At 45.7% G+C, this 576,716-nt stretch overlaps 3 protein-coding genes and 1 long non-coding RNA gene across 4 annotated transcripts; 2 read left to right on the top strand and 2 right to left on the bottom strand.

Moving 5' to 3' along the window:
- Window positions 1–118,087: 118,087 nt before the first annotated feature.
- LOC141249808 (complement C1q and tumor necrosis factor-related protein 9A-like) lies at window positions 118,088–118,867 on the top strand. Its single transcript, XM_073669807.1, has 2 exons — window positions 118,088–118,280; window positions 118,386–118,867. Exons 1-2 carry the CDS (start codon window positions 118,088–118,090, stop codon window positions 118,865–118,867), a joined length of 675 nt encoding a protein of 224 aa, XP_073525908.1.
- Window positions 118,868–138,006: 19,139 nt separating this feature from the next.
- CPAP (centrosome assembly and centriole elongation protein) lies at window positions 138,007–189,452 on the top strand. The gene is made up of 17 exons (XM_073662443.1): window positions 138,007–138,156; window positions 147,919–148,388; window positions 152,069–152,192; window positions 155,961–156,206; window positions 160,985–161,075; window positions 165,907–166,012; window positions 168,500–170,012; window positions 172,818–172,950; window positions 173,682–173,847; window positions 174,518–174,763; window positions 175,061–175,151; window positions 175,267–175,370; window positions 177,080–177,178; window positions 178,849–178,989; window positions 179,078–179,162; window positions 185,516–185,636; window positions 189,169–189,452. The coding sequence occupies exons 2-17, from the start codon at window positions 147,984–147,986 to the stop codon at window positions 189,359–189,361; spliced, it is 3,864 nt and encodes a 1,287-aa protein (XP_073518544.1). The 5' UTR covers window positions 138,007–138,156; window positions 147,919–147,983; the 3' UTR covers window positions 189,362–189,452.
- A 33,346-nt stretch (window positions 189,453–222,798) lies between these two features.
- On the bottom strand, window positions 222,799–434,005 carry RNF17 (ring finger protein 17). The gene is made up of 32 exons (XM_073669012.1): window positions 433,889–434,005; window positions 433,593–433,666; window positions 429,474–429,548; window positions 426,379–426,704; window positions 426,090–426,152; window positions 420,383–420,463; window positions 420,094–420,255; window positions 412,029–412,218; window positions 406,566–406,734; window positions 403,242–403,432; window positions 402,347–402,491; window positions 401,993–402,152; window positions 398,177–398,292; window positions 354,291–354,411; window positions 349,436–349,547; window positions 345,929–346,129; window positions 345,626–345,776; window positions 322,781–322,899; window positions 306,980–307,070; window positions 298,237–298,352; window positions 280,226–280,521; window positions 278,981–279,147; window positions 267,465–267,584; window positions 252,509–252,589; window positions 247,134–247,259; window positions 243,129–243,185; window positions 240,859–240,975; window positions 238,605–238,716; window positions 238,381–238,516; window positions 227,124–227,313; window positions 224,055–224,165; window positions 222,799–223,600 (listed from the first exon to the last, which is right to left on the bottom strand). Exons 1-31 carry the CDS (start codon window positions 434,003–434,005, stop codon window positions 224,067–224,069), a joined length of 4,281 nt encoding a protein of 1,426 aa, XP_073525113.1. The 3' UTR covers window positions 222,799–223,600; window positions 224,055–224,066.
- Window positions 434,006–450,190: 16,185 nt separating this feature from the next.
- On the bottom strand, window positions 450,191–497,471 carry LOC141249797 (uncharacterized). The gene is made up of 3 exons (XR_012312325.1): window positions 497,391–497,471; window positions 471,135–471,178; window positions 450,191–450,261 (listed from the first exon to the last, which is right to left on the bottom strand). It is a non-coding gene; the product is annotated as an uncharacterized lncRNA (long non-coding RNA).
- Between the last annotated feature and the right edge of the window lie 79,245 nt (window positions 497,472–576,716).

Below are 576,716 nucleotides of genomic sequence, written 5' to 3'. Positions count from 1 at the left end.
GCCATATACTAGGAGGATTGGGGGCATATACCAGGATGCGGGGCTATACACCAGGATGGAGGGGCTATACACCAGGATGGAGGGGCATATACCAGGATGGATGGGCATATAACAGTATGAGGCCATATACCAGGATGGGGGGGAATATACCAGGATGGGGCCATATACCAGGATGGGGGCACATACCAGGATGGAGGAGCATATACCGGGATGGGGCCATATACCAAGATTGGGTCATATACCTGGACGGGGGGCATATACCAGGATGGAGGGGCATATACCAAGATGGAGGAGCATATACCGGGATGGGGCCATATACCAAGATGGAGGGTCATATACCAGGGTGGGGCCATATAGCAGGATGGAGGGGCATATACTAAGATGGGGGAGCATATACCAAGATTGGGTCATATACTAGGATGGAGGGCATATACCAGGATGGAGGGGCCATATACCAGGATGGATAGGCATATACCAGGATGGAGGGGCATATACCAAGATGGGGCCATATACCAGGATGGGGAGCATATACCATGATGAGGCCATATACCAAGATGGGGGGCATGTACCAGGATGGAAGGGCCATATACTAGGATGGATGAGCATATACCAGGATGGGGGCCATATACCAGGATGGAGGTGCATATACCAAGATGGGGGAGCATATACCAAGATTGGGTCATATACTAGGATGGGGGGCATATAACAGGATGGAGGGGCCATACACCAGGATGGACGCATATACCAAGATGGAGGGGCCATAAACCAGGATGGGGGGGCCATATACCAGGATGGAGGGGCCATATTCCAGGATGGAGGCATATACCAGGATGGAGGGGCACATATTAGGATGGAGGGGCGTATACCATGATGGAGCCATATATCAGGATGGAGGGCCTTATACCAGTATGTGGCCATATACCAGGATGAAGGGGCATATACCAAGATGGGGCCATATACCGGGATGGAGGAGCATATATAAGGATGGGGCCATATACCAAGATGAGGCCATAAATTAGGATAAGGGGCCATATACCAGGATGGAGGGGCCATTTACCAGTAAGGAGGGGCATATACCAGGATGGAGGGCATATACCAGGATGGAGGGGCGTATACCAAGATAGGGCCATATACCAGGATGGAGGAGCATATGCGCAGAGCCATATACCAAATTTGGGCCATATACTAGGATTGGGGGCATATACCAAGATGAAGGGGCCATATACCAGGATGGAGGGGCATATACCAGGATGGATGGGCATATAACAGTATGGGGCCATATATCAGGATGGAGGCATATACCAGGATGGAGGGGCATATACCAAGATAGAGGACCATATACTGGGATGGGGCCATATACCAAGATGGAGGGGCCTATACCAGGATGGATGGGCATATACCAGTATGGGGCCATATACCAGGATGGAGGGGTATATACCAGGATGGGGGTGTAGTGCCGGCATCCCTGCCCTCTGCTAGGCAGGGACGCTGCTCCCCTCACCGCTCTGCCCCGTGCCCGGCGTCCCTCTCCCGCTCTGCTGTCAGCGCGCGCTCCTTCCCGGCGTCCTCCTCCCGCTCTGCTCTCAGCGCGCGCTCCTTCCCGGCCCCTGTGCTTAGGGCGCGCGCGCGCGCGCTCCCCTCCTCTTAAAGGGGCCGCGCGCGCCGTCCTAAGGAGTCCCCGGCCAATGGCCGGAGGACTTCATCATATATAAGGCACCTCCTCCAAAATGGAGGTGCCCGAGCAATGTTGTTTGCACCTGTGTCTCACCTGTGCTTCAGCCCTCAGGTCCCATTGCCAGTTACCTGCCAGTTACCTGTCAGATTCCTGCCTGATTACTTGCTACCTGTCTGCTAGTCTGAGGTCCGACGGTCTGCCTTACAACTCCTGTCAGTCTGTCTAAGGACCAGCCTGCCCGCTCACCTGGGAGCGCACCTCAGCTACCTGCCTTCTTGCCTGAGGTCCGACGGTCTGCCTTACAACTCCGGTCAGTCTGTCTATGGACCAGCTTGCCCGCTCACCTGGGAGCGCTTCTCCGCTACCTGCCTGCTTGCCTGCCCGGAGGCTCCGCTGTCACGTGCTGTGACCACCAGCTATTCCTGAGACTCTTGCCCGCTCACCTGGGAGCGCCTCTCCGTTACCTGCCTGCTTGCCAGCCCGGAGGCTCCACTGTCACGTGCTGTGACCACCAGCTACTCCAGACTCTTGCCCGCTCACCTGGGAGCGCTTCTCCGCTACCTGCCTGCTTGCCTGCCCGGAGGCTCCGCTGTCACGTGCTGTGACCACCAGCTATTCCTGAGACTCTTGCCCGCTCACCTGGGAGCGCTTCTCCGTTACCTGCCTGCTTGCCTACCTGGAGGCTCCGCCGTCACGTGCTGTGACCACCTGCTATTCCAGAGACTCTCGCTTGCTCACCTGGGAGCACACATTCTTCATCTGCCTTGCTAGCCTACCTGGAGGTTCAGCCATCTCAGGTCGTACCTACCCTTTATCCAGAGACTGCCCCGATCACTTGCCGTGTCCTCCTGCCCGTACACCCAGAGACTGTCCTGGTCACCTCCTGTGACTACCTGCCTGGTCGCCACCCGCTCCCTTACAAGGACCGCCCCCTTGTATTGTAGCCCAGAGGTTCCGCCTCCCAGACCCGTTACAGTTTGCTCGGGCCATGGAACCCGGTGGCACCCAAGCTCCCTCGCTCTCGGACCTCTGTCTTGAACTGTCCCGTCAGAGGTCCCAACAGGAGTCCATCCTGGGTCACCTGCGGAATGTCAATACTCGCCTGAACACTCTGTCTGATCCACCAACAACCTCCGCCAGTGCCATATCTTGCAATCCGGCAGCTCCGCTGCCCACTAATACCATGGTATCCTACCCCGGACCCCGGCTCTCTGCACCTCCTCGCTTCGGAGGCGACTCCGTCCAGGCTCGGGGCTTCTTAAATCAGTGCACCCTGCACTTTGAACTTTTGTCCCACCAGTTTAACTCCGACCGGGCCAAAATTGCCTTCATCATGTCCCATCTCACCGGGGAGGCCCTGGCCTGGCTAAATCCTCTATGGGAGAGAGGAGACCCCCTGGTGTCCAACTTGCCTGCTTTTCTCACGGCTTTCCGGAAAGTCTTCGACGAACCCGGACGGAAGACCTCATCTGCATCATCGTTGCTACGCCTCCGTCAGGAGAGTCTCACCGTGGGCCAATATGCCATACGGTTCCGTACCCTTGCCTCGGAGCTGGCCTGGGATAACGATGCTCTGGTTTCCGTCTTCTGGGAGGGTCTGTCCGGTCGTATTAAAGATGATCTTGCCGGTCGGGACATTCCTACCACTCTCGATGACTTAATAACTCTTGCCACCCGGATTGACCTACGGTTCCAGGAGCGTGCCAGAGAGGTCACCCGTGAGAGGAGGTTACCACGTCTAGCTCCTACTTTTCAGAAACCCGTCACTCCTTCTGTCTCTAACCAGGTACACCCTCCTGAGCCTATGCAGGTCGACCAGACCAAGATGGTCAAGACCCGTCAGGACTTACGCCGTGCCGAGGGGACCTGCTTCTACTGTGGCAGTAAGGAGCACCGGATCCGTGCCTGCCCGGAGAGGTCGGGAAACGCCTGTGTCTAGGTTCGCTCAGAGAGGTCCACCTAGACAAGAATAAATCCTCTCCATCCCTGCTGTTGTCAGTTTCAATCGTCTACGGGGAGAACCGTTATTTCGAACTAGCCCAACTGGACTCTGGAGCAGCCGGGAATCTTATTTCACAGTCCCTGGTAGAGAAATACCGCATCCCCACCAAACCCCTGGCTGTACCCTTGTCTGTGGCTGCCGTGGATGGGGGGCTCTTACCACGCCCCATCCAACTCATCACCGAATCCATTACTCTGCAGGTGGGAATGCTGCATTCTGAAAGTATCTCCTTTCATGTTCTGCCTGGACTCTCTCACGCCCTCTTGCTAGGTCTGCCTTGGCTCCAGAAACATGCACCCGTGCTTGACTGGCAAACCGGAGAAGTCCTTCGCTGGGGACAAGACTGTCATAAGACCTGCCTGGTTCCCGTCCATCCCGTCCGTCCCTCTCCTACCCCAGCTAATCTACCTGGACTTCCAATTCCTTATTGGTCTTATGCTGATGTCTTTAATAAAAAGGAGGCAGAGACATTACCCCCTCATAGACCATATGACTGTCCCATCGACCTGTTACCCGGTACTACTCCTCCCCGTGGGCGTATTTATCCTTTATCCGCTGCTGAGACCCGGTCGATGTCCGAATATATTGAGGAGAATCTGGCCAGGGGATTCATCCGGAAATCTACCTCCCCGGCGGGAGCAGGCTTCTTTTTCGTCAAAAAGAAGGACGGCTCTCTCCGTCCCTGTATAGACTATAGAGGCCTAAACCAGATCACGGTGAAGAATAAGTACCCCCTTCCGCTCATTCCAGAATTATTTGATCGTCTGAGGGGGGCTAGAATCTTCACCAAACTAGACCTCCGTGGGGCGTACAACCTGGTTCGTATCCGTCAAGGGGATGAATGGAAAACAGCATTCAACACCCGGGACGGCCACTATGAATACCTGGTAATGCCCTTTGGTCTCTGTAACGCTCCTGCCGTCTTTCAAGAGTTGGTCAATGACATCTTCCGGGACCTTCTCTACTCCTGCGTAGTGGTGTACCTGGACGACATCTTGGTCTTCTCTCCGGATCTCCAGACTCACCGGAGGGACGTTCGTCAGGTCCTGCTCAGGCTCAGGCAGAATCACCTCTTCGCTAAATACGAGAAGTGCCTCTTTGAGCAGACCTCGCTTCCGTTTTTGGGCTACATTATTTCTCAGACCGGCCTACGAATGGATCCAGAGAAACTGTCTGCCATCGAGAAATGGCCCCGACCGGAGGGGTTGAAGGCCATTCAGCGGTTCCTGGGCTTCGCCAACTACTACCGCCTCTTTATACCACACTTCTCTTCCCAGACTGCCCCAATTTCCGCGCTCACCCGTAAGGGTACTAATCCCAAAGAGTGGCCGCCCGAAGCAGAAGAAGCCTTTCTTTCCTTAAAACAGGCCTTCTCTTCCGCCCCGGTGCTGCATCGCCCGGACGGCAACAAGCAGTTCTTCCTGGAAGTGGACGCCTCCTCCTCTGGAGCTGGAGCGGTACTTACTCAAAAATCTTCTTCCGGGAGGATGGTAACTTGCGGCTTCTTCTCTAAACTCTTCTCCTCCTCAGAGCGCAATTATTCCATAGGAGATCGAGAGTTATTGGCCATCAAACTGGCATTGGAGGAGTGGCGTTACCTGCTTGAGGGGGCTCTTCACCCGGTAATAATTTACACTGACCACAAGAACTTGGCTTACCTCCAGCATGCCCAGAGACTTAACCCGCGCCAAGCCCGGTGGTCCTTGTTTTTTGCTCGTTTTGATTTTGTCCTTCATTTTCGCCCGGCTGACAAAAACGTCAAGGCGGACGCTTTGTCTCGATCCTTTCTGGTATCTGATCTCGAGGAAGATCCGAAACACATCATCGATCCCGCCAGAGTAATGCAGGTGGCTCCCGTGAGTCTAAATCGTCTCCCTCCCGGAAAGACGTTCGTATCAGTACCTGATCGGGAGAAGATCCTTCACTGGGGTCACTCGTCTAAACTGGCTGGCCACGCTGGTCAGAAGAAGACCCTCCAGCTTATTTCCCGGCACTACTGGTGGCCTACCCTGCACAAGGATGTAATAGACTTTGTTTCTGCCTGTGTGTCCTGCGCCCGCAACAAGGTTCCGAGACATCTGCCAGCCGGTCGCCTCCTTCCACTCCCAGTACCTGCTGCCCCCTGGCAGCATATTGCAATGGACTTCATAACTGACCTCCCACTCTCTGCCGGTTGTACGGTCATTTGGGTGGTCGCTGACCGCTTCTCCAAGATGGCTCATTTCGTTCCCCTGCCAGGCCTCCCGTCTGCACCCGAGCTAGCTAGAGACTTTATTCGTCACATCTTCCGTCTTCATGGCCTGCCCCTCCACATCGTGTCGGATCGTGGGGTACAGTTCACCTCACGCTTCTGGAGAGCCACTTGTAAACTACTAGACGTCACCCTGGATTTCTCTTCCGCTTACCACCCACAGTCCAATGGTCAAGTGGAGCGGATCAATCAGAACCTGACCAGTTTCCTCCGGCACTTCGTTAATGCCCACCATTCAGACTGGGTGGATCTCCTGCCATGGGCCGAGTTCTCTTACAATAATCACGAGAGCGAATCCTCCTCCAAATCCCCGTTTTTTGTAGTCTTTGGTCAGCATCCTCGGATTCCTTTTCCTGTCTCCACCTCGGTGGACAACCCGGCTGCGGAATCTCTCGTTAGCAAATTTTCCTCCATTTGGGAGAGTACCCGATCCGCACTCCTTCAGTCGTCCGAGCGGATGAAAAGACATGCTGACAAAAAACGCCTGGATCCTCCTCAATTTCGTCCAGGAGATAAGGTCTGGCTCTCATCTAAATATGTTCGACTCAAGATACCCTCTTACAAGTTAGGGCCTCGGTTCATCGGACCTCTGGAGGTCACCAGTCAGATCAACCCGGTGGCCTATAAATTGAAACTCCCGGCCAACTTACGGATCCCTAACTCCTTCCATGTATCTCTCCTCAAACCTGTGGTACTTAACTCTTTTTCCAAGTCTACAGGTACGCCTCCTGCTCCGGTTTCTGCTGAGGACGAGTTTGAGGTAGAGAACATTCTTGCCACCAAAAGGGTAAGAGGAAAGACCTTTTTTCTGGTAGATTGGAAGGGGTTTGGTCCTGAGGAGAGAACGTGGGAGCCCCGGGAGAACATCCATGCCCCTCTCATCCTAGCTAAATTTCTGTCTGGCCTAAAAAAGGGGGGGCCTAAAGGGGGGGGGTACTGTAGTGCCGGCGCCCCTGCCCTCTGCTAGGCAGGGACGCTGCTCCCCTCACCGCTCTGCCCCGTGCCCGGCGTCCCTCTCCCGCTCTGCTGTCAGCGCGCGCTCCTTCCCGGCGTCCTCCTCCCGCTCTGCTCTCAGCGCGCGCTCCTTCCCGGCCCCTGTGCTTAGGGCGCGCGCGCGCGCGCTCCCCTCCTCTTAAAGGGGCCGCGCGCGCCGTCCTAAGGAGTCCCCGGCCAATGGCCGGAGGACTTCATCATATATAAGGCACCTCCTCCAAAATGGAGGTGCCCGAGCAATGTTGTTTGCACCTGTGTCTCACCTGTGCTTCAGCCCTCAGGTCCCGTTGCCAGTTACCTGCCAGTTACCTGTCAGATTCCTGCCTGATTACTTGCTACCTGTCTGCTAGTCTGAGGTCCGACGGTCTGCCTTACAACTCCTGTCAGTCTGTCTAAGGACCAGCCTGCCCGCTCACCTGGGAGCGCACCTCAGCTACCTGCCTGCTTGCCTGAGGTCCGACGGTCTGCCTTACAACTCCGGTCAGTCTGTCTATGGACCAGCTTGCCCGCTCACCTGGGAGCGCTTCTCCGCTACCTGCCTGCTTGCCTGCCCGGAGGCTCCGCTGTCACGTGCTGTGACCACCAGCTATTCCTGAGACTCTTGCCCGCTCACCTGGGAGCGCCTCTCCGTTACCTGCCTGCTTGCCAGCCCGGAGGCTCCGCTGTCACGTGCTGTGACCACCAGCTACTCCAGACTCTTGCCCGCTCACCTGGGAGCGCTTCTCCGCTACCTGCCTGCTTGCCTGCCCGGAGGCTCCGCTGTCACGTGCTGTGACCACCAGCTATTCCTGAGACTCTTGCCCGCTCACCTGGGAGCGCTTCTCCGTTACCTGCCTGCTTGCCTACCTGGAGGCTCCGCCGTCACGTGCTGTGACCACCTGCTATTCCAGAGACTCTCGCTTGCTCACCTGGGAGCACACATTCTTCATCTGCCTTGCTAGCCTACCTGGAGGTTCAGCCATCTCAGGTCGTACCTACCCTTTATCCAGAGACTGCCCCGATCACTTGCCCTGTCCTCCTGCCCGTACACCCAGAGACTGTCCTGGTCACCTCCTGTGACTACCTGCCTGGTCGCCACCCGCTCCCTTACAAGGACCGCCCCCTTGTATTGTAGCCCAGAGGTTCCGCCTCCCAGACCCGTTACAGGGGGCATATACCAGGATGGAGGTCTTTATACCAGTATGGGGCCATATACCAGGATGGAGGGGCCATATACTAGGATGGGGCCATATACCAGGACAGAGGGGCATATACCAGGAAGGAGGGCATACACCAGGATGGAGGGCTTACACCAGGATGGAGGGGCGTATACCAAGATGGAGCCATATACCAGGATGGAAGAGCATATGACAGGATGGAGCCATATATCAAGATTTGGTCATATACTAGGATGGGGGGCATATACCAGGATATGGGGCTATACACCAGGATGGAGGGGCTGTACACCAGGATGGAGGGGCCATATAGCAGGATGGAGGGGCCATATACCAGGATGGGGCCATATACCAGGATGGAGGGGCTGTACACCAGGATGGAGGGGCCATATAGCAGCATGGAGGGGCATATACCAGGATGGAGGGGCATATACCAGGATGGAGGGCATATACCAGAATGGAGGGGCGTATACCAAGATAGGGCCATATACCAGGATGGAGTAGCATATTCGTGGAGCCATATACCAAAATTGGGCCATATACTAGGAGGATTGGGGGCATATGCCAGGATGCGCGGCTATACACCAGGATGGAGGGGCTATACACCAGGATGGAGGGGCATATACCAGGATGGGGGCTTATACCAGGATGGACGGGCCTATACCAGGATGGATGGGCATATAACAGTATGAGGCCATATACCAGGATGGAGGGGAATATACCAGGATGGGGCCATATACCAGGATGGGGGCACATACCAGGATGGAGGGGCATATACCAAGATGGAGGAGCATATACCGGGATGGGGCCATATACCAAGATTGGGTCATATACCTGGACGGGGGGCATATACCAGGATGGAGGGGCATATACCAAGATGGAGGAGCATATACCGGGATGGGGCCATATACCAAGATGGAGGGTCATATACCAGGGTGGGGCCATATAGCAGGATGGAGGGGCATATACTAAGATGGGGGAGCATATACCAAGATTGGGTCATATACTAGGATGGGGGGCATATACCAGGATGGAGGGGCCATATACCAGGATGGATAGGCATATACCAGGATGGAGGGGCAAACACCAAGATGGGGCCATATACCAGGATGGGGAGCATATACCATGATGAGGCCATATACCAAGATGGGGGGCATGTACCAGGATGGAAGGGCCATATACTAGGATGGATGAGCATATACCAGGATGGGGGCCATATACCAGGATGGAGGTGCATATACCAAGATGGGGGAGCATATACCAAGATTGGGTCATATACTAGGATGGGGGGCACATACCAGGATGGAGGGGCCATACACCAGGATGGAGGCATATACCAAGATGGAGGGGCCATAAACCAGGATGGGGGGCCATATACCAGGATGGAGGGGCCATATTCCAGGATGGAGGTGTAGCACCCCGAGGACTCGGCTGCTACAGGGGTATTGCACCTCAGACCAGAGGTGTGGTATTCCACTCCCGGGTAAGGATGGAGTGTGGAACTGGGCTCAGATAGCTGCATGCACCACACTCACCCCATTTCCGGGGGACAGATCAACGGTACTCCCACCAGATAGATGTGCAGGTACGACAGCTTCTGTCCCTGGCTGGAGTGGGGAGGGGGGAGGAACATCCTAGTGGTGTAGGAGCAGAGAGGGGAGGGACTCTGGGCAGAGGTAGGAGCCCATTGGTTGCTCGTCACCTGGGCTCAGGTGTCAGAGGGAGTATATAAGGTGGGCACCATCCTAGGACACGGTCTGTTCTGTGCAGAGAGGAGCTCAGCCAGAGAGGGCTGATAGGGAGCTGTGGCTCAGTCTGGGCCCAGCTCCAGAGTCAGGCCTGGAGTGGAGGCCTGAAGCTGAGAGAGGGAGAGAGAGAGAAGTCAGAGGAAGAAGGAACAGAAACACCAGGAAAGGCCCAGAGACGCAAGAGAGAGGGAACCCTAAGATCCCACGAAATAACGGGTGAAGGGTTGGCAGAACAGGGTGCCGGATCCCAAACTGGTGGAGGCCAATTATCCTTAGCCAGGAACCGGAGGTCGTGGACAAGTTTTGGCGCGACCCCTCGCCATATCTACCAGGAAGGCATACCATATAGGGTCAGGGAAACCGGGAAAGGTTTCACCACCAGAAGGCCCGAGGGAGCTGGACAAAGGTGGATCCCTGGTGGGGACGGCCAGTAGAAAGGAAGAGAGGGGAGCTCAGGACCACGCTCTGGAACTGCCTGGGAGTTGGCCGAGTCCCGCACCTGGTGGACGCAGCACGGCTCGGGTGGTCCTAGCTGTACACAAGGGACCTGATAAAGAACTGTGAGTAAAGCTGTGAAAACTGCAATTGCACGTCTCTGAGCTTCCTTGTCACACCACCACTACCACTATCATCTTTTCCTGCTTCATCAGCTGCCCTGAGGCTATACCCCTCCCGTTGGGGGTTATACCATCCACGCTGCACATCCGTACCAGCGGCCTCAGCGGACTGCCCTGCAGCGGCGGCTTCATAGCCGCATTCAACGGGTGGCGTAGTCGGACACTAATACCATCATATCAATAACGCCACTTAGTTTGACACCCTGGGCACGGACCGGGTCACCGCCACAAGGACTACTACCCCTATCGGATCCGGCTCCGGGTATTCCCCGCGTGCGCAACGCTACACAACATGGCCCAGGGGGTGAGTCAGAGGCATATACCAGGATGGAGGGGCACATATTAGGATGGAGGGGCGTATACCATGATGGAACCATATATCAGGATGGAGGGCCTTATACCAGTATGTAGCCATATACCAGGATGAAGGGGCATATACCAAGATGGGGCCATATACCGGGATGGAGGAGCATATATAAGGATGGGGCCATATACCAAGATGGGGCCATAAATTAGGATAAGGGGCCATATACCAGGATGGAGGGGCCATTTACCAGTAAGGAGGGGCATATACCAGGATGGAGGGCATATACCAGGATGGAGGGGCGTATACCAAGATAGGGCCATATACCAGGATGGAGGAGCATATGCGCAGAGCCATATACCAAATTTGGGCCATATACTAGGATTGGGGGCATATACCAAGATGAAGGGGCCATATACCAGGATGGAGGGGCATATACCAGGATGGATGGGCATATAACAGTATGGGGCCATATATCAGGATGGAGGCATATACCAGGATGGAGGGGCATATACCAAGATAGAGGACCATATACTGGGATGGGGCCATATACCAAGATGGAGGGGCCTATACCAGGATGGATGGGCATATACCAGTATGGGGCCATATACCAGGATGGAGGGGTATATACCAGGATGGGGCCATTTACCAGGATGGAGGGGCATATACTAAGATGGAGGAGCATATACCAAGATTGGTTCATATACTAGGATGGGGGGCATATACCAGGATGGAAGGCCATATACCAGGAAGGGGCCATATACCAGAATGGAGGGCCATATGCCAGAATGGGGCCATATACCAGGATGGATGGGCACATACCAGGAAGGGACCATATACCAGGATGGAGAGGCATATACCAGGATGGGGCCTTATACCAGGATGGAGGATCATATACCATGATGAGGCCATATACCAAGATGGGGCCATATACTAGGATGGGGCATATACCAGGATGTGGCCATATACCAAGAATGGGCCATATACTAGGATGGGGGAGATATACCAGGGTGGGGGGCCATATACAAGGATGGAGGGGGCATAAACCAGGATGGGGGGCCATATACCAGAATGGAGGGCCTTATACTAGTATGGGGCCTTATACCAGGATGGAGGGGCATATACCAAGATGGGGCAATATACCAAGATTTGGCCATAAACTAAGATGGGGGCATGTACCATGATGGGGGGCCATGTACCATGATGGGGGGCCATATACCAGGATGGAGGGGCCATATACCAGGGTGGAGGGCCATATACCTGGATGGAGGGCGATATACCAGGATGGGGACATATACCTGGATGGGGGCATATACCAGGATGGAAGGGCATATGCCAGGATGGAGGGGCGTATACCTGGAAGGAGGGGCGTATACCTGGAAGGAGGAGCATATACCTGGAAGGAGGGGCGTATACCTGCAAGGAGGAGCATATACCTGGATGGGACAATATACCAATATTGGGCCATATGCTAGGATGGGGACGTATACCAGGGTGGGAGGCCATATAAAAGGAAGGATGGCCATATACCGGGATGGAGGGGCCATATAAAAGGCTGGAGGGGCCATATACAAAGATGGAGGGGCCATATACCAGGATGGAGGGGCCATATACCATGAAGGAGGGGCATATACCAGGATGGGGGGCATATACCAGTATGACAGCATATACCAGGATGGAGAGGCATATACCAGGATGGAGAGGCATATACCAGGATGGAGCTATATACCAGGATGGAGCCATATACCAGGATGGAGGGCCATATACCAGGATGGAGGGGCATATACCAAGATGAGGCCATATACCAGGATGGAAGAGCATATACCATGGTGGGGCCATATGTCATGGTACATCGTTTTCCCTGTCCTGCATTTCTGTATAAAATGTCATGATGTGATGTAAATACCCATGCCCTTTCCCAAATCTTTGTTCCTCAACCATAATTTAACTTGGGCTTGTGTCAACACCGCTAGAGGACTCCCCATTGTCTCTTAAGCAGGGGGAGAACGCACAGTACACATCTTTATAGACACATCGGAGCCATGCCATGGACTAAACCATCGACTAGGAGAGGGGAACCTCTCCTCCCCTACCCTTGGGCTGTTCCCGGTAGCCCAAGACAATGGACTTATGCGTGACCAGTGTTGTGTTGGGAGATCTCTGGAGGAAGAAGTGTGGGGGCTCTTAGCTGCGGTAAGACCTCACGCCCGTCGGTGATTGTGGACTTATTATGAACCTTAGGAATAACATGGATTTTTGATTTGGTATGCTGCCTGCCTTAATAAATCCCGTTGGATCGTTCTTAGTCCGGTGGTCTCTTCTTGCTCTGCCGCATACGCCGTCACATCATATACCAAGATGGGGTCGTATACCAGGATGGGGGACCATATACCAGGATAGAGGGGCCATATACCAGGATAGAGGGGCATATACTAGGAATGGGGCATATACCAGAATGGAGGGGTATATACCAAGATGGGACCATATACCAGGATGGAGATGAATATATCAGGATGGAGCCATGTACCAAGATGGGGCCATAAACTAGGATTGGTGGCATATACCAGGATGGGGTCCATATACCAGGATGGGGGGGTCATATATGAGGATTGGTGGCCATATACTAGTATGGCGAGGCCATATACTAGGATGGAGGGGCCATATACCAGAATGGGGGCATATACTAGGATGGAGGGGCATATACCAAGAAGGATACCAAGATAGTGGACCATATACTGGGATAGGGCCATATACCAAGATTGGGTCATATACTAGGATGGTGGCATATACCAGGATGGGGAGCCATATACCAGGATGGAGGGGCATATACCAAGATGGAGCCATATACCAGGATGGAGATGAATATATCAGGATGGAGTCATGTACCAAGATGGGGCCATAAACTAGGATGGGTGGCATATACCAGGATGGGATCCATATACCAGGATGGGGGGTCATATATGAGGATGGGGAGCCGTATACTAGGATGGCGAGGCCATATACTAGGATGGAGGAGCATATACCAAGAAGGATACCAAGATAGTGGAACATATTGTAACGGGTCTGGGAGGCGGAACCTCTGAGCTACTATACAAGGGGGCAGCCCTTGTAAGGGAGCGGGTGGCAGTCTCTGGATGAACGGACAGGGAGATACGGCAAGTGATCAGGGCAGTCTCTGGGTAAAGGGTAGGTACGACCTGTGATGGCAGAGCCTCCGGGTAGGCTAGCAGGCAGATGGTAGATGTGTGCTCCCAGGTGAGCAAGCGAGAGTCTCTGGAATAACAGGTGGTCACGGCACGTGACGGCGGAACCTCCGGGCTGGCAAGCAGGCAGGTAACGGAGAAGCGCTCCCAGGTGAGCGGGCAAGAGTCTCTGAAGTAGCTGATGGTCACAGCACGTGACAACGGAGCCTCCGGGCTGGCAAGCAGGCAGGTAACGGAGAAGCGCTCCCAGGTGAGCGGACAAGAGTCTGAAGTAGCTGATGGTCACAGCACGTGACAACGGAGCCTCCGGGCTGGCAAGCAGGCAGGTAACGGAGAAGCGCTCCCAGGTGAGCGGGCAAGCTGGTCCATAGACAGACTGACCGGAGTTGTAAGGCAGACCGTCGGACCTCAGGAAAGTAGGCAGGTAGCTGATGTGCGCTCCCAGGTGAGCGGGCAGGCTGGTCCTTCAGACAGACTGACAGGAGTAGTAAGGCAGACCGTCGGACCTCAGACTGGCAGACAGGTAACAAGTATTCAGGCAGGAATCAGGCAGGTAACTGGCAGGAAACTGGCAGGTAACTGACAGGAAACTGGCAACGGGACCTGAGGGCTGAAGCACAGGTGAGACACAGGTGCAAACAACATTGCTCGGGCACCTCCATTTTGGAGGAGGTGCCTTATATATGATGAAGTCCTCCGGCCATTGGCCGGGGACTCCTTAGGACGGCGCGCGCGGCCCCTTTAAGAGGAGGGGAGCGCGCGCGCGCGCGCCCTAAGCACAGGGGCCGGGAAGGAGCGCGCGCTGAGAGCAGAGCGGGAGGAGGACGCCGGGAAGGAGCGCGCGCTGACAGCAGAGCGGGGAGAGGACGCCGGGCACGGAGCAGAGCGGTGAGGGGAGCAGCGTCCCTGCCTAGCAGAGGGCAGGGACGCCAGCGCTACAGTACCCCCCCCTTTAGGCCCCCCCTTTTTTAGGCCAGACAGAAATTTAGCTAGGATGAGAGGGGCATGGATGTTCTCCCGGGGCTCCCACGTTCTCTCCTCAGGACCAAACCCCTTCCAATCTACCAGAAAAAAGGTCTTTCCTCTTACCCTTTTGGTGGCAAGAATGTTCTCTACCTCAAACTCGTCCACAGCAGAAACCGGAGCAGGAGGCGTACCTGTAGACTTGGAAAAAGAGTTAAGTACCACAGGTTTGAGGAGAGATACATGGAAGGAGTTAGGGATCCGTAAGTTGGCCGGGAGTTTCAATTTATAGGCCACCGGGTTGATCTGACTGATGACCTCCAGTGGGCCGATGAACCGAGGCCCTAACTTATAGGAAGGGATCTTGAGCCGGACATATTTGGACGAGAGCCAGACTTTCTCCCCAGGACGGAATTGAGGAGGGTCCAGACGTTTTTTGTCAGCGTGTCTTTTCATACGCTCGGAAGACTGAAGGAGTGCGGATCGGGTACTCTCCCAAATGGAGGAAAATTTGCTAACGAGAGATTCCGCAGCCGGGTTGTCCACCGAGGTGGAGACAGGAAAAGGAATCCGAGGATGCTGACCAAAGACTACAAAAAACGGGGATTTGGAGGAGGATTCGCTCTCGTGATTATTGTAAGAGAACTCGGCCCATGGTAGGAGATCCACCCAGTCAGAATGGTGGGCATTAACGAAGTGTCGGAGGTAACTGGTCAGGTTCTGATTGATCCGCTCCACTTGACCATTGGACTGTGGGTGGTAAGCGGAAGAGAAGTCCAGGGAGACGTCTAGTAGTTTACAAGTGGCTCTCCAGAAGCGTGAGGTGAACTGTACCCCACGATCCGACACGATGTGGAGGGGCAGGCCATGAAAACGGAAGATGTGACGAATAAAGTCTCTAGCTAGCTCGGGTGCAGACGGGAGACCTGGCAGGGGAACGAAATGAGCCATCTTGGAGAAGCGGTCAGCGACCACCCAAATGACCGTACAACCGGCAGAGAGTGGGAGGTCGGTTATGAAGTCCATTGCAATATGCTGCCAGGGGGCAGCAGGTACTGGGAGCGGAAGGAGGCGACCGGCTGGCAGATGTCTCGGAACCTTGTTGCGGGCGCAGGACACACAGGCAGAAACAAAGTCTATTACATCCTTGTGCAGGGTAGGCCACCAGTAGTGCCGGGAAATAAGCTGGAGGGTCTTCTTCTGACCAGCGTGGCCAGCCAGTTTGGACGAGTGATCCCAGTGAAGGATCTTCTCCCGATCAGGTACTGATACGAACGTCTTTCCGGGAGGAAGACGATTTAGACTCACGGGAGCCACCTGCATTACTCTGGCGGGATCGATGATGTGTTTCGGATCTTCCTCGAGATCAGATACCAGAAAGGATTGAGACAAGGCGTCCGCCTTGACGTTTTTGTCAGCCGGGCGAAAATGAAGGACAAAATCAAAACGAGCAAAAAACAAGGACCACCGGGCTTGGCGCGGGTTAAGTCTCTGGGCATGCTGGAGATAAGCCAAGTTCTTGTGGTCAGTGTAAATTATTACCGGGTGAAGAGCCCCCTCAAGCAGGTAACGCCACTCCTCCAATGCCAGTTTGATGGCCAATAACTCTCGATCTCCTATGGAATAATTGCGCTCTGAGGAGGAGAAGAGTTTAGAGAAGAAGCCGCAAGTTACCATCCTCCCGGAAGAAGATTTTTGAGTAAGTACCGCTCCAGCTCCAGAGGAGGAGGCGTCCACTTCCAGGAAGAACTGCTTGTTGCCGTCCGGGCGATGCAGCACCGGGGCGGAAGAGAAGGCCTGTTTTAAGGAAAGAAAGGCTTCTTCTGCTTCGGGCGGCCACTCTTTGGGATTAGTACCCTTACGGGTGAGCGCGGAAATTGGGGCAGTCCGGGAAGAGAAGTGTGGTATGAAGAGGCGGTAGTAGTTGGCGAAGCCCAGGAACCGCTGAATGGCCTTCAGCCCCTCCGGTCGAGGCCATTTCTCGATGGCAGACAGTTTCTCTGGATCCATTCGTAGGCCGGTCTGAGAAATAATGTAGCCCAAAAACGGAAGCGAGGTCTGCTCAAAGAGGCACTTCTCGTATTTAGCGAAGAGGTGATTCTGCCTGAGCCTGAGCAGGACCTGACGAACGTCCCTCCGGTGAGTCTGGAGATCCGGAGAGAAGACCAAGATGTCGTCCAGGTACACCACTACGCAGGAGTAGAGAAGGTCCCGGAAGATGTCATTGACCAACTCTTGAAAAACGGCAGGAGCGTTACAGAGACCAAAGGGCATTACCAGGTATTCATAGTGGCCGTCCCGGGTGTTGAATGCCGTCTTCCATTCATCCCCTTGACGGATACGAACCAGGTTGTACGCCCCACGGAGGTCTAGTTTGGTGAAGATTCTAGCCCCCCTCAGACGATCAAATAATTCTGGAATGAGCGGAAGGGGGTACTTATTCTTCACCGTGATCTGGTTTAGGCCTCTATAGTCTATACAGGGACGGAGAGAGCCGTCCTTCTTTTTAACGAAAAAGAAGCCTGCTCCCGCCGGGGAGGTAGATTTCCGGATGAATCCCCTGGCCAGATTCTCCTCAATATATTCGGACATCGACCGGGTCTCAGCAGCGGATAAAGGATAAATACGCCCACGGGGAGGAGTAGTACCGGGTAACAGGTCGATGGGACAGTCGTATGGTCTATGAGGGGGTAATGTCTCTGCCTCCTTTTTATTAAAGACATCAGCATAAGACCAATAAGGAATTGGAAGTCCAGGTAGATTAGCTGGGGTAGGAGAAGGACGGACGGGATGGACGGGAACCAGGCAGGTCTTATGACAGTCTTGTCCCCAGCGAAGGACTTCTCCGGTTTGCCAGTCAAGCACGGGTGCATGTCTCTGGAGCCAAGGCAGACCTAGCAAGAGGGCGTGAGAGAGTCCAGGCAGAACATGAAAGGAGATACTCTCAGAATGCAGCATTCCCACCTGCAGAGTAATGGATTCGGTGATGAGTTGGATGGGGCGTGGTAAGAGCCCCCCATCCACGGCAGCCACAGACAAGGGTACAGCCAGAGGTTTGGTGGGGATGCGGTATTTCTCTACCAGGGACTGTGAAATAAGATTCCCGGCTGCTCCAGAGTCCAGTTGGGCTAGTTCGAAATAACGGTTCTCCCCGTAGACGATTGAAACTGACAACAGCAGGGATGGAGAGGATTTATTCTTGTCTAGGTGGACCTCTCTGAGCGAACCTAGACACAGGCGTTTCCCGACCTTTCCGGGCAGGCACGGATCTGGTGCTCCTTACTGCCACAGTAGAAGCAGGTCCCCTCGGCACGGCGTAAGTCCTGACGGGTCTTGACTATCTTGGTCTGGTCGACCTGCATAGGCTCAGGAGGGTGTACCTGGTTAGAGACAGAAGGAGTGACGGGTTTCTGAAAAGTAGGAGCTAGACGTGGTAACCTCCTCTCACGGGTGACCTCTCTGGCACGCTCCTGGAACCGTAGGTCAATCCGGGTGGCAAGAGTTATTAAGTCATCGAGAGTGGTAGGAGTGTCCCGACCGGCAAGTTCATCTTTAATACGGCCGGACAGACCCTCCCAGAAGACGGAAACCAGAGCGTCGTTATCCCAGGTCAGCTACGAGGCAAGGGTACGGAACCGTATGGCATATTGGCCCACGGTGAGACTCCCCTGACGGAGGCGTAGCAACGATGATGCAGATGAGGTCTTCCGTCCGGGTTCGTCGAAGACTTTCCGGAAAGCCGTGAGAAAAGCAGGCAAGTTGGACACCAGGGGGTCTCCTCTCTCCCATAGAGGATTTAGCCAGGCCAGGGCCTCCCCGGTGAGATGGGACATGATGAAGGCAATTTTGGCCCGGTCGGAGTTAAACTGGTAGGACAAAAGTTCAAAATGCAGGGTGCACTGATTTAAGAAGCCCCGAGCCTGGACGGAGTCGCCTCCGAAGCGAGGAGGTGCAGAAAGCCGGGGTCCGGGGTAGGATACCATGGTATTAGTGGGCAGCGGAGCTGCCGGATTGCAAGATATGGCACTGGCGGAGGTTGTTGGTGGATCAGACAGAGTGTTCAGGCGAGTATTAACATTCCGCAGGTGACCCAGGATGGCCTCCTGTTGGGACCTCTGACGGGACAGTTCAAGACAGAGGTCCGAGAGCGAGGGAGCTTGGGTGCCACCGGGTTCCATGGCCCGAGCAAACTGTAACGGGTCTGGGAGGCGGAACCTCTGAGCTACTATACAAGGGGGCAGCCCTTGTAAGGGAGCGGGTGGCAGTCTCTCGATGAACGGACAGGGAGATACGGCAAGTGATCAGGGCAGTCTCTGGGTAAAGGGTAGGTACGACCTGTGATGGCAGAGCCTCCGGGTAGGCTAGCAGGCAGATGGTAGATGTGTGCTCCCAGGTGAGCAAGCGAGAGTCTCTGGAATAACAGGTGGTCACGGCACGTGACGGCGGAACCTCCGGGCTGGCAAGCAGGCAGGTAACGGAGAAGCGCTCCCAGGTGAGCGGGCAAGAGTCTCTGAAGTAGCTGATGGTCACAGCACGTGACAACGGAGCCTCCGGGCTGGCAAGCAGGCAGGTAACGGAGAAGCGCTCCCAGGTGAGCGGACAAGAGTCTGAAGTAGCTGATGGTCACAGCACGTGACAACGGAGCCTCCGGGCTGGCAAGCAGGCAGGTAACGGAGAAGCGCTCCCAGGTGAGCGGGCAAGCTGGTCCATAGACAGACTGACCGGAGTTGTAAGGCAGACCGTCGGACCTCAGGAAAGTAGGCAGGTAGCTGATGTGCGCTCCCAGGTGAGCGGGCAGGCTGGTCCTTCAGACAGACTGACAGGAGTAGTAAGGCAGACCGTCGGACCTCAGACTGGCAGACAGGTAACAAGTATTCAGGCAGGAATCAGGCAGGTAACTGGCAGGAAACTGGCAGGTAACTGACAGGAAACTGGCAACGGGACCTGAGGGCTGAAGCACAGGTGAGACACAGGTGCAAACAACATTGCTCGGGCACCTCCATTTTGGAGGAGGTGCCTTATATATGATGAAGTCCTCCGGCCATTGGCCGGGGACTCCTTAGGACGGCGCGCGCGGCCCCTTTAAGAGGAGGGGAGCGCGCGCGCGCGCGCCCTAAGCACAGGGGCCGGGAAGGAGCGCGCGCTGAGAGCAGAGCGGGAGGAGGACGCCGGGAAGGAGCGCGCGATGACAGCAGAGCGGGGAGAGGACGCCGGGCACGGAGCAGAGCGGTGAGGGGAGCAGCGTCCCTGCCTAGCAGAGGGCAGGGACGCCAGCGCTACACATATACTGGGATGGGGCCATATACCAAGATTGGGTCATATACTAGGATGGGGGGCATATACCAGGATGGAAGGCCATATACCAGGAAGGGGCCATATACCAGGATGGAGGGCCATATAACAGGATGGAGGGGCACACACCAGGAAGGGGCCATATATCAGGATGGGGCCATATACCAGGATGGAGAGGTATATACCAGGATGTGGCCATATACCAGGATGGAGGGCCATCTACCAGGATGAAGGAGCATATATCAGGATTAAGATGCCATATACCAGGATGGGGGGCATATACCAGGATGGGGGACCATATACCAGGATGAGGGACCATATACCAGGATGGGGCCACATACCAGGATGTAAAGGCATATAAAAGGATGGAGGGGCATATACCAGGATGGAGGGGCAAATACCAACATGAGACCATATACCAGGAAGGAGGGGCATGTTCCAGGATGGGGCCATTTACCAAGATGGGGTCATATACTAGGATGGGGGCATATACCAGGATAGAGGGGCCATATAACAGGATGGAGGAGCATATACTAGGATGGGGCCATATAACAGGTTGGAGGCATATACAAGGATGGAGGGGCATATACCAAGATGGAGGTGCATATACCAAGATGGGGTCATATAACAGGATGGAGGAACATATATCAGGATGGGGCCATACACCAAGATGGGGCCATATACTAGGATGGGGGAGATATACCAGGGTGGGGGCCATATACAAGGATGGAGGGGGCATAAACCAGAATGAGGGGGCCATATACCAGGATGGAAGGGCCATATACCAGGATGTGGGCATATACCAGAATGGAGGGGCATATACCAAGATGGAGCCATATACCAGGATGGAGGGCCTTATACCAGTATGGGGACATATAATAGGATGGAGGGGCATACACCAAGATGGGGCAATATACCAAGATGTGGCCATAAACTAGGATGGGGGAATATACCAGGATAGGGGGCATATACCATGATGGGGGGCCATATACCAAGATGGAGGGACCATATACCAGGGTAGAAAGCCATATACCTGGATGGAGGGCGATATACCAGGATGGGGACATATACCAGGATGGGGGCGTATGCCATGATGGAGGGGCGTATACCTGGAAGGAGGGGCGTATACCTGGAAGGAGGAGCATATACCTGGATGGGGCAATATACCAATATTGTGCCATATACTAGGATGGGGGGCGTATACCAGGGTGGGGGGCCATATAAAAGGAAGGAGGGGCCATATAAAAGGCTGGAGGGGTCATATACCAGGATGGAGGGGCCATATACCAGGAAGGTGGGGCATATACCAGCATGGGGGGCATATACCAGGATGGCAGCATATACCAGGATGGAGAGGCATATACCAGGATGGAGCCATATACCAGGATGGAGGGCCATATACCAGGATGGAGGGGCATATACCAAGATGGACGGGCATATACCAGGATGGAGGAGCGAGCATATACCAGGGTGGGGCCATATACCAGGGTGGGGCCATATACCAAGATGGGGTCATATATCAGGATGGGGGACCATATACTAGGATAGAGGGGCCATATACCAGGATAGAGGGGCATATACTAGGAAGGGGGCATATACCAGGATGGAGGGGTATACACCAAGATGGGGCCATATACCAGGATGAGGAGCATATAGCAGGATGGGGCCATATACCAAGATGAGGCAATATACTAGGATGGTGGCATATACCAGGATGCGGAGCCATATACCAGGATGGAGGGGCATATACCAAGATGGGGCCATATACCAGGATGGGGGTGAATATATCAGGATGGAGCCATGTACCAAGATGGGCCATAAACTAGGATGGGTGGCATATACCAGGATGGGGTCCATATACCAGGATGGGGGGCCATATATGAGGATGGGGGGGCCATATACCAGGATGGCGAGGCCATATACTAGGATGGAGGGGCCATATACCAGAATGGGGGCATATACTAGGACGGAGGGGCATATACTTACTCACTCTTACTGCGTGGAAAGTTGATTAAAATGGCGGTGGATGAGGGACTTGTGAATTGGATAATTGACTACCTGTCGGATAGGCCACAGTTTGTTAGGTGGGGGACGGCTACATCAGATAGTGTACTGAGCAGTGTCGGAGCCCCGCAGGGAACAGTGCTGTAGCCATTCCTCTTTACATTGTACACAGCTGACTTTCAGTATAAATCAGACCGTTGTCACCTCCAGAAGTACTCGGATGACTCTGTGATAGTTGGCGGTATTGGGAAGGACCGGGATGAAGAGGAATATAGAAGGGTGGTTGCGGACTTTGTAGTATGGTGCCAGGCTAACCATCTAGAACTAAATGTTAAGAAAACCAGGGAGTTGGTGATGAGCTATGGAAGGTGCAAGAAGGTATGCCTACCTGTTACCATTGACGGTCAGGATGTGGAGATGGTGGACAGTTTCAAATATTTGGGGGTTTACCTAGATAGCAAGCTAGACTGGAAGTGCCACATGGAGAAGGTCTACAAGAAGGGGATGAGTAGATTGTACTTCCTAAGGAAGTTAAGGTCTTTTAATGTGTGTGGCAAAATGCTTGAGGTGTTCTACCAATCCATTGTGGCTAGTGCCACCTTTGCGGCAATAATTTGCTGGGGTAACAGTGTGCGTGTTGCTGACGCCAACAAGCTCAACAAACTTATAAAGAAGGCTAGCGCGACGGTGGGCCTACAGCTTGGGACTTTTGAAGAGGTGGTAGAGGATAGGATTAAGAAGAAGTGCAGAGCTATAATGGGCAACAACACACACCCGCTTTATGAACTGTTTGCGAAACAGAAGAGCACATTCAGCAATCGCCTAATACAACTAAGGTGTAAAAAGGAAAAATACAGGAGATCGTTTGTTCCAACAGCTATGGGGGTGTTTAACAAATGTCTGAAAGCAATGTCTAAAGCATTCCAAATGTTATGTTATCATATGTGTCATGTTCGAGATCTGTGTTCTGCTGCTGTGATACCGCAATTTCCTCCGGGATAAATAAAGTATATCTTATCTTATCTTATACCAGGAAGGATAACAAGATAGTGGACCATATACTGGGATGGGGCCATATACCAAGATTGGGTCATATACTAGGATGGGGGGCATATACCAAGATGGAGGGGCCTATACCAGGATGGATGGGTATATAGCAGTATGGGGCCATATACCAGGATGGAGGGGTATATACCAGGATGGGACCATATACCAGGATGGAGGGGCATATACTAAGATGGAGGAGCATATACCAAGATTGGGTCATATACTAGGATGGGGGGGCATATACCAGGATGGAACGCCATATACCAGGAAGGGGCTATATACCAGGATGGAGGGCCATATACCAGGATGGAGGGACACATACCAGGAAGGGGCCATATATCAGGATGGGGCCATATACCAGGATGGAGAGGCATATACCAGGATGGGGCCATATACCAGGATGGAGGATCATATACCAGGATGGAGGATCATATACCATGATGAGGCCATATACCAAGATGGGGCCATATACTAGGATGGGGCATATACCAGGATGTGGCCATATACCAGGATGGAGGGCCATCTACCAGGATGGAGGGGCATATACCAGGATTAAGAGGCCATATACCAGGATGTGGGGCATATACCAGGATGGGGGGACCATATACCAGGATGGGGCCACATACCAGGATGTAAAGGCATATAAAAGGATGGAGGGGCATATACCAGGATGAAGGGGCAAATATCAACATAGGACAATATACCAGGGAGGAGGGGCATGTACCAGGATGGGGCCATTTACCAAGATGGGGTCATATACTAGGATGGGGGCATATACCAGGATGGAGGGGCCATATACCTGGATGGAGGGGCCATATAACAGGATGGAGGAGCATATACTAGGATGGGGCCATATAACAGGTTGGAGGCATATACAAGGATGGAGGGGCATATACCAAGATGGGGCCATGTAACAGGATGGAGGAGCATATATCAGGATGGGGCCATATACCAAGAATGGGCCATATACTAGGATGGGGGAGATATACCAGGGTGGGGGGCCATATACAAGGATGGAGGGGGCATAAACCAGGATGGGGGGCCATATACCAGGATGGAGGGGCCATATACCAGGATGTGGGCATATACCAGGATGGAGGGGCATATACCAAGATGGAGCCATATACCAGGATGGAGGGCCTTATACCAGTATGGGGCCATATACCAGGGTGGAGGGGCATATACCAAGATGGGGCAATATACCAAGATGTGGCCATAAACTAGGATGGAGGCATATACCAGGATTTGGGGCATATACCATGATGGGGGGCCATATACCAGGATGGAGGGGCCATATACCAGGGTGGAGGGCCATATACCTGGATGGAGGGCGATATACCAGGATGGGGACATATACCAGAATGGGGGCATATACCAAGATGGAGGGGCGTATGCCAAGATGGAGGGGCGTATACCTGGAAGGAGGGGCGTATACCTGGATGGGGCAATATACCAATATTGGGCCATATACTAGGATGGGGGGCATATACGAGGGTGGGGGGCCATATAACAGGAAAGAGGGCCATATACCGGAATGGAGGGGCCATATAAAAGGCCGGAGGGGCCATATACAAAGATGGAGGGGCCATATATCAGGAGGAAGGGGCCATATACCAGGAAGGAGGGGCATATACCAGGATGGCAGCATATACCAGGATGGAGAGGCATATACCAGGATGGAGCCATATACCAGGATGGAGGGCCATATACCAGGATGGAGAAGCATATACCAGGGTGAGGCCGTATACCAAGGTGGGGTCATATACCTGGATGGGGGACCATATACAAGGATAGAGGGGCCATATACCAGGATAAAGGGGCATATACTAGGAAGGGGGCATATACCAGGAAGGAGGGGCATATACCAAGATGGGGCCATATACCAGGATGAGGAGCATATAGCAGGATGAAGCCATATACCAAGATGGGGCAATATACTAGGATGGTGGCATATACCAGGATGGGGAGCCATATACCAGGATGGAGGGGCAAATACCAAGATGGGGCCATATACCAGGATGGAGGTGAATATATCAGGATGGAGCCATGTACTAAGATGGGGCCATAAACTAGGATGGGTGGCATATACCAGGATGGGGTCCATATACCACGATGGGGGGGCCATATACCAGGATGGGGGGCCATATATGAGGAAAGGGGGCCATATACCAGGATGGCGAGACCATATACTAGGATGGAGGGGCCATATACCAGAATGGGGGCATATACCAGGATGGAGGGGCATATACCAGGAAGGACCCCGCTCCGCCAACTTCTATGGGAGCAGTGGTGTAATGTGTGACCCGGCTCCATCCACTTGTATGGGAGTAGTATTGTAATGTGTAATCCCACTCCATCCACTTCTTTGGGAGCAGTGATGTAATGTGTGACCCTGCTCTGTTCACTTCTATGTGAGCAGTGGTGTAATGTGAGACTCTCCTCTGTCTACTTCTATGGGAGCAGTGGTGTAATGTGTGATGCCGCTCCATCCTCTTCTATGGGAGCAGTGGTGTAATGTGTGACTCTGCTCCGTCCACTTCTATGGGAGCAGCGGTGTAATGTGTGACCCTCCTCTGTTTACTTCTATGGGAGAAGTGGTGTAATGTGTGACCCCCCCCAGCTCCATCCACTTCTAATGGAACAGTGGTGTAATGTGTGACCTTGCTCTGTCTACCTCTATGGGAGTAGTAGTATAATGCGTGACCTCGCTCTGTCTACTTCTATGGGAGCAGTAATGTAGTAATCCCAGCATGTGTTACTCTAAGCGTATCTAATCGCGCACGTGATAAACTCCTCGTATCTAACCTCAGTTTAAGATACAGTGAGCAGCACCATCTAACAGAATCTGTGCTACTGTCCGTTTTCAGCGACAGTCTATTTGTCAGTATTACTGGCAGTCAGGGGCGTACATAGGAATCATGGGGCCCCACAGCAGAAGTTCTAATTGGGCCCCCCCACCCGGGCCCCCCCACCCCCCCAAAAAATGTAAATAATTGTCAGGGTCACAGAAGAGCAGATCTCACAACTTTCCAGCCTTTATATAGTAATTTTCCTCCTGATGAAGTCCTAGATCCCTCCTTCATTGCCCCATAAAATGTGATGCCAACAAAAGTGCCCCCCCCCTAAACACAGTATGATATCCCCATGGTGCATTCCTCCTCATTAGCCTCTACATGCACAGTATAATGACCCTACTGTCAGGGCTGTGGAGTCGGAGCCCATTTTGGTGGAGTCTGAGTCGATATAAAATGGACCGACTCCGACTCCTAAAATATATAATAAATTGGGTACAGTAGTTCAATGCAGTTTGTGGGGAATATTTTTTCATAAGAATTTGGGAAAGTCCTATAAATGTCTGTCCTATTTCTGATCTAAGGGTCTAGACTTTTAGCTGAGATGAATCTGCGCTACAGTAAATTTATAACTTAAACATGAGCCATGTATGAGGGAGTCGGAGTGTCGGAGTTGGAGTCGGTGTCATGGAAATTGAGGAGTCGGAGGTTTAGCTTACTGACTCCATAGCTCTGCCTGCTATACCTCACCTCAACTCCCAGGACAAAGTATGGTGACCCCAACACAATATGAACCCCCAACTGTGACCCCCACACAGCCCTCCATGCAGTATAATGGACCTACATAAAGTATAATGGCCCCCACACCTCTCCACACTCCAGAGAGTATAATGCACTCCCCATGGTCCTCCATAGAGTATAATGTACTCCCCATGGTCCTCCATACAGTATAATGCACTCGCCATGGTCCTCCATACAGTATAATGCACTCACCATAGTCCTCCACACAGTATAATGTACTCACCATGGTCCTCCATATAGTATAATGCACTCGCCATAGTCCTCCACACTTTATAATACACTCCCCATGGTCCTCCATGCAGTATAATGCACTCCCCATGGTCCTCCACACAGTATAATGCACTCACCATGGACCTCCACACAGTATAATGCACTCGCCATGGTCCGGCACACAGTATAATGCACTCCCCATTGTCCTCCATACAGTATAATGCACTCTCCATGGTCCTGCACACAGTATAATGCGCTCCCCATTGTCCTCCATACAGTATAATGCACTCCCCATGGTCCTGCACACAGTATAATGCGCTTCCCATGGTCCTGCACACAGTATAATGTGCTCTCCATGGTCCTGCAAACAGTATAATGCACCCTATGGTCCTGTGCGCAGTATAATGCAGCCCCCCATAGAGTAAAATGCAGCCCCCACCATAGGGTAAAATGCAGCCCCAGTCCTCCAGTATTATCAGTACTCACTGATTTATAAAAATAAATAAATACATACTCACCGCTCCTCATTCCCCGCTGCTTCAGTCTCTGCAGCACGTCTCTGTCATCACCTCAGCAGCTGCCAGCTCCACTGTCTGACACAGCGTGGCGCGTCATCACACCGCTGCGTCAGAAGCAGAAGAGGAATGATGGGAGAGGGAGTGTCACATGACTATCCCTACTCCATCATTGCTTTCAACCAGGGCCAGCTCCAGTTCTTCATGGGCCCCGGGCGAAAGAGTCTCAGTGGCCCTTCACATATGCAGACATGCACACACACACAGTACGCAGACATGCGCACACACAGTACGCAGACATGCACATGTAGCACCCCGAGGGCTCGGCTGCTACAGGGGTATTGCACCTCAGACCAGAGGTGTGATATTCCACTCCCGGGTAAGGATGGAGTGTGGACCAGGACTCGGTAGGCTGCATGCACCACACACACCCCATTTCCGAGGGACAGCTCAACGGTGCTCCCACAGAAGTGCAGGCACGACAGCATCTGTTCCTGGCTGGAGTGGGGAGGGGGAGGAAAACCCAGTGGTGTAGGAGCAGATAGGGGTGGGTCTCTGGGCATAGGTAGGAGCCCATTGGTTGCTAGTCACCTGGGCTCGGGTGTGAGAAGGAGGTATATAAGGTGGGCACCATCTTAGATCAGTGTGCAGTGCAGAGAAGAAGCTAAGAGTGAGAGGAGAAGACAGGAAGCAGAGCCCCTGCATGGGCTCTGCTCCGCAGGCAGGCCTTGTCAGGAGGCTGGAGCCTGAGAGAGAGAGAAAGGAGAATGAACAGAAAGGACAGTAAGAAAGGAAGCAAGGAACAGGAACACAGAGAAAGGCCCAGAGACACGAGGACAGAAGGAACCCCATATGCCCAGGAGATACAGGGTGAAGGGTTGGCAGAGCAGGGTACCGGAATCCAAATTGGTGGAGGCGACTAATCCTCAGCCAAAACCGGAGGTTGTGACCACATCTTGGTGCGACCCCTCACTACATCCACCAGGAAAGCATACCACATAGGGTCAGGGAAACTGGAGAGAGGTTTCGCCAACAGAAGGCCCGAGGAAGCTGGACAAAGGTGGGTCACTGGTGGGGACGGCCAGAGAAAGGAAAGGAAGGGAGTCCTGTGCCACACTCTGGAATTGCCTGGGAGTTGGTCGAGCCCCTTGCCTGGTGGACGCAGCACGGCTTGGGCAGTCACCGCCGGTACCGAGGTGACTAGGACCAGTAAAGAACTGTGAGTAAAGCATTGGAAACTGCAACCACACGTCTCTGTGTTTCATCGCCGCACCAGCACCATCAGTACTGGGACACTCACACCATCACTCCCATCATCCACATTAGCTGCCCTGAGGCAATACTTCTCCCGTGGGGAGTTATCCCATACTCGGCTGCGCAAACAACATCAGCCTCAGCGGTCGGCAGCGCAGCGGCGGTCCCCACTGACCGCAATCCACGGGTGGCGTAGTCGGACGTTGTTAGTACTTAAGACTGCCACTGGTTTGACCACCCTGGGCACGGACCGGGTCGCCGTCACACGGAGACTACAACCCCCAGCATCCCACAAGAGGCCCGGTTCCAGGTGCCCCACGCGGCCCAGGGGACGCGTCAACTTTGGCGTAGTCGGCAGGATCTTTACCAACCCGCCACAAGCGGGTATTGCGTTCCTGAAGAAGATTGTACATGTACCTTGAAAAGAAGTTTCCCGCCATTTTCAGAAGTTTCCCGCCGTCCGAAGTCGTTTCCCGCCATCCAGAGTCGATTCCCGCCATCGGACGCCATCTTGGGTCGTTTCCCGCCGTCTTCCCGCCATCCGCAGTCGTTTTCCCGCCATCGGGCGCCATCTTCGGGACGCCGCGCGGGAAGGAGAGGGGCGTGGACGCCGAAAGCGCGCGAGATCCGAAGCTCCGCCCCACGCACTGACGCTGCGTAAGGTCCTGGAAGGGAGAGGGAGCGACGCTGACGTCACAGGAGCGCGACGCAAGGTCCTCAACCCCGACGATCGACTGCGAAGCCGCGGCCTACGGAGGAAGATCAACGCAAGGTAGGCCACGGTCCACCAGGGGGGAGGAGGACACCAGGAACGGAGAGCAAGATGGCGGCCCGGCAGCAGACTAAGCTGCCCAGCATCGGCAGTGCCCCAGCCGTCGCGGGCCCCGACCAGCGCCAGGAGAAGACGTGTGATGCAGGAGCGGTCGCGGGAGCAGGTAAGAGGAGTCTCCCTGTCCCGGACGCTGCCAGCGTCAGCCTGCTCCCGGGCCCCCTGGTGGAGCCGCCAATCTGGGGCGCTGCAGACACCGACCTGCTCCAGACCCCGCAACAAGCCCCACAGCCGAGCCCTCCAGCCCTGGGCACTGCTACCACCAGCCCGCGCCCAGGCCCAAAGTCGCACCCTCTGACCCCGGGCGTCATCAACAGCGGCCTTTTCCAGGCCCCGCCGCAAGGCCTGCTGCACAAGGGCGCAAAGGGACTGTTTGCCCTCCATGCCCACCGTCTAACAGAGGAGGAGCTGCGATACCGCCCAGACATGGACTACCTTGAGGGCCCGGACGGGTCTGAAGAGTACGAGGAAGGAGCATCAGGAGGACACCGTTACCAGTAAACGGTAAAATGGAACTGTACATAGTTACCCGTCAGGGTACAAGAACTGTTGCTGATTGAAGTGTGGTCCCCGTTGGGACTAGTGTGGAACTGTTAAAAGGACTGTTACCTGTGTGCCCCTAATCTCTAACCAGGCTGAGGACTGTGAGCAGCCATTCCCCTATCCCCACTGGCCGAGGACTGAGAGCGGCCATCCTGTAAATAGTTGCGCTTCTTAAAGCTCCCCCTACTGGTTTTATAAAAAGACTGCAACGTCTACCTCAGGATTAAATGGACTGTTGCACCTTTACCTGGTCGCAAGTTGCACAGCGGCCAGAGCTCAAGAATCTTTTACTTGAAAAAGTATTATATTGAAAAGTTTTATATGCTGCTAGAATAATAATGCAAATGTTTCATGTGATGTTTTATATGCTAAAAGAGTTCCGGTAGTTTTGACCATAGCTAGTGACAGAAGAATGTTAAAGAAAAGAAAAAGAGTATCAGTAACGTTAAAAAGAAAAGAGTACCTCCCATAAAGGGATGAGTTTTTGGTTAATGTCTTATATGTGAGTGCACTTTAAAAATTTGTATGTTTTTTAAATTGTTTTATTCTATTCCAGCCCGAGGACGTGCTGTGATTTACCAGGGGGGAATGTAGCACCCCGAGGGCTCGGCTGCTACAGGGGTATTGCACCTCAGACCAGAGGTGTGATATTCCACTCCCGGGTAAGGATGGAGTGTGGACCAGGACTCGGTAGGCTGCATGCACCACACACACCCCATTTCCGAGGGACAGCTCAACGGTGCTCCCACAGAAGTGCAGGCACGACAGCATCTGTTCCTGGCTGGAGTGGGGAGGGGGAGGAAAACCCAGTGGTGTAGGAGCAGATAGGGGTGGGTCTCTGGGCATAGGTAGGAGCCCATTGGTTGCTAGTCACCTGGGCTCGGGTGTGAGAAGGAGGTATATAAGGTGGGCACCATCTTAGATCAGTGTGCAGTGCAGAGAAGAAGCTAAGAGTGAGAGGAGAAGACAGGAAGCAGAGCCCCTGCATGGGCTCTGCTCCGCAGGCAGGCCTTGTCAGGAGGCTGGAGCCTGAGAGAGAGAGAAAGGAGAATGAACAGAAAGGACAGTAAGAAAGGAAGCAAGGAACAGGAACACAGAGAAAGGCCCAGAGACACGAGGACAGAAGGAACCCCATATGCCCAGGAGATACAGGGTGAAGGGTTGACAGAGCAGGGTACCGGAACCCAAATTGGTGGAGGCGACTAATCCTCAGCCAAAACCGGAGGTTGTGACCACATCTTGGTGCGACCCCTCACTACATCCACCAGGAAAGCATACCACATAGGGTCAGGGAAAACGGAGAGAGGTTTCGCCAACAGAAGGCCCGAGGAAGCTGGACAAAGGTGGGTCACTGGTGGGGACGGCCAGAGAAAGGAAAGGAAGGGAGTCCTGTGCCACACTCTGGAATTGCCTGGGAGTTGGTCGAGCCCCTTGCCTGGTGGACGCAGCACGGCTTGGGCAGTCACCGCCGGTACTGAGGTGACTAGGACCAGTAAAGAACTGTGAGTAAAGCATTGGAAACTGCAACCACACGTCTCTGTGTTTCATCGCCGCACCAGCACCATCAGTACTGGGACACTCACACCATCACTCCCATCATCCACATTAGCTGCCCTGAGGCAATACTTCTCCCGTGGGGAGTTATCCCATACTCGGCTGCGCAAACAACATCAGCCTCAGCGGTCGGCAGCGCAGCGGCGGTCCCCACTGACCGCAATCCACGGGTTGCGTAGTCGGACATTGTTAGTACTTAAGACTGCCACTGGTTTGACCAGCCTGGGCACGGACCGGGTCGACGCCACACGGAGACTACAACCCCCAGCATCCCACAAGAGGCCCGGTTCCGGGTGCCCCACGCGGCCCAGGGGGCGCGTCACACACACAGTACGCACATATGCACACACACAGTATGCACACATGCACACACACAGTATGCACACAGACAATACACACACATTCATAGTACAAAGACATGCACGCACACGCACAGTACTCAGACATGCACTCACACACACAGTAGGCAGACATGCACACATACAGTACGCAGACATGCACACACACAGTACGCAGACATGCACACACACAGTATGTAGACATGCACACACACAGTATGCTGATATGCGCATACAGAGTACACACACATGCACGCACACAGTATGCACACATGCACACACAGTACGCAGACATGCACACACACAGTACGCACACATGTATTTACACACACAGTACGCAGATATGCACGCACCCGATATGCAGACATGCACACACACTGTACGCAGACATGCACATACACAAAAAGATAAGTACACATACAGACATACGTACATACTTGAAAACATTCTTAAAAACACATAAAACAGACATAAATATATATATATATACGCAGTCATACACACTGACATACACACAAGACACATTAGAAATATATTTTATATGGGGAATCTGGCGACAAGCCTCACTTACCTACCCCTTGGCCTGTGTCAAGTCCAGCTATGAAGGGCCGCCGGTATGTATGATGGCCATCACAGGCTATGGGCCATCAGAGGGGCCTACTCGCCGTCAGGGCCCAGACCGCTCCCCCAGCATCTCCGCAGGGAGGACCTCCGGCGGTTTTTGATTGCCGGAACTTCATCGGGGCCCCCTTCCTGCACCCCCCGCTCCGCCGGCACTGCTTAAATGCCGGCACTTCATCAGGGCCCCCCCTTGGAGCCTCCCTTCATCAGGGCCCTCCTCGGGGCCTCCTTTCATCAAGGCCCCCCTTGGGGCCTCCCTTCAACAGGGCCCCCCTCGGGGCTTCCCTTCAACAGGGACCCCCCTCTAAATCGGGCCCCTCCCTCAACAGGGCCCCCCTCAACAGGGCCCCACTCCGTCGGTGTGTCTCTCCTGCACCCCCCGCTCTGCTGTTTGATTGCCACTGCTGCTCGCCGGCACTGTGTTCAGGCATGGCCGCGCACTGTGCGGCTGTGTCTTGTAGTAATGACATGGCAGGGGCGACACAAGCACAATTAAAGGTGCAGTGTCGCCCCTGCCATCATTATCATTACAAGACACAACCGCACAGCATGCGGCCATGCCTGAACACAGTGCCGGCGGGCGGTGGCGGCAATGAAACAGCGACGCGGGGTGTGCAGAAGGGGAGTGACTGCTATGGGGCCCCCCCGGCTCACGGGCCCCATAGCAGTCGCGTGGTCTGCCGCCATTGGCGGTACGCCACTGCTGGCATTTAGTGATGAGCGAGCACAAAATACTCGGGTACTCGTTGTTCAGGTCGAGCAAATTGGAATACTCGGGTGCTCGACCCGAGCAACAAGCCCAATGTAAGTCTATGGGAAACTTGAGCATTTTTCAGGCGGCTCCCCCCAGCGGTCTGCAGGGGGCCTAAAAATTGCCCAAATCGATGGGAACAGTGCTCAAATGACATGGAAACAGCATGGGGAAGACCCCTGGAAGCATCTCTGACTCCCAGATCACTGCTATCAACAACATGGTGTTAGAACCTTGCTCTTAGGTTTTTTCCTTTGCTGGTTACATGACCTCGTTGGCCTATTTAATCCTGCTCCGCCCTTCTGGCTTTGCTGGACTTCATTGTATAACTACTTTCTAGCTAGCCTGTGCTCTGTATCTTACTCTGCTAGTTTGCTTGGTCTACGGACCTCAGTGTTCTATATATTTTGTTTGTTTGTCTGTCTGCTACTATTTCTGTTAGGAGGTGTCCCATTTTCCTCCCAGTCCTTAGTACTTGTAGGGATTCCTTCCCCACATCTATAGGTCTCCGTACAGACTAGCTTAGGACTTTAGCAGGTCTGATCGCAGGATCAGGTTCCCTGTTACATCGTAGGGATTCAGCTGAGTTCTATCGTAGGGACAGATTTCCTCTCTTTCCTTAGCTCTGGTAGCAGAACATAACACATGGTCAGAGTATTATGCAATTTTTACGAACTCACAATAAAACATACAAAAACAAAACCAAAATGGATTTTCCTGGGAAATATGTTAAGAAACATCCTTTCCAGGGTAATGACTTGTATATAAGGCAAAATAAATAACCAAAAACAAAAATACTCCTCCACACCTTGGGCTATGTTCACACGTAACGTTTTTGATGCACTTTTGTATTGCTTCAACTAAGACAAATGCATTCACCAGGAAATGTCATTTTAACATTTTACAACCTTATCTGGCCATGTGGTGTGTGACACATCATCAGACACATGCATACAGTGCTGAAAAGACATGGGAACAGCATAGGGAAGACCTCTGGAAGCATCTCTGACTCCCAGGTCACTGCCTAAAAGTGTGCCCATCATAAGTGATCCTTGGCGCATGCGAAGATGCCTCCCGCCATGCACCTGTTGTTGCAGACTTGCAACAATCACCGTCCACGTCCTTGTCCCACTGCAGCATTCAGTTGTTCCTACCCTATTCCCTGGAATGCAAGCACAAGTATGCAGCCAGCCACCCAACCACAGGCTGCAATACTGTGCTGCCAAATTTTTGACAGCTGCTTGCACTTGAAATATGGCCTTTTAGGCTCGTCGAGGCGGAAGCTTTTCATAACCTCATGCTGGCGGCGGCCGGGTGTCCATACTCGGTCCCCAGCCGCCACTATATTTCCCGGTATTGCCTTCCACAAGCACGGGTCCCACAAAATTACCTGTGCCCTCCCCAGTGCACTTACTGGGAAGGACCGCCTAACCACAAACACGTGGACAGGTGAATGTGGCCAGGGACGGTACAGAGCCAGTCCACAACATTTTTTTGCTGAGAGTTGTATTTAGCTCGGTGAAAGGACTGGCATAGAGGGAAACCGTATATACCCTGCGTGTCATTTCTCCCAGGAAGTCCTGTAATTGAGCTTGTTGCAGAAGCAATGGCAGCCCGTCCAACATCAACTCGCAATTGTCGGTGGTGCTTTGACACACATACATCTTTCTTTGCGCATTTAATTTATTGAATAGAGTTGGACAATTGTGACACCCGAGGGGTCTGGTTGCCACAGTGATAGAGATATTATGTCTGAGAGCAGGTGGGAGGTCCTTTGGTCAGGGATCCTGTGCATGCCACACCTCCTGCCCAGTCTTGGGAGGGGAAGAACTTCCCCTGTATAAACCCGGGGCTGAGGCAGGGTGAGTCAGACAAGGAGAGTGGAGAAGAGAAGCAGCATAGGAAACAGCAGAGTTACAAGGAGTCAGGGGCTGGCAGCTACAGAGCTCGCCCTGACTAAGAAGATTCTTTACCGGACCCGGAGTCCGAGGCTGTGGGGACTAACTCCTACCCAGCAGCAGAATCCGTCGGGCAGGGGATTTCAGGTCCTCTGGCCCAGAAGCCCGAAGGCACGGTCACACGCGTGGGACCAGCACCGCCATCGTGGAGCGGAAGCCATTAGAAGGCCCCGAGTCACCGGCCATACGGGTGAGCACCACACAGTACACTCAGGGACGTGGGCTACTTACATCAGCTTCTAGCAAGGTAGCCAGAAGAGTACAGTCAGTTTGGGAGGCCTACAACTACGCCTGGCCAGGGGAGATCCCATCTGCTCAAAGACTGACCAGGCCCCGTTTGCTAGCAAGTACTCCGGGAGGGTCTGTCGTTGTTACCAGTAAAGACCCTGAACTACACCGTACCGTCTCTGAGTGGTTCCTGCTACCCCCATCATCCACGTCGGCTGCCCTGAGGCCATACCCCTCCCGTTGGGGGTTATACTATCACGCTGCACCATCCTACCACCGGCCTCAGCGGTCTGCCCTGCAGCAGCAGCTTCCTGGCTGCACTCAACGGGTGGCGTAGTCATCAACTATTTACTACTAATAGACTGCCGTCTAGTTTGACTCCCTGGGCACGGACCGGGTCACCGCCACGAGATTACAACCCTCCACGGATCCGGCTCCGGGTAAGCTCCCGCGTGCGCACCGCAGCGCGACACAGGCCCAGGGGCGCGTCAACTTTGGCGTAGTCGGCAGGATTTCGTGCCCGCAACCACCGGGTACTGCGTGCCTGAAAAGCAAAGACTGTTCAAACTTACCAGTGGTGAAGGTTTCCCGCCATCCGGCGCCATCTTCTACCTTCTTCCTGCCATCCGCGAAGTTTTCCCGCCATCCGGCGCCATCTTCGACCTTCTTCCCGCCATCCGTGGAGTTTTTCCGCCATTGGACGCCATCTTGAGGACGCCGCGCGGGAAGAAGAGGGGCGTGGACTCCGAAAGCGCGCGAGAACTGAAGCCCCGCCTCACGTCCGGACGTTGCGTAAGGTCCTGGAAGGAGCCCAGCAGACGCCGACGTCACAGGAGCGCGACGGAAGGTCCTCAACCCTGACGATCCACTGCGGAGCCGCGGCCTACGGAAGAGGATCATCGCAAGGTAGGCCACGGTCCACTAGGGGGGAGGAAGATGTCGGATACGGAGGAGAGCTTCACTGCCTCAACCCCCGCCAGCGCTACCGCTGCTGCAGTTATGCCCTTCACCATGCCCTATATCCCGGGAGCAGCTTGGCTACCCCAGTACTCAGGGGAGTCACATACCCTGCATGACTTTAGAGAAAAGCTGGATAGCCTCTTCCAGGTGTACCCCCTCACAGAAGAGCAAAAAGTGAGCATCCTGGTGGCCCAACTAACCGGGGCAGCCAAAAGGGAAGTAAAATCCTGGCCACCTGGGAGGAAGACTGTCGCAGGGATACTAACCCGGCTGAAGGACACCTTTGATACCCGCACCTCAGCCGAGATTAAGCTTAGATTCTACGGGTGCAAGCAGCGAGCGCATGAGAGTATAAGGGACTATGCACTAAACCTACAAGAGGCCCTGAGGGCCATAAAGCAGACCGACCCTGATGGGGTGGGAAACGAGGACAGGCTGTTGACTGAACAATTTATAGAGGGTTTATATTGCAATGCCCACCGAACCCAGTTGCGGGCAATGGCCTTACAGGATCCCCATCTGGACTTTGCACAGTTCAAGGACAGAGCCATCCGGGTGCTCCGAGAACCGGCACCAGGTGGCGTTGTGACCCACAGACGCCCCACTACCACTTACTACCAGGAGGCGGCGCCCTTGTCAGCAGGGCCTGTGGGAGCTGATGCGCAGGCTTTGGACAATGACCCGGCTCCAGACCTACACCATCAGGTCCAAGAGCTAGCTAAGAGCGTTGCTGCGCTAACCCGAACTGTGCAGTCTTTACAGGTTTCCACCCCAGGGAAGATCCAGCTGGCATCCGGACCGGAGGACATCCCGTGGCGTCGACCAAGGAGGACCCCACCGGCCAGAGGAAGACCCAGTGACCGATACAGTGAGGACGGACGACCCATCTGCCGCCGCTGCAATCAACCCGGACATATGGCAAGGTACTGTTCTTTAAACGGGCACAACCTGGGGTAGAGGGCCAACCCCCAGGAAAAAGATCACCAGGCCCATCGAACTGGCGCGACAGATATGTGGGAGGACGTCCAGTCTTGCCTGTGGTACTGGATGGCATTCCCATGAGTGCCCTACTGGACACCGGGTCACAGGTCACCACCATCCCGTACGTGCTCTTCAAGCAGTACTGGAATGACTCGGATATTACCCGCTACCCCGACGACGACTTGAGTATCATCGCCAGCAATGGTCAGCCCGTGCCACAGATCGGATTTAAAGAGGTGACCATCAAAATTGGTAGAGTCGAACTGGCCGCACAGGGACTGATCATTGTAGATATCGATAAACATGAGAGTCACCCAAAAATAACTCTAGGAACTAATGTAATTGAAAATTGTCTTGCAGAGGTGATTTTCCTTTTACAGCAGGTTGCCAAGAATGCCAGCTCCGGCGAGCAGCGGGTGCTCCAGAAAGAGATCCGGGCACTGATGCAACGGAAACAAGTGGAACTCTCCGGCGGTGAGATTGGTAGCGTAAGAATGTGTGACCCTTTTCCTATTGCCATGCCCCCAAAAAGTGAAATGATGATTTGGTGCCGGGCAGCTATTGGTCTGAGAGGTAGAGATTACCAGGCAATGGTAGAACCAGTTTACTCAGACAGTAGGCCCACCATTTTGACAGCACGGGGGGTGGTCAATGTACGCCATGGGAGGGTGCCCATTCGCATAATAAATATCGGGGAGAGGGAAGTGTACCTGCCCCGGTATGCCACGCTAGCCAAATTATATACCACTAATCAAAGTTCTATACAATCTGTGGAACCCTTGCCTCCATCTCACCCGGAGGAAGGTAACGGCTCTAAGAAAGACATGGAGGACTGGTGTCAGCAACTACATTTGGGTACTGACTCCACTCCCTCACATCAGAAACAAGGAGTCTATCGGGTGGTTCAAGAGTATGAGAGAGTGTTTAGTAAACACCCGTTAGACTTCGGGCGAGTCAAGGGGGTAGAACATCGCATCCCCACGGGAGATCATCCTCCCATAAAAGAGAGGTATCGACCCGTACCCCCTGCACATTACCAACACGCCAAGGGGATGCTTAGAGATATGAAGGAGGCTGGGGTAATCCGGGATAGTTGTAGCCCCTGGGCAGCCCCATTAGTTTTAGTCAAAAAGAAAGACAACACCATGAGGATGTGTGTAGATTACCGGAAAATCAACCGTATCACACACAAGGATGCGTACCCCTTACCAAGGATAGAGGAGTCATTGGCTGCTTTAAGATCTGCTAACTTCTTCTCTACCTTGGATCTCACTAGCGGGTACTGGCAGGTTCCTGTAGCAGAGGCGGACCGGGAGAAGACCGCATTCACCACCCCGATGGGACTTAGCGAGTTCACCTGCATGCCGTTCGGACTCTGCAACGCACCAGGAACCTTCCAACGCCTAATGGAGTGTTGTCTGGGCCACAGAAACTTCGAGACGGTCCTGTTGTACCTGGACGATGTCATCGTATATTCCAAGACGTATGAGGACCACCTGAAACACCTGGCGGAAGTGTTCGAGGCTCTGGCGAGTTACGGCCTAAAGGTGAAACCCTCCAAGTGTCACCTCCTGAAACCAAAGGTGCAGTACCTGGGACACGTGGTGAGCACTGACGGAGTGGCTCCCGACCCCGATAAGATCACCGCAATTAAGGGATGGCCAAGCCCCTCCAGCGTAAAAGAAGTGCGGCAGTTCCTCGGGTTGGTAGGCTACTACCGAAGGTTTATTCCCGGTTTCACCAAAAAGGCAGCACCTATGCAGGACCTCCTGATAGGCCAGTCCCGGAAGGCCAAGAACCAGAAGCCGCCCTTCAAATGGGAAGAGCTGGAAGAAGAGTCCTTCCGCCAGCTGAAGATGGCCCTCACGGGGGACGAAATCCTGGCGTACCCGGATTATAGCCAGCCCTTTATCCTCTACACCGACGCCAGTAACATCGGGCTAGGAGCCGTACTGTCCCAGATCCAGCAGGGGAAGGAACGAGTAATCGCCTACGCCAGCCGAAAACTGCGACCCACCGAAAGGAACCCCGAGAATTACAGCTCATTTAAGTTAGAGTTCCTGGCCGTAGTATGGGCAATCACTGAGCGCTTTAAGCATTACCTCGCTTCTTCCCGGTTCACCGTGTACACGGATAACAACCCGCTGACACACCTGGACACGGCAAGACTCGGTGCCCTGGAGCAGAGGTGGATGGCCCGTCTGTCCAACTACGAGTTCACAATTAAATACCGGGCAGGACGCTCCAATACCAACGCGGACGCCCTGTCCAGGATGCCCAACCTGCCGGACGGAGGAGAAGATCCGGAGGGACTGGAAGAAGTTGAACTCCCTGCGTTCCACCGTCATGGGACTATTCAGTATTCCCACCGGGTAAGGAGTAAGCAGGCTGCTACGTTGAACCCCTTACCCCACTACAACTGGGCGGAAACGCAAGACAGCGACCCTGCCGTCCGACTGGTGAAGGAGATGCTGACTCGGCCGGAGGCTCGCCTTGAACCAGACGCTCCGGAGGAAGCCAAACAACTATGGGCAGAGAAGAGTCGACTGTTCCTTTACAAAGGGAAGTTGTGCCGCAGAATGGTTAACTCCCGGACGCATGAATTACTCTGGCAAGTAGTGGTGCCACGAAGAGACGCAGCCATGGTGATGGAGGCATACCACGACGGAGCTGGACACTTTGGGTGGAAAAAGCTGGAGTTCCTGCTGCGCGAGCGGTTCCACTGGGTAGGCATGAGGGGAACCATCGAGAAGTGGTGCAGAGATTGTGGCCCGTGCAACCTGAGAAGGAAGGACCGAGCCAGCCAGAAGACTCCCCTGCAGTCCATCGTCACCCGGCAACCGTTGGAACTGGTAGCCTTGGATCATGTAAAACTGACCCCAAGCAGAAGTGGCTACGTCTACGCGTTAACCATCGTGGATCATTACTCCCGGTTCTTGGTTGTCGTCCCCGTCAAGGACTTAACGGCTCAAACAGCAGCTAGAGCCTTCCAGCAGCACTTCTGCCGTCCACACGGGTACCCGGACCAAGTGCTGACGGACCAGGGACCTGCCTTTGAAGCGGAGGTCTTTCAGGAATTCTGCAATCTGTATGGCTGCCGGAAGATAAGGACGACACCCTACCATCCGCAGACTAATGGACTTTGTGAAAAAATGAACCAGGTGGTAATGGATCTTCTAAAAACGTTGCCCCTGGAAGAACGCAGTCTGTGGCCTGAAAAGTTGCCCGATTTGGTGGACCTATACAACCACATCCCGGTAGGTTCCACCAACTGTACCCCGGCTTACCTAATGAGGGCAAGACCTGGTAAGTTACCTGTTGACCTGGAAATGGGAGTCCTGACCCCCGAGGACACTTCACCAGAAACAGACTGGGACACAGAGAGGCAGCAGCAGTACCGGAGAGTACAGGAGAGCGTGGAGCGAAGTCTCTGTCAGGCTAGGGAAAGACAAGAGAAAATTTACAACCAGTATGCTCCCGCTGTTCCCCTGGTACCCGGAGAGCAGGTCTTGAAGAGGAAGAGACGGCTCCACAAGTTGGACGACCAGTGGGAGAAGGACCCGTACACCGTACTGCCCTCAAGCCACGAGAACCCGAAGGTCTGTACCATCAGTAAAGACGGAGGGGAAACCACAGCCATTGTATCCCGGGACCACCTGAAGAAGTGTCCCGAACAACTGAGGAACCCTGAAGAGGAACAAGAAGACCATCGACCCGTGGAAGAAAGGGAAGATATGGTTAGTACCGTGCTCGGGGACTTTCCTCAGTCTTGGACTCAAGTCAATGGTGCAGTTGTGGTACCCGTACTCACCTTCCTCCAACCATCATCCCAAGAACCTACGGAGCAACGGGTAGAGCTGGAAGAACCGCCGGTCCAGGAGGCAGAAGACTCCACACAAGCAGAACAGGAGAATCAACCCTCTGCTTATAGTGAGCCTGCCGTACCCCTAGTGAGACAAAGAGCCGGTAGACAGCTGCCCAGTTTACCCTTGACAGCTCCTACACCCTGTAGTTCAGGGCCAGACAGTCAGCTCCGTAGGTCCACTCGGGCCACTAGAGGCCAGTTACCCGCACGCTGGAGAATTTAAAGTGTATAAATTGTTTTATTTATGTTTTTCTGTGTCTTGTTGCTTGTGTATAATTTTGTGTTTCTAGTTATTTTTAGGAAACCTTGGTGGATTTACCGGGAATCCTTGTATATAGTTGGAGCGTAACCCAGGATGGACTAGAGACTGTTAAGGACTCGGGGTAGGACAGACCCCTACCTGGTTACGTCTCCCTGTGTTGGTGAAATGGACACCTTTGCTTTTCTTCAAAGACTGCATCCGGTTGCGGACACGCCGTAACCATCTTATGTGTTTTTCTTATAGTATTGTTATTGTTATACTTTGTTATGTTTTTCTAAATGTGTTTAGTCCCGGAGTACTAAATTTCACTAGGGGGGAATGTGACACCCCAGGGGTCTGGTTGCCACAGTGATAGAGATATTATGTCTGAGAGCAGGTGGGAGGTCCTTTGGTCAGGGATCCTGTGCATGCCACACCTCCTGCCCAGTCTTGGGAGGGGAAGAACTTCCCCTGTATAAACCCGGGGCTGAGGCAGGGTGAGTCAGACAAGGAGAGTGGAGAAGAGAAGCAGCATAGGAAACAGCAGAGTTACAAGGAGTCAGGGGCTGGCAGCTACAGAGCTCGCCCTGACTAAGAAGATTCTTTACCGGACCCGGAGTCCGAGGCTGTGGGGACTAACTCCTACCCAGCAGCAGAATCCGTCGGGCAGGGGATTTCAGGTCCTCTGGCCCAGAAGCCCGAAGGCACGGTCACACGCGTGGGACCAGCACCGCCATCGTGGAGCGGAAGCCATTAGAAGGCCCCGAGTCACCGGCCATACGGGTGAGCACCACACGGTACACTCAGGGACGTGGGCTACTTACATCAGCTTCTAGCAAGGTAGCCAGAAGAGTACAGTCAGTTTGGGAGGCCTACAACTACGCCTGGCCAGGGGAGATCCCATCTGCTCAAAGACTGACCAGGCCCCGTTTGCTAGCAAGTACTCCGGGAGGGTCTGTCGTTGTTACCAGTAAAGACCCTGAACTACACCGTACCGTCTCTGAGTGGTTCCTGCTACCCCCATCATCCACGTCGGCTGCCCTGAGGCCATACCCCTCCCGTTGGGGGTTATACTATCACGCTGCACCATCCTACCACCGGCCTCAGCGGTCTGCCCTGCAGCAGCAGCTTCCTGGCTGCACTCAACGGGTGGCGTAGTCATCAACTATTTACTACTAATAGACTGCCGTCTAGTTTGACTCCCTGGGCACGGACCGGGTCACCGCCACGAGATTACAACCCTCCACGGATCCGGCTCCGGGTAAGCTCCCGCGTGCGCACCGCAGCGCGACACAGGCCCAGGGGCGCGTCACAATTGCCTGATTAGTAATGCGTTTTGAGAAATAACATGCATAAGCATGGCCGATCCACATTAAAAAAGCAGCCATAGAGTGTCCGGGAACCTTCCCCCACACTTTTCTTAGCCAGGGCTGCTTTTCGGCAGGGCAGTAGGTGCAAGTTTCTCCAGCCTGTCAGATATTAGAGGGTGAATGGCAGCACATTGGATCAGTGGTTAGCACTGAAGCCTTGTAGTGCTGGGATCCTGGGTTCAAATCCCAGCAAGGACAATATCTGCAAGGACTTTGTATGTTCTCCCTGTGTTTGCGTGTGTTTCCTCCTCAGTTAAAAAGAAGCCATAGTGTGTCCGGGAACCTTCCCACACACTTTTCTTAGCCAGGACTGCTTCTCGGCAGGGTTGGACGGTCCCACCAGAGAATCCTCTGGTGTGCCTTGGCTTCTGTCTCAGGAGAGTTCATGATAGCACTAACTCTGCAGCTGCTATGGGGCTCTTGAGCGGGTGAGAAAGGTTGGCCCTCAGAATCAAATCCTCTGGTGGGCACAATGTTTTTCAATCTGAAACAGCTTCTCAGTGGGAGTTGTATTTCACCACAGCCATATTCTTTAGCTCAGTGAAAGGACTGGCATAGAGGAAAACCATATCTACCCCAGATGTCATTTCTTCGTCACCAGGTTCCGCCCATTGTCACACACGACCATGCCTGGCTGTACAGTATGTTCAGCGGTGAGAGCCACAGATCAGGCTGCTGTGTTACAGCTTTCAACTCTGCAGCGCTGGGCGGTTTGTCAATTAAGCATTAAGCATGTTATCTTCAGAACAGCCTTTTGCCGCTTGGCCAAGGCAGTGCTGCAGTGCTGTCAGCTTGTGACTGATGTGGTCATTTCGGAGTTGGAGGAGGAGTCGCATGAGCTGAACAATGTGATTACATTGAGGTTAAATTGGTGACACTGTTTTTTATACTAAAGAAAGAGCCTATTGTTTTGGGGGTTTTCTACGTTATTTTTTAAGACAAATGCATTCACCGGGAAATATCATTTTAACATTTTACAACCTTATCTGGCAATGTGGTGTGTGACACATCATCAGACACATCCTGTTTCATTTAAGATGGAGGGACTCTGAAAGTCATAAAGCCTTTTTTTATAGGGACATCAGACGGCCCTTACTATTCTTAATAGGTCAGCAGCCGGCCCTAGCTATTGTTAGAGAACCATCAGCCGGCTATGCTTTGTTGTTCCCATTATTAACAAGTGGGTCTCCTATACTGTTATTGCGCATCCAGTGACTGCAAGGGCTGCGAAAAATGTGGACGCAACTCAATACCCCTTTGAAGAGACATAGAGGAGGGTCTCAGTAAAAAAAATGTTCCCATTAGAAAGGAGAGAGTCTGCTATACAGTTATAGGGTATGCAGTGAGTCCAACGGCTGACCAATTTTAGGAGAAACCCCACTAAGAATTTAAAGACACACGGAGCAGGGCCACAGTAACAAGGCACGACATGTTCCCATTAGAAAGGAGAGTGTCTGCCATACAGTTATAGGGTATGTGTGACGTCTCTTCTCGGAAGCCCCTGTTTACCCTGGGAGATGGGGGACTCGGAGTCGGGTCCTGTGATGGAGAGATGGGGTGCAGCTGTGGCCCGGACCCGCTCCGTGCCCAGGGCCATCACATTAAAAAGGGTGTATGGGCTTATCCGGTTTGAGTGGCTAATTACGACTACGCCACCTGTGGTACCTGGTGAAGGCCACCAGCGCTGCTGCAGTCCGCTGAGGCCTGGTGTTAGGGCAGCCGGCGTTGTTACTACTCCCCACAGGCGGAGCAGGGCCTCAGGCCAGAGAGACAGGATGGAGAGGATTGTAGTCTAGAAAGCCTGCGTAGTGCGGTGTAGCGCAGAATAAAGAGTCCGGAGGCCATAGGGGTGAACTTCCAAGGCTTTACTCACATAAGAGATGGCGGAAGGAAGGCGACTCCCTGCTCCTCGCGGATTTCTGCAGTCACCAGGGACGGGGGTCCGACAACCTCCGAGTAAGTCCAGCGTTCGATCTGGACCCCGCAACAGAGTGTTCCTAAACTACAGACCGAGAGCTTTCCTGTCTGTGTGTTTGTAGATAGGCCGGGTCTCCCTCTGAACTCCTCTCAGAAAAAGGGCACGGGTGGCAGCTCCGCTCCTTCCGATACCCGATGGGATCCTCAGGGCCTACCGGGCTTCCCTGACTAGGACATGGAGTAGCAAAGTCAGGTGTCGGGGGCCGGTACCCCTCTTGCAGCCGGACTCCCTCTGAGTATATCAGGTAGTGAGGACAGGTGGCGTATACCGCTCCGTCTGCATCCTCCCTGGGATCCATTTGCTGTGGAGCTACACTCCTAAGCTCCGGGCCTTCTTGTTCGTGATCCTAGACCGGGTCGAGACATTCCTTGTCTACAACCTGCCCCTCGACCCAAGGCCAAGGTACGAGGGCTGTGTCTCCATCCACTGCAGGTCCACACAGGATCCACGTTCAGGGTGGGAGATCACAGTAATTGACAGCCCAAAGACCAAGAACCAAAAATGGCTTTTTATTAAATATGAAATCTAAAGTGTCACTAAAATGTGAGTCCTCCACCCTCACCCACTAAATGGTTCCCCTAACTCTTGGTTCCCCAGTCTCCTTGTAACCAGGAGGGCAGCACAAAGTGCATTCTAGCCCCCTCTGGTGGAGAAATGTGGTGTTGGATGTGGAGGTAGAGTCCTGACCCTCACACTGTTCTTACCACAGAGGAGGAACACTACACTCCATTAAAGAAGTGCAGCATCCCTGTGGCGGTTGAACCCTCAGGGGCGCCACATATGCAGTGAGTCCAACAGCTGACCAATTTTAGGAAAAACCCCACTAAGAATTTAAAGACACACGGAGCAGGGCCACAGTAACAAGGCACGACATGTTCCCATTAGAAAGGAGAGTGTCTGCTATACAGTTAAAGGGTATGCAGTGAGTCCAACAGCTGACCAATTTTAGGAAAAACCCCACTAAGAATTTAAAGACACACGGAGCAGGGCCACAGTAACAAGGTACGACATGTGCCCATTAGAAAGGATAGGGTTTGCTATACAGTTATAGGGTATGCAGTGAGTCCAACGGCTGACCAATTTTAGGAATAACCCTACTAAGAATTTAAAGACACACAGAGCAGGGCCACAATAACAAGGTACGACATGTTCAAATTAGAAAGGAGAGGGTCTGCTATACAGTTATAGGGTATGCAGTGAGTCCAACGGCTGACCAATTTTAGGAAGAACCCCACTAAGAATTTAAAGACACACAGAGCAGGGCCACAGTAACAAGGTACGACATGTTCCCATTAGAAAGGAGAGGGTTGACCAATTTTAGGAAAAACCCCTCTAAGAATTTAAAGACACACAGAGCATGGCCACAGTAACAAGGTACGACATGATCAAATTGGAAAGGAGAGGGTCTGCTATGCAGTTATAGGGTATGCAGTGAGTCCAACAGCTGACCAATTTCAGGAAAAACCCCACTAAGAATTTAAAGACACACAGAGCAGGTGTTAGAACTCTCCTGTTAGTTTTTTTCTATTTTGGTCACGTGACCTGCTGCCTATTTATTCCAGCTCCGCCCTTCTGGCTTTTCTGGACTTCAGTGTTATTTGACTCTCTATCTAGCCAGGGCCTTTTCTCTCCAACCTAATGATCCGTGTTTTGGATCAGTGGAGGATTTTTTTTCTGCTATGGGGTTATTGTATGACGATCCTGATCGAGTCTCATCTGCTGAGACAGAACTGAGACGTTTGAAGCAGGGGTCAGGTGATGTTGAAAATTATTGTACACACTTCAGAAGGTGGTCTTCAGAAGTGAAATGGAATGATTCGGCGTTAAAATGTTTGTTTCTTGCCGGTCTAAGTGAAAGGGTTAAAGATCTGCTGATTGCATTTCCTGCACCTGTGACATTGCAAGAGGCCATGCAATTAGCTACACACGTGGACAGGAGACTGCGTGCCAGGGTTAATGATGAGAAAATTCCTGCAATGGCAGCTCCTAGTCCTCAGAGGGTCTGCTCGGATGGCGGAGAACCGATGGAGGTTGGGGCGATGTCACTCCGCTCTCAGGAAAGAGACCGCAGGTTTTCCAAGGGATTGTGTTTTTACTGTGGTAAATCTGACCATTTAATTAAGAACTGTGAGCTTCGTTTAAGCAAAGAAAAAAAAAAGGTCAGTTACGCCCGTATTGCTTGTTTGAATTCTAAGGGAGTATTTCTTTCAGGGAGTACCTTATTCCATGAAGATTTGATTGAATTTCAGGTATTTGTGGATTGTGGTTCAACACTTAATGTGATTGATAAGGGGTTTTTGGAAAAACTTAAATTGGAATCCAAACCTTTGTCATCACCTATTTCTGTGATTGCTATTGACAACACTCCTTTGAAATGTATTACTCACAAGGTTGCTGAATTTCCCCTCACTATCAATGGTATTCACCAGGAAAATTTGGATTTGGTGGTATTAAATAATTTACCTTGTCCAGTAGTTTTAGATTTGCCTTAGTTAAAACTGCACAATCCATTACTGGACTGGTCTACTAATGAGATTAAGTCATGGAGTCCTAAGTGCTATGATAAGTGTTGTAACGGTCACATTGCGGCTGTGGAAAAAGGGGAATTACCTGTACCTATTCAGGATTTTTGGAAGGTTTTTTCAGAGGAGGAGTCGCAAGTTTTACCTCCTCATAGGGACTATGATTGCACCATTGAGTTTGTTCCTGGAGCTACTCTTCCCAAGAGTCGCTTATTTAATCTGACTATCCCTGAGAGAAAGGCCTTGGAGGAATACATACAGACGAGCTTGGCTGCTGGTCACATTAGACCTTCTAAGTCACCTGTGGCTGTTGGATTTTTTTTTGTAAAAAAAAAGAACGGCGGTTTACGTCCATGTCTGGACTTTCGCGAAATTAATAAAATTACCGTACGCAATTCCTACCCATTGCCGTTAATTCCTGACTTGTTTAACCAGTTAGTAGGGGCCAAGTGGTTCTCTACAATTGATCTCCGGGGGGCATACAATTTGTTACGAATAAAGGAGGGTGATGAATGGAAAACTGCTTTTAACAATCTGGTAGGTCATTTTGAGAATCTGGTGATGCCTTTTGGTCTTACCAATGCACCCGCGTTTTTTCAGAACCTTATTAATGACATCCTGAGACCTTTGATTGGTAAGAATGTGGTTGTGTATTTGGATGACATTTTGATTTATTCGCCAGATCTGGAGTCTCATTGGCAGAGCTTACGTGACAGTTGCAGTTATTGCAGTTATTAAGTGACAATTCACTTTTTGCTAAGCTGGAGAAATGTGAGTTCGCTGTGCAGAGAATTCGTTTTTTGGGCTACATTATCTCCACCGAGGGCTTTGAGATGGACTCGGGGAAGGTTCAGGCTGTGCAGGAATGGCCTAGGCCTATTGGTTTGAAATCGATACAGAGATTTTTGGGTTTCGCCAATTATTACAGAAAATTCATTAAGAATTTTTCTATAATTGTTAAGCCGCTGACCGATCTCACCAGGAAAGGTGTGAATACTGTCCAGTGGACTACTGAGGCCATTGAAGCTTTTGCGTATCTCAAGGAGAGGTTCAGTTCTGCCCCTATCCTTATGCAGCCTGATGAGACCAAGCCTTTTTTGGTCGAGGTTGATGCTTCTTCGGTGGGGGTTGGTGCGGTTTTGTCTCAGGAGAACAAGGATGGAGTACATCCCTGTGCTTTTTTTTCGAAAAAATTTTCAGAAACCGAACTTAATTGGTAATCGGGAATTGCTGGCTATTAAACTCGCGTTTGAACATTGGCGGCATTTCTTGGAAGGTGCTAAATTTCCGGTTCAGGTTTTCACTGATCATAAAAATTTGATTTATCTGGATGCTGCCAAGCGCTTGAATGCCCGTCAGGCTAGGTGGGCACTTTTTTTTTCTCAGTTTAATTTTTCTGTTACTTACATCCCTGGTACCAAGAATGTTAAAGCCGATGCTTTATCTCGCAGTTTTTCTCCCATGGTTGGTACCGAGGAGGAGGAAAGCATTTTACAGGAAGACTTGTGGTAGCAGCATTGGACTCCTTTTTGGAAGATGGGATTCTGAAAGCTCAGGAGGATGCCCCATCTAACACTCCCCATGGGAGGTTGTTTGTGCCTAGAACCTTTAGGAAAGATTTGTTTGTGGAATATCATGAGTCTTGGTTGGCAGGTCATCCAGGAATTTCTGAGACTAAAAGACTTATAAGTTGCAGTTTTTGGTGGCCTGGGTGGCAGAAGGAAGTCATCAAGTGGATGCATCAATGTACGGTGTGTGCTAGGTCAAAGGCTTCGCATACCCCTGCTGCGGGGTTGCTTTGCCCTCTGGAGGTTCCTAGTGCGCCTTGGACGCATCTTGCTATGGATTTTATTACTGACCTTCCTGTGTCCGAGGGTTTCACTGTCATCTGGGTGGTCGTGGACCGTTTTAGCAACATGTGTCATTTGGTTCCTTTCATTAAACTACCCTGCGCCAAGACACTCGCTAAGGTGTTTGTTAAGGAAATTGTCAGACTCCATGGCGTTCCCACCTACATTGTTTCTGATAGGGGACCTCAGTTTGTGGCTCGCTTTTGGCGTGCTTTTTGTGACAGGTTGGGAGTCCATTTGTCATTTTCATCTGGCTATCATCCTGAGTCTAATGGACAGACAGAAAGAAAGAACCAGGATGTTGAACAGTTTTTGAGTTGTTTTGTGGCAGACAATCAAGAGGGGTGGTCTGAGTTTCTGCCACTCGCTGAATTTGCTCTTAACAACCATACATCCTCTTTTTCTGGGTGTTCTCATTTTTTTTGTTGTACTGGGAGACATCCGTCGTTTGGTTCGTTCTCCAAATTGGTGTCGGCTGTCACGGAGGAGGAGAATTTTTACGGTGATTTGGAGAGAGTTTGGACTGACGTACGTTTGTAACCTTCAAGTGGCTAACAAAAAGTCCAAGATGTATTTTAACAGGAAACATAAAGACGTTTTGTTTACGGTGGGTCCGAAGTTTGTGGGGCCATTTAAGGTGCTTCAGGTGGTTAATCAGTCTGCTGTTAGGTTGGAGGTCCCCACCTCCTGGAAGATTAATCCTGTGTTTAATGTTTCCTTGTTGAAAAAGGCTGATGTATCGGATAGGTATGCTACTGTCACAGTTCCTCCGGTGGTGGAAGACGGCGAATATGAAATTTCTCGTATCCTGAATTCCAGAAGACATAGAGGGAGATTGCAGTATCTCGTCGCTTGGAAAGGTTTCGGTCCCGAGGATAACTCCTGGGTAGGGGCGGATGATGTCTCTGCTCCTAGACTTGTCAGGGCGTTCCACAGGAGGTTTCCTGATAGGCCTGGGCCTGGAGGATCTGGAGGATCCTCATAGAAGAGGGGGTACTGTTAGAACTCTCCTGTTAGTTTTATTCTATTTTGGTCACGTGACCTGCTGCCTATTTATTCCAGCTCCGCCCTTCTGGCTTTGCTGGACTTCAGTGTTATTTGACTCTCTATGTAGCCCGGTACTTTTGTACCTATCTCTCTAGTTCGTTTGGTCCTTTGGACCTCTAAGTACTTTTTGTCTGTTTGTCTTTTTGCTCCGCTACAACATCTGCTAGGAGGTGTCCAATTTTGTCCCAGTCCTTAGTTCTTTTAGGGACCCCTCCCTTTATTCTATAGGTCTGCGTTCAGACTAGCTGAGGACGAAGGCGGGTCTGTTCACAAGGAACAGATCGCCCGCAGCAACGTAGGGAATCAGCTTAGTCTTATTGTAGGGACAGATTCCCTTTCTTTCCTTAGTTCTTGTAGCTGATCATAACAGCAGGGCCAAAGTAACATGGTACGACATGTTCGCATTAGAAAGGAGAGGGTCTGCTATACAGTTATAGGGTATGCAGTGAGTCCAACGGCTGACCAATTTTAGGAAAAAACCCTCTAAGAATTTAAAGACTCACAGAGCAGGGCCACAGTAACAAGGTACGACATGTTCCCATTAGAAAGGAGAGGGTCTGCTATAAAGTTATAGGGTATGCAGTGAGCCCAACGACTGACCAATTTTAGGAAGAACCCCACTAAGAATTTAAAGACATACAGAGCAGGGCCACAGTAACAGGGTACGATCTGTTCCCATTAGAAAGGAGAGGGTCTGCTATACAGTTATAGGGTATGCAGTGAGTCCAACGACTGACCAATTTTAGGAAAAACCCCACTAAGAATTTAAAGACACACAGAGCAGGGCCACAGTAACAAGGTACGACATGTTCCCATTAGAAAGGAGAGAGTCTGCTATACAGTTATAGGGTATGTGTGTCACCCTGGCCTGAATGCCACAAATATAATAAAGCTGTGTCTGAGAGCAAGAGGGAGGTTCTCTAGTCAGGGGAACATTAGCATGCAATAGCTCCTGTCTCAGGCCAGTAGGGGGGGCAGGCTGCCCCTATAAAAGCTGGAACTGGGGGCAGGGTTAGAGAGAACTGGACGACCTGTCTCTGGATTGAGAGGTGTCCCAGAGCAGGGAGAGACAGTTGTGTTGCAGCCTAAGAGGACGTGTGGCAGTAGGAGAGCCACGAGCCAGGGACAAAGGCGAAGTGAGCCTGTCCAGGCAGATAAAGAGACTAATCTACCTGACTTTGGTGTCTGAGGCTGTGAGGATTCCACGTCCTACAGCAGATAACCAGTCCGCAGGGGACTGTATGTTCCTTGGCATAAGAAGCCCGGAGGCTCCACCACAGCAGAAGGGACCAGCAAAGCCGTACCAGGCCGGGAGTAGAAAGGGACCCAAGTTGCAAGCCATACGGGCGAGAGGACACGGTGAGCTCAGGAACGTGGGCTGTACTTTGCCAGAAGGGAAATAGCCAGAAGGAGCACAGAGAGCACGGTAGGCCTACACCCTCACCCTGACCAGGGCCAGCTTCCCACTTGTTCTCAGACATCCAGGCCCCCCCTTCCTAGCCGGGCCTGTTTCTGGGTCGTTTCACCTGTGCTAATAAAGACCCTGAACTGTTTAAGAGGCCTCCGTTTCCTGGCTATCGCGGTCGGAATCATCCCCTCCATCATCCATCATATACTGCCCTGGGGCTCTACTCTTCCTGTGGGGAGTTGTACTATTCTGAGCTGCACATTCACATCTGCCCCAGAGGTCTGCGCTGCAGCGGCGGTTAGCACTGACCGCAATCCACGGGTGGCGTAGTCGGACATCACTTAAAACTTATAAAGTACTACCACTGGTCTGACCACCCTGAGCCACGGACCGGGTTGCCACTACTACCCCCATCGTCTCCCTATTGCCCGGCTCCGAGTGCCCCACGGTGCAGGGGGCGAGTCATATGCAGTGAGTCCAATGGCTGACCAATTTTAGGAAAAACTCCACTAAGAATTTAAAGACACACAGAGCATGGCCACAGTAAAAAGGTACGACATGTTCCCATTAGAAAGGAGAGGGTCTGCTATACAGTTATAGGGTATGCAGTGAGTCCAAAGGCTGACCAATTTTAGGAAAAACCCCACTAAGAATTTAAAGACACAGCGAGCAGGGCCACAGTAACAAGGTCCGACATGTTCCCATTAGAAAGGAGAGGGTCTGCTATACAGTTATAGGGTATGTGTGGCGCCCCTGCTGCGCATTAGTGCCACAGATCCTAGAGGGGTGCATGGACGGATTCCTCCACAAGAGGCCCTCACAGCATACACACACCTCCACCTTCCACCTCAGGCCACCAGAGGGAGCCCGTTAGGGATATAAAAAGGGAAGGTGGAGCTAGGCAGTTAGTCTGGAGAACAGTTTCCTCAGAGGACACAGCTAGTCCAGTCTGTGAGGATCCAGTCTGTAGAAGGAAGCCTGTTGAGAGGAGCTCCTGCAGAAGCGATCCTGCAGTGGAGCACAGTCCAGACTCAAAGAGCTCAGGTTAGTGAGCCGAAGGCGTGCCGACGCCATAAGAGCGGTGAAGAGTAGCGAGGCCTACTGCCCATGTGAAACCTAGTCAGGGCCTCGAGCGAGGCCGAAGGCCAGTGGAAGGAGAGTAACATAGGGGGCAGAGGAGCGTTACCAGCTCACCCCAAAACCATATACCGGACACCGGGTCCGCGTCTGCAGGGATCTATAGGACCAGCAGAAACAACCGGAACCCCTGGCGAACTACATGTCCCAGGAATACAAAACGCTGACAGTTGTACTAGGGTCAGGAGCCACTGAAACCCCAGTAACCAGGGAGTGCGTACTCCAACAGAAGGCCCTACCACAGGATCAGCAGGTGCAAGACGGAGAACAAGTTAGGCCTAGCTCCAGGCAGGTCATGAACTTACTAAGAAAAGGCAAGAAACAGGAGGCCCCACACCCGCTCACTGGGGAGAGTCCGGAAATGCACCTGTGGCACCCCAGAGGGTCTGGTTGCCACAGTGGTATTGCTTCCCTCAAAAGAAGTAACGTCATGTCTGGAGGCAAGCAGGGATTTCCTGGTCAGGAACATAACACATGCAACACTTTCCTGGCTCCAGGCCAGCAAGGGGAGTTCCTCCCCTTGGCAACTGGTATCTGGGGGCGGGGTTAGTTTAGTTAGTGTCAGGGAGTTGAGTTTAGGACATCAAGGAGAGAGGAGCTAGGGACTTGAGCTGAGGAAGCTGGTCCTAGCCAAAATACACAGAGAACCGGACACCGGAGTCCGAGGCTGTGGGGGATTCCAGACCCAGCAGCAGATACCGTAGGGCAGGAGATTGCAGGTGTCCTGGCCCCCATCAGACGCCCGGAGGCTCAGCAACGTCGAAGGACCAGTACCGCCAAGGAGGAGCGAGGCATCCACAAGGCCCGAGCTGCCAGCCATACGGGTGAGCACAGCACGTTACACTCAGGGACATGGGCTACAACACAGCTACAAGCAGAATAGCCAAAGAGTATAGCAAGAACGGCAGGCCTACAACTCCACCTGTCCAGGAGGACTCTATGCTTGCTCCCAGACTCACCAGGCTCTTATCACTAGTCAGTACTCCAGTCCAGGCCTGTTAAAAGTGTCATCAGTAAAGACCCTGGGACTGCACTGCACGGAATCTGTAGTTATTTCTTCACCGCGACACCCTTCACAACCACCATCATCCACATACACTGCCCTGAAGCTAACTCTTCCTGTGGGGAGTTATACCACCTTTGCTGCAAAAACCACCAGCTTCAGAGGACTGTTCCGCAGCGGCGGCCTCATTAGCCGCACTCCACAGTTGGCGTAGTCGGACATTATATATAACCTATACCCAGATAATACCCTTGGATTGACCGCCTGGGTCACGGACCGGGTCACTGCCACCGTGATTACAACCCCCAGCATCTACCGGGCCGGCACCGGGTACCCCACAGCCCAGGGGGCGCGTCAACTTTGGCATAGTTGGCAGGATTACATGCCCGTTACCACTGGGTACTGTGCGCCTTCACAAACTGTGTCACATACCGTGGTGAAGTTTCGCGCCAAATTACCGCTGTTTCCCGCCATTGTCCACCATTTTCGGGTCGCCGCGCGGGAAGAAGAGGGGCGGAACCGCTGGAAGAGCGCGACGCCCAAGCCCCGCCTCACGCACTGACGCAGCGCCAGGTCCTGGAAGGAGCCCCAGCGAGCGCTGACGTCAGACGTGTGCGACGCCAGGTCCTAAAAGGAGACCATCGCCTGCGGAACTGCGGCCTACTGAGACAAAGTGAAAGAAGGTAGGCCACATTTCACTAGGGGGGACGAAGACGCCCGATATGGAGGGAACTGCAACCTCAGGCGCGGCCGCTGCTGCGGTAATGCCATTCTCCATGCAATATATACCGGGGGCGGCGTGGTTGCCCCAGTACTCATGAGAGTCACACACCCTGAGTGACTTTAAAGAAACACTGAGCAGCTTGTTTAAAGTGTACCCCCTGTCCGAGGAGCAGAAAGTGAGCATCCTCATAGGCGAGTTAATTGGAGCAGCCCAGAGAGAAGTGAAGTCCTGGTCAGCCAGAGACAAAGGGACTGTGAAAGAGATACTGGCCCGCCTAAAGGACACCTTTGACACCCGTACTACAGCTGAGATAAAAATTAAGTTTTATGGGTGCAAGCAACGGGCACAGGACAGTGTACGGGACTATGCTTTAAACCTGCAGGAGGCGCTGAGGGCCATCAAACAGGTAGACCCCGACAGTGTGCGAGATGAGAACAGACTGTTAACTGAGCAGTTTATTGAGGGTCTACTGTCCAGCGCTCACCGGACACAGCTGCGCATAATGGCTCTGCAAAACCCTGATCTGGACTTTGCACAATTTAAAGACAGAGCCATCCGGGTGCTGCCAGAACCGGCACCAGGTGCCGCTATATCTCACCTGCGCCCAGCTATCACCTATCACCAGGAGGTGGCCCCCTTTTCCCCAGAGCCTGTAGGAGCTGATGCACAGACTCTGGACAATGCCCCATCTACAGACCTGCACCTGCAGGTCCAAGAGCTGACTAAAAGTGTAGCTGCACTAACCAAAACTGTGCAGTCCTTGCAGGTGTCTCCCAAGGGAAAGATCCAGCTGGCTTCCAGTCCGGAGGACGTCCCGTGGCTACGACAGAGAAGGATTCCACCAAGCAGAGGGAGGAACAGCGACCGCTACGACCAGGACGGACAACCCCTCTGCCGCTGCTGTCACAAGACAGGACACTATGCAAGATACTGCAATAATTTAAACGAGCAAAACCTGGGGCAGAGGGCCAACCCCCAGGAGTAAGACCACCAGGCCCACAAAGCTGGCGAGATAAGTACTTGGGAGGACGACCGGTCCTACCTATCATGGTTGACGGCTTTCCGATGAGCGCGTTGCTGGACACTGGATCCCAGGTGACCACTATGCCATATGTTCTTTATAAACGATACTGGACTGATTCGGACATTACGCGCCGTCCAGATGACCGTCTTAGCATCTATGCCAGCAATGGTCAACCCTTACCTCAGGTGGGGTATAAAGAAGTGACCATAAAGATTGGCAAAGTAGAGTTGCCATCACAAGGAATGATAATTGTTGACATTGATCGCTGAGAAAGTCATCCCATGATAACCTTAGGCACTAATGTCATTAAAAATTGTCTTTCAGAAATTATTGTCTTGTTACAGCAGGTTGCGGAGACCGCCAGTTCCAGTCAGCAGCGGGTTCTGCAGAGAGAGATCAGAGCCCTGATGAGAAGACAACAGGTAGAACTGTCAGGTGGTGAAATTGGCAGTGTCAGGATGAGTGACCCATTCCCCATTGCCATGCCCCCAAGAAGTGAAATGTTTGTATGGTGTCGGGCAGCAATCGGTCTCAGGGGTAGAGATTACCAGGCCCTGGTAGAGCCCGTATACTCCGACAGTAGGCCCACCATCTTGACAGCCAGGGGGGTAGTTGATGTCCGCCATGGGAGAGTGCCAGTCCGCATCCTGAATACTGGGGAAAAAGAGGACTATTTGCCCCAGTATGCTACCCTTGCCAAACTATTCACCGTCAGTAATAATTCCATAAAGACAGTGGAACCCTTACCTCCATCCAAACCGGCGGAGGATAATGGCTCCAAGGGACAGATGGAGGACTGGTGTCAGAAGCTACATGTGGGCACTGACTCCACCCCTCAACACCAAAAACATGGAGTATACCGGGTGGTCCAGGAGTATGAGCGAGTCTTCAGCAAACACCCACTAGACTTCGGGCAGGTATAAGGGGTTCAACATCAAATCCCCACGGGAGATCATCCACCCATTAAAGAGCGGTACCGGCCTGTAGTCCCAGCTCACTACCAATGTGCCAAAGGGATGTTATGGGAGATCAAGGAGGCTGGGGTGATAAGAGATAGTTGTAGCCCCTGGGCAGCTCCATTAGTTCTCGTAAGGAAAAAGGATAGTACAATGAGAATGTGTGTGGACTACAGGCAAATTAACCGCATTACACATAAGGATGCATACCCATTACCCAGGATTGAAGAGTCCCTAGCTGCACTAAAATCTGCTAATTATTTCTCTACTTTGGATCTCACCTGTGGGTATTGGCAGGTTCCTGTAGCAGAGGCGGATAAAGAAAAGACCGCATTTACAACCTCGATGGGCCTCAGCGAGTTCAACTGCATGCCATTCGGGCTCTGCAATGCCCCAGGAACTTTCCAGCGGTTGATGCAGTGCTGTCTAGGACATAAGAACTTCGAGACAGTCCTGCTGTACCTGGATGACATCATAGTATTCTCCAAATCCTATGAAGATCACCTGAAGCACCTGGCAGAGGTGTTCGAAGCCCTAGCTGGTTTTGGCCTAAAGGTGAAGCCGTCAAAATGCCACCTGTTGAAGCCCAAGGTACAGTACCTAGGTCATGTAGTAAGCGCTGAAGGTGTAGCACCAGACCCTGACAAGGTCACAGTAATCAATGACTGGCCAAGACCCTCCACTATTAAGGAAGTGCGGCAGTTCCTCGGGTTGGTGGGCTACTACCGAAGATTTATCCAAGGCTTCACCAAGATGGCGGCACCCATGCAGGACCTCCTAGTAGGCCAGTCCAGGAAGGCCAAAAACCCGAAGCCTCCATTCAAATGGGATAAGCTGGAAGACGAATCCTTCAGCAGGCTGAAGATGGCTCTCACGGGAGACGAGATCCTGGCCTACCCTGACTATGGCCAACCCTTCATACTTCATACAGACACGAGCAACGTGGGGCTGGGAGCGGTGCTGTCCCAGATACAGCAGGGCATAGAAAGAGTGATTGCCTATGCCAGCAGGAAGCTCCGGCCCACAGAAAGGAACCCTGGTAACTACAGCTCCTTCAAGTTGGAGTTCCTCGCCGTAGTCTGGGCCGTGACAGGGCGCTTCAAGCATTATCTCACCTCCTCCAAATTCACCGTTTTCACAGACAACAACCCGCTGACGCACCTGGACACTGCGAAACTTGGTGCCCTGGAACAAAGATGGATGGCCCGACTGTCTAATTATGAGTTCACCATCAAGTACTGGGCTGGGTGCAAGAATGCAAACGCTGATGCGCTGTCCAGGATGCCTAACTTGCCAGATGGGGGAGAAGACTCAGAGGAACTGGAGGAGATAGAGATCCCCGGTTTCCACTGTCATGGGGTAACCCAGTGCTCCCACTGTGTAAAGAACAGGTGCTCCACCAACAGAGAGGTCACGTTCAATCCATTGCCCCACCATGGATGGGCAGAAACGCAAGATAGTGACCCGGCTGTCCATCTAGTCAAGGAGTTGATGACAGAAGCTGACTCACACCCTGATCCAGATGCTCCAGAGGAGACCAAACAGTTGTGGAAGGAGAAAGGCAAGCTGTTCATCTACGAAGGGAAGCTGTGTCGAAGAAGTATCAACTCCCGGACACATGAGCTGGTCTGGCAGGTGGTAGTCCTGAGGCGGGATGCGTCTATGGTCTTAGAAGCGTACCACGATGGAGCAGGACACTTTGGATGGAAGAAGTTGGAAGTCCTGCTACGTGAATGGTTCTACTGGGCTGGCATGAGGAAGGCAATCGAGAGATGGTGTCGAGAATGCGGACCATGCAACCTGAAGCAAAAAGACCGTGACAGCCAGAGGGCTCCCCTGCAGCCCATCATCACCAAACAGCCACTAGAACTGGTAGCCTTGGACCAAGTGAAGCTAGCCCCAAGCAGGTCAGGCTATGTCTACGCTCTCACCATCGTAGACCACTACTCCCGGTTCCTGGTAGTAGTGCCAGTGTAACGGGTCTGGGAGGTGGAACCTCTGAGCAACTATACAAAGGGGCAGTCCTTGTAAGGAAGCGGGTGGCTCCCAGGGAAGGCGGGCAGGTAGTCACGGCTAGTGACGGGGACAGTCTCTGGGTAGAAGGGCAGGAGGTCACGGCAAGTGACGGGGACAGTCTCTGGGTAGAAGGGCAGGAGGTCACGGCAAATGACGGGGACAGTCTCTGGGTAGAAGGGCAGGAGGTCACGGCAAGTGACGGGGACAGTCTCTTGACAGGCGGGTGGTCACGGCAAGTGACGGCAGAGCCTCCAGGTAGGCTAGCAGGCAGGTAGCAGGTGGACGCTCCCAGGTGAGCGGGCAAGAGTCTCTGGACAGGCAGGTGTTCACAGCAAGTGACGGGGACAGTCTCTGGGTAGAAGGGCAGGAGGTCACGGCAAGTGACGGGGACAGTCTCTTGACAGGCGGGTGGTCACGGCAAGTGACGGCAGAGCCTCCAGGTAGGCTAGCAGGCAGGTAGCAGGTGGACGCTCCCAGGTGAGCGGGCAAGAGTCTCTGGACAGGCAGGTGGTCACGGCACGTAACGGCAGAGCCTCCAGGTAGGCTAGCAGGCAGGTAGCAGGTGAGCGCTCCCAGGTGAGCGGGCAAGAGTCTCTGGACAGGCAGGTGGTCACGGCACGTGACGGCAGAGCCTCCAGGTAGGCTAACAGGCAGGTAGCAGGTGAGCACTCCCAGGTGAGCGGGCAAGAGTCTCTGGACAGGCAGGTGGTCACGGCACGTGATGGCAGAGCCTCCAGGTAGGCTAACAGGCCGGTAACTGGCAGGTAACTGGTAACGGGACCTGAGGGCTGAAGCAGAGTTGAAAGGCTTTGCAACAACATTGCTCGGGCACCTCCATTTTGGAGGAGGTGCCTTATATATGGTGAAGTCCTCCGGCCATTGGCCGGGGACTCCTTAGGACTGCGCGCGCGGCCCCTTTAAGATAGGGGGAGCGCGCGCGCCCTAAGCACAGAGGCCGGGAAGAAGCGCGCGCTGCCAGCAGAGCGGGAGGAAGCCGCCGGGCACGGAACGGAGAGGTGAGGGGAACGGCGTCCCTGCCTGGCAGGAGGCAGGGACGCCGACGCTACAGTACCCCCCCCTTTAGGCCCCCCTTTTTTAGGCCAGAGAGAAATTTATCAAGGATGAGAGGGGCATGGATGTTCTCCCGGGGCTCCCATGTTCTCTCCTCAGGACCAAACCCCTTCCAATCCACTAGAAAAAAGGTCTTTCCTCTTACCCTTTTGGTGGCCAGAATGTTCTCTACCTCAAACTCGTTCTCAGCGGAAACCGGAGCAGGAGGCGTACCTGTAGACTTGGAAAAAGAGTTAAGTACCACGGGTTTGAGTAGAGATACATGGAAGGAGTTAGGAATCCGCAAATTGGCCGGGAGTTTCACTGGGTTGATTTGTTTGATAACTTCCAGTGGGCCGATGAACCGAGGCCCTAACTTGTAGGAAGGAATCTTGAGCCGGACATATTTGGACGAGAGCCAGACCTTATCTCTAGGACGGAATTGTGGTGGATCCAGACGTCTTTTGTCAGCCTGTTTTTTCATCCGCTCGGATGACTGAAGAAGTGCGGATCTGGTACTTTCCCAAATGGAGGAAAATTCGCAGCCGGGTTGTCCACCGAGGTGGAGACGGGAAACGGGATCCGAGGATGCTGACCGAAGACTACAAAAAACGGGGATTTGGAGGAAGATTCGCTCTCGTGATTATTGTAAGAAAATTCGGCCCACGGTAAGAGATCCACCCAGTCGGAATGGTGAGCATTAACAAAGTGCCGGAGGTAACTGGTTAAAATTTGGTTGATCCGTTCTACTTGGCCATTGGACTGTGGGTGATAAGCAGAAGAAAAGTCCAAGGTGACCCCCAGCAATTTACACATAGCTCGCCAAAAACGAGAGGTGAACTGAACTCCTCGGTCGGATACGATGTGGAGAGGAAGACCATGAAGACGGAAGACATGATGGATAAAGTCTTTGGCTAACTCTGATGCAGATGGGAGACCCGGCAGGGGAATAAAGTGAGCCATTTTGGAAAAGCGGTCAGCGACCACCCATATGACCGTACAACCGGCAGAGACAGGGAGGTCCGTTATAAAGTCCATAGCTATATGCTGCCACGGGGCAGCAGGTACAGGAAGAGGAAGGAGACGGCCGGCTGGCAGATGTCTCGGAACCTTGTTGCGGGCGCAGGACACACAGGCTGAAACAAAGTCTATTACGTCCTTGTGCAGGGTAGGCCACCAGTAGTGCCGGGAAATAAGCTGGAGGGTCTTCTTCTGACCAGCGTGGCCAGCCAGTTTAGACGAGTGACCCCAGTGAAGGATCTTCTCCCGATCAGGTACTGATACGAACGTCTTTCCGGGAGGGAGACGATTTAGACTCACGGGAGCCACCTGCATTACTCTGGCGGGATCGATGCAGGGTAGGCCACCAGTAATGCCGGGTAATAAACTGGAGGGTCTTTTTCTAACCAGCGTGGCCAGCTAGCTTGGACGAGTGTCCCCAGTGTAGAACCCTCTCACGATCAGGTACAGTTACGAACGTCTTACCGGGTGGAAGACGATCCAGATTCACGGGGGCCACCTGCATCACTTTGGCGGGGTCGATGATGTGTTTAGGCTCCTCCTCAAGATCAGAGACCAAAAAGGATCGGGATAAGGCATCAGCTTTGATGTTTTTGTCAGCCGGGCGAAAATGAAGAATGAAATTAAAGGCGGGCGAAGAACAAGGACCACCGGGCTTGGCGCGGGTTAAGTCTCTGGGCACTCTGGAGGTAAGCCAAGTTCTTGTGGTCCGTATAAATTATTACCGGGTGAAGAGCCCCTTCGAGCAGGTAACGCCACTCCTCCAATGCCAGCTTAATGGCCAACAATTCTCGGTCTCCTATAGAATAATTGCGCTCACAAGAGGAGAAGAGTTTGGAGAAGAAGCCGTAGGTTACCATTCTTCCGGAAGACGACTTTTGGGTAAGTACCGCTCCGGCTCCGGAGGAGGAAGCGTCGACTTCTAGGAAGAATTGTTTGTTGCCGTCCGGACGATGCAGCACAGGGGCGGAGGAAAAAGCCTGTTTTAAGGAAAGGAAGGCCTCCTCTGCTTCGGGCGACCATTCTCTGGGATTAGCACCCTTACGGGTGAGCGCCGAGATAGGGGCAGTCCGGGAAGAGAAGTGCGGGATGAAGAGGCGGTAGTAGTTGGCGAAGCCCAGGAACCGCTGAATAGCCTTCAACCCCTCAGGTCGAGGCCACTTCTGGATGGCAGACAGTTTCTCAGGGTCCATTTGTAGGCCGGTCTGAGAGATTATGTAGCCCAGAAATGGAAGCGAGGTCTGCTCAAAGAGGCACTTCTCATATTTAGCGTAGAGGTGGTTCTGCCTGAGCCTGAGCAGGACCTGACGAACGTCCCTCCGGTGAGTGAGAAGATCCGGAGAGAAGACCAAGATGTCGTCCAGGTACACCACCATGCAGGAGTAGAGAAGGTCCCGGAAGATGTCATTGACCAACTCTTGAAAGACGGCGGGAGCGTTACACGGGGAGGAGTAGCGCCGGGCATCAGGTCAATTGGGCAGTCGTATGGTCTATGAGGGGGTAATGTCTCCGCTTCTCTTTTATTAAAGACGTCCGCAAAAGACCAATAGGGAACCGGTAGGCCGGGTAGATTGGCTGGGGTAGGAGAAGGACGAGCAGGATGAACGGGAAATAAACAAGTCTTATGGCAGTCCTGTCCCCAGCGAAGAACTTCTCCGGTCTGCCAATCAAGCACGGGTGCGTGTCTCTGGAGCCAAGGTAGGCCTAGCAAGAGGGCGTGAGAGAGTCCAGGCAGAACATGGAAGTAGATGTTCTCAGAGTGCAAAATTCCCACCTGCAGAGTTATGGATTCGGTGATGAGTTGGATGGGATGAGGTAAGAGGCCCCCATCCACGGCGGCGACAGATAAGGGTACAGCCAGAGGTTTGGTGGGAATGCGGTATTTCTCTACCAGAGACTGAGAAATGAGATTTCCGGCAGCTCCGGAGTCAAGTTGAGCCAGTTCAAAATAACGGTTCTTCCTGCAGATGATAGAGACCGACAGCATAAGAGATGGAGAGGGTTTATTTCTGTCTAGGGTGACCTCTCTGAGCGATCCTAGACACAGGCGTTTCCCGACCTCTCCGGACAGGAACAGATCCGGTGCTCCTTACTGCCACAGTAGAAGCATCTCCCCTCGGCACGGCGTAATTCTTGACGGGTTTTGACCATCTTGGTCTGGTCGACCTGCATAGGCTCGGGTGAGTGCGCCGGGGGAGTAATGGAGGAAGTGACGGGTCTCTGGAAGGTAGGGGCAAGGCGTGGAAACCTCCTCTCACGGGTAGCCTCTTTGGTGCGCTCCTGGAACCGGATGTCAATCCGGGTGGCAAGGGTAATTAAGTCGTCGAGAGTGGTAGGAATGTCCCGACCGGCGAGTTCATCTTTAATACGGCCGGACAGACCCTCCCAGAAGACGGACACCAGGGCGTCGTTATCCCAGGCAAGCTCCGAAGCAAGGGTACGGAACCGTATGGCATATTGGCCCACGGTGAGGCTTCCTTGATGGAGGCGAAGCAGAGATGAGGCGGATGAGGTCTTCCGTCCCAGTTCGTCGAAGACTTTCCGGAAAGCCGTGAGAAAGACTGGCAGGTTGGACACCAGGGGGTCTCCTCTCTCCCATAGAGGATTTAGCCAAGCCAGCGCCTCCCCCGTGAGATGGGACATGATGAAGGCTACTTTGGCTCGGTCGGTGGAAAACTGGTGTGCCAACAGTTCGAAGTGCAGAGTGCACTGGTTAATGAAGCCCCGTGCCTGGCTGGGATCTCCGCCAAAACGAGGCGGGGCGGAGAGGCGGGGACCGGGAAGAGATGCCATGGTATTGATGGGCAGCGGCGGTGCTGGAGTAGTAAGTGTGCGAGTGGAGGCAGCTCCCGAAGAGGTAGTCAATGTGTCCAGGCGGGAGTTAACACTACACAGGTGACTCAGGATGGACTCCTGTTGGGACCTCTGACGGGAAAGTTCATGACATAGGTCCGAGAGCGAGGGAGCTTGGGTGCCACCGGGTTCCAGGGCCCGAGCAAACTGTAACGGGTCTGGGAGGTGGAACCTCTGAGCAACTATACAAAGGGGCAGTCCTTGTAAGGAAGCGGGTGGCTCCCAGGGAAGGCGGGCAGGTAGTCACGGCTAGTGACGGGGACAGTCTCTGGGTAGAAGGGCAGGAGGTCACGGCAAGTGATGGGGACAGTCTCTGGGTAGAAGGGCAGGAGGTCACGGCAAGTGACGGGGACAGTCTCTGGGTAGAAGGGCAGGAGGTCACGGCAAGTGACGGGGACAGTCTCTTGACAGGCGGGTGGTCACGGCAAGTGACGGCAGAGCCTCCAGGTAGGCTAGCAGGCAGGTAGCAGGTGGACGCTCCCAGGTGAGTGGGCAAGAGTCTCTGGACAGGCAGGTGGTCACAGCAAGTGACGGGGACAGTCTCTGGGTAGAAGGGCAGGAGGTCACGGCAAGTGACGGGGACAGTCTCTTGACAGGCGGGTGGTCACGGCAAGTGACGGCAGAGCCTCCAGGTAGGCTAGCAGGCAGGTAGCAGGTGGACGCTCCCAGGTGAGCGGGCAAGAGTCTCTGGACAGGCAGGTGGTCACGGCACGTGACGGCAGAGCCTCCAGGTAGGCTAGCAGGCAGGTAGCAGGTGAGCGCTCCCAGGTGAGCGGGCAAGAGTCTCTGGACAGGCAGGTGGTCACGGCACGTGATGGCAGAGCCTCCAGGTAGGCTAACAGGCAGGTAGCAGGTGAGCGCTCCCACGTGAGCGGGCAAGAGTCTCTGGACAGGCAGGTGGTCACGGCACGTGACGGCAGAGCCTCCAGGTAGGCTAACAGGCAGGTAACTGGCAGGTAACTGGTAACGGGACCTGAGGGCTGAAGCAGAGTTGAAAGGCTTTGCAACAATATTGCTCGGGCACCTCCATTTTGGAGGAAGTGCCTTATATATGGTGAAGTCCTCCGGCCATTGGCCGGGGACTCCTTAGGACGGCGCGCGCGGCCCCTTTAAGAGAGGGGGAGCGCGCGCGCTCGCGCCCTAAGCACAGAGGCCGGGAAGCAGCGCGCGCTGCCAGTAGAGCGGGAGGAAGCCGCCAGGCACGGAGCGGAGAGGTGAGGGGAACGGCGTCCCTGCCTAGCAGGAGGCAGGGACGCCGACGCTACAGCCAGTAAAGGTCCAGACGGCTCAGACAGCAGCCAAAGCTTTCCAACAGCACTTCTGTCGCCCGCACGGTTACCCTGACCGTGTGCTGACTGACCAAGGTCAAGCCTTCGAAGCGGAGGTGTTCCAGGAATTCTGCAACCTGTATGGCTGCAAGAAAATCAGGACAACGCTGTACCACCCCCAAACCAACGGGTTGTGTGAGAAGATGAATCAGGTGGTGATAGACCTGTTGAAGACGTTGCCCCTGGAAGAACGCAGCCTGTGGCCAGAAAAGTTGCCAGATCTGGTGGACCTACACAACCATATCCCAGTAAACTCCACCAACTGCACACCTGCTTACCTGATGAGAGAAAGACCTGGTAAGCTGCCCATCGACCTGGACATGGGAGTTCTAACACCAGAGACCGCCTCACCAGATGCAGATTGGGATACTGAGCGGCAACTACAATACCGTAAAGTGCAAGAGAGTGTTGAAAGAAGTTTGTCTCAAGCAAGACAAAAGCAAGAGAAATCTTACAATCAACATGCACCTGCTGTTCCCCTGTCATCTGGAGAGCAAGTCCTTAAGAGGAAGAGGCGACTCCACAAATTGGATGACCAGTGGGAGGTAGAGCCGTACACCATCCTACCCTCGAGTCATGATAACACCAAAGTGTGCCTCATTAGTAAGGATGGAGGAGAAACATCAGCAACAGTTTCAAGAGACCACTTGAAGAAATGTCCAGAGCAACTGCAACACCCTAAAGAAGACCAAGATAGCCCTCAACCCACAGAGGAAGTGGAAGAAATGGTCAAAATAGTACTCGGAGAATTTCCCCAGTCATGGACACAAGTGAACAATGCAATTGTTGTGCCAGTCCTTACCTTTCTCCAACCAGCCCCTCAGGAAGCTGCAGAAGTCCCAGAAGAGTTGGAAGAACAGTTGGCCCCAGAGGCAGAATTTTCCCCATCAGCAGACCAGGAGAATCTACCCTCTGCTAGTAGCGAACCTGTCATACCCACGGTAAGCCAAAGAATCTGCAGGAGATTGCCCAGCCTGCCAGTGTAATCTCAAAATACTAGTAATGCAGTTCACACTGAACCCACCACACAAAGGGTAGACACAAGGGACCAGGGTAGAGCACTGACAGATAGTGCATTATGTAGATCTACCAGAGCTACAAAAAGTCAGCCCCCTGCTTGTTGGAGAATTTAAAAATGTAAAGTTTAAAGTATAAGAGAACTAAATTGCATGCTGTATATATTTACCCGTAAGGGTATGCCAGAGACATTGCTAATTTGAATTGTTTAATATGTGTTTATCCAGTTACCCGACAAGAGTCCAAAGACTTTTAGGTTATGGACAGTGAATAACCAAAGAACTCTCCATTGTAAATAGTTGCACTCATTAAAGTGCTCCCTTGGTGACAGACCACTGAACAAAAACTCGTTGGAGGTGGCTGAAGACGTGGTCCAGCACTGGGATCATCAATGCCCTGCAGCCAACCCAGGGCCTCCGTGGAGGGTTTTAGATGGGTCCCTCAAATTTGCAGCTTGTTTCAGTGGAATGGACACCTGGTTGCAGATCATACTGTAACCTGTAAAAGACTATAATGCTTGTAAATATTCTAATGTACCTTGTTATTGCTATTGTTATTGTTACCTGTTATTTTGCAAAATATTCTCAGTCCCGGAGTACTGAAATTAACTAGGGGGGAATGTGGCACCCCAGAGGGTCTGGTTGCCACAGTGGTATTGCTTCCCTCAAAAGAAGTAATGCCATGTCTGGAGGCAAGCAGGGGTTTCCTGGTCAGGAACATAACACATGCAACACTTTCCTGGCTCCAAGCCAGCAAGGGGAGTTCCTCCCCTTGGAAACTGGTATCTGGGGGCGGGGTTAGTTTAGTTAGTGTCAGGGAGTTGAGTTTAGGACATCAAGGAGAGAGGAGCTAGGGACTAGAGCTGAGGAAGCTGGTCCTAGCCAGAATACACAGAGAACCGGACACCGGAGTCCGAGGCTGTGGGGGATTCCAGACCCAGCAGTAGATACCATAGGGCAGGAGATTGCAGGTCTCATGGCCCCCATCAGACGCCCGGAGGCTCAGCAGCACCGAAGGACCAGTACCGCCAAGGAGGAGCGAGGCATCCACAAGGCCCGAGCTGCCAGCCATACGGGTGAGCACAGCACGTTACACTCAGGGACGTGGGCTACAACACAGCTACAAGCAGAATAGCCAAAGAGTATAGCAAGAACGGCAGGCCTACAACTCCACCTGTCCAGGAGGACTCTATGCTTGCTCCCAGACTCACCAGGCTCTTATCACTAGGCAGTACTCCAGTCCAGGCCTGTTAAAAGTGTCATCAGTAAAGACCCTGGGACTGCACTGCACGGACTCTGTAGTTATTTCTTCACCGCGACACCCTGCACAACCACCATCATCCACATACACTGCCCTGAAGCTAACTCTTCCTGTGGGGAGTTATACCACCTTTGCTGCAAAAACCACCAGCTTCAGAGGACTGTTCCGCAGCGGCGGCCTCATTAGCCGCACTCCACAGTTGGCGTAGTCGGACATTATATATAACCTATACCCAGATACTACCCTTGGATTGATCGCCTGGGTCACGGACCGGGTCACTGCCACCGTGATTACAACCCCCAGCATCTACCAGCCCGGCACCGGGTACCCCACAGCCCAGGGGCATCACACCCTTCACCCTACAGTGCCCTGGATCGTGCCTGAAACACCACAAGTAAAGGTACTGAAGTGAACTGTTGTGAGTTTCCCCCTTAGCAAAGCTCAGTACTCCCGGACTGAAGTACTTTTTATAACAACAATAATAACAATCTTCCCTTTATGGGAGGTACCTGCTTGAACGTTACATATAAAACATTATAGATAACAAATATATACATATATACAATAAGCAACCTCAGAATTCAAGTCTCTTTTAGTGAGGTTCCCTGATGGGATGTGCATCTCACAGGGCAGAGTACTTGGTAGCTTGAGGGACCTGTCCCAAACCCTCCACGTAGGCCCTGGGGTGGCTGCAGGGCATGGCGATACTGAGTTGGACCTCCGTTAGTGCCACACCAGACAGGTTTTTCTTCTGAGGTCACCTAAAGGGGCACTCCAGGTACTGCAATTATTTACAAAAAGCAGTTTTTGGGCTGCACATAGTCCTCAGCCACAGAGTTCTTTATGTACCCTGACGGGTAGTTAGAGGCAAACAAGAAAAGTGTCCATTTCACTTAGATTGTCCATTGTAAGGCAAAACACAAGTTAATAGATACACATATATGAAAATACACAATATAATACAATACAATACAATACCCCAAGGGCAACTATCTACACTGTCAGAGTTTCCTTCTTTATTCTCTGTATCTGACAGGGGTCTGACCTTGTCTGCTACGTGTCGATCTGAGTAGTACGGGAGTGTGGATGGTATCTGTGTCAGCACCCTCTGCTGCCCTGTCAGTTCTACGTGTGGGTAGATTGTAAAACTGCCTTAACCGCTCTATGGGACTGGCAAGTGTACCATTGGCTGGGCCTTCTTGCTCTGCTCCAACCGGGGATCTTTCTTCCGGGGATTCTTCTTAAGCAGGCTCTTCTGAAGCACTTACAGGTTCTACTTGCTGTGGAGGGTCTTCTGGCTGTTGAAAGAAGTGGATCACAGGGATTATTACTGCTCCTCCTAGTTGAGGCCAATCTGCCGGGAAATCTCCTAAATCAGTATGGAGTACTGCTTCTTTAGGCTCCTCCGGTACAGTGAGAGGCACTTCTTCTTCGGGCTTTAGCAGGTCTGGACACAACTTCAGATGGTCTCTAGATACCGTTGCAGTCGTTATTCCTCCATCCTTAGTAATTAGACAGGTCTTCCTGTTACCAAATCTTGAATTTAACACAGTGTAGGGTTCTCTCTCCCACTTGTCATCAAGTTTGTTGTTTCTCCTCTTCCTTTTTAACACCACTTCTTCTTGTGTGAAGGGTTCTGCGTGCGCACTTTTATTGTAGTGGGCTTCCTGCTTGTCCCTTACCCGAGTGAGACTGTCTTCGACACAGGCCTGTACTCTTCTGTACTGCTCCTGTCTGGTCGTGTCCCAGTCCTCAGTGGACATATCTGCTTCTGGTTCTACTACACCAAGCTCCAGGTCCATGGGCAACTTCCCAGGTCTTGCACGCATGAGATACGCCGGAGTACAATTGGTGGAACTCACAGGTATGTGGTTGTACAGATCTACCAGGTCAGGTAGTAGGTCTGGCCACTGATTTCTCTCCTCTAGTGGTACGGTCTTCAGCAGGTCGATGATGATGTTATTCATCTTTTCACAGAAACCGTTGGTTTGGGGGTGGTACGGAGTGGTTCTGATCTTTTTACACCCGTACAAATGGCAGAACTCCTTGAACAATTCGGCCTCAAAGGCTGAGCCTTGATCTGTCAGCACCTGCTCCGGGTATGCATGCGGTCTGCAGAAATACGCTTGGAACGTCTTTGCTGCTGTCTCTGGCGTCAGGTCTTTGATGGGGGCGACCACCAGGAAACGTGAGTAGTGATCCACCATGGTCAGGGCATAGGAGTACCCTGACCTGCTGGGTGACAGCTTGACATGGTCCAGGGCCATGATTTCCAAAGGTCGAGTTGTCTTGATGGGTTGCAGGGATGCCTTCTGGCTGCTGTAGTCTTTTCTTCTGAGGCTACAGGGTCCACAGTTTCGGCACCACCTCTCAATGGAGCTGCGCATTCCCACCCAGTAGAATCGAAACTTCAGCAGGGTTTCTAGCTTCTTCCAGCCAAAGTGCCCCGCCTGATCGTGGTAAGCCTCCAACACCATCTGGATGACTGTCTTGGGAACTACTATCTGCCATACCATCTCATGGGTTTTTGGATTGACGTACCTCCGGCACAGCTTCTCAGATAAACAGCCGGATTCTCTCGTTCCACAGCTGCTTGGCTTGGAGAGACGCTTCCTTGGGAGGAACCTTCCTGGGTTATCAGTTCCTTGATACGGCTGACAACCGGGTCGCTGTCCTGGGTCTCCTTCCCGCTGTGGTGAGGCAGGGGGTTTAACATCTTACCACATTGCCTCCTGGAGGCTCGTTGCTCGTGGACCATTCCATTCCGATGAAAGGCAGGTAGCTCAATCTCCTCCAGGTCATCCACTTCTTCTTCAGTGTCCAACTGGTGAGGCATCCTGGACAGGGCATTGGCGTTGGCGTTCTTGCGGCCCGCCCGGTACTTAATAGTGAATTGGTAGTTTGACAACCTAGCCATCCATCGTTGTTCCAGGGCTCCTAGCTTGGCTGTTTCTAGATGAGTCAAGGGGTTGTTATCAGTGAAGGCAGTGAACTTACTGGAGGCTTGGTAGTGCTTGAACCGCTCGGTGTTGGCCCAGACCAGGGCCTTCTCTTGGCCATTCTGCTTCTGACTCAGTACAGGTCCTAATCTTTCGTTGCTAATGTGACACCCAGCTGCGCTTGGTATCACAGATCCTAGAAGTGTGCATTGATGGATTCCTCCACAAGAGGCCCCCATAAACATTCACACATCTCCACCTTCCACCTCAGACCAGCAGAGGGAGCCCGTTAGGGATATAAATAGGGAAGGTGGAGCCAGGCAGAGTGGTTCCTCTGGAGAGTTCAGCAAGTACAGGTCTGAACGCAGAGTCAAGCTCAGTCAGTTCCTACAGTGGAGCTCAGTTCAGTTGTAGCTCAGGATAGTGAGCTTTAGGTGTGCCGGCGCCATAAGATCGGAGAAGCGCGGCAAGCTGCCGTTAGTGTGAGTAGCCTAGTGAGGGACAGAGTAGGCCAAAGGTGAGTGGAGAGTTAGTACATAGGGGGCAGAGGAGCTTAACTAGCTCACCCCGAAGAAGTTACCGGACACCGGGTCCGAGCTTACCGGGATCTCTATGACCCAGTAAGGCATAACCGGAATCCCTGGAGAACTACAGGTTCCAGGACCGCTAAAGTGCTGATACGTAACAGAGCCGGGAGACACATAGGCCCCGCAAGCTGAGGAGCATGTACTCCAAGAAAAGGCCCTACCACAAGGTCAGCCAGCGCAGGACAGAGACAAAGTTAGGCCTAGCTCCAGGCAGGTCAGAAACTTACTACGCAGAGGCAAGAAACAGGAGGCCCTACACCCGCTCATTGGGGAGGATCCTGATATGCACCCTTCACCCTACAGTGCTCCGGGATGTGCCTGAATTACCACCAGTAAAATGTACTGAAGTGACTACCATGTCCGTCCCCGTTCTTGCTTTGAACCGGCTGGGTCTCGCCTGTCCTGCATTCCCCCCTCATACGCTGCCCTGAGGCCTAGCTCCACCTGTGGGGAGCTATACCATCGAGCTGCCTTATCACCGGCCTCAGTGGACTGCTGCAGCACTGGTGATTCTCACCAGAAACCACAGGTGGCGTCACAAACTTTCATAAACTTAACTAACAATTATCCACCCTTTTAAAGAGTGACCCCAGGGTACGGGCCCGGGAGCCGACCACCGCAACATCCCCAAAGGCCAGGCAAAGGCCCGGGTACCGAGTCATCCCCATCCCCTGCTCTAGTCACTGGCATCAGTGTACAGCAGGAACGGTTGGCTGTAGTCAGGGTAGGCTAGGATCTTTTCGCCGGTCAGGATCTCCTTCATCACATTAAAGGATTCAGCCTGCTCCTTACCCCACTGGAACGGGGGATTTCTGCCTCTGGGGGACTGTCCTACCAGGAGGTCTTGCAGAGGCGCCGCTTTCTTAGTATAGTCCTTCAAAAACCTCCGGTAATACCTGACTAGTCCCAAGAGCTGACGCACCTCCTTGAGGCTCTTCGGCTCTGGCCGTTTCTGGATGGCAGTGACCTTCTCCGGGTCCGGTGCTACTCCTTCTGGACTAACGATGTGCCCCAGTTATTGTACCTTCTGCTTGAGCAGGTGGCACTTCGAGGGCTTCAGCTTCATCCCATACCGGGACAGCGACTCAAATACCTCTGCCAGATGCTTCAAGTGGTCCTCATACGTTTTGGAGTGCACTATTACGTCGTCCAGGTATAGTAGTACAGTCTCGAAGTTACGGTGTCCCAGGCAGCACTCCATCAATCTCTGGAACGTTCCAGGGGCATTGCAGAGTCCAAACGGCATACTATTGAACTCGCAGAGTCCCATCGGGGTGGTGAAGGCCGTCTTCTCCCGATCCTCCTCAGCAACAGCTACTTGCCAGTACCCACTAGTGAGGTCAAGGGTGGAGAATTTGCAGACTTTAAGGCAGCCAGGGATTCCTCTATACGTGGTAAAGGGTATGCATCTTTATGTGTAATGCGATTTACTTGTCTGTAATCTACACACATTCTCATGCTTCCGTCCTTTTTCCTGACTAGAACTAGGGGAGCTGCCCAGGGACTACAACTATCCCTTACTACCCCTGCCTTCTTCATGCCGTGCAACATTTCCTTCGCCTTCTGGCAGTGTGCTGGTGGTATAGGCCTGTAATGTTCTTTGATGGGTGGATGGTCACCTGTGGGGATATGGTGTTGAACCCCCTTAATCCTCCCAAAGTCAAGTGGATGCTTACTGAATACCTGCTCGTATTCCTGAAACACCCGGTGTACACCCTGCTTCTGATGGGCAGGAGTGGTGTCTGTCCCAACATGGAGCTGTTGACACCAATCCTCCACCTGGGTTGCCGAGTCATTATCCTCCACTTCGTCTGGAGAGGTTAAGGACAGTTATTTACGGTGTACAATTTGGCAACAGTGGCGTAGCTTGGTAATCTAACCTCGTCCTCCCCATAGTTTAGGAGGCATACGGGCACCCTCCCATTGCGTACATCTACTACCCCTCTGGCCGTCAAGAGTGTAGGTCTATGTTCCGAGCTAAGAGGCTCTACTACCGCCTGGTAGCTCCGTCCCTTAAGACCTATTGCTGCTCTACACCATATCAGCATTTCACTCATCGGGGGAATCACAATGGGTACCGGGTCTGTCACCCGTACATTACCAATTTCACCACCTGTTAGCTTTACCTGTTGCTGATACATAAGGGCTCGGATCGCTTTCTGCAACGCCCTTCTCTGCCCTGGTCTGGCAGTGTCAGCTATCTGTTGGAGCAAGAACACAACTTCTCCCAAACAGTTACCAACAATATTAGTGCCAAGTACCATATATAAGTTGGTATCATTAGGATTAGTCTCTACCACAATTAGTCCCTGGTCCTTCAACTCCACTCTTCCCACCTTTATTGCCACATCCTTAACCCCAACTAGGTTAAGGGGGAGGCCGTTTGAGGCGTAAACGGAAAGGTTTGGAGCTGGTGGGCTTAGGTCATCCATGGACCAGAACCTTTTGTAGAGGACATCAGGCATGATGGTTACCTGAGATCCTGTGTCCAGCAGAGCATGTGTCGGGATGCCGTCCAGCACAATGGACAGGAAAGGTCTTCCTCCCACGAACCTGCTGTACCAGTCTGTTGGGCCTGGGGAGTCTACTCCTGGGTGTCGGCCGTCAGCCCCAGGGTTTTCTCGTTTAAAGGACAGCTCTTGACGGTGTGACCTGTCTTGTGGCAGCGGTAGCAGACAGGGTCCCTCGGTGGACGGCGTTGGTCGCTGATCCTCCCAGGGGGTGGCGTTGTCCTCCTCCTCCTTCTCATCCAGGGGACATCCTCAAGGCTGTCGGCTAGCAGAATCCTTCCTTCCTCCTCGGGCTCCGTCCGCAGCTGCAGGGCACTCAGTACAGTGGTCAGGACTTTGCTCAACTGACCCACTTCAGAGCGCAGGCTGTCCAGCTCACTCGGGGACCTTGCTGGACACTTGGCTTCAGCAGCCACCGGGGAAAAGGTGGACGCTGCAGGCACTGGGGTGGTCCCACCCTGGTAACATTGGATAGCAGTTGTTTCCAGGGGCTGCAGTCCTTTTATAGCCATGCCCTTAAGGGTGTCAAAGGTGGCATCTGGATGATCCAGGGACCACCAACGCACAGTCCGGCTCTCCTCTTGGGACCACAGTCCCCGGATAAACTGTTCCTTCAGCATTTTATTTTCATCATTGATGCTGGTTGAACTAACCTGTTTCAGAGCTCGCAGGGCCCCTTGTAGACGCTGGGCATAGTCCCGAACACTGTCCTCCGGTTGCTGAGAGCAGTTGTAGAACCTCATCCGGAGGTCTGTCTCAGTACGTTTCTCAAAGACAGTCTGTAACTTTTTAAAGATTGTGGACACTGACTCCTGGTCTGCGGCCGACCAGGTTTCCACTTCTCGCTCCGCAGCACCAGTCAATTGTCCTAATACAACAGCGGCTCTTTGCTTGCCTGTCATAGAGTACATGTCCAGTATACCGCATATTTTCCGTTTAAATCCAGACAGGGTATCTGGTTTGCCGCTGTACTGGGGGAGCCACTTCGCTCCAGGGATGTGACTCGCCCCCTGGGCCGTGGGGTACCCGGAACCGGGCTTCAGTGCGATGCTGGGAGTAGTAGTGGCAACCCGATCCCGTGGCTCAGGGTGGTCAGACCAAATGCTGTGGCAGACTATTTGTAGAGCTATGAATATCCAACTACGCCACCCGTGGATTGTGGTCAGGGATGACCGCCGCTGCAAGGCAGACCGCTGAGGCTGGTGTTGGTGTGCAGCACAAGGATAGGATAACTCTCCACGGGAAGAGTGTAGCCTCAGGGCAATGTAGGTGGATGCTGGGGGTGATGGTGTAGGCCGCAGTAATAAGAGTTCAGAGTCCGCTTCAAACAGTCCAGGGTCTTTATTGTAGGTATTACTACTGACCCAACAGGAGTACCGGGCAGGAATGGGCCTGGGTGTCTGAGGGCATTCGGGCGAGCCCCACTGGTCAGGGTGAGTGTGAAGGCCTAACGTTCTCTCTCTGCCCCTGCTGACTATCCCCCTTTTCGTGGTGTAATAGCCCACGTCCCTGAGCTGGCCGTGTACTTCGCCTGTATGGCTTGCGACTCGGGCCTTAGGTACCTTTTGCTTTTCCGTGCTGTACCGGTCCCTCTGTGTGGTGGAACCTCCAGGCTTCTTAGGCCAAGGAACCTGAAATCCCTTGCGGGTTGGTTATCTGCTGCAGGGCTTGCAACCCTGACAGCCTCGGACCCCAATGTCCGGTGGTGATTCTCTCAGCCAGGACCGGCTCTCGTCGCCTCTGTCCCTGGCTCGCAGCTTCTCCTCTGCCTCACGGACTCCTTGGCTACAGCTCAACTGTCCCTCCTTCTCTGGCACTAGTCTCAGTCCTGAGCTAGGTCATCCAGTTCTCTCTAACCCTGCCCTCAGTTCCAGCTTTTATAGGGGCAGCCTGCTCCCCCTACTGGCCTGGGATAGGAGGTGCTGTATGCTAATTGTCCCTGACCAGGGAACCTCCCTCCTGCTCTCAGACACAGCCTTTAATATTTGTGGCATCCAGGCCTGGGGTGACACATTCCCCCCTAGTAAAATTTAGTACTCCGGGACTAAACAGGAAACACAAATACAGGGTATAAATGCACGACCATAAACACAACAGGGAAGGAAATAACGAACAACATCACATATTGAGTTCTTTAGGTCACAGTGTGGTCTGTGACCAGGTGTCCATATTACCAACAAAAGGAGAGGGTCACAGTATGATCCCTGACCGGGTGTCCATTTCACCAACACAACGGGAGCCTTAACCAGGTGGGGGTCTGTCCTTGCCCCGAGTCCTTGACAGTCTTTATTCATTCCTTTGGTTAGGCTCTGAACATATTTACAAGGAAGTCCCGGTTACTCAAAGCTCATAACCTGTTAGTCCATATATCTAGAAAAACTGGGAAAACAGTATTAATAACCAGGGTACAAACATAAAACATTAAATACATACACTGTGCATTTAGATCTTCCAGCGAGCTGGTATTTGACCCCTAGTGCTCTGGATAGACCTCCGTAACCCACTGTCTGGTGGTGGTCGAACCTGGCTTTCCCCACTAGTATTTAGGGTATTGCTACTAGCTGGGTTTACAGGCAGGGCAGGCAGCTGTCTGCGGGTCCTTTGGCTTACCGCAGGCATGGCAGGCTCACTGTCAGCAGAGGGTTGACTCTTCTGGGCTGCTGGCAAGAGTTCTTCTGCCTCTGGGGCTGCTTGTTCTTCTTGTTCTTCTGTAGGCTCCTGCTGGGTAGGCTGAAGGAAGTGTAGGACGGGTACCACTATCGCGTCATTTATCCGAGTCCAGGTCCGGGGGAACTCTCCGAGAACTGTGCTGATCATTTCTTCCTTGTCCTCTGCGGGTTCAAGGTCATCTTGAACTTCACTTGGACTCTGTAGTTGCTCGGGGCACCGTTTTAGGTGGTCTCTGGAGACGGTGCTAGTGGTTTCTCCTCCATCCTCGGTAATCACACATACCTTCGGGTTGTTGTGGTCGGACTGCAGTACTGTGTACGGGTCTCTCTCCCACTGGTCGTCCAGCTTGTGAAGCCTTCTCTTCCACTTCAGGACCCGCTCTCCAGGCTCCACGGGACCAGCAGGGGCGTGTTGGTTGAAGAGCCTCTCTTGCTTTTCTCTCGCTTGAGCCAGACTCCTCTCCACACACTCCTGTACCTTCTTGTACTGTAGCCGCCGTTCCGTATCCCAGTCCGCGTCTGGGGAGGTGTCCTCGGGTGTCAGGACTCCCATCTCCAGGTCTATTGGCAGCTTACCTGGTCTTGCTCGCATCAGGTATGCCGGTGTGCAATTTGGAGCATTCACAGGGATGTGGTTGTACAAGTCAATCAGATCTGGCAGCTTCTCCGGCCACAGGCTGCTTTCTTCCAGGAGCAACGTCTTGAGGAGATCAATGATGATATTGTTCATTTTCTCACACAGCCCATTGGTTTGCGGGTGGTAAGGCATGGTCCGAATCTTCCTACAGCCGTAGAGGTTGCAGAACACCTGGAATACTTCAGCCTCAAACGCTGGACCTTGATCTGTCAAGACCTGTTCCGGATACCTGTGGACGGCAGAAGTGTTGCTGGAAGGCTCTGGCCGCTGTTTGGGCTGTCAGGTCTTTAACAGGAACCACCACCAGGAACCGGGAGTAATGGTCCACAATCGTGAGGGCATAGATGTAGCCGGACCGGCTTGGAGCCAACTTCACATGGTCCAGAGCTACCAACTCAAGAGGCTGCCTGGTGACGATGGGCCTCAAGGGTGTCTTCTGGCTGGTACGGTCCTTCCTTCTGAGGTGGCATGGGCCGCAGTCCCTGCTCCACTTCTCTATGGTCCCTCTCATACCGATCCAGTAGAACCACTCTCTCAGTAGGAACTCCAGTTTCTTCCACCCGAAGTGTCCCGTTCTGTCATGGTAGGCCTCCAGGACCATTGCTGAATCTCACCTTGGGACCACTACCTGCCAGGTCAGTTCGTGCGTCCGGTGGTTGACAAGCCTTCTGCACAGCTTACCCTCGTAGAGGAATAGCCTGCTTTTCTCCTTCCATATCTGCTTGGCTTCCTCTGGAGCGTCCGGGCCAGGGCGAGCATCTGCCTGGGTTAACAGGTCTTTCACCAGGCGAACTGCAGGGTCACTATCTTGCGTTTCAGCCCAGCCGTGGTGGGGTAAGGGGTTGAACATGACAGTGGTTAGGTCTTTGTCTTTTACCCGGTGAGAATACTGAGTGGCCCCATACCGGTGGAACGCAGGGAGCTCTATTTCCTCCAGCTCTTCCGAGTTTTCTTCTCCTTCGGGTAGGTGAGGCATTCTTGATAGGGAGTCTGCGTTGGTGTTGGTCCTGCCTGCCCGGTATTTGATTGTGAAGTCATAATTGGATAGCCGGGCCATCCACCGCTGTTCTAGGGCACCTAGTCTTGCATTGTCCAGGTGTGTCAGCGGGTTGTTGTCCGTGTACACAGTGAACTTTGCGGAGGCCAGGTAATGCTTAAACCATTCTGTGACGGCCCACACCACTGACAAGAATTCTAGCTTGAAGGAGCTGTAATACTCTGGGTTTCTTTCAATGGGCCTCAGCTTCCGGCAGGCGTACGCGATCACCCTTTCTCTGCCCTGTTGGTTCTGTGACAGTACGGCTCCCAGCCCCACATTACTGGCGTCTGTGTGGAGGATAAAAGGCTGGCCATAATCGGGGTAGGCCAGGATCTCATCCCCCGTGAGGGCCATCTTCAACTGGCGGAAGGACTCCTCCTCCAGCTTGTCCCACTTGAAGGGTGACTTTTGGCTTCTGGTCTTGGATTGCCCTATCAGGAGATCCTGCATGGGAGCCGCCATCTTTGTGAACCCGGGGATGAACCTTCGGTAGTAGCCTACCAACCCGAGGAACTGCCTCATTTCTTTGATGTTTGAGGGGCTTGGCCAGCTCTTGATTACTGTGACCTTGTCGGGGTCGGGGGCTACTCCCTCAGCATTCACCACGTGCCCTAGGTACTGTACCTTCGGTTTTAACAGATGACACTTTGAGGGCTTCACTTTCAGGCCATAGCCTGCCAGGGCTTCGAACACCTCGGCCAGGTGCTTTAGATGGTCCTCGTAAGTCTTCGAATAGACAATCACATCGTCCAGGTAAAGTAGGACCGTCTTGAAGTTTCGGTGCCCTAGACAGCATTCCATCAGCCTCTGGAAGGTCCCAGGTGCGTTGCAGAGCCCGAATGGCATACAGTTGAATTCGCTCAATCCCATCGAGGTGGTGAAGGCGGTCTTCTCCTTGTCAGCCTCTGCCACAGGAACCTGCCAGTACCCGCTAGTAAGGTCCAAAGTAGAGAAGAAGTTAGCTGATTTTAGTGCAGCTAAAGACTCCTCTATCCTAGGTAACGGGTACGCGTCTTTATGGGTGATACGATTGACCTTTCTATAGTCCACGCACATTCTCATGGTACCGTCTTTCTTTTTTACCAAAACTAAGGGAGCTGCCCAGGGGCTACAGCTATCTCTAATTACCCCAGCTTCTTTCATTTCTCTTAGCATGCCCTTTGAGTTCTGATAATGTGCAGGGGGTACAGGTCTGTGTCTCTCTTTTATTGGTGGGTGGCTCCCCGTGGGGATGTGGTGTTCTACCCCTTTCACTCTGCCGAAGTCTAGCGGGTGCTTACTAAAAATTCTCTCGTACTCCTGAACCACCCGGTAGACTCCTTGTTTTTGGTGCGAGGGAGTGGAGTCAGCACCCACGTGGAGCTTCTGGCACCAGCCCTCCTTGTGTTTCTGGGAGCCATTATCCTCCACCGGTGGAGATGGAGGCAAGGGTTTCACGACCCTGATAGCATTGTGCTCGACGGCAAACAATTTGGCTAGTGTAGCGTACCGGAGCAAGTGTACTTCCCTTTCCCCGATGTTTAAGATCCGGACGGGCACCCTTCCATGGCGGACATCAACCACCCCCCGGGCTGTCAAAATAGTGGGCCTGCTGTCTGAGTACACGGGTTCTACCATGGCTTGGTAGTCTCTCCCTCTTAACCCAATTGCAGTCCGACATCAGATCATCATTTCGCTTTTGGGAGGCATGGCAATGGGGAACGGGTCGCTCATCCTCACGCTACCGATCTCACCACCAGACAGTTCTACCTGTTGCAGTCTCATCAGCGCTCTTATTTCTTTCTGGAGGACCCTCTGTTGGCTGGAGCTCGCATTCATCGCCACCTGCTGCAAAATCACAATTACTTCTGAAAGACAGTTTTCAATCACATTAATACCCAAGGTTATTTTAGGGTGACTTTCACGACGGTCAATGTCCACAATGATCACTCCCTGTGCCGGCAGTTCAACCTTACCCATCTTGATGGTCATCTCTCTGAACCCCACCTGCAGCACGGGTTGGCCATTGCTGGCGATGATGCTTAAGTCATCGTCTGGATAGCGGGTTATGCCAGCGTCACTCCAGTACCGCTTGAAAAGTATGTAGGGGATGGTAGTCACTTGAGACCCGGTGTCCAGCAGTGCACTCATGGGGATACCGTCCAGCACTACGGGTAAGACCGGGCATCCCCCCACGTACTTATCGCGCCAATTAGACGGGCCTGATGACCTTATGCCTGGGGGTTGGCCCTCTGCCCCAGGTCGGACCCATTTAAAGTACAGTACCTGGCTATGTGTCCTGGCTGGCTGCAACGGCGGCAAATCGCCTGTTCATCCTCGGTGTAACGGTCGGCGGGCCTCCCTCTGAATGACGGGATCCTTCTCTGTCGATACCACGGGACATCCTCCGGACTGGAAGCCAGCTTGATTGGTCTTGATGGTTCCATCTGCAATGACTGTACGGTCCTGGTCAATGCAGCCACACTCTTGGTTAATTCTTGGACCTGATGGTGCAGGTTGGCAGGCTGGGATGGATTTAGGGCCTGCGCATCAGCCCCAACAAGGTCTGCGGGGTAGGGTGCCGCCTCCTGGTGGTAAGTGATGGCAGGGCGCCGGGAAACTACAGCGCCACCTGGTGCGGGTTCTCGGAGCACCCGGATGGCCCTATCTTTGAACTGCGCAAAAGTCAAATCGGGGTTCTGTAGGGCCATGAGGCGCAGCTGGGTTCTGTGGGCGCTGGACAGCAGACCTTCTATGAACTGGTCAGTCAACAGTTTATCGGTGTCCTGCACGCTGCCAGGGTCAGCTTGTTTAATTGCTCCCAGAGCTTCTTGCAGGTTCAAGGCATAGTCTCTGATACTATCTTGGGCTCACTGCTTACAGCCATAGAACCGCATTTTGATTTCTGCTGAGGTATGGGTATCAAAGGTACTCTGCAGCCGGGTCAGAATGTCCTCTACAGTCCTTTTCTCCTCATCTGACCATGATTTCACTTCCCGCTGGGCTGCACCGGTTAGCTGCCCCGTCAGAATGCTCACTTTCTGTTCTTCTGTCAGGGGATAAACTTTAAATAAACTGTGCAGTCTTTCCTTAAAGTCAGTTAATGTATGGGATTCCCCTGAGTATTGGGGCAGCCAGGCCGCTCCGGGGATGTAGGGCATGGAGAACGGCATCACCTCTGCTGCATCCACGCTGGTGGTAGAGGGGGCCTCCGCTTCCGACATCTTCCTCCCCCCTAGTTAACCGTGGCCTACCTTCCATTGATCCTCTTCGGTAGGCCGCGGCTCCACTGGTGCTGCTCCGGGCGAGGACCTTGCCTCACGTCCTGGTGACTTCAGCGTCGCTCTCTCTCCTTCCAGGACCTTGCGCAGCGTCGGTGCATAGGGCGGGGCTTCAGGTCTCGCGCGGTTTGGACTTCCACGCCCCTCTTCTTACCGTGCGGCGTCCCGAAGATGGCGCCCGATGGCGGGAAAACGGCTGAGGATGGCGGGAAACGGCTCCGGATGGCGGGAAACCTCTTTTTAAGGTATGCACACAGTCTTTTCAGGCACGTAATACCCATTTGTGGCGGGTTGGTCACAATCCTGCCGACTACGCCAAAGCTGAATCGCCCCCTGGGCCGTGGGGTACCCGGAACCGGGCTTCAGTGCGATGCTGGGAGTAGTAGTGGCAACCCGATCCCGTGGCTCAGGGTGGTCAGACCAAATGCTGTGGCAGTCTATTTGTAGAGCTATGAATGTCCGACTACGCCACCCGTGGAATGCGGTCAGGGATGACCGCCACTGCAAGGCAGACCGCTGAGGCTGGTGTTGGTGTGCAGCACAGGGATAGGATAACTCCCCACGGAAAGAGTGTAGCCTCAGGGCAATGTAGGTGGATGCTGGGGGTGATGGTGTAGGCCGCAGTAATAAGAGTTCAGAGTCCGCTTCAAACAGTCCAGGGTCTTTATTGTAGGTATTACTACTGACCCAACAGGAGTACCGGGCAGGAATGGGCCTCGGTGTCTGAGGGCATTCGGGCGAGCCCCACTGGTCAGGGTGAGTGTGAAGGCCTACCGTTCTCTCTCTGCCCCTGCTGACTATCCCCCTTTTCGTGGTGTAATAGCCCACGTCCCTGAGCTGGCCGTGTACTTCGCTTGTATGGCTTGCGACTCGGGCCTTAGGTACCTTTTGCTTTTCCGTGCTGTACCGGTCCCTCTGTGTGGCGGAGCCTCCAGGCTTCTTAGGCCAAGGAACCTGAAATCCCTTGCGGGTTGGTTATCTGCTGCAGGGCTTGCAACCCTGACAGCCTCGGACCCCAATGTCCGGTGGTGATTCTCTCAGCCAGGACCGGCTCTCGTCGCCTCTGTCCCTGGCTCGCAGCTTCTCCTCTGCCTCATGGACTCCTTGGCTACAGCTCAACTGTCCCTCCTTCTCTGGGACTAGTCTCAGTCCTGAGCTAGGTCGTCCAGTTCTCTCTAACCCTGCCCTCAGTTCCAGCTTTTATAGGGGCAGACTGCTCCCCCTACTGGCCTGGGACAGGAGGTGCTGTATGCTAATTGTCCCTGACCAGGGAACCTCCCTCCTGCTCTCAGACACAGCCTTTAATATTTGTGGCATCCAGGCCTGGGGTGACACAGATGTACGGTAGGGCCATGGGTATGATAGGGGTTACAGGCCCTGCTGGTGGGGCGGCTGCTTCGGCGCCGAGCTCGGGTTGAACATCAGGGTCGTTAACCGGTACTCCGGCGTTGTGCTGTTCTTCGGACATTCTGGCGCCCCCCTAGTGAACCGTGGCCTACCTTCTTTTCTTTTCTTCTGGTAGACCGCAGCTCCGCAGGTGACGGTGTTCTTCAGGACCTTGCGTCGCTTGTGTCCTACGTCAGAGCGCTCACCGGCGCTACTTCCAGGACCTGGCGCTTCCTGGTTTGACGTCGAAGCGTGGGGCGTGTCCGGGGCTTCGCGCGCTTTAGCAGGTACGCCTCTCAGTTTCCCATGGTTACACCCTTCTTCCCGCTCGGCGGCCCAACAATGGCGGCAATCTTCGCCACAGTTAAATACACAGTTTTTGATTAAAGGCGCACAGTACCGGTGGCAACGGGCACAACACTCCGTCGTTGCAGCGGGCACGGATCCTGTTCGTGACGCCAAGAAGAGATGACGCGCCCAGGAGAATGGGGACGACTCGGCGCCCGGGCCGTGTTGTTGCCTGACCTTGGGGGATGTCGCCGTGATCGGCTCCCGGGCCCGTACCCTGGGGCCAATCTTAAAAAGTAAAAAGGGGGGAAGTAAGTAGGATAGGGAAAAGCTCATGACGCCACCCGTGGTGTCTGGTGAGGATTACCAGCACTGCTACAGTCCTCTGAGGCCGGTGATCAGGCAGCTTAGATAGTGCGGCTCCCCACAGGTGGAGCGGGGCCTCAGGGCAGCGTAGGAAAGGGGATGCAGGACAGAGGGGACCCAGCCGGGTCAGAAGAAGAATAGGCACACTCACAACAGTTCACTTAAGTACCTTTACTGGTGGTGTTTCAGGCACGATCCAGGGTACTGTAGGGTAAAGGGTGCATTTCAGGACTCTCCCCAGTGAGCGGGTGTGGGACCTCTGTCCTGCATCACCTTTCCAGTTATCTCTGAGTGAGTCCCATAGATTCTCCCACTTACAGGTGCTGCACCAGTCATATAGAACACCCCAATTTCTCCACGATATAGGGCTTCGACCAGACTCCCTATGTGCTAGATGTAAAACATCCCCGGCTAACATGCTTCATATGATGTGGACCTGCCCTGCTCTGGAAAACTTCTGGCGGGATGTAATAACGATCATTGATAGAACATACTCAGTCGATTCAGATCTCTCACCATTAGTATGTATACTGGGATATATAGAAGATCTGAGCACTGACGAACATGGCAAAATAGCGGTGGCACGCATGTTATACATAGCCAGGAAACTAATAGCCCAACATTGGTTATCAGAGCAGGCGTCCACGGTGACAGAATTTATAAATAAGATTAATTGGTTATTAAATCTGGAAAAAAGTATATATCTGAAAAGGAAGGCCATCTCTAAATTTGAAAAAATATGGGCTCCATGGATTGACGACTCCGGCCTAGCATCCAGAGAACTGCATAGATTTCGACTTGGTCTGCTATGATTGATGTATAGATTACTTGACAGGTGCCAATCCTACATTGGGCTGCTTTAGACATGTATATAACTGCTTCAAAGCAAGAGTTAGATACCCCTTAATACAATTGTGATTATTCATACTGTAAGATTGTTAATTTGCTGTGGACAGAACTGTGGAACATTTAACTCAAAATGTTTTGTTTGAAAGGGTGATGTGTTGTGGGGGGAGGGACAGAATATGGACTGGGTCCCTTCTTTGGTTGGGTTGTTTTATTTGTTTTACTGTTGTGTTACAAAAAAAGTTTTAACAATAAAAAAGTATTTGATTTAAAAAAAAGAATTTAAAGACACATAGAGCAGGGCCACAGTAACAAGTACGACATGTTCCCATTAGAAAGGAGAGGGTCTGCTATACAGTTATAGGGTATGCAATGAGTCCAACAGCTGACCAATTTTAGGAAAAACCCCACTAAGAATTTAAAGACACACAGAGCAGGGCCACAGTAACAAGGTACGACATGTTCCCATTAGAAAGGAGAGGGTCTGCTATACAGTTATAGGGTATGCAGTGATTCCAACAGCTCACCAATTTTAGGAAAAACCCCAGTAAGAATTTAAAGACACACGGAGCAGGGCCACAATAACAAGGTACGACATATTCCCATTATAAAGGAGTGAGTCTGATATACAGTTATAGGGTATGCAGTGAGTCCAACGGCTGACCAATTTTAGGAAAAACCCCACTAAGAATTTAAAGACACACGGAGCAGGGCCACAGTAACAAGGTACGACATGTTCCCATTAGAAAGGAGAGGGTCTGCTATACAGTTATAGGTTATGCAGTGAGTCCAACGGCTGACCAATTTTAGGAAAAACCCCACTAAGAATTTAAAGACACACAGAGCAGGGCCACAGTAACAAGGTACGACATGTTCGCATTAGAGAGGAGAGGGTCTGCTATACAGTTATAGGGTATGCAGTGAGTCCAACGGCTGACCAATTTTAGTAAAAATTCCACTAAGAATTTAAAGACACACAGAGCAGGGCCACAGCAACGACAAATTCCTATTAGAGAGGAGAGTGTCTTCCATAGTGTTGGCCTATGCAGTGAATGCAAGGGCTGCCAAAAATTTGGAGGCACTTCAATGACCCTTGGAAGAGACGTGGAGGAGGGCCTCATAAAAAAATGTTCCCATGAGAAAGGAGCGGGCCTCCTATACTTGTAATGCCCATGCATTAAGTATATGGGCTGACACACATTTACCCCTGGGGGGTATACATGAACATACTGAATAAATTTTTTTTTTTACGGGCATCATAAAAGCCCTTTAAAAAAATTATGTGGATGTTGCATCACGGACCACGGGCACCCTGGTGATATGGTGGTGGAGGATGAGGAGAAGGAGGGGGACAAGAGCAAATAGCCAAAATCAGGAAGCGTATAGCCATGTGTGGGTGTGAAAAGGTGCATGGGAATATACCTCCCAAGAAAAGACACTGGATTTGAGTTTATGATACGCTGCTATCATTTGGTGGTGTTGAGAAGTCTGGCCCAATCAGGCCCTTGTTCATTTTTATAAGAGTCAGCCTGTCAGCATTTTCAGTTGACAGGCGGATGCGCTTATCAGTTATAATTCCACCAGCGGCACTAAAAGCCCTCTCTGATAAAATGCTGGCGACAGGGCAGGCCAGGGCCTCCAAGGCATAGAGAGCCAGTTCATTCCATGTATCCAGCTTGGATACCCAATAATTATAAGGCACAGAGGAATCACGGAGGATGTTGGTACGGTCGGCAAGGTACTCCCTCAGCATCTTCCCAAACTTTGCACTCCTTGTGAGAGTACCCCGCGCCTCAGGGCCTGTGCGATGGGAGGGTCTGAGAAAACTCTCCCAGAACTTTGATAGTGTTATCTCTGCCTCTGCTGGACTGAAGTGGTGTCTCTCTCGCCTGTACTCCTTGGTTGTCCAACAAAGTGTGCCCTCTGCCGCCATCGTTTTCAGATGGGAATTTTTTTAATAGTTCCGCAAGAAGGGCCTTCTGGTACAGCCCCATTTTTGTACACCTGTCCGCCTCAGGAATAAGAGATATAAAGTTCTTCTTGTAGCGTGGGTCTAGAAGTGTCACCAACCAGTAATGACTGTCACTCGAAATTTTGAGAACGCGGGGGTCATGGGAAAGGCAGCGTAACATAAACTCAGCCATGCGTGCCAGACTACTAACAGCAAAGACTTCCGTGTCCTCACCAAGAGGATGACTGACCATGCTCTCCTCCTCCTCCTCTCTGTCCTCTGGCCATCCACGCTGAACAGACGGTATGACAGCTGTGCAGGTAGTACTGTGGCACCCTGCTGCGCTTGGTGCCACAGAACCTAGAAGGGTGCATGATTGGATTTCTCCACAAGAGGCCCTCACTACATGCAAACACCTCCACCTTCCACCTCATACCAGCAGAGGGAGCCCTGATAGGGATATATAAAGGGAAGGTGGGGCCAGGCAGCTCAGTTAGGGTTTAGTTTTCCAGATAGTAACTAGTTCTCAGTCTAGATTAGAGGACAGTGTTGTAGTGTGCTCAGACAGTGAGCAGCGTACAGGCTGCTGTGTGAGGCAAGCTAGGCCTCCAGCAGCTCTGAAGCCAGACAGAGTGTGCCGACGCTCAGAGAGCGGTGAAGACGCAGTACGTCAGGTGCCTTGTAGTGAAGGCCCCGAGCGTGGCTGACGGCGAGGAGAGAAGGAGTGATAAAGGGGGCAGAGGAGCATACCAGGCTTACCCTAGTATATTTACCGGACACCGGGTCCGAGCCTACAGGGACCCTTCACACCCAGTAGGGTTAACCGAAATCCCAGGAGGACTACAAGTCCCTGGCAGACCTGAAGCTAGACTCACAGGACCAGGTACCACGGTGGCCCCGACGTCCAGGGAGAGTGGTCACCAACCGGAGGTCCTACCTCAGAGCAACAGGTTAAGAAAAAGCAAGACACATAAGCTAGGCACAGCTGCAGGCTGGCCAGGAGCTTACACAGTGACAGACACGGAACAGGAGGCCTTTTACCCGCTCACTGGGGAGAAGTCCAAAAGTGCGCCCTTCACCTAGAGTACCCTGGACCATATCTACCAGCTGTACCAGTAAAGGTAACGAAGCAAAACGCCCTGTCTCTGTCCGTTACTCCGGCTGCGCCATCGTTCCCTACCTGCACCACAACGCACAGCGCACCCTCCATCTATCTATCTACATTGCCCTGAGGCCTGCTCCACCTGTGGGGAGCCGTCCCATCAAAGCTGCCCCTAACATCAGCCTCAGTGGACTGTCGCAGCGCTGGTAACCTCTTACCAGAATCCACAGGTGGCGTCACAAACTTTTATTTTTCTACTTCCATTAAACCCCCCTTTTTGGTGCACTGTCCACCCTGGGCCAGCCACCGTGATATACATATATACTGTCCCAGTCAGTAATGCCCCACCGGGGGCAAGACAGCTCGCTTTTGGCGTCACGAACAGGATGCGTGACCAGCCCGCTGCCACTGGGTACTGTGCGCCTTAAGAAACTGTAAAACTCACAGTGGTGAAGCTTTTCCCGCCATTTTCCGGAGTTTCCCGCCACTGGCCTCCATTTTCCGGACGCCGCACGGGAAGAAGAGGGGCGTAACCGCTCGAAGCGCGCGAAGTCGAGGACATGCCCCGCCCCTGACGTCAAATCAGGAAGCGTCAGGTCCTGGAAGGAGCAGGAGGACGCCCTGACGTCAGAACTGAGAGACGCAAGGTCCTGAAAGGAGACCGTCGCCCTCAGAGCTGCAGCCTACCTCAAAGAAAAGTTCAAAAGGTAGGCGCCGGTTCACTAGGGGGGCGCAACGATGTCCGAAGCCCAGCAGAGCGCCGGTATACCGGTTAACGGCCCCGATGTCCCACTTGTGCTCGGCGCTGAGCAGGTTGAAGCGGCCGCTCCACCAGCAGGGCCTGTAACCCCTGTTATACCTATGGCCCTGCCGTATATCCCGAGGGCGAAGTGGTTCCCCTAGTATAGCGGGAAACCAGACACACTGTCCGGATTTAAGAGGAAGATATGCGGCATACTGGACATGTACTTTATGACTGGCAAGCAGAGAGCCCCTGTAGTGTTAGGACAATTGACTGGTGCCGCTGAGCGAGAAGTTGAAAACTGGCCAGCCGCTGACCAAGAATCAGTGTTAAAAGACTGCAAGCAGCGTTTGAAAACCGCACTGAGACAGATCTCCGGATGAGGTTCTACCATTGTGTCCAAAAGCCTAAGGACAGTATCCGGGACTATGCCTGGAGCTTACAGGAGGCCGTGCGGTTCCTGAAATAGGTTAGTCCAGCCAGCATCCATGATGAAAATAAAATACTGATGGAACAGTTCATCCGGGGGTTAAAGTCCCAAGAGGAGAGCAGAACTGTAGGGGGGTGGGCCTTAGACCATCCAGATGCAACCTTTGACACCCTTAAGGACATGGCTATAAAGGGCCTGCAGCCCCTGGAAACCACGGACACTGCTATCCAGCGTTACCAGGGTGGGGCCACCCCAGCGCCTGCAGCCCCCGCCGCTCCTTCACTAACGGCCGAAACAAGGACGCAAACAGTGCCCCCTAGCGAGCTGGACAGCTTACGCTCTGAAGTGCACCAGCTAAGCAAAGCCCTGGCCACTGTTCTGAGCACCCTGCAGCTGCGGACGGAGCCTGAGCTGGAGGGAAGGATCCTGCTAGCCGACAGCCCTGAGGATGTCCCCTGGATGAGGAGAAGAAGAAGGACAACGCCACCCCGGAGGAGGACAACGCCGCCCCGTGGGAGGACCAACGACCAACGCCGCCCTCCGGAAGACTTCATCTGCTACCGCTGCCATAAAACAGGCCACACCACAAAGAGGTGTCCTTTAAACGAGAAAACCCTGGGGCCGAGGGCCGACACCCAGGAGTAGACCAACCAGGCCCATCAAACTGGTACTGTCGGTTCGTGGGAGGAAGACCTTTTCTGTCCATTGTGCTGGACGGCATCGCGACCCCTGCCCTGCTGGACACCGGATCTCAGGTAACCATCATGCCTGATGTCCTCTACAAAAGGTTCTGGTCCATAGACGAACTAAGCCCGCCAGCTCCAAACCTTTCCGTGTATGCCTCCAATGGCCTTCCCCTTAACCTAGTCAGGGTTAAGGATGTGGCAGTAAAGGTGGGAAGAGTGTAACTGAAGGACCAGGGACTAATTGTAGTAGAGACTAATCCTGATGATACAGACTTGTATATGGTACTTGGCACAAATGTTGTTAGTAACTGTTTGGGAGAAGTGTTGTTCTTGCTCCAACAGATGGCTGACACCGCCAGACCAGGGCAGAGGAGAGTGCTCCAGAAAGAGATCCGAGCCCTTATGTACCAGCAACAGGTAAAGCTATCAGGTGGAGAAATTGGTAATGTATGGGTGACAGACCCGATACCCATTGTGATTCTACCGATGAGAGAAATGCTGATTTGGTGTAGAGCAGCAATAGGTCTCAAAGGATGGAGCTACCAGGCGCTAGTAGAGCCCCTTAGCTCGGAGCATAGACCTACAACCCTTGACTGCAAGAGGGGTAGTGGATGTACGCAATGGGAGGGTGCCCATACGCCTCCTAAATTATGGGGAGGACGAGGTTAGATTACCACGCTACGCCACTGTAGCTAAACTGTACACAGTAGATAACAACTCCATACACACGGCGGAGTCCTTAGCCTCACCAGATGAAGTGGAGGATAATGACCCGGGAACCCTGGTGGAGGATTGGTGTCAACAGCTCCATGTTGGGACAGACACCACTCCTGCCCATCAGAAACAGGGAGTACACCGGGTGGTTCAGGAATACAAACAGGTGTTCAGTAAACACCCACTTGACTTTGGGAGGATTAAAGGGGTACAACACCATATCCCCACAGGTGACCATCCACCCATCAAAGAACGTTACAGGTCTATCCCACCAGCACACTACCAGAAGGTAAAGGAGATTTTGCACGACATGAAGAAGGCAGGGGTAGTGAGGGATAGTTGTAGTCCCTGGGCCGCTCCCCTAGTCCTAGTCAGGAAAAGGCCGGAAGCATGAGAATGTCTGTAGATTACAGAAAAGTAAATCGCATTACACATAAAGATGCATACCCTTTACCACGTATAGAGGAATCCCTGGCTGCCTTAAAGTCTGCAAATCACTTCTCCACCCTTGACCTCACTAGTGGGTACTGGCAAGTAGCTGTTGCTGAGGAGGATCGGGAGAAGACGGCCTTTACCACCCCGATGGGACTCTTCGAGTTCAATAGTATGCCGTTTGGACTCTGCAACGCCCCCGGAACGTTCCAGAGATTGATGGAGTGTTGCCTGGGACACCGCAACTTCGAGACTGTACTACTATACCTGGATGACGTGATAGTGTACTCCAAAACGTACGAGGACCACTTGAAGCACCTGGCAGAGGTATTTGAAAAACTGTCCTGGTATGGGATGAAGCTGAAACCCTCCAAGTGTCACCTGCTCAAGAGAAAGGTACAGTACCTGGGGCACATCGTCAGTCTGGAAGGAGTAGCACCGGACCCGGAGAAGGTCACTGCCATCCAGATATGGCCAGAGCCGAAGAGCCTCAAGGAGGTACGTCAGTTCCTGGGACTAGTCGGGTATTACCGGAGGTTTGTGAAGGACTACACCAAGAAGGCGGCGCCTCTGCAAGATCTCCTGGTAGGACAGTCCGGGAGAGGCAGAAACCCCCCGTTCCAGTGGGGTAAGGAGCAAGCTGAATCCTTTAAGGTGATGAAGGAGATCCTGACCGGCGAAGAGATCCTAGCCTACCCTGACTACAGCCAACCGTTCCTGCTGTACACTGATGCAAGCAACGAGGGATTAGGAGCTGTGTTAAGTCAGGTGCAGAATGGCCGAGAAAAGGTGATCGCCTATGCAAGCAGGAAGCTCCGCCCGACCGAGAGGAACCCGGAGAACTATAGCAGCTTCAAGTTGGAGTTCCTGGCCCTGGTCTGGGCCATCACCGAGCGGTTAAAGTACTACCTAGCCTCCAGTAAGTTCACTGCCTACACAGACAATAACCCATTGACTCATCTAGAAACAGCCAAGTTAGGAGCCATGGAACAAAGATGGATGGCTCGGCTGTCAAACTACCAATTCAATATTAAGTACCGGGCGGGCCGCAAGAACGCCAACGCCGATGCCCTATCCAGGATGCCTCACCAGTCGGACACTGAAGAAGAAGTGGATGACCTGGAAGAGATTGAGCTGCCTGCCTTTCACCATAATGGAATGGTCCACGAGCAACGAGCCTCCAGGATGCATCGAGGTAAGACGCTAAACCCTTTGCCTCACCACAGCTGGAAGGAGACCCAGGACAGTGACCTGGTTGTCAGCCGTATCAAGGAACTGATAACCCAGGAAGGTTCCTCCCTGGAGAAGGAAGCGTCTCTACAAGCCAAGCAACTGTGGGGTGAGAGAAGCCGGCTGTTCATTTATAGAGAGAAGCTGTGCCGAAGGTACGTCAACCCGAGGACCCATGAGATGGTGTGGCAAATTGTAGTACCCAGGACGGACATCCAGATGGTGTTGGAGGCCTACCACGATCAGGCGGGGCACTTTGGCTGGAAGAAGCTGGAGACCCTGCTGAAAGGTCAGTTTTATTGGGTAGGAATGCGCAGTTCCATTGAGAGGTGGTGCCGGGACTGTGGACCCTGTAGCCTTCGGAGAAAAGACTACAGCAGCCAGAAGGCACCCCTGCAACCCATCAAGACAACTCGACCCCTGGAGATCGTGGCCCTGGATCATGTCAAGCTATCACCCAGCAGGTCAGGATACTCTTATGCCCTGACCATGGTGGATCACTACTCCCGATTCCTGGTGGTCGCACCCGTCAAGGATATGACGGCAGAAACTGCGGCGAAGACATTTCAGGCATACTTCTGCAGGCCCCATGGATACCCGGAGCAGGTGCTGACAGATCAAGGCTCAGCCTTCGAAGCCGAACTGTTCAAGGAGTTCTGCCATCTGTACGGGTGTAAAAAGATCAGGACTACACCGTACCACCCCCAAACCAACGGACTCTGTGAAAAGATGAATAACATCATCATCGACCTGCTGAAGACCTTACCAATAGAGGAGAGAAATCAGTGGCCAGACCTGCTACCTGACCTGGTAGATCTGTACAACCACATACCTGTGAGTTCCCCCAATTGTACTCCAGCATATCTCATGCGAGCAAGACCCGGAAAGTTGCCCATGGACCTGGAGCTTGGTGTAGTAGAACCCGAAGCAGATATGTCCACTGAGGACTGGGACATGACCAGACAGGAGCAGTACAGAAGAGTACAGGCATGTGTCGAAGACAGTCTCACTCGGGTGAGGGACAAGCAGGAAGTCCACTACAATAAAAGTGCAACCGCAGTACCCTTCACACCAGGAGAAGTGGTGTTAAAAAGAAAAAGGAGGAACCATAAACTTGATGACCAGTGGGAGAGGGAACCCTACACTGTGTTACAGTCAAGATTCGATAATAGGAAGACCTGCCTAATTAGTAGAGACGGAGGAAGAACAACTGCAACAGTATCCAGGGACCATCTGAAGTTGTGTCTAGGTCTGCTAAAACCCCAGGAGGAAGTGCCTCTCACCATACCGGAGGAGCCTAAAGAAGCAGTAATACACACTGAACTAGGAGATTTCCCGGCAGATTGGCCCCAACTAGGAGGAGCAGTAATCATACCTGTAATCACCTTCTATCCACAGCAAGAGGAACCTGTAGGTGCCCCAGAAGAGCCTGCTCAAGAAAAATTCCAGGAAGAAGAATGCCCGGCTGGAGCAGAGCAAGAAGGCCCAGCTAATGGTCCACTTGCCAGTCCCGCAGAGAGGTTAAGGCAGTCTTGTAGCCCCTCCACACCTAGTACTGACAGAATGGGAAGTAGTGCGAATACCAGTACCACACGCATTCCAGTACTACACAAATCCACACGTAGTACCAAAGGTCAGACCCCTGCTAGATATAGAGAATGAAGGAAGACATTCTGATAGTATAAATAGTTACCCCTGGGGTATGTTATTGTTGTAAAATTGTCATGTATTTAATTATTGATGTTGTTTTTGCCTTGCAAATGGACAATTTGAGTGATATGGACACCTTAACATTGTATCTAGTTACCCGTCAGGGTACATAAAGAACTCTGAGGCTGAGGACTGTGAGCAGCCCAAAAACTGTTCCATGTACATAATTGCACTCCCTGGAGTGCCCCTTTAGGTGACCTCAGAAGAAAAACCTGTCTGGTGTGGCACTAACGGAGGTCCAACTCAGGATCTCCATGCCCTGCAGCCACCCCAGGGCCTACGTGGAGGGTTTGGGACAGGTCCCTCAAGTTACCAAGTACTCTACCCTGTGAGATGGACATCCTGTCTGGGAACCTCACTGCAAGAGACTTGGATTCTGGGGTTGCTTATTAAATTGTATATAGCTATTTATTATTTATAATGTTTTCTTATGTAACGCTCAAGTAAGTGCCTCCCGTAAAGGGAAGAGTTATTATTGTTAACCTGTTTTTGCAAAAATGCTTCAGTCCGGGAGTACTGTGTTTTACTAGGGGGGAATGTGGCGCCCTGCTGCGCTTGGTGCCACAGAACCTAGAAGGGTGCATGATTGGATTTCTCCACAAGAGGCCCTCACTACATGCAAACACCTCCACCTTCCATCTCATGCCAGCAGAGGGAGCCCTGATAGGGATATATAAAGGGAAGGTGGAGCCAGGCAGCTCAGTTAGGGTTTAGTTTTCCAGATAGTAACTAGTTCTCAGTCTAGATTAGAGGACAATGTTGCAGTGTGCTCAGACAGTGAGCAGCATACAGGCTGCTGTGTGAGGCAAGCTAGGCCTCCAACAGCTCTGAAGCCAGACAGAGAGCGTGCCGACGCTCAGAGAGCGGTGAAGACGCCTTACGCCAGCTGCCTTGTAGTGAAGGCCCCGAGCGTGGCCGACGGCGAGGAGAGAAGGAGTGATAAAGGGGGCAGAAGAGCATACCAGGCTCACCCCAGTATATTTACCGGACACCGAGTCCGAGCCTACAGGGACCCTTCACACCCAGTAGGGTTAACCGGAATCCCAGGAGGACTACAAGTCCCTGGCAGACCTGAAGCTAGACTCACAGGACCAGGTACCACGGAGGCCCCGACGTCCAGGGAGAGTGGTCACTAACCGGAGGTCCTACCTCAGAGCAACATGTTAAGAAAAAGCAAGACACATAAGCTAGGCAAAGCTGCAGGCTGGCCAGGAGCTTACACAGTGACAGACACGGAACAGGAGGCCTTTTACCCGCTCACTGGGGAGAAGTCCAAAAGTGCGCCCTTCACCTAGAGTACCCTGGACCATATCTACCAGCTGTACCAGTAAAGGTAACGAAGAAAAACCCCCTGTCTCTGTCCGTTACGCCGGCTGCGCCATCGTTCCCTACCTGCACCACAACGCACAACGCACCCTCCAGCTATCTATCTACACTGCCCTGAGGCCTGCTGCACCTGTGGGGAGCCGGCCCATCAAAGCTGCCCTTAACATCAGCCTAAGTGGACTGTCGCAGCGCTGGTAACCTCTTACCAGAATCCACAGGTGGCGTCACAAACTTTTATCTTTCTACTTTCATTAAACCCCCCTTTTTGGCCCACTGTCCGTCCTGGGCCAGCCACCGTGATATACATATATACTGCCCCAGTCAGTAAGGCCCCACTGGGGGCGAGACAGTACCGTCTATAGTGCATGAAACTAGCTCCTGTACTTCCTCCTTCTCATTGTCACCCAATCCACGTTGGGATGAGATGAGGCTTAGCTGTGTGTAATCTCCCTGTATGGTTCCTTGCTCCATCTCATCGTGCTCCACCTGCAATGCATCCTCTTTGATTGTGAGCAGAGAGCGTTTCAGAAGACAGAGAAGCGGGATGGTGACGCTAATTATGGCGTTATCGCCGCTCACCATCTTGGTGGAGTCCTCAAAGCTTTGGAGGATGGTACATATGTCTGACATCCATGTCCACTCCTGAGGTCTTATGTGTGGAGTCTGAACTGAATACCAACAGCCTTGTTGATGCTGGTACTCAACAACTGCCCTCTTCTGCTCACAAATCCTTCCCAACATCTGCAGTGTAGAGTTCCAACGTGTGGGGACATCACACACCAATCTGTGAGCCGGAAGCTGCAAACGCTGCTGAAACACGGCAAGGGCGGCGGAAGCTGTAGCTGACATTCTAAAATGGGCACACAGGCGCAGTACTTTAACAAGCAGATCCGGCAGCTCTGGGTAGGATTTGAGAAACCGCTGAACCACAAAGTTAAGCACATGGGCCAGGCATGGTACATGTGTGAGCTTGCCTCGCCTCAGAGCCGCCACCAGGTTCCGGTCATTGTGACACACGACCATGCCTGGCTGTAGGTTCAGAGGTGTGAGCCACAGATCTGCCTGCTCTTTCAGAGCTGTCCACAGCTCTTCAGCATTGTGCGGTTTGTCACCTAAGCATATTAGCTTCAGCACAGCCTGTTGCTGCTTGGCCAAGGCAGTGCTTCCAGCTTGTGACTGATGTGGTCATTTCGGAGATGGAGGCTGAAGAGGAGGAGGCAGCTGAGGAGGATGAGGTGCAGGAGCTGTTGACCATGGGGACAACCCTCATTGACCTAGGGCCTGCAATCCTTGGCGTTGGGAGGACGTGTTCCATCCCAAGGTCCGACTGGGTCCCGGCTTCCACTATGTTAACCCAGTGTGCCATCAGCGAGATGTACCGTCCCTGCCCACAAGCACTTGTCCACGTGTCCATGGTTAGGTGGACTTTCCCGGTAACTGCGTTGTTGAGGACATGGCTAATGTTTTGGGACACGTGCTTGTGTAATGCGGGGACGACACACCGGGAGAAATAGTGGCGGCTGGGGACCAAGTACCGAGGGACGGCCGTCGCCATCAGGTTGCGGAATGCTTCCATCTCCATGAGCCTAAAAGGCAACATTTCGAGCACAAGCAGTCGTGAAATGTGAGAATTTAGTAGTGTGGCCTGTGGGGCGTTGGCTGCATATTTGCGCTTGTGTTCCAAGGATTGGGGTATGGACAACTGAACACTGCGCTGGGATAAGGAGATTGACGTGCTTCCTGATGCTGCTACTTGAGAGTGTGCAACGACAGGTGCAGGGCAGGAGGCATCTTCGCATGCACCATGGACAGGGGATTGGCTTGCATGCACAACAGTGGAAGAAGCAATGGTGCCACCTGCAGACATTGTTCCTGGACCCTGGGGTTCGACCCACAAAGTCGGGTGCTTTGCTGCCATGTGCCTGATCATGCTGGTGGTGGTCAGGCTGGTCGTTTTGCCACCCCTGCTGATGCTGGCCTGGCAGGTGGTGCAAATGGCCTTTTTGGGGTTATCGGCAGAGTCTTTAAAAAACAACCACACTTGGGAAGACCTAACAGTTGTACTGGCAACTTCCTTTGTGTTGGTGTTACGGGGAACGGTTGCCTGCCTTCTGTCTGCGGCCACCACACTGCTTCTTCCTGCCTGTTGGGGTGCTCTGCCTTCCTCCCCCTGTGTGCTGCTGTCCTCGCTCTGCATGTGCTCCTGCCAGGTTGGGTCAGTTACTATATCATCCACCACCTCGTCTTCCACTTCCGCATCCTGGTCCTCCTCCTGACTTTCTGGCAATTGTGTCTCATCATCGTCCACCTCTTGTGACACTTTCCCACCGTCGCCTTCATGTGACCGTGGCTGCTCAAATATTTGGGCATCGCTACACGCGATCTCCTCTTGCCCCGCTTCAAGTGGACCGGGCGAGAGTCCCGAATCTATAAATGGAAAAGCGAACAGCCAAGTGTGGGATCAGTTGTCTCTGGGTACTCGGCATGGTGGGAGGAAGGAGGATCAGGGTGAGGAATATGTGGTCCAGACTCACGGCTACTGAGACTTGACCGTGTGGAAGACAGGGTGTTGGTGGCTAAGTGACTGGAAGCATTATCCACTATCCAACCAACAACCTTTTGACACTGCTCTGGGTTCAATAGTGGTGTGCAGCAGTCCTCTAGAAATTGGGACAGGAAGGTCAGGCGAGAAGATGTGGGTGTTTGTTGTGGCACAATTTCGGCTTGCCCACGGCCTTGTCCTCGGCCTGTGCATGCACCACTACCATCACGTCCAGTTCCCCATCCCTTGCCCATTTTAAATGGAGGACCGTATCTTCCACGCTCACTACAAATGACTGAGATTGGAGCGAACTTATATATGATCCGTGTGATGGAGAAAACAGAGTTTTAAATACCTGGCCTGTAGGTAAGTAGTTTGACCAGTAAACTGCTGTGAATTACTTCACTGACACACTGAAAGACATTTTTAATGGAGGCCAGAAATGGCAGTATTTTCTGACAACGTATATGTGATCAGTTTGACAGAGAAAACAAAGTTTTAAATACCTGGCCTGTAGGTAAGTAGTTTGAACCGCAAACTGCGGTGAATTGCTTCACTGACACACTAAAGGAAATTTTTAATGGAGGCCAGAAATGGCAGTATTTTCTGTCAACGTATATGTAATCCGTTTGACGGAGAAAACACAGTTTTAAATAGCTGGATTTCTAGCGCTCTAATATGGAAAGGACCTGGCTGTATTCTGCAGTGCCAACAAGCAAATGGCGCAGAAAAAAATGGTGTTCTCTGGATTGCTTTTTAAGCAAATAATGAGGATTAAGATCCAAAGAAAAGTATTCCTGGCCCTTGAGACCTGGGCCTTTGTATAGAAATATTTAACAGCAGCAGAAGGCAGAATTGAAATGGAGCCTCTTGTGCTATATGCACTGCAGTCTGCTATATACACTGCCTGCCTGATATCTCTGCAGATATCCTCAGAAGGACTGCTTGTTAAGATGGATATGTGTAATGTACGGTTTTTCTCCCTACACTACCTAATACACAATCAAATCTGTCCCTGACGCAGCAGCAGCTCTCCCTACACTGTCTGATCCGGAGTGACTGTGACGAGCATGGCGGCGCCAGGTCTGATATAGACCTGATGCAGGGGTGGATTAAGAGTAGCAAGGGCCCCGGGCAGTTTAGAAGGCGCGCCCCCCCCCCCACACACCTGATGTATCACATGTCACATGATCCCCTGTGATAGATCATGTGATAGTTCACGTGAAATGAATTTGGCACAATATTAATTATAATAATTTTTTTTAGGCTCTGAGCCCACTATGCGTTTTTTAAGCGTTTCCGCAGCGGCAATTCCGCTGCAGAAACGCTTAAAAAACGCTTGGTAGAAGGTCCGCTATGTTCACCAATGATAATCCACATGTGCTGTGCACATGCTGCGGAAATTTCCGCTGCGGATTATCATTGCGGAAAAATTTGCAGCATTACCAATTATTTTGCGGAAGCGCTGCGTTTTCGCCGCCATTTACTTGCCTTTGGATGCATGGAATCCGCATCACTGCATCTGTACATGCGGATTCCATGCGTTTCCTCCAGACCCAGGTACCATAGAATCTGTAAAAAAAAGAATAAAATAATAAACAAATATTATACTTACCTTCTGATGGCCCCCGGTGTCTTTATCCGATGCGTCTTGGCTTGCCGACAGCTCGCGATGGTCTGAAAAGGACCTGCCGTGATGTAATTTAGTTATGTGATGAGTCACGCGACCGCTGACGTCGGCAGGCCATCAGAAGGTAATTATATATTTATTTTTTACCATTCTTTTACGGTCACACTATATAAATCCATGCTGGTTGCATGGATTTATATAGTGTGACCAAGTTGTCAAGCACTTTCAAAGTGATGCTAAAATCGCTTGGAAAGCGCTTGTCAACCCGCTTGCAGAAATGGAAGTGAAGAATGCTTCACTTCCGCTTGTCCCTGGCAGGAAAACTGCATGTAAAATCTTCATGCGTTTTTTCTGCCAGGGAGATGCAGAAACGCTCAAAAAAAAAAATCCGGAGCATTTCTGCATTGTGGGCACATAGCCTTACATTAATTGTATGACTTAATATTGAGCACACGTAGCCATCTATACACAGCAGGTGGCCACACGTAGCCATCTATACACAGCAGGAGGCCTCACGGTGCTATCAATACACAGCAGGAGGCCACATGTAGCCATCTATACACAGCAGAAGGCCGCACATAGCCGTCTATACACAGCAGGAGGCCACACGTAGCCATCTATAGACAGCGGGAGGCTGCACGTAGCCATCTATACACAGCACGAGGCTGCACGTAGCCATCTATACACAGCGGGAGGCCACACGGCGCCATCTATACACAGCGGAAGGCCGCACGTAGCCAGCTATACACAGCGGGAGGCCGCACGTAGCCAACTATACACAGCGGGAGGACGCACGTAGCCATCTATACACAGCGGGAGGCCGCACGGTGCCATCAATACACAGCAGGAGGCCGCACGTAGCCATCTATACACAGCGGGAGGCCGCACGTAGCCATCTATACACAGCGGGAGGCTGCACGTAGCCATCTATACACAGCGGGAGGCCGCACGTAGCCATCTATACACAGCGGGAGGCCGCACATAGCTATCTATACACAGCAGGAGGCCGCAATTAGCCATCTATACACAGCGGGAGGCCGCACGTAGCCATCTATACACAGCGGGAGGCCACACGTAGCCATCTATACACAGAGGGAGGCCGCACGTAGCCACCTATACACAGCAGGAGGCCTCACGTAGCCATCTATACACAGCGGGAGGCCGCACGTAGCCATCTATACACAGCAGGAGGCCGCACGTAGCCATCTATACACAGCAGGAGGCCGCACGGTGCCATCAATACACAGCAGGAGGCTGCACGTAGCCATCTATACACAGCAGGAGGCTGCACGTAGCCATCTATACACAGCAGGAGGCCGCACGTAGCCATCTATACACAGCGGGAGGCCGCACGTAGCTATCTATACACAGAGGGAGGCCGCACGTAGCCATCTATACACAGCGAGAGGCCACACGTAGCCATCTATACACAGCGGAAGGCCGCACGTAGCCATCTATACACAGAGGGAGGCTGCACGTAGCCACCTATACACAGCGGGAGGCCTCACGTAGCCATCTATACACAACGGGAGGCCGCACATAGCCATCTATACACAGCAGGAGGCTGCACGGCGCCATCTATACACAGCGAGAGGCCGCACGGCGCCATCTATACACAGCAGGAGGCCGCACGGTGCCATCTATACACAGCGGGAGGCCGCACGTAGCCATCTATACACAGCAGGAGGCCGCACGGTGCCATCTATACACAGCAGGAGGCCGAAAAGCACCATGTATACACAGCGGGAGGCCGCACGTAGCCATCTATACACAGCAGGAGGCCGCATGGTGCCATCTATACACAGCAGAAGGCCGCACGGCGCCATCTATACACAGCGGGAGGCCGCACGGCGCCATCTATACACAGCGGGATGCCTCTCAGTGCCATCTATACACAGCAGGAGGCCGCACGGTGCCATCTATACACAGCGGGAGGCCGCACGGCGCCATCTATACACAGCAGGAGGCCGAAAAGCACCATGTATACACAGCGGGAGGCCGCACGTAGCCATCTATACACAGCAGGAGGCCGCATGGTGCCATCTATACACAGCAGAAGGCCGCACGGCGCCATCTATACACAGCGGGAGGCTGCACGGCGCCATCTATACACAGCGGGAGGCCTCTCAGTGCCATCTATACACAGCAGGAGGCCGCACGGTGCCATCTATACACAGCGGGAGGCCGCACGGCGCCATCTATACACAGCAGGAGGCCGCACGGTGCCATCTATACACAGCAGGAGGCCGCACGGCGCCCCCCCAGAGACAGCGAGAGGCTGCACGCAGTCACACACACACACACAAACATATACAGATATATACAGTACAGACCAAAAGTTTGGACACACCTTCTCATTTAAAGATTTTTCTGTATTTTCCTAACTATGAAAATTGTACATTCACACTGAAGGTATCAAAACTATGAATTAACACATGTGGAATTATATACTTAACAAAAAAGTGTGAAACAACTGAAAATATGTCTTATATTCTAGGTTCTTCAAAGTAGCCACCTTTTGCTTTGATGACTGCTTTGCACACTCTTGGCATTCTCTTGATGAGCTTCAAGAGGTAGTCTGGCCCGGCCGAAGAAGTAGGGGCCGTGCGCCGCTGCTGGGGGAGCGGTCCGGGGGCCCCCCCGCCACTGTCTGCGGGTATGTGCCGCGGCACCGCACATATTATGATGAGGGCAATCTGGCCACAGAGCCCTGGACCCCCTGGAGGCAGCCCAGATTGTCCTCACTATAATCCGCCTATGAAATGATGACGCTGTGCGGCCAGCCAATCACTGTAATGCCCACAACCAACATGGCTACGGCATTACAGTGCATGGCAGGCAATCCCTGCATGTTCATTGGCTCTCTAAAGAGCGCCAAACATGCAGGGAGGGGACCCAAGTTCCCGCCCGAGCAATCCGGAAATACTCAGCGAGCACCGAGCATCTCGAGCAGTGAGATGCTCGGGCTAGCACCGAGCAGTAGTGAGCATGCTCGCTCATCACTAATCCCGATACAACATCTACAGAATCCATTGGTGGTTTCTTCTGTGGATGGAAGATCTCTCTACGAAGCCATCCTTTCAGTTACTGAACCAGTGGAACTTCAGGGAGGAATTCTGCACTCGGAAAATATCCCTCTTTATGTGCTGTCCGGTCTGTCTCACCCTCTGCTTCTAGGTCTGCCATGGCTGCAAAAACACGAGCTTGTCCTGGACGTCCAGAGAAGTACTCCGCTGGGGTCAAGATGGTCACGAGAATTGCCTTGCTCCCATTTGTCCTGCCCGACCTCTGACTTCTCCTGCTAATTTGCCTGGTTTGCCTGCGGCATATTGGACATAAGTGGACGTCTTTGATAAAAAGGAGGCTGAGACTTTAGAACCACATAGGCCATATGACTGCCCGATTGACCTTCTGCCGGGCGCATCCCCTCCACGAGGCCGAATTTATCCCCTGTAGCAGGCTGAGACCCGTGTCATGTCCGAATATATTGAAGAAAACCCTGCCAAAACACGGGAGAAACGTTCGCCAAGTTCTGCTGAGGTTAAGGAGGAACTGTCTGTACGCCAAATATGCGAGTCAACTGTCTGTACGCCAAATATGAAAAATGTGTCTTCGAGCAGATCTCTCTTCTGTTTCTGGGGTATATCGTCTCCGTGACCGGCCTGAAAATGGATACCGAGAAGGTATCAGCCATCTTGAAGTGGCCCCATCTAGACGGTGTAAAGACTATCCAGCGGTTTCTGAGGTTCGTGAAATACTACCGCCAATTCATTTCACATTTCCCCTCTCGGACTGGTCTTATTTCTGCTCTGACCCGCAAGGGGGCCAATCCGAAGGTGTGGAGTCCAGAATCAGAAAATGCCTTGGTGACTCTGAAACAGGCCTTCTCCTCGGCTCCTGTGCTGCATCATCCAAATAATAACAAGCAGTTCTTTCTGGAGGTGGATGCTTCTTCCTCAGGGGTTGGTGCTATTCTTACTCAGAAGTCTTCATCCGGTCGCATTGTGACCTGCGACTTCTTTTCCAAGATCTTCTCAGCTCCTGAAAGCAATTACTCTACAGGCTATCGAGAACTGCGATTAAACTTTTTCTGGAATAGTAGTGGTACTTGCTTGAAGGAGTGATACACCCTGTAGTTATATACACTGACCACAAGTACCTTGTCTATCTGCAATCTGCACAGCGACTTAACCCTTGACAAGCCAGCTGGTCTTTGTTCTTTGTCCGCTTCAACTTCACTTTACATTTTCGGCCAGCTGATAAAAACGTCAAGGCGGATGCTTCTTCCAGATCCTTTTAGGTTTCCAACCAGGAGGAGGAGCTTCAACACATCGTCGAGCCCTCCAAAATTATTATGGTTGCTCCATTGGATTTGTCTCAGCTCCCTTCCGGAAAGACCTACGTTACTGAATCTGACAGGAAGCGAGTTCTTCTGTGGGGTCCCTTGTCTCAGTTGGCCATGCTGGAAAGAAGAAAAAGGATCTTTTCATTTCCCGACATTATTGGTGGCTGAATCTGCACAAGGATATAGTGGATTTCCTCTATTCCTGTCCCTTTTGTGCCCAGAACAAGACTGCGAAACAACTTCTGACCGGCCGGTTACTTCCTTTGCTCATACCATCTGCCCCACGGCAGCATATTGCAATGGATTTTATCGCTGATCTTCCAGTATCGGCTGATGGTACCATCATCTGGATGGTTGTGGATCGCTTCTCCAAGATGGTCTATTTCACTCCACTATCCAGGCTCTCATCTGCTCCAGTGCTTGCAGATAAGTTTATTTTACATATTGTGACAATACAGAGTAAAATCTTAATTATGCCAGACATACTTTCTGATGGCAAGAGCAGCATTCCTTTATTTTTATGTTGACTCTTTAATCTCTGTTCTTCTTTAGTTGATTAACATAGACTATTATTTGTATAACCCTGAATGTTATCTGCTCTTTGATTCTGAAACAATGATGTGTATTTACAAGAGCCCCTGTGATACCAACTATGTAAATAGATTATCTCAAACAATGATAGGTGAGCCCTGCACCTTTACCTCTGACATGTGATATATACACACTAAGCTTTGGGGGAGGAGGGTGAGAGCAGCTCTGCCATTCAGGGGGTTGAGCCCAGAGAAGCAGAAGGGACATGTGTTCTATATTTTTCTAGCCTAAGGGTACCGGCCCTGACTGGAAAGATTTGGATATGCTCCATTAACCATCAGAGAGACATGGATACATTTTGGGGAGTCCAGGAGAGGATGAAGAAGTCACCTGGCCCCATGGATATGTTGTTTTGGGGTTGCTAGGAAGGACTCACCAGTCGCCTAAAACCATGGAGACATTTGGAGTTGCCAGGATGGACCCACCGGTCGCCTGGCCCCATGGAAACTCTCAGAGAGGCCAGATTAGGACCCTTGGGTCTCCTGGCCTTGCAGCTTGATGGACTGCTAGCTTCCTAAGCTTGCCGCTACCTTCTCTCTGTGGTGGCCCGCCAGAAGCGGGGGGCCACTGGTTGAGGTAGTTGGCCCTGGAAGTCTCCAAAGTCACAGCTGTTCTATCCCAGGCAGGCGGAGAAGAAAAGGTGAGTGTGTAATGTTGTACCATCTTGGGTAATTGCTGGGACTGTTCTGTGTGTTTATTGTCCACTTTGTGGTTCAATAAAGTATTGCCACGCTGTTTTAGCCTCACCCTGTGTTGTCTGAGTAGCATTAGGCCCACGGAAGACCCCGGGTCTTCACATTTTGGTGGCAGCAGTGGGATACTGTAAAGGACATATTGATATTCATGCTATAGCAACTCCATTTTGTCTGCTTGTTTCAAAATCATGTTATTATCACTCCTTGCATAACATACTTCTTTCCTTCTTTTCTCATGCTTTACATGGAACTTTCTCACACTAACCTTTTCTCACAAGAACATTTTGTCAGACACCCTGCTCCTGTTATCTAACTAGTCTAGGCCAGGATTGACCTTGTAAATTTCCATTGTGCTTTGAACTAACGATGATAATATGACCATATATGTGTTTCCGTAATAATTGCACTAACATTGGCTCAAGCCTGTAGTACTGTAGTATGGCTGTAGGTGATTGGCTATTGATATACTCAAAACAATATAAAATGTTAAGTAGAAATAAACGGGATCAGAGATTCTTTGAATCCTCCCATACAGAGCACTGTCTCCGTTTGGTTTTCTGTGGAATGCAATCAACCTTACAACATAATAATTTGACACTCACTTGGTCAACTGTGAAGGGTTATTGCCCTCCCTCAACAGCTTGGTGCCGTGACTCGGATCCCTAACCATGGACGCCCCACCACCTCTGGACGTCTACAAAGAGAGACTTGCTTTCAGCCTCCCATACTGGAATTGGGACTGATCATCCCCCACAAAAAGCCACGGTAAGTGCACGAGTTCTTTACTAGTGATACTGACCGTTTGGCGTGGTTTCCACATGGTGTGTGGTTGTTTGCAGTGTCTCCGGATGTCTTGGCTGGATATAGTCAAAGGTGAGACTATAAGGGGTGTAGTCCCATTAGGGGTCTGATATTGATAACTTTCAAAGCAGTATCACCTCGGATTGACAAGTGAATATTGTGTGAATCTTCTTTAACTTCTGACAAAGATTCTTAGGAGACTGAACACTATTAGTTTCAGTCGCGGCAGGTGATGGAAGATTGGGTAGGACACGCACGTAGATATACATATATCGAGTGTCCGGAGGGCTGCATAACTCCTCCTCCTTTCGCAAGAGCCGTATATGACTCCCCCAACGGGAGGGGGAAGTGAAGTCAGTGGAACAGCTGTGAGACCGGCCGGACTCGTGCTATGCACAAAATCAAGAATCTTTTGTCAGTTGTCTGTTGGATGGCAGTAGTGATTAATTAATGTTTCCATGGAGCAGAAAGAATTTGTCTCCCCTGCAGGAGGGTGAGGACGTGATGACTATCATGATCAGTCAAGAAGGGAAAAGATCATTTAAGAATGCACCAAAAGTGTTTAAGGTGTTAAACTCTCCCGCGAAGGGCAGACTTAAGCCTGCATTGTGGGACGAAGGAATTCGTCAGAATAGGGGAAGATTAGTTGATTGTGGATTGTTGGAAGGTGCTGAAAACTTTAGGAAAGTGGCACATGAGATTTGTGATGATGGATATGTTGAAATAGAGCAGGAGATGAATCCTGGTAATTTCAATTACTTTTATGTCAAGAAAGGAAAATTATCTAGCACTGTGACAAAAACTGGTTGTTTTGTGCTACAAAATGAAGCCGATGGGGAAAAAGTACAGGAGGAAGTAGGTCCCCCTTCCCAACTTATGAGTCCACAACCTGAATCTAAAGCCCCTAAAGAAGCATCCCCTACCCCCACAAATGTAGCAGTGCCCCAGCCCCTGAATCCGGAAACTGAGCAATTTACACCTAAGGAGATTAAATACCCTGCACTTCCCACTGATAGCCAGCCACCACCATATAACCCAGACGGTTGGCTCTGTAATGTGTGTTGGGCCACTAATCCAGGATGGCGCAAGACGTGCTATAATTGTGGAGCACGTAAACTCGGTGTTGTAGCACCAACCTGCCCATTACTTAATGCTGATGGCGGGTATTATAAACCACTGCCCCCACCTGCCCCTGCCATGGTCCACACTCCATTCAGAGAGACCCAGGGTCCTCTGAACTCTACCCTATTCACCCTCTCCCAAACTGGAGAAATAAAACATGGACACGAGTATCAGGAGGTGGCATCTGTTTTATTTAATGGTCCTTCGGAATTTTCCACTATACTGAGAATAGGCATGGGGAGTATACCACAACAGCAAGTTGGGATCATTGTAAACGCAGCAAATGCAAAACTACAGCATGGGTGGGGGCTAGCTGCAGAAATATGTCGTATTGGGGAACCAGCAATACAAGCTGCATCCAATGATTTCATCCGTGACCACGGTCCGTTAAGAGAAGGAGAGGTGATGGCTACAAGAGCCGGACAGCTATCATGCCAGTTAGTTATATATGCGGTGGGACCAAAATATGATCCCCTGGATGTACCCAGGTCACAACACCTGCTTACAGAAACAATTCAAAACACCATAGCATCGCATCACAGCTTCATGCGGCCCCAACCCTAGCCCTGCCATTCATTTCCACCGGTATCTTCAAAACAAGACGCGGCCAAAATAATAGTCGGGGCTATAAAGCAATACATCTCCACGCATCCAACTAAATTGAGAGAGATAAGACTCTTGGCCATCGACAGAGATCTTGTTGATTATGCCGCTCAACTAATCAAACCCGATATCTGGTCTCCTCCAGTGTTCCCCTACCTCCAAGATCTCCCCACAATCAGTACTCATGCTGATTTCCCTTCACCTCCACCCCCTGTCACAAAGATGGAGGAAATGGAGGGAGCGGACCAGAATACCAATGCCAGACCACCCAAATATACACCATTTACCCCAACACAGACGGATACTCTGTGTAACCGTCTCCCGGATCAGGAACATTCCCCCATGGCTTTTTACAGGGGCATGGCCGCAAATAGGGAGATATATTCAACAACAAGGCAAGATCTTTTATACCTGCTCCGTGTAAAAGCCGGTGAAGGATATTATCCGATGATAGAGACTGCTATCCCATATAACAGAGCATTAGACTCCAATACGTATGAGAATGGGGTTGACTTTTGTAAAGCCCTTAAAATATGGGCTCAGGATAAGTTGACTGATCAATCCACTACCCTCACAGATGTCACTCAAGAGAAGGGAGAGTCGGCTGAGAAGTTTTATGGGTGCCTTCTGCAGCTCTATAAGGACCTTGGGTTCTCCTTGCATACTAAAACTCATTGCCAGCTGTTAGTATCCGCCTTTATCCAGGGGTTACGGGCTGAAATCAAGGACGCGATATTGGCTGTACGACCAGATGTTGAGTCAGCCACCCCAGGAGATGCCCTAAGGGTAGCAAAAAGTTTCCAGAAAAGTGTCGCCCGGACCGCTTCTGCAGTTAAGCCTAAATCCAAGCCCGCTGCAATGGCAGTTGCTGCATCTGCAGTACCCTTAGCACAGTATCCCCCCTTGCCCCCCCAGTATTCTACCTTACAGCCCCACTATTACCCCATGGTGGTACCTGATCAGCGAGTAATGTATCCCGGGAGAAGACCAGTAGTGAATTCCCGTCTTCAGTGTTGGAGGTGTGGCCGGGCAGGACACTTCCAAAGGGACTGTCACACCCCTGCTAGCCAGTGCACCGCCCAAGCCCCCGTATCCTGAAATAGGACGCCCGGCCCACGAGACTCACGAGAAAATGTCCCCCAAGACCGCCCATTCTGAAATGAAGGCCAACCAGAGTCTGCCATCGTGATGCCCGTAACCACCCCCGGGCTCTGTTCATCTGTAGTTCTCCCAGAAGGAGGGAATCCGGTGAAGTTCATGGTAGACACTGGGGCGGCCAACTCCATTTTAAAATCCACTGAACTGACCCAGAGTCTCCCAGTCCAATTTTCCAACGACAATCTGATATTGATCGGTGTAGATGGCAGACCTACCACACAGACTCTCACCAAACCTATTCCGATTGGCCCATTTCCGGAAGTAATGGCACAATTTGTCATATCCCCGACCTGCCCGGTAAATCTTTTAGGAGCAGACCTCTTGTCTAAATTCCGATCCCGAATTCAATACCAGGACAATGGTCAGATGATCCTTACTCTAAAAGATCCAAACTCTGATGCACACATAGAGGAGGTCTGCATCTTACGGGCGCTACCCACGGTTATGATTAATATATCAGATACCAATGGAAATCTCCCAAAAGATCCCAGGTTAGCTCCATACATAGAGGAAATCCCTTCTCATCTGTGGTCATAAGGCCCAGATGACATTGGAAGATTGCCGGTAGAACCAATACAGGTGTACCTCAAGCCTGAAGCTCCCTTTCCCAAGGTTCGCCAATACCCGCTCACACATGCACAAGAACAAGGTCTACACCAGCAAATTCAAATCTTGTTAGAGAAAGGGGCACTAATTCCCTGCGTCTCCCCGTGCAATACGTTGTTGTTCCCCGTAAAGAAAAAATCTCAACTGGGGCAGCCTCCCGCTTATCGATTGGTGCAGGATCTGAGGGCAGTAAATGCAGCGACAGTTTTGGAAACTCCTATGGTGCCTAACCCACATACACTTCTCTCACAAATACCATCTACTGCTGCCTGGTTTACAGTAATTGATTTAGCAAAAGCCTTTTTCAGTATTCCACTACACAAAGACTGTCAGTTTCTGTTTGCATTTACATATCAAGGCAGGCAATTGACCTGGACGGTGATGCTGCAGGGAGCGCAGAATAGCCCTTATCAGTTTGCAAAGAACGTGTCTGGCTGTCTGCTGCCGTGACAGCTGGACAACTCTGAGGTAGTACTATTACAATACGTGGATGATCTTCTTTTGTGTGCCCCCACGGAGCAAGTGTCCATCAGGGCCAGTGTTAGCCTCCTTAAGCATGCAGCAAAACTGAATGGTCGAGTCTCAGCCTCGAAACTCAAGTTTTGCCTCGGTCAAGTGGTCTTCTTAGGCCACTGCCTTACTCAGGGCGCCAGACATCTCACAGAAGAAAGGAAGACGGCCATCTACGCACTACCATTCCCAAAAGATCCCATAGAGCTGCAACGGTTCCTCAGACTATGTACATATTGCAGACAATGGATCCCAGACGTCTCACGTCTGATGCAACCCCTATATGATACATTAAAAGAAGACAGTCTGGCTGATGTAAACAACAAAGACCACCAAGAACTGCTGCAACAAGCCTTTGAGCAACTAAAGTCAAGGATAATGACAGCCCCTGCCCTTGGAAACCCGGATTATGCTCAACCTTTCCATTTGTATGTCTCTGAGACAGGAGGGCATGCAGCCGGAGTACTCACGCAGAGACACTGTACAAAGCAGCGCCCGGTCGGGTATTACTGGACCCGGTAGCCAGGGCCTCCCCCAGCTGTCTACGAGCGGTTCACGCCACACAACAGTTACTTGAAAAAAACGGCGGACATCATCCTTGGACATGAGACTCACATTTATGCTCCGCACGATATTGCGGCTGTTCTGGCTTTACAGCAACCTAAACATCTGTCCACACAGAGACACCTGCGACTGCAGTGTTCGTAGATTTTGCCAGAAAATGTGAAATTACACCGGTGCACCACCATCAACCCGGCCACCCTGCTACCAGCACCTGAAGGAGAGGGGAAGGAGGCTCCACCACATGACTGTCTGGAGCAGATCACTGCAGAGTCAACTCCACTTGTTTTAGTGAGGGAAGTACCGTTGGATGACCCGGAACTTACATTATATACGGATGGATCCAGATATGCTGACAACTCTGGCAGGTTTCATACTGGATATGCTGTCACAACTGAAGATACATTGGTAGAGGCTGCAGCCTTACCTCCCAGTATGTCAGCACAGGAAGCCGAGCTCAAAGCTCTGATTGCTGCTTGTCAACAGGCCGAAGGAAAACGTGTGAATATATTTACTGACTCGAGATACGCCTTCGGGATTGCACATGATTTTGGGGAGATCTGGACAAGGAGAGGCTTTGTCACGACTGCAGGTTCTCCAGTGAAAAATGCTGAAAGCGTCAGACAATTGATGGAAGCGGTACAACTACCAAGACAGTTGGCTGTTGTAAAGGTAAAAGCTCATACCCGACCAGATGACCCTGAAGCAAGAGGTAATGCACTTGCTGATCTCCATGCTAAGCGAGCAGCTCTTCTTCCGACATCCATGTCCATGGCTGTTACGCGGCAACAGGCCAAACAGCTAAATTCCGTGCCAACCCAGGATCAACCTGCAGAAGAGCATCAACCGGTCCCTCCAATCACAAAGCTACGCTCCACACAGCAGAAAGTCTCTAAAGAAGAACGCCGGTCATGGAAGGAGGCGGGTTATAAATTGATAGATGGGCTAAGGAAGAAGGAATAACTGTATTGTTTGCCTCGACTCCTATATCCAGCCGTTGCAGCCTGGGCCCACGGACCGGTGCATCGAGGGAAGAATCAAGCTTTGCTACTGGTACAGAAACTCTATTGGGCTCCAGGAATTTCCACCGTGTTGAGTGCACAGAACAAAAGTTGCACAATATGCCAAACCTGCAACCCAGGCAGATTACAGAATGTACTAATAAAACACCTTGCCAAACCAGAGTATCCGTTCCAACGATTGCAAGTTGATCACATCACTCTCCCTAAAGCAGGACGATATGAATACTGCTTAGTGGTAGTGGATATGTTTTCCAGTTGGCCAGAAGCATTCGCCGTTCCAAACATGACTGCCAAGACTACCTCCAAGAAGCTGGTCTCTGAAGTTGTTTGCCGGTATGGAGTCACAAAAGTTATCGAAAGTGATCAAGGACAAGCCTTTTCCTCATGCGTGTATCAAGAAATACTTACCATGATCGGATCAACAGTGGCACTGCATACTCCTTACCATCCTCAGTAAAGTGGCAAGGTGGAGAGATTGAATGGCACACTGAAAAGGCAGTTGACCAAAATGATGCAGGAGACTACGGTCCAGTGGCCTGAGCTCCTTCCCATTGCACTATATCACATATGCACCACTCCCATAGGGAAACACAAACTGTCACCCTATGAGATACTATTTGGGTCACAACCAGGCATAGCTAGATTTACCCCACAACAATTATCAAAAGAAATAGATCATGTTGTGCAATATGAAATTCAGCTTGCCAAAGCACTAAATAACACCCATGCGTTAGTATCATCTTCTATTCCAGATCCAGCTGATGCAGAAGGTTGTCATACCCTCAAGTCTGGAGATTATGTGTATGTGAAGAAGCATGTTCGGAAACACGGACTAGAACCATTGTATGACGGACCATACCAAGTGCTCCTGACAACCCCAACAGCAGTAAAGCTTGAAGGGAAGTCAACAAGGATCCATGCTTCACACTGCAAACGTCAACCATCCTGAGATGTTTTATGATAATATGTATGGTTGGACTAGGCAATACCTGGAATAGCCTACAACAGAGTACTGACCCTTTTAATAACAAGTTCATTACTCACCACCAGATTTTGGTACAAGAATTGAGACAATTAGAGAACAACCAGATCAGTGACTGTTGGATATGTACTCACTCACCAGTTAGTATGCCCTTTCTGGCGGTCCCAGTCACTCTGGAAGAAATACTAAACTGGCCCAATTGTAGCGACGCCCTTGCTAATAACGCTATTAAGTTTAGTAGAATATGGAACACCACTGTAGGTATACCAGTAGTTGGGTGGGTGGATCTCCCCTGGTGACAAGGAAATCTTACTGCCACCAGTAAATTAAAAATTAAGCAGGAAAATATTTCAGCTATACAGGAATATATAAGTGGGTCCCAAACCGAAGGCTGAATTTATGGGCTAATTGAGTTGGGAACATATGCTATGTGGGGCACTAGCACTTTATGTCTCTATTGCTGTCTTGAAACCATTTTATCTAATCTGAGTTGTGGGACAACACCATATAGCATATGTTCCCAACTCAATTAGCCCATAAATGCAGCCTTCGGTTTGGGACCCACTTATATATTCCTGTATAGCTGAAATATTTTCCTGCTTAATTTTTAATATGTGTGTAATTAATTATTTTAAAAAAATGTAATAATAAAATATTCTTTTAATCTTCAATTGTGTCTGGTCTCCAGTCTACCCCTTGTTGTTGCCTTAAAGGGATAATGTGTGTTGTTATATGAATTCTGGAGTGACCATATTAATTTTTGTGACATGTGTTGGTTGCCACCAGTAAATACCTACAATTTCTTGCCCTTAATGGAAACAAATGGGTGCCCAGAAACAAGTCTTCCTTGACTAATTTAGGCTTCATACCAACTGAAGGTCTGCAAATCAGTTTTAATGGTACCTCTAGTACGGCAGATGCTTTTAACCCGTCATTGTTGGAAAGATACATTCATAATCACTCATGGGTACATGCAAATCTGTTTATAAAAGGTACCAATGACACATGTTTTAAAATATCTGCTAATAGCCCATGCAATGAATCTTCTGAATATATGCCTAGTGATCCAACATGTGGCAATCCGAATGTTGGATATTGTAGCCCCCTGGGACAAATACCTTCATGGTGTATGTTATCAAATAACACTGTTTTTATCGATTTGGTACATAAATTAGTATTACAGCACTCTGCTTTATGGGATCTGCCATCAGCCACATATTGGGTCTGTGGGAATTATGCGTATAAATGGCTCCCAGTCGGAGTAGGGGGGACTTGTACGTTGGCCCGGCTAACACCAGCCACTTATCTTATTCCCCATAGTAAAGTAGATATGAGAGACATCCCTCTTCATATCATTTATAAACGTGTCAAAGACAACACCCCACGCCCATCAGGAAGACCTCATTTAGTTCAAATGAGTATACCCAATAAGATAGCCAGTACTGTCTTCCTCTACCCTATGGTAACACAAATGTGGGACAAGTTAGTGGAAGTCACTGATTACTTAGATGACCAGATTTGGAATATTTTGGAAGTAATTAATACTACTGTTGCAGTGCAGAATCAACTTATTATAGTGCTGGACTATTTGACAGCAGCTCAAGGAGGGATGTGTCAGGTTATAGGCCCAGCCTGTTGTCTCTATATTGATCCCGACTCTACCATATGGTTAAAGACTAAAATGGAAGACATTAGGAAACTCAGGGAAGAGTATAACAAACGTAACGAATTGACCAAAGACAGTTGGTGGTCTGATACATTCTCCTTTTTGAATCGTGCTAATTGGTTTAAAGGGATTGGTGGATGGATTGCTGGAATATTACAAGGAGGTTTGCATATTGCTGCTTGCATCTTGTTAATATATGTCTTACTAAAACTAGTCTTTTATTGTATCCCATTTTGCATGAGGAAAACCTGCCAGTCATCAGAGAGCAAGGAGGACGCTGTCAACTGACATCCAGTGCTACTGTACACGGACCTCCCAGATGTAACCAGCATTGAGGACCTGGATGACAAGGGAATGATGACCTTTACCCGCATGCCCCAACCAACCTCACGTCTGAAGATCAGAGCTTTATGATTATATCAACTAAAAAGGGGGGATGGACATGCCGCGACAGCCTCAATTGGTAACAAGGACACTAATTGAGTGAAGACCAATGTCCCTCAGGCTCAAAACATGACCCTGGGATAGCACCTCTATTGTTGATAATAACATAATTTTTAGGGGGAAAATGTAAAGGACATATTGATATTCATGCTATAGCAACTCCATTTTGTCTGCTTGTTTCAAAATCATGTTATTATCACTCCTTGCATAACATACTTCTTTCATTCTTTTCTCATGCTTTACATGGAACTTTCTCACACTAACCTTTTCTCACAAAAACATTTTGTCAGACACTCTGCTCCTGTTATCTAACTAGTCTAGGCCAGGATTGACCTTGTAAATTTCCATCGTGCTTCGAACTAACGATGATAATATGACCATATATGTGTTTCCGTAATAATTGCACTAACATAGGCTCAAGCCTGTAGTACTGTAGTATGGCTGTAGGTGATTGGCTATTGATATACTCAAAACAATATAAAATGTTAAGTAGAAATAAACGGGATCAGAGATTCTTTGAATCCTCCCATACAGAGCACTGTCTCCATTTGGTTGTCTGTGGATTACAATCAACCTTGCAACATAATAATTTCACACTCACTTGGTCAACCGTGAAGGGTTATTGCCCTCCCACAACAATACTACTCAGCCCAGTGCTGGGGGAGCTGCAAGGGACTGGTGTTAGCACACACCATCCATAGGGCTCCACAACCAGGGAGGCATGTAGACAGACCCAGCAGACCATAGGTGAGGCATACACAGCGGGTTTCGGATGCTACTATGTCCAGCCCCACCAGTCTGGCTTTGGGAGGAAGATCGGAGTGGATATACAGCAGCAACAAGATACGGCAACTACAGGAGCTGTGCCAGCTTCAACGGATTTAATTCAGGAGCCACAGGATGCAGAGGAAGGCATGGGTGGATGCAATGAATACCAGTCTGTTTTCTTCAATTACGATTGGAGTTTATTTGCAAGGAAGACATGGAATATGCAAAGTTTTGTTCCCATGAAGGTGAAACATCTTACATTCATGTCAGTGCTTAAAGACATGCTGATGGACTGTCTCCAATAAATGGAGAATCATGTCTGGCTAACTAAGATTGGGGGAGCAATGTGACGATACAGAGTAAAATCTTAATTATGCCAGACATACTTTCTGATGGCAAGAGCAGCATTCCTTTATTTTTATGTTGACTCTTTAATCTCTGTTCTTCTTTAGTTTATTAACACATACTATTATTTGTATAACCCTGAATGTTATCTGCTCTTTGATTCTGAAACAATGATGTGTATTTACAAGAGCCCCTGTGATACCAACTATGTAAATAGATTATCTTAAACAATGATAGGTGAGCCCTGCACCTTTACCTCTGACATGTGATATACACACTACACACGTGGTCAAAATTGTTAGTACCCATTGTTTAATGAAAGAAAAACCCACAATGGTCACAGAAATAACTTGAATCAGACAAAAGTAATAATACATTAAAAATCTATGAAAATGAAAGTCAGTCATTGCTTTTCAACCCTGCTTCCACAGAATTAAAAAAAAAATTAAACTCATGAAATAGGCCTGGACAGAAATGATGGTACTTTTAACTTAATATTTTGTTGAACAACCTTTTGAGGCAATCACTGCAATCAAACGATAAATTACATGCATGTACCCACACATTTACTAGGAGTGCTTCTTTAAGGCTCTGTTGAGAAACGAGCAATAAGTTAATTTCTATCTGCTGTGACGGATCCACTGCGATTAACTTCACATAAACAGTAACTAAGATATTTATTTACAGGGTTTCTGAACGGCAGGATAACCCGAGAATCATACTGCTTCACTTCTGCGCTCCTACATTGAGGATAATAGAGTTTTCTCCACTTAATAATAGCAGTAAGTAATATCATATATTGAATGCTCATATGTGGAACTTTATATAAAGAAAATTATTTTATGAAATAAGAATTACATTTTAGTAAACATTATTGTAAACAAAAGGATATATGTGAAATAGATTAATAAAAAGTTTCTTAAAGAGTTTGTTTGGTTAAAGGGATTACGGTTTCACGAAATCTCATTCCTTCATTGTACAATATGTTTAACGTTTTTTTTACAATTTTCTCATATAGTTTTATAGTTATAGTATTGTCTTAATTTGTCACAGCATTGGTATGATTCAACAGTAGCACAGTACCAATGAGTTGGCTCGGCAGCTGGGTGACTTCTGTACTCCTATTCACTTCTCAACAGGCGAAGTACAGTATATTTGTCTATTGTACTTTTATTTTCAAGTAATTGCAGGGTCAAGTCTCCTAAAAAATTAAATCACATTTTTTATACATATTGAAAATGTAAAAAAAAAATAAAATGACCCCTAAGTTATGTAAATGAAAAAAAACATTTGTTATTACTGTTTCTGTAAAAAGGCTGAACTTTCAAAATATCACATTATTTATCCTGCAAGGAAAAGATTTTTGGAAAAAAAAGATCAAAAGGCAGTATGTACCCCCAAAACAGTTCCAATGAAAACTACAGCTCACACACCTCCAAAGTAACAAACATTCATAACTTCCAGCGACAAAATAAAAAGAGTTATGGGTCTCAAAATATGGGGACATAAAACTAATTTTTACTTTTTTTAACCGTAGTACAACATAAAAAAAAACTATATTAGTTTGGTACTGCTGTAATCGTAGTGACCCACAGAATGTAATTAACATATAATTTGTACTTTACAATGATCACTGTGAAAATGACACTAGAGAAGGAATTACAGAATTGCATTTCTTTTCTCCATTTTTCTGTTGTTCAGTACATTATACGGCAACTTAAAGGTGGGATTCAAAAAAAAATTTATCCCGTTAAAGACAATCCCTCATACAGCAATGTTAATGGAAAAATAAAAAATTGCTCTTGGAAGATGAGGACAACAAAAAACAAGAAAAATGGCTGCAACTCGAAGGAGTTAAATGACTGCAAGCAGACATCTTGAAAATCATTAGAAACTGATACAAAAAGTTTATTGGGAAATTATACTTCTATGAAACAAAACATTATTTAATATCTTTATTTGCTGATACCAGAATTTCATGAAAATATCAGGTTTTAAATGTTCTGCAGACCCTGACTTTACAAGGCAAATTGGTGGGTGTCCCTTATCTAAAAACAGAGGTCCTGTGACCTGGGCTGTACCAGTACCAGCATCAGGCCCCCCCTGCCCAACTTTCAACTGTTTCCGCATCCTGGAAACAGCTAGGGGTCTGCAGAAGACCCCCGTGCCTGTCATCACGATGCTCCAGAAAGCTGGCTCCATTAAAAGTAAAACAATTAAAAAAAACAAAAAAACATATGTGGTATCGCTGCTTTCAGAATCATCCGATCTATCAAAACAAAGTAAATTAATCCGTTCGGTAAACGGCGTAACGAGAAAAAAAATCAAAACGCCAGGATACTTTTTTTTGGTCGCCACAACATTGCAATAAGAGGAGATGAAAACATTGTATGTACCCCAAAATGGTATGAATAAAAACGTCGGATCAAGCCGCAAAAAATAAGCCATCTCCCCAGCCCCAGATCCTGAAAAATGGAGATGCTACAGGTCTTGGAAAATGGCGACAAACTTTTTTTCATACAAATTTCGGAGTTGTTCACCACTTTAACTAAAAAAGAACCTATACATGCTTGTTACCTGCATACTCATAATAACCTGGGGAATCATATTGCCAAGTCAGTTTTACCATATGGTGAACATGGTAACTAAAAAAAACAAAAAAAAACAATTGTGGAATGGAACTTTTTTTTGCAATTTGACCACATTTGGAATTCTTTTCCCGTTTTCCAGTACAACTATATGGTAAAATCAATGATGTCATTCAAAAGTACAACTCATCCCGCAAAAAACAAGCCCTCATACGGCTATATTGACAGAAAAATAAAAAAAAGTTATGGCTCTTGGAAGATGGAGAGGAAAAAACGAGAATGAAAAATCGCACGGAGGTGAAAGGGTTAAAGGGGTTGTCCGGTCCAAATCAATAAGTTTGCAGTCACTCTGTGTGACTGCAGACTTATGAGTCCCTCAGCACGCGTACTGTGCTCTGCGGGGATTCACCAGTTTCTGGCCCGGGACCGGAGGGTATGCATGCGTTATACATGGCCAGGGCCAGTCTAGTGGTTGTGGCCTTGCTCTATACACTGGTTGGCAGCTTCTCTAGATGGGGCTCGGCCTCGCTCCATACAAGTGTATGGAAGCGAGGCTGCGCCCACTGGCCGCGAGTATATATAACGCATACATACCCTCCGTTGAATGTGCTGGGGGAGATTCATAAGTCTGCAGACACACAGAGTGACTGCAGACTTATCGATTTGGACCGGACAACCCCTTTAAGGTTAAAAGGACCCTTATTGTAATCGGTGGGGATCTATGAAGTTGGACCCCACTTATCAAACCTTGGCGAATATCTTACAGATATTCCATAAATACCATTTGTTGGAACTCTTTAAAATATTGTGCTCCTCAACCCCCTAAGGTGCTACTAGAGGACAAGCTGCATCCCACCAATCCACTTGATTTCACCAGAGTCCACAGAGGAACGTGTGAATGTTATTAAGTAATTCAATATACTTTTTTCTGTTGACAAGTCAACAAAGTGTGAGTCTATGTCCTGTTCATTGCTAACAATTCCAAAATTATCTTTTTTTAGATGAAACGGGTTCCTTTCCCAATTGCGATCCTTGTGGTCATACACGGTCTTTTAGGAAAATGTCAAGAGACCACCAAACATGAATTTTGTACAGGAGTCCCAGGTATCCCAGGAACACCAGGACTGAACGGTCAGCATGGGCTTCCAGGTAGAGATGGCAAAGATGGAGAACTAGGACCAAAAGGTGTCCCAGGTATATTTCTCCAAGAGGGCAGAGATGTTTTACACAGAAATGATTATTTAATAGATTCCTTACAATACCATTTTGTGGCTTATTATTATTATTGCTTTTTTCTAGGAACACCTGGCAAAAATGGTCCACAAGGTCCTCCTGGTAAAACAGGTCCTACAGGTTTTCCTGGCCTTCCAGGCTTACCAGGACCACCAGCGACAAGGGAAATCTTTGCATTTCATGTTGGACTAACATCTTCCAAACCATCAATGGATGGCCCGATTATATTTGCAAAAGTTTTTTACAATGAGCAAAGTATTTACAACACTGGAAACGGAAAGTTCATATCTGCAGTAGACGGTCTTTACTTCTTCACATACCAAATTACAGTTTATAGTAAAGACGTACATATTACCCTAAGACATGATGGTAACATTGTGCAGTACATGTATCACCAGTTTTCTTCTAATACTCACCAAGCCTCTGGGGCTTCAATTCTAGCTTTGAAAGAGAAGGATGAGGTTTGGCTGCAGGTTGTAGGAACTGACAATGGTCTTTATGCTGATAGTGATGACGATTCTACATTCTCAGGCTTTCTGATATCATGAATCTGGAAGCCATAAAATTTTTCACACCAATATATTAATACACTGCAAAAGAGAAATCAAATCTATAAAAATAGTTTTTGCATTGTAGACGTTGATTGACAATAAAATAGCATTTGTGGTACAGAACTGTTTTACATTGTGTCGTGTCTTTTATGCTGTTTTATATATTGTATATTCATTTTTAGATGCTTTGAGAATTAGTTATGAGGAGACATGAAGTAAGTAATATTAGGCGTAACATGCATTAATTGTTGGCTGTAGTGGAAACCCGATTTTAGAGATGTAAGGCTTCTGTAGAGGGACATAGTAGACTCGTCCTGCAGGTGGTTTGTATATAGGTTACCAATAAGATGAGGCAAAAAAAAAGTAAATAAAAAACAATAATTAAAGAGTTGATTTCATGATGATAACCCCTACTCTAAAGCTACTCGTCACACAAAATAAGCTCCTGGAACAACTGGCAAACAGATGTTCCCTTCATGGGAAACTTTGCCTAGTTGGCATCCAGGAGATGGATAGATAAATGAGGAAAGTACGTTTTTAAGACTATGCTCGCTGTGTGTGTCACGGTGTGACTGTGGGATAGCAAGAGACAATGGGCTGGCTCCTATTCTGTTCCTCAGGCTAGGGGACCCTAAGATATCTCTGTTCCCAGAATTACCCCTGATGGTTAGGACACCTGGGTCTTGTTCCTCGATATGCTTCTAAATAACGCTAATCTGTTTCTTCCCTCTGCCCTCCTTCTTCCTTAGGGAAGAAGTGTATGAGAAACCAAAAACAAGATAGACAGGGAAAAACACAGTCCCACAGCACTCTCATAGGAATAAACACTAAAGATCAAAAAGCGTAAAGCCAGTGAGGCAAGCAAGCAACACAAAGACACCGAAGGGAAAGGCTACACCAACAACCGCTCACAAAAAAAACTTAGAAACAACCACCAGTAAGCCTGGATATGTCCACCTATCCAGACCACAATAGACAAACTATAGCTGGCATTACCTGAATAGTCAAGCCAGCAGATACAGGAGGAGAGAAGATATGACTGGTTTTCCTACAGCATGTGACTGAAGGAGATTACCAACCTAGCCCAGCAGAAATATAACTCTTGCTAATCTGGCTAGGAGCTACAAATTGAGTCGACGCCCAAGTCTCCCTGCTCTGAATATAGCCATTAATGAAGATAAGGCCATGTTCACACGTTCCTTATTTGGTCAGTATTTTACCTCAGTATTTGTAAGCCAAAACCAGGAGTGGGTGATAAATACAGAAGTGGTGACGTGTTTCTATTATACTTTTCCTCTGATTGTTCCACTCCTGGTTTTGGCTTACAAATACTGAGGTAAAATACTGACCAAATACTGAATGGGTGAATGTGGCCTAAAAGGAAGAGTGCAAGAAACTGTGGATTTCACAGACCCTGACGCCACCATGACAGTCGGTGATACATGCAAAAACCTCGTTTGATAAAGTGCTTATTCCTTGTCCATCGAGATGACGCGCCCCCAGGGCCGTGGGGTACTCGGTGCCGGGCCTCTAGTCGTTGCTAAGGGGCGGGGGATGTCATAGTGGCGGTGACCCGGTCCGTGGCCCAGGGCGGTCAACAAAAAGGGGAATATTTATATGGGATTTATAGCTCTTAGGAAGTGTTCGTGACGCCACCTGTGGTTTCTGGTAATCGGTACCAGCGCTGCCGCAGACCTCTGGGGAGGTTGATAGGGCAGCTGGGTTGGAACGGCTCCCCACAGGTGGAGCGGGCCCCAGGGCAGTGTAGGATGGTAGGTGGTGATGCTGGGGCTTGTAGTGCAGGAGAGATGGCGCAGAGGAAATAACTGACAGAGGCAGTGGAGTGCAGTCATCCGAGTTTACTCACAGTTCTGTTCAAGTTCCTCAGGTACACTGTACGGGTGTCAGCCTCCCGCGTCACACTGCGTCTGCCAGACAGGGGTTCAGCACTTTCTCAAGTATATCAGGAGCACTTGACGGGACCCCGCTTTTGTGTGTTCCTTTCTAGACCGACCTCCTGCGCTGGGTCTTCTCCCTCCTTGGCCTGCGCCTCCCAGTAAAGTCCCGAACGGATACTCTGTGATCCCTCTGGGCAACTTGGAGTTCCGGGACCTACTTGGTGCCCTTTTCGGTGACTTAGGTGTGAGAGTACAGCAATTGCACCCTGGAAGTGCAGAAGCCTCCGGTTTTTTGGCTGAGACGTGAAGTACTCGGCCAGTCCGGGGACCGGTTCCCCTCTTGCGGCCTGATCCCTCTGACACATGGCAGATTCGGGCATACGGGTGGCCTTCTGCTCCTTTCGTACCCCTGGGATCCCTTTCCTTATTGGAGCCTTACTCCTCTGCTCCCCTCCTGGGCCTTCCTGGCTAGGCCCCACTCTGGAGCAGAGCTCCTAAAGAGACTCTGCTCCCCGACTACTCCTCTCCTCATCTCACTGACAACAGACTAAAAGACCTCCTTATCAAGATGGCCTCCCTTTTTATATATTTTCCTATAGGGCTCCCCTGAACTACGTCCTCCACCCACACCCACTACATGGTTCCCCCTTCTCCAGCCAGGGACGGGGCAGCAAATCACAGTGCATCTAGCCCTTCCAGCCGGCCTGGAGTAGTGTAGTGTTGAGTGCAGGTGTTGGGGTCCCGAGCAGTACTCCCTCCTTACCTGAGAGGAGATACCACACCTCTGGGTGAGGTGCAGTACCTCTGTGGCGACTGAACCTTCAGGGGCGCCACACTCCCCCCTGGTAAAACACAGCACGTCTGCGGGCTGAAACTGAGCAAAAACACAGTATATTAGACATACAATTTTTAGATGCATCACTTAGAAGATTATGAACTTTTTTTTCCCTTTATGGGAGGCACATTTTCTTAAAGGTTACAGGTTAACATTATCGAAACAATATAAAACTTTTCACTTGCATATACATATTTTCTCATATAAAACATTTTCAAGCAAATTCTAGTGAGATCCCAAACAGGGTGTCCATCTCACTGGTGAAGGTGCAATTTGAGCAGCATGAGGGACCCGTCCGAAAACCGTCAAAGTAGGCCCTGGGCGTGGCTGCAGGGCATAGGTGATCCATGTGTTGGACCACGTCTTCGGCCATGCCAAACGGGTTTTTGTTCTGAGGTCACTTGGTTGAAATTATAAAACCAATAGGGGGCACTTTAATAAGTGCATACTATTTACAGGAAAAGTTTTAGGGAGATCACCGTCCTCTACCTTAATGTCTCTATACCCTTACGGGTAACTGGATAAACACAAACAATGGTGTACCCTTACGGGTAACTATACACAGTCCAGTCCCATCTACCTTTTCACTAGTAGTGGTCTCCCCCCCTGGATATTCCTGGTGCTTGCCGACTGACCCGGCCGGGTCATCAGCCTCAAGCTGCAGGGGCATGTCCTCGTCCTCCTTGAACACGCAGTGCACTTGGAGGGCGTACCACCCGTGTTCTCCATGGTGCCTTGTTCCGGACCTCCATCCGCTCGCAGCGCACCAGCCGGGTGCGCCGCTCTTTTTCTAGTTGTAGGAGCTCCCGTCTGCAGAACTCCTCTCTCTCCAGCGCTTGAGCTTGGGTCTCCTGCGGGAACCCCATCAGGTCCCCCCCCTGGTTGTCCCACCTAAACTCTTCTCCGCCTGGGCAGGCAACCGGGGGTGCTGGTGTCGGCGTTAGCGGAAGTCGCTGCTGGTCCTCTACTTTAGCGGACCAGTCGCAGGTAGGCTGTCCGTACACCCAAGTGGGTGCAGGGGCTGGCGCTTCTGGGAGGGAGCCGAGCAACATATCCGTGGGGACGGCGCCCAAAGTTGGAGGTGCCGGGAGGGAGCTGAGCAGCCGGTCCACAGAGTCGGCGCCCGGGGTGGGAGGTGCCTGGCTCAGGAGTTGCTCCAAGGCGTACGCGGCCGGGGACGGCGGGCCCTGCTGGAGGCCCCGGACAGGGGAACTTCTCCTATCTGCTCTTGTGCTGCACGCGGCCTCCTGGCGCTCATCTGGCTCCGCCTGGGCCGGAGTGCCGCTGGTGGCACACAACGCTGGCTGCCGCCGAGCTGCTATCTTCACCAACAGCTCCTTCTTCCACCTGGAGACCGCCGTTCGCTGGGCCTCTTCCACCTGCTGGCTCAGCTCCTGGATTTCGCTCTGGAGGAATTCAGCATCCTCCGGGGATAGCTTGACGTTCGCTCCCTTCAGGGTGAGGGGGGTCGCCAGCTCTTGCAAGCCAGAGGCGGAGGTTTGGTCCTGGCCTCCTTCCATTCTGGCTGTCGGGTGCGGTCTGTCTAGACTTGTCAAGACCACACCCTGTCTCCACTGTTTCTCTCTTTCTCCCCTCCCTTTTCGGGGGCGGTTCCATGGCAGCCTGCTGTCGGTCACTCCTAGGGACGTCCTTCCCGCCTTGACGGACACATCTATGCGGACGGTCATAGTTGCAAGGGGCGGGTTGTGCTTTTGGCGCCATTCTGGGACCCGGCCCACGATGGGAGGTCCTGTATTGTTGTCTTTGATCATGCACATAATGGCGCCCGTTCTTCTGGGGCGGGCGCCACATTCAATGTAGAAAAACAGTTCTTTAGGCGCACAATACCCAAAGATAACGGGTTGGTTACGTATCCTGTTCGTGACGCCAGAGATGACGCGCCCCCAGGGCCGTGGGGTACTTGTTGCCGGGCCTCTAGTCGTTGCTAAGGGGGGGGGGGGGATGTCACAGTGGCGGTGACCCGGTCCGTGGCCCAGGGCGGTCAACAAAAAGGGGAATATTTATATGGGATTTATAGTTCTTATGACGTGTTCGTGACGCCACCTGTGGTTTCTGGTAATCGGTACCAGCGCTGCCGCAGACCTCTGGGGCGGTTGATAGGGCAGCTGGGTTGGAACGGCTCCCCACAGGTGGAGCGGGCCCCAGGGCAGTGTAGGATGGTAGGTGGTGATGCTGGGGCTTGTAGTGCAGGAGAGATGGCGCAGAGGAAATAACTGACAGAGGCAGTGGAGTGCAGTCATCCGAGTTTACTCACAGTTCTGATCAAGTTCCTCAGGTACACTGTACGGGTGTCAGCCTCCCGTGTCACACTGCGTCTGCCAGACAGGGGTTCAGCACTTTCTCAAGTATATCAGGAGCGCTTGACGGGACCCCGCTTTTGTGTGTTCCTTTCTAGACCGACTTCCCGCGCTGGGTCTTCTCCCTCCTGCCCTGCGCCTCCCAGTAAAGTCCCGAACGGGTACTCTGTGATCCCTCTGGGCAACTTGGAGTTCCCGGACGTACTTGGTGCCCTTTTCGGTGACTTAGGTGTGGGAGTATGGCAACTGCACCCTGGAAGTGCAGAAGCCTCCGGTTTTCTGGCTGAGACGTGAAGTACTCGGCCAGTCCGGGGACCGGTTCCCCTCTTGCGGCCTGATCCCTCTGACACTTGGCAGATTCGGGCATACGGGTGGCCTCCTGCTCCTTGCATACCCCTGGCATCCCTTTCCTTATTGGAGCCTTAATTCTCTGCTCCCCTCCTGGGCCTTCCTGGCTAGGCCCCACTCTGGAGCAGAGCTCCTAAAGAGACTCTGCTCCCCGACTACTCCTCTCCTCATCTCACTGACAACAGACTAAAAGACCTCCTTATCAAGATGGCCTCCTTTTTATATATTTTCCTATAGTGCTCCTCTGAACTACGTCCTCCACCCACACCCACTACATGGTTCCCCCTTCTCCAGCCAGGGACGGGGCAGCAAATCACAGTGCATCTTGCCCTTCCAGCCGGCCTGGAGTAGTGTAGTGTTGAGTGCAGGTGTTGGGGTCCCGAGCAGTACTCCCTCCTTACCTGAGAGAAGGAGATACCACACCTCTGGGTGAGGTGCAGTACGTCTGTGGCGACTGAACCCTCAGGGGCGCCACACATACGTTGGTCCTCAATCTCCCCAAGATATCTGGGCAGAAAAAAACTTTTAGATTCGCTGCTGATCATCAATAATCCATCATAATGGACGTCCGCTATTATGAAATAGTACAGGCAGCAGCAGCCTGTAAGCATCAATTGATTGGCTGCAGTGCTCACGTGACATAATGTCACATGAGCACAGGGTAGGTCCAGCGCCGATACTGAATGTGAGTAATCGTTTCTTATTCCACTTGCCCGAGCCCCCCACGAAAAATAAGGGAGGGACAGTGGGAATAAGACTTACTAACAGCTCTTCTCACTGCTTCCAAAAACTAATTAATGCACAATGTACCTATTCTAGTATAGAGATCAAAGTGATGAAAAAAACGAAATCACAAATGTCATAATGTTGCTGTGCCATAAATAGGACCTGAGCACAAGAAAGGTATTAGAGTAATTCCCATTTGATAGAAAAGAGAAGTGAACATTGCCATTAATTATGGGGGGGGGGGGGGAATAACACACTAAAATAACTGTTCTAAGTGACTCTCAAATCAAAGGAGATGCTATAAAATAATACTATCTTCAGAGCTGCACAATAAGGACTCGACCATATAACATGAATGAGTGCTATACAATCTTTTATCAGATAGTACTTGCCCAATATTATACTGTGGGGCAGTGTTGATCAGCGTTTTTTTTTTTCTCATACCAATTTGGCATGAGAAAAAAATAGCAGCATGTTGCGAGTGACTCCGCAAATTGGATCACACTCACCCATTCAAGTCTATTGGTGCGTGTGAAACTTCGGACTGAACTCTGATGACATCTGAGTGCAGTCCGATTTCCGCGGATTCACACAATAAAAAAGATGAAAAAATTTTGTTCTCCATCTTCTCCACACCTGTGCTACAATTGTCTCATCTGAGAGAGTCAGATCACACTAAGCTGACAGCCTGATCAAACCCAGATCAGAGTTTAATCTGAGTGTCATTAACAGAATCAATCTGATTCTTTCCCATAAAAGAATCTATGCTCGTGTGACCCTGGCCTAACCCTGCATCACTAATAGATAAAGTTGCACTCTGTAGCACTATAGCATGCAAACATGAAATATATGAAATTTGAATTGCATTACTGCTCTAGAAAATAGGAAAAATTGAGAATACTTAGCGCCTAAATTGGTTAATTCATGTGTGCCCGGCAGCCACCATAAGGCGATTCTCGTTGCTGGGAACCTATCTAATGTGAGTCCTCTCTTAGGCTGAAGCCTACATTTATATGGAAAGGTAGGATCCTGCTGTGATCAAAATTGCCAAAGGCTCAGGGGTGCTCAGTCAGAGAGCCTATGCAAACATGAAATATATGAAATTTGAATTGCATTATTGCTCTAGAAAATAGGAAAAATTGAGAATACTTAGCGCATAAATTGGTCCAGCAGAGAAAATCGTCTTATTGTGGCTGTATATTGTGGCTCACGCCAGTCAGTCCGGGCGTGGTTAGTGGTCCAACTGGGCCAGGAACCGAGGAGTACCTGGAGGGACGTGACTAGGGGCCTCGCCAGATTCGACCACGAACACACGGCGGCTTAATCGACTGCGTGGTCCGAGGAGGAATGTAGGAGGTGGCCCAGGTGCTACTCCAGGTCAGACCCCGGTCACAGCTGTTGACCCACACCGGGGAATGCAGGAACGGGCAGGTTTGGCTGGTATGCAGACAGGTGGGTACTGGCAGGCATGGCTGGCAGGCATGGTTGGTATGCAGACAGGTGGGTACTGGCAGGCACGACTGGTAGGCAGACAGGCGGGTACAGGCAGGTTCGGGGCTGGTATGCAGACGGGCGGATACTAGCAGGCTCGGCTGGTATACAGACAGGCCGGTACTGGCAGGTAGGAAAACAGGCTGGATAGGGACCAGTACAGACAGGGATGCAGAGCAGAACCGCAGGTGCGGAGGACATGCGGAGCAGAGCAGAACCGCAGGTGCGGAGGACAAGCGGAGCAGAGCAGAGAAGAACCGCAGGTGAGGAGGACAAGCAGAGCAGAGTTTTTAGTGATACCATTTTTGGGTAGATCCGATGTTTTGATCACCCGTTATTGCATTTTATTGCAATATTGCGCGACTAAAAAAAGGTAATTCTGGTGTATAGAATTATTTTCTCGTTACGCTGTTTACTGATCGGATTAATTCTTTTTTTTATTTTGAAAGATCTGGAGATTCTGAACGCGGTGATACCAAATATGTATATGTGGTTTTTTTTATTGTTTCTTTTGAATGGGGCGAAAGGAGGGCGATTTAAACTTTTATATTTTTCTTAGATTTTTAAAAACATTTTATTTAACTTTTTGCATGCTTCAATAGTTTCCATAGGAGATTAGAAGCAGCAATTACCTGATCGGCTCTGCTACATGCAGACGATGAGCCTGTATGGGCGATGCTCATAGCAATCGAGACATGACAACCACAGGGGTCTCCTGCAGATCCCAGGTTGTCATGTCAACCCATCGGTGACCCGCGATCATGTGACAGGGTCACCGATGGGCGGGGTAAGTGACACGCATCCTGTTTGCGCGAGTTAAATGCCCCTGTCAGAGATTGACAGCGGCATTTAACTAGTTAACAGCCGCGGGTGGATCGCGATTCCACCCGCGCCCGTTGCGGGCAGATGCCAGCTGTATAAATCAGCAGCTGTCATGTGCCCAGTTTAGTGCGGGCTCAGCACCGAAGCCAGCGATGAATCGGGGGTTATGACGTTGTACGTACTATTACATACCACGTTATAAAGGGGTTAAAGGAAATCTGTCAGTTGAATGCACCTTCCTAAGCCGTCTATAGGGGCATACAGAATAAAGAGAGTTGAATAAAATGATACCTTGATATTTACGGATCTAATGTCTTATTCCCGAGAAATCCACGTTTTTCTTAATATGTAAATGAGCTGTTAAGATCTATGGGCTGGACCAGGGGCGTCGCTAGGCAGTTAGATCCGGAGTCTGAGCCCAAGATCAAAAGCCCGATGCCCCGAATCTCCTAGAGCAGCCTGACATTGCAGCGCTACCTTTCCTAACTTCTCTCCTGCACCTTAGAGCACAATGACATTCATGTAACTGCTCCTGCATGTGATTGTACTCCATGCAGGAGGAGCGAGGACAGAGTCAGGAGGGCCGGCACTGCAGTAGTCAGTGTCTTGCTCCAGTAGCTGCATCTTTGGACAGTGTATAGGGAGCTGTGGGGACCATCATACAGTGCATAGGGAGCTGTGGGGACCATCATACAGTGCATAGGGAGCTGTGGGGACCATCATAAAGAGATGTGGTGACCATCATACAGTGCCTAAGGAGCTGTGGTGACCATGATACAGAACATAAGGAGCTGTGGTGACCATAATACCGTGCATAGGGAGCTGTGGTGACCATCATACAGTGCATAGGGAGTTGTGATGACCATCATTCAGTGCATAGGGAGCTGTGTGGAGACCATCATACAGTGCATAGGGAGCTGTGGTGACCATCGTACAGTGCATAGGGAGTTGTAATGACCAACTTACAGTACATAGGGAGTTGTAGGGACCATCATACAGTGTATAGGAAGCTATGGGGACCATCATACCGTACATAGGGACATAGAGAGCTGTAGGGACCATCATACAGTACAGAGGAAGCTATGGAGACCATTATACAGAGTATAGGGAGCTGTGTTGACCATCTTGCAGTGTGTAGGGGCTGTGGGACTATCATACAGTATTTGGGGGGTCTCTCAGGACATTATTTCTTTTAATACATTATTAGTTTTGATTGTGGCTTTGAGGGAGCATTAGTACTTTTTGGGGGGCATTGTTACTTAAAGGGGATACTCAAGGGTATTTGTTGCTTGGAGGGGACACTTATAACTTTCAAAACAGCATATCTAGCATAATTACTTGCTAGGTAGCACAGTGGGGGCCTTTCTACTTTCTATGGGACGCTATTATTTTTATCGGCCCCTCTATCTGCACACAGTCTTTGGTGCATTAATTGGTGGAGGGGTAATCATAGTAACATAATATTTGAAGTATTGGGGTTACTGTTCCACGACGGAAGAGCAGGCAGCATGGGAAGGTTGTACAGATCGGGGACGACGCTGGAAATGTGAGAAGTTAAATGCGTATTTGTTGTAAACTCTGCAGAAGAGTCCTGACTGGAAGAAATTGTTATGGTGGTCTGGACCAAATGAAAAAGACGAGAAAAGTAAACGACTCCATCAGAAAGAACATCACTGTACTGTATATATGTATATAATTGTACTGTCATCTCTGCAATATGGTTGGCAGGACAGGTATCTACCACTATATGGTCACTGTATGGCAGTAATATGAGAATTTTCAATAGCTTTTTTTTAAATTTGGTAACAGCTTAATGCATTTCAGTCATGCACTGGTACCTGTATGGCGGTATTATTGGTCTTTTTACAGTGTGTTATCTATAGGTAATAGTCATATCATAATATTATGTACACACTGTGTAGTGGTGATGGTAGAGGGCATTGTGTAGCGGTATCTTTTTGGCTTGTATAGTAGTAATTTTGGTAATATTGGTCTTTGCATTGTGTATTTTAGGTTCGCAACAGTGGTATATTGTAATTATATATGCACAGATTCTCTTGTAAGTGGCAGGGCGGTTAAATGGGGAGATGTGCACTTTGGGGCTTGGGACCCTGATTGTTTAGAACCCTAGCAACGCCCCTGTCTCCGTGTATTAGAGCTCTTCTATGTGATACTGTATACAGGGGCACGGCCTGAATCTGTATATAAGGTTTTCTCTCCATATATGAGCTCTATGTGATACTGTATACAGGGGCACTGTCTGAATCTGTATATAAGGTTTTCTCTCCATATATGAGCTCTATATGATACTGTATACAGGGGCACGGCCTGAATCTGTATATAAGGTTTTCTCTCCATATATGAGCTCTATGTGATACTGTATACAGGGGCACGGCCTTAATCTGTATATAAGGTTTCTCTCCATATATGAGCTCTATATGATACTGTATACAGGGGCACTGCCTGAATCTGTATATGAGGTTTTCTCTCCATATATGAGCTCTATGTGATACTGTATAGAGGGGCACGGCCTGAATCTGTATATGAGGTTTTCTCTCCATATATGAGCTCTATGTGATACTGTATACAGGGGCACTGTCTGAATCTGTATATAAGGTTTTCTCTCCATATATGAGCTCTATATGATACTGTATACAGGGGCACGGCCTGAATCTGTATATAAGGTTTTCTCGTCATATATGAGCTCTATGTGATACTGTATACAGGGGCACTGCCTGAATCTGTATATAAGGTTTCTCTCCATATATGAGCTCTATGTGATACTGTATACAGGGCCACGGCCTGAATCTGTATATAAGGTTTTCTCTCCATATATGAGCTCTATTTGATACTGTATACAGGGGTACGGCCTGAATCTGTATATAAGGTTTTCTCTCCATATATGAGCTCTATGTGATACTGTATACAGGGGCACTGCCTGAATCTGTATATAAGGTTTTCTCTCCATATATGAGCTCTATGCGATACTGTATACAGGGGCACTGCCTGAATCTGTATATAAGGTTTTCTCTCCATATATGAGCTCCATGTGATACGGTATACAGGGGCACGGCCTGAATCTGTATATGAGGTTTTCTCTCCATATATGAGCTCTATGTGATACTGTATACAGGGGCACTGTCTGAATCTGTATATAAGGTTTTCTCTCCATATATGAGCTCTATGTGATACTGTATACAGGGGCACTGCCTGAATCTGTATATAAGGTTTCTCTCCATATATGAGCTCTATGTGATACTGTATACAGGGCCACGGCCTGAATCTGTATATAAGGTTTTCTCTCCATATATGAGCTCTATTTGATACTGTATACAGGGGTACGGCCTGAATCTGTATATAAGGTTTTCTCTCCATATATGAGCTCTATGTGATACTGTATACAGGGGCACTGCCTGAATCTGTATATAAGGTTTTCTCTCCATATATGAGCTCTATGTGATACTGTATACAGGGGCACTGCCTGAATCTGTATATAAGGTTTTCTCTCCATATATGAGCTCCATATGATACGGTATACAGGGGCACTGCCTGAATCTGTATATGAGGTTTTCTCTCCATATATGAGCTCTATGTGATACTGTATACAGGGGCACTGCCTGAATCTGTATATAAGGTTTTCTCTCCATATATGAGCTCTATGTGATACTGTATACAGGGGCACTGCCTGAATCTGTATATGAGGTTTTCTCTCCATATATGAGCTCTATATGATACTGTATACAGGGGCACTGCCTGAATCTGTATATGAGGTTTTCTCTCCATATATGAGCTCTATGTGATACTGTATACAGGGGCACTGCCTGAATCTGCATATGAGGTTTTCTCTCCATATATGAGCTCTATGTGATACTGTATACAGGAGCACTGCCTGAATCTGTATATGACGTTTTCTGCCGGTGTATAATAGATCCTCTATGGGACAGGGCTCTGTCTGAATCTGTATATAAAGTTTTCCCTCCGTATATATAAGAACTCTACGTGACAATGTATAGGGCCGCTGTCTGGCACCGTATGAGACCCTATATGGCCTGGACAGTTGTGTACTTAGCTTAATGATATATTTTTCCAATGCATTTCCCCTCTCTTTTGGTCATTCAGGGATTCATCAGGGAATTCCTTCAATAAGGACAAAAGGAGACTATAAGCCGTACTGCAAAGAGGATAACAGCTCACAGGCCCAGGAAATATGCCGCTACATACAATATGAGCCCCCAAATAGCCCCCTACATACAGTGTGAACCCTCACGATATACACTATGAGCCCCCACATAACTCATTATATACAGTATGAGCTCACATATAGCCCCCCATATTCAGGATGAGTCCCCATATAGCCTCCTATATACGTTATGAGCCCCCCCCCATATAGCCTGCTATGGGATAGGTAATAACTTGCTGATCAGAGAGTGTGCGACTGCTAGGACCTGCACTGATTTGGCAAAACAGGGAATTTCTATCCCCATTACAAAATGGAGCAGCTGGTTTGATGCCCAACAACCACTCAGTTCATTCTCAGTGGAGCTGCTCGAAAAAGCAGAGTGCAAGGCAGCCCCATAGGGCAAAATTGGAGCTCAGACTGGGCATGTACACTGCTCAATTTTAAGAGATAAAAGTGTTCCATTTTGCTGATCAGTGCAGGTCCCAGCTATTGGACACCACTGATCACCTGTGCTGTTGGATAGGTGATAAAAGGGGTTGTCAGATGAAAACACGTTCTCTCTATTCATGCATGGAAGCATTGTTATAAGCTACAGATTTCCCTCATAGTGAGATTTTAGTATTAAGTATACAAAGGGTGGCCAATTTATTTTCCAGAGGGGCCACATAAGAGACTTTGACTGTTGTACAGGGCCGAAACAATAGGCTGAAATTAATTCTATATACTGAGGTAAAAATCTGACCAAATACTCAACATGTGCACGTGGCATTACTTGTATCAGCGAATCAACACCATGTAATTCACTGCATTTTATAAATCATTTGCTCTTGTTATTCAGCCATTGTACCTTGATAAACAGCTACACAAAATATGATGTCCCCACAGCCCTCCCACACACAGTATGATGTCCCCATACACAGTAGGATGTCCCCACAGCCTCTCACACACACAGTACGAAGTCCCCACAGCCCTCCCACACACAGTACGAAGTCCCCACAGCCCTCCCACACACAGTACGATGTCCCCACAGCCCTCCCACACACAGTACGATGTCCCCACAGCCCTCCCACACACAGTACGATGTCCCCACAGCCCTCCCACACACAGTACAATGTCCCCACAGAACCCCCACACACAGTACAATGTCCCCACAGAACCCCCACACACAGTACAATGTCCCCACAGAACCCCCACACACAGTACAATGTCCCCACAGAACCCCCACACACAGTACAATGTCCCCACAGAACCCCCACACACAGTACAATGTCCCCACAGAACCCCCACACACAGTACGATGTCCCCACAGAACCCCCACACACAGTACGATGTCCCCACAGAACCCCCACACACAGTACGATGTCCCCACAGAACCCCCACACACAGTACAATGTCCCCACAGCCCTCCCACACACAGTACAATGTCCCCACAGAACCCCCACACACAGTACGATGTCCCCACAGAACCCCCACACACAGTACAATGCCCCAACAGCCCCAGCCACACACAGTACAATACCCCCGCCACACACACTACCCCAAGCAGCGGCCTGACATACAGCAGCACACGAGTGACATTATCTCACTTCACTACACCAGCATGCGCCCCATGTGATTAACTTCATTCCCTTCCCTTTGCAGCCTCCCAGCATGCAACTCCATTCAAGTAACATCACCACCATCCCCACAGTCGCCCACGAGTGACATCACTCCCATCCCTGTATAGCCCCAACCATGCATCCCCCACACAAGTAACATCACCCCATTCTCCACGCATATACCCAGCATGCAGCCCTAAGCGAGTGACATTAACCCCTTCACTATGCAGCCTCCACCATGCAGCCCCACGAGTAACATAACTCCCTTCAACGCGCAGCCCCCAGCCTCACACAGCCGCCTTCTACACTGTGTGCAGAATTATTAGGCAAATTGTATTTTAGAGGATTATTTTTATTACTGATGAATAACTATGTTCTCAATCAACCCAAAAGACTCATAAATATCCAAACTTAATATTTTTGGAAGTTGGAGTGTTTTTTTTTTTAGATTTGGCTATCTTAGGAGGATATCTGTTTGTGCAGGTAACTATTACTGTGCAGAATTATTAGGCAACTTAATAAAAAACAAATATAATCCCATCTCACTTGTTTATTTTCACCAGGTAAACCAATATCAGTGCACAAAATTTAGAAATAAACATTTCTGACATGCAAAAACCAAAAAATTAGTGATCAATACAGCCACCTTTCTTTATGATGACACTCAACAGCCTTCCATCCATAGATTCTGTCAGTTGCTTGATCTGTTTTCGATCAACATTGCGTGCAGCAGCCACCACAGCCTCCCAGACAATGTTCCGAGAGGTGTACTGTTTTCCCTCCCTGTAGATCTCACATTTTATGATGGACCACAAGTTCTCTATGGGGTTCATATCAGGTGAACAAGGGGGCCATGTCATTATTTTTTCTTCTTTTAGACCTTTAGGGTATGTGCACACGATGCAGAAATGAAGAAGAAAATTTCTGCATCTCCCTGTCAGAAAAAACGCATGCAGATTGTGCATGCATTTTTCCTGCGGAATACATGCGGATTCACATGCGTTTCCGCATGCGGATTGACAAGCGCTTTCCAGGCGATTTTAGCATCACCTGGAAAGTGCTTGACAACTAGGTCACACTATATAAATCCATGCAACCGGCATGGATTTATATAGTGTGATCCGAGAGAGTGGTAAAAATAAATGTATACTTTACCCTCAGATGGCCCGCGCTGTCCTGCTCACTCCGTTCTCCCGGCAACTTTGAATTGAAAGACCTGCCGACGTCAGTGTCACGTGACCCGTCACATGACTCTGACGTCAGCGCAGGTCCTTCAACTCACTGCAAAGTGCCGGGAACCAAGCAGGAGCAGTGCGCGGGCCGACAGATGGTAAGTATACATTTATTTTTTTTATTTTATTCTTTTTTTACAGCTTTTTTAATGGTACCTGGGTGTGGATGAGACTCTCCTCTCCTCTACACCCGGGTACCATCCGCACATTAGAACGCGCCAATTACGCAAGTACAGATGCAGTCTTGCGGAATTGGCGCGTTCTAATGCAAGTCAATGGCGGCGAAAACGCAGCGTTTCCGCAAAATTAATGGTCATGCTGCGGATTTTTGAGCGCAGCGTTTACGCTGCAGAAAAATCCGCATCATGGGCACAGCACATCCGGATTTCAATTGGGGAACATTGCTGCCCCTCTACCATGCGTTTTTAATGCGTTTCCGCGGCGCTTACGCAGCTGCAAAAACGCCGCGGAAACGCATTAAAAACGCATAGTGTGAACTCAGCCTTACTGGCCAGCCATGCTGTGGAGTAGTTGGATGCATGTGATGGAGCATTGTCCTGAATGAAAATCATGTTTTTCTTGAACCACACTGACTTCTTCCTGTACCACTGCGTGAAGAAGTTGTCTTCCAGAAACTATCAGTAGGTCTGGGAGTTGAGCTTAACTCCATCCTCAACCCGAAAAGGTCCCACAAGTTCATCTTTGATGATACCAGCCCATACCAGTACCCCAGTCTTAAGATATTTCTTGGCCCATTCTTGACGTTTTATCTTATGTTTCTTATTCAAAGGTGGTGTTTTTCAGCCTTCCTTACCTTGGCCATGTCCCTAAGTATCGCACACCTTGTGCTTTTTGATACTCCAGTAACGTTGCAGCTCTGAAATATGGCAAAACTGGTGGTAAATGGCATCTTGGCAGCTTCACGCTTGATTTTCCTCAATTCATGGGCAGTTATTTTGCGCCTTTTTTGGCCTTCCTGCTGGCGATTCGCCATGAAACGCTTGATTGTTCAGTGATCACGCTTCAAAAGTTTGGGAATTTCAAGACTGTTGCATCCCTCTGCAAGACATCTCACAATTTTGGACTTTTCAGAGCCTGTCAAATCTCTCTTCTGACCCATTTTGCCAAAGGAAAGGAAGTTGCCTAATAATTAAGCATACCTTATATAGGGTGTTGATGTCATTAGTCAACACCCCTCCTTATTACAGAGATGCACATCACCAGATTTACTTAATTGGTAGTTGGCTCTCAAGCCTATGCAGCTTGGAGTAGGACAACATGTATAAAAGGTATCAAAGTGATCAAAATACTCATTTGCCTAATAATTCGGCACACAGTGTACGTATCCTCACGAGAGTGACAGTACCCTCTTCCCGGAACAGCCCCAAGAGAGTTTCATCACCCATTTCCCCTTGCAGCCACTCAGCATGCACAATCATCCCCTTCCCCCCACAACCTCTCAACATGCAGCATCATCACCCCCTTCCCTGCACAGCCCCTCATATTCATTATCTGCCCCCCCTTCTCCGCACAGAACCTCATCACCTTGCCCCCTTCTACACACATCCCAACATCACCTTCCCCCCTTCTCCGCACAGCCCCTCATCACCTTCCCCCATTCTCTGCACAGTCCTTCATCTTCCCCTCGCCTCCGCACAGCACCTCATCACCTTCCCCCAGTCTCCGCACAGCCGCTCATCATCAACCACCTTCTCCACTCAGTCCCTATTCATCACCTTCCACTTGTCCGCATAGCCCCTAATCACCTTCCCCCCATGTTCGCACAGCTCAACACCTTCCCCCTTGTCCGCACAGCCCGTCAACACCTTCCCCCATTCTAAGCACAGCCCCTCATCATTATCACCTTCCCCAGTTTCTGCGCAGCACATCATTACCTTCCCCAGTCTCGGCACAGCCCATTATCACCTTCCCCCGTCTCTGCACAGCACCTCACCATCACCTTCCCCGCACAGCCCACCCCCATGACCTTCCCCCTTCTCTGCACAGTTCATCACCATCTTCACCCCTTCTCCGCACAGCCCCTCATCATCCTCCCCCATTTCTCCGCACAGCCCCTCATCATCTTCCTCCCTTCTTCGCACTGCCCCTCATCATCACCTTCCCTCATTCTCCGCACAGCCCCTCATCATCACCTTCCCTCATTCTCCGCACAGCCCCTCATCATCACCTTCCCTCATTCTCCCCACAGCCCATCATCACCTTCCCTCATTCTCCGCACAGCCCCTCATCATCACCTTCCCTCATTCTCCGCACAGCCCCTCATCATCACCTTCTCTCATTCTCCGCACAGCCCCTCATCATCACCTTCCCACTTCTCCATACAGCCCCTCATCACCTTCCCCCTATTCTGCACAGCCCCTTCCTCATCATCATCCCCTATGCAGCCCCAAGTTACATTAAAGGGGTATTCCCATCTCCAAGATCCTATCCCAATATGTAGTTGGTGTAATAATAATATTAGCAAATACTATACTACATTTCTAATTGGAGGTATTTTTGATTCGCTACTCCACTTACCTCATGTGCAGGTATTGCAGGACCTTAGGTATCCATGGTTACGTCCACTGATAAAGTGACAGTTAGCTAGCTGCTAGTGGTCGTAACCGTGGATACCTAAGGTCCTTTACTGCCTGCACATGAGGTAAGAGAGATAGCGAATCAAAAATACTATTCTACATTTCTAATTGGAGGTATTTGCTAATATTATTATTATTACACCTACTACATATTGGTATAGGATCTTGGAGATGGGAATACCCCTTTAAAGAAGTTGTCCACTACTTTATATGAACTCCATAATGTATCCCCCTGGGGCCCAGAAGTGTTTTTGTAAATACCTTGCGATGCCTTTTCTGGCTCTGAACGGCGCTATCACTGGCCGCTCAGAGGCATCATGTAACCCGTCACTGATGTCACGTCAAGTGAGGAGTGACATTAGTGACGCGCTCCCCGCCCGCGCGTCACACGTAGCATCCACCGCGAGCTTTCCCAGTGAATGAGGAGAGGGAGAGCGCGGTGGATGCCGGGTGTGACGTGCTGGATAACCCCACCCACAGCCCAGCGTCCACCGTGGAATGCAGAAGAGAGACCCCCCGGCTGCATCCAGAACTTAACGTGACATCAGCGGATGTCAGAGCCGGCCGTCACGTGATGCCTGTGAGTGGCCAGGGATAGCGCCGCTCAGGCAGAAAAGGCACCACAAAGTATTTAGAGAAACACTTATGGGCCCTGGAGGAATACATTGGGGGATCATATAAAGTAGTGGACAACCCCTTTAACCCTTTTCCTGTGAAAGCACCCCCATAAAAGTAGCAGCAGCCATTTCCCCAAAATACATCCTCCGACACCTCACAGTTAGTCCTATGTCCTCATTCCCAACTTCACACGTCTCCATGGTGCAGCCCCTCAGTACTCAGTCTCCCTGGTATCGGGTCGGCACTGGAGGAGGCCCCGCCCCTTCTGGTGACATCTTCACCTCACAGGAGCCACTCCAGTCTAGACGAGACCCTAGCATGAGGAACCCTGTGCGCCACAGCTTCCCCAGATCCCGCCGCTAACTACACCCGAAAGCCTTTGCGGCGCTCAACGTACTTTGAGCGAAAGCGTTCATGGGAGATGTAGTCTCCTCCCATTGGTGTCAGTGCTGCGGCTGCACGAACAAGCCATGAGGCAGAACTACCTTTCCCGTCGTCCTGTGCGCTCTGGTAGCCGGGTTAGCTTTGTTTGCGGAGGGTTTGGCAGGAGCACAGGGCAGCCGGGGATTTAATATTTGTTTGAGTCGTTTGGCACCTGGGTGACTGCAGCGCTGGATGTGCAGGTAATGACGCAGGGAAAGCTGTGCGACTTTTCCTGTCTCAGAATGGCCGGTTTTAGCTTTGCTCCTAAAGTTTTAACTTTTTGCTTCAGTGCAGAGTTGTTGTCCTGTTGCTGCTTTGGAGGACTCCGCACTGAGCTGTCCTAACCTTATTACTGGGACTGCTCCTGTCATCAGTGTGAGATTATGTTTGGAGAAATTGTCCCAGCAGTGCGACATTTCCATGAATGTGTCTCCTGAGGAATCTGGAGGATGAGAGTGTTCCCTCAATGCTGTCACTGATGCTGTGGGGGGCACAGATGTCCCACTCCTCATTATATGTCCTGGCTCTGCAGGATCAGGGGTCCTCAGTAGGGACCCCCTATATGCAGCACTGGGGGATAAGGATGGGTTATTGCTGCATGTACCAGGAGGGCAGAAATGGTGGTCCGTCACTGTGTGCAACGTCCCTGTAATGACGACCGGTTATAAATATTTCATTTTGCTCGGTGTAAACGCCGCTCTTCTTCTGAATCCGGCGATGTTTTTCTTTTGTTACTGCTCCTCTTCCATCCTAAGATATGGCCGCCTATTCCCTGTTTATAAATCTAATCTTGTATGACAACTGGGCGTGGCCTTCATGAAGACAACCATAAAAACGTTGAGTTCACGCCCACTTGGCTATTAAGACTCATTTTACACACAGGAAAGAGCTGGCCCTATCTCAGGACCAGAGAGGCGCAGAAACGAAAGAAAAACAGCGTCTGACTCGGGAGAACGGCGGCATTTACAGCAGGAAAGTGTTTCTTTTTACATATTTATAACAAAGTATTACGTTTTCTTTAAACGTATGTGTTAGTACTGATATATTTTTTTCCCTATGGTACCAAAAAGATTGGTTCTGACCCGTGCCTGCGAGCATAAGTATTTGCTTCGGATGATTTATAGCCCCTAGTGATGACATATCAGGGGCCCACGGCCGCCCCCCCTGAAGACCCCGTGTGCACATACACATATCCGGGGGGGAATACTTCATGTTCACGCTGGTCCTTGAGTGACAGAGTCTCGGTGGCGGGCATTTCCTCGACTTTGATATTTCCTTCTCACCTTTCAGGAAATATAACGTTTTTTAGTTTTTTTTTTTTATTGTTTTTCTTCGATAGAGATGTATTAGGGATTGTAATATGGGGAATGAGCTGTAGATTTTATTACTATTTTGGGGCCCATATGACTTTTTGATATTCCTTTTTTTTTTCTTTTGAAGTTTGCAAAAAAATAAAAATAACAGATTCAGTTTTTTTCCCATGTTCATTGTATGGGAGAAGTATCATAATATTTTATTAGTTTGGACGGTTATGCAGAGATGCCTGTTTTTTTATTTATTTTGTTCTGAGAAATGGGGGGGAGGGGTGTGAACACATATTTATATTTTTCACTTTTGTATTTTTTTTTTTTTTTAGTTTTCGTAGTCGCCTTAGGCAACTTGAACTTGCTATTTCTTGTACGACTTACTGCATAACCCTGAATAACCATTCTAATATGAAGCCCAGCAATAGTCCTTAGGGCCGTGGGCTCCATATGTGTATGCACACGACAGAAACAGGGACCTCCATTATATCCCTGCCCGCCATGACAGTCATTGGCACACCATTTCCAATCTCTTAAATTGCTCTAAGGGCTCACTCACTTGTCAGTGATGCCATCTCATTGTCGGGGTGGTTTTATATACAACATTATAATAATAATTTTTATTTCTATAGCGCCAACATATTCCACAGCACTTAACATTTCAGAGGGGACTTGTACAGACAATAAAGACATTACAGAATAAGCATAACTCAGATACCAAGAGGAGTGAGGGTCCTGCTGCTCGCAAGCTACAATCTATGAGGAAATAGGGGAGACACGACAGGTGAATGGTAAAATGTGCTTATATTGTACGATACAGCCATAATATACTAAATAGGGTATGTTCACAATGCTGCATGAACCGGTCACCAGCCAGTATGTGTACAGTACAGACATAGAGGGATATTAAGTACATCGAGGGTGTGAACCGATGCTATGAGGGACCAAATTTTGAAGACATTTTTTTATGGGCCAAACAGGAATAGTTAGATAAGTGATAAAGAAATGCGCACACTTAAATCTGTGGGTATTGGGAATTAATCAAACTGTCCTGGGTAGTGCATTCCAGAGAAGTGGCGCAGCACGTGAGAGGTCTTGGAGCCAGGAGTGGGAGGTTTGGATTATTGAGGATATTAGTCTTGGGTCATTAGCAGAACGGAGGGCACGGTTGGGTGATGGAGATGAGGGAGGATATTTTACGGTGGTGCTGAACCGTGGAGAGTTTTGTGGGTGAGATTGAGGAGTTTATATTGAACTTTATATCGGATGGGTAACCAGAGCAATGACTGACACAGGGAAGAGGCATCGGTGTAGCGGTTGGCGAGGAATATGATCCTGGCTGCTGCATTCAGGACGGATTGGAGAGGGGAGAGTTTAGTAAGAGGGAGACCGATTAGTAGAGAGTTGCAGTAGTCCAGACGAGAATTAATAAGAACAACAGTAAGGCTATGTGCCCACGATGCAAAAAATGCTCCGGATTTTGTTCCTGAGCATTTCTGCATCTCCCTGGCAGAAAAAACGCATTCGGATTGTACATGCGTTTTTCCTGCCAGGGACAAGCGGATGTGAAGCGTTCTTCACATGCATTTCCGCATGCGGGTTGACAAGCGCTTTCCAAGCGATTTTAGCATCACTTGGAAAGTGCTTGACAACTTGTTCACACTATATAAATCCATGCAGACGGCATGGATTTATACACTGTGTGCAGAATTATTAGGCAAGTTGTATTTTAGAGGATTATTTTTATTATTGATCAACAACTATGTTCTCAATCAACCGAAAAGACTCATAAATATCCAAGCTTAATATTTTTTGGAAGTTGGAGTGTTTTTTTTTTTAGATTTGGCTATCTTAGGAGGATATCTGTTTGTGCAGGTAACTATTACTGTGCAGAATTATTAGGCAACTTAATAAAAACCAAATATAATCCCATCTCACTTGTTTATTTTCACCAGGTAAACCAATATCAGTGCACAAAATTTAGAAATAAACATTTCTGACATGAAAAAACAAAAACCAAAAAGATTAGTGATCAATATAGCCACCTTTCTTTATGATGACACTCAGCAGCCTTCCATCCATAGATTCTGTCAGTTGCTTGATCTGTTTTCGATCAACATTGCATGCTGCAGCCACTACAGCCTCCCAGACAGTGTTCCGAGAGGTGTACTGTTTTCCCTCCCTGTAAATCTCACATTTTATAATGGACCACAGGTTCTCTATGGGGTTCAGATCAGGTGAACAAGGGTGCCATGTCATTATTTTTTCTTCTTTTAGACTTTTACTGGCCAGCCACACTGTGGAGTAGTTGGATGCATGTAATGGAGCATTGTCCTGCATGAAAATCATGTTTTTCTTGAACGATACCGACTTCTTCCTGTACCAATGCTTGAAGAAGTTGTCTTCCAGAAACTGGCAGTAGGTCTGGAAGTTGAGCTTCACTCCATCCTCAACCCGAAAAGGTCCCACAAGTTCATCTTTGATGATACCAGCCCATACCAGTACCCCACCTCCACCTTGCTGGCGTCTGAGTCGGAGTGGAGCTCTCTGCCCTTTACTGATCCCGCCTCTGGCCCATCAAGAGTCACGCTCATTTCATCAGTCCATAAAACCTTTGAAAAATCAGTCTTAAGATATTTCTTGGCCCATTCTTGACGTTTTATCTTATGTTTCTTGTTCAAAGGTGGTCGTTTTTCAGCCTTCCTTACCTTGGCCATGTCCCTGAGTATCGCACACCTTGTGCTTTTTGATACTCCAGTAACGTTGCAGCTCTGAAATATGGCAAAACTGGTGGCGAATGGCATCTTGGCAGCGTCATGCTTGATTTTCCTCAATTCATGGTCAGTTATTTTTGCGCCTTTTTTGGCCAACACGCTTCTTGCGACCCTGTTGGCTATTTGCCATGAAACGCTTGTTTGTTCGGTGATCACGCTTCAAAAATTTGGAAATTTCAAGACTGCTGCATCCCTCTGCAAGACATCTCACAATTTTGGACTTTTCAGAGCCTGTCAAATCTCTCTTCTGACCCATTTTGCCAAAGGAAAGGAAGTTGCCTAATAATTAAGCACACCTTATATAGGGTGTTGATGTCATTAGACAACACCCCTCCTCATTGCGGAGATGCACATCACCAGATTTACTTAATTGGTAGTTGGCTCTCAAGCCTATGCAGCTCGGAGTAGGACATCATGTATAAAAAATGTCATGTGATCAAAATACGCATTTGCCTAATAATTCTGCATGCGTTGTATAGTGTGACCCCAAAGAATGTCAAAAATAAATCTATACTTACCTTCCGATGGCCCCTGCAGTCTTGCTTCTCTCCGTCCTGGCTTGCTGGCAGCTCGCGGTACACTGAAGGACCTGCCATCACATGACTAAATGACGTCAGCGCAGGTCCTTCAGTCCACCGCGATCTGCTGGCAAGTGAAGACAAGGAGACCGGGGGCCATTAGAAGGTAAATATAATATTTATTTTTTATTCTTTTTTTTTTTTTTTTTTTTACAGGTTCTACGGTACCCGGGTCCGGAGGAGCGTCTCCTGTCCTCTAGACCTGGGTACCTTCCGCACATTGAAACGCATGTAATCTGCATGTACAAATCCAGTGATGCGGATTCTATGCGTTCCCATGCAAGTCAATGGCGGCGAAAATGCAGCGCTTCCGCAAAATAATTGGTAGTGCTGCGGATGATAACCCGCAGCGGAAATTTCCGCAGCGTGTGCACAGCACATGCGGATTATCATTGGGGAACATGGCAGACCTTCTACCATGCATTTTTTAAGCTTTTCTGCAGCGTCTTTGCCGCTGCGGAAACGCTTAAAAAACGCATCGTAGGCACACAGCCTAAGAGTTTTTGCAGAATCAAAGGTAAGAAAAAGTCGAATTCTAGAAATGTTTGAGGTGTAGATCACATTTGATCACTCGGCCGCTCATGTCAAGTGTGAAGAAAAGACCTGAATTAATGATGAAACCAAGACAGCGGGCATGTTGCTGGAGAGTAGTGATGATCGAGCATGCCTGTTTTTCCAGCATTCCTCACATGTATTAAAGCTGTTAAACTGTTGCAAATCATGTTCACGGAGCGACGAAAACTTAATAGGTGCTCCTAAATCTCGAGCAACGAGCATGCTCGATCATCACTACTGGGGAGTAATGGTGGAGTCACACACGGAAATGGCAATATTGGGCATAGGTAGGTTAGTGGAGGGAGGAAACACGAGGAGTTCAGTTTTCGACAGATTCAGTTTAAGGCTGCGTGCCCACGATGCGTTTTTCATGCGTTTCCGCTGCGTAGCGGAAACGCATCAAAAACGCATGGTAATTCGCACTCCATGGTCCCCAATGGCATTCCGCAATGTCAATGCACATGCTGCGGATTTTTCCGCAGCGTTTCTGCAGCGCTCATAAATCCGCAGCATGTTCATTAATTTTGTGGAAGCGCCGCCATTGACTTGCATTGAGACGCATAATATCCGTGTCTGTACATTTGTATACGCGGATAATATGCGTTTCAATGTGTGTATGGTACCCAAGTCTGGAGGAGAGGAGACTCTCATCCAGACCTGGGTACCATTGAACCTGTGAAAAAAATAATAAAATAATAAATAAAGTTTATATTCTCCTGTCCGGCGGCCCCTGCAGCGCTTACCTTCCAGGACCTGAGATGACGTCGCGGTCATGTGACCGCAGGCTGTCTCGCGATATGCCGGCAACCCGGAAGGAGCGCGACAACACACGCGGCGGCACACGCGGCGGGGGTTCGGTAAGTATAGCTTTATTTTTTACGGTCACACTATATAAATCCATGCTGTTTGCATGGATTTATATAGTGTGACCTAGTTGTCAAGCACTTTCCAAGTGATGCTATCGCCTGGAAAGTGCTTGTAGTCCGCATGCATAAACGCATGTGAATACGCGTGTATTCTGCAGGAAAAACGCATGCACAATCTCCATGCGTTTTTTTCTGGCAAGGGAGATGCAGAAACGCTGCAGAAATTTTCTGCATCGTGGGCACATAGCCTAAGGCTATGTGCCCACGATGCAGAAATGAAGCAGAAAATTTCTGCATTTCCCTGGCAGAAAAAAACGCATGCAGATTGTGCATGCGTTTTTCCTGCAGAATACATGCGGATCCACATGCGGGTTCACATGCGTTTCCGCATGCAGATTGACAAGCGCTTTCCAGGCGATAGCATCACTTGGAAAGTGCTTGACAACTAGGTCACACTGTATAAATCCATGCAAACAGCATGGATTTATACAGTGTGAACCGTAAAAATGAAAACAAATAAAGCTATACTCACCTCCGAGGCCCCGGCGTGGCTGCAGCGCTGCTTCCTGGCTGCTTCCTGGCTGGTTCCCGGCTGCCGGCATATCGCGAGACAGAGCGGTGAAGGGCCTGCGGTCACATGACTGTGACGTCACCGAAGGTCCTTCAGCGCTGCCGGCATGCAGAGAGAAGCCGCCGGACAGGTGAATATAAACTTTATTTGTTATTTTATTCTTTTTTTACAGGTACAATGGTACCCAGGTCTGGATGAGAGTCTCCTCTCCTCCAGAACTGGGTACCATCCGCACATAGAGACGCATAGAAGCCGCTTGTAAAAATGTACAGTCGCGGTTTCTGTGCGTCTCAATGCAAGTCAATGGCGGGAGTTCCGCTGCGCTTCCGCAAAATTAAATGACATGCTGCGGATTTTTGTACGTAGCATAAACGCTGCGGAAAAATCCGCAGCATGTGCATAGAACATGCGGAATCCCCTTGGGGACCATGGGGTGCGGATTACCTAGCGTTTTACAAGCGTTTCCGCTGCGTAAAATCCGCAGCATGAACGCTTGAAAAACGCTACGTGGGCACACAGCCTAAAGCTATGTGCCCACGATGCAGAAATGCTGCATATTTTTTCCGCTTCTCCGTGGCTGGAAAAATGCATGCAGATTTTACATGCGTTTTTCCCGCCAGGTAGAAGCATTTGTCAAGCGTCTTTGCATGCATTTCTGCATGTGGGTTATCAAGCGCTTTTCCAAGCGATTTTAGCATCACTTGGAAAAGTGCTTGACAACTTGTTCACACTATAAAAATCCATGCAACCGGCATGGATTTATTGTAGTGTGACCAAGTTAGTAAAAAAAAAAAAAAAAAAAGATTATACTTACCTTCCGGTGTTATCTCCCCGCGTCCGGTGTCTTGCACTGCTCGCGGTGGTGTGAAGGACCTGCGGTGACGTCATTCAGTCATGTGTCAGGTCACATGACTCAATGATGTCATGGCAGGTCCTTCACAACACTGCGACCCATGCAGCAGACTAAACGGAGCGGAGAAAACACCGGGAGGACATCGGACGGTAAGTATAATCTTTATTTTTTATTTTAAATTCTTTTTTTTTTTACAGTTTCTATGGTACCCAAGTCTGGAGAGAGTCTCCTCTCCTCCAGACCTGGGTACCATCCGCACTTTGAACCGTGTGATATCCGCTTATCCACATGTAGTGCTGCGGATGTCACGCGGTCCAATGCAAGTCAATGGCGGTGATTACGCTGTGTGTCCGCAAAATAATGGACATGCTGCGGATTTTTGAGCGCAGCATAAATGCTGCGGAAAAATCCGCAGCATGGGCATTGACATTGCGGCTTGTCGTTGGGGACCATGGGGGGCGGATTACCAAGCGTTTACGCTGCGTAAATTCCGCAGCATAAACGCTTGGAAAATGCTTCGTGGGCACACAGCCTTAGATAGAGGGAGGGTATAATGTTAGGCTATGTGCCCACGATGCAAAATTGAAGCAGAAAATTTCTGCAGCGTTTCTACATGTCCTTGCCAGTAAAAACGCGTGCGGATTTTACACGCGTTTTTGCAGCGTTTTTACATGCGTTTTACTTGCGTTTTTCAAATGCATTGTGAACTCAAATCCGCATGTGAAAACGCACAAATAATGGACATGCTGCGGATTTTTCCGCAGCATCTGCACAGCACGTATTACCAAGCGTTTTTAAAGCGTTTCCGCTGCGGAAATTCCGCATCAAAAACACTTGAAAAACGCAAAGTGGACACGCAGCCTAAGGCTATGTGCCCACGTTGCATTTATGAAGCAGAAAATTTCTGCTGCATAAATGTAAGTCCTCTCCCGGAAAAACGCATGCGGAATTCCGCACGCGTTTATCGCGCATTTTTCGCGCGTTTATCACGCGTTTTTTATGCATTGGACAAAGGCAATTCCGCTTGCGGAAACGCAAAATTAAATGACATGCTGCGGATTTTTGAACGCGGCATAAACGCTGCGGAAAAATCCGCAGCATGTGCATAGAACTTGCGGAATCCCATTGGGGACCATGGGGTGCGGATATACGTGCGTTTTTCAAGCGTTTACGCTGCGGAAATTCTGCAGCATATACGCTTGAAAAATGCTACGTGGGCACACAGCCTAAGAGACGGCGGAAAGACAATCACTGGTATTTTGTAGTAATGCAGGTGTGATGTCAGAAGACGAGGTGTATAATTGGGTGTCACAGCATAGAGATGGTACTGAAAACCGAATCTACTGATTTTGTCTAATAGGGGTGGCGTATAAAGAGAAGAGGAGGGGGCCGGGACTGATCCTTGAGGAACCCCTACAGTAATGGTATGTGCACACGGTCGGTATTGGCAGTACTTTGAACACAGTATACTTTTTGCTGCGTCCAAAGCACTGCACGCAGGTGAATCTGCATGTGTTCATTGATTCACCACATCCTATACATTACAGTGATCTAATTTCTCTTGTGAAGAATAGCGTCTCCGCAAGAGTAATTGACATTCTGCGGTCTGAAAAGACGCTCCACGTGTCTGTCTCCGTGGGTGATCCGCAGGAGCACGGAGACACATAGTGGGCATGGGATTTCCACTATGCTGTAACATCTGGCCGCTGCGGATTGCACGCAGTGCAAGTGCGCTGCGTGCAATCCGCAGCAATTACTGATCGTGTGCACGTACCCTAAGAGGGGGAGGAAAATCACCATTGCAGTTTTTGATGTTGTCAGCCAAAGACAGAAGCCACACAGAGTTTTTTAAGGCAAAAATATCTGACGAGTTTGAAGAGGAATTCAATTTGGGGAATATTTTTTTTCCCTGAAGTGTTTAGCTTAAAGTGCCATCTACCTCAAATATGTAAAATCTATTTATATTTGTTTCAATGACCGGGTTTTCAAAACCTCACAAAAAAATCTAAAAAATGAGAGCATGAGAATTGTAGTAAAAAAACCCCAAAAACCTCTCAAATATGAGAGTATGAGCGGAGTACATCCATAGCAGAGTTTCCATTGAAATGGATGAGTATTTAAAGCCTATTTGAAGTGTTATTTGATGTACCTCCATGTCAAATCCTTTATAAAAAAAACAAAACAAAAAACTGAACATGCCTTATGTCTCGTTCATATGACCATATTTTCGGTCCTATTGCTGTCAATGAAAGATAATGGATTGCACTTGGACTCATTTCATTCTATGAGGCAGCGCAGATGAGCAATTTTTTTTCTTTACCAAATTATTTACTTGAATATTAAAATTACTCCTTTTTTTTTCTTTAACTTTTTTTTTTTTTACTATCCCTATTTGTGTTATTGATGTGTTATGCTTCACAGCTCTACTCCAAATATACCTTTTATCTCATTTTTATTTTAGTGATCCACCATATTGGTATGGAATTAACCCTGCAGTTCCTGTAGAGCGCCAAAAACTAGAGGAATATGCCAGAAATGATTTCCTCTCCAGATTTCAGCAGTGAACCTAATTTTATGGCTCAGTACATGTCAAACATTGCACGTGCTGGTGTCATCGTAAACTCTGCTTTCCCCAGCCTGGATCCGGGTGAAGATGTACAGATCTTGAGGCCTCCTAATGCCCTTTCAGGAGCTCGGGTTCCCATGCCGTTCTCCGGCAGCAGTAGTCTGTTGAGTGAAGACTCTTTTGAACACCAAAATTCTTTCCATAAACCACCGCACCACAAGCTGGACCATGCAGGACACACGTCAGTATATAGAGACCCTGATTGGGAAGGCAGCAGAAGTCGACCACTCAGCAGAGCGACGTTCAGAGAGGAGGACGTTTTAAGAGAAGAACTGAACGATCCACTATTAAAAAAACTTGAACAGGTAAAGCGGATATCAATTTATCATCGGGTTGGTGATGCCTATTACATTTACCTGTTTGTGTTATCTTGATGGGATTGTCTAGGATTAGAACAAAAGAGGTCTACTTTTCTTCCCAAAACAGTGCCACACTTATTCATGGGCTGTACATGGTATTGCAGCTAAATAGGGTAAAGCTGCAGCACCATACACTGACCACAAACAAGTATCTGGGGGGAAAAAAGTGTTGTTTTTTTTTTTTTTTTCTAATTTTGGACAACACCTTTTATTTTACAAGTCCTAACTGCTCATTGTGCAATCATGTAAAATGAGCATGAGGCTATGTGCCCACGTTGCATTTATGAAGCAGAAAATTTCTGCTGCATAAATGCAAGTTCTCTCCCGGAAAAACGCATGCGGAATTCCGCACGCGTTTATCGCGCATTTTTCGCGCGTTTATCACGCGTTTTTCACATGCGGAATTGCCTTGCGTTTTTTATGCATTGGACAAAGGCAATTCCGCTTGCGGAAACGCAAAATTAAATGACATGCTGCGGATTTTTGAACGCGGCATAAACGCTGTGGAAAAATCCGCAGCATGTGCATAGAACTTGCGGAATCCCATTGGGGACCATGGGGTGCGGATATACATGCGTTTTTCAAGCGTTTACGCTGCGGAAATTCCGCAGCATATACGCTTGAAAAATGCTACGTGGGCACACAGCCTGATAGTCTTTTGTTCAAGATGTCATGCATGGCAGAACTTATTGAACCATTGCATCATATTGAGTGTTTTTCTTCTTCTGGGAAGTGTATAATGAGGTGTTATTTGTACCTTGAGAAGTGTTTCTTAACTAAACTTACCATTATGTTGATGCGACATCTGCCCCGGGTGATAGTCTTTTGTTTTCTGAGGAGCACTAACCCTCAAATGCTAGTTTTTTTCCTTTTAAATCCCAGACAACGTTTTTAAAAGGTTATCCTGCAAATACATTGTTTTTCACAAAGCTCAGCGCTGGTGCGGTTGTCCCTGGGTTCCTCCTAATGCAGGGCAATGCCAGACCTCATGTGGCTGGAGTGTGTCAGCAGTTCCTGCAAGATGAAGGCATTGAAGCTATGGACAGGCCCGCCCGTTCCCTAGACCTGAATCCGATTGAGCACATCTGGGACATCATGTCTCGCTCCATCCACCAACGTCACGTTGCACCACAGACTGTGCAGGAGTTGGCAGATGCTTTAGTCCAGGTCTGGGAGGAGATCCCACAGGAGACCATCCGCAATATCATCAAGAGCATGCCCAGGCGTTGTAGGGAGGTCATATTGGCACGTGGAGGCCACACACAATACTGAGCCTCATTTTGACTTGTTTTAAGGACATTACATCAAAGTTGGATCAGCCTGTAGTGTGTTTTTCCACTTTAATTTTGGGGGTGACTCCAAATCCAGGCCTCCTTTGGTTAATAAATTTGATTTCCATTGATGATTTTTGTTTTTGTTGTCAGCACATTCAACTTTGTACAGAACAAAGTATTCAATGAGAATATTTCATTCATTCAGATCTAGGATGTGTTATTTGAGTGTTCCCTTTATTTTTTTGAGCAGTGCATATTTGGCATCAGCTCCCTGCTTCTCCTCAGTGCTGCAGACCCCATCCTTTGCTTGCATTTGCTCTTCTGGGTTGCACCACCTCTCCAACTGTGTGTGCTGTACTCTATGGACCAGAGTGTTAATGGCAATCACAAACCTGTTTGTAATTGTTTTTTGTATCATAATAAATAACACGAGCTGGGAGATAAGCGTATTGACCCCGGGTTCATCAAGACTTATGACAACATTTAAAAATTTTGTGACTTTTTCAAAGTATTTTACGCCATAAATAATTCATTATTGAATTTGCGATCCCCCCCCCCCCCCCCCCCCCTAGTTTTGTTTTGTTGTTGTTGTTTCGCTTGTTGTCATATGCCCCTTATTCGCCTTTTAATTTGCACTTTTTTTTTTTTTAAGTCTGTTATATGTGTTTGGGGGCTTTAAGTGACTAACACATTAGAATTAGCAAGTATACATGCTGTGAAATCAGGCCAGATTTTATGTTTTTATTCTTTTTTTTTTTTTTTTTTGTAAGTTTAACACAGTAGTGGACAAAAGAGTCCGTGCTATGAATGTATGCCAGACAATGCTGGAACTAGCGTAGGTGAATACAACTCTGTGAGATAGAGGCACAGGAATGAAAAATAAATAATGCCAGATTCAGGAGAACAGCGGCATTTCCACCAGGTAAAAATATGTCTATGGCAAGGGACATGTCCTACAGATGTTAAAAGGGTTTCCTGATCAAAGGGTGAAAGTTTAAAGTTGTAAACTTTGTGGGAACCGAGACACAATTGTAGAGGGAGTGAGTGGAACTTATACACAGTGTCTGTTGTAATAAATGGGCTGTCTGTGTAATGCACGGTCCAGCTGGGTCCCACAGACTAAGACCACGTTCACACGTTGAGTATTTGGTCAGTATTTTACATCAGTATTTGTAAGCCAAAACCAGGAGTGGGTGATAAATACAGAAGTGGTGACGTGTTTCTATTATACTTTTCCTCTGATTGTTCCACTCCTGGTTTTGGCTTACAAATACTGAGGTGAGGTAAACTCATCAAATACTGAACGCGGCCTAAGGCCTCGTAACAAGTGCTTCCTCTCTTTTTCACAGATAGCACTTGTGACTATGATAGTCTATGAAGTAGTTAATTACAAACCTAGGTGAAAGCATAGTTGGAGACAATGTGACTGGTTCAAGAGGTGGGTCACTGCCGGCTTTCAGCGTGACTTAAAGGTGTCTCCCTGTGAGATTAAAGGCTCATGCACACGTCATTGATTAATAGTCTCGTACAAGAAAATCAGTCCAAGTTTCACCAATGTTTTTGATTAGTTTCATCAGTTTTTCTCTGAGAGAAAAAAAAACTTTCTCCACCTTCACCTCTCTATTCAGCCTTGAAAAAAATTATAGCATTCGGGATGGCATTTTTTTCACGGACCCATAGACTTTCATTGCAGAGTTTTGATCCGACATTCGGATGAACATCAGTGTTGTCACACGATTTTGCATGAACCACTCTGTCCGCAAAAAATCACGGACATGTGAGGAGCAGCATAGACTTTCATGGGTGAAAAACACGGTTAGCACCAGGGCTGTGAAGTTGGAGTCTGTATAAAATGGACAGACTCCTAAAATTATATAATAAATTGGGTACAGTAGTACAATACAGGATGTGCTGTATATGTTTCCATATGAATTTGGGAAAGTTGTGAAATGTCCTATAAATGTCTGTCCTGTTCCTGATCTCAGGATCTCGGCTTTTAGTAGAGATGAATCTGTGCTGCACTTTATGTACACGCTGAGTAGTGAGGCAGGGCTGTGGAGTCGGAAGTCAGGGACATTGAGGAGTCAGACGGTGCTTTGGCTTACCAACTCAACAGCACTTGTACGTGAAAAACTGACTTCTGAATGAACCCTAAAACATGAATATTTGTAATTCAGGGTTCAATCTCTCATTCCGGCTGCAATTGGTTCGAGCAGCATGAATCGGCTGATGAGGTTTCCTTTAAGATAACGCACCTTTTGGGTTTGTGTGTAAATTGTTCCACTTGTTTGGATCTGCCATCTGGATCACACAACACCTCATTATACCTGACATTGTATGTTTCATTTGTAGCTTAAAGAAATACAACAGCAGAAACAAGAGAAGCTAAAGCAGCAGCAAATGGAGCAGTTACAGAAGCTCATGGAGGAGCAGAAAATTCTGCTGAATTTAGTGTCTCGGCAGCCACCCTACTCTGGTATGTACCCCCTTTATCCGTGTGAAATGACTTCAGTTATCGCATGTGGATATGGATAGCTGTTATACAAAATTGGGCAAGTCATGTAAAAAAATAAGCCTGTCTGAACCAACCCTTGAGCCTCATACACACAAGAAGGCTTCCACCTTAAAGGGTGGTCTATTACATAAGTCCGGAGAGTTAGAGAGCAGCTACAAGGAGCCTCTCTTGCTCTTAAAGGGGCTCTCCAAGAATGTAATAAAATATCATGTAATTCAAACGGCAGCTCATCCTAGTCATGTGTCAGGGGAGACTGCAGTCTCAATGTCGCGATTGCCTGGTATTCCCTGTTCTGGTGGTCGATCACTTAACTACACGTATGCGATTCGCATATTTGTGGTCACTCATGTGATGACTTGAGTCAGCGGGCGTATCCACAAGTGTCTGATCACCTGCTGGGGCTAATAGCATCACATTGGTATAGCGGCAGTGCCAGAGTGTTTGTATATGATGGATTAGACTTTTGTTCTGAGCCTGGACAAACCCTTTAAGGCTGAGTTCACACGATGCGTTTTTCGTGCGTTTCCGCGGTGTTTTTGCAGTTGCGTAAACGCCGCGGAAAAGCATGAAAAACGCATGGTAGAAGGGCAGCAATGTTCCCCATTTGAAATCCGCATGTACTGTGCCCATGATGCGGATTTTTCCGCAGCGTAAACGCTGCGGTCAAAAATCCGCAGCATGTCAATTAATTTTGCGGAAACGCTGCTCTTTTGCCGCCATTGACTTGCATTAGACCGCATGGAATCCGCATCACTGTATATGTTGATGCGCTTTTCATGCGGTCTAATGTGCGGATGGTACCCGGGTGTGGAGGAGAGGATTCTCATCCAGACCCAGGTACCATTAAAAAAAAAAAAAAGAATAAAATAAAAAATATATATATTCTCACCTTCTGACGGCCCGCGCTGCGTCCTCCAGGCTTCCCGGACACTTCGCGGTTGAATGAAGGACCTTCGCTGACGTCGGAGTCATGTGACGGGTCACGTGACGCTGACGTCGGAAGGTCCTACAGTCTTCACTGCCGGCAGCCGGGACCGATGAAGCAGGACACCGGGGGCCATCAGAGGGTAAAGTATAGATTTATTTTTTATTTTTTGACATCACACACTATATAAATCCATGCCGGTTGCATGGATTTATATAGTGTGAAGTTGACAAGCACTTTCCAAGTGATGCTAAAATCGCTTGGGAAGCGCTTGTCAACCCGCATGCGGAAATGAAAGTGAAGACCGCTTCATTTCCGCATGTCCCTGGCAGGAAACCGCATGTACAATCCGCATGCGTTTTTTCCTGCCAGAGAGATGCAGAAACGCTCAGGAAAAAATCCTGAGCATTTCTGCATCGTGTGCACATACCCTAATAATGGTATTTTTTGTTTCCTTTTAGACAAAGACATTGGCCAAATTGATCCACATTTTAATTTAGATCTGGCATGATGTTCTTGCATTCTTCATGGTCTAGAAATGACAAGTTTCATACAATGGAGACCTAATATACCTCCCCCACCCTGCGCAGACTTTCTTTCCTGTTGTACCATCTGATGACTTGCACGTAGTGCTTGAACTCTGGCAATGAACGACCGGCGTGCCTGAGGCCTGCAGTGAATAGCTGGTAGCTTTTACTGGAGATTGACAGGCCAAGCTCCTGTGGCTTGTACGGCTTGTGTGTAGTAAGCCGGATAGACCAGAGTGACTACAGCTCTATACATGGGTTGTTATAGCAATGCGTGTATAGCAGAAGACATCCGGATAATAGGAAGCAAAAAATGTCACTGGATATGTTATAATGGTACCGTGTAAATATTCATACATTTACTTTGTGCCCCCTTGTTTTAGTATGTGGTTTATGATTCATAGGTAATACCTTGAAAAATAATTTTAATAATGTTCTGATGTAACTAGTCATTATTATAATGCCAGCACCTCTTGGACTTTATATATAATCACTCAAGCCTTTAGACGATTATCGGCAATAATAATCTTTATTTTTATATAGCGCTAATATATTCCGCAGCGCTTTACATACATCATCATCACTCCTTGCAGATGTTGTACTTGGTGGGATTTTAACCCAGGACCCCAGCGCTGCAGTGCTAACCCCTGAGCTACCGTGCTGCCAATGGCAATGAACATTCCTAGGAACGATTGTTTCCTGATAATCCTGCGGTGTAAACAGGCTGTCCATCTCCCACCAACAGCAGCCGTCGGCCAGTGTAGTGTCTCCCTAAGAAATGTTCCTATATGTTATGACGCTTGTGTGTCCAGCTCTCCATTCTAATGGGGGATGATGAACACGTTCTCATGCGTGGTGAGACCTCGACTGATCCCATACTTATCACTTATCTCTTGCTCCCCTACTTATTGAAGAGAGTAACGCCGCTGCAGAGTTTCTGTTTCGCCATGGCATCAAATAAATCTGCATAGGCGCTTTATAAAGTGTAGATCAGGGGTGGGGAATTAATTTTCCCAAGGAACCTTATCAAAGACTGAGACTTGTGGAGGGCCGATACAACCGACCAAGCTTAATTCTGCTCATTATTATTGCTTTAGATCAATTGTTTATCACTTAATCTGAGGCAGAATGAAGTCTGGTGATTCTCTGCTACTGTTAACACATGTTAAGTGTTCTTCCCTGTAGCAGCTAATAAAAAAACATATACTGGTAATTTACTGCTGTTTATATAAAGCAGCAAATTATTCTGCTCCTGTTATTCAGCTTTTGTACCTTTTTTTAATTAACAGCTCAGAACACAAAATGATGTCCCTACATAGTATGCGATCGCCAGACAGCTCCCCACATAGTATGATGTCCAAACAAACCCTCTCTCACTGTATAATGAACCCTCCTACAGTATGATGTCCCCACAAAGCCCACCGCACAGTAGAATGTCTCCACACAGCCCCTCAAATAGTATGATGTCCCCACAAACTCTCTCGTGCTGTATAATGTACCATCACACAGTATGATGACCTCATCCAGTATATCCCCATATAGCCCCCTTGCACAGTATGTACCCCCCCAAAAAAACCTACACAGTATGATGTCTCCATGGCACAGCATAATGTCCCTATAATTTCCCACAATTAACAAACCATATTCTGAACCGAGCATATGATATATGTCAACCGTATGGTAAAGTATATATCACAGATGGTGAAGAAGGTAGACTGGACATGTATTTGCTAGGAGAGGAACAGCAGACCATTCAGAAAAATTGTGCACCCAAAAGAGAAAATGTGGACATGTGGTCATAAAAAGGTCCCACAATGTACTGTAAATTAGAAAAAAATCATTGTAGATGAAGCGAAGGAGCTGGCATCATGGTGCGGGACGTCACTGAATCCACCCATTTGACTGTCTGTGTCCACGGGCCGCACCGGAACACCCAAAGGGCTGCATGTGGCCTTCGGCACGCACTTTGCCTGGGTCTGGTGTAGATTGTTTAAGCGTCTAATGACAAAGTTGCTTCAATTTTATTTTTTGGTGTTATTAGGATAGGAAAGTTGAAAAAAAATTAACTAAAAGTTGTTTCCAAAGTCAGTTATTTCCCAAATGTCCTATTAGGTCATATGGATGTAATAGGGGGCATGAAGAGATAAATCGGGCAATGTCTTTTAAATATTCTAAACACTCTTACTACCGGCTGTAAATACAGAACACTGAACAGCGTTTGCTAACGACTGCTCAGTATAAAATGTCTCAAATTGACTCAAACTTTCACTGTTACAGAAGACGAGCAACAGAGCCTCATATCGGGACAACTTGGCAGCTCCATGTCCCAAAAACATCTTTCACGCCTCATGTCCCTGGTCAGTGGGAACATCCCCAGAGATTCTGCTTACATGAGGCAGGAACTGCTTACCAAGGACAGAAGTCAGTCTCGGCCGCCTTCTGTTTCTGTTCGAGAACTTAGTCCTGAAAAGTCCAAAACGCTAGAGGAATTGTTAAATGAGGAGGACACTGAAGATTACTCCGGTAAGTAAAATTCATTCTTGTTTTTTGGCTTGGGATTGAGTAAATATTTGTGGAGGGTATATGTGTCTAGAAGAGACCATATATATTTAAGTGTTATAAATAAGAGTTGCCATTTGCATATTTAGAAAAGGAGGTGACACAACACCGAATGGTTGCCGTGGGTCACCCAATAGAACCAACTCCAACAAATACATATCAAAGATAGGAGGAAACGGATTTAACAATGGTTTTAAATCCATACCATGGAAGTGTTACTTGAAACGCGCGTTAGGCTATTAACCATCATTCTCTCCTGTCCACCAAAGTCCTCCATCCCACACTGGTAAGATTTAACCCTGCTAGTTTGCCCATGTCGTTTTACATATTTGCTTAGGCACTTACTTAGATTATTGGCTATTGGACAATTTGCAATATTTCCCTCAGGGGTCCCATCGGGATGGATACTTACCATATTATTCTGTTAGCACATGCTATTTACAATTGATGCTATGTATTGTGTGTGTTGCTGATTACTGTGATGGACTTTTCTTTGTTTGTCTTGCTATACACTTGTGTTTTTTTTTTTTAAATGTTGAATAAACGTTATGCATTTCAAACCATTGTTAACTCTGTTTCCTCCTATATTTCATATATATTTAAGTGTTGTCTGGCTTTTGTGACAATGTTTTACTTTAATGCATGTATTTTGGTGTAAGAATAATTTTTGAAATTGGGTGTGTTTAAAAAATATTGCACTGCTTGCCTTCTATTGATCCCGTATTACATTGTCCATTGCTGGATGCAGAATGAGTTAACTGATTGATATCTGTCAGTTAGTCCACTACTTTCACAAAGTGCTGTGGAGCGAAAAAGTGCACACAATAGGGTGACCCTATTTAAGAAGAAAAAGATACAAAAAAATTATTACTCATCTACATGTGGTAATCACCATAAAAATATAAGTCGCTGCTGTCTCATGGCTGGGAGGGATCCTCCAGACATATTGCACCAAATATTGATTAGAAAACACTTAAATAGGCTGCGCGAAAAAAACACGACTTGATCCCCCTGTTGTTGGGTTCAGCAAAACAACTGATCTCTCTACATTGGAAGCAGGAATCTCCCCCCACTCATTCTGAATGGATAAATAAGGTAGAGGAACTCACCAGTTGGGAAACGTATAGTCACCCCAAATTTTCTAAAGTTTGGAGACGGGAAAACCATATCAATCTCCTGGTATATTTTTTTTATTCTTATTCCTTTGCCTTTCTGGTTACACCCATCCACCCCCCCATCCTTCAACGAATAAACTACCCCCCTTGGTCGAGTGTGTTTATCAACCACTAATTTTTTATGTCCCTATATTATAAGTGATCTGCTATTTCTGTATAGGGTTAATTGACTGCAATTATTATTATTTTTTATTCATGTGTCTTGCCACTCTTCTTTCTTGTTTTTTTTTTTCTTATTTACTTCTTATTTGAGGTCTAACTCATGGGCTACGAGCTTGTTCGTGTTGTCGTTTTTTTTTTTTTTTTTTTAAAGGTATTTCCTATTTTTTATGCTACTATGTCCTTTTAATGTATCAACACGACTTCTGTATCTTTGAAATCCAAGCCCGACAGGTTTTTTCATTACCTTTGCGCAATTATTTACTTGTCGTGTAATTCCAATCTTTCGTGTTCTATACTTTATTCAGAAATAATGTTTTAAAAAAAAAAAAAAAAAAATAGGCTGCGCGGCTGAAAGGAAGGTTCTTGCTGCTGAAGCTGTACAAAGAGGGTTTTTTTTTTTTTATTTAACAACGCGTTTCGAGGCCGCTCCAGCATATTTTTGAAGTTAAAAAAATCAGCAGGTAACAAACTGACACAAAGATGCATTTACAGCCTGAAATGGGCACCAAGTGACATTCAGGGGTTAAAATACACATTCAAAAAATAGGGAGGAGAATGGGAAGGAGAAAAATGGAGAAGACATGTATAAAATAATAGTGTCGTGAGGATGGGAGGAGAAAAGGGGAAGTTTACATGAAAGTGAAAATAGGAGAGACAAAAACAAACAGATGAAGTTCAAGGGGATCATACTAAGAGGCAAAACTAGATAGCGAGAGAGTGTTGATCGCACTGACAGGTGAAGACATTGGGTGTCCTATGCGGATAAATACATGAACCGGGAGTTAGGTTTATAGTACAAAAAGATGAATAAATGGAAAGATGAAGGGAGGAAAAATTAGTTAAATAATGTGAAGGGAGTTGGAGGAAGGGGGAAGAACGAGGAAAAGGCCAGGTGAAAGCGGGTTCAAGAGAGGCTTAAAGCACCACTCCAGCGTTTGTTTTTTTATTGCACCACTGGAGTGGTGCTTTAAATGTAGTTCCCCTTCCCCCGGTCATATACTGACCTGCCGCTGCCTTCATCCTTTTTCCATCGTTGGTCTCGTCAGTCTCTGACGAAAAGTGACCTGCAGCAGCTCCAGTGTTTCATGGATCATCGCAGAGGTCACCTTTCAATACAAGTCTGAGAACCTCGTTCTGGCTTTCATAGACTTGCATTGAGCTCTTGTGATGTAATTTCTGACTTCTGGCCAGTCAGAAGTTGCAGGCACTAGATGGCGTCGCGGGATCGGAGCGGTGTCCGTAAAAGGTGAAGCCGCCGGAAAGGAAGTATAAAAATGGGGGCAAGAGGCCTTGCATTCAAAGCGCCACTCCAGCTCTGAAAAAAAAATGCTGGAGTGGTGCTTTAAAGATTAGATAAATCCTATTTTATGTGAGTGAGCGTGTGTTGGAAAAGCTTATGTAAAAAGGGGTGATAATAGTGTATCCTGGAGGTGTGTAGGTATATGGAGATTTAGGGAAGTCAGGAAGGGAAGAGCGAGAGAGAGAAAGAAATAGGAATAAGTCGCATAGGTTAATAATATGAAGCAAATTGTTTGGAATGGATTTTTGTGAACCTTGTGGTTTTCTAAAATGCCATGCAGAATAATTCGCCATTATAGGATTTCAACGTTTTTTTTTCTTGGGATATATTATACAGAAATGAAAAGATATAGGTATTAGAAGTGAGGCGTAATGATGTGTAAAACCCAGAAAAATTAGAGTTATTGAACAGAAGGTGTTGTGAGGGTTCTAGTTATTTAAAAAGTGAAATGAAAAGGACATAAGAACCAGAAATGGAGCGTTAGAGCGAAAATGAGGGAGAAAAACGCATCAGAACATAGTTCTATGAGCCGTCTAGATTCATAAAAAGTCATGAAGAATAGGTTGAGCATATTGTGGTTGGGTAAAAAAAAGAGTAATTATGAATAAAAATAGATAAAAGAGAAGATCTGGAGTTTGAAAGAGGAGGTTGAGCTGAAAAGGAATAAACATTGAAGTGTAAAGGAATTGGAGTGAACGTTAAAAAATTGTAGAAACAGAAACATAAAGCAGGAGACTTTTATCTTCATTGAGAAATCTTAAGAAAAGTATTTGAGGTGTAGGAGTTGGTGGAAAATAAGAGTTTCCGGAAATTAGTTTGAAGGAAAACAATAAAATTGTGAAATTACGAGGAATTAGCAGTAATGGTAAGGGGAAGGAAGGAGTGTGTGTAGTGTTAGGGGAATGGAGAGGTAAAATTATGCCACATTAGTATTACTCCCATATTCCTGAAATCTTACATATAAGCAATAAAAATGATAATGAGTAACAATAAATACATCAATATAAAGAACATCTTCTAAAATGTAATATAAAATGGTAGTGGCTAGCATAAAATACATAGATGTAAATAGATATGACTGGGCTATTTGCACATTAAGTATAAAATCCTTTGGAAGCAAAAAAACAGCAAAACACAAATTAGCAATCAAGGAGTAGCAAAGTATTTATATGTGTTTCTAATAATCTCATTATTATGTTAATAAACATAAATTATGGTAATGGATAGTATGGGTGAGTTCTTATTGTGGTCAGAATAGATGATATAACTATATAAATATAAAAGGCAAGAGTTAAAAATATGGATAAAAAAATGATAAATGAACAATTGATAAAAAATGTTTCCACAAAGGGAATTCAGACGCTTATGGAGGGTCTTCGTGGTTCTGTCAATATATTGTAAATTAAAGGAATGCTGTATGAGAGAGATCACATAGCGACATTGGCAGTTCATATGTGACTTTATTGGGAATTTTTCTCCAGTATGGGTGTAACAGACTGTGTGTCCCCCATGTGTTATGACTTTACAGTAGACGCACTTTTTAGCCCAGCATTTAAAACTACCTATCTTAGGGGGAGCCGAAGTCGACAGGCTACACCTGTCAATGTGATCGATGCTCACTCTATATAGTTTTGCCCCTTTAACTCAGTTTGATCCCCATTGAGCGCTTTATTTTTATTTTTTCTCAACTATTTTCAAATTCATTTAATTTCCCTTTTTCTCCTCCTTTCCTCACCTCAGGACACTCTCTTTTATTTTATACATTTCTTCCTCTCTATTTCTTTTCTAACAATCACAATGGTGTTTCTCCCTATAGCCCTGTCCCTTTCTCTCCTTTTTTTTTTTGCATGTGTATTCCAATCCCTGAAGTTAGTCCACTTTGTCATTCTGAAGGAGCGATTGATTGTGTTTCTTTTACTGACCTCCTTTCAGCTGTTTTATGACCACAGACCACATCAAAGCTGAAAGTGCAAGAAAAGAGTCTGTAAACTCCAAATTGTGCAACATTTTTAATCCAATTGTAAAAAATGATTTTTAGCACCAAGTACATTTAAGTAAAAAAAGAAATGTGGACAATCCCTTTTAAAGATCTAATATTACTATAGGTGATGAATTAGAATCTGAAGATTCTTCACGGGGAGAAGATTCCTCCAGGGTACTGCGAGAGCTACACAATAAGAACAATGCAGAGGACAGGTGAGCGATTTATTCCCTAGGGAGGGGGAAAAGCTGAGATAATTAGCTGGTGTATCTGTCATACTTCTTACTATTTATGGTGGTTAGGGTCCCTCCTGTCATTCTATCTGCACAGATGGTGCGGGGCACAAGGTGGGGGTCAAAGCTCAATCATAACGCATTTCTGGACAAACTTTTCCTCAAGAGGACGGTGGCTATGATTTAATAAGATTGTATGACAAAAACACCTGTAACCTGAGACTTTTGTGCTTATGAACTTGCCATCTTGGAGTTTGAGGATTAATATTAGTTATCACTTACTGAGCCAGATCACTTTCTCACAATGCGTATTTTAGTGGATCAAGGAGGAATCAAGACTATTTTCTGTTTCTAGCTTGACATACAGCTATTTTAGAAAATACGTTTTGTATTTTTGCAAAACGAAAAGTCATAGTTATCCAATATGTTTTTTTTGTATCAATTTCTCATCATCTCCAAGATCTCCGCTTACCGGAGCCTACATTATTTACTTCTGGCTGCGGATTATCTCCCCTAAAAACAAGAGGAACGGGCGTTGGGATTCCACCCGCTCAATCTTGCTATTCCCTTATGTCATCTGTCGGGCAAGAGTCTGGAGGCCCCATACATATCAGATAGTCGACTGCTCAGGTCCAGTCTTCTTTCATCTAAGGTATAGGTCCTCTTTAAGGCCTACATATCAGTAAAATATTTATTTAAATTAAAAGCAGATGTAATAACATCTAGAATTTGACCAAAAAATTATAAACAAGGCATATACCAAGTGGGAGAAAAACTCCCTTTCTTGGCACGAGCCTCTGATTCAACTGAGCCAACTTCAGCTGGAGTCGCCTCCAGCGCAGGGAGGAGAATTCCCAAGCTCCCCTGCTGTGCTGACTTCAGTCTCCCATGATGCAGTGCAGCGAGGAAAGTGAACAGCAGTCTGCCGCTCTGAGCCCAGGCTCTGTGACTGAGCTGGGTGTGTTCAGTCCAGCATGCAGCTGTGGGTATGTGCTCCATAACTCACCGGGCAGTGAGCTGGAGGCTGCTCTTGTGTTCACCTTCTGTTTCCCTGGCTCACACTATCCAGCACTGAAGCCTGCTGGAGTAGTGATTGTGCCCCTCATTAGATAGATAGATAGATAGATAGATACTAGCAGCCCAAGTTCCGAAAGAAATAAGTTTCGGAAGCTAGAAAAGTGTGCTCTCCATAATACAAATGAACTCAAATTACCCAGGTCTATTTACTTTCAGCCTTTTTAAACGATAAACAACAAAGTTGTCATAATTAATAAATTAGACAACTGCATTAAGATAAAATTTAGAAGATTACAGAGTCGTTCGCCAATTCAAAAAGTGAATTGCCCAGGGCATCTCTGGTATGGGTATGCTGCCCCTCTGGCCTACTGAAGTAATTGCAGCTGATGTTTTTCTCACTCACCTCAACATTAAGCTCTTTACGTAGTAAGGTGTGTGTATATGTATATAAATGTGTGTGTGTATATATATATGTATATATATGTGTGTATATATATATATATATATATATATATATATATATATGTATATTATTACAAGAGAGCGTTGTATATGTGTGTATGCGCATAACGTGTTATATAGACAGAGGACGCAACCACAATGTGCACTTACATAAAGTTATGCTATATATAAATCTATAGATATATAACGATGTATAGATATAGAGAGATATATTGAAAAATATCAGCGACCGGCCAAAAACCTTCAAATATAGAAAAAACTAGAATGGAAGAAGCATTTCAAGGAATATAAGTGATACAGACTTTATTCCCCCATCTGATCTGGATGGATACAGTCGGCCTTTTTCACTTATTTCCCCTGCAGCGCTGCTTCAACTCCTCTATTATTCAGCTTGCTCCATTTTTAGCCCGGAGATGTAAATGTGGATCTTTATTAGCAGATGTGGGTGATGCATGCTGTGGTTACTCTGTAGCCTTCTCTCTGGCTCTACACGCAGTATATATAGACAGAGGACCCCTTTATATACATTTGCCCTCTTTCTATTACGACCATTTGATAAATGAGCTCTTGGCATCACTACACTGCTGCTGACCAGAGGCGCTGCCTAGCAACCAGCCTGTGGGGGCGTGTCTCCGAACACCGCACGCTGAGCTGTCAATCCCAAGATGGCCGCTCCCATAAACTGTGATTCTCTTATTTCATAACGCAAGTAATTCTTCTAAAGGTAATTTATTTCATGTTAATTTATATCTACAGTCTCCTTACTGTAATATACCATAATATGTGTGGAGGTGATAGGTCCTCTTTAAAGGGAATCTGTCAGCAGGTTTTGGCTATGTAAGCTGCAGATAGCATGCTGTAGGGGTTAAAACGCAAATGCTATGATTGTTTGAGCACCAGGAGCTTATCATTGCTCTGACCCAGCAGTGTGAGCCTCCTGGTCCAACTCCGCCCCCTCCTGTGACCGGCAGCTCACTGTCTATAGACAGTGTACATAAAGAGCCTCGTGTGGGCGGGGTTAGCTTTCTCAGCTCTGCTTCATTGCCAAATCTAAAAGCTCTGATTGTGTGAGAACGGCTGCACCCAGTAATCTAAGCGATACATTGTTGGATTCAGCTTCTCTTTGCCTACATTAGGCTGCTCTCAGATGAGGTAGCAAAAACCTGCTGACAGATTCCCTTTTAAGAATTATATAAGTTTATTCTATCTTATTGGTTTATTATAGGATTTTCTTTTTGTTGTTGGAAACCAAATAAGTTAAAAGAAAAATATATAGTAAGTTATTTGCTGCACTCCAATGTATCCATCAAGAGGAGACAGAATTATATATACTGGAAGGAAAGAGTGAAGGTATTTTATTGAATGACTGCAGAGAACTTGAAATCATAAAAAAAAAAAATAATAAATAGCTTTCATTGTCATTCTGCCTATTAGAGATACTGATGTGAAGGTCACTGGTGTGAAATGAGCTGACGGTACAGCGGCTTAGTATATGATAACAAATTGTGTGACCGTAGTGAGCCCTGTGTAAATAAATCACATGGGTGAAAGATTTTTTTTCCTCTGCTCTTTAGGTCTGTGAAAAGGGATTATATATGTGGACACAATGAGCAATTGTTAAATGAGATTCACATTACAGAAGTTCATGCAAGTTACTTTACAAACTTTATTCCTCTATGCTTAATAGTAGGCGAGTGTGGGGCTCGTTGATATTGAGTGTCTATTTAAATGGGGTATTTAGATCACTGACATTGATGGCACAGCCACACACCTCTCCTATAGACCTGGTGGAGGATGAGAGGGTTGTGTACCGGGCCACCTCACCTGACAGAATGACACTGACGACGTTTCTGGAACCCATAAAGGTACTTTTACACTGCTCGATCATCGTGACTGATTTTCCTAGGAAAGCTCATTTCATGATAATCATGCAGTCTAAACTGGCTGCCGATCACCTGACAAATGAGCAAAGCGCTCGTTCGTTGGGTGAAATTATATTTTAGCTTATCCAAAAGATCATCGTTATCGACAGCGCATCGTCCTGTGTAATCAAGACCTGCACTGCCGAGAACAGTGGCAACCTATGTGCACTGAACAATCAATTACCGATTGTTCTGTGTGCATTAGAAGAGCAGTCGGCCTGTGTAAGCAGAATATTAAATCGCCAATGACCGGCAAATAAGCTTCTAGTCATGTTGTTATAATGCTAATCGTTCTGTGTAAATGGACCTTAAAGGGTCCGCACAGAATTACTGTTCACGCCAAGTCCCGCTGCTTGGTTCGTAATGGCGGAGTCTATCATTTATATACACCTTCCCACCTGCTTGTTTTCCCACTATCTCCACCCCCTCTTTTTTGATTGACAGCTCTGGCTTCATAGGGCCAAGAAGGGTGGAGATGGATACCAAGCAGGTGGGAAGGTGTATATAAATGATGGGCCCTGCCATGGAGCACCGAGTGCCTGTACTTGGTTTGAACTGTCCTCCTGTGCTGATAGTCCCTTTAAGACATATTACATTTTATGGATATCCCATTAATGTCTAAAATGTCAAAACACAATGCTACAATACTGGACACAGTCAGTATTAAATATATGATTGATTGTGAGTTGAAGCCACAGCAATCGCAGGAAGGACCTTCAAACAGCTGATTTGCCGGGTTCAGAGGTTTCAAACTGATCCTTCAAATTGATGACTTTTTAGATATTTAGATAGCGCATCAATATCAGAAGTGTAAAGCCAAAGATGTATTTAAAGAAGTTGTCCAGTACTTTATATTACCCCACCAATGTATCCCCCCGGGGCCCCTAAGGGTTTTTGTATGTACCTTACGTTTCTGTTTCTGCCTGTGAGTGGCGCTATCCTTGGCCACTCACAGGCAGCACGTGACCCCGCGCTGACGTCACGACAAGTGAGATGTGACTCAGCGCTGGCGTCCCTGCGGTGGCAGCTGGGTTGTGGGCAGGGTTACCCCCCCGCGTCACACCCAGCATCCACCTTGTGCTTTCCCAATGAATGGGGAGAGGCAGAGCGCGCGGTGGATGCCTGGTGTGTCGCGGGGGGGGTAACCACGCCCACAGCCTGGCATTCACCGTGGAACGCAGAAGACCGAAATCCCCGGCTGCTGCACGCACTTGACATCAGCGGATGTCCGAGCCGGCTGCAGCCAGGGGTCACGCGATGCCTGTGAGCGGCGCTATCTGCAACGTAAGGTAATTACAAAAATCCTTAGGGGCCCCGGGGGATACATTGGGAGAGGGGCGGGGGTAATTTTTAAGTACTGGACAACCCCTTTAATGTTCCATTGTAAGGATGCAACAATCTGTTTTCTATAGGCCCATTGAGTCCAGCATCAAGGAAAGAAAGAAATCATTTGAAGAGCTCTTGGAGGAGCAGATGAGGATGGAAGAACAAAGACTGAAACAAACTAACCTGCAGCAGGTAACGTTCATTGAGCCCAATTTATACTAAATTAATATCCACTTTGTCTTGTTGGCTTTTGACATGGTGGATCTTTTGTTCTTATTGGAGATGAGCTTCTCTTAGGCCACATTCACACAGTGAGTATTTAGTCAGTATTTTACATCAGTATTTGTAGGCCAAAATGAATTATTAATTTGAGGAGGGAATCTCTGGTTTGCAGTAGGTCAGAACCAGAGACTGATTCATATATGTCCTCAGTAAGGGAATGATTGATCATTGACTTTGGCTGCTGGGACAATTTTTTGAATTTTAATTTTCTTGCTTTTGACCTACACTAATAGAAGCTACATGTGAAGATATAAAATGCATCACCATAATGTCTTGTGAAAAAAAAACAAACAAAAAAAAACCTGAGAAGAATGAAAAAACATGTTTGTGTCTGAGTGTTTTACCCAAGCAGACGTAGATGCAAAACCCCTCCTAAAATACAATTTTATAATTGTCTTGTCTCTATATGCACTTATCTTACAGTATTCTCTAGAAGTGAAGAAGCATAAAGTTTCACAGCACTAATTCCTCACCGCATATTGCCGAATTTTGACAGTGTACAATTAACAGTCAGGATTTCACGGCTTGTTTGCTTGAGCGCTTATCTCATGACCGCTCCTGTGCGATTTACATACTTGTGGTCATTTACCCACTAAACTCTCATTTGCTTCTTTCAATACAGCATTGAAAGATGCAGACTAGCAACTTTTCATGGTCATTACTGCCAGTATGTAAGTTGCATATGAGCGGTCACATGACCATCTCTCAAGCAACCAAACAGAGCAGAATCCTGACTGTGTGCAATCTGCAGTGAGATGGAGGTACTGTAGAAATATGTGTAGCCCGGAGAACCTCATTAAAATATTTGTGATCCAGATGCCAGTTAACCAAATTATGCAGTAGGCAAATGTAATATACAAAGCTAGAGAACTAGAAAAAACCCCCAATAGAATAATCTTTAAAATTTAAAAATTAGCACTTTAGTCTATGATGTCAGAGGTATATCAATAGAAACCCATTTAAATTAGATAATGTCAGAATAAAAATAAACATACAATGAAGCCAATATACTAACAGTCCTACCCAAATAAATGAGTGCAAAGCCAATGGTAACCTAGCCTGCTATTAGGAATACACAGTTGTATCAATATTCACACAGTGCTCAATTCATGAGTCAGAAAGAGGAATTCTATAGTTTTGATCCCGCTGTGTATACAGCCTCCTATAAAGAAGGCAATATCCCTCCATTAAATACAATTCATGCATAGTAGTCATTACTGTCACTACATCTGAGTCCTATGTAAGAACCAAAAAGTTCCCGACGCGTTTCCCCCCTTTTTCATTTCAGTGGTTCAGTGGACAGTTTAGAGGCGAAGCGGTGCTTGGGCCGTGCAGTATGCTCCTCCATCTGCAATAGGTGACCCAGTGGAATGCCGCGTGCCAAATGTCTCATTTATATTCATCCCCTGCTCACATCTGCAACTCCTCATTTTATCTACTCTTCAGTATAAAAAAAAAAAAAAAAGAGCACTCCCTAAAGCTATGTTTACTTCTGCATCGGAGCTACTGTCACAGAATCTACAAAAATGGCATACAAAATAGTGCTGCATGCCATGCTGGTTTGTCCGTAAATATGACGGCCACCATTGTAGTCCGTTTGGTCCATCAGGCGCGCTTGGTTTCTGTCATGTGCTGAACAGAAATGCACAGATGTGAATAAAGCCTGAATGTGAGAGAAAGAGAACACATATCTTTTCTTACTAGAAAGTGGGGTGATGACCAGAAGAAAAGTTCCTGTACCATCCCATGGGGTTACTGATGGCTATACAGGAGGAGACATAATCTTAATCCCGATGCCATTTGCAGCCTCCCAATCTATTGTACACAGGAAGCAGAACGAAAGGTTGTACATTTTGGTTATGTGTTTAATTATTGCTGCTTGACCTATCACATGCATCATGACATACAATATTGGCAGTGAGCGGATTAAGAGAAGCCATGTAATTAAAGGGAACCTGTCAATCTGTTTTTTTCTGTGTAATGTGAGGGCAACATGAGTTAGGGGTTGAGACACTGATTTCAATGATGTGTCACTTATTAGGCTGTGTGTTGTTGTTTCAATACAATGAGTGTTTTCTCAGCAGGAGTACCCCCAGCACAGATTTTAGCAAATCACTGTCAATAGAAAATGTACACAGAAAGCTGCTAATTGGGTGTGGGTGGGGGCAGCTTTCTGAGCCCTGCTAGATATAAAAACTTACCCAGAAATATAAGTGACACATAGCTGGAATCAGTGTCTTTTTTTCCTACATCATGCTGATCTCAGATGAGATACCAAAAACCTGGTAACCGATTTACTTTAATGGTCCTTTGCATTTTTTACTGCTCGTGTCATTATTATTTTCCTACTGTCGGTGAACCTAAGATATTAATGTTTAGCTTTCTCTTATGCTAAAGGGCATTGAAGAACAACCAAAGCATAAACCTGCTGTTAAAAGACCCTTCCTTCATAAAGGCGAGGGGATTGCTAGATTTAAAAATGCACCTAAAAAACAAATCAAACCTCAAGAAAACAAAGGAAATCCTCAGAAGGTCTCAGAAGTCACCATTCCCCAGAAAATGGAGAAAGTTCACGTTCAAAGGAAAATCGCACCATTGAGCAAAGATCAAACATCCGATACTGGGTCAGGATTAACTAAAACTACAGTTCTACCTGCAGGAGAGAAAAATGAGGCAAAGCAGAAAAAAGCCACCCTTAAAAACCATAACCTAAAGCATAGCGTGTCCTCAGCCACAGCACGCGGACAGCTAGGAGAGAAAACTACTTCAAGCGTGGTGCATTCTGTTACTTTGGAGAGAAAAAGTATGCTAGAACTTGATAAAGAAAATGTGGAGAGCACAAAGTCAACTGTAGCAAGCAAACCGGGCAATAAGGTACAGGATGATGACACCAAGAAGGCCGACCATGCTGAGATGTCCTTCGAAATTTCCTTTCAAAAACGGGGGGTAAAATGGGAGAAGGAGAAGACGAAAGAACACTATGAATTAGATGAGTTTTTACTTCTCGAGCAAGCTGCAGAGGATCTCTCCTTTTCCAGCAACTCTTCCTTTGTCCAAAAGCTTCTTGATCAAAATTTTCAGACTGACAGCCGCAGGTTATCATCTACACCAGTTAAATCTGCAGAAAAGCATCCCGAAAAGGCGGGTAATTCTGTGAGGACTACAGGTGGGGGAAAGGTCTATAAAAAAATGGAGGTGCAAGGGTCATTGTCAAAAACTGCTCCTAACGTTCTACTTCCTGATCAGAGTGGAAAAAACTCATCCGCGTTACAAAGGACTAGTAAGGAAGCGGAAAAATCTCACACTTCTGACCCTGTTTCAAGTGAAGGTGACTATGCATCTTCAGGGGATGAACATAGTAACTCTGTTTCCAGTGAAAATGAAGATTTAGACAGTGATGGTAGCGTGAAGGATGAAGGCCCTAACACTGACCATCTTGAGGGTCCTTCTAAAAGGCTTAAAAGAGACGGTAATGGCAGGGATTTTGATCTAGACTTGTCAGATGGAGAAGGTAATGACAGTAAGGAGAAAACACTACTAGCAGAAGCCAGTAAAAATGATGATGATTCTTCATCCTCTGACTCGAGTCAAATTGTGTTTGATGATGAACGGACTTGGGACGACCTTGGAAATGTGCAAAGTTTGCAAGGTGTTTACGAAAGTCATTTTGCTACTAAACAGTTTATCCCATCGGAGTACACCAGTAACAGTCCTGCAGATGCCATGGACAAAGCCTTCACAAGGAAGGTGGCATCAAAAAATGGGGACCAACTTAAAGCTGCAGCTATTAGTACACCAGATACTCCGCCGGCTTCAGAACTCATGATGAAGCTGTTTCCAGCTCTAAAGCCCAAAGGAAAACCTGACGGATCGAGTGTAACCAAACCAACGTCAAGTCAAGAAGGTCAAGGTAAGGATATTTGAACTAATTTTAGTACTATGTAGAAGGTGACCGGTTTCTTTTGAAGTTTTTAAGCTTAAAGGGAGTGTCCAGGATGAACATATTCTGACCTGAGGATCTGGAACCGCCTCCAAACAGCAGTACATGGATGTAAAATGTATAATTCTGTAAAGACACAGTTTGCTGCTTCTGGAGCAGATGATAGCTGATTGTGGGGGTGCTGGGTGTCAGATCCCCATTGTCCTAATATTGATGACCTAGCCTCTGGATCATTGGTCAGTATAGAAGTCCTCGACAACTCTTATAAGAAAAAATATATGATTTATGAAAATTTTTGCACCAGTCCTGAGCTATTCATATCCAAAGCTGTTTCTAGACAGTAATGCCTTATGTATAATTCTGTAAAGACACAGTTTGCTGCTTCTGGAGCAGATGATAGCTGATTGTGGGGGTGCTGGGTGTCAGATCCCCATTGTCCTAATATTGATGACCTAGCCTCTGGATCATTGGTCAGTATAGAAGTCCTCGACAACTCTTATAAGAAAAAATATATGATTTATGAAAATTTTTGCACCAGTCCTGAGCTATTCATATCCAAAGCTGTTTCTAGACAGTAATGCCTTATGTATAATTCTGTAAAGACACAGTTTGCTGCTTCTGGAGCAGATGATAGCTGATTGTGGGGGTGCTGGGTGTCAGATCCCCATTGTCCTAATATTGATGACCTAGCCTCTGGATCATTGGTCAGTATAGAAGTCCTCGACAACTCTTATAAGAAAAAATATATGATTTATGAAAATTTTTGCACCAGTCCTGAGCTATTCATATCCAAAGCTGTTTCTAGACAGCAATGCCTTATTGAGATAAGGAAAGCAGCACAAAATAATTGAATACCAGGACAAAGAAAGCCAAGTAAAGTTTTCACATTGCAGAGTATTTTCTCAACTAATTGTCCCTATAATGTTTGCTTTCATTATTTAACGTCTCGGAGATGTATAGATTGGCTGTTATACGAAATATTGCCTTTTTTTGATGATTTTCATTAATGTCCTTTTTTGACTGCTAATCTCCCATGTTGTGTTGAGTAAACTTCGTTTTCGTCCCTTATACAGTTATATGAAAAAGTTTGGGCACCCCTATTAATCTTAAGCTTATTGTTTTATAAAAATTGGTGTTTTTGCAACAGCTATTTCAGTTTTATATATGTAATAACTGTTGGACACAGTAATGTTTCTGCCTTGAAATGAGGTTTATTGTACTAACAGAAAATGTGCAATCTGCATTCAAACAAAATTTGACAGGTGCATAAGTATGGGCACCTCACCAGAAAAGTGACATTAATATTTAGTAGATCCTCCTTTTGCAAAAAAACAGCCTCTAGTCGCTTCCTGTAGCCTTTAATGATTTCCTGGATCCTGGATGAAGGTATTTTTGACCATTCCTCTTTACAAAACAATTCCAGTTCAGTTAAGTTTGATGGTCGCCGAGCATGGACAGCCCTCTTCAAATGATCCCACAGATGTTCAATGATATTCAGGTCTGGGGACTGGGATGGCCATTCCAGAACATTGTAATTGTTCCTCTGCATGAATGCCTGAGTAGATTTGGAGCGGTGTTTTGGATCAGTCTTGCTGAAAGATCCATCCCCTGCGTAACTTCAACTTTATCACTGATTCTTGAACATTATTGTCAAGAATCTGCTGATACTGAGTGGAATCCATGCGTCCCTCAACTTTAACATGATTCCCGGTGCCGGCATTGGCCACACAGCCCCAAAGCATGATGAAACCTCCACCAAATTTTACTGTGGGTAGCAAGTGTTTTTCTTGGAATGCTGTGTTTATTTGCCGCCATGCATAGCGCCTTTTTGTATGACCAAACAACTCAATCTTGGTTTCATCTGTCCACAGGACCTTCTTCCAAAAAGAAATTGGCTTCTCCAAATGTGCTTTTGCATACCTCAGCCGACTCTGTTTGTGGCGTGCTTGCAGAAACGGCTTCTTTCGCATCACTCTCCCATACAGCTTCTCCTTGTGCAAAGTGCGTTGTATAGTTGACCGATGCACAGTGACACCATCTGCAGCAAGTTGATGCTGCAGCTCTCTGGGGGTGGTCTGAGGATTGTCCTTGACTGATCTCACCATTCTTCTTCTTCTGCCTTTCTGATGTTTTTCTTGGCTTGCCACTTCTGGCCTTAACAAGAACTGTCCCTGTGTTCTTCCATTTCCTTACTATGTTCCTCACAGTGGAAACTGACAGGTTAAATCTCTGAGACAGCTTTTTGTATCCTTCCCCTGAACAACTATGTTGAATAATCTTTGTTTTCAGATCATTTGACAGTTGTTTTGAGGAGCCCATGATGCCACTCTTCAGAGGAGATTCAAACAGGAGAACAACTTGCAAGTGGCCACTTTAAGTAGCTTTTCTCATGATTGCATACACCTGGCTATGAAGTTCAAAGCTCAATGAGGTTACAAAACCAAAAAAGTGCTTTAGTAAGTCAGTAAAAAGTAGGTAGGAGTATTTAAAACAAGAAAATAAGGGTGCCCATACTTATGTACCTGTCAAATTTTGTTTGAATGCAGATTGCACATTTTCTGTTAGTACAATAAACCTCATTTCAAGGCAGAAACATTACTGTGTCCAACAGTTATTACATATATAAAACTGAAATAGCTGTTGCAAAAACACCAATTTTTATAAAACATTAAGCTTAAGATTAATAGGGGTGCCCAAACTTTTTCATATAGCTGTAATTAATTGAATTCTGGTATGTCTCACAGCTTATAATACACGGTACTTATTATTTTCCAGGAGACCCAGTACGGTCTCAACTTTTGAAAGAAAAGCTCGTTGAGTTAGAAACGGAAATTGAAAGGTTCAAGATGGAAAATGCCTCCCTGGCAAGACTTCGTGAAGACAAAGAAAAATCTCTTGAGACTCTAAGGTTTGATATGTTGCTGGATCATAATTCATCTCACTGTCCAAACAAATTTTAGTAACAGGAGCTACTTCTGACTATTTTTTTTTTTTTTTGTTTTTACATCTTAAAACTCCCCTGACAATTCGCTATTGCTGTAGATGAGCCCTCTATCCCCTAAAGTAATGATTGAAATTAATATGCTGAGTCCTCCAAACATATGGGAGTCCTGGGCAGTGTGACATCTTAGGTCACTGTAAACTAAAGGGGATTGGTCAGCAGGTTTTTGCAATGTAATGTGACAGTACATGATGGAGGGACAGAGACCCTCATTACAGCGATGTGTCACTTAGTTTACTGGGTGGAGCAGTTGTGATAGAATCAGTTTTCTCTGCTGTAGATCTAGCAGAGCTCGAATGCTGAGCCCTGTATAACCCCGCCCACATCACTGATTGGCTGCTTTCTGTGTACACTGCATATTGACAAAAAGCTGCTAGTCAGTGCTGGGGGCAAGGTTGGACTATGAAGAATGTGGCAGCTAGTCCTGTAGTGGTAATCTGCTGATAAAATACTGAATTTATTGGAACAGTAAAACACAGCCCAATAAGTAATACAATCCTAGAATCAGAGTTTCAGCAACTACATAATGATTGTCTCAGACTGTATATCAAAAGCCTGCTGACAAATTCAAATTAAATCTTTAGAGAGAGATTTTTTTTTTAAAAATTTGTATCAACTTTTGTGATTTATTTTAACAGGAAAGAAGTTGCAGATTTTGAACAGCAGAAGGCAAAAGAGCTGTCTAGGATCGAGGAGTACAAAAAAGAGGAAATGAAAAAACTCCAAAAAGAGCGCAAAGTGTTTGAGAAGTACACAAGTGCTGCACGAGCAATACCAGACAAGAAAGAACGGGAGGAAATCCAGGTGATGAAAGAAGTTTGCCTTTTATCTATCTGACTTTTTTGGTCCTTTTTATAATTAATCATTAATACCTATGTGAGTTTGTTTCTCTTCTACAATGTGCTCTTTGACTACAATCAAATAATCAGTGTGCAGAAAACGCAGTGTAAGGCTATGTTCACATTGTATTTTAGAGCTTTAAAATTCTCCTTAAAAACGCTTTGAAAACTCTTGTTGTTCATTTGTATGGGAAATCCACTTTTCTTTTTCCTATGAAAAGCATTTTTAGTTTTATTTTTTTACCTGTAAAAAATTTGACCGTGTCCAATCATAAACCTGCCCAAAAAAAAAACGCTCCATGAAAAAACAACAACTTCAAAACCTCTTTAAAAAATGCTTTTGGAGGAGGAAAAAAAAACCTCCCCCAAAAAAGGAGAACTTCCTGACACAGTTTTAACTTGAAAAACTTGTTGTTTTTGAGAGAGACAGAGACACCCATTGTTTTCAATGGGGTTTGGGTTGGGGTCTGGGTACAGTTCTGGTACCTGAACCGAACTTTGGAATAAAGTTCGGGTTGGATACCAGAACCTTAACTTCCACGGGTCCGCTCATTCCTACTTGTTTTTTTTTTTTTACCAGAATTTCCCTGTGCTACTTTCAGATGTATAATGTGTATTTTCTTCTATTTCTAAAGACTTTAAAGCAACAGATCAAAGACTTACAAGAGGAGTTGAAGAAAAAGGAGACAAAATGGTTAACTACCCACGTGCGTCTCAGAAACCAGATAGAAACCGTACTAAAAGAAAACGGGGAACTGCGGGAAGAAATCAAGTTCATGGAAAAAGTTCGAGTAGAGACTTGGAAGAAAGCGGAGGCAGTGGAAAGCAGAAAGAAGATAAGTGAAGCTCCTACAACCCAAGTGAAGAGATCAGAATCTGTAGTAAGTAACTCTTTAAGAAGTCGCAGTTCTTAGTCCAGTAGTGGGAGGAAGTAGAAACTGGATCAGGTCTCTAGACCTGATTGATAAATCTGGGTTATGTATATATTAAACATTGTGGGATACTTTGATAAATCTGGCACAATAACAGCAATGCAGCCACAAACTAAACTGACTTAAATAATGACCGTCCTGATAAATTTCTGTAATATGGTGATGTAACATATAGTGGCAGCGTCCTAGCTTACAGTGTGCATCGTTCGGTTGATAATCTTTAAACCCTTTTCTCAAAATTTTCAGAGTCCCTTTCACATGTTAAAACAGAGACGAACATCTGCCCCTGAACCAGAAAAGAGCATACAGATTCTCCGAAGCCATTCGCCCATGAAAGGTTTGATGAAATAGAGATGAGTCTAATCTACACTGTGTTTAATATATCATATATGAGGTTTTACAGAATAAAACAAACTTTATTAGTGTCATTATATCATATCCTGTTTTTTTAGGATTATCCTCTAAAAGTTTCAGACAAATGTCTCTCAGCGACTCCAGTAATTCTGAAGCATCGAAAGTCAAAGCAACAGAACCTGCAACCAGCACTACGCCACAGGTAGGGGGCGTTTATCGCAGACCCCATCTGAAAACTGGCACATCTTTAACCCCTTCCAGATGTAGAGCGTAATATTGCAATTTCACATCGGGTCACCGTGTATGGAACGGGCTCAGGAGCTGAGCTTATAATATATGCAGCAGATGCCAGCTGTGCTACACAGCCAACATCTGACTGTAACAGCAGTGAGTGGAGTTTCCTCCAATCGCTTCTGTTTAACTATTTAAATGCTGTCAATCACAGACAGTGACACTCAAATAGCTGGGTTGCCATTGGCCTTTCCACAACCCCTCCCTCCTATCCTGTGTAGCGATCACAGGGTGCCGATGGGTTATCATGACAATTGAGGGCATGTTCAAAACCCCCATCACACTATCTTGGTCTGCTTATGAAGCCCATCATATGGGCTTCATAGGAGAACGTAATTTTCTCTATATACTGCAATACTGTAGTATTGTATAGAACAAACAATTGCAGTTTTATATTCCTTAAGTGGACTGAAACATAAATCAAGAAAAATAGTTTTTAATCTTAAAAGTTTTATTTTGCCCCTTTTTTCCATTGCATAAATAAGGAAATAAAAAAAAGCATATTTGGTATCACTGCATCTGTAAAAGTGCAATCTATCAAAATATAAAATTAATCTGTATGCTAAACGTTTTAAAGAAAGACAAAAAATCGACACCCCAGAACTGTTGTTTTTCAATTACAGTACCTTAATAAAAAAAAAAAAGTATGTATTTTTTTTGTAAACTTCCTTATTTTTTTTCACCACTGTAAAGGTAATCTGTTACCAGGTTTTTGCAACCTCATTTGAAACAATCACGATAGGTAGCATGGAGAACCTGATTCCAGCAATGTGTTGCTTAGTTTATTGGGTGCAGCAGTTGTGATACAATCAGAGTTTTCTCTGCTGTAGATGTAGCAGAGCTTGGAAAGCTGCCCTTACCCAAACCACTGATTGCCAGCTTTCAATGTACATTGTATATTGACTATAAGCTGCTAATCTGTGCTGGGGGCGTGGTTTGACCAGGAAGCACAGGGCAGCTATTCCGGCAGTGATAATATCCTACTGATAAAACACTCATTGTATTGAAACAGCACACAGCATAAGTGACACATCCCTGAAATCAGTGTTTCAACTCTTACCTCGTGCTGCCCTCAGATTACATAGCAAAAACCTGCTGACTGATTCCCTTTAGCAAAAAAACCCCAAAAACCTAGGAAGTTTGGTATTGTCGTAATTGTACTGCTCTGGAGAATCACGTTACAAGGTCATTTTTACAACACAATGAATACCATAAAAACCAAACCCAAAAATAATGGTGGAATTGCATTTTTTTTTTGCAACATTTCAATGAATTTGGATTTTTTTCCTCCGGTTTTCCAGTATATTGTATGGTAAAATGAATGATGTAATTTAAAACTACAAGTCATCCCAAAAAAGACAAGCAGTCATATGCCTATGCCGATGGAAAAAGGGAGGAAATCCTAAACTGAAACTTGAATACTGGCTGCAAATATCCACTAAATCTTAGTCTCTTTTCGAAACCTTTAAACACGAAAGTAGCAAAAGAAATGATTTGTTTGATTTTCTTTAATTATTCTCATTGAGTTCCAGTTATCTCCTCTTTGCTCCTAGGCCTTTTTTGTAAACCTATTTAATGATAGACTTTGGTGCTCATCCTTATCACTGTATTCATCTGTAGATCCCTGACAAGGTGATACTTACAGATCCAAAAAATGACACCTCCCCAGTGAAAGACAATGATGACGTACAGGGAGAAATTACATATCCAGATGGAAAGGTGAGATGACAATTCTTATATTACTGGTATATATTACTTATACAGGGTTCTATGATTGCAGTATTGCAAACTTTACCATTTTTTTGATTTTAAAATGGCTTCTGTTTCCAGAGTTTATGGTTTATAAGATCAATCTGTTGGGAACTTTAAAAGAGAACTGTACTTCCAACAAACTTTTCATCGATCAGTAGGAAGGGCGCATATAAGAAACATTGTAGTATAGGTTATTAGAGAAATTTGCGGTCTCCCCCCCACCCCTCCCCCGGTCAGTGTCTACTCTGAAAAAACTGCTGAACTCCATCTAAGGCTATGTTCACACACGTTGTGTTTTGCTGCTTATTTTGCAGCAGATTTTTATGCAAATTTTCAGCTGCGTCTTGCAGTACCAGCAAAGTGTATGAGAAACCAGAATTCTCTGTTCACACATGTTGCTTTTTGTTTGCTGCATATTTTCTGCCTTGCTTGCCTATTTGGAAACTGGAGCATGTCACTTCTTTCAGCGTTTTTTTTCACCCATAGGAAGTAATGGGTGGTGAAAAAAACGCTGCAAAAACGCAGCGTTTTTGATGACCGAATAGAATCGGGTTCTTTTTTTTCACAGAACTTTATGTACATGCCTAAATAGAGACAGAAGGACAGTGAAAAAAACGCAGGAAAACCTGCTTTTTTGACGCAGCTGTTTTCCTGCCAGAGAAAAGTTGTAAGCAGATTTAGCTGCAGAAAAAAACACAACGTGTTTGAACACAGCCTTACAAGGCTGACTGCCAACTGACTGTGGTGTCAGGCTACAATTCTTATTATACTCTATGGAGAGGGAAGAAGCAGAGGGAGAAACAAAGATTGTGCAGAGCTTTCTAACAAGTCTTTATTTTACACCAGAGCTGGAGTTGCATCTACACTGCTCAGTACTGCTGTATGTTGTCCTCCTTGGAAAAACTATTTACCTGTTGATATAGCGCAACAATGCTGCCTGTCTGCTTTACTGAATGTATAGCTATCAGGAGAAAATGAATTTATTTCCTCCCGAGAGCCACCGGCTTTCGGTTATAGGGCATGCACAGAGTAGCTCTAGTCACCGCTCACTATGCTGTGAGCAGTGGCTGTAATCACGCTGCAAAACTTTAATTGACAGACATCTCTGCAGCGCATCGGTCAATCAAACTGCTGGGTTGTACTTACAGCTGCAGTTCTCCGTATAGTAAGTGGTGCTATAGCCGCTCCATGCATGCTCCCGTGACTGAAAGCCGCCAGCTCCTGGGAGGAGATAAGTTAAGTTAATTTTCTCCCAGTAGCCGCACTTTTAGTAAGGCGGACAGGCAGCATTGTAATGCTATTTACTTGCAGATTAACCCCTATACCTGCAGATAGTCTTGCTGAGGTGACCAGTTTTCTTTAACTAGGGAATAAAGAGCAGGAATCCCTCGCTGTGGCTGTGCGGTGCATAAGAGACGGCATAGCTCCCACCAGCAGTCAATTGCAAATTAAGAGGTGTATCCTGCATTTTCACCAGTTTTTGTCTCTGCGGTCATTTAATGGCCAACTATAGTGTTATTCCTCATGTGCGCACAGGACAGTTTCTTCTGAAAAGTTACTTGGAAGTATAGTTAATATTTAATTTTTTTATTTTTTCTGGTTCCTTTAAATTTTATGTTTGTTTTCTTTCTCTGTAGGTGGAGCGGATTTTAAGAAATGGCTGTCATGTCATCTTATTTCCGAATGGGACACGTAAGGAAGCGAGCCCCGATGGAAAGGCTACCACTGTGACCTTCTTCAATGGGGATGTTAAACAAGTGATGGCTGATCAGAGAGTGGTAGGTGTCGGATTACATGAAAATGTAAAATCTTTGTTTTTCATATCTTTAGTGATCACTTGAAAAATGTATTTTATTCTCATTTTAGATTTATTATTACGCTGATGCCCAAACTACACACACAACCTACCCTGATGGGCTTGAAATACTCCAGTTTTCCAATGGACAGACAGGTTGGTGGTCAGTTTTGTGGAAAAATGCCTGTGGCATTGAGTGTGTTTTGAGAGTTGCTGATAACTTTTTGTTGCATCTTTAAACATGCATGTATCAATAAAAAACTCTAATACAGTTACATGCATCAAAAAATGAAGACGCAAACAATTTTTTTTTTTTTACAAAGTTCAGAATAAGTAACTTATGACTTTATCGGTCGACCATGACAGCACCACGAGAGAATTACAGAGATGAAGTTTAGGGAGGGACTACAGCTTGGAGCACCCTTCTCCCGAAAGTGAGATCAGACGAAACACCCGAATCCAGTCTGTAGTGCCTATAGAAAGTAGACAGAGAAGACCAGGTAGCAGCCTTACATATGTTTTCTATCGAGACACCCGTCTTCTCCGCCCAGGAGGTCGCCACTGCCCGGGTGGAGTGAGCCTTCAACTCTTGTGGTATTTCCTTACCGCTGGATGTATAAGCTAGGGAAATGGCCTCCCTGATCCATCAAGCTATGGTGGACTTTGTGACCTTAGAGCCTTTCCTAACACCTTGGTAGGATATAAACAACGGACTGTCCTTTCTAAATTCTTTGGTGACCAAGAGGTACCTAATTACACATCTCCTTGCATCTAGCATATGAAACTCTTCTTCTTTCCGGTTACGCAGATTAGGGCAGAAAAAGGGTAGGACTACTTCTTGGAGTCTGTGAAACCGGGTTGCTACTTTAGGGAGATAAGCGGGATCAGGTTTAAGAATTATTCTATCATCCAGGATCTGAGTGAAGGGCAAGGCTGGAGACAGGGCATGAATATCACTAATTCTCCTAGCAGATGTTAAAGCTATCAGAAGTGCTGTTTTAAGGAGAGGGACTTAAGAGTGGCTAACTCTATTGGTTCAAACGGTGGACCAGTTAAGGCTTTAATGGACCTAAAGGCGGCTTTAATGAAACGAGAAATCCAATAATTACTCTCCAGATCACAGCTATATAAGGCGCCTAAGGCAGACACCTGAACCTTCAGGGTGCTAGTGGCTAGCGCTAACTCAAGACCTTTTTGCAGAAATTCTAGAATTTTATTTATTGGAGACTCCTCACCGACTCTGGAACCGGAAAAAGATAAAAACTTCTCCCAGGTCCTCGCATAAATTCTGGTTGTAATAGGTTTACTGCTACGGATTAAGGTAGCTACTAGGCCTTGGGAGAACCCCTTTTTTCTTAATAGCCCCCCCCCCCCCTCAAGTTCCATATCGTCAAGTGGAGGCCAGACACTTGAGGATGGACTATTGGACCCTGGAAGAGCAGATCTGGAACTTCTGGCAGAACCCAAGGATCTGACACAGACATGCTCCTGGGCCAAAAGGGTGCGACCAGCAGAACTCTCGCCTTGTCCTCCCTGATCTCCTTGATAACCATAGGAAGAAGGGTTAACGGGGGAAAGGCATAGGCTAGGCTGAACCCCCAAGGTATTTGGAGAGCGTCTACTGCCAGGGTTTTTTGTTCAGGATTCAGGGAACAGAAGAGCCGAGTTTTCAGATTTAACCTTGTAGCAAACAAGTCCACTACTGGAGGCCCCCATCTTCAGACAATTTGGGAGAAAATGCCCTGATTTAGTTCCCATTCTCCCTGTCTCAGGGTATAGTGGCTTAAGTAGTCTGCCCTTTATATGAAGGGCTGTTAGGGAACAAAGATGGCATTCCGAGTCTTGAAAGAGATGATCCGCCACTCTCATCAGAGATCTTGATCGTGCACCCCCTTGGTGGTTCACGTAAGCTAATGTGATTTTATTATCAAAGAAAACCTTTACGCCACGTTTTTGAAGAAGGATTAGAAAATAATTGACTGCCCTGTCTATCGCTAGCAACTCTTTAGCGTTGGAGGAGAGGCATTGGTAGTAATTGTTCTGGTTGTTCTAAAAACCCAGGGGACCCCTCTGGATAAGTTCACTTCATTATCCCACCACTGTAAGGATTCAACCGACCGGTGGGGCAAGGAAAACCTCCCCTCCAAGCGCCCCCTTCAACATAACTTCATTATGCAGTACATCCCATTGTAAAACCCTGGAGTGATATTGTGCCCACAGAACCCCAGGAAGGCAAGATGTCAGGGTACCTAACAGGGACATCGCAGCTCTAAGGGACATGACTGAGTTTGACACTGCCTTTCTCACTTTATCCCTGATCTTTAGCTTTTTGGCTTCAGGGAGGTAACATGTCTGAGAATCTGAATCCAGCATAACTCCTAAGAATTGCTGAACTTTTGTGGCCGTTAACCTAGATTTATTCAAATTGAGCACCCAGCCCAGATTCTCTAAGATGGAGATCACTATTTTTAGATGCTTACTACATTGAAGGGCCGAGTTACCAACTATCAGGAAATCATCCAGATAAGGGATAATTAAAATGTCATGTTCTCTGACATGACCATTACCTCTGCCACAATTTTGGTAAATACCCAGGGGGCTATGGCTAAACCGAACAGCAGGGCTCTATATTAAAAATGCTTGATGACCCCATCTATAACCACGGCCACTCTAAGATATTTCTGGTAATCTGAATGGATAGGTACATGGTAATGGACGTCTTTCAAATCCAAAACTACCATGTAACAATCTGGAAACAGCAACTTTATTGCTGACTATCGATTCCATTTTGAAGGTGGGGATTATCAGGAATTTATTCAGTGCTTTTAAATTTATAATACACCTGAAGGAACCGTCCGGCTTAGAGACCAGAAAGAGAGGGGAGTAAAATCCCAACCCTCTTTCGGACGCCGGGACCTCCACCAGGACTGCTTTATGAACAAGGTCCAGTACTTCTTCCTGAAGAGCGAACTGTTCTGATATAGAGGAACGGACCGGGGTCAAGATAAACCTTCCACGAGGAACTGCTTGGAACTGGAATCTTAGACCCGAACCGATCAGATTAAGGATCCAGTTACTGGCTGAAGTCTTTGTCCAGGCAGGTAAGAAGCCCGTCAGCCTCCCCCCTACCTGGGCTATGAGTCATTGACTCGATTTCTGGGGCTCCCGAGTGGAAGAAGACGTACTGAACAGAAGACCTCTACCTTTTGGTTTACGGTCTTCCCATTTATCCTGGTCTCTCTGTGGCCTTTTACGTACAAATCTTCTCCTGCGAAAAGACCGCTTATAGGCAGGCATGGACAGGCTAGGGAAAACTTTCTTCCTGTCGCTTGCTTTGTCTAGGATATCATCCAGGACTGGACCGAAGAGATGTTCCCCTTTGCAAGGTATAGCACAGAGTCTAGTTCTAGCCTGGATGTTACCCGGCCAACACTTGAGCCACAGAGCCCTGCGGGCTGCATTAGACATGGCGGCCGATCTAGCAGCTAACTTAACAGAGTCCGCGGGTGGGATACTAGACAAGATCTCTTTCCTGAATGTGTTGTTTTCTAAATGCGACTCCAGCTGATCTAGCCATATCATCAAAGACCTAGCTGTACAAGTCGCGGCAACTGACTGTTTTAAAGCCCCAGCTGTTGTCGCCCAGGTGCCTTTGAGAAACACATCCGCTTTTCTGTCCAGAGGATCTTTAAGGGCCCCCATATCATCAAAGGGGAGAGATGACATTTTAGAAGCTTTAGTTATAGCTGCGTCTAGTTTAGGAGCCTTCTCCCAGGAGGAGGAGGCAGAGTCCTTAAAGGGGTACTTTCAAGAATGGGAGGAGAGAACCCTTTCTTTCCGGCTTTTGCCACTTTCTATGGATTAGATCCTGAAGTTTATCATTAAACGGAAAAATTTTTTCTTCCTCTGCCGCAGTCCTCTGAACATGACGTCTTGGACTGACTTCTCTAGTCTGGGGTCCATAATGCCCATGGTTGAGCGGACCGCTTTAACCAACCAGTCAACTTTATTTAACGGAAAGCAGTGCTGGCCTGAACCACTGTCCGAGGATGAAGAAGATGAATCGTCAGAGTCCACCTCCTCGGCTGACGATAGGGAATAATCAGGAGTTGGGGAGACCTCCATAGTTAGCTTCCTTCCTCTTAGACTTTTTAGAGAGGACTTTGCTCATCTCTGACTTAACTAGGGATTTTAAGCCTGAGGCGAAACTAGGGGTCTCATCTGCCAAAGTTTGGTTTATGCAGGACTGGCACAGTCTTTTGGAATGAGTCTGCCAATAGGGCCTCGCATAACGCACATTGCTTGTGTTTGGCTTTGGAGGTACACTTCTTCCCCTAAACGGATAAGAAGGGACACCTTATTACTTAAGTGAACTCTCTTTAAGATCACTTACCCATAGCTCAAATAGCCGGTACCGGTTTAGCTGGAGGACCTTTCTTAGCCTGTGGATCATTCCTAGGGGCTGCAGATTCGTCCGTCCGGTTACTCACGATGGCCGGACCGGGTTTGCCTACCCGAAGTCCGAGAATTGCTGGTGACTCGGGGGGTTGTGTCTCCTGGGGCTCCCCAGGCGACCGCTGAGATGGAGAAAGCGGTGGCCGCTGGATTTGCTGCTGTTGCTCTTCTCTAGAATCCATTAACAAGAGACCTGAAGTAGCTGGGAAGCCTAGAGCAGCGATATCTGGATGCTTAAATTGGAACGTCTGCTTCCCCTTAATTCCCCCTCTTTTTTTTTTTTTGATTGCCATCTGCTGGTTGGAGGGGAGATTGCAGCGCTCACCTGGCGTCTGCATGCACGTGGACTTCCTGTCTGGTCACATGACTGCCCGGACATCATCATGCCCCGCCCCCGTCCTCGTAAAAGACCGGAAGCATGCGGCGCCGCCGCACTCTGTGGCGCTCGACATAGAGGTGCCGCTCCTGCAATTGGCGCTTTCTACCTCCAGCTGCCTGCTCCAGACAGGGCCGTCGTGCCAGCGTTCACCTGCTGCTAGGGGCGGCCCTACCCCGGCTGGGACGCCGCTCCCTCCAGCGTCCTGCACGCAGGTTTGGGGCTGTTAACCCCAGACAGGGGCGCAGCCCCCCAATGCTGTGCCCACCTCAAGTTGGGGCTGCCGTCCCCAGATAGGGGCGCAGCCTCAGTCATCATGCTTCATCTGGCTGGAGCTGCCACCCCAGATAGGAGCTCAGCTCCCACAGCCCAGGGCACAGGACGGTACCGGAGCTGCTGATCCCAGACAGGGGCGCAGCTCGACAGCACACTTCTTCCGGACGTCTTCACAGGTCAGCCTGTCAGAGGTTCCCTCCATCAAGGACAGGAAACCAAACTGAGGCGAGAAGAGAGGGCCCCCCTTTTAAGCCTGTAGGTTTCCTGTCCTTTGTGGGCGGATCCCCTCTCTCGTGGTGCTGTTATGGTCGACCGATAAAGACTAAGTGCAACACAAAAGGGAAGGAGGAAAGGGGGTAGTGGAGACCTCCTAGGCTGATCTGATATCACCCTGACTAACGTCCCTATATTGGTTCCTCACCAATCGCCGCACGCGAACCTAAACCCCGTATTTCTCTAGTGCTTGGCCCTGGATAGGGAAGGGGGGAATGAACACTAGTCGATACCCACTAACGACTACAGACAACAAGGGAGACCAACACTGGGGAAAGTAGCTTAGCTTTAGCCGACTTCAGAGAAATAACTCCAGAGGAGCACCACAGAGGAAGATAGCAGTCTGAGAGCTCCAAGCATTCACAAGAAAACATGTGAGTATCACCAGCACCTTCCTGCTGAAAAGTGAAACTATTTAAACACCCAGGCCAGGGTGTCAGCAGGGAGACTGTCTGTCACATCTGACACACCCGTGACAGTCACTCTCTGCAAGGAGAAATGTTACTCCATGGAACCCGATCAGATGCCTCTCACCCAGCCAAACCATATCTCTCAATTTGCACTGACGATGGGCAGTACCCCAAAACAGTGTCTGTAAATTGGGATTTTGGTTTTAGCTGTTAACCTAAGTGATGTGACAAGGCTGCATGCGCCTTTTACTAATTTTGGCACACCTTACTGGCTCATGCTTTTGATCAAAACAAGCATATGAAAGGAGTGTTGATGAATTTACCCCATAGTACTCTCACTTTTATATTATACCAAATTGTTGTGCCTTTCACTGTGTCCAAGATACCAGAAGCTAAAGCTATAAATATTCCTCCTCCCTTCTCCAGTCACCACTACCCCAGAGAAGTGTTTTGAAAGTGATCTGCTTCCCGCACGTAAATGGCATAAGTTTTGTTTTATAGGTCATGTCTGGTATTGCACGTATTCCATCGAATAAAGAGTTGCAATACCAGGCATGGCCCATGGACAATATAGGCGCTGTTTATGGAGAAAAGAAATGCATCAGCATGTAACTTCTCGCTTTGTATTCTGAATGCTGAAACGATCTGTAGAGTCCAAATTTTATCAAGACATTAATTCATTTTGTACATCATATTATTAAATTGTTTTATTAATTTAGAAAAACATTTTCCTGATGGAAAGAAAGAGATAACATTTCCTGATCAAACGATAAAAAATCTTTACCGTGATGGAAGAGAAGAGAGCATCTTCCCTGATGGAACAATAATAACCACTCACCCGTAAGTTGGCTTTTTTTTTTTTCTCTTGTGTATATGGTCTCTGTGTGCTGACCACCGCTCGTGCTGTACTAGTATACTACTGATGTTTCTGTCACAAATCCAATAGTATTGTGTGTGTGTGTGTATTGGTTCACGTGGACAGAGCTGTATTTAGGGGCTTCTCTGTCCTGCATACAGTCCTTAACCCCTTCACGACCAAGGGATTTTCAGTTTTTGCGTTTTCGCTTTTTGATCCCCTTCTTCCCGGAGCCATAACTTTTTTATTTTTACATCAATATGGTCATGTGAGGGCTTGTTTTTTGCGGGACGAGTCAAAAATGGGAAAGTTTGTTTAAAAAAAAAAAAGGGGGGGGCCATTTTCCGAGACCTGTAGCGTCTTTTTCAGTATCTGGGCTGGTGAGGGCTTAGTTTTTGCACGCCGGGCTGACCTTTTTATTGATACCATTTTGGGGTAGATAGTGTTTTGACTGCCTGTTATTGCATTGTTGCCAAGATAAAAAAACCCGTAATTCTGGCTTTTTGATTTTTCTTCTTTTTCTCGTCTTGCTATTTACCGATCAGATTATATATTTCTTATTCGATCAGGTGTTTCTGAACACGGCGATACCAAATATGTGTAATTTTTTATATTTTATTTTGAATGGTGCGAAGGGGGGTGATTTGAACTTTATTATAAACATTTTTTTCTACTTTTTACTTGCTTCAGTAGTCTCCTTAGGAGACTATTGAAGCTGCAATCATCTGATCGCTTGTGCTACACACATACGTTCATAGAAGATCCGCAATGACAAGCACAGGGGGCTTCTATAGACCCCTGATTGTCATTGCAACCCATTGACGCACCGCGATCATGTGACGGGCGCCAATGGGCGGAGTTTGTGACATGCTTCCGGCTGGATTGTGTTAAATGCCGCTGTCAGAGATAGACAGTGGCATTTAACATGTTAACAGCCACAAGTGGATTGCAATTCAACCCACGGCTGTTAACTGCACATGACAGCTGATCAAAGGGATATGAGAATTTTTAGTTTTTGGCAGGATGTGGATTCAATTTTTTTTACTTTACCGGAGTGCTGCTTTAATTTTCTGTATCTTCCGGTTATTTACCAGAATGCTTTCTGAACACCACTTTGCAAAAAAAATTTAAAAAAAGGGACACAGCTCTACAGAATTTTCTGTTGCCTTAACTAGATATATGGAAATAAATCCACAAAGAAAAGAAATCTGTGTACAAGAAGTATTATAGAGTGTGCCTGTATTTGTACTCCAATTACTTTTCTTTAGTTTGGTGCTCTTGTGAGGGCTGATGGTGAGCACTTTTCTTGGCATGAATGTTGAGCTGCCTTTCCCCTCATATAAAATTAGAAATGTTGATGATTAATTATCTCCGTATATAATGTCTTCCAGCCTACAGCACTTCTTCCTCCGGCTGTCGCTATGGGTTTGGCTGTTACTGTTCAGCAAACTGCCCTGACCAGAATTACAATTTACTTATAGTCAAAGCTAACAGACAATTCTCCATACTCCTCCTCCTAGATCTGTCCTCTGCTTTCGAAACAGTCAGGAGTGAGGTCCCTGCTCGCAAGCTTACAATCTACAAGGAAATAGGGGGGACACAATTAGTTGAAAAGTGCTTTTTATTTCAGGTCCAGCTATTATAATAAATAGGGGTTTTCACATAGTGGCTGATGACCGGATCATGCAGCTTTATGTTTAAGTGCAATACTCAAGTATCGCGGGCAGTTATCGTGTGCATGGAGGGTGTGGAGACAGATGAATAGGAGGGAGCAGATTCTGAATAATGTTTAGAAAGCGAGAACAGGGGGGAGTTAGGTTAGTGAGTTGAGGTGGTAGGCTTTATGTGCTTTTTAAAGCACGCTTAAAAACGTGGGCGCTAGGTATCAGTCGGCTCGTCTGGGGTAGTGCATTCCAGAAAACTGGCGCAGCACGAGAGAAGTCTTGGAGACATAGGTGCGAGGTTTGGATTATGTTAGTCTTAGGTCAGATGCAGAACGGAGGGCATGTGTAGGGGCAATAGACATAGAGATGAGGGAGGAAATATAGGGTTCTCAATGTGGACAAAACTGAACTCCCTCTCTTTCCTCCATCTCACCTAACCACCCAACTGATCGATCTATCAGAATTAATGACACCATGCTCTCCACAGTACCGGAAGTCCACTGCCTTGGAGTAACCCTAGATTCTGTCCTGTCTTTCAAACTCTTGCCACCTCCAACTCAGAAATATTTCCAGAATCCGTCCTTTCCTCAATCCTGAGTATACTAAAATGTTAATGTCCTCATCATCTCCCACCTCGACTACTGCAACATCCTTTTCTGAGGCCTCCCTGCTAACACTCTCGCACCTCTCCAGTCCGTCCTTAACTCTGCTACCCCACTAATCCACCTCCCTTCTCGCTACTCCTCTGCAAATCCCTTCATTGGCTCCCAATTCCTCAATGTATCCAGTTTAAACTGCTAACACTGACTTACAAAGCCGTCCATAATCTGTCTCCTCCGTAGAGCTCAGAACTAATATTCCGATATTTTCCAACACGCAAACGGCGGTTCTCCCAAGACCTCCTCTTCTCCTCTACACTCACACATTCCTTACCCAATCGCCTCCAAGACTTTTCCCTAGTATCCTCCGTCCTCTGGAATTCTGTGCCCCAACATGTCTGATTATCCACCACACTCGGAACTTTAAGATGGAACTTGAAAACACATCTCTTCAAGAAAGCTTACAACTTGCAATGACCCAGCTACCACCTCACCACCACTGAAGCTGCTGCAACCCTCAACCTACTGTCTCCTGTCCCATTATCCTGTAGAATATATAGGTCCGCAAGGTCAGGGTCCTCTCCTTTCTTTACCAGTCTGACATTGTTGGATTGTTCACCATAATTTATATTTCTATCTTGTATGTAACTACTTCTCATGTACAGCACCATGGAATCAATGGTGCTCTAAAAATAAATAGCAATTATAACCTAATTGGTTACAGTGGGCTAATGTTGTTCCTTCAACCAGACCCACATAGATTCAGTCACTCAGCTGAGACGTGGATTTACTTGTATTCACTCTAGGGAAGTGGTGGGGAGGATATATCAATCCCCTCTATGGCAGTTATCTGGAGTCAAAGCTGCAATTTTTTTGCATCAACCACCTACATTTTCTAAAAGAAGTTCCTGGGATGTAGCAAAGGGAACATGGTCAACTGTTGAGTGACAAATTGTCTACAATGTAAGCCAGAAACTGCCATACATTTTATCTGAAATCTGTCAGTTCATGGTTGGTGTACAGATCATTTCTTGGTGGACACAGCCCAAAGATGAGCCAAATCTTTTAAGAGACCTGTGCCTCATAATATGGTGGTGTATCTTGCTCCAGGGGGGTGTCTGTTCAAGACTCTTGTCTGAAACCTTAGTGTAGATAAATCCATCCCTCCTTTACTTGTTACTCACTATTGTAGTATGTTATCCCTATCCAGCATACACTTCTTAATATTTTTCTGTTATCTCTTCTGCCTCTAGAGATGGGACCAAAGTAATAGACTTTGACAACGGACAGCGGGAATTCCACACGACTCAGTTTAAAAGGCGGGAATATCCGGATGGTACAGTGAAAACAGTGTACACTAATGGCCAACAGGAAACCAAATATGCTTCAGGAAGAGTCAGGGTTAAAGACAAAGACGGCAATGTGATTGTGGACACGAAGATGTGAAGGATTTTTAAGTAATTTGTCACTATTTATGTTTGTGCTAACCATGTATATATGTTTTGTAAAAGCAGCAGTCACACGATGTACTTATTGTATATACGAACTCTAATTTTTTAATAAACATGTATGTAAAATACATTTCTAAATAATATAATAAAAACAAAATATGAAGTGTGACTGTTAATTACATAGTATTACGGATGGGGGTGGATCATGTTTTTTATTAATGCACGATGCCCTCATGGATAATGGCTTATGAATCGCAGTTTGTGCAAATTTTATACAATAATGAGACCTTTAAATGATTTAGAATTTTTTTTAAAAAAAAAAAAAACAAACAAAACCGAACGATTATGATTGTTTGGGGCCCAGATATCCAGGTTACAAGTAATGGCAAAGTGGAGTATGTGTCGGATACACTTTACTCCATATTGGTGGGTGCTCAGGACAGCTATTAGGCTATGTGCCCACGTTACGGAAAATTTGCGCTTAATTTCCGCATGTCCTTTCCTGGAAAAACGCATGCGGAATTTCACATGCGTATTTCGCGCTTTTTGCACATACGAAATTGCCTTGCGTTTTTTTTTTATTGCATTGCAAAGGCAATTCCGCATGCGGAAACGCAAAATTAATTGACATGCTGCGGATTTTTGTGCGTATCAAAAACGCTGCGGAAAAATCCGCAGCATGGGCAGAGAACTTGTGGATTCTCATTGGGGACCATGGGGTGTGGATTAACAAGCGTTTTACAAGCGTTTCCGCTGCGGAATTTCCGCATCAAATACGCTTGTAAAACGCTACGTGGGCACATACCCTTACTCCGTGTAAATCAAGGAGAAGAATGCTGGCACTCCTTGTAATCTTAACCTCTTAATGACCATGAGTGGTATAGATCATAATAAGCAGGTGTCCGTTCCCGCATTATAACGTACTATACCCGTCATGAACTTGATCTGTCACTGTGTGTAAACACACAGTGACAGGTCTGTGCCAGCATGGGTAGCGGTGGCGTGACCAATTACAGTGGTCTCCGCTCTGTGATAGGTTATTCAGATTAAGTAACCTATCTCGGCATGTGATTGGCGGGAGGTGTTGATACAGCAGCACTTCCCTGCACACTCAGACGGGAACTTGTCTTAGCTGACAGCCGAGCTCCTACCGTAACAGTCAGGGCCGGTTCCCACAACACCCCTGACTGACTAACCCTCGAAATGCCACAATCCATCAGCAACCCAATGACCCTTTCACTGGGAGCCGATGGTTGTCATGGCATCTTGAGATCAAACAATGACATCCTGCCCTAATAAGTATGGTGTCCTACAGCTGTTGAACCCAGCTGTCGGCAGTGTATAACAGGCACTCTGCCTGTATAATCTGACAGGTTCAATGCATTGCAATACATATGCATTAGATTAGTGATCAGACAAAAGGTAAAGTCCCCTAGAGGGACTAAGCAAAAAAAAAAAACAACAAAAAAAAACCCAATAAATACAGATATTTATGTAAAAAAAAAAATATTTAGTATGGCTGCATTTGGAACAACCTGCTCTAAAAAAAACAATAATAAACTTGGCAAAACCTGTGTTTGCATCATATCGAACAAAAAGTGGAATTCAGCACGATCAAAAAGTTGTATGTGAATAGGAATGGTATCCCTGAAAACGACATCTTGGCCCACAAAAATTAAGCCCCCATTTGGTAGTCTATGGAAAAATAAAAGATGGTTTACTTTTTCTATAAAATGTTAGTGTAAAAGCAGCAAAATTTACATAAATATATCACTGTAATAATCCGAATAATAAAGCTGTCTCGTCACTTTTACCACTTGAACAGTGGAAAAAAAAAAAAAAAAAACTGAATTGCTGTTTTTTTGTTCATCCTGCCTCCCAAAATAGGAATTGAAAGCGTAAAAAAAAAAAAAAAAAAAAAAAAAAAAAAATTATGTACCACAAAATGATAGTAAAAATGTCAACTCATCCCTCAAAAAACAAGATCAAGTGACTCTTGTCGGCATAATAATGGAAAAATTATACCTCCCAAAATATGGGTATAAAAACATTTTTGTTACATTTTTTAGTGTGATGGTAGCAAAGCCTATAAAGAAAAAAAAATATATAAATCTGATATCGCTGTGATTGTAATGAACTGAGAAATGAAGCAATATCATCACTTATACCGCATAGTGAATGGCGTAAGATAAAATTAATTGACGAACTGCTGTTGATTTGTTCATTCTGCCTCCTAAAGATCACAATAAGGCTCGGCCACATTTATCCTGCGCTCTGCACTGAGCACTTGCATCGGGGTTTACGTGTAAATATCTGAATTATGTGATTCAGACTAAACACCGACTGAACATTCCCTACAGTGAGGCAGATGGAGACGCTTAGGTCCATGATCCGGTAGTGTCTGTCTTATTAGGCTTACACTAAAGTGCGGTTGGCCACAGTTTTGTGCACCACTGAAAAGACAAACACTGCCAGACGGAGTCCAGAGTAACTTCACTGCCTCTTTATTGAAGAGATCAATCGGGGGTTTCATCTGAATAACGTATTTTGTAGATCTAGATGGAAGTGCTCTGTGTCAAACACAATATAAATGTGAACTGATACAAAACATTATGTACTCAAATGCCACCAATTACAGCTTCAACTCATAAAATACAAGTTCCCACTCAGGCCCATCATCTATTGACAGAAATATAAGGGGTTTCCATGTTACTGGTAGCACAAAGGCTCTGGGAAAGTGACATGGCGCTCTCACCTCCCAACAGAAATCAAGCAAAATTTATGCTTTCAAATCCAAATGCCCCCTTCCTTCTCTGCCCCACCATGTGCCTAAACCACAGTTAACATCCACATGTTTGGCATTATCGTAGCGAGGAGAGTCCAGTTAATTTATGGAGTGCATGTCGCCAGAAGCACAAGCTGGGCACAATGTATTGGGCACTACAATGTACTGGACACTACATTTTTTTTTTCTGGAAAACAGCTATGGAGTCAAAATAGTCACTTCCCCTGTAGATGAATTCCAAGATGGGTGTATCTTCCAAATTGAGGTAACTTGAGGGTTTATGCTGTTCTGGCACCTAGGGGCTGTGTATACGGTGTCTGTAAACTATTGTAGTAAAATATGCTCCCCCAAAAGCCGCTTCCCTCCAGAGTCTCGCCATGTGGCCAAACAGTACTGTACACTCACATACAGGGTATTGCCACATTCAGAAGAAATTGTAACAAACTATGGGGCCTTTTTTTTTTAACTTATTTTTCCTTGTGAAATGTAAAATCTGGGGCTAAAACATCATATTAGTGTTGAAAATTTAATTATTTTTTCTGAAACATGGTGTCAACATGCTCACTGCACCTCTAGATGATTTCATTAAGGGATGTATAGTTTGTAAAATGAGGCCACTTATGGCGGATATCTGCTGTTCTAGCACCTCAGGGGCTCTGCCAATGTGACATGGCTCCCACAAAATCAGTTCTCTAATATGGCGCTCCTTCTCTTCTGAGTTTTGCACTGTGCCTGAAAAGTAGTTTATGACCACCTATGGGGTACTGGTGTAGACAGGGGAAATTGTGTAATGAATTATGTGATCCATTTTCTCCTATTAGGCCTTTTGAAAATTAAAAACTTGGGGCTAAAATAACATTTTAGTGGAAAAAAAAATTAATTTTTCATTTTCACAACCCAATGTTTTATAACATTCTGTGAAAAAAAGGAATTTAGGTTTTCTTGAACTCAGGAATAGTGACATTCTTTTTATATGTGAATTAAATAAAAATTAAGAACAATTAAAGACAAGGCAACAAGCCTCCAAAAAAAGGGGGGAGGTGGGGGCACAGATAGTATCTGGTCAATCCCAATAATAAAATAGCGCTCAACTAATCCAAAGTGGCAAGAAATCACTATGAATAAATACAATTCTATACAGTAGTGTTAATAGCAGTCCAATTTGACTAACAAGATTAATTACTGTTCTTGGTATAGATTATATTACCACATGTCAAACAATTTACCAGTTGGTGCAGTAGATTATAAGAAAACCAACAGACTCAGTATTCATGATCTGCAGGTTTTTGAGTCTGTGTATTTGACTAATTAATTGAAATGGGGGTGGGGGGGGGGGTGTGTTCAAAATAATAGCAGTGTGGCTTCAATTAGTGGAGTCAATCATTCTGTGAAGAAACAGGTGTGAATCCAGCAAATGTTGTACATGCATTTGTCCTTGAAAGCCTGAGAAATATGGGTCGTTTGAGACATTGTAAAGAAGAACAGCGTACTTGGATTAACAAATTGATTGCACTTCTTTATAAGTTTTACCCTCTCCAGACAATGATAGACTGTTCAGCTAAAATAATTTCCAATGCTTTAAAATGGAAAGCAAAACCAGAAAGATGTGGAAGAAAACTGAAGACCACCATTTGAATGGATTGAAGAATAGCCAGAATGGCAAAGGATCAGCTCCAGGATGATCAAAGACGGTCTCAAGTTACCTGCAAGTACTGTGACAGTTAGACTCCTGTGTTACAGCTAATCTCTTAGCAAGAAGTCCTCGCAAAGTCCCAGACGTGCTCTTTTGCAAATTGTATCCGCTTCAGTACATCAAGAGAAATGGAGAATCATTTTATGGACTGATTAAGGTAAAATTGTTCTGTCTGGGTACAAGGGCAGGAGACAGTTCTTCAGATGACCCCCAAACTCCGCATTCAAGCCACAGTACTCTCAGAAGACTGAAGCATGGTGGTGCAAGCATCATGATATGGGCATGTTTCTCTTACTATGGTGCCGGACCTATTTACCGCATACCAGGGATCATGGACCAGTTTGCATATTCTAAAAAACTGTGGGTATACAACTAAATATTAGGTTAGTGATTCACAGGAATTTGAAATCCTCCAAAAAAAAAAAAAAAAAGAGTACATATTGTGAGCTTTTCAAGACAAATGCAGACACTATTTTTTACAACAGCCCAATGTTCATGTTTTATCTTCTGTGAAGAGGTTAATTATATACATTTCTCTTCATGTTTTGAATTAGAAAATAGTGTGCAATGCTCCCAATGCATGGAAGTAAAAACTAGATTTTGTGCTTAACTCATGTTTTTGAACACACTGCTATTATTTTGAACACTACTGTGAAAACCCGGGGTCTTCCGTGGGTGTAATACTACTCAGACAACACAGGGTGAGGGTTAAACAGTGTGGCAATACTTTATTGACCCACCAAACAGACAATAAACAGATAGAACAGTCCCAGCAAGTACACAAGATGGTGCAAGTTACAAAGGCGCCAGGAATAGAATGTCAGATAAGTGCAGAGGTGACTTGATTGACCCAACTTGGATTTTCTCATGTCTCTGAGAGTTCAGTGATATTCAATGGAACAGATCTGTATTCCTCTTGATGGAGCCATGTGTTCTCGTTTCTGTCCTGAATAGTCTGTCTTGGCTGTCTCTTTGTCAAGTCTGCCTGCTACAGAAGCTTATGTCCCTTAAATAGTTCACACATGTTCTTTCAAGCACACATCCACAGGTCAAGGATTAGGGATGATATTATTCCACAGGGCTCGAGTATCCACAACTCGTCCCCCCAATGTTGGCTGGCAAACACCCTACAATTGTATTTAACATATCTAGCAAACATCCCTTGTTTAGAGTCCCTGTATGGCAGACGATACATTGTAATAGCTGATATAAGATGTAGATAACAGCAATTCATCAATCACCAATATCACCTCAAGTGATCAGCATTCAGGTTTATATAAACAATAGTCTGTGCTGAGCAACCAAAGAAGAACACAGGTTAAAAAGTCAACATAAAAATAAAGGTATATTGCTCTTGGCCATCAGAAAGTATGTCTGCCATAATTAAGAAGAAAAGCTGGGTTGTCACAACTACTGTATGAATATTAGCCGTTAATTAATGCAAGAGAAGATTGGATGCGTTTTTACCCACCCTTTTATGAGAGATATTGAGCAGCTAGACCAATGGGTCTAAGGGATCCTCTGTAAATAGCACAGCCTGAAATAGAAACTTGACTATCACCCAAAATGAAGACAATTCAGAAAATAACCAGAAGAGACAACCTACTGAAGACCCACATCGCCAGCAGACATCCGTAATATGGGGATTCATTTAATATTGAAAATATTAAAGGTGCATTCATATCTCCAAGATCCTATCCCAATATGCAGTAGATGTGTACCTCCAAATGAGTTCCTATCGACCAAATCTGCAAACCGGTGGAATTCCACAGATGAACTATTGATGAGTGTAGGCTATTTGGTAATAAAGACTGGTAGAAGAAGGATGTCAGGAGAATTCAAAGATGAAAGATTAAAACGTCTCCTGCAGGTGAGCCAGATAGTCTCTAATAAACTGCATTGGTCCCAGAAGCGTAGATATCACAAGGGGCTGGCAAGACCATAGAAAGGAGTTCAGGCGCTAACCATAGCTTCTCTATTTCCACCCATTTATTAGAAGCCTAAAGTGAAGCCCAAGACTGGATCCTTCTCAGGTGAGCGGCCCAATAGTATTTTATAATGTATGGAACTGACAGACCTCCTTGCAGTCTACCAGTGGTAAATATTCGTTTAGAAACTCTGTCATTTAATATTCCAAATGAATCTCATTATACAGGTTTGGAGGGACTTAGGTTACCCTAAAGAGATTTTTACAGAAAGGTTCTCAAAAAATACATTAGTTTAGAGAGAAGTGACATTTTCATTGCTGATGTATGACAAAATCGTATTAAAAAATAATTACATTTTTACCCCCAAAAATTGGTTTTAACCCCAAATTATACATTTTCACATAGGGAAATGGGTAAATATGGCACCAAAATTTGTCACACAATTTCTGCTGAAGGTGGAAATACTCCATTTGACTCTTGGAGAAACAAACTCTTGTTTTCCAGAAACAAGCAGCAGTGGATGTTGCCGAGTGAAAATTGCAAATCTGCCAGCGTAGTGCCCAGTACATTGTGTCCAGCTCGTGCTTCTGGAGACATGTACCCCTAAATTAGGCGTGCTTTCAACGCTATAGAAATGGCAAACGTAGACGCTAAATGTGGTTTAGACACACTGGGGCTCAGAAGGGTATTTGGATTTGGGCGTGCAGAATTCGCTGCATTTCTTTTTGGGGGAGGAACCAGAGCGCTTTTCCAGAGCCTTTGTACTACCAGTAACGTAGAAGCCCCCTATATTTCCATCGACAGATAATGGACCTGAGTGGGGACTTGCTTTTTAGTGCATGAGTTGAAGCTTTTATTGGGAACATTTTACATAACATTTTGGATCACATTTATCCTGTGCTATTTCAGACTGAATGAGGTTTTGCTCAAGAATATCCCTGTATTTCTCACCATCCTTCTTCCCCTTGACTCGGACCTTGTTCTCTGTTCCTGCTGCTGAAAAACATCCCCACAGCTCACAGAATAAGACAAAAAAAAAAAAAAAACATCACAAAAAACAGCCTTACCAACACCAGGTCAGATTACCAAAGCACAAGCAGAGCGCGGCAGACCTTCATGATAAAGGCGGGGGCCGCACAGGTGCGAAATACGGATGCAAAAGCCATCCCCTCCATGAATTGGCAAATATGTGAGTGGCTGTGTACTATTAATGCACAAAAATGCAGCTTATATAGGAGGCCAGTCACACATAGGTGTGGTGCACTGTGTCTGGCATACAGCCTATTAATGATGTCCATAATTTTAAATCGAGCGGGCTGCCCGGCACTATATACGTGCTCCACACAGGACAGACGCCCCAATTCACCCACCCAACAATAAAGGGCCCGGCCTCATCCTGCAAAAAATGGAAAATGTGCAAAAAGATGAAAAATAAGGCACAAGCATGGGGGTCTATTGGACTAGATACGTATTATTACTCCCTGGCGATTGCCGCCGGGTGTCAGCTGATTCTAACAGTATGTGCCAGGAACGGTGCCGCATCGATCCCGGGAAATGGTGAGATCGAAGATGATGGAAGCATTTCCGGGCAAGCAGAGGTAAGAGCGCCCCTGTTATTTTGGATCGGCGACCCCCATGCTCACTGTCCTGATCATTGCCATCGTGACCCGATGTCGTCATGATGACATCCGGGTCACCAGGCATCAGGAAGTTAGGTAGATCGTGCTCAGTGCATGTTCTACCTAACTTGTGTTTGCAAGGCTGACAGCTGCATAGAATAGGGATGCTGCTGCATCTCTATGCTGTGCAAGCGATCAGCCTGCAAAAAATAAAAGTCCCATAGTGGGACAAAGTATAAAAGTAAAAAAAAAAAAAAAAAATTGTTAAAATATTTAAAAAAAATGAAAAAATAATCCAAGCAAATAAAAATATACTGTACCCATAAATAAATATAATGAAAAAACAAACCAATAAAAGTCCACATATTTGGTATTGCCGCGTCCAGAACAACATGACCTATAAATCTGTCCCACTAGTTAACCCCTATAGTGAACACTGTGAAACACATAGCCCTCTATATACAGTATGAGCTAGAGGTGTATCTAGTAGTGCTGTGCAAGCATACTTGCAACTGCTTGATACTCGGCCAAGCATCGGGGTGCTTGGTTACGCTCGTTACTCGATCAAGTATCACGGGTACTCGAGGGCCATGCTCAAGTCCCCGCCTCGCATGTTTTGCAGCTGTTAGACAGCCAATAAAAATGCAGGGATTACGTGCCATACATGGTAATGCTGTAGCCATGTTGACTACTGCCATTACTGTGATTGGCCAGCGTCATTGTGTCTTATATAAGAACCGGTGATGCAATGCTTAGCACAATCTCCTCTGGAAGCAGTTCAGGGAGAGTTGATCTAGGAGGGAGAGCTTAGATTAGAGCAGGCATATAGGCAATGTTTAGTTGCTATTGCTGTACATGTATATCTCTGTTGCACCATTAAAACAAAAGTGCTTTTCAGGGCTACATATTGTTATTTCTCTAGTAAAACCGCTGTTACCTGCATTCAGTGTAGGAATGGAAGGTAATGATTGTGGAGGAGAGAAGGTTTTGGATTAGAAGCATATAGGCAGGGTTTATTGCCTTACAGCATATAGTCAGGGTTTATTGCCTTACAGTCCTTCTATAGGTATACTGCTGCTGCAACCTAAAAACAAAAGTCCTTTTCAAGGCTACATATTTTCTTTTCCCTATTAATACCGGAAAATTTGCAGGTATATTTTATATACCCAATTTAAAATGTGCAAGGCGTGTGGTAAGGGACGAGATGGTGCACACAGAGGCCGAGGGTCAGGTGAAACTGTGCGTGCTGCGGGTGCACTACAAACACGCTCATCCATAAGACCTAGCTTCATGTTCTACTTTGCAGGGGGTCGCGGGACACCACTCAAAGCCAGAACAGTGTGAGTAACAGGAGTATAAAGATCTCAATAAGAAATGTAAAAAAAAAAAAAAAAAAAAAAAAAAATCAAGCTAGCAATGTTCACTACTGAAATACAAATCGCCAGTGATATTAAAATAAATCTCACATTTTTTTATAAATACACTGTGTTACAAATTATTATGCAAATAATATTTTCTCAGATTTTCCCAAATTACCTATATGAATTGCAGTCATTGTAATTTTCCAGTCAAATAACTATTAGAGTACAATTGAAAGGTTTTTGTACAAACTGCCTATGATAACAGTATATTTAAAAAAAAAAAACAAACTCAAACTGCACTCAAAATGCATGTTCCAAATTATTATGCACAGCAGAATTTTCAACCTTTTCATTTTAATAAAGAACAAAAAAATGGTCATTTTTGAAATGATAAGCATTAGCAGGTTATTACAAACTGAAATCAAACAGTTTTCAGCTCAAAACTTTATTCTAGGTGATGTTACATTTGCACATAGGACCGCTTGTTGGAAAGGAGCTTCTGAACTCTCTCGTCCATTGAATTTGTCAGGTTTTGGATGGTTTCTGCTTCAATTGTTTTGCATGAGGACAGAATACCCTCCCAGAGTTGTTGCTTAGATGTGAACTGCCTCCCGCCATCATAGACACTCCTTTTGATGATGCTCCAGAGGTTCTCAATGGGGTTGAGGTCAGGGGAGCATGGAGGCCACACCATAAGTTTGTCCCCTTTTATGCCCATAGCAGCCAGAGATGCAGATGTGTTATGTGCAGCATGAGACGGGGCATTATCATGCATGAAATGATCTCGATGGTCCAGATGGATGGAGTGGAGGATAGCTAGTTGATGGACACCCCATGCAAACATGGCTACGGCGCCAACAAGGAGGAGGTGGAGAAATGTTTTGGGCTGGAATTATGGGGAGAGAGATTGTCGGCCCTTTTAGGATCCCTGAAGGGGTAAAGATGAACTCCATAATGTATGTTGAGTTTCTGAAACAGCACTTCCTTCCATGGTTCAAGAAGAAGAACCGTGCATTCCGCAGCAAGATCATTTTCATGCATGATAATGCCCCGTCTCATGCTGCACATAACACATCTGCATCTCTGGCTGCTATGGGCATAAAAGGGGACAAACTTATGGTGTGGCCCCTATGCTCCCCTGACCTCAACCCCATTGAGAACCTCTGGAGCATCATCAAAAGGAGTGTCTATGATGGCGGGAGGCAGTTCACATCTAAGCAACAACTCTGGGAGGGTATTCTGTCCTCATGCAAAACAATTGAAGCAGAAACCATCCAAAACCTGACAAATTCAATGGACGAGAGAGTTCAGAAGCTCCTTTCCAACAAGCGGTCCTATGTGCAAATGTAACATCACCTAGAATAAAGTTTTGAGCTGAAAACTGTTTGATTTCAGTTTGTAATAACCTGCTAATGCTTATAATTTCAAAAATGACCATTTTTTTGTTCTTTATTAAAATGAAAAGGTTGAAAATTCTGCTGTGCATAATAATTTGGAACATGCATTTTGAGTGCAGTTTGAGGTTTTTATTTTTTTAAAAATATACTGTTATCATAGGCAGTTTGTACAAAAACATTTCAATTGTACTCTAATAGTTATTTGACTGGAAAATTACAATGATTGCAATTCATAGGTAATTTGGGAAAATCTGAGAAAATATTATTTGCATAATAATTTGGAACACCGTGTATATCAATACCAAAAAGAAAACAACAGACAATATCAGCCCCTTAAAAGATGATAATAAGATAATTATAGAGAACAAAGAAAAGGCTGAGATATTAAACAGGTACTTTTCATCCATGTTCATCAATGAACTGACTGTTCCAGGGATCATTCAATAAGGCAAAAATCAAAATGTATTACCATCTGATATAAACTAGTTTAAGACTTGAAGAAGTAAGCCTTCGTCTGAGAAAATTAAATATTGATAAATCCCCCGGGCCAGATGGCATTCCTCCATGGATATTGGGGGAATTGAGCTCAGTAACTAACAAACCGCTCTCTCTCATCTTCTTAGACTCTCTTGTAACAGGGTTGGCGCCACAGGATTTGACGATGGCTGACGTGATTCCGGTATAGAAGAAAGGTAAGAAGGTGGATCCAGGCAATTACCGTCTGGTAAGTCTGACATCAAATTAACCCAATAAGGTCCTACAAATTACTAGGAGGTATACACTGAAATCAAACGATCCAATAAGAACCACTCCCATTCTGGTAATATTAATGATCCATCTAATCTACAGCAAACTATAAAAAAAACAGTATGAGATTAAAAAGGTAACTGCAGAGACTGATATAAATGGCATTTATGTAACAGATATTTTGTGCCCCTCAAAATATGTGCTCATCAATTAAAACAATCTGATTTTATAAATGACCCACTTGGAACAAAGTTATATAAATTAACAATGAAATAGATTAATAATATACACAGATAATATAAATAGTATGCCATCTTACCCTAGTGGCGTTAAATTAAATGATTCCAAATGGAAATATGAATAAGCCAGAGATGTTGCATAGCAGATAAGCTGATAAAGTGCAAGGTGACTAGATGCAGAAAAGTATATATGGGTGCAAAATGAATGTTGCACAACAGATATGTAGATAGGTTCATAAAGTGCAAGGTGACTAAGTGGAGATAAATTAGAACTGACTACCATGTGCAGAGATGTGCATCTGCCTTAAACAGGTCACATAAATCAATAAGTGAAGTGCTAGTTAGTGTTGAGCGAGCACTAAAATGCTCGGGTGCTCGAAGCTCGGGCCGAGCTCGCCGTGATACTCGGGTGCTCGACCCAAGCAACGAGCCCAATGTTAGTCTATGGGAGACCCGAGCATTTTTGCGGCGGCACCCCCCGGCAGTCTTTTAAAAGCCTAACAAGTGCCCAAAACAATAGTGACAGTGCTCAAATGACATGGGGACAACATGGGGATCACCCCAGGAAGCATTTCTGACCCCCAGGTCACTGCTGTGAACAACGTGGTCAGAGGTATTAAGCCACTGTTAAGGGCTCACAATAAAACGTTCAAAAATGAAACTGAAAGTGATTTCCTGTGAAATATGTTAAGGAAGTTCCTTTCCAGGGTAAAGACTTGTGCATAACATAAAATAAATAACCCCCCCAAAAAATACTCCTCCACACCTTGGGCTATGTTCACAAGTAGCATTTTTTATGCGTTTTTGCACTTTTGTATTGCTTTCAACCGTGACAGATGGTTTCACCGGGAAATGTAATTTTAACATTTTACAACCTTATCTGGCCATGTGCTGTGTGACATGCATACAGTGCTGAAAAGACATGGGAACAGCATGGGGAAGACCCCTTGAAGCATCTCTGACACCCAGGTCACTGCCTAAAAGTGTGCCCATCAGAAGTGATCCTTGCCGCTTCAGAAGATGCAGACTTGCAACTATCCCCGTGCAAGTTCTTGTCCCAGGGCAGTGTTCAATTGTACCTCCCCCATTCCTTGCAATGCAAGCGCAAATATGCAGCCTGCCACCCACCCACCCCAAGGCTGCAATACCATAATGCTTGCTTGCACTTGAAATTGGGCCTTTTAGGCATGTGAAGGCGGAATCTGGCCACCACGTCATGGCTGAGTTGGCGGCCTGGTATCCATACTCAGTCCCCAGCTGCCTGGCGGCCGGGTGTCCACACTCGGTCCCCAGCCGCCAGGGGGCGGCCGGGTGTCCATACTCGGTCCCTAGCCGCCCCGCGGCCGGGTGTCCACACACGGTCCCCAGCCGCCTGGGGGCAGCCGGGTGTCCATAAACGGTCCCCAGCCACCCCTATTTCTCCTTGGAACATCCCCACACACACTTTTCTTAGCCCGGCCTGCTTTAGGGCAGCATTGGACGAGCCTACCAGAGAACCAGACTCCTCCGGTGGGCCCTGGCTTCTCCATCAGGGAAGTTGAGAGTGACAAGGTGAGGAGCATGATGATGATAGAAGTTAGCATCTGCTTTGTTTTCTTGGAATGCAAGCGTAAGTGTGCAGCCTGCCACCCACCCACCCCTAGGCTGCAATACCATACTGCTTGCTTGCACTTGAAATTGGGCCTTTTAGGCATGTGGAGGCGGAATCTGGCCACCACATCATGGCTGCGTTGGCGGCCTGATATCCATACTCAGTCCCCAGCCGCCCGGCGGCCGGGTGTCCACACACGGTCCCCAGCCGCCTGGGGGCAGTCGGGTGTCCATAAACGGTCCCCAGCCACCCCTATTTCTCCTTGGAACATCCCCCCACACACTTTTCTTAGCCCGGCCTGCTTTAGGGCACCATTGGACGAGCCCACCAGAGAACCAGACTCCCCCAGTGGGCCCTGGCTTCTCCATCAGGGGCGTTGAGAGTGCCAAGGTGAGGACCATGATGATGATGATGATAGAAGTTAGCATCTGATTTGTTTTCTTGGAATGCAAGCGCATGTATGTAGTAGCGGCTAGGCCTGAGGTGTTCAGCGTTTTGGCGCATATCCTACCTCCTCCGAGGATTGCTGGAAGTTTTCCTGCTACTATCCCAGTTCTATGACTCCCGTTAAAACAAAGCTTCAGGTGATAAATGATGGATGAGTTAGTGACAAAGGAGAAAGAGCAGGAGGAACAGGGACCATTCACATCAATATCAGGCCAGTCAACCACATATGTGTTGTAGAATATGTTTCTGTAACAAAAGGAGCGGTTCGGCTACACAGTTATAGGGCATACAGTGAGTGCAATGCCTACCAAAAATTTTGAGGCACTCCAATGCTCCTTGGAAATGACATGGAGGTCAGAGGGCCTTAACTAAACCGTTTTTTTCCATTTATAGCAACTGGGTCTCCTGTACACTGTTGGCCTAAGCAGTGAATGGAAGGCTTTCCAAAAATTATGAGGAACTGCAATGCCCATTGAAACAGAAGTGGATTACAGCGTACTAAAAACCTTCTACCCATTATTGGGGAGTGGGTCTCCCTTAGTTTTCGCCTTTGCATTGAAAAGCAAAAGCTGACTAAAATTAGGAGGAAATGCAATGCCTGTTGGAAGAGTCGAGGAGGTTAGAGGTAATTAAAAACAACATTTTAATGCCCCTTGGAAGAGCTGTGGAGTTCAGAGAGGCTTAAGAAAACGCTTTTAATGCCCCTTTAAAAGAGACGTGGAGGTCACAGTAGTTTAACAAGACGGTTTTAATGCCCCTCGGAAAAGACGTGGAGGTCCCAGTAGCTTAACAAGACAGTTTGAATGCCCCTTGGCAGAGACGTGGAGGTCACAGTAGCTTAACAAGACGGTTTTAATGCCCCTCAGAAAAGTGGTGGAGGTCACAGTAGCTTAACAAGACGGTTTTAATGCCCCTTACAAGAGCCATACAGTACAGCATCTTAAAAACAATATTCCCATTATTGGGGAGTGTGTCTCCCATAGTATTTGCTTATGCCTTCCAAGCAAAAGCTGCCAAAAATTAGGACGGAGGAACTTGCAATGCCCCTTATAAAAGCCATGCAGTACAGCATATTACAAACATTATTCCCATTAATGGGGAGTGTGTCTCCCATAGTCTTTGCTTATGCCTTCCAAGCAAAAGCTGCCAAAAATTAGGAGGAAAGGCAATGCCCGTTCGAAGAGTCGTGGAGGTTAGAGGTAATTAAAAACAACATTTCAATGCCCCTTGGAAGAGCTGTGGAGTTCAGAGTGGTTTAACAAGACTGTTTTAATGCCCCTCAGTAGAGACGTGGAGGTCCCAGTAGCTTAACAAGACGGTTTTAATGCCCCTCGGAAAAGTGGTGGAGGTCACAGTAGCTTAACAAGACGGTTTTAATGCCCCTTACAAGAGCCATACAGTACAGCATCTTAAAAACATTATTCCCATTAATGGGGAGTGTGTCTCCCATAGTCTTTGCTTATGCCTTCCAAGCAAAAGCTGCCAAAAATTAGGAGGAAAGGCAATGCCCGTTCGAAGAGTCGTGGAGGTTAGAGGTAATTAAAAACAACATTTCAATGCCCCTTGGAAGAGCTGTGGAGTTCAGAGTGGTTTAACAAGACGGTTTTAATGCCCCTCAGTAGAGACGTGGAGGTCCCAGTAGCTTAACAAGACGGTTTTAATGCCCCTCGGAAAAGTGGTGGAGGTCCCAGTAGCTTAACAAGACGGTTTTAATGCCCCTCAGAAGAGACGTGGAGGTCGCAGTAGCGTAACAAGACGCTTTTAGTGCCCCTCAGAAGAGACGTGGAGGTCCCAGTAGCTTAACAAGACTGTTTTAATGCCCCTCGGAAAAGTGGTGGAGGTCGCAGTAGCTTAACAAGACGCTTTTAATGCCCCTTACAAGAGCCATACAGTACAGCATCTTAAAAATATTATTCCCATTATTGGGGAGTGGGCCTCCCACAGTCTTTGCTTACGCCTTCCAAGCAAAAGCTGACAAGAATAAGGACGGAGGAACTTTCAATAATGGCAACACGGACCATGGTCACCCTGGTGGTATAGTGGTGGTGGAGGCTGAGGATAAGGAGAACATAAAACAGCCAAAATGAGGAAGCGTATACCCATGTGTGGGTGTTAAGTGTTGCATGTGAATACACCTCCCGAAAAAACACAGTGGATTTGACTTTGTTACTCTGCTGTCATTTGGTAGTGATAAGAAGTCTAGCCCAATCCAGCCCTTGTTCATTTTGATAAGAGTCAGCTTGTCAGTTGACAGACGAGTGCGCTTATCAGTTATAATTCCCCCAGCGGCACTAAAAACACGCTCCGATAACACGCTAGCGGCAGGGCAGGCCAGGACCTCCAAGGCGTACAGAGCGAGTTCCAGCTTGGATACCCAATAATTAAAAGGCACAGAGGAATCACGGAGGACGCTGGTACGGTCGGCAAGGTACTCCCTCACCATCTTTTGAAACTTTCCACTCCTTGTGAGAGTACCCCGCGCCTCAGGGTCTGTCCGAAGGGAGGGTCTGAGAACACGGTCCCAGAACGTTGACAGTGTTCCCCTGCCTCTGCTGGATTGGAGTTGCGTATCTCTCGCATGTACGCCTTGGTTGGGCAACGAACTGTGACCTCTGCAGCTAGCGTGTTCAGATGGGAATATTTTTTTTAACAGTTCTGCAGCAAGGGCCTTCTGGTACTGCCCCATTTTTGTAGACCTCTCCACCTCAGGAATAAAAGAGTGAAAGTCCTCCTTGTAGCGGGGGTCTAAAAGTGTCACCAACCAGTAATGACTGTCATCCAACATTTTGACAACGCAAGGATCACGGTTAAGGCAGAGTAACAAAGTCAGCCATGCGTGCCAGACTGGTAACGGGCAAGACTCTTCCTCCCCCCTGTCCTCAGGCCACCCACGCTGAACCGACGGTATGACAGTTGTACAGGTACTACCATCTACAGCGCATGATACAAGCTCCTGTTCTTCCTCCTCCTCCTCTCCCTCATTGTCCCCCAATGCACGTTGGGATGAGATGAGGCTGGGCTGTGTGTAATCGACTGCTACGGCTTCTTGATCCATCTCATCATACTCTGGCTGCAATGCCTCCTCTTTAATTCTCTGCAGAGAGCGTTGCAAAAGACAGACAAGTGGAATGCTGACGCTAATGATGGCGTCATCGCCACTCACCATCTGGGTGGACTCCTCAAAGTTTGTCAAGATGTCAGACATCCAGGTCCACTCCTGAGATCTTATGTGTGGAGTCTGACCTGAATATCGACGGCCTTGTTGCAGCTGGTACTCCACAACTGCTCTCTTCTGCTCACAAATCCTTTGCAACATGTGGAGGGTAGAGTTCCAACGTGTGGGGACATCACACACCAGTCAGTGTGACGGAAGCAGCAAACGCTGCTGCAGCACAGCAAGGGCGGCGGAAGCTGTAGCTGACTTGCGAAAATGAGCTGAAAGGCGGCGTACTTTGACGAGCAGATCTGGAAACTCTGGGTACGATTTAAGAAACCGCTGAACCACGAGGTTAAGCACATGAGCCAGGCATGGTACGTGTGATCTCGCCTCGCCTCAGAGCCGACACCTGGTTACAGCCATTGTCACACACGACCATGCCTGGATGTAGGTTCAGCGGTCTCAGTCACAGATCTGCCTGCTCTTTCACAGCTGTCCACAACTCACAAGCAGTGAGGTTTCTCACCTAAGCTTATGAGTTTCAGCACAGCCTGTTGCCGCTTGGCGGAGGCAGTACTGCAGTGCTTCCAGCTTGTAACTGATGTGGTGATATCTGAGATGGAGGCTGAACATGATGAGGAGGATGATGCGTAGGAGCTGTACACTGTGGGGGCAACTCTGACTGACATAGGGCCCGCAATCCTCGGTGTGGGGAGGATGTGTTCGGTCCCAAACTGCCATAACAAGTGAAGACTTGATCGGAGGGGGCATATTTGCATGCCGTATGGACAGGGGATTGCCTTGCACACACAACAGGGGGTTCTATTGCACGCACAACATCGGAAGAAGCAGTGGTGACACCCGCTGACACTGGTCGTGGACCCTGGGGTTCGCCCCACAAAGTCGGGTGCTTTGCTGCCATGTGCCTGATCATGCTGGTGGTGGTCAGGCAGGTAGTTTTGTCACCCCTGCTGATGCTGGCATGGCAGGTGGTACAAATGGCCTTTTTGGGGTTATAAGCAGAGTCTTTAACCCCTTAAGCCCCGGAGCATTTTCTGTTTTTGCATTTTCGTTTTTGCTCCCCTTGTTCCCAGAGCCATAGCGTTTTTATTTTTTGGTCAATATGGCCATGTGAGGGCTTATTTTTTGCGGGACGAGTTGTACTTTTCAACGCCATTACTAGTTTTACCATATCCTGTACGGTAAAACGGGAAAAAAATTCCAAGTGCGGTAAAATTGCAAAAAAAGTGCAATACCACACTGTTTTTTTATTTATTTTTTTTACCACGTTCACTGAATGCTAAAACTGACCTGCCCTTCTTATTCTACAGGTCATTACGAGTTCATAGACACCAAACATGTATAGGTTCTTTTATATTTAAGTGGTGAAAAAAAATTCCAAAATTTGGTAAAAAAATAAAAATAAAAAAACAGCGCCATTTTCTAAGACCCGTAGCGTCTCCATTTTTTGTGATCTGGGGCTGGTTGATGGCTTATTTTTTGCGCACCGGGCAAACGTTTTTATTGATAACATTTGGGGTAGATCCGATGTTTTGATCGCCCGTTATTGAATTTTATTGCAATTTTGCGGCGACAAAAATACGTAATTCTGGCGTTTAGAATTTTTTTCTCGTTACGCCGTTTACCGATCGGATTAATTCTTTTTTTATATTGATAGATCGGGCGATTCTGAACGCGGCGATACCAAATATGTGTATGTGTTTTTTTTTTTATATATTTTATTTTGAATGGGGCGAAAGGGGGGTGATTTAAACTTTTATATATATATATTTTTTTTTTATATTTTTAAAAACTTTTTTTTTTTACTTTTTGCATGCTTCTATAGTCTCCATAGGAGACTAGAAGCAGCAACTATCCGATCGCCTCTGCTACATACAGGGGACGAGCAGGTCCCCTGCATGCAGCAGAAATGGTCCTGTGCTATGAGCGCCGACCACTAGGTGGCGCTCATAGCGACAAGATCATGACAACCACAGGCGTCTGCTGCAGACCCTGGGTTGTCATGCACGCCCATCGGCGACCCGCGATCACGTGACGGGGTCGCCGGTGGGAGGGGCTTGTGACGCGCTACCCGGAAGCGCGCGTTAAATGCTGCTGTCGGAGATGGACAGCGGCATTTAACATGTTAACAGCCGCGGGTGGATCGCGATTCCACCCGCGGCTGTTGCGGGCACATGTCAGCTGTAAGAATCAGCTGACGTGCTCCGTTCAGTGAGGGCTCAGCGCAGCAGCCCTCACTGAACCCGGGGCACGCAAATATGCGTACTAATACGTCCCCGGTAAGTAAGGGGTTAAAAAAATTCCTCTCTGGAAGACCTACCGCTTGTACTGGCAACATCCCTCGTGTTGGTTTTACGGGGAACGGTTGCCCGCCTTCTGTCTGCGGCCACCACACTACTTCTTCCTGCCTGTTGGGGTACTCTGCCTCCCTCCCCCTGTGTGCTGCTGGCCTCACTCTGCATGTCCTCCTGCCATGTTGGGTCAGTTACTAGATCATCTACCACCTACTCCTCTTCCACTTGCGCACCACGATCCTCCTCCTCACTTCCTGGCAATTGTGTCTCGTCATCGTCCACCTCTTGTGACAAATTGCCAGCGTCGACTTCCTGTGGCCGTGGCTGTTCAAATATTTGGGCATCGCTACATGGGATCTCCTCTTCCACCACTTCAAGCGTATCAGGCGAGGGGCACAAATCTGGAAATGGACCAGTGAACAGCTCTTCAGAGTGTACAAGTGTGGGATCAGTTGCTCTCTGACGACACTCGGCATGGTGGGAGGAAGGAGAATCAGGGTGAGGAGGAGTATGCGGTTGAGACTCACGGCTACTAAGAGTCGACCGCGTGGAAGACAGGCCGAAGGTGGTGGTGCCCAGGTAACTGGAAGTATTATCTGCTATCCAAATAATAACCTGTTCACACTGATCAGTTCGCAATACTGGTGTTGTTCTGTGCTTCCCTAGTAATTCGGTCAAGAAGTGGGAGCGAGAAGATGTGGCTGTTGGTTGTGGCACATTTTCACCTTGGCCACGGCCACGGCCCCGTCCTCTGCACGCACCATCACCAGAACGTCCACTTCCATGTCCCTTGGCACGCGCCTTGCCCATTGTAAAGGAAGTAAAAAAGCTTACACTCGCACTATCAATGGAAAAAGGGTAATAAAAAGGAGATTAGAACCAGGGAAGAGGAAAACCACAGTTCTATTTCTCTGGCCTACACCCGACTCTTTTAATCAATCAGGGTGAAACTATTACTGTTTTTCTTTACGGAAAAAATACCAAAAGCTGAAGAGATTTCTTACCGTGGAACAGCAAAACCACAGTTATAATTTACTGGTGTATGTATACCAGACTTTTTTTAAATATACAGTACAGACCAAAAGTTTGGACACACCTTCTCATTTAAAGATTTTTCTGTATTTTCATGACTTTGAAAATTGTACATTCACACTGAAGGCATCAAAACTATGAATTAACACATGTGGACTTCTATACTTAACAAAAAAGTGTGAAACAACTGAAAATATGTCTTATATTCTAGGTTCTTCAAAGTAGCCACCTTTTGCTTTGATGACTGCTTTGCAAACTCTTGGCATTCTCTTCATGAGCATCAAGAGGTAGTCACCGGAAATGGTCTTCCAACAATCTTGAAGGAGTTCCCAGAGATGCTTAGCACTTGTTGGCCCTTTTGCCTTCACTCTGCGGTCCAGCTCACCCCAAACCATCTCGATTGGGTTCAGGTCTGGTGACTGTGGAGGCCAGGTCATCTGGCGTAGCACCCCATCACTCTCCTTCTTGGTTAAATAGCCCTTACACAGCCTGGAGGTGTGTTTGGGGTCATTGTCCTGTTGAAAAATAAATGATGGTCCAACTAAACGCAAACCGGATGTAATAGCTTGCCACTGCAAGATGCTGTGGTAGCCATGCTGGTTCAGTATGCCTTCAATTTTGAATAAATCCCCAACAGTGTCACCAGCAAAGCACCCCCACACCATCACACCTCCTCTTCCATGCTTCACGGTGGGAACCAGGCATGTAGAGTCCATCCGTTTACCTTTTCTGCATCGCACAAAGACACGCTGGTTAGAACCAAAGATCTCATCAGACCAAAGCACAGATTTCCACTGGTCTAATGTCCATTCCTTGTGTTCTTTAGCCAAAACAAGTCTCTTCTGCTTGTTGCCTGTCCTTAGCAGTGGTTTCCTAGCAGCTATTTTACCATGAAGGCCTGCTACACAAAGTCTCCTCTTAACAGTTGTTGTAGAGATGTGTCTGCTGCTAGAACTCTGTGTGGCATTGACCTGGTCTCTAATCTGAGCTGCTGTTAACCTGCGATTTCTGAGGCTGGTGACTCTGATAAACTTATCCTCAGAAGCAGAGGTGACTCTTGGTCTTCCTTTCCTGGGGAGCTCCTCATGTGAGCCAGTTTCTTTGTAGCGCTTGATGGTTTTTGCAACTGCACTTGGGGACACTTTCAAAGTTTGCCCAATTTTTCGGACTGACTGACCCTCATTTCTTAAAGTAATGATGGCCACTCGTTTTTCTTTACTTAGCTGCTTTTTTCTTGCCATAATACAAATTCTAACAGTCTATTCAGTAGGACTATCAGCTGTGCATCCACCAGACTTCTGCACAACACAACTGATGGTCCCAATCCCATTTATAAGGCAAGAAATCCCACTTATTAAACCTGACAGGGCACACCTGTGAAGTGAAAACCATCTCTGGTGCCTACCTCTTGAAGTACATCAAGAGAATGCCAAGAGTGTGCAAAGCAGTCATCAAAGCAAAAGGTGGCTACTTTGAAGAACCTAGAATATAAGACATATTTTCAGTTGCGTCACACTTTTTTGTTAAGTATATAATTCCACATGTGTTAATTCATAGTTTTGATGCCTTCAGTGTGAATGTACAATTTTCAAAGTCATGAAAATACAGAAAAATCTTTAAATGAGAAGGCGTGTCCAAACTTTTGGTCTGTACTGTATATATTTGCGGCAGAACAGTGAGCGACACACTCAAACTGCTTTTTTTTAGATACAAATGGCCCAAAAGTGGATAATACAGAGGTTTGAACCGTGGAACTGCAAAACCACACTTCTATTTCTCGGGCCTACACCAGACTATTTTCAACAGCTATAATTGTGTCTGAAAAATCAGGGAGACACTATTTTTTTTTTTACAGCAAAAAATGCCAAAAACAGGATAATAGAGATTTTTTACCGAGGAACAGCAAAACAACAGTTATAATTTACTGGTGTATACCAGACTTTTTTAAATATATATATTTGCGGCTGAACAGTGAGCGACACACCCAAAACTGTTTTTTTTTAAAAAACTAATGGCCCATGGAACTGCAAAACCACACTTCTATTTTTCTGACCTACACCAGACTATTTTCAACAGATATATTTGTGTCTGAAAAATCAGAGACACACTTTTTTTTTTTTTGGGGGGGGGGGGACGACGACACCAAAAGGTTAATAAGACGGGTATTTGTACAGTGTGAAGGAGGGGAAAAAAAAAGAGGATTTAGATGAAAAAAAAAAGATCTTTCCTGGCCCCCCGAGACCTGGAGCTAAGTCCAGCAATTTCAGCAACAGGAGCACACAGGACTGTAATGCAGCGTTTGCTGGTATAACCACTGTGTCTCCTATACAGCCTGCCTGCCTGATATCTGGGATGGATATTAGTCCTGAGAAGGACTGTTTGTTTGATCTGGCAGCATTTACAGACCCTACACTAACTATTTTGCAGGATATATCTCTCCCTAAATCAGCAGCGCTGTCCCTACACTGTCTGATAAGGAGCGACTGTGTCCAAGATGGCGGCGCCCGGTTTTAAATACTCGAGGTGACGCTGTGCGGCCAGCCAATCACTGCAATGCCCACAAACAACATGGCTGCGGCATTACAGTGACTGGCTGGCAATCCCTGCATGTTCATTGGCTCTGTAAAGAGCGCCAAACATGCAGGGAGGAGACCCGAGCTCCAGCCCGAGTAACCCGGAAATGCTCGGTGCTCGCCGAACATCCCGAGTAGCGTGATGCTCGGGCGAGTACCGAGCAGTGTCGGGCATGCTCGCTCAACACTAGTGCTAGTGCTTCATAATAAGAAATACTATGACAGTGATGGGGCTGCACACATCCAAGCACGCTGGTGTCAGCAATGCAGTGGGAGAAATAACAGACAGAAAAATCACATTTCAGAGGAAAGTATGCACTTCATAATTACCAAAGAAACCCATGACGCGCATTTCGTGAAATTGCTTCTTTAGAAAGGGTATACGCCAAGTGAATAGATGTGAGGACTTACTTATATGCCAGTGCAGCCAATCAACTGCATCAGCGTAACTGGTCAGCTGTGTATAGTGCAATACCATTAATGAATCACTTACCCTACAAGCTCTAGGAGTCATTGAAAATAGAACTTGATTCTAAGTTTTAACATGGGATAAAGAGGTACAGGAATTAAAGGCTAAAAAATTTCAATGAGACCTTTCGGATTATCAGGCACATAGGGTATATAAATGGCAACAGGAGAGAATCTAATTGATCCAGAAGTTCTTCAGTGTCCTCCAGTTTAAGCAATACTGAAAGTACAGATGCACAACATGCATATTCTACTCAGAAGAGTAAACATAAAGGAGGATATCTGTCACGGGTGTGTCGCCACGAAGATCGTCACGATTACACAGCCTGACTTCTCGCAGCTGACTTTTTGGTGCTTTGTGTTTTTCAGCAGTGAGGGAGTTAATTCTCTCTCTCTCTGTGCTAGACGAGGTCCAGCCTCGCCCAGCTGCAATCAATGCTGCTGTAGTGAGACTCCTTCAAATGCCTGCTGGTCTGTTAGGGAAGTGTCGGTGAATGCATTTCATGCAGACTAACAGAGCGGATTGTGGTATTTGGAGTTTCAGAGATAAGTGTATTTGGAGTGTTTTTTCCCTTCCTCGCTTTATCATTTATCTCCTTTCCCGTTGGGTGTTCCCTCTGTTGTAGTTGTGTAGTTTTTGTATGCAAGGTGGTTTTGGTTTTTCCCTTGTACTGTCTCGTTCGTCTAAGTACTGTGTGTGGGCATATTATTACTTGTCACCTTTTGTTGTGATCGGGGTCCTTCTCAGGACTAGATTACTTAGGTGCAGGGATCCTCAGGAGGTAGGGGTTACGCTGGCGGCCTGGACCTCTGTACCTTTAACAGTACCTCCAGGTTGAGGGATTAGTCAGGGCCTCAGCTTAGGGTCAGCTTAGGCCCCCTACCTCCAGTATACAGAGACAGTGTGACATTTTCACCGACCCACTTAGTTTTTCTCCAGCTACCATGGATCCAGTAGCCGGTCTAGCTCGGCAGTTGCAGAGTTTGTCCATGGAGCTGGCGGACGTTAGGTCCAAGGTTTTGTATCCTCGGGAGCAAGCCGGACCAGAACCTAAAGTAGCTCTCCCTGACAGGTTCACTGGGGGGCGGGACAAGTTTTTTGTTTTCCGGGAGGCATGCAAGTTGTACTTTCGGCTGCGGCCTCGGGGAGTGAAGAACAAAGGGTGGGAATTGTCATCTCGCTCCTACAAGGGGACCCACAATCTTGGGCGTTCTCTCTTCCCCCGGGCTTCCCGGCTCTCCAGTCAGTGGATAGGTTTTTCGCTGCTCTGGGACTCGTATATGATGACCCAGATCGGATCTCCCTTGCTGAGTCTAAGTTACGTAGGATCCAGCAGGGAGATCGTCCGGCGGAGGAATTCTGTTCGGAGTGGGCCACGGACACCCAGTGGAATGACCCGGCTCTTAGGAGCCAGTTTTGTCAAGGTTTATCCGACAAATTACAGGATGTGTTGGCACAGTATGACTCTCCCGCGTCACTGGAAGCCGCTATGGCCCTTGCTATTCGCGTTGACAGACGGCTTCGGGAGAGGTGCGGGATAACTCTACCCCCTGTGATGACTCCACCTCCTACAAGGTCCCCTCATATGGTGGTTCCCCTGGTCAGTCCAGAGGAGCCTATGCAATTAGGAGGGACATCATTTCGGGGGAGGGGACCGGTGGTGCGCCATAAGACAGGAAGGTGTTTCTTCTGCGGGAGAAAGGGACATTTTATTGGGGGGTGTCCATCCCGTCCCTTGCAGAGTGAAGAGTCGTCGGAAAACTGTCGATCCCAGGTTGTGTGGTGGACGGCAATCTGGGAGTAGGTATTTCGTCCCTAGGTTCGTCTCAGTTTCTCGTACCGGCGGAGGTGGTGGTGGGTACGAGAACTGAGAGGATATCTGTTCTTCTGGATAGTGGGGCTGGGGCTAATCTGGTTGATGCTCGGTTTGCCCGGGTTCAAGGTATGCGATTGAGTGAGTTGGCTAAACCCATCCCCATATTCTCGATCGATGCCAGGCCTCTCGGTCAGGGAAGTTTTTTGCAAGCTGTGCATGACGTAAAACTTCAAGTGGGGACGATACATAAAGAACTGTTGTCTTGCTACGTGTTGGAGGGTCTTCCCACTCCTATAGTGTTGGGCCTTCCTTGGTTAACTAAGCATAACCTGGTTATTAATTGGCAAACCAGAGAGATAAGCCAAAGGAGTAAATTCTGTAATAAAAACTGCATGAACACGGTCATCGGTGCGGTTACTCCTTGGGTCTTACCTCCATTTCTGGCGGACTTTGAGGATGTATTCTCGGAGAAAGGGTGTCAGGAACTACCTCCTCATCGCGAGTATGACTGTTCTGTAAAACTGCTCCCTGAGGCCAAGTTACCTAAAGCTAGGTTGTATAACCTTTCTGGTCCTGAGAGGCAGGCCATGAAGGATTATATTTCAGAAAGTCTGGCTAAGGGGCATATTAGACCTTCATCTTCACCGGTGGCTGCGGGGTTCTTCTTTGTTAAGAAGAAAGATGGAGGCCTACGCCCTTGCCTGGATTTCCGTGAACTTAATCGGATTACGGTCCGAGATCCGTATCCGCTCCCACTTATTCCCGATCTCTTTAATCAGATCGTGGGCGCCAAATGGTTCTCTAAGTTGGATCTCAGGGGGGCGTACAATCTGATTAGGATGAAGGAGGGGGATGAGTGGAAGACGGCGTTTAACACTCCGGAGGGGCATTATGAGAACCTTGTCATGCCATTCGGTCTGACTAATGCCCCGGCGGTGTTCCAACACTTTGTTAATGACATTTTTCGCCGCCTGGTGGGACAGTTTGTTGTCATATATCTGGATGATATCTTAATTTTCTCGCCGGATCTGGTGTCTCATCAGGAGCACGTTAGGCAGGTGTTACAGATCTTGCGGGATAATAAACTGTATGCCAAATGGGAAAAGTGTGTGTTCGCTGTACAGGAACTCCAGTTTTTAGGCTTCCTGGTTTCAGCGTCCGGTTTTCGTATGGACCCTGGGAAAGTGCGGGCAGTTCTTGAGTGGGATCGGCCAGAGAATCTTAAGGCACTACAACGTTTCCTGGGGTTTGCTAATTATTACCGGAAGTTCATTCGTAATTTCTCGTCCATGGTTAAGCCTCTCACAGACATGACTAAAAAGGGGACGGATTTTTCTAGGTGGTCTGACAAGGCTTGTCAAGCATTCTCCTCCTTGAAAAAATGTTTTGCCTCGGCACCCATACTCATTCAACCTGATGCGTCACAGCCATTCATTGTAGAGGTAGACGCTTCCGAGGTAGGGGTGGGAGCAGTATTGTCACAAGGTTCGTCCCCTGGTAAGTGGCATCCGTGCGCCTTTTTCTCTAAAAAATTGTCGTCCGCTGAGAGGAATTACGATGTCGGCAATAGGGAACTCTTGGCCATTAAGTTAGCTTTTGAGGAGTGGCGCCATTTTTTGGAGGGGGCAGTCCATCCGGTCACCGTCATCACCGATCACAAGAACCTGCTATATCTGGAGTCCGCGAAACGTCTGAATCCCAGACAAGCTAGGTGGTCATTGTTTTTTACCAGGTTTAATTTTGTCGCTACATATCGTCCTGGGTCAAAAAATGTAAAGGCGGATGCCTTATCTCGTAGTTTCCCTGGGGCCGGGAATACGGACGACCCGATTCCTATGCTTCAGGAGGGGGTGGTGGTGGTTTCGGCAGTATGCTCTGAGCTGGAGGAGGAGGTATTGGAGGCTCAGGGGGACGCCCCTGTTGGACCTCCGGGGAGACTGTTTGTTCCAGATCAGTTGCGACAAAAGGTGATCGAGGCACACCATAACTCAGTTTTTGCAGGACACCCGGGGAGTAGAGCAACTGTGGATCTCCTCTCGCGTCGGTTTTGGTGGCCTAACTTACATAAGGAGGTGGTAACTTTTGTCGCGTCCTGTGGGGTTTGTGCGCGCTCTAAGACCTCACATACCCGTCCGTCTGGGGCCCTCTTACCTTTGAAGATCCCGGAGCGTCCTTGGACTCATCTGTCTATGGACTTTATTACGGACCTCCCTCCGTCTTCGGGTAAAACGGTCATACTCGTTGTAGTGGACAGGTTCAGCAAGATGGCACATTTTATCGCTCTTCCGGCTCTCCCTAATGCTAAAACTCTTGCGCAGGTGTTCATTGGGGAGATTGTGAGGCTTCACGGGGTACCCTCCGAGGTGGTGTCTGATCGGGGGTCTCAGTTTGTGTCCAAGTTCTGGAAGGCGTTTTGTGCACGGCGGGGGATGCATTTGTCGTTCTCATCGGCTTTTCATCCTCAGACCAATGGTCAGACGGAACGTATGAACCAGAGCTTGGAGACATATCTCCGGTGTTTTGTGTCAGAGAACCAGGAGGACTGGGCTTCTTTCTTACCTCTGGCAGAGTTTGCTCTTAATAATAGGCGGAGCGAGTCCACTGGTAAGTCCCCGTTTTTTGGGGCATATGGTTTTCACCCCCAGTTTTGTACTTTCAGTAGGGGGGGCTCTTCGGGGGTTCCTGAGGAGGAACGATTTTCCTCATCACTCGCTTCAGTATGGAGAGGGGTGCTGAAGAATCTGAATACTATGGGGAACCGATACAAACGTATGGCTGATAGGAGGAGAGTGTCTGGTCCGGACCTAAGTGTGAACGATCGGGTATGGTTGTCTACCAGGAATATAAAACTTAAGGTTCCCTCCTGGAAACTGGGTCCCAGGTTCATCGGGCCGTACAGAATCAGTTCTATTATTAATCCGGTGGCATTCCGTCTTGACCTCCCCCCTACGTTTAAAATTCACAACGTGTTCCACAGATTGTTGCTTAAGAGGTATGTGGCGCCGGTGGTACCGTCACCTTTACCTCCCCCTCCAGTGGTGGTCAATGGTAACTTGGAGTTCCAGGTATCGAGGGTCATCTATTCACGCTTTAATCGCCGGTCCCTTCAGTACCTGGTTCATTGGAAGGGGTATGGTCCTGAGGAGAGGATGTGGGTTCCTGCGTCGGATATTAACGCAGACCGATTAGTTCGGGCCTAACACACGACTCACCCGGATAAACCTGGCCCTGAGGGTCCGGAGGCCCCTCGTAGAAGGGGGGGTACTGTCACGGGTGTGTCGCCACGAAGATCGTCACGATTACACAGCCTGACTTCTCGCAGCTGACTTTTTGGTGCTTTGTGTTTTTCAGCAGTGAGGGAGTTAATTCTCTCTCTCTCTGTGCTAGACGAGGTCCAGCCTCGCCCAGCTGCAATCAATGCTGCTGTAGTGAGACTCCTTCAAATGCCTGCTGGTCTGTTAGGGAAGTGTCGGTGAAAGCATTTCATGCAGACTAACAGAGCGGATCGTGGTATTTGGAGTTTCAGAGATAAGTGTATTTGGAGTGTTTTTTCCCTTCCTCGCTTTATCATTTATCTCCTTTCCCGTTGGGTGTTCCCTCTGTTGTAGTTGTGTAGTTTTTGTATGCAAGGTGGTTTTGGTTTTTCCCTTGTACTGTCTCATTCGTCTAAGTACTGTGTGTGAGCATATTATTACTTGTCACCTTTTGTTGTGATCGGGGTCCTTCTCAGGACTAGATTACTTAGGTGCAGGGATCCTCAGGAGGTAGGGGTTACGCTGGCGGCCTGGACCTCTGTACCTTTAACAGTACCTCCAGGTTGAGGGATTAGTCAGGGCCTCAGCTTAGGGTCAGCTTAGGCCCCCTACCTCCAGTATACAGAGACAGTGTGACAATATCAGAATGGACACTTTGGTGGTACAAAGAAAAACTTTTGGCGTGACCAAATGATTAACAGACTACAGGTAAAATTACTTTGACATCTATGCAGTTGGAGGTTTTGAATCTTGGGTTTAACTTTTTCTCCATCCTCAACTTTTGATGTATTCACAGGAGTAAAGGATTTCAACCTTTTTGCCAGAAAGTTGACTTAATTTTTTTTTTTCATAAACCCGGTGCACAGGATGAGAGATGGACGAATGAAAAACTTCAGGCTATTGAGACCCTGAATGAACTGGCAGGTATCGAGGGAACCCAATTGGAGACAAGTAAGGAATTAATAAACTTTAAACGCAAATTATAAAAAAAAAAAAAAGAGTTCCACCTCTTAGCATGTTCCAGAACATTGAAATCTTTGTTGGTTACAGAGGAATTATGTAAGATCCCCAAAGCAGTCAGGTTCAATAACCTGAACCATGAACAGAGGAAGGCATGGGATGAACTCCGGCAACTGAAAGGTGTGGTCATAAAACCAGCCGATAAAGGTGGGAATATTGTGATTTGGCCACATAATCTTTATGAAAGGGAGGCGTTTCGGCAGTTGAGAAATATGGATTACTGTAAGATTAATGTACAACCCTCTAACCACATTTCATATTTCCCTCAAGAATATGTTTGATGAGGCCATGATGAATGACATCATTACTAAAGAACAAAGAGTTTCTCCATACTGAACACCCGCGGGTTCCTTGCTTCTACTTAATCCCAAAGGTACATAAGGATAGGAGCACACCACCGGGTCGACCAATTGTATAGGGAAAATGGAATATGCGCGAACGCCTATGCCAATTTTTAGAAGTGGTAAAGATTTGTGAACATGTATTGGACATTATTAATGCCTACAAGATAGAAGACATCACACAACTGAAACCCATACCGCGACATTTTAAAGAAGTTCATAACTGTGACCATACATTGCTACAGGTATCTGGTATCGACAGAATTCTGATCAATTTGAGAGGAGGTGACATAAAGAGGAGCCTATCATAACTTGAAACAAAAGAGGATTTGGAGATTGAAAACAGTACGTCACAATGGATTGAATGAGGTTTTGAGTTTTGCCCCATTTCTTTTGAGTGAGTAGAAAATTTGTTTGATCACCTATTCAAATTTTATATAAATTTTTTATAAATATTTTTTAAATTGTTTTTAGATTATAAAGAACATGGGTCTTGGAGCTGGATATCTTTTCCAGTATTCTAACTTCATAGCGCATCAATACACTTTAAGGGAGAAATTGATCTACATCAAGGCAGTCTTCAACAAAAGGACTAAAATCTATATGTCCAACACTAAAAGGAAAAGGGGAGAATTGGAATTGAGAATTGACCCCACATGGAGAAATGTTCTCATTTTTGGCTCTATTTTGTTTTTCCTTCCCCTTTTTGTCCGTTTTCTACCCCTCTTTTTTGGAAGCATTTGGGAAATATCAGGAGACACTATGCATGTGAATATTAAACTTGTATGTTTAATTGTATATATCGTATTTTTCGGACTCTAAGACGCAACGGACCATAACACGCACCTAGGTTTTAGAGGAGGAAAAAAAAAATGTAAGCAAAAAATGTGGTCATAATGCACTGTTATGGGGGAAGGGGTCTGCTGCTGACAATGGTATTGGGGTACTGTCCCCCAATTCTGTTAATATCCCCCTTCATTGTATACGTGGCACCCCTTGATCCCCCATCCTGGTATGCATGGCACCCCTTGATCCCCCATCCTGGTATGCATGGCACCCCTTGATCCCCCATTCTGGTATGCATGGCACCCCTTGATCCCCCATTCTGGTATGCATGGCACCCCTTGATCCCCCATCCTGGTATGCATGGCACCCCTTGATCCCCCATCCTGGTATGCATGGCACCCCTTGATCCCCCATTCTGGTATGCATGGCACCCCTTGATCCCCCATTCTGGTATGCATGGCACCCCTTGATCCCCCATTCTGGTATGCATGGCACCCCTTGATCCCCCATTCTGGTATGCATGGCACCCCTTGATCCCCCATCCTGGTATGCATGGCACCCCTTGATCCCCCATCCTGGTATGCATGGCACCCCTTGATCCCCCATTCTGGTATGCATGGCACCCCTTGATCCCCCATCCTGGTATGCATGGCACCCCTTGATCCCCCATCCTGGTATGCATGGCACCCCTTGATCCCCCATCCTGGTATGCATGGCACCCCTTGATCCCCCATCCTGGTATGCATGGCACCCCTTGATCCCCCATCCTGGTATGCATGGCACCCCTTGATCCCCCATTCTGGTATGCATGGCACCCCTTGATCCCCCATCCTGGTATGCATGGCACCCCTTGATCCCCCATTCTGGTATGCATGGCACCCCTTGATCCCCCATTCTGGTATGCATGGCACCCCTTGATCCCCCATTCTGGTATGCATGGCATACGGTACTTCCCGCCACGCAATATTTTTATTTTTTTAGTAGTGCACAGAATTTCCCTAATAATTCTCTGTTGGGTTGATTCACTGTCTATCACCTCATATTTTACTAAATAATTTTTTTGTGTGCACCATTTTTGATCAATTCACTGAATCATATGTCTCACCCTCTTTTCTTTCTCACATAGTGTGGTTAAACATGCAAGAAGACCCCCCAAAAAATAGGGAAGAAAAGGGAGGTGGATAACCACACAATTTTTTCTGGGGTCTTCCTGCACATTTTCTTTTTTTTCATCTCTGCACATATAGCTTTCATCACTATTATTTTATCATTTTTATCGGAGTCCACCGAAATAGAGGGTTTGGAATAATTCATTTTTCTGTGCACATGCATATGTATCTGGGTATTTGTCTTTTCCTACACTTTGTGTGACACAAAGTGCAACACGTAGGGATGAGGAGAAGGGAGCCCAGACACTAAGAAAAAAGGGGGTGGAGACCCCTTAGGCTGATCTGATATCACCCGGTCTTCCCTAGCGTCCCTATATTGGTTTCTCACCAATCAGGAACCTAAAACCCTGTATCTCCCTAGAGCTAGGCCGTTGCTAGGGAAAGGGGGAATGAGCACTAGTCAGTTCCCACTAACAACTAACGACAGCAAGGGGAGACTTCAGAGAGATTACACACACTGTCTCTTAGCACCAAAGATGAAGTAAGCAGACTGCAACAGAATATCACCAGCACCTGCCAGTAGCAGGGGGTATTTAAACACCCAGGCCTGGGTGTCAATTAGCAGGAAGGAGGTAACTGCTGGGTCTAAGAGTGAGACAGATCTAAGAAGGTGTCTGTAATGCCAAACAAAGCGATCTTCTGCAACCAACTGCAGGGCGACTGTCTGTCACATCTGACAAACCAGTGACAATATGCGTGAGCATTTGTATGCATGCAGTGTGTTGAAAAGGGTAGGTATGCGCACATATGTATGTGTGCGGGCATTTACACGTAATTATATGTATCAATTATTTTTATTTATCATTATTCAATATTTATCTTTATTTTTTATTAGGGATCTTTTTCTTATTGGTTTCAAGTTGTTCTCCATTTTGCATAGTAGTTGGCCAAATAGAAAAATATTTTTTTTGACCAAAAATCCTCTCTTTTGTAACTAGCTGTTCCCAACAGCTTGCATTTACTAACGTTACATGGCTATGTAGCAGCAACATAGCACTCTCTTGGAGTGTGTGATGTGTTGTGGGCAAAGTTGCCTAAAGGATGAGAAAGATAAAATAACTTTTAGTGGTCAGATGTACTCCGACTTGCTTGGTAGTAAGAGAACTAAGTACAGACAGAATTAAAAATACAGGTTGGTCCAGAATTATTTAAGAAAAAAGTATTCTTCCGCAAACAGCGCCAGTCTATGGACTGTATGTGGAATCAATATTCTCCGAACTAATAAAGAAAAACGAGGCCATGAGCCTCCGCAATGCCTATCTCAATAGGAGGACACTCCAGAAATACATATATGGTCCGTTTGTGATACTATAGCTCAGCATTCTATGTGAATGAGCTGCGAATAAAGTCACAACCCATGGGCCAGAGTAACAGTTCCAGTAAAAAAGCAAACTAAATTGTGAAGTTCTGGACAAAACCTTTAAATACAAAGAGTGTTATTGTTATTGAGTATAAGACCGTATGGTTAATCCGAGACTCAGACCCAATGTTATGCAGAACATTTCTTTTTATTAGTCATTAACATACTTATTGATGTATTAATGATGTGGAAACAAACCACAAACAACCTTCATTAAAGGGAATCTGTCGGTAGGATCAACTCTCCTAAGCCATCTATATGAGCGTGTGTAGGTCATAGGAAGCTGAATAAAATGATACCCTGATATTTGCGATCCAATGTCTTATTCCAGAGATATCCACATTTTTCTCATATGTAAATGAAATGTTCAGGACTATGGGTCAGCAACTGATCTGCACGAGTATCTGCCTCTAGAGATTATTTTTAATAAACGTGGGAGTTACCAGTGTGAGACATGCAAGTAAGAACTGTAGAACTGAACTTTAGCTCATAACAAACACATTAGCAGCTGCAGCTCTCATAGCTCTGCTGTATTGCAACACTGGCTGCTTGTCAGATGGAAGCTGAAGCACTGAAAGGACATCTGCAGATGTGTTTAATGCTGTTCTGTGTCAGGTATAATCACCCACAGTATTGCAGTGAAATCAGAACGAAGCCATTACATGTGTCACACTGGTAACACCCTTTTTCACTTAAAATAGGCTCTGGAGGCAGATTCTCAGGGAGATTATGTTCGGCCCATAGAGCTTAACAGCTAATTTACATATAAGGAAAAAGTGAATTTCTCTGGAATAAGACATCGCATGCCAGATCTCAATGTATCACTTTATTCACATTCCTATGCCTTGCATGCCCATAAAGGAGGGTTGGTTCTACTGATAGATTCCCTTTAAAGGGCTTGTCTGCTACTTGGACACCCCCTTTCTTAAGCACACGCACTTTTCAGACAAGCACTTCTTAATATTAATGAAATGACGAAAAGAAAAAACATAAGGCGCCACCTTCATTTGGGCAGGTTGCTGAAAATAAATCTCTATTGCTAAAATTAAGTAGATTAAACAACACAGAACAGATGATGTAGTTATTCATAACCAAACAGGGAACCTTCTGGTCACAGGAGATGGCAACTTGTTATCTGCAAGGAAGACAAAGAAAAAGACTAAACGTTCATAAAAGCATAGAAAAACCCCCATTCAGTTGGATCTAACCCCATAGAAGTGTTTATATGTTTAAAGAGTACCTTATGATTTAATTTATAAATCAATTTCATAAACAGTACACATGAAAATAAGAAATTAATTACATTAAATGAAATTAATTAAATGTTTTGAGATTTTATAATGACATTACGAATAAAGAAGGACTGTTTTTGACGATAGACTGAAGTCTTGTTCTATACGGGATATACGATTATATTGTTTTCCTTTCCTTTGAATTGAAGCGTCACTAAAAGTAGGAAAGAGCAAAATACATGGCAGCTGGAAATGATTTTAGTTTAGTGGTACTGCTTTATAAGGGGGAGACTTTCGATAAGAGGTAAAAGTCAGGAAACATATAATCGTATCACAATGTACAGTATTTAACAATACCTTCACAAATATTCACATCTCCTCTACGTCTGCCAGTTGCATGTCAATCAGTGGCTTGTGCACCAGTTGCTGACTGTCATCATACAAGACCACTGTATTTTCTGATCCATCCTAAGAAAAAGAAGGACAACATTGATCAAATTAAAAGTTTTTAAAAATATTAATTAAAAAACCCCACAAAAGTTCAAATCACCCCCCTTTTTGCCCCATTAAAATTAAAACAATGAAAAAAAGACATATATTTGACATCACTGCGTTTGTAAAAGTCTGATCTATCAAAATATAAAGTGAATTAATCCGATCAATAAATAGTGTAACAAGAAATTATGTTTTTTGGCCGACAGAACATTGCAATAAGCCCTCATACAGCCCCATATCCCAAAATTGAAAACCTTAAGGGTCTCGAATGTTTTAATTTTTTTCCACCACTTAAATAAAAAACAAAACAAAACTATACATGTTTAGTATCGGCGTACTCGTACTGACCTGGAGAAACATATTGCCAGGTCAGTTTTACCATATAGTGAACATGGTAAATAAAAAAACAATTGTGCAATTGCACTTTTTTTTGTAATTTCAATGCACTTGAATTTTTTTCCCCTATTTTCAGTACACTATGTGGTAGAATGAATGGTGTCATTCGAAAGTACAACTTGTCCTGCAAAAAACAAGCCCTCATATGGATATATTGACGGAAATATAAAGTTATGGCTCTTGGAAAAAGGGGAAGAAGAAAACAAAAAATGGCCATGTGATGGAGGGGTTAATGGGGTTTTTCAGCCTTGGGTTAAAAGTCTGCAGTCTTGAGCCCCAAGGCTGGACAATCCCTTTAACACCTTGGCGTCTTCGGCTGATCTAAGGTGTATTGGCTCACTGTTTGTATTGAGCGGACTCAAAGGCACCTAGAGATAAGCACTCCAGATTGAAAAACTGAGGTTAATCTGTCACTTAAATAGCCTCCCCCTTACAAAAAAAAAATATAAAAATCTAAAAAAAATCGTATAAACCCCAAAATAGTAACTAGATCTTTGAAAAATATACAAAAAAAAAGTTCATAAATTTGCTATCACCATAATGGCCCCAAAGAACAAAGTTAAAAGGTAATTTTTAGTGACCAAACCCTAAGAATAATAGCAAAATGTCTGTTTTTCCCAATTCCACACCTATCAAATTTTTTTTTGCCTGTTTTCCAGTACATTGTATGGAAAAGTGAATGGAGTCATTCAAAACTAGAACTAATCCATCAAAAACACAAGCCATCAAACAGCTACGTCAACGGAAAAAAATAAAATTAGGGTATGTGCACATGTTGAGCATTTGCTGCATTTTTGCTGTTTTTTTCTGAGCAGTTTTGTCACAAAAACTGAAGCACTTTACAGCACAAGCACAGTGAGACTCCTGACGTCTCAGGCACACGTTGCTTATTTTGTCACTGCAGATTTGAAACCGCTTCACACCTGCACCAGGTAATTTTTTCAGGGTTTTTCATTCTTTTTAATTCATGGGGAAAGCCCAGAGCAAAAAATGTGGCAAAAGTTTTAATTTCTCTTGCCAAGAGAGACGTTTTTGATGCTGAAATATCTGCAGGAAATATTGTGTGCGCATACCATTACAGTTCTAGATAAGCGAGGAGAAAAAAAAAATATCTTTCTCCAGTGGGTAAAGAAAAAAATCCCACTCTTTAATGTTATTTAATTTATTATTTGCCCAAAGCTCTGTGCTGGTTAATTTCTAAATACACTTTTTTTGGTGGGCCACAACTCCAACCCCCCTACATAAACAAAGTTATATTATGAATCTGGGGTCCGGGTTCAAATCCCACCAAGGACAACATCTGCAAGGAGTTTGTATCTTCTCCCCGTGTTTGTGTGGGTTTCCTCTGGGTTCTCCGGTTTCCTTCCACACTCCAAAGACATAGTGATAGGGACTATAGATTGTGAGCCCCAATGGGGACAGTGATGATGATGTCGGTGGAATTAATAGTGCTATTGAAGAGAGTAAAATAAATATAAATACGTAGTAGCTTCCCGCAGTTGCCACTAGAGGGAGATCAGGTGCTAACCCCATGTCATATATCGTAAAACAGAACTCTGTAATCTGGCAACTAGAATATCCCCTTTTAAGTCTCCATAAGAGAAAACAACTATTACCAGCTGTGAACATATCAAAACAGAGCTTTCATAACATTTCACAATAAAAAAAAAAAGTATAAAATATTAAATAGATGTCTTAGATATACTTAATTGATAATCAATGTCGAAATAGCTACATTTATTTATCAATGTTTATATAATCTCTAATTATCTAATCTGACTGACAGCTCCTCAGTTTACCTCCTCCTTGTTGCAGAGATCTCACAGAGCTTAGTACAAGCTGCAGCTGTCAGTCACTAAATACTGTACATTTTCACTAATAAGATATTTCACTTTATATCTGGACTCATAAAATGCTCATTCTAATAGAAGGATAATGCAGCCATTGTGACATGGATTTACGTAGTAAGTACTCCAGTCTTATCAGGTCTAGATCTATTTATTTCTATATATATATTCTGTCTTGTCTTTCAGTCTCAATGAGAAATTAGGTTGCATGCTGCCTATAGACCTATTAAGTAAAGCGAAGAGGAGGCAGTTGCAGAGTGACACAGGCAGAGACCATGTTGCTGTTTCTAGTACCCGTTTTATCTCACGCCAGTGCTGAATTTACTGCTGTATAATATCCTGTTTTTGCTTTTTTTTTTTAAGATATGCTACACAGACAAGGAAGCAGGATGTCTTAAAAAAGAAGACATCACAGCAACTCCTCCCTGTATAGACTCCTATGGTCAGCATGTAACCTGATCCCTCAGTGAAGCTGATGGATAATATTAGTGAATTTATAGTGAATGAACAGTTTAGGAGGCTGGAAAGAGGGGTTGCAGTAATTAGTTGTTAACAATTAACCTCAAAGAAGTTAACAAATAAAGGTGGGATTTTAGACATGTATACCTAAATGACATTACAACATATACAGAAATTCATCATAGAATGAAAACAGAAAAGAATACACTAAAATTTAAAATACTCTTACAATGCATGTGGCAAACAGTGTCTTCCCCTGCACCAAGTCCATAATTTTGTACAATGCTTTCAAGCTCCATTCGGGGCAGTATGGAAGTCTACAGCTTTCGAAATCTTCTTTAGGAGGCTTAAACCCGGCCAGTTTCACTTTGACAGCTTTTGCTGGATACTGAATAAGTGATGGTGGAAGCTGAAAGAGACTGGAAAGAAAAATAGAGGTAATCACCCGAGGTCCAAGACTGTCACAAAACTCGTGCCTGTTCATTTACCACACATCACAAGCAGGCAACACTTCAGAAAAATTATTTAGATAAATGTAAGTGTTTAACTCCTTGACACATACTTTAACCCTTTGCATGTCACTGTGAATAATGAGAGCAGAATGTGAGAAGTTTGACAGAGGGAAAGTGCTCCATCTATTAGTCCATCGACACCGGAGGTCCACATATACAGTAGTCTATCCGATCTTGCCTGAAGTGGGGTCTGTCATATCAGTCAAAAACGGTCGAGATGACCACACTACAGACAATTGAAGTCATGAATTTACCTACATCTCAGCCACATTCATTAACTAATCAGATGCTTGCTGTGCTACACACAGGGCTGTGGAGTCATTAAGTCAAACCTCCGACTCCTCAATTTCCATGACTCCGACTCCACGACTCCCTCATACACGGCTCATGTTTAAGTGATAAATTTACTGTAGCACAGATTCATCTCAGCTAAAAGTCTAGACCCTTAGATCAGGGATAGGACAGACATTTATAGGACATTTCATAACTTCCCCAAATTCTTATGAAAAAATATTCCCCACAAGCTGCATTGAATTACTGTACTCAATTTATTATATATTTTAGGAGTCGGAGTCGGTCCATTTTATACAGACTCCGACTCCACCGCCAAAATTCACTGTGGGTGTAAATGGGTTGCTACAGCCTGCTGAAGGTCTCCATGACTGCCATCTTAGAAGACCATCATTTTAACAATATATTGCAATATAGTGGGATTTCTGTTTATAGACAAGTGATGAGACAATCGTTAAGTTCAAACTTGCCTAAGGGGATTGAAAAATAAAATGTGCATTGCATGTTAAAATGAATGGAATAATTTAAAAGTCCAACTTGTTCTGCAAACAACAAGCCCTCGTACAGTTTTATTGATTACAAATAAAGTTATGTCTCTTGGGAGAAGTAGAGGAAGAAACTGAAGCGCAAAAAAGGGAAATCATTGTCATGAAGGGGTTAAAACAGTCTCCCACAATTTCTGACATGTAACCCTTAAACCCTCTTTTAAGTTAGATCGGACCATTACTATAGTTCAAGAATGTGAAAAATGATACGCGATCGAAGTAGATGGGGGAAGCACTCCAGAATCCTAGCGTGGGTGCAAGTGAAATGGGGTCTGTGCCCTCTATTATCAGAAGACACTCTCATATATAATACACAGATAGTGTCACGGTCCAATAGCATTTATGCCTGAACAGTGTTCATCAAGATGTTTTGACCCTCCAAGTGTGTTTCAATATAGTCGCTGAATGGGCAGAAGAATGGAGGAGAGGACAGTGGTGACGCCAGTCGCGCTTTGCCTGGGGTATAATACTAGAGACAATGATTTATTTCAGCCTTTATTCATTCAGATTCCTATTGCTCAGAAGTTTATATACACATGGCTAGTATTTGGTAGCATTGCCTTTAAAGTGGTCTACATTGGGTCACACGTTTTGGGTAGACTTTCATAAACTTCTGAAAATAAGTTGCTGGAATTTTGGTCCATTCCCCCTGTTGGTTGGCCTTCTTGCTCTCTGTACAGGGGAGTGTTTTTTTACTGTGCAAATATGTATACGTTCATAGCTATATATATATACACACACACACACTTCTCACAAAATTAAAATATCAAAAATAACATTTATTTCAGTTCTTCAATACAAAAAGTGAAACTCATATTATATATGTCATTACACAGTGATCTATTTCAAGTGTTTATTTCTGTTAATGTTGATGATTATGGCTTACAGCCAATGAAAACACAAAAGTCATTATCTCAGTAAATTAGAATACTTTATAACAGCTTGAAAATGTTGGCCTACTGAAATGCATGTTCAGTAAATGCACTCAATGCAGCATAGTCCCAGCATATTAGAGGGTGGGAGCAGAGGGCAGTGAAGGGGACTATTCAGGCGGTTCTGGAACTTCATCTTAAAAAGAGTCCATTGGTAATGGGTCTAGAAACGGGACTTTTTGGGAGGATGGGCAAGTCATACCCGACCTGTGACCTACTCCATAAATTGTGGACAAGGGTGAAGAAGATTAGAGGCATAGAGGGGTTGACAACATATACTCATATTTGGGATAATGAAAACCTATGTGAATTTTACAAAATAAGAGAGCTGAGAGGCTGGGTGGCAAAGGGTATACAATACATCTACCAACTGATGGATAATCAAAGCATCAGAACCCTAGAGACGCTGAAAGAGGAATTTCACTTATCGGACGGACACAGCTATCAGTATACACAGGTTAAACATGCGTTTATTAAACAAGGGAAAATGAGGAACCTATCTGTTCAAAGGGATATCATCATTGATTATATTTGTATGGGGGGGGATGTACAACAGGTGTCATATCTACGGTGTATGCGGATCTGCTTCACACCTTTCTACTGAATTATCCTGTTTTGGCTAAGGGAAAGTGGGAAGCAGATGTTGGTACCATTGAGGATGACAAATGGGAGTCCATATTAGAATATATCCCCAAGCTGTCTCTAAGTGAACCCGCCAGAATGTCCCAACTACTTCTTATTCACAGAGCATATAGGTCGCCTGATTTTTTGTTCAGAATAGGAGTACTTGAGAATTCGGATTGCCCGAGATGTGGGTCAGAAGCTGCCGATATACTACATGTTATGTGGAGTTGCCCAAAACTTGCAAGCTATTGGTCTGAAGTAGTTGCCCTAATTGAAGGGCGTTATCACTGTATAATTCCTAGAAATCCAATAGTTTGCCTGTTGGGATATGTGGAGGAACTTGTGGGGAATGATATTGCAAAATTGGCAATTGCCAGACTATTATATGCAGCTAGAAAGGTAATAGCAAGGTATTGGGTGCGAATGGAACCTCCCCCCTAGACAAGAGTATATAAGGCAGGTGGACTATGTGGTACAGATGGAGGAGAAAATTTATTTTAAAAGGAAAAATGTCAAACTCAGTGACAACCTATGGGCACCATGGAAGGTGTGATTAATGCTATTGAAGGGAAGATTCCGGTGAATACACTACAAAATGCATTGAAATGGTTATAGGATGTTTTGTGTGATATTGGATCATATCTTATATAACGACGAGGGATTATTGCTGTCTGTTAAAGGGGAGGGGGTTGAGGGTGGGGTTCCTTTTGCTAATAAGAAAATGGAAAATTGTTATACTGAAGTTGTATTTCATTATTGTTTTTTCTAAATGAATAAAAATGTATCTGATTTTAAAAAAAAAGTAAATGCCCTCAATACTTGGTCGGGGCTCCTTTTGCATCAATTACTGCATCAATGCGGTGTGGCACGTAGGCGTTCAGCCTGTGGCACTGCTGAGGTGTTATGGAAGCCCAGGTGGCTTTGATAGCCTTCAGCTCGTCTGCATTGTTGGGTTTGGTGTTTTTTCTCATCTTCCTCTTGACAATACCCCATAGATTCTCTATGGGGTTAAGGTCAGGCGAGTTTGCTGCCAATCAAGCACAGTGATACTGTTGTTTTCAAACCAGGTATTGGTACTTTTGGCAGTGTGGACAGGGGCCAAGTCCTGCTGGAGAATTAAATTTCCATCTCCAAAAAGCTTGTCGGCAGAGGGAAGCACGAAGTGCTCTAAAATTTCCTGGTAGACGGCTGCACTGACTCTGATCTTGATAATACACAGTGGACCTACACCAGCAGATGACATGGCTCCCCAAACCATCACTGATTGTGGAAACTTCACACTAGACCTCAAGCAGCTTGGATTGTGGCCTCTCCACTCTTCCTCCAGACTCTGGGACCTTAATTTCCAAATGAAATGCAAAATTTACTTTCATCTGAAAACAACACCTTGGACCACTGAGTAACAGTCCAGGTCCTTTTCTCCTTGGCCCAGGTAAGACGCTTCTAACATTGTCTATTGGTCATGAGTGGCTTGACACAAGGAATGCGATACTTGTAGCCCATGTCCAGGATACGTCTGTGTGTGGTGGCTCTTGAAGCAATGACTCCAGCAGCAGTCCACTCCTTGTGCATCTCCCCCAAATTTTTGAATGCCCTTTTCTTAACAATCCTTTCAAGGCTGCGGTTATCCCGGTTGCTTGTGCACCTTTTCCTACCACACTTTTTCCTTCCACTCAACTTTCCATTAATATGCTTGGATACAGCGCTCTGTGAACAGCCAGCTTCTTTAGCAATGACCTTTTGTGGCTTACCCTCCTTGTGGAGTGTGTCAATGACTGCCTTCTGGACATCTGTCAAGTCAGCAGTCTTCCCCATGATTGTGGAGCCTACTGAAACAGACTAAGAGACCTTTTTAAACACTTAGGAAGCCTTTGCAGGTGTTCTTTGTTAATTATTCTAATTTACTTGCAGGTGTTCTTTGTTAATTATTCTAATTTACTGAGATAATTACTTTTGTGTTTTCATTGGCTGTAACTGAAGTAAAAAAATTTTTGATGATATTCTAATTTTGTGAGAAGCACCTGTATATATATATATATATATATATATGTGTATGTATATATATATATATATATATATATATATATATATATATATATATACACATATACTGCTCAAAAAAATAAAGGGAACACTCAAATAACACATCCTAGATCTGAATGAATGAAATATTCTCATTGAATACTTTGTTCTGTACAAAGTTGAATGTGCTGACAACAAAATCACACAAAAATCATCAATGGAAATCACATTTATTAACCAATGGAGGCCTGGATTTGGAGTCACCCCCAAAATTAAAGTGGAAAAACACACTACAGGCTGATCCAACTTTGATGTAATGTCCTTAAAACAAGTCAAAATGAGACTCAGTATTGTGTGTGGCCTCCACGTGCCTGTATGACCTCCCTAAAACGCCTGGGCATGTTCCTGATGAGGTTGCGGATGGTCTCCTGTGGGATCTCCTCCCAGACCTGGACTAAAGCATCCGCCAACTCTTGGACAGTCTGTGGTGCAACTTGACGTGGATGGAGCGAGACATGATGTCCCAGATGTGCTCAATCGGATTTAGGTCTGGGGAACGGGCGGGCCAGTCCATAGCTTCAATGCCTTCATCTTGCAGGAACTGCTGACACACTCCAGCCACATGAGGTCTGGCATTGTCCTGCATTAGGAGGAACCCAGGGCCAACCGCACCAGCATATGGTCTCACAAGAGATCTGAGGATCTCATCTCGGCACCTAATGGCAGTCAGGCTACCTCTGGCGCGCACATGGAGGGCTGTGCGGCCCTCCAAAGAAATGCCACCCCACACCATTACTGACCCACTGCCAAACTGGTCATGCTGAAGGATGTTGCAGGCAGATCACTCTCCACGGCGTCTCCAGACTCTGTCACATGTGCTCAGTGTGAACCTGCTTTCATCTGTGAAGAGCACAGGGTGCCAGTGGCGACTTTGCCAATCCTGGTGTTCTGTGGCAAATGCCAAGCGTCCTGCACGGTATTGGGCTGTGAGCACAACCCCCATCTGTGGACGTCGGGCCCTCATACAACCCTCATGGTGTCAGTTTCTAACCGTTTGTGCAGACACATGCACATTTGTGGCCTGCTGGAGGTCATTTTACAGGGCTCTGGCAGTGCTCCTCCTGTTCCTCCTTGCACAAAGGAGGAGGTAACTGTCCTGCTGCTGGGTTGTTGCTCTCTTATGGCTAACTCAACATCTCCTGGTATCTGCTCCATGCTCTGGACACTGTGCTGACAGACACAGCTACCCTTCTTGCCACAGCTCGCACTGATGTGCCATCTTGGATGAACTGCACTACCTGAGCAACTTCTGTGGGTTGTACTGTAGACACCACCTCATGCTACTGTACCTCTAGGGGTGAGAGCAATGGCAAAATGAAAAAGTGACCAAAACAACAGCCAAAAAGGATGAGAACAGAGAAATGGTCTGTGGTCACCACCTGCAGAACCACTCCTTAATAGGGGGTGTCTTGCTAATTGCAGAGAAATGGTCTGTGGTCACCACCTGCAGAACCACTCCTTTATAGAGGGTGTCTTGCTAATTGCCTATCATTTCTACCAGTTGTCTGTTCCATTAGGAGAAATTGTTTCACAATCAGTGTTGCTTCATAACTGGACAGGTAGATTTCACAGAAGTTTGATTTACTTGGAGTTACATTGTGTTGCTTAAGTGTTCCCTTTATTTTTATGAGCAGTGTATATATTTAGAATACAGGAATGGGATGGCTGGAAATGAACCAGCTGCCCCATTCTGTTTTCTAAGTTGTGGTAACATAGGATATCTACGGATCATCAGAGCCCTCAAGCCAGTGGGAAGCCGGACGTTAGTCATCTGGTGGGGGACACAGACCTTTCATGTGATAATACAAGTCATCCCCCATACCTGTCATGGCACACAGCCCCATAGCCATTCAGTTGCAAGGCTTAAAAATAAGAGCATTGCAGTCCTGAGTCCAGCTGAGCACTGGCCCCATCACAAGTGGAACGTACCAGGGGTCCTGCAGAATCCTCCCTCTGACAGGACAAGAAACTGCAGATCTTCCCTGGAGTGACAAGCATTCCCAACCTGCCCCCAACACCCCCTGGTCATCCTTTTCCATTCTTCTTCTAAATCCCAAGGATTATTCACCCTGTATTCACCCTTTATCAATTAATTCGTTTTTAAGCTTTCATTTCTGCCCATAAATTTTCTGTGTGACTGAGGTCAGGGCTAAGTGATGGACACTCCATTACCTACAGTGCAAATACTTCTGTAGGACCTAGGGATTACATGATCGCTGGGTGTCTGCCGAGAGCGGCTGGGTACTAGCAGACTCAGAGCAACTCTATCAATGACTTATTTCATTGCGGTGGGCTTTTTACTTCTGTAACTGGGGTGCCAATCGATGTCCGACTTACAGCAGAAAAAAAAAGAAAAAGATCAAACAATACAAAAAAAAAACCCTTCTCTAGAGGTCTTTGTTCCCTTAACCTTTTCACCCCAAAGCCTGTTTTCACCTTCTGAACCAGGTCAAATTTTTCAAATCTGACCACTTTATGTGGTAATAACTCTACAAACACTTCTATATCCCAGTGATTGTGAGATTTCGCAATTTTCAAACTTTTAATTTTTATGGCCTTAAACCAGACAGTTATATCACACAGAATCATCATTAAATAACATTTACCAAATGTCTATTTTACATCAGCATCATTTTTTAAACAAATTTTTAAACCTTAACTTCCTAACAAAAAAAATTAATCAGCAATTTAGAATTTTTTTTAACAAAATCATTTTCGGGACCACACCACTTTTAGGGACCACATCACATTTGAAATGAATTTAGGGGCCTTTGTGACAGAAAAATACCCCAAACTGACATTTTAAAAACTGTACCCCTTAAAGTGCTCAAAACCACATTCAAGAAGTTTATTAAACCTTTAGGTGCTTCATGTGATTTAACCTCTTTACAACCCAAGGTGGTTTGCACGTTAATGACCGGGCCAATTTTTACAATTCTGACCACTGTCACTTTATGGGGTGATTACTCTGGAACGCTTCAACGGATCCCCCTGATTCTGAGATTTTTTTTTCCTGACATATTTTACTTCATGATTGTGGTAAAATTTCTTCGATATCACTTGCGTTTATTTGTGAAAAAAATGGAAATTTGGTGAAAATTTAGCAATTTTCAAAATTTTAATTTTTATGCCCTTAAATCAGAGAGATATGTCACACAAAATAGTTAATAAATAACATTTCCCACATGTTTACTTTACATCAGCACAATTTTGGAACCAATTTTTTTTTTTATTGGGGAGCTATAAGGGTTAAAAGTTGACCAGCGATTTCTCATTTTTCCAACAAAATTTCCAAAACCATTTTTTTAGGGACCACATCATATTTGAAGTCACTTTGAGGGGTCTTTATGACAGAAAATACCCAAAAGTGACACCATTCTAAAAACTGCACCCCTCAAGGTGCTCAAAACCACATTCAAGAACTTTATTAACCCTTCAGGTGCTTCACAGGAATTTTGGAATGTGGAAGAAAAAAATTAACATTTACCTTTTTTCACAAAAATGTTACTTTAGACCCAATTTTTTTTATTTTTGCAGGGGTAACAGGAAAAAATGGACGCCAAAATTTGTTGTGCAATTTCCCCTGGGCACGCAGATACCCCATATGTGGGGAAAAAACACTGTTTAGGCGCACGGCAGGGTTCGGAAGGGAAGGAGCGCCATTTGACTTTTTGAATGTAAAATTTGCTTGAATAATTAGCGGACGCCATGTTGCATTTGGGGAGCCCCTGATGTGTCTAAACAGTAGAAACCCCCCACAAGTGACACCATTTTGGAAACTAGACCCCTCAGGGAACTTCTCTAGATGTGTGGTGAGCACCTTGAACCCCCAAGTCCTTTACAGAAGTTTAGAACATGGAGCCGTGAAAATAAAAAAATTAAACTTTTTCCACAAAAATGTTTTAGCCCCAATTTTTTTTTATTTTCACAAGGGTAAGAGGAGAAAATGGACCCCAAAAACTTTTGTGCAATTTCTCCTGAGTACGCCAATACCCCATATGTGGGGAAAATACAGATTTTGGGCGCACGGCAGAGTTCAGAAGGGAAGGAGCACTGTGTGACTTTTTGAACGCAAAATCGGCTGGAATCGAGAGCGGACGCCATGTCGCATTTGGAGAGCCCCTGATGTGCCTAAATAGTGGAAACCCCCACAAGTGACCCCATTTTGGAAACTACACCCCTCAAGGATTTTATCAAGGGGTATAGTGAACATTTTGAACCCAGAGGTACGACACAGAATTTGATAACATTAGGTCATCATATTGAATAAGTTGTCATTAGTCTTGAGTGCAAGTGCTCGCTACTTGAGTTTGCATTGGGTACTCAGGTATGCACCATGTATCGCGCGTGTTCGAGTGACATGCTCGAGTCCCCGCTCGCATGTTTCATGGTTATTAGACACCCAAAAAAACCCATGCGGGGATCGCTCATTCATGGCAGGCAATCCCCGCAAGGTTTTCTTTGGCTGCAAAGCCTACGGGACGGAGACTCGAGCATGTCACTTGAGCTCCCACGATACTCAATGCATACCCGAGCACCCGATGCCAACTCAAGTAGCGAGCACTTGCACTCAACACTAGTCGCCATATCGTCATCATTTTTTTTTTTTTTTTTTTTTACACTTTTGAAAAAAAAACAAAAAAAACAACAACCCTAACCCTAGCACAACCCTAACCCCAACCCCAACCCCAGCGTTTATTTTTTACGCCGTTCCTAGTGCGGTATAAGTGATTAGACGACTTTATTCTTCGGGCCGGTGCGACTACAGAGATACCAGAATCATATTGGGTTTTACAGCTGTCACACACTAAAAGACACATATTTTTGTAAAATCTAGTTTTTGCATCGCCATATTTTGAGAGCTATAATTTTTCCATATTTTGGCCGACAGTCATGTGACGGCTTGTTTTTTGCAGGATGAGTTGACGTTTTTATTGGTGCCATTTTTAGGCATGTGACATTTTTTGATCGCTTTCTATTCCGATTTTTGGGAGGCAGAATAAGCAAAAACCAACAATTCAGGAATTGTGTTTTTTTACATTGTTTTATTCTGCTCCGCGTGTGGTAAAATTGATAAGGTAGCTTTATTCTTTGGGTCAGTACGTTTTAAGCGGCACCACATTTATATTGTTTTTCTATGTTTTGGCGCTTTTACACAATAAAAGCTATTTTATAGAAAAAAATATTTTTTTGCATCGCTTTATTCTGAGAGCTATAACTTTTTGATTTTTCAGATGATAGAGCAGAATGGCGGCTTGTTTTTTTGCGGGACAAGATGACGTTTTCAGCGGTACCATTTTTATTTATATTCGCCTTTTTGATCGCGTGTTATTCCACTTTTTGTTTGGCAGTATGATGATAAAGCATTGTTTTGTGCTTCGTTTTTTTTTTTTTTTTTACCGTGTTCACTGAAGGGGTTAACTAGTGGGACAATTTTATAGGTCAGGTCGTTCCAGATGCGGCGATACCAAATATGTGTACTTTTATTGTTTGTTTGCTTTTTCATAATAATATTTATTGATGGGTACATTATATTTTTATTGGATTTTTTTTTTTAAAATATTTTTACAATTTTTTTTCCACTTTCTGACAGTTTTTTTTATACTTTGTCCCACTATGGGACTTTCACTTTTATTCCGATCGCCTGCATAGCACAGGAATGGAGCACCATCCCTGTGCTATGCAGGCTGTCAGCGCTGCACAGTGAAGATAGTTTGGTCATGCACTGCGCATGACCAAAAAAATCTTCCTGCTGTCAGGTGACCCGGATGTTGTCATGACGACATCGGGTCGTCATGGCAACATCCGGGAAGCCGCGGGCAGACAGCGCTGGAGGCCGGAAGAGGAGGTGAGTATTGCGATCAGCTCCCCTTAGCCACCGCAATGCTGCGATCGACTTCGATCGCAGCATTGCGGGGGTTAATGTGCCGGGAGCAGTGAGGGACAGCTCCCTGCACATAGTACCGGGTGTCAGCTGTGACAATCAGCTGACACCCGGCGGCGATCGCGCGCGCACACACCATGACGTATTAATACGGGTCAGGCTCTTAAAGCCCAGGGCACAGACGCGTATTAATATGTCATGGGCTTTAAAGGGGTTAAAGCAATGTGGAAGGAAAACAATTAAAATTTAAATTTTTCCCACAAAATTGTTCCTTTAGCCCCAAATTTTTAATTTTCACATGGTTAACATGAGAAAATGGACTAAACAATTTGTTGTGCAATTTCTCCTGAGTACACAGATACCCCATATGTGGTGGAAAACTACTGTTTGGTGCACGGCAGGGCTTGGAACTGAAGGAGCATTACTTGACTTTTAAAGCACAAAATTATCTGAAACCCCCCCACATATGACCCCATTTTTGAAACTATGCCTCTGAAGGAATGTATCTAGAGGTGTGGTGAGCACCTTGAACCCACAGGCGGAAAAGGTGTTAAATTTGTCAAAGTACACACGTTTTGCCATAATACTGCGGTAAAGAATGTCAGAACTGTATTACCTGCAGACATCCAGCACTTTTGAAGTTCCATAATCAACAAATTCCACAATACAAGTGACAGGGTCATAAGATTTAATGGACTGCAGTTTCGCTCTATACAAGACACCATCGATATAAAGAGCAAGACATGGCATAGCTGAAAATGAAAGGAGGAATGTCAGCATCTAAAATATGAAAATCACATATAAGCCCTACAGAAGTGGACTTTGACATCTACTCCAAACCTGTTCTAAAATCTGTTATGCCCGGTAATACGCCCATGTCAGAGTTGATTTCATCAAGGTTGGAGTTAATAGGATCGTCGTCTCCGTTGTCATTCTTAATACAAATGAAGACCTGCACAAAAAAAAAAAAAAAGCATTAAGTCCAGTAATTGCTAGTCAGTACTGCTATTGTAAATATATTTGTTGACCGGGAAGATGCTTTCTCCTCCAACAGTTCGCCATGTCACCTGCAGTAATGCAAAGAATTCTATGAATACACAGGAAACATCTCAAGTTAAAGCTAGTCCAGCGATTACCTTGGCCAGATTTCGGATTAAGGTAGAGTCCCTTCTGCGGCCTCCCTCGGGAACTTCCATTTGAATGCCAGAAAAATGGGATTCCGACGGAAATCCCAACAAAGCAATTCAGCAAAAAGAGGCAAATGGAACCCAAAGTCTGCAACTATTAGTTCTGTTTTACTTTTATTCCGGCGGAGGCCATGTTTGCAGGACACAACAGCCTCATAGACTACTGTATCCCGCTTAAGAGACACCACCAAAAAAATGTGAAACAAAACTCAAGAGTTGAAAACTTTGGGTTCCGCTTTACTCATTATATTGAACGGCTCCCAACTTTCCCAAATTCTTATGAAAACATTTACAGCACATCCTGTAATGAAATACTGTACCCAATTTATTATAGATTTTAGGAGTCGGTCCATTTTATATCGACTCCAACTTCACAGCCCTGCCATTTAGACAGGACTATGTGGAGCCTTGTGGTCCCGATCACTGGGGTCCCAGCAGCAGGCTCCCAGCAATCCTGGACACTCCAAGTTTATGGAGTGTCCAGGATAAAAAAAAAAAAGTTTTTTTCCGGACTGCTTAATAGTTAACATTAATAATTGTACCAGGGTTGTTGCCACAAGACTGGAGGATGGATGACGTGGTACCGCTAGTCAAAAAAATGGCAAGAAGGTGGATCCAGGCAACTGCTGTCTGGTAAGTTTGATATCAGTGGAGTACAAAATGTTTCAGGGCATTACAAGAGATGACCTGCAAAAATATATTGCAGAGAATAATATAATAACTTAAAATCAGCACGGATTCATGAAAGGTAAGTCGTGTAACCAAGATGTTGGGTTTCTATGAGGAGGTAAGTGCAAATCTGGATGTTGGTAATGCGGCTGATGTGATTTATCTGGATTTCGCAAAGGATTTTGAAACTGTGCACATAACAGCCTACAGAAGCAAGGACTTGGGGGAACTATATGCAGATGGGTCAAACACTGGTTAAAGGACAAAAAAAAAGTTATTGTAAATGGTGCATTCTCTAAATGGGATAAAGTCAGTAGTGGGGATCACAAGGATCAGCAGTGGGGATCTGTGTTAGGACCAATTATTTTTAACTTTTTTTATTAAAGACCTTGTGGATGTGATTTAGAGTAAAGTGTCAGTCTTTGCTGATGACACAAATCTATGTAGGATAATATAAACTAACCATGATAGTATAATATTACAGAACAAACTGGATAATATGACTGAATGGGCAAACACTTGGAAGATGAGGTTTAGGGTTGATAAATGTAGAGTAATGCACAGCGTCTAGTTATCCTTTTAAATGTTAATCTACTTGGGACTACAGAACAGGAGAAGGACTTGGGTATTCTGGTTACAAGTAAGCTGAGCAGCAGTACTCAATGTCAAGCAGCAGCTATTAAAGCAAACAAGATTTTTAGGTTTATAAAAAGAGATAACATCCTGTGATCCCAATGTATTATTACCCCTCTATAAATCACTTGTGAGGCCACATCTAGAATATGTGATCCAGTTTTAGGCTCCACATTTTAAAAAGATATTTGGCAGTTAGAGTCACATAAAATGTGGCAAATAGTTTATTACATGGGATGGAAGGCCTCTTCTATAATGAGAAGTTAGATCAGTTGGGCTTGTTTAGCTTAGAAAAAAAATGTCTCAGAGGAGATATCATTATATATATATGTTTGGTCAATACAAAGGAGTTGCACATGACTTATTACTTCCAAAGACCATACTAAGGACCAGGGGGCATTCATTATATGTGGAGGTAAAGGCGATTCCAGCTGCTTAATATTGAAGGCTTATTTACAGTTAGAGCAGTCAGATTGTAATGCCTGACCATGGTAGTAAGGAAGCTTTTCTGACAACAAATGTGAACTAGTGAAGAAAGGTTGAACTTGAAGGACTCGTGACTTTTTTGAACCTATATAAACTATGCAACTATATAATATACTAACTTTATTGGGTGTTTGGAAGTGTGTGACATTCACTTCAAATAGTTCTCCTGGATGAGGCAGAGGTGTTGGAGAATACTTGGGCAACAAAGGTGTTTCCATATCATTTTGAAGCAATTCCTGGAAAACAAATGCAAAAGGAACTGACTTTTCAAACTTAATCCAACTACTTTCATTTGTGAATACCTGTATTTAACACTGTATTGCAGTTTTATTCAAACTTAATAGACATTACAGATTATAAAAAAAATGATGTTTAAAAAAATATGTAAAAAAACAAACAAAAAAACGAACATTGCATAATACACCATTATAGGAAATGATGGCCTACTGCCATGTTCCTTAGAAAAAAAAAGGTAGAAGTTTCAGGGTTTTCTGTTCTTCTATAAAAGTCAGCAGTGGGAAGGAATGCTTCTAAAGGTAAAAAACAGATGTCACACTTACTCTTGAAATCTGCTTCCGCTGTGACCTTATCCGCTGGACCAGAAGAGATAATGTCACAATCACTAGTCACCCGACTGCCGAGGCCACTTATTGGCCGTGGAGATGGGTGGGGTGACTAGTGGTTAGGACGTCATCTTTAAAGGATGGCAAATATTGGTGGAGGGGTAGACTATGAGTGCAGCGCAGAATCCAAGAGTAAGTACTGTATTTTTCGGACTATAAGTTGCACTTTTTTCCTCCAAAATATTAGCGGAAAGTGGGGGTTGCATCTTATAGTCCGAATTTACTATATTATACGGTTGCTGTGGGTGGTGGGAGGTGTGGGGGAAGCGGCAGTGGCAGAGGAGCGGGGCACAGGAGGCAGGAGCCGCCTGCTGCAGCCCACACTAGGCCCGCTGCTAAAGAAAATATTCACTGCTCCCCACGCCCATGAGAGTGGGGAGCACTGAATATTCACTCTCCTTAATAGCGGGTGCACACTGTAGCCACAGCCTCTGGCTCCTTCAGCGGCTTGGTGGTCACGTGTGGCCACTATTAAAGAGCATGAATATTCACTACTCCACCCACTCCCATGGGCTTGGGCAGTAGTGAATATTCATGCTCTACATTGTGCGCCCACTATTAAGGAGAATTTATAGTCACTGCTACTCATGCCAATAGTATTGGCGTGGTCAGCAGTGACCATTCCAGCAGCTCATCTCACGTGTGAGGATGCATGGTAGTAACGCAATGCGCTGCTCACACGGTGAGATGAAATGTTGGCAGCAGAACAGGACACAGGGCTGAAGCAGAGGGAAGGAAGGCGAGTAGAATAGTTTATTTTTTGTGTGCAGCATGATGGGGGTGCCATTCATACCAGGATGGGGGATTAGAGGGCCATGCATACCAGGATGAGGCGTACCATGCATACCAGGATGGGGACGAGTGGTGTTATGCATACCAGGATGGGGATTAGGGGTGCCATGCATCCCAGGATGTGGATTAGGGGTGCCATGCATCCTAGGATGGGGATGAGGGGCGCCATGCATACCAGGATGGGGGCCACGTATAACAGGAAGGGGGGTCATATATACCATGATGGGGGATATTAGTACAGAATTGGGGGTCATTACCCCAATAACAGTGTTAGCAGCAGAACCCCTCCCCCATAACAGTGCATCATGACCACATTTTTTGCTTCAATTTTTTTTTCCATTTTCCTCCTCTAAAATTTTGGTGCGTCTTCTAGTCCAAAAAATCTGGTACATTTTTTTTTCCATTTATAAGCATCACTTCCTACTCATAACCTTTGGTAAGGTGAAGTTCCCACGATAATTATTTGGTGGGTTTTTGATGCTGTACATCTTCTGCAGCATTTCTGGATTCCTCAGGCACGGAATAGGCCTTGGGCTGAGACGTCATGACTAGCGTTGAGCAAACGTGCTCGGATAACGTGTTATCAGAGTATCTTCTGCGTGCTCGTCAAATATGTTTGCCTCCCTGCGGCTGCATGTTTTCTGGCGGTAGATAGACGCAACACATGTGGGGATTGCCTAGCAAAATAAAGATAAAGTGGCCATCCCCTTTAATGCTGGAGCAGCATCTGTGTAATCGTCCCTGAGGTGACCGCAAAACAACAAATACAAATTTATCGTTTACAATCTGCCGAGAATAAATGGTTTAAAAATTTATTCATTTTAAAACGGCCATTAAATATTGATGAATGGACATGACGGGCGAGTGTTTGGGGCTTTATGACATTGAGAAAATTACAAGATTAAAAAAAAAGTATTTCTTTGGCAGAATTATGTCATTATACAGGTTCCTGCAGCATCCAGACAGAACATTACCTGGCAGTCAATCTGCCATATTTTCTCACATGGAATTTTTGTAATGCAGGTCGTCTCCTGAAACAAATGCAAACCTAGTATCAGTATCTGCTTGTATCGAAACCATGAGACAGAAAGAAGAAATTTACAAGTAGGAGAAAGCAGCAGTTACAGCAAATAGCTCAGGTATTTCCTGCAGCCTGTGAATAAAGTTGTTTCATCTATGTTTCTATGAAATCAAGATGCCATGATCACTCTAAACCAATAGCTAAGCAGTTAAGCGCAATCAAAACATTGTATGTGTCTCAAAATGGTATCAATATAAAGCTCAATGGATGGAGAAAAATGTTACAGGACTCAGAAAAAGGAGACACAAACCATTTTTTTTTTTTTAAACATTCTGATTGACAACCACTACAACAATTAAAAAAAAACCTAAGTTTGCCACTACACACAAATCCAAAACATAAAAAAATAAAAAACAATGGCTTTTTTTTTTTTTTTAACCATTTCATGCTGTCATTCAAATCTACAACTTGTCTTGCAAATATCAAGTCATCATAAGGTTATGTTAACAGTAAAAAAAAAAGTTTTCTATTAACTTTCATTGGGGGACACAGGAAAAGGGTTGGCTTCTCCTCTGCAGGCTGCACCCACCACCTATTGGCAACAAATACCAGGAAGAGGAAAGCAATAGGAGAAGCAACAGAATAATATGAGGAAACAAAGAACAAACACTCGCCAGGGAAACCATAGAGGATGCGGTGTGCACCCAAAAAAGATTTTAAAGCTAGTACTAAAAATCCTCTCGTCATAGATGCTTCATCAAGGGGCACCGGTAAAGTGGAATGTTTTAACAAAGTACCATTGGGTGGAGAAATTCAATGAGACCATGTTCTCATTGATCCCAATAGGGGATTAGATATGACATTTTGTTACAGCGCGACCAGTGATTTGAACTTTTAGGCTATGGTCACAAGTTGCTTTTTTTCTGCAGCCAAAACCTGATCTTGGTGATAAAAACCCTGCAAACAAGAAGGTTTTGTTGGCTTTTTTTGCTGCGTTTTTCATTATCCCATAGTTCAGCTTTGCTTCCACCATACAAGCATGAACAATGCAAGGTGTTAGGACACCAATGAAAGACACATGTGAAAAACATTCTTGGAAAAAAAGGGCAATTTGATCAAATTATTTATGTAGTGGAAAATGATTTTTATGTCTGAAAAAATAGTGACTATTCTGGAAAAAAAAAGTTCATGTGAATTCATGAAAAAAAACAATTATAAATGTAAAATCTGTGGGGGAGTTGAACTGGTCACACAGTTTACTCAAGACATTGGCAGAGCATTGAGTTTCTCAGCATTATTCAATTTCACACAATAATTTAATTAAACTATACTAATCCTAACTGCCATTCTCATGTGAGGACAGCAAGACAATATGGTTTACACTTAGGAAAAATCACAAAAATAAATGTGTTTCACATCCTGCTGTACCTGCTTTTTTCACTAAAAATGCTGCAAAAACTGATGGCAATGTTTATTTTGCACTTACTCATTGCGTTCTATGGGTGAAAAAAATGCTGCAAAAACGCTGAAAGAAATGACATGCTCAAGTTGTCAAAAAAGCAGTTTTGCAATTCAGTCAGGAAAAAACCCCCCACAAAAGTGTGCATGAGATTTCTGAAATGTATTCTATATTTTGATAGATCGGACATTTCTGAATGCAGTGATACCAAATATGTGTATTTTTTTTTAATTTATTTTCAATGGGACAAAAGGGGGTGATTTGAACTTGTTTTTATTTTTTTAAAAACTTTTTTCCCCACTTTTTACTGATTTTAATAGCCCCTTTAGGAGACTTGAAGCTGCGATCATCTATGCTATACATAGCACTGCATCGCGATCTCCTATTAAAGCCTGCCATGAGCTGACGTTCAAGAGTATCATAATGACAGGTATGAGGGTATTCTACAGACCCCGGGCTGTTCGGGCAACCCACTGGCACCCTGCGATCACGTGATGGGACGCCGATTGGTGGCCAGAATGGCGAGCTTCTGTCCGGAGCGTGTTAAATCCTGCTGTTGACATTGTGATATAACTGGTTAGCAGCCGCAGGTGGAGCTCCGATTCACCTGCAGCTGTTGAAGGCACATGACAGCTGATTAAAGGGGTTGTTCGGTGCAAATCGACAAGTCTACAGTCACTCTGTGTAACTTCAGACTTATGAATCCCTCGCAGAGTATGCACGGTGCGCTGTAGGGATTCACTGGTTTCTGAGCTGGGACCGGAGGCTATGTATATACACTTGTATTGAGCGAGATTGAGCCCACTGGAAGGTCTCTGGCTGGGTGTGTGTATAAGGCTATAAGTATTTGGAAAGAAAAATTCCCCAAATTGGATTCCTCTTAAAACTTGTCTGATATTTTTGCCTTAAAAAAAACTCTGTGTGAATATTATAGGGTGGCTTCTGTCTTTGGCTGACAGCATCAAAAACTGCAGTGGTGATGTTCCTCTCCTCTCCTCTTACTGTCGGGGGTTTCTCAAGGTTCAGTCCTAGGCCCCCTCCTCTTCTCCTTATACATCGCCCCTATTGGAGAAACCATCAGCAGGTTTTCAGTACTGTCTCTATGCTCATGACACCCAATTATATACCTCCTCTGCTGGCATTAACCCTGCATTACTACAAAATACCAGTGATGGTCTTTCTGCCGTCTCTAACAATATGTCTTCCCTCTACGAAGGCCACGGCCCCACTATCAGTATTTTTTCTCAGGATTGGGAGCCAAAACCAGGAGTGGGTGATAAATGGAAAATTGGTGACTTGTTTCTATTATACCTTTTCTCTGATTGTTCCTCACCTGGTTTTGGCTCCCACTCCTGAGAAAAAATACTGACCGAATACTGACCGAATACTAATAGGGGGGCAGTTGCCTTACTCATACATACCCTTCGGTCCCGGCTCAGAAACCGGCGAATCCCCACAGTGCACAGTGTGCGCACTGGGAGAATTCATAAGTCTTTAGTCACATAGAGTTTGCTGGAAAAAGATTCAGCATAACTTGAAATGTAATCATCAAAATCCCTGGTGTTTGTAAGTAAAGAAGTCAAGGTGACAGTCCTACACTGACTGACAACTACTGATGCCTGCAGTCATACAGGGAAGATTGTCAATCATTGAAATAGGACCGCCCACTGGACTCGTGCATATAAACATGCAAGTTTTACTGAAATTTTTCCCACAAAATTGTATTTTAATGTGATCAGTTCCTCCTGCTCTATAACATCCTGCCTGCAGATCAGATACCATTCTCAACATGACAGGTTCCCTATAATGTGCCTAATCGCACAGTAATCTTACAGAATTGGCATTTTGCTAGTACAGGTGCCTCACTGTAGGTTTCACAGAGATGGGAGCAGCACCCATTATGTGTTTAAGCATAAGCTATGAATGTGTATGACAGAAAAAACACATCCTAAAGAGGATCAGTCATCAGATTTCTCAATACAAACGGCAAAAAAAACAACAAAAAACGTTTAGATCTGATGTATTTATTTTGAAAATCCATGTCAGAATGGATGCATAATCCTGATAGTAAAATAAGTATCTAACTATGAAGTGAGAGCGCCAAGTTTATTCAGTCTTCGCGCATCCAGTCTGACTGATAGTGGCAGCTTGTACTGAGCAGTGTGAGATCTCTGCAGCGTGGAGTAACAGTGAGGAGCTAGGTGGGCAAAAATGGAGTTAATCAATTTCAGTTTAACTATCATTATATTATTCACATACAAGCTGAAATTGATTTTCATAATAAATACACCAGCCTTATGATCTAAGAGATCCATTTAGAAATGTATACGATTTAAATTGTGAAATCTGCTGACAGATCTGTTTATAGGTTTCAGAATGTCCGATTGCTTTATTCCACAATACACCAGAAATTTATTAGATACTACTGCCTACAAAATCTTGCCATTTCTCTTTAATAATGTGGTTGGAATTAGAACTGTAAGAGGATCAAATACTTACTATGATGTTGTTTTTCTCACAACCTTTGGGAATACCATAGTTATATACCTTTAAAATATGAGAGACCGGAGCATTTCCACAATATATACAAACCGATGCATTACCGTGAGCGGATTTAGGAGGCTCCTGTAGACGGCAAAAAATGATGTACAAAAATATCTGTTAGTATTAATCATTGAAATAATCTAACACATTGCTATGGAACTAGGAAAAAATAATCAAAAAAGCAAACCATTATACCCAGCAGAGGAAATCGGAGTTTTAGCACTTACTTTTATCCGGAATTCTTACTTTAATTGTATTAGACACAAGAACAAGAACGAAACTCATTCTAGAAAAACATAGGCACACAAAAACCATGGGAATAGACTATGCCACTAGGAATCGGACACAATGCAGGCTATGGCTATCATACAGCCACAGTTCTCTGAAAAAGTCAGGAAATAAGAGAGACCAAGACCTTCCAAAGAGTAAGGACTAGACTGGAGTAACTCACCCATACACAATAGATAGCTGTCTGGTATGGCCGATGGTTTAGCCAATAGCTGTCTGTGCTGACTCCTCCGTACAGAGGAACCCCCGGCTCAGCCAAGCGATCCTTTGTTCTCCAAGAGAGAGACGCAGCCAGACTCATCGATAACAAAAGGATCAGCAATCTAAAATCAGACATGCTTGATCCTTCTCTCCCCCCAAAATCATCGGTCAATGGACCTCCATACATATTAGACTGTTGGCCAAGCCCACAGAGCTAGGCGGGTTCAGCAGATGTTCATCTAAGATGTATGGCGGTCTTAAAGGGGACCTGTCACCAGAAAAAATGCTATCAACCTAATAGCATTATTAACCTGCCCGATGCCCGCACTTACCCGAACCCTGTGGGGAGAAAATTAATTTTATTCTCCCCAGCAGTGTTCCAGTTCCAGTTATGGGGGCGCCGCCAGTTCAGTCACACACTAAATATCTCAACATTTGAATCACCCCCTCTTTTCCCCTATTCAGGGACGTGCAGATGGGAGAGTAGTTCTCAGTTAATTATTTTAAAACAATTTAAAAGCCTAGGAAAAAAAAAATAAAGTATTCAGTTTAGGACAACTCTTAAAAAAACTAAGCATATTCGTTATTGTCATATCTATAAAAGTCAGCTCAAAATATACATTTTACACAAGGTTAACTCCGTAAAGAAAAAATTAATCTAACTGCCAGAATAACGGTTTCTTGGTTGCACAATACACTGATCAAAACATTGTATGGATTCGATAACGTCGGTGGGCCACACGAAAAGCTCCATAGACATATCATATCTGAAAAATCATGTTCGCAAATCATCTTTACCGCAGAGTAAACAGCAGAAAAGCGAAGCCATAAACACAAAGGCGGAATTGTTTTTTTATTCTCAATTTCACTTCATTTGAAATTATTTTTCCTGGTTTTCAGTACGATACGAGTGAGGATGTCAATCAAAACGACAATTTACCCTGCATAAAACAAAGCTCTGAAAGCCATTTGAAGAAAAAAAATTAAAAAATTATGGCTCTTAGGAAAAAGGAGAGTGGGGGGGCGACAACGAAAATCACAAAGCAAAACATTTGCTGTATTTTTAAATGATTAATATTGTAAGTTTTATATTTGAGAAGTCCAGCTCCTTTCAGATTCCAGCCCAGTGTGTGAATTATTGTGCTGCCAAACCCCACTTACAGGCACCGATCTAACCAAGGAAGACGTGGCGGTGATCTCAATCTTCGGTGGATAGCTGGGATCAACAGAAGAATGATGTAGTGAGGCTGGAAGGTGAGATCCTCGCAGCCAGCAAGAGGCGCAGTCAGTGGTCTACACAGAATGCAGGGGTTGGGTAGGAACCATAAGGAACACATGAAGCCACATGGTGAGGTGGGAAGGATGTTATTACCAGACTGTAAACCAGTGTTCCCCAACTCCGGTCCTCAAGAGCCACCAGAGGTCATGTTTTCATTAGTATTGCACAGGTGATGGAATTCTTGCCTGTTGAGGTGTAGCAATCATCACCTGGGTAATACTAAGGAAATCATGAAAATATGACCTGTTGGCTCTTGAGAACCGGAGTTGGGGGAACACTGTTGTGCGTTTCTAATGAGCAGGAATTGGATATCATTAATTTTTGAGTTGCAGTGCTGATTAGTTTTATTTATTGGGGACTAAATTACTATTATTTCCAAGGTGTTGGAGGTAAACGCTGCCAGAAAGCCATGGGGTTGAAAGAAAGACAGGAAAAAATTCTCCCTCTAAAGTGGGGAGCCTCTGATTGCTCCCAACAGAACATAGGGAGTGAGCTGGAAGGAGGCTTGCCAGGCCAGAGTGCAGAAAAAAAACGGAGGTGAGACCCCCACAGGTCTGCCTTTTGGCGAGTGAGAGAATACAGTAGGGGGTTGGAAGACACCAAGATTCCTAATGGCAAAGTTCTCTCATGGATGTCATCCAATGATAAGTACATAAATTTTAAGTCTAAAGTCACCTTGTGGTAATCGATACGTAGTGAAAAATTTTACACACAATATAAATACATATTAGCAGCAATGCAGCCTAATAGCTAGATTTATATAAAGAGAAAAGGGCACATGTAAATCCCCCTAAAGTGGTTTAAATATACACAATACATATGGCAAAATGCTTGTGAAAATATATGGACAATACTATTAAAACTATCACTGGGCCTCGTGGAATAATACGATAGTAAAATTATAACAAAATGATAATAAGATAGAGACAAATGATGGAGAAAACATAAAATATCATTTAATAACACTGACAATTTAATTTGTACTGTGCAATAGAATCGATAGTTTGCACAAAAAAACAATAGTATGTATAGAGCCGTTTATATATGTATTTATAAGTCAGAAAGCCTGCTTATGTTTTCCATGTAATAATCACGTCTTTCTCCTCCAAGTATCACAATTCAGCTGATAATAGCGTAGGATGTGGTTGATGTGATGGATTGTCTACACTATCACAATATATAAAAAACACTTTTCTCACATGGATCATGACTAGTTCACAATTTTTTGTTGTCTGAATGATGCTGATAATCCAGAGCGGGTTTCAGAGAATCTAAACTAAATGGACGTCTCAATAATATGTCTGAGCAAAGGTGACAGTCGGCTGCAATTGTCAGCAGATTAAAAGATCCCAGTCTGGACAACACTCCATTCAGCGCAACACCTAGTAGTCTTTGCAGATTAGATGGTAGTTGAATGTCTCAAATCAATACTAGCAATATAGCATAAGTCACTAGACGCGTTTTGAAACCACCCAGGTTTCTTTTCCAATAGTGAAATCATTTTTTTGTGTAGCACCTTTATATATGCAATTGGGATCAGTAGTAAAATAAGAAATGGATGAGAATTATATAAAAAAAAAATAAAAAGACCAGGATCAGAATGAATGGAAGTCATATTGATAATTGCCATCTATCACACACATTTAAATAAACCAACATCCAATATTTTTTTTTATTATGTAACTTATTTTGTATTTATCTATATAGCCAAACTGTATGTTGGTTTATTGAGGTGTGTGTGATAGAGGGTGTGAGATCAGATTCCATTTTGTGATTGTGGTATACATCTCCTCTTGTAACCCCTGTGTCATGGTGATCAAATAACACTGATGGGCGGGAAACTTTCACATTTCTATTCATGCCCATTAAGTTCCTCTTGGCTCATAATTCGGAGGGAATTTTTCCTTTGTCTGTGACACTGTTTAAGTAGCTTACATGCGCTATTATACCAGAAGTCTTGAGTACACCATACAAGGATGTGCTGTATTGATTTACTGAGTGCTTGTGAAACAAAATCTTCTTTGGAGTTCGAAAGGTATAGAAGAGAGTGGATTTCCCTCAAAGAGGTTAATTTACAATATGTGAACTGAATAGGACTTCCAATCATTCTGATCCACATCTCTGATTTAGATAGGATTCTGATCCATTTCTTATTTTACCACTGATTGCAATTGCATATAAAAAGATGCTATACAAGAAATGATTTCACTATTGAAAAAGAAACCTGGGTGATTGTGAAAAGCATCTGTGACTTATGTTATATTCCCAGTATTGATTTGAGACATTAAACTGCAATGTAATCGGCAAAGACTAACAGGTGTTCATTACCCTGTATTGTGGAGTGTTGTCCTGGCTGGGTTGCAATGGACTCTAACCGATCATTGACTGGCAGAGGAGTTGAAGCCATTTTCGATTGTACTGCATAAAACCAGCATATTTATGATAATCTGATCCATTAATCCCCTGATATTTGTGGCCAAATGCCGGGATTGCTCAGAGATACCGTCGAGAAGAGTTGATGCCATTTTCGCCTATGCTGTATCGGACCGGCATTGGTATGATCTTTTAATCTGCTGACATTTGCAGCTGACAGTCAGCTTTGCTTGGACATATTATTGAGACTTCCATACTAGTTCAAATTCTTTGAAATCCGCTCTGGATTATATCGGCATTATTCAGACTACAAAAAAAAGTTTTGAACTAGTCACGATCCATGTGAGAAAATATATATTTTTATATTGTGGTGGTGCAGACAATCCATCACATCAACAAGATCCTATGCTATTTGCGGAATTGTGATACTGAAAAGAGGAGAAAGACATGCTTATTACATACAAAACATATGCAGGCTTGCTGGTTCTGTTTTAAACAGCTATAAACATACTATTGTTTTTATGCAAACTGTAGATCCTCTTCCACAGTAAAAAATATATTGGCAGTGTTATTATATGGTATGTTATTTATGTTTTTTTTCATCATTTGTCTCTCTCTACAGGTGTTGACAAATTGCATATTTGTCACATTTTATTGGTTTGTCATTTTGTTTTTATTTTACTATCACAGAATCAACAAATAGTAGTAATTGCAATAAGCTATCTCAGTAACGGGAAAATCTGTCTTCAATGAATACAGATTTTACCCGTAAATTGACAATTTTCAGAATGAATGATCAGTCCTGATGGATAAGGAAGCAGATTTATCTGATAAGATATATTTATATACAATAAATATAGATATATATATATATTCATAAACAAAGTTGCTTATTTTTACGTGAATTATTGATTTATGGAATTAAAGTGTTCTGAGACTATAACACTGATGGACTTTTCTTAGGGCAGTCTATCAGTGTTTGATTAGTGAAGGTCTGACGTTGAAGACATCTGCTGATCAGTAAGATGAGGGAGTCTGTCATTGTTTAGACATTGAGTGGGATACAGTTGTCGTACCATGTACAGTTTTATGTTCAGATACAGAAAACGAATTATCTGAAGCATTGCCAAGAGTGGTAACAAATGTGATCATTTTTTCTCTTATTATAAAAGATTAAAGTAAAAAATACCACAATATGGACAGTGACATGTCTCTCGTTCAGAAGTTCTCTAAGAAACTGAATTGCATCCGGTTGCCAATGGTCTCCAACCTGATAAAGTAAAGTACAGGAATATTAAAATTAAAATAAATAAAACAAACACACATGGAATTCAAATACATTATATCTGTTAGTTCATCTATATATCTATACACACAGTATAGACCAAAAGTTTGGACACACCTTCTCATTTAAAGATTTTTCTGTATTTTCATGACTATGAAAATTGTACATTCACACTGAAGGCATCAAAACTATGAATTAACACATGTGGAATTATATACTTAACAAAAAAGTGTGAAACAACTGAAAATATGTCTTATATTCTAGGTTCTTCAAAGTAGCCACCTTTTGCTTTGATGACTGCTTTGCACACTCTTGGCATTCTCTTGATGTTTTCACTTCACAGGTGTGCCCTGTCAGGTTTAATAAGTGGGATTTCTTGCCTTATAAATGGGGTTGAGACCATCAGTTGTGTTGTGCAGAAGTCTGGTGCATACACAGCTGATAGTCCTACTGAATAGACTGTTAGAATTTGTATTATGGCAAGAAAAAAGCAGCTAAGTAAAGAAAAACGAGTGGCCATCATTACTTTAAGAAATGAAGGTCAGTCAGTCCGAAAAATTGGGCAAACTTTGAAAGTGTCCCCAAGTGCAGTTGCAAACATCATCAAGCGCTACAAAGAAACTGGCTCACATGAGGACCACCCCAGGAAAGGAAGACCAAGAGTCACCTCTGCTTCTGAGGATAAGTTTATCCGAGTCACCAGCCTCAGAAATCGCAGATTAACAGCAGCTCAGATTAGAGACCAGGTCAATGCCACACAGAGTTCTAGCAGCAGACATATCTCTTCAACAACTGTTAAGAGGAGACTTTGTGCAGCAGGCCTTCATGGTAAAATAGCTGCAAGGAAACCACTGCTAAGGACAGGCAACAAGCAGAAGAGACTTGTTTGGGCTAAAGAACACAAGGAATGGACATTAGACCAGTGGACATCTGTGCTTTGGTCTGATGAGTCCAAATTTGAGATCTTTGGTTCCAACCACCGTGTCTTTGTGCGACGCAGAAAAGGTGAACGGATGGACTCTACATGCCTGGTTCCCACCGTGAAGCATGGAGGAGGAGGTGTGATGGTGTGGGGGTGCTTTGCTGGTGACACTGTTGGGGATTTATTCAAAATTGAAGGCATACTGAACCAGCATGGCTACCACAGCATCTTGCAGCGGCATGCTATTCCATCTGGTTTGCACTTAGTTGGACCATCATTTATTTTTCAACAGGACAATGACCCCAAACACACCTCCAGGCTGTGTAAGGGCTATTTGACCAAGAAGGAGAGTGATGGGGGGCTACGCCAGATGACCTGGCCTCCACAGTCACCAGACCTGAACCCAATCGAGATGGTTTGGGGTGAGCTGGAAAGCAGAGTGAAGGCAAAAGGGCCAACAAGTGCTAAGCATCTCTGGGAACTCCTTCAAGATTGTTGGAAGACCATTTCCGGTGACTACCTCTTGAAGCTCATCAAGAGAATGCCAAGAGTGTGCAAAGCAGTCATCAAAGCAAAAGGTGGCTACTTTGAAGAACCTAGAATATAAGACATATTTTCAGTTGTTTCACACTTTTTTCTTAAGTATATAATTCCACATGTGTTAATTCATAGTTTTGATGCCTTCAGTGTGAATGTACAATTTTCATAGTCATGAAAATACAGAAAAATCTTTAAATGAGAAGGCGTGTCCAAACTTTTGGTCTGTACTGTACATACATATATATACATACACACATATATATACACACACACATACACACACACACACATATATATATATATATGTAACATACCTGGCGGCGTCCTTGCATAGTGGTCCATCTCCCACTGTGCAAGAGCGCGCACTTGATCTCCAGTCCAGTTTGCTAGCCTGGCTTCCCTCCATGCTGTCTGTTTGCCTCTGTGTCTGCAGCTTAAGGGCGGCGCCCGATCACTTCCTACTTTTTGTACCTGCTGCAGACACACCCCTTGTGCGTCCTCAGCCTATTGCTGTCTGCCATCTGGTATTTAACCAAGCTGTTCCAATGAATCCCTGCCTGAGCATTGTGTTCTGTCAGTTGGCCTTTGGTCACTGATATGCCAGGTCCCGTTTATGTTTCCTGCCTTCGGTATCAGTTCCCGTGTCTGAACTGTGTTCTGTCTGTATTATTTTCTAGCCTGTTGTCTTCTGACTATCCTGGAGGCTGTATTTCCAGGCCTGTGTGAACTCGCTCCTGCCTGTTCGATCCGCCTTCTAGGGACTGTATACCTAGACCCGCTCCTGTATCTTGCGGCTGTGTCTGTTCTTGTCTGAATACTCTCCTAGTCTGTTTTGTTTTTCTCTATGTCCGTACTTTCCCTTTTTCTGCAGAGTCTGAACTCGTACCTAACTCCTGCTCGTTGTCACTGTACTTCCGTTTGTGAGTTTGTGGTCCACTCGCTACTTCTCTGCAAGTACCCTGTGGGTATCTGGTTCTGCCTTTCCCTTCTAGTCTGTTCCGTGTGTACAGAGCCCTGTCCACCGCGTCTGCGGTTTTCGCTTTGCTCAGCCCTGTCCACCGCGTCTGCGGTTTTCGCTTTGCTCAGCCCTGTCCACCGCGTCTGCGGTTTTCGCTTTGCTCAGCCCTGTCCACCGCGTCTGCGGTTTTCGCTTTGCTCAGCCCTGTCCACCGCGTCTGCGGTTTTTGCTTTGCTCAGCCCTGTCCACCGCGTCTGCGGTTTTCGCTTTGCTCAGCTCTGTCCACTGCGTCTGCGGTTTTCGCTTTGCTCAGCTCTGTCCACCGCGTCTGCGGTTTTCGCTTTGCTCAGCTCTGTCCCACCGCGTCTGCGGTTTTCGCTTTGCTCAGCTCTGTCCCACCGCGTCTGCGGTTTTCGCTTTGCTCAGCTCTGTCCCACCGCGTCTGCGGTTTTCGCTTTGCTCAGCTCTGTCCCACCGCGTCTGCGGTTTTCGCTTTGCTCAGCTCTGTCCCACCGCGTCTGCGGTTTTCGCTTTGCTCAGCTCTGTCCCACCGCGTCTGCGGTTTTCGCTTTGCTCAGCTCTGTCCCACCGCGTCTGCGGTTTTCGCTTTGCTCAGCTCTGTCCCACCGGGTCTGCGGTTTTCGCTTTGCTCAGCTCTGTCCACCGCGTCTGCAGTTTTCGCTTTGCTCAGCTCTGTCCACCGCGTCTGCGGTTTTCGCTTTGCTCTGCCCTGTCCACCGCGTCTGCGGTTTCGAATTTGTCTCCCAGTCTGTACTGGACCCTACCCAGCCTGCGCTCTAGTCTGCTTGTTCCTGTATTCCCCGGTGTGGGTCAACAGCCGAGTCCGGAGTCTGACCTGGAGTAGACCCTGGTTCCTCTGCTCGGTTCCTCCCTGGTGCACTGGCGTCGTATGCTGTCGTGCGACCTTGGTCGGATCGGGCAGATACTTAGTTACGCCCTCCAGGCACTCTCCGGTTCATGGCACAGTGGAATCACTACATAAACACGCACACGCCAGTCAGTCCGGGCGTGTGCATTACAATATTATATATATATATATATATATATATATATATATATATATATATATATATATATATATATCGGACTATAAGACTATATAGATATATATATGGAGATAAGATATATCTCCCTATCTAATCTATCTTCCTATCTATCTATCCACACACACACACTGTGGGTGGTGGGGTAAGCGGTACCCGCAGCGTGGCTCCTGCTGCCGCTCTGCAGTCTGTGTGCCTGCTATTAAAGACCATGAATATTCACTACAACCCATGGGCGTGGGTTGTACTGAATATTCATGGTCTTTAATAGCGGACAAACGTGATGGCCGAGCGGCAGCAGGAGCCGCGCTGCGGGTACAGTGTGCGCGCTATTAAGGTGAATGAATGGTCACTGCTCCCCACGCACACAGTCTCGGCGTGGGGAGCAGTGACTATTCTGGCACAGCATCCCACAGTGTAAGGGCGCATGGCAGTAACGCCATGCGCGGCACACACAGTGAGATCCCTGTCGGCAGTAGAGGAAGACGCAGCGCTGGAGGAGAGAGGTGGTGAGTAGAACTGTTTTTTTTTGTGTGTGTGCAGCGTGATGGGGATCAAGGAGTGCCAAGCATACCAGGAAGGGGGATGAGGGTGGCCATACATACCAGGATGAGGGGTGCCAAGAATACCAGGAAGAGAGGGGCCATACATACCAGGAAGAGGGATGAGGGGTGCCATACATACCAGGAAGAGGGGTGCCATACATACCAGGATGAGGGGTGCCATACATACTAGGATGAGGGGGGCCATACATACCAGGATAAGGGATGAAGGGTGCCATACATACCAGGAAGAGGGATGTGGGGTGCAATACATACCAGGAAGAGGGGTGCGATATATACCAGGAAGAGGGGTGCGATATATACCAGGAAGAGGGGTGCGATATATACCAGGAAGAGGGGGGCCATACATACCAGGATGAGGGATGAAGTGTGCCATACATAGGATGAGGGGTACCATACATAGGATGAGGGATGAAGGGTGCCATACATAGGATGAGGGATGAAGGGTGCCATACAAAGGATGAGGGATGAAGGGTGCCATACATAGGATGAGGGATGAAGGGTGCCATACATACCAGGATGTGGATGAGGGGGGGCATACATACCAGGATTAAGGGTGCAATACATACCAGGATAGGGATGAAAAGTCCCATGCATACCAGGATGGGGAAGGGTGCCATGCATATCAGAGAAATGTGTTTTCATCAACTCGGCTTTGCACAGGCTTGGCGTCCCCTGGACGCCAAGAAATCCCCATCTATCTTTTAAGTAATATTCGCCTATGTGTTTATTTATCATATTCCCCCTCTCCCCTGCACGTCACATCACTGGTCTCCCTCAATTCCAGGGCATGAGCAAAGCGCCGCTCACATAGAGCGCGCTTTGTTTCCTCCCGGCCTGTCTATCTGTGGGTTCTATTGCACAGGCGGCAGGAAGTCAGTGACTCCCAGGGGGTGACAGATTCCCTTTAAATTTTTTTTTCTAATTTCCTGCTCTAAAACCTAGGTGCGTCTTGTGGTCCGGTGCGTCTTATAGTCCGAAAAATACGGTGTGATATATATATAAATAAAATCTATCTCTGTTTTTTTTCTCTCAATATTCGACATGAAATCAGAATAAACCTTTCCTGTTTTAGGTCAATTAGGATTACCATCACTTTTAATATTTGCCAAATGCCAGAATAATGAGAGAAAGAGAATGTTTTAAGGCATTTTTATTACTTACTGCAAAGTCAAAAGTTTACATACAAAAAGATTACTATGCCTTTAAACAATTCTGAACTGCCCATATGATGATGTCATGTGTTTGGAAGCTTCTGTTTTTTGGCAACATCTGAGTTAGAGACACACCTGTGGATGTTTTTTAATGCACACCTGAAACATACTGCTTCTTTGTGTAACATCACGGGAAAGGCTAAATAAATCAGCCAAGATATCAGGAAGAGAATTGTGGACTTGTACAAGTCATGCTCATCCTTGGGTACAATTTCAAGATACCTGAAGGTGCCTCGTTCATCTGTACAAACAATTATACGCAAGTACAAACAAGATGGGAATGTCCAGCCATCATACCGCTTTTGTTTCCCAGAGATGAACGTGCTTTGGTCCGACATGTGCATATCAACATAAGGACAAAAGCAAAAGACCTTGTGAAGATAATGGCGGAAGCTGGTAAGATTGTGTCAATATCCACAGCGAAACAAGTACTGTATCAACATGGGTTGAAAGGCCACTCTGCCAGGAAGAAGCTATTACTCCAAAAGAAACATAAAAAAAAGCCAGATTAATGCTTGAAAATGCACACAGGAACAAAGACCTTAATTTTTTGGAGACATGTCCTGTGGTCTGATGAAACCAAAATTGAACTTTTTTGGGCATAATCACCATTGTTACGTTTGGAGGAAAAAGGGAGAAGCTTAGAAGCCTAAGAACACCATCCCAACTGTGAAACACGGGGGTGGCAGCATCATGTTGTGGTGTTGTTTTGCTGCAGGAGGGACTGATGCACTACACAAAATAGATGGCATCACGAGAAAAGATTATGTGGCAATACTGAAGCAACATCTCAAGACATCAGCCAGGAAGTTAAAGCTTGGGCGGAAATGGGTCTTCCAAATGGACAATGACCCGAAACATACTGCCAAAATGGTAACCAAGATAACAAAGTCAATGTTTTGGAGTGGCCATCACAAAGTCCTGATCTCAACCTATTGAAAATTTATGGGCAAAACTGAAAAGGCAGGTGCGAGCAAGGCGACCTACTAACCTGGATCAGTCAGGGTATGTGCACACAATGCAGAAATGAAGCAGAAAATTTCTGCATCATTTCTGCATCTCCCTGGCAGAAAAAACGCATGCAGATTGTGCATGCGTTTTTCCTGCAGAATACATGCGGATCCACATGCGTTTCCGCATGCAGATTGACAAGCGCTTTCCAGGCGATTTTAGCATCACCTGGAAAGTGCTTGACAACTAGGTCACACTATATAAATCCATGCAAACAGCATGGATTTATATAGTGTGACCCGAGAGAGTGTATATACTTACCTCCGATGGCCCGCGCTGTCCTGCTTTACACTCCGTTCTCCCGGCAACTTTGAATTGAAAGACCTGCCGACGTCAGCGTCACGTGACCCGTCACATCACTGCAAGTGCCGGGAACCAAGCAGGAGCGCTGCGCGGGCCGACAGATGGTAAGTATATATATATTTTTTATTTTATTCTTGTTTTACAGCTTTTTTAATGGTACCTGGGTGTGGAGGAGACTCTCCTCTTCTCCACACTCGGGTACCATCCGCACATTAGAACGCGCCAATAATGCAAGTACAGATGCAGTCTTGCGGAATTGGCGCGTTCTAATGCAAGTCAATGGCGGCGAAAACGCAGCGTTTATGCAAAATTAATTGACATGCTGTGGATTTTTGAGCGCAGCGTTTACGCTGCGGAAAAATCCGCATCATGGGCACAGCACATGTGGATTTCAATTGGGGAACATTGCTGCCCTTCTACCATGCATTTTTCATGCGTTTCCGCAACTGCAAAAACGCCACGGAAACGCATTAAATACGCATCGTGTGAGCTCAGCCTTACACCAGTTTTGTCAGGAGGAATGGACCCAAATTCCGACCAACTATTGTGAGAAGCTTGTGGAAGGATATCCCAAACGTTTGACCCAAGTCATTCAGTTTAAGGGCAATGGTACCAAATACTAAAGAAATGTATGTAAACTTTTGACTTTGCAGTAAGTAATAAAAATGCCTTAAAACATTCTCTCTCTCTCATTATTCTGGCATTTGGCAAATATTAAAAATTATTGTAATCCTCTAATCTAACCTATCTATATATAATCATGGTGGTTGTTGGTTTGCAGCACTTAGGTCCTGGGTTCAAATCCCACCAAGGACAACATCTGCAAGGAGTTTGTATGTTCTCCCCGTGTTTGCGTGGGTTTCCTCTGGGTTCTCCTGCTTCCTACCACACTCCAAAGACATCCTGATAGGGAATTTAGATTGTGAGCCATAATGGGAACAGTGCCAATAATGTCTGTAAAGTGCTGTGGAATTAACCCTTTTACGACCTTGGACGTATAGGCACGTCTAAGGTCGCCTCCCCGTTTGATGCGGGCTCCGGCGCTGAGCCCACATCTTTTCGGGCACATGACAGCTGATCTGTATATTAACAGGCATTCCCAGCCTGTTAATATAAGCCTGCAGCGGTCTACTTTCCCTTAGCTGGTTATTAAAATAAAAGGGACCCCACGCCGTTTTTTTTTCATATATTACTAATAAATAAATGAAAAATACTAAGAAATAAATGAAAAAAAACAACGTGGGATCCCCCCTATTTTTAATAACCAGCTTAGGGAAAATGGACAGCTGTGAGCTGGTCTTATTATGCTGGTAAGGGGCCAATATCCATGGACCTTCCCAGCCTATTAATATTAGCCCCTAGCTGGCTGCTTTGCTGGTTATTAATAATGGGGGTTCCCTAAAAAAAATAATCTGAGGTCCCCCCTATTTTTAATAACCAGCTAAAGCATAAAAGACAACTGGGCCGGATCTAATAGGCTGGTAAGGGCAAATTATATTGGCCCCTTCCCAACCTAATAAGATCAGCACTCAGCCGCTCCAGAAACAGCGCATCCATTAGATGTGCCAATTCTGGCACTTAGCTTCAGCTCTTCCTGATTTCCCTGGTGCGGTGTCAATTGGGGTAATAGGATTGTGGGGTTGATGTCACCTGTATGTCAGCTTGACATCAAGCCCTCAGGTAAGTAATGGAGAGGCGTCTATCAGACACACCCATTACTAACTCAGGAAGTAAAAAGAAGAAAACGCACAGAAAAAAAAATCTTTAAAAAAAAAAAAAAACCTCAACAATTTCCCTCTTTCCCCCATTCATTAAAAAAAAAATCCCCAGGGTCCACTGTAATCCAAATGGAGGTCCCACAATGATCCCAGTTTTCTTCATCCAGTGTATGGAGTCCCGTTCAGAGAACGCAGCTCCATAGCCACTGCCGGGTCTCACGCTGCGCTATAAAATATAAGAGGCCGGGCCGCTGTGAGCTGAGGTGATGTCAGTAAGGTTACCTCAGTTCACAGCAGCCGGTTTTCAAGAAGGCAACGCGAGTGCCAGACTGATTCTGTGTTGGGCCATTCCCAACTTACAAATATCAGCCTGCAGCGCCCCAGAAGTGACGCATCATATTTCATGTGCCACTTCTGGTGCTTAGTCTCAGCTCTTCCCGATTGCCCTGGCACGGTGGCAATTGTTTATAGGGTTAGTAATGGAGAGGTTTAAGTCAAATTAACCCAGTAGTAAAAATAAAACTTTATTTGAATAGAGTCCCCCACACTAGCCCCCGTTCACCAGTTTATTAATCACATGAAGTAAACCACGTTCATATTCTTGGTCTCTGGCGCTTATGGATAGCAGTAAAGCTACCTCTATGCACAGGCGCCGGGTGATGACTACTCTTATCAGCGTCACCTGCTCTCGCTGCTATTAGCAAGACCGTGCGGACGATGATGACAGTAGTAGTCATCTGCCGGCATCTATCCGGCGGTAACCTCTGTGACAGCGTGGGAACCCGCAGCGGTCTGCGATACCCAGCGGCTGTCACGGCTGTGAATTCAGTAAGGTTACCGCTGGTCAGAGACGCTGTTTCCCACACAGTCACACAGAGGACCATATGGGAACTGCTTTGACTTGAATGGGGCTCGAGATCAAGTTCGGGTACCGTTCTGGTACCCAAAAAGAACTTCTTTCTAAAGTTCAACCGAACTCAAACATCAACCGGTCCGCCCATCCCTAATTATGTTCTGTGTGCTTTCTGTTTTTAGTCAACTGTTCTCAATTTAATCAAGAAAGTGATCTATATACTATTATTGCCTGCTTTTTAAATACATGTTTTTGGTTCTAAGGCGAGTGCTCTACCTGAAAAGCGTTTCCATGGGGTGATTTTTTTTCCTTTTCCAGCGCATCCTGTTGACACCGGGTTCTCCTCTCTTTCATTAGACCCCCCTCATCCCCCACCATCCAGCGATGTCTAGATTATCAAGGGACACGATCCCATCACTCTATGATGCAGCTTCTCTAAAGGACCTCAAATCTACAAGTGAAATTCAAGAATCAGCCCTGTGTCCAGCCTTTGCTGCTACATGGGTTGTCAAGGCAGTTAGGTCATGGGGAAAACACCTGCATCAATGGATCTATCTGGGTCTCCATTATATGAGCTGGCAGACCTCGCCTATTAGAATTCTCAAGCGGGTAAATACCTCTGCTCCACCTCTCCAGAAGCAGTCAGCTGCTCTGCTCAAGCTTCAAGAAATATTGCAGCTATCAGCCATATCCTGTGGGTCAAAATGTGGAATACTGACCATGCAGCAAAGTGAGCCCTCAGGAGCCTACCCTTCCGTAGCTCGTCTTTGCGGTGAAAAGATTGACAAGGTCATTTGGACACCAAAGGTGAATAGATGACCCTGCCCCCACAGATTAGACCTACCGTACTTTATCTTCGTCAAATCGAAAGCCTCATCAGTTATGTTCCTTTCGTCAGATCTCGTCTATCCAACAAGAGAGACCTTCTGTCCCTCAAAAAATAAAATGCCATTCTTCAAGCCGACTTCTTCCTGGCGTCCATGCAACCGGCACGTCTACATGGACCAGATGTAATACGTTTTCCTCCTATCTTCTTGTTCCGGGATGTGTGGCTCCCGCAGTAAAAGAAGCCTAGGTAAGGAAAATAGTCTCCTCCGTATAAAAGATAGAGCTCTTCAGAAGATCGTTTTTTTTTCCTGGTGGCCATTTTTTTATTATCCAAGCCAATTTCCACTCTTCTCTAGTTAGACGTCATTGTTCTGGTTCCTCTTCAGGACCGGATTAAAGGCTTTTATTCAAACTCTTATATCGTCCCCAAGGACAAAGTTGTTTATCCCATTGTGGATCTAAAATTACTTAAAAAGCGTGTCCGACTTCACCTATTCATGATTCAATCCCTTTGCTTGGTCATTGCCTTGATGGAACCAGAGAATTTTTTTCCTCAGTGGACATCTCCACATCCCCATTTTTCCAGCACACCAGAAGTTTCTCCATTTTACTGTCAATCAGTTTGTGACCCTCCCCTTTCAGGCTGGTCACGGCTCCCAGGGTGTTCACAAAGGTCACGGCCCTTCTGTATGTCGGGGAGGATAATAGTGATCCTCTACTTGGACAGCCTTGTCCAGGCTCCCTCTTACTCTGTGAACCTATAGAGTTTGCAGATCATACTGGACACAATATTTCGCTTCAGATGGATTGTCAAAGTAGTCTCTGATCCCAGCTCAGCGTATCTTCCTGAGAATGCTTTTCAACACTGGCCAAAGATTTCCTTCCAGAGGACAAGATGTCAGCTTTGCAAACTGACATCCCACTCTGAGCAGTCCATTTTCCCTCTCTTCGACTTCTACATGAGCATTCTAGGCAAAATGGTGTCGACCAGCAAAGCGATCCCATCTGCTCAGTGCCACACCAGGCCTCTATAGCTGGCCCTGCTCTATCACTGGTACTCTCCCCAGGATCACCAAATCTCTCTCTCTTCTTCGGGCTGTGGCCCACTCTGTTCTTCCTTACCGGCTTCTCTTGGATCTTAACCTTGTGCTTAGCTCATTACAGTGTCCTCCTTTTGAACCAATCCACAGCATTTCCCCACTCTGGCTTTCATGGAAGGCGGTTTTCCCGATTGCAATCACTTCCATCAAGCTAGTATTAAAACTCGCAGCTTTGTCCTGCTGCATTTTTTTTTTCTCATCAATTACCTAAACAAGGTGGTTTTGCATCCGCTACCTTCATTCCATCCCAAAGTGGTTTCTTCCTTCCACCTTTACTCTGTCATTCTCCTTCTAATCCAGTGGAGAAATCCCTACACTGATTGGATTTGGTCAGAGCTGTGCGTCACTACCTGATGGTGACAGCCTGCTTCAGACGTTCAGACTCTCTGTTTATGATTCCAGAAGGACCTCATTGAGGTCTCTCTGCCTCGGGGGCAACCATTGCCCCCTGGATTCGTGCTGCCATTATGGAAGCTTATAAAGGCAAAAACAAAGTTTGGGGTCAAATGGGGACTTCCTGGGTTGTCTGCAATCAGGCATTAAACTTGCAGCTTTGTAAGGCCACAGCCCCACTATCAGTATTTGGTCAGTATTTTTCCTCAGGAGTGGGAGCCAAAACCAAATGAGGAACAATCAAAGAAAAGGTATAATAGAAACAAGTGCACCAATTCTGCATTTATCACCCTGGTTTTGGCTCCTACTCCTGAGAATAAATACTGACCGAATACTGACAAAATACGGATAGTGAGGCCGTGGCGTAAGGCTGCTACTTGGACTTCCATCCACACCTTCTCAAAATTCTACAAGGTTCACACTCTCGCCTCAACAGATGCAGGTCTTAGCAGAAAGATGCGGCAAGCAGCAGTCATTTGGGTTACCTCATTAGGGATTTGCCTAAGCCTTCCACATATATATTTATTTCCCGCCCTAGTGAATGCTTTGAAACACCCCATAGTTTCCTGCGTTTCCAAAGAAATGCCTGGAAAAAATAAAAAAAGGATTTTCGGACTTGCCGTAAAATCCCTTTCTCATAAATTTCACTGGATTAATGAAACTGCTGTGCAGGAAATAACTTATTTTGTATACTTACTGTTTGCACAGTAGTTTTTTTTTGCATATTCTTACCCACTGACCTAATGGGTGTTTTCATATTGCTTTTGGTAGTTGTGCAATTGCTCTGCTGCTAGTAACGCTTAAAATTCCTTATAATCATTCTGTTGGTACAGTGATCGATATATAAAAATCTGTTGGCTAATGATTAATAGAATATTGGATATTGTTAGGTACACTTTATTGTTATTATATTGAAGTACAAAATTTGTCATATGTAATGGGTCAACAAAGCGCGGTCGCATCAAATACGGTTTTGTTTTTGATTTCAGTTTTATTCATTCAATTTACATTTTGTTAATTCATAAACAAATACCGTATTTTTAGGATAAGATGCACCTTTTTCTCCTCAAATTTGGGGGGGAAATGGGGATGTGTCTTATAATGCGAACTGTATAATCCGAAGCACTTACCGGCGTTGGTGGAGCGGGGTCCCAGGATCGCTGTTCCCGGAAGCTTTTGCCTTCTAGCAGAGGCAGAAGTCGGAAGATGGCAGTGGTCCTCATGCCTGCAGTAGGTGTCCGGTGGTGCGGGGGCTCCGCCGACATTTTGTAAAAGCCGGAGCCCCGCACCTTCCATTCTGTTCCATGCGGTGGTCTCTGGGATAATTTTCCAGGAGACCGCCGCATGGAACAGTATGGAAAGTGCGGGCTCCGGCTTTCACAAAATGTCGGCGGAGCCCCCGCACCACCGGACACCTACTGCAAGGAAGGGGACCACAGCCATCTTCCGACTCCTGCCTCTGCCGGAAGGCAGAAGCTTATGGCAGCAGTGATCCCCCCCCCCCCCGACTCCTGCCTCGACCCTGCCACCTGGGACCCTGCTCCACCAAAGCATCAGCCCCCCAGGTAAGCTGATTATAACACGCACCGGTTTATAAAAAAACAAACCTTTTTTTTCCTATTCTCCTCCTCCAAATTTGGGGTGCATCTTCTAATCCGCAAAATACGGTACTCATTACTTCTGTTTTTGAAAGCATTTTTGCTCTGCAGCATTTTTTTCCACACCTGCCTAAAACTTTTCCGCAGTCAGTATTCAGCAAAAAATAAAGAATGAAATAGTATAGCGGTCTTTTCATAGATGGAATCCTGTAAGCACTTACAATATTAGCCTATAGACTATGGGTGGCAAGATTTGGCATCGGATACAGGCATCAGTATAGTGGATATGTCAACAGATTATTACCTACCCGTTAAATGGTTAACTCTATACCGATTAATGGAATCTGTCACCCATAGGTAATATTGGCATGACTTTAATGGATTAAAGCCCTTTCCACTTCCTGCCGACTCCAACCTCAAAAATATCTCCCAGATCTGCACATTCCTCAACCATGAATCTGCAAAAACACTAGTGCACGCCCTCATCATCTCCCGCCTTGACTACTGCAACCTCCTGCTCTGTGGCCTCCCCTCTAACACTCTTGCACCCCTCCAATCTATCCTAAACTCTGCTGCCCGACTAATCCCACTGCCCCCCCCCGCTATTCCCCGGCCTCTCCTCTCTGTCAATCTCTCCACTGGCTCCCCATTGCTCAGAGACTCCAGTTCAAAACCCTAACCATGACATACAAAGCCATTCACAACCTGTCCCCTCCATACATCTGTGACCTAGTCTCCTGGTACTTACCTGCACGCAACCTCCGATCCTCACAAGATCTCCTTCTCTACTCCCCTCTTATCTCCTCCTCCCACAATCGCATACAAGATTTCTCCCGTGCTTCCCCCCCTACTCTGGAACTCTCTACCCCAAAGTATCAGACTCTCGCCTACCGTGGAAACCTTCAAAAGGAACCTGAAGACCCACCTCTTCCGAGAAGCCTACAACCTGCAGTAAACCTCGCTGCACCATACCGCTGCATGACCAGCTCTACCCTCACCTACTGCATCCTCACCCATCCCTTGTAGATTGAGCGCCCTCGCGGGCAGGGTCCTCGCTCCTCCTGTACCAGTCGCTGTCACATTGTGTTCAAGATTATTGTAATTGTTCTCGTATTATACCCTTTTTCACATGTAAAGCGCCATGGAATAAATGGCGCTATAATAATAATAAATAATAATAATAATAATAAATAATTAGTAATGAAAAAGCTCACAATGTTTCCTTATAATAAAGAACACCTTTAGGACGACCATCTGATATCCTCCTTATAGTATAAGGCAGCGATCATATAATCCTTTTTTTCCCTTCTACAACACTTACTGGGCTGCTTGCTGTAGTTTTGATAAATCACTTATCTACTGCAGCTCTGCATATATGGTCAGTGATGACTTCTGTCTAATTCCCAATCACGCCACTGACTAGCAACTTTCTGCATTCACTGTGGATAAAAAACAGCTGCCAATCAATATCGGAGTGTGGGCACAGACAGCTCCTGAATTTAGAAGAAAACATAATAGAAGTCCATCACTGAGAGGTTAAGCAGAGCTGCAGCAGATAAAACCTACAGTAAAGGCTAGAGACACAGCGCTGGCATCGCTGTCTATGTTCCTACTTACTGTTGCTCTCACGGGGCGCACAAAAACCTGGTGACAGATTCTCTTTAACGCAATGTGAACATAACCTAATACACAGGAGAAACTACACAAAAGTCTGTAAAGAGCACATAGGAGGGATCTAGGTGAAAACGTGTTACGAGTTACATAGACAATGATGGAAAATGAACAAATTACTCACAGGTAGGATATCATTTAGCTGGCAAGGTATAGAAAAGCCTGGAGTATGTGGAGCATGCACACATGGGTATAGGTGGCATTTTGGGATTTTTTCTGTGAATCCATAATCTTCATATTGCACCTGTGAGAGACAGAATGGCATCATAATGACAGAGAAAACAGGTGTTTAAATAATAGTATGATGATAAAGCATAGATTTTTGCTTTATTTATTTAATTTTACTGTGTTCACTAAAGGGGTTAACTAGTGGGACAGTTTTATAGGTCAGGTCGTTCCAGACGCGGTGATACCAAATGTGTACTTTTATTGTTTATTTTTTTTCATAATATTTATTTATGGGTACAATATATTTTTTATTTTGTGCTTTTAAAAAAAAAATAATTTTTACAACTTTTTTTTTTTTTTTTTACTTAGTCCCACTATGGGACTTACAGTTTCTGTAGTCTGATCGCTGCTATAAGGCATAGCAGTGCAGGATCACTGCTATGCCTTATAGCTGTCAGTCCTGCACACAAGATAGGTAGATCATGCACTGCGTATGATCTAACTACTTTGCTAGTGCCTGGTGACTCGCATGTTGTCATGACGACATCGGGTCACCGTGGCAATGATCGGGACCCCGCGATGAAGTCGCAGGATCTCCGATCCAAGAGCAGTGATGCTTCTGTCCCTCTGCTCGCCCACTAAATCCTGCAATAGAGGCGATTGCCACATTTAGGGGCTTAAAGTGCCAGGTGTCAGCTGCTAAGAGTCAGCTGACACCCGGCAGCGATCGCGCAAGCACACACTCAATGCTCGCGCGATCGCCGAGACGTATCCATACATACCTGGTCATTAAGGCCCATGTCACAGGGACGTATTGATACATCTCACACCAGAAAGGGGTTAAAGATGAAAGAATAATGACATGGCCCCTTCCTCACCTGACTCTGCTGAGAACTTGTGGGCCCTTTTTAAATGGGAGATTTACAATTAACGGAAACCGATCACTTTTCTGATCAGTGTCTGGAGGCTGTGGTTGGTGCGCACGTGTCAAAACAACCGCACGAGAGTCCCGGGACCGCGAGAGCCAACACCGCTGGAACTGCGCCAGCATGGGAGGGGAGTATAAGCTTTTTTATTTTATCGGGCCAAATCTATGCAACTTTGGAATTTGCGTATTGGAATTTACGGGGAGATTGTTTACAGGTAATTTTACACCACAATGAACACTGTAAAAACAAAGATCCAATACAGTGGCAGAATTTCAAATTATTTCACCATTTCATCCTATATGGAATTTTTTTTCCCATTTTTCAGTACACTGTATGGTAAAATGAATGGTGTCATCCAAAACTACTTATTAAGTCAATGGACAAATATAAAAAAAAATAAATAAAAAAAAGTTATGCCTCTTGGAAAAAGGGGAGGGGAAAAATGAAAGTGCAAAAATAGAAAAACTGCTTGGTGTTCAGGGGGTTAAATATAAATGATGGCAGAATACAATTTAGAAATAACAAGGGACAACAGGAAATAAAGCGTTCCCATAAGGTCAACTATTTGTGTTCTCTGGCTTGAAGCACTGAAGTTGTATAGTGACATCTTACTAATAGAAGACAGAAGCTTTAACCTTTTCCTAACACAGCAAGTTTTTATTATTTTTTTTTTATCTTTTCCTTCTATTAAGAGCAGGACTGTGGAGTCGGTAAGCTAAACCTCCGACTCCTCAATTTCTATGACACCGACTCCAACTCCCTCATACAGGACTCATGTTAAACCGCTTCCCGACCGCCCACTGTATATAAACGTCGGCGCTGCCTGGGCTCTGTGCAGCGCTGACGTTTATAAATGGTCCCGCAGTGCTCAGGACTCCCAGGGTCCTGCAAGCCCTGCGGTGCAGAGCAGTAGCTCTGACAAGGGACATCATCGCGACCTGATTGGATCAGGTCCCAATGATGTTAACCCTTTGCTATCTTCTAGATGCCGCGATCCATAGCGATAGCGGCATTTAGAAGATAGTGAGAGGAGAGTGGGTCGTCCACTTACCTCTCCGATGACCCCCGTGATGCCTGTTAGGATCATGGCAGCCGGAGGTCACATGACCACCTCTGGGTCTGCCATGCACGGTGTCCTGCTAGGCTCTGCCAGCAGCTGAAGTCTAGCAGGAGATATGACAGTGTAAAAAAAAATGTCAGCTCTCATGCAATGCAATACATGTCTATTGCACTGCATGAGAACAGTGATTAGAAAAATAAAATTGAAGTTCCATACAGGGACTAAGTAAAAATAAAAATTCTAAAAATGTTTTCAAACTGTTAAAAAAAACAAATAAATCACAAAATAATAATTAAAAAAAAATTAAACCAATAAATCCATATATTTATCCAAAAACAAAAAAAGTATACATATTTGGTATTGCCGCGTCCGGAAAAACCCGATCTATAAAAGTGTCACACTAATTAACCCCTTCTGTGCACACCGTAAAAAAAAAAAAAAAAAAAACAGAGCAAAAAACTATGCTTTTTCATCATATCGCCAAACAAAAAGTGGAATAAAATGCAATCAAAAAGCCAAATGGAAATAAAAATGGTACCGCTGAAAACATCATCTTGTCTCGCAAAAATAAAAGCTGCCATACAGCTTCATCAGCCGAAAAATAAAGTTATACCTCTCAGAATAAAGCGATGCAAAAAAAAAAAAAATTTTTCTATAAAAAAAAGTTTTATTGTGTAAAAGCGGCAAAACATAAAAAAACTATATAAGTGTGGTATCGCTGTAATCGTACTGACTGGAAAAATAAAGGTGCCTTATCACTTTTACCACACCCAGAACGGCATAAAAAAAAAAACAACTCAAAAAACAATTCCTGAATTGTTGGTTTTTGTTCAATTTGGTATCGCTGTAATAGTACTGACCGGAAGAATAAAGCTGGCCCATGAATTTTACCACACGCGGAGCGACATAAAATAACCCCCAAAAAAACAATTCCTGAATTGCTGGTTTTTGTTCATTCTGCCTCACAAAAAACGGAATAGAAAGCAATCAAAAAATGTCACGTGCCCAAAAATGGAACCAATAAAAACATCAACTCGTCCCGCAAAAAACAAGCCCTTACATAACTCGGTCGGCCAAGACATGGAAAAAATTGTAGCTCTCAAAATATGGAGATGCAAAAACTAGATTTTGCAAAAAAAAGGAATTTTTTAGTGTGTGACAGCTGTCAGTCATAAATACCTGATATGAATCTGGTATCGCTGTAATCGCACAGACCCGAAGAATAAAGTCATCTCATCACTTATACCGCACGAGGAACGACGTAAAAAATAAATAAAACCTACTGATTTGTTTATTATGTCTCCCAAAGATCGCAGTAAGGCTCTGCTCACATTTATCCTGCGCTCTGCGCTGAGCACTTACACCAGAGTTTCCGTGTAAATCTCTGAAATACGTGATTCAGACGGAACCCATGACGGAAGATTCCCTGTAATGAGGCAGATATAGGCCACTGTGGATGCCATCTGGCCTGTGATCCCACTGTGTCAATTTTTTTAGGCGTGCATAAAAGTGCGGTTGGCCAGTTTTATGCACTTCTGAAAAAAAGGACACCGCTAAACAGAGGCCAGACGGAGTCCAGAGTAACTCTGCTGCCTCATTATAGCGAATGGATCCCGCAGGGGTTTCATCTGAATTACATCACTTGAAGATTTAGATGGAAACCCCGATGTAAGTGCTCAGCCTAGAGCGCCGGATAAATGTTATGTAAAATGTTCCCAATAAAAGCTTCAACTCAGTCCTTAAAAAAAGCTAGTCCCCACTCAGGTCCATTATCTGTTAAAAATATAAGGGACTTCTAAGTTACTGGTAGCACAAAGGCTCTGGAAAAGCGAAATGGCCCTTGCCCCCCCAAAAGAAATTCTGAAAATTCTGTGCTCCCAAATCAAAATAACCCCCTCCCTTCTGAGCCCCACAATGTGCCTAAACAGCATTTAGGGTCCACATGTTTGGCATTCCTGTAGCGATGAGAGCTTGCCTAATTTGCAGGTGCATGTCTCCAGAAGCACAAGCTGGGCACAACGTACTGGTCACTACAGCATACTGGTCACTTCACTCAGCAACATCCACTGCTGCTCGTTTCTGGAAAAAACCCATGGAGTCAAAATTGTCACTACACCTGTAGGTAAATTCCCAAAGGGGGATTAATTTCCAAAATGGGGCCACTTGAGGGGGATTCTGCTCTTCTAGCACTTAGGGGCTGTGTATATGGAGTCTGAAAACTATTCTACAAAAATTTGTTCTCCAAGAGTCAAATAGCGCTATGTCCCTCCGGGGTCTCATAGTATGGCTAAGCGGTACGATACAGCCACATATTGGGTATTGCCACGTTTAGAAGAAATTATGTGACACATTTCGGCACCATTTTTACCCATTGCCCTGTGTGAAAATGTAAAATCTGAGGCTAAAACAATTTTTTTGTGGCAAAAATATAATTATTTTTATTTTTTGTTCACTGCCCAATGGTATAAATTTAAAAATTAAAAAATACTCACTACTTCCCTAGATGAATTCCTTGAGAGGTGTAGTTTACAAAATGGGGTCACTTGTGGGGGTTTCTGCTGTTTCGGCATGTCAGTGACTCTTCAAATGTAACATGGTGTCTGACACCTAGCCCAGCCAACATAGCGCTTCTTTCTCTTCCGAACCCTGCCGTACACCAAAGCAGTGGTTTTCCCCCACATATGGGGTATCGGCGTACTCAGGAGGAATTGCACAGCAAATTTCATGGTGCAATTTATCCTATTACCCTTATGATAATGCAAAATTAGGGGATGAAAAACATTTTTGTGGGAAAAATTTTATTTTTACGGCTCAATATTATAAACTTCTGTGAAGCACCTGTAGGTTCAAGGTGCTCACCACGCATCTAGATAAGTTCCCTAAGGGGTCTAGTTTCCAAAATGGTGTTACTTGTGGGTCTTTTTCACTGTTTAGACAAATTTTGCATTAAAAAAATGAAATGGTGCTCCTTCCCTTCCGAACCCTGCCGTGCGCCCAAACAGTGGTTTTCCCTCACATATGGGGTAATAATAATAATAATTTTTATAGCGCCAACATATTCCGCAGCACGTTACAAATTTTAGGGGGGACTTATACAACAATACAGAATAAACATAACTCATATCGAAAGGAGTGAGGGCCCTGCTCGCGAGCTTACAGTCTATGAGGAAATGGGGGAGACACAAAAAGTAGAATGTACATATATTGTATAATGCAGCCTTGATATACTATATAGGATAAATAATACATGCACTGGTCGCCTGCCAGTATGTGTGCAGTCCTGGCCGAGGCCATTATGTGCATGGTTGGTATGAACCTGAAATTGAAGAAGATTTTAATATGAGAGAAAACTGGGACGGACAACTGGGATGGACAGATAGTGTGTAGAGGCGATAAGCCAGTCTAAAGAAATGGGTTTTTAGGGTCCGCTTGAAACTGTGGGTATTGGGAATTAATCGAACTGTCCTGGGTAATGCATTCCAAAGAATTGGCGCAGCACGCGAGAAATCTTGGAGACGGGAGTGGGAAGTTCGGATTATGGAGGATTTAAGCATGGAGCGCTTTGTGGGCAAGCATAATAAGTTTAAATTGAACTCTATATTGGATGGGTAACCAATGCAATGACTGGCACAGGGAAGAGGCATCGGTGTAGTGGTTGGCGAGGAATATGATCCTGGATGCTGCGTTAAGGACGGATTGGAAAGGGGAGAGTTTAGTAAGAGGGAGCCCGATAAGTAGAGAGTTGCAGTAGTCCAGACGAGAATGAATAAGAGCGACAGTAAGAGTTTTTGCCGAGTCAAAGGTGAGAAAAGTCCTGATTCTTGAGATGTTTTTGAGGTGTAGATGACATGAACGAGCGAGTGATTTGATGTGAGGAGTGAAGGAAAGAGCTGAGTCAAAAATTACCCCAAGACAGCGGGCTTGTTGCTGGGGAGTAATGGTTGAGCCACAAACGGAAATGGCAATATCGGGCACAGGTAGGTTAGTGGAGGGAGGAAAGACGAGTAGTTCAGTTTTTGACAGATTCAGTTTTAGGCAGAGGGAGGACATATTGTTAGACACAGCAGAAAGACAATCACTGGTCTTTTGTAATAATGCAGGGGTGATGTCCGGAGCAGAGGTGTATATAATTGGGTGTCATCAGCATAGAGATGGTACTGAAAACCGAATCTGCTGATTGTTTGTCCAATGGGAGCGGTGTATAAGGAGAAAAGAAGGGGGCCTAGAACTGATCCTTGAGGAACCCCTACAGTAAGGGGAAGTAGGGAGGAGGAGGAGCCGGCAAAAGACACGGACAAGGAGCGGTCAGAGAGATAGGAGGAGAACCAGGAGAGAACAGTGTCCTTGAGGCCAATAGTGCGGAGCATAGTGAGGAGGAACTGGTGATCCACAGTGTCGAATGCTGCAGAGAGATCCAGGAGAATCAGCAGTGAGTAGTGACCATTAGATTTAGCTGTTAGTAGATCATTAGAGACTTTAGTGAGGGCAGTTTCAGTAGAATGTAAAGAGTGGAAACCAGATTGTAAAGGGTCAAGAAGAGAGTTGTCTGAGAGATAGAGGATTAGACGGGAATGGACCAGGCGTTCCAAGAGTTTAGAGATAAAGGGAAGATTGGAAACAGGTCTGTAGTTGGCCGTGCAGTTCTGGTCAAGGGATGGTTTTTTAAGTAATGGATGTATGCTGGCGTGTTTAAAAGAAGAGGGAAAGGCACCAGATGAGAGGGAGAGGTTGAAAATGTTAGTTAGGTGAGTGGTGATAGCTGGAGCAAGGGACTGAAGGAGATGTGAGGGAATAGGGTCACTGGTGCAGGTGGTAGGGAGAGAAGATGCAAGGAGTCTGATCACTTCATCTTCCGTGACTGGTTCGAAATCAGAAAGTGAGCAAGATACAATGTGGCGGTGGAGAGCATGCAAAACGTTTGGGGATTGGGAGAAAATTTCCTGACGGATATGGTCAATTTTTTCTTTAAAATAATTGGCAAGATAGTCTGCACTGAGGTCAGTGATCGGGGCCAGTGCTGTTTGATTGAGGAGAGAATGAAACATGTCAAAGAGTCGTTTAGGGTTATTGGAAAGTGAGATTATGAGGTTGTTAAAGTAGGTTTGTTTGGAGAAGTGAAGCGCAGAGTTATATGTTTTCAGCATAAATTTATAATGGAGGAAATCTTCGGGCAGATTAGATTTTCTCCACAGCCTTTCAGCGCACCTGGAACACCGCTGGAGAAGACGTGTTTGAGGCGTGTGCCAGGGTTGTCGCCGTCTATGCCGAATTGTTCTTTGTGTAGGAGGTGCGGCTTCATCCAGGGCGCCTAGCATTATTTCGTTATAATGCTTCAATGCAGAGTCGGGACATGAGAGGGAGGAGATTGGGGCCAATGATGATTGCAACTTTTTCATAAATTTCTGGGTGTTAATGGCACGTATATTTCTATAAGTGTGGAAAGTGGGGGGGGTCTTGAGTAGAGTCACTGTTCTTGACAGAATGAAAGAAGATTATGGTCAGACAGTGGAAGGGGAGAGTTAGTAAAGTGATGTACTGCGCAAAGCCGGGAGAAGATCAGGTCCAATGTGTTCCCGTCCTCATGTGTAGGAGAATTAGCAAGCAGTGAAAGGCCGAAGGAGGAGATTAGTGATAAAAGGTGAGTGGCAGATGGGGAAAGAGGATCGCCAATTGGGATGTTCAAATCTCCCATGATTATCGTGGGGATGTCGCAGGATAAAAAATTTGGAAGCCAGGCAGCAAAGTGATCCAGGAACTGACGGGAGGGACCTGGAGGGCGATAGACAACAGTCACTCGCAGGGCTAAGGGCCGGTAGAGTCTGACTGTGTGGGCCTCAAAAGAAGGGAAGATAAGGGAGGGTACAGGGGGGATAACCTGAAAAGTACATTTTGTTGAAAGAAGCAGACCAACACCTCCACCTGATCTGTTGTCAGGTCTCGGAGTATGAGAGAAGTGTAGGCCACCATAGGAGAGAGCTGCAGCGGCGGTGGTGTCCGACTGCTGGATCCAGGTTTCAGTGAGAGCCAGAAGGTTGAGGGAATTAGAGAGGAAAAAGTCATGGATGTAAGAGAGTTTATTACATGCTGAGGGCGCATTCCTAAGTTGAATGAGACAGAAGATATGCAGGGAATATTAATGAGATTAGCAGGGTTTCTGAATGTAACAGGGAAAGAGTTAGTGTTATTACTAGAGGGTCCTGGATTAGGAGAAATATCACCTGCGACTAAGAGAAGGAAGATACAGAGAGTGAGCAGATGGTTGAGTGATTTGTGAGTGTTTCCTGTGTTGTATGGTGGGAATGAATGGATCTGTGTGGTATAACATTGTGAAGAGAGCATGACAGCTGTACATAGGAGAAGAGAGGAGTGAGGGGTTAATATGGATGAAGTGTGCCGAATTTGTGGGATAACTGTGAATGTGGATGATTGTAGCAGCCAGAATATAAATGGCACAGATACAAATGGTGAATACTGTTTGCCAAAAAGATGACCTGGAAGCAAGTTTGTTTAATTGTCTTGCATGTCTTACCTGCTCAAGAGAAATTGCACTACAAATTGTGTAGTCCATTTTTTCCTGTTACCCTTGTGAAAATAAAAAAAATTGGGGTCTAAAGTAACATTTTTGTGGAAAAAAGTTAAATGTTCATTGTTTTTTTTCCACATTTCAAAAATTCCCGTGAAGCACCTAAAGGGTGAAGTTTTTAGAATGGTGTCACTTTTGGGCATTTTCTGTCATAAAGGACCCTCAAAGTGACTTCATATAAGATGTGGTCCCTAAAAAAATCGTTCTATGAATTTTGTTGTAAAAATGAGAAATCGCTGGTCAACTTTTAACCCCTATAACTTCCTAACAAAAAAAAAAATTTGGTTCCAAAATTGCGCTGATGTAAAGTAGGCATGTGGGAAATGTTATTTATTAACTATTTTTGTGTGACATATCTCTCTGATTTAAGGGCATGAAAATTCAAAGTTTGAAAACTGCAAAATTTTCGTCAAATTTCCGCTTTTTTCACAAATAAACGCAAGTCATATCGAAAATTTTTTACCACTATCATGAAGTACAAGATGTCACAAAAAAATCTGGGAATCAGTGGGGATCCGTTGAAGCGTTCCAGAGCTATTACCTTATAAAGTGACAGTGGTCAGAATTGAAAAAATTGACCTGGTCACGAAGGCGAAAACATGCTCTGGTGAGAAAGGGTTAAATGATAAATTTACTGTAGCGCAAATTCATCTCAGCTAAAAGTCTAGACCCTTAGATCAGGAATAGGACAGACATTTATAGGACATTTCATAACTTTCCCAAATTCTTATAAAAAAATATTCCCCACAAACTGCATTGTACAACTGTACCCAATTTATTATATATTTTAGGCGTTTGGAGTCTGTCCATTTTATACAGACTCCGATTCCACCAAAATGGACACCGACTCCGCAGCCCTGATTAAGAGCCGCAACTTTTTTTATTTTTCTGCCCAAGTACAGTAACCGTATCAGGGATTGTTTCTTGCAGGTCGAGTTGTAGTTTTGAATGACACCATTTATTTTACCACATACTTTAATGGAAGACAAGAAATAAATTCCAATCCAAGTGAGGTGACATTGGGAGGAAAAAAAATTCCATCATTGTTTTTACAGTTGTTTTTACAGTGTTCATTGCACACAAAAAAAATATTTACTTGACAACATAATTCTAGCGAGCGATACTATTTAGCTAGCGGATTTTTCTTAAATTGGTTTGGGCCAGCAATTTTTAAGGCCCGTAACTTTTTTTTATTGATGCAGATATATGAAGCGTTATCTTTTCCGTGATGAGCTCACATTTTCATTGATACCATCTTGGCGTGTATACAGTACTTTGTTCTAATTGATATTTTATTGCTTTATTTAGGACCGGGGAGCGGCGCTGCGGGTCGGGATACTTCTGCTGCGAGCAGTCGCTCATGTCCCGGCTTCTCGCAGCGGAAGTAGCCGCACAGGCAGCGGCGCTCCCCGGTCCTCACCAATACGATTCACTGATTGGTCGCGGTCTCCGCACCCGACCAATCAGTGATCTTGGCGCAAAATTTAAACACCGCTGTGCTGATTGGTCGCGGCCGCTGCCCGCGACCAATCACCGATTTGCAGACACATTTAAACACCGCTGTGCTGATTGGTCGCGGACGCTATTTAAATGTGGCGCCCAAATCGGTGATTGGTCGCGGGCAGCGTCTGCGACCAATCAGCACAGCGGTGTTTAAATGTGGCGCCAAGATCGGTGATTGGTCGCGGCCGATATTTAAATGTGGCGCCCAAATCGGTGATTGGTCGCGGGCAGCGCCCGCGACCAATCAGCGATTTTGAACACAAATGTCAGGACCTTAGTAACACCATGCGGCTACTGTCGAGAGATCAGTGGCTAGGGTGTCAAGGGAGGACCGGGGAGCGGCGCTGCGGGTTGGGATACTTCTGCTGCGAGCAGTCGCTCATGTCCCGGCTTCTCGCAGCGGAAGTAGCCGCACAGGCAGCGGCGCTCCCCGGTCCTCACCAATACGATTCACTGATTGGTCGCGGTCTCCGCACCCGACCAATCAGTGATCTTGGCGCAAAATTTAAACACCGCTGTGCTGATTGGTCGCGGACGCCAGCCGTGACCAATCAGCAAGCTTGGCGCCAAATTTAAACAACGCTCTGCTGATTAGTCGCGGTGGCCGGTCGCGACCAAACAGCAGTATTGGCGCCAAATTTAAACCTCTCTCTGCTGATTGGTCACGGCCGGTGGTTGCGACTAATCAGCAGAGAGAGGTTTAAATTTGGCGCCAATAATGGTGATTGGTCTCGGTCGCAGCGAAGCGGTGTTTAAATTTGTCCCCAATATCGCTGATTGGGGACAAATTTAAACACCGCTTCGCTGATTGGTCGTGGTAGCCGGCCGCGACCAATCACCATTATTGGCGCCAAATTTAAATACCGCTCTGCTGATTGCGCCCGGTCGGCCGCATACATATTCTAGAATACCCGATGCGTTAGAATCGGGCCACCATCTAGTATTATATATATATATATATATATTTATGTTTTCCCTTGACGTCTGATCGCTTGCTCCAATTACAGAAATATGAAAAATTATGGTGTTCTATGAAACCCATTGGCACCCAGTGATTGCAAGGGTGTGGGCCAATAGCTGCCCAACAGATGGGCCACCAGGACTGAGTGCCTTAAATGTCATTGTCTGAGCTTAACTGTGGCATTTAAAGGGATTGTCCGGTCCAAACCGATAAGTCCGCAGTCACTCTGGGGGATAGCAGACTTATGAATCTCCAGAGAACACTGCGGGGATTCGCCAGTTTCAGACCCGGGACCGGAGGGCATGTAGTTATACATACACCTGGCCAGATACTGACTGTAGATCACATCTGGCACAAGCTGAGACTGCACCTTACATCGGGCGTGTGATGTACATGTATGTTACATGTCAGGAAGGGGTAAAGAATTTTCACATACCGTAATCATATCTCCACCAAGTATGTCAAGGACTTTTCCTCTATATGACATGGTGTCTGATCCCTTAATAATACAACCTTCTCTTTTCTTCCAAGTGTAGGGTGACATTAAACCTAAGCATTTAAATGAATTCTGGATATCAACCATAAGCGCACCAAGCTCGTTTTCTAAAAAGTAAAAGCAAAATGTCAACAAATAAATAACAAAACAAATAAATTAAATAATAAACATCCTAGGTATAGCTGCGTCTCTAAAAGACCGAGCTATCAAAATATAAAAACCAATCTATATGGTACAAGCCATAAAGAGAAAAAGAAAAAAATTCCAGAACTGAGCTTTTTCAGTCCCAAACTTCTCTAATAAAATGCAATAAAAGCGATCAAAATATCAAAGGCTCCCACCCAGAGTATTATCAATAAAAAACTCCACCTCGCTAGGCTAAAAACAAGGCCCTCACACAGCTCCATGGATGGAACAATAAAAACTTTATGGGACCCAGGGAAAGGTCAGAGGAAATATATATATATATATTTTTTAAAACAAAATATAATTTTTTTCCCCCACACTGAATCTAAAAATTAAAATAATATAAGCTTTGTATCAACATAAATCGTTCTGACCTTGAGAATTATGTTACCAGGTCATTTTTACTACACAGTGAACTCTGGGAAAAGTGAAACTAAAAAGCTATATAGTGAAATTGCATTTCATTTTTTTTTCTACCATTTCAATTTACTTTAATATTTTTTTTATACTATTTTTCATTAGTATAGTGAAGTGGATAGAGTAATGCCAAACTACAACTCGTTTTGTGAAAAACAAGCCCTCATACGGCTATGTCAATGAAAACATATAAAGTCATGGCTTTTGATAGAAGTAGAGGGAATAAAAAACCTGGCCTTGGCGGGAAGGGTTCAGCAATCCATCCATACTATAGGCCATTAAAGTTTGAGCTGAGCAGAACGGCCACTGATCAGCAGGAAAAGAGTAGGGGAACCTGCTGAAAGTCATCTATGGTGAACTAGGATTACAAAAAAAAACTTTTTCACTAAAAACCAGCGCCATATTTTGCCATAAACGTAACGTTCATTACACTGCTCAATATGTCACACATTAACTTTACAGACTCTCCACATCATTGATATTCAGTGTTTTTTGACAAATAAAGAGATAATATATTCTACATATCCACTTTTAAATGGTCTTAGCAGTCGTGTTTTTACATTGCAAAATAAAAGGCATTACCCAAACATTCCTGGGTTACATAGATGGTTCCATTGTCACCGACATGACTGGCTTTAGCTAAAAAAGTCTTCTCTTCCGGTAGCAGAGGCGGCAGGTACGGTTCATCGACCATCGGCTCCATCGCTGGCTTTTCGGGCACTGGAGCATTACTTTGCTCACTTGTTATGCTCTTGATGCTCTCTGGCTGGGAATCAGTTGCATCGTCTTCCTCTGGTTCATGCTCTTGAAGATCACTCTTAGCAGAAATACTTGTACTTTTCTCAGAAGTTTCTAACATGGGCTTATGCTTTTTTATCCTTTAAATAAAATAAGTAATGCTCATCATGTGTAATATATAGAATAAAAACAAAACAAACATACTGTACTCATGGTTCTAATCTAATGCAAAGGGACTTTTCTCAAGATCTAAAGTGGTTAAAATTGTAAAATGCTTGTAAAAAACAGCAACTTTGCAATATACTTCTTATGAAAAATCCTCTCCGTTTTTAAGAACACAGGGATTTTTAATTCCATTGTGCAAGGCCCATTGCCCAGGTTACTGGCCACCATGTGGTCTCAGAGAGGCTGATTACCCAAGTAAGAAGCTTTACACCAGGGGTGGGGAATCTTTTTTTCTGCCAAGGGCCATTTGGATATTTATACCATCCTTTGGGGCCATACATATTGCATGACAACTCTAAGAAGGCTGGGAGAACTCAAACTTCGGAGAAACTTGCCACTAGGCCAAATTGACAATCTTCAATAGAGCATTTTCCCCCTACAAAGCAGGAAGCCGGGGGACAGAGGAGCGGAGCGCTTCTGAAGAAAAATGTTGAGACAACCCCTTTAACAATCCTATAAACAGCCTAGATGGAAATAGAAAAATTAGATTGCTACACATAACAGTGTCCTGCTTTGGAGATTACTAACTTGGTCATTTTGTTTTTTGACAACTTATGCACACATCCAGGCATCTTGAGAAGCAGTATAAAAATTAAATCAGACCACCCAAACTCAAGTGAATCCCACCTAATTTTATGTAAGATGTGAATATATTACTCTTGATCTCCTTCAATCTTTGCGTCCCCATAGGTCAATATAGGGCTGATGGCTAGTCACTGCCTTTTGATTCTTTCAGTGATGAGTTGTTTTACAGCAGTAAAAAAAAAAAAAAAAAGTTTATACAACCTCCCCAGAAGATCATCTTTCTGAGAGAAGCACAGCGTTTTTCTTAGACTATTTTGCATTTAGTGGCCCTGTACTGTACTCTATGTACATGAACCTTCTTTCAAAAATTTCCAGTCATTCTGATCACAAAACAAGAAAACAAGCAGCGCTGCCAAAGAAAATGAAAGTCACCAAGAGATTTGTTTAGTAAAATTCTTACTTGTAATTGTGATCAGTGAATCTTTTTTGATCAGGTTTTTGCTTGCATAACTTCGGTAAATCCCCTTTGCATAACTTCTTTGTCCTCTCTCTACTTTCCAAGGTGCACTGACAAAATGGAATGCACCATGGGGGAGCAAGAGAAGAGGGCTTCCTCCTTATAATACGGATGCATCAAGATTCAAATTCAAATGGGCTTTATTGGCAGGACTAAGTACATGTTAGCATTGCCAAAAACAAGTGTCAAAATAATGGGGGTGGGGTAGGGACACATCCAGGGTGAGGTATTGGGGTCCATTACATATCAAGCACTGACATATTGTGCTGCTATGGCCTCTGCACTTTCCTCTTCCACCTGTACTATAGGCAGCTTCTCTTCATCCTACATGGAGGCGAATTCTGGGAGGAGATCAGACAGTCTCCTGAAGTGAGTGTCCCCCACTGTGGAGTATTTGGGACAGCTCAGCAAGAAGTGGGCCTCATCCTCTATGGCCTCCTGGGGGGCACTGCTGGCAGAGTCTGTGCTCTCGGGGTTTGTAGTTTAAAAGCAGAACAAGGAAACAAAGCTTCACTAATCAGAAAACACAGATCCAGAGGAGGAAAGTTTTCAAGCTCTGTTTGCAGCAGATGTCAAGCGTCACAGTCAGCCATTACTAAATAATATTTTTTTGGCAGCAACCCATGGTCTGCTATGTCCTCTAATAAAGCGACCGATTGAGGGTTTTGGGGACATACAGTAAAATCGCTTTTTTTGTAGCCTTCATTGGGTGTATGCTAATGTCACCAGGAAGCTGCACTTAAAACAAAAAAGATGGCTCCTCCTCAACAGGCTGCAGCCACCTACTGGCACCAAGATAGTGTGAAAACAGGAGAAGCAGAAAAACAACAGAGAAAAAAGGCAGAACACAGACTTAATGAGGCAAAAAAGGGAAGGGTGGGTGATGTGCCCCCAATGAAGGCTAAGAGAAAGGAATTTTACGTGAAGTCCCAAAAATCCGCTTTCTTCTGTGTTTCATTGGGGGACCCGGAAACCATGGGACTTTCAAAAGCAATTCCAGGTGTGGGAAAAATATAAAAATGAGTAAAGCAAATCCCTCAAGCCGTGCCCCAACTGACATCCGCTTGCAGCACTTTTGTGCCCTGACAAGTGTGGTATCCCACAAAGTGGCAATTTCTATGGGATACCGGATATAGATGGATTTTGGTAAGACCTTACCTGTAAAATCCTTTTCAGTGAAGGAAGGAAGGGAGACACAGATCCATTACTAGTGGGTAGGCAGAGCCCCACAGGATAGTTCACCTCTGATTAGAAAAAGTGACGACCGGCCCCTCCAGTATAAAGGCTCCTCCTACTCCCATGTCCTTCAGTCCGTACACAAGCTAAGGAAGAGCAGACAACACCAGCGGAACAACACAACCCCTTCCGAAAATTCAGAAATGCAAGAGAACAGGTTATGCATATAACAGAAAAAACACACAGTCCCAGGCACTACTCACTGGACCTGACAACTGCGATGAGCTGGCAATGCTGGAACAGAGCACTAGCGCGCCGACCCCAGTCCCGATAACCGCCATCAGAGAGGAGTCGCGCCGCATCTGAAAACAATAATACACTTCTGCCATGGGAGGGGAGGGTGCTGTGTCTCCCTCCCTTCCTTCGCTGAAAAGGATTTTACAGGTAAGGTCTTACCAAAATCCGTCTTTCAGCAGCAGAAGGGAAGGAAGGGAGACACAGATCCATTACTAGTGGGACGTCCCAAAGCAGTCCAGAACTCAAGGGTGGGAAACGGTGGCAGAATCGCCAACACCCCAACAACTTAGTCAAGCGCGCAACAAGCGCCAAAACTAGATAAAGAGATAACCTAAACCACCGCCACCTGCAGGACCCTGCGTCCCAAGGCCGCATCGGCGGAAGCACTCACGTCCACTTTATAAAATTTAGTAAAAGTGTGAACGGAGCGCCAGGTAGCCGCCCGGTAGAGCTGCGCTGCCGAGGCCCCCTGACGAAAAGCCCACGACGAACCAACAGCTCTCGTGGAATGAGCTCGAAGCTTAACCGGACAAGGCTCGCCCTTGAGCCGGTACGCCTCCAGGATAGCCGAACGTATCCACTGAGCTATAGTGTCCTTGGAGGCCCGCTGACCACGCCGACGACCAGCAGGAATCACAAAAAGAGAGTCCGACTTCCAAAACCTTTGCGTGATTGTAAGATAGAACTTCAATGCCCGCACCAAATCCAACGAGTGCAAGGCCCGCTCCTTTGGACTCTTCGGTTTCGGACAGAGAGAGAGCAACACGATGTCCTGATTGACGTGGAGACGCGACATCACTTTAGGCAGAAAATCGCAATGGGTACGAAGCACCACGCGATCCGAGTGGAACTCCAGAAAAGGGGGCGAGCAAGACAGTGCCTCCAACTCAGAAACCCTTCTCAAAGAGGTGACCGCCACCAGGAAGGCCACCTTCCAAGAAAGCAAGTAAAGCGTAGCTGAATCCATAGGCTCAAACGGCCCATGCTGAAGAGCCTCCAAGACTAGATTGAGCCGCCAAGGAGCCACAAACGCCCTCCGAGGTGGAAACTGACGTGCAACCCCGCGAAAAAACGAACGCACATCCCTGCGCGAGGCAATAGCCTTCCGAAAAAGCACGGATAGTGCAGATACCTGACCCCGCAAGGTACCAACCGCCAGACCCTTGGCCAAACCACACTGCAGAAAAGCCAAGAAGTTGGGAATGGAAAAAACCCTCAGGTTCCTTGACGATCCAGAACACCATGAATAGAAGGCCTCCCAAGTGCTGTGATAAATCCTAGTCGTAGCTGGACCTCTGGCTGCAAGCAAGGTGGCAATGACCTCGGCCGAAAACCCACGACGAGTCAAGATCTCGGTCTCAAGTGCCACACCGTAAAACGAAGTGACTTCAGGTCCGGATGGCGAATGGGCCCTTGGGTAAGCAGGTCCGGGCGAAGAGGCAGTGGAAACGGAGGCGCCGCCAGAAGAGACACCAGCGTTGAGTACCACGCCCTCCGCGGCCAATCCGGCGCCACCAAAATTGCCGAAATTCGTTCGAGTTTGATCCGCCGGATCACCAGAGGAAGTAAGGATACCGGCGGAAACACGTAGATCAGCTCGAACTGGTCCCACGGGGCCACTAGAGCATCTACCGCCACAGCCTCCAGGTCCCTGTACCTGGACATGAACGTCGGAATCCTGGCGTTCAGCCTGGATGCCATCAAGTCCACTTGGGGAGTCCCCCAACGGGAGCACAGCAGTGCAAAAACTTCCGGATGAAGACCCCATTCTCCGGGATCCACATGCTCACGACTGAGGAAGTCTGCCGTGATATTCAGCACTCCTGGGATGTGAATCGCGGAGATGGCTGGAACCCTGGACTCGGCCCATACCGAGAGACCTCCATCATGAGTCTGGAACTCCTCGTCCCGCCCTGATGGTTGATATACGCGACAGCTGTCGCATTGTCCGTCTGAATCTGGACCGGCAGACAGCTCAAAGGGACTGTCCAATGTCGGAGGCAGAGAAATATCGCTCTCAACTCCAGGATGTTGATCGGCAGAGACGACTCCTCTGACGACCAGACCCCCTGAACCCAGATATCGTTCCAAACCCCCCCCCAGCCAGTCAGGCTGGCATCGGTGGTAATGACCGACCACCGTGGGAGGAAGGATTTCCCCAGGGATAAAGCCTCCGGACGTAACCACCATCCAAGAGACTCTCGCACCCTGCGGGAGATACCGACACAGCGATCCAGCGAAGCCGGCGATCGATCCCAACGGGTCAGAATAAGATCTTTGAGACCCCGGGAATGAAATTGTGCAAACGGTACCGCTTCCATTGCCGCCACCATCAGACCCAGAAGGCGCATACACTTCCGAAGGGACATCGCCATCGCTGACCTCATAGCCTGGACATGGTGATGAAGGTTCGCTTGTTTGTCCGGAGGCAGGGACACCACTGCCCGTACCGTGTCGAAATGCATCCCCAAGAACAGGATTGACTGCGACGGCTCCAATGACGACTTCTTCCAATTGACCAGCCACCCGAAGTCCTCCAGGTGCTGAAGGGAGAGATCGCGAGCTGTCACCGCGTCCTCCGCTGTGGGCGACACAATTAACAGGTCGTCCAGGTAGGGGAGAATCGTAACTCCTTGCCTTCGAAGGAGCGCCATGAGCGGCGCCAGAATCTTTGTAAAAACCCTGGGCGCCGAGGCCAACCCGAATGGTAGTGCCACAAACAGGTAATGGGCCTGACCTATGGCGAAACGCAGGAAGCGCTGGTGAGCCCTGCCGATAGGGACATGCAAATAGGCGTCGCGGATGTTGATCGACACCAAGAAATCGTACTGCGACAGGGCCGCCACGACAGAGCGAAGAGACTCCATACGAAATTTCCGGGTCCGAACATGAAAGTTCAATTCTTTGAGGTCCAGAATGGGGCGAAACTTGTCCTCCTTTTTGGGGACCACAAAAAGGTTGGAGTAAAACCCCCTTCCCCGGTCCTCCGGCGGAACCGGAACCACCACACCCTGCTGCAGAAGAGAGTCGACCTCCCGCAGCAGTGTGGCAGCCAGCTTGGGCTCGGACGGGATGCGAGACTGACGAAACCTGTCCGGGGGTCGAGAATGAAACTATGAAATAGCCTGCCGACATAACCCAGGCGTCCGATACGTGGGACGCCCAAGTCTACCCGAATTGTAGCAGACGACCTCCCACCCGAGAGCCCTTGAGTGGGTTCCTGGCGTCAGTCCGCCTTAGGGGGCTTTTTGTCAGCCTCCCGTTTGTCCTGACGGAAATGTTGTTTCTAGGGTGTACGGGATTTCTGGGTGGTCTTCTTTCCAGAAGACGAGGGACCACCTGATCTCCAAGAGGGCTGACCGAACCGTCCCCTGGGCCAAAAGGACCGACGACCACTACCGGCACTTGACTTGCTAGACACGTAGAAGCCGCTGCTTTCCGCTGCGGCAAAGCCGTATCCTTGGCCTTGGCCTTAGCAATCAGCTCCGTGAGGTCCGAACCAAAAAGCTGACCGCCCTTGTACGCCAGACTCCGCAAACCTTGTTTGGATACTGCGTCTCCAGTCCACTGTTTAAGCCACAGTGCTCTCCTGACTGTGACGGCCAAGGATTGAGCCCTGGACAGAACCGAAGTAGTATCCAGCACTGCATCCCTGCCATATCGGGCCGCCTCTTCCAACACCTGGAAGAGCCTTTCCACCTCAGACAGCGGAGTCCCATCTTGCCACGCCGTCCGCAGCGGATCCAACCACCGCAGAGAAGCCTCACCAGCCCACATGGCCCCCAAGGCCGCTCGGAATCCATGACCCGCGGCCTCGTAGATGGACTTCGCCGCTAACTCCGTCCTTCTGTCCAGCGGTTCCTGTAGACTCGCCTTCCCTTTAACAGGAAGCAAAGAGGATTTGCTCAGCTGAGACAATGGCACGTCCACTTCAGGAGAGGGGATCCAATTAGCGATCGTCTCTGTGGAGCAGGGATACAGGGCATCAAAAAACCGCATCCCCTGGAAGCGTTTATCCGGACACAGGCATTCTTTCTCCACCGCCTTGTTAAGTTCATCGTGCGCCGGCAGCGTCGAACGAGCCCGACGCGACTCCTGATACAGCCGGGCCGACTTGCCAGGGCGCCTCGTCACCTCTTCAGACAGCTGTAACGCTTCCCGCATAGCCCCAATAAAAGCGTCCACGCGGCCCGAAAGCGAAGCAGAGCGACCCTGCCGATCCTCTTCATCATAATCGGAGATCTCACCAGCAGAGTCTGTCGGTGATTCCGAAGCCTCCGACGCACTGCGCGGAGGAGACAGCGCCACCACAGGCCTGTGGCGCTTCTTGCCTCGTGACGGCGGTTGGGACTTAGCTGATACCCAATGACCCAGGAGGTCAGACAGACTGTCAATGGAGCGTGTGAGCGCCTCCACTTTAACATCACTGAGACCCCTGACCAGTGTCGAACCTGACGCCGTCGAAGACCCCAGCGTATCAGATACGCGTGACCGATCCTGAAGCGGATCGGGAGAGAGGTCCGCGCCCCCTGGTCCCTGAACCGACATGCCCCCACACAGTTGCGAGCGTCGCGGATAAGGCGGTAATAACCCCTTACAATGGGCACAGTAACCAAGGATGTGTGATTCCACTACCACAGCCTGTTCCTATGCAAAAAATCACCAAGCACTGAAGGGTTAAAGCTCCTCCTTAGAGGGAGAAGAGCTACCCCAGCTGCCTGCAGAGCAAAAGTTAACCTAACAGACTAGGGTGATGCACCCTCTGATCCCAGAAGCAAGCACATCCAGAAAGGGTTAACTGCCCTGATGAGGCCAGACCCCGTTCAGAAGGGGTTAATGCTGCTGACCACGCAATACACCTTTGCCTTAAAAGGACAGAGGTGTGCGAGTCCCAGAGCCTCCTCAGCAGAGAGGTAGCAGCGCCGGATATAACACACCCTGTCTGCCTTAACAGGCCAGCAGTAAGGTGCTCTGCGCTGCAATAGTGAGAAAAAGGAATCTTCTGCCTTAAAAGGCAGAAGTGACTCACCAGCTGGCCGCGGTGACTGCTCTTCCCGGTTCTGGTGGTGTAGAGAGCGGGGAGCAGGGAGCAGGAGGCGCTGCACGAGGTAATGGACGCCGGCAGAAGGACCCAGAAGAAGAAGGGGCTGGGTCAGCTCCAGCGCGCGCTTTCCGGGCGCTTCCTGTCTGAGGCTAAGATGACAGGCAGCAGAGAGGCGCGAAGCCACGCCCCCGGCTGCCGCATACTAACGGAGCCCGCGCTCCCCCTCCCTGCTCCCCTGCTAGCAGAGAGTTACACAAACGCCGTATGCAGCGGTGATATCCTTCCTGCAAGAACAAAACAGCAGTCACCACTTGTAACAGTAACAGCGGCTGCCGCCGCAGCCGCTGAAGCACTCAGACCTTGAGAGCACTTACCCAGCTGAGCGCCACAGGGACCCCCAGGGATGAGTGGCGCCGTGGCCCTTTGCTCTCCCCCACGGCGGAGTGCGCAGGGACCCCACAAAGCGGTGTGCGTCTCCGCCAGGGAGCGCCCTGTATCCCCCGGGGCCGGCAGGCTTCTGCGGGGACCTCCTTAGGGGGTACGCAGATCTGCCAGGGGAGGGTCAGGGGTCCCAGCAGCGCCGAGACCTCTAGACCACGAGGGGTCCAGATCTCCGGAAATGATAAAATAATTTTTTTTTCTGAGGAGCTGCAAAGGCAGCGACTATCCTCTGCGACCTCAAATTTTAGACTGAAGGACATGGGAGTAGGAGGAGCCTAAGCTGGAGGGGCCGGTCGTCACTTTTTCTAATCTGAGGTGAACTATCCTGTGGGGCTCCGCCTACCCACTAGTAATGGATCTGTGTCTCCCTTCCTTCCCTTCTGCTGCTGAAATAGTGTGTTTCATATAAATGCTGAGATCTTTTTGTGTAAACTGTACATTTGAAATACATTGTGAGACCTGCTGACAGGCAGCACAAAAAGGGTTAATCTTCCTCTCTCAGGCTTGATCATGTGACCCAGCTGTTTAATATGCAGAAGCTTCAGGAAAAACGCCTCTGGGCAGTCAGCCAATGACTGCAGCTCTAACAGTCACATGAGAGTGGGAGGAGCTAAATCCTGTGAGGTAGTTAAGGACTGAAGTGGCAGTTGGTGGTCAGACATTTTGAGAAGAGGAAGCTATTTTGTATGTGAAGGAGTTACCTACCTCCTCCCTGACTGCTGCGCTTAAAAAGGGGACAGACACAATAAGGGGAACTGATAGTTTTCATATTAGGAAGATTACAATTGCACCTCTAGGAGGAAGAATTACCGTATTTTTTGGATTATAAGATGCACCTAGGTTTTAGAGGAGGAAAACAATAAAAAAAAAAAATTGAAGCCAAAAATGTGGTCATGATGCACTTTTAAGGGGGAGGGGGTCTTCTGCTGACAATGGTATAGTGGTAATGTCCCCCAATTCTGACAATATCCCCCATCCTGGTATATATGCCCCCCCTTCCTTTTATATGTGGTTCCCATCCCCATCCTGGTATGCATGGAACCCCTCCCATCCTGGCATGCATGGAACTCCTCCAAACTGGTATGCATGGCACCCCTCATCCCCATCCTGGTATGCAAGGCACCCCTCATCCCCATCCTGGTATGCATGGCACCCCTCATCCCCATCCTGGTATGCATGGCACCCCTCATCCCCATCCTGGTATGCATGGCACCCCTCATCCCCATCCTGGTATGCATGGCACCAATCATCCCCATCCTGGTATGCATGGCACCAATCATCCCCATCCTGGTATGCATGGCAGCCCTCATCCCCATCCTGGTATGCATGGCAGCCCTCATCCCCATCCTGGTATGCATGGCAGCCCTCATCCCCATCCTGGTATGCATGGCAGCCCTCATCCCTGTCCTGGTATGCATGGCAGCCCTCATCCCCGTCCTGGTATGCATGGCAGCCCTCATCCCTGTCCTGGTATGCATGGCACCCCTAATCCCTATCCTGGTATGCATGGCACCCCTAATCCCTATCTTGGTATGCATGGCACCCCTAATCCCTATCCTGGTATGCATGGCACCCCTAATCCCTATCCTGGTATGCATGGCACCCCTCATCCCCAACATGCTGCACATAAAAAAAAATAAAAAATAAACACTCCTACTCACCTTTCTTCTCTCCTCCAGCGCTGCCATGCGCGGCTCACAAGGAGAGATCAGCTGCCGGAAGTCACTGCTCCCCATGCCGAGACTGTGTGAGCAGGGAGCAGTGACTTCACTCTCCTTCATAGCCGGCACACAGCGTAGCCGCGCTGCGGCTCCGACTGCTGCCGGCTATCGCATGCCCGCTTATTAAAGGGCATGAATATTCACCCCTCCCCACGCCCATGGGCGTGGAGGGAGGTTGAATATTCATGCCCTTTAACAGCGGGCACAGGTGATTCCGGCAGCAGCAGGAGCCGCAGCGCGGCTACACTGTGTGCTGCTGTTAAGGAGCATGAATATTCAGTGCTCCCCACGCCCAGCAGTGAATATTCATTTTGTTTAGCAGCGGGGACAGTGTAGGCTGCAGCGGGCAGCTGCTGCCTCCTGTACCCCGCTCCTCCACCACTACCGCTCCCCCCACATCTATATACACCCCCCCAACATTCGGACTGTAAGACGCACCCCCCATTTTCATTTCCAAAATTTTGGAGGAAAAAAGTGCGTCTTATAGTCCAAAAAATACGGTACCTCAGGGCAGAAACAGAGCACAGTGCTGAGGAAGAAATATTCAGATTTGAGGAAACCAGAGGTTACCAATATCTGCCTGTCTGCAGGTACACAGCATTCCTAAACCGTGAGTGTAATCCTGTAACTCAGTTCCCTACCGTTTGTGAATAAGAATTTGCCCCATTATCTTCAGTAAAGAGACTTCTGTTTAAGTTCTTAAAGGGAAGGTGCCGCATTTTTACATTATGTAAAATAAATTAAAATGTTAAATTCCTTAATGTTATAACATATTTTCAAGTGCTCAGTATTTATAGTTTATTTTTTATTAATTTGTTTTGCAGCTACTGGGGGCTGCAATCTTGCTTTTCAGGAGTGTAAGAGTTACTACACTACACTCACACTCCTTCGCAGCCCTGGACATAGGGTCGGCATCCAACCGCTGAAGCCTATCTGAAACATTGTAGCCACATTAGCTGTGAACTGGGCACGCCTCTGTGGGCTGCTCAATTCACAGCTGTAGGTGTGTCTAGGTGCCATTTCATTGTGGCCCAGAGCTTCCACACTGAGGACATGTAATTGGAAGCTTTTTACACACACACACACACACACACACACAAGCTCCCCCAGCTCTGCTCTCATATTCTCCCATCCTCCACTGCCTGTGCAGTAAAGCTATGGACCCTCACCGCTGCACTGTTTAGTCTCCTCGGTTCTGGCCTCGCAGCTGCTCTCTTCTCCACTGCGTGCAGCTCTGCTCCTCAGGTCCACGTTGCTCCACAGTCCGTTGTTTTCCTTCTGCTTGATCTTCTGTAAATATACTGAGATCCACTTCCTGTTTAGCAGCTGGTTGAGATTAGATCACAGTGCAGTCACCAAGAAAATGGCGGTGCATTGTCTCTGGTCTTTATTCTGCTTCCCCCACTTTTGGGTGTAGTATAACACCTAAAAGGGGAGGGAAACATTGATGTCACAAGGACACTGCCCCAATTTTGCAGCTAACGTAATGCAAGTAAGCATTACTGTAGCTGCTTGAGGTCTATACAGGAAGATGCTCCCCCTAGCTGCAAGTATAGGTAATCTTTTTTTTTTATAAAGATATTTTGCATGTTGCAGTGTTTGCAATCTATGCAAACACTGCATTACAAAGCTTACATTTATATTATAATGTTATTTTCACAAAAAGAAAAAAAAAAAAAAAAAAAAAATTGATGCCACCTTCCCTTTAAGGCTTCTTTATGACGGGCTCGGGTGCACAGACTACTACCTCCATCATCACCCTCTACCTGGAGGCATTTAGTGGAAAAACATTATATTGTGGAGTTTCATGTGGGTGTGTAATTTGAGAAGAGAGGACTCTTCTCCTGACAGAAGACTGACCACAGCGAGATACATTGTATACTGCCAGGAGTACAACACCCTGCCATACACCACATGAGATTACCACACTAGCATCCGCTAAAGAAAAAATGGGAACTTCGTCAACCCTTTCTCAAAAGGTTTATAGAGAATCATGTAGCAGTCCGATGTCGAGGAGCCCTGGCCAAATCAAAATTGTGTAAGGATCACTCCACTGGATGAGAAGGAGAAGGACAGAACAAAGGGAGTACGTTTTTCTCATTAAGGTGGAAAGAAAAAAACACCTTTGGAAGGAACCAGGGCACCAGACATAAAACCACCTAGTCCAAGTGGAAGAAAAGAAATTGAGAGCTATATGACAGAGTCGTGAGTTCAGATACATCCTCATGGAAGCAACTGCCACTAGGAAAGCCACCTTCAAAGAAAGCAAATGGAGAGATATGTCCTAGATTGGCTGGAAGGAAGGAAACTGTAGGAATCAAGTTCAGATCCCAGCGATGGACGGTTGAGGGGGTGGGGGGGGTGCAGATAGGGAGGATCTGATTAAGTCAGCCCTGTTTGGAGGCATGGAAGCTAGAGTAATCTTAAAAAAGATAGAAAGAGCCGAAACTTGGCAGCATAGGGAACTGAGAGATAGGCAGGACGCCATACCCGACTCTAAAAATGCGAGGAGAGCCAGGAGAAAGAGCATAGGAGCAATCTCGTTGGATTCACACCAACGTAAAAAGGCATTTCAAGTGAGATGGTCGATGATAGACAATGAGGGTTTCCGCGCCTTGAACATGGTCTGCATGACCTGATCAAAGAAACGTCAAGATTTTAGAACTGCAGCTTCAACAGCCATGCAGTTAAATAGAGCAATCATGAAATTGGATGAAAAGGGGAACCTGGGAAAATAGATCTGGACGAACTGGAAGTCTCCACAGTATATCTTTGAGGAGATTGACTACTTCAGAGTACCAAGATATTCTGAGCTGGTCCAGGGCCATGAAATTGACAGGGAATCCTTCCAACTTTATCTCTTGAGCTACTTAGCAGAGGTAAAGAGATAAAGAAGGGAAAATTGATACCATGGAAACACTGGAGCGCCGAACGCAATCGCAAGAGTGTCTCGAGATTTTGACACAAACTGAAAAATTTGGAGTTCAGTCTGGATGCCACCAGATCTACGTCTGAAGTTCCCACTCTCCGACGGATATCTGCTTGTGGCTTAGAAAGTCTGCGGCCCAGTTGTCCACTCCGGATATGCGGACAGCCAAAAGTGCCAGAATTCTTCTTTCCGCATAGGCAAAAATTTGTGACACCTCAATATACAACTGAGTCCTGCATTGGTGGTTGATGTACGCCACAACGGTGCTGTTGTCTGACAGTATGCGTACAGGGTGACCTGACAGCTGGTCCCGCCAATGCAGAAGAGAAAGACAGATGAAAGGCACTGAGCACCAGGATGTTCATGGGAAGTAGAGCCTCTTGGTCCTTCCACTGTCCCTGCACTTTAAGCTTCCAGAAAACAGCTGCTCAGTAGAGAAGACTGGTGTCCATTGTCACAATCTGCCAATTAATCTTAAGAAAAGAGCAAGCGAGATGAATAAAAGGAGTGAGTGTGGGAGGAATGGGGGGGAGGGTGACACACCAGATCAGGGACTATATGACGTGGGGAGAAGAAGCGGCCAATTCAGGGAGAGGAAAGTCTTGTCTCATCGAGAAAGGAGGACAAGCTGCAGGGTCCTGGTATGAAAATGAGCAAAGGGAATCGCTTCGATGGACGCCACCTATGTTACCAAGCAAAAGGTTGGAATAGAGCTATTAAGTAGCTGTTGTATGTGAATCAAAAAAGGTTCTCGAGTGAGGGAACCCCATCACGCTAAGGAAAACTGGTTTCCTCTGGTTTTGGAAGGCTTATCTGTTTGCTTGAATGCCAAGCTGGAGCTGGTTTGAAGGAGAGTCTCTTCTTACCCTGAGGTGCGGCTGATTTCACTTTGCAATTTGAAGAGAGCTGACAAAAGGGGTGACTCGGTTTGGTCTGTGAGAAAAGGAAGCTTTTGCTTCCGTTAGCATCCAAAATGATCTTTTCCAAGTTTGAGTTGAACAGGCAAGATCCCTCAAAAGGAAGGCCTTAGAGAGATTTTTATAGATGTACATTTGAGGATTTCAACCAAAGAATACAGCAGATCACCGCAATATTGCTTGAACCTCAAGCAGAACAGCTAGTGGATTCAATAAAGGCGTAGCAGAGATACTTACCCCCATGGGCAATATGGTCTGCGAGATCTGCCAATTCAGTTATCAGAGCCCAGCAAAGGATGCCTTGCTGCAAGGTGTTTGGAATTAGCTGCCTTGGAAACACATGTAGTGTCAAAAGCTGGACACAAGGCATAGCCGCGGCTTCAAGCGTAGACTAAGCCAAGGACTCCAGAGAGAAGCCACACCCGAGACTGGGAGAGTAGTATACTTTGATAAACAAGAGACTGGAGGATGAACCAAGGGGGAGTAGGTACAGGTAGCGACAAGATCCGCTGGAAAAGAATACAAAATGTCCATAAGTTTCAGTCTGTGGAACCATCCTTCAGGATGCTCTCACTCTTTGTCTAGCAGTTAGCTAAATTCTGTGTGTTTCAAAAAACATTTAGTGGTGCTCCAAACTCTTATGAAGGACACGGTCTCTGTAGTGGGAGATGAGTCGGCCACTTCATTTACATTCAGGGACTGCTTCACAGCACTAACAAGACTGTTGATCATATCCCTTAGCTTGAGCATCTGATCGGAATCCACACCAAAGTCACAGTTGGAACTGGGGTCTGTCCTCCTGTAATGACTGAGCCTCAGGTAAGGGACAGTGAGATGGTGAAAGCTGTCTGGGAGTCGTGGAGATAGAAAGACCGAGTCAAAGAACTTAATTGCAGTCGCTAGGATCGCTGCCTCGATTTTCCATGTTGGTGTGAAATAATTGGTGGGACTGACTCACTCTGGGTAGTGAACAAAGTACTAGGTGCAGTGGTTAACATAGGTAGGCACTCAACAATAGTGACCAAGGTCTGGGGCACCTTGGCCAGTTCAGACACAGAATGGCTGAGAGCAACAGCCCATGCAGTAAAGGGAGGGATGCATTCTTGTTGCAGGTGGTTCCTGAGCCGGAGGAGGCTGACGAGTGCAAGCAGTGTAGGTACCTATGAGAATTTGAGCTTACATAACACGCAGGCAAAATGGATGATGCACAAAAGACTGGCATTTCATCGAGACGAAAAATGATGCTGCCTGCGCAATTACAATCTGTTTCCCTAATCTTAAGGAGAAAAGAGAAGACTTGTAAAATTAAAAAAAACACACCATAGGCAGAGACAGGTCTGAAGTTCCAGGAATGTGTCTGCCTCCTAAGTAACACTGAGCTAAACTGAGCAGTTTGGTGCCAGTAGGAGGGTGCAGCTTGCTGAGGAGGAGATGACTTTTTCTTTAAAGTGTGCTTCTTAGGGCAGAGACAGACTTCCGTATAACTTGTGCAATGATCGCATCGCACTCAATGGACTGACTGGCACCTTTCCTGACCTGAGCATGACAGCGTGATGGATTTCTATGCAGCTGTCAAGCTCAGGTCAGGAGAGCAGACAGCCAGTACGAGGTTTACAATGCGATCCTCGCACGAGAAATGCGGTAGTATCTCCGACCTTAGTGTCAGCCTCCTATTGGCAGCAGTATACATCCATGGTTTCCTGTTTTCCCTAATGAAACATGAGAAGAAAAAAAAAAAAGATTCTGCTGGAGGAGGAAAAGGGAAAAGAGAAAAGGAAAATCTTCACCCTAAGAAAATATAGAAAAATCTAGAGATGCACGGACGGAGGGAAGCAGCAAAGGAGAAGGGAGGGACCAAATTTACTTCTATTAGTTTATACCTGCTGCAATTACTCATCTTAACTTCAGTTCCCCTAGTAAATCAGCATGGTCATACAGTCATATGAAAAAGTTTGGGCACCCCTATTAATCTTAAGCTTAATGTTTTATAAAAATTGGTGTTTTTGCAACAGCTATTTCAGTTTGATATATGTAATAACTGTTGGACACAGTAATGTTTCTGCCTTGAAATGAGGTTTATTGTACTAACAGAAAATGTGCAATCTGCATTCAAACAAAATTTGAAAGGTGCATAAGTATGGGCACCCTTATCATTTTCTTGTTTTAAATACTCCTACCTACTTTTTACTGACTTACTAAAGCACTTTTTTTGGTTTTGTAACCTCATGGAGCTTTGAACTTTATAGCCAGGTGTATGCAATCATGAGAAAAGCTACTTAAAGTGGCCACTTGCAAGTTGTTCTCCTGTTTGAATCTCCTCTGAAGAGTGGCATCATGTGCTCCTCAAAACAACTGTCAAATGATCTGAAAACAAAGATTATTCAACATAGTTGTTCAGGGGAAGCATACAAAAAGCTGTCTCAGAGATTTAACCTGTCAGTTTCCACTGTGAGGAACATAGTAAGGAAATGGAAGAACACAGGGACAGTTCTTGTTAAGGCCAGAAGTGGCAGGCCAAGAAAAATATCAGAAAGGCAGAGAAGAAGAATGGTGAGATCAGTCAAGGACAATCCTCAGACCACCTCCAGAGAGCTGCAGCATCAACTTGCTGCAGATGGTGTCACTGTGCATCGGTCAACTATACAAGGCACTTTGCACAAGGAGAAGTTGTATGGGAGAGTGATGCGAAAGAAGCCGTTTCTGCAAGCACGCCACAAACAGAGTTGGCTGAGGTATGCAAAAGCACATTTGGAGAAGCCAATTTCTTTTTGGAAGAAGGTCCTGTGGACTGATGAAATCAAGATTGAGTTATTTGGTCATACAAAAAGGCGTTATGCATGGTGGCAAAAAAACACAGCATTCCAAGAAAAACACTTGCTACCCACAGTAAAATTTGGTGGAGGTTCCATCATGCTTTGGGGCTGTGTGGTCAATGCTGGCACTGGGAATCTTGTTAAAGTTGAGGGACGCATGGATTCCACTCAGTATCAGCAGATTCTTGACAATAGTGTTCAAGAATCAGTGATAAATATGAAGTTACAAAGTGGATGGATCTTTCAGCAAGACAATGATCCAAAACACCGCTCCAAATCTACTCAGGCATTCATGCAGAGGAACAACTATAATGTTCTGGAATGGCCATCCCAGTCCCCAGACCTGAATATCATTGAACATCTGTGGGATCATTTGAAGAGGTCTGTCCATGCTCGGCGACCATCAAACTTAACTGAACTGGAATTGTTTTGTAAAGAGGAATGGTCAAAAATACCTTCATCCAGGATCCAGGAAATCATTAAAAGCTACAGGAAGCGACTAGAGGCTGTTATTTTTGCAAAAGGAGGATCTACTAACTATTAATGTCACTTTTCTGGTGAGGTGCCCATATTTATGCACCTGTCAAATTTTGTTTGAATGCAGATTGCACATTTTCTGTTAGTACAATAAACCTCATTTCAAGGCAGAAACATTACTGTATCCAACAGTTATTACATATATCAAACTGAAATAGCTGTTGCAAAAACACCAATTTTTATAGAACATTAAGCTTAAGATTAATAGGGGTGCCCAAACTTTTTCATATGACTGTATATTGCATGAGTGTCACCCTGAGAGTACACTAGTGGGAGGAGGAGGCTGTAAAGGTTAGTGAACTAATTGTGGGCAGGTAACAAAGAAAACAAATCAAAAGTAAAAAAAAAATAAAAAAGCGACTGCAGGGATGTTTGCCTTGCGCAGACACCAAGCTAAAATAAATTTGGCAAGGGGTTTGCAGGAATAGTACAGTGTGATCACAAGGAGCTAACACTTAGCTTTATCGTCGCCTGCTAGTGGCAGCAACATATACCCCTGGTATTCGGAGTCCTCCAAAAACTATGTCAGCACCCCCAATCCTGCATTTTGCCCTTTTTTACGCCTTATATTTGTGATTTTGAAGTGAAGCTTGAGATGCAATTGATTTTTTTCAATAAGTGTTATTGGATATAAGAAAGCCAAATCCTGCCTTTCTGTGTTTCAATACATGTAGTAGATGGGATGTTGTAGGTTATAACTACTGGGTACAGACCTTCGATCTCTCAGCGCTAATCCCTTTGTAACCAAATATTCAGAGACATCAACCTTCTTGAAAGATTCATCCTTGATTAGGATTCTAACAGGTAAAGGCCAAACTGAAGCATTGTCCTATGAAGGAATACATTATATTAAAATGGAGACTTGACGTTAAATACAATGTTAATCGCACACCAGAAAATCACTATTAGGCCACGGCCCCAATATCATTATCTGGTCAATATTCGGACAGTATTTTTTCTCAGGAGTGGGAGCCAAAACCAGGAGTGGGTGATAAATGCAGAATTGGTGACTTGCTTCTATTATAGCTTTTCTCTGATTGTTCCTCACCTGGTTTTCACTCCCACTCCAGAGAAAAAATACTGACCGAATACTGATAGTGGGGCCGTGGCCCTAGCCAAACAGAAAATCAAAATTTCACAAAAAAAAAAAAAACACATTACAATACATGTGGGAGCACAGCTACTACATCTGATGCAAAGAACTGTTGTAAAAAAGTCTTCACCTTATTACAGGTAGGATACTTATAAAAACAACCAATTCATAAAATATTCCAAAGTCAAAATGAGATTGTCTCAATACAACTAAGGGAACTGCTGCTGAATAAGCCTTATAGTTTGTCAAGGACCAGTGCCATAAAACTTTTCCATTGGTTACAAGTCCTTCCAGTTCTTGAAAAATTCTAGTGGTCCCAGATCTCAATAACAGAAAGAGCAAGACCTGACAACATGGATATACATGCATGGTCACAACTCGGCTGTTTCCAAAGCCCCTACTCCTTTTATCATGCGTCGTTCCACTCACCTGCACCCACCTTCAAGCTCAGGGGACGAATGATTGGAATGCAATGGTTTCAAGCTCTGATGAAGACCGCCAGAGTGGCATGCACTGGAGAAAACAGCGGGTGAGTATGCCTAATCTATGCCACCTATAAAGTTTTTGATGAGGGCTTGACAACCCCTTTAAAGTATGTTTTCAGTCTTAAAACGCATATTTAAGCCTTTTGTCCCCCAAGCCTTCATGACCAGGCCAATTTTTACAATTCTGACCAGTGTCATTTCATATGGTAATAACTCTGGAATGATTCAACGGATCCCACTGACTTGGAGAATGTTTTTTTTCGTGACATATTGTACTTTAGGATAGTGGTAAAATTTGTTCGATACGACTTGTGTTTATTTGTAAAAAAAAAAAGTAATGGAAATTTAGCGAAAATTTGGAAAATTTTGCAATTTTCAGACTTTTTATTTTTATGCCCTTAAATCAGAGAGCTATGTCACACAAAATAGTTAATAAACAACATTTCCCACATGTCTACTTTAAAATCAGCACAATTTTTTTTGTTAGGAAGTTATAAGGGTTAAAAATTGACCATCGATTATCTCTTTTTTCCAAAAAAATTGACAAAATTTTTTTAGGGACCACATCACATTTAAAGTGACTTTGGGGGAACCTATATGACAGAAAATACCCAAAAGTGACACCATTCTAAAGACTGCACTCTTCAAAACCACATTGAAGAAGTTTATTAACCCTTGAGGTACTTCAGAGGAATTAATGGAATGTGGAAGGAAAAAATAAACGTATCACTTTTTTTCACAAATATGTTACTTTAGACCCAATTATTTTGCCTTTCACAAGGGTAACAGGAGAAAATGAACCCCAAAATTTATTGTGCAATTTCTCCTGAGCATGCCGATATCCCATATGTGGAGGAAAACAACTGTTTTGGCGCACGGCAGGGATCGGAAGAGAAGCAGCACCATTTGACTTTTTGAATGTAAAATTTGCTGGAATGATTAGCGGACACCGTGTCGCATTTGGAGAGCCCCTGATGTGCCTAAACAGTGGAAACCCCCCACAAGTGACACCATTCTGGAAACTAGACCCCTCAGGGAACTTATCTAGATGTGTGGTGAGCACCTCGATCCCCCAGGTGCTTCATAGGAGTTTATAACGTTGAGCCCCAAAAATAAAAAAAAATTCCCACAAAATTTAGCATTTTCATAAGGGTAATAGGAAAATTGCACTTTACAATTTGTTGTGCAATTTCCCTCGAGTACGCCGATACCCCATATGTGGAGGAAAACTAGTGTTTGGGCACACGGAAGGGCTAAGAAAGGAAGGAGTGATGTTTTGGAATTGATTGAAGGTATTTCACTTTCGGTAATCTCTAACAAACTGTTTGATTATCTATATGTTGTTAATCCTGTGGTGCCTGTGTTCTATTCTCTCCCCAAGCTTCACAAGAACCGATTCCCACCGCCTACGAGACCTATAGTGGCGGGTATCGGCTCTTTGAAAGAGAATCTATGTCAGTGGGTGGATTCATTGCTTCAAACATTATCATCAATTTGTCCTGGTTATTTACGTGATACAAAGCAGATTTTGAACAGTGTTGCCTCTATTTCGTGGAGTTCGGATTTTATGTGGATCAGCTGCGATATAGAATCCTTATATTTGTGCATTCCCCATGAATTGGGAGTGCAAGCAATGTCAGGATTTTTGGATAGATATTCCTTATATAGTGAATATCTGAAGAATTTCAGATTAAAACATAATTATTTTCAATTTATGGATAAATATTATTTACAAATTGTGGGAGCCCCTATGGGTGCGAAACACTCACCATCTTTTGCGTGTTTATATGTTGCAGTTTGGGAAGAAAAATATATATTTTCAAGTACTAATCCTTTTGCAGATAGAATTCAATGGTTCGCAAGATATTTGGATGATATTATCTGGAATGGTGAGATTACTGAGATTTCAGAATTTGTGGACTATCTGAATTATAATCAATTTTCTTTAAGATTTACATATAAGTGGGATCCAAAATGTTTGGAATTCCTGGATCTAATACTGATAGGTGATGTTCAGAAAAAATCTGTTATTACCCAGGAGATAGCTGGAAATACTGTTCTATCATGTCACTCCATTTATACTATCAAAGGGGTACCTGTAGGGGAGTTAATAAGGGCACGCAGAAATTGTTCTGAGGCAGATTTATATGAATAAGAAAAAAAAATCTGTTTGTAATAGACTTAGCATGCGGGGATACCAATATTGGATGCTTAAACGAGTGATTAACAAGGTGAAAAAAATCCCTAGGGAGGATTTGCTAAAGGATAGACAAGGAAAAACAGCCCATAATTCTGTAAGTTTTGTCACTCCTTTCAGTGCTGAATATAAGAAAGTGAAAGCAATTGTTGATAGACATTTACCTATTTTGCTGCAGGATGAGTTAATTTCTAAATTCATGTTGGATGGCTGTGGATTTGCAACCAGACGTGCACCCACACTGGGTAATATATTATCACCATCTATGTTAATGGTTAAGAATACTGGGAGACAAACTTGGCTCAGTGTGAAAGGGTTCCACAAATGTGGCTATTTCAAATGTCCTTGCTGTAAATATGCCCAGAAAACTATATCATTTCATAATGGCATAAATCATGAGTTGGTATGTATTAAGCAGTTTGTTAATTGTAATTCTAACTATGTTGTGTATCAAGCAACATGTACAGTCTGTGAGGTATCATATATTGGATGTACAACTAGAAAAGTGAAACAAAGAATGAGGGAACATATACGTGAAGCTGGTAATCCGGATGCAAATAACCCTTTCTAACCTTTCTAAACACTTTTTTTCAGGTGCATTTCGGAGATCTTTCCGCACTGATTTTTAGGTTGTTGAACCGGTTGGGGAGACCACGTAGGGACGGAGATTGGAGAAGAGCATTATTAAACAGAAAGCGTACTGGATTCTTATGATGAATAACTCGTACCCATATGGGTTGAATAAGTGCACTGATTTAATCTTACATTATTGATTCTGAAAATTTTTGTATCATGCATTGTATTTTGTTTATGGTATTGTATTCATTGATTATTTGTACCATCTGGTGCATTTGTATATGTTCTTTGTATCACGCTCATGTGCATTTGTGTATTATTAAATATATTGCTTTTTTTTTGCCCCATTGCGTTCATTTGTATTTACTGATTTGTTCACCTGTAGTATTTGAGCTCCACCCTATGTGGGGAGGTAATCTGTGGGTTAGGTATTTGCCTATAAAAGTTCATGCAATATGTTTTGTATTCAGGTAGAGACTAAGGGCCTGAGGGCCAGAAACACGTAACCTGTGTTTCTTTCCTATGTGATTTTATGTGCACACTGCTTAGTGTTTTTAACTCTTGTACAAAGAATTCAACAATAAATCTATGGATTTTATTGCAAGCCCTTCTGCTGGTCGATTTTTTTTTGGACTTACTGAGGTTTTGGAATGCAGACTTTTATGGAATAGTCTGCGGGTGTCATGAATAATTAGCGGACGCCATGTCGCATTTGAAGAGCCTCTAATATACCTAAACAGTGGAATACCCCACAAGTGACACCATTCTGGAAACTAGAGCCTCAATGAATTTATCTAGATGTGTGGTGAGCACCTTGAGCCCCTGATGCTTCACAGAAGTTTGTAACGGGGAGCAGTGAAAATGAAACATTATTTTTCCACAAAAATGTTGTTTTAGGCCCAAATTTGTTTATTTTCACAAGGACAGCAGAAGAAAAATGACCCCAAAATTTGTTATGCAATTTCTCCTGAGCACGCTGATACCCCATATGTGATCAAAAACTACTTTTGAGGCACAGTGCTAAGTTCAGAAGACAAGAAGAACCATATTGGAGTTCAGATTTTACTGGACTGGTTTGAGAGTGATTAGTGACCCTATTTTACAAACTACACCTCTCAATGGATTCATCTAGTGGTGCAGGGATCATATTGACAACACAGATGTGTCACAGATTATTATACTATTGGTCAGTCAAGAAGAAATAATTACATTTTTATCACCAAAATTTTGATTTAGCCCCAGATTTAAAATTTTCACACTGGGAAATGGGTAAAAAGGGCACCAAATGGCACCAGTACTGCTTAGCCACACGGCGAGACTCGGGAGGGACGGGACGCTTTTTGCCTCCTAAAGCGCAGATTTTTATAGAATAGTTTGCAGACTCCATATACAGAGCCCCTAAGTGCTGTAAGAGCAGAATCCCCCAAGTGACCCCATTTTGGACATTATATCCCTTTGGGAATTTATCTACAGGTGTTTAATCACCCTAACACTAAACATGGTTGATTAACCCCTCATCACTTCGTGTGTTGGAACATTTTTCTATGTTTATATTACTGGAGCCAACAATCTCCCCTCCAGCACTTTGCCAGTGACTTTGTCACAAGGTGTAGTGACAATTTTGACTCCATGGGTGTTTTCCAGAAACAAGCAGCAGCGGATGTTGCTGAGTGAAAATTGCAAACTGACGTTGTAGTGACCAGCTCATGCTTCTGGAGATATGCAACTGTAAATTAGGCGTGCTTTCGCCAAGCATGTGGATGCTAACTGTGGTCTAGGCACACTGGGGCTCAGAAGGGAGGGGGGCATTTGGATTTGGGAGTACAGAATTTGCTGAATTTCTTTTGGAGGGGGAGGAGCCATTTCGCTTTTCCAGGGCCTTTGTGCTACCAGTAACGTGGAAGCCCCCTATATTTCCGATAACAGATGATGGACCTGAGTGGGGGCTTTTTTGTGGATAGAGTTGAAGCTCTTATTGGGAACATTTTACATAACATTTTGGATCACATTTATCCTGCGCTCTATGCTGAGCACTTACATCAGGGTTTCCATCTAAATCTCCGAGTGACGATATTCAGATGAAACCCTCATGGTATTCATTCACTATAATGAGGCAGCAGAGTTACTCTTGATTCCGTTTGGCCTCTGTTCAGCGGTGTCCTTTTTTTTTTTCCAGAGGTGCACAAAACTGGGGCTTATGGTGCGTTTATGCACGCCTAAAAAGACGGACACCACCAGATCAAAGGCCAGACGGCATCCAAAGTGCCTCCATCGGTCTCATTATAGGAAATCTTCCACAGGGAGTTCTGTCTGAATCACGTATTTCAGAGATTTACAAGGAAACCCAGGAGTAAGCGCGCTTGATAAATGTGAGCCAAGTCTTAGGCTGTGTGCCCATGATGCGTTTTTTGAGAGCTTCCGCAGCAGAAAAAACGATGCAGAAACGCTTAAAAAAAACGCATAGTAGAAGGTCTGCCATGTTCCCCAATGATAATCCGCATGTGCTGTGCACATGCTGCGTAAATTTCCCCTGCGGATTATTATTGCGGAAAAAAAAGCAGCACTACCAATTATTTTGCAGAAGCACTGCATTTTCGCCGCCATTGACTTACATTAGAACGCATGCATTCCGCATCACTGGATCTGTACATGCCGAATCTATGCGTTCCAATGTGCGGATGGTACCCGGGTGTGGAGGAGAGGAGACTCTCCTCCGGACCCGGGTACCATAGAACCTGTGAAAAAAAGAATAAAATAAAAAATAAATGTTGCATTTACCTTCTGATGGCCCCCGCTGCGGTCGTCCGCCCATGCCGGCAGCTCGCGATGGACTGAAGGACCTGCGCTGACATCATAGTTATGTGACGGCAGGTCCTTAAGTGTACCGCGATCTGCCGGCAGCCAGGACGGAGCGAAGCAAGACTGCGGGGGCCATTGGAAGGTAAGTATAGATTTATTTTTTTATTTTTAACTATTCTTTGGGGTCACACTATATAAATCCATGCCGTTTGCATGGATTTATATAGTGTGACCAAGTTGACAAGCACTTTCCAAGTGATGCTAAAATCGCTTGGAAAGCGCTTGTCAACCCGCATGCGGAAATGCATGTGAAGAACGCTTCACATTTGCTTGTCCCTGGCAGGAAAAACGCATGTACAATCTGCATGCTTTTTTTCTGCCATGGGAGATGCAGAAACGCTCAGGAAAAATCCGGAGCATTTCTGCATCGTGGCCACATAGCCTTACTGCGATCTTTGGGAGGCAGAATAAACAAATCAACAGCAGGTGAAGAATTCGTTTTATTTTTATGCTGTTCCGGTATGCCATATTTTGAGAGCTATCATCGTTTTTATTGGTACCATTTTTGGGCATGTGACATTTTTTGATCACTTTCTATTCCGATTTTTGGGAGGCAGAATGAACAAAAAACAGCAATTCAGGATGTTTTTTTGGAGGGTTATTTTATGCCTCTGCGTGTGGTAAAATTCATGTACCAGCTTTATTCATCCGGTCAGTATGATTACAGCGATACCACATTTATAACGTTTTTTTATGTTTTGGCGCTTTTACACAATAAAAACTATTTTATAGAAAAAAATATATTTTTGCATCGTTTTATTCTGAGAGATATAACTTTTTTATTTTTCTGCTAACGGAGCTTGGTTTTTGTGGGACAAGATCACATTTTCAGCTGTACAATTGTTATATACATTTGTCTTTTTGATCGCGCTTTATTCCAATTTTTGTTTGGCGGAATGATGATAAAGCATCGTTTTTTTTTTTTGTTTTTTTTTTATGGTCGGGTTGGTCCGGAAACGGCAATACCAAATGTGTACTTTTTTGTTTATATATTTTTTTCCATAAAAATATTTATCTATGAGTACAATAAATATGCACACAGGGGCAGCCTCTACGTATCCATACGTCCAAGGTCGGTAAGTACCAGGCGATCTGCATGTATGGATATGTCAAAGGTCGTGAAGGGGTTAAGTACTCCTAACTTTTTGCCACTAGTTTATACAAGAAAGTCATTTGGGCAGGTTTTTAAGTGCACCACTTTTTTTTTTTTTTTTTGCACTTTTTCAGTTTGCAAATCATACTCAATGATAAAACAGACTATGGACAAATCAAAATCACCCGATGAAAAGCAAGACCACTGAATGTCAATGGGCTAGGATCACATTGGCATTGGGGGCTTTGTAACAGGAAAAATAAGAACTTTAAGGAACTGGGCATAAAACTGCACACAGCAGGCGAGAATTAGTAACGGAGGCACTGATGCAAGTGTGAGCCTAGTCTAGATGATAGGACAGCAAACCAAACGTACAACAAGTAGCTCATACAGTACCAGCCAAAAGTTTGGACCCATTGTAGATTCAGACTCTGGGCGTGATAACATGATTTGCAAGAGCCGGCGTGAATCGCCAGCTCTCTGCAAATCTTTCCATGCGCACAGCTGTCATCGCGCCACTGAAGCCAGGTGTATGCTTCCGCATGTCTGGAACTGAAGAAGACGTGGCCCAGAGATGACACGGCCTCCATAATCATACAACTGCAACCTTGTTGAAATGGTTTGGGATGAGCTTGATGAAGAGTGAAAGAAAAGCAGTCAACATGTGATCAGCATCTCTGGGAACTCCTTCAAAACTGTTAGAAAGCCATTCCTGGTGACAACTTAATGAAGCTGCATAAGAAAATGCCAACAGGGTCATCATAGTAAATGGAATTTAAAGTTTAGCAAATATTCTGCTTTTTTTCCAATTTGTTTAATTTCTCTGTTTGCAGGTGTTTCATCGTGGTTTTTCTGTCTTCAATCAATCTGAATCTACAATGTGCACATTCCAATAAGAACACAAACCATTGCATGAATAAGTGTGTCCAAACTTTTGACCTGTACTGCGTATGCAATGGATTTGCATGCAGCATTACTCTTTATGGAAAGTAATACTAGTTGCAAATGCAGTTTGTTTTTTTTATGAAGATTTTCATGACTCATCATTCATTTCAAATAAACCCCAAAATGAACTGGCTTGTGGCCTAGTTTTTCTGGGCCAAACTAATGAAGCATTCATCTGTATGAATCTGAACACGTTCACAGTACTGACTTCAATAATCAAAGTGACGACGGCTCCGACAAGATAACGTCTAACGAAGTCACAAGCTGTTGCAGTCCAGTTCTCAGATCCTCCTGCCGGACTGTAAAATACAGAAGAAAAAAATACAATAAAAAGGTAGCACAGTTTGTGTGAGGGGAAATAAAAGGAACCTAAGAGCAGCTTAATCAAACCATTTGGAACAAAGAATGATGGACAAACAGGAGGCATTTATACAGTATAGTTACTGCCAACAAGCACACACGGCAATCTTCAGGAGACAGTTAATGGTGGAAACATGCAAACTAACCCATACCCCCTTCTAGTGTCTTATACTAGTTTCTTCTAGAATAAAGCACAGACAGGCTATACTTCTACCAGGGCTGTGGAGTCGGCAAGACAAACCTCCGACTCCTCAGTTTCCATGACACTGACTCCCTCATACATGGCTCACGTTTAAGTGATGCATTTACTGTAGCACAGATTCATCTCAGCTAAAAGTCTAGACCCTTAGATCAGTAATAGGACAGACATTTATAGGACATTTCATAACTTTCCCAAATTCTTATGAAAAAATATTCCCTACAAGCTGCATTGAGCCCAATTTATTATATATTTTAGGAGTCTGAGTCAGTCCATTTTATACCGACTGACTCCACCGCCCTGACTTCTACTACATGCCAGTGGTTCTGGATGCATAGCAGGCCAGTAGGGGCTATTTAGTCGAGAATCATGCTTTAAAATGAATTCATAAATACTTCATTTACAAGATAGTTTCTGATGTATGTTAAATGTATCTCTTAAAACACTTTGGCAACATATTGTTATCACGATATTAAAGAAAACTATAAATCTTGTAATTTTCACACTGACCACGGGGGCAATTATAGATTTATATTTTCTGTTCTTTGAGGAAATCCACATGCACATTAGCAGAAAAAAACTGGGAGTCTATGTTTTGCTTTACAGGGAACCCATCATGTAAAAAAAATACTATTAACTGCAGATATCGAGTTAATCTGCAGGTTAATAGCGTTCTGAAGACATGCGGCTGCAGCACTGAAAGCCAGAAGGAAATTCGTTTTTTCCCTCCCAGCAGGCTCAGTGTTTCAGTTATAGAGATGCGGCCAGTGGGATTTCAGTCACCGCTCAGTGCATAATGAAAGGCGGCTGTAAATACTCCCACGGCACTGTCAAGACTGCCGGCCAAGCACTGCATCAGTACAGAGCCGGATGTCAGTCTGTGTCGGGTCGTGGTTTCAGCCGCTGCTCACTATTCACTGAACGGTGACTGAAAGCCTGAGGTTGCCTGTAGGACTAACATTCATTCTTCCAGGTAGCCGGGCTCTCAGTACAGTGGCCGCACGGCTTCAGAACGCTAATAACCTGCAGATTAACCTCTTATCTCCAAGATAATAGCATTTTTTCCACATGACAGGTTCTCTTCAAAGCATCTAATAAGCGTGTACAAAAGTCATAAAGTCATTGTGAAGGAAGGGAGACCAGGGTTACCTTTCATTATAATCCTGCCTGTGATGATATTGAGACTGCTGAAAAATATTCAATGCAGAACAGGAAAGGAGAGTCTAAAATGGCCCTGGTGGTCACTCGTGAAATTGGAAGATTGCCCCTGCCTCCCAAATTTTTAACACAGATTGTGATGTGAAAAAAACATTGCCAAATTAAAAAAATATATACATTTTGCACAAAAACCTGATTTAAACATTAGACATTTTTCCTGATACATTGCCTTTAATTCCTTGAAATGTGCATAGGTCACAGCAGTGAACATGTAAATACCTTAAAAAGAGTAACTAAATTTACACAATTATTTTCATAATCCTGTCCAGCATTGAAAGCTATTACACTTTGCAATGCGCTTCATTAGACAATCTGGCTTCATTTGTGATGAACAGTGTTAAGGTGTTCGCCAACCACATGTTGTTCCCCAGTCTAATTTCTCTCCTTCTCTTATACGAATTCATTCTACATACTCGGTTTTAACATTTGGAGTACAGATCTAGGCTGTGAAGGGCGTGGCAACTTGACACGAGTAGCTATAATTTGTGAGTCACTCCAAAGTTTCCATCCCATCTTCAGCTACGACAGTGACAGAAGAGACAACGTGTGATCTGTCCCTGTCCCCGTGCAAGAAAAGATTTGAATTACATCAGAAAAGTGACTTTTTTTTAGAATAATAAATTAAAAAAAAAAAAAGATCAAAATATAACATCATGTAAAAGTGTAGAAACTTTTTTTTTTCTTTTTTAAGTCCTTCATTATTGGGGTGGCGAAGAGGGGAAGAAGAATGTAGAATGTAAGCCCGCTGTTATAGGCAGAGAGATTTAAAGCGCACCTGTCAGAAGGATTGCGCTCAGTAAACTACATACACTGTCGGGTGGGCGGCATTACACTGATTAAAATAATACCTGGGTTGATGAAATCCGTCCTGTGGTTCTTGTGTAATTTTTACTTTCAGTTTGGAGATAGTGATATGCTAGTGCTTCCGGGGCAGCCTGTGGGGAGCGCTCTATCTGGTGCTCTGCTTACATATTCATCTGTATGCTCTTATGACAGCTCACTAAGCGTTCAGCAACCTGACTCCTATTTTACACAATGCATAGATGTATTATGTAAGATAGGAGGCAGGTCAGTCCGCCCCGGAGCACGAGCATATCATTATCTCCAAAATGAAAGTAAAGATTACACAAGAACCACAGGACGGATTTTATCAACCGAGGTATCATTTTAATCAGTGTAATGTCGCCCACCTGACAGTGTATTTAGTTTACTGAGCACAATCCTGCGGACAGGTGCACTTTAAGTTTTCTTCTCATCTTTCCTCTTCAGGAGCGCAAGGCTCCACTTCGACTCTTGCTTGCTGCAGTTCTGATGCTCCTGAAGACTGACAGATCGGGCCAGAGGCACCGTCATACTGATATTTTGAACAGAGTTCTCTCTTTTGTTGCTAGCAAAGGCAGTTTAACCTCTGCAGCATAAAAGACACAAGAGAAAAGAACCTCACTGGATATAGCTATGCAGTCAGTTTCAGAGGAGTGCCTGAAGGCTCTAAACGAAAGTATAGACCCAGCAAGCAGCAAATGCTCCTTACCTAAGAAACCAACCACTCAGACTAAAATAAAAAATTCTTCCATTCTTGAGAATGGAGAGGATTTGCAAAAAAATGGTATTATTATGGTGTTGGATTTACAGTGGATATATAAATTGTACAAACCCCTGTAAAATGGCAGGTTTTCGTCATGTAAAAAAAATCCTATCAAGAAGAATCATGTCAGAAAGTTTTCCACCTTTAATGTTACCCATAATCTGCACAACTCAACTGAAAAACAAAGTGAAATCTTTTGAGTTGCAAAAAAATTAAAAACTAAAAGCATGTTAAATATATGCACCCCTTTAACTAATACTTTGTTGAAGTACCCTTTGAATTTATGACAGCATTCAGTCTTTTTGAATAGGTCACCTACAGATTTTCAATATGATTAAGGGTAAGGCCATTCCAAAACTTTGATTACCTTCTAGGGAAGCCATTCTTTTGTTGATTTGGACGTGTGCTTAGGGTTGTTGTGCTGAAAGGTGAAATTCCTCGTCAGCTATTTAGCAGAGGCCTGAAGGTTTTGATGGAAAATGGACTGAAATTTGGAACTGTTAATAATTCTCTCCACATAGACTAAAGCCCCAAAAACAGCCTCACTGCATAATGCCTCTACCATGCTTCAATGTGGGTAAGGTGTATTTTTGGAGATTATGAGTATTGGCTTTGCACCAAACATACCGTTTGGAATTATGGCCAAAAAGTTCAACTTTAGTTTCATCAGACTATGTCACTCTTTCCTACATGCCTTTGGCAAACCATGTAAATTTAGGAAAAAAAATAACTTGGCTTTCCTTTTAAGAAAAGGCTTCTTGCCAACCTAACCCAGTTGTGTTCGGACTACTATTTACCATGAGTTTAAATGTGATTGGATAATTCTGAACACAACCACATCCAGATTATATGATTGTTCACACATATGCATCCACATTATTTTAGTTTTGCAATTTTTGATTTTCACCCCAAATATGCTTCATTGGGGGACACGGGAAACCGTGGGTGTATGCTGCTGACACTAGGCAATAAAAAAATTAGCTCCTCCTCAATAGTATACATCCACCAACTGGAGCCAAACTGATCCACAAGACCCATATCTGCCTTGGTTTTTAAGCAGTTTTCACTATTTACCTTTTCATTTTCAGAAGGTTTTTTTTCCCTTCACTAACCTCTTTGAGGGAAACAGTGTGAATAGTCACCCCGTTATCCCACGTAGAGACTGAGTACGGAGAGGACTGACACCCCGTATCCTAGTCTGTCTATCCAGCAGGACCCTAACACACGAGATGTGTTGAGGTGATTCAGAGGACGATCCTGACCCCTCATCACTGCCAGCTCACCTACCAGAGCCAGACGGCGCCAGGCGGTACAGACTTCCTGCCATCCGGCTACAGAGGTTTGGATGACAGCTTCAGCCTTTCCAGAATAGGACATCTGAGGAATCAGCTTCAGGGAAGGAGAGGTAATTTTTCACCCACAGATCCCCTCTCTCTCCTTCCCCCTGTGCAGACAGCAAGAAGCATATTATAGGGGGCTTATTATTTAGCTTATAATTGAGAATTAGCAATGCCGGATTCTTTATTTTTATTTATTATTGCGGATATGTGTTTTCCTTTATTTTCCCAGTCTTTGGGTCATGCGCAGCTCATTGGGGGCATTTTTGACTAGCCTTTCAGTCCAGCTGCGACCCCCTCGTCACCCTAGTTATTCTTGGCGGCCTGGTTTCTAAATTTAGTCCCCGGATCAGCTCTGGGACTTCACCTGTGGCTGGACCATGCCACGTCATCCCAGCCAAACAGTCCCTTGGTCTCTCCTTTGCTCCCCGCCCTCATCCAATCACAGCACTCCTTGCTCCGTGGATACCCGGGAGAACAGCGCGCCTTTCTTTGTCGCGCGGGAGCTCAGCACGTGCTTTTCTGCCCTTGACGCCATCTTTCCTCTCCAGATGCCGTCATTAGAGCGCATTATGAAGCGAAGTGAGCTGCATCAAGGTCTACACTATTGCAGTGTGTGGGCCGGTCATCAGCTGACTAAAAGTGCTGTACTCACCAGCAGTCTCTCTCTGGTCTCTAAACCTCGGCTGCCCTGTCTTCAGGAGATATGGTAGGACTGGACATGCCTCACAACAGACTTCATGGTGCAGTGCAAAACATAGCCGGACGTAAGAGACTGCTATTCTGTTTAATGCGGACAGGTATCCAGACCTTGACAGCAGCACAGAGGAGCTTTTTCCTATGCCCGTCCCTCCCGGGTTCTATCTACGATGAGTCAGTCACAAGGTATTGAGAGCCAATCGCAGGAGCGATACTAATGCTCTGTCCACTATCCAGTGAGTTAGACGCACCACCTACCATGGAATTATGTCCTAAATGGAGTTCTGTCCATTTTCTAGTGAGTCAGATCCTACATCTACCATGATTCTCAGGTCTGATCGCACTGCGATCCAAGAGGCCTTGAGCGATCTCACCACCTGAGCTACAAGTTCCCTCCTCTGACAAGAATTGGATCGGATAACATCTTGTACCACCTACCATGTACGTTATGATCGATAGCAGCAGCTGCCTATGCTTCTTTCTGGCCAATATTCAGTGAATCAGACGTGCCTTGTGGTCGACTGAGCAGCAGTGTTAGTGTTCTGTCCGCTATTAGGGGAGTCAGATGCACCTTCTACTACGTACCTTACGTTCGACTGCAGCAGCGGTCCATGGTACATGGGGCAGCATGGTGGCTCAGTGGTTAGCACTGCAGCCAGGGCCGGCGTCAGCACCCGGGCAAGGGCTGGGGCCCTGAGCAGGCGGGAGGGGGGGCACTCACCGTCGGGCACCCCGGCGCGCTATGGGACCCGTGAGCGGTGTGGTGTCAGAACCCACTCCCCCCCACCTCCCCACAACCGATCCGCTTGCTCAGGGCCACGGTACAATATTTACCTCTCCCCGTGCCTCCGCAGCAACTCCGGTCTCTTCCGCGGCTGCTGCACTGTGATGTCTCAGGTTAGAGGGTGCTGACGTCTTTACACCGCGCTCTCTCCTGAGCAGTCACAGGCAGCGCAGAGCGAGTAGACGCCGGCGTGGGTGAGGGGTCCGGTGCAGCGGCAGCAGGTTAGAAGTGAGGTGAGTATTTGATTTTTTTTTTATATGTATGGAGGCATTATATGGGGGGGGGAGGGGAACAAGTGACATCCTGCATGGGGCATTATATGGTGTGTGTGTGTGGGGGGACGACAAACATCCTGCATGGGGCATTATATGGTGGGGGGGGGACAAGTGACATCCTGCATGGGGCATTATATGGGGGAGGGGGAACAAGTGACAGACTGCATGGGGCATTATATGGGAGGGGGTGACATCCTGCATGGGGTTTTATATGGCGGGGAGAGGTGACATCCTGCATAGGGCATTATATTGGGGGGTGGGGAAGAGGTGACATCCTGCATAGGGCATTATATGGGGGGGGGGGGGGGGAGAGGTGCCATCCTGCATGGGGCATTATATGGGGGGGGAGAGGTGACATCCTGCATGGGGCATTATATGGGGGGGGGGAGGTGGCATCCTGCATGGGGCATCATATGGGGGGAGATGTGACATCCTGCATGGGCCATTATATGGGGGGGGGGTGACATCCTGCATGGGGCATTATATTGGAGGGGGGGGGGGAAGAGGTGACATCCTGGATGGGGCATTATATGGGGGGTGGGGGTGGGGAGAGGTGACATCCAACATGTGGCATCATATGGGGGGGAGAGACGACATCCTGCAAGAGGCATTATACGGGTACGGGGGGGTGACTTCCTGCATGGGGCATATGTGGCGGCCAGTATTCTGTATGGAGCATTATATGGGGACCAGTATCCTGTATGGAGCGTTATATGGGGACCAGTATCCTGTATGGAGCGTTATATGGGGACCAGTATCCTGTATGGAGCATTATATGGGGACCAGTATTCTGCATGGAGCAATATATGGGGCCCATAATACTGTATGGAGGACTATACTGTCCGGACTGCACTGTGCGCTGGGAGGATTCGCCGATTTCTGAGCTATTGTAGAATTTACAATAGATATCACTCATGTAATGTAAGAAGTGAAATCTTCGGAATTGTACTATTATTTATATATATATATATATATATATATATATATATATATATATATATATATATATATATATATATATATATATATATATATATATATATATATATATATTTATTATATATATTTATTTGCGGTATCTGTGCATCATGAATCGTGTTATGTGTTAAAGGGGCCCACTGAGACTCTTTCGCCCGGGGCCCACAAAAACCTGGAGCCGTCCCTTACTGCAGCCTTGCAGCGCTGGGATCTTGGGTTCAAATCCCACCAAGGACAACATCTGCAGGGAGTTTGTATGCTCTCCCCGTGTTTGCGTGGGTTTCCTCCGGGTTCTCCAGTTTCCTCCCACACTCCAAAGACATACTGATAAGAAATCTAGATTGTGAGCCCCAATATGTATAGTGATGATAATATATGTAAAGCACTGCAAAATATGTTAGCGCTATATAAAAATGAAGATTACTATATAAAAATAAAGATTATTACTGTTCAATATCCAGTAATTCAGAAGCACCATCCACCACATGCCTCAGTCGATTGCATCAGCACTCACGTTGTTCTGCCTACCATACAGTGAGTCAGACGCACCATCTACCACATGGGCCACTCACAGCAGCAATGTAAGTGCCCGCTCTGCTATCCGGTAGGTCAGACACGCATCTATCATGTACCAGATGACTGGTTGCAGCAGCGATCGGGAAATATCGGATCGGATCGATACCCAAAAAGTATCGGATATCGCCGATTCCGATACCGGAAACCAATGCAAGTTAATGGGACACAAATATCGGAATAAAAATAAACCCTTTCTTTCCTTGTAGGTTAATTCTACATGAAGGAAAACAACTAAGAATAATGTAGAATGACATGAAAAGCCGGCAATTCAGCAGCGGCATACACCGGTACCCGACAATTTGAACAGAAAGAATAGAGCATCACACATAGATTAGATAGATAGAAACATGTCAGTCACATATATAAGAAGTACAGTGACAGTGTTGATTACTGTATTTGTCATTTAGTGTTAAAATAAAGGATTTATTAAAAAAAAAAAAATTGGCGTGGGGTTCCCCGTAATTTTAATAGCTAGCAAAGGCTAGGCAGACAGCTGGGGGCTGATATTAATAGCCCAGGAAGGGTGCCATGAATATTGGCCCCCTCCCAGGCTAGAAACACCAGCCGTCAGCCGCCCCAGAAATGGCGCATCCATAGGATGTGCCAATTCTGGCACTTAGCCTCGCTCTTCCCACTGCCCTGTAGCAGTGGCAGTGGGGTAATAGGGCTGGGGTTGATGTCAGCTTATAATGCCAGCTGACATCAAGCCCAGGTTAGTAATGGAGAGGCGTCTATAAGACACCCCCATTACTAACCCCATAGTCAAAGTTAAAAAAACCCCACAAACATCCAGAATAAAGTCCTTTAATTGAAATAAAGACAATTCTTTATTGTTCTAAATTAAACCATACCTACCATCACGCCCATTCCAGCTGAAGCCAACGATCCCCTGCAATAAAAGTAAAATAATAAAGCAACCTCATCCTTACCTTTCCAAGGTTCCCACAACGGCTCCAGCTCTGCTACATTCACATGACAGGCTGGATCGCAGCAGAAAGCTGCCATCCAGCATGCCATGAAGCAGAGACTGAGCAGCACAGGCATGCTTGCGCTCCTCAGTGTCTCGCTGTGACGGCATCCAGATGAGCCGAGTTCATGTCCAATGAACTCAGCTCACCTCATGCACATCACTGACAGCGTGGGAAAATTCTCCTGCGCTCAGCGCTTGAGCAGGAGAATTTTCCCACGCTGTCAGCCTTCCTGGGCTATTAATATCAGCCCCCAGCTGTCTGCCTAGCCTTTACTAGCTATTAAAATAGGGGGGGCCCCACGTAATTTTTTTGGGGGGGGGGGTCCCCCATTTTAATAGCTAGTAAAGGCTAGGTATTCAGCTGGGGGCTGATATTAGTAGCCTGGGAAGCTCCGTGGGTATTATCCCCTTCCCAGGCTTCAAACATCTGCCCCAGCCGTCTGCTTAACCTCCGCTAGAGACTAAAATTACGGGGAACCCCACGCCAATTTTTTTTTTTAATAAATCCTTTATTTTAACACTAAATGACAAGTACAGTAATCAACACTGTCACTGTACTTCTTATATATGTGACTGACATGTTTCTATCTATCTAATCTATGTGTGATGCTCTATTCTTTCTGTTGTAAATTGTCGGGTACCAGTGTATGCCGCTGCTGAATTGCCGGCCGGCTTTATTTAAAGAGACGGTGCATGAAAACATTATTTTTTTTTTTAATAAATCCTTTAACACTAAATGACAAGTACAGTAAGCTGAGCGCTGCCATCCAGCTGGTCATCCTTCAGAGACACTGCAGAGAACAGGCATTATGGGAACTTCCGATTCCCGTATTCGATATTCTAAAAGTATCGGAACTCAGTATCGGAACTCCGATACCGCGAATATCGGTCGATACTCGATATTTCAGTATCGGAATGCTCAACACTAGTCATAATTTGATTTCCTCTCCCGGTTATTACATTTTGATTCCCAGGTCCAACATAGTCTCGCCCAGACAGCCCATTCCAACTTGCGGAATGACTGACTAAGTCTGAACCTGTGATGCATAGGATCAGAACTAGGGCCCAGCTGGTTGTATCAGTGAGCCCGCCTCTGCCCTTTCAGTTGCCTACTCCAGACATCCTAGTTGCCAGCGCTAGGCATTATTCCGGTTTCCCCCCCCTCTCTCGAATGATTGGATCTCACTGAACAAATTGGTCATTATTTTTTGTTGTTCTTACAGCGGCCAACATCTCCTGACCATCTGTCGTGTTGCAGCTCATGCCAAGGTAAGCGGTCTCAAATGCGAGGATCCTTTCCCCCTTCCTTTCTAAGACTATCCGCATGTCCTCATATCGACAAGTCTACAGTCAGTCATTCTTTTTACTATTCGGACACTTTTCGGCTATCGGTTTCACACTGTTATTCTTCAGCACTTGGGTTCTAGGTTCAGATTTCTCCATGGTCAACTCTCCAGGAATTTGGTAGGTTTCCTTCCCATGTTTTGAGCGGCTTACACCAGCTGCTCAGGGTTTTTCCCATCTAAAACATCTCCCGGTTCAGTGTAGGACAGCACCTTTCTTTCCATTCTGGATCTATGGCTAAGGTACTGATGTGCCTTCCAACGCTCTCCAAAATGGCTAATTCCATAGAATCTATAGCTTTCCTCCGCCCAGTACACTTGAATTTTTCTTGACTGCAGAGGCTCCTAGAATCTCTGCCCTAGGCGTTACCATTGGCTTAGCTTCTTCTCAGTGTTTTTACAAGGATTACACATTTGGTCCAGGGCTCCTCTTTTCTACTTCCTGTGAAATTCTTTGCATTTTTCTCGGAGCACACTTCTGCTCAGGCTCAACCTTCAACGGGTCACAATCGCCCCGTATTTCAATCCAGTCCCTAGTTTTCGGAACACGCTGTCTCAATCCGCATGCGCAGCCCTCCTTTCCAGAAGGGTTATCTACTCTCTTTCTCGGAACTCAATCACTCTGACTTTCCTTCAGTGTTTTCTCTCGTCTGAGCGTACTCTTAGTCTTGGCCTACTGGCAGGTTTCTACCCTCATTCTTCGCAAAAGATCCTTTAGAAGAAAGAAGAAAGTTCATGATGACTGACGTCTTTCTTCTCAGGTAGGAACTTTAGCCTGTAAGCTAATTAAGCCTCCTCTACTACTTCATCTGGAACCCGGAGTGGTAGGCATTCTCTCTTTCTTCCAAGGCGGAACCCAGGATTCTCTTTCCTTCCTAGGTGTAAGGCTATCCTGGTCAACCTTGGTGAAGTCATCTGGCCATGAACTGAATTTGCTGATTCGTCCACAGTAAGGTAAGTTCTACCGACTTCCTAACCTGCGAAAGGCCTTGGACAGGAGAAAGGTTTTCTCAGATGGTTCTCCGTTGTGTTTCGTCAGGCGGTTCAGGTCCATAGTAGTTTATGGCGGAGCATACCCTACATCGTTAAGAAGAGATTCAGGGTGCTCTACAAGGTTTTTCAGGCCACTTCCAGATTAAGCGACTCAGCGATTGTTCTGCAACACTTTCGCAGTCGCCTACACTCAAATCCTCCCCCTTCCTCCTGCCTAGTAGGTAGTTTACTTTCTTACAGTCTCCTCTTGGAAACTTCTATATCTGTTTTCCAAACCCATTATCTTCGTTATTTCAATTTGACTATTCCGGTTTCACGGCCTGTTCGTTAAATGCAGCATCCAAGCTCTGGATCCTCCAATCATCCAATCACGGTGTGATTACGATTTAAGTAGGGAAACCCTCTTATTCTCCTCTTCCTCCTTATTGTCGGACCTTGAGTCTAGTTTGTTCCTTAGCTCCCTAGGGGCAGGTTTCTATCTTCCTTTCAGGAAAACCAGTTTTTTGTTTCATATGTTTGAGTTTTCCTCTAGGGTGCACACGCTTACTAAATAACTAGCAGCCTCCAGTGTGCCTTGGAGGGGCCTGCCTCTGGTGTTGAACACTCTACAGCGTTCTTTCTTCATTTCCTTTTTTTTAAGTCATCTCGCTCCATTTTCCTCCTCGTCCTCCTATCAATCTCTTGGATATATTGTAACTCGTCAGAGTGAATTTCAGCACTTCATCTGTCGAGAACAGTTTCTTCAGAAACTCAGATTTCCCGTTTGCATCTGAAGAGTCATCATAATGGTCTTCAAGTCTGGATCCGCTCTAAAATTCTGGTCGCCTATTGACATGGAACAGACGTCCATCACTTTCTTCCTGCTCTCTTCATCTGGGCCAAGGGTCTCCTGCACCATTCATCATCAGGCCTCTATAAACAGCTCTCTAAGCGGTTTCTCAGTTATCTGTTTTTACCTTCCAGGTTCTACAGAATGTGCACTTTCTTCCACCTCCTTGGCCTTTTTTTGGGGCATGGGCAAAAATGTTTTGCATTTTACAGTGGCTGGTCTCCGACCTGAGACTTTTGCCTCTGCTTGTACTTTTGACCTGCCCTTATCTTTACTTCCCACCCTTGTGGTCTGCTTTTGGATGTCCAATTGTTTCCAGTGTCCCTCAATGAAGCGATAGTGATCTTTCTTTGAGCCTTCATTGAAGAATACAGTACCCGCCCTTTTCTAAATGATTCTGTCGGGCCAGTCTGTGTTCAATTTCAGGTTGCTTCTCCTACCGCTTTCACACTAAAGGCCCCGTCACACTTAGCGACGCTGCAACGATCCCGACAACGATACGACCTGTCAGGGATCGTTGCTGCGTCGCTAAGTGATCGCTGGTTAGCTGTCAAACAGGCAGGCTCACCAACGATCAGGGAAGCAGCGACATCGTGGAAAGAATCGTTCCACGATGTCCTGCTCCGGTTACCAGCCGGCTGAAGCAGGAGCAGGCTGGTAACCATGATAAACAGCGGGTTACTAGGGGCACACGCGCTCCTAGTAACCCGTTGTTTATCATGGTTACCACTCTGCTACAGTGAGCGGGAGGTTACCGCTCACTTTAGCAGGCTTGTAACCATGATAAACAGCGGGTTACTAGGTGCGCCTGTGCCCCTAGTAACCTGATGTTTACCATAGTTACCAGCCTGACTGCTGCTCCCGCTGGTCACACACAGCGATGTGTGCTGATCAGCGGGAGGGCAACGACCAAAAAAATGGTCCAAGACACTTTACAGCGATCAGCGACCTCACAGCAGGGGCCTGATCGTTGCAAAGTGTCACACATAGCGACATCGCTGGTGAGGTCGCTGTTGCGTCACCAAAACCGTGACACAAGCAGCGATCTCGCTATGTGAGACGGGGGCTTTACTGATCGGTTTAGCTCCAGTTGGTGGGTGTATACTACTGAGGAGGAGTTACGTTTTTTATTGCCTAGTGTCAGCGCAGTATACACCCATGGTTTCCCGTGTCCCCCAATAAAGGCTCTGAGAAAGATTTTACAGTAAGAACCCAAAATGTTATGTTCAGTTTGTTTCTAAATTGAATTGGACAGATTATTGGGGACATTAAAGGTGGTAAAGAGTCTGAAATTATTCTTTTGCATGATCTTTTTGCATGGCAAGAACATGGAGTGTGTAGACTTTGTAAATCCACTGTATGTGATCAATGGCATGTCATCATGTAAAATTCCAAACAAAAATCAGCAAAGGTTATGTAATGCACACGCCCGGGCTGAGCGGCGTGTGCGTGTGATTGTAGTGATTCCACTGGACCGTGCCGGAGAGTGAATGCCTGGAGGGGCGTAACTAGGTATTCACCCGATCCGACCAGGGTCGCACGACGGCATACGACGCCAGTGCACCAAGAAGGAACCGAGCAGAGGGACCAGGTGCTACTCCAGGACAGACCCCGGACACGGCTGTTGACCCACACAGGGGAATACAGGAACAGACTGGTAGGCTGGCACACAGACTGGTGGGTATAGGCAGGCACGACTGGTATGCAGGCAGGCGGGTATGCAGGCAGGCGGGTACAGGCAAGCACAGCTAGAGTGCAGACAGGGAGGCACTAGCAGGTAGGAACACAGGCGGGATAGGACCCAGTACACACTGGGACTCAGGAACAATACAGGCAGAGGGGTACAGGCAAGCACAGCTAGAGTGCAGACAGGGAGGCACTAGCAGGTAGGGACACTGGCGGGATAGGACCCAGTACACACTGGGACTCAGGAACAGAACCACAGATGTGGCGGACAAACACAGCAGAGTGAGGCCGCCCAGAGAGGTGAGCGAGAACAGGGCAGGACAAGGCCGCCTGGAGCGGTGAGCAAGAGTAGAGCAGGACAAGGCCGCCAGGAGCGGTGAGCAAAGGGTAAGAGCGGAGCGAGACTGCCGGAGCAGTGAGCAAAAGGATAAGAGCGGAGCAAGGCTGCCGGAGCAGCGAGCAAAGGAGTCAGAGCAGGCTAGAACCGCCGGAGCGGTAAGCAAAGGAGACAGAGCAGGCTAGAACCGCCGGAGCGGTGAGCAAAGGAGTCAGAGCAGGCAAGGCTGAGCAGGGGGGACAGGGCTCTGTTCACACGGAACAGACAGGAAGGGAAAGGCAGAGCCAGATACCCACAGGGTACTTGCAGTGAAGTAGCGAGTGGACCACAAACTCACAAACGGGAGTACAGAGACAACAAGCAGGAGTTAGGTACGAGTTCAGACTCTGCAGAAAAAGGAAGGGAACGGACATAGAGGCAAAACAGGTAAAGGATAGGAGAGAGTTCAGACTGGAACTGAGTGTACGGAGGAGACCGACACTGCAGCGGAATACAGGAGCGGGTCTGGGAATACGGCCCCCAGAGAGGCAGGATGAACAGGCAAGGAGCGTGTTCAGACAGGACAGACAAGATACAGGAGCGGGTCTAGGTAATCGGCCCCTAGAAGGCGGGAGGAACAGGCTAGGAGCGTGTTCAGACAGGACAGACAAGATACAGGAACGGATCTAGGTAATCGGCCCCTAGAAGGCGGAAGGAACAGGCTAGGAGCGTGTTCAGACAGGCCTGGAAATACAGCCTCCAGGATAGGCAGACAAGAGAACACAGACAGGACTCAGTTCAGACACGGGAACTGATACCGCAAAGCAGGAGACAAAGAACGGGACCTGGCACCTTCAGAGTGCAAGCACACACTGAATGAAACACTATGCTCAGGCAGGGATAGATGGGAGCAGCTGAGCTATATACCAGGTGACAGACAGCAATAGGCTGAGGACGCACAAGGGGTGTGACCCACAGCAGGTACAAAAAGCAGGAAGTGATCGGGCGCCGCCCTTAAGCAGCAGAAACAGACACAAACAGACAGCATGGAGGGAAGCCAGAGAGACATTCTGGACTGGAGATCAAGTGCGCGCTCTTGCACAGTGGGAGATGGACCACCATGCAAGGACGCCGCCAGGTATGTTACAGGTTAAAGAAGAATTGAAAAATTGCGAGTCGTTACTCCAAAACTTTCCCTGGTGATAAGTGCAGAATCTCTGGCTCTTGTTTACAATAAGTGGCCGCAGCAGTCAAGAGGCGCACTATTCGAATCACTGCTTAGTTTTGGGAGCCACCATACAAATAGCATGGAAAGTGACTACTAAAAACACTGTTCACCAGAAAGTGAGCGATGCAGCCTAAGACTGAGGTGACTGTTGGAGCTTTTGGTCTGCAGGGAAAAAAGTGCTGCTTTTTCAAAGAAAGAAAAGAAAACTACGTCTGTATTTCAATGGATAAAACACCTACCCATTATAATCTATTCACATTGCTATGTTTTCATGTGGACTGTTTGTCTGCAAAAATCATGAAGAAATTTAAAAAAAATTGTGAATTGTGAAATCACAGATGAAAATCACACATAAAAGTCTGTCCGTGAAAATCACGGAAACACATGGATGGTGCCAGTGTGCAGTCCGTGTTCTGTCCGTGATTAACATTGTAATAGATAGCAAAAGCTTTGAGATTTATTTTTCCATATGTGAAAATCACTGATGAAACTCTGAAAAAAACCCAGATAAAATACAGACTTTTTTTGTGTACGTGAAAAGTCGCAGATGTCTGAATGAGACCCTAATGGAGAAGTGTACAAAATCCCTGTACAAAAAGTAGCTGTATAAATACATCAATTTATAAAACCTACTGAATATCCATGAGCGAGCACTCCAGACACATGGTACCATACATCAAAAGGCTTTCATCTAATGTCCTTAGGTTGGTGACTTCTGTTACTTCCAGCATGCCAAAATCATAACAAAACACCTAAAAAGGAAAAAAGAAAATTCTGAATTGACATTAAGAATACCGCAAGTAAAAACACTACATAGGGTCATTAATAACCCTTAATGACAGAGCGAATTTTAACTTTAATGCCCGAGCCCCATTTCTAAATTCTGACCAGTATCACTTTCTGTGGTAATAACTCTGGAATTCTTCTATATATTCCAGTGATTCTGACACTGATTTTTTCATGACATATTGTACTTTTTATGTTAGTATTACATTTAAGTTAATAGGCTGCTTTTTTTTTGTTGTTGAAATATATAAAATTTTATGAAAATTTTCAAAAAGCCTTAGTTACTTACCGGTAACGGGATTTTTCGGAGCCCATGACAGCACCACGAGAGAGAGGATCCGCCCACCAAGGACAAGAAATCTACAGGCTTAAAAGGGCGGCACCTCTCTCCTGCCTTAGTTTGGTTAACGGAGCAGGAGAGGACCGCCAAGGTTAGTTACAACAAGAAATTACAAAAAACACGTGTCTTTACCCTTCTACACCTGAAATAAGAGTGAGTTAAATCAACTTACGGGAGTGCTCCCACCATGTGCAGGGAGGCAATATAAAGGGTGCTGTCATGGGCTCTGAAAAATCCCGTTACCGGTAAGTAAGGCTTTATTCGTTCCCCCATGACAGCACCACGACAGAATTACAGAGACGAAAGGATTCTAGGGAGGGACCACCGCCTGAAGCACCCTTCTGCAAAGGTGAGATCGCTAGAACCACCCAAGTCTAATCTATAATGTCTATAAAAGGTGGAAGGTGAAGACCAGGTAGTAGCCTTACATATATCCTCAATGGAGATGCCCGCCTTCTCTGCCCAGGTCGCCACAGCTCTAGTGGAATGGGCCCTCAGACCTTCCGCTACCTTCTTCCCACTTGAAGAGTAAGCAAGGGCGATCGCATCTTTAATCCATCTGGCAATAGTGGGCTTTGAAGCTCTATAACCCTTCCTAATGTCCTGATGACATATAATCAGAGATCTGTCTTGCCTACAACTTTCTGTAACTGAAAGACACTTAATACACCTCCTCACATCCAAAGTGTGTAAGCTTTCCTCCTTCTCGGAGAGGAACAAAAGGCTGGAAGGACTATCTCCACGATCCTATCCCAATACCTCCAATTAGAAATGTAGTATAATTTTTCTGAATCGCTATATCTCTTTCCTCATATGCAGGTCATTGCAGGACCTTAAGTAGCCATGGTTACGACCACTGATATAGTGACAATTAGCTAGTTGCTAGTGGTCGTAAGCATGGATACCTAAGGTCCTGCAATGCCTGCACATGAAGAAAGAGACATATTGAATCAGAAACACTAAACTTCATTTCTAACTGGAGGTATGTGCTAATATTATTATACCTACTACATATTGGGATAGGATCTTAGAGATGGGAATACCCCTTTAAGGATCTGGAGGTGGCTGCCACTGCTGGCTTTAGGGCCCCTGCCGTGGTTTCCCAGGTTCCTTTCAGAAAAGTATCAGCTCTTCTATCAAGGGGATCTCTAATGCCCCCATATCATCAAAGGGAAGAGAGGCTCTTCTGGATGCTTTAGTTATGACATCTAATTTTAGCGCTTTAGACCAGGAAGAGCATGAGGTGTCATCAAATGGATACCTCATTTTGAAGGAGGGTGGTAAAGAACCCTTCCTTTCCGGTTTCTGCCATTCCCTGTCAATTAGTCCTTGAATCTTGCTGTTCATAGGAGAGCACTTTTTCTTTTTGTGATCTAGACCTTTGAACATTAAGTCTTCTACCGACCTTTCTGGTTTGGTATCTACAATACCCATGGTGGACTGGACTGCCTTAACTAATGCGTCCACCTAATTTAAAGGGAAACACTGCCAGCCTGAGTCATTGTCAGAGGAGGAGGGGGAAGGGGAGGAAACGTCCGAATCCTCTGTGTTTGTAGATAGAGGGGAGTTTTGTACAGGTGGTGAAGAAACTCTCTCCTTAATTTCTGGGCTGTTTTGTAAGGCCTTGCCTACCTCCTCTCTTATCCGTGATCTTAATCCTAGGGAGAAATTTGGAGTTTCCTCTGCCATCATGTGGTCAATGCAGGACCGGCACAATTTTTTAACGTAGGAATCAGGTAGAGGGGTCTTGCACAAGGCACATTACTTATGCCTTGATTTGGAAGTACACTTCTTACTCTGAAAAAAACAGTGAGAAGAAGGCTTGTTAACGGAAGAACATTCACATAGGTCCACTTACCCCTCTGAAAAGCACGGATTTGCAGAGGATTCCTTCCTAGCCGGTGAATCTTCCATCCGGACAGCAGGAGCTTTCCTTCTGCCTGAACCGACCAGACTCCTTGTGGCATGCTTGTTTGCAAAATGACTGCCCCCAGACCAAGAGCGACATTGAACCACAGGTTCTGAGGGCTCCCCAGTGAGCAGCTGATCTTGTGGCTCCGGATGCGATTGCTGCTGCTGCATATAATCTTCCATCACTGCAAAGGCTGGATGGGCTGGAAAGCACCCCTGCTATGGCACCAGTAAATTTTATACTGGCCATAGAACCGGTACAGAGTCAGCTAACCCCATGTATGTCTGGTTCACTCCTCCTACATCCGGAGGAAACCTCCCCACGTATGAGACATTCTGCGCTCTCAGAGAGGCATTGGCCGCCAAACTGCTTCTGGCTGCACCTCCCGTCATGAGGCCTTGCTTCCGGGGGCGCCATGGCTCCATCATCCGGCTGCGCCTGCTGCATCACCTGCCGGCGCGACCCGAACTTCCTGCTTGCAGATGGGGGAAAATATGTCTCGGCCGCGCAAACCCAGCGGTAGGCCACGTTCCCCAGGTAGGGGGTGTCGCACTAACCCCAACGCACACGGAGCAGCCCCCGTGAGCTCTGCCGTGGAGTCTCCAGTAGCTCCAAACCGACTGGGACAGAGAAGATATCCCTGCCTTGAACAAGTCGGCCTGGCCTGGGACAGGAAGCTGCTTATCCTTTCTTCTGCAGGTAAGCCTGCCAGGTTCCCATCAAGCCTGTAGGTTTACTGTCCTTGGTGGGTGGATCCTCTCTCTTGTGGTGCTGTCATGGGGGAACGAATAAAAAATGCCGATTTTTAAACTTTCAATGCTTATATTGTTAAAGAGAACCTGCCACCTGTTAGCCAATCCGAGGGCAGCATGTATGAGGTGCTAGCTGTAAGAACACAGCCAAGTATGTTTGATTCTGATATGCTACAGCGTTTCAGAGGAACAAGTATGTTAAAAGCCACCGGGCTCAGAGCTGTGCTGTAGAGTAGTCACATCCACCTGTCCGACTAGTGTGCCGTGCGACTCAGTCCCCGGTGACTTTTAACGTATGTTTTTCTCTGAAATGCCGCAGCGACAAACACACCCCGCTGTGTTTACACAGACAGTGCCTGATACATGCTGACCACGGATTGAGCAACATGGATCATCTGTCAGATTCACTTTAAACCAGACAGTCATACCACACATAAGTTAATAAACAACATTTCCTATATGTGTAATTTATGTCAGCATCAGTTTTCAAAGCTTCTTTTATTCTGTTACGTTTTTAGAAAGGTTAAAACTTAGCAACTTTTTTTTTTTATAAGAAAATTTACAAAAATATCTATTTTTTACAAACCTATTTGGTTTTAAAGGGACTTCCAGGAGCCTATATCGGAAAATCCCCCAGTAGTGATAACATTTTAAAAGTGCACCCCTGAAATATCCCATACGAGGTAAAAAAAAACTACAGTTTGGGCACATTGGTAATCAGAGCGTAAATTTGGCTGGAACAGATTGCAGACACCAGGTCTCATTTGTAGAGACCCTGAGGTACCAACACAGTAGAAAACTCAACAAGTGATCGTATTTTGGAAACTAAGCCCCTTCATTAATTTATCTAGAGAGGTGTTGAGCATTTTGAACCCATAGATGCTTCAGAGAACTTTATAATATTTAGGTGGGATAATGAAAAATCAATTTTTTTTCCGCTAAAATGTTGTTTTAGTTCCAAGTTTGCAATTTTCACAAGGGATAATACGAGAAAATTTACCTCAAAATTTGTTTTACAATTTCTCCAGAATGTGGCAATATCCCTTATGTGGCCAAAAACTGCTGTTTGGGTACATAGCAGGGCTCGGAAAGGAAAGACCACAATTTGATTTTTGGAGTGTAAATTTTTCAGGAATAGACTGAGAATGCCATATCGCATTTGCAGAGCCCCCAACATGCCAAAACAGCAGAAACCCCCTTACAAGTAACCCCCCCATTTTGGAAACTGGGCCTCTAAAGGAATTCATCTGGGTGGGGGAAGGGTATTGAGAATTTTTAACCCACAGGTGATTCATGAAACTTTATAACATTTGGATGTGAAAACAAAGAAAAACATTTTTCCATTAAAATACTGTTTTGGAAGGAAAAAAAATCCACTAGGGGTAATAGAAAATGGACCCCATAATTTGTTCTGAAATTTTTCCCGATCACAGTGATACCCCCATATGTGGTCAAAAACTAATGTTTGGGCATATGGCAAAACTCAGAAAATAAAAAGCATTACAGGTAGTCCTCGACTTACGACGTTGATCCGTTCTTACGCGGCGTCGTAAACCGATTTTCGACGCAAGTCGGATCATAGGTTCATACAGTACTGTACCATAATAATAGTACAGTACTGCAAACACTTAGCCTATCCAAACACCTATCCTAACACAGTACCCTACATAATTGTCAATAAACATAGGTACAGTAAAATATTGTGCAGTACGTTTAATAATGAAATACTGTACTGTAGTGCTGTAACCGTAATAAACCGTGTACAGTACTATAATAAACAAAGATAACAATTCCAAAGAGAGAACAGGCTTACTTATTGGGAGGAAGCTGCAGAAGGTGCTGGAGATACTGGGGCAGCTGAGTCAACAGGGGCCTCGTAAGTAGGAATGAGCGTCGTATAAAGTGTCGTAACCACGAAAGGAAGTAACTCGAGACCGTCGTAACCCGAGGACTAACTGTATTTAATTTTTGGAATGTAAATTTGGACACTGTTGAACTTACAGATTAAAACAAACAAAAAAAATTCCGCTTTAATTTTAATTCAGCCTCAAAGTTTTAATTCACACAAGGGGTAATGGGATAAAATGGACAGGACAATTTATTATGCAATTTTTACTGAACGTGACAATACCCACTGTGTGATTGTACTGAGCACACAGCAGGGATCGGACGGGAAGGAGCACTAGTTGGCTTTTGGAATGCAGATTCTGCTTGAATAATAGATTGTGGGCTCCTTTAGCCGAGTCCTTGAGGTGCCATAAGCAGAAACCCCCACAGGTGAGCCCTCATATTTTAAACTTCACTGCTTAGTTAATTCATCTAGGGGTGTAGTGAGTAATTTAAACCAACAGGGACACTGCACTGCGGTCGACCACACTTAGCTAAAGACGCCTAAAATGAAGGGACACTGCAGGAACAGAGACCAAATGGAGTACAAAGTGACTCCATCTGCCTCAATGGGAGTGGTTAAGTCAGGGATTTTGTTTGAGTAGCATCTTTTGGGAATTTAAATGAAAAACCTGACTTAAGAACTTAACGTAACGGAGATCACAGGTTAAATGTGAATGGAGCTTTTTTACGATTTTTGGGAGGCAGAATGAACAAATAAATAGCAGTACAAGAATAGTTTTAATTTTTACACCTTTTTTTGGGTAGAATATAAAATAAATAAGCATTTTATATCTATAGTGCCAACAAATGCTGCAGCAATTTACAATTCAGAGGGGACTTGTACAGACAATATCAGACATTACAGAGTAACACATCGTTCAACAACTACCAAGAGTAGTGAAGGCCCTGCTCATAATCCATGAGGAAACTCGGTAGACACGAAATGTAAATGGTAAAAAGTGCTTGTATTGTATGGTCCTGCCATCAATATAATACATTTGGTAATACAGAGAATGGCTAGCTCTCATAATTCTGGGGGGGGGGGCGCTAATCTCATTGCTTTATAGGGGTCTGCTGGACCTAGTATTAGCAAAACACCCCATAAGATCAAAAGAAAAATAGGAGGGCATGATAGGCCCTATTGAAGAGGGGCTGTGGTCTGAAATACTGGAAAGAGTTCCCCAGTTATCTCTGAGCGAGTCCCATAGATTCTCCCACTTACAGGTGCTGCACCAGTCATATAGAACATCCCAATTTCTCCACGATAAAGGGCTTCGACCAGACTCCCTATGTGCTAGATGTAAAACATTCCCGGCTAACATGCTTCATATGATGTGGACCTGCCCTGCTCTGGAAAACTTCTGGAGGGATGTAAGGCTATGTGCCCACGATGCAGAAATGAAGCAGAAAATTTCTGCAGCATTTCTGCATCTCCCTGGCAGAAAAAACGCATGCAATTTGTGCATGCGTTTTTCCTGCCAAATACATGCGGATTTGAAGCTTACTCACATGCGTTTCTGCATGCGGATTGACAAGCACTTTCCAGGCGATTTTAGCATCACTTGGAAAGTGCTTGACAACTAGTTCACACTATATAAATCCATGCAAACAGCATGGATTTATATAGTGTGACCCTAAGAATGTTTAAAAATAAAAAAATAAACCTATACTTACCTTCCGATGGCCCGGGGTGTGTAGCTGTGCTCGTTCTTGGCTGCCAGCTGATCGCGGGACACTGCACTGAAGGGCCTGCGGTCACATGACGTCACCGCAGGTCCTTCAGTCCTGCCCGCAAGCACAGGGAAGGAGACCGGGGGCCGTCGGAAGGTGAATATAATCTTTTTATATATATATATATATATATATATATATATATACAGGTAAAATGGTACCCAGGTCTGGATGAGAGTCTCCTCTCCTCCAGACTTGGGTACCATCCGCACATTGAAACGCATATAATCCGTGAGTACATATGTACTGACAAGAATTATATGCGTCTCAATGCAAGTCAATGGCGGCGATTACGCCGCGCTTCCGCAAAGTTAATGGACATGCTGCGGATTTTTGAGCGCAGCATGGGCACTGACAGTGCGGCTTGTCATTGGGGACCATGGGGGGCGGATTACCATGTGTTTTTGAAGCGTTTATGCTGCGGAAATTCCACAGCATAAACGCTTGAAACACGCATCGTGGGCACACAGCCTAATAGCGATCATTGATAGAACATACTCAGTCGATTCAGATCTCTCACCATTAGTATGTATACTGGGATATATAGAAGATCTGAGCACTGACGAACATGGCAAAATAGCGGTGGCACGCATGTTATACATGGCCAGGAAACGAATAGCCCAACATTGGTTATCAGAGCAGGCGCCCACGGTGATGGAATTTATAAATAAGATTAATTGGTTATTAAATCTGGAAAAAAAGTATATATCTGAAAAGGAAGGCCATCTCTAAATTTGAAAAAATATGGGCTCCATGGATTGATGGCTCCGGCCTAGCATCCAGAGAACTGCATAGATTTAGACTTGGTCTGCTATGATTGATGTATAGATTACGTGACAGGTGCAAAATCCTACATTGGGCTGCTTTAGACATGTATATAACTGCTCCAAAGCAAGAGTTAGATACCCCTTAATACAATTGTGATTATTCATACTGTAAGATTGTTAATTTGCTGTGGACAGAACTGTGGAACATTTAACTCAAAATGTTTTGTTTGAAAGGGTGATGTGTTGTGGGGGGAGGGACAGAATAGGGACTGGGTCCCTTCTTTGGATGGGTTGTTTTGTTTCTTTCGCTGTTGTGTTACAAAAAAAAGTTTTAACAATAAAAAAAATATTTGATTTAAAAAAATATAATACATTTGGTAATATAATAAATAAGGTGCTCAAATAACGCTGCATGAAACAGTCACCAACCAGTGTTGTATATAGTGGTACAAGTGATAAGACAACAATGAAAAAGTTACATCTTTGTTGTGTTTTTCTAAAAAAAAAAAGATCCTACTTACCGGTAACGGGATTTTACAGAGCCCATGACAGCACCACCTGAGAGGGTATCCGCCCACCAAGGACAGGAACCTACTGAATAAAAAGGCGGTACCTCTACTCCGCATCAGTTTTGTTTCAGAGCATGAGAGGGCCTCCGAAGACAGGTTAATACATAACCACCACCTCAATATATGTACTAAACACCTTAAAAAGTGCACACCACAGTGCTAAAGGGGAGGGAATTAATAGGGTGCTGTCATGGGCTCTGTAAAATCCCGTTACCGGTAAGTAACTAGGATCTTTTCCCCTTCTCCCATGACAGCACCACCTGAGAGATTTATAGAGATCAAATACCAGAGGGAGGGATCACCGTTTGCAACACCTTCCTACCAAAGGACAGATCAGTAGAAGAGGAAAGGTCAAGACGGTAATGTTTGTAAAATGTAGCGGGGGATGACCAAGTTGCCGCCTTACATATGACGTCGATGGGCACATCCACCTTCTCAGCCCAGGAAGCAGCTACCGCTCTGGTGGAATGGGCCTTCAGGTTCTCTGGAACCGGCAGATTGCTAGAAGAGTAGGCTAAGGTAATAGTATCCCTGACCCATCTAGCTATGGTCCCCCTTGTAACCTCAAGTCCTTTCCTAGCCCTCTGAAAGGATATAAATAAGGCGTCACTCTTTCTCCAGGCTTTTGTAACTTCCAAATACCGGACTAACACCCTCCTAACATCTAAGGTGTGAAGCTTATGTTCCTCAGAATCCGTAGGATTAGGATAGAAGGAAGGGAGAGTGATTACTTGCGTCCTATGGAATTTGGAGGCTACTTTTGGAAGATAAGACCAGACCCGGGCTAAGATTACTCTATCCGTACATACTTGAGTGAATGGATGGTTAACGGATAGTGCGTGTAAGTCACTGACTCTACGAGCTGATGTCAGGGCTACCAGTAGAGCAGTCTTTAAAGTTAAGATTTTTTCTGAAACCTTCTCTAAGGGCTCGAAGGGAGGTTTGGTTAATGCTTCCAGAACTAAATTAAGGTCCCAAGGAGGCATTCTTGGAATAGGAATAGGTCTGGATCTATGACAAGCTTTAATAAATCTAATGATCCATCTATTTGCTGCCAAGTCATAATTATACAGTGCCCCCAGAGCTGATACCTGCAGCTTAAGAGTACTGGCGGCTAGTCCCATATTTAACCCCTTCTGGAGGAATTCTAATATGGCCTCAATAGGAATCCTCCCTTTGGCGGACTGACCCGAGGTAGACAAGAACTTAGCCCAGGTTCTACCATAGATTCTAGTTGTTATCGGCTTTCTACTTGCCAGAAGGGTAGTAACAAGATCCGGAGAAAACCCCCTTTGCGTCAATAGCGACCTCTCAAAATCCAGGCCGTCAAATGCAGGCCTGCTCTTTGGGGATGACAGACTGGGCCCTGCCTGAGGAGATCCGGGATGTCCGGAAGAACCCATGGATCTGCTTGGGACATTCTCCTCATCCAAGTGAACCATGGTCTCTTGGGCCAGAACGGGGCGGTCACTATAACCCTCGCCCGTTCCTCTCGGATCTTCCTCAGGATAGTAGGGATCAGTACTAAAGGGGGAAAGGCATAAGCTAGAGTAAAATCCCATGGAATCTGCAGCGCGTCCACCGCAAACGCCCCCTCTTTTGGATTCAGGAAGCAAAAGGTTTTGGTCTTCCGATTGTGTCTGTTTGCAAATAGGTCTATCTGGGGCTGTCCCCACCGACCCACAATCTGCTGAAAAAAGGCTGGATTCAACTCCCACTCTCCTTGTTTCAAGGTGTGACGACTCAAGAAATCGGCCTTTATGTTCTCTTCCCCTTTTATATGCAGCGCCGAGAGCGTGACCAGCTGACTCTCGGCAAACCTGAAGATCTGATCCGCTACTAACATCAGAGGGAGAGACCTGGTACCCCCCTGATGATTGATGTAGGCGACTGTTGATCTGTTGTCTGACATTATCCTGACGTGAGGACCCTGAAGAGCAGAACTGAATTCTTTTAGAGCGTTTCTCGCTGCTAACAGCTCTTTCGTGTTGGAAGAGAGACTTGTCTCGCTGTCTGACCAGAGGCCTTGCACAGAACGATCCCTTAGGTGAGCTCCCCAACCTTCTGCACTTGCGTCTGTTGTAATTGTATCCGACACCTGGAAGGTCCAAGGAACCCCCAAAGATAGGTTGACCGGAGATGTCCACCAGTCCAGGGAGTTGATCACGACATCTGGAAGAGACATCTTCCCATTCAGACGACCTTTGAGCCGCCTGTCCGCTGCCAGAATCTCCTGTTGAAGACATCTGGAATGGTACTGGGCCCACTGAACCGCCGGGATGCAAGATGTCATTGTACCCAACAGAGACATTGCACTCCTCAGGGTCATGGTCGGATTGCTGATATCCTGAGATATTAGGGATCTGATCTTCAGCTTCTTTTCCTCTGGCAGAAGACAGGTTTGGTTTTCTGAGTCCAGAATGAGACCCAGGAAAGACTGAACCCTCTTTGGTTCCAGCCTTGACATCTCCAGATTTAATAGCCAACCTAGGCGTCTTAGACTGGCCATGACGTCCGCCAGGGCTAGAGCACAGAGTTGACTTGATCTGCCCACTACTAAGAAGTCGTCCAGATAAGGGATGACCAGAATATCTCTTTCCCTCAAGTGCGCTGTGACCTCCAGAATAATTTTTGTGAAGACTCTTGGCGCAATGGAAATGCCAAAGGGAAGAGCTGCGAACTGAAAATGCCTTACGTGCCTGCCGAATTGTACAGCTACTCTTAGAAACTGTTGATGATGTGGCAAAATCGGGAAGTGGTAGTAGGCGTCCTTCAGATCGAGGACGCACATAAAACAGTCCGGAAATAACATCTTTATGGCCGATTTTATTGTTTCCATCTTGAACGGCCTGTAGACTAAATGGTCGTTCAGCCTCTTTAAGTTCGCAATAGTCCTGAAGGAGCCGTCCAGCTTCTTTATTAGGAAGAGAGTCGAAGAGAATCCTCTTCCTTGCTCGGGTGCAGGTGTTTCCACCAGAACTCCTTTCATGAGCAGAGAGAGAACTTACTGCTGTAAGGCTATCTGTTCCGCTAAACCCCTGGGGGCTGATATTTTGACAGTGTTCTTGGACCTGCTTTTGAACTCTAATGTGAGCCCCCTCCTGATTATCCCTAAGATCCAAGGATTGGATGAAATTTCCTTCCAGGCAGGCAGGAAGTGGGACAATCTTCCTCCCACCTGGGGGGAACTGTCACTTAGGGGCTTTCTTATTCTCGGAGGAGGGACCCCCGAACATGAAGCCTCTGTTATACGGCTTTCTGTCTTTCCAGCTTCCTTGGTCTCTGGGAGCTTTACTGCGGCTGTATTTTCTCTTCCGAAAGGAGCTGTTAAACCAGGAACCAGACACCGTGGGAAATCCATGTTTTTTGTCTGCGGCTTTATCTAGGATGTCATCTAGACCTTTGCCAAACAAGAAGTCCCCCTCACAAGGGATTGAGCACAGTTTAGACTTTGACTGCACATCCCCTGGCCAGCTCTTGAGCCATAGCACCCTACGGGCTGCATTAGAGGGGTTTGCAGACCGGGCAGCCAGCCTAACTGAATCTGCCGATGCATCTGCCAGGAATGCAGCCGCTCCCTGCACAAGAGGAAGGTCCGATAGAATTTTCTCCCTGGACACATTCCCCCTGATCTGGTCTTCCAATTGTTGAAGCCAGATCATCATAGATCTAGCGGTGCAGGTGGCTGCTACTGCCGGTTTAAGGGCCCCTGCTGACGACTCCCAGGCTTGTTTAAGGAAGGATTCCGCTTTTTTATCCAGCAGGTCTTTTAAGGCTCCTAAATCCTCAAAGGGCAGAGTGGATTTTTTTTGAAGATTTTGAAATGGCCACGTCAATCTTAGGGGTTTTGTCCCATTTAGCCGCATCCTCATCCTCAAAGGGGTACCTCCGCTTGGAGGATGACGGCAGCTGACCCTTCCTCTCCGGTTTCTTCCATTCCCTTTCTATCAGAGATTTAATCCTGTCATTGACCAGGAATGAGCGTCTCCTCCTTTGGTCTAAGCCCCCAAACATAACATCCTGGATTTTTCTGGGCACTTTGGTATCGGTAATACCCATAGTCCCTCTGACGGCTTTAACTAGTCTCTCAGTATTATCAACCGAAAAACAAGGTCTGCCGCCCCCCCCCCATCATCATCCGAAGACTCCGATGATGATGAGGAGAGATTAGAGGAGGAAGGCAGTTCTCTTGTAAAACGGGACTCCACTGATTCCTCTGATTCTGAAGAAACTAGTTTTCGTTTATTCTTTTTGCGTGAGGTTAAGCCTCTTAAAGACTCTCTGACCTCTGTTTGGATTAGATCCTTTAATTCTAAAGAAAACCTGGGGGACTCCTCTGCAATAGTTTTCTGAATACAGTCCGAGCAAAGGTTTTTGGCATAGGAGGTGGGAAGACCGATTTTGCATAAAGCACACTCCCTGTTTTTACTTTTAGCACTACACTTCTTCGCCTCCTGCCCCAAGAAATGAAAGGAGAAGAAGGAGGAAAAGAGAGAGAAGAGCACATTATTCAGGGTGAGACTTTCATGAAGATCACTCACCACACTGCCGTTCAGACTAGGGTACCGGAGGCGGTGGTTGCCGTTCACATGAGGGCTCCCATCTGGTGGAGGTGGACTGACGAAGTCTTTTCTGACCAGTCTTGCCGGAACTCGCACGCCCTCCACTGCTGTGACTTTGTCGATGGGAAGATTCTCGATGTTCCATTTGCTTAAGCTGCTTTGATGGCTGCGGCTGCTGCTGTACCTCCTGTGGTGGTGACAGCTGCTGCCCAGGTGACTGCGGCTCCTCATACATCATGGCGGGGATGCAGACACCGCCATCTTGATTGCTCCCCATCCTTAAAAGCAGTAGGGCTCCACCTCCTTTAGGCTCCTCCCCTTCCGGCAGCGTGCTCATTCCCAAAAATTTATTTATTTTTTTTTTTTTTAATTTAAATTCAGCCAGCTGGCGCGCTACCCGCAGATATGCTCCCTTCTGCGCATGTGCAGCCCAGCGGCATCCGGCGCGCTTGCAGCGGGATAACGGCTTTCCACCCGCGCATGCGCAGACCCGGCTTCCGGTGCACTCCGTGATAGGGCGCTCCAGCACCCCGCGAGTGCCCAGCCCGGACTTCCGGCGCTCTTCGTCACAGGGTGTGACGCGCCTCCACGTGCGCAGACCCGGAAGACCTGCCGGCCGGCGTGCTCAGCTCGTCTTGCGAGGCGCAGGCCCCGGCGCACGCGGGGAGGAATTAAAAAAACAGCACCTCCTCCCCACACGCAGACCCGGGCAGCAGCCAGATGGGCTGGGAACAGGGACCATCTGCTGACTTCACGGCATCCAGGCCGCACCGTCCATAATCCAGGTACGTGAGGTACCACCTGGTGAGGCTCCCATCAGGGACAGGAACCAAAACTGATGCGGAGGAGAGGTATCGCCTTTTTATTCAGTAGGTTCCTGTCCTTGGTGGGCGGATACCCTCTCTCAGGTGGTGCTGTCATGGGAGAAGGGGAATAATATATTTTTTTCGGTGTTCACTGTACGAAATAAATAATGAGACCGTTTTATACTGCAGTGCTTGATACTTGTCAGTTCTTCACTGACTCCATAACGTGGGGCCATCAGATGACCTCGGGATGCGATGGCAATCATCGCAATCCGTGATTAAGATTGTGGAGAGTCTATAGTGTTAAAGGGGGATTTATCTCCCTCTTTTAACCAATTAAATGTCGCGGTCGTGATTGACAGATGTTAATTGGCCCTTGACATTGCTGATGCTGCAGAGTGTCAGCTGTCACATACAACTGACACCAATGGGATTTACGCCCGCTAGAGGGCACTAAACTGTTATTGTGAAAAAGCGGCGCTGAGGAATAAGATCCTCTAATGGCCGCCGTGAAAAGGCATATCGATGGTCGTTAAGAGGTTAATACATTACTGTATCGTGTCACTAAGGAAACCATAAGCGCCATTTACTTCATTAACCCCTTCACCCCCAAAGCCTGTTTTCACCTTCCTGACCAGGCCAAATTTTACAATTCTGACCAGCGTCACTTTATGTGGTAATACCTCTGGAACGCTTCAACGTATCCCAGTGATTCTGAAATAGTTTTTTCGTGACATTGTACTCCATAATGTTGGTAAAATTAGTTTGATATGACTTGTGTTTAGTTGTGAAAATATCAGAAATTAAGCGAAAACCTCGCAATTTTCAAACTTTTAATTTTTATGCCCTTAACCCCTTAATGACCAGAGCATTTTCCGTTTTTGTTTTTTGCTCCCCTTCTTTCCAGAGCCAGAACTTTTTTATTTTTTGGTCAATATGGCCGTGTGAAGGCTTATTTTTTGTGAGGCGAGTTGTACTTTTAAACGCCATCACTGGTTGTACCATATTGTGTACTGGAAAACGGGAAAAAAAATACTAAGTGTGGTAAAATTGCAAAAAAAAAAATACAATTCCACAGTTGTTTTTACCACATTCACTGAATGCTAAAACTGACCTGCCATTCTTATTCTCCAGGCCATTACGAGTTTGTTGACACCAAACATGTATAGGTTCTTTTTTATTTAAGTGGTGAAAAAAAATTCCAAAGTTTGCTTAAAAAAATGGCGCCATTTTCCGAGACCTGTAACGTCTCAGTTTTTCGGGATCTGTGGCCGAATGAGGGCTTATTTTTTGCGTGCCGGGCTGACATTTTTATTGATGCCATTTTGGGGTCGATCCGATGTTTTGATTGCCCGTTATTGCATTTTATTGCAATGTTGCGGCGACCAAAAAAACGTAATTCTGGCGTTCGGAATTTTTTTCTCGTTACTCTTGTTTTCTGATCGGATTAATTCTTTTTTTATATTGATAGATCGGGCAATTCTGAAAGAGGCGATACTAAATATGTGTATGTGGGGTTTATTTTTTATTATTTTATTTTTAATGGGGGAAATGGGTGGTGATTTAAACTTTTATATTTAAAAAAAAATAAAAATTTTTTTTTACACTTTTCGCATGCTTCAATAGTCTAGGAGACTATAAGCAGCACTTATCCGATCGCCTCTGCTACAAAGAGGCGATGAGCAGATCGCCTCTATGTAGTAGAAATGCTCACATGCTATGATCGCCGACCACTAGGTGGCGCTCAAAGCAAGCGAGACATGACAACCACAGGGGTCTGCTGCAGACCCCAGGTTGTCATGCCTACGCATCAGTGACTCGCGACCACGTGACGGGGTCACCGATGGGCGGGGCTACTGCCATGCTCGCAGCGCTGTTGTTCTGATCTGCAACATAAACTAAGGAAAGAATTGGAAAAGCTGTCCCTACAGTAAGACTAAGCTGAATCCCTACGATGTAGCGGGCTGCCTGTTCCTTGTGAACAGACCCGCCTTCGTCCTCGGCTAGTCTGAACGGAGACCTATAGAATAAAGGGAGGGGTCCCTAAAAGAACTAAGGACTGGGACAAAAATGGGACACCTCTTAACAGAAGTTGTTGCAGAGCAAAAAGACAAACTGACAAAAAGTACTAGAGGTCCCAGAGGACCAAGCAAACTAGACAGAGATATGCACCGAAGCACCTGGCTAGAGACACAGGCAAAAAAACACTGAAGTCTAGAAAAGCCAGAAGGGCGGAGCTGGAATATATAGGCAGCTGGTCACGTGACCGCAAAACACAAGATAGAAACAAAAACAAACAGGAGGGTTCTAACAGCTGTTAAATGCCGGTCAGAAATTGACAGCGGCATTTAACTGGTTAACAGCCGCGGGTGGGTCGCGATTCCACCCGCGGCTGTTGCGGGCACATGTCAGCTGTAAGAATCAGCTGACATGTGCCCGGTTCAGTGCGGGCTCACCACCGGAGCCCCCCGCTGAACCGGCCTTTCCGATATGTCGCATACTATTACTGACCACATCGGAAAGGGGTTAAAACCAAAGAGTTAGGTTACAGAAACTAGTTAATAAATAACATTTCCCATATGTCTACTTTACATCTGAATCATTTTTGAAACAATTTTTTTTTTTGTTAGGAAGTTATAAGGGTTAAAAGTTTATCAGCAATTTTTGCATCAAAATTTACAAAACCATTTTTTAACCCCTTAAGCCCCGAGGGTGGTTTGCACGTTAATGACCAGACCAATTTTTACAATTCTGACCACTGTCACTTTATGAGGTAATTACTCTGGAACGCTTCAACGGATCCCCCTGATTCTGAGACTGTTTTTTCGTGACATATTGTACTTTATGATTGTGGTAAAATTTCTTCGATATCACTTGCGTTTATTTGTGAAAAAAACGGAAATTTGGCGAAAATTTTGAAAATGTTGCAATTTTCAAAATTTGAATTTTTATGCCCTTAAATCAGAGAGATATGTCACACAAAAGAGTTAATAAATAACATTTCCCACAGGTCTACTTTACATCAGCACAATTTTGGAACCAAAATTTTTTTTTGTTAGGGAGCTATAAGGGTTAAAAGTTGAGAAGTGATTTCTCATTTTTCCAACAAAATTTACAAAACCATTTTTTTTAGGGACCACATCATATTTGAAGTCACTTTGAGAGGTCTTTATGACAGAAAATACCCAAAAGTGACACCATTCTAAAAACTGCACCCCTCAAGGTGCTCAAAACCACATTCAAGAACTTTATTAACCCTTCAGGTGCTTCACAGGAATTTTTGGAATGTGGAAGAAAAAAATGAACATTTTACTTTTTTCACAAAAATGTTACTTTAGACCCAATTTTTTTTATTTTCGCAGGGGTAACAAGAAAAAATGGACCCCAAAATTTGTTGTGCAATTTCCCCTGGGCACGCAGATACCCAATATTTGGGGAAAAAAACACTGTTTGGGTGCACGGCAGGGCTCGGAAGGGAAGGAGCGCCATTTGACTTTTTGATTGTAAAATTTGCTTGAATAATTAGCGGACGCCATGTTGTGTTTGGAGAGCCCCTGTGTGCCCAAACATTGGAGCTCCCCCACAAGTGACCCCATTTTGGAAACTAGACCTCCCAAGGCACCTATCTAGATGCATAGTTCAGCCATTGAGGGGGCTGAGCCCAGAGAAGCAGAAGGGACAAATGTTTTTGTAAGAGTCAGATTTGAGCCCAGAGAAGCAGAAAAGAGATGTGCTTCTGAGACAGAGGGAGTCTTGTGAGAGATTCAGACAGACTTTGGAAGGAGAATTAGAGACATCCTCCAGGACAGCAGATGGATTGCATGGCATTACCAAAAAGACAAATATTTGAATCCTATATAATTCTAGCCTAAGGATACTTAGGCCCTGACTGTAAATGATTCAGATCTGCTCCATTAACCATCAGAGAGACATGGATACATTTTGGGGAGTCCAGGAGAGGCGAAGAAGTCACCTGGCCCCATGGATATGGTATTTTGAGGTTGCTAGGAGGGACCCATCGTTCGCCTAGAACCCATGGAGACATTTGGAGTTGCCAGGAGGGGCCCACCGGATGCCTGGCACCATGGAATCTCTCGGAGAGGCCAGATTTGGACCCTCGGGTCTCCTGGTCTTGTACCTCGATGGACTGCTAGCTTCCTAAGCTTGCATCTACCTTCTCTCTGTGGGGGTCCGCCAGAAGCAGGGAGCCACTGGTTGAAGTAGTCGGCCCTGGAAGTCTCCAACGTCGCAGAAGTTCTGTCCCAGCCGGGCCAGAGGAAGGGTGAGACTGAGTAATGTTGTACCATCTTGGGCATTTGCTGGGACTGTTATATGTGTTTACTGTGCGCTTTGTGGTTCAATAAAGTATTGCCACACTGTTTGTTTTATCCTCACCCTGTGTTGTCTGAGTAATGTTAAGTCCACGGAAGACCCCGGGTCTTCACAGGGGCCTATGACAGAAAATACCCAAAGTGACAACATTCTAAAAACTGTACCCCTCAAGGTACTCAAAACCACATTCAAGAAGTTTATTAACCCTTCAGGTGCTTCACATCAATTAATGCAATGTGTAAGAAAAAATGTAATATTTTACTTTTCACAAAAATTTTACTTTAGCCCCAAACTTTTATTTTCACAAGGGTAACAGGAGAAAAGGCACCGTACAATTTGTTGTGCAATTCTCCTGAGCACGCCGGTCCCAATATGTGGAGGAAAACTACTGTTTGGGCACACAGCAGGGCTCGGAAGGGAAGCCGTACCGCTTGACTTTTTGAGAGGACGACATGTCTTGTTTGGAGAGCCCCTGATGTGCCTAAACAGTGGAACTCCCCCTTCCCCACAAGTGACCCCATTTTGGAAACTAGACCCCTCAAGTAATGTATCTAGATGTTTGGTGAGCACCTTGAACACGTAAGTGCTTCACAGAACTTTATAATGTAGAGCCGTGAAAATAAAAATAAAAAATCACACATTTTTCCCACATAAATGTTTTTTTTTTAGCACCAAATTTTGCATTTTCACAAGGGTAACAGGAGAAAATGACAGTACAATTTATTGTGCAATTTCTCCCGAGTATGCAGATACCCCACTTTATGCAGGGCTGTGGAGTCGGAGCCGGTATAAAATGTACCAATTCCACTAATAAAATATATAATAAATTGGGTACAGTAGTTCAATGCAGTTTGTGGGGAATATTGTTTCATAAGAATTTGGGAAAGTTATGAAATGTCCTATAAATGTCTGTCCTATTACTGATCCAAGGGTCTAGACTTTTAGCTGAGATGAATCTGTGATGCAGTAAATTTATCACTTAAACATGAGGCATGTATGAGGGAGTCGGTGTCATGGAGATTGAGGAGTCTGAGGTTTGGCTTGCCGACTCCACAGCCCTGCCCATATGTGGGGAAAAACTACTTTTGAGGCACAATGCAAGGCTCAGAAGGGAAGAAGCGCCATATTGGAGTGCAGATTTGCCTAGTATGGTTTGAGGGTGCCATGTCACATTGGCAGAGCCCCAGAGGTGACAGAAGAGCAGAAACCGCCCATAAGTGACGTCATTTTACAAGCTACACCTTTCAATTAATTCATCTAGGAGTGCAGTGAGCATGTTGACACCACAAGTGCCTCACATTTTACACCATTGGGCAGTGAAGAAAAAATAATTACATTTTTATAGCTAAAATGTTGTTTTAGCCCCAAATTTTTATAAGGGCTAATAGGAAAAAAATGGACCTCTCAGTGTGTTGTGTAATTTGTCCCGAGTACGCCAATAGCATATATGTAATCAGGAACTACTTTTCAGACACAGTGCAAAGCTCAGAAGGGAAGGAGCGCCATATTATAGTGCAGATTTTACTGTTATGGTTTGCGGGTTCCATGACCTATTGAGAGCGCCCCTGAGGTGCCAGAACAGAAAACCCCAAATAAGTGACCCCATTTTACAAACTATATGTCTCAATGAATTAATCTAAAGGGTCAGTGATTATATTAACAAACACAGGTGTGTCACAGAATTTTATACCATTGGGCAGTGAAGAAAAAATAATTACGTTTTTACCACAACAATTTTGTTTTAGCTGCAGGTTTTACGTTTTTACAAGGGTAAAAATGGCACCAAAATTTGTCCCACAATTTCTGCTGAATGTGGAAATGCCCCATATGTGGCTGTACAGTACTGCTTAGCGACGCAGTGAAACTCGGGAGGGACGGAGCGCAATTTGCCTCCTGGAGCGCAGATTTTACTAGAATAGTTTGCAGACTCCATATACAGAGCCCCTAAGCCGAGCTTACTGCGATCTTTGGGAAGCAGAATGAACAAATCAACAGCAGGTCAAGAATTGGTTTTACTTATTTTTTACAACATTCCTTGTGCGGTGTAAGTGATTAGAAAACGTTATTGTTCGGGTCGACGTGATTACAGCGATACGATGTCACACACTAAAAGACCCTTTTTATTGCCAAAACTAATTTTTGTATCGCCATATTTTTCCACATTTCGTCCAGAGTCGAGGGCTTGTTTTTAGTGGGAGGAGTTGACGTTTTTATTGTTATCCTTTTCGGGCACATGACATTTTTTGATTGCTTTCTATTCCAATTTTGTGAGGCAGAATGAACAAAAAGCAGCAATTCAGGAATTGTTTTTTTTTTTTTTTTTTTTTTATGCAATTCTGTGTATGGTAAAATTGATAATTCAGCTTTATTCTTCGGGTCAATACGATTACAGCGATACCACATTTATATCATTGGTTTTATGTTTTGGCGTTTATACACAAAAACTATTTTATAGAAAAAAAATATTTTTTCATTGCTATATTCTGAGAGCTCTAACTTTTTTATTTTACTGTTGAACCCACGCAAACACGGGGAGAACAGACAAGCTTCTTGCAGATGTTGTCCTTGGTGGGGATTTGAACCCAGGACCCCAGCGCTGCAAGGCAGCAGTGCTAACCACTGAGCCACCGTGCTGCCCATAAGTATAGTTTTTTTGTCTCGATTTTTTTTTTTTACGGTGTTCACTGAAAGGGTTAACTAGTGTGACAGTTTGATAGGTCGGGTCGCTCTGGACGCGGCAACACCAAACATGCATAAAAATATTTATTTATGGGTACAATATATAATTTTTATATTATTAATTTGTTCTTTTTTTATATTTTTACTTTTTTTTTTTTGCTTTTCTACTTAGTCCCTCTATGGGGCTTTCACTTTCTGCAGTCTGATCACTGTTATGATGCATTGCAATGCCCCAGTATTGCAATGCATTTCAACTGTCACTTCTGCTCTCACACAAGCTTACTAGACCATGCTGTGAGAATGGTTTAACAAGCTAGCTAGAGTCTGGTGACACGGATGTCATCATGACAACCACGTCACCATGGCAACAATCAAGCCCTTGCGATGACGTTGCGGGGGCGCACATAGGAGGGGAGAGGGAATCCCCTCTCTCTTCCTGACTTTTAAATGCTGCGATTGATATTGATCATAGCATTTAATCATTTAGGGAGTTAAATTGCAGAGAGCAGTCCTGGCAGTGAGAGGAGGGTGTCAGCCGTCATGTAAGCTGAACACTTGGCGGCGATCGTGCGCGCAGCACATATATAAGTCGAAGGTAGGGAAGTCCTTTCAAACTTGCACGTATGGATATGTCTAAGGTCGTGAAGGGGTTAAAATTGAATTCTGACAAAGGAGCAATCAAAAATAACTACGTGCATCTAGATACTAATTGCAAAAGATTACAAATAAAGAACAGGGATTCTCATTTTTGAAAGAGGTTAACATAAAATCCAATCATCAATCCCCAACGTGTCAAGGAACGCAAAGGTACATTCACATAGGAAATTAAGTAGTGGAAAATGTGCATCCAATTGTAAAGATTTAGGTTCAGATTCGCCAATGTAGACAGCAGACTTGCTTTCCCAGGTATCAAAGCACACCACCTGCAATGCGCCATCAGATGTGATCAAAGGTGAGGTGTACAGATGCCTCTATGGGATCAGAAAGGCATTGGAATGAAAGGGTAGGCGAGTATAATGGGTAGATTTGAGCAAGGTACAAAAGGAGTCTGGGCCCTGCAGACACGTTGGTAGCCCATGGCCATTGTAAACCTACTCCTACCTGCCAGCATACCCAGTGCCTTTTATTAGTAGGCTAGGCGCAATGCAAGCATGATGTTATGTCAAGTCTACTAGTCAGTAGAGGCAGAGAGAAACCAAAGACAAGAAAAATACCCAAATGATTAAAAGTAAATGTATAAATCGCACAGTGCAAAAATAATAATAAATAATAAAGGGTATTTAGTGAACATAATTTTGATCAAAATAATGTAAAAGCTGTCCCGCCACGTCACGGCATCCCTTGTGGGACAAAATTATGTTAACTAAATACCCTTTATTATTATTTTTGCACTGTGCGATTTATACATTTACTTTTAATCATTTGGGTATTTTTCTTGTCTTTGGTTTCTCTTTGTCTAATGGCCTTGTGTGAACATGCATTTACATTTTGCATGCACATCGATTTATGTTCCAGTTCACACCTTCAGGTTTTTTCTTTGCAGTTAGTATGCTTGAGTGCATATAAAAGGGTGTGGCCGCCCTTTGTCTGGGCTGGGACGCTGATCCTGCCTCGGTTTTATGCTTGCACCAGGGATCCAGTCTCTCTGTCCTTGTCCATATGTATGTCACTTGACAAATGGTAAGGTTTTTAATATTAGAGTTAGGACTGTCCCACAAGGGATGCCGTGACGTGGCGGGACAGCTTTTACATTATTTTGATCAAAATTATGTTAACTAAATACCCTTTATTATTTATTATTATTTTTGCACTGTGCGATTTATACATTTACTTTTAATCATTTGGGTATTTTTCTTGTCTTTGGTTTCTCTTTGTCTAATGGCCTTGTGTGAACATGCATTTACATTTTGCATGCACATCAATTTATGTTCCAGTTCACACCTTCAGGTTTTTTCTAGTCAGTAGAGGCGCCAACAAGTAGGAGGAGGTTCGCATGGCTCTGGTCCGGCAGTAATGGACTACTGCGAAACCAGGGTTCTGTGAATCTTTATGCTCAACTAATACTGTGGTATTATTTTCTGGACTTGAGGATTTGGCTGGAGATAATCTGAAAAAAAAACTGTAATAGCCTGCAGATTTTGCGGATTTTATCTTCTAAAGTGACATGGGTATTAAGACATCCCCATCACAAGTGAATTTCTGCATGACAAAGTTCTACAGCGTGTATGAGAGTTTTTCAAATGTCAGCCACAGCTTAGTAAAGGTAGGATGCCACAGCAACTAGGCCCGGGTTGTGACCCTATTATTTTCTTATGAAAAAGTGGAGATTGAATAACCCACAAATATTCTTACCTGGACCAGATTGTCTGATATTATATCTTTAATCTTCCCACGCATCCACTTTTTATCAGACTGAACCTGAACTGCAACCTGCATATCAACCTGCCATTGCACAGCTTCTGGCTTTGAGTTCTCATACCTGTCATACAGGCTTGCTTGCAAACTAGAAATCACAAAAATAAGAAAAAACAATTGGCAAATATTATACATATAAACAATGTTACTATGCATTTGGCATATAATCAATGTTACTATACATTTGCCATTTTTTTTGAGACATCAGACTAACGCCACTGTTTCCCTTGTCCACTTTACCTCTTGAGAATATGCTCTGTGGTCAACCATTGTACATAGATTTGACTGGGAGATGTAACATGGCTGATGAACACATCAAACTGTTTCCGCTCAAACAGAGAGGTTGTGTCCATGCATTCTTCCACCGAGTCTGATGACAGGTCCAATTCCGGGTCCCATACTTCCTTCAGTGGCAAAGTATGGTCACCAGAGTTTGATGTGCTAAATGGAAGAGAAAAATAATATTGCTTATATTTCCTGCAGGTACATTAGTGGAAAGACAGCACTCAGGATTTGACAGCTGCTGACAGTGGACCTGCTAAAAAGCAGAAATCTTACAGACCCAACAAATACAAAATTCAGTAGGAGCCTATAACATGTTATAGGGTTGGACGTAAAAATCTATCCTAGGGGCTAGGCCTAAAAATAGGCTGTACTTGGACACAGGTCCATCAAGACCACCCGTTCTCTACTAGTTCTACATGCTCTATCACTAGATTATTTATTACCCACAATGCCATTTATTGTAAGAAAAGCAACCTTCAATAAATGCTGATATAATATTTGCCATTACCACCTCTTGTGGTCGGGCACTTAACAGTCTCACTGCTCTAACGGCAAAAAAACCTTTCCAATTTAGCTGCTAGAAGCACCTTTCTTCCACAAAGACGACCTTAGTATGGTCTTTGGAAGGAATAAGTCATGTGCCAGTATTTTGTACTGACCACACATGTATTTATACATGTAAATGAGATCTCCTCTGAAGTGTCTTTTTCCTAAGCTAAACAAGCCCAAGTTTTCCAACCATGGCCTTCATCCCATGACCAACTTCTGAGTATTTTTTTTTTTTTTAAATGTGGAGCCCAAAACTGGATCACATATTCTATATGTGGCCTTACAAGTGATTTATAGAGGGATAACAATGCACTGGGAGCACAGGATTTTATCTCTTTGTATACATAAAACCTTGTTTGCTTTTGCAGCTGCTGCTTGACATTGAGTACTGCTGCTCAGCTTACTTGTAACCAGAATATCCAAGTCGTTCTCCTGTTCTGTAGTCCCATGGAAAGACTAAAGTGATCAGCCACATGTTGTTGATACCGGACATTTACTAATGCTCATTTTGGCTTTGAAACACAATTCCGGTGATGTTTTATTTTTTCACCCTTGGAGTGGTTTTTATTTTGGTTCACAGATTTTAGTAAAACACTTACTAGCCACAATCTTCTGCTGATCCCAGCTCCGCTCCGCTATCTTGTGACTGCAGCTGAAACTGACCGGACATCATAGTTAACTGTCACAAGCTCTGAGTTTAAGTCTTTGAGTGCCTCGTCCTGACTCTCAGACTTAGGATTTGCTCAGACTGGCGTATGTTCTCTCATGCGAGAGAATCAGGCCGATTTTGCTAATGATAATCAGCTCAAACTCTATTATATAGAGTTTGATCTGAGTGTCACTTTACTGTGATCTGATTCTCTCACATGAGAGAATCGTATTACAAGTGCGGAGAAGATGGAGAACGTAATTTGTCCATTGTCTCTGAGCGTACATCGGACTGCACTCAGATGACATTCGAGTGCTGTCCACTGTTTCACACACACCTATAGACTTGTATGGGTGATAGTGATCCAAATATTGCAGCCAGCATGCTGAGATTGTTTTCTCGTGCCAAACTGGCATTAGAAAATAATTGCAGATCTGCTCTGCCCCATAGTATAATACAGTATAACATCTGCTCCATAGTTTAACACTGGGCCGAGTGCAATCCGATAAAAAATCTGATGGCACTCGGCCATGTTATATGGCAGTGTGAGCGAGCCCTTTTATTGAGAAGTGCTCCCTTCAGTCCACCCAGCAAACACTGGAACGATTTGGCTAGTTACAACTAGTATAAAAGCACTGGAGCAGCGCCGAGAATAGCAGAAGATAGCAACCAGTAAGTATTTTACTACAGGCAGGGAATATACATTAGCGATACCACTCTGGGGGTGAAATAAAGAAACAAACGAGTGGTGTTTTAAACTCCTAACTTTCTATAAAGAGAGAAGATACAGATTAGATATTAGAAAAAACTTTTTGACAGTGAGGGTGATCAATGAATGGAACAGGCGGCCACGAGAGGTGGTGAGTTCTCCTTCAAATGAAGTCTTCATACAGAGGCTGGACAGACATCTGCCTGAGATGGTTTGGTGAATCCTGCATTGGGCAGGGGGTTGGACTCGATGACCCTGGAGGTCCCTTCCAACGCTAACATTCTATAATTCTACACCATAGTTTGAAGAGACTAAAACAAAGAGTGTTAAATCATGGGTGACTAATATAAAAAAAATATATAATAAACCTCAAAAATAATATACAATGAGGGTAGAATCATAGAATCTATGATTCTACCCTCATTGTATATTATTTTTGAGGTTTATTATATATTTTTTTTATATTCGTCACCCATGATTTAACACTCTTTGTTTTAGTCTCTTCAAACTATGGTGTAGAATTATAGAATGTTAGCGTTGGAAGGGACCTCCAGGGTCATCGAGTCCAACCCCCTGCCCAATGCAGGATTGAGGGTAGGGTTCAAAGCAGCAGTGTTTGTGCGGCTGCACCACAGCAGTTGCAGCAGCTTATGAATGGATAATTAAATTCTGAAAAAAAAATTCAGCTTACATGAGAAATCTGGGGTGCGCAAGTTGCAAAAAATCTGATTTTTCATGTTTTAACATCAGCAATTTAATTAAGACAGACACCTCTTTCAGGCTGCCAGACTTACTACAGAGGATTTTCAATCAAGAATAATGCATAAAACGCCAGTTGTGACTAATCTCTCCCATGCATACATTGGTTGTTGTTAATAGTGGTATCTACTGCGGGCCATTGACAGTAAGGAATCAAACTTACACTGCATTTCTAATTATCCATTTACAAACTGCACGATGCGCCTGTGCGATGGGCGAGTGACCGCTATGTTGGACTCTTAGTATTAGGCCAAATTCAGATGGTTGTGTTTCACGGCAGTAAAGTCAGGACTGACAGTGGATTTCTTCACCTGAACTTACAGCTTCATTGCTGTAAGATCAAGTAGAGAAACCTGTTGCCAGTCTGGGCACTGCAGTCGTTATACAGGGCTGTGGAGTCGGAGTCAGTGCCCATTTTGGTGGAGTCGGTATTAAATGGACCGACTCCTAAAATATATAATAAATTGGGTTCAGTTGTACAATGCAGGATGTGCTGTAAATGTTTTCATAAGAATTTTGGAAAGTTATGAAATGTCCTATAAATGTCTGTCCTGTTCCTTATCTCAGGATCTCGGCTTTTAGTGGAGATGAATCTGTGCTGCACTTTATGTACACGCTGAGTAGTGAGGCAGGGCTGTGGAGTCGGAAGTCTGGGAAATTGAGGAGTTGGAAGTTTGGCTTACTGACTCCACAGCCCTGGTTATAAGGACAGTGAAAAAAATGGTTGTTTAAACCAGCCTTAACAGTGTAAACAGCACAATTTTGTAAAATCATCATACAATAAAGAAAATCTTACCATGAAATAAAAGAGGCAACACTGCTCTCCACAAGCATGGTGTTAATGCTGGTCTCTGTACCCGAGGTGTCATCAAAGAGCTCAATAGATAGCTTATTCTCAAGCAGAACACCTGCATAATCAAACAACAGAGGGTAAATATCAGAGCGCTTATGCAGTTTCCATTCCATTTTGCCGACAAGAATAGCATATTCTGCTGCTCTACTCTTGTCATTACAGAAAAAGGAATCCTGACCCATCTGGAGTCACTTTAAAATACAGGAGTCAAAGAAGTCATGGCACTGCTAAGTACAGAAGCCATGAAGATAATGTGGAAAAAAAACAAAAAAAAATCTGCTTCCGTTCTGAACCTCACCATGTGCCCACATGTACAACCACATATAGGGTGTAGGTGAATTCAGAAAAACTGAGTAATAAATTACAAAATGTGTTAGATTTTTTCCCAGTTACCCCTTGTAGACATGAACATTTTTTTAGCTACATGTACAAATGTTGTAAAAAATAAAAAATTTTATTTAGTCAGACAAAGAAATGTACTCTTAAGTTTAGGAGGGAGTGGAAGAAGTGTCTTATAAGGGGGACAGCATAGTGTGTCTCAGTGGTTAGCACTGGAGTCATGAAGATGTCTGTACAGTGCCGTGGAATTAATGATGCTATATAAGCTAGAAAAATAAAATAAACATGTGGGGCAGGAAGCAGATTTCTCTTATATAATACAAAGTTTCATAAACCTGTCTGTAGTATTAATATTTTTACAACATACATTTACAAAGTACAGTTGAATTTAATAAGTAGACTTTGCTCAGACTTTTTATCATGGCTAATAAGAAAAAAGTACCCAGAGTTATTACGCTACTTCTCCCAAGTACGGCAAAATGTGATCATACACTCCAGTTTGGACTCACAGCAAGGCTAGGGAACAGATTTTCTGGAGTAATTTGTGGGCAGCAATAGCAGAGACCATAAGTGTCCAGAACAACAGAAATCTCCCAAAAAAATTCCTGACCCAGAGAACAGTGCTCGGCAGCTACATCCAAAATGGAGCAGATGAGTTCATGTGAGGCCTCCATTTCATTCATTTTTCTTCATACAATACTATCCGTGAGGCATCTGATTGGCCCCATATTTACTTTGCGGTAAGATAACAACCCCAAACATACAGTCAATGTCATTAAGAATTATTTTCAGTGTAAAAAAGAAAAAGGAGTTGACACGCCTCGGGATTCGATCCGGCGGTCCTGAGCTCTTTTGTCGGTGTCTCCGTCCGCTGAGCCACAGCAGGTTCTGTTGCTGTCCGAGTGCTGATTACCTTTTGCCTTTGTCCATTTCTTTCGGATAACAGGTGCTTTTCATTTGTTATCTAGCCTGTCCTATCACAATGCAGGTGCTACAATATAAACCTTTCCCTTGCTGGTCTTCTCCGCTATTGATAGTCTTGAGTGGATTCTGCTTGGAGTTCTAGTTCTACTTCTGAGTAACTAGTGTGAGAGCAGGATTTATTTATCTATCTTGACTCCACTTTGATTATTCTACATGCATCTCTTGCTTTGCAGAATAGAGTCTGACTGGGTATGTTTAGATTAAGACTCTCAGGCATTCCTATGTCTAACGGGACTTAGCGATAATACATAGGAAAGTGAAAGTAAGAAGAGAGAGCTACACCTAAGCCCCGGTAAAAGGTGGGTGTAGAGGATATTAACTTTAACCAATTAGATGTATACATGCTAATCCCAGCACATATATAAAAATAAGCTGAGCCAATTATATTGCTACAATGTATGTCCATTAAATGCCTATATAAAGAGTGACCAATGATGTAATAAACAGAGCTCTGTTCTGATACTTAAGAGTGTCAGTGTCGTACTTCTCTTCTGTACATACTTGGATTTTACATTTTAATTTGAAAACAGGCACAACGTCTCAGAACGTCCCACATTAGCGACGACACTAGGCCAGTCAGATAAGTGTACTGCTGAGGTTTCCTTCTCATGCGGCACTCTCCCTCGGTTCCTTAAAAAGGTACGTGAAACACTTGACGGCCTTTCAGGGTGACAGGTCAGTCCAAGTTGTCTTCTCTAGTTTTACCTTCAGGGTTTATCCAGGTCGCATTGAAGCTGCTAGGGTCTGCCTTACTGGTTACTATAGTCTGTACAGAAAACTGGTGGGGTTTGTGCAGTTTTTTCATAGGTAGATCCTTAAAGGGGTTTTCCCATGATCGAAAGTCCATTTTAATCAATAGATCTTGGAATAATAATAAGTTCCACAATTGGATGTGTTTAAAATAAAATAAAATGTTCCTGTGCTGAGATAATCTTATAAATGTGCCCCTGCTGTGTACTGTGTAATGACTGTCTGACTGTGCAGGAACATGGTCTGATCATACTACATCTCCTGGGCAGGGGGACGACGCAAAAGAGTATACAGACATTACAGGAGGAGATCGCAGCTGATTCTTTTTGTGAGATAAACCATTTCCCTTCCCGTTTTTACACAATGTTTTACTTCAAAGAAAGAATCAGCTGCAATCTCCCGCTGAATGTCCGTATACTCGCTTTTGCTCCCCCCTTCCCTGACCAGGAGATGTAGTATGATCAGACCATGTTCCTGTACGGTCAGACACAGCCATTACACAGTACACAGCAGGGGCACATTTATAAGATTATCTCCGCATAGGGACATTTTATGTAAATACATTCAATTGTGAAAGTTAGGATTTTAATCTAATCCTATTATTCTTCTAATCGATTAAAATGAACTTTTATTGATGGGAAAACCCCTTTAACTCCCATGTGTATTATCATGTGTGCATAACAGGAGTCCTAGAAAAAGTGATAATATGGCCCCACAAAGCCCTGATCTAATCATCAAATATGTTTTGGATAACATGAGGAGACAGAGGGATTTGCGCACAAACCACAAAAGATCTGGGATTGGGAACAAACTTCCTGCTGCGTTCCTTCAAAAACTGTGTGCAAGTACCTAGAAGAATTGATGCTATGATGCAGTTTTGAAGGCAAAGTGTGATCACATCAAATATTGATGTGATTTAGATTTCTATTTTGTTCAGTTTATTTTCAACAATTATCAAACTGCAAACTATTAATATATCTGAATGTATACTTTTCAGCATTTTCCCCACACTTGCCAATCATTTTAATAGTCATTCTGCACCTGCTATTCATTTTCATAAAGTCAATTTGGGGACAAAAAAATTTTAATAATCAACATCATAAATGTCAAAGAAGCCAACAGCTACAGACCAAATGTTTGGACACACCTTCTCATTTAAAGATTTTTCTGTATTTTCATGACTATGAAAATTGTACATTCACACTGAAGGCATCACAACTATGAATTAACACATGTGAAATTATATACTTAACAAAAAAGTGTGAATAACTGAAAATATGTCTTATATTCTAGGTTCTTCAAAGTAGCCACCTTTTGCTTTGATGACTGCTTTGCACACTCTTGGCATTCTTTTGATGAGCTTCAAGAGGTAGTTACTGGAAATGGTTTTCACTTCACAGGTGTGCCCTGTCAGGTTTAATAAGTGGGATTTCTTGCCTTATAAATGGGGTTGGGACCATCAGTTGTGTTGTGCAGAAGTCAGGTGGATACACAGCTGATAGTCCTACTGAATAGACTAGAATTTGTATTATGGCAAGAAAAAAGCAGCTAAGTAAAGAAAAACGAGTGGCCATCATTACTTTAAGAAATGAAGGTCAGTCAGTGCGAAAAATTGGGAAAGCAGTCATCAAAGCAAAAGGTGGCTACTTTGAAGAGCCTAGAATATAAGACATATTTTCAGTTGTTTCACACTTTTTTGTTAAGTATATAATTCCACATGTGTTAATTCATAGTTTTGATGCCTTCAGTGTGAATGTACAATTTTCAAAGTCATGAAAATACAGAAAAATCTTTAAATGAGAAGGTGTGTCCAAACTTTTGGTCTGTATTGTATTGTATGTATATATATATATATATATATATATATATATATATATATATATATATATATATATATATATATATATATATATATATATATATATATATACACATACATACACACACACACACACAGTGTAATGGCTGAAAGTGTTGGCACCCTTGAATTTGTTCCAGAAAATTAGTTATTTCTCCTAAACAGTGAGTCCTGATCTAAATCCCATTGAACACCTGTGGAGAGATCTTAAAATTGCTGTTGGGAGAAGGCGCCTTCAAATATGAGAGACCTGGAGCAATTTTCAAAAGAAGAGTGCTCCAAAACTCCAGTTGAGAGATGTAAGCAGCTTGTTTATGGTTCTAGGAAGCGACTGATTGCAGTTATTTATTCCAAAGGGAGTGCAACCAAATACTAAGTGATGGGTGCCAAAATTTTGCTGGGCCCATTTTTGTGGTTTTGCTTGAAATTATGTCCAGTTTGCCATTTTTTCCCCTCTGTTTTCTTGTGTTGTTCCAATACACACAAAGGAAATAAACATGAGTATAACAAAAATTGTGTAAAAGCAATAATTTTCTGGGAGAAATACTTCATTTCCTGAAACAATTTCAAGGGTGCCAACACTTTCGGCCATGACACACACACATATTATATATATATTACATATACAGACAGACACACAGACTATGTATGTATGTATGTAAATGTATATATACACATACATACACATATATATATCTATATAGGGATGGATAGATAGATGTAAAAAGAAAAAGCAAAACCAGCACCAGCAATAGATCTGTGTGCCGTGCCTCCCAGGCAAATACCAATCCTTCTATTTTTTCTATTAGATAGATAGATATATAACAGTACACATACACAACAACATGATGATATAGACTACTGTACCTATTGGAGAACACCTCAGACGTTTATAGCACACCAACATCTTGAACAGTTTGCATGCTTCTTGGCTCCACCACTGTCCAGCATTAAGAGGCTGAATATAGGCAAGCCTGCAGCCGATTGCCTACAAATGTTAATATGGAAATGGAGGTAAATAGCAAAAAATAAGTAAAACAAAACAATGGACAATCTTTACTGCTGGAGATGTAAGGAAATGGATGAACATGGTGAATAAATGGTGGCATATTCCTAAATCCAGGAATTTCTGCAGAAATGTGTATGGTTAGAACCAAACAAAATAATATTAAAAGTGACCTCACCACAAAAACGGAACAAGTAACTGGTGGTAACCAACAGTCTCTGCTCAATCCACACAGCACACAGATAAACTATTTTTTTTCAAAACTGCAGTATGAAAATAAAGTAGTAATATAAAATGAAACAAAAAAAAAAAAATAATTAAATGCAAGCTGGGGCCAAGACTTTAGGATGACCATCCACTGTTGTGTTGCGGTCTGTCCTATGAACTTTGTATGTTGTTTTCTGTGTACCATGGTGTCCAAACCAAAAAAAAGTAGACTGGGTTTGATTCCTGGATAAATTTACCCTTTCCACCCAAGTGAGTTAGTGATGAAAAATAACACTACAACAGCCTTTAATGTTCCCAGTACTGGGCAGGGGAACAATTCTGCCCAGTAGGGGCCTACTAGGTAAATTCATGCAAGACAAAATGCCAAAAATGCTAATTTTAGCAAAATATAATGATGGTATTTCTAGACATTAATTTTTTGAAAAATAATTGATCTTAGCCTACACATGGTTCTGCCAGGAGAAATTCACACCATTGAAAATCTCAACTGTTTAAAAAAAATAAAAATAAAAATTGGACACTAAAGAAAAAACTGTAATCATGCTTAGCCTCTTGTGCCCAGCCCTGAGCAGCAGCCTAATCCTCCACAGGGTCCCACAGGTGGTATTTACACAAATTGAAGCATGCAAAAAGAGGATTTTTGGACTTATTGTTAAATTCCTTGATTGTAGCCTTGATTTGGTGACAAAGCAAACATTGATGTACGCTGCTGCCACCAGGAGGCTGACTCCTAGAATTATAAAAAGTCAGCTCCTCCTCAGCAGGCTACACCCGTTATAGCTGACAACCAAGCTATTCAGTTAAAGAGAAAAGCAGTAGGAGAAGCCAAAAAATTAAGTATACGAGAAGGTCCAAAAATCCTGTTTTCGGGAGGGCTTCATTGGGGGATACAGGTAACCATGGGATGTTCCAAAGTAGTCCCTACGGCGGGAAACATGATATCAATGTGCAAAGAAAATCCCTCAAGTAGTAACCCGAGCGACTGCTGCATGCAGCACCTTTCTGCCAGAGTCGCATCCGCCGTGGCAAAAGTGTGAACTCTGTAGAATTTTGAGAAAGTGTGGATGGAGAATCAAGTAGCAGTCTTACAAAGCAAGGTTGATGCCTGATGGCAAACAGCCCAGAAAGCCCCACTGCCTGTGTTGGTTGAGCCTCTATACCAAATGGAGGTGCTTTGTTTTAGGTTTTATAAGCTTCTACAATGGCCGAATGAATCCAGCAGACAAAGCAGACAGCTGGGAGCTGATATTATCAGGCTCGGAAGGGTCATAAATATTGGCCCCTTCCCAGCCTAATAAGACCAGCCCTCCAAAAAATGGCGAATTCATTAGATGCGTCAATTCTGGAGCTTAACTATGGCTCTTCCCGATTGCCCTGGTGAGGTGGCAATCGGGGTAATGGGATTGTGGGGTTGATGTCAGCTGTGTAATGTCCGCTGACATCAAGCCCACAGGTTAGTAATGGAGAGCAATTGTTCATTAGTCTGGCACTCGCGCTGCCCTCGTGAGAATCGGCCGCTGTGAACCGAGATAACCTTACTGATGTTACCCCAGTTCACAGCAACCAGGGCTCGCGGAGCGAGTGGCTGCTTCTCCAGTCTAAGGATGTCACAACTCTGTTGTCGGGTATCCCAGGACCAGGGGATCCTACCCTGTCCCTAATGCTAGGGGTGCCCTAGCTGGCCCTGTTCCCCGTTTTTTTCTGAAGGTGAAGACACCGGAGTCAAGTACCTTGTCTGAGCTCCTCAATCCGCCCTCAGTCTGTTCCACCCCCCCCCCACAGTGAAGAGGGGAGTAGTAGTTTATGGCAGTACACAAAACAGACTAACAGGGCTAAAGGAAAATACTAATCACACAAAAATATGAACACAAACAACTGAGGTTAACACAGGGAAATGGAGGATGGGAAACAAACCAAAATAGAATAGGATTAACATGCAACCTAAACCACACAACAGTCCAAGCTGAAATCCACCAAACGTCTTCTCAAATAATCACTCTCCACCACACTCCTAGAACAATGCAGCATAGGCTAGCTCTGGCAATGATAGTCTGTCAAAGCCCAGTATATATATTGTCGGGGTAAAAGAGAATATATATATATTTTTGTAACTTTTATACTTTTGTAACTTTTATATGCTTTTTTGCTAATGTACTAACCACCATTTTGTGTCTTATAACAATAAGCTTTCCTTGCTACATATTATTTAAATCGAAACTTAAACTAAGACAGTTCCAGTGTTGCCAAGACTTATTTCAGAGAAACGAAACAAGATTATAAGCTGACGGCTGCAATATCTGCCCAGAGACTGAGATAAGGAGATGTGGACCAATCAGGAGTGGCCAGACACTGGACTTTCATGGCTTACCCCGCCCCGGACAACCCCTTTCCCCTCCCCATTATGTAGTGTATTTAGGTTTGTGTATGTAGGAATAAACACAGAACATTGCTGAGAACGTTGTCTGTAGTAGTCTTTTGAGCGTGCTCTGAGTTTGAACCAGCTTGTTGTCTGACTCATTCTTTGAATGGTTGACCCATGCTCATAGCCTTAATTTGGAGTGACTGGAGGACGAGTGGAATGTCATCACGACCCCCACAAATGGCGCCCAACGTGGGGCGTGGCTAGCGGTACGCCGCCCTCCCGGACCCATATCGCTGATTTCCCTGGTGGTGACCGCGGTGGCTGAATTTGAGGCCTGATCAACCTCCATCGAACACGGTAAGTTGAGATGTATTTTATATGTCTCACTTGCCTGTGTGTCAGCCGCAGCGGTTCCTGTTGGGTTGTCAGGTTGGATCTGGGTGGGTGATTGGTCGAGTGGTGAGACCTCAGGCGTCCCGCACCACGTCCTGAACCAGCAAGTGTTAAAACGAGTGACGTCGCATGCCTGCGCGTGCTCGTGTGAACACCATCTCCTCCTCCTCCGGTCACTGAACTCTCTTTAGATAGCTGCCTCCCGTAACTGATAGTCGAGGTTTCAAAGCATTCCTGAATTGTAGTGTAAGGGAGAAAGGATCTGTGACGAATTGAGGTGTACTCTTCGTCTTATACAGAGAAACCTCATAAGGAGGTGTTCTGCTGTCAGGATCTGTGACGAATTGAGGTGTACTCTTCGTCTTATACAGAGAAACCTCATAAGGAGGTGTTCTGCTGTCAGGATCTGTGACGAATTGAGGTGTACTCTTCGTCTTATACAGAGAAACCTCATAAGGAGGGGTTCTGCTGTCAGTCAGGGTGCCGTGGTGAGTCGTACTGTAAAATCGCCATTCAAGGTTAGGAAAAAGGGATAGATGAGGGGTCTCTCTGTCTTATCAGTGTATTGAGGAGTACTCTACACTGACTGGTGGCGACCTGTAGACTGCACCAGTGATCTGAGTCGCGACAGATCATTGCATTCTATAAGAAAATGTTGCGTATATTCAAATTTGAAAGATCTCGTAAGTTGCGGAATGCTGCTGTGGGAGTTAAGCCAATTAGTGGAGTTACGGGAAGGCAAGAAGGCAAGAAGAATGTTAGGAATTTGTATAACATGATAAGCTTATCCAGTACAGGCAGGCTTTAGCTTTCAGTGTAGAAAGAATGTGTTACACAGAAATTGGGAAAGCTGGGTGAGAACTTCTGCACCAGGCTCAAGCACATCTTAGAGTAGCGAGTGATTTGAAGTCTGAAGGCTGGAAAGAAGTAGATGGTGTGGGGGGGACAGAGAATGCCGAGCCTTTGTTCGGATACATGAAAGCTGCAGACTGTGATTTGTTATGTGCCCCCAAAATGGCCGTTGCACCTTTGATGCCTGTCACTACACCGAGCCCTCAGCCACCGCCCTATAATGGTGCCAACAACAAATCACCGGAGGGGTGGACGTGTCGGGTGTGTGGAGAGCAAAACCCACCCTGGGTGGAGTTCTGCTGTGTCTCTGGGGCGGGCCGCCCATGGCACGATGCCCAGCCTGCCTCCAAGAACAATCCCACCCCACCTCCTCCCTCCAACGGCCATCTTACTACACCTTTTCCTGCCTCCAAGAACAATCCCACTTCCACTCTAACTCCTCCCTCCCACGGCCATCTTGCTACACCTCTTACTTGTTGTGGGAGGCCCGGAAAGCCCCAATCCGGCCTATATCCACTACTAGATCCGTCCGGTGCATATTACCGGCCACCAGCACAGGTGGAAAAGCCCGCAGTCCCAGAGCACCCATCTGAAACTAATGTGACACCCTCTGCTCCAGTCCATGATGCTGAGACGCTTCCCCTGTTTCCTATGGGAGTCACCCACAACCCTGGGGATATCCTCCTCAACTCCCCAGAATTTCAGGCCAGACTGCTCTCCCTCCGCCAACATACTGTTACTCAAGACGATACGGAGCCAGATGAGGGATGGGCTCAAGATACTCCAGCCCCCCCTCCTTTACCTCATACGTCTCCTATGGCATCCTCCACCCCACATCCATTACCCGTACTCCGGCCCTTGCTCCAAGCAACTGCTGAAAGAACACCACCCCCCAGCCTCTCAGAAGTTTGGGACCCCTGCCGCTCCCGTAATCTAGTAGACCCATCAGGACGCCCTGTCACTCTGTCAATAGGCTATGGTGACATCCTTACACATCGGGTGGGGGCCATAGTCAACCCTGCAAACACTTGTATGAGCCATGTTGGAGGATTGGCTCGCAAAATTTCCCTTGCTGCTGGTTCTACTCTGGCTGCAAAATGCCAGGCTCACTTAGCCGAAAACGGAGAGCTTTCACAAGGCCAGACCTTAGTCACCCGTGCGGGTAGACTGCCCGCTGATGTCATCATACATGCAGTGGGTCCTATTTATGACTCCCGGAACCCTGAAGAGTCACGTTCCACTCTCGCATCTACCATCCGTTCAGTACTCCTTCATGCAGGAAAATTGACTCATCAGGATATGCCCAGACGCACTTTAGCGATACCACTCATATCTTCTGGAATTTTCGGCTACCCACTCGGGCCGTGCATGGAGGAACACGTACTGGCCCTCAAGGAAGGCATAGAGACCCTCCCTCATGGATTGGACTCGATACGCATTGTCTGTGTCCGTAGTCCAGCAGTTCATGTTGCTATGCCTTTGGCCCTTGAGCTACTAGTGGCAACCTCCTCCCCGACACCGATTCCCAATGCGGTTCTGTTGCCTGAAGAATCCTCCCTAGCGGCCACCCCAAACACCACCAAGGAACAAGCGACGCTGCCCGGTCCTCAACAAGTTCCTGAACCTTTAGGGATGATTAAATATCAACCCTTTACCCCAGTACAAGTAGACACTCTGGTCTCAAAGCTTCCTGATCCCGATAAATCTCCCATGCAGTATGCTAGACGCTTGGACACAACCAGAGCCATTTATGGTGCAACCTGGGCTGATTTGGCAGGTATCACATCTGTGAAGGCCAAGGAATATTTCTTGCCTACTATCGAAAAGGCCATGTATTCCACAAAAGCAGGATCTCTTAGTACGTATGAATCTGGCCTAGAATACATGAAACAGTTAAAGGCCTGGGCTCAGGATCGCTTGTCAGATCAAGCTGGGTCTGTACAAGATGTTCAACAAGACCCTGATGAATCTGTGGAAAGATATGCTGCAAGACTCAGCATGCATTTTGAGGATCTCTGATACAGTCCTCACGTCAAGACGCAGGCCGCCCTGTTGGTTCAGGCCCTAGTAGATGGCCTACAAGACGCTCTCAGAGATGAAGTCCTGAGAGTACGGCCCGAGATTCGTTCTTCTTCTTTCAACGACGCGGTGGACATCGTTAAAGCTTTCCAAAAATCAATGCTAAAAATGAAAAAGGATACTAAGCCAAAGAAGAAAACCGCTCCTGCCATGGTATATCAAGCTCAAGAAAGCTACCCACCCCCTGGCAACCAACATGGAATCAAGTGGGTAATGGTTAAAGGCACAGGTGATAATACTCCTCCCACATATAGAAAACAAGACAGAAGAGATGACAAGGGACCATCTAGAAACAGAAAACAATCTCGTGATTCTGAAGGACGAATGTTGTGTTGGGAGTGTGGTAGCCTTGACCACATCCTCAGAGACTGTCCAACCCGCAGACAGTACCATGACCGGTCGTTCCGTGACGGTCCACACAACCATGGACCTTCCCGTGAACCATCTCATCCACGCCAATGACGGCTCGGTCAACCAGTGTCCACTTTCCCGGCTACGCATCTCACGGCCGCCTGTGGGACTGTCACTTTACAGGTGGACCATCAACCACTGGAGTTCCTGGTGGACACTGGGGCGGCCACATCTGTCATTTCCTCTGCACAGCTCCCTCCTTCTGTATCCCTATCACCGGATACCCTCACCTGTGTTGGGGTGGAAGGCCAACATATTTCCTCTCCACTCACAGTCCCTGTGTCTGCAGGACCATTCACCGGAGTACTCACAAGATTCTTGGTCTCTGAAACTTGCCCTGTCAACCTGTTGGGAGCCGATCTCTTAGAGCGGATGAAGGCAACAATTACCTTCGGAAACCATGGTATAGAGCTTCTTTTGCGGGACCCTCATTCCGAACAAGGGACTGAAGACCGCTGTGTTCTTAAAGCCTTCCCTCTCATGATGATAACCATACAACCTCACACTCTTCTTGATACCTCACAGTTCCCTCACTCTCTGTGGTCCAGTGGGCCAGAGGACGTCGGCCTCCTGCAGGTTCCCCCGGTCCGAGTACACCTCAAGCCTGGACACAGGTACCCACGGTTGCCACAATACCCCCTCAAGGCTGCACAAGAACAAAGCTTGGGTACCCAAATCGCTTCCCTCCTGGAATCAGGAGTCCTTGTCAGATGTGTATCTCCATGCAATACACCCCTCTTTCCTGTAAAAAAAAAAAGAAAACCGTTCCGGGAGAGTCTCCAAGATACCAGTTGGTTCAGGATCTCAGAGCCGTCAATGCAGCTACCATTTTAGAAACTCCAGTGGTACCTAACCCAAACACCCTCTTGTCTCAGCTGCCTCCAACGGCCACTTTGTTTACAGTGTTAGATCTGGCCAACGCCTTCTTCAGTATACCCTTACATGAAGATTCGTGGTTTCTTTCTGCCTTCACCTTTCAAGGAGCACAGCTTACATGGACCAGGACTCCGCAAAGAGCCCAGAACTCTCCTAACCAATTCACTCATTCTATGAAGTCTATTCTGGAGCCATGGGTTCAAGAGAACCCTCAGGTCACCCTTCTACAGTATGTGGATGATCTTTTACTCTGTAGCACTGAAGAAAATTTGCCAGAGATGTCAGCATCCCTTCTCTGGTTTCTTCACTCAGCTAACTGTAAAGTCTCGAAAGGCAAAGTCCAATGGTGTCTGCCCAAGGTCATTTTCCTCGGACATTGTATATCACAAGGTGCTAGACATCTGACTGAAGAAAGAAAACAAGCCATCATGGATATCACCTTCCCAACCACCTATTCCGCTATGCAGACTTTCCTTGGCCTCATCACTTACTGCAGGCAATGGATCCCTGATGCCTCAAAGCTCATGCAACCTCTGTACGACTGTCTCAAGAATGAAGGCTCAGTTTGGCTTCATGCTAAAGATCCACGTGTTTCTCATCAACACAGACTATGTTTTGACCGCCTTAAACAGGCTGTTGTCTCTGCCCCGGCCTTGGGCTTACCAGACTATACTCAGCCATTTCACCTTTTTGTCTCGGAATCGGAAGGTCATGCCTCTGGAGTTCTAGCACAACGCTATGATCTTAAGTATCGGCCTTTGGGCTACTACTCAGCCCGCCTGGACCCTGTCGCCCGAACTACCCCCACGTGCCTTAAGGCGGTCCACGCTGCTCACATCCTCCTTGACAAGTCAGCTGATATCGTCCTTGGACATGATCTAGTTATACAGGCCGGCCATGATCTCTCAGCTGTTCTGCAACAAACATCTCCGAAACATCTAACCAACCAAAGACACCTGCGGCTGCAGTGTTCCCTATTGTTGCCCTCCAATATAACATTTACCAGATGTCTGACTATCAATCCTGCCACTTTGCTTCCACCTTCTAGGGGGGAAGGTGAAGAGGGTGAAGGTCCATTGGTGGAACCTCATGATTGTATAAAAATTTTGCAGGAAGAGACTTCTGCTCCAGAGAATATGGTGGCACATCCGCTCGCAGACCCTCAAGGGAAGTTCCACACGGGATATGCTGTCACAACGGACCTAACAGTCCTCAAGGCTGAAGCTCTACCACCATACATGTCTGCACAAGAAGCTGAACTTGTGGCTCTCACAGAGGCCTGCCACCTGGCAGCAGGAACAAAGGCGAATATATATATACCGATTCCAGGTATGGACATGGAATTTGCAATGATTCTGGACTCTTGTGGAAGTCTAGAGGATTCATCACAGCTGCAGGTACACCAGTGAAACATGTCTCATGGATTACGGCCCTAATGAAGGCCCTGGAACTACCCATTCAGGTTGCTGTTATCAAGGTCAAGGCTCATGGAAGACTAGAATCCAGAGAAGCCAGGGGCAACCACCTAGCTGACCAAGCAGCCAAGACTGCAGCAGTGGAGAATGTGTCATCAAAGTGGCAGGAAAAGGAAGAAGAGATGGGGGAGACCCTGCAAACCGTAGCTGTGGCGCTCACTAGAGCAAGAGCCAAAGAACAGCCGGCGGAAGACCATACAAGTCCAGCGGAGACACGAGTGGAATCCAGGGGGGTCAGGATGCCTGAAGAAAAATTGTGTGAGGAACAAAGGAAGACCCCCCCACTGAAGAAGTCAAGCAATGGAAAGCGGCAGGAGCTGTGCTGGCAGGTCGCAAAGATTCAAAGGTCAACTCGACTCTTTACCAAGTGGATGGGAAGCCTTGCTTGCCTAGACGCATGTACTCAGCTGTGGCAGCATGGGCTCACGGGCCTACACACAGAGGAAAGAATCAAGCCTTGGCATGTATCAAGAAACTGTACTTTGCACCCGGAATCTCTTCCGCTGTGACTGCGTACTCAAAATCCTGCTCTGTCTGCGCTACCTGCAACCCAACGTGTACGGCACGGGTCCCTCTCCAACACCTGGCTAAACCAGACTACCCTTGGCAGAGAATACAAGTCGACCATATCCAAATGCCTAAAGCAGGAAAATAGGAGTACGTTTTGGTAGCCGTGGATATGTTCTCAGCCTGGCCCGAGGCCTACCCGGTTGTCAACATGACTGCTAAAGTCACAGCCAAGAAACTGATCACCGAAATTGCCTGCAGATTTGGAGTTCCCCAAGTCATAGAATCGGATCAAGGACCAGCTTTCACAGCAAATATCTACAAAGAACTTTGGAACATGTTGGGAACAGATTTGGGCCTCCACACTCCATACCATCCTGCCAGTTCAGGCAAAGTGGAGAGAATGAATTCCACACTCAAGACCCAGCTCTTGAAAATGACCTAAGATCATCCCCTCCCCTGGCCCGACCTACTCCCCATAGTATTGTATCATATCACACACACTCCTCAGGCCAAACATGGGCTGACTCCCTATAAAATTTTGTTTGGGACCCCACCCAAGATAGGAGAGATTAGGCCCCAAGAGTTGTCTGAAACACATGATAGAGTGGTAAAATTTGTGATTGCCTTGTCTAGAGAATTGACTAACACCCGCTCTCCAGTATCTGCTTCTCTCCCAGAATCTACAGGTGATGCAGTACATGATTTCATCTCAGGCGATCTAGTGTATGTGAAGAAGTTTGTCCGGAAAGACTGCCTCCAGCCGCAGTTCGAGGGACCGTACACTGTGCTTCTCACCACCCCGACGGCTCTGAAGCTTGAGGGCAAGAGCACCTGGATTCACGCCTCCCACTGCAAGAGAGACAGAACGAGTCTATAAAAGATGACTACCTTCTTCTATATCCTTTCCATATGCTTACTGTCTGTCCCAGGGTGGACAGCTACCACACAGGGGTAGATACCTCCTTCTTCTCAGGTTGGTTGGGAGGGCTCAAGGGATTCCTCCAACAAGTTTGTCTAGTAATGGGAGGTCTACTAGTATTGGGCCTGGTGGTCCTGTGCTGCATAGTCCCCTTATACAGGAAAGCTATAACCAATGCTGTCCCAACCTCCGGGACCTTTCTGAATCAAGAGAAGATATGGAGAAATACACTCCTATAAACAATGCTGTTCCAACCCCCCATGACAGAGTTCAATTGAGAGATCTAGTTTAGGGTCAGTTGGGAGAACTCCATGTGTCACCCAGGATAGGGCTCAATTGTTTGGGGGCGTCCCATAAGGGGGCAGCTTCTAAGATGATTGGGTGAAGAAATCCACCTCCCCTCTCCCCACACATGGACAGTCTCAGAGGCCCCGAAGCAAGGGAAAGCTTAGTGTTTAGGGGGGAATGTCGGGGTAAAAGAGAATATATATATATTTTTGTAACTTTTATACGCTTTTTTGCTAATGTACTAACCACCATTTTGTGTCTTATAACAATAAGCTTTCCTTGCTACGCATTATTTAAATCGAAACTTAAACTAAGACAGTTCCAGTGTTGCCAAGACTTATTTCAGAGAAACGAAACAAGATTATAAGCTGACGGCTGCAATATCTGCCCAGAGACTGAGATAAGGAGATGTGGACCAATCAGGAGTGGCCAGACACTGGACTTTCATGGCTTACCCCGCCCCGGACAACCCCTTTCCCCTCCCCATTATGTAGTGTATTTAGGTTTGTGTATGTAGGAATAAACACAGAACATTGCTGAGAACGTTGTCTGTAGTAGTCTTTTGAGCGTGCTCTGAGTTTGAACCAGCTTGTTGTCTGACTCATTCTTTGAATGGTTGACCCATGCTCATAGCCTTAATTTGGAGTGACTGGAGGACGAGTGGAATGTCATCACGACCCCCACAATATTAGTGGGGAGTGGCTAACACTGGACAGCTGAGAGCCTAAATGAAGGTAAGCTTCCAGGAGTTCACAACTGAGCAGATTAACCCCAGCACTGCTAAAAGAAACTTACACCGTTTACTGTGAAGGCGAAAGGCTTCTAATGAGTGCAGGAGTGGGAGGAATCAGACGGAGCGGTCTTCTGGCTCCTCTCTGTCGCGGTAAACCCGTGACAATGGAGCTGTGTTCTCTGAACGGGATTCCATAGACTGGATGAAGAAGACTGGGTTCGTTGTGGGACCTCCATTTGGATTATGACGGACCCTGTGGGTTATTATTTTTTTTTAATAAATGGGAGAAAGAGGGAAATTGTTGGGGAGGTTTTTTTATTCAAATAGTTTTTTTTTCAGCGTTTTCTTCTCTTTTTACTTACTGGGTTAGTAATGGGGGTGTCTGATAAGACGCCTCTCCACTACTAATCTGTGGGCTTGATGTCAGCAGACATTAGATAGCTGACATCAACTCCAGTAATCCCATTACCCCCCCCCTCCACCCCCCCCCCACACACACACACACATTTTTGATAGCCAGCCAAGGTAAATCAGACAGCTGGGGGCTGGTATTCTCAGGTTGGAGAGGTTCATGGATATTTTGCCCTCCCCAGCCTAAAAATAACAGCCCACAGCCACCCCAGAAAGCGAGATTTTTGTGTACTCACCGTAAAATCTCTTTCTCTTAGCCTCTAATTGGGGGACACAGGACCATGGGTGTTATGCTGCTGTCCACTAGGAGGCGACACTATGCATAAACTGAAAAAGATTAACCGTGGCTCCTCCTCTGCAGTATACACCCCTGGACAGCGTCAGCCTTCTCCAGTTTTCTGCAAAAGCATTAGGAGGAACGTAACATGGATAACATAATCATGCCTATGAGAAGGCAACTATGTACGAGCTCAAACAAAGACAATATGAGAACTCAACATAACAACGGCCCGGAACGGGCAACAGGGTGGGCGCTGTGTACCCCAATTAGAGGCTAAGAGAAAGATTTTACGGTGAGTACACAAAAATCTCCTTTACTCTGTCGCCTCATTGGGGGACACAGGACCATGGGACGTCCCAAAGCAGTCCCTGGGTGGGAAGCAATGGACGAATATTGTGTAGACAGGCCCCTACAATTGGGGCACCGCCGCCTGCAGAATACATCTACCCAGGCTCGCGTCTGCTGAGGACTGGGTATGAACTCTGTAGTGTTTGGTAAACGTGTGCAGGCTAGTCCAGGTGGCCGCCTTACACACTTGTTGTGCCGAAGCCTGATGCCGAATGGCCCAGGAGGCCCCTACCACATGTGTATGGTGTGTTGTAATTCCTGCTGGAAGAGGAGAATTTTGGAGGCGGTAGGCCTCTTGTATGGTGGATTTGGAAGCTGGCAGACCCTAGCGGCCGCCTTCCAGTAGAAGGAAAAGAGAATTAGACTTCGGGAAGGGCGCAGTCCTAGATACATAGATACACAATGCCCTGACAAGGTCAAGCGTATGCAGAGCCTTCTGGACTCTATGAACCGGGACCGGACAGAGGTATGGCAGTGAAATTTCCTCATTGAGGTGGAAGTTGGACACAACCTTCAGAAGGAAGGATGGGACCGTACGGAGAACTACCTTGTCCTGGTAAAAAAAACAGGAAGGGCCGCCAGCAGGAGAGTGCTGTCAGTTCAGACACCCTGTGTAGCGAGGTGATTGCCACCAGGAAAACCACTTTCTTGGATAGAAGGCGGAGTGGGACTTCCCTAAGGGGTTCAAAAGGTGTTTCCTGCAATGCTGTCAGCAGCAGGCTGAGGTCCCACGTTTCTAGTGGTCGTCTGTAGGGGGGAACTAATCGGGAAACCCCCTGAAGAAATGTCCTTACTTGCGGCTTGTTAGCAATGCACTTCTGAAAAAGCACTGAGAGAGCTGACACCTGGCTCTTAAGGGAGGCCAGGGACAGTCTGGCCTCCAGACCCGATTGGAGAAACCCAAGTACCCTGGGGAGGGAATAAGGGAATGGGGTCTGGCCACGAGATTCGCACCAGGTAAAGAAGGCTTTCCAGGTACGGTAATAAATCTTAGCAGAGGTTGGCTTCCGTGCCCTGATCATGGTCCCAATGACCCAATGACGTCCGGCGAGAACCCTGACTGGGTTAGAACCCAGGTCTCAATGGCCACGCCGTCAAATTGAAGGCCCCTGAGTTCTGGTGGTAGAACGGGCCTTGTGACAGACGATCCGGGCGGTCTAGGAGACATCAGGGGACGTCTGCTGTGAGCTGTACGATGTCGGCGTACCATGTACGTCTGGGCCACTCCGATGCGATGCGATTAGGATGGTTGGAACTCCCTCTTGCTTGATCTTCCTCACTACTCTGGATATCAGGGGAGAGGTGGAAAAAATGTATAGGAGCTGGAACTGAGTACAGTCCTGAACCAGGGCGTCCGCTCCTAGCGCCCGCGGGTCGTGTGTTCTGGCCATGAGGTTGGAGACCTTGACATTGGAGTGGGATGCCATTAGGTCCACGTCCTGAGTCCCCCAGCGATGGCAGATCTGACGAAAAAACTTCGGGATGGAGAGACTGCTCTCCCGAGTCCATTGCTTGCCGGCTGAGGAAGTCTGCTTCCCAGTTGTCCACTCCCGGAATGTGGACCGCAGAAAGAACCGAACCTGTGTCTTCTGCCCAATGGAGAGTGTGTGTCACTTCTCGCATCGCCTGGGCACTGCGGGTCCCCCCATGGTGATTCACATATGCCACAGCCGTGGCATTGTCCGACTGTACTCTGTTGTGAGAGGTGCCAGTAAGTGATGGAAGGCTCACAACGCCAGGAGGATGGCACGAATTTCCAAGACGTTGATGGGCATGGTTGCTTCCGCTGGGGACCACTTGCCCTGTACTCTCTGTTGTAAGTGCACCGCACCCCAACCAGTCAGGCTTGCGTCGGTGGTCAGAACCTTCCATTGACCCGTGAGAAAGGATTTCCCCTTTGTTAGTGAGGTTGGCTTGAGCCACCAGTGCAGGGACCTCATGGTTGACAACGTCAGCTGGAACTCCCTGTCGAGAGAAAAAGGGGGTTCCTGTCCCATGACTTGAGGATGGCTAGTTGGAGAGGCCTGAGGTGAAGCTGGGCAAATGGGACCGCTTCTATTGCCGCCATCATCCTGTCGAGGACTCTCATGGCAAACCGGTGAGATCGAGGGGGTTTGCTGAGGAGGGTGCGAACTCCTAGATGGAGAAGCAGTGCCTTGTCCATGGGAAGGAGCACTAGACCCCTGAAGGTGTTGAATAGCATTCCCAGGAAGGTCAGAGACTGACTTGGGGTTGGTGATGACCTTTGTAGGTTGACTAACCAGCCCAGGCGACTCAGAGTGTCGGTTGTGAGTGAGACACTGAGCTCGTAGTCCTTGAAAGTAGGAGCCTTGATAAGGAGATCGTCCAGGTATGGAACGACTACTATGCCTCTGGAGTGCAGGACGTCCATGGCGGCTGCCATGACTTTGGTAAACCCTCTGGGAGCTGCGGCGAATCCGAACGGGAGAGCCACTAAGTGGTAGTGGTCCTGGTCGATTGCGAACCTGAGAAATCTCTGATGGGCGGGTGCAATTGGTATATGCAGGTATGCGTCTTGTATGTCTATGGAGGCGAGAAATTCTCCCTTCTCCATGGACGCAATGATGGACCAAAGGGACTCCATGCGGAAGGGACGTACACGACATATTTGTTGAGCGGTTTTAGGTCCAGTATTGGCCGTAAGCCGCCTCCTTTCTTGGTGACTACGAATAGATTGGAGTAGAACCCTCGGAAGCGCTCGGCTGCGGGGACTGGTACTATGACTCCTGCTTGAAGAAGCGAGGAGACCGCTTGGCGGAAGGCACAAGCCTTGGCTGGCGGCTTTGGGGGAACAAAAAGAAAGAGTCTGTTTGGTGGGTTGGAAGTGAACTCTATCTTGTATCCCGAAGACACTAGTTCCCTGACCCACCTGTCTTCTGTAATAGGCAGCCAGACTTGATGAAAGAGCAAAAGTCGGCCACCTACGGGTAGGGTGTCTTCCGGAGTCCGTGAGTCATGATGAGGAGAAAATCTGAGATTTTCCTCCTTTGGACTTTGACTGGCCTGCTTTTGACTGCCAGCTCTCGTCCGACTTTTGCGTCGACCGCGAGTTGTCCCTGCATGGGAAGCGCTTGTTATTTTGTGCTGGACGAGAGACGGACCAGTCCGAAGAGTTCCGAAAGGATCGGAATCGAGTTTGGTTACGCTTCCTGTAAGTGCGTTTGGGTTTCAGTTAGGGGAGAGAGGTACTCTTACCCCCGGTGGCGTTGGATATCGTCATGTCCAACTATTCGCCAAAAAGTCAACCATTGAGGTACAGGAGGTGCATGAGGGACTTCCTTGAGGCTGCGTCTGTTTCCATTCCCGCAGCCAGAGGATACGCCGAATCGTGATGGCGTTTGATGCTATCCCCGCTGCACCACTTGCTGAATGCAGAGCTGCATGGAGCATGTAATCTGCTACAACGGCTGTTTGAACTGCTTGGTCCAACAGCTCAGGAGCAGATGCTTGGAGGCCAGCTTGTAAATTTTTGGGGCCAAGCCAGGATGGCCTTGGCAGCCCAAACTGAAGTGAACGCGGGAGCCAAGGAGGCCCCTTCGGCCTCAAAAATTGAACGAGCCTTGCATTCCACCTGCCGGTCTGCTGCATCCCTGAGGGTTCAGCTATCTGGCAAGTGAAAGGAGTAACTGTGGTGCTAGTCTAGAGACTGGGGGATCCACTTTGGGAGGATCTGTCCATTCCTTGGTGACTTCCTGTGGGAAGGGGTACCGCGCCTCCAGATATTTGCGATTTAAGGATCGATTTAACCTCTGGGTGGTCAAAGAGATCTTAGGCGGCTTCAGAGCTCCTTCAAAAAGGAAATGTTCTGGTGCCTCTGGGGGTGGATCAGAAATGTCCAGCACCCGATGGATGGACGAGATTACGTCCTCAACTAGCGCTGTATTGCTAGGGGGGATTGGGATCAGGGACCCTTCAGTTTCCTTGTCAGAGTCGGAATCACAGATGTCTTCCGAATCCTGTGTATCGCTAAGGCGTCTCCTGCTGGATGAACTGGGGCGGAGGCATTCTCTGGTCGGGGATCTGCGGAGATCTGCATTGCCTGTCCCTGGTAGGGGACGGTCTAAATGACCTGGAATTACGGGGTCTCTCCCTAGAAGGAGATGACCGTGTGCTATGGGATGACGCAGATGAACGTGACCTGTGGGTCCGCTTGCGTCCTGACCTAGACGTGGAAGTGCCCGGGTCGTCATGTCCCTGAGTCGAGCTCTCCCTTTGCTGGGTAGCCTGAGTCGAGCTCTCCCTTTGCTGGGTAGCGTTCATAGCCAAGGCATGACGCTGCAGAGCTTGAAGCAATGTTTAGGTAATCTATAGACTGCGTCATAGATTGCGACATCCGAGTGACCCATTCCTGCGTTGCATTAGACCCGAAGCGTTGGCAGGGGCTTCTTGGGGCTCTGGCACAGTAGTCTGGATGCATAATTAACAGTCTAAAGACCAGGCTCAACTATACAGGATAGGTGCCAGGAACACAACGTAATCCAAATATGCAAAGAAATTAGGTTCCGGCACTCAAAAATAATGTAGATAGTCAGATAGTTGCAATTTCAAACATAATTTCCTTTAACGGTTCTTCAGTGAATAATGGCCCAACGTTTCAACCCCTTAGGGGTTTTCATCAGGGGCCTGGGTTTATGTAATTTAAACCATGAAGGATGAATAATCCTCAGGATCAGTATATGGCAGCAAAATTATGTGTTATATGAGTTCCCAAGGAGTGGGGAGATTGTTCCTGGTGTTGTTGCCAGGGATTGTGGAGGAGGGATGTCCTGCCAATCTGTGTCCTGTACGAGGTGACCGTCTGGATGCAGTCCTGGTAGTGCAGGTACGTGCTGCCACTGGGGAGAGTATTACTGCAGGCTGTACAGAGTGCATAATAGCAGTCCTGCCTGGTTCTCTTGGACCTTGAGTCCGGCATAGTGCACAGGGGTGGCTATGCAGAGTGCAGAGGAGCTTATAAGAAATAATGGATTCACAGTCCGGCATAGTGCACAGGGGTGGCTATGCAGAGTGCAGAGGAGCTTATAAGAAATAATGGATTCACAGCCGAGGAGGAACTCCAGCTGTGATCTTACCCCACTAGTTTGCCCCTAGGTCCAGCGCCGAAGATCCACAGTCCTGTGCCTCCCCGGAGACTGGCAGGTCTGGTCTGTATCTGCCGACCGGTAGCTGCAGGGTTAATTCTTTATCCTGCAGCAGATAATGGCCGCCGGAGTAAAGTTTAAGGAAGAAGGGGGGCGGAGAGCTGAAAAGGGTGGCAGTGGCTGTGTGAAATCGTGCCATTTCAGTCTGGATCCGCCCCCTCTATGACACTGTAGAGTGTCATATTTGTCATCCGGGGGGCGGGATGGGGGGGCGGAGAGGAGGTGGCGGCTTCGGCTAGGCCGAAGCCGCGGTCTGAATTAGATGCCTGATGCCCAAAGGGGCTCCAGGCCGGCGTGGAAGTCCCGGAGGGGGTCGGATCTGAACCGGACCCCCCCGGATTTCAAGGCAGGATAGCGGTGGGGGTATACTTTTCTTCATCTGTAATCACGTCTGATAAAACGGAGTAAAAGTTTTAGGTGTGCCTCCTATGCGACACTAAGCAAAAACTGGAGAAGGCTGACGCCGTCCAGGGGTGTATACTGCAGAGGAGCCATGGTTAATCTTTTTCAGATTATGCATAGTGTCGCCTCCTAGTGGACAGCAGCATAACACCCATGGTCCTGTGTCCCCCAATGAGGCGACAGAGTAAAGGCTAATGATTAGATGCGCCAATTCTGGTGCTTTTCCCGTCTCTTCCAGCTTGTTCTGGTGCATTGGCAAGCAGGGTAATATTTTGGGGTTGATGTCGGCTGTTTAATGTCTGCTGACATCAAGCCCAGAGGTTAGTAATGGGGCGGTATCTATCAGACACCCCCATTACTAACTCAGTAAGTGAATAGTTAAAAAAACACAGACACAGAAAAAAAAAAAATGCTTTATTTGTATTAAGACTCCCCCACATTCCCTCTTTTACTTATTAATTAAAAATAAATACAGGAAATTCCGACGATAATCCAAGAGTGCGATGTCCCACTCCGTCCATCAAATCCTACGGAGTCTCATTTCGAGAAAGTTCTCAGAACAAGACTTGATAATTCACTCTTCTTCAGCGGCAGGCAGGGAAATTTTCGTGCTCGTGCCTGCCACTGACCGCGAGGACGCCTATTAAGCGTTGTTCCTTGCTGCGCCAACCAATCACAGCCATGCCAATACTTGGCATGGCTGTGATTGGGCCGAAAGTTCCCACACTGGAAAAGCTTGTTGATTGGCTGCGCTGCAGCCTTTCAACAAGCTTTGTTCAGCTGCCAAACCCAAACAGTAACATGGACTTCCGTGAAAAGTCTGTGTTCTGAGTCCGTGCACGGACACCAGGTGTCCGGTACAAACCCCGAACTTTAGCATTCGGGATTGTCCATCACTAGTAGTGACGCACAGTTGTAACCAGATCCAAATAAGGTAAAAATTTCTCAACAGAATTAGGAGAAAGGCATAGAGATGGAAGAATGATCTCTTTTTAAGGTGGAAAGAAACCACCTTGGGAACTAACAAATGCACCAGACGTAACACCAACTTGCCCAGGTTAAGGACCAGAAATGAAAAGCAACAGGGCAGAGCTGCAAATTCTGATTCTCGCCTGCTGAAAGTGATAGCAATCAGAAACGCCACCTTCCAGGAAAGCCAAAGCAGCAAAATGATGTGGATTGGTTCAAAAGGAGGACACTATGACACACTAAGCACTAGGTTCAGATCCCAGGGATCCAAGGGAAGCTGATAAGAAGAAAAATAGTGAACAACACCATGAAGAAAAGTCCTGACTTGAGGTTTTAATTAAGCTAGTCCTTCCTGGAAGAGAATAGCCAGGACCGAGACCTGGCCCTTGAGGGAGATGAGGGCTAAGCCAGACTCAAAGACCTGACTTCAGGAGTACGAGAAAAAAAAAGGAAGGGAAAAAATCATAAGGGAGGCCTCAAGAAATCTGCACCAGTGTAAGAAGGCCTTCCAGGTATGATGGTAGTTACGAGATGAAAATGGCTTCCATGCCTTAATCATGGTCTTCACAGACTAATCAGAAAAACAGAAGATTTTAGAACTGAGGCTTTAAAGAGAATCTGTCACCACATTTGACCTATCTAAACTATTAATATGGGAATAAAGATTATAGACTGCTCAAAAAAACGTTATTCCTGTATAGATCATATCACATGCCTTGTTGATAAATCATATTTTATCATTTTATGTAAATCACCTCTTCCATACTATGGGAAGGATGTTGCTTGGAAGATAACACGGGTATCTCCCCTTTTATATAAAATAAGCTGTGGAGGTGGAGTTGTGTGTAATGGCCGCCCTCTGCTCTCCTGATCTAACTGCAGTGTGTGATTCTAATGGACACATCTGCACGTTCCCCTCAGTGGTTCAGCTTCCATCTTCCAGGCAGATAGGGTTGCAATATTGCTGCAATACAGCAGAGATCAGAGAGATGCAAAAAATATGTTTGCAAAAAGACAAATTTCATTTCTCCTGTTCTGTGTTAATTACATGTCTCACACTCCTCTTAAGGCAGCATTTATCTTCCAGGCAACATTCTCCCCATAGCCTAGAAGCAGTCACTTCCATATAAGAAAAACGTGGATTTCTCTAGAATAAAACATTAGATTGCAGATATCAAGGTATCATTTTATTCAGCTTCCTATGACCTGCATGCCCATATAGATGGCTTAGGAGGGTTGATCCTACTGAAAGATTCTTTTCAAAACAGCCATGTCGTTAATTTTAGCAACTGAGAATTTCAGTGGATGAGGGGTGGCATCTCTCTAAAGGAGGTCTGGATGATCCATAAGTCTCCATGGAATGTCTGAGAGGAGGTTGACCACTTCTGCATACCATGACCTTCTGGGCCAGTCCGGGGCCACAAGGATGACTGGGATGCTTTCTGACTTGATCTTCTTGAGCACCATGTACAGAAGAAATAAGGGAGGGAAAACTGAGACCAACGAATCGCCAGCATGTCAGATGCAATTGCTAGTGGCGAGCTTTAGGCAGGAACTAGGGAACCTTGTGATTTTGTGTAGATGCCATCAAGTTGATGTACGGACCGCCCCACTGCAGACAATATTAATCAAAGACGGTTGGGTGTGATGACCATCCACCTGCGCTTAATACTTTGCGACAAAGTTGTCAGACCAGTTTTCTATTCCTGGAATATGGATAGCGGCGGTTGCCAGGATTCTTTGGTCCGCACAGTGGAGAAATTCTGAGACCTCTGCCATTGCTTGTCAAGTCCAAATCCCTCCTTGACGGCTGATGTAAGCCATGGCAATGGCGTTGTCAGAGTGGATCCAAACTGGGAGGCCCAGCAGCTGATAGTGCCAATGTAAGGCTAAGTTCACACACGTTGTGTTTTTTTCTGCAGCTAAATCTGCTGCTAACTTTTCTCTGGCAGGAAAACAGCTGCATCAAAAGCTCAGTTTTTGCTGCGTTTTTTTTTCGTGCGTTTTTGATGCATTTTTTTTCACTGTCCTTCTGTTTCTATTCATGCATGTACATAAAGTTCTGTGGAAAAAAAAATCTGATTCTGGTTTTGGCATAGTGGGGTAGGTGAATTGTTCAGGAATAGTTTAGACACTGGCAATGCACCGAGTTTGTATGACACTATTTGCCTTCACACTATGGGGTCTGCCATTCAGTTTGCACAGGCATTGTTCAATTTCACACCTTACTGGGCCACAGGTATTGTTCAATCTCACATGTAGGTCAGTTAATGTTTACACTGTACAAAATCACTAATTTATTTAAACTCTCCCAATACAAACTGAGATAGTGACCAAGACAAGATGGTTAATCACAAAATAAAAAACTCATTTTGCCATCAAAAACGCTGAAAAAAAATGTAGCTGTGTTTTTGATGCGCTTTTCCAGCGTATTTTTCACTCCGCATTACTTCCTAAGAGTGAAAAAAACGCTGAAGTGACATGCTCTATTTTCCAAAAAACGCAAGCAAGGCAGAAAATGTGCAGTAAACAAAAAGCAACACGTGTGAACAAAGAATTCTGGTTTCTCATACACTTTGCTGGTACTGCCAGACGCAGCTGAAAATCTGCATAAAAATCTGCTGCAAAATACACAGCAAAGCAACTCCCCAACTAAAAAGGTTGGCGTCCTTCATCACAATCTCCCAGCAAATATAAAGGAAATAACAACTGAGAAAAATGAGGGGAGAGGCCTCCCACTAGTTCAGAGACAGTCTGATTGGGAAGGGGAGGGGGGGGGGGGGGGGGATGAGGTTGAGAGATGGATTGGCGATACACGGAGACGACATACTCGTCCCAACAGAAAATCAGGGTCAGCTGCAGAGTGTACAAATGACCAAATGGGATTGCCTCGATATCCACCACCAACTTGCCTAGGAAGCTCCTGCAGAAGCGGAGAGGAATGAGAGATGTGCAGCTCAGAGATTGGTTGCTGGTTTACAAAGTTGAGATCTTGTCCTTTGGAAGGAAAATGTTCGCTTAGACAGCGTTAAACAGCATTCCCAAGAAGATGATGCACTGAGCCAGGATCAGAGAGGATTTTGATTTGACGATCCATCTGAAGCGAAAAAGCAGCTCCAGCTTCATTTACAGACTTTGTACGTTCACGGACAAAGAGGGAGCCTTGAGAAAGATGTCGTCCAGGTAGGGAATGAGCACTATTCCCTTGACACACAGAAGAGCCATATAAGCAGCCATGACCTTTGTGAACACTTGAGGAACGTGGCCAGCCGGAAATGGAGGGCCACAAATTAAAAGTGGGATTGATTGACAGCAAATCGAGGAAACGTCTTGTGTACTGGAAAATGGGTGTTATGCACACGCCCGGACTGACTGGCGTGTGCGGGTGTTGTGGTTCCACTGGACCATGGACCGGAGAGAGTGCCTGGAGGGGCGTGACTAAGTATCTGGCCGATCCGACCAAGGTGGCACGACGGCATACGACGCCAGTGCACCAGGGAGAAACCGGGCAGAGGGACCAGGTGCTACTCCAGGTCAAACTCCGGACACGGGGGTTGACCCACACTGGAATTACTGGAACAGGCAGGTTAGGCTGGCACAGACTGGTGGATGTAAGCAAACACGGCAGGTATGCAGAGGGGTGGATACAGGCGAGTATGCAGGCAGGGAGGTACTGGCCGAAAGGACGGGCTGGAGCACAGAAAGGTTAAGACCCAGTACAGACTGGGTCACAGAACCGCAGATGCGGTAGACAACCACAGCAGAGAGGGAACGCCCAAAGCGGTGGGCAAGAACAGAGCAGGACGGGGCTGCAGGAGCAGCGAGCACAAGCAGGGCAGGACAGGACTGCCGGAGCAGCGGGCAGAAGCAGGGCAGGACAGGACTGCCGGAGCAGCGGGCAGAAGCAGGTCAGGACAGGACTGCCGGAGCAGCGGGCAGAAGCAGGTCAGGACAGGACTGCCGGAGCAGCGGGCAGAAGCAGGGCAGGACAGGACTGCCGGAGCAGCGGGCAGAAGCAGGGCAGGACAGGACTGCCGGAGCAGCGAGCAGAAGCAGGGCAGGACAGGACTGCCGGAGCAGCAGGCAGAAGCAGGGCAGGACAGGACTGCCGGAGCAGCGGGCAGAAGCAGGGCAGGACAGGACTGCCGGAGCAGTGAGCAAGGAGTCAGAGCAGGACGGACAGGGCTCTGTTCACACAGAACAGACAGGAAGGGAAAGGCAGAGCCAGATACCCACAGGGTACTTGCAGTGAAGTAGCGAGGGGACCACAAACTCACAAACGGGAGTACAGAGACAACAAGCAGGAGTTAGGTACGAGTTCAGACTCTGCAGAAAAAGGAAAGGAACGGACATAGAGGCAAAACAGGTAAAGGATAGGAGAGAGTTCAGACTGGAACTGAGTGTACGGAAGAGACCGACACTGCAGCGGGATACAGGAGCGGGTCTGGGAATACGGCCCCCAGAGAGGCGGGACGAACAGGCAAGGAGCGTGTTCAGACAGGACAGACAAGATACAGGAACGGATCTAGGTAATCGGCCCCTAGAAGGCGGGAGGAACAGGCTAGGAGCATGTTCAGACAGGCCTGGAAATACAGCCTCCAGGAAAGGCAGCAGGCAAGAGTACACAGACAGGACTCAGTTCAGACACGGGAACAGATACTGCAAGACAGGAGAAATAGACAGGACTCAGTTCAGACAGGAACAGATACCGCAAGGCAGGGACACAAACAGGACTCTGTTCAGACGGGAACAGATACCGCAAGGCACAGACAGGCAGATCTAGGAATACGGCCCCTAGAAGGCGAAAGAACAGGCAAGAAGCGTGTTCACAAGAACAGACCACAGTTCAGACACAGAACTGGAAAACAGGCAGGAAAACAGGATAGGACCTGGCATGTCAGAGACAAAAAGCCGACTGACAGGACACAATGCTCAGGCGCCATCTTGAGGAAGAAGGTGGTATAAATACCCAAAGATGGACAGCAATAGGCTGAAGGTGCAACAGGGGCGTGTCCGCAGCAGGTACAAGAAACAGGAAGTTCAGCGGGCATCGCCCTATGCAGCCAAAACAGACAAACAGACAGCAAGGAGGGAAGCCAGAGAGACATTCTGGACTGGAGATCAAGTGCGCGCTCTTGCACAGTGGGAGATGGACCACCATGCAAGGACGCCGCCAGGTATGTTACAGTACCCCCCCCCTTACGCCCCCTCTTCTTCAGGCCTGCCAGAATCTTCCGCAGGGAATTCGAGGACCAGTCGTTCACTTCAAGGAGATCACTTCCACTGTCCACAGGAAAAATTGATCTCATCTGGTTAGCTAGGATGCTACCTCCTATCCAGCATCCCTAGCAACAGACGAAACGGGTGGAGTACCAGGAACAGCACACAAGGAAGTCTCTCTCCACATATTTTCAGGTGGCACCCCAGAGGGTACAGGAGACGACTGGAAGTCCTTCACCGGGTTGGAGGGGGACAGAGACTTGGGGGTAATCTCTGCTTCGAGGTACATCTTGTCAAGCTCACAGGAAGAAATAGACGGGTTATCAGGTACATAATGAGGAAAAGTCACTGTCTCTTTGTTATCTGGTGGTACCCCGGAGAATTCAGGAAACAACTGGAGGTCCTCCGCCGGGTCAGAAGAGTGCAGAGGCTCAGAGAAAACATCTGCTTCAGAGTACACTAGGTCGGACTCACTGGAGGAAGCAGGCGAGGTATCGGGTACCGAGTATAGGAAAGTCTCTGTCCATTCACCACCAGGTGGCACCCCGAAGGGTTCTGGAGACAACTGGAGGTCCTCCGCCTGGTCAGAGGGGTGTAGAGACTCAAGGGTAACCTCTGCTTCAGAGTACACAAGGTCGGACTCACTGGACGAAGGAAGCGAGGTATCAGATCCAGGATATAGGAAAGTCTCTGTCCATTCACCACCAGGTGGCACCCCGAAGGGTTCTGGAGACAACTGGAGGTCCTCCGCCTGGTCGGAGGGGTGTAGAGACTCGGGGGTAACTACCACTTTGGGGTACCCATTGTCAGGCTCACAGGACGAAGCGGACAAAGTATCGAGTACCGAGTGTAGAGAAGTCTCTCTCCATTTGTCATCGAGTGGTATCCCGGAGGATTCAGGAGGCAACAGGGGGTCCTCCGCCAGGTAGTAGAGGTGCACAGACTCTGAGGTAACCACAGCTTTGGAGCATCCTTGGACATGCACACCGGTTAAAGTGGGTGAAGCATCTGATGCTGGGTGCAGGAAGTTCTCCTGTGTGGAGTCTGGATGGGCAGAAGTCTCTTCGGGCAGGAGAACCGGAGCACTACCCACGCACATTATCCGTTGGGGCTTCTCCGGGATACAGGGAGATGAAGCTTCAGTAGGGACTTCAAGGTTGGGGTCAGGAGGTCTCAGGGAGGACAGACCCTGGCGTGACGGCTTGCCTCTACGTCTAGCACGTCTGGACTGCCTCTTGAGGTTGGGAGAAGTATTCCGGAAAGCGTAGTCACCCTGTGAGGATTCTGGGTGGGCAGTAGTCTCATTGGGCTGGAGGACTATTGCGCTACCCACACACATTACCCATCGGGGCTGCTCCGGGATATTGGGAGGTGAAGCTTCAGCAGGAGCCTCCGGGTTAGGATCATCGAAGACCATTAGAAAGGCCACCAGGAAGGCCATTAGGTCCAGGAGGATCGGATCCCGTGTTTCATATAGGGGGTTGATCCATTCCAAGGCATCACCCGCCAGGTAAGACATAATGAATGCCACCTTAACCCGATCGGTGGGAAAACATAGAGGGTAGAACTTGAAGTGTAGCATGCATTGCTCCACAAATGCACGACTTTGTCTTGGATCCCCATAGTAACGTGGCGGATCCGCAGGAACGAGAGCAGATAGATCCATCTGGACGGGTGCGTAATTCGCCTGGAACTCAGCTGAGAAAAAAATAAATAAATTTTATTTATTTATTTTTAATGCATGTATTCGCTGGAAAACTTCTCATAGAGCGAAGGCCGTGGGGCTCAACGGGAACCATGGCCTGAGCATGCTGTTATGCACACGCCCGGACTGACTGGCGTGTGCGGGTGTTGTGGTTCCACTGGACCATGGACCGGAGAGTGCCTGGAGGGGCGTGACTAAGTATCTGGCCGATCCGACCAAGGTGGCACGACGGCATACGACGCCAGTGCACCAGGGAGAAACCGGGCAGAGGGACCAGGTGCTACTCCAGGTCAAACTCCGGACACGGGGGTTGACCCACACTGGAATTACTGGAACAGGCAGGTTAGGCTGGCACAGACTGGTGGATGTAAGCAAACACGGCAGGTATGCAGAGGGGTGGATACAGGCGAGTATGCAGGCAGGGAGGTACTGGCCGAAAGGACGGGCTGGAGCACAGAAAGGTTAAGACCCAGTACAGACTGGGTCACAGAACCGCAGATGCGGTAGACAACCACAGCAGAGAGGGAACGCCCAAAGCGGTGGGCAAGAACAGAGCAGGACGGGGCTGCAGGAGCAGCGAGCACAAGCAGGGCAGGACAGGACTGCCGGAGCAGCGGGCAGAAGCAGGGCAGGACAGGACTGCCGGAGCAGCGGGCAGAAGCAGGGCAGGACAGGACTGCCGGAGCAGCGGGCAGAAGCAGGGCAGGACAGGACTGCCGGAGCAGCGGGCAGAAGCAGGGCAGGACAGGACTGCCGGAGCAGCGGGCAGAAGCAGGGCAGGACAGGACTGCCGGAACAGCGGGCAGAAGCAGGGCAGGACAGGACTGCCGGAGCAGCGGGCAGAAGCAGGGCAGGACAGGACTGCCGGAGCAGCGGGCAGAAGCAGGGCAGGACAGGACTGCCGGAGCAGCGGGCAGAAGCAGGGCAGGACAGGACTGCCGGAGCAGTGAGCAAGGAGTCAGAGCAGGACGGACAGGGCTCTGTTCACACAGAACAGACAGGAAGGGAAAGGCAGAGCCAGATACCCACAGGGTACTTGCAGTGAAGTAGCGAGGGGACCACAAACTCACAAACGGGAGTACAGAGACAACAAGCAGGAGTTAGGTACGAGTTCAGACTCTGCAGAAAAAGGAAAGGAACGGACATAGAGGCAAAACAGGTAAAGGATAGGAGAGAGTTCAGACTGGAACTGAGTGTACGGAAGAGACCGACACTGCAGCGGGATACAGGAGCGGGTCTGGGAATACGGCCCCCAGAGAGGCGGGACGAACAGGCAAGGAGCGTGTTCAGACAGGACAGACAAGATACAGGAACGGATCTAGGTAATCGGCCCCTAGAAGGCGGGAGGAACAGGCTAGGAGCATGTTCAGACAGGCCTGGAAATACAGCAGGCAAGAGTACACAGACAGGACTCAGTTCAGACACGGGAACAGATACTGCAAGACAGGAGAAATAGACAGGACTCAGTTCAGACAGGAACAGATACCGCAAGGCAGGGACACAAACAGGACTCTGTTCAGACGGGAACAGATACCGCAAGGCACAGACAGGCAGATCTAGGAATACGGCCCCTAGAAGGCGAAAGAACAGGCAAGAAGCGTGTTCACAAGAACAGACCACAGTTCAGACACAGAACTGGAAAACAGGCAGGAAAACAGGATAGGACCTGGCATGTCAGAGACAAAAAGCCGACTGACAGGACACAATGCTCAGGCGCCATCTTGAGGAAGAAGGTGGTATAAATACCCAAAGATGGACAGCAATAGGCTGAAGGTGCAACAGGGGCGTGTCCGCAGCAGGTACAAGAAACAGGAAGTTCAGCGGGCGTCGCCCTATGCAGCCAAAACAGACAAACAGACAGCAAGGAGGGAAGCCAGAGAGACATTCTGGACTGGAGATCAAGTGCGCGCTCTTGCACAGTGGGAGATGGACCACCATGCAAGGACGCCGCCAGGTATGTTACAATGGGGATGTGGAGATGGGCATGCCTGAATGTCTACTGAAGAAAGAAATACTCCAGGTTGCATGTAGACAACAACCGAATGAAGGGACTTCATCCTTAAGAGAAGCCAGACACTTGTTCAGTCATGCAGAGGAAAACCTATTGCTTCTGGTCCGTGAAGATTTGGTGGGCTGGTTGTATGGACGCCATGAAGGAGTTGGCTTGAAAGATGGTCTCCTCTTTTCTTGAGAGACAGTAGGTACTCATGGAAGTCAGACAGGAACTGATGAAAGTAGAGAAAATGATGAGGCTGTCAGTTGGACGAAGATTAGGTTGGTCTCGTCTGTGGAAGAAGGGTGCTTTTCCCACCTCTGGCGTCCAAGATGATCTTCTCCAGCTTCCCCCCGAAAATACGAGTGCCTCAGAAGGGAAGGTTTGTAAGGGATCATTTGGATGCATGGTCAGAGTTTCATGCTTTGAGCCAAAAGATATGGCGAATAGCTACCATTTTAGTTGAAGCATGGGCAGGGCAGCTAACGGTTTCAAGACAGGCAGAACAGAAGTAAGTACCCATGTGGGCAATCTGATCTGCGAGATCCGCCAGATCAGACGTTGGAGACCTGGATTTGATGCCTTGGCACAGGTGCTTTGCCCAGGCTGTGACTGCCTTGCAAACCAGGTAGCAGCGAAGGATGGACACAGGATCGAACCTGCAGCTTCAAATGCGGGATTGACCATAGATTCCACTCGACGTTCTGCGGGGTCCTTTAGAGATGCTGCATGAGTGTGTGGTAGGATAATGGTCCTTGAAAGTCTGGATGGAGGATTCACCGAGGGAAAGGAGGACTAGGTAGCAACGACATCTGCAGGAAAGAAACTTAATCTATACATGTTTAAGTGCATGAAAACGCTTTTCGGGTTGAGTCTACTCCTTGTCCAGTACGTCACTGAATATGGCGTGGTTAGAAAAACATTTGGAACATTTGATCTTCTTGAAGGAAACGAATTCTGCAGGGGGTGAAGGATCTGCTTCCATCACACTGTGAAATTGGTTTACAGTGCATTAAAGTCTGTCACCTATGTCTTAGATTTATGGCCTAATGAGTATTCAGATCTTAATCAGAAAGGTGATGCAATCCCTTTACTGTCCCAGACTCTAGGGAGTTAGAGCGTGAAATTGAGTGTGGTCTCTAAGTCGTGGAGAGAGTAGGAGACTAGGATGAATAACTCACTCTAGGTCGCTAGGACCACTGACGTGCATATCCATGCTGGTGTGGAGTAGCTGGTGGGTCTGACTCAATTGGGGCAGTGGTCTTAGTTTCCAGTGCGGTGGAAAACTTGCATAACCGCCCCATGATAGTGACCAGGGTCTGTGATATCGTGGTCAAATCTGCAACATGCTGAGAGAGGTGAATGGCCAAGGCTGAGAGGGGTTCACATTCTCATTGCAGGCCTTAAGGGGCTCATGGGCCAGAGGCAGGGACGACGGGGTGCAGGCATTGCAAGTAGTCACGGGTTGTTCTGATTTTCTATGGGCCTAGAGATAGTTATATAGACAGAAAAGATGACAGTAGAGACAGGCTGGAAAGGGCTTAGTAGGTGCCAGGAGGGAAAGATCCTTGCTGCGGGCCGTTTGTAGGTTCCCTTGGCAGACAGCCTATCAATTCTGGTCTGTGGAGCAGAGGAGAGGTCCAAGTACAAGGAGCTATGGAATTCTTATGGGCCCCTCAGGAGTCTGCGGACGTTGCTATGGAGTGCTTCAGAGTGGAGAAATGGTGGCGCCAGGTAAGAAGGAGTGGAAGGGAACACTCAGTGGGAGAAATGCCCGTACAAGCATCTGATTGTCTGAGGAGGGAGCAGGCGTTGCCCATTAGCTTAGCTAAGCTGCAACTGAAGTCGGGGACTAAATTTGAGTCCCTGCCCCAGCAGAGGCATCATGAGGCAAAATAGGAGGAACGGTGGAGCCAAGAGACCCCCAGAAAGAAGGCTAAAGGTGAAGAAATAAAACAGAAAAAGACTGATGATGCGCCTCAAAGGAAGGGGCTGGGAGCTGGCAAAATGAAGTGCAATGCAAGTAGAAGATCCACTTGCCCGTCCGAAATATTGATTCATCCATGATCCATATCCGGAGAAAATGTTCTCCGACTCAGTATTTGTTCCATGCATGCGACAGGCTCTAGGGGGCAAGGCAGGCAGGAGAAGAAAACGCACTGCCATTCAGGCAAGAGAGGAGACATACTGACCCCTGGCAGAACTCTGCTGTCTTTTGGGTTGGGGAAAACAGAGCTGCTCATCCCACTGTTACCCTATCTGAAGAGACAATAGAAGATTAGAGAAAATAAAAAAATTACACAATTCGCAAAAACCAGTCGGGAGCTCCAGACCAGTTTCTGCCCCCTGACACTAAGCTGAATAGCTTGGTCGCCAGTAGGTGGGTGCAGCCCAATGAGAAACCCATATTTTTCTCTTAGGCTATGTGCCCACGATGCAGAAATGCTCCGGATTTTTCCTGAGCGTTTTTGCATCTCCCTGGCTGAAAAAAACGCATGCGGATTGAACATGCGGATTGTACATGCGTATTTCCGGCCAGGGACAAGCGGATGTGAAGCGTTCTTCACTTGCATTTCCGCATGCGGGTTGACAAGCGCTTTCCAAGCGATTTTAGCATCACTTGGAAAGTGCTTGACAACTTGGTCACACTATGTAAATCCAAGCAAACGGCAGAGATTTATATAGTGTGACCGAAAGAATGGTAAAAAATAAAAAATAAATCTCGCAGTCTTGCTTTGCTCTGTCCTGGCTGCCGGCAGATCGCGGTACACTGAAGGACCTGCCGACGTCAGCACCGCGTGACCCGTCAGCGCAGGTCCTCCAGTCCATCGCGATCTGCCGGTATGGGAGGACGAGCGCAGCGGGAGCAGTCAGAAGGTAAATGGAACATTCATTTTTTATTTTATTCTTCTTTTTTTTTTTTTACAGTTTCTATGGTACCCAGGTCTGGATGAGAGTTTCCTCTCCTCTAGACCTGGGTACCATCCGCACATTGAACGCATTTATTCCGCATGTGCTTATCTAATAAAGCGGAATCCATGCGTTCTAATGCAAGTCAATGGCGGCGAAAAAACAGCGCTTCCGTAAAATAATTGGTAGTGCTGCGTTTTTTTCCGCAGGCCTTCTACCATGCGTTTAAGTGTTTCTGCCGCTGCGGAAACGCTTAAAAAACGCATCGTGGGCACACAGCCTTAAGGTTGTCATTTTAAAAGTGTCAGTCTCTCAGTGCCAGCAATGTACACCCATGGTTTCTTGTGTCTCTGCCTCGTAGGAGTACAAAGCAGGAACAGATTTCCACAAGAAATAATGGCAGTTATGCATTTTCCATTGAGGCCGAGCACATACCATCATTTTACAAAAGGCAGTACAATTAAAATAGTAAGGCAGAGACTGGCTAACTTTGTCATGTTGGAGTTGATTTTCCACAAAAAAAACTGACAATTGGACTCCTGTCTCATGAGCACACAAATGACTAACAAAACAAAAGAGGAAGAAGACACAAAGCAGTAGATGAGGATAATTGTTATGACAACAATCAGGCAATAATTGATGATATGGCCTGGCTGCCGGAAAAAGGGGAGAGGGGAAAAAGGGGAAAAAAAAGGAGGGGGAAGGGGGGGAGGGAGAGGAGGAAAAAAAGGAGTGGGGGAGAAAAAAAAAAGAGAGGGGGGAAAAAATGAGGAGAAGGGGAAAAAAAGGAGAGGGAGGAAAAGAGGGGGGAAAAAAAGAGGGGGGAAAAAAGAGAGAGGGGGGAAAAAAGGAGAGGGGGAAAAAAGGAGAGGGGGAAAAAAGGAGAGGGGGAAAAAAGGAGAGGGGAAAAAAGGAGAGGGGGAAAAAAGGAGAGGGGGAAAAAAGGAGAGGGGGAAAAAAGGAGAGGGGGAAAAAAGGAGAGGGGGAAAAAAGGAGAGGGGGAAAAAGGGAGAGGGGGAAAGTCATCTTGAGCTTTACTCATACTGCTGGTAAGGATATATTTATGACGTGAAAAAGTGATCCCGTTTCATGTGCTGATTGAGTAGTAGTAGCTCCTAATCAATTTGAACCTGGATGTTGAAAGCTAACTTTCCTATTGTAGACACATAGGACTCGCCATGACCAGAGCTTCTAGACACGGTTAGGTCACCAAAAACAGTTGCGGCATCACTTTCACCCAAGCTAACTGGAATAAAAGCAAATCTGCGCCTCAAAGATCATTTAGCCAGACATTGATCACTGACACCAATAACCTTCAGCATGCATGACATCCCTTCCTCATTACCACAATCTCGTACCAACATCTTGTCCACCACACAATAATCATCTTCGTCATCTTCATCCCTAACTCTGTTGACAATTATATTAATGAAGGAAATGTCCTGAGCCCCTTGTCTCTCTTCTGATTGCCACCTCTTGTATCATTACAGCTGGCAGACCACCAACACAGCGAGGTGTGTGAAGCTTGTCCATCTCCTCTGGCCTCAACTCATCTAAGTACAAAGGCTGGCTGTTTATTTCATTCAATAAATCTACTGCAAGATGTTGATGTGAAATATTTTCCTTAATCTCCGGAATGTTGTGGCTTAGCAGATTAAAAGGGACAGAACAGATACCTATGATGGAATCTAAAATGTAATAGATTAACTGTAATGGAGGCAGGAAAAACTACTTTGCAAAACACAGACTCAAACTGACGGTGTCACTGTCAGAGGTAATATCATCCTGCTGTGACTGAGACGAGTCATATACTTCCAAGGCTTCATCTCCACTAAAATCCTGGCCAGAGGCAAAGGAGGACAACTGCAACCTGCATTTTGTAGTACTACGGCTGCAGCAAGTGTTGGCGTTGGAGCCGCTTTATGTAGGTCCCACATTGTTAGCCATAATAGTTTTTTTTTCCTTTTACATTACCCTGTCCATTGCCACTTTTTCTTTTACCGATCATTTACACTTCAATATACTTTTGTCACTGTTTTCAACCCCAAATGTTCTCTACATTACAGAAAGGACTTGAGAAAAAAAATGCTAGACACTGTAGGTACATGTCCAAAACGCCAGCAATGGCAACAAACCACAATATTGGTGTGACATGAACAGGTGTTAACTTTGACTACTGAAACAGGTGAGTATTAATTATAAGTCTGGTTTTGTTAACACAACTATCCCTCCCCCCTACCCAAAATGGACTGAATTATAAAAATCAATAGTTTAAAGTTTGTTATTTATTTATTTATTTTTTAAACACAATTATTCATTCCACCTCTTCCCAAAAATGACCGAATAAGAAATGCTATACAGGAGTCTGAAAAGCCAAGCGTAGCAACAAGCCACAGTATTGGTGTGGCGTGTACGGATGTCAAATTTGACTACTTAGACATATGTGCCAAAATAAAAAATAGTGACACATACATTTTTGGAACATACAGCCGTAGTTAAAAGTCTGGATTTTTATCCATTTGTTTTTTTAAAAGGCTTTATTTTCCATTTTTAACAATAACCCAGTAAAATATTAATAATAGCTACCATTGCAATCATACAAATGATACAAATTATGAAATATATATTATCAATGACTACTGAAGCCACTTCAATAAGTTATTAATTCATTTTAATACAATTATTCCCCTGTTCTCAGAAAGGATTGAACTAGAAATGTAAAAACTCAGTACAGTTGCTTATGACAAGCGATGTTGCGCAGTCTTGCGGCTTTCTAGTGCATGAAGAATTAAAAAAATATATATATAGTGCAAATCAAATGCAGCACAGATGCCACCTATACCATATCATTTATCAATCACACTTCCACTGTTACTAGCTACTCTTATTTTTCTTTCCACCTATCAAATTTATGTCTCTAAATTATTTCCAGACTGTTAGGCTACGTTCCCATAATGTGCTTTTGGTGCGTTTTACAGTTATAGCAAAGACGATAGGATTTATAAAAATCTCATGCCTATCGTGCTTCTTTTTAAAACTGCAAATCTGCAGCATGTCAATTTCTCTTGCGGGTACGAGTGGTTTTCTGTGCGGAATTTCCCCATAGACTTACATTAGATGCGGAAAATCCGCAGCAAACAAAAACGCACTATGTTTGTCAAAGCAAAAAATTAGAAAGTACCAAAGACAAACCAGCTTTATTTAACTCCTTCACAACCTTGGTCATATCCATACGTCATGGAAGAGAAGGAGTTCCCAACCTTGGCACTCCTGGGGAAAATGCTTCACCGTGACCAAGCGTATTAAGGTGCCTGCTGTTTTCAATAGCAGGGCACCAGAACTCGTTGCCACGTTGGGTTGTCCCCCTCTCGCAACTACGATCGCTGTGACTGGCTGTTCAATTCTGAACAGTCAATCACAGCGATTTCAGTGTTTCAGGCAATGGAAATGCCTGAAATAATGAATTCCATCTATGATTGATGCTATAACAGACCAGCACATTCCTTCAGGTCCAGGAGGTAGTAATCAATCCCTTAATATTTTGAAGTCAGGAAGAAACGGGCTCCAGCACTTCCAGAACTGAAGGTGCCCATATCATACCAGGGCAACATTTCCCAGGTGAGAGCCCTCAAACTTCAAAGAAAGGAAGGTTGCAAAAAATGTGCAGAGTGTGTTACAGAAGGAGGACAAGAAAGGACACTACTTATCAAATTGACACCTGCCCCAACAAACCTAGCCTGTGTTTAAAAGAATGTTTCAAATTGTACCACACATCCATGGACTACTAAAATTATTTCTGACTTACACAACTTACAAATGCCAACCTGATGCACTCTGCACAACTTACGTAAGCAACCACATTATAAGATTCACATACCAAGAAAACACAAGATCAATTCCACTTTTGGGGGTTTCCACTGTTTTGGCACATCAGAGACTCTCAATGCGACATGACGCCCGCAGATCATTCCATCAAAGTCTGCATTCTAAAGGTCACTCCTTCCTTTACAAGCCCTGCAGTGTGCCCAAACAGTAGTTTTCCCCCACATGTCGGGTATCAGCGTACTCAGGAGATATTCCACAAAAAAATTTGGGGTCCATTTTCTTCTGCTATCTTTGTTTGTGAAAATGAAAAAATTTGGGCCTAAAACAACATTTTTGTGACAAAATGTGATTCTTTAATTTCTCGCCTCCACGTTATAAACTTCTGTAAAGCACCGGGAATTCAAGGTGCTCACCTCACATCTAGATAAAATCCTTGAGGTGTCTAGTTTCCAAAATGGGGGTCATTTGTGTTTTTTTTTCACTGTTTATGCACATCAGGGGCTCTCCAAACGTGACATGGCATCCACTCAATTTCAGACATTTTTTGCGTTCAAAAAGTCAAAATGGTGCTCCTTCCTTCCGAGCCCTGCCATGTGCCCTAACAGTAATTTTCCTCCACATATTGTCACAGGTGTGTCAGATGTAACAGACAGTCGTTCTAGATCTGGCTGCAGAAGCTCACTGCATTTGGCATTGCAGACGCCTTCCTAATCCTTCTGACTTTTGGACCCAGTGGCAACCTCCCTCCTGCTCTGATTGACACACCCTGGTCTGGGTGTTTATAAACTCTCAGTCTGCTTCAGGGAGTCGCCAGTTATATTCTCATTTTCCCTTTTGAAGGCTTGGAGCAATAGGAGTTGGCTAGCTTCCTCTCTGGTGCCCTTGGTGGAATCTCTCTGGTGTCTGCTCAAGCTAAGTTTTCTCCTTTTTTTTTGTCTGCTTTGTTGTCTTTAGTTTATAGTGGGGACTTACCAGTGCTCAACATCTCCCTCCCTATCTATGGCCTAGCTCTGAGGATATACAGGAATTAGGTTGCCTGTTTGGTGATCGGTGCGAACCTATATAGGGACGGTAGGACAGGTAGGGTGATATTAGATCTGCCTAGAGGGTCTCCACTTCTCCTTTCCGTAGTGTTGGGCTACCCTCCCTTCATGTTGCACTTAGTCTTTCCCACACTGTGCGTGACTATCACCGGCCGTGCATATGTATAGGGAAAAAAAAAAAAACAACTGACTTTTTCGGGGTTTTTTTTTTTTTCTTGGTTCATGGATCCCATTGCTGAGCTGTCAGAGCTGCCGCACAGGCTGTCTGTGGAGGTGACTGACCTCTGCTATGAGGTTCAGCAGCAGCAACAGCAGCTGGTCCCTAATGTCGGGGTGTCTCTGCAGGTAGGCTGGTCCAGCTTGAATCCAAGGTTGCCCTCCCGGACAGGTTTTCAAGAGGTAGGGAGAAGTTTTTTGTATTCAAGGAAGCTTGCAAACTGTATTTTAAACTTCGTCCTTACTCCTCCGGAGATGAGGAGCAACGAGTGGGAATTGTGATCTCACTGCTGCAAGGAGATCCTCAATCCTGGGCTTTCTTCTTTGCCGCAGGGTTCGGTTTGTCTCCAGTCTGTAGAGGGGTTTTTCGGGGCTCTAGCCCTCATTTATGATGACCCTGATCAAATCTCCTTGGAGAAAGTCCAGGATGCGTTGCCTTTATCAGGGGAGGGGAATCAGTCAGTGGAGACGTACAGCTCCGAATTCCGCAGATGGGCAACTGATGCAAAATAGAATAACCCAGTTATTAGAAGCCAATTTTGTCAGGGCCTTACTGAAAAGTTGAAAGACGCTTTGGCAGTGTATGAAACCACAGAGTACTTGGAGGCTGCCATGTCGTTGGCTAAACGTCTTCGGGATAGTGGGTGAGACCACCTTCTCTGGAGCCTTCTTTTCGGGTTAATGCTCCGTTGCCAAAGGAGGGGGGGTCTGGCGGTGAAGCAGTACAGGGGGAGGTGGAAGAACCCATGCAGTTACGGGGTGCCTCTGCATCGTTCATTTCCCTGGAGATCCGCAAAAAGAAGGGTGTGTGTCTTTTTTTGTGGAAAAAAGGGACATTTTATTGGGGCCTGTCCTTTGATTCCTAAGCAAAAGGAAACTATTAACCCTTGGTAGTCTGGAGTTGGATAAGCAAGGAGTGCATTTATAGACAACCTGCAGTTCCCGGTTTGTCCTGACAGCAGAGGTGGTTCTAGAGAGCAAAATCGAGAAAATTTCTGTGTTTATTGACAGTGGAGCTGGAGTCAGCATGGTTGATGCAGAGTTTGTGAGAACTCATGGTCTTGCTTGCTGTACTTTAGCTAAACCCATTTCCATCTTCGCCATCGACTCAGCGCCACTTGCACAGAAAGCTCTAACTCAGATTGTACATAGTGTAAGACTGAGGGTGGGGTCGGTTCTCCGTGAGATAATCCCTTGCTATGTCCTGGACAGTCTTCCCACCCTAATTGTTTCTGGTCTACCCTTGTTGGTGAAACATAATCCGTTAGTGGATTGGCAATCCAGGGAGATCATTGAGTGGGGAGATTACTGCCATGACAACTGTTTAAATATTTCCCTTTCTACAGTCTCTACAGAGACCTTACCTGAATTTTTGCCTGGTTTGAGGACGTTTTTTCCTGAGAGGGGGTGTCAGGATATGCCTCCTCATCATGCTTATGACTGTCCTATTAACCTGACCTCCGCAGCTAAACTACCAAAGTCCAGACTGTATAATCTTTCTGGCCCTGAGAGACAAGCCATGAAAGATTTCATTGTGGAAAGTCTGGAGAAGGGACATATCAGACCCTCATCTTCGCCCGTGGCAGGGTTTTTCTTCGTAAAGAAAAAAAAGATAGCGGTCTACGTCCCTGTTAAGATTTCCGGTAATTAAATTAAATTACCATCCGGGATCCATACCCTCTTCCTCTGATTCCAGATTTGTTCAGCTAGGTTGTGGGAGCTAAGGTATTCTCCAAGTTGGTTTTAAGGGGAGCCTACAATTTGGCTAGAATCAGAGAGGGGGATGAATGGAAAATAGCATTCAATACCCCTGAAGGACATTTCGAGAGTCTGGTTATGCCTTTCGGCCTGACCAATGCACCTGCGGTGTTCCAGCATTTCATTAATGATATTTTCCATCATTTGGTTGGCAGGTTTGTGGTGGTCTATCTGGATGATATTTTGGTTTACTCACCTGATTTTGAGACACATCGGGGGCATCCCTTCGTGTTGCACTTAGTGTTTCCCACACTGCGTGACACATATGGGGTATTGGCGTACTCAGGAGAAATTGCAAAATAAATTTTGGGGTCCATTATATCCTGTTACCCTTGTGAAAATAAAAAATGGGGCTAAATTAATGTTTTTGTGAAAAAAAAAGGAAAAATCTTAATTTTTTTCCTTCCACATTGCTTAAATTCCTATGAAGCATCTTCTTGAATGTGATTTTGAGGACTTTGAGGGGTGCAATTTTTAGAAGGGTATAACTTTTGAGTATTTTCTGTCGTATAGGCCCCCCAAAGTCACTTTAAATGTGATGTAGACCCTAAATAAATGGTTTTGTAAATTTTGATGGAAAAAAAAGCAAAACTTTTAACCCTTCTAACTTCCTAACAAAAAAAATTATGTTTCAAAAATGATGGAGATGTAAAGTAGACATGTGGTAAATGTTATTTATTAACAATTTTATGGGACATAATTCTCTGGTTTAAGGGAATAAATTTTGCAACTTTTCTAAATTTTCACCAAATTTCTGATATTTTCACAAATAAACGCAAGTCATACCGAACAAATTTTACCACTATCATGAAGTACAATATGTCACGAATAAACAATCTCAGAATCATTGGGATCCGTTGAAGCGTTCCAGAGTTATTACCAGGGCTGTGGAGTCTGTGTTCATTTTGGTGGAGTCGGAGTAGGTATAAAATGGACCGACTCCTAAAATATATATATGAAATGTCCTACAAATCTCTGTTCTATTCCTGATCTAAAGATCTAGGCTTTTAGTAGAGATAAATCTGTGCTGCACTTTATGTACACGCTCAGTAGTGAGGCAGGGCTGTGGAGTTGGGGAAATTGAGGAGTCGCGAGTTTTGGATTACTGACTCCACAGCCCTGGTAATTACCACATAAAGTGACACTGGTCAGAATTGTAAAATTTGGCTTACTAATGAAGGTGCAAACAGGCTTGGGGGGTGAAGGGTTAAAGCATGACACACCAAACAGACAAAAAAGCGAAGCAAAAACATGATAAAAACGCATGTTAAAAAACACACACAAAACGCAATGAAAAAACATAACAATATAAATAATAGTGGCCGGATCTGGTGAGTGGGGACTGAATGGTGAACTAGTTTAAAATGTTCAGTCGGCCATCAGATCCTTGTCAATGATTAAGACGCACTGCTTTGCGCCGAAACGCGTATGTTTTTTATGTCTGGACTGAGACTTAATGGATTTTATACCAGTTGAAGTTATGAAATAAATGAAGAATGGATTTTTAAATGGACTTATAGCGCTGGACTTATTCCTTTCTAACTTCTGAAAACTTGCCGCACAGCAGGGTCCGTGCGCTCCAGGAGGTGGTGAGCAGACATTAACTTTTTTGTATGTTTTTCAAGTGTTTTGTGAAGTCCATCTCCCCTCAGATAAACTGGATTGTTGTGGGAATGTATAAATCCGCCTTCACATAATCATTTTTCATACTTCTTATAAAGGAAATAAAATGTCACAAGTCCAAATAAATCAAGAAGGAACAGGTGCCACCACCTCTGAAACAGATGATGATAATTATGATGCTAGAAATTTAAAAGCATCTGCTATTTTTTCAAATACTAGACGAGAATCTACTCCTGACGCCCAAAAATTAGATGAACTCATAAAAATGTGGGAAAAACAGGAAATTAAAGAGCTTCAGATCTGGTGGGATTGCACCACTTTAAAATCTTACATTGATCAAGACATGATCCCGAGGGGATTGAGGATGAAAAAACTATCCACTACTCATTTCTCTGAGGATTTTGAGAAAAAATGGTTCAATACCTTTAACGAATGCTCTTTTAAATGGACCTCATTATAGAAAACGAGGAATCTTTATTACAGCAATATAAGTCTCTTAGTAAATTTAATCAGTGGTCGGATAACATAAAAACCAACCTGGTAAAGTTAGAAGACCAGATTACTAAGATTAAACAATCTAAATATCAAAGAGACTGTAATGATTACAACTGCAATGAGGTGTATTCCTGGTCTATTGAGCGTCGGAAAGGTTGCAAAAAAATCAATTCTCAAACAGAGTGGAGATAAAACTGATGATCGGAGACACAGAAACTTCATATACTTCCCGGGAGAACTCCGAAGATAATGATACGGATGACTCCTCAGGTCTTTTTGCAAGAAAATCTGGAGCAGTTACATCACACTATATGAAGAATCAGCAAACAACATTACAGTGGAGACCGGATTCCGAACATTCAGCTCCAAAAAACGGAGGAGGAAAAGGCAGAGAGGTAGGAGAGCTGGAAAAAGACATAGGAAGATATTCCCTGAGGAAAAAGCAGAGGAAAGCACAGTAATAAACCTCTCCAGTTACATAGCATCTGAAATGCAACAAAAAATCCTCTCCAAAGGGCTCTCTTTTTCTCCAACAAGAGAACTGGATGTATATCATACACTTCTGGATTTAAATAAATTCGTTATGAATTTGACACTTAAATGACATTTTCTGGATGAGACCAGAGAAAATGAAACAAACATTTCCATCAGCAGTGATCAAACTCCACCATTGTCTTCAATACCCGCTTTTGGAGAATTCTGCTCTTTACAAAATCTCAGAACTTTGGGTGCAGAATCTATAACTCAAGATGGAGATCTTAAAATTTTTTGCGTGAAAAAGCCTTTTTATTATCCAATAAAATCAAGACCCCAGATCTTAGACACATTCCAGGAAATTGTTGAACGGGATTTGATCAGTTTGAAGGAAAATACCAGCCATGAAAAGACAAGAGATAATCTCAGCAGAGGCGAAAAACAGGCCCTGAAAGAGCTGAAATCAAACACCAATTTAACCATCAGAAGGGCGGACAAAGGGGGCGCTGTTGTCCTCTTGGACTTCTGTCCTTATGAGAAGTTAAACCAGGATATGCTTCAGAATGAGGGCATTTATAGACCTCTGAATAATAATCCTACGGAGGTGTTGCAGAATAAATTTAAAATTCTTCTGTCAGAAGGTGTAGCATTGGGGGCAATTACCCCCAAATTATCAGAAGATCTATATGTAGAGTGCCCTATTACTCCAATCCTGCACTCCCTTCCAAAAATTCATAAGGAAATTTTTCCTCCACCTTTGAGGCCAATTGTGGCTGGAATAGGGAGTGTGGGAGAAAAACTGAGTGCCTGGCTGGACATGTATCTACAGCCTTTAGTACAACAAATCCCAGGATACATAAGAGACTCTAAACATCTTATCTCATCACTTGATGGTTTTAGGCTGTCCGAGAATTGTATTTTTATTGCCTGCGACGTCGAGTCCTTGTACCCGTCGCTGCTCCACGACCGGTCTTTGAAGATTCTATCCAGTCACCTGGATAAATACAGTAATTATAAAAAAAACAATCCAAGAGTTTATAGTGATGGGGGTAGAGTTTTTACTTAAACATGATTATTTTTCATTCAATAAAGACTTTTATTTACAGGTTCGTGGAGCACCGATGGGTGCTGGGTTCTCGCCGTCGCTTGCGAATTTATATCTGGCAGTCTGGGAACAGGATTTTTTTTTTCCGGCGCGGAGCCCCTTTCCGCCCACATCAGGTGGATGGATCGTTATATCGATGACATCCTCCTGGTGTGGGACGGGATGGTGGAATCCGCATCAGAATTTATCCAGCATTGTAATGACAATGGAATGAATCTGAGATTTACTCATTCAATTGGAATCAGTTCTATTAATTTTCTGGATGTGACGCTTAGTTTGGATTATGTGAATCAAGTTGTAGTGTCCCCCTATCGCAAAAATACAGCCACAAATTCCACCTTACTGGCACAGTCATGTCACCAGAAAAATGTAATTAAGAACGTTCCTCTTGGAGAGTTGTATAGGTTCAAAAGGAATTCATCTCTGCAGGAAACGTTTGAAAAAGCCAAAGATGAGGTCCGTGTCAGACGGACAGGAAGGGGTTACTCCAAGTGGATGTTAGATAGGGCTGAAAATATAAATCAGTCACAAAGATAGAGCAGAGATGATAAAAGAAACAGGAGAAAGGAAAAAATGTCATAAATATAGGTCCAATCATATAGACAAAAACGAAGGAGTAGTTTTTTCTATCATATATAGTCCACAATTCTCAAATAGTACTAACATTATTAAAAAAAGATTACTCATATTATATCAAGACAAAAAACTAGAGAAAATCCTGACAAATCCTGTGAAATTTATTGCAAAAAAAGCCTCCACTTTAGGAGATATTCTGTCTCCCAGCCTCTATCTCAATGATAACAATAATAAAAAGGAGAATTGGCTCAGTACTAGAGGGTCACACAAGTGCGGGCACAATATCTGCACCTGCTGCAAGTATACGAAGAATACTAAAACATTTGTCTCTTGTGCAAATAAAGAATATATGATTAATTCATACATAAACTGCAACCTCCAGTTTCAGGGGGGCCGCTGAAAATCAGGATAAGACGTCACCTCTCAGACGCCATCAGTAAAATCAGTAATAAAAGTTCAGCAATTTCCAAACATTTTATTAATAGCCATGGAGGTGATGTGTCTTCTTTTGAAGTGTCAGGCATAGAAAAGGTTAAAATCCCATCCAGGGGTGGTGATATCAAAAGAAAACTAATAAGCCGGGAAACCTGGTGGATCTACCAGCTGAACACTAGGGTACCGCATGGTATCAATATCAGGCAGGATCTGATTTACCACTATGTATAGAGATATGCATATTTGATGTAATGTATGTTTTCAGTCTGTAAGGGGTTAATCCCCTGCCAGGTTTCTCTGCCCAGCTGTTCCCATCTAGTGGCCGGATCTGGTGAGTGGGGACTGAATGGTGAACTAGTTTAAAATGTTCAGTCTGCCATCAGATCCTTGTCAATGATTAAGACGCACTGCTTTGCGTCGAAACGTGTATGTTTTTAGTGTCTGGACTGTGACTTAATGGATTTTATACCATTTGAAGTTATGAAATAAATGAAGAATGGATTTTTAATGGACTTATAGCGCTGGACTTATTCCTCTCTAAAATATAAATAATAGGTCCAGAAATTCTGCAACATCAAAAACTCAGCAAAAGCTCATCGTGGGAATGTAGCCTTAAAGAGGTTGTCCAGTACTACTAAATGCCCCCATCGATTTAAATTGTGTAAACAAGTCCCTTTGTAATTACCTTGTGTGATCTTTATTGCCTGTGAGCGGCGCCATCGCTGACCACTCACAGGCATCACGTGACCCCGGCTGTAGCTGGCTCTGACATCCACTGATGTCAAGTTCCGGCTGCAGCCGTGGGTGACCCAGTGCCGCGCTGCCCGCTGATTGATTGGCGGTGTTTCATCACACGTCACAGCCCAGCATCCACAGCGCGCTTTCCCAACAAAAGCCGGGGTCACGTGATGCCTGGTGAGTGGCCAGCGATAGCGCTGCTCACAGGCAATAAAGACCACGCAAGGTAAATACAAAAAGACTTTACACAATTTAAATTGATGGGGGCATTGTTAGTAGTACTGGACAATGTCTTTAAACTCATTCACGGAGGCAGTTGAACACCACACATTGTCTAATTTTTGTCCAAAGTTTTATGGCTTTCTCTCCCTATCTATATTGCTGCGCTGTTGGCTGAAAAGTCCTCAAACTATCCAGAATAATCCAAAAATGGCTAATGCATTCCCTGCCTCAGCTTTTAAACAGGCTATGACAGTCACTCCTGATTAGCTGCGCTGTACCATAGGATATGATAGCTGCAAGGCACCATGGGGAAGTCACATGGCTGTGCCTGAGGTCAAGTGAGCCTTCTGCATCTGATTCAATCTTCTGCTTTTGGGCAAAATAGCGGCAGGCATTTTTTAAATGATTCTTGTGAATTGATTTGCAAATTCGCCGCTACTAAAATGCAACAAGTTCAAATTCAATTTTCCAATGTCTAAAGGAAACATATTCTTAAATTATTTGACATTTGAGTAGCAGTGCTTGATATAAGAACTCTCCTTGATTTGCTTTTAGTAAAAATGCCACGCAATGTGGCTTACACCATTGCACTTGGAATAAGATAATGTATTGATTTTAACCAGGGTGTTGCTTGACACATGACTTAAAGACTAGATATGGTAGGTACCATGTTAATTTTTATAGTGCTTTCTCATTATTAGCAGGTTTTACCTTGATGGGTAATGCCATAAATTCCTCCTTCAAACTTCTCAAACACGCAACATTAACTTTGGAAATATTGCCAAAGTCAACATACTTTATGACTGCTTCTTGAGAAGTAGGTAAAGCTGGGGGATAAAAAAAAAAAAAAAAAAAAAGAAAAAAAGAAAAACCATTAAAATATCCAGCAGTCTCTATCATATACTCAATGGTGCAAAACCACATTGTGCTTCAATGCAATTTGAAAACATACTATCCATTTCAAAATATTAACCCATTTCCACTACATGATGCTATATGTATAGAGCGGGCTCAGGAGTACCCAAAATCTTCTTTTCTCTATTGCTTCATTGGGGGACACAAGAAACCATGGGACGTCCTGAAGCAGTCCCTAGGGTGGGAAAAAAACAGCTATTCCCGGATCTAAGGTCAGTCTGCTGCTGTACACAAAACCTTCCTGTTGAGGCCGACGTCCGCTGTAGCCTAGTTGAGAACCGTGTAGAACTTGGAGAAGGTATGGAAGAGACCAGGAAGCAGCCTAGCAGCTGTCAGGCAGAGGACTGATAGCCATCAGCCCAAGAAACCCCCACTACACATATGAAATGAGAAGTGACTCAGAGATGGAGCAGACTTTTCTTCACTTGATACACTTCCATGATGAGTGAACAAATCCACCGGGCAATGGAGGTCTTGGAAGTGGAGAGACCTCCTTCAGGAATCATGAAGAAAGAAACCGAACGTCTGAAGGATGCTGTAATATAGAGACACAGAGCTCTGACAAGATCCATTTTGTGAAGAGACTACCCCAGAAGATGAGAGGAAGGAAGCACAAAGTACTTATTGAGATGAAAGGTAGAAACTACCTTACTAAGGAAGGATAGAACCGGATGTGGAACTAACCTTATCCTTGTGGCCCATCGGGAAAGACGAACAATAGGAAGAGATGCAAGTTCGGAGACACGCCTGATGGAGGTGATTGCTACAAGGAACAAAACCTGCCAGGAAGGCAAGAGAAAGGAACATCGTAAATAGGTTCACAGAGAGAACCCTGAAAAATGGACAAGACTATAATGAGATTCCATAGCTCCAAGAGGGCCGATAGGGAGGGAGGGACGGAGTGAACAACTCCCTGTAGCAAAGTCCTGATTTGGGGACGAGAGTCCAAGATCTTCTGGAAGTGGATAGAAAAATGCAGAGACCAGACCCTTTAGGGGGCTGAGAGACAGACTGGAGTCTAGGCCTGACTGTAAGAAGGCCAGGAGAGAGGGAAGCGAAAAAGACAGTGGCGTGACCTGATTGGTCTCGCACCATCAAAAAAAAAAAAAGCCTTCCAATTTATGACGGCATATGCAGGAAGAAGACAGTTACCTCACTTTAATCATGGTTTGAATAACCGGGTCGGAAAAACAAGCGGCCTAAAGGGCTGCGGCTTTACATGCCGTAAACTGAGCGACTGTGAATTCTGGTGGAAGAGGGAACCCTGGGAAAGCAGGTCTGGACAATCTGGGAGCCTTCAGGGGAAGTTACCGGGCTCTTCTGCACGAGTCCGTAAGGATGACCCAGGGAATGTGTAAATCAGAGAGCCGGGACGTTGAGTTTGAGCCAAACCAGGATGCGGGATACCTCTGACAAGCCTGCCCCACCCAGTGTTCCGCCGTTGTGAGTGATGTAAGACACAGCAGTGGCGTTGTCCAGGTAAATGGTACTGATTTACAGAAGGTTAATAGGAAGAAAGGATTCCTGTTTTTTCCAGTGGCCCTGGGCCGTAGTCTCCTGGAAGACAGCTTCCCAACCCAGGAGGCTGGCCTCTGTAGTCACGACTTTCCACCAATCGGCAGAAAGGAAGTCACGTGACGGATGAGGGGGAGGAACTCCATCTAGTCACGAAATGCTTTACCTGAGGAGGGCGGACTATGGGCCAATCCAGGAATGCGACAGTCCTGTCCAATTGTGAAAGAACGTTTGGTTGAAGAGAAAAAAAGTGTGGATTGAACGAATGGAGTCCTTCCAATGTAACCATTTGGCCTAACACGCTCATGCAGAGCTGAAGGTAGCAGGTAAAAGGTTACCTGAGAAACTGGATCTTGAGGGGGAAGGCTGAGGCTCTTTCCTTGGTAGGAAAAGCTCTGGCGCGAACAGTGTTAAGTTCCATACCCAAGAAAACAAGGCGTTGGGTCGGGATCAGGGACAAGCTGTTGATCATCCAGCTGCGACGAGACAAGGTATCGAGAATAAGGTGACTTTCGCAGCAGACCTGGTAAGACCTTGATAAGAATGTCGTCCAAGTAAGGGATAGATAGATTCTCTCTGGTTCAGAATACAGACAACACATGGCCAAAGCCTTCATAAAGACAATGGGAGTGGTGGCTAGGCCGAAACTGATGAGAGTCGTGAACAGCAAACTGGAGGAATCTCTGCTGACTTGCAAGATAGGAATATGAAGGTAAGCGTTCTCGATGTCTACCGAGCAGAGGACTGCCTCGGGTTCCATGGAAGCATAAAGCGGAGAGATTACGCCTTTTCCATGGGACCTATGCTGAAGGTGGAGACTCCATCCTAAAGAGCATAGAGGACCACCCTTGTAAATAGGCTTGAGATCCTGAGTGAAAAGAGCGGTACCCTCCTTCTGTTGACCAAGAAGACTGTTAAATAAAAAACCTTTGAAAATGGCAACGGCCAACTGGCCGCATGGTAAACAGGGTAGAGCCAGCTGGAGAAGGTGCTCTAATTTCTTGAAATGCGGAGGTTCTTTGGGCGAAAGGGAGAGAATCGGCAAAAGTGACAAAATTGATGAGGTCCCTGTCTGCAAGGAGGTCGACTGGCCTAGCCTGTTGAAACAGGTGCTCTTCTGTAGAGGAGTCTAGAGACTTTTAGTCAGCCTCAGTCCCAGACAGGCAACAGCCCTGAAAGGAAAGGAAAGACCATGTTTATTCTCTGCATGTGGGACTGTGTATCCAGAGCTGAGCCACAACACAACAGATTACCCATAGTCACAATCCATATCTGAAAGAAAGACATAATTACTTACCGGTAAAGAGATTTTTCAGAACCCCTGACAGCACCAGAGAGAGAGGGGATCCACCCTTCAATTTTTAATGAATAATTACTTAAAACAAGAAAGACACAAGATGGTCAAAGCTGGGGAGACTATAAGTAATAGAGACAGCATGATACACATTTTTAAAAAATACAAATGGATCAAAAACTACAATGATTTAATAGGTGAAGTATAATCCCAATATTCCAAACGGATACCAAATATAATTTAAGGTGTATTCATGCAGAAAGTCTCAATAAGTAAAGATCAAGTACCATGAAAATGAAAAGATATAAATATCAACAGAGGAAGATGTAAACATGCACAGTGGCATAGACAGGTCTCACCAGTCAATGAGGGAATTGCACCCTCTATGGTGCTGTCATGGGTGAAGGGAAAAAAAAAAAAAGGGAAATCATTAGTAAAACACAACAAGATGGTAGAGACGGGTCTGAACATGGACCCGTGTCTGCCTGCTTTGGACACTAAGCAAAGATGGATTAGCTTCTTGTCGGTGGGTGGGTGTAGCCTGCTGGGGAGGAGCTAACCTTTTTTTCTGCCTAGTGTCAGCAATATACACCCATTGTTTCCTATGTCCCCCAATGAAGAGATAGTGAAATATATATTTCATTAAGTAATTTAATACATTTGCACTATATGAACTACATAATTTAGAGGAATTAGGAAAAAAAAAAAATGTTGACACCTCTTCTTTAAATGGATTTGTATGGCTATATTGTATTGCTATAGTGCTACTACATCAAATTAAAGTTATCCCAAGGTAATCTTACCCATAATTTCTGCTCTATACCACACATCATCTTCAGTGTCATATTTAGCAACACAGGCTTGACCCACCACTGGGCACAGGACCTGCCAGTCATCAGCGTCTCTGCTGTTGTACACTTTTTGAATCCTATTCGTTGTGTTTTTATACATTGCATCATCTACCTAGTTGTTAAAAATGTAAAATAAAAAGTATTCAAGTGACGACAAAGATACAACATGAGAGCAGAAGAGGTGCATGCAAATATGTTGCGATAAGCAAACTTTTTTTTGGGTGCAGCCTATTTCAAAATCGCTTGCATAACAAAAGGTAATGGATCTAAATATTAATAACATGGCTTAAATTCATTTCTACTTACCAGTTGGATATAAAAGTCTGATGGATCATTCGTATGGGAAACAAGGATAATGATTTCGCTCTCGCTCGAGTTTTCGGGTAGAATTGGATCTTTGTAACAATTGATGGCAATGTTGTTTAGTTTAGTAGAAATATTTGAGGGAAACCTGGAAATTTTTCAACAATTTCAAAAACAAGTCTGGTCAGATCATTAGGGGGCAACAAAGACACATTACTGAGCTAAGTACTTAACTCTAAAGGCCCCTCACTATACAGATTACACTAATGACAGATGAACCCGGATATATCAATGGGTTCGGATAATGGACTAATGTGTATGAAGAGAGATGTTGATCGGCATGTCCGATTTTGGAATGCTGATCGAACAGTTCTCCCAGAGATAAACCACCAGCCGATTTGTCATCCAGTCGAGAAATAAATCCTCTGTATGGTAGTGTGAGCTGAGATGGCTGTCGGATGAAGCATCTCCCGCTACATGCTGCAACATAGGAGACAACTATCGCTGGTATAAAACACTGACAAGAGACTCATACGGACATTGCACCCACCATGTGCTCGCTTCTTCCGAATGCCAGTCTGTCAGCTACAGTTTATAAAGCTTAATAAGCTGTGACGCTTTCCAGCTTCATGTATGTAAATTGTTGGCTACCTACTGATTTCACTAACACAAAGGAGAAAAATATCCTGATTACCAGATCTCCTCTTGACCTCAACAAAAGAGCAAAAAAGTAGTGGAAAAAGTCAACTGGAAAGTAGGGAAAGGGCATCACAATGTCAGTCATTACAATGCAAAATCCTCTTTTTGATCCTCTGTACTGTAACCAGAACTGCTCACATACATTCAGGAATAATTCCCAAACTGATGAATCAATATGGAGTTTGTATAAAATACTCACTTTGCCATCTCCAAAAAAACGAGGGCGTCTCGGAGAGACACAGGCATGTCGCTTTTAATCTTGCTGTCAAAAGGTTTTTTCAAGTCAACAATCAGCTTATTGTGCTCTTCCCTTAAGGTTTTCATTGACACACATTTCTTGCCAACCACTTTTAAAATGTGTTCATTGATTTCCTTTGTCCATAATCCACCCTATGAAACACAAAATAGTAATTTATAATAAGAGGATTTACTCCCTGTAAGACCTTATTTACATGGCAGAAAGTTACATCAGTATTTGTAAGCTAAATTTCGGAGTGGAATACAGAGACAAAAGAAAAACTGGAAAGATTCTCACCTGTTCTGTGCTTTGGCTCAGGCACATAGCAAATCTTCCTGTATGCCAGCAGTAGGACAGTAAACAGATAATCAGAAAAAAACACAACTAAAATCTCAGAACAGATACATAAAATCTTCTAAAGCAGTCCTTAGGATGCGAAGAGAGAAGCTGAAGACTAAGAAGCACAGACGTCACTACCAGCAGTAGAGTACAGCCAAATCTCATATCCAAAAAGGATTGTGCCTTGCTTATGGCATAGCAAATTTAAAGGGATATGGTTGCTTTGGAAGCCAGTGACCCTTTTCGTCATCACACTGGCATGATGAAGACTGAGTCTTATTGCCTGAAGTAGAAAGTAACTGTCAGGTAACACGCAGATTGTTCACGGCAAGTCCGGATTGTGGAGGGACCAATCCCTGGCACGAACTGAAGAAAAAAAAAGGATTGTACAACAATGTACTCATTAAAAAGTGAAGACGGTCATTGTAAGTAAGGAGGTCACGGAGTAGAACCCATTCATTTTAATAAAGGATATGTGGGGGAGGGGTGGATTGGAGAAAGCCACCAAATTCAGATACTTGCCTGATGAAGCCCACTGCGGAAATGTCACCTTCCGAGGGATGAGTCAAAATGAAGTGTCCCTACTGGACTCAAGAAAGAAAATTTAAGGGCTTCTAAATACTTGTGTGAAGTCACAGTGTAGGTGGGGGCAACAGAAACCTGTATGGGAGGACAGTATGTGCTACCACCTGAAGAAGACTGTTCTACAAAATTTGGTAGCTGGGGCTCTAAAAATAAGACCGAATTGCCAACTAAAACGATGGAAAGCAAGGATGATGGGAGCGAAAAAGTTACTCGTCAACACCAAACCCAAGCCTTCTTGCTAGATACATAAGGAAGACAGCTTCAGCTCTGATCATAGTCTGAATGACTTGGCTCAAAAGTCTGGTGTCTTTTAGATCATCTGATAAATCAATGAATAATAACTGTAACTTTGGATAGAAGGCATATTAAGACAGCAGTTCTATACAATTTGGAAGACGCCAGATAGAGTCTATAATTAAAGGGAATCTGTCATCAGGTTTTTGCCACCTAATCTTAGAGACGAATGACAGAGACCCCGATTCCAGCGATGTGTCACTGAAGTGAGCTGCTTAGTGTAGTTTTAATAAAAATCACAATTTTATCAGCAGTAGATTATCACTAGAGGACACACACATGCGGCCATGTATTCAGCCATATTCATGAGCTCTGTAAAATCCCACCACTCCGAAGAGTGGCCGCTTTCTGTGTACACTGTACATGGGCAGTACAATTAGTGGTGTGGGCGGGGTTATACACAGCTCAGAATTCAGAGAACTGCTAAATCTGCAGCAGAGAAAACAGTGATAAAACATGGTTAGAATCAGAGTTTATGCCTCTTCATTATGCTGCTCTCAGATGGGGTAGCAAAAACCTGGTGACAGATTCGCTTTATGTAAAGTAGAAACTTTTGGACCAATACTGAGTGATCAAGGTAATCGGAATACCAAACTGATAACCTTCTTGATCACATGTGGAAGAGGTATGTGCAGAGGGAAGATATAGGGCATGGTGAAGGGGGTCTATGGCAGGTTCCCCAACTCCAGTCCTCAAGGTCCACCAACAGGTCATGTTTTCAGGATTTCCTTAGTATTGCATAGGTATAATTCCATAACCTGCACAGGCAATAATTCCATCACCTGTGCAATACTAAGGAACTCCTGAAAACATAATCTGTTAGTGGGCCTTGAGGACTGGAGTTGGGGAACACTTGTCTATGGGACTAGGAGAGCATGCATTTCTCAATGCTAGAGTCAAGTGTCCTTGGTGACAGTGGAAGATGCAGACTTGCAAGTACATTTTGATTGTCTACAGAAAAATAGGAACTTGTTGGGATCCATGGAAGTAATTAGACAGGAGAGACTTCATAAAATATTGCTAGAATTGGACATGCCGACAGACCAAGCTGTACCTTTTGGGAACAGCAAACTGGTTAGAGTAAAACCATATCAACTTCTCATGTAGTGCAACTGGGGTAAAATCGCCAAGATATAGAAGAAAGTGAAAGGCATGGTATTTATATGAAGAGAGAGAGGGAAACCAGAGAGTACTGAAACAATCAGTTGTGGCAATTATTAAGAACCAGTTATGGCAGAAACTTTTATTTGGTACTCAGCTGAGACTATACCTCTGACCCAAGTGTCTGCCTTCGAGGAAAGCCATTAGTCTTGGATGAGTAGATGGCTTGGTATCCAAGTCGGAGGCTTAAGGTGAGATTGCTCCATCAAGCAGAGAAGAGATTGTGAGACCCACATTTTGTAGAAGAGCAGTTTGTCTGGGGTTGTCAGGAAGGTAGCGATTGAAAGAAGATCTCTTCTTGTTGTGAGGCAGAAGACCAACTTGGGGCAATTCTCGAAACTTGTGGATAAAAGAGGGGCCTCCAAACAAACACTTAGTCTGGATTCTAGAATTGCTACTATAAGCCTAAATCACAAAGCTGGGGGCTCAAGTAGCATACTTGACCAGGCAAAAGATGCTATGAGCATGGAACGAACATACAGGGGTTTAGAATAGGCCCCAAATTCTGGTGACAAGATTAAAAATCTTACTCAGCAGCATGTTTTGAAACTGCGAAAAAAACAAAGAGGGCTCCAAGGGTAATCCTGGAACAATCAACGGCTGCAGATCAGAGCAGAGGTGAGAGGGTATGGCGGAAAGGAGGAGGAACCACTGGAAGTCTTTAAGTAGGAAAGATATGATAGGTGAGGAGAGAAAAAAGGAAACTTGTCAAACAATGTTGCCCCTTGGAAAGGAAGTGTGGGCGCAAAGTAGGGAAGAGGTCTTACTTAAAGAAAAAAATAAAAAATAAAAACAATCATAAAAGAAAAATTGAACACCTGGTGAATTTAAGAATAAACTATAAACAAACTAGTGCAAATTCTTAAGTAATACAAAATATAAAGGAAAAAAAAAAGTTTTACTCACTGGGCTTTGTGGAACTAGCTCCAATGAGCAATGAATGGCAAAGGGAGGCATAAACCTTATGTTTTCTTCATCAGCTGAACTCAGTTTTATTAGGACTTTATGTAAGTCATCAATCTTTGTTTCAAAGACCATCAACGGGTCACTTTTAGTGTGGTAGCCACCTGAAAATCTTCAAAAACAGAGAAACATGACAGATGGAATATGACAATGCAGCAGTGGGCGTGTTGAAGACCTCCCCTCCCCCAGCCGGCATTAAAACACTCGGGAAGATCAGCGTTCATAGGAGACTGTGATTTTTATGTTATATTGCAATATTTTGGTGTTAAAGTATAAGCAATTGGATGATTAAAGTCCCTTAAAGCGAACTTGTCAGCAAGATTGTGCTAAGTAAACTACATACACCGTCAGGTGGGCGCCGTTATGCTGAATAAAACGATACTTGTGTTGATGAAATCCATCTTGTGGTTCTTTTTTATAGCAATTTTTAGATAATGAGATTCTGGTGCTTTGGGGCAGTCCGTGGGCAGGGCTTTATGTGGTGCTCTGCTTACATATTCACCTGTATGTGCTTATGACAGCTTACTGATCCTTCAGTGACCTGCCTCCCATTTTCCATAATACATATACTATTGTGGAGTATGGAGAAAAAAATTTTACATCAAGCAAAATGGCGCCTGCGCATGCGCAGCAGCAGCTATCGCTTGTCGATAGATGCTTCCTACGGCAGACGCGCCACAGCCATTTTTGCTGGAGCTTAAAAAAAAAAAATTAAGAGTGGTGAATGAACCAGCACCGGGGCCACCCCCATGACTGATATCAGAGTGCTGATGGGGAAAATAAAGTTCATTTTCTCCCCGCAGCGTTCGGCAAACAGCAAGCACCGGGCAGGTTAATAACGCTATCAGCCTGCAGATTAACCCCATATCTGCAGGTTAATAGTGTTTTCTTTGGCGACTGGTTCCCTTTAACCCCTTTACCCCCCAAGGTGGTTTGCACGTTAATGACCAGTCCAATTTTTACAATTCTGACCACTGTCACTTTATGAGGTAATAACTCTGAAACGATTCAACAGATCCCACTGATTCTCAGATGTTTTTTCGTGACATATTGTATTTCATGATTGTGGTAAAATTTCTTCAATATCACTTGCGCTTATTTGTGAAAAAAATGGAAATTTGGCAAAAATTTTGAAAATTTTGCAAATTTTCAAACTTTGAATTTTTATGCCCTTAAATCAGAGAGATATGTCACACAAAAATAGTTAATAAACAACATTTCCCACATGTCTACTTTACATTAGCACAATTTTGGAACCAAAATTTTTTTTTTCTTAGGAAGTTATAAGGGTTAAAAGTTGACCAGCGATTTCTCATTTTTCCAAAAAATTTACAAAACCCTTTATTTAGGGCCCACATCACATTTGAAGTGACTTTGAGGGGCCTTTATGACAGAAAATACCCAAAAGTGACACCACTCTAAAAACTGCACTCCTCAATGTGCGCAAAACCACATTCAAGAACTTTATTAACCCTTCAGGTGCTTCACAGGAATTTTTGGAATGTGGAAGAAAAAAATGAACATTTAACTTTTTTCACAAAAATGTTACTTTAGACTCCATTTTTTTTTATTTTTGCAAGGGCATCACGAAAAAATGGACCCCAAAATTTGTTGTGCAATTCCTCCTGAGCACGCAGATACCCCATATGTGGGGGAAAACCACAGTTTGGGCGCACGGCAGGGTTCGGAAGGGAAGGAGCGCCATTTGAATTTTTGAATGTAAAGGTAGTTTAAATAATTAGTGGACGCCATGTCGCGTTTGGAGAGCCCATGATGTGCCTAGACAGTGGAAACCCCCCACAAGTGACACCAAATTTGGAAACTAGACCCCTCAGTGAACTTATTTAGGTGTATGGTGAGCACCTAAACCTAACCCTAGCCCAACCCTAACCCTAGCCCAACCCTAACCCTAACCCAACCCTAACCCTAAACCTAACACAACCCTAAACCTAGAGTTTATTTTTTACCCCGTTCCTCGTGTGGTATAAGTGATTAGACGACTTTATTCTTCAGGTCGGTGCGATTACAGAGATACCAAATTCATATCGGATTTTTATGATTGACAGCTGTCACACACTAAAACCCTTTTTTTTTGCAAAGACAAGTTTTGGCATCGCCATATTTTGATAGCTACCATTTTTCCATATTTCGGTCGACAAAGTCATGTGACAGCTTATTTTTTGCGGGACAAGTTGATATTTTTATTGGTACCATTTTCAGGCACGTGACATTTTTTGATCGCTTTCTATTCCGATTTTTGGGAGGCAGAACAAAAAACAACAATTCAGAAATAGTTTTTTTTTTTTTATGCCGTTCCGCGTGTGGTCAAATTGATAAGGAAGCTTTATTCTTCAGGTCAGTACATTTACAGCGATACCTCATTTATAAAGTTTTTTTATGTTTTGGCGCTTTTACACAATAAAAACTTTAATAGAATAAAGATTTTTTTTTTACATCACTATTCTGAGAGCTATAACTTTTATTTTTCGGCTGATGGAGCTGTATGACTGCTTGTTTTTTGCGGGACAAGATGAAATTTTCAGTGGTACCATTTTTATTTACATTCATTTTGCGGATCGCGTTTTATTCCATTTTTTGTTTGGCGATATGATAAAACACCGTTTTTTGTTTATTTTTTTTTACAGTGTTCACTAAAGGGGTTAACTAGCAGGACAGTTTTATAGGTCAGGTCGTTCCAGACGCGGCGATGCCAAATGTGTGTACTTTTATTGTTTTTTTTCCATAATATTTATTGATGGGTATAATATATTTTTATTTTTTGGGGATTATTTTTTTCAATTTTTTTTATATTTTTACAATTATTTTTTTTTTTCACTTTCTTACACTTTTTGGACTTTTACACATTGTCCCACTATGGGACTTTCACTTTTTACATTCAGATCGCCTGTATAGCACAAGAATGCAGCAGCATCCCTGTGCTATATAGGCTGTCACAGCTGCAGAGGGAGAAGATACTTTGGTCATGCACTGCGCATGACCATAGTAACTTCCTGCCTCCTGGTGACCCGGATGTTGTCATGACAACATCGGGTCGCCATGACAACAGACAGCACCCAGCCACAGACACAGCGGGACCCTGAAGAGGAGGTAATAATCGGCGCTTACCTCTCCTTGCCCCCGCAATGCTGTGATCGACTTAGATTGCAGCATTGCGGGGGTTAATGTGCCGGGAGCGGTGCGGGACCGCTCCTGGCACATAGTTACAGCTGACACCCGGTGCTATCAGCTGACACCCGGCAGTGATCGCACCGCACCGCTTGTGTGCGATCGCATTATGCGTAATAGTAAGTCCCTGGTCCAATAGGCCCAGGGACTCACTATTATGACAAATGTCAGAAAGGGGTTAAAGACCATGAATATTCACTACTCCCCACTCCCAGTGTGCGCCCGCTATTAAGGAGAATAAAGTCACTACTCCCCACGCCCATAGTCCGGGCTGGGGAGCAGTGAATCTTCCAGCAGCTCATCTCACCGTATGAGGGCCCATGGCAGTGACGTCATGAGCAGCTCACGCAGTGACGTCGTGCGCAGCTCATGCGGTGAGATCAGCAGTTGGCAGCAGAACAGGACGCAGGGCTGGAGCAGAGGGAAGGTGAATAGAATCCTTTATTTTGTTTGCAGCATGATGAGGATGGAGCTGCCATGCATACCAGGTTGGGGGATGAGGGGTGCCATGCATACCAGGTTGGGGGATGAGGGGTGCCATGCATACCAGGATGAGGGGTGCCATACATACAAGGATGGGGATGAGGGGCGCCATGCATACCAGGATGGGGATGAGGGGCGCTATGCATACCAGGATGGGGATGAGGCGTGCCATGCATACCAGGATGGGGATGAGGCGTGCCATGCATACCAGGATGGGGATGAGGCGTGCCATGCATACCAGGATGGGGATGAGGTGTGCCATGCATACCAGGATGGGGATGAGGCGTGCCATGCATACCAGGATGGGGATGAGGGGTGACATGAATACCAGGATGGGGATGGGGGCCACGGGCCTCATAACAGGAAGGGGGAGCCATATATACCAGGATGGGGAATATTAACTGAATTGGGGGACATTAACCCTATAACAGCGTCAGCAGCAGGCCCCTCCCCCATAACAGTGCATCATGACCACATTTTTTTCTAAAAATGTTTTTCTATTTTCCTCCTCTAAAACCTAGGTGCGTCTTATGGTCTTGGTCTTATAGTCTGAAAAATACTGTAGGTGTTTCAGTATCCAAGTCTACCATAAAGAGAAGATTTCATAAGAGCAAATACAGAGGGTTCTCCACAGTGTGCAAACCATTAATCAACCTTAAAAATAGAAGGGCCAGATTACACTTTGCCAAAAAAAACATCTAAAGCCAGCCTAGGTCTGGAAAAGAATTCTACGGACAGATGAAACCCAGATCAACCTGTACCAGAATGATGAAAAGAAGAAAGTATGGAGAAGGCTTGGAACGGCTTATGATCCAAAGCACACTACATACTCTGTAAAACATGGTGGAAGCAGTGTAATGGATGGGCATGCATGGCTTTTAATGGCACTGGGACACTAGTGTTTATGAAGGATGAGTCTGAAGACAGAAGCAGTCGGATGAATTCAGGGAGGACTTTCTGCTCAGATTCAGCCAAATGCAGCAAGGATGATTGGACGGTGCTTCACAGTACAGATGGACAATGACTCAAAACATCCTGTGAAAGCAACCCAGGAGTTTTTTTTAAGGCAAAGAAGTAGAATAATCTGGAATGGTCGAGTAAGTCACTAGATTTCAACCCCAACGAGCAGCATTTCACATGACTAAGACAAAACTTAAGGAAGAAAGACCCGCAAAGAAGCCACAACTGAAGTCAGCTGCAGTGAAGGCCGTCAAAGCATCACACAGGAGGAAACCCAGCGTTTGGTGATGTCCATGGCTTCCAGACTTCAGGCAGTCATTGCTGCAAAGGATTCTCTACAAAGTATTAAAAATAAATATTTTATTTATTTATAGTAAAGTTAAATTTGTCCAATTACTTTTGAGCCCCTGAAATGAGAAGGCTTTATAGAAAAATGATTGCAATTCCTAAACATTTCACAAGATATTTTTGTGCAAACCCTTTAATTGAACCTGAAAGTCTACACTTCAATTGCATCTCAGTTTTTTCATTATAAATCAAAATTAATGGCATGCAGAGCCCAAATCACGAAGATTTGGTTACTGTCTAAATATTTCTGGGCCTAACTGTATGTGGATGGAAAAATAGAAAAGTTATGGCTCTTAGAAGAAAAAAACAAAAGCGCATAAACAAAGTCAAGAATGCGTTAAAGGAATTTTGCTTTTATCTTTATTAGATATGAAGCATAGACTAATACCAAAAATGAAACTATTTTTACAGTACATAGAGAAAACATACCTTGCTGCAACAAAAGCCTCTGAGCCACCATAATCAAGTAAGAAGAGTGTCAGACGAGTTATATCTTCAATTTTGTATCCTGTTGGACCACATGGTTTTATGATGCATTTACTTTCCAAAGGAATTAACTCGATAATACTTCCACGGCACCATTTATTATGTGCATTACTGTTGAAAGCAACTACTTCTCCTAGAAGACATAGATAAAACCCTCAACACAACAGTTTTCACATTTTCATGTGTTTTCAAAGTTCACTAAATGGTGTCAAATCGTAAGACCACGGACAGATATCATGCGAGTAAATAATGAAAGTTTCTATAACTGGGCTCATCGCAGAGATTTGAAAAGAAAAAAAAGCCACGAGAAACAGATACAATTAAGTACACTTTATTGCACAAAAAAATCCAGAAAAAAAAAAAAAGTTTTGATGGCTGAAAACAGAAAAAGAAGGATTTTGGTAAGACCTTAGCTGTAAAATCCTTTTCAGTGAAGGAAGGAAGGGAGACACAGATCCATTACTAGTGGGTAGGCGGAGCCCCACAGGATAGTTCGCCTCAGATTTATAAAAAGTGACGACCGACCCCTCCAGCTTAGGCTCCTCCTACTCCCATGTTCTCCAGTCTGTACACAAGCTAAGGAAGAGCAGATAACACCAGCAGAACAACACAACCCCTTCTGAAAAATTCAGAAATGCGAGAGAACAGGTTATGCATATAACAGAAAGAACACACAGTCCCAGGCACTACTCACTGGACCTGACAACTGCGATGAGCTGGCAATGCTGGAACAGAGCCCTAGCGCGCCGACCCCAGTCCCGATGACCGCCATCAGAGAGGAGTTGCGCCACATCTGGAAAACAATAATACACTTCTGCCCTGGGAGGGTGCTGTGTCTCCCTTCCTTCCTTCGCTGAAAAGGATTTTACAGGTAAGGTCTTACCAAAATCCGTCTTTCAGCAGCAGAAGGGAAGGAAGGGAGACACAGATCCATTACTAGTGGGACGTCCCAAAGCAGTCCAAAACTCAAGGGTGGGAAACAGTGGCAGAATCGCTAACACCCCAACAACTTAGTCAAGCGCGCAACAAGCGCCAAAACTAGATAAAGAGATAACCTAACCCACCGCCGCCTGCAGGACCCTGCGTCCCAAGGCCGCATCGGCGGAAGCACTCACGTCCATTTTATAAAATTTAGTAAAACTGTGGACGGAACGCCATGTAGCCGCCCGGCAGAGCTGCGCTGCCGAGGCCCCCTGACGAACAGCCCAAGAAGAAACCAACCGCTCTCGTGGAATGAGCTCGAACCTTAACCGGACAAGGCTCGCCCTTGAGCCAGTACGCCTCCAGGATAGCCGAACGTATCCGCCGAGCTATAGTGTCCTTGGAAGCCCGCTGACCACACCGACGACCAGCAGGAATCACAAAAAGAGAGTCCGACTTCCGAAACCCTTGCGTGATGGTAAGATAGAACTTCAAAGCCCGCACCAAATCCAACGAGTGCAAGGCCCGTTCCTTTGGATTCCTTGGTTTCGGACAGAGGGAGGGCAACACGATGTCCTGATTGACGTGGAAACGCGACATCACTTTAGGCAGAAAATCGCAACGGGTACGAAGCACCACGCGATCCGAGTGGAACTCCAGAAAAGGGGGCGAGCAAGACAGTGCCGCCAACTCAGAAACCCTTCTCAAAGAGGTGACCGCCACCAGGAAGGCCACCTTCCAAGAAAGCAAGTAAAGCGTAGCTGAATCCATAGGCTCAAACGGCCCATGCTGAAGAGCCTCCAAGACTAGATTGAGCCGCCAAGGAGCCACAAACGCCCTCCGGGGCAGGAACTGACGTGCAATCCCGCAAAAAAAAGAACGCACATCCCTGCGCGAGGCAATAGCTTTCCGAAAAAGCACGGATAGTGCAGATACCTGACTCCGCAAGGTACCAACCGCCAGACCCTTGGCCAAACCACATTGCAGAAAAGCCAAGTAGTTGGGAATGGAAAAAACCCTCGGGTTCCTTGACGATACAGAACACCATGAAGAGAAGGCCTTCCAAGTTCTGTGATAAATCCTGGTCGTAGCCGGACCTCTGGCTGCCCATAAGGTGGCGATGACTTCGGCCGAAAACCCACGACGGGTCAAGATCTCGGTCTCAAGAACCACGCCGTCAAACGAAGAGACTTCAGGTCCGGATCGCGAATGGGCCCTTGGGTAAGCAGGTCCGGGCGAAGAGGCAGTGGAAACGGAGGAGCCGCCAGAAGAGACACCAGCGTTGAATACCACGCCCTCCGCGGCCAATCCAGCGCCACCAAAATCGTCAGAATACGCTCTAGTTTGATCCGCCGGATCACCAGTGGACGTAAGGATACCGGCGGAAACACGTAGCTCAGCTCGAACTGGTCCCACGGGGCCACTAGAGCATCTACCGCCACAGCCTCCGGGTCCCTGTACCTGGACCTGGACATGAACGTCGGAATCCTGGCGTTCAGCCTGGATGCCATCAAGTCAGTGCAAAAACTTTAGGATGAAGACTCCATTCTCCGGGATCCACCTGCTCGCGACTGAGGAAGTCCGCCGTGATATTCAGCACTCCTGGGATGTGAATCGCGGAGATGGCTGGAACCCTGGATTCGGCCCAAACCAGGATCCGAGAGACCTCCATCATGTGTCTGGAACGCCTCGTCCCGCCCTGATGGTTGATATATGCGACCACTGTCGCATTGTCAGTCTGAATCCGGACCGGCAGACCGCTCAAAGGGACCGTCCAATGTCGGAGGCAGAGAAATATCGCTCTCAACTCCAGGATGTTGATCGGCAGAGACGACTCCTCTGACGACCAGACCCCCTGAACCCAGAGATCGTTCCAAACCCCCCCCCCCCAGCCAGTCAGGCTGGCATCGGTGGTAATGATCGACCACCGTGGGAGGAGGAAGGATTTCCCCAGGGATAAAGTCTCCGGACGCAACCACCATCCAAGAGACTCTAGCACCTTGCGGGAGATACCGACACAGCGATCCAGCGATCGGTACCAACGGGTCAGAATAAGATCTTGAAGACCCCGGGAATGAAATTGTGCAAACGGTACCACTTCCATTGCCGCCACCATCAGACCCAGAAGGCGCATACACCTCTGAAGAGACATGGTCATCGCCGACCTCATAGCCTGGACATGGTGACGAAGGTTCGCTTGTTTGTCCGGAGGCAGGGACACCACTGCCCGTACAGTGTCGAAATGCATCCCAAAGAACAGGATTGACTGCGACGGCTCCAATGACGACTTCTTCCAATTGACCAGCCACCCGAAGTCCTCCAGGTGCTGAAGGGAGAGATCGCGAGCTGTCACCGCCTCCTCCGCTGTGGGTGACACAATTAACAGGTCATCCAGGTAGGGGAGAATCGTAACTCCTTGCTTTCGAAGGAGCGCCATGAGAGGCGCCAGAATCTTTGTAAAAACCCTGGGCGCCGAGGCCAACCCGAACGGTAGGGCCACAAACTGGTAATGGGCCTGACCTATGGCGAACCGCAGGAAGCGCTGGTGAGCCCTGCCGATAGGGACATGCAAATAGGCATCGCGGATGTCGATCGACACCAAAAAATCGTGCTGGACAGGGCCGCCACGACGGAGCGAAGAGACTCCATACGGAATTTCCGGGTCAGGACATGCAAATTCAATTCTTTGAGGTCCAGAATGGGGCGAAACTTGTCCTCCTTTTTGGGGACCACAAAAAGGTTGGAGTAAAACACCCTTCCCTGGTCCTCCGGCGGAACCGGAATCACCACACCCTGCTGCAGAAGAGAGTCGACCTCCCGCAGCAGTGCGGCAGCTAGCCTGGGCTCGGACGGGATGCGCGACTGACGAAACCTGTCCGGGGTTCGAGAATGAAACTATGAAATAACCTTCCGACATAACCCGCGTCACCCAGGCGTCCGATACGTGCGACGCCCAAATCGACCCGAATTGTAGCAGACGACCTCCCACCCGAGAGCCCTCGAGAGAGTTTCTGGCGTCAGTCCGCCTTAGCGGGCTTTTTGTCAACCTCCCGCTTGTCCTGACGGAAATGTTGTTTCCAGGGAGTACGGGATTTCTGGGAGGTCTTTTTTCCGGAAGACGAGGGACGATCCGATCTCCAAGAAGGCTGACCGAACTGACCCCTGGGCCAAAAGGACCGACGACTACCGGCACTTGACTTGCCAGAAGTAGAAACCGCTGCCTTTCGCTGCGGCAAAGCCGTATCTTTGGCCTTGGCCTTAGCAATCAGCTCCGTGAGGTCCGAACCAAACAGCTGACCGCCATTGTACGCCAGACTCAGCAAACCTTGTTTGGATACTGCGTCTCCAGCCCACTGCTTAAGCCACAGTGCTCTCCTGACTGACGGCCGAGGATTGAGCCCTGGACATCACCGAAGTAGTATCCAGCACTGCGTCCCTGCCATATCGGGCCGCCTCTTCCAACAGCTGGAAGAGCCTTTCCACCTCAGACAGCGGAGTCCCATCTTGCCACGCCGTCCGCAGCGGATCCAACCACCGCAGAGAAGCCTCACCAGCCCACATGGCCCCCAAGGCCGCTCGGAATCCATGACCCGCGGCCTCGTAGATGGACTTTGCCGCTAACTCTGTCCTTCTGTCCAGCGGGTCCTGAAGACTCGCCTTCCCTTTAACAGGAAGCAAAGAGGATTTGCTCAGCTGAGACAATGGCACATCCACTTCAGGAGAGGGGACCCAATTAGTGATCGTTTCCGTGGAACAGGGATACAGGGCATCAAAAATCTGCAACCCTTGGAAACGTTTATCCGGACACAGGCGTTCTTTCTCCACCGCCTTGTTAAGTTCCTCGTGCATCGGCAGCGTCGAACGAGCCCGAAGCGACTCCTGATACAGCCGGGCCGATTTGCCAGGGCGACCCGTCACCTCTTCAGACAGTTGTAACGCTTCCCGCATAGCTTCAACAAAAGCGTCCACGCGGCCCGAAAGTGAAGCAGAGCGACCTCGCCGATTCTCTTCATCAGAATCGGAGATCTCACCAGAAGAGTCTGTCGGCGATTCTGAAGCCTCCGACACACTGCGCGGAGGAGACGGCGCCACCACAGGCCTGTGACACTTTTTGCTTCTAGACGTCGGTTGGGACTTAGCAGAGACTCAATGACCCAGGAGGTCAGACAGACTGTCAATGGAGCGAGTGAGCGCCTCCACCTTAACATCACTGAGACCCCCAACTAGCGTCGAACCTGACGCCGTTGAAGACCCCGGTGTATCAGATACGCGTGACCGATCCTGAAGCGGACCGGGAGAGAGGTCCGCGCCCCCTGGTCCCTGATCCGACATGCCCCCACACAGTTGCGAGCGTCGCGGATAAGGCGGTAATATAACCTTACAATGGGTACAGTAACCGAGGATGTGTGAATTCCACTACCACAGCCTGTTCTTGCATAAAAAAATCACCCAGCACTGAAGGGTTAAAGCTCCTCCTTAGAAGGAGAAAAGCTACACCAGCGGCCTGCAGGGCAAAAGTTAACCTAACAGACTAGAGAGAAGCACCCTCTGATCCCAGAAGGGTGCACCTCCAGAGAGGGTTAACAGCCTGATGGGCCAGACCCCGTTCAGAAGGGGTTAATGCTACTGATCCGCACTACCCTTTTTGTGAGGTGTGCGTCAGAGCCATCTCAGCAGGGAAGTAGCAGCGCCGTATACAGCACACCCTGTCAGCCTAGGACATAAGGAAAGTGCTCTGCGCTGTAATACCAAAGAAGGAACTTTCTGCCTAAAAGGCAGGAGAGACTCACCAGCTGGCGTAGAGACTGCTCTTCTCGGTGTGCTGAGAGCGGGGAGCAGGGAGTAGGAGACGCTGCACGAGGATGGACGCTGGCCGGAAGAAGAAGGGGCTGGGACATCTCCAGCGCGCGCTTTCCAGGCACTTCCTGTCACGAGCTAAGAAGACCGACAGCAGAGAGACGCTAAGCCACGCCCCCCGCCGAGCTACAAACGGACCGCGCGAATCCTCCGTCCCTGCTCCCCTGCCAGCCGAGGATCAAACGCTGCATGCAGAGGAGAAATCCCTGCAAGCCAGAAAATAATAGCAGTCACCGCAAAAGACATATACAGTGACAGCGGCTGCCACAGCAGCCGTTGAAAGCACTCAATAAGAGCACTTACCCAGCTGAGCGCCATAGGGACCCCCAGGGATGTGTGGCGCCGTGGCCCTTGCTCCCCCCCATGGCGGAGTGCGCAGGGACCCCACACGAGCGGTGTGCGTCTCCGCCAGGGAGCGCCCTGTATCCCCCGGGGCCAGCAGGGTTCTGCGGGGACCTCCTTAGGGGGTACGCAGATCTGCCAGGGGAGGGTCAGGGGTCCCAGCAGCGGAGACCCCCTGAGACCCCTAGACCACGGGGGGTCCAGGTCTCCGGAATAAAAATAAGAAAATCTTCTGAGGAGCTGGTAAGGCAGCGACTATCCTCTGCGACCTCAAATTTCAGACTGAGGAACATGGGAGTAGGAGGAGCCTAAGCTGGAGGGGCCGGTCGTCACTTTTTATAAATCTGAGGTGAACTATCCTGTGGGGCTCCGCCTACCCACTAGTAATGGATTTGTGTCTCCCTTCCTTCCCTTCTGCTGCTGAAATAAAAATTAAAGAGGTTCAACATTTTGCAAAAGATGGCACATACAATCCCGCTTGGATCACAGCATTCAGAAACTTTACAATTTGGCCACCAAGCATAATAACAGACTGACACTTTGTTCTGCAAAGATCACTTTTTAGTAGTTATCTCATTATCTTCACTTGCTGGATTACAATGAAAGTTAAAGAGGTGGCTGCGGAGCTGAAAAAAACACATTTTTTCATATTTCTCCCTTGTTTGCGGAGATATTAGAAAGTAAAGTTTAGATTTTAATTTAGGCTAAGAGCAAGGGAGCATTAGCAGAGATCAGTCCTTTTAGGTGGGGGGGCAGTACTTTTCCTCTGCTTGCTGTTGACCAATTATAAGCAGGAGGTGTCATGCAGGGAGACAAAAAAAAAAAAAAAAAACACGCCACCAGAGAAGGTCAGACCGAGATTTCTCCTGTGAGATATGTAGCTGCCACAGAGGCCTTCTCTCATCTGTGAACTCACTGATGACATCTATTGTGTGGCGTAGAGCAGAGCTGTGTCTCATTACAAAACACCTCTTGCAGCTTTCATCCCATGGCAAAAAAGGGTGGGGTGAGAGGTGGAATGGGAATAAAACTGACAGCGATGTGAGAGGAGAGCTGTAATAGGTGTTTGTAATGAAACACAGCTCAGCTCTACTATGCACAACAGATGCCGGAAGTGAGATCAGTGAGGAGAGCAGGGCTGTGCGTCATTAAATGTATGTCATTAAATCAGGAGGTCTGATACTGCTTGTGGGGGTGTTCTTTGGTTTCCTCAACATGACACTTGCTGCTGGTGATTAGCCATTGTCAAGCAGGGGAAAAAGTAATCGCCCTCAGAGAAGAACCTCTGCTAACAGCCCCGCGGCCTTAGCGTAAATTAGAATTTAAACCTTATTAGCCAATATCTTTGCATCAGAGAAAAGAAATTAAAAAAACTACATTTAATTTAGCTCTGTAGTCTTTTTATCATGAGCCGGCTTGATCAACATTCTAAAAATGGTGAAAGGTTCTTTTTAACATCTACACATTAATAATGTAGAATTCACCAGTCACTGTAAATGGTGGTCACAGCTCACTTACTCCCCCTTCCTGCACAATGATCTGTGCATGTCAGACCATTCAAGCGATTGAAAGAGAACTGTGGAACCATGTAAGGTCACAATGCAGCTTTCAGAGCTGGTGCATTGCTCTCCTTTAACTAGCTGATCAGTGAATGGGCCAACATTGATGAACTAACAATATTCTTGTTATTTTGGCTCTAAGCTTGGCTCATACACCATCTGACACATCACTATGGAGGTTTAATTTGCTTTTAATTCTACTACCTCAACATTTCAATATCTGTGAATAATGGTAAAAAGATATCGGAACCAATTCAAGAGGCTAAATGTAAGTCAACAAAAACTGTAACACTTGTACCAGTTATATATAGTATATATTTTTTAAGTACCTAGCTGCAACACGTCAGTAGGGCAACAATGGCTGCACGTCTGACTAAGCGTAGTCAGCATCCGTTCAAGCATGATGATCTGCCTTTTCTGGGTGAAATAGTGGATATAAAAGTTGCAGGGATTTGTCAGCTGACTTAGGTATACAAGTTCCTGTGAGGCTGCTAAAAAAAATATATATATATTAGGAGAAAAAAAAAAGTAACAGTTTTTACAATAAAGTGGTGCAAGTGAATTCTAAAAATGTGATCAATATTATAGACAGGAAGAGAAGAATTAAAATGGACCCACATGTCTTTTGACAAAACGGAGCACAGGCGCCCTTCATCTTCTGACCCTCCTTGAACTTCTTGGGCCTACAGCCTGTCCTTTCTGTAAATGGAATTTAAGAATAAAATGAATAATCGTGTGCAGAATTACATAAAGTGTTAAAACTTTCATACAAACGATTTGCATTACACCTTTAACCCATTCCCTCCACAGCCAACTTTTCGTTTTTTCCTTTTTTTTCACCATTGTTTTTTTTCCTCTTCATCTACCAAGAGCCACAACTTATTTATTTCCGGTCCACACAGGTGTATGATAGTTTGTTTCTTGCAGGACGAGTTGTAGTTTTGAATTATGCCATTTTCAAGTCACAATGGGATTGACTGACCCTTCCCCTTTTGGAAATCACAAAAAGTTTAAAAAGAAAAAAAAAAACAGAATCATTCCCATGGAATTACTCTTTGAGAGATGAGGGAATCCACAGGTTAAAAAAAAAAAAAGCCAGAGGCACTGTAAGGTTGACTTGGAGGAAAAAATGGCGATGAAAAAAAACAAAAACATTTTGGTGTCACAGTAAGAAGTTGTACAGGGAGATTCACGCTAATGTTCTGTAAAATCTGTTGCTAGGACGAAGAAATCTGAACAAAATAACAAGCAATGTGCTCGTCTGAAAATAGAGCTTCAAGCAAGCCAGGATGCTCCCGCGTCAGAGCGAAGGCACTAGTCGGAGGAAGGCACCAAACAGTCGTTGCAATGTCTAAACTTCAATGGTGACTTGCAGGTGCATACCCCCGTAACCCTTCACAAAGTCACTAAACTTCTCATCAGGATGGTGATGTACAGTATTGAGAAGCACGTTTTCATGGTGTGAAGCTATTGGGTCACCAATTTGTTTAAGCAATGTCAGAGGGAATTTAGGAAGAAACATGGTGTTTCAGATGTGTCTTCAAAGAGTGTTATTCAGAATTTGGTTTGGAAAATGGAAAGAACAAGATCCCTTCTCACGGTTGAAGTGGCCCGAAAATTTTACAAGACGCAATTGATAATGTGTGGAGCAGTCGACTACAAAACCTCTGAGACGAGATGCGTAGTACAGGACAGAGATCTTATACAACATATCAAAGAGCTGCAAGAAGGGAAAAATTGAATACGTTTTTTCGTGTCACCGTCGTTCAGGAGCTAAAAGCTAGTGGTGTGGAGAAGAGTCACTGATACAGTCACTGGTTCCAGGCGCTTGTGTGGAACAACAAAACACTATTGTACATCATATGGTTTTTGGGTGAGGCGCAGCCATTTGTGGGTCAATGAAAATCCTTTCGCCAATCACCAAAAACCACTCCATGGTCAAACAGTTGGCGTATAGTAAACGAGATGCCTCAGTTGTGCATTATAAGTCCAATTTTCTTTGATACCACCGTGAACACCGATGATTATGAGTTAACGGTGGGTTAATTCCAGTCAGATGAAGAAAGGTGTTACACATCGGCAAAGAGCATGACAGAAATTGAGTCCTTTTATGTCAACAGGTTAACTTCACAGGTGCTCTTGTGGCAGGATCTGACACCACCAAACCTTCTCCTTAGAGGTATGAGCAAAGGGAAAGTTTATCAGCACAAGCCTTCCACTGTGGAAGATTTATTGGAAAACATCCAAAGTGAAATTTCAGTCCCAACAACACCCCGAAACCTTTCACGCCACCTCCTACCACAGATATACTTGCCGATACATTCAGAAACATGGAGTGCCGCATCAAAGTGTGTCTGGCAAAAAATGCATGTAACGCAATCGAAAACAAATAACTGAAGATACGTAGTGTATTATTGTGGCTAAGATTGCTTCATCCTACTGAGGGTTACAGCAGAATATTTGGGACATCTTTCAGGTGAGTTTCCCTATATTTTATCGCTGTGACCAAAGCTTTAAAGATGTGGTAATTCTTACCATTATGATAGAGAAGGAGCCTGTCCCTAATCCAAGTAAGCTCCAGTAGCAGCTGACTGAGAGTGGGGTCATCAGAAAGGTCAAGATTTTTGTTTCTTTCTTTTAAGAGTCCTGCTGATCTGGGTAGAGAGTTCAAGAAACGACGAAAAGAATGAAACCTTCGGCTAGGTTTGCTCGATGGCAAGTGAAAGCGCTTGTCATCAGTTGCTTCGTTAAATTTGTAAAACGCAAACCAATGAGACAGGAGCCGGGGAAAAAAAAGAAGACTCAACAGTAAGAGGACCACCTCTAAATGGAATTGGCTGCCCACTCCTTGAACCAAAAACTGCAGCTAATCAACCCTGCAAGAGCAGTCAAAGTGTCAGGAGATTCCCTGCGTTTAGAAAGGATTCACAGAAACACTTCCTAATAACTCCTGAGACACACCAGACACGGTGCCTTGATGAATGGGGTGCCCTCACTCAATAACAGCATTACCTACCTAAGCACAGCTAAGACTGTCTCAGGGGCAGAGCTGCCAGCCTGAAGTCCGACGTGGCAAAGGATTCCAAGCAAGGTCCACAGGGGTGCAGATGAAAGTCGTATAAGGCCTCAAATGAGGAGATTATATATGCTCCAGATCTCACATGCAAGTGCAGAGGGAGATGGGTGGAGAATCAGAATGTTCCTCTGAAAGAAGCCAGCTTATCCTGAGGATGGCGAAATGTGATACCTTGGAGGTCTAGCTGAGGAGAGTTGGTCCATCCCACGCTCATTTACTGGCCTATTTATACAGGCCAATGAATACCAATGGAAACAGAATGATCGTTAATGCAATCATTTTGTCTCCATACTACAGAATGTTACCGGTTTACTTGAAGTCAAGTGCTGCACATAACTATAATTTTCAAGCCGGCATAAATTATCTAAATCACTCCTTTCTAGATTATCCAGCGATCAGCAACATGCTTATAAGGGGTGACGCCTGGGTACAAGTGTTTGTCGACTCCTCTAAAGCGTCTCCCCTCTAAAATGTAAGACATCTACACCAGTTTTCCTGTGATCCTCAATGATATCATAAGAATTTAAAGGGAACCTGTCAAGTTTCACATGCAGTCCGATCCGAGGACAGCCTGATCTAAAGAAGAAGCGGAGCAGAATGATATTTAGGTCTGCTGGTAAAGATTCAATTGAACTTGTGTTTTATTCATTGAAATATCCGGTGTTTGTATGCATAGGAGTCCATTGGGCGGTCCTACTCTGTGCTTGACTGCGATTGGACAATCATACAGGGAAGATTGTCCATCACTAAATAGCACTGCCCACTTGACACATGCATACAAACCCCAGGGATTTCGATGAATAAAATACACTGCTCAAAAAAATAAAGGGAAGACTTAAACAACAGAATATAACTCCAAGTCAATAACACTTCTGTATAATCAACATGTCCACTTAAGGCCCCGTCACACTAAGTGATGCAGCAGCGATCCCGACAACGATACGACCTGTCAGGGATCGTTGCTGCATCGCTAATACATCGCTGGTGAGCTGTCAAACAGGCAGGCTCACCAGCGATGAGGGGAGCAGCGATATCGTGGAAAGAATCGTTCCACGATGTCCTGCTCCCGTTCCCAGCCTGCTGCTTAAGCAGGAGCAGGCTGGTAACTATGGTAAATATCGGGTTACTAAGTGCACGTGTGCCCCTAGTAACCCGCTGTTTACCATGGATACCACTCTGCTACGGTGCGCTGGAGCCTCCGCTCACCGTAGCAGAGTGGTATCTATGGTAAACAGCGGGTTACTAAGTGCGCGCGTGCCCCTAGTAACCCGATATTTACCATGGTTACCAGCCAGATCGTTGGTCCCGCTGGTCACACACAGCGATGTGTGCTGGCCAGCGGGAGGCCAACGACCAAAAAATGGTCCAGGACACTTTGCAACGATCAGCGACCTCACAGCAGGGGCCTGATCGCTGCAAAGTGTCACACACAGCGACATCGCTGGTGAGTCACCAAAACCGTGACACAGCAGCGATCTCGCTAGCGATATCGCTTAGTGTGACGGGGCCTTTAGGAAGCAACACTGATTGACAATCAATTTCACATGCTGCTGTGCAAATGGAATAGACAATAGATGGAAATTATTGGCAATTATCAAGACACCCTCAAAAAAGGAGTGGTTCTGCAGGTGGGGACCACAGACCACATCTCAGTACCAATGCTTTCTGGCTGATGTTTTGGTCACTTTTGAATGTTGGTTTTGCTTTCACACTTGTGGTAGCATGAGACGGACTCTACAAACCACAGAAGTTGCTCAGGTAGTGCAGCTCATCCAGGATGGCACATCAATGCGAGCTGTGGCCAGAAGGTTTTCTGTGTCTGTCAGGGTAGTGTCCAGAGGCTGGAGGCGCTACCAGGAGACAGTCCAGTACACCAGGAGACGTGGAGGGGGCCGTAGGAGGGCAACAACCCAGCAGCCGGACCGTTACCTCCGCCTTTGTGCAAGGAGGAACAGGAGGAGCACTGCCAGAGCCCTGCAAAATGGCCTCCAGCAGGCCACAAATGTGCATGTGTCTGCACAAACGGTTAGAAACCGACTCCATGAGGGTGGTATGAGGGCCCGACGTCCACAGATGGGGGTTGGGCTCACAGCCCAACACCGTGCAGGACGCTTTGCATTTGCCACAGAACACCAGGATTGACAAAGTCGCCACTGGTGCCCTGTGCTCTTCACAGATGAAAGCAGGTTCATACTGAGCACATGTGACAGACGTGACAGAGTCTGTAGACACCGTGGAGAGCGATCTACTGCCTGCAACATCCTTCAGCATGACCGTTTTGGCAGTGGGTCAGTAATGGTGTGGAGTGGCATTTCTTTGGAGGGCCACACAGCCCTCCATGTGCTCGCCAGAGGTAGCCTGACTGCCATTAGGTACCGAGATGAGAACCTCAGACCCCTTGTGAGACCATATGCTGGTGCGGTTGGCCCTGGGTTCCTCCTAATGCAGGACAATGCCACACCTCATGTGGCTGGAGTGTGTCAGCAGTTCCTGCAAGATGAAGGCATTGAAGCTATGGACTGGCCCGCCCGTTCCCCAGACCTGAATCCGATTGAGCATATCTGGGACATCACGTCTCGCTCCATCCACCGTCACGTTGCACCACAGACTGTCCAGGAGTTGGCGGATGCTTTAGTCCAGGTCTGGGAGGAGATCCCACAGGAGACCATCTGCAACCTCATCAGGAGCATTCCCAGGCGTTATAGGGAGGTCATACAGGCATGTGGAGGCCACACACAATACTGAGCCCCATTTTGACTTGTTTTAAGGACATTACATCAAAGTTGCATCAGCCTGTATTGTGTTTTTCCACTTTAATTTTGGGGGTGACTCCAAATCCAGGCCTCCATTGGTTAATAAATTTGATTTCCATTGATGCTTTTTGTGTGATTTTGTTGTCAGCACATTCAACTTTGTACAGAACAAAGTATTCAATGAGAATATTTCATTCATTCAGATCTAGGATGTGTTATTTGAATGTTCCCTTTAATTTTTTGAGCAGTGTACAAGTTATACTGAACCTTTTCCCCACAAAAACGTATATCAATCTGATCAGAAGCTCCTGCTTTATAACGTCCTGCCTGCACATCATACATCATTTTCAAAATAACAGGTTTACTTTAAGACTGTAGACAGAAATCTGAAGGTTAACAGCCAGCAGCTAAGGAAGGTATATTACACAGAGACAGTACAGGTTCAGAGGATTGAACATTAAACATATCTACCAGGTAGGAAATCTTTATTCCTTACCGTTCTTCAAAGGTTTTCCTTTAACATAGCAAAGTGCTTTATTATTCTGAGGTGGAAGCTCACCTAGAACAACATGAATAGTATTTGTTATAGTAAGTAGTTAGGGGTTATAGACCTTTAGACAACAGATGGTAGAACTCTATAACAGGTTATTTCTTCCGATAATACATTTTTCAGTTCTTACAAATAGGTTAACTCTACAAGCCTCTCTGTCGAGTATGACCTCACTGAAAAGCACAACTCCCTCCAAAGTTTAGGAAAAGAAATAGAAAAGAGACGCCACACTTACAAGGTTGGTCTTCCTCAATAATTTCTTCTATGATGACATCAGGGCTACTCGCATATTGTGCCAAGGCATTATTCTTCAGTAAAATTGGACTGGGTTCTTGAAAGGGACCTTTATGATGGTAATTTTGTAAAGCGAGCGATTTGCTTGTGTTCTTTATATGATCATCCAGTTTCATACATTCAAAATCAAACTCACAATGTTCAAAAATAAAACCTTTGGTGCAAGCTTTAAGTTGCCCGCCAGTGTTAGTGTTTCTGTCTTCAGTCGTCACATTTAAAGAAGGATTTTTCTTGAATGCCACAATCGTATTGGGTGTGGTTTGGCATCTATAAGAGAATAAGTGTACTGTCAAAACAATATACACAACAATACAGAGCTCCACAAAAATAATAGGAAAAGCAGAATACATAATCACACACTGGCTGCTGCTAAAAACGCATCTAATTTTGTAAAAAAAAAAAAAAAAAAAAAAAAAAAAAAAAAAAAACTCAGGTGGTGTTCTCCAACCTTTAAAAAATAACTTACATGTACACAACTAAAAAAAAGGAAAAGCATGGAGGCGCTGTAGAGGCGCACACCGATTATACAGTATATAATCATACCTCTTAAGACGAAACAAAAACTCCTTAAACAGTAGAAAAGGTGACATGGAAAGTGACTTTATATAACTGAGGAGACAATTTGGAAGCCAACCTGTATTCAGACTTCTTCTCAGTGAAACCTGTAAGAGTTGTGCTACAAGAATATTGACCAGGTGTAAGCCTACAATATAGTAAGTAAGAAGAGCATTCCAAGAATGGCTTACAAGAGAAAAAAAAAATGTGTAAAAGCGCGTTTTTGAAAATTTGTATTGCTACTTTAAGAAACTAATTTATTAGATCTACTTTTTCATTCTGACACTGAACTATAAACACCGCATTTCTTATACATGCCTAAGCAATACAGCGATGATATAGGACAGTGGTAGCGAACGTGGGGCATGCAGAGCCCTTCCCTGTGGGCACACACGCCATCGCCTCAGCCCCAACATTGGGGCGGCAGCAGTGCAGTTCGGCAGTGCAGTGTACATCCCGCACGATTTCCCCTCCAGCCGGGTGCACACGGAGCTGCAGCCTGCACCAGCTCCACACTGTTGGGGCTGGAGGAGGCTGTGGGGCAGGCGGCCAGGTGCTCCTGGGTGCACTGTGGGCAGTGGAACACGACCTCTGAGGAGGATGGGGCGGGCGTCCACTGAAGACAAGAGCAGCATGTGCCTGGGGAAATATACAGGTGCATCTCACAAAGTTAGAATATCATCAAAAAGTTAATTTATTTCAGTTCTTCAAGACAAAATGTGAAACTCATATATATATTATATATGTCATTACAGAGTGACCTATTTCAAGCGCTTATTTCTGTTAATGTTGATGATTATGGCTTACAGCCAATGAAAACACAAAAATCATTATTCTCAGTAAATTAAAATAATTGACAAACAACACCTGCAAAGGCTTCCTAAGCGTTTAAAAAGCTCCCTTAGTCTGTTTCACTAGGCTCCACAATCATAGGGAAGACTGCTGACTTGACAGATGTCCAGAAGGCAGTCACTGACACACTCCACGAGGTCCCAAAGTTCCAATTTTTATTTGGAAATCAAGGTCCCAGAGTCTGGAGGAAGAGTGGAGAGGCCACAATCCAAGCTGCTTGAGGTCTAGTGTGAAGTTTCTACAATCAGTGATGGTTTGGGGAGCCATGTCATCTGCTGGTGTAGGTCCACTGTGTATTATCAATACCAAAGTCAGCACAGCAGTCTACCGTACACAGACAGAGACCATGGACTGTCAGCAACCTGACCTGCTCAGCACTGGGGATCACATTATGGACCCTCTCCCTGCCTGGCACTGGGTTCTGCCTGGCACTGGGTTCTGCCTGTCACCCCTCTGCTCTCTCTCTATTTCCTCTCAACCAGGACTGTGGAGTCGGAGTCTGTATAAAATGGACCGACTCCTAAAATATATAATAAATTGGGTACAGTAAATCAATGCAGTTTGTGTGGAATATTTTTTCATAAGAATTTGGGAAAGTTCTGAAATGTCCTATAAATGTCTGTCCTATCCCTGATCTAAGGGTCTAGACTTTTAGCTGAGATGAATCTGTGATACAGTAAATTTATCACTTAAACATGAGCCATGTATGAGAGATTCGGTGTCATGGAAATTGAGGAGTCGGAGGTTTGGCTTACTGACTCCACAGCCCTGCTCTCAACACTCACTACCTGGCTTTCTGCTATCTCTTCTCTTTCTTGATTTTGCAATTTACCACTGTCTCTCCTCAGCCTGCACTTTACTGCTCTTTATATTGTCAGTCTGGTACCCTGCTCCTCTCTGTGGCTGCACTTAGTTGCCCCCGCCTGTTCTGTCGCCCACACCTCCTCCTGTTCTCTTGCCTCCTCTCTATTGCCCCTGCCTGCTCTCTGATATGCCTGCTCAATGTTGCCCCTGCCTGCTCTCTGATATGCCTGCTCAGTGTTGCCCCTGCCTGCTCTCTGATATGCCTGCTCAGTGTTGCCCCTGCCTGCTCTCTGATGCCTGTTTATTCTGTTGCCCTGCCTGCTCTCTATGCCTGCTCAGTGTTGCCCCTGCCTGCTCTCTGATATGCCTGCTCAGTGTTGCCCCTGCCTGCTCTCTGATATGCCTGTTTATTCTGTTGGCCCTGCCTGCTCTCTATGCCTGCTCAGTGTTGCCCCTGCCTGCTCTCTGATATGCCTGCTCAGTGTTGCCCCTGCCTGCTCTCTGATATGCCTGCTCAGTGTTGCCCCTGCCTGATCTCTGATATGCCTGCTCAGTGTTGCCCCTGCCTGCTCTCTGATATGCCTGTTTATTCTGTTGGCCCTGCCTGCTCTCTGATATGCCTGTTTATTCTGTTGGCCTTGCCTGCTCTCTGAATGAGTTGTTTGTTCTAAACTAAAACCTCAGTATTCATTTTAAATTGCTGTGTTGGCATTTTTCAATAAATAAGTGGGTTTAAGAGTTTCAGTTTGGGCATGCGGTCTCTAAAAGGGTCGCCATCACGGATATAGGACACATGGTATATATGAATGTAGAAATTGCACTTACGTAGCACTGCCGACAGTGAAAACCATTCCAAGATTGTCGACGGTTTTCAGTATTGTGTCTAGATCTATAGTGAACCTAAAAGAGTGTAAAGTTAATTATAATAAAGTACTTGACTTTTGCAATCTCTTGGCAACAAGCACCATGCATAGAATATGTGTGGAATTTTGCAATGCGATATATAGAACATCACAGCTTTGCTCCAACAGTCAGGATAGGAGATAGCTGTTTAACCCCTTAAATACTGTGGTCAGACACTGTGGAAACTACATGGTAATACAGTCAAATAATTACTCTAAGGCCATGTTCACATGTGGCGTTTTGTCAGCTTTTTACATGCAAATTTTCAGCTGGGTTTTACAGCATCAGCAAAGTCTATGAGATTTCAGAAATCTCATGCACACCTTTTTTTTCCTGACTGTTTTGTCAAAGAGCTACATTTTTGCAAGATCCAGCATGTCACTTCTTTCAGCATTTTTCACCCATAGAAAACAATGGCAGTGTAAAAACGCTGCAAAAATTGCAGGTATCAAATTTTGCTGTGTTTTTGGTGCAAAACCTGAAGTTGAACTAGGTTATTTTTTTTCTGCACTAAACTTTATCAGCATGCACAAGAGACAAATGAACACTGACAAAACCGCAGTAAAAAAAAAAAAAAAGCAGTAGAAAAAGAAAATAATGCAGCAAAAATGAGAAAAAAAAAATGAGCAAAACCTGCTTTTGCTGCAGAAAAAAAAAACCTCTACGTGTGAACATAGCCTTAGGCTGGGTTCATGAGACCGTATTTTCGGTCTGAGTGCCGTCCATAAAAAAAAATAAACATCACTAGGAACTGTGTTATTCACGGCCTGAATATGCGCATGGAAAAAAAAATATAGAACAGCAGAAGGCACGAGCTTCTGTGTCAGTTTATTGATGCACAAGAAAACAAAAAAATAAAAAAACAGATTCCATATAGATCAGCTGTACAACATCTGATTTTCAGATTCATTGTAAGGTTTACAAGACCAAATACAGTTTCCTATGTTGAGAATTGCAAACTGCGGATATATAAAATTGGACGCCATGTGGATTGCATACGGTTGACAATTGAGATGAAAAATCGCCAGCTATATCTATATGAAATTCAGATGATTTTTTTATACGGTCGTGTAAACTCAGCATATAAGCTAACAGGATGCTATAAGTCTTGGCCTAAGTTCACACAATATATAAAATAATCCTCATTTTCGTCCAGGAAATATGGGCGATTTTCATCTGAATTGTCCGTATGGAGTCTGTTCTTCAGCAGTTCTTAAAATTTCCAAGACAAAATACAGATTAAGGCTGGTTTCACACGTCCATATCAGTGTCCCTTGTGTCAACCGTGTACTGCCTGTGTGCCGCATCAGGATCACACTGACGCTGGGGAGAATGAGCTGCGCTCAGTGAGTGACAGACACAGCTCCTGAGCTCAGCTCAGCTCATCCCCCCCTTCTGGCGTCAGCAGATTACAGTGGGGGACATCTCCAGACAGGTGAGTATATGGAATTTATTATTTTATTCTTATTTTCACATGGGGACACTGTGGGAAAAGACTACTACTACTACCCTTATCATTGTCCTTTGCAGCGCCGGCAGGAACCATGAGGAGGGCAGCGTTCAGCACCCAGCACTTGGGAGCAGCACTAACTGTAGCGCTGATTCTCAGGCGTCGGTACGTATCACACTGATGACAAACAGATGTCATCCGTGTGTGTTCAGCATGAGACACTTTTGCAGACTGCGCATCCACAAAAATAGGGACATGTCCGCGTGTGGAGCACATGGACACACGGTCCGTGGACACACACTGACATGTGCGCAGACCCATAGATTTGAATGGGTCTGCGTGTGTGTGTCTCCAGTACGTGTTGAAAAAGGTCACCACATGTACTGGAAACACAGTCGTATGAAAGAGGCCTAAAAGAAATGAATCTGTGAAAATTGGATGCTGCACAGTTGATCCGAATGGGTTCAGAATTTTTTTCGTGCAGCTATAGACTTGAATAGGCAGGTAGTTCTCATCCAAAATACGAAAGAAATGAGTCTAAGCCTCAGTTTATTTAGTTTTTTTCCTCACAGTCAAACTTGGGACAGATCTGAACACTCTAGTTGAATAACATTGGTCTAAGTGATGTCAGTTTTTTCATGGACAGCACTCCGACAAAATAGTCACGTGAACTTAACCTTCTGCCGATAGGAGGAGTGCTTCTTTAACCCTATCAGTGTTTTTATCCCGTTAATATATTGCAGTGATATTATATGGCACTGTGTAAATTGCTCATTTTGCCTTCTACCCAGCTAATTCTTCTCTTTCTCATTAGGTCTATGACATCACGTGATTAGAAACTGACCAGCTGAATCCTTCTAAGCTCTATGTAGAAGCAGGAGGTCTCTGATGTTATTTTTACACAATCTGTTGTCAAAGTCATTGACCTTGTCATTATCAGACACATTTCTTGAGATCCCATTTTTTTCAAGTGGCAGTGGATTTATTCCCCTCTCCAATGGAAACATTTGATAATATTATTACACCTGCTACATATTGGGATAGGATATTGGAGAAGGGAATACCCCTTTAACTTTACTGACATCTTAAAGGATCATACATACATCCTCTTTCAGACCACCCATATGAGTGGACAGTGTAGTAGGTAGCTATTATATGACAGCTGTGAAAATATCCCATATAGTAGTCCCACCATCAGGATGCAGCTCTGAGGTCCCAGCTGTACATACGTTACAAGACTGAAGGGGTTCTGGCCACTCATCCATGCTGCACTCACTCCCCTCCAATCTCTCACACTCCAGCTCAACTACAGCCGGTTGAGCGCAGACTTCTCAGTTGGGACAGGTAGGTGCCGATGTTGCTGGCATGTGCGCGAATCTTCCAGCTGAACGGCTACCTCAGTTTGTTCTTCTTTAGCAAGGCAGTAGTCATCTTGGAGTTTGTTTGGGGTCGTTATGTTGGAATACTGTCCTGTGGAACAGTTTCGAAAGGGAGAGGATCATGCTCTGCTTCAGTATGTCACAGTACCTGTTGGCATTCATGGTTCACTCAATGAACTGTAGCTCCCCACATCCAGCAGCACTCATGCAGCCCCAAACCATGACACTCCCACCACCATGCTTGACTGTAGGCATGACAAACTTGTCTTTGTACTCCTCATCTGATTGCCGCCACACACGTTTGACACCATCTGAACCAAAGTAGTTTATCTTGGTCTCATTAGACCACAGGACATGGTTCCAGTAATCCAAGTCCTTAGTCTGCTTGTCTTCAGCAAACTGTTTGCGGGCTTTCTTGTGCATCATCTTTATAGGAGGCTTCCTTCTGGGACGACAGCCATACAAACCAATTTGATGCAGTGTGCGGCGTATGGTCTGAGCACTGACAGACTGACACTCCCACCCCTTTAACCTCTGCAGCAATACTGGCAGCACTCATATCTATTTTGAAAAGACAACCTATGGATATGACGCAGAGTACGTGCACTCAACTTCTTTGGTCGACCATGGCGAGGCCTGTTCTAAGTGGAACCTGTCTTGTTAAACTGCTGTATGGTCTTGGCCACTGTGCTGCAGCTCGGTTGCAGGGTGTTGGCAATCTTTTTATAGTCTAGGCCATCTTTATGTAGAGCAACAATTCTTTTTTTCAGATCCTCAGAGAGTTCTTTGCAATGAGGCGCCATGATGACCTTCCAGTGACCAAGAAACATGGCTAATTGGGCACAATTTGGCCATTTTTACTTAGGGATGTACTCACTTTTGTTGCCAGAGGTTTAACCATTAATCACTGTGTTGACTTATTTAAAGGGCACACTAAATTTACACTGTTATAAAGCTATACAATGACTAGTTTACATTGGACTAAAGTGTCATATCTTCAGTGTTGTGATTGATGTATTCACTATTGTGGTATACTGTATATGATGTCCATCAGTAGTTACAACAGGATTCCCCTTTGTAGTAACAACTGTGATTTCCCCAGTTTTACTTCAATCATTGAATACAAAGGATGCAAAAATATATAATATTATATATATATATATATATATATATATGTCGACTCTTTAAATTTTAAGCTGAAAAAAAATCTACCTTATATCGGGAGAATCTATTAGAGAGTCAAGTGCACCTTCATTCTGAATCTTCTTTTTAAGATCTGCAACAAGCTGAAAAACAGTCATAATACAAGATAAAAAAGGGCATGTTATAAAAAAACAGCACATTGCCTAATACAGCAATTAGGTTATTTTGGAGTTTAAATTAACCCCGTCACGAGATAGGATGTAAACTTACACCACATGTCATGTCCCTGCCTTTGATGTGGACTTACATGCAGAGTTCACATCTTCTCCCGCACATGATGGCTGATTTAATCAGCCATCATGTACCTCTAACAACAGCGAGTGGATTGGAGCTCTGCCCCCGGCTGTTAACCTGTTAAATTCAGTTATCAATCTCTTAAGGCGCCGGTCTGTGCTGCCAAAGTGATGACCAACAGGTATCATGGCTAATAGTAAAGCATCTCCATAGAGAAGGGAAAGTGGGTCATACAGTTATCTGGTCAGTACAAGTTGAATTCTCAGTCGAGACCTAGGAGGTCTTAAAATCTTATAACTTTTCTAGATGTTAAATGGAATCTATATGGTACAATAAAACAAAAACTTGTACCTTTAAAAATGTACTTACCTGGCTTAGAACATAGTACTCTGTCACTAATGGGGATTGCGGTACCCCTTCGGCAAAGTGAATTCTGGCCTGCAAATATTCTATCTGCTTCTCTATATCCTTCAAAGCATTCTTCAGATCCACAGCATTCATTTCATTCATTGCTTTTATTTCTGTAAGTACATCAGATTCCCTAGGAAAAAAATCGGACAAAACACATCTAAATAACTCTCCTGTAAATGCCAAGAACTTGTGCACATGATGTTATAGTCCTATGCTCTTCACTACCTATATATCAAGAGTTCCACAGGCCTCTGTTCACCTGAAAGAGTCCAAGAGTACAGTGTCCATTTTAGGACATGATCACATATCAAAATCAAACATCAGAATTATGTCAGTTTGAGGCTAAATAGTAGTAGTAGTAGTAGTAGTAGTAGTAGTAGTAGTAGTAGTAATAGTAGTAATAGTAGTAGTAGTAATAGTAGTAATAGTAGTAATAGTAATAGTAGTAATAGTAATAGTAGTAGTAATAGTAGTAGTAGTAGTAGTAATAGTAGTAGTAGTAGTAGTAATAGTAGTAGTAGTAGTAGAATACTCATGGTGTCTGGAAGTCCTTTTGATTTTGATTTGTGATGAAAGTCAGGTATCAAACTCATACATTATTTGAATTTGGTTTGGACAATGTCTGTGTGAAAGTCCTGATTACACTGGAAATAACATAACCAAGTAAAATGCCTACTTTTCTTTAATGGTAATTAAATTAAATTATTTCAATTTAACTGGTAAGTGTGCTGACTGCGAAACATATGCTTTTGGTTTCAAGTCCCAGTAAGGACACTCACCTTATTATTATTAGTAATAATGTATTATTATTATTACTATTATTATTATCCTTTCAAACCAAAACTATGTGATACAGATGCATTACCATTAAACTGTAGGTTCATTAATTAGGTAGTGATATATAATAATAATTACATAGCAAAAGTAAATTGGGAGTTTGCAGCCAGTTCTTGGGTGGATGGAAAGAAAAATTGACAATAGAGAAATTTTATCATTAGACCCCTTTAAGAAATTATGCAAATGTACAGTCACTTGGAAATAGATATGTTGTAAATTATTGCCTCACAATTTACTTTGGCTATGTAATTTACCATGCAAACAGACAGTGTTTCTGGAACTCTTCACACGTCAGGATGGCAATCAGAATGTGAGATATTAAAAGTAAATTTCTACTGGGATTTGAACCATGACACTGTAGGTTCAGAGGCTGATGCCTTACCATTGAGCTATCCAGTCAAGTGATAGTAACTGGCAACTTTTCTTGTCTTATGAGATCAACCATGAAAATACTCATGGGGACTAAAAGTCATTATGATTCGGATGTTTGAAGAAAGTCACACATCAGACTCACACATCAAAATCAAACATTTGAATTTGGCTTGCTTGCAGTCTGTGCATAAGTCCCAATGAGTTTCAAGCAGGTTTGCACTGAAAATCATATAACCAAATAGAACTCCTAGGTTTTATTCAACTGAGTTAAAAGCTCAGTGGTTAGTGCACTGGTTTCTGGACACAGAATTTTGGGTTCAAGTCCCATCAGCGAACAGTGACTTTTTTTTATTATTATTATTATTATTACAGTTGTAAAAGTCACGTGTCAGGATTCCCGTGTCAGACAGGGTATTTAGCCACAAATTGACATCATTCTGATGTTTGATTTTGAGATCTGATCATGTCCTAAAATGGACGCTCTACAAGAGTATCCTTGGGAGGGTTTCACTTTGGTCATTTTTTTGTGGTATGAATTATATATTTTGGAAGATGTGGTAAATGAAGGTCATGATGTGAAAAAAAAGATCATAAAGGGGATTGTCTGCAATACCAGACACAGCCCCATATAGAACATCAGTGCTATTCTAGGCAGGAGAAAAGCAGATATTTTATTTTCATAGAAAAAGCTGATTTCTTTTTTTTTTTTGGGGGGGGGGGGGGGAGAACCCGGAAGACTGTGGGACTATCATACTGCAACTAAAAGATGGATACATAACCAAAAATGTTTGCTTCTCCTTCCCAGGCTATGTCACTCCAACACGTAGAACTGAGCTAAACAGTTTGCACATAAGCAGCTAGAAGAAGCCAACAGGTAAAGAGTAAAGCTAAAATGAAAGTCTTACAGGGTCTGACAGGAACAGGAGACCACCTGCCCTTGGATCTCACAGCTTCAGGCACAAAAGCCTCACCATTAAATACAGTGGAAATAATGTGGATTGGAATAGTGGACCTAGGGAACAGAAGTCAGGATGAAGAGGATGGTGCCATGGAGAATCTGTGACCAACTGGATGAGGTCTGAGCATCAAGTGACGCCAATCAAGAGCTATGAGGATCACTGTAATGCCTTTCAGCTTGACTTATGTAACCCCTTAACGACCCATGATGGATATATCCGACATGGAGGGTATCGGGGACCTCGAAGCGGATTCAGATGCAGAGCCTACTCCACACAGGCAGATATATTATATAGGAAAACTGAGAAGAAACTTGAGTTTTGAAGGCTAAAAGTACTTTCCTTTATTGATACAAAAAAATTCTAAAAACATTCACATATGATTTGCACAGAAAAAAATGACATACAGGCAAAAGATAATCATGCAAAAAATGTGAAACAGGAGGCAAGTCCTGTGACATGGGCAAGAGGTAAATCTAGAGGAGAATTCCCCCTATGTATCCCTATAACATTTAAATATATTAAATTCCTCCCTAAATTAACCTTCCAAATTTTGGGGAAAAAAAGGCTAAATCATTGTGGCCAGATCTTACCCATTAGCCTGGACAATCCCTCACTAGTGAAGTGCAACCCCAACGCACGTTTCACTTTTTTAATCAATGGCTTTCTCAAGGGGAAGTAGCATGATCAAAAGGACCTTTGCAGGACTTTATACCGGAGGAGACCTGGGGTCTTCTGTGGGTGTAACACTACTCACATAATACAGGGTGATGGTAAAACAGTGTGGTAATACTTAATTGAACCACAAAGTGGACAATAAACACACAGAACAGTCCCAGCAAATACCCAAAATGGTACAACATTACACAGTCTCACCCTTCCTTCTCCGCCCGCCTGGGATAGGACAGCTGTGACTTTGGAAACTTCCAGGGCCGACTACCTCAATCAGTGGCCCCCCACTTCTGGCATGCCCCCACAGAGAGAAGGTAGTGGCAAGCTTAGGAAGCTAGCAGTCCATCGAGGTACAAAACCAGGAGACCTGAGGGTCCCAACCTGGCTGATACCCTTAGACTAGAATGATATAGAATACAAATCTGTGTCTCTTTGAGAGCCATGCTACTTTCCCGAAGGAGGTCTCTCATTCTCCTTGTAAAGTCTTTCTGATGCTCCTTGATTCTCTGTCCCAAGTCTGACTGCTACAAAAACACATGTCCCTTCTGCTTCTCTGGGCTCAGCCCCCTGAATGGCCGAACTGCTCTCACCCTCCCCCTCAAAGCTAAGTGTGCAGTAGTGAAGGTATCTTTCTCAGGTGGACCGCATCCCCTGGGTCTACATGCGAGACTCCCTGTGGTGAAGGCTCCGCCGGATCTTCTTTCAACCCTTACACAATTGGCCTAGAGCCCTAGACGATTTTTTAACAATGGTTAGAGGCTCCTGAGATACTAATGAGATTAGTGGAATGCTGGACACTTTACAAGTTAAATTAGTGTACATAAACGGACAAGTAAGCAGAACATTAATAAAACACAGCCAGCAATCTCAAATAAAACACAATAAGGTATTTCTCTTGGATTAACAAATCTAATAGTCTGGCTAATTAAGATTTTACGCTGTATCGTCACAATACCCTATGAACCTAATCACATGTTCCCTAGTCCACCAATCGGATTGGATTGATGGCGCATGCGCAGATCATCACGCACGTAACACATCCTCTCCAGATGTCAAACAGCCAGCGCACATGTCCGGGAGCAAGGACCTGTCACCATGGCTACTGGACAAAACTTCAGTTTCTTCTCCGTTTTCATAGTTCGATTTAGGAGTAGCCAATTTTGCACCTTTGTTTCTATTTATGGTCTACTATGGCCTATACTCATTTATTATAATGTGACTGGTTTTTGAGTTTCTAGGTATATTATATAGCTGCCATCTGCCTCCAATCCAACAGTACCAATGGGCGCAGGCACCCATCACTACTGCCAACATCTTATGTTTGGCATTGCTGCATATGCAGAACAAAGAATGCAATTTAAATTATTTAATAATCATACAATGTGATTTTCTGGATTTTATTTTTAGATTCTGTCTCTCACAGTTGAAGTGCACCTACAATAAAAATTACAGACTCCTCTATTCTTTGTAGGTGGGAAGACTTGCAAAATCGGCAGTGTATCAAATACTTATTTTGCCCAGATGTCAGGAAGAGGTTAATCAAAAGGTCGGCCCACAAATATTTGCTTTCATTTACCGAGAATATACAGTAACACTAGGCCCACAAATGTGAGACTACCTGAGGTCCTGCATTTCAGTAGTTAACCTAATCTATGCAGTTGTGTTTGGTACTGCAGCTAAGCCTCTTCATTCACCTTATTGTTGGGGGCAAACAGGATTTAGACACCAATCACCTCAACACCATATTCATAGACATACTTAGACCAGAAACAGGTCATGCCGAAGAAACAACACTTTTTTTTTTTTATACTTGCATCGTAAACAGGCACACAATACTGCAGCATCATTTTATCGATAATCAATGTGTCTAAACGATACCCACCTTTTTTTAAGAGCAAGGAATACTTTGTTAAATGCCTCATGAACTGAATGAATTGCATGTTTTTCCAGCATCTTTTTTCTAGTATCCATTTCTTTCAATGTCTAAATTCAAAAAAATGGAACAAAATAATCAAGTTTACAGTCTAAAGCACAGGGATGTTCTTCTCAGCCTGTTTTCGCACGTCACACACAGATCAATACGGTTAACGAATACAGGAACACAAAATATAAAAAAATGCACACAAAAAAAGAAGTCAAATAAAACTGCACTTTCTTCCTTAGACCATGTTCCCACATACAAAAATGCTGCGTTTTTTTCTGGAAAGGTCTACACTGAAGTAGGCAATCTTTTCACATTACTATCATTTTGGGGTCTCCCCCCCCCCCCCCCCCCCTTTTTTTCACAGATTTCACACAGTATTTAATTTCTTTAGTACAGAGGTGCTGTGATTTTACAGCTAAAAACGCAATTGTGTTTTACTATGTATTTTTTAGACTTCCCAGAGCAACATACAGGGAAGAATAGCCACCAAAAATCGCAGTCTAACTCCTTCACTCGAAGCCTGTTTTCACCTTCCTGACCAGGCCAATTTTTTGAATTAAGACCACGGTCACTTTATGCGATAATACCTCTGGAACGCTTCAACGGATCCCCCTGATTCTGAGAATGTTTTTACATGACATATTGTGCTTCATGATAGTAGTACAATTTATTTGATATGACTTACGTTTATTTGTGAAAAAAATCGGAAATTTGACAAAAATGTTGAAAATTTAGCAATTTTCAAACTTTGAATTTTTATGCCCTTAAATCATAGAATCATGGTACACAAAATAGATAATAAATAACATTTCCCACATGTCTACTTTACATCAGCACAATTTTGGAAACATTTTTTTTCTTTTTTTTTTAGGAAGTTAAAAGGGTTAAAAGTTGCCCAGCGATTTCTCATTTTTACAACAAAATTTACAAAACCTTTTTTTTTTTTTTATCTATTTTTTTAGGCACCACATCACATTTGAAGTGACTTTGAGGGGTCTATATGACAGAAAATACTCAAAAGTGACACCATTCTAAAAACTGCACCCCTCAAGGTACTCAAAACCACATTCAAGAAGTTTATTATTAACTCGTCAGGTGCTTCACAGGAATTTTTGGAATGTGGAAGAAAAAAATAAACATTGACTTTTTTTCCCCCACAATTTAACTTTAAACCCAATTTTTTTTACTTTCACAAAGGGAACAGGAGAAAATGGACCCCAAAATTTGTTGTGCAATTTCTCCTTAGCACAAGATACCCAATATGTGGGGGAAAACCACTGTATGGTTGCACAGCAGAACTTGGAAAAGAATGAGCGCCATTTGACTTTTTGAATGTAAAATTTGCTGGAAGAGCCCCTGATGTGCCTAAATAGTGGAAAGCCCCCATCCCACCCCAAGTGTAACCATTTGGGAAACTAGACCCCTCAGAGAACTTACCTAGATGTGAGATGAGCACCTTGAAACCTTCTGCTTCACAGAAGTATATAATGTTGAGCCGTGAAAATCAAAAAAAAAAAAAAAAATCAAATTTTTACCACAAAAATGTTTTGATTTTTTTATCCCCAAATTTGACATTTTCGTAAGAGTAGCAAGAGAAATTGCACCATACAATTTTTTGAGCAATTTCTCCTGAGTACGCAGATACCCAATATCTGGAGGAAAACACGGCAGGGCTTGGAAGGGAAGGAGCGCCATTTGACTTTTTGAATGCAAAATTTGCTGTAATAATTTGCGGACGCCACGTTGCATTTGGAGAGCCCCCGATGTGCCTGAACAGTAAAAAAAAAAAAAAAAAAAACATAAAAAGGGACACCATTTTGGAAACTAGACCCCTCAGGGAACTTATCTAGATGTGTGGTGAGCCCTTTGAAACCCCAGGTGCTTCACAGAAGTTTATAACGTTGAGCCGTATAAAAAAATAAATAAATAACATGTAGGAGAAAATCAACCCCAAAATTTGTTGTGCAATTTCCATGTGTGGTCAAAAACCACTTTTGAGGCATAGTGCAAAGCTCAGAAGGGAAGAAGCGCCATATTGGAGTTCAGATTTTGCTGGACTGGTTTGAGGGTGCCATGTCACATTGCTAGATCCCCTGAGGTGCCAGATCAGCTGAACCCCCCCCCCCATAAGTGATCTCATGTTACAAGCTACACCTCTCAACGAATTAATCTAGGAGTGCAGTAATCATAATGACACCACAGGTGTGTCACAGCATTCAATAGCATTGGGCAGTGAAGAAAAAATATATATTTTTACCACCAAAGTTTTGTTTTAGCCCCAGATTTTACATTTTCACACTGGGAAATGGATAAAAATTGCACCAAAATTTGTCCCACAATTTCTGTTGAATGTGGCAATTCCTCATATTTGGCTGTACAGTACTGCTTAGCCACATGGCGAGACTCCGTAGGGACGGAGTGCTTTTAGCCTCCTGGAGCGCAGATTTTCCTAGATTAGTTTGCAGACTCCATATACAGAGACCCTAGGTGCTAGAAGAAGAGAATCGCTCCTCAAGTGATCCCATTTTGGAAAATCAGACATGTCTGTTTTTTTGCATATATAAAAAAGCAAATTATTTGCATACTGAAACTACCTGGCAACTTATCTCATGTCACTCACTAAAAAGGATTTCGTGAACTAAAATACGGATATTCTATCCTTAATGTAGACCATAAATGTTCGAATGGGGGGGGGGGGGTATCTTAAGGATGAGGAGACTACAGCAGGCAATCGAGCTAAGCATGTAGACTTTTCTGTACTCGTACAATTGCACCTGGTATAAATGATGCTAAATTTCAGTAACAGACAACTGTGGCTAAATTATTGACCATCAATGTTTTAACCCTGGAAACCTTTTTAACCGATTCCCACCCGCCCACTGTAGATAAACGTTGGTGCTTGCAAAGCTCAGGATCCCCAGGATCCTGCAAGCGCTACAATTCCGGTGCAGAGCGACAGCTCTGACAGGTGACATCATCGGGACCTGATTGGATCAGGTCCTCATGATGTTAACCCGTTCCTATCTTCTAGATGCCGCGATCAATTGCAATCGCGGCATCTAGAAGATAGTGACAGCCTGCTTTGCGGGGATCGGGATCCCCATGCACCTTATAACGCGGGGATCCCGATGCAGAACGCTGCCTGTGACCCCTGACCTCATAGAGACCTGATTGCCTCAGGTCCTGATGACGTCAGCAGCTCGCCAGCCAATGAGAGCGATCACTGGGAAAGTTTGTTGTAGCAACAAACTTTCCAGGGCGATCTGCCTCATAAAAACGCCATTTCTCCTCTGATCTCCTGTCAGTGAGGGATCAGAGGAAAAGAGAAACAGTGTGACAAGTGCTGCTGACAAGAGCTTTGTCACTCAGCGATTTGCTATAAAAGCAAAAAAAAAAAAAAATCAGATAAAGAAAGTCAGAGTTAGGCTATAGTTAGGGTTAAGCTAAAGCTAGGGTTAGGCTAAGGATAAAGTTAGGCTTGGGTGAGGCTAGGGTTAGGCTTGATTGCAATTGTTTTACCAATAATTGGATAGTAGTCTCATCCGTTAGCCCCGTCAAAAAATATAAAAACTAATAAAATAACCCGTCAGTCTTATACTGCAGAGGAGGCATATGCCCTTTTATGTTCTTACAGTGAAGAAAGTGCAATGTCAGATGGCGATGTGGATTTCGATGGCTTTAGTAGTGGCGACAGCGATGGCTCAGAAATGAGCAGAGATTCTGGTCCATCCTCAAACACAAGGACCAGTATATCAAGAGGGGCAAATAGGGCTACTGGAAAAAGGTCTTCAAATCAGGGAACACTGCCCAGTACAAGCGCTGTCCCTGCTACTAGTGAATTGGCTCACATCAATGTACAAGGGGGCTTTGTCACTGGATGTAGCATTTCCCAGGTGGGAGGCTTCAGATTTGGCTACTCCATTCATCTCTGATTTTAATGCCATTCTTGGTATTAATGTGGAGGTGGAAGATTTTGGACCAATTAATTTTTTTAATTTGTTTTTGACAGATAGCTTACTAAAGCATATTGTCCTCAAAACAAATTTATACGCGTCCCAATTTATCAGCAAGAATCCAAGCTCCTATTATCCTAGGTCAAATTTATGGACGCCAACTGATATTCTAGAAATTTAAACATTTTTAGGACTTACATTTGCCATGGGGCTTGTTAAAAAAAAAAAAAAAAACGAGCATTCGGTCCTACTGGTCCAAGTTCAAGCCATCCCTGTGTTTTCTGTCGGTCTTCGTAGGACCAGTTATGAAATGCTCATAATATTTTGGCATTTTAAAAATAATAGTCAATGCCTGCCCAGAAATGCCCCAGAACATGACAGACTATATAAAATCAGACCCATCACTGAAGACTTGATAGAAAAGTTCTTAATGCTCTACACCCCAACACAAAGCATTTCTATAGATGAGTCCCTTGTAAAATTCAAAAGAAGACTGCACCTCAAGCAATTTATTCCATCTATGAGGGCAAGGTTCGGAATAAAGATCTATAAAATGTGCGAGAGTTCAACTGGATACACATCAGCTTTTCGCATTTATGAGGGGAAAGATAGCCAACTAAATCCACCAGGATGCCTTACTTATCTGGAGACTTCTGGAAAACTCGTTTGGGAGTCCATTTTTACAAAAAGGCTACAATCTGTATGTGAACAATTACTACACCAGCATACCCCTATTAAAAGTCTGGTTGAACACAACATAGGGGCTTTGGTGTCAGTATGTACGGCTGTTATGGTGTTTGGGTCCACCTGAGTTTACTTTTAATATGTCTGGTTTTCTTGGATGCACAAAGGATGGGGATGGACCAGAAGGATGCAAAAAAGTCATTTCTACTTCTTCAGTAGCATAATCTTTGGAGAGTCCATTAGCCAGCTACCAGTGCCGATCATATTCACAGGTCACATAATCAGTTATGTCATCCATAGCCAATTTTGTGCCACCTTCAAATCACTTCATGGACTTCACTGTCATTGCTGAATGAAAAAACTCCTTGTTTTTATGTCTGTTTCACTCAATGGAATGAAGGTGTAGTATTGCTGAGTCCCTTTAATGGGTTCTTCCTTTGCTTCTCTCGCTTTTAAAATAATACTTCACTTCTGTCAGTATTAACCCCTTAATTTTCCCCTTCAGGTATTTATTCGTTTGTTACTTTATTTTAAATTATTGCTATATATCCCCCTTTCTAGGGTGTGCTCGTGATACTCGCCTTTCTAGAATCTGCTCAGGTTGTCTTCGTTACTGGGCAGATCTGGCAGATGTGACTGGATTGGTGGAGAGCAGTTTGAGCGGGAAGATGAGTGTTTATAAGGCTATGTGCACACAAAGCGTTTTCACTGCATTTCCGCGGCGGGTTTTGCCGCAGAAACGCTGCGAAAACGCTTGTTAATAGGTCTGCCAGCTATAGCAATGCACCAAACAACGTAAAAAAACAAAGCGATCAAAGAGAGTCCTGAAATGGATTGTGTATAAAAATCTTAAATCTTAATTACATATATGAAACAATCACAATATATTATGGCAATATAAGAACTAATGGTGCAAACGTGCAACTGTATGCAGAACACACAACCAACCCAAATTACAGACATATGATGAAATACACACACACACATATAGATTGTGGTGTGGATGCTCCTAAGACCTGAACTGCTGTAGGGTATTACCTATAAATATTTTGCCCATTGGCACAAATTGTATATATGAGACACAGCGTCCATTATTACTTTATGTGAGGGGGTCTTTTTAGGAGAAGCTGCAGGCTGGGCCGGCGTGCGTCCTCCCCAACGCGCGTTTCTGCGAACCTTTGTCAGGGTTCATTCTATTGAACGCAGGTAAATTCACATGTATTCACTTAACCATGCACATTTAAAGCATGCACTACATTCTAGTGGTCAAATATCTGTTCTGTTGCAGAGACTAGCGACTCCGCAAGAGAATTTTACATGCTACCATCCTGAAAGACGTGTCGTATGTCAGTGTCCGCGGGTGATCCGCAATCTCTGATGCACGCATAGTGGACATGGGATTTCTAGAGATCCCATCCACGAAGTTGTACCATCTGGACGCTGCGGGTTTGACACTGTATAAACACGCAGCATCAAACCTGCAGCAGCTCCTGATCGTGGCGACGTACTCAAACTCACCCGCAGCATGTCAATTTCTGTAGCAGACACGCTAGTCTCCGCTGTAGATTTTGACTTATTGAAGTGTCATTACATGCGGTGGATTCACATGTACCGACAACAAAGTGCGGCATTAGAACAAAGCGTTTTGGACGTAGCAAAAATATGCTGCGTCCAAAGCGCTGCTGAGTGCTGATCGGGGAGAGGGGGGAGACGTAATGGCTAACGAAACAGCTGTGAGCTGTTAATAATGACCAGGGACCATGTCTGCCTAATGGCACCTTCCTAGGCTAAAAATAGCAGCTCACAGCTCCTGCATAAATTACATGAATGGAAATGCTAATGAGATTGGGTGAATGGGATCAGCTGACACATAGCTCTTTTGCTTGATGATAAAAAGGTGTAAATCAGACCCCTTCATCACCAAACCTAATTAAAGTAAAGAGTTAAATAAACACACAGACACAGAGCAAACACTATTTGAGATACAACAGACACATTCTTTAATCATTCAAATTAACCAATATACTCACCCCCAGTTCTAATGGTAATCCAAGAGTTTAAGCAATGTCCCACCAAATAACTTTATTTAGCTCCAAAAAGCATTCATTGATGTACAAAAAAGTTAAAAAAAAAAAAAAAAACGCTTCAAAAACCTGATAAAAAAAAACATGCCAAAAACACGTAAAAAACGTGTGTTTTTTCCGCAGCCTTTTTCCTGCCAAGGAGATGCAGAAGCGCTCAGGAAATTTTTGCTTCAAATCCTGACAGTGCACACATAGCCTAACGCTCATCTCACGGTCCAGTCTGCTGTTTGTCGTGTGAAGAAGCAGCCGAAGCACCCTCCCAATATCTAAATAAACATGATTTTTTTTATTTGGAAAACATAGACTTTTAGATCACAAGCTGAACAGACTTGAATTCAAGATTTTCACATTGACACGGTTTATATAGGGTTTTTTTGTTATGTTTTTATAAGTATGATTCCATTGAGAGCCCAACTTGAATTTTGGTGTGGTTGGCTAGGAGCTAGGAGAATGGGAAGCACATGTAAATTTTTTGCAAATTTAATATCATATTGATTTTTTTGAATGCATTCTGAAATTCTGCATTTGATTCCGCATGGGTAAAAAATTAACAAAGATACTCTTGTTACACATCTGTTGAAAGCCTGTACTGCTCTGAGTTGAATTTTTTTTTCCCATTTTCCTATCTTGTTTCTTGCCTGAGTTATGAGGAGAAACGTAAAGGCATGCAACACAGAAATTCACAATTTTTTCCCAAATTTGAAAATTAATAATAATAAAAAAAAAATTTATAGATTTTTTTTTTTCTTCACATTTTGCACCCTCTAACACCGTTATTACCAAAGAACAAATTCTCAAAAGAATTAAAAATACAGTGGTAATATTCATTGGTTCACTTGACATGGAATGACCCAGTACCAGGTTCTACAGCCATACCAGGTTTCAAAAAAATCATATACCTGGTATAAAAAGTTAGTCAATTACTTGTTTCAGGTGGCCACATATAATTCTTTTCTGATATACAAAAAAAGCAGGAAATTCAGATACTTTCCTTGATTATCAGGAAAGGGACATTGAAAATCTTGTTTTTGAAAATGTTAGCCCTGCTCATCCATTAGAATCTGAAGATGTGAAAAGACTTACTGAGCGACATTTTATTACACTCATTCCAGGAACAGGAACGAGAAAGAACCCCAAGAGAAGATGTCGTGTATGTACCAAGAGGGGAATGAGGCGTGATACCAGCTATTATTGCCCACAATGCCCATCAATACCAGCCTTAGGCCTCACTGACTGCTTTAAAATCTTCCACACAGAACCATGTTTTTAAGCTGTATTAATTTATCCCATTTTGTCATTCAAGCATTTGATTTATTTAGTGTATGACACATTCGAGTAGAGCTCACTTAATTTTCAGGGGTGGGAGTGGTGGGAAAGTTCCTCCAGAAACTAAAACTTCCACTGCGTGCTTGTTTTTGGAAATCATATATGGAGTTAAAATGGTTACTAAACACATAGATGAATTCGCAGAGGGGTGCCAGTTCCAAAATAGGGTCACTTCTGGGGGGGATTCTGCAGTTCTGGCACTTAGAGGCTCTGAAAAGCGCCAGAACAGCAGAATCCCCCTGAAGTGGCCCCATTTTGGAAATGACACCACTTTGGGAATTTATCTATGGGTGTAGTGACCATTTACCCATCTATCTATTTTCCCATTTAAAATCTGAGATTAAAACAACATTTTAGTAGTAAAAAAGTGGTAATTATTTTTTCTTCACCGCCCAATGGTATAAATTTCTATGGAACACCTGTGGTGTCAGTAAGCTCACTACACCACTAGATGAATAAATTCTAGTGACACCACAGCTGTTCCATAGAAATTTATACCATTGGGCATTGAAGAAAAAATACTTACCACTTTAACATCTAAATGTTGTGGCTGAAATGTAGTTTCCGACCACATATGAGGTATCGGTGTACTCAGGAGAAATTGCACTGTGCGGTCTATTTTCTCTTTTTAATCTTGTGAAAATGAGAAATTTGAAGCTAAATCAACATTTTCATGAAAAAAACGTAATATATCATTTTCACGTCCCAATATTTAAAAATTTTGTGAGGCACCAGTGGTATCAAGATGGTCATCACACCAGCAAATGGATTCCTTAGGGAGTTTATTTTCCAAAATGGGGTCACTTGTGGGAGGTTTCCACTGTTTAGGCACCTCAGGGTTTCTCAAAATGTGACATGGTGTCCACCATCTATTCCAGACAATTCTTTATTCCAAAGAAGTCAAATGGTGCTTCTTCCCTTCCGAGCCCTGTCGTGCTCCCAGAAAATAGTTTTCCACCACATATGGGGTATCAGCGTACTCTGGAGAAATTGCACAACAAATTTTGGGGTCCATTTTTTCTTGCTACCCTTGTGAAAATAAAAAAATTGGGTCTAACAACTTTTTTGTGAAAAAAAGAGAATTGTTTATTTTTTCTTTTCACATTCCATTAATTCCTGTGAAGCACCTGAAGGGTTAATAAACTTCTTGAATGTGGTTTTAAGCACTGTGGGGGGTGTAGTTTTTAGAATGGTGTCACTTTTGGGTATTTTCTGTCATATAGGCTCCTTAAAGTCACTTCAAATGTGATGTGGTCCCTAACAAAATGATTTTGTAAATTTTGTTAAAAAATGATCAGCAATTTCTCATTTTTCCAACCCTTTTAACTTTCTAACAAAAAAAAAAATTATGTTTCAAAAATTGTGCTGATGTAAAGTAGACATGTGGGAAATGTTATTGATTAACTATTTTGTGTGATATAACTCTCGTTTAAGGACCTAAAAATTCAAAGTTTGCAAATTGGGCAATTTTCAAAATTCCGATATTTTCAGAAATAAATGCAAATTTTACCACTAACATGAAGTACAATATGTCACAAAAAAACTATTTAAGAATCAGTGGGATCCGTTGAAGCGTTTTAGGCTGTGTGCCCACGATGCGCTTTTTTAAGCGTTTCCGCAGCGGCAAAAACGCTGCAGAAACGCTTAAAAAAAGCATGGTAGAAGGTCTGCCATGTCCCCCAATGATAATCCGCATGTGCTGTGCACATGCTGCGGAAATTTCCGCTGCGGATTATCATTGCGGAAAAAAAACGCAGCACTACCAATTATTTTGCGGAAGTGCTGCGTTTTCGCCGCCATTGACTTGCAAGCGCCAATTCCGCAAGACTGCATCTGTACTTGCGCAATTGGCGCGTTCTAATGTGCGGATGGAACCCGGGTGTAGAGGAGAGGAGAGTCTCATCCACACCCAGGTACCATTAAAAAAGTTGTAAAAAACCAATAAAATAAAAAATAAATATATACTCACCTTCTGGCGGCCCGCGCTGCGCTTCTTCTTGCTTCCCGGCACTTCGCGATGGAATGAAGGACCTGCGCTGACGTCAGAGTCATGTGACGGGTCACACAACGCTGACGTCGGCAGGTCCTTCAGTTACCGCTGCCGGCAAGGGAGAACGGAGTGAGCAGAACACCGGGGGCCATCGGAGGGTAAGTATATATTTATTTTTTTATTTTTTGACATTCTCTCGGGTCACACTATATAAATCAATGCTGTTTGCATGGATTTATAAAGTGTGACCAAGTTGTCAAGCACTTTCCAAGTGATGCTAAAATCGCTTGAAATGCGCTTGTCAACTCGCATGCGGAAATGCAAGTGAAGAACGCTTCACATCCGCATGTCCCTGGCAGGAAAACGCATGTACAATCCGCATGTACAATTCGCATGTACAATCCGCATGCGTTTTTTTCTGCCAGGGAGATGCAGAAACGCTCAGGAAAAAATCCTGAGCATTTCTGCATCGTGGGCACATAGCCTTAGAGTTATTACCTCAAAGTGACAGTGGTCAGAATTAAAAAATTGGCCCGGTCACAAAGGCGAAAAGAGGCTCTGGCACAAAAGGGTTCATTAAACACAAATTTGACTAAAGTGTAAATGCAGCAGAGGCACTTTTGCTTAGTATATGAAAGATCAGATGTGTCAACATGCTGTACAATTATGTAAGGGGCAGAAGTCAGGGCTGTGGAGTCGGTAAGCCAAACCTCCGACTCCTCAATTTCCATGACACCGACTCCCTCATACTCGGCTCATGTTTAAGTGATAAATTTACTGTAGCACAGATTCATCTCAGCTAAAAGTCTAGACCCTTAGATCAGGAATAGGACAGACATTTATAGGACATTTCATAACTTTCCCAAATTCTTATGAAAAAATATTCCCTACAAGCTGCATTGAACTACTGTACCCAATTTATTATATATTTTAGGAGATGGAGTCGGTCCATTTTATAAAGACTCCACCAAAATGGACTCCGACTCCACAGCCCTGCCCATAGGGATCCCATCTATTGTACTGCCCACAATAACAGAAGTACAGTGTGTACCCTGCATGTACAATGCGCAAACAATAATGGACAGGAGTTGAGAATAAAATAAAAGTTAATGTGAAAACTGACAATTAAAAATAAAATATTTCTTTAGGCGTTTCCCATCACGGTGTACCTGCAGAGCTGAATTTAGCCGGTGAATAGTGTCTTTCGCAACGATTAATCCCTCATAAAGGTTGGGCTGAAAAATAAAAGAAAAACAGAACATGAAGGTACATGGGAGAAATGTATTCTAGTCTCCGAAAAGTGTTGCTTAACCTCCTTATTGACATCCGCTGTACATGTACACTGCAAATTGGTAGCGGGTGACTAGAGCAGGCTCAAATGGTGACAAGAATGTGGGGTGTCCATTGGCTGTTATGTTATGAAAAAAGTTTTAAAAATAAAAGTTTAAAATTTTACCAATTAAAAATAAAAAAAAATAAAGATAAAATTAAAAATACATATATGTTGTGTTGCCATGTCCAGAAAAGTGTAATCAAAATAATTAACCCAATTAATAAATATTGTAAACAGAAGAAAATTCAAAACAATAAAATTGTGTTTATGATCGCTGCAATACAACAAAATTTTATCAATAAAAAAGGTCATCTCACCATGGATATATTATATATACACACACACACACACACACATACACAGTTGTGCTCAAAGGTTTACATACCCCGGCAAAAGCTTTCCTTTCTTGGCCTTGTTTCAGAGAATATGAATGATAACAAAAAAACTTTTTCTCCACTCATGGTTATTGGTTGGATGAAGCCACTTATTGTGAAAGTACTGTGTTTTCTCTTTTTAAATCTTAATGACAACCAAAAACATCCAAATGACCCTGATCAAAACTTCACATACCCCAGTTCTTAATACCGTGTATTGCCCCCTCTAACATCAATGACAGCTTGAAGTCTTTTGTGGTAGTTGTGGATGAGGTTCTTTGTTTTCTCAGATGGTAAAGCTGCCCATTCTTCTTGGCCAAAAGCCTCCAGTTCCTGTAAATTCCTGGGCTGTCTAGCATGAACTGCGCGCTTAAGATCTCCCCAGAGTGGCTCAATGATATTGAGGTCAGGAGACTGAGATGGCCACTCCAGAACCTTCACTTTGTTCTGCTGTAGCCAATGACAGGTCGACTTGGCCTTGTGTTTTGGATCGTTGTCATGTTGGAAGGTCCAGGTACGTCCCATGCGCAGCTTCCGGGCTGAGGAGTGCAAATTTGCCTCCAGTATTTGCCGATAACGTGCTGCAATCATTTTTCCTTCAACTTTTACCAACCTTCCTGTGCCTTTGTAGCTCACACATCCCCAAAACATCAGCTATCCACCTCCGTGCTTTACTTTAGGAATGGTGTTCCTTTCATCATAGGCCTTGATGACCTCTCTCCTACTGTAACGTTTATGGTTGTGGCCAAATTACCTTGTTCCAGAAGTTTTGAGGCTTGTCTCTGTGCTGTTTGGCGTATTGAAGGCGAGATACTTTGTGGCATTTGAGCAGTAATGGCTTTCTTCTGGCAACTCGACCATGCAGCCCATTTTTATTCAAGTGCCTCCTTATTGTGTATCTTGAAATAGCCACACTGCTACTTTTCAGAGAGTCCTGAATTTCAGCTGATGTTATTTATGGGTTTTTCTTTGCATCCCGAACAATTTTACTGGCAGTTGTGGCCAAAATTTTTGTTGGTCTACCTGACTGTGGTTTGGTTTTTACAGAGCCCCTAATTTTCCATTTGTTAATCACAGTTTGAGCACTGCTGACTGGCATTATCAATTCCTTGGATATCTTTTTGTATCCCTTTCCTGTGTTATACAGTTCTACTACCTTTTCCCATAGATCCGTTGACAATTCTTTTGCTTTTCTCATGACTCACAATCCAGAAATGTCAGTGGCTGGATGAAAGATGCAAGAGTCTGTCTGGATCCCAGAAACTCACTCAGCTTTTATGCACACACACACTGATTACAAGCAAACAGGTCACAGATAAGGATGCCACCTTTAGTAGCCATTCAATTCTATTTGTGTCAAATTTTCTGAGCATGTTATCAGGCCAAAATCACCAGGGTATGTGAACTTTTGTTCAGGGTCATTTGGATGTTCTTGGTGGTCATTAAGATATAAAAAGAGAAAACACAGTAGTTTCACAATAAATGACTTCACCCGACCAATAACCATGAGTGGAGAAAAAGTATTTTTGTTATCATTCATATTCTCAGAAACAAGGCCAAGAAAGGAAAAATTCTGCTATATTTTATATATGAATAATACACATATACTAGATGGAGGCCCGATGCTATCGCATCGGGAGGGCGGAAATGTCACACCGCGCTCTGCCTGCTCATACCGCTCTGCCATGCTGCCCTGCCTGCTGACGCCGCTCTGCCCTGCTCCTTCTCCCTGTATCACGTCTTCTCAGACCAATCATTCAGTATAATAAGGCTATGTTGTATCAGGATCTAGTGCGGTAGTAAGCTCTGAATAGTACAGGTGCAAAGCAGAGTTTGTCATTTGGTTCTGTGACGTCACAGCCTAAGACTACAGGGAATCCTACTGTCTCATAGATCTTATAGTGCAAAGGTTGTCTACTGCAATCCTGTCTGAGGAATCCCCGACATTAGATACGGCTGATCCTGGCGGCGGCATGTTCGCGACGGTGTTCCGCTGGTGGTACCGCGCAAGAGGCTGGTACCACCAGCGGATTCCATATTGAGACACCCATCACTTGGGTGTCCCAATATGGCGGTCAACGAACTTCCGAGATCCGGACAGAACAGGAAGTGAAGACATTACAAGGCAAATTATATATATATTATATATACACACACAGCACAGACCAAAAGTTTGGACACACCTTCTCATTTAAAGATTTTTCTGTCTTTTCATTCATAACTATGAAAATTGTACATTCACACTGAAGGCATCAAAACTATGAATTAACACATGTGGAATTATATACTTAACAAAAAGTGTGAAACAACTGAAAATGTCTTATATTCTAGGTTCTTCAAAGTAGCTACCTTTTGCTTTGATGACTGCTTTGCACACTCTTGGCATTCTCTTAATGAGCTTCAAGAGGTAGTCACCAGAAATGGTCTTCCAACAATCTTGAAGGAGTTCCCACAGATGCTTAGCACTTGTTGGCCCTTTTGCCTTCACTCTGCGGTCCAGCTCACCCCAAACCATCTCGATTGGGTTCAGGTCTGGTGACTGTGGAGGCCAGGTCATCTGGCATAGCACCCCATCACTCTCCCTCTTAGTCAAATAGCCCTTACACAGCCGGGAGGGGTGTTTGGGGTCATTGTCCTGTTGAAAAGTAAATGATGGTCTAACTAAACGCAAACCGGATGGAATAGCATGCCGCTGCAAGGTGCTGTGGTAGCCATGCTGGTTCAGTATGCCTTCAATTTTGAATAAATCTCCAACAGTGTCACCAGCAAAGCACCCCCACACAATCACACCTCCTCCTCCATGCTTCACGGTGGGAACCAGGCATGTAGAGTCCATCCGTTCACCTCTTCTGCGTCGCACAAAGACACGGTGGTTGGAACCAAAGATCTCAAATTTGGACTCATCAGACCAAAGCACAGATGTCCACTTGTCTAATGTCCATTCCTTGTGTTCTTTAGCCCAAACAAGTCTCTTCTGCTTGTTGCCTGTCCTTAGCAGTGGTTTCCTAGCAGCTATTTTACCATGAAGGCCTGCTGCACAAAGTCTCCTCTTAACAGTTGTTGAAGAGATGTGTCTGCTGATAGAACGCTGTGTGGTATTGACCTGTTTTCTAATATGAGCTGCTGTTAACCTGCGATTTCTGAGGCTGGTGACTCGGATAAACTTATCCTCAGAAGCAGAGGTGATTCTTGGTCTTCCTTCCCTGGGGCGGTCCTCATGTGTGCCAGTTTCTTTGTAGCGCTTGATGGTTTTTGCAACTGCACTTGGGGACACTTTCAAAGTTTTCCCAATTTTTCGCACTGACTGACATTCAGTTCTTAAAGTAATGATGGCCACAAATTCTAACAGTCTATTCAGTAGGACTATCAGCTGTGTATTCACCAGACTTCTGCACAACACAACTGATGGTCCCAACCCCATTTATAAGGCAAGAAATTCCACTTACTAAACCTGACAGGGCATACCTGTGAAGTGAAAACCATTCCCGGTGACTACCTCCTCTTGAAGCTCATCAAGAGAATGCCAAGAGTGTGCAAAGCAGTCATCAAAGCAAAAGGTGGCTACTTTGAAGAAGTGTCAACTGTTCATCTGAGAAGATTGACATCCTTTGATGCATACTGCCAAGGAAGGAAGAAAAAGAGAGCCTGAGGTGATGGAGGGAGAAGACCAGAAAACGGCAAGAAGCTGGAATAAAATAAAATACTGGATGATCCGGGGATAATATAGACTTGTCCCAAGGAGAAAGACAGTCGGAATAAACCAAAGAGAAATGTCTCGATGGCAGTGAACATCTTGTCTAGAGTGTTCAGTGAGAGAGATAGGCAAAGGATGCCACCTCAAGGAGGAGACATTTTATCCTCGGAAGGAGAGGAGTGAGAGAAGCTTAGAATCCGCCCGAAGCGTAAAGATGATCTCTGATAAAAGGTAAACAGTAAGACTGTAAACCAGGTCGATGACCACACCCCACCTGGTATCAAGAAGGCCAGATGGTGGCCCTGATCTTCATATACGTCCTCAGGAACATGAAGGACTGCAATACTGGAACAACTGGAAGTTGTGAAAAATGCCCGAGATAGGCATGTGACTGACCACATGAAAAGCAATTCTTACAGAACGAGAAACTCAAACTCATTTGCTTCTGTATTGGAACAAGAGCCATAATGCCTGATTGGAAGATGAGGAGATGTATCATGTCCAGCAGGCCAGATGTGGACACTTCCTCTGAAACATTTTCCTGATTAGAGAAGAGTGATGCAGGTAGAAAACTTTGTGCATGTGAGGAGAGCAAATGACCTCTCTGATCCAAGTGTCATTACTGCGGTGTAGGAAACTTTATTTCTGGAAGTGTGGGAATCGACTGACTGGCTGCGTGGATGGGGTAATGGAACTGGCTTATAGGAAGGTTTCTTCATCTATGGAACCGAAGGTCAGTCTTGGCGGATGTAGGGAATTGGCAGAAGGAACGACACGGATAAGGTCTCAGTTTATGAGCAAGACGTTTGATGTAGACTGTGAAATCAGGGTGCTCTTGTGGCATCTGAGGCAACCCTAATCCATCTCCATCCCAAACAGGAGATCGCCCTGAAAGAGAAGGATAACACGGGATCCTCTGCGTGCGGGACTGTGTACCCTGACTTGAGCCACAAACACAACAGGTAATCCGATGTTGATTGAAAAACTGTCGGTAGCTGTAAGGAAGACAAAACATAGCTAATTACTCCTATGGGCAATCTGCTATGGGAGGTCCAACAACACAGATGTAGAAGGCAATTAGAGAATGCCTTGACGCAGAATACTGGACAATGACGGACAGCCTGGTCAACACAAATTGCAGTAGAAGCTGGGCACAAAGGCTGACCCTGTGATTTGGCCAGGGACGACTTTGTCAGGCATTCCACTCTCTAGCCATAGGATGACTGAGTGAGGCTGCACAGAACCTGAGACCCATGGACCTGGGCAACTGAAGGATTGGGGTATACAACGAGGGGAGGACCAGAACCACTGAAAAAAAGGATACAAAATCTTCATACGACCCTGCCAGCAGAAATGTCCAGGAAAAGGAGAACCTGCTTCTGTGACGCTCAGGAGCTGGTTCACGGCATTGAAGAGGCTTTTGTACCCTGTCAGTAAAATGTGGATGATGAAACCTGTCACGAGGTAGTAAAATTTCTGTAGTGATCGAGCCCAGGAAAGAACGAACTGTGAATGCCGACTAAAAGACATGAAAGCGGATGTGAAGAAAATGCTCAAAGCCAAATGGACCGCTGCTGCGACCAGCCCTGTTGTTTCAAGGTAGTTGGTGCGTCTGACTCACTCTGGGTAGTGGACAGAGTACCAGGCGATGTTGGCATAGGGGAACGCTCCATGGCTGCGGTGGATGTCTCGACCAAATGGTCTGATCAGAGTAGCGGCCCATGACAGAAAGGGCGTACTCACGCTGAAAGCAGGGGGTCCTGAGCCAAGGGCATGGACCCGGACAGTGCAAGAGCAAAAGGTCATAATCATTGGCTCATGGGAAACTCTTGTGTTAACAAAGGACACAGGCAAAAGTTATGACCCGAACTATCTGGCATGAGTCGACCTCTCTGAGAGGGAACATCCGAGAGCTGAGAGCCCTGCAGGAATTCTAGACAGAAGCTGATGTCAGGTAAAGCTCTGTGAGCCATAGCATCCCTATTCCTTAAGGATCACAGAGTGGATAGGGGACGCAACTGGGGTACCAAGAGTGGCGGTTCCCAGGGGACAGACAACATACCGAGCCATGTAGTGGAGGATGAGGATCTTTACGACCTATGGCACTGGGCTGCAGTATGAGGCAGGATGCCTCACCGTCGAAGAGTATGCATGAGCTGCTATACAGTGCAGTAACGTGCACAGGTAAGATGGCTGAGCTCACGAAGGCAGGAAGGGGTGGGTGCAGGCCGCAACAGGGAGAGAAGGGATGGAGTTTGGGAAAGCACACCAGTGTACCCACGCGAATGTGTCACAATTAGTGTTGAGCGAGTATGTTCTGTTAACCCTTTCGCCGAGTACGCTCGGGCCGAGCACCAAGCATTTATAGCTGCTCGGTGATATGCTTGAATCCCTCCCGTGTGCATGATTTGCGACTGTTTGACAGTTTTATTACATGGGAGGAATGTCTATTTCTTACACATTCCTCACATGTAATAAAGCTGTCAAACAGTTGCAAATCATGCACACGGGAGCGATTCAAGCATATCACCGAGCAGCTATAAATACTCGGAGCTCGGCCCGAGCGTACTCGGACAGAACATACTCGCTCAACACTAGTCACAATGTGTGGATGCCGGGTTGGAGGAGAAGCCGTAGAAAAAAAAAAGCGCAAGAAAAGCCTGCGAATTGCCGATTGGATGATGGAGGGTGAGGGGGCGTGGCCTGACAATAATAGGCCTCAGGGAAGCCGGGGCCTAAATTTTAAGGTGGGGGTGGGGGGTGTCATCCAGAGCGCGTGTGAACGGAGCGGTGGAGGAGAGCCTATAACTCCAGTTGCGCACCGGATACTGAAATCTGAGCCATCTGTGGAGATAGAAGAGGCTTCTGAAGCCAGGCTGCCATGGATACTTAGAAGAGGAGGTCGAGAGTACCTGTCCAGATGTTGTCCTGACTCAGTCTTCGCAGACTTGAAGACGGTTATCAGGAGCCTCGGGTAGGGGATTCTATAGTATTAGGTCAGTCTTCCCTCCCTGCACTGTCTCGCTATTGTGGATGATTGGGCTGGGGATAGATGGCAAGGACCATCCACCTGGCCGCCCAGAAACACTCTTGATATGTTAGGGGGGTAGGGTCTTGCCGCATAGACCAGAGAGGGTACAATGTGGATCAGACCACACATTTCTCTCGGTCTCTAGGTGGGAAGAGCGAGTGAGCAGTTAGGCTATGCACCCACGATGCAGAAATGCTCCGGATTTTTCCTGAGCGTTTCTGCATCTCCCCTGGCAGAAAAAACACATGCGGATTGTACATGCGTTTTTCCTGCCAGGGACATCCATATGTGAAGCGTTTTTCACATGCATTTCCGCATGCGGGTTGACAAGCGCTTTCCAAGCAATTTTAGCATCACTTGGAAAGTGCTTGTCAACTTGGTCACACTATATAAATCCATGCAAACAGCATAGATTTATATAGTGTGACCCGAGTGAATGTCAAAAAAGTAAAAAATAAATCTATACTTACCTTCCGATGGCCCCCGGTGTCTTGCTTCACTCGGTGCTGACTGCCGGCAGCACGCGGTACACTGAAGGACCTGCCGACGTCAGCGTCGGATGACTCGTCACATGACTAGGACGTCAGCGCAGGTTCTTCAGTCCATCGCGATTTGCCAGCATGAGAGGAGGAGCGCAGCGGGGGGTCGCCAGTAGGTAAGTATCATATTTATTTTTTATTTTTATTTTACAGGTTCTATGGTACTCGGGTCCGGAGGAGAGTCTTCTCTTCTCTAGACCTGGGTACTATCCGCACATTGGAACGCGTGGATTGCGCATCTACATATACAGTGATGCGCAATCCATGCGTTCTAATGAAAGTCAATGGCGGCGAAAACGCAGCACTTCCGCAAAATAATTGTAGTGCTGCGTTTTTTTCCGCAATGATAATCCGCAGCGGAAATTTCCGCAGCATGTGCAGAGCACATGCGGATTATCATTGGGGAACATGGCAGGCCTTCTACCATGTGTTTTTTAAGCGTTTCTGCAGCGTTTTTGCCGCTGCTGAAACGCTTAAAAAACGCATCGTGGGAACACAGCCTTACACTCTGTTGCCCAAGTTTCAAGCCGTAGCTGAAAGAAAAGATTAACAAAATACAACAAACCTAAGGTAGAAACAGGTCTGGAAGCAGACCTGTGTCCGCCTCCTTCGGACACAAAGCTAAAACTGGTTTAGTCCGATATCTGCCAGTTGGTGTAGCTTGCAGAGGAGGAGCAGACTTTTTCTCTAAGGGTCATTCCATGTCAAGTGAACCAAACCTGAATATTTTTTTTTACCCGATGTCTTTGGATTTTTATTTTCTTTGATTTTTTTTTGAAGTGCTACTTAAGTGAATTACAAAAAATATTATCATTAATTTTTCATAGATTTCTAAAGTTTTGAAAAAGTCTGAATTTTGGGCTTGTATGAGGTTGCCTTTTTTATATCTTAGAAATAAGAAAGAAATGGGAGAGGCACCGTATTGTTTAAAACAGTACAGGCTTTAATTTGATATGTCACAAGATTATGTTTGTTGATATTTTGTTTTTGAGGAGTCAAATTCCAAATTTTGATGTGCAATTTTGATAAAATAATATGTTAAAAAAAATTTAAAAAAGGCCTAAGTGTTACTTGATTTCTAGGTTACATTTGTACGAAGATTCAAGCTGGGCTCTCCTTGGGATCATATTTTTAAGTGCGATTTTCTAAATACAGTCTTATAATCATATGTTTAATAGTAAAGTAAAGGCTGCAATATAAAATATTTAAATATATGTGTATAAATTTTTTTTATTATTACGACACTAGACACGTCCTTTTTCAAGTCTTTGAACAGAGTATAGTAGTTAAATCATCAAGCTTTAAAATAAAACAAAATGAACTAGTCTGAACAATCAATAGTAAGGTTAAGTGCCCACGTAGCGTTTTTGGGGCATTTTTAAGGCTGCGAAAACGCTTGTAAAACAGTCTGCCATGCAAAGCAATGTGAATTCGGATGTGCTGTGCAATGATGCGCTAATTTGCGCACCGAATTCGCATTGCGCTGCGAAACGCAGCATGACCATTTCTACCGCGATTACGCTGCAAATTTGCGGCCATTGAGGAACATTGAAACGCAGCAAACCCGCAGGTATATGTGGATTTGCTGAGTTTCAATTAAATTCAATGGCCGCGAATTTGCAGCGTAATCGCGGTGCGTGAGGTACCCAGGATGAAGAGGAGATTACAACTCCTCTTCATCCCGACTACCACGCGGTGAAAAAAAGAAATAAAAAAGTTAAAAATAAACATAACCTGTACATTCACCTCTCCGGCGGCCCCCGATCTGCTCCCGGCCACGTCCTCTCTCTTTGGCGTCCCGCGGTGTACTGTCAGGACCTGCGGTGACGTCATTTAGTCACCCGAGCTGAGTAAATGACGTCATCGCAGGTCCTGACAGTACACTGCGGGACGCCGAGGAGAGTGGACGCCGCTGGGAGCAGACTGGAGGAGACCGGAGAGGTGAGTATACAGGTTTTTTTGTTGTTTTTTTAACGTTTTAATTCTCTTTTTTTTTTTTTTACGATAGATGCTGCATTTAAAGCATCAGTTGTTCACACATTATAAATCCATGCCGGTTACATGGATTTATATTGTGTCACCAACTTGTCAAGCACTTTTCCAAGTGATGCTCAAAATCGCTTGGAAAACTGCTTGAAAAAACGCATGCGAAAACGCATGTAAAAATGCTGAAAAAACGCTTCTCTCCGGCAGAAAAAACGCATGTAAATCTGCATGCGTTTTTTTTCTGCCAGAGAGGCAAAAAAGCTCTGCATCAAATCTGCTACGTGGGCACATAGCCTTTGGCTATGTGCCCACGTTGCGGACCTGAAGCATATTTTTTACGCATCTCCCTGGCGGGAAAATCGCATGCGGATATTACATGCGGTTTTCCCGCCAGGTAGAAGCGTTTGTGAGGCGTCTTTGCATGCATTTCCGCATGTGGGTTATCAAGCACTTCTCCTAGTGATTATAAAGCATCACTTGGAAAAGTGCTTTGACAACTTGTTCACACTATATAAATCCATGCAACCGGCAAATATAGTGTGACAAAGTAATAGTTAAAAAAAAGAATCAGAAAGGTAAAAAATAAAAAAATAAAGTTTATACTCACCTACAGATTCATTCTCTGCCCCGTCCGGAGTCTTGAGCGGCTCACGCTGTTGTGTGCAGGACCTGCGGTGACGTCATTGAGTCATGTGATGGGTCACATGACTCATGACGTGGCAGGTCCTTCAGACAACAGCGCGACGGCAGGAAAACACCGGGAAGACATCAGAAGATAAGTATAAACTTTATTTTTTCTTTTTTTTACAGGTTCTTTGGTACCCAGGTCTGGATGAGAGTCTCCTCTCATCCAGACTTGGGTACCATCCGCACATTGATTCCGCAGCGCTTCCGCAAAATTAATGAACATGCTGCGGATTTTTGACCGCAGCATATACGCTGCGGAAAAATCCGCAGCATGGGCATTGACATTGCGGAATGCCATTGGGGACCATGGGGTGCGGATATACATGCGTTTTACAAGCGTTTACGCTGCGGAAATTCCGCAGCATATACGCTTGAAAAACGCTACGTGGGCACACAGCCTTAGTCTTTAAAATTAGCTTTCTACATCAATTAGTCCCTTCTACTGGGCGAGATTTAATCTCATCCACAATCTCTTACTAACAATGGCCACTTCCCTTTGTGTCAGTATGTACGGCTGTTAAGGTGTTTGGGTCCACCTGAGTTATATCTGATTTTTGTTTACTTTTAATATACTCCTGTGAAAAATTAAAGCATCAATATTTCCAAATTCATTTTGAAATGGAAACAATGGTCGGATTGAAACAAAATTTTTCATGGCTGTAGGCTAGACCCTGAATTTTATGCTACAGAAATTGTTTTTCGGTTTTCAAGTCAATTCTAGGGGCTGCAACCCTCTAAACACCCCAAATTGGAAAGTGGCTAGAACAATTCCAAACAAGTCGACTTTTCTCTGAAAGTGTCAAATGGATTGGTTTGAAAATCTCGTCAGTGATGGTCGATTGCCTATCATTTGCGATCCTGTAACGTTCAACCGCCTACGATAAAAACTACCCCTCCAGTGCACCCCTAAACTCAAACCCTCACCAAAGGGTTGAAAATGGGGCGATAATGATAACCTTGGTTCAATCAGTATGCTTTCAAAGGCGCTCAAAAATGTCGGGAAGCTTATCAAAAAATCAGAATGTTTATCCCCAGTTTCAGGGGTTTTGCATGTGTACCCCTTAGAATTTACCCCCTAAAACATCAGGTTATGCAAAGAGACAAACATTATGTTCATCTCCTCACATCTACTGATCATTCTAACCAATTCGCATCATCCGATTACCTGTCAAAAGCCACCAAGGGGTAAAAACACTCTTAACACCCCCTCGTAAAAGTGGGGGGTTGGGGCATTTTGGACACAGTCAGCATGGACTGTGGTGTATAATGCTGTAGTAAGGCATGCCCCACATTTTTGTGACACTACTGGCACCCCAAACCTCATTTAGGGGGGGGGGGAAACACAAAAAGGACCCCAAATTTCAACCCCATGAAATTACTTTTCGTAATGGAGGGAAAATTTCGAAACTTGAGTCAAAAGGTGTTGTAATCCTCCTCTCCTGTATGAAAGAAGAAACCACCCCTTTTAACTCTTTTTCACATCTGCACTTCTGTTTCTTCTGAACTTTAACTAGTGTTAGTAGCAAATGTCCATGGTTTCCTGTGTCCACCAATGAAGCGATAGAGAAATGCTTCAAGTGGTTTTAGAATGCGGTGATGCCGCCTCAACATCACGGCACATGTGTCACCTCCTCTGGGACTGGCATACTGAGAGCTCTCACAATACTACTGCTCCTCCCCTCTTCCGACGTTGGCCATGACACTACCCCAGACAATGATGCATGCGTCGCAGTTACTCCAGTCCTGCAAACTGGACGTCTTCTCCCATAGACGCACATTCCAGTCATTAGTGGTTCTTTTCCCCACTTCAGGGTCACTTCCTATTTAAACCGGCTGGGCACGTCACTTTTCAGTGCTCATCTGCATTATACTGCTCTTCTACATAGCGCCGTTTCCCTCTCTTCATCCAAACTCATGCAAGAAGACTGTTAATGACAGGTTTCCTATATCCTTTCTTCATTATAGAGTCTATCAGCCCACTACAACTTATAAAGTAGTTGACATATTTTAGTCTGTGGGTTCCTGTTAAATGTTCTATTCATTCGTTCGTCTTTCCTAACATATGCTTCTAATGTGAGATATTCTGGATCTATGGGAAACTTTTTATATATCTTTGTATACATTAACATAGTCTTCCTTCAACCTTAAAAACTAAGTCCATCTAGTTCAACCCATAGCCTAACATGTTGATCCAGAGGAAGGCAAAAAAAAAACCATGTGGCAAACACTAAGCTCCACATTGGGGAAAAAAATTCCTTCCCGACTCCATACGACAATCAGACTAGTTCCCTGGATCAACGCCCTATCAAGGAATCTAGTATTTATAACCTGTAATATTATACTTTTCAAGAAGGCATCCATGCCCTTCTTAAATTTTAACAGTGAACCACAACATCATGTGGCAGAGAGTTCCATAGTCTCACTGCTCTTACAGTAAAGAATCCCCGTCTGTGATTATGATTAAACCTTCTTTCCGCCAGACGTAGAAGATTCCCCCTTGTCCCCGTCTCAGGCCTCAGAGTAAAAAGATCAGTAGACAGGTCTTTGTACTGTCCCCTCATATACTTGTACATAGTAATAAGATCACCCCTAAGCCTTCTTTTTTCCACAGTAAATAACCCCAAGTGTAATAACCTGTCTTGGTATTGCAGACCCCCCAGTCCTCTAATAACCTTGGTCGCTCTTCTCTGCACCTGCTCTAGTTCAGCTATGTCTTTCTTATACACTGGAGACCAGAACTGTACACAGTATTCTAAGTGTGGTCGCACTAATGACTTGTATAGAGGTAAAATTATGTTCTCCTCATGAGCATCTATGCCTCTTTTAACCCTTTCGCAACCTTGGGTTTTGTCGTTTTTGATTTTTCGTTTTTTGCTCCCCTTGTTCCCAGAGCCATAGCGTTTTTATTTTTTGGACAATATGGCCGTGTGAGGGCTTATTTTTTGCGGGACAAGTTGTACTTTTGAACGCCATTACTAGTTTTACCATATCATGTACGGGAAAACGGCAAAAAAATTCCAAGTGCGGTAAAATTGCAAAAAAAGTGCAATACCACAGTTGTTTTTTATTTTATTTTTTTACCACGTTCACTGAATGCTAAAACTGACCTGCCATTCTTATTCTCCAGGTCATTACGAGTTCGTAGACACCAAACATGTATAGGTTATTTTATATTTAAGTGGTGAAAAAAAATTCCAAAATTTGGTAACCATTTTTTTAAAAAAATAGCGCCATTTTCCGAGACCTGTAGCGTCTCCATTTTTCGTGATCTGGGGCTGGGTGAGGGCTTATTTTTTGCGCGCCGGGCTGACGTTTTTATTGATAACATTTTAGGGTAGATCCGATGTTTTGATCGCCCGTTATTGCATTTTATTGCAATTTTGCGGCGACCAAAAAACGTAATTCTGGCGTTTAGAATTTTTTTCTTGTTACACCGTTTACCGATCGGATCAATTCTTTTTTTATATTGATAAATGGGGCGATTCTGAACGCGGCGATACCAAATATGTCTATGTAGGGGTTTTTTTTTTATATTTTATTTTGAATGGGGCGAAAGGGGGGGTGATTTAAACTTTTATATTTTTTTATATTTTTAAAAACTTTTTTTTTTCACTTACTGCATGCTTCAATAGTCTCCATAGGAGACTAGAAGCAGCAGTTGTCTGATCGGCTCTGCTACATACAGGGGACCAGCAGATCCCCTGCATGCAGCAGAAATGGTCCTGTGCTATGAGCGCCGACCACTAGGTGGCACTCATAGCGAAGAGATCATGACAACCACAGGCATCTGCTGCAGACCCTGGGTTGTCATGCCCGCCCATCGGCGACCCGCGATCACGTGACGGGGTCGCCGATGGGCGGGGCTTATGACGCGCAACCCGGAAGCGCGCGTTAAATACCGCTGTCGGAGATTGACAGCGGCATTTAACATGTTAACAGCCGCGGGTGGATCGCGATTCCACCCGCGGCTGTTGCGGGCACATGTCAGCTGTAAGAATCAGCTGACATGTGCTCGGTTCAGTGAGGGCTCAGAGCAGCAACCCTCACTGAACGGGGGGTACGCAAATGTGCGTACTAATACGGCATGGGCTGTAAAGGGGTTAATGCATCCCATTATTTTATTTGCCTTTGCAGCAGCAGCCTGACACTGGCCACTAAACGTGAGCTTGTCGTCCGCCAATACACCCAGGTCTTTTTCAGTTACAGTTTTGCCCAGTGTTTTACAATTAAGCATATAATTATACATTTTATTTCCTCTGCCCAAGTGCATTACCTTACATTTATCCCCATTAAAGCTCATTTGCCATTTATCAGCCCAAGCTTCTAGTTTACATAGATCCTCCTGTAATATAAAATTGTCGTCCTCTGTATTGATTACCCTGCAGAGTTTAGTGTCATCTGCAAATATTGAAATATTACTCTGTATGCCCCCTACAAGGTCATTAATAAATATGTTAAAAAGAAGGGGGCCCAATACTGACCCCTGTGGTACCCCACTGTTAACTGAGACCCAGTCTGAGTGTTTTCCATTAATAACCACCCTTTGTTTCCTATCACTGAGCCAATTCTTAACCCACATACATATATTTTCCCCTATCCCCAATGTTCTCATTTTATGTATCAACCTTTTGTGTGGAACCGTATCAAAAGCTTTTGAAAAGTCCATATACACAACATCCACTGCATTTCCTTGGTCCAGTCCAGAACTTGCCTCCTCATAAAAACTGATCAGATTAGTTTAGACAGGAACGGTCCCTCGTAAACCCATGTTGATATTGGGTCATGAGGTTATTCTTATTCAGATACTCTATTATAGCATCTCTTAGGAAACCCTCCAGGATTTTACCCACAGTAGAGGTTAAGCTTACCGGCCTATAATTTCCAAGTTCAGTTTTTGTCCCCTTTTTGAATATTGGCACCACATTTGCTATACGCCAGTCCTGTGCTACAGACCCTGTTATTATGGAATCTTTAAAGATTAAAAATAATGGTCTATCTATGACATTACTTAATTCCTGCAGTACTCGCGGGTGTATCCCATCCGGGCCCGGGGATTTGTCAACTTTAGTGATTTTTAGACGCCGTCGTACTTCCTGCTGGGTGAAGCAAGTGACATTTACTGGAGAATTTTTGTCATCACTAATCATGTCTTCTGTCATGCGATTTTCTTGTGTAAATACGGTTGAAAAAAAATCATTTAGCATATTGCCTTTTTCCTCATCTTCATCCACCATTTCACCCAGACTATTTTTAAGGTGGCCAACACTATCATTTTTTAGTTTCTTACTATTTATATAGTTAAAGAATATTTTGGGGTTATTTTTACTTTCTCTGGCAATGATTCTCTCTGCCTCAATCTTTGCTGCCTTGATTTGTTTTTTACATAATTTATTTAATTTTCTATATTTATTTAATGCCTCATCACTACCTACTTGCTTTAGTTCTCTAAATGCTTTCTTTTTGTCACTTATTGTGCCCCTTACAGCTCTATTTAGCCATAGTGGTTTCCTCCTATTTCTAGCATGTTTATTCCCAAGGGGTATATATTGTGCACAGGTCCTATTCAGGATGTTAATAAATGTCTCCCATTTGCTTTGTGTAGCTTTATGTCTCAGGATATCGTCCCAGTTTATTGCACTAAGATCATCTCTTAACCGTTGGAAATTTGCCTTCCTGAAGTTTAGTGTCCTTGTAACCCCTCTACTACACATCTTATTACAGGTTACATGAAAACGTATTATTTTGTGATCACTATTACCCAAGTGACCCCCAACTCGTATATTTGATATGCGGTCTGGCCTATTGGTTAATATTAGGTCTAGCAGTGCCCCCCCTTCTTGTTGGGTCCTGAACCAGTTGTGAAAGGTAATTGTCTCTCATAGTAGTCAAAAACCTATTTCCTTTGCTTGAACTACATGTTTCTGTCCCCCAATGTATTTCAGGGTAGTTGAAGTCTCCCATAATAATGACTTCTCCTTGAGTCGCTGCTTCATCTATTTGCTTTATGAGGATATTCTCCGCTACTTCAATTATTTTTGGAGACTTATAACAAACCCCTATCAGTAATATATTATTTTTTCCCCCTCCCCTTATCTCCACCCACAGGGACTGTACATTTTCATTAGATTCACATATATATCCTCCCGCAAGACAGGTTTTAAGGATGATTTTACATATAAACACCCCCCCCCCTCGCTTGTTTGTACGGTCATTTCTGAACAGACTATAGCCCTGTAAATTAACTGCCCAGTCATGGCTCTCGTCCAGCCACGTCTCAGATATCCCCACCATGTCATAATTATTTTCCAACAAAATTAATTCTAATTCCTCCATTTTGTTGGTGAGGCTTCTGGCATTAGTGTACATGCATTTTATGTATCTCTCTGTACCTCTATTCCTTCTTACTTTATTGACTGTTCTAACCCCACTCCCAATTTCTTTATTTGTGCCCAGGTCACTATCTGCACTATCTTCCCCACCTATAAAATGAATACCCTCCCCCCCAATCCCTAGTTTAAACACTCCTCCAACCTTCTAGCCATTTTCTCCCCCAGCAAAGCTGCACCCATTAAGGTGCAGCCGGTCCCTAGCGTAGAGTCTGTAGCCAACTGAGAAGTCGGCCCAGTTCTCCAGGAACCCAAATCCCTCCTTCCTACACCAGTTCTTGAGCCACTTATTTATCTCCCTAATCTCCCGTTGCCTCTCTGGCGTGGCACGTGGTACCGGTAGTATTTCAGAGAATACCACCTTGGAGGTCCTTGCTTCAGCTTGCAGCCTAATTCCCTGAAATCATCTTTAAGGACCTTCCACCTACCTCTAACTTTGTCATTTGTGCCAATGTGCACCATGACCGCTGGGTCCTCATCAGCCCCTCCCAGTAATCTGTCAACCCGATCAGCGATGTGCCGGACTCGAGCGCCAGGTAGGCAGCACACTGTTCGACGATCCCTGTCTTTGTGACAGATTGCCCTATCTGTTCCCCTAATAATTGAGTCCCCCACTACCACCAGCACCTGCCTGGCCTGCCCTACTCTCCTATTTCCCTCTTTACTGGAGCTGACACTCCTCCGGCTTTCAGGGGACATGCCTTGCTGCAGTAGTGCTACCCCTGTACCGTCACTCCCCTCATCTGCCAACTTTGCAAACTTATTGGGGTGTGCCAGATCAGGACTAGCCTCCCTGGCACTCTTCCCTCTACCACCCCTTCTAACTTTCACCCAACTAGCGACCTCACCTCATCTGCCAACTTTGCAAACTTATTGGGGTGTGCCAGATCAGGACTAGCCTCCCTGGCACTCTTCCCCCTACCACCCCTTCTAACTGTCACCCAACTAGCGACCTCACTGTCCTGCAGCTCCCGACTACCACCCTCCCCCACATCTACCCCAGCGAGCTGCTGCACAGTGAGCAGCAGACTCCTTTCCATGTTGTCAATGGATCTCAGTGTTGCCAGCTGCTCATTTAGATCCAGTATCTGGGCTTCCAAAAGCACAACGTGCACACATCTCGCGCAGCAGTAAGCAACCTCGACAGGCTGTTCAAGGAATACATACATGTGGCAAGATGTACACTGGATAGCATTGTCAATAATGGACCTCATTTCCTAATGGGGATTGCAATATACAGAATGTTAAGTAAAAAGAAAAGTAAAGAATTAATGAAATACAGTCAGCAATTCAGTCCAAAGTCCTCCCTTCCAAACTCCCTGAAAAACAAGTCACACACTTACTTTCGTTCGCACTTACGCTCCGGACACACGCAGCTCGTTCACACTCGCAAACTAAGAGATTTAAAGAGTTGTTTTTTTTTTCCCTTTTCCAGCAACGCACCCTTCACCTCAATGCACTTCCATTATTTATCAACAGGAATATTTTTCGCATACAAGCAACTTTTGTGAAGAATACACTCATTTTGTTTTTTCATAAATTTCATTTATTTGAAGTGTGAAATGGTCTTTTTGAAAATACTTACTGTTTTTTATTATCTTTGTACACAGGGTTACTGATGAAGGCCGAAACATCTATTTATTTTGGATTGCTTGCACTAATAAAACTACTTCCACTATGTTTGACTGCCAAGTTCCCTTTTCAACGTATTATGGGATAGGAGCCTACTTGAGCACCTGCTACACAGGCGTGCCATGCTTTATTTGATTTGTACTGAGCAGTGACTGTAGCCGCACTTCTATGACTGAAAGCCAACAGCTAATGGGACAATATACAACTTCATTTTCTCCAGGTCCCCATGCTTTCAGTTAGGTGGCCAGGCAGCATTGTAATGCTATTAACCTGCAGATTATCCCTAAATCTGCAGGTTAACAGCATTTAAGTACAGGACACAGTCGGATATAGGGGCCCGGCTAGTTTCACAGCAGCACTTGCATATGCTCTAAAGTCTAAAACATAGAGTCTGCAAGCAGTGAGCTCTTAGCCTAAGAAACCAACCACTCAGACTGCAGAGGTAGCTGGCAGCCCAGGCAATGCTATAACATTAAAAATCCCTCTGTTGTTGAGAAAGGATTTTTATTAAGGCTATGTGCCCACGTTGCGGACCTGAAGCATATTTTTTACGCATCTCCCTGGCGGGAAAATCGCATGCGGTTTTCCCGCCAGGTAGAAGCGTTTGTGAGGCGTCTTTGCATGCATTTCCGCATGCGGGTTATCAAGCACTTCTCCAAGTGATTATAAAGCATCACTTGGAAAAGTGCTTTGACAACTTGTTCACACTATACAAATCCATGCAACCGGCATGGATTTATATAGTGTGACCAAGTAATAGTTAAAACAAAGAATCAGAATGGTAAAAAAAAAAAAAAATAAAGTTTATACTCACCTACCGATGCATTCTCTGCCCCGTCCAGAGTCTTGAGCGGCTCACGCTGTTGTGTGCAGGACCTGCGGTGACGTCATTGAGTCATGTGATGGGTCACATGACTCATGACGTGGCAGGTCCTTCAGACAACAGCGCGACGGCAGGAAAACACCGGGAAGACATCAGAAGATAAGTATAAACTTTATTTTTTCTTTTTTTTACAGGTTCTTTGGTACCCAGGTCTGGATGAGAGTCTCCTCTCATCCAGACTTGGGTACCATCCGCACATTGATTCCGCTGCGCTTCCGCAAAATTAATGAACATGCTGCGGATTTTTGACCGCAGCATATACGCTGCGGAAAAATCCGCAGCATGGGCATTGACATTGCGGAATGCCATTGGGGACCATGGGGTGCGGATATACATGCGTTTTACAAGCGTTTACGCTGCGGAAATTCCGCAGCATATACGCTTGAAAAACGCTACGTGGGCACACAGCCTAAGTAGTGATTGTAAAGATGCTTGTTTTTACAAGCACTTATCAATTTTAACCATTTAATAAGATAAGACATCTCCTTATACATTTCACATATATTAATTACTAGATGGTGGCCCGATTCTAACGCATCGGGTATTCTAGAATATGTATGCGGCCGGACGGGCGCAATCAGTAGAACGTTGTTTAAATTTGCCGCCAAAATCGCTGATTGGTCGCAGCCGGCAACTGCGACCAAGCAGCAAAATGGTGTTTGAATTTGGCGGCAATATCGGTGATTGGTCGCGGGTGGCGGCCGCGACCAATCAGCGAACTGTGTTAGTGAGGACCGGAGAGCTTGTTTAAATTTGGCGATAAAAATCGCTGATTAGTCGCGACCGCTCAGCAAAACGGTGTTTAAATTTGGCGCCAATATCGCTGATTGGTCGCGGCCGGCGTTCGCGACCAATCAGCAGAGCGTTGTTGAAATTTTGCGGCAATCTCGCTGATCGGCCGCGACCAATCAGCAGAGCGGCGTTTAAATTTTCCGCCCATATCGCTGATTGGTCGCGATCGACGCCTGCGACCAATCAGCGTCGTATTAGTGAGGACCGGGGAGCGGCGCTGCTTATGCGGCTCCTTCTGCTGCGAGAAGCCGGTAGATGAGCGGCTACTCGCAGCAGAAGCATCCCGACCGGTTGGCGCCGCTCCCCGGTCCTCCGTTCACACTTGCCCTCCGGAGATCAGCGGCACCGCCTGTCGGGGTACTTGTGCTGCCAGCAGCGGGGAGATGAGCGCCTCGCGCCGCCTCATCTCCCCGCTGCATCACCGCTGACCTCCGTCCGTCAGATGAGCCGCTAACGGCCGCCATCTTTTTCTGAAATCCCGCGTCGATGATTGGCCGCGGCCGGACCAATGAGCGACGCAGGATTTCCTGGACAGACAGACAGACAGACGGGATAAGACGATTATATATAGATACCAAGAAAAAGTCAGTATTTAAAATGTAAAATAATAGAGGCAAGTAAAAGGAGAAAACATCTGTAAGTTTAGAATTAAGCTTTGTTCAAAGAAAACAACAAAAGAAAAGAACATTTTATGAATACATGCATACTCCAAGTGTGAGCGAAAACTTAAGCAAAATTAAAATGATTTTAAAATTTTGTCACAATAGTTACCTGCAAATTCCCATACCTTGGGTCTTCAGCATCAATGACAATGTCTGTAAAAAAAAAAAAAAGGAGACCCAACTATAATTGTACAACTCTGGTAATCTGTACTAGAGATGACATGAAGGCAGATACCATATGTGCATTATAGGGATGTCGAGTTGGTATAATAAAATGAACTGAAAATATATAATAAATAATACAATGCAGGATGTGCTGTAAATGTTTGCATAAGAATTTGGGAAAGTTATGAAATGTCCTATAAATGTCTGTTATGTTCCTGAGGATCTCGGCTTTTAGTTGAGATGAATCTGTGCTGCACTTTATGTACACGCTCAGTAGTGAGGCAGGGCTGTGGAGTTGGAATCGTGGAGTTGGAAGTCAGGGAAATTGAGGAGTCAGTGGTTTGGCTTACCGACTCCACAGACCTAGTGCATTAGTCTTACTGATTTCTATAGGCAGTAACTCAGAAGTGTTATCTAAATGCGGATTGGTAGGGTTAGGCTATGCTCCTATTTTTCATTTCTGCTGACATTTTCGGCTGTGGATATCATTGTGAAGAAAGAGCATCCACGGCACTACAAACAGTGAAATTTGCATCTACAAAAATAGAACTTTGGGAAAAAAACAAAAAGTTTGTTTTTGTTGCCGTTTTCCCAAGACCAGTCACTTTATTTTTTTGTCTTTGGTGCTATGCAAGTCTTTTGCATACCGAGCTGTCATTTTTATTGATACCATTTTGTGGTACATGTACCATTTTGATCGCTTTTCACTGCTCATGTGGAGAGGTTTGACAATAATACTAATAAAAGTAATAAAAAGGGCATTTTTTCTCTTTTTGGTGTTTACATTATGGATTTTTTTTTTTATAAATCAGATTTGCGGACAAGGGGATACTAAATATGTTTTTTAAAAAATGTGTATTTATGGATGAGGAAAATGTAATATTCAAACTTTTGAATAATTTTTTTCTATATATATTTTTTATAAACTTTTTTTTTTTTTTAGATACATTTTCACTTTACTGGACTCAATTGAACCTGTGACCAATTGATTCCTTGTCCAAGTACGTACTTTAGTATTGGAGAATTTACTGACAATTCACATACTATTTTTGGCTTGCATTTCAAATATATGCCAGAAAAAGATCCCAGCAGATACTCTGAAGCGACATCTGTGAGGGATGGCAAGCCGTCGCTCCGATGTATATATTTAAAAAAAAAAAAAAAAAAAAAAAAGACACCATTATATGGATTAAGGGAGTCTAACATGTTTATTCCATAACTTTTTTTTTTTCGAATAAAGACACATTCTTGCCCAAGAAAAAAACAAAAGTTAGCTATTTTTTGTCACGATTGGGCTAATGGAGCCTTTCAGTTGAATAGGTGATAAAGAGCACTCCTTGGCAGCGGCCACTAGGCAATACACCGGGTTGCTGTGTTTTACCCCATACAGACCCACACCCCACTGATTTGATATTGATGACCCATCCTACGGATAGATCTCCAATAAAGAAAAGCTGACAGCACTGAACGTCAGGACGCACGTCCAGAAGCACCAAGGACTCCAATTGGAAAAACATCAGCCAGATTAAAAGGTAGACAGCGTCCAGTCCAGGGAGTTCAATAAAAGATGAAGCTTCAGGGTGAAGGGGTTAAAGATAAAGTCCCTAACGTATCCCATATGCCTTTTCTGCCAAGTTTCATGTTTTTTGCTTTGCTATACAGTATAGACCAAAAGTTTGGACACACCTTCTCATTTAAAGATTTTTCTGTATTTTCATGACTATGAAATTGTACATTCACACTGAAGGCATCAAAACTATGAATTAACACATGTGGAATTATATACTTAACAAAAAAGTGTGAAACAACTGAAAATATGTCTTATATTCTAGGTTCTTCAAAGTAGCCACCTTTCGCTTTGATGACTGCTTTGCACACTCTTGGCATTCTCTTGATGAGCTTCAAGAAGTAGTCACCGGAAATGGTTTTCACTTCACAGGTGTGCCCTGTCAGGTTTAATAAGTGGGATTTCTTGCCTTATAAATGGGGTTGGGACCATCAGTTGTGTTGTGCAGAAGTCAGGTGGATACACAGCTGATAGTCCTACTGAATAGACTGTTAGAATTTGTATTATGGCAAGAAAAAAGCAGCTAAGTAAAGAAAAACGAGTGGCCATCATTACTTTAAGAAATGAAGGTCAGTCAGTCCGAAAAATTGGGCAAACTTTGAATGTGTCCCCAAGTGCAGTTGCAAAAACCATCAAGCGCTACAAAGAAACTGGCTCACATGAGGACCGCCCCAGGAAAGGAAGACCAAGAGTCACCTCTGCTTCGGAGGATAAGTTTATCCGAGTCACCAGCCTCAAATCGCAGGTTAACAGCAGCTCAGATTAGAGACCAGGTCAATGTCACACAGAGTTCTAGCAGCAGACACATCTCTTCAACAACTGTTAAGAGGAGACTTTGTGCAGCAGGCCTTCATGGTAAAATAGCCGCTAGGAAACCACTGCTAAGGACAGGCAACAAGCAGAAGAGACTTGTTTGGGCTAAAGAACACAAGGAATGGACATTAGACCAGTGGAAATCTGTGCTTTGGTCTGATGAGTCCAAATTTGAGATCTTTGGTTCCAACCACCGTGTCTTTGTGCGACGCAGAAAAGGTGAACGGATGGACTCTACATGCCTGGTTCCCACCGTGAAGCATGGAGGAGGTGGTGTGATGGTGTGGGGTGCTTTGCTGGTGACACTGTTGGGGATTTATTCAAAATTGAAGGCATACTGAACCAGCATGGCTACCACAGCATCTTGCAGCGGCATGCTATTCCATCCGGTTTGCATTTAGTTGGACCATCATTTATTTTTCAACAGGACAATGACCCCAAACACACCTCCAGGCTGTGTAAGGGCTATTTGACCAAGAAGGAGAGTGATGGGGTGCTACGCCAGATGACCTGGCCTCCACAGTCACCAGACCTGAACCCAATCGAGAGGGTTTGGGGTGAGCTGGACCGCAGAGTGAAGGCAAAAGGGCCAACAAGTGCTAAGCATCTCTGGGAACTCCTTCAAGATCGTTGGAAGACCATTTCCGGTGACTACCTCTTGAAGCTCATCAAGAGAATGCCAAGAGTGTGCAAAGCAGTCATCAAAGCAAAAGGTGGCTACTTTGAAGAACCTAGAATATAAGACATATTTTCAGTTGTTTCACACTTTTTTGTTAAGTATATAATTCCACATGTGTTAATTCATAGTTTTGATGCCTTCAGTGTGAATGTACAATTTTCATAGTCATGAAAATACAGAAAAATCTTTAAATGAGGTGTGTCCAAACTTTTAGTCTGTACTGTATGTCCTGGCACCATCTCTGTTCTTACAGACATCACAGATTCCACAGCTCTCTGACTACAATTCCCATCATTCCTTGTGCTAAGCTGCAAGCCAGCAGTGAACACAGACCTGTAACTCCACTCTCACTCCTCACCCAGCATCACACACAGCATTAGCAAGATCTCCTGTGTAGGACACTGGCACAGGGAATAAAAGTAATGCACAAAGCACCACAACAAAAGCCCTGACTATAAAGATTATATCCGTTACTCCCCCTCACTGACAAATGGATGGGATAGATGAGAGAGATGGGTTGTGATTAGTGTTGAGCATTCCGATACTGAAATATCGGGTATCGACCGATATTCGCGGTATCGGAGTTCCGATACTGAGTTCCGATACTTTTAGAATATCGAATACCGGAATCGGAAGTTCCCATAATGCCTGCGCTCTGCAGAGTCTCTGAAGGATGACAAGCTGGATGGCAGCGCTCAGCTTACTGTACTTGTCATTTAGTGTTAAAGGATTTATTAAAAAAAATAGTGTTTTCATGCACCGTATCTTTAAAAAAGCCGGCCGGCAATTCATCAGCGGCATACACCGGTACCTGACATTTTACAACAGAAAGAATAGAGCATCACACATATATTAGATAGATAGAAACATGTCAGTCACATATATAAAAGAAGTACAGGGATAGTGTTGATTACTGTACTTGTCATTTAGTGTTAAAATAAAGGATTTATTAAAAAAAAATTGGCGTGGGGTTCCTCGTAATTTTAGGCTCTAGTGGAGGTTAAGCAGACTGCTGGGGCAGATGCTTGAAGCCTGGGAAGGGGGTAATACCCACGGAGCTTCCCAGGCTACTAATACCAGCCCCCAGCTGAATACCTAGCCTTTACTAGTTATTAAAATGGGAGACCCCCCAAAAAATGACGTGGGGTCCCCCCTATTTTAATAGCTAGCAAAGGCTAGGCAGACAGCTGGGAGCTGATATTAATAGCCCAGGAAGGGTGCCATGAATATTGGCCCCCTCCCAGGCTAGAAACACCAGCCGTCAGCCGCCCCAGAAATGGCGCATCCATAGGATGTGCCAATTCTGGCACTTAGCCTCGCTCTTCCCATTGCCCTGTAGCGGTGGCAGTGGGGTAATAGGGCAGGGGTTGATGTCAGCTTATAATGCCAGCTGACATCAAGCCCAGGTTAGTAATGGAGAGGCGTTTATAAGACACCCCCATTACTAACCCCATAGTCAAAGTTAAAAAAAAAAAAACACAAACCCAGAATAAAGTCCTAAACACACAATTCTTTATTGTTCTACATTAAACCATACTTACCATCACGCCCATTCCAGCTGAAGCCAATGTCTTCTGCAATAAAAGTAAAATAATAAAGCAACCTCATCCTTACCTTTCCATGGTTCCCACGACAACTTCAGCTCTGCTACATTGACATGACAAGCTGGATCGCAACAGAACGTTGCCATCCAGCTTGCCATGCCGCAGAGACTGAGAAGCACAGGCATGCTTGCGCTCCTCAGTGTCTCGCTGTGACGGCATAAAGATGAGCCGAGTTCATGTCCAATGAACTCAGCTCACCTCATGCACGTCACAGACAGCGTGGGAAAATTCTCCTGCTCAAGCGCAGGAGAATTTTCCCACGCTGTCTGTGACGTGCATGAGGTGAGCTGAGTTCATTGGACATGACCTCAGCTCATCTTTATGCCGTCACAGCGAGACACTGAGGAGCACAAGCATGCCTGCACTTCTCAGCGTCTGCGGCATGGCAGCTTTCGGCTGGGATCCAGCTTGTCATGTCAATGTAGCAGAGCTGGAGCCGTCGTGGGAACCATGGAAAGGTAAGGATGATGTTGCTTTATTATTTTACTTTTATTACCATTACGCACATTCAGCTGGAATGTGCGTAATGGTAAGTATGGTTTAATTTAGAACAATAAAGAATTGTGCCTTTATTTCAATTAAAGAACTTTATTCTGGGTGTTTTTTTTTTTAACTTTGACTATAGGGTTAGTAATGGGGGTGTCTTATAGACGCCTCTCCATTACTAACCTGGGCTTGATGTCAGCTGGCATTATAATCTGACATCAACCCCAGCCCTATTACCACTGCCCTGTAGCGGTGGCAGTGGGGGAAGAGCGAGGCTAAGTGCCAGAATTGGCACATCCTACGAATGCGCCATTTCTGGGGCAGCTGACGGCTGGTGTTTCTAGCCTGGGAGGGGGCCAATATTCATGGCACCCTTCCTGGGCTATTAATATCAGCTCCCAGCGGTCTGCCTAGCCTTTGCTAGCTATTAAAATAGGGGGGACCCCACGTCATTTTTTGGGGGGTCCCCCATTTTAATAGCTAGTAAAGGCTAGGTATTCAGCTGGGGGCTGATATTAGTAGCCTGGGAAGCTCCGTGGGTATTACCCCCTTCCCAGGCTTCAAACATCTGCCCCAGCTGTCTGCTTAACCTCCGCTAGAGCCTAAAATTATGGGGAACCCCACGCCAATTTTTTTTTTTTAATAAATCCTTTATTTTAACACTAAATGGCAAGTACAGTAATCAACACTGTCACTGTACTTCATATATATGTGACTGACATGTTTTTATCTATCTAATCTATGTGTGATTCTCTATTCTTTCTATTCTAAATTGTCGGGTACCGCTGCTGAATTGCCGGCTGGCTTTTTTAAAGAGACGGTGCATGAAAACACTGTTATTTTTTTTTAATAAATCCTTTACACTAAATGACAAGTACAGTAAGCAACACTGTCACTGTACTTCATATATATGTGACTGACATGATTCTATCTATGTGTGATGTTCTATTCTTTCTGTTATAAATTGTCGGGTACCGGTGTATGCCGCTGCTGAATTGCCGACTTTTCATGTCATTCTACATTATTCTTAGTTGTTTTCCTTCATGTAGAATTAACCTACAAGGAAAGAAAGGGTTTCTTTTTATTCCGATATTTGTGTCCCATTGACTTGCATTGGTTTCCGGTATCGGAATCGGCGATATCCGATACTTTTTGGGTATCGGTCAGATCCAATCCGATCCGATATTTCCCGATATCGGAAGGTATCGCTCAACACTAGTTGTGATACAGAGATCAATTGGATGGGGAAAGAGAAATGAATATTCATTTAATAGAATGTATACAGCAGGGTGCATATAGATTAGACAGGGTATACAGCAGTGTGTGTACATGTATGTACATACATGCAGATTCAGGTGGAGCTGGGTCTGCAGGGAGAGCCATATCTGCAGCCGCAGCACCCACAGAACAGCAGCATGGAGCCCCGCCCACCCAGAAAACAAGCGCCACCCACACACCCGTTTCCAGAGCCCCAAACTGAGGAAGAATCTAATGTGAGATCAAAGGAAGCCAGGATATTCTCAGCAAGAGATGTGACCAGAACAGTAGCTCAGTTTAAAGCAGAATTTGGAAAAACAAGGCATTTAGCAAAGTGCTTATCTATGGGAGATTAGTTCACATGAAAGGGACATGTAAAGTAGTGGCCAACCCCTTTACCCCTGAAGGTGGTTTGCACGTTAATGACCAGGCCAATTTTTACAATTCTGACCACTGTCACTTTATGAGGTAATAACTCTGGAACGCTTCAACGGATCTCACTGATTCTAAGTTGGTTTTTTTTTGTGACATATTGTACTTCATGATAGCAGGGCTGTGGAGTCAGTAAGCCAAACATCCGACTCCTCAATTTCCATGACACAGACTCCAACTCCCTCATACACGGCTCATGTTTAAGTGATAAATTTACTGTAGCGCAGATTCATCTCAGCTAAAAGTCTAGACCCTTAGGCTATGTGCCCACGTTGCGGAAATGAAGCATATTTTTTACGCTTCTCCCTGGCGGGAAAATCGCATGCGGATTTTACATGCGGTTTTCCCGCCAGGTAGAAGAGTATGCGAGGCATCACTTGGAAAAGTGCTTGACAACTTGTTCACACTATATAAATCCATGCAACCGGCATGGATTTATATAGTGTGACCAAGTAGTAGTTAAAAAAAAAAGAATCAGAATGGTAAAAAATAAAAAAATAAAGTTTATACTCACCTTCTGATGCATTCTGTGCCCCGTCCGGAGTCTTGAGCGGCTCACGCTGTTGTGTGCAGGACCTTCGGTGACGTCATTGAGTCATGTGATAGGTCACATGACTCAATGACGTGGCAGGTCCTTCACACACCTTGCGACGGCGGGAAAACACCGGGAAGACATCAGAAGATAAGTATAAACTTTATTTTATTCTTTTTTTTACAGGTTCTTTGGTACCCAGGTCTGGATGAGTCTCCTCTCCTCCAAACTTGGGTACCATCCGCATGCGGAAACGCAAAATTATTGAACATGCTGCGGATTTTTGACCGCAGCATATACGCTGTGGAAAAATAAGCAGCATGGGCATTGACATTGCGGAATGCCATTGGGGACCATGGGGTGCGGATATACATGCGTTTTACAAGCGTTTACGCTGTGGAAATTCCGCAGCATATACGCTTGTAATACGCAACGTGGGCACGCAGCCTTAGATCAGGGATAGGACAGACATTTTAAGGACATTTCATAACTTTCCCAAATTTTTATGAAAAAATACTCCCCACAAACGTCATTGAATTACTGTACCCAATTTTAGGAGTCGGTCCATTTTAAACCGACTCCGACTCCACAGCCCTGCATGATAGTGGTAAAATTTCTTCAATATGACTTGCGCTACTTTGTACAAAAAAAAAAAAAATCGGAAATTTGCCGAAAATTTAGAAAATTTCGCAATTTTCAAACTTTGAATTTTCATGACCTTAAATCAGAGCGATATGTCACACAAAATAGTTAATACAGTTAGGTCCATATATATTTGGACAGACAACATTTTTCTAATTTTGGTTCTAGACATTACCACAATGAATTTTAAACAAAACAATTCAGATGCAGTTGAAGTTCAGACTTTCAGCTTTCATTTGAGGGCATCCACATTAAAATTGGATGAAGGGTTTAGGAGTTTCAGCTCCTTAACATGTGCCACCCTGTTTTTAAAGGGACCAAAAGTAATTGGACAGATTAAATAATTGTAAATAAAATGTTCATTTCTAGTACTTGGTTGAAAACCCTTTGTTGGCAATGACTGCCTGTAGTCTTGAACTCATGGACATCACCAGATGCTGTGTTTCCTCCTTTGGGATGCTCTGCCAGGCCTTCACTGCGGTGGTTTTCAGTTGCGGTTTGTTTGTGGGCCTTTCTGTCTGTAGTTTAGCCTTTAACAAGTCTTTAACAAGTGAAATGCATGCTCAATTGGGTTGAGATCAGGTGACTGACTTGGCCATTCAAGAATATTTCACTTCTTTGCTTTACTAAACTCCTGGGTTGCTTTGGCTTTTTGTTTTCGGTCATTGTCCATCTGTAGTGTGAAACGACGACCAATCAGTTTGGCTGCATTTGGCTGGATCTGAGCACACAGTATGGCTCTGAAGACATCAGAATTCATTCGGCTGCTTCTGTCCTGTGTCACATCATCAATAAACACTAGTGACCCAGTGCCACTGGCAGCCATGCATGCCCAAGCCATCACACTGCCTCCGCCGTGTTTTACAGATATTGTGGTATGCTTTGGATCATGAACTGTACCACGCCTTCGCCATACTTTTCTCTTTCCATCATTCTGGTAGAGGTTGATCTTGGTTTCATCTGTCCAAAGAATGTTCTTCCAGAACTGTGCTGGCTTTTTTAGATATTTTTTTAGCAAAGTCCAGTCTAGCCTTTTTATTCTTGATGCTTATGAGTGAACCCTCTGTATTTACTTTCATGCAGTCTTCTCTTTATGGAAGATTTGGATATTGATAAGCCTACCTCCTGGAGAGTGTTGTGAAGGGGTTTCTCTTCACCATGGAGATTATTCTGCGATCATCCACCACTGTTGTCTTCGGTGGGTGCCCAGGTCTTTTTGCATTGATGAGTTCACCAGTGCTTTCTTTTTTTTCAGGATGTACCAAACTGTAGATTTTGCCACTCCTAATATTGTAACAATTTCTCGGATGTTTTTTTTCTGTTTTTGCAGCTTAAGGCTATGTGCCCACCATGCAGAAATGCTCAGGATTTTTTCCTGAGCGTTTCTGCATCTCCCTGGCAGAAAAAAATGCATGCGGATTGTACATGCGTTTTCCTGCCAGGGACATGCGGAAATGAAGCGTTATTCACTGACATTTCCGCATGCGGATTTACAAGCGCTTTCCAAGCGATTAGCATCACTTGGAAAGTGCTTGTGACAACTAGGTCACACTATATAAATCCATGCAAACGGCATGGATTTATATAGTGTGACCCGAGAGAGTGGTTAAAAATGAAAAAATAAACTAATACTTACCTTCCGATGTCCCCCGAGACTTGCAGCGCTCCTGTGCTGGCTGCTTAAAGATCGCGGTACTGAAAAGAATTGCGGTCACATGACTGTGACGTCACCGCAGGTCCTTCAGTCCTGCGCGATTGCCGGCAGCCAGCATAGCGAAGGAGTCCGGGGGCCGTCGGAAGGTGAATATAATCTTTATTTTTTATTTTATTCTTTTTTTTATGGTACCTGGGTGTGGAGGAGACTCTTCTCCTCTACACCCGGGTACCATCCGCACATTAGAACGCGCCAATTACACAAGTACAGATGCAGTCATGCGGAATTGGCGCGTTCTAATGCAAGTCAATGGCGCAAAAACGCAGCGCTTCCGCAAAATAATTGGTAGTGCTGCGTTTTTTTCCGCAATGATAATCCGCAGCGGAAATTTCCGCAGCATGTGCACAGCACATGCGGATTATCATTGGGAAACATTGCTGCCCTTCTACCATGCATTTTAATGCGTTTCTGCAGCTGCAAAAATGCTGCAGAAACGCATTAAAAACGCATCGTGGGCACACAGCCTAAGGATGGCTTGTTTCACCTGCATGGAGAGCTCCTTTGAAAGCATGTTTACTTCACACCAAAACCTTCCAAATGCAAGCACCACACCTCAAATCAACTCCAGGCCTTTTATCTGCTTAATTGAGAATGACATAACGAAGGGATTGCCCACACCTGTCCATGAAATAACCTTGGAGTCAATTGTCCAATTACTTTTGGTCCCTTTAAAAACAGGGTGGCACATGTTAAGGAGCTGAAACTCCTAAACCCTTCTTCCAATTTTAATGTGGATACCCTCAAATGAAAGCTGAAAGTATGAACTTCAACTGCATCTGAATTGTTTTGATTAAAATTCATTGTGGTAATGTTTAGAACCAAAATTAGAAAAATGTTGTCTCTGTCCAAATATATATGGACCTAACTGTAAAAAACATTTCCCACATGTCTACTTTACATCAGCACAATTTTGGAACAAAATTTTTTTGGAGTTAGGAAGTTATAGGTGTTAAAAGTTGACCAGTGTTTTTTTGTTTTCTTTTCATTTTTCCAACAAAATTTACAAACCATTTTTTTTTTTTAGGGACCACATCACTTTTGAAGTGAGTTTGAGGGGTCCATATGACAGAAAATACCCAAAAGTGACACCATTCTAAAAAGTACACCCCTCAAGGTGCTCAAAACCACATTCAATAAGTTTATTAACCTTTTAGGTGCTCCACAGGAATTTTTGGAATGTGGAAGAAAACAATGAACATTTAAATTTTTCACAAAAATGTTACTTTAGGCCCCAATTTTTTTATTTTCGCAAGAGTAACAGGAAAAAATGGATCACAAAATTTGTTGTGCAATTTCTCCTGAACACGCTAATACCCCATATGTGGGGGGAAAACCACTGCTTGGGCGCACGGCAGGGTTCAGAAGGGAAGGCGCACTGTATGAGTTTTTGAACGCAAAATTGGCTGGAATCGAGAACGAACGCCATGTCGCATTTGGAGAGCCCCTGATGCGCCTAAACAGTGGAAACCCCCCACAAGTGACCACATTTTGGAAACTAGACTCCTCAAGGATTTTATCAAGGGGTATAGTGAACATTTTGAACCCAGAGGTACGACAGAATTTGATAACATTAGGTCATCATATTGAATAAGTTGTCATTAGTCTTGAGCGCAAGTGCTCGCTACTTGAGTTTGCATTGGGTACTCCGGTATGCACCATGTATTGTGGGTGCTCAAGTGACATGCTTGAGTCACCGCCTCGCATGTTTCACGGTTGTTAAAAAAAAATGTGGGGATCGCTCGTGCATGGCAGGCAATCCCCGCAAGGTTTTTTGGCTGTATAACAGCTGCGAAACATATGGGGCGGAGACTCGAGCATGTCATTCGAGCACCCGCGACACTAAGTACATACCCGAGCGCTTGCGGCTCAACATTAGTCGCCATATCGTCATCATTTTTTTTTACTTTTGAAAAAATCCCAATCCCCAACAAATCCATAACCCCAACCCTAGCACAACCCCAACCCTAGCACAACCATAACCCTAGCGTTTATTTTTTACGCCGTTCTTTGTGCGGTATAAGTGATTAGACGACTTTATTATTCGGGTCGGTGCGATTACAGCGATACCAGATTCATATCGGGTTTTTATGATTGACAGCTGTCACACACTAAATAGACGCTTTTTTTGTTGCAAAGACTAGTTTTTGCAACCATTTCCCATATTTCGGCCGACATTAATGTTAAGGGCTTGTTTTTTGCGGGACAAGTGACGTTTTTATTGGTACCATTTTTGGGCAAATTACATTTTTTGATCGCTTTCTATTCCAATTTTTGGGAGGCAGAATAAACAAAAAACAGCAATTCAAGAATTGTTTTTTTGGGGTGTTTTTATGCCATTCCATGTGTGGTAAAATTGATAAGGCAGCTTTATTCTTCGGGTCAGTACGTTTACAGCGATACATTTATATCGTTTATGATTTGGCGCTTTTACACGATAAAAACTATTTCATAGAAAAAATAATTTTTTTGTATTGCTTTCTTCTGAAAGCTATAACTTATTTCTCGGCTGATGTAGCTGTATTGCGGCTTGCTTTTTGGGGAACAAGATAACGTTTGCAGCGGTACCATTTTTATTTACATTCGTCTTTTTCATCGCTTTTTATTCCATTTTTTGTTTGGCAGTATGAGATCATTTTTTGCTTCGTTTTTTATTTATTTTTTTACAGTGTTCACTAAAGGGGTTAACTAGTGGTACAGTTTTATAGGTCAGGTTGTTCCGGACGCGGCGATACCAAATATGTGTACTTTTATTGGTTTGGGGTTTTTTTTCATAATATTTATTTACAGGTACAGTATATTTGTATTTTTTGGAGTATTTTTTAATTTTATTTTATTTTTTATTTTTTTTAGATTTTTAAAATTTTTGTTTATTTTTTTTTTCACTTTCTTACTTTTACACTTTGTACCACTATGGGACTTTCATTTTTTGCAGGCTGATCGCTTGCACAGCATAGAGATGCAGCAGCATCCCCTATGCTATGCAGCTGTCAGCCCTGCAGACACAAGTTAGATAGCTAGATTGTGCACTAAGTGCACGATCTATCCAACTTGCTGATGCCTGGTGAGCCGAAGATCGTCATGACGACATCGGATCACCATGGCAATGATTGGAACCCCGCCAAAACACTGCGCGGCGTTCCGATCCAAGGTAAGAGGGGCGCTCTTACCTCTCCCTGCTCTCGGAATGCTGTGATCGACTTCGATCGCAGCATTTCGGGGGTTAAAGTGCCGGGAGCGGTGCAGGACCACTCCTGGCACATAGTACCAGGTGTCAGCTGTGAGAATTAGCTGATACCCGGCGGCGATGGCCCTGCACAGCTTCTATGTGGGCGCGATCACATTGTGCGTAATTGTACGTACCAGGTCCAATAGGCCCAGGGACGTACTATTACTGACAATGTCAGTAAGGGGTTAAAGAAGTAGTCCTCTACATTTCTATTGATCACCTAACTTTATGAGAAGTCATCAATATCAGAGTCTGAGGGTCTCAAACCCAGCACTCTCACCAGTCAGCTGTTATCACCTCCAGCAACATAAATAGCATATGGAGAAATACAGTGCTGATCACCATTATTGGCATCCCTTCATTTTTTCCATAGACTGTACAATATCGTCAGAAATAAATGGAAATGAACCAAAGTTATATCCTCAGGATTTTAAATTAGTGGTCCAAAGTAACAAATAAAGTAAACAATAAACAATGTTTTTCAACTTCCATGTCGCAAATTCAAAAGAAAAGCCAGAACAAAACAGCAATAAAGGCACCCCTAATTAATACTTGGTTGCTCACCCTTTGGCATTGCTGACAGCCTCCAAACATTTCCTGTAGCCATCTATAAGCTTTTTGCACTGCTGAGATGGAATTTTCTCCCACTCTTCCTTTGTAGTTTGTTCAAGCTCTCAAATGTTTGCAGAGTTCTTTTTCCCAATGGCATATTTCAGCTCACCCCAAAGATTTTCAATGGGATTGAGGTCAGGACTCATTGCTGGCCATTTTAAAACAGTCCACTTTTTCTTTTTCAACCATTCTTGTGTATGTTTGGATGTGTGCTTTCGGTCATTGTCTTGCTGGAGGACCCATGATCTTCGACTCAAACCAAGTTTTCTTACACTGGGTAGGACAATTCGTTCTAAAATATCTTGATAATTCTCTGATTTCATGTTTCCTGTGATACGGTCAAGGCCTCCAGTACCAGACGCAGCAAAGCAACCCCACAGCATTATGGATCCTCCACCATACTTAACAGTTGGCAAGTGTCACGCAAGGTGTGGGAAAGACTTAATGTAACACAAAGGAAAAAAGGGAAAGGGAGCCCAGACTCTAGGGAAAGGGAGGAGTGGAGACCTCCTAGGCTGATCTAATATCAACCTGTCTCAACCAACATCCCTATATTGGTTCTTCACAAATCGCCGCACGCGAAGCTTTCCCTGTCTTTTGGCCCTGGCTAGGGAAGGGAGGGGGATGAACGCTAGTCGATCCCCACTGGCAACTAAAGACAACAAGAGGGAACAAACAAGGGAAGATAGCTTAGCTTTTAGTCGACTTCAGAGAGAATAACACCCGTCCTCATAGCTATAGAGAGGAAAAAGTAATGCACTTACTCCAAGCCTTCACAAGGGGTAATGTAAGTATCGTCAGCACCTTCCTCTAGCAGACAGCAGGTATTTATACACCCAGGCCAGAGTGTTAATTAGCCAGAGGAAGGTAGCCGCTGGGTCCTAGAGACAGCCTCTAAAAAGGTGTCTGTATTGCCAAACGTAGAGGTCTCCTGCAACCAACTGCAGGGCGACTGTCTGTCACATCTGACACACCCGTGACAGTAAGGTGTTCTTTTCCTTATAAAGCTTCATTGTGCCGTATGTAAATAAACTCTTGCTTTGCATTGCCAAAAAGCTCTATTTTTGTTTCATCTCTCCACAGAACATTTTCCCAGAAGGATTGTGGTTTGTCAAGGTACTCTTTGGCAAAGATCAGTCGTTCCTTTTTGTCTCTTCAGCAATGGCTTCTTCCTTGGCCTTTGCCCATAAAGCTCTGCTTGGTTTAGTGTGTGGCGTATGGTACTTGTTGAAACCATGACCCCAGACTGTTCCAGGTCTTTGGATGTTTGACGTGGTGTTTTTTTCCACCATTCGCACCAACCTTCGAAGACCTCTAGTGTCAATTTTCCTTTCCCACACATCCAGGCAGGTTCTTGACGGTTTCATGCTTGGCAAACTTCTTAATAACATTGCGCACTGTTGAAACTGGGATACCAAGGTCTTTGGAGATGGCCTTGTACCTTTTGGAAGTCTTGCAAGTTCTGATGTCCTCAGACAGCTTCTTTGTCTTCACCATTGGGTCATTCCATGTCAAGTGAACCAATGAATATTACCACTATATTTTTAATTGTTTTGAGAATTTTTTCTTTGGTAATACTGTTTTAGAGGATGCAAAATGTGAGGAAAAAAAAATTAAATACCGTCTATACTCAAGTATAAGCCGACCCGAGGCACCTAACCGGAAACACTGAGCGGGAAGACGAGCACGCTCACAAACTGTCACGTGGCCACTGACGCTCAACGCTTCCGGAGCACGTGCATATAGTATATGAAGCTGGGATGTACAGCCAGATTCAGTGCGCATGCCCGGAAAGCTGAGAGTCATGGCGCAATCGCGGGATCTCCTGGGATATTGCGGTGACGTAGGGAGCAGTGACTGGAAGGAATGCTAATGGGATGGGCGGGGAGAACTTCAAAACACAGTTGATTGACCTTGACTGAAAAAAGTTATAGCTGCCCATCCCTATAACTGAATCCGGAGTTATGTGAGGCAATCAATAAAGTGTAAAACGTTACTTGTGCGCTAAATACTGGGACATTTTGCTTGAGACAAACATATTAGTGATGCTGTTCCCAAGCACCGGGTGCTAAACACTGCTCTCATCATGGACCAGCAAAGACAATGATAAGGGTAGTAGTATCTGCCCCCTCAGTGTTCCCGTGTAAAAATAAGAATAAAATAATAAAGTCCATATACTCACCTGTTCGGAGATGTCCCCCGCTGTAATCCTCTGACCGCTGATGCCGGTCAGTGTCTCCAGTACGTGTGGAAACTGTCACCACACGTACTGGAAACACAGACGTGTGTAAGAGGGCCAGAGGCCCCGGCATCAGCCACAGGCCCCGGCACAGAAACCGGCCAGGCTCAGGGCCCCATCTAGGCACAGGCCCGACAGGCTCCACAGCATCTCACCTCTTCTGCTGCAGCCGCCGACTTCCTGAGGGACCCTCCCTCCTGTGACCCTCGCTCCACCGCCCCCCAGGTAAGATACCATATCTATTCAGACTATAAGATATACCCCCATCTTGTAAAAAATATTTTTTTCTATTTTCCACCCCAAACTTTGGGGTGCGCCTTATGGTCCGAAAAATATGGTATGTTTATTTTGGCATGGGGCAATTTTCATCATACTGGAAGGTCCACGATTTAGGCTGAGTTCCCACGATGCGGATTTAACCCCTTCCCGACCCATGTCACAGCGTCTGTGACATGGAAACCGGTGCGTTTCCGACCCATATCACAGGGTCTGTGACATGGCGGGATCGCGCCCATGCAGCGCGTGCGAGCGGGGTCACTCAGGTGTCACAGTTGATGCTGCAACTGGACAACCTGTAGTTGACCCCACGGGGGGTGGATTAACCCCCCCCCCCCCCCCATGTCTAGGACCCCTCCGATTGGCAGTTTCATTAAAGTGAAAGTGAAACTGCCAATCGGAATGAATTAAATATTTCACCAACGTAAACTGGTGAAATATTTACGATCTGGGCATGGCCTGATGCATATAGCATCAGCAATTGGCTGGGGGGGGGGGGGGGGGAGTGTCAGCTGTCCCCCCCCCCCCCCCAGATCTGATTGGGGCTAGTGTCCATGTGACGCTAGCCCTCCAATCAGATGTGGAGGGGGTTGTTTACAATGGCTGACCAAGCTCCCCAGATTCATCCCGTCCGTGGAAGCTGAGGAGCTTGGTCACCCCGTCGATCTACTGCCTCCGCCACCGGTAATATTTCCCCCCTTGTCCGATTCCAGCCCCCACTTCCTCCTCTACCCCCCCCCCTCCACCCCAGTCCAATTTCATACCTCCACCCCGACCTCCGCTCTGCATCCAACGGCTGGTGCTCTCCTTCTGCCAGCCGGTGTATGGTGATCACAGGCAGCAGCAGGCTCACTGCGCCTGTGATCACTCACCATCCCTCCCAGTGATCATCCCCCCTCCCAGTAATCACCCCCCCCTGCTGCGGCAGCTACTGCCTGCCTCCTACACCCCTTTCTGCCCCAGGTTTCACCCACCTTGCTGCTGCTACTGTCGGCACCTGCCCCCTTCTGCCCCAGTGATCACTACCCCTGCTGCTGCTACTGCCGGCTCCTGACCCTCTTTCTGCCCCAGTGATCACCCTCCTTGCTGCTGCTGGCCCCTCCATCTCCTCAGCCCCCTCCTACGCCTGACCACCCCCTCCTGCGCCCCGTGTGCCTGAGCGTGCCCCGTGTGCCTGACCGTCCCCTACGCCTGACCGTCCCCACAAGTGACTGCAGAAGGTTACATCAAGAACGCACACATACACTATAATAAAGTTTTGATTTTTTACACACAGCACACAAAATGCCCCGCCCGCCCCGCTCCTCCCAGTCTAGGGTGTACTCAGCTGAGGAGGCATATTCCATTATTGCCTCCGAAGCTGATAGTGAGGGAGAGGACCCCACGTTCATCTATTCCTCCCATTCTTCCTCCTCCTGTGACACCGACTCGGCACCAAGACGATGTAGCAGGTCAAGAGATTGTCCGGAGGCCGTGGAAGAAGACCCACAGCCATCTGTGAGTAACCCTCAACCTGGTGCTAGTCACGCCCAACCTAGCACCAGGGCCCCCGTGTGGACCCCCGTCCCTGAAAATTACACTCCACGGATTCCTGATTTCCTTCCCCAATTAGGAATCCAGTTTGAGACAGCAAACCTTAGGGAAATAGACTTTTTCAAAGTCTATTTCTCTGAGGCCATTGTGAGTCTCATGGTGTAGCAGACAAACATCTACGCCCAACAGTTTTAGGCTGCAAACCCAAATTCAATGTTTTCTACTTGGAGTCCCGTTGACTCAGTAGAAATGTTGAAATATTGGGGACTGGTACTTCACATGGGGATTGTGAAGAAACCAGAAATCCGTCAATACTGGATTACCGATATTTTATATCAAACTCCAGTGTTCGGAATGGTGATGACCCGCAAAAGATTTGAGGTCATTCACAAGTTCCTACATTTACGGTATAACGCGGACAGCCTTCCCCGCGATGACCCGAATTTTGACAGACTGTTCAAAATTCGTCCGGTCATCGAACACTTCAGCAACAAGTTTTCTGAAGAGTACGTTCCCCAAAGGGAAATTTCTGTGGATGAATCAGTCATCCACTTCAAATGGAGGCTTCAATTCCGACAATACCTGCCCAGTAAGGAATAAAACTCTACAAGCTGTGCGAGAGTGCCTCAGGGTACACTCACAGCTTTAGAGTGTATGAAGGAAAGGATTCGAGGATCCAGCCCCCAGAATGTCCACCTGCTCTGAAGGTGAGTGGGAAAATAGTGTGGGATTTGATCAGCCCACTGCTTGATAAAGGTTACCATCTATACGTTGATAACTTTTACACAAGCATTCCACTATTTCAGTCCCTCTCTGCCAGAACTACCGCCGCTTGTGGTACTGTGCGCAGAACCCAGAGGGGTCTCCCTTTGACGCTAATTGAGCAGCCTCTCCCAAAGGGTGAGAGCCGAGCCCAATGTAGCGGCAACATGGTTGTGGTGAAGTTCAAAGACCAAAGGGATGTCTTTTTCTTGACCACAATCCATGGTCCCGACACCACGGCCACCACCGTTAGAGGTACCCCAGCACCGGTCCACAAACCGGACTGTGCCCTGGGGTACAACAAGCACTTGGGGGGAGTTTATCTTTCTGATCAAGTCCTCCAGCCCTACAGTGCCATGCGGAAGGCGAAGGTTTGGTACAAAAAACTGGCCGTGCACATCGTTCAAATGGCACTGTATAATGCATACGTGCTATCACGATGTGCAGGCCAGACCACCAACACCTTCCTCAACTTCCAGGAGGCGGTGATAAAGGCCCTGATTTTTAGAGGTGAAGAAGAAGCGGGCCCCAGCACCCCTGGAACTTGAGTCTCCCGTGTAGTACCAGGGCAACATTTTCCCGGTGAGGTCACAGTAAGAAAAAGGTGCCGGGTCTGCCATAAAAGGGGGATAAGAAAGGTCACCCGTTTCCAATGTGAAACGTGTCCTGACAAACCGGGACTGTGTTTGAATGAATGCTTCAAAATTCATCACACGTCCCCGGACTAAACACATCCTGACCTTCCCTACAGAACTCACCCATACTAGCATGACACACACACCAACCTCACGTACACTACAACACACACACCAACCTATGTCAGGTTGGGGGGTGTGTGTGTGTGTGTGTGTGTGTGTGTGTGTGTGTGTGTGTGTGTGTGTGTGTGTGTGTGTGTGTGTGTGTGTGTGTGTGTGTGTGTTGTATACACTAGACTATACCACACCGCACACCAACCTGACATACACTACACAATTTGTGAAGCACCTGGGGGTGCTCACTATGCATCTAGATAAGTTCCCTGGGGGGTCTAGTTTCCAAAATGGGGTCACTTGTGGGGGAGCTCCAATGTTTAGACACACAGGGGCTCTCCAAACGCAACATGGTTCCAATTTGTTAGCGGACACCATGTCGTGTTTGGAGAGCCCCTGTGTGCCTAAACATTGGAGCTCCCCCACAGGTGACCCCATTTTGGAAACTAGACCCCCCAGGGAACTTATCTAGATGGGTGGTGAGCATTTTGAACCCCCAGGTGCTTCACAAATTAATCCGTAAAAATGATAAAAGAAAATTTTTGTGGAAAATTTTTTTTTTTAATTTTTACAAATCAATTTGTGAAGCACCAGGGGGTTCAAAATGCTCACCACCCATCTAGATAAGTTCCCTGGGGGGTCTAGTTTCCAAAATGGGGTCACCTGTGGGGGAGCTCCAATGTTTAGGCACACGGGCTCTCCAAACGAGACATGGAGTCCGCTAACAAATTGAATGGAAAATCGGCTCAAATTGTTAGAGGACACCATGTTGCGTTTGGAGAGCCCCTGTGTGCCTAAACATTGGAGCTCCCCCACAAGTGACCCCATTTTGGAAACTAAACCCCCCAGGGAACTTATCTAGATGCATAGTCAGCACTTTAAACCCCCAGGTGCTTCACAAATTGATCTGTGAAAACGAAAAAGTACTTCTTTTTTTTTTTTTCACAAAAATTTTCTTTTAGCCTACATTTTTTAATTTTCACATTGGTAACAGGATAAAATGCATCCTAAAATTTGCTGGGCAATTTCTCCTGAGTACACCGATACCTCATATGTGGTCATAAACCACTGCTTGGGCGCACGGCAGGGCTCAGAAGGGAAGGAGCGCCATTTCACTTTTTGAATGGAAAATTAGCTCCAATAGTCAAATTGCGCTCCTTCCCTTCTGAGCCCTGCCATGCGCCCAAACAGTGGTTTATGACCACATATGAGGTATCGATGTACTCAGGAGAAATTGCCCAACAAATTTTAGGATCCATTTTATCCTGTTGCCCATGTGAAAATGAAAGAATTGATGTTAAAAGAAAATTTTTGTTAGAAAAATTAAAATGTTAATTTTTTCCTTCCACGTTGCTTTAGTTCCTGTGATGCACCTGAAGGGTTAATAATCTTCTTGAATGTAGTTTTGAGTAGCTTGAGGGGTGCAGTTTTTGGAATGGTGTCACTTTTGGGTGTTTTCTGTCATGTACACCCCTCAAAGGGACTTCAAATGTGATGTGGTCACTAAAAAAAATGGTTTTGTAAATTTTGCTGGAAAAAAGATAAATTGCTGATGAACCGTTCAAACTTCCTACCAAAAAATTCTTTTTTTTCCAAAATTGTGCTGATGTAAAGTAGACATGTGGGAAATGTTATTTATTAACTATTTTGTGTCATATAACTCTCTGGTTTAGCAGAATAAAAATTCAAAATTTGAAAATTGCAAAATTTTCAAAATTTTTGCCAAATTTTTGATTTTTTCACAATTAAACGCAAATATTATCGACCTAAATTTAATACTTACATGAAGCCCAATATGTCACGAAAAAATCTCAGAATCGCTAGGATCCGTTGAAGTGTTCCAAAGTTTTTACCTCATAAAGGGACACTGGTCAGAATTGTCAAAAATGCCAAGGTCTTTAGGGTCAAAATAGGCTGGGTCCTGAAGGGGTTAATGCGTTTCCGCTGCGGCACTTCTGCCGTGGAAACACATTAAAATCGCTTGTTAAGAGGTCTGGCATGTATCCCAATGATAATCTGCAAGTGCTGTGCACATGCTGCGGAAATTTCCGCTGCGGATTACCATTGCGGAAAAATCCGCAGCACAACCAATTTGGGCGTGATTTTGTGGTGAAATCGCGCCAATGACTTGCACTGAACCGCATAACATCCGCATGTATACATGCTAATGTTATGCGGTTCAATGCGCGGATAGTACCCGGGTCTGGAGAAGAAGAGACTCTCATCTGACCCGGGTACCATCGTACCTGCAAGTAAAAAGAGAACTATTCATACTCACCTCTCCGGCGGCCCCCAGCAGCGTCCTCTCTCCTCGGCATCCCGCGGTGTACTGGCAGGACCTGCGGTGACGTAATTTAGTCAGCTGATGGTCACACGACCATCACCTGACCGCTGACGTCAGCGGTCGCGTAACCATCAGCTGACAAAATGATGTCACTTTAGATGCATCATTTGATAGTAGAAATTTCCTTTAAGTTGGTCACACAATATAAATCCATGCCAGTTGCATGGATTTATATTGTGTGACCAACTTGTCAAGCCCTTTTCCAAGTGATGCTCAAAATCGCTTGGAAAAACGCTTGAAAAAAAAAAACGCATGTAAAAATGCTGAAAAAACGCATGTAAAATCCGCATGCGTTTTTTCTGCCAAGGAGATGCAGAAAAGCTCAGGAAATTTCTGCTTCAAATCTGCATCGTGGGCACATACCTTTTAAAAAAAAATATTAAACAAAAAAAAAGTTTAGCTTACAACTTTTTATCTGTCGACATAGCCGTATGAGGGTTTGTTTTTTACCGGACAGGTTGTAGTTTTCTACACACACTGCTCCACTACTGAGCATGTGCATAAAGTGCAGCACAGATTCATCTCAACTAAAAGCCGAGATCCTGAGATCAGGAAGAGAACAGACATTAAATAGGACATTTCATAACTTTTCCAAATTCTTATGAAAACATTTACAGCACATACTGCATTGTACTACTGTACCCAATGTATTATATATTTTAGGAGACAGTGTTGGTCCATTTTATACAGACTCCACAGACCTGGGCTGCTAAGGGCTGGCAAAACGCTGGCCCTATAATTACCACTAAGGCTGAGTTCACACGATGCGTATTTCATGCGTTTCCGCGGCGTTTTTGCAGTTGCGGAAACGCATGAAAAACGCATGGTAGAAGGGAAGCAATGTTCCCCAATGGAAATCCGCATGTGCTGTGCCCATGATGCGGATTTTTCCGCAGCGTTAAAGCTGCGGTCAAAAATCCGCAGCATGTCAATTAATTTTGCGGAAACGTGGCAATTTCGCCGCCATTGACTTGCATTAGAACGCGCCAATTCCGCAAGACAGCATTTGTACTTGCGTTATTGGCGCGTTCTAATGTGCGGATGGTACCCGGGTGTGGAGGAGAGGAGAGTCTCATCCACACCCAGGTACCATTAAAAAAGCTGTAAAAAAAAGAATAAAATAAAAAATAAATGTATTCTTACCATCTGTCGGCCCGCGCAGCGCTCCCGCTTGGTTCCCGGCACTTGCAGTGACTTGTAGGACCTGCGGTGATGTCAGAGTCATGTGACGGGTCACGTGACGCTGACGTCGGCAGGTCTTTCAATTCAAAGTTGCCGGCGAGGGAGAACGAAGTGAGCAGGACAGCGCGGGCCATCGGAGGTAAGTATATACACTCTCTCGGGTCACACTATATAAATCCATGCTGTTTGCATGGATTTATATAGTGTGACCTAGTTGTCAAGCACTTTCCAGGTGATGCTAAAATCGCCTGGAAAGCGCTTGTCAATCTGCATGCGGAAACGCATGTGAATCTGCATGTGGATCCGCATGTTTTCTGCAGGAAAAACGCATGCACAATCTGCATGCGTTTTTTCTGCCAGGGAGATGCAGAAATGATGCAGAAATTTTCTGCTTCATTTCTGCATCGTGTGCACATACCCTTAACACTGCATGCGCACAGCGTTCACTACTGCATGGATTGCGTCTTACGTCAGGATGTACTTTGTAGGCAGTGTGAGTACGCTAAAGTCTCACCAACAACGAACAACAGAAGCCCCTGCCCCTCCTGTCATGCAGATGAACTGATTAAGGGTTTATTTTTAAGTGTCGAGCTGACGTTATTGATACCATTCCAGGGTACCTACATTTTTAATTGCATTGTTTGGAGGAAATACCGAGAATAAAAACGGCAATCCTGGCATTTAATTTTTTTTTTTTGCTTTACGGCGTTAATTGTATGGGTTAAATAATTTTATATTTTGATAGATCGGACTTATGGATGCAGCGATTTTTAAAAGAGGAAAAATGAAGTCGATTCAAATTTTTATGTATTTATACTTTTAGAAAAACCTTTTTTTTTTAATCCCCCTAGGAGAATTGAACGTGTGATTGCTTGTTATGTATGATGCAAGAGCGAGTATTATGGTATGCGGATAAAATACATGAGTACCAACATGGTAGCCATGAGAGTATTCAGCAGGGTCTCAGTTGCCATGGCAACCATTAGACCCTGCAATCAAGCACCTTGAATGCTGCTGTCAAGAGTTTGACAGCTGGTATTTAACCCCTTCCTGATCGGGCAGGGCCATAACTTTTTTTTATAGTTCTGTGGACAGCCATGTGAGTGCTTGTTTTTTGCACTTTTCAATGAAACAATCTATTTTATTATGTGAACTACTGAAAAGCAAGAAAAAATTCCAAGTAAAGCGAAAAAAAAAGACGGCAATGCCGCAATTTTTTTTTTTTTATTTGAAGCGTGCATTTTATGGTAAAAATAACCTGAAAATATGATTCTTCAGGTCAGTAAGATTACAACGATACCAAACATGAATAATTTTTTCTTTTTAATTTTAATGGTGAATATTTTTTTTTATTTTATTACTAAAAAAAAAATTTTTGCTAGTGACATTTTCTGAGCGCCGTAACGTTTTCAATTTTTGGTCGATACGGCCATTGTGAGGGCTTGTGTTTTTGTGCCCTGAGCCGATGTTTCGATGGTATATACAATGTTTAGATCGCCTCTTTTTACATTTTTTTTGCCCTGTTGCATGGGCCGGAAAAAAAAAAACGCAATTCTGCTGTTTCTTGTTACGTTGTTTACTGATCGAATTAATTAATTTTATATTTTAATACATCAGACTTACAAACATAGCGATACCACATTCGTATATATATATATTTTTTAAAAAGTCTTTAATTTTAATGGGGGAAAAGAGTGGTGATGTGAACTTTGGTTTTTCAAACTTCTTTTTACTGCATTTGTTAGTCTCTTTTAGATGATCGCAGGTTCAAATCCCCTATCACTTGAGCTATACACAGCAATGCCACAGTATTGATGTATATAGCTAAATTTTCGGTCTCCTATGAACGCCAATCACACGCTGGCTTTCACAGAAGTAGGACAGCCACAGAGGGTCTTCAGCAGACCCTTGTATGTCACAGCATCCCACCAGCTCCCTGCGATTGCGTCATGGGAGCAACGATGGGCGGTTACAACGGCGCTGCCGGCACGGTGTCAAAGACTGAGAGCATCAATTAACAGCAGCACACAGAGCGCTGCTACTTTGCACGGCTGTTAAAGGCAGATGATAGCTGAACGGTCATTTTTAATGCACTATGAAACACAGGGGGGGGGGGGGTAATGTCAGACTTGCACATTTTTCACTACACTTTGATTTTTTCTTCATTTTCCAGTACATTGTATGTTAAAGTGAATGGAGTAATTCAAAATTACATCTCGTCCTGCAAAAAAAAAAAAGAGCCCTTGTATGACTACGAAGACGGAAAAAGAAAGAAGCTCTGGCTCTTGGAAAAAGGGGATGGAAAAAAATAAATAAAAATTAGAGGCAGTGGGAAGGGGTAAAAGGTAACTTGTCTGCTCCAAAATCTGAAAGTAATCATAGGCCCCTGTAGTGGCCAATGTGCCGAGAGGAGCCCTAAGTTTAGTTATAGAAAAGATTTTGTTTGTTCATGTGCAAATTAGGTGCTAGGTGCACACTGGGCGGGGCTACAGAGTTTTTCTGCTGTCAATCAGGACAGCTGCAGTGGAGAAGTGGCTGAAACTGTAGATCACACCACTCCAATCCAGACCATAGCAAGGAGGCACGGGGACACGAGACCCCGCTGTAGCGCTGCACGAGGGCACAGCGACACGAGACCCCACTGTAGCGCTGCGTGGGGCCACAGCGACACGAGACCCCACTGTAGCGCTGCGCGGGGCCATAGCGACACGAGACCCCGCTGTAGCGCTGCACGAGGCCACAGCGACACGAGACCCCGCTGTAGCGCTGCGCGGGGCCACAGCGACACGAGACCCCGCTGTAGCGCTGCGCGGGGTCATAGCGACACGAGACCCCGCTGTAGCGCTGCACGAGGCCACAGCGACACGAGACCCCGCTGTAGCGCTGCGCGGGGCCACAGCGACACGAGACCCCGCTGTAGCGCTGCGCGGGGCCACAGCGACACAAGACCCCGCTGTAGCGCTGCACGAGGCCACAGCGACACGAGACCCCGCTGTAGCGCTGCGCGGGGTCACAGCGACACGAGACCCCGTTGTAGCGCTGCACGAGGCCACAGCGACACGAGACCCCGTTGTAGCGCTGCACGAGGCCACAGCGACACGAGACTCCGCTGTAGCGCTGCCCGGGGGCACAGCGACACGAGACCCCGCTGTAGCGCTGTGTGGGGGCACAGCGACACAAAATCCCGCTGTAGCGCTGTGTGCGGGGCACAGGGACATGAGACCTCGCTGTAGTGCAGTGTGGGGTCTCAGTGATGTCTTGGATCTACCATACCCCTATAATACTGACATGAGGCTCAGTGACTAGAGAAGAGGGGTGATTATAGCACACAGTCCATACATACTGGGCCTCCTGTGAGAGAGCACATCAACCAATCGCAGCGCAGCTCTCATATCCAGGCCGCATTGCAAACATGACAGCCGAGATGTGAATGGTTTAGGCCAGCACTTGTGACCAGTCAGTCTGTGTCCTCTGCTTAGACAAACAGAGACTTAGCACCACGTTATCTACCAGAATAACGAAAACCGCCGCCTCTGGGACTGCCATCTTACCCGCGCAGTCAGAGCAGCTATCAGACGTCGCCTCCTCGTCGGCCATTTTGCTACTTCTGCAGTTTCTTCCCGTTCCGCGCTGGAGACCACGTGATTAAGGGCGGGGCCTTCCTCTCCGACTGGCAAATCTGTTCACTCCGCTGTTATTGTGTCACGTGACTGTCCCAGGGCGGGAATTCCGTGTGGCGCTTATATCTGAGGTGTTTGCTCGATTCAATGTGAGGTAATTTCCCACTTTCAATCACTGTGTCCCTCATAAGGGGTGGATTAAGAGGTAGCCAGGGCCCCGGGCAGTTTAGAAGACGAGCCCCCCAGCCCCGCTGAGAGAAATAGCGGTGAGCGTATCGCGGCGCGCACATTTTTCCCTTATGTACAGGATCAACAACCAAACAATCAATCTATGGGGCCGTCATACATGTAAACCATAAAAAAAAAAGACAACCCTAAAAAAAAAAATTCTCTTTATTTTAAAAACTCGACATAAAGACATTAGTGATGAGCGAACATGCTCAGATAACTTGTTATCCCTGCACGCTCGGGTGTTATCCGAGTATCTTCTAGTGCTCGGATAATATATTCGAGTCCCTGCGGCTGCATGTTTTGTTTTTATCTGTTAGACAAACACAACAAGCAATCCCTGCATGTGGTGCATCTGTCTAACAGCAAAACATGCAGCCGCAGGGACTCGAATATATTATCCGAGCACTAGAAGATACTCGGATAACACCCGAGCGTGCAGGGATAACAAGTTATCTGAGCATGTTCGCTCATCACTAAGGCCACAGCCCCACTACCAGTAGTCGGTCAGTATTTTTTCTCAGGAGTGGGAGCCAAATACAGAATTGGTGCACTTGCTTCTATTATACCTTTTCTCTGATTGTTCCTCACCTGGTTTTGGCTCCCACTCCTGAGAAAAAATACTGACCGAATACTGACCAAATACTGATAGTGGCATCAGGATAAGAAAAGGAGACTATAAGCCGAACTGCAGTGAGAATAACAGCTCACAGGTTCAGGCAATATGAGCCCCCACACAGCCCCCCCCTACATACAGTATGAGTCCATACACAGCCCCCCCCTACATACAGTATGAGTCCACACACAGCCCCCCCCACATACAGTATGAGTCCACACACAGCCCCCTACATACAGTATGAGTCCACACACTGCCCCCTACATACAGTATGAGTCCACACACAGCCCCCTACATACAGTATGAGTCCACACACAGCCCCCTACATACAGTAGGAGTCTCTGCATAGCTATCTAGATACAGTAAGAGCTCTCACACAGCCCCATAGATACAGTATGAGCGCCCACATAACTCCCTTTATACAGTATAAATCTACACATAGCCTCCTACATACAATATGACACCACACAGTCCCCCAATATACACTATGAGCCCCCACATAAAGTATGAGTCCACACACAACACCCAATATACAGTATGAGCCCTCACATAGCCCCCAATATACAGTATGAACCCCTACATAGCTACGGTAAGAGCCCTCACACAGCCCCATAGATACAGTATGAGCTCCCACCTAACTCTCTTTATACTGTATGAATCCACACAGTCCCCCAATATAAAGTATGAGTCCCCACATAGCTCCCTACATACAGTATGAGCCCCCTACATACATGAGCCCCCACACAGCCATTTACATACAGTATGAGTCCTCACATAGCTCCCAATATATAGTATAAGCCCCCACATAGCTCCCTGCAGCACCCAAACCCACAGGATAACATTAATCTGTAGCCCCCAAGATAATATACTATGCAGCCACTAGCAGCCCCCATGGTCACATGCCCTGCGGCCCCCCCTTTCCCATGGTCACATGCCCTGCGGCCCCCCCTTCTCCATGGTCACATGCCCTGCGGCCTCCCCTTCTCCATGGTCACATGCCCAAGTCACTCTCTCACAGAACAGGATGCTATTTGCATCTTACCATCATCAGGAGCTGCCAGCAGGAGGGAACAGGGAGCATTGAAAGGCTGCACAAGATGAGCAGGGAGGCGGAGCCAGCACTGAGCACCACAGGTCTGGAGCTGCAGTGCAGGAGCAGACAGCGGGGAATCCCTGGCTCTCTGCACATAAGTACTGCAGACGTGGCCACGCAGAATGTGCTGCGTGTTCGCGTCTGCTACATTGTCATGAGGGCGGCGCACATAACATTATAATGAGGGCAATCTGGGCTACCGCCCGGGGCCCATAGCTCCGGGGGGGGGGGGCCATGGCCAGATTGCCTATGCCCCTCATATCCGACTATGCCCCTCATAAGCTAATGGCCCTCACAGAGCCACTCATAAGCTAATGCCCCTTATAAGCTAATGGCCGTACCTGCCTACTGTTCACACGCCCGGCTTTGTACCTGCCTAACAGTGCGGCTATACAAGTCAGACAAGGCGGCTCCCGTTTTTCAAAAATGGCCAAATCCTCAGTGTCCTGACTTCCAATTCATATTTATCAAATGTCTCAGCTTAACCCTTTCACCCCGAAGCCAGTTTTCACCTTCCTGACTGGCCCAATTTTTACAATTCTGACCACTGTCACTTTATGAAGTAATTACTCTGGAACGCTTCAATGGATCCCGCTGATTCTGAGACTGTTTTTTCGTGACATATTGTACTTCATGATAGTGGTAAAAGTTATTCAATATGACTGGCGTTTATTTGTGAAAAAATCGCAAATTAGGCTAAAAATTCGCAATTTTCAAACTTAATTTTGATGCCCTTAAATCAGAGAGTTATGTCACACAGAATAGTTAATAAATAACATCTCCCACATGTCTACTTTACATCAGAACAATTTTGGAAACATAATTGAAGGAAGGTCCTGGTCTGGCCTGCACATCGTGATAGCACGAAAGAGCTATACGTTGCCATCTTGTACCGTACCTTGGCTTTTCTCATGGCAATGTAGGCTGGAGGACTTGATCAGAGAGATTAACTCCTCCCATGTTCTTGTTGCACCCCAGTACACAGTTTGGTTTGGTGACCTGTGGAGAAATACCTCGTACATCGGGTGGGGTGCTGCCATGACCATGTATGGTGGTCAAGAAAAGGACATCCCTCTTGTACTTGACCACCAGCATATTGTCGCTACATTGGGCTCTGCTCTCACCCCCTCTGAGCATCTGTCCAATTAACGTCCTAAGGAGGCCTCTCTGATTTTTGCAGACCGTACCGCATGCTGTAACTTACACAGAGAGGGACTTGAAGAGTGGGATGCTGGTATAAAAGTTATTTACATAGAAGTGATAACCTTTATCCAGTAGTGGGTGCACCAAATCCCACATAATTTTCCCACTCAGTCCCAGGACATGGGGGAATTCAGGGAGTTGAATCCGGGTGTCCTTCCCTTCATAGACCCTAAACTTGTGAACTTGTGGGTGTACCTTGATGTACTCTCACACAGTTTGTAGAGCTTAATTCCGTACCTGGCCCTCTTACTGGGCAGGTATTGCCGGAGTTTGTGCCTCCCCTTGAAATGTATTAGGGACTCATCATTGCAGATATCCCTTTGGGGCACATACACCTCAGGAAACTTATTGCTGAAGTGGTCAATGACTGGCCGAACTTTGAAAAGTCGGTCAAAGTTGGGGTCATCTCAGGGAGGACATTGTGCATTATTACTGTAATGCAAAAATTTGTGGATGGCCTCAAAGTGTGTCCGGGGTATAGCCATGCGGAACAGTGGAGTGTTATACAAAATGTTACCAATCCAATATTGCCGAATTTCTGGCTTCTTCTCTATCCAAATGTGAAGAACCAGGCCCCAAAACTTAATAATTTCTATGGCATCTACAGAGGTCCAGTTGGCAAATGATGAAGTGGGATTTTGGCCTAAAAATTGCGACACCATGAGATTTACGAAATTCTCAGAGAAAAAGACTTTGAAAAAGTCAATTTCTGTGAAGTTACTGGTGTCAAATTGGATTTCTGATTGCACCACAAAATCAGTAATCTGTGGCTCATAATTTTCCAGAGGTGAGGTCCATACGGAGTCAGTAATGGTGGGCGCTGGTTCATTTTCTGTCCTGGGACGTCTGTGTGGCGGTTCGGTATCACAAGAGGAGGAGGAAAAATAAAGGAAGGTGGGATTCTCTCCCTTACTGTCAATGTCGGAGGCAAGGAAAGCGTATACCTCCTCCGCTGAATACCGGGTTTAGGATGAGCGGGATTACATTTTTTCACTTATGCAGTGTTTGTGTGTGTACAAATTTTATTTAGGTGTGTGTGTGTGAGTGCTTGGTGTAAACTTCTTGTTTTATTTAAAATAGAAAAAAAAAAAAGAGTATAGAAAGAAAAATATAAAAATTTGGTAAAATAAAAAACAAACTTACTAAATGAATGGGAGTAAAAAACTAATTACTGAGCACCCGCAACTGACACTAAACCTGATTTAACTCAGTAAAAAATACTGTATTAGTTACTGATTACTAAGGTATATTTTTACTGACCCTAATCTAAATTTTTTTTTATTCTTTGTTCACTCAAAAAAAAAGCAACAACCGAAGGCCATCACTGATGTGCATCAGTGATCAGCGCTCGACAGCTGTAGGACGCACACACGGATGTGATTCTTATTTTCCACGCTGACTCTAAGCCTAACTACATTCAGTAAAAAATACTGTAGTAGACGCCGATTACTACGGTATATTTTTACTGTTCCAAATCAAATATTTTTTTTTAGTCTTTTTCCAATAAAAAAAAAAAAAAAAGCAACCGGAGGCCAATCACTGATGTGCGTCACCGATCAGCACTCGACGGCTGTAGGACGAACGCACAGATGTGATTCTTTTTTTCCGCGCTGACACTAACTCTTAACTTAATTCAGTAAAAAATACTGTAGTAGATGCTAATTACTATGGTATATTTTTATTGTCCCTAATTTAATTTTAATTTTTATTCTTTTTTCACTCAAAAGAAAAAAAAGCAACTACCGCACCGATCGTAGGCTGAACATCTGTTTCAGGCAACATCATTGCCTGAAACACTGAAAACACTGTGATTGGCTGTTCAGAATTGAACAGCTAATCACAGTGATTGTAGTTGCGATGGTGTGTCGCCATTCCCTGGGACGATGACTTCATGTGCCCTGCTGTGAGAAACAGCAGGCAGCTTCATGCGATCACTGTCCGGCTATATATACACCGACCATGAAGTATATATACTGAAAATGTCTCCTCCACACCCGGGTACCATCCGCACATAGAGACGCATATTATCCGTGTGTGCAAATGTGCTGACACGGATAATATGCGTTTCAATGCAAGTCAATGGCGGCAATTACGCTGCGTGTCCGCAAAATTAATTGACATGCTGCTTATTTTTCCGCAATGATAATCCGCAGCGGAAATTTCCGCAGCATGTGCATAGCACATGCGGATTATCATTGGGGAACATGGCAGACCTTCTACCATGCGTTTTTTAAGCGTTTCTGCAGCGTTTTTGCTGCTGCGGAAACGCTTAAAAAGCGCATCGTGGGCACACAGCCTTAGGCAAATGAACCTGCGGAGTCACTCATTCGGATGCCTATGTGTTGCCATGGCATCCAGGAGCCCACCGAAGACATATGGGGCCAGGATGGAGACAAATGGGCCCAGGATAGAGATCTATGGGGACTAGGATGGAGACATATGGGGACTAGGATGGAGACATATGGGAGCAGGATGGAGGCATATGGGGACCAGAATGAAGACATGGGGTCCACGATGTAGACATATGAGGCCAGGATGGAGACATATGGGGACCAGGATGGAGACATATGGGGCCTGGATGGAGGCATATGGGGGCCAGGATGGAGGCATATGGGGTCCAGGATGGAGGCATATGGGGGCCAGGATGGAGGCATATGGGGGCCAGGATGGAGACATATGGGGACCAGGATGGAGACATATGGGGCCAGGATGGAGACATACGGGGCCAGGATGGAAACATATAGGGCCAGGATGGAGATATATGGGGACCAGGATGGAGACATGTGGAGTCCAGGATGAAGGACATATGGGGACCAAGATAGGGGACATATGGGGCCAGGATGCAGGACATAGGGGCCCAGGATCGGGGAAATTATTACATAAAGGGGCCAGGATGGGGGACATTATTAAATAACAGGCCCAGGATGAGGGACATTACATGAATGGGCCAAGGATGGGGGACGTTACTGTAAGAGGCCCATGATGGAGGACTTTATTACAGAAAGGTTCCAGGATGGAGGATATTATCACAGGAAAAGGCCAGGATGGGGGACATTATTAAATAAACAGGCCCAGAATGAGGGATATTACAGGATGGGGGATATTACAGGAAAGGGTCCATGATGGAGGACTTTATTACAGAAAGGTGCCAGGATGGAGGACATTATCACAGGAAAAGGCCAGGATGAGGGACATTGTTACAGGAAGAAGCCAGGATAGGGGACTGTAGGTGCTAATTAACGGATATTATTACTGCTGTGATGTATTTTATGTTTGAGGATACTGTTTTCAATGGGGGGCCCTGTTACTGTACAGGGCGGCATTATGTAGCTTTTTTCTTTGTCTGGTGAAGTGTAGAAGTCGAGGAAAAAGTGGGGAATGTGATGTAGAAGCGATCAGCTATAGATGACTGTGTGTTATTTTTTGCAGAGTCGAGTCCTGACTGTAAGAAGCGATGACTTTCTGCATTGGAAGAAGAAAAGTGAAAAGAATCAGTTCAACTACAGATGTCACTGGTAAGTTACTGTGTTACTTGTACATTTACACTATACACTTTATAGTATATACTGATCCAGTGTCGGACTGGGGTGTCAAGGACCCACAAGTAACCAACTCCAGGGCCCCATTTTTCAGCTACATGCAAATGTGACATCCTCAATCACAAATTTATATAACACTGAACTGGGTAGATTGTTAAATTAATAAGATGCTGACTTTATCTGTACATAGTGATTCCAGTATATTGTGCCAAGTACTGCTCATATAAGAGGGTGGTGGCCACTCTTGCACAGGGGCCCACCAGAGGATTCTCCTGTTGGCCAGTCCAAGCCTGTACAGAGCTCCTGTGCATAATGTTACTTGTGATCCCTGTATTTCCTGTAAACTATACACTATATACAGATCAGCTGTGTATAACGTCACTGGTGATCACTGTATTACCTGTAAATTATATGCTATACAGAGCTTCTGTGTATAATATCACTAGTGATCACTGTATTAACTGTACACTGACACTATATACAGAGCTCCTGTGTATAAAGTCACTGATGAGATCACTGTATTACCTGTACACTATACACTGTATACTATATACAGATCTCTTGTGTATAATGGCACTTATGGTAATATTAGTGTTGTTATTATTATGTTATTTTTTTATTAATGATCAGTATTGCAGCATTCGGTCACTATGTGGGCATAATATGTGGTCTGGTCATGGTGTGGCACTGTTTATCCCCTGTATATAGTATTATTTGGTCACTAGGTGGAGGTAATATGTAGTTTGGTCATGGTGGGATGTTATTTTGCACATATTTGTTGCTGAGGCCAGAGGTTAGTTGCAGCAGACATCCTTTCCAATTTGAACAGAGTTTCTTTGGAATTAATTTACAAAACTTGTGGAAAACCATTTAAAACTATCCACCATACTAAGAAGTGACTGGTACAATGTGTGCTGGACAGGAGGCAATGAGACTATAAATGAACATACAGGTGGGGTAAGAAGGGTACTTTTAGTTACCGTTACTTGTATTTTGTGGATGGTGAAAATGGGGGCGTGGCTACAAAAAGGTGGATGTGGCTTTTTAATGGGTGTGGCTTTCAAAATGGGTGTGGTTTCCTAACACAAACAGGTAACCTGTTGTTAAAAATTTAATCCCAACCCAGAGTACAAGTGATCAATCAATCACAGGTTTAAATTCGCTATGGAGACTAAAAAAGAAAATGAAAATTAAAAAAAAAGTTTTTAGAAGAATAATTTTAAACAGATTTTTTAGATAAAGAAATAAAATAAAAGTAAACATATTCAGTCCACCGGACGCCAAGCCTCTGGAAAACAGACTGTAACGGGTCTGGGAGGCGGAACCTCTGAGCTACTATACAAGGGGGCGGTCCTTGTAAGGGAGCGGGTGGCGACCAGGGTAGACGGGCAGGCAGTCACAGCAGGTGACTGGGACAGTCTCTGAATGAACGGACAGGAGGTCACGGCAAGTGACCGGGGCAGTCTCTGGATGAACGGGCAGGAGGTCACGGCAAGTGACCGGGGCAGTCTCTGGATGAACGGGCAGGAGGTCACGGCAAGTGACCGGGGCAGTCTCTGGATGAATGGGCAGGAGGTCACGGCAAGTGACCGGGGCAGTCTCTGGGTAAAGGATTGGTACGACCTGTGGCGGCAGATGATAGACGTGAGCTCCCAGGTGAGCAGGCGAGAGTCTCTGGATAATCGGGTGGTCACAGCATGTGACGGCGGAGCCTCCAGGAAGTCCAACAGACAGGTAGCAGATGAGCGCTCCCAGGTGAGCGGGCAAGAGTCTCTGGAATAGCAGGTGGTCACAGCACGTGACGGCGGAGCCTCCAGGTAGGCAAGCAGGCAGGTAGCGGAGGAGCGCTCCCAGGTGAGCGGGCAGGAGTCTCTGGAATAGCAGGTGGTCACAGCACGTGACGGCGGAGCCTCCAGGAAGGCTAGCAGGCAGGTAGCAGATGTGCGCACCCAGGTGAGCGGCCAAGCTGTTCCATAGACAGACTGACAGGAGTAGGAAGGCAGACCGTCGGACTTCAGGCTAGCAAGCAGGTAGCAGGAATATCAGGCAGGAAACAGACAGCAAACTGGCAGGACTCTGGCAGGAATCAGGCAGGTAACTGGCAACGGGACCTGAGGGCTGAAGCAGAGAAGTGAACAGTGCAACAACATTGCTCGGGCACCTCCATTTTGGAGGAGGTGCCTTATATATGGTGAAGTCCTCCGGCCATTGGCCGGGGACTCCTTAGGACGGCGCGCGCGGCCCCTTTAAGAGGGAGGGGGCGCGCGCGCGCCCTAAGCACAGTGGCCGGGAAGGAGCGCGCGCTGCCAGCAGAGCGGGAGGAGGACGCCGGGCTCGGAGCAGAGAGGTGAGGGGAACAGCGTCCCTGCCTAGCAGAGGGCAGGGACGCCGACGCTACAGTACCCCCCCCTTTAGGCCCCCCCTTTTTTAGGCCAGACAGAAATTTAGCAAGGATGAGAGGGGCATGGATGTTCTCCCGGGGCTCCCACGTTCTCTCTTCAGGACCAAACCCCTTCCAATCTACTAGAAAAAAGGTCTTCCCTCTTACCCTTTTGGTGGCCAGAATGTTCTCTACCTCAAATTCGTTTTCAGCGGAAACCGGAGCAGGAGGCGTGCCTGTAGACTTGGAAAAAGAGTTAAGTACCACAGGTTTGAGGAGAGATACATGGAAGGAGTTAGGGATCCGCAAGTTGGCCGGGAGTTTCAATTTATAGGCCACCGGGTTGATCTGACTGATGACTTCCAGAGGACCGATGAACCGAGGCCCTAACTTATAGGAAGGAATCTTGAGCCGGACATACTTGGACGAGAGCTAGACCTTATCCCCTGGACGGAATTGAGGAGGATCCAGACGTTTTTTGTCAGCATGTCTTTTCATACGCTCGGATGACAGAAGGAGTGCGGACCGGGTACTCTCCCATGTGGAGGAAAATTTGTTAACAAGAGATTCCGCAGCCGGATTGTCCACCGAGGTGGAGACGGGAAACGGGATCCGAGGATGCTGACCGAAGACTACAAAAAACGGGGATTTGGAGGAAGATTCGCTCTCGTGATTGTTGTACGAGAATTCGGCCCATGGCAGGAGATCCACCCAGTCAGAATGGTGGGCATTAACGAAGTGCCGGAGGTAACTGGTCAGGATCTGATTGATCCGCTCCACTTGACCATTAGACTGTGGGTGGTAAGCGGAGGAGAAGTCCAGGGTGACGTCTAGCAATTTACAAGTGGCTCTCCAGAAACGAGAAGTGAACTGTACCCCACGATCCGACACGATGTGACGGGGCAGGCCATGAAGACGGAAGATGTGGCGGATAAAGTCTTTAGCCAGCTCGGGTGCAGACGGGAGGCCTGGCAGGGGAATGAAGTGAGCCATCTTGGAAAAGCGGTCAGCGACCACCCAAATGACCGTACAACCGGCAGAGACGGGAAGATCAGTTATGAAGTCCATCGCTATATGCTGCCAGGGGGCAGCAGGTACTGGCAGAGGAAGAAGGCGACCGGCTGGCGGGTGTTTCGGAACTTTGTTGCGGGCACAGGACACACAGGCAGAAACAAAGTCTATTACATCCTTGCGCAGGTTAGGCCACCAGTAGTGCCGGGAAATAAGCTGGAGGGTCTTTTTCTGACCGGCGTGGCCAGCTAGTTTAGACGAATGACCCCAGTGTAGGATCTTCTCCCGATCAGGTACCGATACGAACGTCTTACCGGGAGGGAGACGATTTAGACTCACGGGAGCCACCTGCATTACTCTGGCGGGATCGATGATATGTTTAGGTTCTTCCTCGAGATCAGATACCAGAAAGGATCGGGACAAGGCGTCTGCTTTGATGTTCTTGTCAGCCGGGCGAAAATGTAGAACAAAATCAAAGCGAGCAAAAAACAAGGACCACCGGGCTTGGCGCGGATTAAGTCTCTGGGCATGCTGGAGATAAGCCAAGTTCTTGTGGTCAGAGTAAATTATTACCGGATGAAGAGCCCCCTCGAGTAGGTAACGCCACTCCTCCAATGCCAGCTTGATGGCCAATAACTCTCGGTCTCCTATGGAATAATTGCGCTCAGAAGAGGAGAAGAGTTTGGAGAAGAAGCCGCAAGTTACCATCCTCCCGGAAGAAGATTTTTGAGTAAGTACAGCTCCGGCTCCAGAGGAGGAGGCGTCAACCTCCAGAAAGAACTGCTTGTTGCCGTCCGGACGATGCAGCACCGGGGCGGAAGAGAAGGCCTGTTTTAAGGAAAGAAAGGCCTCCTCTGCTTCGGGCGGCCACTCTTTGGGATTAGTACCCTTACGGGTGAGCGCGGAAATTGGGGCAGTCCGGGAAGAGAAGTGCGGTATGAAGAGGCGGTAGTAGTTGGCGAAGCCCAGGAACCGCTGAATGGCCTTCAACCCCTCCGGTCGGGGCCATTTCTCGATGGCAGACAGTTTCTCTGGATCCATTCGTAGGCCGGTCTGAGAAATAATGTAGCCCAAAAACGGAAGCGAGGTCTGCTCAAAGAGGCACTTCTCATATTTAGCGAAGAGGTGGTTCTGCCTGAGCCTGAGCAGGACCTGACGAACGTCCCTCCGGTGAGTCTGGAGATCCGGAGAGAAGACCAAGATGTCGTCCAGGTACACCACAACGCAGGAGTAGAGAAGGTCCCGGAAGATGTCATTGACCAACTCTTGAAAGACGGCAGGAGCGTTACAGAGACCAAAGGGCATTACCAGATATTCATAGTGGCCGTCCCGGGTGTTGAATGCAGTCTTCCATTCATCCCCTTGACGGATACGGACCAGGTTGTACGCCCCACGGAGGTCCAGTTTGGTGAAGACTCTAGCCCCCCTCAGGCGATCAAATAATTCTGGAATGAGCGGAAGGGGGTACTTATTCTTCACCGTGATCTGGTTAAGGCCTCTATAGTCTATACAGGGGCGGAGAGAGCCGTCCTTCTTTTTTACGAAGAAGAAGCCTGCTCCCGCCGGGGAGGTAGATTTCCGGATGAATCCCCTGGCCAAATTCTCCTCAATATATTCGGACATCGACCGGGTCTCAGCAGCGGACAATGGGTAAATACGCCCACGGGGAGGAGTAGTACCAGGTAACAGGTCGATAGGACAGTCGTATGGTCTATGAGGGGGTAATGTCTCTGCCTCCTTTTTATTAAAGACATCAGCAAATGACCAATAGGGAATCGGAAGTCCAGGTAGATTAGTTGGGGTAGGAGAAGGACGGACGGGATGAACAGGAACCAAACAAGTCTTATGACAGTCCTGTCCCCAGCGAAGGACTTCTCCGGTCTGCCAGTCAAGCACGGGTGCATGTCTCTGGAGCCAAGGTAGACCTAGTAAGAGGGCGTGAGAGAGTCCAGGCAGAACATGAAAAGAGATGCTCTCAGAATGCAGCATTCCCACCTGCAGAGTTACGGATTCGGTGATGAGTTGGATGGGACGTGGTAAGAGGCCCCCATCCACAGCAGCGACAGATAATGGTACAGCCAGAGGTTTGGTGGGAATGCGGTATTTTTCTACCAGGGACTGTGAGATAAGATTCCCGGCCGCTCCAGAGTCAAGTTGGGCTAGTTCGAAATAACAATTCTCCCCGCAGATAATAGAGACTGACAGTAGCAGAGATGGAGAGGATTTATTCTTGTCTAGGTTGACCTCTCTGAGCGAACCTAGACACAGGCGTTTCCCGACCTCTCCGGGCAGGTACGGATCCGGTGCTCCTTACTGCCACAGTAGAAGCAGCTCCCTTCGGCACGGCGTAAGTCCTGACGGGTTTTGACCATCTTGGTCTGGTCGACCTGCATAGGCTCAGGAGAGTGTACCTGGGGAGAGACGGATTTCTGAAAAGTAGGAGCTAGACGTGGAAACCTCCTCTCACGGGTGACCTCTTTGGCACGCTCCTGGAACCGTAGGTCAATCCGGGTGGCAAGAGTTATTAGGTCATCGAGAGTGGTAGGAATGTCCCGACCGGCAAGTTCATCTTTAATACGGCCGGACAGACCCTCCCAGAAGACGGATACCAGAGCGTCGTTATCCCAGGCCAGCTCCGAGGCAAGGGTATGGAACCGTATGGCATATTGGCCCACGGTGAGACTTCCCTGACGGAGGCGTAGCAGAGATGATGCGGATGAGGTCTTCCGTCCGGGTTCGTCGAAGACTTTCCGGAAAGCCATGAGAAAGGCAGGCAAGTCGGACACCAGGGGGTCTCCTCTCTCCCATAGAGGATTTAGCCAGGCCAGGGCCTCCCCGGTGAGATGGGACATGATGAAGGCAATTTTGGCCCGGTCGGAGTTAAACTGGTGGGACAGGAGTTCAAAGTGCAGGGTGCAGTGATTTATGAAGCCCCGAGCCTGGGCGGAGTCGCCTCCGAAGCGAGGAGGTGCAGAAAGCCGGGGTCCGGGGTAGGATACCATGGTATTGGTGGGCAGCGGAGCTGCCGGGTTGCGAGTCATGGCACTGGCGGTGGTTGCTGGTGGAGCAGTCAGAGTGTCCAGGCGAGAATTGACATTCCGCAGGTGACCCAGGATGGACTCCTGTTGGGACCTCTGACGGGACAGTTCATGACAGAGGTCCGAGAGCGAGGGAGCTTGGGTGCCACCGGGTTCCATGGCCCGAGCAAACTGTAACGGGTCTGGGAGGCGGAACCTCTGAGCTACTATACAAGGGGGCGGTCCTTGTAAGGGAGCGGGTGGCGACCAGGGTAGACGGGCAGGCAGTCACAGCAGGTGACTGGGACAGTCTCTGAATGAACAGACAGGAGGTCACGGCAAGTGACCGGGGCAGTCTCTGGATGAACGGGCAGGAGGTCACGGCAAGTGACCGGGGCAGTCTCTGGATGAACGGGCAGGAGGTCACGGCAAGTGACCGGGGCAGTCTCTGGATGAACGGGCAGGAGGTCACGGCAAGTGACCGGGGCAGTCTCTGGGTAAAGGATTGGTACGACCTGTGGCGGCAGATGATAGACGTGAGCTCCCAGGTGAGCAGGCGAGAGTCTCTGGATAATCGGGTGGTCACAGCATGTGACGGCGGAGCCTCCAGGAAGTCCAACAGACAGGTAGCAGATGAGCGCTCCCAGGTGAGCGGGCAAGAGTCTCTGGAATAGCAGGTGGTCACAGCACGTGACGGCGGAGCCTCCAGGTAGGCAAGCAGGCAGGTAGCGGAGGAGCGCTCCCAGGTGAGCGGGCAGGAGTCTCTGGAATAGCAGGTGGTCACAGCACGTGACGGTGGAGCCTCCAGGAAGGCTAGCAGGCAGGTAGCAGATGTGCGCTCCCAGGTGAGCGGCCAAGCTGGTCCATAGACAGACTGACAGGAGTAGGAAGGCAGACCGTCGGACCTCAGGCTAGCAAGCAGGTAGCAGGAATATCAGGCAGGAAACAGACAGCAAACTGGCAGGAATCAGGCAGGTAACTGGCAACGGGACCTGAGGGCTGAAGCAGAGTAGTGAACAGTGCAACAACATTGCTCGGGCACCTCCATTTTGGAGGAGGTGCCTTATATATGGTGAAGTCCTCCGGCCATTGGCCGGGGACTCCTTAGGACGGCGCGCGCGGCCCCTTTAAGAGGGAGGGAGCGCGCGCGCGCCCTAAGCACAGTGGCCGGGAAGGAGCGCACGCTGCCAGCAGAGCGGGAGGAGGACGCCGGGCTCGGAGCAGAGAGGTGAGGGGAACAGCGTCCCTGCCTAGCAGAGGGCAGGGACGCCGACGCTACACAGACTTTATAAAACCAGATTTCTCAGTAATCAGACCTCTGCTATGGGCCATACAGGTAAGTATAGATTTACTTTTCTATCACCTGTATTCCCACACTAGAGGTCTGATATCGCCCAGGGAGGTGACACATTCCATATAGGACTAAAAAGGGTTAATCGGCCATAACAGGTTGATTATGAGCAGCTAAACGGCTGCTTACCATTTCTCCACCCCTGGGTGGGATTCACTGGGTAAATTGAGAGCTGTTCTTTTCAGACATGCTGGACGTATGAAGGTTGCAGGTCTCCTGGACTGAATGTCCTTTGCTAAAGGACATGGAAGCTGGACTCTAAGCCAGGTGGGCTAACCAGCGCTATTGTATGGACTTGTTACTTTATGTTTTACCTTGTGCCGGACAAAGGCTGTACTTAACTTTTTTAGTCAGGTGGTTTATGAGGATTGAAATAAACCAGCCAGACTTTAAATAGAGGTTCTTGTGTCTACCTCTTTAACCCCTTAGTGACCAATAGACGTCTTTTTACTGACCTGCGATCTAAGAGACTAGAATTCCCTGACAGGTGACAATCCTGTAACTGTCACCTGTTTATTATAGCTGACAACTTGCTGCAAACCATGATCAGTGTTGGCACCGACCATGCACGTTTAACCCCTTAGATTCTGCTGTCAATAGTGACTACAGAATCTAAATAGTTAACAAGAGTGTGGGGGCTCCCTCTTTAACCTCATCGGCACTTTGAGATCTTGATTGTGTGGTCCTGATGTTTGCCATGACAATTCATGGCCAAATAATAACCTTAGAGTCTGCCGGCTATAGCGGCCTGTACAGAAGTTATCAAAATTTAGGTGGTAAAAATAAACTTTTTCATTCTTGTCATGCCACTTTCCATTTCTTCCTAAAAAGAACCCGAAAGCAATTTTAAATACGTTGAGGGGTGCGGTTTTTAAAATGGTATGAATTTTGTGTGGTTTCCAACATTATAGGACCCCCAAAGTCACTTCAAAACTGAACAGGTCCCTATAAAAATAAGTTTTGTAAATTTCCTTGAAAAAATGATAAATTACTGCTACATTTTTAAACCTTCTTAAAAGCTAACAAAATAAAACAACGCTTTAGAAATGGTGCTGATGTAAAGCAGACATGAGGGAAATGTTATTTATTAATGTTTTTGTGTGGTATGACTATTGTGATTAAAGGGATAGTCATTCAAAGTTTGAAAATTGCAATTTTTAAGACATTTTTGTCAAATTTCTGATATTTTTATAAATAAACGCAAAACATATCAACCTAAATTTACCATTATTATAAAGTATCATGTGTCACAAAAAAACAATCTTAAAATCAATGGGATATGTAGAAGCGTTCCAGAGTTATTGCTACATAAAGTGACACTGGTCAGATGTAAAAAAATTGGTCCGGTCACTAATGGGGAGCCGAGTGAGTCGATCTACCACATTGGTCTAACAGGCTGTGCCACTGAAAAAAAGACAGGTCTCATACTCTGCAGTACACGAGTACTGCAGTGTATGAGACCAACGATCAAAATAAAAAATATTAAAGTTCCATAGTGGGACTAAGTGAAAAAGTAAAGAAAACTTAAATAAAATATGTAAAAAAACACAAAAGCGCATAAAAATCATGAAAATGATATTACCACAGATCATCCTGTGATGTATAGTGGGTATGGAAAGTATTCAGAGCCCTTTAAATTTTTCACTCTTTGTTTCATTGCAGCCATTTGGTAAATTCTAAAAAAAATATATTTTTTTCTCATTAAAGTACACTCTGCACCTCATTTGACTGAAAAAAAAAGAAATGTAGAAATTGTTGCCAATTTATTAAAAAGGAAAAACTGAAATATCACATGGTCATATGTATTCAGATGCTTTGCTCAGTATTGAGTAGAAGCACCCTTTTGAGTTAGTAGAGCCATGAGTCTTCTAGGGAATGATGCAATAAGTTTTTGACACCTGGATTTGGCGATCCTCTGCCATTCTTCCTTGCAGATCCGCTTCAGTTCCGTCAGGTTGGATGGTGAACATTGGTGGACAACCATTTTCAGGTCTTTCCAGAGATGCTTAATTGGATTTAGGTCAGGGCTCTGGCTGGGCCAGTCAAGAATGGTCACAAAGTTGTTCTGAAGCCACTCCTTTTGTTATTTTAGCTGTGTGCTTAGGGTCATTGTCTTGTTGGAAGGTGAACCTTTGGCCAAGTCTGAGGTCCAGAGCACTCTGGAAGAGTTTTTCATCCAGGATATCTGGATATCTCTGTACTTGGCCACATTCATGTTTCCTTCAATTGCAACCAGTCATCCTGTCCCTGCAGCTGAAAAACACCCCCATAGCATGATGCTGCCACCACCATGTTTCAATGTTGGGATTGTATTGGGCAGGTGATGGGCAGTGCCTGGTTTTCTCCACACATACTGCTTAGAATTATCACCAAAAAGTTCTATCTTCGTCACATCAGACCAGAGAATCTTATTTCTCATAGTCTGGGAGTCCTTCATGTGTTTTTGAGCAAACTCTATGCGGGCTTTCATATGTCTTGCACTGAGGAGAGGCTTCCGTCGGGGCACTCTGCCATAACGGCCCGACTGGTGGAGGGCTGCAGTGATAGTTGAATTTGTGGAACTTTCTCCCATCTCCCTACTGCATCTCCGGAGCTCAGCCACAGTGATCTTGGGGTACCAAGGCTCTTCTCCCATGATTGCTCAGTTTGGCTGGACGGCCAGGTCTAGGAAGACTTCTGGTGGTCCCAAACTTCTTCCATTTAAGGATTATGGAGGCCACGGTGCTCTTAGGGACATTGAGTAATGCAGAAATTCTTTTGTAACCTTGGCCAGATCTGCGCCTTGTCACAATTCTGTCTCTGAGTTCCTTGGGCAGTTCCTTTGAGCTCATGATTCTCATTTGTTCTGACATGCACTGTGGGCTGGGAGGTCTTATATAGACAGGTGTGTGTCTTTCCAAATGAAGTCCTATCAGTTTAATTAAACACAGCTGGACTCCAATGAAGGAGTAGAGCCATCTCAAGGAGGATCACAAGGAAATGGACAGCATGTGACTTAAATATGAGTGTCTGAGCAAAGGGTCTGAATACTTATGACCATGTGATATTTAAATTTTTCTTTTTTAATAACTTTGCAAAAATTTCTACATTTCTGTTTTTTTCAGTCAAGATGCGGTGCAGAGTGAACTTTAATGAGAAAAAAATGAACTTTTTAGAATTTACCAAATGGCTGCAATGAAACAAAGAGTGAAACATTTAAAGGGGTCTTAATACTTTCCGTACCCACTTTATATGCCCCCAGCCCCAGGTGTGGCATATCAAGATGCTGATTAGACAGCATGATTATTGCACAGGTGTGCCTTAGCTGGTCACAATAAAAGGCTACTCCTATGAGGCATTGAAGAGGAGTATCCATTGCAAAAAGTTGGGCACTGCTATAGAATTGTAAATGTAACGGGGTGCTACAGTACCCTGATATAATTGTGTAATATAGTTTAGAAGAAAAAAGACTCAGGATATACAACCGTGCACACCCAATATTAGAAAAATGAAAAAATCTTTATTACATGATTACACACTGACAACACAAGAAAAAATAAAAACATTTAAAAACAGACAAGGCATTACAATGTTCATGGGGGAAGAACAATAATAATGTTCCAAAGCAATAAATCCCCCTTAAGCCACAGGTATAGTATGTATCATTTTTAATATCTCATAATACAGCATTGATTTTGACCAAGCTATGTCACCCTGGTTAAGAGTAGCACAGCACAACTAGACCAAACATAGGTGATGAACCAGGCACTCCCAAGTGGTCAAACCATAGATCATAATAATTCAAGGAGTGAGTGGGAGTAATAACCTGCTAGCACTGGAGGACCGTACAATGTCAGTATTTACAAAAGCGTGTCACCCCACGTCGTATGCGACATGGAATTACAAGTTCAATCATGTGTGGCAGAACGGGCACTCCTAAGTGGTCAAGGGATAAATCAAAAAGAAATAAAATGGCATAATTACCTGTTGGCGTCAGAGACCCTACGCGTTACGCTGCTGAACCGCATTGAAGAGGAGTGGCGCAACATTCCACAGGACACACTGAACAACCTGATCAACTCTAGGCGAAGGAGATGTGGTGCACTGAGTGAGGCAAATATTGGTTACACCAGATACTAACTAGTTTTCTGACCCCCCGGACACCCTCAATACTGTAAAACTGCATATTTTAGAGTGCCCTTTTATTGTGGTCAGTCTAAGGCACACCTGTGCAATAATCATGAAGTCTAATCAGCATCTTGATATGCCACACCTGGGGCTGGGGGCATATACATCACAGCAGGGGCTGGGGACATATACATTGCAGGAAAGGCTGAGGGCATATACATCACAGCAAGGACTGGGGGCATATACATTACAGCAGGGGCTGGGGAATATACATCACAGGAAAGGCTGGGGAATATACATCACAGGAAAGGCTGGGGAATATACATCACAGGAAAGACTGGGGGCATATACATCACAGGAGGGGCAGGGGCACACACATCACAGGAGTGTCTGGGGGCATATATATCATAGGGTCTGGGGGCATATACATCACAGCAAGGGGTGCGGGCATATACATCACAGCAAGGGCTGGGGGCATATACATCACAGCAAAGGCTGGGGGCATATACATCATAGCAAGGGCTGGGGACATATACATCACAGCAGGGGCTGGGGGCATATACATCACAGCAGGGGCTGAGGGAATATACATCACAGCAGGGGCTGGGGGCATATACATCACAGGAAAGGCTGGGGACATATACATCACAGCAAGGGCTGGAGGCATATACATCACAGCAGAGGCTGGGGGCATATACATCACAGCAGGGGCTGGGGACATATACATCACAGGAAAGGCTGGGGAATATACCTCACAGGAAAGGCTGGGGGCACACACATCACAGCAGGGGCAAGGGGCACACATCACAGGAGGGGCAGGGGCACACACATCACAGGAGGGGCAGGGGCACATACATCACAGCAGAGACTATGGGCATATACATCATAGGATTTGCTGGGGCACATACATCACGGGAGGAGCTGGGGCTTCTGCTGCTGTTGTTGTCATCGGTGGGACTGGAGTGCAGAGTGCGCTGACTCTGTCCACAAAGTAAATCCTGATACTGGCAGTATCAGAACGAAATCCTTCATTGCACTTGCTGCAGCGTTCAATAATGAATGCTGTGTGCACGTGCATGCAGTGTCAGGGGCAATTAAAGGCCTGGGGGGCCAGTGTTTTGCCGGCACAAGCACTGTGGTCCCTGGGAATGTGCTGGGGTGCTGAAGAAAAGGACAGAGGTTCCCCTGTCTTAAAGGAAAAAGGTAGCACCTATCTGTACTAGCATACCTCACAACTCTGGCGGACAGGTAAAAAGGGCATAATCTGCTGTGTGTTGATCACACAGCAAATTCATAATTTTTATGGCAAATTATTTTACAGCTAAGCCACATTTCAGGCCTATTTGTGCATCCACACGTAGTCCTCTAATGATGCCCCTTATTGTTCCTACACAATTTAATAACCATTTTATGGGGCCCATGCAGTATGATTCCTAAACAACATGTCCACAAACAATATGAAGCACTAGAGATGCCCTCACATGCTTTAATGCCCCTTATTTACTTGTTCCAATTCACGCATAAATTATGATGCCCATGGTGCTTCCACACAATATGGAGCTCCCCATACAGTAAGATGCCCCCAGTGTCCCCCCACACATGATGATGCCCACACAATGCCAATTCACACGCACAGTATGCTGTCCCAACAGTGCACCTCCCACACAGTCCCCCCCAGAGTATTCCAAACATTTTTTGATGCCCCACACTCATTTTAATGTTCCCACAGTGCCCCTCACACTGTATAATGCCCCACAGTGCTCCTCACACTGTATAATACCCCCACAGTGCTCATCACTAGTGTTGAGCGAACATGCTCGACACTGCTCGGTATTCGCCCGAGCATCACGCTACTCGGGATGTTCGGCGAGCACCGAGCATTTCCGGGTTACTCGGGCGGGAGCTCGGGTCTCCGCCCTGCATGTTTGGTGCTCTTTACAGAGCCAATGAACATGCAGGGATTGCCAGCCAGTCACTGTAATGCCGCAGCCATGTTGTTTGTGGGCATTACAGTGATTGGCTGGCCGCACAGCGTCACCTCCCAGACATAGTTACATAGTTAGTAAAGCCGAATAAAGACTTGCGTCCATCAAGTTCGACCTGTTAGTTCTGTAATTGCTAAAGTTGATCCAGAGAAGGGCAAAAACCCCAAATCATTTAGCCAATCTTCACCTGAGGAAAAATTCCCTCCCGACTCTGAAACCAGCAATCAGAATAAATCCCTGTATCAACCTACTATTTTATTCTATTGTTAAGTATATGCAGAAATCTGCCTGGTATCTAGAAAAGCATCCAGTCCCCGCTTGAACTGGTTTAGTGAATCCGACATTACCGTCTCCTCACTCAGTGAATTCCATATTCTCACTGCTCTTACCGTAAAGAACCCCTTCCTATGCTGGTGCTGAAACCTTTTCTCTTCCAGTCTTAGTGAATGCCCTCTTGTTACCGTAATATCCCTCCTTTTGAACAAATCCCAGGCAAGGTCTCTATACTGTCCCCTAACATATTTGTACACATTTATTATGTCCCCCCTCAACCTTCTCTTTTCCAGGCTGAATAGTCCTAGTTTTGCCAACCTCTCTGGGTATTGCAGTCCCTCCATTCCCCTTATTAATTTTGTTGCCCTCCTTTGTACCTTTTCAAGCTCATTTATATCCTTTCTATATATTGGGGCCCATAACTGAGCACAGTATTCCAAGTGTGGTCTGACCAGTGCTTTGTACAGTGGAAGAACAATGTTCTCATCCTTTGCAGCTATACCTCTTCTGATACATCCCATTACCCTGTTTGCCCTTACAGCAGCGGCCTGACTTTGGGCACTCCAATTTAGTTTGCTATCAATCAAGATGCCCAAGTCCTTCTCCATCTCTGAATTCCCCAATGATTTCCCATTCAGTGAGTACTGGTGACTTCCATTTTTCCTTCCCATATTTATGACCTTACATTTCTCCTCGTTAAACCTCATTTGCCATTTAATGCTCCACCTACCCAGCTTATCCAAATCCCTCTGTAGGTCTTCACTATCCTCTTTTGTATTAATTGTTTTACATAACTTTGTGTCATCTGCAAATATTGATATTTTACTATTTATCCCGTTGACTATGTCGTTAATAAAGATATTAAATAACATTGGGCCTAGTACAGACCCCTGTGGTACCCCACTAGTGACGCTTACCCAATCTGAGTATATTCCATTTATAACCACCCTCTGCCTTCTATCCTTTAGCCAGTTAGCTACCCACTTGCAGACATTTTCCCCCAGCCCCATCATTCTCATTTTGTATACCAACCTATTATGTGGCACGCTATCGAACGCTTTTGAGAAGTCGAGATACACGACATCCACTGGTTCCCCCTGATCTACTCGAGAGCTAACCTCCTCGTAGAAGTCAATCAGGTTTGTTTGGCAGGAGCGATTCCTCATGAATCCATGTTGGTTCGGGGTTAATAGATTATTAGCATCAAGATGCTCCATGATTGCCTCATTAATAAAGCCTTCAAAAATTTTGCCCACAACGGACGTCAGACTCACCGGCCGATAGTTTCCGGTGTTACTTTTTGCTCCCTTTTTGAATATTGGCACTACATTCGCCTGTCGCCAATCAAGTGGTACAGACCCAGTCTCAACAGAGTCCTTAAATATAAGATATAACGGTCTGTCTATCACATTACTTAGTTCCCTTAGTACCCGTGGGTGTATGCCATCAGGTCCTGGTGATTTGTTTATTTTAATGTTACTGAGGCGTTTCTGTACCCCAGCTTGGGTTAGATTTGTCATACTTAGTGGAGGATTAAGCTTGTCACTTCTCATTTCGCCTGTTAGTTCTTTTTCCTTTGTGAAAGTTGACGAAAAAAATTTATTTAATAGATTAGCTTTATCCTCATCTTTCTCTATGATTTTGCCTTCATCACTTTTTATCGGTCCAATATTATTCGATTTAATCCTTTTACTATTTATATACGTAAAGAACAGTTTGGGATTTGATCTACTTTCCCTAGCAATACGTCTCTCTGTTTCCTCCTTTGCTATTTTTATTTGTTTTTTGCAGGTTCTCGTTTTTTCCTTGTAACACATTAGTGCCTCCTTGCTGTTTTCCTGTTTTAATCTCTTGAATGCCTCTTTTTTGCTATTTAACGCCCCTTTTACGTTCTTATTCAACCATATTGGTTTCCTCTTATTTCTGGCCCTTTTATTCCCATACGGTATATACCTCTCGCACTGAGTATTCAGAATTCTTTTGAAGATTTCCCATTTACTATTCGTATTTCCTTGATTAAAAACTTTGTCCCAGTCTATAAGTTGAAGGTTTTCTTTCAGCTGATCAAACTTCGCCCTCCTAAAGTTTAATGTTTTAGTTGTTCCCTTATTGATAACCCTACTGAAGGGCATTTTGAAATTGATAATATTATGATCGCTATTACCTAGGTGCCCCCCTATCTGTACCTCAGTTATTCTATCAGGCCTATTAGTCAATATTAAGTCCAACACTGCCTTCCCTCTCGTTGGTTCCTGCACTAGTTGGGAGAGATAATTATCCTTGATATCCTTGATATCCTTGATTAATTATCCTTGACGATCAGCCCGTCATGATTGGTGTGTGTGGGTGTCTGTGCGTGTGTCTGCGAGTGTGTGCGGGGTGTCTGTGCGTGTGTCTGCGCGGTGTCTGAGCGTGTGTCTGCGCGATGTCTGCGGGTGTGTGCGGTGTCTGTGCGATGTCTGCGGGTGTGCGCGGTGTCTGTGCGATGTCTGCGGGTGTGTGCGGTGTCTGTGCGATGTCTGCGGGTGTGCGCGGTGTCTGCGATGTCTGCGGGTGTGTGCAGTGTCTGTGCGATGTCTGCGAGTGTGTGCGGTGTCTGTGCGATGTCTGCGGGTGTGTGCGGTGTCTGTGCGATGTCTGCGGGTGTGTGCGTGCAGGCAGACATAGGCCGATGTGACACTGCTACTCCCATCGGCCTATGTCTGTCCCCGGTCCACTCGTGCCAGCAGGATCAGCTCGATGGGAGCAGTAGTTCCCATCAGCCTGATCCTGCTATTTAAATTGCCCTACTGTGTCCCCAATAAATGTTAAATACATGTCATTGGTGGCCAGTGGTTGCCTACAATAAATTAGTTCATACATTACCTGTCCCCGCCGATCGCCACCTAAAATAAAGTAAAAAATAAAAAACTACACCTATACTCACCTAGACACCTAATTCTCCTGTAATAAAATATAAAATAATAAACCACAACCTTATCCTTACCCCTCCGTAGTAGTCCACGAGTGTCCCACGAAGATCTCCAGTTTAGAGCAGCCACATAGAATGTGACCGCTCTGAACCGCTGCCGCCGCTAGAATGATGGGGCCGTAAAGCAGCCCCGTCATTGCATAAGCGGGTTCGCCGGAGTTCAGGCAGCGCTGCTCCGGTTAGCTCCTTTACGGCCCTGCTGTATCATGAGAAATTCCCACGGTACAGCAGTGCCGTAAAGGAGGTCTCCGGAGCTGCGCTGCCTGAATGCACTCCGGTGACCTCAGTCAGTGGCTCCCGCTGCCGGGAGCGGACGTGTTCCCGGCAGCGTGAGCTTACAGCAGCCATGCACAGCTGTCACCATCTCCAGATGTGACAGCTGTGCATGGGAGATCAGCGCAGGAACGTGGACAGGTAACTATTTTTTTTTAGTAAACTAAGAATTAAATAAAATTGTGTGTTTTATTTCAAATAAATTATTTTTTTCTGGGTGTAGTGTGTTTTTTCTTTTTAACACTTTGTAGGTTAGTAATGGGGGTGTCTTATAGACGCCCATCATTACTAACCTGGGCTTCATGGCAGCTGGCGCTGACATGAACCCCAACCCTATTACCCCCTGCCACCGCACCAGGGCAGCGTGGAAGAGCGAGGCTAAGCGCCAGAATTGGCGCATCCTATGGATGCGCCATTTCTGGGGCGGCTGACGGCTGGTGTTTCTAGCCTGGGAGGGGGCCAATCTTCATGGCACCCTTCCTGGGCTATTAATATCAGCCCCCAGCTGTCTGCCTAGCCTTTGCTAGCTATTAAATAGGGGGTACCCACGTCATTTTTTGGGGGGGGGTCCCCCATTTTAATAGCTAGTAAAGGCTAGGTATTCAGCTGGGGGCTGATATTAGTAGTCTGGGAAGCTCCGTGGGTATTACCCACTTCCCAGGCTTCAAACATCTGCCCGAGCCGTCTGCTTAACCTCCACTAGAGCCTAAAATTATGGGGGATCCCACGCCAATTTTTTTTTAAATAAATCCTTTATTTTAACACTAAATGACATTTGAGGAGTTAATAAAGATGCAGTCCCTAAATTATTATTTATTTTTTAATTAATTTAATTAATTTTTCCCAAAAATTTTGACGTGGGCTTTGCCATATTTTTGTATGCCAGCCAGGTACAGCATCCAGCTTCTATGAACGCGCCATTTTCCGGGGTGGCTGCGGACTGCAATTTGCACCGGGGGGGGGGGGGGCCAGAAAGCTTGGGCCTCCCTGTGCTGCAGATTCCATCCCCCAGCTGCCTAGTTGTACCTGGCTGGACACACAAATAGGGAGAAGCCCCATGTATTTTTTTTTTTAATTATTTCATGAAATTCATGAAATAATAAAGAAAAAAAGGGCTTCCCTATATTGTTGTGTCCGGCCAGGTACAAATAGGCAGCTGGTGGTTGGGCGCAGCCCGTTCCTGCCTGCTGTACCTGGCTGGACACAAATATAGTGCGAAGCCCCACGTCAATTTTTTTTTAATTATTTCAGGAAATTCATGAAATAATTAGAAAAAAATTGATGTGGGGCTTGACCCTATATTTGTGTCCAGCCAGGTACCGCAGGCAGGAACGGGCTGCGCCCAACTACCAGCTGCCTATTTGTACCTGGTTGGACACAACAATATAGGGAAGCCCTTTTTTTCTTAATTATTTCATGAAATAATTTAAAAAAAAAAATACGTGGGGCTTCGCCCTATTTTTGTGTCTAGCCAGGTACAACTAGGCAGCTGGGGGCTGGAATCCGCAGCGCAGGGAGGCCCAAGCTTTCTGGGCCCCACCCGCTGCAAATTGCAGTCCGCAGCCACCCCCGAAAATGGCGCGTTCATAGAAGCGCCATCTTCTGGCGCTGTACCCAACTCATCCAGGGCCCTGGTGCGGTGGCTCACTGGGTAATAAAGGGGTTAAGGCCAGCTTGGCATTATCAGCTGGCCCTAAGCCCGAAATTCATGGGGTCACGCCAATATTAGACATGACCACCATGAATTTCTAGTAAAGTATTTAAAAAAAACACAACACCCAGAAAAAAGTCCTTTAATTGAAATAAACGCACAATTCTTTATTGTTCTAAATTAAACTATACTTACCATCACGCCCATTCCAGCTGAAGCCAACTATCTCCTGCAATAAAAGAAAAATAATAAAGCAACCTCATCCTTACCTTTCCTTGGTTCCCACGACAGCTTCAGCTCTGCTACATCGAGATGACAGGTTGGACCGCAGCAGAACGCTGCCATCCAGCCTGTCATCCCGCAGACACTGAGAAGCGCAGGCATGCTTGCGCTCCTCAGTGTCTCTCTGTGACGGCATAAAGATGAGCCGAGGTCATGTCCAATGAACTCGGCTCACCTCATGCACGTCACTGACAGCGTGGGAAAATTCTCCTGCACTCAGCGCTTCAGCGTGAGAATTTTCCCACGCTGTCAGTGACGTGAATGAGGTGAGGTCATGTCCAATGAACCTCGAGTCTCCCATAGACTAACATTGGGCTCGTTGCTTGGGTCGAGCACCCGAGTATCACGGCGAGCTCGGCCCGAGCTTCGAGCACCCGAGCATTTTAGTGCTCGCTCAACACTACTCATCACGCTTATGAGGCCTCCAGGGAGTCTTGCTCCCCCACACACTATGGTGCCCCCACAGTGTCACCTCACACAATGTGATTCACCACAGTTCCCACTTCCACTCACAGTAAGGTGCCCCTCCACTTGACTCCACTGGCAAATAGAAAGCAAAAAAAAATACTCATTAAATACTCAATAACCTCATTTCCAAAATGACCATAGCATATCTCTGCTCTGTGCAGTGTGTGGCAGGCCATATGCAGTAATTAGAGATGAGCAAATATGTTCGCGAAACGATTGCCAATTTTAAATTCAGCACCAATATGGCACATCCGGATTTGTGTTGAGGTTACCGAGCTTTATGCGCAAAAGTCAGCCCCGAACACGAACATTCCTGGTTTTCTGCATGACAGCGCGGGAATCGGGCTGTGACCAGTGGTAAGATCGCTACCACCAGTCACAGCGCTGCTGTCAGGTGTTAGCATGATCCGCACAGCTGTGACAGTCACCCGCGGTAAAAAGCTTACTGCGGGTGACAGGCGCCGGCTGATGGGACTACTAGCCCCATCATCCGGCGCCTTCTCTCACAGTACACAAGCTGCCCAAGCGCCACTGATGGGAGAAGTAATCCTTCATCAGCTGCGCTTGCGCAGTGAAAGTAAAAAATAAAAGTTAAAAAAAAGTAAATAATTATTTAAATAAAAATAATAAATACATCATACTCACCTAACACTTACCTACACCTTGACCCCAATGTTTTCGTCCCCTAAAAAAAATAAAAAAACACCATATACTCACCTTACAGCTACTCCCCAAAGCCAATGTCCCCTGCAATAAAGATAAAATAATACACCAACCTCATCCTCACCTGTCCGCTGTAGTCCATATACCGAGTGTCCCACGTTGATGTCAGTTATAGCAATGCCACATCCGGAGATGTGACCGTCCTATCAGGCAGCCGGCGATACACTGACAGGAGCGCTATGGCTCCCGCAGTGTATCGCGAGAAGCTGCCGGCACCGAGGTCACTTGAGTTCCAACAGCTGATGATCAGCTGAGTGCTCCAGTGATCTCAATTACGGCATTAGTGCTGTGTGGGAATTTTCCCATGCAACACTAATGCCATAAGTGAGATCACTGGAGCTCTCAGCTGATCATCAGCTGTTTGAACTCAAGTGACCTCAGCCCAAGCAGCGCAGCACTGTACACTGACAGGAGTGATTACACTTCTGTCAGTGTATAAAGTGCTGTCTTCTACAGCAGTGACATCTGTGATTGTTGATGTGACTGCTGTAGAAGTGACCCGGATCACCGTGGGACACTGGGATTACGTCATGACAGCGGACAGGTGAGGGATGTGGTTGTTTTTTATGTTTTGTTTCTTACAGGAGACGAGGGATTCGGGGACTGGGCGTTAGGTGAGTATATGGTGTTTTTTATTTTTAAATAAATTATTAAAACCATGTGGAATTTTATTTAAATAAAAGACTTTAGTCTGACCGTGTCTTTATTGGAAAAACATCAAAACCCTTTACTATGCGGTTAGTAATAGGGGCATCTTATAGCCCAATACAAGGCTGACGTGAACTCCACCCTATTACCCCTCTCACCACCGCTACACAGCAGTGGGAAGAGTGAGGTTAAGCACCAGATATGGCGCATCTTATGGATGCGGCGTTTCTGGGTCAGCCGAGGGCTGATGTTATTAGCCTTGGAGGGGGCCAGGATCCATGGCCCCTTCCCTAGCTATTAATATCAGCTCACAGCTGTCTGTTTAGACTTTGCTGGTTAGATTTTATAAGGGGACCCTACTTCAATTTTTTTCTGGGGTCCTCCTGTAATTTAGCCAGTAAAGGCTAAGCAAACAGCTGTGAGCTGTTATTGATAGCCAGGGAACACCTTTGGCTAATGGCACCTTCCCTGGCTAGTAATATCAGCCCCCAACGGTCAGCTGTCCCTCTGCTGCTTATGAAAATGATGCGGTAGCCCACACCATTTTTTTTTATTTAATTCTTCATTTTATTTCATTTATAAGAAATCCCATGCACACTGTGCTTGTTTTTGATTTTGTAAACTCAATGGAAGCATGTCAATTTCTGTAACGGAGACGCAAGTCTCCGCTGCAGATTTTGACTGATTAAAATGTCATTACATGCGGTGGATCCGCATATACTCACAAAACAAGTGCGGCATTTCGGACGCAGCGAAAACGACGGTAATCCAAGGGTTAGGGTATGTGCACACGATCCGGACAAGCAGCGCTTTGGAGGCAGCATACTTTATGCTGCCTCCAAAGCGCTGTGTTCTATTGAACGCAGGTGAATCAGCATGTGTTCATTGTGAATGTTTTTTGTCCCAGTAGTCTGGGAGGGGGCCAATATTCATGGCCTCTTCCTAGGCTAATAATATCAGCCCCCAAATGTCTGCCTAGCCTTTGCTGGCTGTTAAAATAGGGGGACCCCATGTCAATTTTTTTTTCAGGTCCCCGATTTTAATAGGCAGTAAAGGCTAAGTTTACAGCTGGGGGCTGATATTAATAACCTGGAAAGGTCCATTGGTATTGCCCTCTTCCCAGGCTACAAATATATGCCCACAGCTGGCCGCTTAACCTCTGCTGGTGTGTAAAATTACGGGGGACCCCACGTCATTTTTAATGTACAGTAGGCAACACAGTCACTGTACTAATTATATATGTCACTGACATCTTTTTATCTAACTATTCTATGTATGATTAGCTATTCTCTCTATTCTATATTGTCGGGTACCGCTGTGATTTTATAGTATGCAGATGATGAATTGTCGGGTTTCAAGGAGATGGGTGCATGAAAATTGGACGGTACTCGCCTGGTCTGAGTGCCGTGCGATTTTTTTTCACGCACCCATTGACTTGCATTGACGAGTCTTGTCCGAGATACGCAGCATGCTGCGATTTTTTTCTCAGTCCGATTTCAGCTGAGGAAAAAATCACAGATGAGATGTGCCTCATAGAATAACATTGGTCAGAGTGTTTTTCTCGCATATGTGTATGAGCCCTTAAAGCGATTTCCCGCGTTTCTTTTTTCAAATATCTTTAATTATCTCCAAAAAGCCTTCATTGCTTCACAAAAACGCATCAAAAAGCGCATGCAAAATATGCATGCAAAAACGCACCAGAAACTCTGCAACAAAGTGTATGAGAAGCGTGAAGTGCCATGCGCACGTTGAGTACCGTATATACTTGAGTATAAGCCGACCCGAATATAAGCCGAGGGACCTAATTTTACCACAAAAAACTGGGAAAATTTATTGACTCGAGTATAAGCCTAGGGTACATCAACTACTGGTAAATTTCCCCATCCTGGTAAGTATTGCCCACTCATCACCAATCCTGTTATGCATTGCCCCTTCATCCCCAATCCTGTTATGCATGGCCCCATCATCCCCAATCCTGGTATACATGGCACCCCTCATCCACAATCCTGGTATGCATGGCATCCCTCATCCACAATCCTGGTATGCATGGCATCTCTCATCCACAATCCTGGTATGCATGGCTCCCCTCAACCCAATCCTGGTATGCATGACCTCATCATCCCCGATCCTGGTATGCATGGCACCCCTCATCCCCAATCCTGGTATTCATGGCCCCATCATCCCCAATCCTGGTATGCATGGCTCCCCTCATCCCCAATCCTAGTATGCATGGCCCCATCATCCCTAATCCTGGTATGCATGGCTCCCCTCATCCCCAATCCTGATATGCATGGCCCCCTCATCCCCAATCCTGGTATGTATGGCACCCCTCATCCCCAATCCTGGTATGTATGGCACCACTCATCTCCAATCCTGGTATGGAACCCCTCATCCCAAATCCTGGTATGTATGGCACCCCTCATCCCCAATCCTGGTATGTATGGCACCCCTCATCCCCAATCCTGGTATGTATTGCACCCCTCATCCCCAATCCTGGTATGTATGGCACCCCTCATCCCCAATCCTGGTTTGTATGACACCCCTCATCCCCAATCCTGGTATGTATGGCACCCCTCATCCCCAATCCTGATATGTATGGCACCCCTCATCCCCAATCCTGATATGTATGGCACCCCTCATCCCCAATCCTGGTATGCATGGCCCCATCATCCCCAATCCTGCTATGCTTTGCTCCCCTCATCCCCAATCCTTGTATGCATGGCTCCCCTCATCCCCAATCCTGATATGTATGGCCCCCTCATCCCCAATCCTGATATGCATGGCCCCCCTCATCCCCAATCCTGGTATGTATGGCACCCCTCATCCCCAATCCTGGTATGTATGGCACCACTCATCTCCAATAATGGTATGTATGGCACCCCTCATCTCCAATCCCGGTATGTATGGCACCCCTCATCCCCAATCCTGGTATGTATGTCACCCCTCATCCCCAATCCTGGTATGTATGGCACCCCTCATCCCCAATCCTGGTATGTATGGCACCCCTCTTCCCCAATCCTGGTATGTATGGGACCCCTCATCCCCAATCCTGGTATGTATGGCACCCCTCATCCCCAATCCTGGTATGTATGGCACCCCTCATCCCCAATCCTGGTATGTATGGCACCCCTCATCCCCAATCCTGGTATGTATGGCACCCCTCATCCCCAATCCTGGCATTTATGGCACCCCTCATCCCCAATATTGGTATGTATGGCACCCTTCATCCCCAATCCTGGTATGTATGGCACCCCTCATCCCCAATCCTGGTATGTATGGCACCCCTTATCCCCAATCCTGGTATGTATGGCACCCCTCTTCCCCAATCCTGGTATGTATGGGACCCCTCATCCCCAATCCTGGTATGTATGGCACCCCTCATCCCCAATCCTGGTATTTATGTCACCCCTCATCCCCAATCCTGGTATGTATGTCACCCCTCATCCCCAATCCTGATATGTATGGCACCCCTCATCGCCAATCCTGGTATGTATGGCACCCCTCATCCCCAATCCTGGTATGTATGGCACCCCTCATCCCCAATCCTGGCATGTATGGCACCCCTCATCACCAATTCTGGTATGTATGGCACCCATCATCCCCAATCCTGATATGCATGGCCCCCTCAGACCAAATCATGGTATGCATGGCCCCCTCATCCCAAACCTGGTATGTATGGCCCCCCTATCCTGGTTTGCATGGCCCCCCATTGTCACGATTTTGCCTGTGTTTTTTCACCTGCGTTCAATGGGACGCAGCACTTTGGACGCAGCATAAAGTATGCTGCTTCCAAAACGCTGCCTGTCCGGATCATGTGCACATACCCTAACCATTGGATTACCGTGAGACCAGGGGTAAGTATTTTCGCTGCGTCCAAAATGCTGCGTTCTAATGCCGCAATTGATTTGTGAGTACATGCGGATCCACCGCATGTAATGACATTTCAATTGGTCAAAATCTGCAGCCAGCTGAGACTTGCGTCTCCGCTACAGAAATTTACATGCTGCAGGTGAGTTTTACGCAGTGTCAAAAACAAGCAAAGTGGGCATGGGATTTCGTATAAATGAAATAAAATGAAGAATTAAATAAAAAAAATGGCATGGGCTTCTGCATCATTTTCATAACCAGCAGAGGGAAAACTGACCGCTGGGGACTGATATTACTAGCCGGGGAAGGGGCCACAGGCGAAGATGTTCCCTGGCTATTAATAATGGCTCATAGCAGTTTGCGTAGCCTTTACTGGCTAAATTACAGGGGGGACCCCAGAAAAAAATTGAGGGTCCCCCTATGAAATCTAACCAGCAAAGGCTAAACAAACAGCTATGAGCTGATATTAATAGGCAGGGAAGGGGCCATGGATACTAGCCCCCTCAGAGGCTAATAACATCAGACCTCAGCGGACCCAGAAACGGTGCATCCATAAGATGCACTAAATCTGGCGCTTAGCCTCGTTTTTCCCACTGCCGTGTAGCGGTGGCGAGTGGGGTTCATGTCAGCCTTGTATTGGCGGCTAACATGAAGCCAAGGTTTGTAATGGAGAGGCGCCTATGAGTCGCCCCCATTACTAACCCCGTAGTCAAGGGTTTGATGTTTTTTCAATAAAGACGCAGCCAGAATAAAGTCTTCTATTGAAATAAAATTCCACACGGTTTTAATTATTTATTTACAAATAAAAAACACTGTATACTCACCTAACGCCTAGTCCCCGAATCCCTCGTCTCCTGTAAGAAACCAAAAATAAAAAAACAACCATATCCCTCACCTGTCCGCCATCATGACGTAATCCCAGTGTCCCACGGCGATCCGAGTCACTTCTTCAGCAGTCACATCAGCAATCACTGATGTCACTGCTGTAGAAGACAGCACTTAATACATTGACAGGAGTGTAATCACTCCTGTCAGTGAATAGTGCTGCATTGCAGGAGTGAGGTCACTTGAGTTCAAACAGCTGAGATCACCGGAGCACTCAGCTGATCTTCAGCTGTTTGAACTCCAGTGACCTCAGTGCCGGCAGCTTCTCGCGATACACTGCGAGAGCCATAGCGCTCCTGTCAGTGTATCTCCGGCTGCCGTATAGGATGATCACATCTCCGGATATTGCCGTGCTATCACTGACATTGACGTGAGACACTCGGTATATGGACTACGGCGGACAGGTGAGGATGAGGTTGGTTTATTATTTTACCTTTATTGCAGGGGACATTGGCTTTCGGGATTAGCTGTAAGGTGAGTATATGTTGTCTTTTTATTTTTTACAGGGGATGAGAACTGAGGTCAAGGTGTAGGTGAGTATGATGTGTTTATTATTTTTATTTAAATAATTATTTATTTTCACTTTTTTTTTGTACTTTCACTGCACAAGCGCAGCTGATGAAAGATTACTTCTCCCATTGGCGCTTGGGCAGCTTGTGTACTGTGACAGCAGGCGCCGGATGATGGGGCTAGTAGTCCCGTCAGCTGGCGCCTGTCACCCGCGGTAAGTTTTTTACCGCGGGTGACTGTCACAGCTGCGGGGATCATGCTGACACATGATCTCGCAGTGCTGTGACCCACAGTAATGATCTTACCGCAGGTGACTGTCCCTGATTCCCGCGCTGTCATGCAGATGACAGTGCTGCAAACCAGGGATGTTCGGGGTTATTCGCTGAACACGAACATTAAAACATTCGCTCATCTCTAGTAGTAATGTCATCGGGCTTCCTGCATCGAGCCTCAGACTACACTGGTAAATGGTAGAGTGGGAAACTGGCGCACCTGGCTCCACCATTACGATCAAATGTATCTGCAGTTTTAGGAAGTTGAAAGTGGGACATGCTGCCAACGTCCTGGAACTGCTTTACAGCTACCCAAATCTGAGGCGGTCCTGCTGGATCCAGGATGTAGGGAGGCATGTACACTAGCTCTCCATTTACAAAAACCCCTTCTGGTTGAACACCCGCCACCTATACCGTGCATTATGTTCTACAAAACTATAGCCACGTGTACCCTAAAGTAATGATAATGACAGTAACCAAAACAAAGTTGTGCACATTTATCAATATATCTAGTTATTGGGTCACAGCAGCAGAAAACACTGGCAGGTGTCTGACTTGGTCTATAAACCTATGTGACCAGTTGGTGATAATAATACAGACGCCATCAGCAGGTCTTCCAGCAGGGATCAGTAGGGTGTCATGGACTCCATTCTAAACGTAAACTACAATGCAAGTGTGAAAAGAATCTATGTCTTTTAGCTCTGTCATAATCTATTTCAGAAGAGACCCTTGATGGTTTGTGTAATAATAAAAGCATTGAGGCCAGTGTGAATAGAGCCCAATACAAATACTGTATATCCGTAGCTGCACTGGCCTATCGGAGGATTCATTGGCACCTGATATCATAGCGAAGATAAGACAACTATGTGTCAGCGATGCGTAAAACGCTCTACCAGGTTGTCTAAGCTTAGGAGGAGCAGTGAAATTAAAAGCCATCAAAATGGAACAATGTTGTGATCCTTACAAATAGTGAGCTGCAGTCTGCAGAAGACGATCGTGTCACTAGCGACGCGTGCACTGCTCTCCCAGGTTGTCTAACTCTGGAATGAGCGGCAAGTAGTACATTACTACTCCTCCCAGCGTTAGACAACCCGAGAGAGCATTGCACGGGTCACTGCTGAGACGATCGTGTGCTTCAGACTGCACATCACTATTTGTAAGGAACAGAAAGCTGTTCCATCCTGATGGCTTTTTACCACCGCTCTTCCCTGCAATGAACAAGGCAGGAGAGCTTTGCTATTGTTGATAAGGCTAAAACCTATTGGCAGCAGCGCAGCCAATCATTGTTAGTTTTGTTTTTGTCCTCTTCTTCCCCGCTATACAACACAGCTCAGGTAATGAGCTGTGCTGTGATTCATAAAGCACGCACTCTCCTCCCCTGTACCACCAGGGGTGCAGTGTAAGGAGCAGAAGGAGACAGACGGCTCCCTAATACATCATCAATGGCTAAAGAAGGGCCCCCCCTGCCAGCCTAACAGTGAGTAAGTGTAAATCGGGGGCCTTTATTCTAGGGTGATCGAGGGAGAGGGGTGCTAAGTCACTTAGGGATCATTGAGGGCCCCATTTCTTCTTTCACCCCTGACTGACTGAGCACCCTCCCCGTGTATCACCCCTGACTGACTCTGCCCACTAACCCTGTATCACCCCTGATTAAATGCACCTTCTCCCCATGTATTACACCTGACTGACTGCTCCCCATCCCCCTGTATCACCCCTGAATTACTGAGCCCCCTCTCCCCATATCACCTCTGACTGACTGAGCCCCTTCTCTCTCCTATCACCCCTTACTGACTGAGTCCCCTTTCCTTGCATCACTCCTGACTAACTGAACCCTCATTGAGCCATCTTTCCCTGACTCACCACTGACTGGCTTAACCTCTTCTCCATATATCACCCATGAATGACTGAGCCCTCACTGATCCATGTCTCCATGTATTACCGATGACTGACTGAGCTCCCTCCCCCGTATCACCCCTGACTGAGCCCCTTCCCCCCTGTTTCACCACTGACGACTGAACCCCTTCCCCCTGTATCACCCCTGACTGATGGAGCCCTCTCCCTGTATCACCCCTGAATGACTGAGCCCTCACTGAGCCATCTATTCCTGACTCACCACTGACAGACTTAGCCTCTTCTCCATATATCACCCATGAATGACTGAGCTCTCACTGATCCATGTCTCCATGTATCACTGATGACTGACTGAGCCCCCTCCCCTTGTATCACCCCTGACTGAGCCCCTTCCCCCCTGTATCACCACTGATGACCTGATGACTGAACCCCTTCCCTCTGTATCACCCCTGACTGATGGAACCCTCTCCCTCGTATCACCCCTGAATGACTGAGCCCTCAATGAGCCATCTCTCCCTGACTCACCACTGACTGGCTGAGCCCCTTCTCCAAATATCACCCATTAATGACTGGACCCTTACTCCATGTATCACCCCTGACTGATTGAGCCCTCACTGATTCATCTCTCCATGTATCACCCCTGACTGACTGAGTCCCTCCCCCTGTATCACCCCTGACTGAGCTCCCTCTCTCTGTATCACCCCTGACTGACTTCACCCCCTCTCCCTGTATCACGCCTGACTGACTGAGCCCCCTTCCCCCATACGCACCTGACTGAGTGCGGCACCTCCCCCTGTGTCACCCCTGACTGACTGAGCTCCTTTTCCCTGACTCACCACTGAATGACTGAGCCCTCACTGATTCATGCCTCCATGTATCTCTGATGACTGACTGAGCCCCCTCCCCCTTTATCACCCCTGACTGAGCTCCTGCCCTCCTGTATCACCACTGACGACTGGACCCCTTCCCTCTGTATCACCCCTGACTGATGGAGCCCTCTCCCTCGTATCGCCCCTGAATGACTGAGCCCTCAATGAGCCATCTCTCCCTGACTCACCACTGACTGGCTGAGCCCCTTCTCCAAATATCACCCATGAGTGACTGAGCCCTTTCTCCATGTATCACCCCTGACTGACGAAACGCTCACTGATCCATCTCTTTATGTATCACCCTTAACTGACTGAGCCCCTTCTCCGTGTATCACCCCTGACTGAGCCCCCTTCTCCATGTATCACCCCTGACAAGCTGAGCCCCTTCTCCCTGTTTCACCTGTGACGTTTCTTCTTCCACCATTAAATATATCACACTTCATAAAATGTTATGGCCTTATAGGTGGCAGAGAGATTCCCGTAATAAGTGTATGAGGGGAGCTGTCTTTCGATATTACTCCATTGTCATGCAAAAAAGGAGCACAAAACCACAGCAACAATGGCTGACACACTGCACCAACACCACATGAAAGGAGCATTGTGACTCACCTTCCTCAAGCTCTCAAGTGAGACCAAAAATAGACTAGACCCTCTTTGCAGTCTCCTGCTAATTAAAATCGCCTGTGCCAAATGGGAGGAGTGCTGGTCCAAGAAAGGGGAAAGAATATGCAATGCAAAAAAAGGAGCATGGACCGCACCTCCAAAAAATCATACATTTGATCTAATGACGCTCAGCAAAAATATATATAACTGAACATGAGGTTCTTAGTTTAACATTCTGATCAGACTGTATGAAGCCCACTGCCATGTCACGGCAAACCTCGTAGTGGGTCTTAACATTTCCTGCCTGAACGGGAGCGGAGCCGTGCGCCAACCACCCCCGCAGCGACAATGCACCAGCAGGGCGGGCGGTCTGGTGCTTCACAGCACCCATGCTGCAAGACCGAGTCCCCATGACTCCAGGCCACGCCGCCCCACAAGCACGAAACCACCGCAACAATGGCCGACACACTGCACCAACACCACATGAAAGGAGCATTCAACTTCCATATCCATCTGCTTTCTCTTTGTGCAATAATTGACTAATTTTCCCTCCCCTAATGTTGGTGGTAATTTGGTCTATGCCGCGAACTCTTAACAGGGATGCATCACAATTATGGTGTGAACGAAAATGCCTTGGAATCGTTTTAAGTGCCAAAATATCGTCAATTGCTGCTACAATCCCCAAAACATGTTTAGGAGTGCTGAGAGTCCATAAAAGAGGAAGCATGTTCTACATTTGGACATGGCACACATCTTCCGCAAGGTTTACATCCCTTTACAGGAGAGGATCCAGCCAGAAAGTTGGAAGATGATTCAGGATGATAGTGACTCCTCGTGAGCTGATCACGAAGGTTTCTAGCTCGCCTAAAAGTAATTTGTGGTCTATCAGGTAAGTATTGGGTTAATATGGGATCGGCTTTTAACAAGGGCCAGGATTTATGAAGGCATTCTCGTACCGCAGATGCTTGGGAATGAAAATCTTTAACAAACCCTAGTGTATTCAATTCTTTGATGGATTGTGTAGAGTACAATGATTCATGGTGTGTGGTATATTTGGCGCTATGAAATGCTTTCTTAATAGCACGATGGCTATATCCCCTTTCTCTAAATTTCGCTGTCAGTTCTTTTGTCATTCCCTAGTGCGGCCTTTGACAATTTTGCGGCTGTCAAAGATTTAAATATCTTTGCGCGCAAATTACTTTTTAAAAAAACATTTTCATGACAAAACTCTATTTGACATATTTCCCACAGAAACGGAACAGAAGGCTCTGAGAGATTTGGAAGAATTGGCTGAGGAAAGTGAAACTAGTGAAGGTAACAAAACTCCTTCTATTGCACCTAAGTCCAAAAAATTTCCGCCCTTGTCTGCCTGCCCTAATGTTGACTTATCTGTACAGATAGTCTCCAGTGATTTTGAAAAAATCCCTAAAAAAGTAACATTTGATAATCTCACGAGAAGTGAAAGGGAATCTTTGAAAAAATTGAAAGAGTTAAAAGATGTTGAGTTTAAGCAGGCAGACAAGGGCGGCAATGTGGTCATTTGGCCCAAGAAGGACTATGAAATTGAGGCCTTTCGTCAACTCAATAATGAGACCTATTATAAGAAACTTAGCTTCAATCCATCCGGCAGTTTCTATTCTAAATATGATAGGTTTCTTCTGAGAGCAACATCCGAGGGTAGCATCTCAAAACAATGACAGTCTGCTCTTAAAGTGTCGGAACCAGTCATTTCGACATTTTATTTATTGCCTAAAATTCATAAAGACAGCACTCGGCCCCCTGGTAGACCGATTTTATCGGGGTATGGCAATTATTTGGAAAATGTCGGAAGGTATATTGACACTAAATTGAAACCCCTTGTGGAATGCCTCCCCTCCTTCATTAAGGATACGGGCAACTTCCTTAGAAAAATTGACAGGTTACATGTTGGTAATGATACTCTACTGGTCACTTGTGATATTGAGTCACTCTACACCAACATAAAACATGCTGATGGGATTAAAGCTACTCATTTTTATTTGCAAACATCTAATTACCCGACTCACTTGACTTCCTTCATTGTCCAATTATTAGAATTTTCACTTTCTCACAATTTTTTCATTTTTAAGGGATCCTTCTTCCTGCATCTCCAGGGTACAGCGATGGGGGCACCTTTTGCCCCATCTTATGCCAACCTGTTCCTGGGACTGTGGGAGAGGGTCCTCTTCCTGTCAGATCGGATTCTGTCGATGGACCGTGTCCTCTTTTGGTCGCGGTACATCGACGACATCTTTTTGATCTGGCAGGGGACCCTTGATTCACTGAATTCTTTTATGATGAGAATCAGTGATAATGAGTTTAATATTCATTTGACATTTCAGGCTGACCCACAGAGAATAGAGTATTTGGATGTTAGTGTAACAAGAGATGCTGCTAATACACTACAAAGTACAATTCACCGCAAACCATCTGCGGTGAATTCATTACTGCATGCATCATCAGGATACCCAATACACATGATAAACGCTATTCCTGTAGGCCAGTTTCTTCGACTGAGAAAACTATGCTCTACTGAGGCTGACTTTCTCATGCAAGCAAAAGAACTGACAGCGAGATTTAGAGAAAGGGGATATAGCCATCGTGCTATTAAGAAAGCCTTTCATAGAGCCAAATATACCACACGCCGTGAATCATCGTATTCTACACAATCCATCAAAGAATTGAATACACTACGATTTGTTACTGATTTTCATTCCCAAGCATCTGCGGTACGAGAATGCCTTCATAATGTCCGCTAACACATTGAATGGAAAATCGGCTCAAATTGTTAGCGGACACCATATTGCGTTTGGAGAGCCCCTTTTAATCCGTAAAAATAAAAAAGTATTTTTTTTTCCACTTTTTCATTTTTACGAATCAATTTGTGAAGCACCTGGGAGTTCCAAGTGCTCACTATGCATCTAGATAGGTGCCTTGGGGGGTCTAGTTTCTAAAATGGGGTCACTTGTGGGGGAGCTCCAATGTTTAGGCACACAGGGGCTCTCCAAACGCAACATGGTGTCCGCTAACAATTTGAGCCGATTTTACATTCAATTTGTTAGCGGACACCATGTCGCGTTTGGAGAGCCCCTGTGTGCCTAAACATTGGAGCTCCCCGACAAGTGACCCCATTTTGGAAACTAGACCCCCCAAGGCACCTATCTAGATGCATAGTGAGCACTTGGAACCCCCAGGTGCTTCACAAATTGATTCGTAAAAATGAAAAAGTGGAAAAAAAAAATACTTTTTCATTTTTACGGATTAATTTGTGAAGCACCTGGGGGTTCAAAATGCTCGCCACCCATCTAGATAAGTTTGCAGGGGGGTCTAGTTTCCAAAATGGGGTCACTTGTGGGGGGTTTCCACTGTTTAGGCACATCAGAGGCTCTCCAAATGCAACATGGCGTCCGCTAATTATTCAAGCAAATTTTACAATCGAAAATTCAAATAGCACTCCTTCCCTTCCGAGCCCTGCCGTGCGCCCAAACAGTGTTTTTTCCCCACATATGGGGTATTTGCGTGCCCAGGGGAAATTGCACAACAAATTTTGGGGTCCATTTTTTTCTGTTACCCCTGTGAAAATAAAAAAAAATTGGGTCTAAAGTAACATTTTTGTGAAAAAAGTTAAATGTTACTTTTTTTCTTCCACATTCCAAAAATTCCTGTGAAGCACCTGAAGGGTTAATAAAGTTCTTGAATGTGGTTTTGAGCACCTTGAGGGGTGCAGTTTTTAGAATGGTGTCACTTTTGGATATTTTCTGTCATAAAGATCTCTCAAAGTGACTTCAAATGTGATGTGGTCCCTAGAAAAATGGTTTTGTAAATTTATGTTGGAAAAATGAGAAATCGCTGGTCAACTTTTAACCCTTATAGCTCCATAACAAAAAAAAAATTTTGTTCCAAAATTGTGCTGATGTAAAGTAAACATGTGGGAAATGTTATTTATTAACTATTTTGTGTGACATATCTCTCTGATTTAAGGGCATAAAAGTTCAAATTTTGAAAATTTGCAAAATTTTCAAAATTTTCGCCAAATTTCCGTTTTTTTCAAAAATAAACGCAAGTGATATCGAAGAAATTTTACCACAATCATGAAGTACAATATGTCACGAAAAAACAGAATCTCAGAATCAGGGGGATCCGTTGAAGCGTTCCAGAGTAATTACCTCATAAAGTGACAGTGGTCAGAATTGTTAAAATTGGCCTGGTCATTAACGTGCAAACCACCTTGGGTTGTAAAGGGGTTAATAGTTCATGTCTTTCATTTTTAGTATTCTTCTGTGTGATAATATTGTTTTCCATCAAATATATGGAGCACCCAAACATACTGCTCTTTGGCGATGACATTACAACTATAAGAAATCATCTCTGGATGACCTTTACATATATGTTGCCGGTTTAATCTTCACAAAGGCATGTGGACGCTTTTTCTATGGGACATCATTATATGTATCAATTTGACATCATACGTATTTATGTTCAGTTAATTTCCAGACATGTTTTTATATATATTTGTATGGTGGTATATGAGACGCTCTTGTTAAGCTGGACTTTTATAGGATATACTAATCATATTATAATGAAATGTATTATGTTTATTTATTTTTTACTTATGCACTGTCACTTTTCTATGTTTTTGTGGCTGCACATCTCTTTCTTTTTCTTTTATAATTTTATTAATTATGCAATCCTTCTACATATTCTATGTTGTTATTCATATAATCATGTGTGTATCATTCATTTACATATTCTTATATATATATTTTTCTTATGTTTTTCTTATATTTATTTTTGGTTGTTCACTTCTTATATTCACATATATGCATTGTCACTTTATTATTCTCTATATAATTGCTGTTATTATATTTCCCCTTCTATTATGTTAGTATTTCACATTGGGGAACATAATAGGCCACTGGATAGAATATCTAACATTCTGTAGCTCGACCTGGAATGACACTTTCAATATACCTCGGTGCGTCCCACGGTGTCTCCGTCGGCCTTGTCACCCACGTGATCAGAGCGTCATCGGTCACATGACGAGGTTGCCATGGATGTGGCAGGTGGGCATCGATCAGCATGCGTCACCAAAAGCTCATCCCACACACATTGGCTTAGCGTCCTCACGCCCCCTTTTACCATTGGTTAGATGGACCTTTTAAACCCTGCCTATTCTCATTGATACCACCCCCTGACGAAGGCAGCTGAGCCGAAACGCGCGTCGGGGTGAGCGCCATTGAGGAGGTTGTTTACACCTATAGTTGATGTAAGTAATTGCTAACTTCCATAGATATGGATACTTCCGCTGCTTCACTTAGTTCCCGGTGAATATGTAGGCAGAGGGCTTCTTATATCAATTCTTTACTTGTTACCTTTCTGTGCATTAGATATATCTGATGGTATGCCTTCTGTCTATACTTTACTTTACCAATCTATTTAAATCCATGACCTATAGGCATATGCCACTTGGCATTATCTATTTTCATATAATACCTGCACTTTACTACACTGTTAGGCACTGGCACCTTTAGAAAATGTATTCTTTACCTGCATAAATTTCATTCATCAGTGTATATCGATGGATGCCTAATATACTGTATACTACATGTTTGATGTCATTTCTAGTCCATACTTTATCTGACTAATTTTGTTCATTCATGATTAGATTTATAGGCATCTGCCACTTGGCAGTATCTATTATTATGTAATATCTGCCCTTATATTACATTGTTAGGCACCGGCACCTTTTTATAAAGTCCACTCTTTATTTGTACAAATGCTTTTCAGCAGCATATATAGATGAACGTCTTTTGTCGTTATTATTGCACCTCCGTCCATTGGTGCCTCTCCACCGCATTGTTTTTAATATTTCCTGTGTCCTGTGATTCATCACCTATGCTTGTCAAAATTCAATACATATTTTTCTATGATATATTTGACCAATTTCGAAGTGTGTTTCTCTTGTTCTTCATTAGCAGTTTTGCTTCGATGGTCACATTACTCTTATATATCCATGACTGGGTTAACATAGATTATTCTTACATATAGTATTCATCCATCTGTGTCTCTTTTTTGTTATTTTTACCTATGAAAAACTGAGCATCTTGTTTCTTAGCTGTGCCTGCCACCAAAAATATAGGTCTCGTTATTGTCAGAATTACGGAACATCAGATATTTCATATCGGAGTCGACGTGGCTGGATATCTCTTTTTTTAAGCTCGGGAAAGCAAACCTTCAAAGTTACACTCAAATTATTGCAATCCTTCCACTAATTACCCCCTGCTTTTTTCAGGGACAAGATGCTCACATTCTAAGTAGCTTGGTGGCACCTCTTGGCTGCCATTTGTTTGTGTAAGCTCTTACTCATGGCTGTGTTAATTGGGGCTTTGTGCTGAGATTTTTATGGAGACAGCTTGGTACTGACAAAAGGGAGAAATTGTCAATATCCATGTCAGGGAAATATGGAAGAATATTTTCCTGACATCAATATCTCCCTGCCAGGTACATTCACATAATGTATTTGCTGCAGAATTTCTACAATGTAAATCCCACAGCAAATTAACAGCGGTAATATCCACGCAAATATTGTGCAGATATTGCTGCATTTACTACTACGCAATGTTGCACATTTAGCAGTGGCCTCATTCTTTGTATTGCAAAGGAAATACTCTGTGGTGAATATCCGCAGCATAAATTGACAAGTAATATCAAATCTGCAGTGCTGGACAATTCACGCCGTAGATTTTCTCAGCATATGGATGAGATGTCATAAAATCTTATCCACTATGCTGGTGATAAAAAAAATTGGCTTAGTAGTTAATAAACATCAGGGGATATTTATCATTGAGTTTGCACCAAAATGTGGGTGCTAGCTTTTCCTAGAACATTAAGAAATGTACTACCTTATATTATACCCTGATATTGGCATGTTTTACCACACAATTGGTAGTCTTGTATTGATTTCTATGTAGCTACATAGTGAGCCCCAACAATGATTTTCTCTCGTGGGCCCAACGTACTCCTGTCCAATGCTTACTATATCTTTATGTGTTTTTGTTGTAGTCTCTGTGGAAATAAATAACATGACCACCAGATGGTGCTCTATGCTATAAATTGTTAGCATCTTGTTAAAAGGCTTCCTTCTGGATTTTATGGAACTATCCTGACAGCAGGCAATGTGATAAAATAACTAATACTCACGTTAGCTCTTTAAGGATTCAGCCTGTTTGCATCTAAATGACCCTGCCAGTTTTTGTAAATCTGGTATTTGTTGATCTTTTATGTATCCAAGAAATTTTGATATTGTTTTATTTTTCCAATGTTGTACTTTTACGATAAAATTAAGAGGATTTATCACCAATCACAATTAAAATCTGACATATAGTTCCATAAATATGGACCTTTTTATTAAATGCTAATGTTTATGGTTTAGCTAAAGGGGTAAGGCTTAGGATTATCTGGAGGTTTTGTGAGCGTAACACGCTTTTTTCTCTGCCTTTCGAACTCCAAATTAATAAGATTTGTTTTACAAGTACTTGAGAAATCAATACAGCACAGCCTTGTATGGTATACCCAGGATTTCTGCTTTATTAGCACATGTAGGCACTTTAAATAGGGTCACATACAAAGGAAAAGTGAGCCATTAGGAACTTTGGTGGAGTAGAAATGTGAAACTTCCTTGCCCATCAGTGTTACTTGACCACCATTACAAGCAGGGGTGGATTAAGAGTAGCCAGGGCCCCGGGCAGTTTAGAAGGTGTGGGCCCCCCCACAGGTACCCGATGTATCACGTGACATGTCACATGATCCCCTTTGATAGATCATGTGATAGGTCATGTGACTAACACAGATGCTTTGGTGACATCTGTAGACAGAAAATTATGGAAATTTTTTTTCCATTATGTACACAGCCCTATACATAACATAGCGCTATATATAGTAGAGCAGCTGTGGGAGATTAATTTCCTTGAGGGGCCACATGAGAGACCATGACTGTTGTGGAAGGTGAATCAATAGGCTGAAATTAATTCTGCTCAATATTAATAATATTAACAAAATAATAAAAAAGTATATTAATTGTATAACTCAGACTATGTGCCCACGATGCAGAAATGCTCCGGATTTTTTCTGAGCGTTTCTGCATCTCCCTGGCAGAAAAAAACGCATGCGGATTGTGCATGCGTTTTTCCTGCCAGGGACAAGCGGAAGTGAAGCGTTCTTCAAATGCATTTCCGCATTCTGCGGGTTGACAAGCGCTTTCCAAGCGATTTTAGCATCACTTGGAAAGTGCTTATCAACTTGGTCACACTATATAAATCCATGCAACCGGCGTGGATTTATATACTGTGACGAAAAGAATGTTTAAAAATAAAAAATAAATCTATACTTACCTTCTGATGGCCCCTGGAGTCTTGCTTCTCTCCATTCTCCCTTGTCGGGAGATCGCGGTACACTGAAGGACCTGCCGACGTCAGCGTTGCGTGACCCGTCACATGACTATGACATCAGCGCAGGTCCTTCAGTCCATCGCGATCTGCCGGCATGAGAGGAAGAGCGCACCGTGGGCCGCCACAAGGTAAATATAATGTTTATTTTTTATTTTATTCTTTTTTTCACAGTTTCTAAGGTACCCGGGTCCGGAGGAGAGTCTCCTCTCCTCTAGACCTGGGTACCATCCGCACATTGAAACGCGTGGATTCCGCATCTACATATACAGTGATGCGTAATCCATGCGTTCCAATGCAAGTCAATGGCGGCGAAAACGCAGCACTTCCGCAAAACTAATTGGTAGTGCTGCGTTTTTTTCCACAATGATAATCCGCAGCGGAAATTTCCGCAGCATGTGCACAGCACATGCGGATTATCATTGGGGAACATGGCAGACCTTCTACCAAGCGTTTTTTAAGCGTTTCTGCAGCGTTTTTGCCGCTGCGGAAACGCTTAAGCGCATCATGGGCACACAGCCTTAATATTGAGCAGAATTAAGTATGCTGACATCCCCCTATATACAGTTTGAGCCCCCACATAACTCCCTAGATACAGTATGAGCCCTCACATAGCTCCCTAGATACAGTATGAGCCCCCACATAGCTCCCTAGATACAGTATGAGCCCCCACATAACTCCCTAGATACAGTATGAGCCCGTGCATAGCTCCCTAGATACAGTATGAGCCCGAACATAGCTCCCTAGATACAGTATGAGCCCGTACATAGCTCCCTAGATACAGTATGAGCCCGCACATAGCTCCCTAGATACAGTATGAGCCCGCACATAGCTCCCTAGATACAGTATGAGATCCCGCATAGCCCCTATATACAATATGAGCCCGCACATAGCCTCCTATATATAGTATGAGCCCCCACATAGCTCCCTATATACAGTATGAGCCCGTACATAGCTCCCTATATACAGTATGAGCACCCACATAGCTCCCTACATACAGTAGAATATGAGCCCATACATAGCTCCCTTCTCTGATTGATTGTCGTTTCCACAGCCAGCTCAGAGAATGGTCGAATGCAAAATGCAGCTACCTGGGAGACACCTCTGACCACCAGATGAGGTGGCCTGAAGGCACCCCCCTGACGGCTGTACCCAGGTCACATGCCCCCCCCTGATTCCCTTAGGTATGGCCCTGTATAGTTTATATGACAATACATGACTGGTATCTATAGTATAATCAGGGATGTGTCCTTCTGCCAGAAGCCTCTATAGATTGTGCAAGCACAATACCTGCGCAGTCTGGCCACAGACAGAAAGACACATCCACATCCCAGACAGGGATGAGGAGTGTGACGCCGGAGATCGCAGATCGCGGTATGCATAAGCACTGAGCGCATACCACGATCTCCGGCACCATAAACACATATGTGTTCGGTCCTGTCATCTCTGGAGAGGCCAGGGGAGGAGTGTGGCGCAGGCGCCGATTTCCGGCGCTATTTTCGTGAAGACAAATATGAACAGTGTCTTCGACAAAATGGACAGCGTGGTATGCGCATGCGTGTACTTTGACGCCATTTTGTTGAATACACTCAGCACATTTGTATTCATGGACCAGAGTGAGGGGGGAGCATATACCAGGATGGGGGGAAGCATGGACCAGGATGGGGGAGCATATACCAGGATGGGGGAGCAGGATGGGGAAGCATATACCAGGATGTGGGACCAGGATGGGGGAGCATATACCAGGATGGGGGAGCATATACCAGGATGGGAGAGCATATACGAGAATACGGGGCCAAGATGGGAGAGCATATACCAATAAAAAGCTCACCACCCGGGCGTAGAACAGGTTCAATAGCTAGTATGATGTACTGTGATACAGACATTAGATGTTATATGCTATACACATTGTTATATCCCATCTGATGTCTGTACCACAGTATACCATACAGTAATCAATATACTGGATGACATTTTTTGTACATGGGTATACACTGTACTGATCACACTTGGACCTGCACACATGACCTCACATATTATATATGGAGCAGTATAGCATGTGACGTCCTGTAGGTTCAAGGTTTATCAGTCAGTGCAGGATCCGCTCTGCTGATGTCTGTGGTCACTCTGCTGGGGCTCAGTGTGATTTATTGCAGGACTCAGAATTTTCCTGCAGATCTGGTGACTCTGGAGCCGATGACCCAGAGTGACCTGATCTGCAGCAAAGGTCAGACTCCCGCCATAAGTCATACAGGTCCCCAGCAGAGCGGCCGCCGACCTGACACTATGGGATCCATGTGAACTCATCAGGAGGGGAGCAGCGTCCTGCAGCCCCCTCCTCACTCCAGACATCCTGCCCAGGGCCCGACCTCGACCTCGTATTTACCGCCATCCACTGATACACGAGCTCCTCTCCGGCAGGATGAAGTGAAGAAGCTCCAGGCGCTGCTGTGTGACGTCAGTCCTGGAGACACAGCCACAGCGTGCAGGGGGCGTGTCTGTCTCCCTGATGCGGCCGGCCGGTGTCTAATGGCAATGTGCGGTCCCCCTGCCCCTGCCTCTCCAGAAAACATTATAATGAGGGCGATCTGGCCGTGGGCCCTGCCGGAGTCTCAGGCCCCGGGCGGTAGCCCAGATCATCCTCATAATCCGCCTATGATTACAAGACAAAATGGATACCACATGTACTCTTGGTAGCTGTATATAGTCAATCTGCAATCTCTGAAATGGTAGAGCAGATGTGGGGTGTATTTCTGCAGGGTCTTTACTGTTTTTCCTATGTTCGCGGACACATCATACAAGACTGTGTGTAGTTAGCCACCTGGGTACTGAACCCTGGCGTCACCCACACCTTGTCCACCAAAGCGCACATAGCTGTTTTTGACAAATACATTAGTCCATGGGTTACCTGGCCATCATTGAGTAGAGATTGCATGAGGTTTGGACCCGTTGAAGCGCCTTTCTGAGCGAAATGACCGTCATCCGTCTATTGTGCCTGCACCGTTTTGCATCCTTATTTTAAATGTTTTAAAGATTTTTCAATAAAAAGTGTTTTATGGGACAGAGAGTGCCGCCTCTCCCTCTCTTTGAAACTTCATGCAAGCTGTACATGCTGTGACAAAGTCATTGGTAAAGTGCTGGAGGGGAGATGTGTGTCCCTGAGGCTATTGGCATCAATGAATTAAAACCGTGAAGTTTCCTCCAGCACGTTATTTGTGCAAGGAGGGGTTAAGTCTCCATTTCCAAATGGCGAGCTTTTATGAGAACAACCATAGAGCGGGTGGGAGGTTGTTCTCCATATCTCCTCCCCAGGGTGTGGTCTGGGGGAGGTATAAATACTTGGCCAGCTGAGGCATTCTGAGTTAAGTAGGTCTGGAGTGAGAAACTCCAGATCTGTTTATGTGGAGCAATCCTTAACCACATGGAGTGTCTGTACTCTGAGCAGGTGCATCCCTGCTACCACAAAGACTGTGCTTTTGTGTTGCCATTTTGCTTTGTTTTTTTCCTGTTTGCCGAGCTGGCTGTGTTTCTGTTATGGACTGTGTTGGTTTATGCTACATTTTTTAATAAACTAACCAGAAGTTTTAAAGAGACAGCGTACCTGTGTCTACCTCTGTGTGCAGCTGAATGAGCGAACTACCACAATGCGTTTAAGGATTCGGAGTTCCCGAAAAATCACAAGGTGTGTGCCGACATCCTCTGATGCTGGGAGTGCCACGAATGGTGCCGGTTCATTTTTCTTTTTTGCACATCATTGAGTAGAGAGGCAAAGCTTACCACCTTTTTCGACAGACCTTCCTCAGTCATCTAGGCTCCCTGCGTCTTCCACTCCTTCTGCTTCTGTAGGGATTCAAGCATATCAGGAGTGACAGGTGCCACTGAGGTCCTGGTCTACATTGGCACAATACTCTCGCCTGTAGACCTCTTTGCTGCTTCCTTGGTGACTGCGTATGCACGCGTATTTCCTCTGGCTTCATCGGTGTCAGCTCAGGTGTGAGCTTTATTTTCACTATGCCAAGCTTAGTTGGTAACAGTAGAGCCTCCATCAGGGCCCTTATACTCCGCTGTTTTATAGGTTTCTCATGTGTCATTAGGAAAGATCTACTGTCTATATTACATTTGGCCATCGTACCCTTTGCCGCTCTACATGCCTCAGTGAGTGCCTTCAGCTTTGCCTTCTGTGCCAATAGGTGAGGAGAGAGTGGTTCGGCTTTTATTACCTCATGTTGTGTAACCACAGCATATCCAGTGTAGAATTGACCATCACCTTTGTATCTGGATCTATCTAAAAAAAAAATCAAAATCTGCATTAAAAATAGGCTCATCTGAGACATGTTTAAACCCTGCTGTTTCTTGTTTCATCAGAGCAATACAATCATGAGGTGTATGTATAGAATGTAAAAATATGTCACTTTCTGCATCTTTCTCCCCTTTTTGAATCGAGTGACAAGAGCGTAGCTAGATTCAAAACTGTACATCACTTGAGTTCTACATTTGGAGCATAACAAAGGTACATGGTTATGTGTCTAGGTTGTACCTTCAGTACTCTTCCGTAGTTTTACTAATATTCAGTCTCTTATCTACTAATCAGATATTATTTTGACTACTTATTAATATGTGCAGTCATGTTTTTCTCTTTTGGATTTACTAATTTCTCAAGATCTTCAACTTGTATTTGTTGGATGTCTGATAAAGGAAACATGCTTCTTATCATTTTAGTAAACTGTTTTAACATAATTAATTCATCATTTATTACTCAGTCATATTCTCTTAGAAGGAGAATCCCTCATGTCTGAGGAGAACTAGTCTATGACCCCTTTGTCATAGTCAGTTGTTGGAAGTTGCTGTCAGTTAGCCCCCCTATTGTGTAACTTTCATCCCCCCCTCCCCACTCCATGTCCAAAAATGTGAGGGATGTGTAGAATTGACTCCTCATGGCACTATACGCATTAAAGAAGCATTCAGGACATTGGCTTGAATCTGTGTGCCCACAATTTAAACAACTATCTCCATCCTGTAATCTGGACTCCACATTCAATACATGTCCACTGTCCTGGTTCGTTATAGGGAGTAGGTACTGATGATTCTGTCTCATTAAGTTAGTCCAGTCCATTGTCAAAACATTCACTCAACACTCTTTTACTTAGTGTTTTTTCCACACCTCTCACACTAATTACTTTCTGAACCACATTATTTTTACTGCTGAGCTTCAACCTTTTTCATAACCATGCTTGCTCTAATGAACAGTCTTCTGGCTGAACACATACAGACTCAACCCCCTTTTGGGGGAATTTCAACCTTTTCAAGATTTTTTTACAATCTGTTATGGCATCTTTGCCTTTACATTATGTGAACACTCTTCTTTTTGCTATCTTTCCTTTAAATATATCTGTATCCATTTACTCTACAAGTTTCCCATACGTGCCTCAAAATCAATGCTAGCACAATTTTTATTCTAAAATAGGCAGTCACAAAGACACAACCCTAAAATACAACCAGTAAACAGACTACAAGATACCCTTCCTGTTGACCTGATCCGTCTCAACAGCTAAACAAGATGCAGCAACACCAGCAATCCTCCAAGTACAAGTACCACTATATTTCACAGTTTTACACTGATCACATCACATGCACACAGTTCACAAAGGTATAAGTAAGTCTTCCCAGTTCTTGGACCAGACTATTTACTGCAAAATAACTCAGCTGGAATGGAGGTAGACCAGCTCTCAGTAAAAGTGAAATAAAATTGTAAGTATAAGCTTCTTACCTTATGCTGCAGCTTTAGAATTCACTTTTACTAGAGGGTCCATTCTCGCCCAAGATCCAGAGGATATGATGCGCGTCTGGTCCTGGGTTTCGGCACCAAATTCTGTGAGCGAAATACACTCTCTTCTATGCCTTTTGAACTCCAAATTAATATGATTTGTTTTACGAGCGCTCGGGAAATCATTACAGCACAGCCTTGTACGGTGTACCCAGGATTTCTGCTTTATTAACAAATGTAGGAACTTTAAATAGGGTCACATAAAAAGGAAAAGTTTCTTCTGATCTATGAGCCAATAGGAACTTTAGGGGCGTGAATAGAAATGTGAAACTTACCCCCCCCCATCAGTCTTACTTGATCACCATTACACAGAAGTTACAAGACAAAATGGATACCACATACTCAAAATGGAATCTGTTCTCTCACAGTTTGTTATTAGGCCGCTCAGTATAATTACCCTTTGAGTACCACCCCATTGGCAAAGACTGTAAAAATTAGCATGAAATAAATAATCTCATATGTCTGGAGCCGTTTTTCATATATGAACCTGTATGAGGACTAGTTTTTTTGAGTGCTTTACTGTAGTTTTTATACAGTACTTTGCAAAATGATGCAAAGAAAGAAATGCTTTCATAAACAGAAGTGTTAATATTTTATTTATATCAATTAACAAAATGCGAAGTGAATGAACAAAAGGGAAATCTAAATCATATAAATATTTGGTGTGACTGCCCTAAGTCACACCAAATCAGTTCCTCTAAGTACATTTTCACAGTTTTTAAAGGAAATCGGCAGGGGGTTGTTCCAAACATCTTGGAGAACTTACCGCAGATCTTCTGTGGATATTGGCTTTTACGAATTCTTCTATCTTTTTATCCCAAACAGACTTGATGATGATGAGATCAGCGCTTTGTGGGACTATATCATCATTTCCAAGACTCCTTGTTCTTCTTTATCCTGAAGATAGTTCTAAAAGGAAATCTGTCATCAGGTTTTTGCCACCTAATCTGAGAGCAGCATAAAGTAAAGACAGAGACCCTGAATCCAGAGATGTGTCACTTACTGGGCTTCTTTCTGTAATGTTATCTTCAAGCAAGTATCTAGTATGCTCATTCATCACTTCTGTCTGAGGTTAACCATTTGATTGCTGATTGCCTATGTCTCTGCCATTGACCTTCTGTCCCCTGAGAGAATGCAACTCTGTCATTAACCATTTGTTTTCTGTATGTCCTGAACTGAATATACTTATTCAGTTCCTGTATATAGCCTCACTTCTGGCTCTGTGTCTTCTGGTGTATTCTGCTCAACTTTTCTGCCTGCTGTCATGAATACTCTGTTGTTACAGTCCTTGCTGATCCACGTGCTCTCCTACCCACTGTGCTATCGCCTCCTTTCTTGCTCACCCTGACCTATGGCTTAGAGCAGACCTGTGCAAAGTGCGGCCTTTTGGCTGTTCCTGTGTGAAACGTGGACCAGAAGAGCCAAAGGGCTGGAAACAGTTGCATCCTGCACCACATGGCCACTCCTTTCCAAGATTCTCAATTTCACTGGTATCTGTATCCTCTGGTGATATCAGCTCCTTCTTCCACCATTGAGCCTGTGGGTATGAAAGTGCAGCAGGCACGATAATGTTGCTACATTTCAGCAGCTGTGCAACACCTCAATACACAGCGCAGATCCGAGCTATAGATTAATGGGGTTAGGTAAGTAGTTTTTTTCTTCAGTTGTTAGCACTCATGGGAAGCTATAGGCAGATTATACTGTCTGGAAGACTTTGTGGGGACATCATACAGCATGGGGAGCTGTGTAGGGACATTATACTTTGTGGGGGGCTTTCTGTGGATATCATTCTTTGTGGGGGACTGTGTTGGGACATCATATTGTGTTGGAGACAACATGCTTTGTAGTGACATCATATGCTGTGGGGATATGATCTGTGTGAGGGGTCGTGTGGGGACATCATACTCCGAGGAGCTGTGTAGTTACATCATACTTTGTGGGGGGGACATGATCTTTTTGGGGGTGGGACTTTGGGAGGACATTACAGTGCATTGTAAAAGTATTTGGCCCCCTTGAACTTTTGACACATTTCTGGCTTCAAACGTAAAGATATAAAATTCTAATTTTTGGGGGAAGAATCAACAACAAGTGGGACACAATCGTGAAGTGGAACAAAATTTATTGGATATTTTAAACTTTTTTAACAAATTCAAAACTGAAAAGTGGGTTGTGCAATATTATTCGGCCCCCTTGAGTTAATACTTTGTAGCGCCACCTTTTGCTGCGATTATAGCTGCAAGTCGCTTGGGGTATGTCTCTATCAGTTTTGCACATCGAGAGGCTGAAATTCTTGCCCATTCTTCCTTGCAAAACAGCTCGAGCTCATTGAGGTTGGATGGAGGGCATTTGTGAACAGCAGTTTTCAGCTCTTTCCACAGATTCTCGATTGGATTCAGGTCTGGACTTTGACTTGGCCATTCTAACACCTGGATACGTTTATTTTTGAACCATTCCATTGTAGATTTTGCTTTATGTTTGGAATCATTGTCTTGTTGGAAGATAAATCTCCGTCCCAGTCTCAGGTCTTTTGCAGACTCCAACAGGTTTTCTTCCAGAATGGTCCTGTATTTGGTTCCGTCCATCTTCCCATCAATTTTAACCATCTTCCCTGTCCCTGCTGAAGAAAAGCAGGCCCAAGCCATGATGCTGCCACCACCATGTTTGACAGTGGGGATGGTGTTTTGAGGGTGATGAGCTGTGTTGCTTTTACGCCAAACATATCATTTTGCATTGTGGCCAAAAAGTTAAATTTTGGTTTCATCTGACCAGAGCACCTTATTCCACATGTTTGGTGTGTCTCCCAGGTGGCTTGTGGCAAACTTCAAACGAGACTTTTTATGGATATCTTTGAGAAATGGCTTTCTTTTTGCCATTCTTCCATAAAGGCCAGATTTGTGCAGTGTACAACTGATTGTTGTCCTATGGACACACTGTCCCACCTCAGCTGTAGATCTCTGCAGTTCATCCAGAGTGATCATGGGTCTTTTGGCTGCATCTCTGATCAGTATTCTCCTTGTTCGAGATGAACGTTTAGAGGGACGGCCGGGTCTTGGTAGATTTACAGTGGTCTGATACTCCTTCCATTTCAATATGATCGCTTGCATAGTGCTCCTTGAGATGTTTAAAACTTGGGAAATCTTTTTGTTTCCAAATCCAGCTTTAAACTTCGCCACAACAGTATCTCGGTCCTGCTTGGTGTGTTCCTTGGTCTTCATGATGCTCTCTGCACTTGAAACAGAACCCCGAGACTAGCACAGAGCAGGTACATTTATACGGAGACTTGATTACACACAGGTGGATTCTAGTTATCATTACCAGTCATTTAGGACAACATTGGATCATTCCGAGATCCTCACTGAACTTCTGGAGTGAGTTTGCTGGACTGTAAGCAAAGAGGTTGAATAATATTGCACGCCCCACTTTTCAGTTTTAAATTTGTTAAAAAAGTTTAAAATATCCAATAAATTTCGTTCCACTTCACGATTGTGTCCCACTTTTTGTTGATTCTTCCCAAAAAAATTAGAATTTGATATTGTTATGTTTGAAGCCAGAAATGTGGCAAAAGGTAGAAAAGTTCAAGGGGGTCAAATACTTTCACAATGCACTGTTTATACTGTGTGGGAGGACATCATAATGTGTGAGGGACTGTTTGGGGACATCATACTCTGAGCAGCTGTGTGGGGACATCATATAGTGTGAGGTGCTTTGTGGAGACATCATACTGTGGGGGAGCCCTGTGGGGACATCGTACTTTATGAGGGGCTGTGTTGGGACATCATACTCTGAGAGGAGCAGTATTGTGTGGGGGATAACATATTGTGTGGTAGGACATCATACTCTGGGTGGAGCTGTGTGGTGACATCATACTTTGTGGGGGGAAATCATATTTTGTGGGGGGCTTTGTGTGGACATCATACTTTGTGGGGGGACATCATACTGTGTGTGAGGCTGTGTGGGGTCATTATAGTCTTGGGAGCTGTGTTGGGACATCATACTTTGTGATGTGCTTTGTGGGGACATCATGCTGTGTGGGGTGCTTTGTGAGGACATCATACTGTATGAGGGGTTATGTGGGTACTTCATACTGTTTGAGGGACTATGTGGGGACATCATGCTGTGTGTGAACATCATACTCTGTGGGAACCTGTGTGGGGACATCAGACTGTGTCGGGGGCTTTGTTGGGACATCATACTGTTCGAGGGGCTATGTGGGGACATCATACTGTTTGAAGGGCTGTGTGGGGATATCATACTGTTTGAGAGGCTGTGTGGGGACATCATACTGTTTGAGAGGCTATGTATGGACATCATACTTTGGGTAGGTGTGTGGGAACATCAAACTGTGGGGGGCTTTGCAGGGACATTATGCTGTTTGAGGGGCTATGTGGGTACATGATACTGTTTGAGGTGCTATGTGGGGACATCATACTGTTTGAGAGGCTGTGTGTGGACATCATACTCTGGGGAGGTGTGTGGGGACACAATACAGTTTGGGGGCATCATATGGTGTGGGGAACTGTTGATCAAGGTACAAGGGCTGAGTAACAGTAGCAGTATGATTTATAAAAAGCTGTAAATTATATGGAGTTGATTAACTGCTACTGATAAAAATGAATGTTATAATAAGACCTATCATAACATGTATTAGCAATAGCAGTTAGTCAACAGACTTAATTATGCTTAATATTAAGTGATAAAAATTAATATTAATATATAATAATAATAGCGAGCAGAATTAAGTTAAGCCTGTTGGTTCGGCCATCAACAACAGTCACAGTCTCTCATGTGGCCTCTTTGGAAAATGAATTGTCCTCCTCTGGATTAGATGATCCACCTCACCAGCTGAACCCAAAACAATTGTGAGTGATCAGTTTGTCTCTAACATTAGTTGTGAACAACATTTCTATGCTAAATACATATGAGACAATATTAACAATATTCCATAGCCCAAATTGTTTCTCTTCTGAAAATCATTGAGACCCAGGGGTCAACAACCTGTGGAACTCCAATTGTGAAACTACAACTTCCAGCATGCCTTGCATTCCTCATGCTTGTGAATGTATTCTTGGGGTTATAGTTTTAAAACAGCTGTAGTCACGCAATTTGCTAACCTCTGCAGGACAAGGTAGATTTAACAGTATTGGAAGTATGCGAAGCTGAATGACAACCTTTTTGAGCTGCAGTATAATGGTTGTTGTAAGTGGTTGTCAGATTGTAATACCAGTGAAGATAAATATGATTCAGAAGTTGCTGAATAACATTTTACAAATTTGACAGGATAGGACGACCCAGTATGTTATCATGTGGCAATCTTCTAGAATTTAATTCTTTCTTTTCTATTTCTTTTTTAACGTTTTTAATGATGGCTGTTTTCACTTCTTCTGGGACTGGGTATATAAAATTACTTTACAACTTCTATGGACAAGGAGAGCGGAATGTGACCGTATAGTGAAATATGAGTAAGTGACTCATGCTCTGATATCTGTCACCTAATTATAATACGGTCCAAGAGTTCCATGGTTATTACGCAGGGTGTATCTGAAGACAGATTATATTTAGTATCCGAGTGTTCCTTCCATCATCCCAAGCAGGACTTCTTCGCAGGTAGTTGTAATTAATATATACTATGCAGGTGACCTGTACCCATGTAAACCCAGAGTAGAGTTTAAAAGCTCTCCAGCACTGTGTATTATTAGATCACCAGCACTGTGCATTATTATTATCATAAATCACTAGCACTGTGTATTATCAAAGATCACTAGCACTGTGTATTATCATAGATCACCTGCACTGTGTATTATTATTATCATAAATCACTAGCACTGTGTATTATTATCATAGATCACTAGCACTGTGCATTATTAGATCACTAGCACTGTGCATTATTATCATAGATCATTAGTATTGTGTATTATAGATCACTAGAACTGTGTACTACCATATTTTTCGGACTATAAGATGCACCCCAAATTTAGGAGTGGAAAATAGAAAAAAAATATTTTTTATAAGATGGGGGTCTGTCTTATAGTAAAAATAGGTATCTTACTTGGGGGGCGGCGGCGGTGGAGACAGGGTCCTTCAGGAAGCCGGCGGTGGCAGAAGTGAAGCAATGCTGCGGGCCCTGGGTGGGAGAAAAGGGTGCCCCAGCACCGGGGGATTGCGGCAGTCGTGGAGAAGGATCGCAAGAAGCAGGGTCCCTTCCTCAGGAACCCAGCGGTGGCAGAAGCGGTGAGATGCTGTGGGGCTGGTGTCGGTGATGAGGCAGAGCGGAGTGCATTGCTTTTCCGATGGCCATCTTCCTGAAGTCGTGGGGGCTTCAGGAAGATGGCGCCGGTGGTGGCGCATGCGCGGCTGATTTTAGGTCTTGAAGAGGGACATCACTGCGGTAATGTAGTTTATTTTTGGCGATACTGCTACTGTTGGGGTGGTGCTGTTACTATGTAGGGCACCAGTGTAAAACACTGGTACTTTTTTTCTTCATCTGGCTCAGTGTAAAAGGGGAAGAGGGTGTAAGAGGGAAAGAGTAGGGTGGGTGCTATAAAAGTGATCAGCAATAGATGTCTGTGTTACATTCTGCAGAGATAAGTCCTAGGTCTGCGCCGGATTAAGAAGCAAAGAGAAAATTAATTGCATCAATTGCAGACATCACTGGTGTTTCCCTGGATTTACAATGTACTATATACACTATCTACTATCTACAGAACTCAAGTATGGCTGTCACTGGAGGTAATATTAGGGTTTTTGGTAATGGTGATATTATTCGGTCACTACTACATTTGCTGGTAATACAGTGTGTGCACAATTACAATATTAGGCAAGTGAGTATTTTGATCGTATCATTATTTTTATGCAGATTTTCCAACTCCAGGCTATATAAACCTGAATTCTTATTGGATGAAGAAGATCAGGTGATGTGTATTTGTGCAATAAGTGGGGCGAGGCCTAAGGATACAACACCCTTTATTATTAGGCAGCTTGTTCTCCTCAGTCAATGGGTATCTTAAAAGCTTTAAAATAACAAACAGAGCAGGTACTCATCCTTCTCGGATCCAGCACTGGTTCCCTATCGCTGCGCAGGTCTCAGTGTTTTGACTGCAGCGGTGACGTTACATTGATAATGTGTATCACCACTGTAGCCAATCACTAAGCTCAGTGGCTGTGCCAAGGTAGATGTAGCAAGTGAGTACCAGCTCTGATTGTTATTTTAGGTGTTTTAAGGCGTTTGGGGTCTACGTTCTTGAATGTGGAAAACCCCTTTAAATCATGAGACTTTTATAAAAGCCACGCCCCTTTTAAACACCACTTCCATATTTTATGTGACTTGCTGCTAGCATTTCACCTAACAAAATACACTAGCATTGTTCACTAAGATAATAAATTGATATTACTGTGCATTAAAAGGGGTTGTCCATCACTTCTATACTGATGACAAATCCTTCTGATAGATCAGTATAAGATCGATGTCTCACAGCCAAGATTTCCACCAGTCAGCTGGTTCCACCTCTACTGATTGGGAGTACAGAGTTTATGGAGCACAATACCACAGGTCTGTTCACTGTGTAGTGGCTGCTGCCAGGATTGAAGAGAATAGAAGCTGATATGCTGTAACTGGCAGCAACTGATGAACAATGTATGGAGCTGTGGTATTCCTTTGTACTTCTGGCCACCAGCAGAGGTGATAGCAGCTGATTGGTGGGGGTGCCAGGTGTCAGACCGCCACAAAATTTTTAGTGATGACATATCCAGTGGATAGATCATCATTACAAAAGTAATGAACAACCCGTTTAATAGATCAGTAGTACTATTCACTGATATACAGTATTAGCTATTGAACCCGTTCTACGCCCGTGTGGCGAGCATTTTTATTGGTATATGGTCCCTGTGACAAAACAGCTTCATATCTTAATCAGCCAGACGTCTAGATTTGTTAAGCCTCAAGAAATACACTATTGTGTTTGTGTTAACTTGTGAATGTATGTGTATTTCTGTGACTGGTCAAGAAGGACATACTAGTATGTGTATAAACCTGAATGTTTACTTCTCTTGGTTTTTAAACAATAATGTTTGTTAATATGCCAATTACATATTATACTAAAGCCAGCTAGATGTTGATTTACAAGAGCCCCCTGCTATACCAACTATGTAAATTGATTAAATGCTCAAACAATGAGACCTGAGCCCTGTGGAATAATTCCCTCCTTAATCCTTGACCTGTGGATGTGTACTTGAAAGGACGATTGTAACTATTTAAGGAACATATGCCTCTGTAGCAGTCAAAATTGAAAGAGAGAATCAAAGATCAGTCAGACTATTCAGGACATCAGCTTGATAGCATGGCTTCATCCAGAAAGACAAAGATTTGGATTCTGCATGATTCCGGCCTAAGGCTACATGGCCCTGACTGGAAGGATACAGATCGGCTCCATTGACCACCAGAGAACCCATGGATACATTTAGGGAGATAAGGTTGGGACAATGAAGTCACCTAGCCCCATGGATATGTTGTTTAGGGTTGCCAGGTGGGACCCTCCGGTCACTTGAAACCCATGGATTGTGTGTCTCTCCACTCTTCCTCCAGACTCTGGGACCTTGATTTCCAAATTAAATACAGAATTTACTTTGCATTTACTTTGTGTCAATAACTGCCTTCTGGACATCTGTCAATTCAGCAGTCTTCCCCATGATTGGGGAGCCTACTGAAACAGACTAAGGGACCTTTTTAAACGGTTAGGAAGCCTTTGCAGGTGTTTTTTGTTAATTATTTTAATTTACTGAGATAATGACTTCGTGTTTTCATTGGTTGTAAGCCATAATCATCAACATTAACAGAAATAAACACCTGAAATAGATCACTCTGTTTGTAATGACTCTATATAATATATGAGTTTCACTTTTTGTATTGAAGAGCTGAAATAAATTAACTTTTTGATCATATTCTAATTTAGTGAGATGCACCTGTATATGCTTCCCCATCCTGATATATGCTCCACCATCCTGGTATATTTGGTATATGCTATATGCTTCCCCATCCTGGTATATGCTACCCCATCCTGGTCCCCTATCCTGACATATGCACTCCAACCTGGTCCCCTATCCTGGTATATGCTCCCCCATCCTGATATATGCTCCCCTATCCTGGTATATGCTCCCCCATCCTGGAATATGACCCCCATCCTAGTATATTCTCCCACATCCTGGTCCCCTATCCTGGTATATGCTCTCTTATCCTGGTACCTCAACCTAGTATATGCTATTTGCTTCCCCATCCTGGTATATGCTTCCCCATCCTGGTCCCTCATCCTGGTTTATCTTGTATATGCTATATGCTTCCCCATCCTGGTATATGCTACCCCATCATTGTCCCCTATGCTGATATATGCTCCCCATCCTGGTCCCCTATCCTGGTATATGCTCTCCCAACCTGGTATATGCTCCCCCATCCTGGTCTGCCATCCTAGTATATGCTCCCCCATCCTGGTATATGCTCCCCCATCCTGGTACCCTGTCCTGGTATATGCTCCCCCATCTTGGTATATGCTCCCCCATCCTGGTCGCCTATTCTGGTATATGCTCTCCCATCCAGGAATATAGTCCCCCACCCTGATATATACTCCCACATCCTGGTCCCTCATCCTGGCATATGCTCCCCAATCCTAGTCCTCCATCCTCATATATGCTCCCCCATCCAGTTATGTGCTCCCCCATCCATCCATGAGTAAAAAAAACACTCCTACTCACCTTTCCCTTGCTCCCCTGCAGCTATTACTAAAATAGCTCCGGAATCAGCTCCATTTTATTGAAGACAAACATGCAGAGTATATTCAACAAAATGGCGCCGGAGTACGAGCATGTGCCTACCGTGCTGTCCAGCGGCATTTTGTTGAAGACACTCTGCAAATTTGTCTTCACTAAAATGGCGATGGAAATATGGGGCCACACTCCTCCCCTGGCCACTGGCCCGAACAGGTATGTGTTTATGGCGCCGGAGATCACGGTATGCGTGCAGTGTCTACGCATACCGCGATCTCGGGTGCCACACTCCTTATCCCTGTCTGGGATGTGGATGCTTCGTTCTGTCTGCGGCCAGATTGCACAGCCTGCGCAGTTTGTAGAGGCTTCAGACAGAAGGAAACACATCCCTGATTATATTATAGATGTTGTTTTAGTGCTTCCACACATTAATTTTACCCCTTTAGTGATTTCACACTATAGTTATGCCCCTGTAGTGCTCTAACATAGTAGTTATGTCCTTTTAGTGCTTCTAGATAGTAATGTCCTTTTAGCACTTTCACACAGTAGTGATGTCCTCTTAGTTCTTCCACACAGTAATTATACCTCTTTAGTGGTTTTACACCATAGTTGTGCCCCTTTAGTACTCCGACACTGTAGTTATGCCCCTATAGTACTTACACACAGTAGTTATGGCTTTTTATTGATTCCACACAGTAGTAGGGCCCCTTCAATGCTTCCACACAGTAGTTATAGCTCTTTAGTGCTTCTACATAGTAGTTGTGCCCCTGTAGTGCTTCCACACAGTAGTTATAGCACTTTAGTGCTTCCACAAAGCAGTTGTGCCCCTTTACTTCTTCCCCACAGTATTTGTTCCCCTTTAGTTCTTCCACACAGTAGTTGTACCCCTTTAGTGCTTCCACATAGTGATTATGATCCTTTAGTGCTTTCACACTGCAATTATGCCTCTTTAGTGCTTCTACAAAATATTTATGCCCCTTTTGTACTTCCACATAGTAGTTATGCCCCTTTCGTGTTACCTCACAATAGCGAATGACTTTCAGCTCTACCAATATTTTTAACTGCACCTGTCTCAGAAAGATGCAGTTAAATGTGGTGTGAATGTGGAAAAATATTTTTCTTCTTGTATACCACAAATTATAACCTGTTCTCACATTCCCTAATAGCTCAGTGTGTTTTTAGGTTGATTCCCAAGCGAAAGGTCACTGGTTCGAATTGAGGAGCAGCCATGAAGAATCTTTCCCAAGAAAAGAGAAACAGTATCATCGAGCTCATTGATAGTGGTCTCTCAGTCAAGAAAATTGCCAAACTGCATCATGTGAGTGCCATGACAGTTGGAAGAATACAAAATGTTCATCCATGCAGGCAAAATATCGCAGTTAACAAGTCGGCTCATCACAAGGTCTATCAGTTCTGGCACGACAAACACGGCAGTGGAGGTGGCTCGTATACTTCGTAATAGTGAGATCACAGATGTCTATGCAAACACCGTGCATAGACGCATGTTACACAACTCTGGAATGGAGGCCCGAAGAAAAGTGAAGAAGCCTCAACTTCAATATCGTCATAAGAAGGGTTGGCTCAAGTTTGCATAAAAGTATGAAAAGTGGACAGTAGAAGATTGGAAACGGGTGATTTGGAGTGATGAAACAAAATGATGGGTGCAAATCAGTCTGGAAGAAACAAGGGAAAAATGGGCTAAAGGATTGAGAAATTGGAAGAACTTTCAAGTTCAGTGGTGGATGCCTGATGATATTAGGTTGTTTCACAGCCAAAGGCATTGGATACATGACCAGGATCGATGGTGGTCTCAATGCTAAGCTATATGCGAGTATTCTACAAGATGCGTTACTTTGTACCCTCGAGTACTATGGGTATGAAAAGGATGATGTAGTGTTCCAGCTGGACAATGACCCAAAGCATGCAGATTGTCGAAGAAATGGTTCAATAACAATGAAGTAAAGGTGCTGGATTGACCTGCACAGTCCCAAGACCTCAACCTAATCGAAAACTTGTGGGTAGAGTTGAAGAAAAAACTGTATACATACCCAAGTGAGTCAACCAGTATGCACCAACTTTGAGAACACGTAGAAGAGACCTGGGATCAGATTTTGGTCGAGACTTGCTTGAATCTGATGGAGAGCATGCCCAGAAGAATTCAGGCAGTGTTGAAAGCCGAACAATTTACAAAATAATAAAAATTAAAATTTAGATTTTAGGAGCAATTGAATCCAGGAAAATTTTCAATGCTTTTTTTGGAGTGTTATATACCACTGAAATTTAACAGAAAGCACATAATACTCTATAGATGACTATTGAATCCAGAAATTTTTTTCAACGCTTCTTTGGAGTGTTATATTCCACCAAAATTTAACACAAAGCACCTAATACTCTATGAATAGCAATGTAGTCGATTTTTTCACCCCAAAAAAAAGAATGTGGTCATGTGCAGCATACATATATTTAGCAGCAGATTGCAAATTATTAAGCCCTGCCTCGAGGCTGTATTCTGCCACTCTCCCCGCTCCTGCAACTGTCCCTCCCTAGGCTAAATGCAGAATGTATCTGATACAAACAGCAAAGCACAAGATTAGCCCTTGAAAGGACTTTTAGTATGATGGTTAAGCTTCATCACCAGTATCAACACTAGAGGACTCTGATTTGTTAATCTGTGCACACACAGGCCTGGACAACCACTCTCTCCCTCCAATAAGAATTGCCCCTGAGCTGTGCAATGGCGTCAATGTGCCGAGCGTGGTGGCGCCTGTTATTTTATAACCCCTGATGATGTAATATGGTCAGCCAATCACAGTAATGCCACTACCAAGATGGCTACAGGATTAAAGTGACTGGCAGGCAATTCCCGCATGTTTATTGGCTGTGTAACAGGCACCAAACATGTGAGGAGGGTATTCAAGCTTCAAATCCGAGCACCAGCTAATGCTCGCCGAGTTCTGAGCATATACGAGCAACCAGATACTCAAGTGATATCCGAGTATCTGTGACGCTCGAAGCCCTACCCTGGGAAGATGGGGGGTACTCGGAGCCGGGTCAGATGTTTGGTGGGTTGTAGCCGTGGCCTGGACCCGTTCCGTGCCCAGGGCCGTCACATTAAAAAAAGGATGTAATGGGCTGACAGGGTTAGTGTTCATTGAGTGGTGAAATCGACTACACCACCTGTGGTACCTGGTGAAGGCCACCAGCGCTGCTGCAGTCCTCTGAGGCAGGATGTTGTGGCAGCTGACGTTGATACTACTCCCCACAGGCGGAGCAGGGCCTCAGGGCAGATACGCAGATGGAGGTAGTCGTAGTGGCGTAGGTCTGGTGCAGTGCGGTGCAGAAATAAAGAGTCCGGAGGCCATAGGGGTTGACTCCCAGAGTTTTTACTCACGGTAGAGCATGCAGTTGCAAGGCTTCTCCCTGCTCCTCACGGGGTTCTGCGGTCACCAGAACCGGGGGTCCGACAACCTCCGAGTAATTTGAGTGCTTAGTCAGGTCCCTGCACCGGAGTGTTCCTAGACTTCAGACTGAGTCCTCTCCTGTCTGTGTGTGTAAAAAGGTCGGGTCTCCCTCTGGACTACACGCAGAACAAGGGTACGGGTGGCGGGTCCGCTCCGTCCGTTACCCAGTGGGATCCACTGTGCCTTCCGGGCTTCCCTGACTAGGACGTAGAGTAGCAAAGTCAGGTGTCGGGGGCCGGTACCCCTCTTGCAGCCGGAATCCCTCTGACTAGGCCAGAATAGCGAGGACAGGTGGCGTATACCGCTCCGTCTGCATCCCCCTGGGATCCTTTTGCGGTGGAGCTAGACTCCTAAGCTCCAGGCCTCCTTGGGTAGGGACTTTGACCGGGTTGAGACATCCGTTAACTCAAACCCGCTCCTCGACTCAACGCCAGAGTACGAGGACCGTGTCCCCATCAACTGCAGGTTCACACAGAAAGCCACGTTCAGTGATGAAGATCACAATCAAAAGACCATAAGCCCAAGATGGCTGTTTATTAAATATGAATTATTAAGTGTAACCTATATATGCGTCCTCCACCCTCACCCACTACATGGTTCCCCCTATCTTTTGGTTCCCCAATCTCCCATTATCCCGGCAGGGGCAGCACACTGGTGCCTATTGGCCCCCCTGGTGGGAGAAGTGTGGTGTTGGATGTAGAGGTGGGGTCCTGACCATTGCACCTTTCTTACCTCGGAGGAGAGATACCACACCCCATTAAAGAGGTGCAGCATCTCTGTGGTGGTCGAACCCCCGGGGGCACCACATATCACCAAGCAGGTTCGCTTATCTCTAATCGTTACCCTTTTGCTCCTCTGTGTATATGCTGGTCCCATCTGTTGTACCTGTACTAATGTAGATAAGAGGAGACGTTTGGTGCTCAACCATCTCTGCATTCAGTCTTAGCCTGTGGCCACCTCACTAGGCAGGTCAGAGGACACCCATTCTCTGTATAGGTGGGAGTCCAAGAGGTGGGGCCATATATATCAGACATTTATGGTATATCCTGAAGCTATCCATAGATGCCCTAAATGTGAATACCCCTTCAAATAATGATATAATAAAGTCTATACTGCTTAAAAAAATGAGAAATTATTCCAGCAGAACACAAAATCTTGGGTTCACTATGCGTTATAACATAGACAGTACATTGCATTCTCATGCGGCTGGCTAAACATTAGACACTTCACTGCAGGCTATATCAAAATACTTAAAATAGTTCACTTACATATAGAGTAAACATTTCTTACTTATTGTTCATTTGACTATAAACCTTGTCTGTCTAGTGAGAAAGCCAAACGGATAAACAGATTATGATCCATGATAACAAGTTTTATTTATGAAACCATTGTAACATTGCGTTTGGTGACCTGGAAATTGTGGGAACAGTCCTACTGGATTCTAATTAAAGTTCAATATAGTTAAATAACACTTTGATCCCCTGATCTGTGTGTACTGGGAATGAAAGAATGCAGTTTTTTGCCTTTTGTGTTCTTTTTTTACTCATTTTTCTGTAGTCCAGACCTTCAGTGACAGTGTTCTAAAGCTACCCTGATTCCAAAGGAGCACTACATGTACAGTTGTATCCAAAAGTTTTGAGATTGACACAAATTTAGTTTTTTTCACAAAGCCTGCTGGTTCAGTTATATACTGACAATTTGCATTAACTCTAAATTGTTATGAAGTGTGATTAGATGAATTAATAAAATGCAAAGTCATTCCTTGCCATGAAAATTAACTTAATCTCAAAAAAACAATTTCCACTGAATTTCAGCCCTACTACAAAATGACCTGCTAACATCATTTCACTGATTTTTTTTTGTCAGCTCAGAAGAAAGTTAAGCAGGACAAGGCAGCTGATATCACTTTGTTGTGCTGATTAAATAAGAGCACAATAGTTGCTTAAAAGGGAGTTGGTAAGTGAAATCATTGTCTTATGCTAACCATGATTACCTAGAAGGAAAAGTGCACTCATCATAGCTTTGCATGAAAAGGGCTTTACAAGCATAGACATTGCTACTTGTTAGATTGCCCCTAAATCAGATCACAATAGTAGAATGTCTTAGTGGGTAGCTAATAATTTCTTACATCAAATACCCATTAAAAGATAACCTTTAATAGTTTCAATTAAAACCAAGCCAACAACTAATAACAAATACTGGACAACACAGAAAAAGACATAAAGGATAAGCAAAGTGATCCAAACCTACCAGTAAACAATTTTGATGAACCAGCTATAGTATCCCATATCCCAGTGAATCAAGTCACAGGGAAAACTACTAGCTAGTGCTTCAATAGGTCCTATCCAGATAAACTAATAAGACGCGTTTCCCCGTATCGTTATAGGTTCATCAGGAGAAAAATAAATAAATAGGAGACACTGATGCGGTGTCCTGCTGATGTGTTGCAGTCTAATTCATGTTGCTGCTCGTCTCATTTAAATATCCCACCATGTGTGATACCATTCAAGACACTTCCCTATTCTCGGGCATGCTTCACCCAGTATCCTTAATATCATAATTGTCCCCACTCCTTGAAATGGTCTCAATGAACAACAAAATATCTGCTGTTTCATCTAGTTAATAGGGTACTACTAATATCAGTATTTTTATGAATTAACATGTGGGCAATGATAATAAAGTACCTCGCATCTTTGACCTGACGTACTGTCCATTGTAGTGTATTTCAGGATTCATCTTGTTATGTGATTGGTATATCTATGCTACAAATATACCCTCATAATGTGAATTGGGACCTATTGAACATGTCATTCTATCTGTAACATACGTATTGATATCCCATATGACACATTAACATAGTACATATGATTGTTTGACAGTGGTATACTCTGCTTGTCGGCTGTATTCATATCTAACTGTTGTGACAGGTGCGCATGCGCTTACCCCGTGATATACGTAACATACCTACGTTTTGGCTGGAGGCGCAGCCAGCACTCCGGGTCTGACGTCTACACAATGCTTTGCGCATGCGCAATACACATGTAACTGTTTTCAGTGGATGCAGTGAGAGGAGATGCACCGCAGCTAGTTACCAACATGGCGCCCGCGCATGCGCAGTTTACCCACAGCACCTCTAGTGGATGATAGTCGGCAGACATGCGCATCTCAAGGAGTGGGGACAATTATGATATTAAGGATACTGGGTGAAGCATGCCCGAGAATAGGGAAGTGTTTTGAATGGTATCACACATGGTGGGATATTTAAATGAGACGAGCAGCAACATGAATTAGACTGCAACACATCAGCAGGATACCGCATCAGTGTCTCCTATTTATTTATTTTTCTCCTGATGAACCTATAACGATACGGGGAAACGCGTCTTATTAGTTTATCTGGATAGGACCTATTGAAGCACTAGCTAGTAGTTTTCCCTGTGACTTGATTCACTGGGATATGGGATACTATAGCTGGTTCATCAGAATTATTTACTGGTAGGTTTGGATCACTTTGCTTATCCTTTATGTCTTTTTCTGTGTTGTCCAGTATTTGTTATTAGTTATTGGCTTGGTTTTAATTGAAACTATTAAAGGTTATCTTTTAATGGGTATTTGATGGAAGAAATTGCCCCTAAATCAGCCACTTATCGGATCATCAAAAACTTCAGAGAGAGTGCTTCAATTGCTGTGAAGAAGGCTTTGGGGCACCTAAGAAGGTGTCAGCAAGTGCCAGGACTGTCTTCTAATGAGGATTCAACTACATGATCAGTTTAAGACCAGTGCAGTGCTTGCAAAGAAATCCTGCAAGATTGCAAGTAAGTATCAGTACATCTGCATGCACAGTAAGGTGAAGGCTTTGGAGACAATATTCATTCCATAATCTAACCTATTTTCTAATATACTTTAATTAAAAATGCCCTATCCTTCCTTAACTACACTATCGAACTGCTTTTCTTTGTTTCCCTACTTCCTTTTTGATGATGCTTCATTTGAGAATCCCAGTTTTAGCTTCTGGTATAGTCAAATGAAACGTCATCAGGAGACAGAGGCTGCAGTCACCGCCGCAACCCCTGCCGCCTCCCTGAAACAAAGCATCATCGGAACACACCTAGTATTCTTACAACACGCACTGACAATGTGCTCTGGCATTACATAGATAGGGATTTAGGGTGAAAATTAATTTGTGTTTTGGACAGCACCTTTAACTTCTGCAAACAGCATCCTTAGACCGACATCCTGGACACCTATGGCATTTATTAGGCCACACAACGTTATGACATCACGATTCATGACGTCTTATGGATTAGTGAGCGTCAGAGGCACACAGGGACCAAGGCCTAGAATACCCGCTGCGGAAGTGAAGACTGCCCTGGTCAGACTGCCATGTACGATGGAACTGGATGCCAGACGAGGCCAGTAAAATGTGTTTGCTCTGCTCTACTATTAAATAACAAGAATATAGACTACTGTGCTAAAGTTTTAGGCAGGTGTGGAAACAATGTTAAATAATAATCTTATCTTTAGCAAATAACAAGATGCAAAGTGTTAAATATTAATTATGGTTTTTCATTTTTACTCTCAGCTCTGTACTGGGCAGTGGCGTACCGCCAATGGCGGCAGACCACGCCACTGCTATGGGCCCCGTGACTGCGGGGGACCCGTGAGCCGGGGGCCCCAAGCAGCGGGGGGACCCAAGCAGCGTGGGGACGAGTTGTATAGGTGAGTATTGGTGGATAGTGGTGGGGGGAGGGAGGTTGCGGCGGAGCGGAGCACACACAGTAGCCACTGCTAAAGGGACATGAATGTTCCCTTTTCTCCACTCCCATGGGCGTGGAGAAGAGGGAATATTCATTCTCTTTAGTAGCGGGCACGGAGGAGCGCTGAGTCGCAGCTCCTGCTGACAGTGCCTGCTACTAAAGAGAATGCATTTTCACGCTTCTCCACGCCCATAGTCCTGGCGTGGAGAGGAGTGAATATGCCGGCAGCAGCAGCTCACCTCGGGATCTGAGAATGCACGTTGCTCAGATGCTGACATGAGCTGCAGCAGACAGGACGCAGCGCTGGAGGAGAGGTGAGGAAGGAAGGTGAGTATTAGTGTTTATTTTTTTTGTGTGTGCAGTGATTGGGGGATGAGGGAGCCATATATATATCAGGTTTGGGGGGCCACACATACCAAGATTGTGGGATTGAGGGGACCACATATACCAGGATTGGGGGATTGAGGGGGCCACACATACCCGGATTGGGGGATTGAGGAGGCCACACAGACCAGGATTGGGGGGTGGGAAGGAGGCCACACATACCAGGATTGGGGGGTGGGAAGGAGGCCACACATACCAGGATTGGGGGATTGAGGAGGCCACACATACCAGGATTGGGGGATTGAGGAGGCCACACATACCAGGATTGGGGGATTGAGGAGGCCACACATACCAGGATTGGGGGATTGAGGAGGCCACACATACCAGGATTTGGGGATTGAAGAGGCCACACATACCAGGATTGGGGGATTGAGGAGGCCACACATACCAGGATTGGGGGATGAGGGGTGCCATACGTACCAGGATTGGGAAATTTACTATTAGCTGCTGCATTTCCCACCCTAAGCTTACACTCGAGTCAATACGTTTTTCCAGTTTTTTTGTAGTAAAATTGGGGGCCTCGGCTTATACTATGGTCGGCTTATTTAAAATATATGATATTTTAAAAATCAGTGAGTACGTGGTGCCCATAATACTGCAGGACTGTGGGGTGCATTATACTATATGGGGGCTGCATTTTACCCTATGGGGTGTGTAATATACTGTATGGAAGACTGTGGGGAGTGAATTATATTCTATGGAGGACCATGTGAAGTTCATTATACTATATGGAGGATTATGGGGGGCGCATTATACTATATGGAGAATTATGGGGGCGCATTATACTATATGGAGGATTATCAGTGGCGTATTATACTATATGGAAGGCTATGTGGGGCCATTATAATATTTTGAGGGCTATGTGGGGGGCCATTATACTGTTTGGAGGGCTAGTGCAGGCCATTATCCTGTATGTAAGCCCATTAAAGTGTATGGAGGGCTCTGTGGGGGTCACAGTTGGGGGATCATACTGTGTTGGTGTCACCATACTTTGCCTTGGGAGTTGAAGTGGGGTACTGTAGGGTCATTATACTGTGCATTTGGAGGCTAATGTGGAGGAATGCACCATGGGGGTATCATACTGTGTTTGGGGGGCACTTTTGTTGGCATCATACTTTATGGGGAAATGAAAGAGGGATCTAGGACTTTAGCAGGAGGAAAATTACTATGTAAAGGCTGGAAAGTTGTGAGATCTGCTCTTCTGTGACACAGACAAATATTTATTTATTTATTTAGGGGGGGGGGCAATTAAAGCTTCTGCTATGGGGCCCATGATTTCTATGTACACCCCTGGTACTGGGTATACTTGGTGACATGACATTTAGGTTATTCTTGTACACTTAGCATAGATAAATAGTGCCATATATAGAAACAGGTGCTATGTGAGACTCGAGGGTCTGTATACTGAGCAGCTGACATGTATGTCTAAAGGCCTGATACACGTGCAGCCATGATATTGACACAGACAGACGCAAACTACCATTCAGAATCGAGGAAAAGATATGTTCCTGTCCATAAGATATTTTCTTTAGAGTATCGCATCTGGTAAGAAGTCCACAATAAATAAATATACAAAATAAGTATATTTAACACAGAGTGTATGAACAAAAGAGAAAACCAATACTTGGAGTGACGACCCTTTGCCTTTAGAACAGCATCAATTCTTCTTGGAGATATTGGAGAACTAACCACAGATTTGTCTTCATGTGACCCCAGACAGACTCAATAATGTTGAGATCAGGGCTCTGTGGGTGCCATGTCATCACTTTCAGGATTCCTTGTTCTGCTTTCATCTGGAGATAGCTCTTTGTGACATTGGCTGTATATTTAGGGTTGTTGTCTATCTACAGAATAAATTTGGAGACAATCAGACACCTGTTTGATGGTATTGCCTGATGGATAAGAATATGCCTGTATCTCTCAGCCTTGAAGATACCAAGAAATGGGGAACATTGAGAACTGTAGACACAGTTAATCTTTATCAAATGCTCAACTCCATTTACTGAAAAACAGCTCCAAACTTGCAGGAAACCACCACCATGCTGCTCTTTTGCCTACAGACACAGTTCCTTCTTCAGCGAACAAACTGGCTTCAGTGACAGCAAAGTATTTAACATTTTGACATCGGTCCAAAGCACCTACTTATAGTTTTCTGCACCCCAGTTCCTATGCTTTCGTGCATAGTTGAACTTATCTGCATGTTGAAAGTATGGCTTTTAGGCCACAATGAACTACTTCTGGCCTGGTTTCTCTGAACAGTAGATGGGTTTAGCTTTGGTTACAATGGTTGTTGCCAGTTCTGACCTGATGGCACTGCTCGACATTTTCCAATTTCAAAGGAAAGTAAGCATGACGTGACTTTCATTTGCTGCACTAAGTTTCCTTGGCTGACCAATGTGTCTACAGTCCTTGACATTGCCCATTTCTTCAAAGAGCTTGAAATGCACATCTTGAAACCCCAGTCCGATTGGACATATTTGCCTTGGAGAGACTTTTCTGATGCAGTATAACTACCTTTTGTCCTATTGCTGTACTCAGTCTTGCCATGGTGTATGAACTGTGACTTGAAATATTTTTTCTGTTCCTCACTTAGTTGTACAAAACAACTTTTGTTTCAGTTAGTGATTCTATTTCAACTTACATATGAAAATGATGATCAACCACCTGTTGGTATACTTGGATATTCATACATGTGACTAAAATCTTGCAAAAATTCCCTGACCTTGTACAAGTGTACCTAAAAGAATTGATCTTGTTTTGAAGGTAAATGGCAATCACACCAAATATTGATTTGATTTACATTTCTCTTGTGTTCATTCACTTTGCATTTTGTTAATTGATGAAAATAAACTATTAACACTTCTATTTTTTCAGACAGTCTTACTTTCCAGCAGTTTTTCCACACCTGCCTAAAACTCTTGCATAGTACTGGAGAAAAAGTATATATATATATATATATATATATATATATATATATATATATATATATATATATATATATATATATAGTACAGACTAACAGTTTGGACACACCCTCTCATTTAAAGATTTTTTTGTATTTTCATGACTTTGAAAATTGTACATTCACATTGAAGGCATCACAACTATGAATTAACACCTGTGGAATTATATACTTAACAAACAAGTGTGAAACAACTGAAAATATGTCTTATATTCTAGGTTCTTCAAAGTAGCCACCTTTTGCTTTGATGACTGCTTTGCACACTCTTGGCATTCTCTTGATGAGCTACAAAAGGTAGTTACTGGAAATGGTTTTCACTTCACAGGTGTGCCCTGTCAGGTTTAGTAAGTGGGATTTCTTGCCTTATAAATGGGGTTGGGACCATCAGTTGTGCTGTGCAGTAGTCTGGTGGATACACAGCTGATAGTCCTACTGAATAGACTGTTAGAATTTGTATTATGGCAAGAAAAAAGCAGCTAAGTAAAGAAAAACGAGTGGCCATCATTACTTTAAGAAATGAAGGTCAGTCAGTCCAAAAAATTGGGCAAACTTTGAATGTGTCCCCAAGTGCAGTTGCAGAAACCATCAAGCGTTACAAAGAAACTGGCTCACATGAGGACCGCCCCAGGAAAGGAAGACCAAGAGTCACTTCTGCTTCTGAGGATAAGTTTATCCGAGTCACCAGCCTCAGAAATCGCAGGTTAACAGCAGCTCAGATTAGAGACTAGGTCAATGCCACACAGAGTTCTAGCAGCAGACACATCTCTTCAACAACTGTTAAGAGGAGACTTTGTGCAGCAGGCCTTCATGGTAAAATAGCTGCTAGGAAACCACTGCTAAGGACAGGCAACAAGCAGAAGAGACTTGTTTGGGCTAAAGAACACAAGGAATGGACATTAGACCAGTGGAAATCTGTGCTTTGGTCTGATGAGTCCAAATTTGAGATCTTTGGTTCCAACCACCATGTCTTTGTGCGATGCAGAAAAAGTGAACGGATGGACATGCCTGGTTCCCACCATGAAGCATGGAGGAGGAGGTGTGATGGTGTGGGGGTGCTTTGCTGGTGACACTGTTGGTGATTGATTCAAAATTGAAGGCATACTGAACCAGCATGGCTACCACAGCATCTTGCAGCGCCATGCTATTCCATCCGGTTTGCGTTTAGTTGGACCATCATTTATTTTTCAACAGGACAATGACCCCAAACACACCTCCAGGCTGTGTAAGGGCTATTTGAACAAGTAGGAGAGTGATGGGGTGTGTAAGGCAGCGCTAGTCATCATAATGGGGGATACTCGCTTCGCTGCGACAATCAATGCACACGTGCAATGTCTTTACATTTTTCTCACAATGCTGCAGTTTATTACTTCATAAGCCACAGTTCACCAGGTCCAACTCAGTGGCACGCCGACACAATATCTATAATATTCACGAGCCAAGTGGCACACAGGCCCACTTGCTCCAGGTTACAGCCTACGGCAAGGTAATAAATTATCAATGTCCATAACACAGTCCATGTAACAAAGTGTATTACCTTTGCCGGGTTTAGTTGCTGCAGTCCATTTAATCTGCCACCACTGTGGCTTTGTGGCTTCCCAGATAGGGGTCTCCAGCCGTCGTTCCCTCAAAGGCCACGGACATCCGCACAGGATCCTGGCTTTGCCTTTCAGGACTCCTCACCAAGCCGGCTCTCCCTCAAAGGCCACTGACATCCACACAGGATCCAGGCTCGACCTTTCAGGTACCAGGCTTCACTCCAAAGCCGCTGCCTTCCAAGGCCACTAGCATCCGCACAGGATCCAGTCTTTGCCTTTCAGGCTGCCAGGCTTCACTCGGCCTCACTAGGCCTCTCACAAACGGTGTCCCACACGCACGGAGCACAGGCCTCATGCCTCACACCGAACACACCTATCTCAAATTACCAGGGTTTATATATCCTGTGCACACACACACAAACTGACAGGACCTTGCTGATGTCACAGTCATGTGATCAGTCAGCTGTGTGTATAGGTCCTGTGTGCTGTCCCAGTCATGTGTACAGACCTTTACTGTGCATACAGGACCTGTGTGATGTCACAGTCATGTGACCAGTCAGTTAAAGGGGAAGGTACATGGTCAGGTAAAACACATCCTGGACCATTTACAGTAATGCTAGCAAGCTGCTGCATTACATATCCCCCCCCTCTGTTCAAACTTGTGGAGTTGAACACATAATATACACAATAACATTATAACCCCCAGCTCACATAGAGACCATGTACTTTACAATTGTGCTACTCAGCCCCTGGAACCTTAGTCAACGACATTAGCCCATTCCTTAGGGACCTACCATTTGTCACTGTCACTGACTTCGTCAGGTCACCTTTCCAGGTCGTAACCTTGTCAGGTCTCCCCCGCTCCCAGCGGTCAGTCATAATCTTTTCAGACCTCCCCCGCTCCCAGCGGTCAGTCGTAACCTTGTCAGGTCTCCCCCGATCCCAGCGGTCAGTCATACAGCGGTGTGACTCACATGCCCTGGTATCTAAGGTCCGGTTCGACTCCGTAATGTCCCGTCCTCTATTGGGTCATATGTATGGGCTTCTCAAACCTGAGTTACTGGAGGTCTCACTACCTCTAAACCCATGCCCACTACTCTCAGGACATCTTGAAAGGTCCCTAACTCCAGCTGTAGCTGTTCTGGTATTTAGGGGGCCCTTTCTCTGTCGGGTCTCACTATTTCTAGACGGCTTCCATCTTCTGCTGCTCAGATGATGCTGTCCATCTACTCGCAGTCTAGCGAGATTCAATTGTTCTACCTCCTGCAGGTAGGTCACTCAGTATTCAATCAGCATGCGTATATATTCTAGGCTTTCTTCTGTTCCTACAGCGGAGAAGGACACCATGCCGTCTTCGTCTGGTATCCAGTCCTGATGATCACGTGGACTGCTTACTTTCACCACACCAGACTTCTTGACCATCATCTGCATGGCTCGACCGCTTCTCCCAATGAGCTTTCTCACCAGAACATGAGGCACCCGGATGACCTCTTCACGCATACTGTGAGCTTTCCTCATCAGCTCCAGTTGTCTAAAAGCTTGTTCCATCTTCAACCGGAGAAACCGCTTCGTGCGAATACATCTCCAATGCATATCACTTAGGATCGCCACCCTCTTCACTGTGACTTCGGTCATGGACAGAACCACCAGCTGTTTAGCTTCGGAGGTCAAGTACACCTTACAGGCTCCCACAGCCTTCTTAAACTCTTCATGCACGGACTCACGGGTGCATTCTTCCCTCAAATCCTCAGGTACATCTATCAGGCATTTGTACCAAGACGTTTCGGACTCACCAGTTGTTTCCAGACGATCAACCAGCTCAGGGTTCAGGGACAACTGACTTTCAGCTTCTTCCCCCTGTATGCTTACCCTGAGCTGACTCACAGCTACAAATTCACGAATTTTCGTCTTGACCACTTCCACTTCATATTTATCTTCTGTTACCCTGCTCTTTGCTCTCCTCAGGTCCACCTTCTCATGGTATAAGGGAGCGAGTACAACGTGTTCGCCCTTTTCCTTCTCCAAGAAGGCCTCGTTCACTGAGTGATACTTTGTCAGGCGACTTTTGAGCCCGGAAACTTCTTCCTCTAGCTCCGCCACTCGCCTCTCAGCGGCCTGTCTCTGAAGCTCTTCCTGCTTCAACTGCTCTTCCAGCAGCAGAGTTCTCTCAGACCTCTCCATCTCCAATGCACCCACTCGGCTCTCAATAGCCAGTCTCTCACGCTTCTCTTGCGTCCACTGGGTTTGTAGCAACTCCTTGAGCTGCTTGAACTCGGCTCCGACATCCACCGAACCCTCCGAGCCCACATCACTCGAGGAGGTATCTGCTTCATACCTCCCATCACCAGCGGTCAACTCCTGGCCCTGGTCTGTGGCTTTTCCGATGGACTCCTCCATCCTCTCTCGCTCAGCTTCCATCTTGCTGACTGTTTCCTTAAGGTACGTCTCCGCCTTCTGGAGAGTATCACAGGACATCTGTAGCTCCTTCACCTGAGCTTCCAGATCTAGGGTCTTTCCCCGGAGACCATCATTCTCCTCACGGGTGTCTTGCAGAGTGGTCTCAACCACTTGGCGCACTTGCTCTGCACCCGCCTTATCCTCCTCTAGTTTTTCCTTCACCTTGAGGAGATCCTCATAATCTCTCTTACTCTGTTGCAGTTCCCTACTGCGTTCACCACACTCCTTCTTGGAGTCACACAGCTCCTGGTTGAGCTGTTTGCGCAGACGTTCTAGGATTTGTTCACGTCCAGAAACACCACCCTGCCGCGCCTCCTTCTCAAGCTTCAACTGCAAAACCTCTTCCTTGATTTTGCGGCGGTCCTCCTTAATTGCGTAGAACATTTCCTTCCAATGGTTAATTTCCGCGTTGCTTCCCTCCACGTCTCGCTGCCAGTTCCTCATAACCTGGTATATTTTCTGCTGTTCAGACTCCAGGTTCAGCTGTTCTGCGGACACGTTCCCCAGGTTTTCCCTTATCTGCTGCACGTCACTCTGACACTGTTGCCTGATAGGCTCCAGTTCTTGGTCATGACTGGCCACCTTCTCTTTCAGGGCTGTCAGATCCTGATCCGTCAGTCTCAGTACCGTACCGGAGGTTGCTACTGGCAACGTCACCTCCTCTTCTACCTCTAAAGGAGGACCCACACTTGAAGCAAAGGCACACAGTACTGCATTCTCTTTATTTTCATTTTCAGCGAGGACTACCGGAGCAACCTTTTTGTGGCCCTTGCGCCATCGACGACGAGAGGGGGACTCTCTCCCCTCGTCTAGCCCCTCCTGACTGAACTCACTTTTTACTTTCATAGTGTCACAGTCAGCTACGGGGTCTGTGTAACTCCCCATGGTGTTGTGGACTAACAGGTCACCTCCCACTTTGACGTCACCCCCTTCTACTGGAGTTACCCCGTTATCAACGGTCACATTGTCATTTTTAGGAGGTACCAACCCACAACCAGTAACAATTTTCAGTTTTCTACACTCCACACTCTTGTGAAAATTCGCCCCTTTTTTAGACTCCGCCCCCTTTTTAACAACCACACCGGCAGGGTAATTTTTACACAAAAAATCAGCAGTAGTCTTAGGACTCAGTTCACAACATCTCTTACCACCTCCCCGAGCACTCTGGGACAACACTGGCGCCCCCGGAGAGTCCATGGAATGGTCCACTGCCGCCATTCCATATGGTGCCCACAGCTCCTGCGGTTCCTGCACCATGTCCAGTAAAAGTTTCCCAAATACCTGCTCCGGTCCCAACCGGCCCTTCAACCACTCAATAGCTCCAGACAGATCTGCTGCTTTGCTCACAGTCATCGCGGTACGCTGTTCACACTAGAACTTCACCGCTCTCCCGGAAAAAATATTTGTGGCCCCGCCGAGCCACAGCAAACCAAGTTTGAGTGCGACCCCAATCTTCGCAACCCCGCCGAGTTGCAGCAAACAACCGGATTTGAGTGCGACGCCAATCTTCGCAACCCCGCCGAGTTGCAGCAAACAACCGGATTTGAGTGCGACGCCAATCTTCGCAACCCCGCCGAGTTGCAGCAAGATGCTTTATCTACACTCGTCGTCCTGTGTCGTTGTCCCTAGCAACCGGGCTGCCGCTAGCAACCGGGCTGCAGCTGCCCGCACTCTCGAACCATATGTAAGGCAGCGCTAGTCATCATAATGGGGGATACTCGCTTCGCTGCGACAATCAATGCACACGTGCAATGTCTTTACATTTTTCTCACAATGCTGCAGTTTATTACTTCATAAGCCACAGTTCACCGGGTCCAACTCAGTGGCACGCCGACACACATATCTATAATATTCACGAGCCTAGTGGCACACAGGCCCACTTGCTCCAGGTTACAGCCTACGACAAGGTAATAAATTATCAATGTCCATAACACAGTCCATGTAACAAAGTGTATTACCTTTGCCGGGTTTAGTTGCTGCAGTCCATTTAATCTGCCACCACTGTGGCTTCCCAGGTAGGGGTCTCCAGCCGTCGTTCCTTCAAAGGCCACGGACATTCACACAGGATCCAGGCTTTGCCTTTCAGGACTCCTCACCAAGCCGGCTCTCCCTCAAAGGCCACTGACATCCACACAGGATCCAGGCTCGACCTTTCAGGTACCAGGCTTCACTCCAAAGCCGCTGCCTTCCAAGGCCACTAGCATCCGCACAGGATTCAGTCTTTGCCTTTCAGGCTGCCAGGCTTCACTCGGCCTCACTAGGCCTCTCACAAACGGTGTCCCACACGCACGGAGCACAGGTCTCACGCCTCACACCGAACACACAAACTGACAGGACCTTGCTGATGTCACAGTCATGTGATCAGTCAGCTGTGTGTATAGGTCCTGTGTGCTGTCCCAGTCATGTGTACAGACCTTTACTGTGCATACAGGACCTGTGTGATGTCACAGTCATGTGACCAGTCAGTTAAAGGGGAAGGTACATGGTCAGGTAAAACACATCCTCGACCATTTACAGTAATGCTAGCAAGCTGCTGCATTACAGGTGCTACGCCAGATGACCTGGCCTCCACAGTCACCAGACCTGAACCCAATCGAGATGATTTTGGGTGAGCTGGACCGCAGAGTGAAGGCAAAAGGGCCAACAAGTGCTAAGCATCTCTGGGAACTCCTTCAATTGTTGGAAGACCATTTCCGGTGACAACCTCTTGAAGCTCATCAAGAGTGTGCAAAGCAGTCATCAAAGCAAAAGGTGGCTACTTTGAAGAACCTAGAATATAAGACATATTTTCATTTTTTTCACACTTTTTTGTTAAGTATATAAGTCCACATGTGTTAATTCATAGTTCTGATGCCTTCAGTGTGAATGTACAATTTTCAAAGTCATGAAAATACAGAAAAATCTTTAAATGAGAAGGTGTGTCCAAACTTTTGGTCTGTACTGTATATATAATATATATGTATATTTTTTTCTCATTTAGTATATAACAATA

The sequence above is a fragment of the Phyllobates terribilis genome, unplaced genomic scaffold, assembly GCF_046119375.1.
Source record: "Phyllobates terribilis strain yellow unplaced genomic scaffold, ASM4611937v1 Scaffold_2__4_contigs__length_985480577, whole genome shotgun sequence".
Lineage (NCBI taxonomy): Eukaryota > Metazoa > Chordata > Amphibia > Anura > Dendrobatidae > Phyllobates > Phyllobates terribilis.
The sequence above is the reverse complement of the archived record's forward strand: the minus strand, read 5'-3'. Positions and strand labels throughout refer to the sequence as shown.

Excerpts from the sequence above, each read along its gene's own strand:
- RNF17 (XM_073669012.1), bottom strand. The coding sequence starts at position 434,005 with ATGATACCTGTTGGTCATCACTTTGGCAGCACAGACCGGCGCCTTAAG. Across the intron at positions 420,464-426,089 it reads AGGAAAACCTTTGAAGAACG|AAAGGACAGGCTGTAGGCCC; the intron begins GTAAGGAATAAA and ends TTCCATTTACAG. Across the intron at positions 402,153-402,346 it reads CAGACTTTTATATCCAACTG|GTAGATGATGCAATGTATAA; the intron begins GTAAGTAGAAAT and ends TTTAACAACTAG.
- CPAP (XM_073662443.1), top strand. The coding sequence starts at position 147,984 with ATGCCAGAAATGATTTCCTCTCCAGATTTCAGCAGTGAACCTAATTTT. Across the intron at positions 156,207-160,984 it reads GGACACTGAAGATTACTCCG|GTGATGAATTAGAATCTGAA; the intron begins GTAAGTAAAATT and ends ATATTACTATAG. Across the intron at positions 177,179-178,848 it reads TTACATATCCAGATGGAAAG|GTGGAGCGGATTTTAAGAAA; the intron begins GTGAGATGACAA and ends CTTTCTCTGTAG.
- LOC141249808 (XM_073669807.1), top strand. The coding sequence starts at position 118,088 with ATGAAACGGGTTCCTTTCCCAATTGCGATCCTTGTGGTCATACACGGT. Across the intron at positions 118,281-118,385 it reads AGGACCAAAAGGTGTCCCAG|GAACACCTGGCAAAAATGGT; the intron begins GTATATTTCTCC and ends GCTTTTTTCTAG.